Source organism: Pezoporus occidentalis, unplaced genomic scaffold, assembly GCF_034315485.1.
Source record: "Pezoporus occidentalis ecotype Australia unplaced genomic scaffold, CSIRO_AGI_Poc_V1 ctg176, whole genome shotgun sequence".
Classification (NCBI taxonomy): Eukaryota; Metazoa; Chordata; class Aves; order Psittaciformes; family Psittacidae; genus Pezoporus; species Pezoporus occidentalis.
In genome coordinates, this window is record NW_026913596.1 from 1,228,316 (window position 1) to 1,748,752 (window position 520,437).

The following is a 520,437-nucleotide window of genomic DNA, read 5'->3' on the forward strand; positions in this document are numbered from 1 at the left end:
TGTGCAGAGGGAGGAAAACAATCGGATCTATCTACAGACAGGCATCAGTCTGCACTTACACTTGCAGCTTTGCAAGAAACAAGCTGGACCACGTCACGCAACCCAGACAGCACATCCCTGCCTTCCACGCTGAGCACCGATTATGCAGGAAGCCTCAGGAATATCAAACATTAAACCAAGGGCACAAATGCAGGAGAAATTGCTCCCCAGAAATGAAGGGTTCCTACCACAGTCCTAAGAGGATTTCTGAGCTGCCAGAGTTCATGGTTGTTCTGTGATCACCTAACACTCACTGAAAACACTCCTGCAGACACATTTACAATCATCAGATCGGATGCTCAGCCCCAAATGCTGGGTTTCTCCAGATGCCTGTAGCACTGACAGCTCAATGCACTCATTTGCTCTAAACCCAGGTGGAACAGAAGCCATGGATGGGAGCTGATCCTAATTCTGAGCAGGGAAATTCAGACTAGGAAAAAAATAATCAAAGGCTGAAAGAGTTGTCTGAAACAACTAAGAAACGAATTTGTGGCCAACAGAATAGAGCTGTTAACTTAAACCCTGCAGCACAGGTTTCTACTGAGTTTTGGGGCAAATTACTTTAAATCAGGTTGCTCAGGCACTGAGCAATAGAAATGATTCTGGCTGCAAAGGCCTGGGCACAGAGCTCTGCTTACTGCACATTCATACCCACACCCCAGCCATGTTCTTGCATGGATTAATAAAACACTTAAGAGAACACATTCTTAATTAAAACAGTTTGGGCTCAGAGATGTGAATTACAGGCTACAACTTCCATTCATTACAAGTGTAAGTAACCAGGCTGGTACTCATTTTCTTTTTGCAGCAAAAAGCCCTTAAGCAAGAGAACTTCCCTCTCCCAAAGCCCCCCAAAACCAAAGAGAAACTGGAAAAGAAGCTCCAAGTGATTTGAGCCTTCCCCAGGAGTGGGTTAAGCTGGAGGTATGCATCTGCAGTTGGGTAAAACCAGCTGAACTCAGCTTTCTGCATCCCCATGAGTAGTAGTTTGTATTGCACTAGAGAAGACAGAAGGGTTTGAGGTGTAAGCGGAGGACCTCACTTCACAGCAGAATGAAAACCACTTTCCCATGTTGAAAACCCTCTCCTTTCAAAGAGCATGAATTGTAGTCTCTACCTTTTGAGGTGGCTGGTGTTGAATCAATTCATTTTGACAAATTATTTCTACTGACAGTCTTCATAGTAATATTTCCATCCTCACAGCAAGCCAAACCCCTGGCTCTCCAGGCTGCCCTTGCACCAGCCCTGTATTTGCACTAGGATGCCTTCTGCAGCCTCAGGTATTTCAGGTACTTTGCAATCTTCATTCACAGCTCCACCCACCACATCTGGTCTGGTCTCAGCCCCTCCCTTCAACCTCAGCACCTTGCCACCTCATCCTGGGGTCTGCTGCTGCTGAAGGTTCCCCTACCAGTGTATTGTACAACCATTGTAAGAGCTGTCTTCCATAGTAAACATCCACCTCATTTACAAGGTCACAGTTATTGTTAGTCTGAGTACAGTTAATGCAAGCAACAAACCACACTGCTGCAGTGCAAAACCACTAAAGAATGCTGACGAGCGGTTCAGCCATGGGAGAGTTCAGGCCTTCCAAAACAGCAATAGTAATTAGCACAATTAAGAATGCATCTGCCACTTAGGGCAGTGCCACCTTTGCCAGCTGTAAGCAGTCAGGTATCACACTGCTGGGGAGCAGCAATTCACATTTGCAAAAATAATGTCTGGCAGGAAGTATTGCTTGGGCTTACTTAAGCTCTAAAACCTGTGGAAGGAGCTGTGCACGATATCCTGTTTGAAGGCATTTCTAATTTAAATTAATGACCTGAAGGATAACTCAAGGCAATAACGATCTTATTGTACTAAATCCTGCAATAGCTGAAGTGAATTATAAATTCCTCTAACTGATTTAGTGGTTAACATTCTGAATCGTAGCTAACCAATGCAATGCTTGCTGAGTTCCAGCATCAGATTAGATGAAACTATATAGGCTGTCCTCAACCTCCCTGGCTGGTTTGGAACAGGCAGTGGAAAGCACAGCAGCCCTGGAGGTGATAAGCCTGGACTGCTGGGAAGGCAACCACAATTCATCTGGGCACCTCCTTTCCAACACTTACCTACAGGGATGCTGGAACATCCTGGAGAAGACGAACTGACTTAGGGACACCAAGTGAGCTGACCAACAGGATGAGCCCTGCTCCCCCCAAAGACAACTGGAGACTGACTTCATAAAAAGCATGATTTGCCTTGAAAATTCACCCTGCCTGCACCATTTCCTACTGGTGGGGACCATTCTTGCTCTGGTGATGATTTGCACATTTGTAAGTCCATACATCACATGTGTACAGAACACAGTAAAAAATAAGATGGATAAAATTTCCCTTTGAAAATGCACAGAACCAAACTGCCCTGAAAAAAAGTGCTTTCAGCAGCTGAGAAAAGCAGTCTGGTATTTTACTTGCAGGCCAACCTGCACATGAAGCAATTGGGTAGGACCTGCACTTCGTACTTGTTTTGTAGACGTTACGGGTACACAGGTCTTCCTCACTGTTTAATCCAAGGGATTTATGAACAGCTGGAACAGCCCATTTTATACATCATCTGCATTTTGCCAAGTTTAGCTATTTCTTATTCTGTTCAGGATGCCATAAACAAAGCATTTACTCCAAACACAGCTCTATTTTAAGCTCTAAAGGTTATTATAAGTATTAGGTTGTGGGCTCTGTTCCGAACTTAAACAACTACCAAGCTGTAAAATGTGGCTTAGTAGAAGTATTAGCAAATCCACAATCCATTTCCAAATGAAATCTCAACAGGTTTATTGTTGTGATACCTGACTGGGAGGAAGTCAGCGTTTTCAACTCCTTTTCCTTTTGAGCTGAGCAGATTTGTTTGAACCCCTAATTCAAAACACAGCTTTAACTTTCCCAGCCCACATGGCAAAACCCCCCCGATGTAAGTAAATCACCAGTACTTAATAGTTAGTTATTAACAAGAACCTTGGAGAAGTGAACTACTGAGGGGCTTCTATCTCTGGCTACAGTCATCCTTAGAAGACATTCCAGGAGTGAGTAACCACCACCTCTGCCCACCCCTCCACATCCCAACACCAGCCCCAAGCATGGAACACCATTGTTACAACTGCCAGTATTCTGTACACTATTTTCTCTACTTGTGCCTAACAGCTCACTTCTACCTGGAACCAAGTCACTGCTGAGAGACACCAGGATGCCACGTAGCAGCCACACAACATAAAAATCTTCCTGTCGTGTAAATAGCTAATTTATTTCCCTTGTTCCTCTCCTTCCCACTGTATACTTTGTTATTTTAAGGCTCTTTTCTCAAGGACAAACTTTGCCTCCCATTATTTCTAGCTTGTACCCAGTGTTGAAAGCCTGAAAAAAAATGATAAATTAAATGAGAAGGAAATGTTTAAGGGTTCCTATTCATAACAAAAATACTTAAGGCAGCTTGGGCCATGAATCTTCCACCAGCAAGTTGAGATACACATAAAGAACCTGATTCAGAAAAGAGCGTGGAGGACTTTCATGGATGCCTGCTGTTCAGCAGATTTATGGGGGTAGAGGCTGGTATGTGGGTAGAGTCCAGGCAAGTAATTAGTTCCTTGCAGAACTCCAATACGGAGTTAGCTTTTCCCAATTGTTCAAAGGCTTTTTACCCAAACAGTGGGTCAGCAATAAGCAGGTCTGCTTTCACACTGCCCAGTGTCTGCTCGCTCTGTGCTGAACGCTGCACTCAACTGCTTGCCTCTTGTGTGTGAAGATTAATGAATGATCAAGTCCTGTTTTTTTGTCAGCAGAGACATGTGCATCTCGTTACAGGATTCAGGAATCTGGCAGCAAAGTCCCATGGTGTTTTCCAAAGCCACCCAAAGGTTTTGTTTGGTTTAATTTTCCAGTTAATAGGGATTAACTTAAAAACCTCATTTACCTTTTTCTATATTATGTCAGCTCTTGAGCTCACATAGTGGGGAAACTGCTAGATCCAAAAATCCCACGGATTTAAATCATGTGTATTTGAATCATGTGTTTACTCACAGAACAGGAATAGGCTTGGGCTACGGCAGAGAGCTGTGCCATCGTCATGGCTCCTTCTGACACAGAGGGCCACCTTTTGGGTTCGGTGCCCGTCATCTGTCTTTCCGATGATCTTCAACAAATGTCAGCTCCTGCCAACAAACCAAAGTTCTGGGTTAGGGTTTTTTTAGCCCTGGAGCCCACAGATTAAACCAGCACCACCCATGTTGCCTGAGGGAATCAGACATTGTGGATGGCTCACTTCGAACTCCTCAAAACATGGCTGAGAAGCCATGCTGCTCTTCAGGAGACAGCAGAGTCTGAGAGCTTGTGGATGACAGCCTGGATAACCAGACCTGGAAATAAACTAAGTACACGTTAATCAGCCTGTGTCTGCATGGGAGGGGAATAAAACAATCTTTAAGCCTGCATAAAATGGTGAAACATATTCACCCTTAATTTGAACCACCTCAACGTTCAGCTGTGCTGAGCACCAAGACCTTCATGTGCAGTATCTCCTAACATCCGAATTTGCCTGGACTTTCAATTATCCAGACAATAATGAAAACATGTTGGTGAGGCGAGCGTCGGGTTACAATCACGGATTCCTGCTTCAATAACAGCCATAAAACAGAGACCTAAAGCATGTTTTTTGCTTTTTTTCCAAACATTAGCAACTCATCTGATACTTAGGCCAAGGATCCAGTTTCCTGCAAGCTGATGACATGCGAGACCACAACCCTGAGGCTGATATTAAATTATACATATATACATATATAAATATACAGAAAGAAAACCTGTGAAATTACAGACACAGATGTGTTATTGGTGTCATAATTTTTTTCCATTAAACACCGTATTAGGTTTATCCCCTTTCTATACTTGAAAATCTTTACATATAAAAGATGAATAGCAACTTCTCAAGGGGATCCTTGTGGTTTAACCTTGTTACAGGAGGTCAAATGCAACATACAAACTATATTGGTACAAAGATGACTGTAAAATGGAATTAGCCTTTTGCTCTCTGTTCAAATGGAAAGGAGGAAAATGTGCACATTTCTGAACCACTCCTGCTTCAGAACCCCAAAAGGGACTTGTGCACAATGGTCCTGGTGAAGCTTGAAGAGTGTGTTTTCTTGAGGAAGAACTAACGCAGTGACACCCAGATCCTGACTGGCACAATATTACACTTTGGAAACACTGAACCATAATAAGTTAGGATTCAAGTAGACCAGATTCCCACATCTTCTCACTGCTAACCCCAACTTTAATCACTCTCTTCTCCAGTACACACACAACTAACCTGCTCAGCTAACATGGGCACAAGTGTCTCTGAGAGCAGCCCGGTCTCCTGTGCAGCAGGGATGAGATTTCTTCAAACTGAAATAAAAAATGAGGGAAAGAACTAGCACATTAAACAGAGGAGGTAGGAAGGGGTACTGTAAAGAGCACTCAAACTACTGTCCCTGTTTTGGCCACTCTACCAGCCCTGTGCTCTCCCCACACACAGCCCATGAAGGTGAATCTTTACTTGTGCCCATCCTGTTCTCTAAGCCAGGCTCATATTCTGAACCAGCTCTCACATATCTATGTTGATCCCATGATTTCAGAAATGCCTATTTTCCAGCATGAAAACTGCCTCATTTTCAAGCTCTATTCTTGAAGATGCTCTTGCGATGAACAACAACAGCTGTGCTACTGAAATAAGGGTGAGACATGGTGCTGGCATCAGTTTGTGATAGTCAAGCAGTGTACTAATGCCTGACATCCCTCTCACCTTCCTATGGACCACCTGCAGCAGTCAGAGGCAAGAAAGCTCTTTGAGCTCCTAGAGGAAAGGACCAACCATACCAGCAAAAGCTGCAGGAGCACAGAGTATCCACAGCAAGAGGAGCATCAGCAGCAGGGAGAAGGCAGAGGCAGCACCTTCACAGCTTTATGAGAGATTCCTGGCCCAGCACTCATCCCACAGCTGCCTTCCCCAGGCTGTCACAGCCAGTGACCAACCTGCAGCACCTGGGACTCCCCTTAGCTGATTACCAGAGAAAGTTAACTCTTCATTGCTGGGTAAGTCCCAGCGTAGAGTGCAGAACAATCAGGCCCATGCAGAATCCACAGATTTCTTTCTCAGCTCTATTAAAACATCACTGCTAACACCATAACAAGGAAGGCAGCACTGGTAGGGAATCTGGGATATTACTGATACTCTAAAAACCTGGGATCTGTTACCTAAGCCCACTGCAGGGATACAGTGCAATTAGGGCTGAGAGCCTGTGCCCCAGGTTTTGATCAGGAGCTCCTGTAGCTCATTGGCTGCTGGGAGATACTGTGGATAAGGAACATTCCCTATAGCAGGAACATCTCACAGGTAGCTGAGCACAGAAAATAATTCCCACCACAATAATTAATACCTCTGGATAATCACGATAGAGACCCTATCAAGTAGCATCAAAGAGAAATGTCAAATCATTATATTCTCCTAATGCCCTCAGTAGCGTATCCATTGGGATTTCATAAGGAAAAACTTCCTTCTCCTCCAGATGCTCAGCAGGCAGGACATCTGCAGGCCTTATGAATTTTACAGTCAGATGAACAGAATCACAGAGCATAAGAGCTTCCAAAGGAAGACACCAGCAGCAACACCACAGTAAAGATCTTCATTACTTTTCCTTGACATTTTCATGACAGAATTCATGTAGAACATAAAACAAGCATAGGGCATGTTTACTGGATGTTTTATTGTTCAATAAAACATAAATAAACAGCTTTTTAGATCAAAGCTACATCAATAAGGAAGCACTGTGGCTTCTGAGACCAAACTAATATATCACATAATCTGGAGTTGAAGGAAGTACTCCTGGCACTTCAGCTTTACTCAGAGGAATCCACCTTAAAGGCATAGTGCCTGTCTGCCATCTGAAGTCTTATTGTTCAAGCAGTTTAACAAACAAGTACAATTGAGGTATCTGGGGTTTCAGAGTCCCACCACGCATCCTGTGAAGCCTTCTGTGATGAGACTTTTAGGGTCTATAAATAAACTTATCACAGAAGAGCAAACAGGAGCGTTTCCAGGAGAGCTTAGGGTTGATTTTCTGTGTGTACATCACTGCCTGAGCACCAAGCTCATCACAAGCAGTCAGTACTAGCCAAAAAGATGCAGCTTCCCTGAAAGTCAGTGGAAAGGCATCGGTATCAGCTCTGGATCAAGTCCTGGCCCTTCTGAGCAGCATGAGCCGCTCTAAATACCATATGTAAAGAAAAGAAGAGTTCTCTCTAAACTTTCACTCTCCTCATGGATATATACCTTCCTTCTCACCCTTTTCCTTCAGCTGGATACAAACCTGAACCTACAAACCAAAGAACGATGATTTGCAATGATGACTCACTGGTTCTACTCACACTGGCCTTCTTACACACATATGAGTATTTGTAAGGCTGTGATTGCACGGGATGCCACCAACCACTGACAATACATACATACAGGCCAATGTCTGGCTTATTCATCCACAAATCCAAAACCTAATGTAGTTTGGTCACCATCCCGATAATCCTTTTCTCTGTCAGTTCAAAAGAACAGCACACAATGTCAGACATGTGGACATTTTATTAGGGCCATACTTTGGGTTGTGCCAGAATAAACTCAGTGCATACCTGCACATGTATTCCAGGATCTTTTGTGGTTTGCTTTTCCAGTCTTGCCAGAAACTGTGTGGATTATGACTTTTAGGCATTACTGACAATCATGCCTCAGTCTGTTTCCTGGTATGCATTTCATATTGTGCTCTTTGCATGGCTATAGGCTTTTGCAGTTATTTTGGTCCCATGTCTCCTAATATGGGTAGTGGGAACTGAAAATGCCGCACAGAGCTCATCCTGGTATGCATTTATTAATGTGATACCAGGGTAATGCTGGCCACTCCTAAAATAGCCATACATCCATCAAGACTAAGGCGCCTTTTAAACAGAACAAACCTGATGTGTCCCTCCTGAGCACCCTGGCGCTGTGGGTGCAAGGGAGAGCACAGCAGAGGCTTGGGGCATCTGCCTCCTCCATTAGAGGAGGGGACAAAGGGGTTTGCTGCAAGAAATCTGTCCGGCAGCAGCAGGTTCCAGGGTGCTCAACAAGGAAGCCCCACTGCTGGCCATAGTGATTTAGGGAGGTGACCCTCACTTAGTAGCTAGGTGAAGCTGCTGGCAGGCATCCATGAGTTTACCAGGCTCAAAAAGGTCTCTCTTTGCTAAGGATCCTCACCTGGGCTAGCAGTGCTGTCCTGGTGTTAGTACAGCCCACAGTGACACAAAACCTGCTCCTACGGCAGCTCCTCAGTAATTCAGATACATCTGTGGCCGAGCAGTAAACCTCACTGAGGTCCAGGATCTGTTCCAGCCTCAAGGATTCCCAGGTCACGCTTGCTCAAGTGCAGGAATGGAAACAGCACTTTCCTGACTGCCTTTGTGGTGACTGTGCCCAGCACCTGAAGGCCAGGCTGTGCTTTTTCTGCCTCACACATCATCACCCTCCGCCTGAATTAACTGGCAAGACTGGTGATGATGCGTGAGGCCAAACAGAATCCAGCCTGAGCTGCCAGGGATGCCTTGGCTCTGCAGTGCTGACAGGGCTGGAAAAAAACTACAACTTGGATCCTGAATCATTCAAAGGAGCCTGAGCTGCAGGGCTGGGCCCCAGGGATGCACAGGGGTTGTTGGCTAGGATGCACAGAGGGATGGATGGTGACTGAACCCTAAAAGTGGGTGAGAGCTGTCCTGTGCCTGCAGCTCTCCTTGGTGTGAGGGGACAGGAGGGTTCCTCACCTGCCTGGCAGCAGCATTTCTCATCCCTTTCACTGTCATAGTTATGGCAGAGAGCAGGAAACATGGATGGAGTGATCCTGCTTTGTGCAGGCACTTGTTTGTTCCCAGTTCTGCTTTTCCACCGGTGTTGAGGTGGGCAGCAAATCCCTAGAGAGAAAACACAGGAGCTCAGGAAATGCAGAAGGAAAAGAGTTCCCCCCTCACTCCCTGTCTTCCCAAGCAGGAGCACTGTGCTGCAGCAGAACCAGTGTCCAGTCCCACGCATGGAGAAGGGACACCCTCCTGCACCCACCTCGCTGTGGACAGACCAGGTTGTCCCTGCATACGCTGGAGCCGGTAATTTTATCCTAAATGTGCTTGTCTAAAAATACCTCACTTGTGTGTTTTTTGACCATATGCCCAGGATCATGAAAATTTTTCCGTAGGAAAAAAAGCTGAAAAAAAAAACCTTTAAACCCATAACATCTTGGAATGATTTGACCACTTTCTTCTTAGGACATTCTCTCCTTTTTATAACATGATGGGGTTTCTCCTGAATTTAAAACATCAATTTGGCCTAACAGGAGGAGAGTGTTCACTCTTCCAAACCATAAAGATCAGAGACTATAAACTGTTGTTTCTTAAACGTTTCATGGCAAAAGGCATTCAAAGCATAACATTAACACAAAGTTTTTCTGTAAAACAATCTGGGAAGTGTAATCTCTGTAAGGGTTTTTTTATGCACCATGGCTAATTGTTCCTGACAGTATGATTTTACATCAGGCATTTTCTGTAAATTCAACACCATTCAAACTTTATGGCAGGTAATATTCCTTACAACTGCTCAAGTCCTGACCATGTCTAAATTACTGTTGCAGAATGATGTTTTTTGGGTTGGGGTTTTTTTAAACTACAAAACATTGGGAGCAAGAGTCATGCAATACAACAGGCTCATGGTCCCCTTTGCAGCCAAAGGGATGGAGAAGGGGGAGAAGTTTCTAGCCATCAAAGCTGAACATAGGACTCCTTAGAATTCAAATCCTAAACCAGTTTTATATGGCTTTGGTATGTCACGATATGATGGAGCCTGATTGATGATTACTTCATGCTTGCATTCACTGAGGGTATCAATGTGAATCTGATGGTGGGTTTTCCAAGCAGTTCCCCAAAGGCGTTTGTCCTACAAGCAAAATTTGTGTTTTATAAGAGAACCTGAAACATGGAAAGCTGAGAACCTGTGCACAGACTGATGAGTTTCTGCACAGCACCGTGTGGTTCAGTCTCTGTCCCAGACAGAACTTCTAACTGCACAAGCTGATGTTCCCTGGAGGAATTCCACCCCCTGACCACAGAGGAGGATTCACCATGACCAGCCTTGCACCCTCAGCCTTACCCCCTGGATTTCCTGAGCTGTGCCCCCATGGCTGTGTTTAGCAGCTGAACACACAGGCCATTCAGAGTCCAAAACAGAACACGAGAAAAAACAGTTTCCCTTGGTTAGAAATCCCTGCCGTGCTTTACACCAGTGCCACAGCTACCAGGCTGCTCTGAGCAGTAAAGCCAAGGTTTGTTTCTCTACTGACAGTCTGCAGACATTTCTAATCTGAATCTTTGATGGAAAAAAATGCCAAACAGAAGTTAACTTATTATGGAGCCCATGAGATCAAGAAGATGTGTTTCATACAAGGACCTCAGCATTCGAAGATGCACCGAGTTACCAAAGCTCTGGGGTTTGCTGGGGTGAATGTCCATTTTGGAAAGAAAAGAGAAGCAATTCAGCGTTGTTTTCTCTTTTATGCCCCCACAGCAGGAGTGCCTTGATGGACCTACACCATCTTTCATAATTAGAGTAAGGTTTAAACACCTGATACTTAGAGAACTGTCTGTTTGTTTCTCACAAGAAATTCTTCAAACTCACCAAATGGTCTGGAGAAGGCTGGTCCTTCACTGGTGAAATCCTCATACATCACTCAAGGACATGGTTGGCCACTACAAGGAGAGTTCTTGCTCCTGCTGTGAAAATGACAGGGTTTATGACATCTTTCTGACCACTGCTGTACTATTCCCCACAGACTTTACTCTCATCCACATCCTAGGGCCAACTTACACAGAGACTGGGACTGTGGTCCAGCCTCCTTTGCCAGGCTGAATTACCTGTGTATTAGCTCTCATTCATATGCACACACATACACATGAGAAAACCTCCTTTCACCCAACTCACTATACCTTATAAAATATGGGTTATAAAAACTTTATGGAGCCTGTTCCTCGGAGGGGCTCATTCCAAAGTGCAGTACGCAAAACCCAGCTCTTTTATGGCATAGCAGAGAAAGGGCTCGCTCTATGCCGAGCTCCTCGTATGAATCAGAAACAGGACTGGGCTTCCAACTGGACCACACAGCCTTGACCGGGTTGCTTCAAGGGCAGCAAATGAATTTGTGTCTGAAGTAAACCGTCAAGTGAGAAAACACTGTTCCTCTCTCCTATGAATTCCTCCTCACCCCACCGATGCACAGCTCTACCATGAGGGTCAAAGAGAAGGTGACTGCTGAAGTGCAGGCCTTCCAGGATAAGCACCTTTCCAGAAAACCATGGGCGACCTTAAGCAGCCTTTGCTAGAGGCAAAGGTCTTCACCCAAAATGACTTCACTCGCATCTGATTCACTCACAGCTGGGAAGGAAGCTCCAGAGCATTGTTAGGAGTAAATGGACAGATCCCATCCTTGAAGGGAGAATTGGGCTCCTGGCAATTCACATACCTGAGCATAGAAAGTGCGATAATAAATGCCCAGAGTGTGATATTCATGAAAACTGGAGAGTAAATCAGGCTCAATGCTGTGAACATATAAAACATTTTATATGGAGGCTCAGACCAAATCCAAACAGCTTCCACTTTTTCTCTCCATCCATCCTCTAAACACTTCATCTCCGGTTTCATCTTCTGCTCTATTCCATCTCTACCTCCTCCTTGTCCTATTCTTCTTCTGTTCTTTTTTGAAGATAGCACAAATAGGACAGAGCATTTCTAAAGAGAACAAATTTGGATCCTAATCTACAGGCAAATCAGGTCTAAGTAGCAAAGCTCTCCTAGCACAGGACTGAATCTCACCACTTTTCATGGGACTGTAGCTTATTGGCTTTACTGAGGCTCTCATGCTGTACCTACCTTCACTCTTACCATTTCTGAGCTAGATTCTCAATTTAGGTGATCTGAACTAGCTCAACCACAGATTTATTTTACACTTGTTCAGCAAATCGGTTTCCTTGGTGCAGGGTTGAATTATTCATTACTGTTTTTCCTAGGACGCAGAAGTTCCTAAAAGGTTTCTTTCTTGTATAAAGCATTTTCATGTTTGAGTATTAATTTTTAAAACCTCCTCTAAATCCACAGTACTTTACAGTTGTTTTCCTGAACCTCTGCAAATATATCACTAAAGCTTGTGAGTCCCTGCACGCACACACATATGAACTTACACAAATAGGTGCTCACATATTTAGTCCTTATCTTCCTATTCAGATACACACTCCCCAGGCCGAGTGCAACAACCTGCCAACATGTATTTACATACACCCTTGATGCGAAACACAACTCAAAGTCTGTGAAGCTGAAGGTGGACAAGAAGTCTGCAGTTTAACAGTGGACTCGTATTCAGAAGAAGTCCTTCACAGGGTCCATCCTCTAGCATTGCCAGATGCCACTAGGTAAGCTCCTGGCTGAAAATGGCTCTTTAGAGTTAGAGGAGCACATCTTATCCCACATGCAGGAAGCAAATGCTGGCATCCCCCCTGTGTGCAGTATAAAGGCAACACTGGCTTCTTGACCAGGGCTCAGCCAAGCTGTATGGCTGCACGCAGATGTCCTTTTTCTTCTATCTGCTCATTCTGCTTTGTATGCCCTCCTCTGCTGGGAAATGGAGTCTCTTAAAAGTTTCAGCAGCTCCATGAGGTCACTCCAGCTACAGAAAGCTGCAAAAACTGCCTGGGTTGATGGTTCAAGCAGCCACAGGTCTTTTTCATTACAGAACAGATATAACCCTATGAAATTATTATAATAATAACATCATTTATTTCAACAGGACTGAAGCAAAAAAGCTTTATGATGGTGTTTTATATGCAACATGTGCACTATAAATATTTCCATAAAAACATGCATTAAAATATAAAGTTGGCAAAAAGAAATCAAAAGTCAGGAGGAAAAAAAAAAAGTCCAGTTAAACAAGCATTAAACCATAAGCCATGGAATAGTGAATAATGAGCCCTCGCCAGTCGTGGCAACAGGCCTCTTTTTCTCTGGTTTCAGCTGCTTCCAAAGACAAAGGTAGGAGCCAAGCTAGCCATGGAGAAAGTCCCTGATAAACTCCTAGGCCACACTTCCCTAGTCTGTCACCTTCCTTACTACTGAGAAAATACCCTGCCCTTTCCATGTCAGTACCAGCATTCCTCCTCTGCCTGCAGGGAAGACCCAGTCAACACTGGTGCTCCACTGCAGTCAGTGCTGCCAACACCAACAGTGAGAATCAGGTCTTCATGAAATGCTAAGTCCTGAAACCAGGACATCCTCCCACTCCTGGGAGTGGGGACAGGACACAAAGGAAGTGACCAGCCTAAGGTCTTGTGGCTGAAACAGAAGCTGAACCCAGACCTCCTGAGATCCATCACAGAGCCAAGACAAGCCCATGTAGGGCTGCCCTTGGCGTTCACTTGATAAAGGAGCCTAGAGCTGTGATCAGGTTTCTGACACCTGCAGCGTGTGCTTTGCAATTGCACTTCACACACGAGCTGTCACGATGCTAAAGGAACTACTGTGCCTTTAAGGTCTGCAGCAGGCAGAGAGCTGCACCCACAGCTCTCCTGTGCTCGCTCTCCCCCTCTTACAAAACAGTGTAAGGGGTCACAGTTATCAATCCTCTCCAGCTTCAATGATAATCACAGAACCCCAGCCTGGTTTGGGTTGAAGGGACCTTAATGCTCCTCCAGCTCCAACCCCTGCCACGGGCAGGGACCCCTTCCACTAGAGCAGCTTGTTCCAAGCCCCTGTGTCCAACCTGGCCTTGAACACTGCCATGGATGGGGCAGCCACAGCTTCTCTGGGCACCCTGTGCCAGCGCCCCAGCACCCTCACAGGGAAGAGCTTCTGCCTAAGAGCTCAGCTCAGTCTCACCTCTGGCAGGGTAAAGCCATTCCCCTTGGCCTGTCCCTGCAGGCCCTTGTCCAGATTTCCTGTAGCCCCTTTTAGGCGCTGGAGCTGCTCTAAGGTCTCTCTGGAGCCTTCTCAAGAAAATAAGCTGTCTGTCTTTTGCTGGCTGCACATGACCAGGACCTCCTGGGTACCAAAGCCCAGGCCTGAGCAGCCCCACGGTAGCTGGGAGCACTGACAGTGTGGCTGCCAAACCCCAGCAGGCATTGCTGACACCAGCCAACACCCTCACAACAAAATTCTGCTTCCCAGGCCAATTCTGCTGTAATACATCATCCCCAAGCGAACTTGTCAGATTGGTTTGTCTACAAATATGTTCACACTTGGAAATCTCTCCCTTCTGTGAACAGCAATCCATTAAACATGCATCTCTCTGTTTTCCCCATCTCGCTCTCTGTACAGAAAGCCAGTTCTCTCCTTTTGTCCTCAGTAAATGCCTATTCCATGTTTTTGCATGTTTTAAATATTCACGCATACGAAAGAAGCTGTAAAAACATTGCAGGGCTTATTTATTATTTAGTGTACACACTTCTCCCTGCAGCACACCAAAATAAAAAACATTTTAGTCCTTTTTTTTTTCATTTCCGTTGTATTTGATTTCCATTACTCTGCTCGTTAAAGTTTAAAAACTGCTTTGTTTCCTGACAGTTGGGATTTATGTGTCTTGTCAGGCAATACAAGTGTACCTGTGGACATGATGGCAGGGGTGAGGGCGAGATGCTGCGGCACCTTCTGGCTTGTCATCTAAGGGTCCTGTGTGCAACACAAAGCTGGAGCCACACTGGCATGCAAAAGGTGCTCTGAGCCTTCAGGTAAGAGTACTGACCCCAGAGTTTAAAAGAGCCCTGAGTTCAGATACGAAGCCTACAGCTATTAAAAGATAAACAGAAGGACACTTTATTGCCAACAATAAAATCTCTGGAGTAAATATTGCCACACGTCAATCTTTCCACCAGAGTCACCCGATTCCCTGGTTTTAAGGCCAGCTCACAAGCTCACAAAGATGACTCAGGATAACTCTTAAACAATGCAAACCAAAGAACGTCACACAGTCATTTCCCCATCAAATCCTAACAACTGTCTGGGCTCTGGCATCTCTTCTGGAATGAGACATCCAAAGGCTGAAAGAGATGGAGAGTTCACCATGTGCCTCTAGGGGATTCGAATTACCTTACAATTCCAGACTGGTTTGGGTTGGAAGGGACCATCTAACCTAAATCTCCCCTGTTTAAGTTTGAACTATTATCCCTTGCCCTATCGCCCTAATGAAGAGTCCCTCTCCACTATCCTTGTAGGCCCCCTTCAGACACTGGAAGGCTGCTTTATCCTCAGATGAGTGCCCTCTACTTTCTGTTATTCTCCCAGTGCTATAACACTCCACAAATCTCTCATTCACTCCAGGAATTACAGACAAGCCCTGTATGCTGGAGCTGAAGCTGAGGTAAGATAGCGGGCTTAACTTGTCTGAGTGCTCACCCCCTAGCAGCAGCCTCATAACCCACCAGTGCTCTAAGGCAAGTTGGGATGGTGCCACCACAACGCCGCCAGAGAGAGATGTTCTCTGCACACACATACAACAGACACAGTAATGCAGGTGACCTTGTGTCACCATCACCAGGGTGTTTCAATGCTGACCCAAGACCACCAGTGGGAGCACGCTGTGGGCTCCTGCTCTAACACTGCTAATGGTGCTGCCAGCAGGTACAGTCCTTCCAGCAGCTTGGGCATCCTTCCATTAGGATCTGGACTGCAATCAGAAACTCTGTTCACATAGGTCACTCAACAGACCTCACTACCAACCTGGGCTGGATTCAGATGACTGCCCCAGCGTGAAAAGAGCTGGATCTTGTAACTGGTGCCATAAAACAGTGACTAGCTTTTAAAAAAGAAGTTCACTGCTTCTGGAATCAGGTGGTTTTGTGCTTGCTCCATGTGACAGGCACCAGTGATACATGGTGAAAGGCATTTCAGAAAGAGGCAGGCAATACAGCTAGGTTTTAGCATATTTATATGCTACTTTATAACATCGAAGCTAAAGAGCACATTGTAAAGCACCTTATAAGTGCTATGCAAACACTACTTTATTATGTATTGTAGAATATCATCTTGTCTTGCCAGGGAGCTGACTGGGTAACTTAAAATACACTTTATGTTGCTTTATTGTGTTTCCTCCCCAAAGAAGTGCATATCCTTTCTAAGCCTGACTTGGAGGTGTGCACACACAACACACAGCTTTAAATACTAAATCCTTGCCCCCACTCCCAGAAAGAAGCAAATTATTTCTCCTCCCCTTCCTGATCTAAAGGAATACTACCATGTCAGGCAACTCAGCTGTACCAACATGAAACTGATCTGAGAGAATTAACCCGAGTTCCCTCACCTCACCGTGGGCTCAATCAGGACTTCACTGACCTGAGGAATGCCATTATTAAATGCTTTTAGCTGAGCCTGAAATGAAGGAGAAATTTCTTTACGGCTGCCTCCTGTGTTCAAAGAACAACAGGCATTTTCTGGGAGATACTCCTCATTTTCTACTTCTAATTTACCTTGAGCTATTGACTAGAGCCATGTTGAGGAGTCTTCACACTAACGCTGTTCCCAAAGCACGGCAGAACATGCTACGCTGTTAAATGCTGATGGCAACCACAGCAGTGACTGCCTTGGGATAGGATAATTAGAAACTTCAGCAATGCAGAGGCTTATTTAGAAGGTGGGATGGCAAGAACTCTGGGCACTGCTGCTGCCAGTGGCCTCTGGTGCGTGCCAGAGAGCCAGACACCCTCCGTGCTCCTCCATGCTCCCAAAGATGACTCCTCTCTCAACAACCTTGTAACTGAAGTACTGCACTGAAGCTACATAAATCAAAGCACGTAAGTGACTGTGGCCCAGATCTAGAAGCTCCCTCTGCTCTGAGGTTTATTAGCTAAGAAGCACAGATGTGAGCCTGCTGTTCCATTGCGAACTCAGGACTGGGAGGCAGAGTTGTTTGTAGTTCTGTGTTTGTCGCGGTCAGGTCAGTAAATGCAATAATAACAAAGTGCTTCCTCATTCTCCATGCAAAGCATGCTAAAATGCTGCTCTGTGTGTACACGAGTGTGTGTCTGTGAGTGTGATTTGAGCACTAAATGCTATATAGGCAAAGAAGCCTAAGAGTAATACTGCAAGACAGAAAGAATAGAAAAACACAAAGAACAGGATTCTGGAACATTTCAGTATCCTGTTGACTCATGAGATTGAAGCAGACAGGTACAGCCCAAAGACAGCATGATCTAAATGTGGGCCAAGCTCTAACACACAGCAGGAATGTCTAATTTTAGTCTGTCCAGTTTTGGCAATGTCACCTTTAATTGCATGGCTCGTTTGAATTGTAAAACACCTTTAAAAGCTAACTAGTAAAAGGAAATAGGCCATATTTTCTAGACTAACAGTCATATTCAATTTTAACTGCAACAAAATTGGTTTTAAACAGTTAATGCACATTAGGACTTGAGTTACCAGAGAGAAAACATGGCCTGCAACCATACATGCAGATGTTTCAGCCCTTTAATTGAGGCTGCATTCACATCATTTCATGGCAGTGCTGCTGCAAACTGTTTTGTGGGACCCACGATTTACTGGTCTGGGTTCTTACCAGCTAACAAGCTGCAGACTTTGACACTGTATGGGTTGGAGTGACCTGCATCTGAGAGTTTCACACACAGGACTCCACGATGCTCTGGTCAATGTGAGAAGCAAAAGTGCCAGGACAAGGGCACGGACCCCTGTGAGTGAGGCTGGGTGTCCATGGCACAGGGGATAGGAAATGGCCACGTTGTAGTGAGTAGTGTCATTTACAAGTCTGATTGTCCAAAGAGTTTAGACTCTAAGTAGAATCTATTTAAGAAGTAGGCTGTTGTGCCAGCGTAGGGTTTGAGAATAACCCAAAACTCTTCTAGCAGAAGAGAAGATTTTCTCAAAGCCTGGCCTGAAGCCAACAAGGTGTTTTTCATCAGCTCCAGCGAGACAGGATTTTATCCCACATTGAGCACATGGAGCAATGATCAAAATTGGGGATTTTGTGAATGAAGCCCAAGTAAGCAGTTGGTGGAATCACTGAATACGCATGAGAAGACACTCGTAGCAAAGTGCTCACCGTCGGCAGAGGAAGAAACATATTGGGAAGTGCATTTAAATAATCCTCACACTGGTGAAATAATTAGCCACCATCCTGGAAGCACAGGCGTGAGGACTGGGCTACTTTGTTAGGAGTTCTAGTCTTGATTAGCCAGAGCCCAATTCAGAGCCAGTTTCCTCAAGCACCCCCTGGTTCTGCACTAGAAGGGCTACAATCGGAGAGCTGCAATTGCAGGGAAAGTGCTGTACGGCTTTTGCAAGAGCAAAATCCTGCTGAGCCAGTGATGGAGGTGAATATTTAAGGACTTTGCCACTAGCATAACCTGCACTGCCACCTGAAACACACTTGACAAAGAGCGCTTTTTTGTTGCTGCTGATTGTGCTGCACACATAAACTAGGGAATCTTCCTGGAGAAATGGCTCTCTGCCTCCCTCTAGAGAGATCTATGGGGTAGGCACAAGGGTCAAACTCCTTTTCCTGCTTTTGTTAGCATGAAGTTAACAGCTTTTAACTTGCTCTTTAGCTCTTCAGAAAACATTTCTGAACAACACACACCACCAGGGCTGATAACCTCTCAGCTGAGCCCCTCCATCGAGGAGCCCACATGCAGCACAAGAAGGGCCCTTGCCATGACCCTATAGACAGACTTTGTGCCTGCAGAATGCCCAGCACAGCCAAATCACAGAACCATAGCAAACCACAGAATCCCAAACTGGTTTGGGTTGGAAGGGACCTTAAAGCTCACCCAGTCCCAACCCCTGCCATGGGCAGGGACACCTTCCACTAGAGCAGCTTGCTCCAAGCCCCTGTGTCCCAGCTGGTCTTGAGTGCTGCCAGGGACAGGGTAATCTTGCTGGGGTATCTGAAAAGGCACTTTTATGGGCCCATTTTCTTACACAGGTACCCTCGTAGGTACCCCAGAGCCCCCTTCTGATAGCAAGTAGCAGCGCTGGAGTGGGCCATGGGTTCTAGCACACTCAAAATGGCTAGTTTGCTTTTACTGCAGAGCAGGGGCCCAGCAGAAGCCCTGTACATGTGGCTGCCTGTCTGCCCCCATGCCCACTCACTCACACCACATTCTCAGGCACCAGGCAGCAACGCAAGTGGCTCACAGAAGAAACTTGTAACCAAAACCATCACCTCTTATTCTCTTCAGTCCTGATGTCACAAGGTTTCTAAGGACACGTCTAAATTCAACCTCCAGAACTCTGACACGATCCCAGGAGACCTATTTACACAGAGAAAGATTATTCAGATATCTGTATCTTACAAAAATCACATACATATTGAAAGTGTTTCTTATTGGAAGTAATTGCTCAAACCACTTTAGTAAACACCACCTCATCTGGGGCTTTCTGAAGAATCTGTATTTTCTTCTGAGTACCCTTAATACCTGAAATCTGAAGTCTTCTCTCAAGACACAAGTCACATTTTTCCTCCCCCTAATGCATCACTTCAGTTGAGAGGTGTCCAAAACATGATGCAAGATCTTAGGTGGACTAAATTCTGTTCTTTTCCCTTAAGCCTAACGAGTCATTAAGAAAGGCAAGTGGGAAATAGCCTGGCAATTAAAAACAGAATATAGAGGAAAAAATTAAAGTAATGCATCCTTGGACTGTAATTTAGAGAATTTATTGGTCATAAAACCTTGATGAGTTATTCTTATGACAAAACCTGTAATAAGAAGGAAAAAAATGATAAAAATAATGAACGCATTTGTATGACAGCAGCTGTAACAAGTACAGGGAATGACAGAACCCTCCTTTGGAAGGATTTAGCTTCATAATTACAATCATATGGATATCTTAATGCCATTGTTTTGGTAACAGATTGTCAGTTTTGCCTTGGAAACCTTTCCACTGAAACTACTTGCATCTTATCCTGCAAAAATAAACACCTCTCTTGTCTCATGTGAAGCAAAATGCTGGGAGCTGTGCAAAAGATTTCCATAGGAAAACCAGAGAGTGATGCCATGAGTCTGTGGATGTGGTATGGGGAGGTCTGCAAGTGTGATCTATTTGGGTGGGACTGCAGAATGAAGCAGTCTCCTGTATGTGCAAAGGGCCTGGTAAGTAAGGATGTCTCACAACAAAAGCAGGCAGATGAAAATAAACCAGTGGGGCTCATCCACCTAATGAAAATTCTCCTGTTCAGTTACAGGAGCAGCAAGGGCTGCAGGGTCAGACCTCTAAGTGCTGAGGGTACCCACCTTAGGTGTTCTGTTCCAAGCCTGCACAGAATGGAGCCTAGCTGAGCCTGGGGAGGAGCAGAGGCTGCCCTTTGGAAGGACTTGCCATCCCTTTGTACAGTATCTGGAGTTACTTCATTTGAAGTACCGCAGGAAGCAGGAAAAGAGAGATTTGAATTAGACCCTGCAGATTGAATTTCAGAATTAGAAACTAGATCCTCCTGAAATCCCACCTGCAAACAAGCTCAAAGCACAGCCAGTTCTGGGACTGAGATTTAACCTATCACTTCTACCCAAACCACCACCCCTCCTGCACTTCCTCCCCATTTCATTTATGTATCTCCCCAGGAGACAGACTCAGCCTCTGATCCATGTTTCAGCGCCGAGCAGTCCACAAGCACACAAAACCCAAGCAGCAATAAGGAGAGGGACCTGCAGCAGCGTGTAGTCAATAATACATGCTGCCACCTCGCCCAGCTCAGTGAGAGTGTTTCTCCATTGCATGTGTCAAGGCTCATTTCATTTCCCAAGCAGCTAGTGTCCTGACAGGCGGGTGAGTAACACCTTCGTGGTACTTGATGTATTTAATGGGTGCCTATGAGCTGGTGGGAAGCTGAGGTCCTCCCAGACCCGTATGATCTCTTCCAGAAATAAACATCAGTTGGAATGGAAGGGCTCTGATAGGCACAATCTGTTAGCAGCAAATTGAACTGTCACCCTTGTATGTCATGTTCATTTGGCTGATTAAGGAGATATTAATCTACTGTCATTGTTACAGTATCTGTCATCCCAGGGAGAAAAAAAAACCAAGGATATGCAGGCAGCTTTTCTGGAGATATATATACACACAGTGAGGGAAGGCAGAGGTGTGCAGAATACAAATGAAACTCTAATCCGCTACAAGTATTGAACCAACTACAACTGATTACAGAGGCACACACAGAGCAAGCCATGGGTCCTGCTTCAGGTGATGCTGAACCTGGGTTTTGGCTGGTTTTGACTACAAAAATTCTGCAAATTCTGAGCAGTCAGGCTTTGCCTCCTCAGAGTGCAAACAGCTTTAGCATCTGTACAATGGGTACGATAAGCTGTAATGGTAAGGAGTTTCTGACCACATTTTGTTATTTCAGGAGGCAACATCAAATCCCTTCATTGCTATCTTTGGTAAAGGAGTGTGGGGACACTCATTATTTTTGCTTGAAATGGTGAACAAGCCTTGCATTAAAGCCTTTTTTGTTCCTCAGATACCAAGACCTCTTTCCGAAATACATGGCATGGAATATGTGGCAGGTAACACATACCCAGAGCGAACCTGCTACTCATTCAGCAGCACTGAGAAACCCAATCTCAGTTCATCTGCCAGCCCATCTCTTCCTTTCTTCTCCCTCTTTGTGCCTTCTTTGCCTGTTTTGCTGAATTTCCCCCCCCCAAAGCAACTCCTACATCCTGTTCTCAACACATCTTTTCCACCATTTTACCTGAAAAGAGATCAAGAGAGCTCGGTAATGATTTTGAAAGCAAAGGTTAGGCTGTACAAAACTTGAAGATGCCACATCTGCTACGGAATAACATTGCACTGAATGTGGTCTGAGGATTAACATAAAATGCCTCCAATTTAGGGGAATTAAGAGGAGTGTTGACTTACAGCAGCACATAGTTAATGAGGGAACATTGACTGCAGATCACCTCGGAGGAAATGATAAAGGAACAAATTCATTTCTAGCGTATACAGAAACAACTCCCACTGCCATTCACTTGCAAACCCTGGTAAATAAATCTAAACTTCTGGGCTGCTTCACATGGAGATAGCTCAGGATATCAATGTCAGTGCTGGTTAGCAGAACCCTTTAATGAGAGGCAGGCTGCCACAGCCTTTATTTAAGAGCACAGCTGCCATTAAAGCAAGATTTTAATGAATATGCATACACAAAACCTTGTCTCCATAGCGGCTTACTCATTTTTGTAGTGGGAACATTAATACAACCTGAAAAGCTCAAGAATACATCATTAAACATAAGCGGCTAGTTCCACATTTTCTCAGATGAGAACGCATGCATGCTAAAGCCCTGCACCCCCCTCACTTTTGCAACAGTCCTCATAGTTTATGTTTGAATCAATAACTATTTTAATATGGGGAGTTTAGAAAAGTTTGATTCAAATTCCTTTGACACAGTTCCATCAACATCCAGTTATAGAGCCATTCTGCATATGACTCATTAAATATTTAAAAGATTCCTATTATTGAATTAACTATTTATTGATTTATAATTTAAAAGATTTATGCTTGGCCATTAAAAAAATTCCAAGCTGACTTTCCCTTAAAGAGATGTCAGGTGCCATTTGCTGCTAGTGAATGTCTAATGTACCCTTTTCACCCCTGGAGTGAAGAAAGGACAATTACTCAAAGGACCTCTGGTTCAATATTCATACTGTTTAGATGCTGAGGTCTGTGGCTGCTTTTTTCCTCCTGCGGCATTAGGTCATGCTCAGCAGCGTCTATCCATCCATCCCACAAAACCTCAGCCTCCATGGAAATGCACAGCTTGTAGTTTCTCTCCTGTTACATTTATTGATTTGCATCCCAGATGAATTTTGCAAGCCATATGAGACTTCCTGGTTATATTCTTGCAGCAGTGATGCTCTTGTTGAAATCCTAAATGCAAAAGGATAAACACACATGGATACAGACACCCACAGCGGATCCTTCTATCACCGCTCTCACAGGGCCCAAATCAAAAAGCTTTTCAGACTGGGAGCCTTACCTGTGGAAAATAATGGGTCTTTCCAATATTAAGAATGGATTTAAGAGCTCTGCTGAACTGGGACCACGGAAATGAAAATACAAGCTGAGCACTGCAACATCAACTCCCAACTTCAAATCCAACACTTCCCAGGCTCTGGCTTTGCCCTTTCTGTAAGGAGCTGGAGGAAGAAATATTAATATATTGGTTTTATTTAGCACCTTTAATGTGAGGCTCACCCTCTGCTTTACCAACATCAATTATTGAAATCTGGACAAGCTCCCAAGGGCTGTCTATTATTATAAAACTCCCTTTACAAATGAGTAAACTGATGCACAGGAAGGTTAAGTCACTTGCTGAAGGCCACACGAACAGTCCACACCAGAGCCAGCTACAGCCTTCCAGAGAAGAAAAGGAGGATAGAGCAGAATAAATGCACTGGACAAACTCATGGGATTTCCAAATACAGACAAAAATACTCCTTGGATCTAATGGAAAAAGGAACACAAAACATGGGAATGACTTTTTTTCTGTACACAGCAAGTAAGGGTCTGCTTCAGATAATGATCTCTCACTGTTTGTTTTACTTTTGACTTTGGGGACCTAAGTTTTAGTGATACACATTTTTCTACAAGCCATTCTTGGCTCTCTATCAAAACCACACAGAGTAATTAGCACAGGTCTGTCAGACAGAACTAGAGCAGGGTAATGTATTATACTGGAGAGATTGTTGCTCCAGTTTCCCCAATCTGTGAATTATAAATAAAGATCTCTATGACTTGAAAAGACTGCTTGCTCTAAGTAGTAACTATTTCAAGTCTGCCACACAGCTTTCCCAGTGGTATTGCTGGAGGTTAGGGATTAACCCTAGAACAAATAATTTTTGGCACATCAGACACACACCTGTAATAAATTGAGTTAAAACTGAAATAAGGAAAAAAGAAGGTATTGTGGAGACAGAGAAAAGGAAGCTCACTCCAGTGTGATACAGGAGAACACATAAACAAATATATATATATATATATACACACATGTGTATATATATGTACGTATGTCCATCTTGTCATTAGTCCTCATAAATGGGCACTGGAAAGTAACACTGGGACTCTGGCAAAAGTACAGAAGGTCACCTCAAATTAGAAAGGAAAAGGTGAGGCTCAGACCAGTGAACAGCATATTTCTCCATCAGCAATGAAATCTAGATCTGCTATTGCAGTTATAGCTGTTCAGATCAAGGCCTCCATGTTCTGCAGGATCCCTGCTGGCCACAGACAAGGAACAGACTTTGCCACTCACATCCCCTTGGAAGAGCCTGCAAGGTACTCACTGAATGCAGACAAATTCAGATCTACCGTTTCCCTTCTCTGCTGCAAAATGGGAATAGCGGTTCCCACTGAGAGGGTGGTTTATGGGTGTGCATTTTCTGGAAGTGGAAGGAGCTCTATATGCCCAGGATGTGACTGCAGACGATAGTGCACAACTGGCCACAGCTGTCAAGACTTTTGCCTCCTAAGTTTTCTCTCCATGGATGATGGATCCAGAGCAATGCTCTCTGCTGTGGCATTTCTTTCCCAAGCAGTGGGTTCCAGCTGTTCACAGGCTTACAAGTCCTCTTCTGACCCACTCAGGGAATGATAGGCAGTGATTTATTTTAAGCACTGACATCCCCACTTGGGAAGAAGTTTGCTCTACAGCTGCCGTTCCCTGTGAAGTGCCAGGAGGGGTGTGTGGGACAAGGACTGGCAGGGCTGGGAAGCTGCGATCCAGCTCCCAGTGGAGTTCCTCCTCACCTGGTGCTCAGCAGGATATGAAAAAGCACGAGCAGACAGTTCTGGTATGAGTAAGGAAGAGAAGAAGATTCGCCCCTCCAGGGACAATGCTGACAGACAGGCTCTGTATCAGCTCTGTCACTTGTAATGGACTGGAAACTGAAACGGAGTCAAATCAAGTGTCTGTGCTCTCTGCAGAGCAGGAACTCCCCAGTCTAAGATAACCCATCTGCCCTGCCAGCCCTGATGGAGCTGCATGATCACAACTTGTTGGCTGTGCAAGGGAGAAGAACTCACAGTGAACAGATTCCCAGGGGATTTCCATTAAACCCTTGGCCATTCAGTCAGTTCCTCTGGCTGTCACACAGCGCCTTGGCCTCCACAGCCATACATCAAGCACCAACACTTAGCAGAAGTTTTTAAATGTGAATGACACACATTTCAGAGCCAGACCAGAGCTACCCGGGTGCAAACCTGGATGTTTAAATCTGGATACCTCCAGTCCAAGGGACTGTACTCCCTTCTTCTGCTTTGGACACTCTTCAGTCTGCACCAATGCCATCGGCTACGATATCAGATACCCATGCAAATTTCAGGTGCTCCTCAGAACGTCTCTGACAAACCTGATCCCATCAGGAAACACTCTTTCCCTCTGCTTTTCAGATGAACCTGTTGCAAATGTTCTCGACCTGCAGGCACATTATCAATGATGCTCAGGCAATTCCAGTGCTGTCAATACCCCTCAGGGCTCACAATCCCCAAAGGCAAGTGCTTCCCGCTGTTCATAGGCTTTGCTTGACCCAGGATCCAGAAGTCACTGCCAAGGTAAAGGTAAAGCTGTGAGTATATAATTTAATCTTTGGCAATATATATCACTTCAGAAAACTTGGATCTAAACACTGAACAGCCCAAAATACTTGTTCTGTTATTTATAGCCATAAATTGCCCTCATTTACAAGTTTTTTAATATTAATCCTCGGTAGCCATTACAGCAGCAAATACATGTCATGCTTCATCTTCAAATCAAATCAAATGTTATGGTACACTATATGATGCTTACTTATATACATGCAGTCACACAGACTAGTCAGGAACGTACACAGGAGTAGTAACTATATTGCTTTGATATCTAAGTACCTGTGAATTACAACACTGCTATGTAAATATATGCATACACAGAGACTGGCAGACTGGAAAGGATACATACATGAATAGGCTAATTCAAAATGAGTGGAGGCAAAATGAATTATTCACTGAAGGGTTTTTATCTGCATTATTCACAGAATGCATTGGAACACAATTACCCACTTGGTCAGTAGACCTCTGCCCAAAGTTTACTGTGTTGGACTTGCTGAAGAAACAAAAAAGGTTATTCCACAAATCAAGGTTCAATCCAGCTCTGCATTTAACAGTAATCACTGCCCACCAAGACGAACAGAACATCATTCAGTGACTGAGAAAGCAAGTCATGATGAAGAAGCTGTTGGAACAGGAAGCAGTTGATTTCCCAGGAGCCCCATAGATCCACCTCTGATGTCCTTTCAAATTCTCAGTTATTGCCACAAAAATTGCAAACTCCAGTTAAGAGGTGAAGCAGCTGACACACTCCTTTACCAGGGAAGAACTGTGACCTGAGTCTGCCTGTGCAAACTCATTCAATGCGCTTAGCAGATACAGCAAAAGAGAGAGACCTCCTCCTCGGGGCTTTGGATGTGTGATGCACCCCGGGATCAGCCTAAGTTCAGCACCTCCCTGCCTTTGTTTTGTCTCCCTGTTAACACTTAGCACCCGTGTGCTCTCCCACAGCATCCTTCCTCTTCTGCATCTTACTCTGGAGACCCCAAACTTTCACATGCCTGTAACACTGAGAGCCAGGAGCATCGTGGTGAAGGCTCGCGTGGTCCTTCTGTGCAGTACACTGCTCCTAAGGTCCTAGCGACAGCACACATGGGTCTCTGGGAGCAGGCAGCCATCCAGCCAAGAGAGCTCTCATACCACAGCATTTATTTCGTTTTATTCTGTTTATTTTAAGCTGACTAATTTATACTAAATTAGGGCTGACGCTGTTCTGGATATTCTGCCAAGTTTTAAATGGAGCCACCCAAGCAGAGGAGGCCAGGTACCATCTCAGAGCAAGGTGCCAGCTTCTGTGAGCTGCAAAGCAGGTAGAGGCATATCCACACACAGGACATAAGAGCAGGGAGTTAGTTACTTGTTTAAACATCTCCTGATTCTCCACACCTGTCGTGACCCACAACTGGAGCCACTGCAGCTGTCAGCAGCACAGTAGCCCATCAAAACACTCCAGAAAATATGATTTTCACAATTCAGATCCATATTCCCCAAGTGTAGGGAATCTGGGATCAATTTTCAGCTCGGTTACAGACGCAGCACCTTTCTGCAGAGGAGTTGCTCTCCCTGTGACAGTTGAGCACTCACTGACGATGTGTGCACAGCTTGCTTTGTTGGCCACATAACCTATTTAGGCTGCAAGGTAACACCACGGCAACTATTTTCCACAGTAAGGATCTCTTGACATAAATGCCTCACCATGACATTAAAAATGACAGTGTTGAGAAACTGATAACCAGCATGTGATTCTTGAAGAGTCTCAGAGAGTGGAGGTTACAGTGTCCACACATGGACTTTGTTTGCTATCGTGCTGAGACACTAATTTTTCAGTATAAAAATCTGCCTTTTCTTCATGTGTGTTGAAGCATTATTAATTTTTGATTGCACTCTATTTTTTCACTATAGAAGAATGAAAAATAGGTTTAAACCCACAGTTGTCTCAAGATTTTTGTTTCCACGCTTCCCTCCCTGTGTGTCACTTCTGTATGAAATATTTCTGTGCGTGCAAAAGTGCACTGTGCTGCTTTCCGTAACAGCACCAGCAAGTCAAAGGCACTGCTCATCCTGGAATACACTCCTAACATCAGACTAAGATTCTTCCTGAGAGGATGACAAGCACCTACTGTACTTCTGTGCTGGGGAAAGAGACACTTTCAAACCCAGCTTGCAGAGCCAATGCTTTAGCTTGAGTAAATCCAGGCAAATAAGGAAAATGCTTTTTGCCCTTTGCATGTTACTGCTGGTTGATGGAGATGCCATCAGTTCTCCGTGTTCAGTGGTCCTGGAGCAGCTGCTTCTGCCATCAGGCACGGCCAGTCTCCATCGGCGATGCTGGAGTTGAGGAACACAAAACACATTTCAAGCAAGAGGTCACATTTACCAAATCCTAGCCATGCATGACTTGACTATGTGAACAGCCATTCTTATGTTTCTTCATCAAGGAGTTTTTCTTCCTGCTTTCTCAGCTGTACAGTGTCTCTGCCTTTTTTTTTTGGCTTGAGGTCTCTGCCTAATTATCTGTAACCTTCTGTTCGAAGATCGCTGTCCTGCCCTGATAAAAACCAGTAACTTTGAAAACAAACTGGGTCTTAATTTTCCTTGACAGCCCTTCTTTAAACATGTGGGCAAAGCCCTGGCTTAATTAAATGCACATTCGTATTCCAAACAAATTAAGTACAATTAAGGACCCTGAGTTATGGGTATCTATCACTCGGCGATGTTTTTGTAAAAATTACCACATTTAGATCAAACACAGAGGACCCTTTGCTTAATTGCTTCATTAGGGCCCGATGCAATAGGCTTCATAAATACAGGGTCTGATGTCTCTTTGGGAATTGCCCAAAAGACGGCTCTTAAAGTAATTGCTTCCACATTTCTCCCCGTGCAATGTTCATGTGCTCACCGATAGAAATGGGATGGCTCTCAGACATGTAAGGGAATGTGGGTCCTGTCGTGTCTTCCAGCATCAGGACTGCTGCCCAGCTCTTGGGGGCGGGTGGGTTTGGGCCCCTGGTTATTACCTGTGCAGTCTCTGTGAGGAGTTTGACAATCCCGACCGGATGAGGCTGTCTGCAGTGTGCTGGTAGCACAGTGCTTTTCTCATATATCACCTATAGATCCCACAGACTGAGGTAAACAGGATGCTTTGGGATTTATTTTTCCAGAAGTTGCTTTGAAGCAGTAATGAACTGGCAGAAAACACTCGATGGATACGGCTTCAGGTCTCCGACCAGTTTTATCCCTTTAGTTCTTACAAATGCAGTTATTATGGCCCTTTAAAAAGAAAGTCTATTTACAGTGATTGCTTTAGCTGAACACAACCTACTCTTGATGAAATTAAGCCTTCCTTCAAACACACCTAGAGTGAGGAGTCCAGTCAGATGGAGGCCAGGTTTAACCCTTGCTTGGATGGATGCCATTCGGCGCAGATGGATAATGTGGATGCAGAAAGGGACCAGGGCACAGGTTTTTTTCCGTGAGATCTATAAAGAGCAGCAAAAGAAGATGTGACATTCCTCCCCTTTTTGCATTTGTTTTCTGCCTTACTTGACAGACTCAGGAGTTCTGCATTTTCACTGGGGAAGCCAAAATAAGCAGTGTGCACCCAGAAGCAACAATAATGACTGCAGCAGAGCTGAGGGAGTGGGAGCTACCTTGACAGAACAATGAGGAATGGCTTGTCATTCTTGAATGAAATGTTTGCAGCATTTTTGTACTTTTGTTCAAATATTCCTTTTCTTTAGCAGGAAAAAAGTGGGAAGCTTTTCCTTGCAAATACTTTCTTTTCCAGCTCACTGTGTATCTATCCTCTTTTTTGTTTTACTTTTTCATTTGCTCTTGAAAAAAGACAGGAAACAGAAGAATGGGAAGATGTGAAAGGGAAAAGGAAATCCATCTTCCCTAAACAAAATGCTGTCCTGCTGCTGCGGCGATGGGAGCTCTCTCAACATCAGGATAAGGTCCATCTCCTGTACTGCCCTTCTGAAAGCAGTTTTCAAATGACACAGACCAGTGTTCCATGGCCCATTCTCTCCAGCTGTCTCAACCAGCTGAAGAACTTCTGGGCTGGAGATACCCATACCCCACAAACAGAGCTCAGACACCCTTCCCCTGACGCTCCATTCAGCATCCAGAGGCTGGAAGCTCAAGTGTCCAACACCGCAGCACCACTGACCTCACCACAGTGTCTGACCACAGTCCTTCAGGCCACCCCAGCCTCTGGATCTGCAGATTTATCCTGCAGATTACAGCAGGATAAAAGAACCCAGCAGTCATAAAGAATGCGCTAACAGCTCTTCTGTATAACACAAGTCAACCTGATTTCCACAAGTTATAAAAGTCCATCAACCTCCAGTGGCCAAAGAAACAGAGCTGCTTATTTCCTGCCTGCCTTATTCTCCAGACCAATTTTCCTCAATGCTAAAGCAAAGAAATGAACGGCAGATTGTCCAGTTCATGACTGGATGGCTGGCAACAGAAATCCTATTTCCAAACTGACCCCTGCTTTCCTGCATGGCATTCATTAATTCCACAGTCTCACATTTCTAGGAAGATGTCAGTCATGTATGTGATTTTTCTATCAGCTATTAATGCCAGATCACAAGGTGAGAAAGCAGGGGTTTTAATCTCAAGACCCTCAGGAGATGGAGCTGCATACATTTGGTGTGAGCCATGTGTCTGGAAATGTCAAGGACAAATATTTTTAAAGTAAGGAGTGTTTGTATCCATGTGTAATCTTAAGTACTACAGAAGTGATCCAAAACATAGCCCTTGCTTTTCTCCTTGTTGCGACTGCTTGCCTGCAGCAGGCACAGAGCTGCCACTGCCCAGGAATTAAGTTTAGATCATCTAAGGAGGCACCTATGCATTTAGGAATTTATCTGTCTCTACTGAGCGACACTTTAAGGCTCTCCTAAAGGCTTTGCCCATGGCAGCATTTAGTTTTCTCTTTGTAGAAAGGGAGTTCTGCTGTAGGAACAGTGGAAGTTTTCTATCTGTCTCCAAAAATTGTTTGTTCATTCTAAAGATGAGATTAGCTCCTCATATCTGTATTTTTTGCCATCCCCTATTAGGTTCTTTTCCCATAGGCCGCAAAATTAGGCACAGAACTTATTACAAAGGCCTAATCACAGATTCCACCTTCCTAAGAAATGCACAAAATCCCCCGTTTTTCCTTCCATACTTTGCTCAACTAAATGATAACATTGAGTCCCATTATAACCCAGGTGTCAAACAGCACATAAATATGCTACTACTGCTGGAGAAGTAACTAAATTGCTGAGAAATATACAGCAACTCTATTAAAATGCCATTTATGTACACATATTTCTAACAGATCATACAAAGAGCTAGCACTGTGCTTTACCTCTTCTCCTACAAGTGCCACTGAAAAATCTAACACTGTGAAAGGGTCCCTCAAACTGTGATGTCAGAAAAGTAGAAAAGGAGACCAAATTTCTCCAAATTGTTTTGTAAATTATAGACTTGCTGGTTACCAGTTCCAGAAGTGCCACAGTTGAGGAGGAGAAAGAACCTTCTCCTAGATGAGCTCTTGCCAGTAGGTGTACTGATGCCTGCCTCAGGATGGCTGCACTGTCAACCTCCAGCATTACCACCCCAGGAAACTTAATGGCAACACAAGTGAAGTGGGAGAAACAACAGTTGTGCCCAGCAACAGAACCCCCTCTGCCTCAGCAGCCCACGGCATCATCAACAGCTGAGCATTCGCATGACACCTATTTCACACGCCATTGCCCGTTGCTGCAACCAAGGAATGTTATTTAGCTAACAAAGAGTGTTGCAAATAGTTACTCATTTGCCCTTCACATGCTGTCACCAATTTTCTTTCTATGGGCCTACTTACTTCTAATCATTCAAGTTCAAGACTAAAGGGTGTAAAAATTGTCAGCCTTCCTCCTGATGTGAACCAGGTGTGTGCATTTATGTGTCACCCTGTAAAAAGTGAGGCAGAGAAACCTCTGAGGAAGCACTGCTAGTGTGCACCCTTCCAAAATCCTTTCCTAGATAGCTGCTCTATTGCTTGAAATACAGATCTGAGTCTGATTTTAGCTGCTAACTGCCATATAACATATTATCCTACTTATTGCATACAGTTACAAACATCTCGTATCTGGAAGCAACAAGGGAGAGGGCTCCTTTATCAAGTCAATCTCAAATCCCATTATGTTCCTCTACAACAGTTTCCGTAAACATTCAGCAATTTCCAGTGTCTGAGTTGCGCAGCTGAAGAGGTGCATAAACAGGCTCCACTGAAATGTGAAGATGACTGATAATGTACTAACATTGAGACCCCTTGCTGTGATTATTACCCCCTGAGTGCTCCTTACAGAATGTGCCTCTTATCTCACACTGACAACGCTAATAGAATATGCATAGCCCTATTAGCATACAAGATAATAGCACCCTGGAGGGGACAGAGCCATAAAACTTTAAGTAGAAATCAAAACAGAAGGAGGAAGAAAAAGGGAACATTGTCACAAGCCAAAAAGAAAAAAAAAAAAGGGAGCCTGAGGGCAAATTTTGCTGCAGAAAACACACATAGTCATAATTCTTGTGCTAGTCACCATGCAAATGGTAATAGTCTTTAGTCCCATGAATACTATCAGTGCCATGTTTGCTGTGAAACATTAATTGAGATAATGTGCCCTTTCGGATGCAGCAGGGAGTCATATGTCAAACTGTACCACAACAAAATTATGGCAACATCTGCAAGAAATATCCAGCAGCAATTGGGGTACCTTGCACTGGGTATGGCCAACTGGGTCTTCGCCTTTGCAGATGGAGCCCGTGGAAGAGCTGGAGCCTGCAAGGGGAGACGAGAGGCTGTTATTCAGAGGACGTGTGTATACCTGTAGCTTACTACTTTTCAGCTGCTGCCCAGTTAAAAGCTTTGCAGGTTAGATGTGTTATCTCTTGACCCTACTTCAGTCACTGGATTAAACCTCAAGCAGCTCTTTGAATGCCAAAGCCTTTCTTTAGTCACGTCTGCCCACTGCATTCACATTTGTTCCATGTAACCGTCCATTGTAGCAGACCTTTCACTGCTCACCCATAGCTGGCAGACAGCCATGCATTCATATGCTTTCCATCTTACAGCAATAGCCAAAGTAAATCTTTCAGTGCTTGGCACAAGAGTGTGAATTCAATAAAAAAGGCTTCAAACAAGTTTGAGATGGCTTGTCTCTAAACAAACGAAGAACAGTGAGCTTTTTTAATGCTCATTGTGGTTCAGTTCCTGCCTACAGCTAAATCCAGATAACCCCCAGCAGCACTGACAACCCTGTCTGGTAAAATAGTCACCTGTCAAGCGGGCATGAAAATATCCACACACGGAGGCGCAGAGGGGTTGGAGGGAAGTGACCTGCTCCTTACCAGGAGCTTCAACAGGGGCAATCAAAGGTCCTTGTTGTCTCCTTTGTGAGACCTGAAAGTTTGCAATATTAGTGCTGAATGCACAGGACCCCGGGGTAATCGCTCCACAGAGCGCTCTGTGCTTTTTCCTTTACAGAAAGATGGTGTCAGGAGGTAACAAGCCCGGGATCCCTGTGGTGCATTTTGAAGCATCATGCAAAGTTTTCTGGGATTCCTCCTAGCATTCACTGTGGTTTCTATAGAGCTAAACTCTTTGTAAAGTGGCTTTGTGTTGCAAAGTTCTGCAGCTTGTGTGAGTCTGCCTCACTTCATTTTGGTTGATGGTACTTTATGCTGACGGTTTCAGCAATTAGAACACAGTTGGAAAAGACTCTGGTAAAGAAAAACCTGCCATTCTGGCAAGGGAAAGCAGAGTGAAGATTAGAGGCATGATTCCTGAATATACCTCCACAGGTGTCCATGGGTGTTCATGCATGCATACATCCTCTGCAGCTATGTTATCACAGGCAAACCAGCTCATCTCAAAAACAGACATTTTAGAGATTGTTGAAGTGCTTTGTTTAATGTTGTTCTGCAGCTGATACAAAGTCTGGAATAATTTCTCCCTTCCTCCTGGAAAGATAACAAAACACCAGTATGTGTAGTGTAGGAACTAATGATACCTAATGTGAATCACAGATGTACAATTCTCCTAGGTTATTTCCATCTTAATTTTTCAGACTCCGAGTAGTCTTAATATCAGGAATTAAGTGAGGAAATGCTAGTCCCACAGAAAGGCATCCCAGCCTTGGCTATGTCTAGGGAAATGCTTGGGTACCTACACCCCATAAACTGCTCTTCGTGAACAGCTTTTAAACCTGGGTCCAAACAGGACCAACTCCAGGACACAGCATGATGGTTCCCATCACTCAAGCACAGCTGGGAAGCCTCACTAAATGTTGGGCAATTCTTGGGGCATGTAGGAGGAATATTTCATACACTGCAGGATTAGCAATTACCCGGGGTAAATTGCTTTCTTTTCTGCTGAAAAATAAAATTATTAAAGATGCTAAAAATCTGGCAAAAAATTTCGCAAGTGCTAAACAATGAGAATAACATTTATGCACTTCAGATGGAAATAAGTTACCTCCATTGCAGCTTCTATCTGTAACTTTTTGCTGTATCCTTTCATCTCTCTTCAGTGAGGCCCAGCCCCTGTGTTTGTATCTCGCTGTGCTCTTACTGAATCCTGCCTCAGTTCAGCAGGGCACCGAAACACAGGCTTCTTTCTGAAAGTTCAGCCTGCAGATGTGAAGGTTTTGCCTGTGGACCTTCCCTGGCTAGAACAGCAGACAACAGCAGAGAAAACGTTGGTTGCATATTCCTTACATATTCATCTAAAGAAGTAGAGGTGCTCCGACACAGCAAGGCTGTGGGTATGAGAGAGAAATGCAGAGCATGGGTGTGCTTCAGAAGACAAATGGGGAGAGGCAGGATCATCAGCCAGCACGTTTCATTAATTATTCTGGAATAAATACATATCTATTTTTCCTGTACTAAGGCATAACTTTTATTTAGCAGACATTATCTCCAAGGATCCTTAGCAGCCCAGGACACAGCACAGTAACGCAGTGCAGTCTGGATGCTGTTATGTATTTATTAAGTTGTATCAGGGCCCATTTAGTAGCAGCTCTGCAGTTTATCACGTAAATATCGAATGCCAAATACAAAAGAGAAGAAAATAGCAACATAAAAAATTTATCTTTGGGGGGAGGAGAGGGAGAAAGGGAGAGAGAATGGTGCTGATAATGTGATTGTGCCTTCAGCAATAGTGGCTAATATCCTCTTGTAAGGGGCACGGTGTAAAAATATTCCTGAGCTGGGGGAGGAGGAGTGCAGAGAAGGGAGCCGAGCTGCTGTTTGTTTGGTTTAAAGTGTATTCTGGTTGCAGGCTAGGTCAGCGGGTGGCCAGACTGAGAAAATGAGTCCCCCGGGCTGTAATAATTGTAACTGTCAGGGAAAAAAAGTCAAGGTCTTAGATAGCAGTGGTCTGCTCTGACTTCTGACCATGGAGAAATATATATGAAAACTATCGCCTGAGGCACTATGGGAAGAAACCAAGAGGTTTTAACTCGTGATGGCTTGTGCTTATGAATTGGAAAACTCATTTTGCACCTTGGTGGTTTGTATCTTTATGATTATTTTCATTTGCAGTATAAATGAAGCTAGAGCTATTAATTTTCCTTATGCCCAAATCTGTGATGCAATGAACACCTATTACCAGACCAGCTTTGCATTTCTGAGTCACAGGCAGCATGAAGGCTTGTAACTGATCTTTTAACAGTGGATATTCACAAGGAGAGTCTGAATTTGATTCTCTCTTGCAGCACGCTCATTACTTACCTGAGTGATCCATAGCTGCTTGAATGGATTAATCCAGAACGATACACAGGTAACTTCACTGACTTCACCAGAAATATTCCTATAACAAAGGCAGCACAGGAGAGAAGAAAGGGAAGAATTTAAACCACACAAGATTAAACCTTGCAAATGGGGCGGGGGGGGGGGTGGGGGGAGAGAATCCATAACTCTAGTTTCTTCTTTGATATTATTATACAGCCATGGACTAGCTAGCTAACTGGTCAGGCTTTTTGTGAAAAAATCTGCCCCTTTATTTAAGGAAGTATGGGGCTCTAATGAAGACTTGCTATCAAACCTGAGCACTAACTACATTAGCCCTAACTCTGTATCATCCACAGGGCACGTGCAGGAAAAATACAGACAAAAGCCAATGCTGGACAAAAGCAGCCCATTGGACAGGTATATGCTCAGAGCAGAGGGACATTTCTGAGAAGCACCTTTGCCTACACGTCTCCTCAGCGTTCCTCAATGTATTTCTTACACACACAGAGGAAAGACAACTGTCCAAAGTTGTTGGTTTTTTCACTGTACAATGCTTTGTTCAATAATTCCAGCTCCTCTGATAGCCTTCTAATGCAAATTAATTAGGAAATATAATTCTTTTATTATGAATTAATAAGTGAAATTGGACATATTTATATACCTCGGGGACCCAAACAAACCATATAAACACCAAACAGCAGTTAATCCCGGTGTAAGAGTGGCAATAGCATGTAAGGTTTTGCTGGAAAAAGAGGATAATTATTGCTGGAATGTAATTTACTTGTTGAGAGTCACTGCAATAGTGAGCTGGGTAACTTTTATGGGCCCCATCTGTACTTTACTCACCTTCCTTACAGCCTGTGTGTGCCTTGTGAAGAAAGTACAGCATGTGTAATGGAGAAAGAGAGAGCAGTAATGTTAGCAGTAAGGAACAAAGTCCAGTGGAGCAAACAGACATACATATGAAGAAAGAATGTAACAACGGTACTCGTGTGCTTTGGTGTTACATAAAGAGCTCTCCTGCTTTGTCTGCCGTAGCCCCGGATCTCAGTAATTCACATTTCATTGCTCATTGCATTTTACAGAGAGGCAGCAGAAATGAGAGACGTGGCTTGTGAAAAGAGGGACACTAATTTAGGACCCTCTTTAAAGCTCCTTTCCCCTGTAACAAGGCAGTGCTAAGAAGACCGTGGCAGAAGCAAAGACTCGAATGCCACAAAGACCCCACCAGCTCCTCTGGCCTGACCAGAGTAACAGAGCCCCGGCACACTTCCCTCTTCACCCTGCCCTAAACCTGGGAAGCTGTGCTTGGGAAAAGTACATTTTCCAAAATGGCATCCTCAATTTAAAGATTTCAGGCACACAGAACCTATCACTCCCATTGGACAGCTGCTCCAGCAGCTAAGGGCTTCCAGTGATGGCAATCATTTACCTTGGACTTTTCACCGTATCTTTCTTTCTGCTAATGTGAGGACATCCTCAGGACTTTGTCTTCCCTACCTGTGGAGATAGTGGTACATGGTTACCATATTGCCCCATGATCTTCATTTTAGCTATAAATATTGATTTTGTGTGAGCCCATCCCTAGTCCTGGAATGATGAATGTGGTCACTGGGTAAGCAAAATGCACTAGGGCAATTGAAACACCTGCCACACCTAAAGCTTCCTGCTTTGAAGATAAGAGCAGGAAGCCAGAGGGGAAATCTTGGCTCCTAAGGGACTTCCATGATTTTGAGCCTTGCTGAGCCTTCACTTACTGATGAGCTCACGCTGAAGACAGGCACAGGAATTCATGGGGGTGCCCTCTTCTGAGCTTTCCAGAAGTGCTGCCTGGCTGCACCCTTACATCTGCAGGAAGGAGACAAAGGTCCAGCAGCACTACCTGCACCATGGCCTCTTTTCTCTTTATGCTTGGGTGAGGCACACCATCAAGCTACCACAGAGGGGCTATAGCAGCTCTACCTGTAGCTTGCTAATGCAGCTTGTGCCTGGACAAGCAAATGATTGTTCAAGCAATTTTCTATTTTAAGGTGAAGGTGGCACATGCAGAAGATCTCAATGTCACTACGAAGCAGGGAGGGAGGCTGTAAGGAGGAGGAAGGCAGAAACCTTCACAACTAATGTCAATTTTCTGCATCAAATATTTTGATAATTAAACAAAGCTGATCAAGAGAGGAAAACAGCATGTCTCCAGAGCTCCGGAAGCACAGGCCCATTAAATAGAAGAGTCAGAAAGTGCCAGAGGCGGCAGCCTCAGATTAATGGCACTCCAGTAATAGATTTTCCCAGGCACAGTCACACAGGAGACAACTACTGTGTAGCCAGAGCAGCGATGAGGCCGTTAAAGAAACAGTAACATTAAATCACCTGGTACCACGGGGCGAGCGGATGGATGGGAGCGCATCGGCTTCGGCACTGTGGAAGGTGTAAAGCTCAATCTGCTTTCAGGCAGAGGACCTGGATCCCAGCAGTCATTTACAGCAGCAAAAGCAGGCAGCTCAGATGGAGGACGCATATAAAAACAGATAAGCAGCAGCTCCAGAAGGATGGCGATCTGAGCACAAGTATCTCCTTCCTGCAGTGGAGAAGCAGGCATTAAGCATCAGTGTTTGGTTTTGCTAAGAATGGCCATGTCTGGTTTGGTTCAGTTGCTCTTATTAATCAAAGCACTGGTTTAATCTCTCGTGTTAAAACACCATTCTGAATTTGTTCAAATGCAGCTAAAGTTCAGGAAGGGAATGGGAGGTATGGCAGCTCGGTGGGAAAGCAGCCCTGTTTCCTTATTATCAAGTCAGTTTTCCCTCAGCAGTGTTGGAGCTGATCCTCCTTGAAACATCCATCTTGCCTAAAGCATTTGTATCCATTCCTATAATACAGTAACAACAGAAACAAGGGCTTCTTCCACGGCAGGCTGGCATGGATTACAGTCCACCGCAAGAGTACTTCACTCCCAGCTGGGATGTATGGAAACCAGATGAAGTGGCTGAAAATCGGAAACAACTTTTAGACTTACTTGAATCCTGATACGATCACATCACAGGGATGGGTTAAATTTATGATCTTATCTGGGATTTTTGTTTGTAATCAATCCCAGACCCACTGGCTATCACTCACTATAAGCTTATGATTTCCCGGTGCTAACAAGGAAAAGTTGGGACATCAAACTCTGAGGGAGTGAAGCCAAGCTATGATATTAGCAGATAGGATCAGAGCTGGAGCGCAACAGCAACAACAAAAAACCCCAAAACTCACACTACAAAACAAAAGAAAAACAACAGCCTCCTGCAGCCTGTAAGTTCAGCTTTTGCCTCGCGCTTCAGATACAAACCACGGTGTGCGCATGAACCCCGTGTCCAGGAACAATGTTTTGGGGATAAAAGCTAACAAAACAAATTAAAACCGAATACCCCCAGATCAAAGCACAGGTTCAGCATGGGATACAGCTGCTGTGGGACATGCAGCAAAACGCACCCTTTTCCTACTCTTCTCCCTATAATAACCTCACCAGACAGTGCCACTTACTCTACTGGATTGCCTACAACATCTACCATGGCAAGCCTGAACTCTTTGCTAGTGACTTGGGCAGCGGGTGGCTAAGGGTACCTATGGAGCAGATCTGCCCCTGGAGCTCCCTCTGCTTACTTGAATGCAGTTAAGGAGAACGGCACACCAGGGATGGAGCTCATGCTCTAGGATACACCCAATTCCAGACAACACCAGACACTTCTCACAAGTCCAGCGTATGAACAGGGAAAGTGCATTTATTTGTTGCTTTGCATCTTCTCCCATTTTGATTCAAACAGAGGCATATTCAGGTACAATATTAGAGCCAGTCCAAGGTGGGCAGAAGATCCGCTCTCCCCTGATTACGGCTCTATTTTCCAGTCCAATCACTGTTGAACAAGGTACTAGGAAGCACCAGGTCTCTTACACATTTACACAGCAGATGAAACGTGCATTGCTTTGGGGTCTCCCTTACATTCAGTTGGGATAAAGACACACCAGAATCTGGACAACATTTCAGTCCAATCATGTCATCAGTACTTGTTTGACCATGCCCATGTGGATGGTAGGGACAGCAGGGTATCAAACACCCGAGTGCACGTGCATTATTTCAACTGTGTCCCTTTCTCAGGTTTCCAGACCCAGCAAGAGCTCTTTGCACTCATTTTCCTGGGACCCTGGCACCAGTGGCACATTCTGGTACTCCATTTATCTGTGAAGGGATGAAGAGTTACAGACTTAAAGGCCAGATACCCCCACAGGTTAAACGTAGTAGTTAAAGTACGTGCTCTACAACAGTTGTCTTTTATGTAGCTGCAGCAAATTTCCCTACCAGGTGGTTGTTGAGCTGCAAAATCATCTCAGACAGTTCAGGAGGCCTTAGGAACATCCCTGCTCAGCATTCTGAGCAGCCCTTCACACAGTGAGAAGCTTCCAAATCCATGCATTGCTTTCTTCTCAACTTTGCATGGATTAGCTCCGAGACTAACAGTGTGACAAATCTGTTAATGTTTCAACAGGCAAGTCTTAATTTTGCACATACCCTTCAGTCATTTTCCATATGGAAATGGAAACTTTCCACAAACAGTCTGTTAAGATTTTCAATACAGGCATAAAAAGATTGTTCAAATGAGAAAGATTCTAACAGAGGCATTCAGATTGCTTCAAAAATCAGAATTCTTGAGCAGTACCTATGGGTTTTGTAAAAAAGAACATTAGATGCACTGTATAAATGGAATAGATAGGCTTAGAGCAGAAGAGGCTTAGCAGCTTGCCTAGGATTGCTCCAAGTGGGAATGTAACCTATAGAATCCCAAGGTCCAAACCCAACCCAAAGAGGCTTTATCAAGAGCATATTCAATTCTGCATTTAGCTCATAAGCTCAGAGTCAACCCTACGCAAGCAGCACTCTACAGTGTAATAAGTCCCCCAAAGCAAACAGAATTGTACCAGGATAACAGATACAGCCAGGCTCTTTTATAGTGTATGAATCAGATCTATAAATCAGGAGTGACTCAGCTGAAGTTACTGGTGCTGCTTCTCCTTTGGAATGAATTGATCAGAAGCTGGTCCACACATTTCACATGTTTCTGAGAATCAGTGTTTGTAACTGTAATCAGTAGCATGGAATATCTCTAATTGGCACCAAATGTGAAAGAGCTCATTACCTGGGCAAGGCAAGGAACACGAGAGAGATGTCAGAAACTGAATGTAAAGTATAAGCAGAGACAAAGAGCAAACAAGTTCCACACACAGACAGGAACTGAGGTTTAGCAAGCATTAAATAACAGGTCTAAAACATACAATAGCTATAAAATGTACATGAATTACAATATAATTTCTGTCAAAGTGATGCTCACAGTAAAGATGTGTGATGTTTTCCTGTCTGTGATGTAAAAATGATGCCTAAAATTACTATGGAACAGTATTTCTGTTGTGTAAATATCTTGCAAATTCATACTAGTGCATATTGGTGACACAGAGATTTATGTGCACTTAGAATCTTTTGAACCTACTTGACTGCAAATGGCTTACAAACCAGCTGTAGAAATACAGCGTAGCCCACAAGCTTAGTAACTCACCAATACAGGTGTACACTCTGGGGTCCATGTCCCTTGTGCTACCTAATAAAAGATACAGGTTGGGATCTGTAAAGGAACTTGAGGAGAAAGACACCTGTAACACACTGAAATCGAACTGTCAGGCCATGGGGTTGCTTGTTAATCTTCAGAAAAGAAAGTGCTTGAGGATCCTGATGTTTATTCAGGCAGACAAATGTAATAAACCCTGTTAAAGTGTTACTAAGAGTTTTGCTGCTCTACTTGAGATTTGTACCCTCAAGTCTGAATGCTGACTGAGGAACGGAAGTGCTATTAACTAATGCAGAAAATAAATCCTGCTTTATTTGCAATGAATGTAACTTCTTGACATTCCCAACAACAAACCATAGGTTTGAATGGTGCCATAACAACAAGGCCAGCACAGAGATGTGCACTTTCTACTGGCTGAATGCTTTGGATCAGGCCCATTATTAAAAGCAGCAATTAAATGGTAGTAATTACCTGCCTGCATTTTCCTTTCTGAACTAACCTGGTCCCTAGAGGCACTTGAAAAGCACATCCTGAGGTTAACTACATATGTCCAACAACTGGTTTTTGCCTGATGACCAAATCATGGTTCTTCCTGCAGTGGATGTCCTCAATTCCACCTTTTTCGTCAAGATACCTCCTTCTCCCACTCCTCCTTTTTCTAACTGAAGGATGGAAGAGGGAAGCTGATGCTCTTTCTGGAAAGTGATGGCACCCTCACTCAGAAACCAACCACATGGAAGGAGCAAGAACAGCAGCACTGTCAGGAACCTGAAAAGCTCCCCCCACCCCTGCAAGATTAACTCCTTGGGATGGGGGTATGAGGGAGCTGGTCAGAGGCTCAGCAAATAAAGCTGTGATTTGGGGGTTTGTTTGCTGTGAGTGGGTAACCCAGCGTGCAACACAACCAGATCTACTTACAACGCAGCCAAGGTCAAACGCTGACCTTTCTGGGCTGGCCAGCCATGCTGCCGCAATGAGCATTAGTACCACATCATTATGTTCTGATAAAACTCAGTTACTCTTCAGCAAACCCCCATAAATCACAAGGCTTCACCCAATCAGGGTCCTGTCACTGTAACTAAACAGGGACTCAGAAAACACTCTATTTCTATTGGCTGTGACAGGGGGATATAAATCTGCCCCTGGCCAATCCACTGCAGGCAATAGGGCATGTCAGGAAGGTGACAGCCAATCAAGGATCCGGCACAGGAGAGGCCAGGATCATCCCTTCTGCTTGGCAAGGGGAAGCTCACAGCACTTGTAGTAGTTGCTGAAGTGTCTCTAATGTTACAATATGGTGAAATGTTATTTCAGTTATCACTGCCCAGAAAGGTCAATTTGTGCTCTGAAAGGTTGCGTGTCACAGTGAGCACATGCTGGCAAACAGATTTCCTCCTCGCTGGCCTCACACGTCCTGAAATCCTAGGGATTTACTGGGCATTTTGTTGGAAAACCTTAAAATGGGCATCATTGCTAGTGCAGCAGCTTCCACGTGTGGTCCCACTGGATGGTTTTAGGAGCAGCTGCACACAGGACCCTCCTCAAGCTTTGTGATGCTTCATGTGCATCAGCATCACACGGAAAGAGCAGGGTGTGCAAGCTGGCAGCTCTCATCTGCCCAGTGAGGGGCACAGATGAGCAGTGGCTGTGGCATGAGGCTGGCAGCAAGGCCATCTGAGGTTAAACTCCCACAAAGGAAAGAGGAACTATGGGCTGGATAAAGCTTTTCAAACGTAAAGTGTCACCTGGATTATATTTTCCCCAGTTTCAAAAGTGAGAAACTAATTTCTTGAGATCATTGCTAGTCCACTGTCAAAATCACAACACAACCTGAGCTTGGCAATCATAGCTTCTCTCTCCTCCTCCCCAGCTTGTCATCCACAACCTAACGTTGCACCTCCATCACAGCTTGTGGGAATTAGTTCTGAAAGCCAGACTCCACATTGCTAACACAGCATTCAGTCTCTGCTTTTGCAGACAAGCAACTGAGGCACAAGGAGAAGAAAATGATCCTTTTCCCTCAGATACCTCAAAAAGAGAGCAGAGAGTGGGCTCCTGAGATCTCAGTTCACAACCCCCAGGGGTTGTGTCTCAAGGCTTCTCTTCTGAAAGCTCTCATGGAGAGGCCAGTGCCTGGGAGGGAGTTTCCAAGATAAATAAGCTGCCCCCATTGAGAGTCACTACTTACAAAGGGAGGCAAACACTCTTAAGGAGGCATTTTGCCTTTGCAATCAGGCAGCTCTGCTTCATGGGGAAAACCACTGCGTGAACTGGCCCTAAAATTAAATTTGCTCTTTAAAAGCACCCCTGCACTGGCATTTCAAGCAGGACCTCAGAGATTTACAGCATGGGCTGACATTTCACAAAAGATAATGTGGGCAATGAATTATTTGCTGGTCCAAACGAACAATTGGACATACCCACTTCTCATGGATTTAATCTTTGCGAGGCGTTAGCTACCGAGCATGAAATATCACTTTTCGGGGGCATTTGTTGCATTTATGCAGGGTACAATTACATTAGGCAGCTTTATGACACATTGACTCGGTCGAGTGTGATGCAGTGTAATACAACCAAAGTAATACGAGCTTTTAAATGCAACATGATGGCAAAAATCCATCTCAGGTCTGATCTTTGTTTCATTTCAGATGCCAACTGTCATAATTCAGGGGAAGTCAAACCCGTCTGGTTTTGCTAACGTGAGCAGCTCTATCAAAGCCAGCAGGATGTGCCTGTACCAGTCAGGAAGCAGCATGGGATCCAACAGGGGTGAAAGTGTTAATCAGTACATTGGTGAGTGCACATCACTGAAACTGGAACCCAAAGAGCTCTGGATCAGCTGCAACTCACACAGGGTTAAAAACGGGCACATCCAAAACTCACACAAAAGGGCACGGTGCTCCTGAATCCTGTTTTGTGAGCCAGGAATTTGCTCCTCTCACTGTCTTTTGCCTGCAGTTGTGGACACACTGGCTTTTGCAAGGAATCCAGTTGGCATTCCCAGATCCACTGCTGCTCAAGAAGCTCATAAGAGAAGATCTTACCAAATCTTAACAACAAGCAACACGTGATTACACATTTCAATGATTCCCCATAAGCAATGTTCTGTACTTGAATGGAAATGCTCAAAGCAAACACAGATACAGGATAGGATATGAGCTTGTTTCTTTCTCCTGTCTCTCCGCATTTGTTTCTCCTCCTGTGAGGTATTTCAGCTCTGCACTTCTGCAGGACTGGACCCCGCTGTTGGGATCGGACAGTAGACAGAAATGTGTCCATTTCAATTTTGGTTCTGATCCTGGGATATTTCTAACTCTCTCCATATCCTTGATAGATAATGGTTTAATAAGCGATCTGGTTTTTATTTAAAGGGTCGGTAGTAAAACCCAGATCACATTTCTCACTTGGTGGGTTAAAAAACCGCTTACGCTCATTTCTGCAATGTAAAACGACACTATATCAAATCAAACATTTCCAGATGTGGCCAGCTTGTGGATGGAAGTGCAGGAGGAGCGAGCACTCATAGACAAGGGTTCCCAGGTTTTTATAACAGGATTGGAACCCCACCTACTGGCAAAGACTGTTATAGTAATGTCAAGACAAGAACCCATACAGGGCTCATTCCTTGACTAGTAACTCCAGTGAGGTTTCTAAACACACAGCCTGATTGCCATGCAGGAGTATCACTGCAGTCAGTCAATGTGGGCATCTCACTGCTTGGCACTTCCAAAAATCACATCCTTAAGAGTGGCTTGAGCGCCAGCTGCACTGACAGACACACAGAAAAGCACAAACATCACTTAAGAGCTGACTTGTGTTTCTTACATATACAGTCCTTTAAGAAAACTTCAGCTTTAGTAAAGCAATCTTGGCCTAATTTTGATACTCTAGGTCAAACCAGCCTTACACAGCCCCTGACTAGATAGTGCTCCCAAAACTCTGAAGCATCATATTCTAGTAAGGCAGAGTGATGAAATGAGTGGTATCCCTCTCTGTTATGCTACTAATGGCAGATGAAAAATTAAGACAGAAATTAGGATGGAAAAATATTCTAAATTCCCACATGTGAATTAGACAACTCTGAAAGGAAGAGCTCTTCTGTTTCACTTTGAATTCACTAAAAACCACCCCATCACTTCTTGTGTTACAGCTTGCCCATAGAACCAAAAATGAAGCAGCCCATATCAGAGACCATTTATGCAACCTCAGATCTTGTTAAAACAGCCCAGTTAGCAATACCAATATTTGAATTTTAACACGTTTCAAAGCTAGACAACTATAAAACAATAGAAGAAGCTCATCACAGAAAACAACTCTCTAGCACTGGAAATCAAGGTTTTAACCTTCCCAGAGAGCACTAACATCTGCAACGATCGAGTGACAATCCCCTGAAGAAAGGTCCTGGGACAGAAGCAAGTGGAGGTGGGAGCATGCTCCTGGGGAGGACTGTGCTGGTTCAGCACAGGAATCTGCTGTTAGGGGGAAAATTCACCTATCCTTCTGACAAATACCTTTTCTTCTATCACTTACATCCTTGGTACGGGCTTAAGTCTCAAAAGAAGGAGTTCCTGTAATGTTTCCCTTTAAATCCACATTGCAAAACACAAGGTATCCAGCTCTAAACTAAGCTATGAAGCGGGACCAGCTCCCAGTTTGTTCTTTTACCCCCCATGTCACAAAGAATCCAGGTCAAAATCTACCACTGTAATGGCACAGAAGGAAGTCCAGATGCTGCCTAACGAAGGAAAGAGACTGGGCTATTTGTGGTATCTGGCATATGCATCAGGTATGTCCAAGTATGAAGGGGAAAGAGCCTCTATCCTGAGAAGAAAAAGAGGTTTTCAGGATGCAAATCAAAGTCCCGGAAGGATTTGCCTTCATGAACTAATGAAAACAGAAGGATAAATTAAAGCATCGAGCTAACTGTTTAGTTAAGGCTGAGAAAGACACTGACTGTGTGACATGCACACCAGTGAAGCATGCTGACTTCCAAGGGCTTCTTTTACATATGGAGAAAATAACTTGTTTTAAAGTTGCATTTCCAGCAGACTTGGGCACTGGCATGAAATGGCAAAGAGAGAATGGGTTATACCTGGCCAGAAAAAAGACTCAGCAGGTACCATCGGCCACTGAGACCCCATCCACATGGATTTTCAGCCCTGCCCTGGCCCCTGCCTCCTATCCCTGCCACCTTCTAGGAGTCCAAGCAGCTGCACTGAGCTTACACAGGCCTTTTTGAACAGCAGCTTGCATCAGCATTGGGCTTGCTTGTCCTGCTATCTTCTGTGATCAAAGAACTGAAACAGCTGCATGTCTGGCTCACTGGCAGTAAAACCTGCAACTGATGGGCTTTGTCCCAGCCCCACAGCTACAGGGAAAGTGCAACCACAGACTTAAAGAGGGGGAGAAAAACACATGAACACCCAAGTTGTATTTAGCCACACTCTGCCTCCTCCTAACCTGCAATCTCTTAAGTGCCACTTACTCAATTAATCCAAGCTCTTCTACTTTAACAGCAAAGCTGTAACATATTTAAACAGCTTAGAAACTCTACCCAACAAACCGTGCTGCCCATCAGCTGCAGGAGTGACTGTGCATTAACCAAGAGAGCACAGGACTGGGTTAACGCTTCCACTGCCACTTTCCTGCTGCTGGTATTTTCTGCTGCACTCCTGCTAAGGCTGAAATTTCTCAGCTTTTTTTAGTAGGGTGGATCTCAGCTCAGCAGGGACTGTCTTTTGGACCAGCTCCTAGAACATCCCTGCAGCAGCTATAGTAACTATTTTTATAGGCAAGTTTTATTAGGAAAGTATTTTAAATGGCCTTTGAATGCAATTTAGCAGCTGGAAATACAGCAGTGTGCCAGCACCATGTGATCGGACAATCTGCGGAGCACCAACAAGTGCTACCAGAGATCCATCAGTGCTCCACAGACCACGCATGGAAAACCACGGCAGAGTACACCAGGACATTCAACAAGCCAGAAGGTGCTCTTAAACTGAAAATGCCTGAAAGCTGAGCTATGCTCTTCCCAGACCCCTCACTAGAAAAGGCCCTACAAGTGCTCCCTGGCACAGCAGCAGGCTTCAGCACCATGGCACAGGAGAACTGACTCTCTCTTGACTCTATATAGAAGATGGGCAATATTACCTCAGGAGCTGAGGATGGCACCTCCACTAAATGGTTAGAAAACCCCTGAAGGATAAAGTTACTCACAGCAAAGAGCTGTCACAGCTCCTCGCACCACAGGGCATACTGGTTTTTAAAGGATGTGTCTCCCTCCTGTTCCTGCCAAAGCAGAGCTTGAAACATTCAGTGACACAGACCTGGACTTGAAAAGTGCTGAGCACACACTAGGTCCTGATGCTGTGGGCAGACTCTTCTGTACGTCTGTGGCAAGTAATCAGACTGCCATCACAGTGTTCAATCAGATGACTACGAAAGTGAAAAACAATAGCTGAAGACTCAATTCCAATCTCAAGCCATACTGGCACAGTCACATGTGGTATTACTGTGGTTTAAACTCATGCAAATGAGGGTGGAAACTGGCCTCCAGTACAAGTGCATGCTGAGGGAAAAGACAGCTTTCCTTTCAGACATGACTCCAGTTGTACAGTCTGAGATTCAATTAAGTTCTGCTTTTCTGACATCTCCTTCCAAATAAAGGCTCACTCTTTGTGCTAGGCATTTTGAAAAAAGAAAATAAAACAAAATCATACGTTTGGCAGGACCTGGGCATTCCTGCCACTAAATTGTTCTGTGCTCCATGCGAATTTTCAATGTATTCACGAAGGGGAGTAGCCTCTTTGACCAGTGTCCAACTGTTTAGCACTGTTCAATGTGAGCTTTTGCCCATGTTTACATGTGGAATGGAACACAGCCATTCAACCACAAAATGCTCCCAAAGCAAACATCCAAAACCTGGTTGCTGGCAAGGTACGCTGACAGAGGCTCCTGAAACCAGTCATTCACAGAATGCCAACACAACACATTACCACTGGTAGAAAGTACGCAAGGTTATTTTCTTACCTCCTGGGAAGAGGCCACTGCAAGTGACAGGAAACAGCGACTGGCAAAGCAGAAAGGAGGGGTTTTCATCTGGATGGAGAAAGAAGATTGGTGTTATTTTAGATGTGCAGAAGAGCATGATGTTAGCGCAACAAAGCTAGCATGTGTTGCCAAGAGCACGTATGAACCACCTGAGTTAGACTGCAGACATTAGGCTAAGTAGAGACTAGCTAAGCAATACAGAAATAAAGTAACAGAGGTAAAGGCAGAGACAAAGTAACTCAAGCAGGACACAGCAGCTCTAGTGCTCTGTTGGAGGGGAAGGTGAGATCAGGAGGTGACCTGGGTTCCTTCAAAGAGAGGCCCACATTTTTGTGACAGCCCATATTTCTGTAATCCTGGATCATGTCGCTGTAGCTCTGTGCTTATTCAGATGGATGAAAATACGCACTTGAAGTTGGCACACAATAGAAAGAACATAACAACATGCTGATATCACCGTTTGGGACGCTATGAAAAGGGAGAAAAATCTATGAAATAGAGCAAAAAAATTACATCCCTGCAAAAATTGTAAGAGCTCAGGACACAGCTGGGAAGGATCCTTCTTAAGGAGCACCACCTTTAGAGTGACTTCTGGAGAGTCCAGTCCCTTTGGCACAGTGCTAAGAGATCTACCCCTCTTGCATGTTCAGAACTTCTTGCAGAGGTGACTGTTCCTTGTCCTTCTGTTCCTTGGCAAACAGACAGGCCCATACACATCTCCTCCTCTGTCACGTCCTGTGAAAGCCAAGCCGGTGTCCAGAGGCTGGATTCACTTTCCAGCATTAGCCTGCAATGTTATTTGTACTCGTCAAAACACCACATCCCAGAGGGGCCATGTTCCCTGGTACACCTCCCATGGCAGCCATGTGTTGGCTCAGGCAGGGGAACTGGGGCACAGGGGTGACAAATTGGGCATCAGGCACTGCCCACCCCCAGTCAGTGTGGGAGAGGCAGGCTTACTCCCAGAGGAAGCCTCTGCAAGGGAACACACTTGGAAGGGAAGCTGAATAAGGAGCATTTTCCTTGCTCTACTCCATCACAGCCCAGTGTGCTGTGTTCAAAGCGGGGTCCCTGCAATGACAGGTTTCTTTGAACCATGTTAGCCCACCATTACAGGTCTGAGGGCTGGGCAGCAGTCCACCTGAGCTCCCCAAGGAGAAGGAGCCTGGCACTCGGGTCCTCTCTCCAACCCTTCAGTTGGGTGTCACAACTGTAGTGCCCTTTTAAAGAGCGCTTGCCTGCATTTAAAACCACATAACCTGGGTGCTCCTGCTTCACAAAAGGTGGTCGTGACCACTTTCTGCCACCACAAACTTTACATTGTACTCATGCCACCCACCTCTCAGCTTTCCAGCCGGCAGCAAAGCCACAGGCATACCGTCCCTCACCCTCCTTGCCACGTTCCACCTCTTGCCCTGCTTCTTCCTCATCTCAGAACTACAGGGTTGCTAACTGACCAACAAATAACAGCGTTTCACCATAGCGCTTTCTCTCCTCCCGCATGTTAACACCTCTCCACCAGCTGAGTGATCCCTGCACGCACCCAATTCTTGTTATTATTCTGCCTGTGCATTGACACCTTGTTGCACGAGCCGTGTTGATGGATTGCAGGTGCCCTCACTATGAAACTGGCCAACAACCCACTCACAAATTTGCTCCACTTGTTAATATTAAAATCATATGGCCAATGCCTTCTTAAATTGGCTCAAGCTTGAGGTACTGCTGCTTCACAGTAGGAAGAGTGTTGCAGGAGGCTTTCTGCAGGCCCTGCTATTTATGGTAAACACTCCACTTTGTTGAAATAACATAAAATTTTGAGATAAACCTATTCTAGCAAAGGAAACGTTAAAGTGCCACCGTTCTGTGCTATAAAATCACTTGTGCTGCAGCTGCCTCCCATCATACATAGCTCAATGCACGGGATGTTGAAGACCTGAGGACCACATGTTCTCTGCTTTGGTGAAATGGTAAGGAAAAGATCTGAAGTGCTCCTACTGGTTTGATGATCTTGGCTTTGCACAGGCTAGTTAGAATACAAGGAAGTGTCTTTTCTGTTGTCTAGACAGCACCAGGCATGGCTCTGCTCTGATGTTGGTGGCAATGCGAACTCTGCCCATCCAAGACTGCAGAGAATAGTGGAAACTGCAAGGGAAAGACCAGCTCAGGTTCTTTCAAAAAGTTCACTGCTTCTTGAACCTGGAAGGTGGATGAGGATATTTGCTGCTGTTCCTTCATCTATTAAGCAGAAGAGCAAGGGAAAATCCTCTTTAAACACTCAGTCACAAAACTTTTGGCTGATTTTTTTAACAGGGATTGGCTAAAGAAGTGAAGCTGGTTTTCACCTTCCCACACAATTCAGCTCATTATGGGGCATTTGTCAGCAGGCCCTAATACGATCTCTTGGGAGTTCAGCCACCATCAAAATAAAATCAAAGCATCTTAAAAGCCTTCCAACATAACACATGATCCCAAACATTTATGATGTGCATGTGCTCTCTTCATAGATTGTTGTCTGGAAAATATTTTAACAGGTGGATTGGCAGTGATGCAAACAGGGACTGGAACCCCAGCTTCACTGGTATTTGAAGAGATAAGCACCACGCTGTGTTTCGTTTGCCTGCAGTGAGACAGAGGACTGGAGCTGTTCTAAAACTGACACACTTGCCAGAGAACCAGGCAGGAAACATGGTTCCTGGAGGGGGCCAGAGCATCCAGCCAGACCCCGAGGAATTTGCCTGTTTTCTGCCAACTCCTCTCATGGAACAGAAAAACAAAGGAGCATGAAACATGTCCCTGGGTGCTGGCACGGCCCTCGCAGGGATCCCTTGCCAGCCGAGGCCGTTTCCTTCCTTCACAGAGGTGGCCACCTTCTTTTTTTAATTATTAAAGTACACAGTTTCTTACATGGCCTGAGCACTGTTCCAGTTGTGCTCAGATGAGAGCACAGATGCAGAAACAAAGATATTAAAGAGACCATACAAAATGAGAGCATTTGTAATGCATGGCCAAGCAGACTGACTTTCCTAAGTGATCCCCTCCTGCTCACACAGTCAGCTTTTGAGTTATACTGCTTAGAGAAGAAAGCAAAGGTTGGACTGCAAATAGAAATGGTGGGAACAGCATTGTTCCAAGGCACTAACAATTCAAATGAGCAAAGGTCTAAGCATATAACCTATGGAACAGGGACCACCACTTATGGTCTGCCACAGCTAATGTAAAGTCAATTATGGTTGGGAGTATCAGTGAAAGAGATCAAAAACAGTGAGGTTTTCCTGGAAATCCTATTTGCATGTCAAAAATAAGGGAAAACTAGGAGGAGTGTGTGATCCTGCAGCTAATAATTGTTTTCTAAAGAGAAGTTTGCATGCCACCATTATATGCTTATATAAGAACATTGCAAGGAACATGTTTTAAAGGCTGAGTGATACTGCACACTCCACAATATCCCCTTAATCCTTCCCAGAAAAAGCTGTGGCTTCCTCCACAGATACATACTTCAAAGCTTTGACTAAGATTCCTTCTGTCTACTTTAAGATATTCAAGTTATGAGCTTATGCATGTAAGTGTTCTGAATTTCCTCCTTTGCAGGAACCAGAGTTCATTATCTCATTGAGGATAAATTCAGACCTGGTCTCAGCTATTTGAACTCTAAATCCCAGAGAGAAGAGCAAAGGGATCACCTGAAGAGGCAGCAGACACAGGATCATTATCAGAACAAGTCAGCTGAATGCTGAGAGCTGCCACCAATGTCATAAAACAAACGCATGCATCTACCAGGGGGGTTTTCCCAGCATAACTCCATGCTCTTGCCTAGCACGGCTTGAGAAGGCCACCCCACGAGTTGCTGGTTGATGGTAGTTGAAGTGGGATTAGAATTCATGAAAGGCTCAGGAATACTTTTTCTCAGTGAAAGTTTACAATAATATTTTAAAGACTCTCAACCAACACCCGTCCTTAAGCTTTGAAAACAGATAATGCATTTTTAATGGGATTGCACATCTGACAAGGAATTTGACTAATTCCTCTGATAGCAGACAGCTTCCTCCCCATAATTCATCTCAAAAAGATCAAAAATCAAAACACTCCCTACCACCTTTGGAATGGCCCCACCGCCTGGAAAGGATCAGATCAATTCCAGCAAACCAATGGCAAGAGAACAGAGCGACAGATACCTGACCTCCACACAGCCTGCTCTACCAAAATAAGGGAAAGAGGGAAAAGCCTTCAGGACAAGGGCCCACTGGGCTGCTGACACTGAGGCATTGTTCCACAGATACATTTGGCAACCAGTGTTGTAGCTTACTCGAGTGTTAAGTGCAGCTACCAAAATCTTCAAAGCCTAGTGAGTCAGATCATGCCTTTGCTCTAGTGAGCTAACAGCTGTGAAGCACTGGGAAGTGTCTGAATTTGAGGTGTTCTAAAAGGAAAAGCACAAGAATTTTCATTAACTTTTTTATTACTCACCCTAATGAGGATTTCCTACTCATAATCATATGCTAAAGCCCTTCTCCAAAGGAGGATACATAACCACATGTCTGTGCCTTTAATGCCACTGGCAGCATAATCCTTTGTAGACGATCCACAGCACAGAACCAGCAAGGTCTGTCAAGGCATTTTTAGCATTTGTGCTGTTAAAAAACAAGAAAAAAACCCTGAGGTATTAGGGTGCACTAATCTTTAGAAAGGTTAATTTATTCATAGAGATTTTGACAGAGATGTATGGCTAGGCTGGAGTCCCAGGCACTTCTTCCCAAGGGGAACTGCTACCGCAGACACGGCTTTCCTGACATAAGAAGAGAGAGGCTTCACACACAGACCCAACTGCATTAACTTGGGGGCTCCTGTGCATTTAGAGCACTTCTACTCGCTGTGACCAGCAACTGAAGCTTCCCTGCTCCAGCCAAACTTTCACTGCCTTTGAGAAAGCATCCCAGAGACCATGGTCCCATGTGCCCTGCAGACAGCAAGTATTGCTTTCTCTCACAGAACTACTAGCTAATGAGCCTCTTTCCTCTTTCAGAGGAAACACCTCCCTGCAAGCAGATTGAGACCAATGCTGCAAAACCACTTCAGAGTGGTGCAAGCTCATGCAGGCATGGGATGGACAGCACATGATGCTGTCTCAATGAAAGAGATGTGTCCTTCCAGATCTGGCTATTCAGACAGATCATGCTTCTGTTTGATTCCTTGGAATAGTGTTTTGGATTTCTAGACCGTATCTTGGATACCTGTTTTCAGACCAAAGTTGAGTGAAATTAATTTTTCTGGTTATTTTGCAATCTCTAGTCCAATCTGCCAGAAGATGAAGCCATGGATGCTCCATGCAACCATTTATTCCAACAAAGAGAGGGCTTTCCCTGAGCTGTGTGTGCAAAGTACAGGGCTAGACAAGGATCCCAAACTGCCAGAGCACAAATTACACCTGAATGAAGAGCTCATCTACTTCTAGGGAATCCCTCTCTGTCCTTACAATCACTCACATGCAGACTAGTTTTTCCCACTCATGCTCCCTGTTTCCACCTGCATTTCTAGCCCTGCACAGGACAAGGGACCAGTTTAGCCTGTGTGAGCCAAAAAGCAATCAGGCTCTGCTGACCATAGCTACTTAGCTGCTAGTTTAGATTATTAACCTCTTGCACTTAATGAGAGTCCTGAGGCTGCTTAAGCCACACGACTAAATTTCCCCTAACCACAAACATGGAATCCTCATTAATATGAATCTGAGACACTTTCCCAGGAAGAAATAACATGTAGAATCACCCCACAAGCTGGATTTAGAAGCATATTCAAAACTTCTGCAGTTCAGTTTAATTTGTCCCCAAGGAGAAGGAGGAAAGTCTGGATCAAGAAATGGATTTTTATTTGTAATTGCCAGGTGCCACCAGACCCAGCACCACAAATACTTGTCACGATTTTCTGGGGAATTTTACTTGAGAAATGACCCATTTCTAACAGACTTTAAGCCTGTGTTATTCAAACAGTAAACCAGCTTGTCTGAAAGTAATCTGGACCTGAGGGCTAGCAGAGGAATAAAAACAAATACAGCACAAGAGCTTTTACAAAACCACAGACACCACCAGGCTTCCCAGGCTGAGGGAAAGAAGCCTCTTCATGCAGCCTCCCTCTTACATGTCTGTAAGTTACATTCTCCAAGATGCATCCAAGCGATCCAGGGATCACGTTTCCCAACAACCAGCACCTGCTGGCTCAGAGCTGGAACGTGGCAGCTCCGGCAGCAAACGCTGTGCTGAGGACAGGAAGCACAATTTATTGCATTAGCTTGAAACTCCAGGAGGTGAAGGTTTTAGCAACACGTATGATGTGTTTGCAGCTCAACTGTTGGGTCTCAGCACTGCTCAGGACTTCCTTAACGTCCACAAGCGATCAGGGTGCCTGTATTTACACTGGATCCCAAACATGACACAGCTTTAATGCAGCTCTGGCCATGCTCTCTCATCACAGGATCATCAACCTGGCACATCTCCTCTGTGAGGTGTTCTAACACAAATCCCAGTGGGGTGTTCTAACACACAAAGGCTTTGAAGTAACAAGTGAGCCTCTCTCCCAGGTGGGATTACGCTGTAACAGAAACAGGGGCTCACTTCCCCCATTGTTCTGTCCATTGTCTGAAACATGAATCCCTGTCTCTAACCTCAAAGCACAGCGGTGTTAGGTGAAACCTGAACACTGCAGGGAGGTGGAACCATTTCTCTGAAGTACGACTGGATCTTACCCTTGTCCTGCTAAGATAACACCCTGTGGGAAACTGGTTCAGAAGCTCATATCCTCTGATAGAAACAACCCACCACAACTGCTTCAGAATCAATGTCCTGGAAAGCATCAGTGTGTAATGCGTTATCCCCTGGTGTCTGAGCTACTGTGCTGGCAAAAGCTTTTCATAATGACAATCACATACCACCACCCACACTCACATACACTGGTTTGCATTACAGAAAACATGGTACAACACAAAGCCAATTTCTCTGTGTTGCAGTTGGGTTTGGACTTATTCCAAGCAGTCACTATCTAACAATCTCCTTCCAGGAGTTCCCACTCACTTCTGTATCAATCTACTTTAATGTTGGTATCTTGTTGTAATCTTTTCTTTCCCATGGATGCAAGTGCAATACCAAGAGCAGACGTGCGCCTCATTTATGTGTATAGCAAGTCTCAGTTGTGATACATTTAAAGACCTTCCTCAGGTATGTTTGTTTGGCTTTTCTAACATGTACACAGTGGTTTTCATTACATTTATTTCTGGCAGGTTTGGTTGAAATTTGAAGGATCAAATTTCCTCTCTCCAATTGAACATTTTTTCTCAGGTTTAGTAGCAAAGGGCTATTTGTCACATACTCAACATTCACGTGAAAATGTATTTTTTCCTGTAAGAAATGGCTTTTTGATCCAAGCAGGTCTTTTTATTTTGAAATGTTATTCTGCACCCTGTTCATAAAGAGCCTTCCACCAGCAGGAACTTCACTTCACACCACACATCATGCAGCAGCGAATTCAGACAAGAGCTCACAAAACAATGGCAACTAGTAATGGACTACGCAGGTTTCATTCCTGATGGTCACCACTAGGCTCAAGTGACAAATAAATTCCTCAGGCTTCCACTTCTTCCTGAAATACAAGAGCTTGCAGGGATCAGCAAGGATCAAGACAAGCCATCAAGCACTGCCAAGGCATCTCAGCAATGGGAGCTGCTCAGCTTTCCTCCACTTCTGTGGACCACAAAGTACTGTCACCCCTACAGCCAGTTCTGCCCTTTAAACTGCTGCCATAACTTTAAACATTGTCACTTTAGTGTAAATTAACCTCTTACAGTGCAGCTGTATCAGACTTTCCCTCATTTACTGGATGGCAAAAGCTGTTTCTTATCATCATTTAAAACAAGCAGTTTTCACTAGGAAGGTGCAAAATCCCCTTAGTGCAGCCCAGAAACTCAGTAGCTTACTATGAAAAAAAAAAACCCTACGAAGAAACAGAGAAAGACAAAAGACGCAGACGCTGCCGTATGCTCAGCAGCTTCCATCTCACTGACAGGCTGCCACTTCCTCCCACAGATTACAGGTAGGAGCAACCACTATTCACAGGACTTGCATTCCACTGGACATACCAGGGCCTGGCTCCCAGCCAGAGTGGGCTCTGACACCACAGCTCTGGTACCTCCTTCTGACCTTTTTTCTTCTCAGAATAGCAGGGACAGTGATGTTGGAGGCTCATGTGAGTCTGAAGAATAATTCTGGTACCTCTATGATTTTCCCAAGGTTTGCCTTTTTCTTTCTCTCTTTTTTGACATTTTACACAGGACAGATGTTGTCACCGGGGCTGCTCTTGTAAACAAGATACGGAGATGGCCTGGATTGGGTTACCTTGGTAAAATAGCTTAAAATAAATAAAAGGATGGTTGGTCTCTCTCGGATGAATTAGCTTGATTGGAACTGTCAGATTAAAAAGGCCTAAATAAACAGTTGTGCATCTACCCTTAATGGAGTTAAGGGCCCAGGACAAGTAGTAAAGATACAGAAAATGAAAGCCCAGATGAGGGAATTCATCCCTGTGCAGACACAGTTGATATATGTGTAAGCATCTCCTAAACCCCAGTCTAAAGAGGGTCTTGGATTTACAGAGCCCATGGATTTGGTTCGCAACACTCACTAAAAGCTGTGCAGATTCTTTTTCCCTGCTAATAAATAGTTTCATAGAAACATAAAAACATGAGTCAAGATATCTAGAGATGAGAGAGACCATCAGTGCTCCCTGTAATTTCAGGGCTCCCGGCCCAGGGTAAGATGGGACATTGCTCCCCAGACTGCACTTTGGATTCATTAAGTCCTTAAAAGTCAAAGTTATTCCATTACCTTGACCCATTCCATAGGATTACCTATGTCCCAGTCTATTCACAGTGCTCTTACATAGGCGCTCCCTCCACTTCTGTGCCATAATAGGTTCCTCACTGGCTGCTCTGAGCTGCTGACCTATTTTTGAGACCTTACAGCAGAAAACCCTGCCACGGACACAGATGAATGTCAGCAGCGGATAAGTCTTCCTGAAATGACTATGCAACATCACGAGAAAGACAAGAGATGTAAGTGGAGATGTCTACAGCTTTTCAGAAGGAAATATAAAATTCAAGAGCATTATCCTCCCACTCTTACTAGTACATTTAAAAGACCCACAGTGACTTGCAAAAGCAAAGCACTGGTAATTACAGGCCCTGACCCTGCTTACAGTAGCACCTTTTTTACATTTGCCACCTTGAGCTGTTCAGAATGAAATGAATGAAATTTTCACCCTGTTTCAGACCATTTTTCCCGAAAAAAAATCATCTAAAACAGCTCACAGTGCGTTAGTTGGTTTGTACACTAATAACATGTAAAGAAAGGCATATTGTTTTCCCATGCTAAATGTCATCTATAAATGGCATGGTCAGAAACATCCAAGAGGATTAGATTTCGAGTTATTAGAGATCACTGGATTCTGTGACTCTCTCCCAGTTAACAGCTATGAATGCAGCACAGAAACAGAGGTACCTACACAAAGAATTTGGCCAACAGCAAACATATATTATTGTAAAGTTGTCTAGAAAATAGATGCTGTTCAGACCAGAAATTACCTTAAATGACTGTTGAGTTGACTGGGTTACAATATTTTAAGGATCATAAAAATAAATATAGTTGTCCAAACAGTGCGATGCAGTGTATTGCCAAGTCAAACAGCACGGCATGAAGGGGTGCTTACCCCGTGTAGCACTGGGCTGCCTGTAAACTACAAGAACAGGGATGAAGTGACTCTTTGTTCGGTCTGTGTGTTTAAAACTTGACGAGTGCTCCGTGGTATCAATCATGCCTGTCAGACAGCACAAGTGCAGATCTGTTACACTTAAAGGGTTGTCAAACGAGACATGATTTAATTTGTCATTTCTCTCTCCCGCTCGCCGCGCAGCATGCACGTGCTCTTCATTACTCTTCATCATCAGGAAAATGAATACATTTTTTGTATCATTTTTTCTGCTCCGAGAGGGTGGAGGGATGGTTGTTTACCAATGACCCAGCACTTGTGAAGAGATCATAAGCAGCTGTTCCCTACATGCCCTCACGATCCGAGAATTTAACCGAAGCCGTGGGAGGAGTGGGATTGGAGAAGGGGCTATTGGGTCCATTTTTTCAATAGACAAAGGCCCCAGGCCCACAGAGCTTTGTAACAGGGCTGCAGGAACAGGCTCTGGAGCTTGCCCTGCATTCTGTTCTTCATTGGGTTTTCCTCTTCAAGCCTCTCTACAAAACAATTTAACATGGTATCTTCACATGATGGGTTGGGAAGCACAACTGTCAGAGCTTTGCCCACTGCAAGACCTTATTAAAGATTTAAGTTTAAAACTTTCTGATTTCTATAACTCTGAGCATGGTTTATTTTACTCCTGGGAGCAGCTTTACCTGTGTCATACTCCAGGAAGTAAAACAGATATACAAAGTATCAGAATGCTGTGGAAAAATACTAACTCACTTGTTTCACAGCGCATGTGGGATCTCTTCCATTTAAGATAAAGAATGAATGACAAAGAAGAAAAGAAACAATATAAGGAGAAACACATTACAAGAGGAGGAAGAGAACTATTACTTACTGCTAAGTATGCTTTTCAAATTGGTGGGAAACCGGAAGAACTTTTGGATACCAGTGGATGCAGTTACTCTTTTTCCCCCTCAAAAACAAATCTGAACTAATAAAGACATTCTTAACTCTGAGCAGAAGTCAAAACGCTTCTTGACCCAGGTAAATCCCTGCTCTTCTCACTGGGACCTGATGTCCCAGAATTGTCCAAGGATGCCACAGTTTGTTATGTACTAAGCCAACGCTTTTGCAGTATAAAACTTGTTTTATCTGAAGTTGAGAACCTTCAGAACAGCCCTTGGCAGAACCACGACTGTGCAGTGCTTGTCTTCAGGCACTTCATGGAGAGTGGGGTATCCCTTCTTTACAGAAGAGAAAAGCAGAACATCTCTACGATGCGTGAATATCACAGGTCACTTATCCAGTCTTTAAAATGAACTAAACCCTGGAACAACATTGCCAAACAGAGCAAATACATGTACTTCAAACAAGCCTGGAAACCCCTGATCCAGGGTCACCAGCCCTTGCCTAAGCCTGGGACGGCAGCAATTCAGGTGAGATCCAGCTGTACCTTTCTATTCACATTTCATCCCTCACGAGAAGTTGGATAGCAAGCCTATAAAACAGGTCTTTTCACTTGTAATGACACCTCTCTTTCTCTGCCATAAACAACCTGTCTGCCTTCTGCGAACACGTTCCTCATGCAGCCGGGCCTAGGCCAGCTCAAAAGTAGATGTCATGAGAAACTCCTTCCAAAGACAACAATGACAGCCCTGTCTCGCACGAAGGAGAGTCCAAACCGAAGTCTTACTTATTCTAATGTTTCCTATGGAAACATTTTACAGGTCCCCTGATGAGAGTGAGCTTGAATGGAGTCCAGCACTAAACAGGTAAATCTCTGTCATGCTCCATCATTGCATATCAGCAGGGTCATTGTCTGAAATGCTTCTAAAATAAGAACCTAATGATACACCATTGGAAACTATGAAGTAGCAGCTGTCAGCGTATTTCACCTGGTGATCCTCAGGTAGCAGGATCCAGTTCACAAAGCAGGAGATATCACCCATCATTTAATTCAAGATTGAGGGACAGAAGTTGCAGGAAGAGGAGCAGAATGAGTTGCCTGAACTTTACAGAATGACCCACTGACACCTACATTGAGTACCTGGAAGCTTTAAAGGTCACTCTTGGCAATGAGTAGTATAAGGACAGAAACACTTGCAAAGGTTTAGGGTCAAGATCAGAACTTTTAAGATGGAAAGACACCTTTTCCAATCCTGAGAAAGGGTACCCAAGTGGAAGAGCCTGAGAATATGATATGTAGTTTGGCTAAAGCAAAGAAATTGAATAGGAGGTAAAACACATGCAGAACAAAAGCATAGGTACCACATCAGGAGGGAACAGCACAAATACTGAGCTTCACTCCAGATTTTCAAACCCAGAACTAAACCCCAAAAACTTGAAATTCAGCATCTCAAAACATGATAACCCACTTCAAAACCCAGCCAGAATCCTGGACCTTGAAGGATGGGAATAGGATCACGATGAAGAGTTGCCTTACTGGATAGTAATGTTGCTATTCTTTCTTTCATCCTGTCTTACTTGAGGCATAGATATTTTTCTGCTACAGCCCTTTGAGCACTATCACAATGTCATCTCAGATGGCTTTCCAGACTGTATTTTAAGGACTTAGTACTGTCCTTCTAAAGGACTAGTACTAAGAGAGAGCAGGGAAACCCAAGTACCTGCAAACCCTACAAATAGCAGGGAATTCATTTGGTAATGTTACAAGTGAAGTACCATCAATCCATAGAGGAATACAAAACCCAGATACAAGGGCAAATCACTCAGCTGTAGCCTTAAATTTGGCCCAAAGCCTCTTTCCAAGCATGCCACCTGCAGGAGACCAGATACTTGACTCCACTAACAAACAACCTAATGAAGCATTTCAGCATTGATATTCCTCAAGGAGCCAACAGCAGCAGTGGAAAACCAAGAGGACAGTGGGCCTCAAGCACATGCTGGATGGTTTTTCTGAACTGAGTCCCAAATCCTGCTTTACCTATTAATGTGAATAGCCCCATTGAATTCAATTTGACTGCTTATGGGAACATGGACAGAAAACTTTGGCTCTACTTTGGTAAACTAAACTTCAGAAACTGTCTGAGTGTTCCATAACAAAGCCCCTAAAGCCAGCAAGCATCATGAAAGGAGCTCATTTCATTACTAAATCAATTTATAAGCATAAAGAGTTATCTGACTAAAATATGGATATTGCCTATTTGAAATACTGCACCTCAAACTTACAAAATGTCACCAATAGGCATCCCTTAAGGAAGCAGGCAGCATGCTGCCTTTGGATGCCCCAACTATAAATCAAGAGATTTCCTGAAGTCTGCCTGGAATAGTGGAAAGTAGCCAAAATTACATGAAGTGCTATTTGTGTGCTATTAGTTGTGGGGTGGGAGGGGGAGGAGTGTGGGAAGGAAAACGGGGAAGAAGGAAAACCACTTTCTTAATAGTTCCTACAATGTTTGGAAAACATTCATTCATAGCATCCATTTATCAGGCTTCCATGTAATAACTCCATGCCAAAAAAAGGAACAGAAATAAAGCCTGAAGGGAGGTAGGTGGGAAAGGAAATCAGGGATACTACATTTTAACAGGGAAAAACTGGAATGCCGTCAATGTTTCCATTTAAAAGAAATACTGCAATTAGAAAGCAATGTTTGTGTCTAGGTGCCATTCAGAGGTAGCAGATGATGTCGATTTGTTCTGCTCAGCGGTTTTGTATCTGAACAACAGTCCAGTCTTAGAACTTTTCAGATCTGAGATGCAGTCAACTGCAGCCTCCCACCCCAGATGCATTCGTATCCACTGTAAAAACGTCCATAGTGCTGCTCTGATAGCTGGGAAAACCCAGCAGACACGAAGGCCAGGTCCTGTAGCACAGCAAAGCCCAGGACCTTCAGACACCTCCAAGCTGTGGATGGAGCATTCCACGTTCTGTGCTGACAGTACCATTCTAAGAAAGGGATGCTAGGACATGTTGCTATGATGCATGCAATAAACAGGGGGTATTATATGAAAGAAAAGTCACGACTGCAAACAGTGTTCCACACCACCCAAACTCCAGCTTTGCAGCTTGTTCTCACCAGACCCAACAATCACAGTCATCCAGAGGCCAGGTGAGATCCCACTGGAAGCATTTCCATTTCCTAATGTGAACACTGAAAGGCTCCTAAGCAACTAGCTCCCAGGATCCAGTTTCATTGTGAATTTGAAAAATGCAGCAGGAACCATGAACCTGAAGTGAAACATGTGTGTGCAAGGCCAAAGACAGAGGATGGTGCTGAACAGCTACCAGAGCAGTGTTTCCACGAGCGGCCTCCCCTGCAAAGCACTGGTATTAGCTTCGAAGCAGAACATGTTGCATCGACTGTCAGCTGCAAGGAAGACAGATCTCAATGCAGCCAAAACACAAATTCTTCTCCTCATGCTTTAGCAGATCCCGTTCGTGGCTGTCTTTTGATGTTTCTAGCTGAGAGAACGTTTTCATAAAACAACCAAAGAACCCTTCTTTGGGAATCCCCGTTGGTGCCGTGTTTTTGATTAGTGCTAATGTTTTTCTGGCCGGCTGTGAAAATGCATTTAACTCTAATTGACCAGGCATTGTAATTCCAAAGCTTTATGAAACAAAATTCCAGAGAGTGACAATCTGATACAGAAATCTGGCAAAGGATGATGTATCTTGCCCCTCAGAGACAAGTTTAATGGAATAAAAATATTGATCTAATATAGAAAGATTGGATATACATTTTCCTATAGCTCTCGGTATTATCAAGGGGGTAGGGGAGAAAATTCTTAACATGGAAACCTATTCATATTTGGAATAGTTTCCTCTTAAAGGAAATGGTGTAATTGTAATTTCAGTGCTCACTGTACCAAGAACCAGACAAAGCACTGAGGGCCATACCACAGAGAAACCCTGCACTGGCTGATGACACAAGCCTATCTTCCCAACCATTAACTCCCGATTCCATTATTTCCTTTTTCACTGAAGCTGGAAGCAGGGGGGAGTGAAGCAGGAGGAGGAAAGCAACAGAATTTCCTCACTAGGACCACAATTATTGTATTCAGAGAGGCAGAAATGGACTAAAATACTGTTTGCCATTTCCTGAAGAGCTCCTTTTTATTGTACCCATAAGGAAACCATGTGATTGCTGTACCCAACCTCAGAACAGGAAAACACAAGCCCAGTGGATTCTCATACTGAAAATATCAGAGAGTACATTTAGATAATGCATTAAATTGGACCTTCTTGGGAAAACCAAATCTGTCAAGAGAATGGACTTTTGAATTTGGGAAGCAAGCAGCTCTGCTGTACAGTGGTAACAATGACACGATCAACTTGGTTCTAGTAGTTGATACCAAACCAAAAGAGGATCACAGAGATAGAAGAGCACTGACGAGATGGCACCAGGCAACTGTCCACTGCTCTCCCTCCTGTTTCACTTTAACTACAGCACAAATTGTGGATGATTTCTCCCTCTTTAAGTTTTGAAAGGGAAAGTGGGGGGCAGGGGGAAAGAAGCCTGAAAAAAAAAAAGAACAACCCAAAAGAACACTGCGGATAAAGAAAAAAAATCGCAGCATCGAATCAATTAATGCGAGTTCTTCCTAACTTCCATGCGAGCTTTGCCTTCAATTAGCATGATCTCACTGAACCCTCTTGTGTAGGCCTGGAGCAAAAGCAATGGAAACTTTCTCCCTTCTTGTTTTAATCTTTCACCAAGTCCTGACTTTCGCCTCCAGCCCGTCTAATTGAAACTAATCTTCGCGGGCGAGGCCTGTCTCTTTCCCTTAATCCCTCTCTAAGGAAGCTCACATGGTCCCAATTACAGCCACACCGGCCCCTTTTATTCCCCTCCTCGTCTCCTTCTGCCAGTTTCATTTTTTGAAAGTTTGCATTATTAACTCCATGCTTGCGAGTTCCTGTCTGTCACGGGGGCCTCGAGATGTTATCACTGGTTGCCGATGTATAAGGTTACCATGAAAGCATTTTATGGATTACATTTTGCAAAAAGGCGATAGAGGGCATGATAGCCAGCACAGTGGCGAGCTTTATAGGAGTTCAGATCTGCAATAAATGAGGGGCCAAGGAAGTATTTATCTTGGACTTAAGTGTATACCTGCTTAGCTATCTGGAGGCACAGACAATAACAGCTATGAAGGGATCGCTAACATTTACTACAAGGGTTTCACAGAGATGCTTATGAGATGGGCTGCTACCCTGGGAGGAAGGCAGACCACGGAGACACAGCCACGGAGCCCAGCTGAAGAATGTGTTTAACATTACAGAGTTAATGAGGTTATATGAAGGCAAAGACAGCACTCACTGGTTCTCAAGCTGGCTCCTAATCCCAAGTCAAAGCCTGGCCCACTAATACTCAAGCTCAAACAATTTAGTAAAAATAGACAATTTTCTTTCACTTCCTTTTTCTTTTATATACTTCCTTCTCATAACTTACTGAGTCCCAGGCAATAGCTTCTGTGTTCCTCCAGTACCATGATTTATTGCTTGCTTATACAGTTTCTGGTTCAAAGCTAGGTGCATAAATCAATCACAGTGGTTGCTGCCCTGAATACATTCATTTGAAGTTCTCTGTTGTAGCCGGGAGAAAGGCTGCTCAGCTCCACCACAGAGACCTCCCTCCTTTCCACCCCCAAAGTTCACTCTGGATTTCTCTGAGCACTAACACACACATCCCAGAACAACCCTCTCAACCTCATTTTCCTTTTTATGCAGGACAGTAGTGATGCATGAGAAGAGTCCTCCTCCCTTGCACTGGCAGTGTGGGTGGCACCAGCACTGACTTAGCTGATGTCCTGCAAATGAAGGGAAGATATATGAAGGATATTCAACTGCCTAAATAAAGCAGTATTTCCTCATACTGGGTTTTTTCCCTTTGGAGAGGAAGGAAAAGCGAAGGGAAGAATTACATGCGGCAGATGCAAACACCTTTTCAAAGGGAAGTTCCACCACAGCTTTAGTACCCAGCTCAGCCTGTACATCCCCCTGAGAAGCTCAGAGATAAAAAAAGAGGCTCCTCTTCCTTGTTCTCAGCCACCCAGTTAGGACACCTAAATGACATGGTACTTTACATTGTCCTAGCATGAGAGAACACTGCAGGATTCCAGATTTTAGCTCTATAGATGAGGTTATTCTTTTAATTCACAAGAAAAGCTCAAACATGGAAAACCCCGATCCAACTTGATGTGCTAAAAACTGAAAACCAGACATTCCTCAAGTAAATACTTGAAAATATCTTATTTCTGTCAAAGCATCTTTTCTGTCTCCAATGTATTTAACATCTTTTTAAGTGTCTTTACTTCAGTTCACTGAAGCTTAAAAGCAAAAAGTCATTTCAACCAGAAAGATAATGGCATTTTTTAAAATGTCAAATACCATATTTTGACAAACTCAAAGCATTTTTCCAATACACAATCCAAGTCAAGAATTCCTCAGAAACCTTTCCCACAAGGAAAACTGGCATTTTGAGGAAAAAATAATAACTTGCACATCTGGATAACGAATTCTTGTCCAACACTAACTCATGAACCATGGTCTAGTTAGCAGCACTTCCACCTGTACAACTGTAGAAGACTCATAGCTAGATCCTCAAGGAAATCAGCCACAGAGTAGACACTACAGCTATTTCAGTTACTCTTGTGTGAAGCCTGCTCACACTTTGGCTTTAAGTGCTCCTAATCTTCCTTTATAATGGCAATCCAATATGTGCTTCTCTCCAGTGTTTTTTTTCAGTATGGAAATCTTCATGACTCATTTGTTATTATTTCAGTGTCTTTCATAAGACACTTCTAATAAATCCCTGTAAAATCTCAACTTTCAGCAACAAAAATGTTTCTGCCTCCTACAGTTGAGAGTCAAGCTTGAAAATCCCTCCCCAAGTTTAGCTGGCAACATAATGAACTCGCTGAGCTTGGTTTGAGTCCAGCTGCTGGAGGTGCTGACGTAGAGTACCCTGGTCCAGTATTTTTTTACTACTAACACAGGTTTTGGAAAAAATGCATCAATACACATTTACATATGTATGCACGCATGTGATCCTTGCTATACCTTTTGTTTCTTCTGGGAGAATATCTGGTCTTTGAATATGCTCATGCCCACCTTCTCTTTGGCCTAGAAAGCACAGTCAGCAAGAAACTTCACATTGCAACCTCTACTTTGCTGCAGAATTCTCACATGTGAGCTAAGAAGCAAAAACTCATAGCACAACATCATACTTTTTATGGCACAGCAAGAATAGGTCATTCTTCTCCTTTGCCTCTAATATTTATGAGGACTTAGAGAATGATTAACTGAGGGGGATGGTGGAAATGAATCCTTCTAAACAGTGAAGCTTTGGATTCTCCAACCAAACGAATGGCTTTTGTTCCAGATTTATGATCTTCTCACAGCCTGGCTGTGATGAGTAATGACCTATCTTCACACTATTAAAGAATTTATTATGACTATTTATCACTAAAGTAACATAAGATTTGAAGAGGTACTGAAAAATGCTAGGAGAGCAGCCACCATTGTCCTAGCTGTTAAGTAGCCCAAATACTGTATAAAGTATATAAAGTGGGGCTAACAAAGGAGGGTGTCTGCTTCCAAGTACATGCTCAGAGGAGAAAGCATGGTGGAGAGCATTCAGCTGGGTAGGAGAAAGTCCAGGGTCCAAGCAGGTGTATATACATAGCGAACACCTCCAAGGGAAGGAGGGACAGAAAACACAATTATGTCCACACACACACATTTGATTATCCCTCTTTTTTTCCAGTCTTAATGATGGGGAGTGAAATAGATCTACAAGATTATATCTGAAGTACATAAGTCTAACAAGGCTACTTCAAATGGAGACTGAACCCCTCTAATGGCCGAGTAAAAGAGACCCTAGAGATGCTGCCCACAGTAGAAACAACCTTTAGAAAACAGAAATAGTGACACTGAGTGAATAAGGAGTATTCCAGATGTGAGGGATGCTCCCTGAGGATGTCCTAGAAGCATACAACACTCTTCATGCCACTAACCCGGAATTCTTCAGTTATCAGTTGTAAAACTATCAGAATTGCAGCTGCCTACGAGACTTTTCAGGTTGGTAACCCAGCCTGAGCCCAGCACACAAGACAAAAATCCACAGCCCCTATGCCAGCTGTGGACCAGGCATTAACACCCTGACCTCAGTATCAGCCACCAGAAAGCATCAGAGGAGTTTCAGAATCTGCTCCATCACATGAGTTAACTGCTGAAAACACTGCTCAACACAGTGCAGCAGAGCAAGTCACTGTTTACAGGAGACTACATGCCCTCCTGTGAGATGAGTTCTCCGCTCTGCAGTGGGTTGTATTCTGATGGCAGGCCAACCCATGCAATCAGGAGCAGGAATGGACTGCCGGTGCATAAGCGTGATGCAGCCACTCTGCTTTTGAAGCAGGCTGTCAGTAACTGTCATCTTTTATTTTGCTTCTGAAAGACAAATATGGCAACACACACGTTGTGAGCAGGCCAAAAGTATTATAAGTGTATTTTGCTGAGAGCAATGTTGATTTGGATTTAGCCTAACACTGCTTGTAAAACTGAATTACACCGAATTTGTTCTAAACAGCTGTGACGTTTGGATCTTTACACACACACACAGTCTGCTGGCTATAGTAAAACTGCAATTGATGCTCAGTGGAAAGGCAGTTCCTTTCAAAAGCACAGAAAGTCTCTATCCATACTATCCAGGCCTCAGAAACCAGGGAAGCTAAGTGAAAAGAGAGAATTCATAGGAGAGTCTGGCTTCTAGAGAGCTGTAGATAATCCAGTTCCAGGTCAATCAGACACAGGGAGCAGAACCTACATGGCTCCCTGGAACCTCATTCAGTCTCTGGCCAACAGACCCCACAAGCAACACATAACATTAAGTTTTGTAACACTACCATTCCCCTGACACACGAACTCAATAGTAATGACCCACAGGCTTAAAGCACCATACAAATTCAAGGCAATAATCCTGCCTGAGGGTGCAAAGCCCAAAGACAGTGAACACCACCGAGGCAAATACAGTAGCTGGAATTTAAAGAGGAAATCAGCAAGGTTGGACTAGACTCAAAGATCTGACACCTTGGAGAGGCATCCTCTTACTGAGGAGTTTATACATTTTCCAATGAAGTGAAACAGAGCAGAACTGCAAGAGCCACACGCAAAACAAAACGGTATCTGCATCACACCCTTCTGCAACACTGTCACAGTGCACCAGGCAATTCTGACCTTGTTACTGGTAGGGAACTTCTTACTCCAGAGAAGGAAAGGCTGTTCCCTTCCTCAATGGCAGGACAGCCTCGAGAAACAGACCCTTGTCTTTCCTAGTACTCCGGGTTAGGATGTTTACTTCCTCCCTCCACAGAGCGCTCTGTCACAGAGGCAAAAATGGTTCATGCTTTAAGGGCTCAGTTCAAAGGTTGTTGATACCTCATGACATGCTGATGATGGAGTTTAGATCAGGTCTAACACCTCTGAGGCAGTGGTTCCTCACCTTCCACAATATATTTTTGTTCCACAATCTAAAGAGTTCCAGGAAACTTCACAGGGTCAAGCCCTGGGCTGAGCCAGAGTCTACTTCCAGGCTGGGATCCCAAGTCTGCCAGCTGTGGGCTTCCTTGGTTGCGGTGTCTCAGCTGTTCTCACTAAGCTGCTGTCTTGACCTCCAATACCTTTTTCTTTTCCTTCAGGAAAAGAGGCCTAGTTACTTGGCAAAGCCGAGATGTGGCAGCCACGTCTATTTTAACCATGTAGGTGGATGAGAAGGGTCACTAATAAAACAATGATGGTTTCTGTGTTCCCAGAACACAATCTCAAACCCAATATACCAAATGCCAGGCTCCAAGTTCCCTAACCCCATCTGTAGCAATCATTAAATAAACTCTTAACGGTGTCTTCTGTAGCTTTTAATAGACTAGAGTACTTACACTGTCAGCTTTTACTGGGCAAGATGTAATTTTCCAATAAACACAAACTCTTCCAAAAAGCAGCACTTTCTGAACTTTTTCCAGAATCCAAAGGTTTTGGCTGCAGCTGCAGCAATGGGAATCAAATTATAAAAACAAAATCCCTCCTTTCACTCCATGCTTTCAAATGTTTTTCCAGGGCTGAAATGAGAGGCGCACTCACTATTTGTTTCTGCTTCTGTTGGCTTTTAAAAGCACAAGAGGGTAAAGGAGCTGGATGGCTGTAACTTTCACAGCTTGCTTATGTACACAGTGCCATAACCTTTGTGTCTTGCTGTGAGCAGCTGCACTGCAATTGTATTAGTCTGACTGACTGTAAACTGTGTGGTAATATGTAAAACATATTGTGAGTGATGATGACTAATTGGAGAACATCTTGTGAGACACTCTAAACGTGTGTAAAATGTCATCCAGCTGTAAGCTGCGTTCCGGCTCGAATGGCTCTGTATCACTTACCAAGGCTTCAGGGCTCACAAGCAACTTTGCAGATGAATGGCACACGAAGCAATATCCCTTGTTTCAACCCCCTCCTCCTTTAGTAACTGATAATTGATCAGCAAAACTACAGTATTGAGTTCTGGTTTCCAAGTCTAGAGGAGCCTGTCTGTCAGTGGGAAGCTTGGACAAATCAGTTTCCCTTTCAAAAAAACCAAACCAACTACCATCACTGAAACAAATCCTAAAAACAACCCCACCATGTTCTAAAATCTTCTGTTTCCAGTGCTCTCACAGAGGAGCTAACCTCTACTAGCTAACTGTCCTACTGCAATCAGCATTACTACAAACACCAGAGACACAGGGTAATAGCATCTGACTCAAAAGCCAGATCTTACCTTCAAGCGAGAAGTTACCCCTTGGAAGGAGTGTGTTAGCTGCCTATTACAGGAATCAAGACTTACATTGGATGAAATACTAAGTTTGCTCAACTGTCAAACCATTTTCCAGTCATGCTGGTCTCCTCAGAACATTCTCTTCCAGCTCACATGGCAGGGAAGGGATTCCCCACCTCCAAAAGCAATTCAGTATTTATCTGAAAGAGCCTTTCTCTGTAGGAGATGTAGCAAAATAAATTTTACAGGGGATTTCCAATGAAATCTCTAAGATTTCTTTGGAATTATGGATCTCATATGTGAAGGACTAAGTGGCATATAGCAGTGAAATGTATCTTTTAATGGACATAGAAAGCAGATCAGCTCTTAAATGCCATTACGCAAAATACTCCAGAAGCAAAGATGATCTTACACTTAAAAATAAGAGATTAACTAGACCAGCCCCAGAAAACTATGCCAGTTCTAATAAGAAGCATGCCTTTTAAAACATAGCTGTCCTATTGTAGCAATATTACTATGGGCTATGTGAACAGCAATTGCCATGCAACACATCCATGACTAGAGTACTTATTAGATAAATATAATAAATTATGATCATCAAACAGCTTTAGTCTAGAAAACCCCTACAGCTAAAGTCATGTAGGAGTGCATAAGAAATGGGAAGTCCTTGTTAAAATGGAGCAATCCCTGTGTAAAGGAGCCTCCTCGCGGTAAGGCAGTCATGTCTCCAGACAGTGACACTGCAGATGCCCTGTGCCTTCACAGCATAACATGCATTTAAAAACCTTCAGCAAAAGATCTCCAACAATGTCTCCCATTGTTCACTGTAGCTCAAACTGGACCAAAACAATAGGTTGGTTGTAGTCCCAATAAGCTGGAACATATCTGCTATCTGGTGTGCAGGCAGAGGGAGGTTTGCTAAGGGTAAAAGTAAGTCTGTCCTCCTTGGTGGTGAAAACCCTTTCATTTGCACTGATACTCAAGGCCCTAATTTAAGCAGGGACCATCTCTTTCTGAACATATCTGACTGGCAGCATGGGATAGAATTTCAGCTGTACGGTCTAGCTTGTCCATTATGCATTTGAACACTGTCAAGGCAACTAATAAACCTTGCCATGATCACTGCTCCCCAGGGCCCAGCACCAGCTCCTCCAAAAGCCACGGTGTTTTTGGAGATGACCAATAATTAGCAGTGGAGTTTGGCCTCCTGCACCAGGCCACGGGCAGAGACAGGACCCAAGGGAGCCTTTGCAGGAGCTTCACCAGTTGCTGGCTCAGCCCTCGGCGTGCCTCAGGTGGAGCACACAGCACTGAGAGCAGCAGCCTGCCAGTGACCTGGTGTTCACCTCCATCACTGGTGCTTTAACAGAGCCGTTTTGTTCCTCCCTGTAGTGGAGGGCGTCCAAACAGCAAATGTTCAGTGAGGGCAGGAAGAGCGTTTGAAGCAAATTCTTGCAGAAATAAATGTGAATTTACTTAACTTACCATGTCTCCTGCTTTTCCCCTCAGCCCCCCTTTTCCTTCCTACTGCTGTTCCTCAATAGCATCCCTCTACTTTCCAAGTCATCCTTCACACTCACCACTGTGTACCTCTCTCCCTTTTGCCACCCACTGCCTGTTTCTTTATTTTCTTTTTCTAATTTCTTTCCCTTCCCTCCATCTCAGCACTGACTTCTTTCCAGGCAAGAATATTTTACTCAGTGATTCTATTAAAAAAGAACATTGTAAAAGAACTAATTCCTGGTGCTTTTAGCTCCTCAGAACACACTCATGTAAACCAATAAAGCAAAAAGCCTGGGACACCCGCAGAATCAAACCTGCACAGAGATACCCGTTTCCTGTGTTCCTGCCTCTAAGTGGACCTGAGGTTTTATGGCTTTGTCAGCACACAGATTTTGTCATGAGTTTCAGCATCTGCATGTCTGTGTTTCCATTCTGACTGAATTTTCCTTTACAGCAAGTTTCTTCCTCTCAAGTTATGGACCACAACACAAACAACAGAAATACAAAGCTTCAAAATTCAATAGTTGGAACATAACTTTCAACAAGAACCCTGGTTTTTAAGTCAACCTCATAATTTTGGGGCAAAATCCAGTTTTTAAGGCTCCCTGGTGGATAATTATACTAATGTTTGACACTCCAATACTACGGAATACCAGGGCCAAATAGCCACATTTCCTAGACACAGAGAGTATGTTCCTTGCTTGCAACCTGCCAAAACAATTCCCAGCACTGAAGTTTGCTCTCTGTGGTAGCAACACCAGGTGCCTTTGCTACCCACTGAGTGCCTGGGAAGAGTTAAATCCTCTCCCAGTCAAGATCATAGAGCTCTTTGGCAGGGCAGCTACATTCAGAATAATACACAGGCTGCCATTAAATATGTTATATTAATACTTGGTATTAAAATTTAATATAGTTATTATAGAGGAGAAAAGTTGTACTTCAGATTAGGAAGGTATTAAAGAGTTTGGAAAAACAAAACTTTATTTTGAACTAAGCATTTATCAGGTAGTTCACAGGACATGGTTTATTCTTCATAGCACTTCGGCAGGATGTTCAGAAACAGGCAGCCTCCCCATCAGTAAGAACACAAGATTCAGCAACATCTTCACTTCTGTTCATCTCAACAATACGGACTGGAATTATGTTTCCAAACCTAAAAAGGAGCCCAGTTCAAAGGGCCTGGCCATCCATTCTTGCAGGGTAGTAACTATCAGTCAAGTACAGGGAGGCTATTGACTGGGGATCCTCTTTAACTGAGCCATCAATTCAGATACTGATAAACAAAATATCCCAACACCTGGCTTCTGGCAAACCATTTGCAAACCCCAGACAAGCCAGGGCTCAGCTGGAATCCAGAGTCACAGCTCACTGGCCTCCATGGGGATTTTCATGGTGTCCAGTTCTCCTCCAGACTACCTGGAAGGCTTCGTATTTTCCAAAGGGAGGAAAATGGCTGCACTGGGACAGCACTGGCACCATTGATCCCAGAGGCCCAGATTCTCCAGCAGCAGAACGAAACAAAGAAGCTAGTGTTTTGTGGGAATGAGATGGAAGAAAAATAATTTTGGCTGAACCAGCACTTTCCAGTGAAAACTCTTTTTGTCAGAAAATTCCCAACCAAGTCTCCTGATGGGAAATATATAAATATCTTGTCCCATTGCTCTGAATCATCCCAACTGCCCTGTCCTGACCCAAGACACAGAGGATCAAGAAGTATTACAGGGAAGTTCTTTCCCTTGAATGCCTCATGGAATCAGAGCAGTTTGTAGAAGCAGCTTTTGAAGTAAAGCGAGTTACAAAAACATTTCTTAGAAAATTCCAATTTTCTTTTGAAATTACTTCTTCAGCTTTGTATTAAGCAACACAAAGACATAAAGATGAAACTGGAACAAACCAGATTTTTTAGTGTAACAGGATCACAGAAGCACAAGCATCTAAAGATGGAGGCAAAATAGATTTTGTTTCATGGAAAGTTTTCACTGCCTTTTTCTCTACCCTGTTTTCAAACAGGATGTTGAAGTGACAAGTCCAAGCCCTGCTCTGGCTTCCTTATACACACAGGCATTTATAAAAGGTAGAAAATAACATTTAGTGTTAATTGTCAATAGCTGCCTTGCTGCCTTAACTTGTTTCCTTCAGGTGCACCTTGAAGACATATCAAACACAGACAGAGCCAGCAGAGAGCCTGAATAAGCTGGTGTCTCTGGACTTTCATTAGCAGAAAAGCCACAGTTAATTTCCTAAAGAAAAAAAGGAAATTGAAGGGTTGGTTTTAATCTTGTCCCGGACTGAGTGAATCCAAGAGCTGGAGCAAATGGTATCCCCGTAAATCTAACAGCAGCCACAGTGAAACATTATCCCAGGCCTTTTTTAGGAAGTACTTAGTGTAAGAAGTAGCAGAAATGGTTAGTGGAAACAGACCCCTGCCTCAGTGCTGCAGCCATTCCTTGATGCTGTGACCCTACCAGATGTGTCCATTTCAGAGGCAGCACCAGAGCCAGATAAGGACCCTCACCATGGAATTAATCAGTTCCCATTTTCTTAACCCCTCATGTCCCTATGCAGTGCCTAAATATGCCCGGACTTATTCAGGACTGAAAAAGATGTGTTCAAACATTACCTGCTCCCTGCAGCCCCAGTGAGAGAACAGAAATCCAACCAAACCAGGAGATGCTGGCAGCTCTGTAAGGCACCCTTGGAGCCAGGGCCCCAGAAAGACTCACCCATGAGCTTAAGGCTGATGCTTGGAACCAAAAGGCTTCATAATAACAAGAGGAAAGCCACTGCCCTGGCCTGCACTTTCCACCTGAGCAATATATTTGCAAAGCACTGATGGGAGTTCAGTACCCCAGGTCCCTGCTCTGACTGCAACTTCACACCCTCTCTCTGTGCACTTGCTTAGACATGCTTTATTTCCCACACTGCATCAAGAATAATTCTTGAAGTAGCTCTACATACACCCCTCCAAGTTGAATTCCATATTTGACTTCTCCCAAACACACATACAGTGATTTCTGTACCTTGGCAACACAATCTAGCATTGCCCTAGGCAGGGTTAGTTCTCCAGCCAGTTCTCCACACAATCTGCCTGCTTCTCACCTGCTCCTGCTGATCCTGATAATCCCAATGCATGAACTAGTCAGGAATCATTTGGGATACAAACAAGCACTGATACCTGACTGCTGTCACCCATGGATGGAGAGGGAAAGTTTACTCTTCCTGAAGGGTTACATCTTACATGGTTAATGTGGTGGATGACTAAACTGGAAAACAAGGGGATGTCCTTGAAGTGAACAGAGGGAAGCTTGGGAGGGGGCCTGAGAAAGGAGAAACGCACCTTTGGGAGAGTAAGAGGAAGCACTAGTGTCTGAACTCTCTAATAACTAGCAGGAAAACTACTCTGGTCTCTCTGCCCACCTGTGCCTGAGCAACATTATTTCAGGCTTCCTCATGTTGTGCTTTTTATTTAATTTTCCAGGGAACACACTCTTTTATCATCCAGAACCATGAAAGTAAATTAAGAAGAAATGGTTTTCTTTCAATTAGACTCACAGTTGCTTTGAGTAACTGCCTATAATTCTATTTAATGAAAAAATAAAATCATTATTTCAGCTCTCCCTGTGCCCTGTGACAAGCACCCAGACGGGTCCCATTAGCAAACACTGTAGATTTACTTAATTAGAAAAATATTTTGTTTTCCCCAATTTTTTAAAAAAGAGAGGGGGAAAAAGCAGCAAAAAAACCCAACCTCCAGGCACAATATTAATCTAACCTGTTACCTGGTGCTTAATAACTTATAAACTAAAGGCATCTATCAATCTGTAATTTGGTTTTCCCTTTGATCTGTTACAGCATTTGGTTCACAGCCTAGTCAGCAGGCTGGTGCCGTCTTATCCTTTCTGCTTCTCTTCTAGGCAGGAGATCCTATACCCCTGCCTAAGTACTAACGGTCTTTCTGGAGACAAGACCCTAGGATTGGCATTGTAGTCGAGCTGGAGGAAACAACAGACATATACAAGGGATCCAAGTACAGAACCTGAACCTACCTCAAGCCTATTGCTGTTGAATTTGAGGCCTGGCCTGTCTGCAAAAGCAAATACTGCTCAGCACACATGGGTGAGATTCTTCTACCAATTCCTATCCATTACATCTCTGTTCCTATGCATCCCACCCTCTGTCACCTTCCTTTACCTCCACATGGCTAACATACTTCACGTGGCTAACAAACAGGAGACTTTAGAAGACTTCTTTTGTCAACCTCAGCAGAAAAGCATAATGTCAAAGGGACAATTAAACAGCACTGACCAGAAATTACATCCCCAACCACTGTGTATTCTTCATGCAAGAACAGTTCAAACAAATACACCCTCTGGCAAGGAAGACTAAACCTTTCTGACAACAACACATTTCCTTATAGAGCTTCTACTGGATGCTGGTAAAAGAAAGCAGAAAGTCCAGTGGTGATCCTTGCGCACAGCTGCATGCTTGGCACTAGGTGTCAGAGTTTTCCTGGCATTTACGGGTTACTTGAAACAATGCACTTTCATTTTATCTGCATCTTGCTTTTTTATGATTATTATTATTCCACTGTAGCATGAATGCCTCCAAGAAGAGGAAGTTTCAATTAGGATGCCGAAACCCTAAGCTGTAGTTTTACGGCTTTAAATTAACATATAGAGATTCGCTCCAGGTACCGTAACAAAATCAACATCCATCCATGCTATCTGATTACATGAGCTGATAACGAATTTATGGAACATAGCACAGGAAGCTCTCTCTTTACCGGCTGCCATTCCACAGGGCAGTGCCCCTCACGAGGAAATGGTGGGGGCCAGTGGCCAAGGAGATAAGACACACTAGGCTGGATCCTCAGCTGGCATAAATCAGCCATGCTTCACTGACTGGGCCATTGCTTGAGCCATGCTGAGATGTGCTGCTGGCTGGAGCACTCTAGACTTGCATGCACTCCTGGCAACAATTCATTCGCCTTTCTGTGGTAAAACTACACACTAACCCCACAAGGACTGCAGTTTCTCAGCTGTAACTTTCTTATGCCATCATCTCAGTTAGTAAACCACCTGAACAGACATCTTCCATGTGTGCATTTGTGAAGTATGTGACAATTCTGAGCACTATGCTTAGGAAGGCATGGCCAGTTGACTGTAGTTAATGACAGTACCACTTGCTAAGCAGAGCTGACTTGGGCTGCATTCAAAGCTGCACAAACTTTCAGAACCAAAACAAACACAAAACTTGAAGCATTCCAGAGGGCATTCTTCAGGTGTTCTGCACTATTAGAAATTACACATTTCTTAAGGAAAAAAAAAAAAAAGGCTAAATTTCTAGTCCCAGTTTGAAAGAAAGCTGTTCCTGCAGCATAAGGTCCTACCCAGCTATCATCCAGAGTCAGAGGCACAACCCTCCTTAGCTCCAGAGTTCACTGAACTTCTTCACTCCCCAGTATAGCAATTCAAAGCCTGCCTGAGTAGATTCCAGACTTTCACCCATCCTTACAAACTATACTGAATTAATAAGGGCCAGTGATGTGCCAGCAGCTCAATCTAGAAGTCCAAAATCTGTGTGCTGAACTCAGAAACCTCTCAAGGCCGCAGCATCCTTCTTGCGTTAGCTCAAGCTAATCATCCAAGGATGACCATTTCTATCCCCACAAACAGTGCACTCATCCCCTCTACTGGTAATGCTTTGTCATGGCAGGAGGATGCCACTGTATTACCAATGCATTAAGGCTGACACCTTTTAATTTCGTGCAAGCATGTACTTCTTTACACATCGTAAAAATGAGCATCTTTATCATGATGAAGAGAATCCCTAGATTCCTGTGGAATAAGGATTCCAGGCTGATTTTGGATCAAACCTGCAGTGAAATGAGTTTTGTCAGATTCCAAGTCTCCCAATCAAGCACCACGGATGTTCGGCAGCCACATCACAGAGAACTGTCTGGTTTTAGACTTTGGGTCTACCCTGCTATCCTGGAGCAGGATCAACAATACCCAAACCATCCTTTACAGATGTTTATCTAACCCATTCCTAAAATCTCTGGTGACAGACATTCCACAATCTCCTTGGACAATGCGTTCTCATGTTATGATGAAATTCCTATTGCCTTTCATCAAATGATTGATTCCTGATCAAATGAGAAGTGCTCTTGGCAGACTAATGTGGAATAATTCCCAGACTGACATTTTATCCATTGTATAAGCAACAGGGTGAGCCTCATCTGGATAGCTTACCCACCAAGGATCTCGGAACTGACACAGAAATTCAAAGTCCACACAGATGAGTGCCCGTTTCCATGGCACGCCTGCCATCAGACATACTGGGCACCACCAACTATAAACCACAATTTGCACTTCTCCCTCTTAAAATGATTAAAGGAAGGAAAATTTTAATGTCTTTTGTAGTAATAAATGGAGAGCTGGAATCAAGTCTTAACTCCTAAATGTAATAAAAAGAAGTCTTAAAAACAAGAAGCCACCTTCAAAATGCATGTGAGCTACCTAGTATTTATTGTCATGTACATTGGGGAATGGAAGCATAACCTTAAAAAAAAACAAAAAAAAACCCAACTACCTCAAAGTCCACCTAATTTTTCCATTAAATCATCACAGTTTTTACCAAAAAGAAAAAAACAAACAAAAAAAAAAAAAAAAATAAAAGAGAAAGCAAATTCTTTTTTCTTATAACCTTCAGAATCACTTAAGACATTCACAGTGAATGCTGCTCAGCCCTCGACTTTAAGTCTAGCCTAAAATACAAAAGCCCTACCTGGTATAACACCACCATCAGCGAGCCTGAATACTTGTGTTGCCTGAAGCTGCAACCAACTGACACTGCAGGGATTACAGGTGGAATCAAATCACAGCAGAGCACCTAAAACCAACAGGATTAAACAAGGGTTGTTATAAAGCATGCCTCACAGCAGTTTGGTTGATCATGCTGAATCCTAGTGTCTATTTAACATAACTATTTACTACCACACATATGAGAGAAGGGTGGTTTCATTCAGAACACTTACAGAGCCTTCTGCAGAAGCAATGTCTGCTCCTACCAAGAAGGACAAACACCTGAACCCTGAGTGTGTGCACACTCATGTGTTGTACACATCCGTTATCCACACAATGCCCAAGCACAAGCATAGTGCTGCAGCAGGAACAGCAAGGAAAAGCCACGCTCATCTGACTTCATTAATCTAACTCTTGCTCATGTATCAAAGTGCAGCACGTTTTCTTGTAAAAATGATTAAGCTGCTAATTAAGCTGTTTATAACTTGTTTCCCTGGTTGCTAATGATAATTAACATGCAAATTAGCTGAGGGAAGAGAGGCACAGGGGTCCTCAGTTCATTACCAAGTTAATTACTGTTTGCATACTTAAACATAACAGTTATAAATGGTGGCATTTAATGTAATGGCCAAGATGATAATTATACCAACGACATTTTGAAAAGTCATTTCACCATGTGCTATTTTTCTGGGTGATTAATGTTTCCATGGCTGGTTGATAAACTTAGTTCAAACCAACATGAGTTGGAGACCAAATAAGTTATCCCTTAACAACATTTTCTTATCCCTGTTTGTTTGAAAGACAAAATAAAAGCAGTAAGTTTCAATATTAAGAGAGGAGGAATAAAGTGGGCTGGTTAACACTGTTTAATTTGAGTTGGCAGCATATCTACTGAGATACTGTAACAGCTTCATTTTTTATACCTCACTGTTTGTTATTCTTCATGTTACAGCACTGCCTGGAGATCCCTTCCAAGATTCAGCCCATCACATCAGGCACTATCTGGCTCAAAAGGGCAAATCGCATCACAAAAAAAAAAAATTTATAATGGCCATTTTACACTGGGAAGAATGGAAGCAGAGAGTGTAATTGGGGAAGGTGAAAGGAGAAAGGAAAGGACTGCCACTCGCTTGGCATATTGAGGACTTTGTTCAAGTGACCCTATTCTGATGACTTCCCAAGTGGACACAAAGATGCTCAGCCAGCTGAAGACTCAGCCTGGCTGGCTAATTGTTAGGGTGCAAGAGAAACTAAGCTTAACATGTTGAAATGCTTTCCTGTTTAGAGGCTAGTCATGCTTCCCAATTATATATGGTGCAACTGCTATTGATTTCAGCAGTCACCATCTACAGCTGCTTCAGGACAGTCAAACATTCAAGTCAAGAAGCTCTGGTGATGTGCTAAAAAAGCTTACATCCTAAATAAATAAAAATGGCAAAAAAAAAAAAAATCAGAAAAAAAGAACTGATTAAATTATGTGACTGCATTACTGAATCCCACAGTTAAATCATAGACAATAACTGAGCCAGCAAAGGATGGGTGCAGGGACCTCAGTGTTTTCTGCTGTTACTGGTTTAATCTCAAGAATATAAACAAAAGGATTACTTCATTCTCTAATGGAGCAACAACATTTTTCTTGTAATCTTTCTCAAGTGCATCTTAATCCTGTTGCCCAGAAAAGAGCCCTGCAATCATTTGCATTATCATTCTCATTTGGGTGAGCACCGAAGGAAACAGTCCAGTGCATAAAGAGATCAATTTGGCTCTTTCAGCTTTGATTTAATCATCTTCATAGTTTTCCTAGGACATGTTATACTTCTGCGATTATCTGGCATGCAGAAGTTTGACCAAACAGCAGTCTATCATAATATATAAAGAACAGCACATTAAAGGCTGACTGAGAATTTGAATACCCTGATATGTTCCATGTACACTTTCCTACCAAACAATGTTAGGAAGTAGATCTGTCAGTAACAAAGCTTAGAGGTCTCCCTTTGAAATCTGCTGTTCTAACCCAAAGGAACAGCAGCAGCTGTGGTCATGGGGATACAGTGCCAAAGGTGCAATTTTCGTTCATGAGAGAAGGATATCCTAACTCAGTCTGACAACAGTTACGACAGTCTAACTCTCCCGGCAGACTGCGGGTGTGGAACTAAATATACCTAGGGATGAAATTTCATCCTGTGGCTTAGCACATCACCAGAGCTTCTTGACTTCAATGCTACGGATGTTCAGTCATCCAGCCTAGATAATTTAATACAAGCCATCTTCGTTCCCTGGCCTGCATGCTTACACCAGCCTAAATGAGAGCAGAAGTCGGTGCTTGCTCTCCAAGCCAGGTACAGCTCAGAGGGAAGGTCAGACAAACAAATCAAAGGTTTCAAACTTTTTAAGTTACTAATGCCCCACTCCATTGCACTCCTTTCTACCAAAGAAAGTTCATTCTATTCTCTTTTTTAGCCAAATTTCCTGTACCAAATGTCCTAACTACACCTAGCATTTAAAAACCCTGATGTGAGGCCATTGTTACACGCACTGCAGGAACAGAGAGCCCTTAAAACAAAGAAACGAGTGCAAGATTTCTCAGCACATCTCAGTGTGTCTCCAGCTTTGCAAAGCAGTTTACTTGTGCTGGGTTTACCCCTTCTCCACCCACGTCCCTTCAAAGATTTATCAGTAACCAGAGACATCGTGAGGAGCTACTGTAGTATACTTAATATTTAATGTGCAGCATACTTAATATTTAATGTTTAGATAAATATCTCCATTTGTGTCATTCCCCCCCCTGTGTTTTTATGATCCTAAAAAACCGAGCACAGGACAAACAGCAAATTGTCTGCTGGCTTGAGAAAACCGTCAGGAGTATCTATGTCAAATTGCTGCTTCTACTACTTAAACTAACAGGTTTTCACACTGGGCTCTGTTCAGACCCCTCAGGTATGAAAGGCCACAGTCCCATCAGAAATGTTCTCTTCTTCCATCAGCATCGAGTTTTTGTAAATGCTGTTTCTCTTATTCCGTTGAGGATCAAAGTTAAGGACCTAAATTAATCTAAGCTTAAGTTTAAAGCACAACTTAAAATTGCCTGTATGCATACCACCTGCCATATAATTCTAATCAAAAAGATAATCTCTTTGTATTGCTGCTACCTTTCTGGCCAGCTACATAGGTTGTAACAATGTCCCTTAGCCCATACACACATAGCAGTGAGCAAACTGGACTCGGGACTAAAGAAGGATGTTTTGTGCTAGAAATGATGGATGGAGGATATTGGCATCCTCTACATTCTTTGTATCTACAAGGCAAAACGTGGCTGGAAGCAACTTCCACAGCACTCAGTCATGCAGCCAAGTCAAATCAGGGGTAATGATTTCTGCAGCCTGGCCACAGCCCATTGAAGGCACCGGTCTCGGTTCTATTGCCACAAGCTGTGCTTGAACCTCAGTGGAGGGGCAAAGAGGCACACGGGTTTGATCAGCACAGCTCCTTTTAATGGGATTTCTATTTCAGAACTGTTTCTTTTTATGCCCTCAAGTCCTTCTTGGTAGTATCACCTGTGGCCCAATGTGACAGCAATGCTAAATTATATCTTGATGGCTAATTAGGGTAATTAAAGTGAAAATAATCAAATCAAAGTAATGGGCAAACTCTTAATAAAATGTCAAATAAACTCTATTCATCATAGGGTTTTTTTTTTCTCTTTTGAACGTCAAAGAACATGGATAAGAGAAAAGGCAAAGCTCAGAAATGGCCGCGGCTTAAAGGAACATCGTCAGTCTATGCAAGCTGGAAAATATAACTGCTTTACCGCTAAAACATACTTTATTCCTGAAAAATAAGATTAGAAACGTAGAGTTCACCACAGAGTTTCCTGGTTTGTAACTAATTCAATTTAACAGCGGCAGCGAGGACCATGGGCTCCGCACGCTTCTCCTCAGATAACGATTTCTGTTCCCGCCCGCCCCCGCCTCAGCCCGCCAGCCCTCAGGGGAGGCACGGAGAAGCCAAGCCACGGCAGCACAGCACCGTCCCGTCCCGTCCCGTCCCGTCCCGTCCCGTCCCGCCCCGCGAAGCCCGACAGCGGGGCCGGGCCCTCCGCAGCGCCGCGCCCCGGGTCACAACGGCGAACGGATCGGCAGCCCGGTGCCCTCAGGCAGGCGGCATGGCGGCACGGTGCCCCGCGCTGCGCAGGCCTGCGGCGGCTGCCCGCCCGCCCGCCAGCGTTTGCGGTCTCCAAGCAACAGGGAGCCCGGCCCCGCTCTCCGTCCCGTCCACGGCTGCCTCACCTCAGCCCAGCCCAGCTCACCTCGCCTCAGCCCAGCTCACCTCGCCTCAGCCCAGCTCACCTCGCCTCAGCCCAGCTCACCTCGCCTCAGCCCAGCTCCACCTCAGCCCACTTCAGCCCAGGCCGCTTCTCGTCGCTTCACCTCAGCCCTCGCCTCACGTCGAGTCGCCGCAGAAGGTTCTGGCGGGAGCAGCCCGCGCTGGGCCCTGGCCTCGGCCTCAGCTCGGCTCGGCCCGGCCCGGCCCGGTCCCGCTGGCAGCGCCCTGCCGCCCCCGCGCTCAGGTATTTGTGGTCTTCGTCCTTCGCGGCCGCGCCCCGCCCGGGGCTTCCCTCGCCCCATGAAGGGCTCGGGCTGGAGCGGGCTCCCTGCACCCACCCCCGCCTTCCCCGCCTCGTGGGGCAGAAAGGTGCGCGCGCCCCTCCGCCTTCCCTGCCTCTTGAAGGCAAAGGAGAAAAGGCAAATGGCGGGCAAAGCACGAGGCGATCTTTTGTGCCCTCCGTGTCCAGTGCCAGCACTGCCACCATCCCATAACCGAGCACCAGACTGACATGGCAGCCGGGGAGGACACAGCCCAGCCCCACGCCCTGCGCAGTCGGTGGTGCTGGGAACCCTGGCTCGGTTGTGGGACTGCTCTTCAGCCAGTGTTTCATGGCTGTGGAGTAAGAACCTCTGTGGTGCTCCTTGTGGCTTTGCTTCCCTGTAAGCCTGTCAGTGACAGAGCTCTGGCTTTTTACAGCACCTAGGCCTGCTAATGTCTGTCGGTTCGAAAGCAAAAGCCAGCCTTCCCCAGAGCCCCTCACGTTGCTGGTTTTGTCTTACAGGCCCAGCCATGCTGTCTCTGTGATGCTGCCTGGTGAACATACGAGCATAGAACATGTCAGCTCAGGAGCTTGCAGCACTGCTCTGCAAAGAAGGGGACCACCATCTCGCCCAGCAAGAGTTACCAATAGCCACTGCTTTCTACATGGCTGCCTTCAGCTGCAGTGCCCCCACAGCGGTACAGAAGGTGAACTCCTTAGACAAAGGCCTCTGGGAGAAAGTGATAGCTACTCTGGAGATGTGGTGCCAAGGCAAGAACCAGATTCCCAAGATCCAGAGCAAGAACTTGGCCGTTGTCTCTCTCAGTGTGGGAATTGCAGCCATCTTTCTCTCCACCCTAAGTCCCAACAACGTGGTATCCTCAGTATACAAACTACAGACCCTGCTCAGGCAAGGGTGCTCAGAGGAGGTGGTGAGTAAATGCAATACCCTGCTGGAGGCCCACCCAAAGTACTCAATGGAGCTGCTGCTGCTGAGGGCATTGGCAGGGGTGCTGTCAGGGACACAGGTCAGCAAGGGAATTGTGGATTATATCCAAGCCTTTGCGATGCATCGGGTGGAGGCAGTGGCCTATGTGTGCACCAGGCAAAGGGATCACCTGCCACAGGTCATCCAGGCCTTCTCTAATTATCTCTTAACATATCAGGAGGAAAGCCCAGGCAGCAGTTCCTTGGACCAGTGGCTGGGCAACTGCTATGACTTCCTGGCTGCACTGGCACCGGATGATATTTGGGTGTGTGGGGTGCAGGCAGCTTACCTCTTGAAGAAAAGCAAATTTGAGGAGTGTGTGGCAGTTTGTAGCAAGGCCCTCAAGGGCTTCTCATCTGATAATAATCTGAGAGATGAGAAAGCTTTGGGTCTGCTCTTGGAACGGGCTGCTGCTTATTTCTTCTTGGGTGGAAGGGTGCAAGAAATGGTGCAGGATTTAGCAGAAGCCTTTGCAGCAGTGCCTGCCCAGGCAATGAAACGCTTTGAAGAGCTTTTCTCACCACATGACACTGAGAAGATAGAAAAGCAGGCTAGGACTGTCCTGGAGGTGAAGTTTGCAGCCTACAGGGAGGCTGTGCGTACTCGGACTGAACTCAGAGGCAATCATGGTACTGAACTGCTCCCTGCTGTCATCCAGACAGTCCAGTTCCTCCTCCAGATCTCCCCAGGCTCCAAACGTGAACTCAGTGTTCGGCTAGCAGACTGCCATCTCCTGCATGGACACATTGGTACTGCCTGGGATATCTGTGACCACCTCTTGGCAGCAGAGCAGAAAACTTACTACAATACTCTCTTAGCATTGCGAGGATTCTGCTCCCTCCACACTCAGGACCATCAGCAAGCCCTGCAGGACTTTCAGAGGGTCATTGAACACGATTCCCCACATCCTAACAGCTGTATTAAAGCCTTATGTGGGCGTGGACTTACCCGGATTTCTGGTGGCAGCAATTACTTGACAGCCCTGGATTACATCACAGCTTGTCAGTTAAAGCTGGAGGAAACCATCTTCACAATCAAGTCCTATGTGCCATGGAACCAAAGAGGACTGCTGCTGAAAGTCCTCCAAGAGGAAGGACAGAAGATGCTCCAGATGAAGAGGTACTCGGGAAGTAGTTCAGCCTGTGGGCAGGAAAAGGAGCAGGGCTGTGTAGATTCTTAACAGAAAGAGAGCAGCTTGAGTCGTAGAGAGAGAACTTGCTTCAGCTAACTGTGAACAGGATACAGACCCTTTTAAAGTTCCTAATTAACATAACAGGTTGAAATAAAATGACATGGGTATGGTTATTGCAGCAAAATATTGTGATAGGATCCACATAGCCAAATCAGCTCAGTCTTTCAATGGAAGATAATCCACGATACACCAATTGGCCTTAGCTAGGAAAGTGCAAAATTCTGGTGGGAATATGACAGATTTCTCCCTCAGAGTTGTAGCTAAACCCATAATAAAACAAGTTTGTTGGTTGCTCTCAGCTCTGAACTGAAGGATTTGGTGGGCCATGAAGTACCAAGCCCCTATGAAAGTGTCCTTCCAAGACAGAGCTGAGGTGCTACTGTGCACATACTTGGTGCTGGCAATCCAAATGCTTTTTTCAATGCTAACTGTATGAATGTCATATTTAAGGCTGGGAGATCTGAGATGGGAACACCGAACTATTCCAGCTAAATCCATTATAGCCTGAGTTTTTAAAAGTAGTGACTTTTTTCCTTGAAGGTGGTCTTTCCCTTTTTCTTCTTTTGTTTTTTCCTCCAGAGATGCCCCTGGGGTTTACCAGCTGGCTTCTCTCTTGGTGGAGCTGGACATTTCTGATGAAGCATCACGGATCCTTTGTGCTGATGCCCTGTACCAGATGGGCCGTGCAGAAGAAGCTCACAAGCTCCTCTTGGTAGCACTCTCCAGAAATCCACAGCGGTCTCCCATCCTGGCTAGACTCGCGCTTCTGCAATTGAAGAAAGGTTTCATGTATGATGGCAACCAGGTAAGGAGCTCCTGATTAGCAGAGAGCATGACAGAGTGATGACCGAGATGGGATGCATGGTAGAACTTAAGAGGGATCACTTTAGAGATGTAGTCTTGCCACAGAGTGTTCCAAGGGCTTTCGGGTTCCCAGCACAATGCACCACTTGCCTCCTGCTCCTCAGTGTTACATGACAACCGTAAGGCTTCAGGTACAAACTGCACTGTGAGGCCACCTCATCACATGTTGTAGAGTTGGAACCCACCCCATCACACAACCTGTGATGGGTTTTCCAGGAGCTGTACCTACCCCAAAATGTGCTTCAATCATTTTTCGGGAATGTTGGGGAACTGGGCAGAGGTCTTTGAAACGGATGGGAAATAGCTGCATTTGACCTGACCTGATACTGCTTTTACCCAGACTGCAATGAAATTACTTGCTACATTATCATGCTCAGTGGTTCGTGTGCATTTCCATCTTAAAACTGAGCAGTTTGCTGTTAGAAGCAAACCTCATGAATAGCAACAGTGAGGGCTGTTGACACAGTGAAACTTGAAGGTGAGGTTCAACCTCTAGCAGAACCTTTAAGATCTAAATACAGGCCACGTATGTAAGAACTTTCTGTCTGTAGCACAGGCCACACAGGACTCCTAGCTAAATACAACCCATTTATCATATGCTATTTAATGGCACTTCTCGTCAGAGACTTTAACTAGGCAGAGCATGACTGAGCATCCTGCCCCTGGTGACAATATTGATGGGATTGGTAATTTTCCCCTAGAGAAAAGAAGGCAGAACTACTCCCTGACTGATTATCCTAATGGAGCATTGTAGAGGCGGGGAGGAGAAAGAAACAGAACCAGAAGCTCAAATATCAGTCTGCAGTTTTCTTTCTTTAGTGGCTAATGACTTGTGCTTCAGACCATGAAAGAGATTCCGCCCAAGGATTGCAGAGCTGAATTACTGGGTTCTGCCATCAGAGGGAACTATTGCATTTTTTAACATTCCATATCCATTCTGCTGGCACAAAGAGAAAGGTTTTCTCGTCACCACTTCCCTACTCCTTATGATAAATAAGAGTTCTGTACAATTTGCTGCCCTTGGGAAGGCTGTAAATGGATGACATGACTTTATTAGAGTCCATACATTGCCCCTGGAAGCTGCATTCTTGTCTGCAGCTTCTGCTACAAGTTCTAACTGGAACATCTGTCCCCGAAAATTTGTCTTCAGAATGTTTTTGTGCCCCTGCCTGTCAGCACCCAAACACTTGTCTCTGTTGATAAAAATAATGAGTTCAGTGCATGTGGCTGGTGCATCAAGATAACTTTGTTCTTGGCCTGCCTCAGATTTGAATACTGAGAACCTGCTAAGCACATCTGCTTTACTGGAGGAAACGCCTTTTGATTCCTCTCTTTAGGAAATCTAGTAAGAAAATGCTGGGTGATTTTCACTCTAGTGAATGGAGACAAAGATACCCTATGTCAGGCAAGATTCTTTTCACACTTTTTCCACATTCCCAATAGCAATCCTAAATTCACTGGTTTCAAATTTACAGCCAAAACAGGTCACTGGAATGCTTCTGTTCCACAGAAACTGTCTCTCTTTGGGGCAAGCATCCTGTGGTTCAGGTGTATTTATAAAAGGAGCTAACGCTGCCCTAGGTAAGCAAGGCAGCATTCTGTATTTCCCCAGAATGATTTCCACAACTGCAGTGGTGGTGGGAGAAGATGAGAATTAGTCTTCAACATGCATTTACAGTGGGGCCAGCTGAGAAGTAAAAGAGATCCATGGTCCTTGGCTGGCTGAAGCCCCAGTGAAAGGTGGGGAAGCACTGGGTAAAAGCATACTTGTCTCACTAGACAGTATTATTCCCAGCTTTAGCATATCTTCATTTCTCCTTTCATGCCAATCGTTCTCTTCTGCCTTTTTCTCTTACTTTGTTAAGCTGCTGAAGAAAGTGATCAGAATAGGAGATACCTCCTGCCTCCTGCCAATCATGGACATTTTCAAAGATGAAGACAGGAAGCTGATGCAAACTCACTGCCATTTCAGAGCACTGACCATCCTGAAGAACAAACAGGAGGATGCTGACCTCAAAGAGGCCATTGCCTACCTTTCATTTGCCATCATTGCTTCAGGTAGGGTTATTAACATACTGATAGGAAACACAATGTATGTCTTCTGTGCACTTTACTACATGTCTTCCCAGAGCTATTTTATGTCCCATGATTTCCTTCTTTACTGTGGTTTAAAAAAGACCCTTTTAGGATAAGCAGTGTAATGATATTCTTCTGTTGGTCAAGGAAAAGCAGATTGGCAGGGGGATTCGTCTGTACTTAATGTAGGGAGGCTGTTTATCACAGCGACAGATACATGCTCAAAATACAGGGAAGTCTCAGGAAATTACTACAGAATTATTATTCCTTCTATAGAACTTGATTTTTCAGTAAGTGACTGCACACAGATGACTGAGTAATGTCAAGATCCTGGTGTCCAGCTGCTAGGTTGCACTACTATAACTCTGAAATGTTTCCCTAGAAAATGAAACTTGATCTAGAAGGAGATTAAAGCTTCTTTGAAAGTACAGTATCATTGTTTCCTAAGGAGATCAAAGCCAAACTGGTGATAAATTAGAGGAGAATTTTGTCCCCTGAACACCTTCCTACCAATGAAATGTACGTGGTACCTCCTGTTTCATGCGAATGAACAGTCACTGCAGCAAACAACCTGCCTTCTTGTTCCAACATCATTCATCATTATCCTAGCTTTTCCCAAGAAGTGAGATCAGGCTAACATGGAAATGCGCCTGGCATGTTCCAAGTAAAATCATGTTCGTATGGAAATGTGCCTCTCACTCCAAGCAAATGTTATGACAACAGCATTGGGAAGAAAGAGAGATTGATTTATGAAAATGGAAAAAAAAAACAACTTAAGTGCTCTGAGCTAGTTCCATTTCACAGCCCAGGCATTCCAGCTTATCCACTCCCCACCTGCTAGAGCAGATGCTTTCTTCTCTCATTTGTGCTGCTTCTATTCCTTCCTAACAAAATCCCCAAACAAGTGGCAAACAAGGAATTCTCTGCCCTGTCAGCTGGCTGAGCCTGGGTATACCAGAGGAGGTAGAAAAACACTGGCCTGCATGGAAAGTTTGAGTGTGTAATAACTGCAGACCACTCCTTTTGCTTCCGTTGGCTGTTCCTGAGGAGTCCCACTCTTGCTGAGACAAGAGGCAATCAGAAAAGCAGTCATGGATATTTGAGGAGGGACTGTTGATGGACATATGTATGTGTTTTTATTAGAAAGCAGGAAGCTTGTGAGCTAGCTGAGCAATGTGATTTTATGATTTTCATTCTGTTACCTTTTCCACTCATTCAGCTTTTTATTACAATGTTCTTTTGGCATGTTTAACCAGCCTGAAGACTCTTTGAAGTGGGGTCTGTGTTTTTGGCGTGCCTGGCACAGTATAGTTCCTGTCTGGAAAGTCAGAGTTGAATCACAGTAGGACAGTTACAGTTAGAGTATGCATTAGCAATTCCACTGGCAACAGAAACAAAGGAAACTATCACTTAAGTACTCTCATATATTTCATCAAGCAAAGTAGCATTTTCCTACAGCTTCATCTGGATATCCTTGGATATCTTCTCCAGCACCCTCCCTATGCTTCTTCCTGTCACATCTGTGGACTGCAGTTCCTTACCAGAGCACATTTGCCTCCACCCAGCACACATCTCTTACTCCACCACAGCTCCGAATAAAGTATTTACTTTTCACTCCTGCAGTCACCGCAACACAACATGAAGGTCTGCCACATCATTTGCACTTGGCCACTTTGAGGCCCTTCAGTGGGGTTTATCATTGTCACACGCTCCAAGTAAGCATGGCTGCATTTCTGTTCTCTAGGGGGTTATGCTGAGGATTGCCTTCTCATCAGAGCTCGATGCTATGGGCACCTTGGTCAGAAGAAAACTGCCATTTTTGATTTCAATGCTATCCTAAAGGAGGACCCTAGGAACGTACAAGCTCTGAGTGGACGAGGATTCATTTACCTTGCTCTGAAGCAGCAGAAGGTATTATCATATATTGATTTGGTGGTGCTATTTCTGACAGTATTAAGCAGTATTAGTGTAAGGTACCATAGCTTTTTCATGGACTCACTGAAATCAAATGAGTTTACCAGAGACTTTGGGCAGTGAAAGGCTCTTGCTTTGGCTGGTGTATTGGTAGTCCACCTGACCTTATTGATTTGCTTTCCCAAGTCTGAGAGAGGAAAACAAAACCTTAATCATAGCTCTTACTGGCACTACCATGCATTGATTTGCAATGCAGCAAACTCTCCCTTATATTTGATTTCACATTTTCAGGACATGATGTTGCATTAGATGAAATGTAGCAACAAGAGGAGAAAGAAAGAACAGTTTCAAGGTTCAGTGAGTCCCTCTCCATCAACTATGAAAGCTTATGTGGACAATTAGTTTTATAGTGGACTTTGGAGATTGCAGTATATCATTGCCTGGAAATCATGTCAGATGTCTGCATGGTTTATCTGCTTCTAATATGGTCAATAGCCTTACACTTTACCTGCATATCACACCACTGATTGTGTGGGAAAACAATGCATCACAAGGACAGAGAAGAGCAAAGAGCTTCCAAAGGTGTGCAGATGACTTGTGGGACAACAAAGAACTGAAAACACCTAAAAGAAAAAATTATCAGTTCATAGTTATTGTGCCATTTCATGTTTTGGCCTTGTTTTCACACAGGAAGCAGTGCAAGATTTGATCTCAGCGCTGAAGGTGGAGGCAGGAGCTGTGATCCCAGCAATCCTGGCTTTAAAGCACGAAGCCCAAGGTTTGATCACTCAGTGGCTCCTTCAGCATGGCAGGGCTGCATTAATTGAGCTTGTTGCTGCTAAAGACCTTTCAAAAGAAGAAACCCTCAGGGATCTTCTCATGCTTGCAAAAGCACTCATTAAAATTGACAGGGATGCACCATATCACATCTTCTACACAGATGTTTTAATTGCAAATGGTGAGTTCCAGTTCTTTCACACTGCTGCTCAGAGTAAGGGAATGAAAGAAAGCCAGTGTTAAATGGCAAAAGTACTGCTGTAGAGTACTTTTCAAGAGAAGTTTGCAAATGTTTTGGGAAAGGGTATGAAGTAATTAATACCCTTGGCTGCTTAAATCCTGCTTTATTAAGTTTTCTTGATGCCTCTCTCTCCACATGGACTCAGTTATATAGCTTGTACTGATGTTAACCCCCAGGAAGGTACGAAGAGGCCCTCAAACACCTCCAGGAAGCATTTGGCTGCTCTCTTGCTGATGACTTTGCTAGTGCAAGGCTGGCGGTGCTGCAGCTGAAGAGGAGGAACGTGACAGCAGCAGCTCACTCACTCAGTGTCCTGGCTAAGAGAGATGAAAGGGAGCTGGAGTTTCTCCTGAACTTCATAGACACTAAGCGACGGCAGCACCTTGCTCAGGTACAATCCGTTTTCGATGCCACATGGGTGCATTCTATGGGTAAAGAAATGGGAAGCAATCCTGCAAGGCTGCAAGGATTTTCCCTGCCTTGTCTTGAATGGAATTGTGTGGGAAGACTGTTTATCAGAGGCACGAGGAACAAATTGGCTTCTTCCTCCAGCCTTCACTCCAGCCAGATCAGGGAGTTGAATCCAGACTTCTTTCAGTGCAGTGACCTTGCTTCAGTCTCTAATAATTCATCATTACCACTTCTTGCCACCTGGGGGAATTTCTCCTTGGTCCCCCTGGTATGAAACCTGTTTAATCCCAATGCTAAAATGCAGGGGATGTGAGGGGCAGCAGCTGGAGATTTAACAAGATCATTGCTCGGCTGTTCTCTGTACAAGTTACACAGTGCTCATAGCTGCCTTTGGGGGAAGGAGAATTTATCTTTCTTCATTTTCTTGCTGAAATTAAACTCAGGGTTCTGATTCAGTCACATCAATTCTTTTTGCTCTTTGGTGTAACATTGAGAAATGTAAATGTATTTGTATAAAACGATGAGCCTTTGGGATTGGCATTGGTTTTCTCAGCTGAAAACTTGTGACACAAAAATGGCACATTGTTCTAGCCCACAAAGTATGGATATTTCAGTATTTTCTTCAACTTTCTCTCCCAAAGTACATCCAGCTCTGAGAAAACACCTCCAGTAATACAACAGGACAAGGTCAGATTGATGGTGAGGAGTTTTAACATTCACTCAGTCATCTGCAATTCTGATTACTCAGAAGCTCCATATTCTGAGAATCAGTTTGCTTTCTTTTGTCAATTTGTAGATTGTGTGCACCCTGGTGAGAAGCTATATTGTTATGCTTTCTTCCAGGTTATAAAACAAACAACATGCTGCTATACTTAATGTATCTTGAGAGGAGTGCTTTGTGAGTATCTTAGCAAAACAGCAGGAAGATATAAGTAAACAAGTATTAATTTGCTGGTCCCTAGATAAACCCCATCACAGAGAAAAGAGCCCCTCTTCTGATAATTACAGGGAAGAGTTTTAAGATTTCAGAGCCAATTTGCAATCTTTCACTATATAAAGTTGATAAAGATACAATCAAGAATGTGTTTAAGGAGGCCCTAAGGAGGTGTCTACAAGTGAAGATACATTTTACAGCTGAATTTCCCTTGCTGCCACATGACTTGTTCTGTGTGGAAGTCACAGCTCAGTCCATCTGTGCTGCTTTCTGAGCAGACACAGGAGGGATGTTCTTATGCTGTCAGGAAGGAAAAAAAGAATCAAAAGCCCCAAACAAACTAATTTGTGCATAGTTACACTGCAGTGATGGTGCCGCAGGTTAGTGGAACCTTTAACAGGGCAGAGGCACTTTATTTCTGTCTTTTTTAGCAGCTGTGGAACAGGGTCTGGAATAAACCCCTTTTCCGGTGGCTCATTTATCATGACAGATTCCTCTCCTGCTCGGGAGGATAAGGGTGGCTGGAACTCAGCCCCAGTGCTGGAAGTCAAGTAGAGTCCTTTTCATTTTTTAATCTGGTGCCTTTGGGCAGTGAGTGAACCCTTGGGCTCAAGCACCAGGAGCCTGTTCACGTGTTCTAAAAGAGTCAATGGCTGTGATTACTTTTATAGCTGATCAGCCCAGAATCACAAATCTTTTTATATATGTATTTTGTGACCAGGGATGTATTTTGTGACCAGGGATTAAGTATGGACCTTGCTGGGTTGGGGAAGGAATTGGTTAATTCACCTGCCCAGTGTCTCAGAGGATTTCCCAGCAGCACTTCCTTCTGCCTGCGAGATTATGGCAGTTTGTGTGTGAAAGGAAGACCTCAGTAAAAGAAGAAAAAGCTTACAGACAGCATGAGTGCCCAGGGATGGCCTGACTTTGCCAGGGCTCCTAATCACACTCCAGAGGAGGTGGTTCCTGCTGTTCCCTCCATGTCACAAGTAAAGAGACTGAAGCAAAGAAGGGTTTACTGGTTTAGGCTCAGCCCTTCATCTCAGCACTCCATGTACAAAAGCATTGCTGCCACATTGTTCTAGAGTGTTTGGAGATTACAGGCATTATAGCAACGTGTCATCATTATCCTGGAGTCTGATCTGAAAAGCTAAAAATAGTTCTCCAAGAGCTGAATAGGAAAGGGTGGAGGAAGGAGAGCTCGTTCATGTACTTCATGAAGAACAAAGCAATGAACCACATGCATTATTTATAGTTAAAGGGGTCCCATGCTAAGAAATTTGTAAACAACTGGGAGAGCCCCATGGGAATAAGAATCTGAAAGATTTATTAAGCTGCAAAAGGTCAGAGGAAGGGAGTTTGCTTGCTGCTAGTGCAGCTTCAACCCTTACAGTTTCCTGTGTCAGAGGTTAAATGCATGACTGATTGCTAGCTCCTTGCCCAGATCCTCAGAGCTGTGCTCTCTCTTGGCTGTTGACATGCCATAGGGTGCCACCAGAGCTGCTTCCTATGAAAGCTATATATGGTGTGTGACAGAATTAGGCCCTCAGCCCAATGCAGAAGTTGCCATTCCATGTGCCTTCATGGGATACGGACCCCAAACAAGGTCTGCAGGTAAAGAAGGAAAGACTTGATCTGAACTGTTCTGAAAACATCCAGTCCACTTCCAAAGCCCAGTGCTTATCAGGCCATCTTCTGGAATTTACTGCACAGAGACTAAATCTTGGCCATAATTCCATGTCCATTAAACTCCTAATTCCTCATTCTCTTTCTAAGGAGGTGAACCATGGCCAATTTCAGCACAAGATTAGGCACTAGGGACTGGAACCACAAATGCACCAAATAGGGATATTTTCAGTTCTTGATTACACAGTGAGGTAATTAGATGGTAGAAAGGAACACAGAGACCTAATTCAGGAAGCAGTCCAATGCCCAGTCACTGATGGCCCTTTCCAGATGGCAGCAGAATTATTTCAGTCTGGAAGTCATCAGCAGTGTGAACATGGACTGCAGTTCACCTCTGAATGGACTACACAGCCTGCTCTTGGCCTTCCAAAGTCACCTGCAAGGAGGCTGGTGGCAAAGTGCTTCTCAAAAGCCACATGCAGAGAGCAGCTAAACTCACTTGTGTAATAACCATCTGGCTTTCCATGCCCTTCCTAGTTTTCTTTCCATAAGTCTTCATATTTATCTTTGTTCAGAAGATGATGAGCAAGGAAGATGCTAATTAATCTGTGTTATACACCAAAAATGAACCCCAGCTCAGTCCCTTTAAATCAGGAATGAGACTGAACTTGAAGTCTCAGCTTGTTTGGCTCAGCTTTCTGTAAGAGCTAAGCTGCTGGTGGCAGCCTTGTTAAATATTCACTCTGCTGCAGCATGTTAAAAGCTTTATTTATTACTAGTAAAGAGAAATAATGAAAAATTCTTCTGAGACAAATAGTTCTAATGGAGTTTTCTTTGATCTTTGTGAACCTGAATTTTTGTGGCTTTTTCTGCCTTCTCTATTTTGTTGTTTTCCCCTTCAGTTAAGGGCAGACTTGCACTTGAGAGTCACGATTAGCAAAGCCATCAGTTGGCTTTTTTTTCCCTATAGCCTGGGGAAGCTTCAGTAGAGACCAGCCTTCATAATCAACACATGCAAATGTCTGTGGGCAGTACGCGCGGATGCAGTTTCCATCTAGTGACCTTTGGAGCAGAGCGTGGAGAGCAGAGCAGAACACTATAAACTTTTAGCAAAACCTGCACAAAGAGTGGTTCAGAAACTCCTGAGAGAAAAGAAAGTGCCCATAAATCCAGGATTTATCTGCATGTGAAGATATGTGCCAATTACATGTTCTCCAACTAGATGCAACTTCAACATTTGAGAAAGTATCCTCAATTTCTTAGTGTCTATGTCTACCTGTGCCCAGTCCAGACTACATATTTCAGGGGGTTTCACTTTTAATAACTAATATTAAGTTACTTTCTGTCCACAGGTAGCAGCCCAGCAAGGAAATGCGCTGATTAAAGAACATAGCTATGAGAAGGCTCTTGGTTATTATAGCCTTGCTGCTTTGGCAAGCAAAGGTAGCCCAAGGTATCTTCGACAGAGGGCTGCTTGCCTTATGCACCTGAAAAGATATGACAAAGCTTTACAAGACCTGGAGAAGGTGATCCAGCAGCACGGCCGGAGCAGTCTGCAAACACGTGCTGAGGACCACTGCTCCAAAGGACACCTCCTGCTGTCAGTGGCTGAGGAGGGAGCGGCAGTTAAGCAGTATATCGAGGCACTAAAGCTGGATGAATCTGTGGCATTATGCAGCATCATGAATGGCCCTGGCAGTGAAATGTTAACCAAAGCATTTCTTAAGGTTGCCCAATATCACTTTGAAATGCAGCATTATGAGGAGGCCTGGGAAATCACAGCCTATGGGCTTAAAATTGATAAAAATGCTGAACTGAAAAAGCTGAAAACAAGACTTAAGCGAGAGGCATCCAGCTGTAGCATACATTAGTGCGTATGTTTGGGGATGTGTCTGATTGCTTTCCAGTTTGTGAGGCTACAAGAACAAGGGAAAGATGAAAAGCTCATGCTAAACGTGCAATGGACATGCCACTGAACATGGTACAGCAAGATTAGAAGAGAGAGTTTCAGGCAGTGAAACTAAACTGACCAGGAGAGCGCTAAGAAAAAGGCAAATTGTAGTACTCAGTAAGCCTTTAAAATTGCTGTGGGTGTATGTAAGCTCCCCTTGGGAAGAAAGTGTTTTGTCTGGATAAGGTGATCTAATTCTAACACATGGGTTCCAACCATAGTGAAGGAAAATGAACAGCTTGCAGCGTATGAATAATCACCATGTATTTCCTTGCTATTTGATTCATTTTACACATACTGTTCTAATAAGTACCCCCATTTTCATGGGCCAGTCAAAAAGATCTGTCAAAACTAACTTTTGTAATGTAATTGTGAAGAACCATATGTGTTACAGCACTCAGCTGACCTGCTCCAGAATGGAACTGCCCTTGCCATCATCCAGTGGATTTGCAATGATCAGCACCAGTACAGGAAAATGGAGCAGTACAAATGCCAAGTAAGCTGGTTTTCTGTTCCAGGAAATATAGGTAATATGAAGGATGAGACTCAGAGATTCAATATCCAATCTAGTGACTAATGCACTGTTATATGGGATACACAAACAGCTACACTACAGACTTCACCTTGGACTACCAGATCCCGGTGTCTGTTACCCCGGTCTCTCAGCAGGGGGACCTGCTCAATATCATCTGCCCCATCTTGGATAGTCATGCAGAAAGAACAGCACTGGAGCATGGGCTAATCGAGAAGTGATCAATGTACAAGGAGGAGGTTAGGGCTGGAGGCAGCAGCCAAGGTGGTCATGTGGTTCAGCACTCGTCCTTCACCATCCATGCTGCACAGCACAGGAATGAGCATCGCACCTGCTCTGGAGGGTTCTGCCTGCCATAGCTTCACCACCCGTAAGGACAGTGAGACTCAGGGGGCACAGAGATGGTGCTGATAAACCCACAGGGTTTCATCTGTTGAAAGGGAGCCCACAGCTTCAGTTGGAAGCAGTGTGCCTGTGCTGTGCAAAAAGGAAAGAACGAGGTGGGGCCCAAAGCAACAGACTCACGTTTGTTTTGACTGCTCCAACCGAATTCTCCCAGTGTTTATGGAGTGTGATAATACAACCATGGAGAAAAATAGAAACTACTGTTGAAAACAAAGATTAAAGCAATGCTGAGACCTGCTCTCCTGCTTTGATTGGGATGAAAGGGAACATTTTTGCATTGTTTTGCATTGTTTTCTGAAAGGCAACATTCCAGAGGGAAACTTCATCCAGCAGCCATGCAGTCAACCCAATAAGCACTGGTAGCATCTCTACCCTTGCATCTTTTTTGCTTCTCTGCATGCTCTTTTGTTTTTTCTTCCCTAAGAGCACAGGTAAGGCTGGGCTTCTTTTCCTCTTAAATTCAAGGAGTTACTCTGATTTAATCCTAGTGACACAGATGCTCCTAACTTCTTCCTTTTTGCTCCTAACTGGCACCAAGATGCTACTGGATAGTTTCCAACTGCCTGACCCCTTTAGGGCTGACCAAAAGTTAAAGCATGTCACAAAGGGCATTTACCAGTTGCCTCTTAAACACTGACAGACTCAGGGCATGACCACTTCTGGGAAGCTTGTTCCAGGGTTTTACCTCCCTCTCAGTAAAGAAACTTTCCTAATATCTAGTCTGAGATACATAGTCAGAGAGACCATGAATCTGGTTCTCCTTCCACTTGTCCATGCTGATAGATAGCTTCTGATTTTTCTTTATTTCTCCCGTATGTGCTTGCTTCTCCAACTAATTTCTTGGAATATGCAATAGATTTTTGTGATTAGTCACAGAGAGGGGTCTGATGAGCAGCATATGCATGCCCAGCACAATTTCACACTCACCACAACCTGTTCTGACATGCATTTCCCAGAGTCCTGAGGAGCAGACAGGATTAAATGGGACCCATCTACTACTATTACACTGATGGTATCTCTCAAAACCCCAACATGCTGCACTTTGCAGGAGTCCCGTGTACCAACCAACCATTTCTAACAGACACTTGCCAACACCGGCTTTGGTTATAACTCTGGCTAATTATGATCTTCCATGCACTGCCATGAAGACCATCTAAGAATCCTTAACAGGATCACTGCTCTTGAGGCTGGCTCTAGCCAGAGTGCTGCTATGTGAAACTAGCTATCAGCAAAGACCATTGCTCTCACTAGGGAGCTTTGGCTGCTTCCCTTTCAGCCTGCTCTCCCCCACCAGCAATAGTTATGCACCAGAGATCTATCAGTATTCATCAACAAACATCTCCCTCCCCTCCAGGCTGATAGATCTCATCCTTATCTGTTGCCATACCCATATCAAGGTCTGGGAGCACTCAGCTGAATCCCCTACTTCATTATATACATGCCATTTTCTAACAGGATATTGTTTCCACTTCTTCCAGATTGAAGAGTCTGGACAGCAAAACCGCAGTGGTCATTTCTGTATGTTTCTTTAACGTTAAGCTGCAATCCATCAAGACTGTGGAGCTGTTTCCAACTGCTTTGAGACACATCCCTCATCCTGTGCACACGGCCAGTGGTTTACTTCAAAAGGGAACTCTGCTGTAACGCTTGCTCCTTGCAAGTCTCTTGGGCAATGTGCTTTAGGACATATCTTTGTGGCATGCTGCTGTAAATGTTAGATAACTGTGAACAATTCAAGTGTGTTTATGTGAATCAACACCAATGTAATCAAGAAGAGAGCACGGCCTGAAAACCTATGTAAATAGTGGAACTGGATACCCCTTCATTTGTAATCCAGCTTGAAGCTACATTCATCCCAAGGAAAGATTAAATGTCTTTAGTTTAATCAGCTCTGAGCTCTATTCAGACACTACCAAATACTTTTTTGCTCCCTGTGAATTTTGTTCTTTAAAGTATTCTGTAACCTTTCTGAAGCTGACATACTGCCTGGAAGTCATCTTCCAACTTCCAGTCTAATTCATTGTGCTTCCCAGATTTAGCTCCTGGTGGAAATTTGGCTCTGGCTCACAGCCATACAAACCCAGTGACTTTAATGAGCTTCCGTGTGCATAAGTGAGGACATTCCACTGGCCTTGCAGAGGCAGATGTTTCACTTTAATGACAACTAATCTAAAAGCCATTTCTTTCACTATCATTCCCCTGCAGAAGATTAACTGTGTTATCATTGTCCTGCTCCTGCATCAAGCAATTGCCAGTTTGCCAGCACTCTGAGGAGTCGCTGTCACCATTCAGTTAATGTGGGACATTAAACTATCACTGCCATTACAGCCAAGACTCAAAGGCAGGCTATTCCCGTCATGTGTCAGCTGAACTCATCTGTGTTGCAATCTGTTGGTGCAGTCAGCCACTGCTCAATGACACCTTAAGAGAGTCATAACTTAGAAGGGGCAGCACTCCAAAGCTGTGGGATTTGGGAGGCTCCTTCACCTCCTGCAGCTTCCAGGACTCCCAGGACTTTTTCATACTCACTGGCATCCTGAAGAACAAGAGAACACTGCAGACCTGCACCTGCCTCACAGACATCTACAACTGACACCCCAAGCACAGTTTATTTGGCCACAGGAGTGCTGGGGGGGTAGGAGACAAATACCAGCTATTTAATTCTCAATTAATTTCATTTCCACAGTATATTTCAGGCACATGAGGCATGGCCAAAACCTCCTTGAGACCTCCACATGTGTACTCTGTGGTCCTGAGAACCACCAAGTATTTGTTCCACATGTTCTGCAATGCAAGCCTGAGCTTAACCTGCCAGATTAGCTGTGCCTTTAGATGTCTCACCATCCAACCCCATCATTTTTCTATTTGTATGTTCCCTACATGGTTCCAGGAAGTCCAGAATCGGAGCATAAACTGGCATAAGGATTCCCCCCACAGACTGTAAAGGAAATTAGGAACCCTATCTGATAATAAGTTTGCATGTCTCATTCCTGAGCTGTATCACAGTAAATGAGGAAGTTTAGCTGTAAAGCCAGAGGGGGAGCGAGCAGGGAGCACAACACACAGGAGGATGTTAACAATTCCATTCCATTCCCAGTTTGCATTTTGTTATGCCCCTCAGTTGTACTTTCATCTCCAGGTCAGTACTGCAGATGCCTAATGCAACCTAGCAAATATGCTTCCTGGGTGTCACAGAGCATGCTGGCTGGGGGCCTGATGGCACAAGGGAGCCACAGTTTTAGATCCAGATCAGTAGTGGATGAAATGAGAAACTGACAGTGATTAGTATTTTCCCACTTAAAATGACCATCTCATGGAGCATCTTGATTGCTTAGAAACCTCAGATGTCGTATTATAGATGTTGAAGCACTGCTAATACACTTGATATTATTCTCTAAAAGTCACATTATAATCTTACAATACTAGGAACACTCTGAGTGCTGGTAATGGTGTAGGGTTTGTTCTTTTAGTACAGAGCTTTAACAACAGGAACATTTATTCCTTGTCATTTGCTCTTTATTGCAACCTTGCCAACAGGATTTTTGCAATGCTTTTTCTTTTCTTCTCACGCATCATTTGTCCATTCTTGGGCAATAAAATCTACTTACTGGAGAAGACAGGTAACCAGCCATCTAGACAAACTGCCCTGTGTCTAAACCATTAATGTGTGTGGATGCTTTAACTGATTGTATTCTCGGCTGGTTTGGATGGCTTCAATGCCAGCTAATGTGATCCAGGTCAACCTCCTAATAAACCTGACTGATGCACTGCCATATAATCACACATCAAGTAGAGATGTAAGGGAAACGCCACAGAGCTGACAGTTCAGAAGAGACTGTGTCATTTTGAAAGACCTAAATCGCTTCTCAACAGGGAAACTCGTAATTAACTGTAGGTGGGGGTGGATTTGGTACCCAGGACCTGATTCAACACACCTTTTAGTGCACCCCTAAGTCAGGTCATGTCCACAAAACATTTTTCATAGAATCATAGAAGAGCCCAGGTTGAGGGACCTCAAAAGACCACCTGAGCCAAGCACTCATGGCAAAGGGAACCTGCATGAGATCACCTGGCTCCCTGTCCAGCTGCATCTTGAAAACCTCCAGTGATGGGCACTCTGCCACATCCCTGGGGAGGCTGTTCCATTACATGTGTGTTACATTACACACAAACAGCAATGCACTTAAGACCTTACTAAGGAAGGCTCTAATCCTACAAATCCTGGAGCACTCAGATTCCCAAAGGTTCTCACACTACAGGCATTGCAATAGGGGCTAAGAATTAAAAAATAGAAATAAAACAGACAAGGTGGGAGAGAAGTTAAATATTATGGACACCAAACCCCATCCATTATCTTCTTAAAATACTGAAGAGTCCTGTTCCCTAAAAGAATACACTGAATACACTCAGTGCTGTCAGCTTGCTCTGGAGAAGGCAGCAGCTTGGGAATTATCTGCAGGTAACAGAATGCAAAGGAGATTTAGGCAATACAGAGGCCACTTTAAAAAATGTTGTTCAAACAAAACTAAATGAGGGAGCTAAAAGTTAAACAAACTCATACTGGAATATGACCTTCCAATAGTGCCCTGCAAGCACTTCACTTAGAGATGGCACCGTGTCTTCATGTCAGCTCTGGAGGTCTTTTTCTAAGCCCAAGCAAAGGTTATGGATTTAATGGAGTAATCTGTGTGAAACTCTCTGCTCTGTGCTGCCAGTTCCAGACAAGACATAATAGCTCCTCTGGCATCAATGTCTATTAATCTAATCTTGACTGATTCTCTGTGTGACTTTCTTTCATCTGCAAAGTGGGGCTAATGCTCCCTCTCAGATGCCTGTCAGTGTCGCTTAGTGCTGGGTACAAAGTGCTTTGAAGATGACAGTATTTTTATATCTCACATTATCATAAGAGCTGGTTGGGTTGTCAGCAAGCCCTTGCCCCAGTCAGTGATGCTGGTAAAGGTCACCCCTCTGTCTGTGCCTCATACCCACTCGTTTATTTGTACGACTGTCTCTGGCACAAGCACAGGCAGCCACTGGTACATGTTGTGCCTTTACTTTGTTGGCAAGGGTTAAGGAACAATAAAAACATTTATACCTTCCTTTAGGCATGATGCTGCCTAAGTTGTAGCCCCAGAGTCTTTGGTGTATGTTGGAACCCGCATGCCAAACAAGTACCTAGTGGGAAACTCGAACCAGAAGCACATCTAGAATCCAAATCCTTTTCTAGTGGGCATGCGAGAGGTGAGGTGTGGGTGAGAAGGGGAGGTTTGCTAAAAGCTAAGCATATTTATAAGCATTTTCATAATTCAGGACTCACACCTGGACAGTCTTGCCAAAACCAAGTAATGATTTGTTGAAGAGAAGCTTATGGTTTGCTCTTCCATGTTCCATTAAATGCGTGGAGTTTAACTGACTATGACTATGCTTTTATACTCGAATTTCTGTCAACGGGTCTGAATATCTTTTTTCTTGGGAAATGGAACTATCTTCTATCATTTGTAAGATATAAACAGGACATTTAATGGATATTACAACTGAAATGTGAATGTGCTTCACAGCTGAAAATAAAGTAAAATATCTTCAATTCATTTTGTTTGTAATTCATCTTCCCAGGCAGCAAAACAATGCAAAAACATACCTTTTAAGTCATGCACATAGGATTTTAAAGCATTGTGTTGTTAAAAATGTAATTGCAGTAATCATCACTGCACTGAAATTAAGTGTATGGGAAATGAGACACTGCCTTCCAACAGGAGTCTCCCTGCTACAGATACTTGCACAGTCTCCTGGGAAGGAAGTGAAGTGTGTCCATAAAATAAGAACTACCCTAAGAATTAATTACTGTAATAGCAGAGATCTTTCTAAATGCTCCCCAGCTGGAAATCACCTTGACCGCCTCAGGACAGACTTGCTCGTGATGCTGCGCAATCTACTCTCCAGCCTAGATACAGAATCAGCTGATTTCAGGTATGTGGAAAGCATTAATTCTCCCTGACAAGTCTGAGCAGAGCATTAAATTCATTGGGCATTCTAAGTCACCTGTGTGGGAGAGTGAGTGTGCAGGGGAAAGAGAGAGGCAGATTTAGGCACAGTTCTTAGCAAGAGCTTTACCAGGGAGAGCCTGCTCCAGACATCAGTGCTGGTAACAGGCATTAGCATTTGGTTCTGACTGCCAGACAAGGTAAACATGCGAATTCCACCCAGGAACTGCACCAGGCTCCTGACCCCTGCAGCTGGCAAACGTTCTCCACAAGGCAGAGGTAAGAGAACTTTCCATTTTCACCTGCTTCTCTGTGCAGAGTGCATGCATTTACAGAGCTGCTGCAGCAATCACTGCACACCTTCAATACAGAATACACTCATGTCTGCTATTCTTTTTCCTGCTTCTGATGTTCAGAGATCATTGTCTCCAAAGGGAGGGGGAGTAAAGAGTTCTGAAACATCATCTGAACTTCAGGGTTTTCCCAATTCTGATCTGTTTCACATGTGCATCTACCAGGACTTATTTACACTCCACACATCTGGTGCCAACCAGCTATAAGAAGGTATTTGAGTAGTGATTTCTGGTTTTTTTTTAAGCTAGTTGATAGATGACAGCCTTCCACTGGCTCTCAAAGACAAACCCATTCTTTTTGAGCACAATGAGTTATCCTCAGTAGTCAGCATCCCTGCTACAATAAATCCAAAGGGAACATCCAGCCATTGTCCTGGAGTCAGTCACTGTGCTGATTTACTGGGGGCTGTTTGGTGCTTTGTTTTTTTTAATGTCGCCCTATACCTTCAGATTGTCTTCTGTATTTAATGTGCAAGACCAGCCTCATTTCTAGCACAATCTCTTCAATACTCCTTTCCTCTTGAGAAAGCAGCTGCTTAGACTGGAACATATTGGTTTGGTTACTGAACAGAACTGGTGATGTTGATAGCAAATCTGGCACTTTGAGACATGCATATAAATCTTGGTTCAGATGAGTTTCCCTATTTAGATCAATCTATATGCACAGAAGAAACACATCTTTGCATCTGTGTAACCTGAACACTGAAACCCAGGTCTCAGCAGAGATTGACTATCTGTAATGCACTAAAGACAAAGAGGTAAGCAACAGTACTTAAGCAGCCTCTTGGAAGAGTTTTGAAGCTGCTCTCCATACCTCTGCCTCACACATACAAGGAGGTGGCAATTTGTAATCTGCACTAAAGAAGAAAAGCAGGCTCTTTCACCTGCAGGTGATTTTGGCTTTGGCACTGCACTCCTGCTGCAACATGGGGACAGATGCAGCGGCTGGATTGTACCTGGTGACTAAAACTGTCCAAAAGAGAGAAAAAGGAAGATTTCCACTTGTAACCCATCTGTTCTGAGTGGGGAATACTTGTTATCCATCAGGAGAAGCCAAAGCAATAGAATCAAAGTGAAATGCAGAGCTGCAGTGCAAGGTAGCATAAGGATGTGCTTTGCCTATTAACACATTCATTTATATTCTTTACTGTGCCCCCACTAGAACTACAGTGTCACCCTAAAACTCTCCTAATACAATACCCCATATTGCTGGTTTCCCTCTATTGAAAAAGGGAAGGGCTCAGAAAGAAATTGGAAAGAAAAACGGCAGGCACTTGGAACAAAAAAGTGTGAGATTCACTGGTAACTACTTGTCTGTGTTCCCTCACCTATGGATGACATTTCAAAATGAGCTGCTTTTGCTGTTTGTATTGGAGAGAAGGAAAATACCTTTCCACAGAGCAATTCTTGTTGCTCTTGATTTATACATGACTTTCTGCATGGGCAGGAAGTACAAATCCCTGGCATCCAGAGGTATGTGGTTTTCTCTCACATCTTGGTACAGACCAGCTTATAAGGAGACACAAAGTGTAACAGATAGAGATGGTTGTTTCCATGGTAGCAATATTTAAGACACATAATGCTAAAGATGTCAGCACCATGTCCTGTTTGGTTCCAATTGGTTTTGGACACTAAAGGAGCTGCTTATACATCTGATGTAGCTGATTCATACCTGCAGGAGAACTCAAGAGCACTGGCTGGGAAATAACCACCCGGTTGTTCATGCAGCCCCTGATTCTGTTGGAGCATGCAGAGAGCAGCAACCACCAGAACATCTGTTCAGCTGACCCAGCACGTCCGCTTCCATCAACACGAAACACAACACACTGAGTGCAACCTGAGTAAGCTGTTGGGAGAAGTTCAGTCAGCCCTGAGGAAAGACTGTGCAACGCCTCAGGATGGCAGGGAACTAGATCAGACAATACATTCTCATATGGTCCTAGCATTGGGGTTTTGAGGTACACATCACCTCATCTAACCACCTGAGTAAAGCAAACGTTTGCACGGGGGAAAAAGGTATAACCCTTCACCATTTTTCTCTTTACAATCAGTTCCTTCTAAATGAAGCATTGAAGGTCAATTTGACATTGTAAGCAACTAAGACACGGCAACCAAACTTCTGAGAAAGGTGCCAGTATCCTTGAATACATCTTCTTCCCATGCCATGTCCCAGGTATAGCCAGATTCTCCCAGGGACATAGGAAAGCTTCTAAATTGGTTCCCATGAAAAGACCATTGTATAACAGCTCCAGAGCAGCTCCCTGCCTCTGACCAGCACCACGGTAGCTGTGGGTCGTTTGGGATGCCTTACGCCTGTGGAAGCACCTCTCCAGTAAACAGTCATAGGTGCACAGTAAAAGCATCCAGAGGAAGCAGCCATCGGGAGTGGCTGCTCACGTCCCACCCCTCCAGCGTCCAGTGTACACATCAACCATCTGGGGCTTTTCCAGAGCTGTAACCCTGCCACTGCAAACTCCACAACTCCAAATGGCAGGAACACAACTTCCTTTAGGTACAGAGCAAGCAAAATGGGAAAAATCCTTTCAAAGCAGCCCAATGCAAACAGCAAACACCTCACTGCTTCATATGGGTTTTGTCTACATTGCTTTGTGCAAAAGGCCTGTTTTCCAACAATTGAAACCTACTGAGTCTCAGTTTCTGGAAGAAGAAATCCCCAGATCAGTGTTCACCTTTACATCATTGTAAGGACAGATTACACTTTTTAAGCTAACGTGTAAAATAAGGGTCTAATGGGTGGTGACCTAGGCCAGCAGATGAAAGAGTGGGACAGGAAGGTTTCTGCAGTCAGCTATTGCCACTGTAACTCTGATAAGTCACAACACTTCCCTGTGCCTCAGTTTCCCCATTGAGGTATAAAGGAAGTGAACTTCTTTTAGCACTTTCTGGTTGCAATACGCTGCGGAAAGAAAGCAGTTTATGAATAACTTTGTCAAATAGGGGACTTAGGGAAAAGGAATAACAAGGAAAAAAAAAAAACATTTCCACTTTGCATCATCAAATCTCCTTTGCCAGAACTAAAATAGGTCCTTCCCCTTAGAAGCAATGAAGGCAACAGGGGCCTCACTGCACTGGTGGGAGGTGTCAGAATGACAGATCACTCTATTTCAGTGAGCACACAGAGCTGCTCAAGACTATCAAAATTAATGAGTCTGCAGACATGTCCTTTACAGCCACTGAAACCTGCCTGAAAATGGGCAATGGAAGGACTTTGCTACTGAGCAGGTTATTTCAGAGCTAAGCTGCAAGAGTAAAGGAAATACAAACTGCTTCTCACTACTGACTTTCCAGCCTGATGCTTGGATCGGCCTCAACTGAGCCGCTTTGGGCCACATTCAGATCACTTGTTGATTCTCCACCTGTGAAATGGACACAGTAACACCCTGCAGGATCTTACAGCCATGTTACAAGAATAACTACATTTAATCCTGTGCAGTGATTGTCTATTGCAGTATTATGAACCTGAACTAAGTCCTCAGAGCCACATTGTAACACCACCACTCTTCTGCAGTAAGGTACATGGACGTACGCAGGAAACTAATCTTTTGCTAGCTTCTTGCAAACACAAACAAGAGATCACTCATCACTAAAACCATAACGTTATCCTTAAGAGCATCCTTTGCTCTGTAGCTGCTTTTCACAGATGGACACCAGGATCTGCACGCATTTTTTCCAGCTCTTTGCGTTCTTACGCTCTTCTTCAGATGGTGGGATGGGAACAGCTGCCTTCACACTTGACAGAGCCCAAGATGACATGACTTGGAGAAAGGAGGCAAATCCTCACAGGGGCTTTGAAGCAGAACACAGACTAGAAGAGGAGACTTGATACTCCAGCAGAAGAAACTGGCACTCGTTGTTTCCTACCCCATTCACACAACAGGCCTGCATGCCCATTCTTGGAAAACTCTGTGTGCACGTTCCCAGTAAACGGGGCTGCCACAGAGAAATCCCTTCTTTGCCCTCAGCACTTCCTCCTGAGCATGCACAGAACTTGGAGTGCCGGGGAAGCGCTCAGGTCATGAGAGGTACCAGCCTGAGAATTTATATAGTGTGAACTTTGGCTGCGACTTACACGAGCTCCATAAAGCAGCCTGCGAGGGGAAAAGAACCCAAACAAACCGGCTTCTCCCTCCTTCCAAAGTCATTTCTGGAAAAGAATAACCCCCAAGGGACATCACATGCCTATCCTGCCTTCTTTCACTCCCTTCCCAGCTGCTACCAGACAGATTTCCAAGCAGGAGCTTAAAAGAATCCTGTTCCATAGCCTGCACCGACCTATAAATCAGCGCGCTTCACACCAGGAGCTGTTCCCACGCACGGCACCGAGCGCCGCCAGCGCTGCCGCAGCCGGAGGGCCCCGGTGGGTTTGCACCTCCTGGCGCCCCGAGAGCAGCCGCCAAAGGAGCTGGCGGCGGAGCCCCGGGGGCTGCAGGAGAGCCGGCAGAAGCCGCCGCGGAGCTGCCGGAGCGCCGTGGCCGGACCCGGCTGCGCCGCGCTCCCTCCGCCCGCCGCGGCGCTGCCCTGGGGCCGGGAGCTGCACACGGCAGAGCGCGGGGCTTGGAGCATGGCCCTGAGGCACCGGGGGTCAGCGGCTCCTGCAGACACGGGCTCTAGGCGCGTTCTACTCGCCAAACCCTGCATCCGTGCCAGAGGCGGAGCAGACCCAGCTCAGAGACACTCGCAACTCGCAGGAGCTCTGCTTGGACTGTGCTGCTGACAGAGCCCCCCAGACCTGCTTACAGCCACTGGAGGAGGAGGAAGATTCTTCGAAACAGCAAAAGACTTTTCCAAGCGGGGAGTGGAAGGAGGCAGCTTTTCCCCCTCCTTCCCTGTTTGGGAGAAAGGAGTTGCCCAACCTGGTCATGAGACTTTTCCACACTTCCCAAAGCAGGCTCCTGAAGTTATGACACTGCAGCATGGAGAGGCTGGGGTAGTGCAGTCCCGAACAGCCCCCCAGCAGCACACCCCGAGTGCTGGCAGCCTGGCAGGCACAGGAGATGGAGAATGAGGTTGGCAAAGCTGTGGACAATCAGATGGACAAATACGTGTAATAATTTGGAAGTTTCCTTTATCTTCGCTTTGATTCTGCTTTTTCCCTCTCTGATTTGCCATGCATTCATCCCTATATTGATTTAGCTGTGCTGTTAATGCTTTCTCACTATTCCCTCCTCCATTTAGAGTTACAATAATGGGGAAATCAGAAAGTCAAATGGATATTGTGGAAAAATCAACGAAATCTGGAAAGAAATCATGGAGCTTCGTATCCATCGGTCTGGCCGTCTTGCTGCTCCTCATGACCTGTGCAATGGTCACCCTGGTGATCCTCTATGCCAGCAGCAGAGGTAAGGAACCTGGGAATAAAGAATTCCCCTCTTCCCTCCGCAAAGGATATAAAGAGTTTTTGCAGAGCTACATGCAAAGTACAGGGAGACAGCGAGGTCACCCCTGTGAGGGACGCGGCTGCCTCTGCCTTGTGCCAGGCTCAGGCATGGAGAGGGCTAGCTTGGGTTTTCTTTCCTTTTTAAGTTATGTGACCAACATTCTATGTGCTTAATTCGTTTTATGCATTTGATTGGGTTCTGCGTTGTTTTGACAACAGTTCTTGTACTGTTTTAGAAGGAAGGTGTGTGTCTGTGTGCTGACATTTCCTTATCTCATAGAAGTCTGAGTCAAGGTTTGTTACTGCCAGGAGTTGTAAAGCTCCACATGCTTAGCAGATTAAAAGGGAGACTGTTTATTACAATGGTGTGCTGCCGAGGAAGGGAGACTACTTCACTATCACATCAGGCAGCTTGATCCCTATGAGAGATTTCAGGGACTTTGATGCAAAAGTCTTGCCAGGAACCTGACAGTGATGCACATGAAGGTGCTGTGCCTGAGTACGCCAGCAGCAGAGCGTGGTTACTCTCAAAACTAAGTTTTCCCACTAGCACATCAAGTGCAAAGTCCTATTTAAAACCCCTGTGAAGCAGCACTGGTAGCAGCAGCTGCCTCATGTTCCTCATTCCCATCACTGCCTCTTGCATTCAGAGCTTTGCTAAAACACTAGGGAATAAAATCAAGTACGAATAGCAAAACTGAAGTGAGACATTGTTTTCTCCTTACCTTGCCACTGCATCCCCTGCCTGCAGTGAACTGCTTTCCTCAGCACTCGTAAGTAAAACACTGCACAATGCTGAGTAATATTCACAGGAGAAGCCTTTTTACGCTCACGCCTTTTGCTACCAGCAATTCAGTGTTACCACCACTTGTTTCAGTGTTAAATGAAATCTCAGAGCATTTGGCACTGACAATACTCATCAGAAAGTTTATTCTGTTAGTTCAGGAGATGGGAGGAAAGAATTGTTCAGGGCTGTGTCCTAAGGTAGGAGTTTCTGCATCAAAATATTGAGCTATGCAGAATTTTGTTGCATGCATGCCTAAAGGAGGTGAGAAATCTGCTCTACATCTTTGCTGCTTGAGTGCAGGCAAACCAGAGTTCAGGTACCAGTAACATCTGCCCAAATGGTGTCTCATCCCAATCCACGTGAATCATTTGTGCACATGAAGCAAGTGCTGTTACATTTCTTTGCTGGAAGGCTTATCTCTCAGAAAGCAGTTCCAAAATCCCACGTGTTTTGCAGGCTCCTATCAGCAGTTAAACTATGGGCAATGTTTCCCAGATTCAGACATCCCTGTGCACAATGTGAGTGCACGGTGATTGCAGAGCTCATGTGCTGCTTGTCCTGTACAGCAGGCAGTCCCTCAGGCTCTTCTCTCTTGCCTTCAAGGAGTGTTTGCAGCACTGACCTAGAGGCAGCTTCTGCCCGCTTATGTTTGGGTGTGCATAGCTCAATTATTTATAGCAGTTAGCGTCTGTAATACACGTAAATACTGACTGTGATGTTCATCTATGTACCTAGCCAGCAAACACACTGAAGCTCTCACAGCAGTACAGTTACATAGTTCTAGAAGCAGTTTGGGGATTTTTTTGACATCTAGAGAAGTTTCCATACCCATAAAACCTCATCTAAATAAGCTCAAGGAAAATACTGTAAGAATATCAGAGTAATATTTGGGTGAGCATGGAAAGGGAAGCAGACAGAAGTGAAGTCATTTGGTTTTGACACTGAACACACCATGCTCTCAATCTTTCCATCACACCCACACGTACATCTCTGCAGCCTTTCCACAGCTCCCAGCTCTCTTCTACAAATATTTACCAATGTCCAGGTTTCATCACTCCTTGGAAAGGTTGAGGCCAAAGAGCATCACATCATTGTCAGTGGCTTCTCCAGACAACTTAGTTACACACAACTGCCACCCTCACCTCACTGCTAGTCCTGACTGCTCAAAGTCATGTTAATTTAACCAATATTTTATTCACTTTCTGGCTTTCAAGTTTGTAGGGTTTCTCAGAAGCAAGATGCACAAGTGTTGGAGGTTTGCTTGTGTCTGCATCCCCAAAGGTTTGAAGACACTGACATCTGGTACAGCCCTCTCAGAGGAAGAGCAGCTAAATTTGGCAGTGACATTATTTGTGGCAAACAATTCAGTGCTAGAATAGCAACAGAGGCAGTCTGCAGTGCCGACAGCACTTGTGCAGATGAGATCTGTGCGATAAACAGAGAAGGTGCTGAAAGGTAAAGCTCACACTCAACTGCCTGATGGCACTGTGGATCTAATTGTTTCAATGTGTGCCATCCCCAGCCATCTGTGGCCCTCAAAACGCAGTGGGAAAACACTAAACACAAATTGTGCTTGTACCGAATGATTTGCTTTGCTTTTGTTGTCTAAAAAGGAACTTCAGAAATGCTGTGAAAAGCAACTTGTGTTTTAAAAACTGGCCATGCAAGAGATGAACTGGTGAAGGGCAGCTGGTGCTCTGCAGAGCTCAGAAGTTATTCTTCAGCCTGCAGAGCGCTCAACGATTCTTTTCTACCTACAAGACTATTGACAGAGCAAGAGTGTGACCTCCTTAATGAAGTAAATGCAAGGGTAATGCTGCAGAGCTCCTGAATTTCAAGAGCCAGGAAGGAACTGAGTATTGCACAAAGTAGCTCCAGTGATTAAATACTCCTGGTCCGTTTCTGTTTCTTTGCATCCCTCTCTGACTGTTTAAGAGGTCTACAGAGAGAAGGTGTCTCAGGAGGAAGAGGAGGGGAAATGGAGTGATTCATTTTAAAAGAGGAAAACAAGCCTGTAAGGATCTGGATGAACTTGGCTGTGGGAGAAGCCAAGTGGGAGGTGCGGTTTGATGGGAGAAGAGACAAGAATTGATTCCCTGCAAACCTTTCCACTGAGGTCTTCACTTTCTCTGCAGCAGGGGGAACATGGGATTCAGAGCCGAACAATCTGTGCCAATCTTCTTCTACAAATCACCAGCTTCATGCCTTATATTACTGTCAAACATGAGGCCATGTCCCACTTACGATCCCACTCACAACTCTATGTTCAGTAATTTCCCATTACATCCACAGGATTTAGACATTTGTTTTGTTTCAGCTTTCAGGCTTTGAAGAACATTAACTCAAGTGGTCCCTCCCACACCTCTACTGCAGCAGTCTTTGGCCATGGCTATCAAAGCAGGAGTCTTTATGTCATAGCTCAACCTGTCAATAATATTTAAGTAAGGAGGAAAAACAAGTATATAGAGAAATAGAGGTATTTGTACTGAAACTTGGGCAGTTGTCTTTAGCAAAGTAGTTTGAGACAATGAAGTGCGGAGTTGCCTGGCTCAGGCTTCAGGTGTGGTTTATGTTTGTTTCCAGTGGTTTGGAGTTCCAGAGGTGCAGCAGGCAGCACATCAGTCAAGTGAGCAGAGACCCAATGAACACACCGTGAAGTAGAACAGGGCAGTGTTGGTCATCTGTCATACAGTCAGGTTGGCTTGGTTCTTTGTCAGGAGTGCTGCTGAGGCGTAAGAGAGAGTTGATAGAAAGACAAAGGAGCCCCTTTCAGAAGTAGCTGAGAGCCCCTCCCCAGCCATTTCTGGGGTTGTGGCACAGTTTCAGAGCCCCAAGTGTGCAACCAAGGTTTCAGAACAGATTTGACTTCCCTGTTACACAGCTCAGTTACATTTCCACAATCACAAGGGCTCTGTGAACGTGGGGAGTCAGAATCTTGTTGAAAGCAGTTGGGTCCCAGAGACTGAAGTGAGACATTGTCAGGTTACATTAAAGAAGCTAACCAATTGTTACCCATGCTTTGCTCATCCCATGTTCAGTTTGCCAGACACTGAACTGTAATAAGGCATGCAGTTATTCTAATGCAGATCTGCTCCCACACAGCACACAGCTCGCAGCTGAACCCTGAACAGTACATTCCCAATCACAGTGGGGGCTTTTTATCTTGCTTCCACTGATGAACTTCAAAGCCCTCTTCTCCTCCCCACTGCTTTATTTCTCTCTGAATTACTGTAATCTTGTTTGCTGTCACGTAAACCACTTTAATTGGAAGGGGGTTTTAGTAGCTCTTTTCTGCAAACATCCTAGCATAAGGGTCAAACAGAAGTTTAAAACCACAGCTAATCCTGTTGCAAAGGAAGGGTATCAGGTTTTCCTTTTCCAGTGTGGAACCAAGTAGCTGTCTAACGCCAGGAGCTACTGAGCTAGTCCAGGCTCACAAAGAGAAATTAAACCAGCAAAATTAATTAGTTTGCACCTGGGGCAAAGGCCACTCATGAGGCTGGGTGCTTGGATACCCCCACCCCAGAGCCATAGTGAGCAGCACACAGGTGGCCTGACTAGCACCACAAGCACATTCACTTCAGTACTCAGCATGAAAAATTACATGTTCATGTGCAAAGGCTTCTGTGCAAGTCCACAGCAGAACTCTGAAGGTCATGAAAGAGCTTGGATGCTTAAAGCATCTCAATAGATTGTCTAGAAAGGGATCTGATACACTCAGTATGTGTCAGGAAGACTGTGGAGACCATTAGTAGGTATTCTCCCTCCAGGAGAGTTCAGGCTCACTGTCAGGACTGTTGTAATACTGCTTCCAATAAATTCCTCATAAATCTGCAGATAGAGATGTCTTCACAGCTGTCAGTTGGTACCATTTACTGGCACTAACATGCACTCGCTTGCTCTAAAACTAAACAGGGCTGTCACTGAGGTTGACCTGCTCGCAAGTGACATTGGTAGCTTTTTCTTTCCAAAACAACTAATTCACCTGCTTCCTTATTCCTCTTCCTGCAGGCACTCACTATGGCACCAATTCAGGCAGTGTATGTACCACCCCTGGATGTGTTACAGCAGGTAATGATCGTTATTATGAATGATTATTGAGAACTTTCCCTCACAGAGAACGCATTCTACACACGGGGCTACTCCCCTGCTTATTTTTGGCATCTGCTTGTACACCTCAAGACAGCAAAGACTCCAGCACAGATGTTCCCATCACTGCCTTCATTGGTGGGTACCTAAGCTAGGGCCCTAGGGGAGAACTGGCCTGCCATTCAGAGGCTCCCTCTGCAAAGCAGTACAGTTGCACTGCAAGTGTCTGTCAGAGGCTCCCTTGCACTGCATGAGAAAATAGGATCCTTTGAATCACAGTACACGAGGTTATCCTCTATAAGTAGCATAAGCAAGGTGCCTTCTTGCCAAGCAGCTTCTTGACAGCCTTTGGTAGTCCCAGAGATTACTGGGCAGCCTCTGGAATTCATCTCTCCAATTCTGATACCCAGCTGCTAGAATAATCCAGAATATGGACCCAACAGCTGACCCATGCAAGGATTTCTACCAGTACGCCTGCGGGGGCTGGCTGAACCGGCACGTCATCCCAGAGACCAGCTCCAGATACAGCATCTTTGACATCCTGAGAGATGAGCTGGAGATTGTCCTCAAAGGTAGGAATGGGGCTCCTCTCTGCTTGGCTGTGCACTTGTGGTTGGCTTCACACGTTACTTACTGCACATTTCACAGAGAAATAAACTTCCATGGAAGTGTTGTGTTGATTGGGAGTTTTTTCTCTAGTCCTTTAATCTCCACATCTCTTACTACAGCCATTTTGTGGGAACATCCTGCTCCCACTAAAAATCAGCCATAGGTGCTGTGGTAGTAACTTCAAAAGGAGCACAACAAGCTGTAGCATGACCTTCCTGACACTTTCTCCATTAATAGCCTCTTTAAAGAGCACTCTAGTTGCACAGTGATTGAAGCCTACAATAACAGGTACTTATCATAGCCCTGAACTCTGTGATTTCTGTGACAAGATCAAAGCTCTCCAAAGCAGAACTCTCCCTGGTTCTTTCCCCAGGTGTGCTGGAGACTTCAGATCAAGAGGACAGAGAGGCATTTCAGAAAGCAAAAATACTTTACAAATCATGCATGAATGAGAGTGAGTCTCTTCTTATTCCATTAATTCTCGTGTTCAATACCAGATGTACAAAAGTACCAAGGTACTGTTAAGCAAAAGGCCAGTCAGTATCCATCTAATCTGCATGGCTTTGCCTGGAAAGCTAATCTTCAGGTGAAGATGCCTTGGTACATCATTAAGGCTTAAAAGACACATTCTGGGGTGTAGAAAGGACAGATATTTATTATCTTCCTCTAGTATTAATAGAAAGCCTTCCCTTCTGAATGCAAAAACGTGTCCCATTTCCTCCTTTCCAAACTAATTCAGTCAAAATCAGCACTGAAGTCAACATAAGTACTTGATTAATCTTCTGAAGACCAATGTAGGACGATTTAACTATACCTCTTATTTTCTGCTATGACAAGCCCAGTTTCAGATTTAAACTGTCAGGCCTGTTACCTGTGTTAATTCATTCCTCCTCAACCCCCATGGAAGCAATATAATGTCTGGTTTTCCACTCTCAGGTCTTATAGAGCAAAGAGATTCATTGCCTTTGCTAGAGGCCTTAAGGATGGTTGGAGATTGGCCAGTGGCTTCTGCAGACTGGAATAAGACCAAAGGTAATGCTGTGCCTTAGAGTGCAGGAGTGTTAAATCAGAATTGGGAGACTATTGTCATTGAATTAGATCCTCATTTTACCTTTTCCTTCATTAATAAAAATCAGGGTATCATATATATTTAGCAGTGTCCTGTACAAGTATTCCCACATTATGTCCACTCTGGTTCTAAATAGTTTCAGCAATAAGCTTGAAACTACACAACTGATTCAGTCCTCATACATATTGATAAATGATGTATATCTTCCCTTTTATCTCCCAGAGGCAAACTGGAGCATGGAAGAAAAACTCTCCATAATGAACTCCAGATTTAACAAACGTGTCCTCATTGACATGTTTGTGTGGAATGATGACCGGGATTCCAGCAGACACATCATTTATGTAAGGAAAACATTTCAGGGAATTATTTATATGCCAGAATCATAATGGATGGCTATTGAAACTGCATAGAGATCAGCTTCCCTTAGTCAGGGGGTGTGCACAATACTGGCAAAGTCTGTGCACCAGTTCAGAACCCCAGTGGCAGTTCTGTTGGGAAACATTTGATGGAAGCATAATTTTTGTTGCAGTCAAAGAAATAAAATAATCAATGGACCTTTGCTGATTTACAGCATTTAAGGGCTGTAAATTCCTGTGTCCTGCAAAGTGAGGTTTAATATACAGCAGGAAACCGTGTTTTTAAAGTATGCAGATAATTCTTCAGAGCCCGTCCATGTAGCTCATGCAGGAATTCCAGCCCTCAAGTCAAACAACTTCTTTTCTAAGCTGCTTTAATTTATTTTTAGATCCCAAAGGTTACTGAAAGACTTGGTTAATGACCCACAGCAAGCATCCATCCTGCCCTTATCTAAAATCCAGAGACAAAAGCTGCACTTTCTATCTCCCCCCAGTTCCTAAAGGTCTTTGGTTAGAGTGTACTAGTGTCATTCCAACACTGAAAGGATGGCACAGGAAGCATGTTGTGTTGCCTTTCAAGGATGCTTTTGGACAACACCAATTCCTGTTCCTCACTAACTACAGAAATGTACGATTTCCTTCAGATTGACCAGCCAAGTTTAGGAATGCCATCCAGGGATTACTACTTCAATGGGGGCAACTATCAAAGAGTAAGTATTCCTTCTAATTTATTTACAGTGTGCTACTAATACAACTTTATTACTTACCCCTGTGTGTTGGAAACCTCAAATACGTGAATCATTACAACATGTGACAATCAGAACCAGACTGTGATGCTCATTGCTACAGCTTTTCCCAATTACACCGAAATTGGAGAGTTTCCTAAAGGACTGACAACTGCAAGTATCAAACTGCCCAGACCTGGCCACTTCATACAGATGAGGAGGGTTTGGGAAAATAAAATCATCACTGTTTTGAGCTTAAAAGAGTCTCTAATTTTGAAGGATAGATTCATATTTTCAGTGCAGGTTATCTTGGATTCACTTATATCTTCTTCTAAAGCCACTGCTTCTGGCTACTATTTTATAAACTGCTGGAAAGATGGATTATAGACATAGGAGAACTATTGTCATACTGGATCATATTTGAACATAATACCCCAAAATACATTGGGTGGAACACCAAAATATTCAGATTTTTTTTTTTGGTGTTCATTTAGGGGGAAAAAAGTTTAAGGACAGTGTTTTTACATGAAGCTGTATGAATGGAACAGATCCTCAGCCAGTAAGAACCTGCTGCCATTTACCCTCCTTTCTCTCCCAGATTACATGAAAACACAAAACAAACTCCATGCAGTTGTGTTGGGAGCTGCAGATAGCTGCTGGAACTGGGATTCTGTTCTGCAAGTTTCACCTTTATAGTGCCAGATACAGAAGAAAGAGGGACATTTGTGCATCATCACATGGAAATCAGACTTAGATTGACTTGTAGGAGGTAGAAAATCAGGTAACAAACATTAGCAAAAGAAAACCAGTACTGCTCAACACAATTTTAATTTGAAGCTATAAAGAAGAAGGGCAGAGGCTGTGGTTTTAACCTTAATGAATAAGGAAGAGACACGACCCCTTTCTGTTTGGTATTTAACAGCTCACTTCCCACAGACAATGAGCCAAACTGTGATGACCCAAACCCCCCCTGCGCTTAGGCCAGCATCTTTTGGCAGAGCTCCTGCTGAGGCCTCTGGGAACCTGGCCTGATTAAGGCTCAGCATTCAGCCTCAAAACACAAACCATCCTCATCATGGAAATGCCCAGACTCCATTTCGCAACAGTTCCTGTATTTGTCTGGTTTCCAAGGTCTATGAAGGAGGAGCAGGATGCAAGAATAGGTAGTATTAAGCTTTCCTGTATCAGAGATCAGTACTCCCTCAGCAGCCAAGTATTTTTTCAAGGTCCATTCTGAGGCATAAATTACAGCTATACCCTCCTACTAGAAATAAAGCAAAGGTATCACTGGGAACCATCTGAGACAGAGCTTTCTTTCAGACAATAAAAACAGTTTAGAAGATTTATGGTATTACTTTCAGAGAACTTAAAACCCTCCATGTTTACCCTGGTATTTGGCTAGTAGGGATCACTGTTCCCACAGTGTAACTCAAAGCACAGAGCTTTCTTTTTGCTCAAGTAGTAATTTTAACTCAGAATGCCAGAGTTGGATTGCACAGGGAAGCAGAAAGTGTTGCTTTCACTCTGTATTTTGAGACTGCAGATTGCACTCTAAGGTATTCCAGGATGAACTAAGGTCTTAGGTATTGCAGTAGTATCTGTAACAGTGGTGGTTCTGGGGGAAACAGGAAAACTGGAGTGGGGAGGGTTGCACTGGAGGCAAGCGCAAAGGCTGTGACCCTGGGCCCAACTCTTTCACAGCACACCTTAAAGCTAAAGGAACAAGAAGAATGGATGCTCAATGAGAGATGACAGACAGCAAACTTTTTCTTCACAATGCTACACACATGCTCTGTTTCTTGTGTGCAGGTGAGAGAAGCTTATCTGCAGTTCATGATCACCATTGCCAAGATGATCCGGGAAGACAAGAATATGTCTAAAGATGATTCCTTTGTCCAAGGGGAAATGGCAAAAGTTATGGAGCTCGAAACGGAGATTGCAAATGTGAGTACAGAAACCAAGACCTTCTCTGGATACTGGGGAGGGAGCAAGGAGCGAGAAGGACAATCTGGTATATTTGCATGTTATCTGAGTGTGTGTATGTGCACCTGCATGCGTGTGATTTCAGCCACTGTCCCTTGTGCCAGCTGATTCTAGTAATAACCTTGTGAATGTCTTCAGGCAACTACCCCAGCAGAAGAAAGGCATGATGTAACCCTGCTGTACAACAAAATGACCTTAAAAGAACTACAGGAGAAGTTTGCACTGAACGTAAGTGTTGAAAGAGCACCCCGATACTTGCAGCCTCCTCTTACTGCCATGCCCATTGGAAATGGCTTTGTGAATTAATCAGTGATGCAACAAAGAGGTATAAAATCATTCCCATTCTTAATCTTGTACTCAGAGTCTCTTACAAATCAATTTTCTACTGAACACCACTACAACTACATTGAATCCCATAGACTGTAGAAAGTCCAGACAGCTACTAAGGCACTGAAACATCTGGTATTAGCACATGTCTTTCTGTCTGCCTAGGAATTTAACTGGACCTTCTTCATCCAAGGTGTCATGTCTTCAGTAAGTGTTCAGGTGGACCAAGAAGAAGAGGTTGTTGTATATGGCATGCCCTACCTGCAAGAGCTGAAAGCAATTATCTCCAAGTACTCGGCAAGGTAAAGAAACTGGAGAATATCCAAGACAAAATTCATGGAAGTATCATGGGAATGTACATGATCGGGCCCACTCGGAGCCTCTGAGAAAAATGACACCACTTCTCTGTGAAACATGGGTAATGTCTTCAAAGGTCCTTGGGTACCAAAGTATGTGTAGCACTGGGTGTCCCCCTGCTCAGAAAAGTGTAAACGGGAAGAAAAAAAGATACATCACAGGCTTATAGCTCTTGCTCTCTAGAAAGAAATTAATCCCTAACAGACATGGTAGTCCAGTCCTCAGCCTGGAGGCCTCTACAGTGGGTTAGATAAGAACAGTCACCTGCAGATGCTATGAAAGTGATGACTGGCAGCAATCATTTGCTTTCTTATCTCCTTCAGAGTTAAAATCCTCCTCTGCCTGCCTGCACTAGTGTTGCTCTTCCCAGGGGATTAAGCTCAGTTTTGCTTTCCCATACAGCACCATCCAGAACTACCTCATTTGGCGACTGGTGATTGATCGGGTCAGCAGCTTGAGCCGGCGTTTTAAAGATGCTCGGGCCAGCTACAGGAAGGTATTTCCTCTCTTCCTAAAGAGATAATAGAGCATAGTTCTAGAAGAGAGTCCCAGAGTCCCCAGATCAAGTCCTTGTCAACACAATGACATCTTTATGTCATATCATCCCCAAGGAAATCCAAGAACAGCAGTCACAACAATGGAAACCCTTGTCTTAGGTTAGCCTCCTCCTTAGGCAATGACTTAGGGAAGAAACGTACAGGCAGAACTAATCCTGCAGTGCTTTGTATGACAGGCACTTTACGGGACAACACTGGAAGAAGCCCGCTGGAGGGAGTGTGTGAGTTATGTCAACAACAACATGGAGAACGCAGTGGGAGCTATGTATGTCAGGGAGACATTTGCTGGTGAGAGCAAGAGGATGGTATGTAGTTTACCCTTCATACTACTGTACAACCACAATGTCTGCAGTGCCCATTCCCCTCCACCTGATCTCCCAACCTGTTTTGTCTGTTAAAGATGTCAATCAGCCAAGAGTCAGAAGGCACAAGGACGCATTTATGATGCTCTTTTAAATGCTGAGTCCTATGTTTTACTGCACAGAATATGGGGACATCATCTGTCAGTAGGAAGCTTTTCAGCCCTCCTTAGCTCTGCCTGGGAAAAGCAGCATGGAAATGATTAGTTTCTTACTGCCTCTCTTTAGGTCCGAGACTTAATAGACAAGATTCGTGAAGTGTTCATCGAGACTTTAGATGAGTTACAGTGGATGGATGAGTCATCTAAAGAGAAAGCTCGTGAGAAGGTCAGAGAGAACAAGGAACTTCAGTATTCCATCATGAATATGTAATCTTTGGAATTTTGTAGCATCGCTATTCCCAGTTCCTCTACAAATCACAGGAAGAGACTTAGGTGTTCACTATCCTGTTCTCCATTATCCTGTTACATTGTCCTTTTCTTTTTACTCCTTTGTTAGCTCACATACATATTTCCTTCCTTTTAATGAGTCTTGCAAACCACATTAAGTCTCAGTAGGCAATGGGAAGCATTTGAACAAGGTCTTTAAATATTTGCTGCCAGTTTCTCACAAACAATTCAGAGGAAACATTAAACTCTTTTCTTCTAGGCAATGGCAATTAAAGAACAAATTGGCTACCCAGATTATATTTTGGAAGATCAGAATGAAAAACTGGATCAGGAATATGCCAACGTAAGAACGCTGCGCATGCCTTCATGTGTAACAGCCTACACTTATTTTTCTTGCCACTTGGAATACCTAAACCTGTGCAAGTGTGATTTCCAAGTGACTGGACAGCACACAGAATTGATTGTGTTGAACATGCTAACAAATAAATGCATGCAAAAAGCTAACTAGTAAGTGATACCTTGTAATCAAAACATTGTGTAGGAGATGGACTCTGTGGTATGAGGAATCCCTCTGTCCCCTCAGCTTACTCATAAACACACTTGGTGTCTGTTTCTTCAGTTAAACTTCAGTGAACACAGCTACTTTGAAAACATTCTGGAAAACCTGAGAGCTGGAGCCCAAAAGAGCTTGAGGAAACTTCGTGAGAGAGTTGACCAGGACATGTAAGTTACAGCCACAACTGACTTCCAAGGTAAGGGTGACTAGGGGTAAGTCCTACACTGTGGACAGCAGAGAACGCTTATGTCCGAGAATGTCTTGAGACAAAAGTATGTCAAACACCCCTTTACAAAGCCTACAATATCACAGTTATTAATAAGCAAGTAAACAAAGACTCCCCAGAGAGAAGCATCAGTCAAATTCATTGTTGCAAAGCCTGTTCGTTTCTTCTGTCCCTCTTCCTGTGAAGTGGTTTAAGTCAGAATGCAAGCACACAATGCAGACACTGAGAAACCTCCAGGAAGTTACTGGGGAGTCATTCACCAAGGGAGTGTTCTGACCAGTCAGCTAAAACCCAGCATTTTCTGCTCCCTCATTTCTGGAGGAATCAGTCATGGTGCTCTATATAGCAAGAATTCTTGCACAGCACTGATGTCCTTAATCCACAGACTGTTATTGATCACTGCTGCCTTTTACAGCCTGTCTGCAGACAGATGGTAGCCCTTCAGCCAGAATTCCCAGCACCCCTGCTCATTCAAGGCATGGTTTAAAGCACATTTGTGGGAACCCTTTCATGGATTCATGAATTAGGCCTTTTTTGCCTGGTAGTTTGATGATACATGAAATACTTGGCACTTTTTCCATGTAATGAACCACATCTTACTAGTAATCTCTCACCAGCAGCTTGAAGGGTTTCCCCAAGGAGACGTAAAACCACTTATCACTCCAGATCACTGTTTAATTACGCTGGAGTACCTAACTACTATGTCTGATATCATCAGCTAATCATTGCAATTAAGAATACTAGCCATTGCTCCTATTCAGAGCCTTCTGGGGAGGGTGGGGGTGAGTTGTTAGAGGCAACCTGGCCAGCTGCAAGCATTTCATGTCAAGCATGCCAAGGAGAAGCTTATGGACCAAGAGCATGGTCTGAACTGAAGGACAGTCTGCTTTCACAACAGACTGGCCTTCGGAGAAAAACTGCTCTGAAAAACCTCAGGAACAGATCCCTACTCCTTCTTTACGCATGTGTTACACACAGGTTAGTGCCACACCGGCACCTCTACCACTTACTCCTGTTCCCAGGCTGAGATGAGCAGTCCCCTCTATTCTGTTAGTTCAGAATAACCAACTTGTCAAGAACTGGAAGATGCAGACATGCGCTGTGTTTCTTAAGTGGGAAATTTCATTCCATCCCACAGCAGCCCATAAGTAGTTATGGCAAAACACTGGCACCTGGGGCATCACAAGATACTATAAGGACAAGAGATGTGGGAAGAATATCACAGGCTGATGCTGCTGAATACTTGTCATGAGTTTATGGCTTCAGACTGTTCTGAATGGTTCATGACAGCACTGTATGTCAGAGGTAGAAGAAAAGGGGAGGAGAAAGAAAAATATAAAGACTAAAAAGTTATCAAAGTATCGCAGGAAGTTTCCAGAAGCAGCCTACTCAACAGTTACTTCTCAAAGTTAACACTCATTATCTATGAAATATTGGACTCCAAATACAGACATTTAAAACAGAATAATCACAATCAGATATCTAATTTTTCAAGAAAGCAATTTGGCCTTAACTTACTGAGTAACTGCCTTCTGCTGCTCAGTGTCCTCTAAATGCCAACTGTCTTTTGAATGTAAACTGTGGGTTTCTTCTCAAGCTCAGTTAGCATTAAGATGAGCTGGTACCACAGTCTGCCCCAATGTGGCTGTTCAACATTCAAGAGAAAAAGCATTTCTAACTTTAGCTTGGCATTGTTTTGGGTAAAAAGTGCCCATAAATGAGACACCAGTTACTTCCTGTGTTAGTATTTCTTTAACCTGTGTTCAATGGCACCTTTCTTCCTACCTCAGTTTTTCCCATTTATGCAGTCTGCATTTTTTATCAATAACAATTCAATAAAAATGATGTCTAAATCAGGACTAACTTTGGTGCAATGTTTGTTTTCAGATGGATAATTGGAGCTGCAGTGGTCAATGCATTCTATTCCCCCAACCGGAATCAGATCGGTAGGTTCATAGCAGCTTCAAACGGCTCTGTGGAACTGATTCATCAGTCTGTTATCCAGAGGCAAACCTGCCTGTGTCTGTGCAGGAATTCTGGGCAAGGTGGACAGGCTGTTCATTTCAGGCAATCACTTTGTTGATGAATATTCAGCTCCCTGCTGGGCAGACATAGTTTATAGACTGTAATTGGAACAGCTTTAGGTTTGAGAGCCTGAGACAATAACTGCTACTATATGAGTGCCAGCTTCAGAGACTAGAGAATGCTCACAGTGTATGCTGGGCTGACTGTACTCATGTTTCCATATTCCTGATAAACATATGGGCAGCTCTTCAGTTTGCCATCTGTACAGATGGTACTGAAGTTATATCAATAAGAGGCATACCAGGCTCAAGAAACCTGCCTCTGCTTGTAGAAGGTCAGAGCTGGGAGCTTTTGCAGAGCTGCTAGGCTGACCTTCCCTGTTCTTAGCAGAGGAGATCTACAGACTTAAGACACAGCAAATATGCCTGGCTGCCCATGCTCCCTGAGCTATGCACATGGCCAGAATACTCAGGTTAAGCCTGCAAATGCTGTAGAGTCTTGGGTGACTTCTAAACACCCCAAAAGGGAGAGGAACCAAGTAACTCCTAGAAAGTAGTGCTTATTCACATTCCCAGGCTGCAGGAAGAACTACTATCCAAGTACTGCCAAATACCATACAGAGAAAAATACATGCCTTTTTTAGGCCAGACACCAACAGCGTCCTGCTCATAGGGCAAAAGCCAGAAATGGAAAACAACCCAACCAACAGTCACAAGGGAAAACTTAGGTAATTGCTAAAAGCAGCAACATCCAAAGCTTTAGCACTCCAACCTCATCAGAAAGAGCCATTTTCCATTTGTGCGGCTTCCACTTACCTCCATACTGCAGGTACAGTAAAAGCTGTGACCAGTCCTCAACCTGTGAATGTGCATCACCCTGTAGGTAAGCTCAGGCTCTGTTTTATGGTAATGGTAATCAGCTGTGACCCAGCTTTGCAGGCAGGGAAGTTGGCTCTTAAAGAAGCCTGGTTCCTCTACAATTTTGCCTTTTAAGTAATATGGAAGTAACTGCTTTAAGCAACTTGAAGATGAATGTATAAGCCAAAAATTCAAGCACAGCTACCCACAATAGTGTAGATGTCAGTTAAGTCCTGTCTCAAGTTTCAGAGAGATAATTTTCCACACTGCTTTTGGTTTCCTGCCTCTGTCTTACTACTGTCTTACATATTTCTCCCTGAAATTGTATGGATTAAACTTTCTATATAGTCCAAAACGATTTTGTCTCTAAATGAAATAATTGCTATATAATTTCAGTATCTCACTTCTTACAAAGTATCTTACTAGAATTAACTGCTTTCAATCCTAAATCCTTTAGAAGCCTATGTGCTTTTCATCTTACATAGGTGGGATGAACACTAAATCCCACTGATTCTATATAAGGTTTTTGCCAGTAGACTGAAGAACAGACCTCCCACTGCTCCCACCCTAGACTGGCTTCCAAGAGCACTTGGTGGTCTGCAGGATTATCACCGAGTGTTGCTGGTAATCAGCATGTGATTGCCAGCCTTTCTTTAATGAAAATAAAGCAATAAAACATCCATTAGTTCCCCTATAAAATGGCTCTATAATACAAACTGTCCCTATCTCTAACAGACAGTTACTGAACATGCTGTTCTTGACTTACTGCAGCATACATTATGGCCCAAATTAGGCTAAAGTCGAAATGTAAATGATGCTTGGTTCTCAAACAAGGAGATACTGTAATTGCAGATGTGCTAAATTAAACCTTCATTAACTTGTCATTTTCCACTTATCAAGAGAGAAACAATTTCACATGAGGAGGCATGATGTTGTTCCTAATCACTTTATATTTTATGTTCCTTACTGATCTTTAAACCAAGCAATCTGTCTGCAAAGTACCCAGAACTAACAGTGCCTTACAGCATCTCCCTCTCTCCTCCCCTCTGTGCAGTTTTTCCTGCTGGGATTCTGCAGCCCCCCTTCTTCAGCAAACGCCAGCCACAAGCCCTGAACTTCGGTGGGATCGGGATGGTCATTGGCCATGAAATTACCCACGGGTTTGATGACAATGGTGAGAAGATAACTGGGAAAATAGTATTCCTTCGGCTGTCCTCATTACACTGTAAGAAACGGGTTACACAGTGCTGTGGTTGCACACAGGATCACACTCAAAAATCCTTTTGTCTTGGATTTTCATGTAGGCAGGAATTTTGATAAAGATGGGAATATGTTTGACTGGTGGAGCAATTTCTCAGCTATGCATTTCAAGGAGCAGTCTCGTTGCATGGTTTATCAGTACGGGAACTACACATGGGAGCTCGCAGGGGGTCAAAATGTAAGTGAAACCAAGAAATGCCACACCACTGGGTTTGATACCATAATGAATGTAAACTGGGGATACTGGTGTAGCCTAGAAACCAGAGTATCTGTGTGCAGCGGGTTAATGGTGAGCTGGGCCCATGTGTGCTTTTGCTGCCAGACCCTACAGGGGGATTTTGGCAAGGGGGAGGAAATCTGGTGTTTGCTACTGTATTTTGCCATCCTGCTAGTGTATGTTCTGCCCAGAAGCCCATTCCTGTTATGTTCCTATATTTTCTCTCTGTTCTAATCTACAGCTTTTACCCTATTAAGTTTTTATTTCCATTCTCTCGTTTCTTTGCCCTAGCCCAAAGTCCTTCCTTTTGTTCCAGACATGACTGTCTTTGATGTATGACTGTGCTCAGCTCGTGGTTCCAAGCATTGCTAATACTACTGAGTACAGACTAAATGAATGATTATTCTTTTACAGGTCAGTGGAATAAGCACATTAGGAGAAAATATAGCAGATAATGGAGGAGTCCGACAGGCTTATAAGGTAACCTCCAAATATACTGTGGGGTAACTTTACCCCTGGGATTCAGCAATAGCATTATTCTGTCAATAGAACATTGACAATGTTATTACCATATTCAAAACCTTAAAGCCTCAATTATGGATCTAGCAGCTTACATCCCAGTCACAGTGTAGGATTGCTGCATTCTTGCACCCAGGAGAAGACCACCTCATTCTCCTGGCTGTACTTTGAGCTACCACAGTGCTTGATGCTGCACACTTCTGTGTCAGCTAATCAAGAGTAACACTCACCAACAGGCACAGGATTAGCTTGGGAGAAGCTAAAACACCCTCACCTTTCTAAAGCCCTTGATTCTGAAAATGACAGCTACACCTTCAAAGAGCTTCTTACATGGCAACAGAGCACTGATCTCTTGGCAACACAGTCTGGTGATATGGGGAAGCAGAGCAACTGTTTTCCCCAAGTTTGTTTCTCTCAAATAAACTTGCAAAGCTGTGCAAACATGGCAGGGTGCTGTAGGATGACAGGAGCTGCCTGCACAGAATCCTCCAATGTAAATGTATTTTCACCCTCAGCTCTACCTTTGCTGTTTGTGTGCTTTGAGACTGTCAGCAGCGAAGAGGATCAGGTACTAGAACATTTGAAATCAGCCAGCGTGAGGACACATTAATTTGTCTCCATTATGTCAATAGACCTAAAAAAAGAAAATTGGCCAATTAATGTGTAACAATACCGGTAATGGATTTAACATTGAGCAAGGTTATTATCTGCTATTTTATGAGCAGCTACCTGAAGAGAGAAAAATCATCACCATAGAGCTTAACGCTTTATTTCCAGACACAAATTCCTGTAGAATAAGTCAGTGGAAGGTGATGATTTTACTTCAAGCTGCAGTCATGGGTGTTCAGGCTCCTCAGCATGAATGACCATGCATGTATCACCAGTGGCATGCCTCTCTCTAAAGCAGCAAGTGCTACCTTCCTGAAGAAATGCAGGGTACATCTCCAGGTGGCTCTGTAAAGAACACACAGAGCTCCTCATGGTGAAGGTCATCTGGTCAACTGCTCCTCTAAAACAACACTTCCATGCAAGAGTCTGCTATTTTTTCCCATTTCATAACAGCTCAGTTCAGAGATTACTGTACTTGAGAAGCTGAATGTGAATTCTCTCTGTGTTACATGGGTTTTGCCAGAACAGTCAACAGAGTACTTCTGTGACAGCTTTGTCATAAAATTCGCTGCACTATTTGTATTAGAAAGATAAAAACTATGAAAACACAGAAGAGCAGATGTGTTGGGTTCATATACATTGTGACTGAAATCTCTCACCCCCAAATAACATTCAGAATACCCACCATGCCTGAATAGGCCACTCTGCTGTCTGAATTGCATCTGTAATCATTTCTAGGCCTACTTAAAATGGCTGGAACGGGAAGGGAAGGAGCCAAAGTTGCCAGGACTGAATCTGTCCCACAAACAGCTCTTCTTCCTCAACTTTGCCCAGGTAAGAACACTTGGGTGCAGCCACTACATGCCTCATGAAAGTATGAGTTAGGTTATCTTAGAGGTTAGAGAGAAGATCAGTCCCAAGCTCCACTTGGACAATGGCTCATTTTTGCACTCATCAAAAGGTCCTCAAGGGAGACATGAAAAAGATGGCCTGGATGAGAAACTCTTAGAGTAACAGATGTGATACAGTAGGTTAAATATTTGATAGTGGGCCAACACACTTGGTGGTGTGCTTCAGACTCTGAACCTCCAGCTCATCTGGGGAAACATAAGTGAAATCAAGGGCTAATATGTCTACCCTAAAGCATCAGATCTTAATCCAAGAACTTGATAAAACAAAAAGTAATTAGTTAATCATTATTCTGCTTTCTCAGTACAACATATTCCAACTATACTGTAAGAAATTTAGGAAAAACTTGGAAAACCAGTAAGCAGGTCCCCAAGCTGAATTCTCTTTAATACTGACCCACTAATGATTAATCCTCCTTGTCTAGGTTTGGTGTGGTTCCTACAGACCAGAATATGCTAGCCAGTCCATAAAGACAGATGTTCACAGCCCTCTGAAATACAGGTGCGTTTTACTAACTGATTTACTAACCGATAACTTACTTGGTTCAACCCATTGTGCCAGTATGGCACAGGAGAGAGAGGCTCACTGCTATGAGCTATACTCTAACAAATCAATCTGGACTAACTTTAAGAGCTTCTCCCACAGCTTGTAGGACAGTGCTGGAGAGCACATTCCTTTGCTTGGCCTGGTGAAGTTGCCAGTCTGTAGAGAATGGACCAGAATGCTCTGTTCCAGCATTTCGTTATTCCTATCAGCTGTACTTTTATTGCATAAATTATCCTGTCTTCTGAGACTTGGATTCCAACATGGTTTTCTGTTTTCAAAGCAACAATCTCCATGCCCTGTATCCATGCAAATAAGTTCCTTCTCTTTGTGTAGGGTGATGGGGTCTTTGCAGAACTTTGAAGCATTCTCCGAGGTGTTCCACTGTAAGAAAGGCACAGCCATGCATCCTGCAGAGAAATGCAGGGTCTGGTAACCAAAACCACTGGTGAGAATGACACGTACTCTGTGACACAAACAAGCGATGTGCCTGATGTTCTCCCCTTCAGTCACAGCCAAGGCTCATGGTGCAGCTACTGTAGTGAGAATCCAGGAAACTACAGCCCTCAAGCTCTTACAGTCCCACTGGGAAGCACACAGGTATCCCAATGACTGATGGGCTGTGCTGGAAGCCACGGCATGCTCCAGAACAGGAATGACTGTTTCAATGACATCCTGACTGTTATTAAGATACTGCATCAGGGTTACAAAGACTACTTCTCAGATAAAAGCAAAACCAACAACCAACTGTACATCTATTTTTCAGAAAGGAACAATAATTCTAGTCTCTCTTAAAACCACCCCTTCTGAGACACAGCAAACCAGCTTGAAATGCTTCGCTGAACTATTTCCCAGTGTTCTGAGCCAGTTTCTGCTGCATTCTTCCTAAATCCAGGTTAGAACTAGCTTGAACTCCCGTGCTGTCTGTATACTTGATCCCTGCTTTGCTGTAAGAGACTGCTATTTGTCTTACTGTGTACAAAGTGAGCTCTATGTTAAGATGCCTGTCAGCTGCTATCGTAATGCAAAGCTGCACTCTCCTGCTGCACTCAAGTTCCTCTGCTCCAAAGAACAACTGAGACAGGACCTTAAAGTGAAGTAAAGAGATCACATTTTTAGGAGTACAAATTCTGGTGTCATGGTTAAAAGAACACGGTCCCTCCCTTCAGAGATGTATTTAAAATGATGCTTCTTCTTGTAGAAAGTGTATAAAATACTCTTTGCCAAACAGCAAACATGTATCCATGGAAACAATGAAGCTGATTTTAATCCTGTGCCTTTTCATTTTGCCATAGGCTATTTTTCAGTATTTACACTTGAAAATGTAACAAGTATGGGTTTTTAATAAAAGAAATAAAACCACAGTGGCCAATGCAGCAGTTTACTCTAGAGCAAGGGTTTGGGTGGCTCTCCTCAGTAAGCATGCTAATATAGTGACAGTATTTTAAACTGCCAACACTTTGTGCTCAATTTTAAATACTTTTCCAGCAATCGCTTTTCTTTCCAGCACAGAAATCATTGGAAAGCAAGAACAGAACTTAGCACATTGTCCAGAGAAGCCAGTGGCAGTGACAGGCACAGCTTTACAAGCATCATATAACCGTATGTCTCAGTCAGAGACTCTGGCGAACAGTCCTACTAGAACAGAACACCTTCATCAGTAACTAAGCAGATAAATACATGGAACCAGACCGCACTTAGCAAATGCTGCAGAAAATACTTCAGCCTAGTAGAAAATTCTCTACCCAGAGTTGTTTTGCTGCAGATCTGGTTCCATTTTAGACTTGTACACAATTAAGTGTCAGAGAAGCTTTATTACATACTTGGGAAAAGAAGAAAGATTCAGACGTTTCCCAGGATGAGGGGAAAATGAAGTCTTTTCTTCTCCCATGCTTCCACCTGGTGGCAAATGGAGCTACAACGTCTAACTCAGACCAAAAGACGCGTAAACATCACAGCTGGCTCAGGCACACCGCCCGCAGACTCTGATTTGGTGCTCGAGGAGCCCTAATTCAGGTAGGTGCAACGGCAGCAAAAGGCCCTACCCAGGTTTGTGTGTCCCCACCAGCGTAGCACTCACCCCTCCACCTCTGCAGGAGCTCTACCACCGCTGCTCCGTGCTGCTCAGGGAGAGCTGCAGCTCTGTGGGACACTTTATTCACATCTCTGAGCTCTCAAGAGAAGAAATTGTGGGAAGGCATTAAGGGATACAAAGCAGTGCAGTGATTGAGTCTGCTTCCTCTGAGTCTGAGGTGCAAAAAGGTGTGAAAGGAGGACTCGGATTCCAGCCACTACCTGCAGGGAAACCAGATGGCTGGTTCGAGGCCTCACTGCTTGGGTGAGAAGGTTTTGTATGGATAGGAGAGGCAGTGACTAAGGAAATGCTCAGTATGATTCAGCTGAGAGAATCTATGTGACAGTAGCACTTGCTTTACTCTTGGGGTACGCACGTGATGGGAGACATGAGAGTATATAGATGAGAATACAAACTCCTTCTGCTGTACAAAAAGACCCAGCCCTTTAGAAGACTGACATGTCAGACTGTCTCAGGGGTGCAGGTGGCTGCATATGCCTCAGAGAGAGAGAACCCAGACAGCAGTTGCACACAAATGCATTTTATTGCTCTCTACAAACACAGAGACGCATACACAGTATGCAGGTAGCCATAGGGCTGTCCCACTTGTGGGAGAAACACTATCCACCATGAATTAAACCACTCAATACAGACAAAAATCATTATTATAATGAAAATGCTAGAAAAAGCATAGCTTACACACAAAATGTATAACATTGACAAATCAAGCCTTTTACCCACTACCTTTTCTTTAACGTAAAGCAGTAACGTCCTCTTCTAAATTGAAAAAAGCAGCAAAGTAGTAGAAATATTCCACATAGTTTCCTAGTTTCTGTCCTTTATATACTAGGATTACGAAAGGGCCGTGGGGGAAAAATCCAAAACCAAACCAAACCAATCTCTGATTCTGTACAAGTTATAAGCAAACAGAGGGAAACTGATTTTAATCAAGTGTGCATGAACAAAAGGGCAGTAAATTTATCCTCCGGGGTGACTGAGCAAACAACTGTTGCTGGTCAAGCCAGAGCAGAGCTGATGCCTCTTACAAGCAATATGAGAGAAATCTCTCCTACAGCAATTCGTGTCCATCACAACTGTAACACTTACAAAACACACCCCTTCATTTTGAAGGCATTCACCCCTGGCTGGCAGCACTCTGTGTACTGTTACCAGCAGTGTCTACACAGCTCCAGGACCATGCAACAGAATGCCTGAACTTTTGCCAAAGGATCCCAAAGTCAAAAGTGTGCCATTCTGTGTACTGATAAATAAAATACATGGGGAAATAACATTCCCCACAGAAGAGAGGATCAGAGCTGGACTATCAGATGCAGTCAGATCCTTCGTCTGGACTGTAAAAGGCAAAGGTCCACGAAATAAGGACTCCTGGACTACCAGGGCCTCCAGAGGGTGCTGGCATCTTTCGGAGACGCTGGCTTCAGGATGCTAGGGTTCCCGGGGGAAAAGGCGACCTCCGTGGCAGCCGACTGGCTCTTCTGGAAGTGGCTTAAAAGTTTGGTCTGTGTTTCAGTTCGGACTTTGTGAAGAGAGAGGAAATGGAAAGCCTCTTGCAAACACCTGGAATAGCCCTCTCTGAAGTCAAACTGAGAGCTCTTATGGAAGGGTCCTGCAGCTAAAGAAGGGAAGAAAAGAGGAGGGGAAGAAAGAATAGATTAGAGCAGTTATTCGTGGCTAGAGGTTCATAAAACTGTCACAGGTCTGCAGTAAGCTGGAGACTGAAACAAAATTCAATACTCACCCTTCACCTGCAGCTGGCTCTGCTGCTTGAGGTAGCTGACAGCCATCTCCAGGATGTCGGCTTTCTCCAGCTTGGAGTTGGGCTGGTGTCTCTGGAACTCCTTCTCCAGCAGCAGTTTCAGCTGCTCAATGCTGCTGTTAATCCGGTCACGACGCATTTTCTCCACCACGGGCTTCCTCAGCTGTAAAAAGCAAAGAGACCTGTTATTAGAAGGATCCTCTCCCTGCCTTTCACAGCATCTTTGCTGCCCATCACTGCTCCTAAACAATGTGGACTGGTTTCTCAGGTGGTTTAAACCGCTCTGAGAACAGCTGAGAGCACGGCTAAAGCCTTGCTGTGCCAGGACTTACTTTGTTTTTCTCCTTTGGTGTCAGCAGGTTGTCGGGCTCCATGAAAACAGTGCTGGGAGCCATCTGTCCTGGGAAAGGAGGGACAGTCTGGAAGTGGAAGTCCAGGAGAAGCGTGTGGCTGGAGGCTGGCTCTGCCTGGTATTTATACTGTACAACCTCTCCAAGAGTCTGTGGGTCTCTGGCTTGGTGGTGTTTCCCACACTCCACAGCCAATCCGGGAGAAGGGCAGCACAATAGGAGAAGCATCTATTCTTGCATGCTCCATTGCCACTGAATAGCCTGGGGATAATGACCTTCTCCCAGATGAGCAGGTGGGGAGTGTGTGGTACGTGAAAGGCTGGGATCAGAATTACGTGTCAGAAGCTGGGAAAGAGCTGGCCTTCAATGGGAAAAGGCTGCTGACTAATGCCGCGGATCAATAGCATTCCCGGCGCAGCCTGCGGCTCACACGGTGCAGGAAGGAGCAGGTCAGCTGCCGGTGGCGGGAAGGGACGCTCACAGGACAGGCACACGCTGGAGCAGGCACCCAAGCACACGCACACACCAGCACGTTCTGCCTGCCCGGGGAAAGAGCAGGATCTCTGGAATCCCACCCGCCCAAGGCCAACTGCTCTCCCCCAGGGACTGTGTTAGCAGTCCGGCCCATGTGAAACAGAAAACAGGTCACTATTTCAATTTAGGCCATGCACAAAGGAAAACTGAGCACAAAAGGAATCTGTATGGCCCATAAACTTGTTAGAAATCAAAATTCCTGATTCCTCGCTACTCTCCACTGGGCCAATTTCTATGCTGAGATGCACAGTCCTTGTTAAGTAGGTTCCTGCAACAGGAAGAGTTAACGCTCTTGCTATTTGCATCCTGTAAACACACAGTGGAAATGTATGATGGAAAACATGAACCAGATCTGCCTGCATTTTACCTGCCTTCTGCCCATGCAAGCACTGCCTTCTTTTGTGAGCTCTAAAAGGAGGACACGGCAGCAGTGTTTTCTGCATCCTCTGGACATGCACCCTGGACTGTGTGGAGCAAGGCTGGCAGGGATGTTGCCCTGTTACACCACAAACAGGGTGCAATGGGCAGGCAGCAGCACTAACCCCATGTCTAGAACCACGCATTCTGGTCCCAGATTTACTCCAAACGGGCTACATGACCTAAGCAGTTTAACGCTTTTGTCTGTGAGCATTGATATCTCCCTCTCTAATTCAGTACAGGAGTAATAATAATAATAGTAATAATAGTAGTAATAAATTAGTGTCAAGTAATGTTAGGGCTTGTGTTTGGGGATCTCTTACTGTAGTAATTACTGTTTGTATTTACATTAATATATGTGCATTTATGTATATAGTAACACAGGCGTGTGTGGTCACACGTCTTTCAGTGTGAATACGTATACCCACAGACACATTTCTCTCTCCCTCTGCAACTCATTATTCGTAAGACCAGGTAAGGTTTAAATGACCTCTTCCAGGATCTGCTTTTCCATCCCTATTGTACTGCTCTTGAATAGGCTCCTTCTTTTCGTACAGAGCAGCAGCTGTTGAGCTCGGAGTCTTTTATGTCAACTTGTGGGAAAGCTTTTGTGACACCATTTCACATGTTCTCCTCAAAGCCTGTGCATTATCTTTGAGCCCATGTAATGCCACCTCTGAAACCAGTCTTTCGCTCTGTGTATCCCTCTTGGGAAGATTCTCTGAAACAGAAACTCCTGAGTAGTAACTCATTTCTTGAGCTCGTTAATCAAGCGCATGAAGAAGAAATATGCCAGTCCCGTGATCAGCAGGGCCCACTGGCACTTTTACGAGAGAGTTTCTGGTTCCCAGATTAACTCACTAATAATCAGCTACAAGAACAGCAATGATTTCCCCTTCCAGTACAAGTCACATCAACAGGCACTCCTGGTTTAGTCCAACAGAGCTACTTAAAGTCTCAGATACCTTCCCTGCAATTATCCACAGCACACAACAAGAAGTCTAATTCTCAGGAATCTGAGCATTATTGCATTCCTGTATCATAGAACTTTTATCTGGGGGGAGGACTAACTTTCCATGATAAAGCTGTAGTAGAGCTGATGCATGATTTGAGTGACTTGGTCTGCCTTTGGCTTTCTTCTGTCACAGCTGTGGGCTCTGGCTGGCTCTGGGGTTTGCCCAGTGGTCCTACAGATGTGTAGGAGGGCGGTAAGAGCCCAGGGTAGCAGCTGCTGCAGCCCCTCAGTCGCTGCAGAGCAGGCTGAGCCCATTGCCTCCTACACATCTGCCACCGTTCATTCTGCCTGGGAGCTCTGCACCAGGATTTTACACACAAACCTCTTATATCTCTACTCAGCACCCAGGGGATTCCTGAGTTAACTCCACTGGAATAGTCATGCTAGCCTGAAATACACACAGTTAAAATAGCTTTTTATTTTCTCTTTGGTTTCATAGTCTGTGAGGGGAAAAATGAGCCAATTACTGACTATCTTTGAAGAGTTACTCAGATTAGATGCTCAATTACCCAAAATAGATGTTCTGCTTCTCCTTTGGTTGGAAATCCTAAAGGAAACTGTTAACAAATTCTTCCCCATTATAAAGTTAGCAGAGTCAGTGGACTTTATGCTAAGGATAATGAATTCTGAATTATACACCTTCTACTATAGTTCCAAATATATACAATATTGCACAGAAAACTTAATAGGATCCCAAGATACTGGATTCTGGATGACATATCTGACCTATGGCATCAGCAAATAGCCTTCTGCCAGAATCTCTGCAGGATGTTAGCTCTTTAGGAAGACTTAAAGATGCTGCTGCTTTCCCAAGTCTTGAGAGATGCTCATTCCTCCTGTTGCTTCTCTCCCGATATGTGCTGCCCAGATGGCCTTTTGGGAGCAGGGTTTCCCACTGAACACAATGCAGAGGCAAGCACCGTTGCTAATGTGGTTTGTAGTCAGGCACACTTCCTTTGTGACAGGAATGACTATAATTAAGAAATGGTGTGGGAAACTCAGAAGTACACAAACTTCCATAGCCTTATGTTAGTAAGTCATGCAGAAAGCTAAAAAGCTTTGGAGCAGGAACAGAGCAAAGCTTTGGAATAAAGAGTGGGAAAGACAGCAAGAGGAGACTCAATTAGTGTTGAGTCCTAGTGACCATCCTGAGGTGACAAACAGAATGGGTCCAACCCTACAGGCCTTACTTGGGTCCTCACTGAAACCAGCAGGAACTTAGGACTCCATGACAAGTGGAGCAGGCTGCTGGATTTGGCCTGCAGCTTTTGTACCTCCAGAGCTACCTCCTGACCTCCTGTAAACTGGTGTAAACACAAATTCCCTCTATGCCTCCGGTGGAGTTCATCAAAATCCTAACCAGCAAAAGCTGAGCCTGGATTTTCACCTGCCAAATACCAATACCGGAATCTGGGCTAGTGTTTCCTATTTCTTTCATCCAAGCAACAGAGAACAGTTTAGAAGTATTAATGAAGAGAAAGGCTTTTCCAGAGCATTCCTGGTATAAAATCTGATCTAATTTTCTTAAAGCCAAGCCCAGCTCATATAGAGTTAAGGAATAAATGCCCTCCTGTACCATTACAGGTGATGTGCCACAATGGTAGCCATCATATTTGGGCAGGTCAGCCTTAGATATAAAGAACAGCAAGAGAGAGGTACTGAGCAACATGGGGTATGGGTGCTCTGACACCTGGGAGCAAAGTCTCTTGGTGTCTGTCAGTGCCTCACCTCATGGAGAGTTCTACCAAGAACCCAGCTATTCTGCTGGGCAAAGCTGAGCTGAGGCAATGCCTCACCTGCAGCAGAGCATCTGAAGCTGGAAGGAGGAAATCATCCTGTATTTAATCCCCATACAGCAAACAGCAATTCAGATTAACACACCCAGGCAATTAAGGATTGGAGAAGCTTCAGTTTGACTGTTTGCAACAGTTTGAATAAGCACACATCAGTTTGACTAATATCCGGGGTCTGTGTTTCCCAGGACAGACTAAACAAACCTGGGGAATTAAAGAAGCAAACAGAGCATGTGGCTCAGAAGTGTTCATGTGGGCTGAAGCCACCTCTGCCACCTTCACTGGGACAATTTTCTCTGGCCTTACTGGTGGATGAGTAGGATTCTGCTGCTGCAGTTCCATTCCCTGTCATTTCCTCCTAGCTCTTTCCTTGCTCTGCTGCTTGTTTGAGCCTGGTGCAATTGCTGTTTGCCTGCAGAGCTTCCTTCACTTCTTCCTTTTTATTTGGGGTCCATCTTCCCTTCATGCAGTTTTTAGAATCTGATTTTTCGTTCTGCCACTCTTTTCCCTCTGTCTGTCACAGGCAGATGTGGCTGGAGGACAGCAGTGTCCCACAGCCCCACAAACTCTGTGAGTTTGGAGTTCCTTCCAGTTTCCCACACTGCTCTCCTATTCACTGCATTCAGGCAGAGGATAAAGGAAGTGTGCCATGCTACAAGCTGAATTAGAAATGGTGTTTGACTTCCCTTTGTACTTCACAGAAACCTTGCTCTGGGCAGACCATCTGCATAGCACTCACTGTGGGGAAAACCATTGATCAAGGCCTGTCAGCCCAGCTGGGGGAACTTGGGAAAGTAATTCCTTGTGCCACTTCAGTTCTTTAGGGCTTAACATCTGGCTGGAGGGGGAGGCGACAGTTGATGGTTTAACAGTCTTGCTTCCTTTCAAGTTTGGGATGCTGTTTTGATCCCCTGATAAGCCTTTCTGAAATCCTGATTTTAATAACATGGAAAGCATCCAGAAGACTAAGAATAATGCACTGGCTTTGCATTTTCAAAGTGCTTTACAAATACCAGCTAATGAATTCTCAGCAACCTCCTCTGTGAGATAACAATGTATTATTAGCAATGTTCTACAAAGGAAGAAAAATGAGGCAGACAGGGGAAAACCCAAATTTCAGTATTTCCAATAGCCTACTGGGTGCAGTGTTCCCATTGCAAGTGGCTGTTTGAGACATCTGGTTTACAATGACGCTCAGCACCCACTTTTCTTTTAAACAGCTTTGGCATCTCTGAAAGGAGCCAACTCCCCAGCTTGTGGCAGAATGTGGCTTACCAGCCTGGACCACACTCGCAGCCAGGCACCACCTAGATAAGCAGATGCCAAAGTTCTTTGTACGTAAGTTCAGCAGTGGGTTTTGAAAATGCTATTTAGTACAATTTAAGCCCATGAAATGGCTGAAAAAGAAGATGCACTCAAATCCTTGGTCAGGAAATACATAATGATCTACTCAACAGAAAATAACTTGATCTCTGCAGAAAGTAAACTGAGTTTTAACTTGTTTGTTCATGTTTCTACCCAAACCTCAGGCTTAGCAGCTGTCCTTAGTCCTTGTGCACATCTGTCTGTCAGCATCATCGAATTCTGATCAGCTGCCTCCCAGTGGTTATGGTTATTCTGGGATTGGAGCTCTGAAGAGGGGAGGATGCAGTGTGCCCTGAATTACATGAACTCTGAGTTTATGAGGGAATTTCAGGCCCAAGACTCTTGGCTTGAATAAAACCAGTGACTCAGAAATGAGGAAGGAGCCATACTGGTTGAAGGTAGGGAACAATCAGATGAGGCTCAGGGGACGCCAGGCAAGTCTGTCACTATTATCTCCCCTGTCCACCACTGCCCTAGCTAGAGCTGAGAAATTCAATATCTGACACACGCAGATAGGATCAATCGCTGCTCCTGTAAGGGAAGAGGTGACAGCGCTCCTATCTGGCACAAACACCCCATTCCCATCTTGTCAATGACAGCGAGTGACTCTTGGGGCCAGACCTTGGGAACCACACTCCCAATTCTCAACCTGCTATTCTCTCTGCGGGATGCCTTCTCCTTGCCAAAATGCTTGGCAGCACTAGCTGGTAAGTCTTGTGATCTTTATCATGAAACACACAATACTTATGGCCTTCATTAAGACTTCACATCCAAGCCTCATGGTTCTATAAAGAAAATTAAAGGTATCAACCTGAACAAAGTCCAAATGCTCAATAATCAAAAAGTTAAAAAAGCATCATTATAGAGCATGGGGTAGCTGAGTCCCCTGCTAAAAGCAGGAGAGAATATATTCTGTGGTTGGTTTATATAGGTTTTTGAAGGAGGAGGGTGGTAAACACGTAACATGGTGGCTCCTGCAAAGCCTGCTCCCAGGGCAATGTGTTCCTTTGAGACATAATTGATTCCTACCATCAGGCACCAGCCTGCTCTCCCCGAGGGTCAGCGCTTTCCCACATCCAACCCCATTATCCCACAGACCATGCCTTTTGTACAACACACTCCAGCTATTCATGTGCAAAGCAGCTGTAATCCCCAGACCTTTCAGAGTCAATATACCAGGAAATAATAAATCCCTCTTGTGCACTGCTGAATATGCTGAGAGGTGACTTGTGGGAATTTCAGCTGGGCAGAAAAATAATAAATTCTCCTTAATTTTTAATTATTTGTAATACTCACTGTAGGAAGACTGTGTCAGTGGTGCATGACTATTCCTGGGTCACCCACATAAGCAGCTATAGAAACTGCTTTGGCCTCTACCAAATGCAGATCAAATTGTCTCATATGTTTCTTAATGATCAAAGTCCACTTGCCTTCACTTGGGCACCTGGGAATGGGAGTACATGGAGCATTCGGGATCTAAAGAAAACTAATTAAAAAAGGTTCAACCTGTGAAGAATGTACTTTACAGTAATAAAAGACCCCTTTCTGCCAGGGTTCTAGTGTCCAAAGGAGGCAAGACAATGCCACGCTAATGACATTTAATGGAATATTATATCCAAAACTCTAACAACAACATAACCCTTTCCCCTGAAAAAGGGAGATTGCACTGCACTTCCACTCCATTACTTCACTTGCCTTGTGCGAGCGGGAGAAGCTAATCTTGAATAGCAGATTTTGCAGGATAATTTCTTTATGTATTTCCTCCCATGCTAAGCAATTTTCTGAAGTACGTATTGTGTAGAATGCAGTAGCACTGAAACACCTGAGCAGAACATGGTGCACGTGTGGGCTGGGAGAAGGGGCTGTCATCTGGGACACCAAAGGAAGCAGTTGCTTGTAAACTGAAACCGCCAGAGGCTCTTTGGGGTTCACCTCAGGCAGCACCCTGCCTTTTCAAACCTTACCCAGAAACCTCCACAGAGCAAGTCATAAGAGTATGAGGATGAAGGGATGTGGTAATACTGCTGGGATTTGTGGTGCTATATTTCAGGAATCTAAAACACTAGGACATGCCCACCCAGCAGCAGTATGGTGTGTGGAACAAGATGCAGAGCCAACAGCTTCACCAAGCAGTCAAAGATAGTTATTTCCACACAGATGTGTCAGCACTTAGGACCTGATGGGTGTTCTCATTGCTACTATCTTCCTCAGGGATGCTGCCACTAGCCTGTGGCACCTGTGAAAGTGAGACCAGAGCTAGCTTGGTCCTAAAAAGCCTTCTATTTTACCTGTGTAAGTAACCCTTTAGAAATGCTAGAGCTGGGAATCCATGGGCTGGCCTGAGGAAGAGACAAAAGCCAACTGGAGATCAGACTGCACGCAGGACAAACCTGCTGGTCCTGCTCTCCAAGCAGCTGTGATGATAAGGGGTGTCCAAGCGAAAAAGCATCACTGCCAGACTCCCAGCAGATGGAGGGAAAAGAAAATCTTTTGCAGGATAGCAAGAGGAGACCACCCTCTGAGTTTATAAGGCAGCCCAGTGCTGTCCCTTCTCCACTTTGCTCTCATGGGTGCTGAGCAGTATCCCCACGAGGACCACTTCAGCCCTGTCCCTACACCCACCACAGACACAGGCTCAGCTCCTGATTCCAAAAGGTCTCTGAAAGAGTTTATCAGCACTGCTCCCATTTCCCAACAGAGCAAACTGAGGCAAGATGAAGCAAATAGCAGCCCCCAGGCCAGCCAGTGCTGCTGCTGAGCTGGGTATTCTTGCCAGGCACCCCCTTGCTGCACCTCTGAGAAGCCCCTTCCTGCACAGTGAAACTGCACAGCCTCACTTGCTGCAAGAGCCATGTGAGTTCATCGTGCCTTGACAGAAGCACAGGCTCCACAAAAGAGTTATTAGCACCAGGCTCTGTGGGTTTGAATTTCCCTGCCTTTCCCATACTTTTCCCCTATTGATAACATTTCTTGCTGGGACAATAGAAGTGTGCCTTGCAACTACTCATGACATTAGTGACGGTGCTTGAGCCTGAATAATTTAAAGGGAAAAAAATCCAACTCCCAAAAGACCATCTGGCTATCAGTTATAATACAGCAATAAAGGTCAGGGCTGCTTCTCAGGAGTTGGGAAAAAGATGGATTTTGACACTGAAGAGTCTCTTCAACCGCCTTGTTACATGCCTACCTGTCAGCTCCTAGCTTCTGCCACCATTGCTCCCTTGCAAGGAAAGGGATAATGCAGAATGCCAACTTCTGGAAGGAAAGCCAGCCAAAGAATAGAGGAGGAAGGGCTACACCTTATTATAGCTGGCAAAAGCTAGGGCATGGTCTCTGAGCTGTATCTTATTTTGTATCATAATCCTTTGACTGCTTCAAAGTGTTCATGAGATGTCTTGTCTCCTGGCTTTCCCACAACGCAGGGAATAAAAGGGCTCCAAGGACAACATCTGCCCTCCACAAAGAGCTTAGCCCATTCAGGCCCATACAATGAAAACCATGATGCTGCCTGGTTCAGCGACACCTCCCTCCTTCCTGTCAACTGCCCATTAAACTCAGGCTTCACTTCAGGATTTCCAAGTAAGAAATTGGCTTTGGCTTTCTTACCTCACTGCACACTTCCCTTCACCATTTCCATTCCAAGATTCCCAGCCACGCTCCCGTGCACAAGCAGTGCACTGGGAAAAGATAAGCACACGTGTGCCTCGGGCACAACAGGCTAGACCCTCAGATGGCAGGATGCAGCACAGCTCTTCTCAGGTAGGGTCTGGGCTATTTTTGGTGCTGCCTCAAGGGCTGTATACAGGCAGGATTTGTCTCATAGGACAAAATAAGAACTTACTTAAAATGTCCACCTAAAATGTCATTCTTTTTCTTGCCTTTACCACAAAAGAAATAATGTTTGCTTAATTGTCATTGAAATTTTAATGTAAATGCAAGCACGCAGCGCTATCCCCATTTTGCAGATAAGTTTACACAGGGAGGCAGCTATGGTCTCTGAGATCTCATGATTGCTGTCTGAGATCTCAAACTGTGGCAGGTCCTGTCTGCAGTGGGACAGTGTCTGCAGTGTGATGCTCCCTGGTCAGATGGGAACAGAGCACACCATAAATCTCAGGCACTAAATCCCATTCATGACACACCTCTGACTTCCAAAGACCTAAGGCTTCTGGGTTGAATCTGATGCTATTCTTTAGCTCATCTTAACCACCGTTCTTGTAAATGTCTGTATGAAAGAGAGTAGAAAAGGGGAAAAAAAGAGCTACAGGGGTGACAAGGCATGGGCCCAGTTCTGCTAGGAGATGTGTGCTTTCCTTAGTGAAGGCAATGGAAACACTGGTGCAACAGGCCCACAGACCCTGCTGTGTTAAGGGGAAGAGAGAAACAGAGGTTATCATTTCCATTTCCTTCCTATTCCTTATTTACTCACCCTGTCTATCCAACATCTCGCCATCTTGACTGTCAGTTCTCCACAGCATTTATAAGTGTTACGAAACAAGCCTATCATTTCACACTGGTAACACTTTGGCTCACCTATTAGAAGTGTAATACCTGTACGGGCCAACACAAATAGACCCACATTCCGGCAAAGGGCACCTGGGACCCTGGCTGTGAGGTGTCCTCTCCAGAAAGAGCAGAGATGTCCTTGGAGCTGTTGATACTAACCCTAACAGTGCTCCCTTCTTCTTTTCCCGCCTTTCCCCAAAAGCGTGCCTCCTCCACGCTGCAAATGTGACTGGCACATGCAGGGACTCAGGAATGCCATTGATCCCAGACAACCAGCTGGAGGGTCAGTGTTTTCCCAGATCCGGGGGCAGCCCTGAAGAGCCACGCTGCACACTCCACCAGTCAGCGTGGGCAGAAGGTTATTCTCTCCAGGGCATTTGCAATCAATGTACCATGCACTAATAGATGCTTCCTCTATTGTTCAACTGTGTGCCTGGATTGGCTGCATGGCTGTGGGAAACACCAGTGATCCCGAGACTCACATATCTGCTGAAGCTCCCCGATGTATAAATAGAGGCAGTTGATAGCTGCCAAAGCATAGCCTGAACACTCAGCACAGCAGCCTGACTAGGGGGTCTGTGCCCAGGACTCAAGAGCACTAAGAATGGCTCCCATTGTCATGGTCCACATGGAGGAGAAGCTGCTGCCAAAAGAAAAGAATAAAGTAAGTAGAGCCCCTGACAGGATTGGAAAGGCTGCCCTGTGCTCTATGCAATGAGCTGCCTCTCTCAAGTAAATACTACATAGGAAAATGTGAGATAAAGAGGGAAAAAGTGGTCTGGCGGAAGGCGAACAGGTTAAAGAGAGAGGAGAATACACAGATTTTTGTAAATGAAATTGAGTGGGGAACAGGCAGGCAGCAAGAAAAGCTCTCCTACCAAAAGTGTCTTTGAACACAAGGGAGGAGAAATAGGTCAGATCTCAGAAAATCCCTAACTCTCTGCTCCATCTCTGTCACAGCTGAGGAAGCCGGTGGTGGAGAAAATGCGTCGTGACCGGATTAACAGCAGCATCGAGCAGCTGAAACTGCTGCTGGAGAAGGAGTTCCAGAGACACCAGCCCAACTCCAAGCTGGAGAAAGCTGACATCCTGGAAGTGGCTGTCAGCTACCTGAAGCAGCAGAGCCAGCTGCAGGACCGTGGTGAGTGCAGAGCACATCTTGCACACCCCTCCTGTATAGCCCTGGCCCCTGAAAGCAAGCAGGGGCTGTGGTAAAAAATCACCACTGTCCCATGTTTTGGTAGTAATCTTAACCCTTTGCATTTGCTTCTTTCTCTCTTTTCTAGAATTCATGCACAAGAACGTAGAGCAGGACTTCAGCAGTGGATACCTGCGGTGCCTCAAGGAAGCTATGCATTTTCTGTCCTACTATGAACCCAAGAAGGAAACTCAGGTGCAGCTGATCAAGCACTTCTGCAAAGCTCAGATGAGTGCAGATGTCATGTACTCTCCTGCTCCGTGCAGTTCACCTCTGTCACCCTGCCTGTTTGCCAGAAAGCAGCCTGCACAGAAGACTGTGGCTGCTGCTCCTACCATCTGGAGACCCTGGCAGACTTGCTGAACTTTGCTTTATTCCTATGTTTTGCTACAAAAACTAGAGGGACCTGTGATTGAATAGTTCCTCTTTAAAGTAGGAAACATTGCTTTCCAAAGGCAGGAGGGGGGCAGTTATTGTTTTTCTGTCACAAGAAATGAGGGTCGCTAGGTAGTTTCCCTTCATAGTGAAGGACTGTGTGTGTATCTTGCAGCAAATTTGCTGCTTTTATTGGCGGGTCTTAGCCAAAGAGAGAACCACGTTCTGAGGTGATTTAGAGAGCCAAAGCTCTTCAGTTTCCATCACACTTTTGCTTGACAAGGCTGTCAGTGCAAATCTTTCTGCTAATTCCCTGGGTCACTGGTTCAAGTGCTCCATTGTCTCCAGATGATGTACTGACCTTCCTAAAGAAGGAGCACTTTGAAGAATGTATTTTGTATCATAAAGAAAGTATTGAGCCTTTATCTTTTGAGTGAAAGCTGTTATTAAGAAATGCTGATTCCTCTGCAGTTCCTGTGCTATTTTTAGTCTATCTTCTTTCAGAGAGTTATAATGGTAACAGATAGCTCTAGGGAAAATTCTCCTCATGTCAGCATGTGCTGCTCTCAGCTGAGGAATACTTGATGCCTTTTGTAAAGGAAATACCTGTGATATACCTTGAGGAAAAGGGGGAGGAAGGGAGGCAGTAAGCGTTTTATAATCATTCACTGAACATGCTGAAGAGCTTAAAAAGCTTTTATAAAGTTGTGATGTATTCATCCTGTGTGATGTTCAACTTTGGTGTCTTTACTATACAATACAATAAAACGGTTTTAGTCATTAATCCTTTGGTTTGAACTGATTAAAATGGCTGGGCTGAGTGTTGCAGGTAAACTCCTCTTGCAGTAGGGGAGCTATCAGGTCATGTCATATTTTTGAGCCCTTCATTCCATTACATAGCTTATATTTGTGACATTTATTTGGCAGAACGGGATTTCAGACCCTGCCAACAAGCAACCTCGGGAAAAGTTATTAGCAATTAAAATGGAGGTGAAACTGAAGGGGGATACTGAGAGGTGTAGACCCAGATACTTCATAGCAACCTATTCAGACCTCAACAAATCACTAATTTCACAGCCACTTTATTTCCCCCCACTCCCCATTCATTTGCCTGCCAACCTGAGGTCAGCCGTATGCTTTCTGTCCATTTAGAGGGCAGCAACATGAAAAACTCCTAATAACTTCCAAAGAGTTTGGCACCTAACTCTGGGGAATCTCACCCGTTTCTGTGAAACTAGTTTTTGTGAACTAGTTTTTGTTGCCTTTTAATTTAGCACCTTCTGTTGCTGAAACATGAATTCTATTAGGCAGGAACAGAATTTCTTTACTGATGTGAAATATGCCCATATATGGCTAAAAGTCTACACAATTTGATAACAGACACATTGAAAAAGCATTTTCTCTCCTAAATTACTTCCCCATGCTCTTCTTTTTGTCGAAGATTTTATTCTTTTTCTCTGACATCCACCTAAGTGTCCAAAACATGCCCTGAATAGGGGCTGTGCCTCAGAGTTGAGAAGCCACCACACTCCACCACACTGAAGGTTGTTGCAGAGACAGTCCCTCTGGCAAGCATCATTTAAATGATCCTCCCTTGATTTTTTTCACCCCACCTCAACTCAGAAAACAGATTTAGCATATCCTCTTAGGTGGGGATTTACAGCACTAGCTGAGGAAGAGAAGTGTGAGAAGGGGATCTTAAAGTCACCAACAGCCTTTCCAAAAGACAGCACTTTCCCCAGTAACATTCACTCACTTTTCCTTAGAAGAGTTCCCATTCCTTGCTAAGCAGGTACTATTTACCTTTTATGTTTCCTTCTCTTCAAAGTAAAATAAATCTGCACAAATAATCAGTTCACAAAACTATTATCTAATCACAGTAACACATTGATTTGGATATCTGATCAACCTCTCATTCTTCCAGAGATACAGTAAGAGTGTCAAACACCACTGGTCAACTGTTTAAACTCTCCTCAGATTCCCTGGGAAAGGTGCCCTGGAAAACCTTTGTTTCTACCATATGCTTTTTGCCCTTGGAAATATTTGATCTTGTCAAATGGCTGCCTAACTAAGCACTAAGCAAACTCAGATCTGCTAAACTGGCAAGATCAAACGTCATTCAGACACTGCCAGGGGTACCTGGCCAGTCCTCACTTGATTTGTGATTAAACCCTCCGTTACACATATGGGAACAAAAAAGCCAGCTAGCTGGGTCAGGAACATATTGGTCTACCTTGTCACAGTTGCATGGATCATTTTGGTTATTATTTTACCTTGAATGCACATGCTGGCTGAACGCTTTTCACCTGTTTGCCAGTGCAATACAAGGTGGGGTTTTGGTACAGTTCTGCAATTCATCAGGGCTGATACTAATGCTGCAGATGAAGTTGTTCCTCCTAATTAACTACTAAATAATTCAGAGAAGATATTTTTAGGTTTTGTGGTTGCTTAGTGATCTTGCAAGAGTCACTTCACCTTGCTGTGCTCAACTTGTCTGTGCCAGTTAGTACAAGCTTCTGAATCCCAGCAGAATTCAACCTGTGTTTTTAAATCAGCCCTAATCAAGGCAGTTGCAGATAGAAAGTTTGGTTTGGGGGAGTTCAGACTCAGGCAGAATGCAACGTGCCCCAGAGCACACCCCAACCTAACCATGCACCACAGGAACTGGAAGTGGAATCACACATGGCATGGGGAAGCACGGATGGGCATTCTCTGCAGCTAACATGTTGCCACCCAAGTAAACCCCGTTGTGAGTGTCACAGTTGGCAGCATCCCTGCAGTTTGCTTACAGCTGACAGCATCAGTGGAAAAGAGAAAAGGAAACCAAAGAAGAGCTGCACAAACTGGAGATGACTGCTGCAGGTGAACCCAGTCCCTCTAGTTCTAGCCTAACACAGGAACATGCCATAGAAATGATAACTGCGCAAAACTCATGTGAGATCAGTGAGGCTTCTAAGCCCAGAACTCCTGCCACCTATGTTGGCATAAACCTGGAGACATGGCTCCTGTCACTCAAACCACAAGCTCCAATTCTCATTTACACTGAGGCTATACTATATTGCTCTGGCTGTAGCAGGGTGTAGCAGACAGTACATAGCCGTCAGTGCACCTGCGATTCAGACCTACCATTTGCAGAGTGGTGTAAGGGAGAGGGGAAGAAACCAAACCCCACCAGAAAGCCTCCCCTTGCTCCAGGGATGCGTAGCTGATGCAATTGCACTGCTTCTGGTTTTTGCCAGCCAAAGACTTGCCCTCTGGGCTTTAATGTAGCAATTACCTGAATGCTAAAAGCCAGACCTCTGGTCTCCCCAGTCCCAGCACAGCAAAGGTTATGTTTACAATTTATTAATTATTATCACTTATAATAATTGAACGCAAAGCTTCTTACTGCTCCTCTGTCCCCTGGGGTGACTCTCCCCTGCTCCAACACATTCCCACCCTTAGGGAAGATGTTGTTTATTATGCTGATCCCACAGCCCAGGAATACTCTCCTGACAAAGCCCCTATTAACCTCAGAGTGTGGGCCCGAGTTTCTCAGAGTTTCCCACACTTTCTTCCCTATTTATGACATTCAAAGGGACCACAAAGGAAGCGTGCCTCACAACAGCCCACATTAGTGACACTCTTTGGCTTTGCATTGTGATGACCAGCAATTCCTGTCCCGATAGACCATCTGGAGAGCTATTTTCCCAAGGAGCACATTGATCGATCAGTATTATGCCAGAGCCCTTTTAAAACTTGGGAATGTTATGCTCTTTGACACTAAATAGGTGTCTCAAGAGGGGTTGTCAGAAAGATTTTAAACCATTTAAGGAAGGCACACACAGAAAAATAAAAATCATAACTACTTCTTTAAAAACACCATCAATAGCATTTGTGAGAGGCTGACATGAATGCAGGAATTGGTCTCATATAAAAATGCTCTAGAAGTGATATAAAATGCTTTAAGCCATCATGTTGTATGCTGTAACTATAGCCATAGACGTACAGGAGCACTGCTTTTTCAATCTGCATAACATAGACAATGAAAGTGTGGGTTTCTGTACTCTCTTCTGTTAGCCCATCTTCCCCCAGACCTGTTGCTACATTGCAACATGCCGGGTTCCCTCGATGGAAAGCCAAGTATCAGATGGGTTAAGGAAGCTGTCAATTGGTATTACAAATCATAGCATCTTCTGTGAAAACAGTGTGTGTAGTAAGCTTGCCCCTGGGCTGAGATCATCACCTACAAACCAGAAGCAGAAAGCTCCAAGGTCCAGTACCCATTCCCTATGCCAGCAGTCCTCCAGCTGTTCCAATTTATGGACTGTAATGAACACAAGCCTAGTAATGATAGTCTTGGCATGGGTTGGTTGGTTTGTTACCTTTGCTGGATCCTTTGTGGTTTTCTCTCAACTTAAAGCAAGCTATGGTGCACAGCTTGCACACCATAGCATGGGGCCAAATGGTGAGCATCTGCAGTTGGAGACAATTAATCCTCAGGAAAAGCCAGGACTCCTGCCTGACAGCAAGTCTGCAAGTACAGCCTCTGACAACTGTTTGCAGATTCCTATTTCCCCTCTCTTCAATATCCACAGCAAGTGAGAGAGAAGACACATCCCGGTTTTCATGTGTGATTTTGAAGACTGCATCTTCATAAGGCAGCTCATGAGTGATGTGATTTACAAAGAAACAAGGCCACTGAGAAAGCAAGCCTCTTTGTCCACAGCAGAGATGTCATCTCTCAGGAGTGGGGCCAGATTTCCCACCATCCTCCAAAGAAGGGAATTATTGTGTCCCATCATTTAGTCAACACCACATGTTTGGCAGTTTTGGGAATTTGTTTCTTTTAACCAGGAAAACCCTTGCTTCTGAGCCTCAACAATCAGTCTTTCATTTCATTCCAGCTCTGCACTGACAGCCAGAGAGGCACAAATTCCTCCCATGGAGATGATGCACAATGACAAGGATTTGGATCACAAATGTGGCTCAGCAGGACAGATGATTGTGCTAATAGCTGAATTTCTAAAAAAGCCCAAATTAAGCAAACTAGTTACAGACTTTTAACAAAAAGCAACTGAACTGCCTACAGCACAGGACCTTTTCCTTACTGAAATCCTTGCAAAAAGTGCACTCTGCACTCAGTTCCATAAGGAATATACTCTAGGGACATCCTAAGTCTAGACAATTTATTATCCTGATGCAACTGGAAAATATAATTGCTGTTAAGTGTTCAGGCCTTAATAATCAAACCAAACAGGGAAGGAGGGGGAAATATTTCTTTCTCTTATCCACTGACATTCTAACAGAGGGAAGGTGAAGGAGGCACAGGGGGACCAGAGGATTTGCTGGGGGAGAGAAGCTGGGAGTTGGTGAGCGCAGAGGGCTGTGGGATTTGTGCTGGCTGCCTGGTTCACCATTCACATCAGATGGTGCAAGGCCACAGTTCTGAGGATTTCCCACATTGCCCCATTCACAGTGTTAAACTGTGAACAAAAGAAGTGTGCCTCTGTGGGTCCTGAGAAGAAAGCTGGCGCCTGCTGCACCATCTGCCCAGCACTTAAAGGAAGGGATAATGCTTTAATCAGTGGGAGTTGGTTTAGCCCTTCGGAGTCCAAGGACATTGTGCTGGGGATAGGATGGCATTATTTAAAACCACTCATTTCATATTTCCAGGGCTGAAAATTGGGTCAAAGCTTCCCTCCCATCTCACTGTGCCCACTGCTGCTGCTAACATACTCCTTCCCATACGGTGCGTGGCAGGACCTGCTGTCCATTCCATCCCACGTGACCCCAAGGAGAGATCCACAAAACCCTGTGCTTGGCTTCATGGTCTAATAACAGCACAAGTACATGCAGCCAGGGCTGCAAGTAACACTGCTGATAACGAGCTGACAAAGTAACTCAGGAAACCGATCCTGAGTAGGACTCATACTCCTTGTTCAATTGTAGGTTTTTTAACAACCCTTAACAATTAAAATTAATACCATTAAAATTGTTTAGATGGATCCCTATGTGCTTCATCTAAACGTAAAACATCTTTGGGCTGGGAAGGGAGGAGGGAAGAATGGCTGACCTATGAGAAGCACCACCATGAGAATCCTGGAAGTTTAAAGGGGCTTTGTACGCTTCAGCTTAACAACTAGTTACAGGATCATCCTTTGCAGGATCACACCCTTTTATGCAATAACCCTGTGTGTGCTGGAACACATTGCTGTCTGTGCACTCAAAGACACAGATTTTCAGAAAAATAAAATTATGCCCATGCAAGATTCCCCTTAAACCTGTAAAGCTCCACCTAGAGCTGAAGCAGACATACCATATAGCACAGTTGGGAATCTGTCAATACAAGGCCTCACGTGCCCGAATGACAGATCCTAAACTTGACTAGCTTTGGATTGGATTGTGCTTGGGATATCTCAGAGAGGTTGCTTTAATCTTGGATCCTATCTGGTCCTTTCCAGTTCATTACCTATGTTCATGGCACATATACTGAGAAAACCTAAGATTGAACAGTCACAGAATATCCTAGGACCTGTATTTACATTCTGGCAAGTGGATAATACAAGCAAAGGCAAGACTGACTTCCCCTGTATCTCAGTTGTCTGTAAAGGGAAAATATGTTTTGGTGCTTTACATGGAGATTCTGGACCAAGGCAACAGCAAGGCATTTACAAAGTGGCATGAAATTAAATAGAATGTGTTTGGGAAAAGCATCATAAACATTACATGCCAAGGAATGCTGTAGGAAAGCACAGATTACCCAAACAAAAGTAAGGAAGAGCTCTGATTATAACTTATAGAGGGACTTTCAGTATTCAAACAACGGAGAGGGAAATATCTCAAGCTAACTGCTTAGCACAAATTGCTTTCAGGGTTCTTCCCTCGATTTTAGCCTCTAGCTGCCCCAAAATTATCTGGTACTGTATTCATCGAAGCATGGTTTAATGTCATTGAAAGGGTTTAGTCCCTCTAATTCTACATTTTTTCCTTTTCAACCTCTCTTTCGGTCATGGGCAGAGAGCATTATCTTTTCCTAGGATCAGTCTCCTATGCTTAATTTCACCACAGCCTGGGAAAAAGCAGCACATTGAGATGTTGACATTCCCAACACCAGGCAGAAGTTTGATTATAATGTGGACGAACGCTTTCCCACATCCCTACCCCAGCGCTGCAGTGCTGAGCCCCATTGTGTCACACACTCCCCAGTCCACCTGCTCCTTTGGGAACAGGGTATTATCCCCAGGCAATTCACAGTCAATTTGCCATGCTGTAATAGATGCTTTCCCTATTGTCCTGGGGCACACATGGATTGGCTATCAACTGTGGGAAACTCAAAGTCGCTTAGGACCCATACATTTGTATGCATCTGCTGCGTATAAATACAGCAACTCCCTCTCCCTTCTCCACTCTCCTAGCAGCAAGCTCCAAGCTGAACTCAGCACTTGGGATAACGGCACCCAGTGCCTGGAAATCCCGACACCCAAAGACAAGAACAGAGTAAGTATCTGCTGTCTGTGACCACAAGGGCAAAGAGCTGAGAAGGTCCAAACTCCTATGGCAGTGGTTATATAGAGATGAGAAGGGAAAGGCTCACTGCTAACTGTCCTCTTCCCATTTTATGTTACAGCTCAGGAAACCCATTGCAGAGAAACTGTGTCGTGATCAGAATAACAGCAGCATCAAGCAGCTGAAATTGCTCCTGGGGAAGGAGTTCCAGAAATACTAGCCCAACTCCAAGCTGGAGAAGCCAACAACCTGGAGATGACTGTCAACGACAGAAATGCAGCCAAGGTAAGTACATCCCGCAATCACACTTGCTGCCCTTACTTTTAGACAAAACTCCAGCCTAGTCTCCCTGTGTAACACTTCTCTCCTCCTCTGCCCTTTCAGCTTCTGCAACATCTGCCAAAAGCCTACAGCAGAATATTTGTGAAGCGGATGCCTGCTACACGAGGAGGAGCTCTGCAATTCCTGAATCTCCATTCAGCAAACACCAAAACCCAGCAGAAGCTGATCTGCTATTTCCAGAGGTCACAAATGGTGCCTAAGAACTCTGGTGCTGCTTCTGCACCTGCCTCAACCCACTAGCCACCTGCAAACCAAGCAGCACTGAAACCTTCCTGCAGCCTCGGGAGGCCTTGGTAGACCAAGACTACCTTTATGTGCTTCCTGGATACTTGCTCATATGCCAGAGGAGATCATGACTTACTGTACAAGTCCTCCCACTCCTCTCATGAGTAGGAAGAACGTTTTCCTTTAGCAGAGCGTTACTATGCTCGGATGTCTGCTTCCCTTCTTCCAGGACAGAAATGATCCCACCATGTGGACAGAAAGTTATTCTAAAAGAATGTGAGCTGTAATCCTCCTGCAAGGATGATGGAGGAGATGTTCAGAGAGGAACACTGACTATTCTTAACCTTAGTGAGGTTGTACGTGTAGATCTGTTGAGAACGCAGTAACTTCTAAGACGTTCAGGCTAGCTTTTTCAAAGTGTCCATTCAGGAGGAGCCTCTTTCTCTGACCTACCTCACTTGAGACTCCCGTATTCCAGGCTACTGCACTGCCTGGCTGTGGGGACCCAAGGTGGCTCAAGCAGAGCAGCAGGTCCAACTGGACACCTTTGAAAACCTAGCTTCCCTACGGGGGCCATAATGGGCTCTACAATATTTGTAGACTGTATTGAGCATGCTCTGGAAATGGTTAAACCATAACTCAAACTATGTAGAGGAAATTCCTCAGGATGTCTTGCTCACAGAGTCAGAGTACTGCTTGTGAGATGCAGGATACGTGCGCCTTTTATAAAGGCAAAAGCTCAGTTTTATATCCTTGTAGGAAAGAAGGTTACGGCTGTGTTGTCGAGTTTACAAGATATATTTATCAAAGTCTTTCATGAAAGGCAGGTGTACAAATTGTATTTACTCTGTGGTACCCTACTCCGAGGGGAGAATGTGAATCATCACTATCCTTGGAGGATGCTGTGACATGTTATGTGTGAGCTGCACCAAGTGTATATAACCTGTGCCACGAATTACCTTGGATTTCAGAAGCTGCAGAAACTTTTACCAGTACAAAAATAAATAAAAATCTAGTAACAAATCCAGCAAGTTATTCTTTCTTAAGTAGTTCACGTAGCTGATGTCCCCGGGGGCCCCTGGGCTAAAGGGCACGAGACAAAGATTTCAGTGACAGTTGGTATTTCATTGCCTCACCAGTTTCGTGCCCATTCAGAACCCCTGCAATGCTGTTTTTCACAGCCGTAGCAAACCTTCGCTGTCCCAGCGTGAGACAAAGCCAGAGGCGTGCCTCAGCAACAAGTTATTTAGAAATTCAGAGCCAAGAGACTTGCCAGCAGGGGTCACCGCGAGGGTGAGCTCAGAATTGATGCCGATTCCCAAATCTAGGAAGTAGTTTTGAATAATAGAGTTTGCTGAGGCACTTAACCATGGAATCCCAGACTGGTCTGGGCTGGAAGGGACCTTAAAGCTCCTCCAGCTCCAACCCCTGCCACGGGCAGGTACCCCTTCCACTAGAGCAGCTTGCTCCAAGCCCCGTCCAGCCTGGCCTTGAACACTGCCAGGGATGGGGCAGTCACAGCTTCTCTGGGCACCCTGTGCCAGCGCCTCAGCACACTCACAAGGAAGAGCTTCTGCCTAAGAGCTCATCTCAGTCTCCCCTCTTTAAGTTTAAAGCTATTCCTCTTATCCTGTCCCTAGACATATAAAAAGTACCTCTCCAGGATTCTTGTAGCCCCTTTAGGCACTGGGAGCTGCTCTAAGGTCTAAGTCTTCCCTCCTCCAGGCCGACCCAGCCCAGCTCTCTCAGCCTGGCTCCAGAGCAGAGCTGCTCCAGCCCTCGCAGCAGCTCTGGGGCCTCCTCTGGCCTCACTCCAACGGCTCCACGTCCCTCGTGTTGTGCCGTGCTACATTTCGTGTTCCTGTGGCGTGCATCAGGTCACAAACACCCTGAGGCGCAGGGGAATTCAGCTCTACGGGTTTGCCTGGCGGGAAGACACGAACGGCTGCTCTGCAGGCAGGAGTCAGCGCGGCTCGGGCCTCGCTGTGCGGGGGTATGAGGAGGCCCCACCGGGTCTCGCAGGCCCTGAGCTGTCCGGTGGGGTGCGACACTGTCCAAGCACCGGACGCTGGGTGTCCACGGGCGGTGCCGGTGTTCTTCTGCCGCCCCTCTGGATGCGCTCTTCCCTTGGGAACATCCCGCTCCCGGCGTCCTCCGGCCTCCCGCCGCTCACCGCTGTGGTAACGCCTCGCGCCGGCGGACGGGGCCTGCGCGCGCACGGGGGAGGGGGCGGGGCCTCGGCGCGCTCCCCGCAGGCGCCTGCCGGCTCGCGCCTCATCTGCATAATCTATGCGGCGGTCTCGTTATCATGCAAATGTATGCGCATACATTTGCATACCGATGAGGCCGGGCGAGGAGTGGGTCGCGTTCAAAATGGCGGAGCGGGGCGGGCGAGGTAGCGGCGGTCACGGCAGTTTGGACAAGAGCATCACCCTCCCGCCAGACGAAATCTTCCGCAACCTGGAGAACGCCAAGCGCTTTGCCATAGACATCGGTAACCGGGCCGGGAGCGGCGGGTGGGGGGCGATGGTCGAGGAACGGGCGGCGGCTCTCGCCCGCTGAGGGGACTCACCGGGCCGGGCGGCCCGCGGGCGCGGGGCACGCTGGGAGATGGAGTCCTCTGAGGCGGACGGTTTGGTGCTGGTAGCGGCGGGCGAACTACAGCTACCGGCGGGCAGCGCGGCGAGCGGGGGGCGCGGGGCACGACGGGACCGGGAGTCCCGGCGGGCCGTGGCGGTATGGCGGAGGCGCGGAGCGGCACTACAAGGCCCAGCATGCCGGCCGGCGGCGGGGTAGGGGCAGCCGCGGCTGTCCTTGGCGGCCCCGGCGGGCCGGGCCGGCCGCCCTGGCGGAACAGCGTACTGTCGTGTCAGAAGGGTAACGGGGCCTGGAGGCCGGCGGGCCGGTGCGGACCCCCTGGTAGCTGGCCGCGGCGAGCAGGGCCCGTCCCCCGCTCCTCCGTGCTCCCGGAACACACCTTGAAGAAGGAGCTGGCAAAGCAGGAGGGGAGCGGGTTGGGACTGCAACAGCCGTTGTCTGTACTTGCGCCCTCAGTCACCCCTTGAAACACCCCATGTCCTGTACACAACCGGAGAACAGTATTCCTGGTGTACAACAGCCTGCACCAAGGGACAGCTGGAGTACTGCACATCCAAGTGACACCTGAGCACGGCAGCAGGGAGCTGGGCTGCGGTGGCGGCTGGCCTGGGCACCCTGGGCTAAGCCTGTTAAGGAGTAGGGATTAGCATTCATTCTGTGGAGAGCGGCAAAGCCAGGTCAGATTCACACCTTTCGCTTCCATTTTATACTTACTAGGTTAGTGGAACTATTTACTAAGAAAACCAGGCAAGTGCTTTTCAGCCACAGTACACTGGTACTACTGCCAGCCTCCATTAGTCCTCGGATTAATGTTGCTCTGGGTGGTGGAGACTTACTGTATAGTGAGAAGAATATATGCACCATAATACACAGTCTTGCATCACAAGTCCACCAGGTCCTTCAGAAGATACTTGTTTCATGCCTGATAAAATAACAGCTGGATTTGGTCCTTTCTGGGGATCAGAGTGGAATTAGAGTTGTGGGATTAGTTACAAAGCCTAGTCACATCTCTCAGCTGGTGTTGCAAAGGTATTTAAATGCTCAAAAACTAGGAGAGGAAGGGGAGGAAGTGTAAAGCTGTGCTTTACATACCATTTACCTGGTGATAAATTACTGATGCACATGCGTCATTCTCAGTGTTGTGCAGTGAGACATTCCAGCACAAGCTCCAGAATTCCTTTAGAAGGTTTGGAAGGAAGTTTTTTCCTCATAGGGCAGAGCTATTAAATTCAGTTTTCTTAAAAACCAAGCTAATAAAATAAGAAAACCCTCACCTTCAAGCAACAAGCTAGAATAGAGTTTACATTTTGTTAACCAGTAACTTTAATGCATTGGCTAGTACACTGATGTAAGGTCAGGAAAGCTTTGCTGCTTTTGATGCTTTGAGTGTCTGTCAGTGATCACTAAGTTGACCTCACTTAAATTTTGCTGGAGAAAGCCCCCAGAAGGCAACAACTTGTGTTTATTTGAGCACCATGCAAGAGCTGAGAGTACTGTTGCAGGCAAAGCTATAAGCACAATCTGATTGTTAACATGCCCATGCTGCATTTCTTGATGACGTTTGTTTATAAGGCAGAGCATTGGGCTGCTGAATTTACTCATCATGTTAAGTTATTTACTGGTGGGACTTCAATTTTAACCCAGTGGTTGGTCATAATTACTTCCTGTCTTGTACAAAGCATGTTCTACAAGATGTGTGGTAAACTTGCTGAAAGGGGTGACATGCCAAAGACTTGGCAAGAGACAAGTAATGCACACAGACTTAAATTCAACTACACATTAGGCCTGTAACAACAAGAGATACTGACCACCTGACTGCCTTGTGCTCCTGTTCCAAGAGCAGGGTTGCCAAGTTAGAACTGACCCTCTGTACAGATAAGGGTGGTTATGGTCTGCAGCCCAGGGTATTTTTAATGCAGAGTTAAAATTAAGGGCTTCTCTCCAACAAAGAAAAAAGCAGAGCTTTTTTCTATAGAAAGTGCATTCAGAATTAACCATGCCAGATCAGTTTCTAGACCAGGGTTCTTTGGCTCGCTGCATTTTGCATTTAGCTTAATTATATCTGGCTTTAACTGATGAGATCTTAAAAACCAAGAACCCTTAGATAAAGCAAACGTACATAAATTATACTGTTTGCTCTGAGGTGAGACATTAATCATAATCTGTCATCTTCTTATTGACAGGTGGCTCATTAACCAAATTGGCTTATTATTCAACTGTGCAGCACAAAGTGGCTAGAGTGAGATCCTTTGATCATTCTGGAAAGGTGAGAACTTTATCATTCATCAGTTGCATGGGGTTGAATCATGTGAGTGAAGTACTGGACTGGCTTCTCACAGTAGAATACAAGTTTCATCTGAAACTCATCTAGTAACTTGTCCTGTATGAAGCTTTATCTAGAACTTTCTTATCGTTTAAGGATGCTCTTTGTAATGTCTGTTATTCAGCTTAAGGAGAATTAATATCGTTGAAAGAGCTTGGGATGTTACGTTTTTAATAGCATTAACAGTTTCAAGACAAAGGAAGCACAGAAATTTATGTTCAGAAATTCAGCATAACCTTGTTTCTCAAGGAAGGCTTCTGAATGATCTATAATAAACTCTTTTCTCTCTTAAAGGACATAGAAAATGAACCTTTGTATGAAATAACTGTTCAGGAGGAAATTACAGCTCGACTTCACTTCATTAAATTTGAAAACACTTATATTGAAACCTGCCTAGATTTCATCAAAGACCATCTTGTCAATACAGAGACAAAAGTCATCAAAGCTACAGGTGGTGGTGCCTATAAATTCAAAGATCTTATTGAAAAGAAATTGGGTTTGAAGTAAGTAAAACTATTTAAACTTAGTTACAGGAGTGTATAATTTCTTTGAGTTTTTAGAAGGCTAACTTGCCACTTTGCCCATCCACCCTCAGAAGCCACCCATGCCACAAGATAGCACTATCATGAGCTGACACAGCAGAGATGCAGGCATAGAGCCAACAGGCAGGAGCACAGGGTTCAGGAGAAAGCAAAAACAAGAAAGCAAGGTCTTATCACAGCTTTTTTTCTAGAAAGGATCCATTTTTAAGTTACATTAATCTATTCTGATTACAGTTTTTAGTTCTCACCTCTCAACTTAGCAGCACTTCAGTGATAGTATCCTGACTATAAGGAGCATGCTTTGGACATACTGTTAGACTCTAATGGAGCAGAGCTCCAAATGCACAAAACTGACAATGGTATATAAAACAGAGTCATATTGGAAATCAAGTAGTTGGTAATTTCATTAGTAACAAGAATTTTCACTGGGAATCCTTGATCCATTACTGTGTTTAAGTGTGTCAGACCTTCTACTTAAATTTTAAGAAGAAATCCACTTGACAACTATTACTACAAACCAAAATATTATTAGTAGACACTTTTTTTCCTGATATACCTAATCTCTGTAATTGCCTAAGCTCTCAAGCATTCCAAAAGCCTCTAACATTTTTCTGTGCATGCTCAGAAGTAATTAATATCATACAGCAACTTATTGCATAGCTCCTATATAAACTTCATGCAGAAGCATAGGCTTGCAGGAGACTAAAGGGCAGTCTCATGAATCTACAGCCTCATAAAGTTACAGTTACACACATCTTTATCAAACACCACAAGCTAAAAAGATACTGTGGGTACAGATAAAAATATCATTATAATTTATACCAATGTTAAACATACCTGATGTTACTGCTGAGAACTCCAAGGCTCCTCTCCCACTGCAGTTCCATAAGGCACTGTGGTCATCTTCTTTTATACTACTTTTCCAAATTACTTTCTTGTCCTGATAGGCAGGATTCTGTTAACTCTTTTTCAAACCAGCCTACATCAGTACCTTACTGGCTGGTGCTAATCAAGTCAAGGAGGCAATTCCCACTTCTCATGTGGGGCACCTGGTCTTTGTTTCTTTGGTTTTTACTTGATCATGACATACTTAATTGGTCCACAGGCCCAAAAAGCAGCACCTTCTCCATCCTGACAAACATTCTGTATTAGTTGACGACGTGTATATCTGTGCTTGGTTTGTGTTCTCAACTTGTGATATTTCATGTGAGAAATTTACCATAAATCAGTAACAATATATAAGATATAGAAGTTTACAGAAGTCAGTGTTAGCTGGCTTAACTACATCATTCACCTTATTGAAATTATGTATCATATTCCCAAGCTCCATATTCAGGATATATACTGTTGTGAATCCTATTATTCTTGTAAGAAATCTTTTTTTTCTGTGTTTATCAATCCCAATAGTAAGCCCCTCACAGTCACTTCAGTCTGTCACAGACAAGTGCTGAAATGTTTTTTCCTCTATTGAGAAGGAAGAGGAAGAGTGATAGAAAAGTATTCCGTGTTAGGAAATTTTGTTAGGCTACTTTCCAGATTAGTTTCCTGACCTACTTTGTTGCAGGGGTGCACATATGCTTGTGCTAACACCAGCACCCTAAAGAGGCGGTGTAAACAGGCAAACAAGGGAGCAGGATTATTTTTAATGACAGCACGATTAATGTAAGATTAAAGTTACCGTGTAACTCCAGTCTAACTTTGGCCCGTGTGTACTGGCATAGAGGATGAACATCAGAACATATGCAGAAGTAGGTTTCATGTTTTAAGAGAGCTGGACTTGCCATGCAGTGTGGGTTACTATCTCCTGTTCTTAAAGCCTTTAAAAACTATTGTTCTAAAAGCAAACTTCCTTGTCAGTAGGGCTGTGACATTTATGTAAGGGGTTTTTTCTTCCCTTTCCCCTCAGAGTAGATAAAGAAGATGTAATGACCTGTCTAATTAAAGGATGCAACTTTGTGCTAAGGAACATACCCCATGAAGTGTTTGCATACCAGAAAGATTCAGATACAGAATTCCGATTTCAGACGAATGACCCAAACATTTTTCCTTATTTACTGGTGAATATTGGCTCTGGGGTTTCTATAGTGAAGGTGAGTAGTTGCTAAAATGTTTTATTGTAGAATTTGATAAAGGTGATCTGAAGCATCTTGCTTTTTTTAGAGCAGTAGTTGTTTCTAATAATGCTTAGAAAGAAAATTTCTCATTTTCCCTTTCTTACAGAGTTATGAATGCTTTTTCACTCACTCCCATAGTTTCTTTTTAATCACATGTAATTTGGTGTTTAAAGAAGTTGTTATATTAACTGATAAGGACAAAGGCTGTCAGATCAAAGTGATTTTTAATACTGGTTTGGTTTGATACACTATGGAGGGGACCAAGTTTTATGTCTGTATTTAGGGTTATTGGCCAAGAATTAAATACAAACATTTCAGGAACTGCTTAGGGTATGAGGAACATGCACTTCTCACCTGATAGTTACACAGTTAAAGAGTTCCACCTACACGAATTCCACTGTTCAAAAAACCCATGTGTTCTCATATGTAACTGTGTATGTAGTTAAAATAGGACTTTCTAGAAAATCTGCCTTGTTTTATTAACAGGTAGAAACAGAAGACAAATTTGAATGGATTGGAGGGAGCTCAATTGGAGGTGGAACCTTCTGGGGTCTTGGAGCACTGCTTACAAAAACAAAGGTATCAAAGTGTCAGTTTTAAGGGATGTGGGATTAAATGAGATGCTAAGAGGAAGCTGGAAATGTTAGAATGACAGTAGGGAGAAATAATTATTTTAAAATAGGTTTCTGTGGGAAACCAGAAGTCTAACATTGGAGTACTAAAAAAATGAAAAAAAATTATGTGTCTCTTGGCGTGTTTCACTTTTTATTCGAAGATTTGCTCTCCTGGTGCAGAAACAGAGCAGGCAGCTCTGCAGTGCTCAGGACAATTTCAGTACTCTCCATAGGTGCTTGTGGTCCCACACTGTTAGATAACAAGGCTGAGTCCTTGACTTATGTTCAAAGGAATCTTTAAGTGCAAAAAGATACTAGTAGAATGTAGGGCCAAAAATGATAAGGTGATCATTAGTGGCAAAATAATTATCCTGCTTGGGCTTGTCTGCAAGGATGAGCACTGTTTGTAGTGCGGAGAATAGCCTCCTCAAAGTGGCCTGTCAATTTTCTATGCTCTTATTCAACATGAAATGCCCACCTAGTTCCTTCCACATGGTCTGCAGAAGAAAAGCAGAGAACACCCAATTACTGTAAAATATCTGGGAACAGAGAGGAGGAATTCTACCTCTCTGTTTCACACTATGGTTTCAGGGGTTCATCACTTCAATCCCAGTTGGTGATGTGCCAGAATAAGGCCTGGTTTAGTACTGTTCTGCCTAACTCAGCTCTTAAATCATGCTGCTTTTTCCTGTCTTAAAGATTCATGTGGTTTAAATAGGTGTTCCTAAATGTCAGCAGTGTACAGAAAGCTAAAGTTACATATGCATCAAATAAGAAAATGTCAAAGGGAAGACCCATACTTGCAATAATTTGTTTGGTGCTTTTAAAAGTTAATCTTAGAACATGATAATGTGTGCTCTTAATGCTTCCTGATTTTGTAGAAGAGGACAGTTATGCTTTTCATCATTAAAGGAGCTTCGCTTAAGACCAGTCTGTCTGATAAGATATGGACTTAATTACTATTAGGAATAAGGCACCCTTTGCTGCCAGACTGATTCTAAGACAAGCCCAAACCCCCAGTTTTGGTCAGTAAAGATGCTGCAGAACTCTGGGTTTATGGGCAAGGTTCTCTGTCTGTCCAGGAAAGCTGGAGTAACTCTGCCTTTCATCCTCAGAAATTTGATGAATTGCTGCAACTTGCTTCCAAGGGACAGCACACAAATGTAGATATGCTGGTGAAAGATGTATATGGAGGAGCCTACCAGACCCTGGGCCTAAGTGGAAATCTGATTGCTAGCAGCTTCGGGAAATCTACTACAGCTGATAAAGGTATCAGTGTATAAAAGATCTACTCAAGATTTGGTATAGATTAATTACTTTATATTTCCTGGATTTGCTGCTTGTGCTAGGTTCAACACTTAAATGGATGGAAAAACAGTTGCCAGCTTCATCAGCATAAACATACCTTGCCTTAGCCATTTCCCTGTGCTTGGCTGAGAGGGGACTTGGAGCACTGCTTGTGTTGCTCAGTTACTTGGAGTCATCGTTCAAAACTAATAAGGAGAAGAAATGCCACCATCTCCTCTGGCCCTTGGGAATCTGCTGTTCATAATGATCTAACAAGTAGAGCTGGAAAATAACCACCACTCCTTTCCATCATCTTCCCTACATGTGTTTTGCCTGCACAATATTTTATTTGCTAAATCACATTTCAGTTTCGGATTGCATAATTTTAGGCAAACAAGAAAAATAGTTCTCTAGTTAGCCTACTGGGAATTCATTCCTGTGGGAAATACATGTGCTTTCTTGGTCCAGAAAAGGACCCATGGCAGTGATTTACTGTCATTTGCAATTTTATTTGCATTATTATTTGCTGCAGCGCATCTCAGGTCAAGCTGGATGGATGAACCATCATCTGTGGTTCCTAGAGAGAAGAAATGGAGTTCTTGCCATTGCTGTTGGCCTTTCAAGCAGGTTTCTTTCAAGCAATGTTTAACAGAGGCTTAGAGTCTTACATGGTATCTTCACTCAAATATAAACTCCTTGTTGTTTGAAGTACTTTTTAGTAAGAGATGTTTTGGGGATGTGAGCACCTTTCCATACCCATAGAGACTGGTCGCACTGGATATTTTTTCCTCCACCTGTGGGCTGTCTGTTAGAGAAGCACAGTCTACCTGAGGATTCTTCATCTGTGTTTCAATTAGTTTACTATTTCTTTCCTTTAAGAATTTTCCAAAGAAGATATGGCAAAAAGTTTACTACATATGATCAGCAATGACATTGGTCAGCTCGCATGCCTCTACGCCAAACTCCATAACTTAGAGAAGATATATTTTGGAGGATTCTTTATTCGAGGTCACCCTGTTACTATGCGCACAATAACCTACAGTATCAACTTCTTCTCCAAGGTAATGAAGCAGAGATTTTCCTGATAGCAAAGTCACAATTTTAGTTATTTTTCTAGGTTGTTGGGGGACTTTAGTAAGTGGAATTACACATAAAGTAAGCTTAGAGGTCTGCTGGTTAGGTAGGCAAGTAGGGCTATAAAGATCTGTTGTGGGAGGGGTAAAATCAATGTGAAATGTCTGGGAGTTCTGTCTGGCCTCTCTTTCTCTCCCTCCCTCTCCCTCTTTATTATTAGTTTTTGATTGACAGTCTGTCTTGTAGCTGCCAAGTAATGAGTTTTCACTATTCTCTTCATAGCTAACATTGTTATTCAATTCCTCTTGCTGACTTGCATCTATTTCTTTTCACCCCCTAGGCTATGCAATGTGGGATAGTTCTGCTGAGATAGTTAGTATCAGTGTGGTGGGTTTGTTGTTTGTTGTTCAAAAATACCCAAAACCCCCAGAACAAATGAGCCCTAGTTCTTTACAGGTTTTGAAGATGTGGAAAATGCTGAAGATTTTTCACTAGAAAAACTGTCCAGAAGCTCACTTAGTGGTTCTTACAGGGAGATTAGTTCTGCACTTTTGTAATTTGATAGAATAGGCAGGACCATTTTTTTTCTCTTCTCAATGCTTTGGGCAAGAGACTCCTGTATGCTGCTTTCACCCCCCTTTATTTTGCCATTGTGGTCCCTTTCTGTAAAACTGTTGGGTTTCGAGAAAACTATTGCAAAACTGCAGCTTTAGATTCTTGTAAGAATAGCTTCATCTATTTAGTGATTCACATCGCAGTCTCTCCAGGAATTGTAGCTGACCTCAGTGTTAGCTGTTGTTACAGCGGCTGCTGCAGATGTAGCTGGCTCTCCTGTACAGAAAGCAATGTCTCACCCAGCCCTGCCTAGGAAAGCTAAGGGACCCTGCTGCTAGGATGGAGGGTGTTCTTATTCTCCCTAACATTCACGTATTATATTAACAATTAAATGAATTTGATGGGGGAAATGCTTGTCTATGGATAATATACAGTGTCCGCATGTTGTCGAACAGCAGTGTAACGAAACCAAGGTAATGAACAATGTCTCAAATGTGTACAGTGCACAGTGGCACACACTTAGGTTGGTGACCTAGAAATCAGATGACCTGATATTGCCAGCCTGTTTAAGCAAGAGGATTTGAATATTCATGGCGTGATGCAGTGGTCTTTTCTAGTGAAGGCACTGGCTTCCCTCTGCTTCTGTGGTTGTGCAGGCGTAGAATACACACCACTTCTGCATGTATTTTTTTCCCAGCTGTTTAATAACTGTGGAATGATGTTTGTAAGCAGTTCCTCCTGAAGCTGTGTTTCAGAAGCACCATTAAAGTTACTGAATGTATTAGAATATAGCACAAATTAATATTACCATCTTTTAGTTGTTTCTATTAAATTTAAGTGTAAAACTAGTGACAAAGAAGTACATATTAGCCAGCAGGGACCATCCAATTGCAATGTTTCATATTGTGGCAGGGAGAGGTTCAGGCATTGTTCCTGAGACATGAAGGCTACCTGGGAGCCATTGGGGCATTTTTAAAAGGAGCTGAACAAGACAGTAAGTACAGCACTGCTCTGTTCTGTATATGCTGTGTTCTGAAATGTCAGTGTAATGTCCAAGTTTCTCTTAAGAGGCTGCATGTAAGTTTTTGCCCAAATAAATACCTTTGACACTAATAAACACAGATGCTGGGCTTTGGTTTTATATATTCTGGCAGGGACATCTTAATTTCTCACCGTTTCTCCTGCTCAGCTTTGAGAAGCCAGCAGGATTTCTGCAGAGAGCGCTCATAACTAAATCAAGTTGGGGAAATGTTGTTTCTGAGAACTTTCCTCCTCTTTAAGAGGCCAGCTTCTGAATTCAGTTAATGCACTGAAGAAGACTGTGTTCCTTTGAGAGAGAAAAGCCTCACACATTTATGAAGGATGAGACACTTCTGTCCAGCATTCTTTGGGTGTAGGGTGCTTTGGTTGAATTCTGCCATTTGTCTTTTCTTTATTTCTTGCTGATGCACAAGCAAGCCAGTAAGTATATTAGTTAGAATGGAACATAGAGAGGTTGTTAATGGTACTTAGTAAGTATCAAGTATACCTTAGAATTATGGATGTGGAATAATTTTCATACCCATTTTGTAGATATGGGCAAGGAACCAGCTACTGAGGAATTACAGACGTTGCTTTTGCAGCATATACTGTACATCTCAAGTTGATTAAACTTATTTCTAAAAACTTTTTAGAAGTAACTTTAGTGTTTGTGTGGAACTTACATTGTGCTTTAGTGGTTACATTTTGTTAATACTGGATCTAGATTTAGAAACAAGAAATCATGATTAGCAATAGGGCTTTGAAGGCATGCTGGTTATAGCCCTTAATGGCAAGGGAAGGGGGTTAAAAAAAGACTGATTTTACAGCTGTTGTCTTATGTCTCATTCAGATTGAAGCTCTTCAGAGCTAGGTAATTCACTGAGTGGTTGAAATGTTTCTTTAGAGGGTTGGAGGGGAAATTGTTTACTTACAAAGACAAGGGAAGATGGCTTTGGTAGTGAGGCACCTTCTCTGAAGGGATGCTAGCTCTAGACTCGCTCATGGGAGTATTCTCAGTTTTATTTTCAGATTATGTGTGTCTCTGTCTTTCTCTTTTCTAGATCCAAATCAGTATAGCTGGGGAGAGAATTACGCTGGGAGTTCTGGTCTTATGAGCACATCCCCTGATGTTTACCCTATGCAGAGAACAAGGAGTGGTACAGTATGTGGTTGTCTTTTCTAGAACTAAGTGCTTTCTCTTAGTAATGGTTATTTGAAAACAGATGATTATTCTCAAGCTGGTTGCTTCCTGCCACTGGGGCTCCTTCTTACCAAAAAAGTGATTAATATGGTGTCTAGTATTGTATGATGTTGTCTTGTGTGATGGTTTGTTGTAATGTCTCATAAAAACAGATGTTGGCTGCTACTTTGTCTTGGTGTCCTTCACCGAAGTGGGGTGGGGGGAACATTCATCTCTTACTGTTTCTCTGAAGTAGCTGAAATATTGTGCTTCAGAATTTTGAATTCGATGTTCCCCTGTCTTTAAGCAGCTTTTATTTACTTCCTATGAGAAGAGAGATATATAATTGGACAGAAGAGTATGAGCCCAGTCATCTCTTAAACACACTGACAATACAGTAATTCCGATTGCACAGTGAAACTGGCATCCAGTAAGCACCCAGAAAATACCTTCAGGTTCTTAAACTATTCTAATACTTCATCTACTGAAGTGCTTTTGAAAGGAACTAGAATAGTGGAGCTCATTGTTTTACTGTGTTACTAGTCTGCATGTCAGTGTTTTTCATGTCAAGTTTGCTTAAATCTCCTCAACCAATGATTTATCTCTTTCCAGTTTTCAGGAATTGGTTTCCTCGCTATAGGGAATGGGGTGGGAGAAGCAGGTCTTGGCTTTGGTTCATTGTTTTCTGTTAGTTGCTCAGCTTTTTTAGGCCTGAAGACGAGGTGCAGAGCTCTTACTGAATGGTTTCCCATATAAGTCCACTATGAGCTGCAGATGATGGATTTTGTGGGTTGTGCCTGTATGTAAAAACGTCGAGTTCTCAGCTCTGCCATAACTGAAATTGGGTTAATAAATTTGTGGATTGCAAGTGTGACCAAAAAATAACACCCCCATCCTTCTTAATGAGAACATGTATTACAGATTTTAAAAGCATTTATGCAGAGGTAATGATCTGTTGTTTGTCAAGCCTTTACTCTGTGAGAGATGATATTTTTTCATGCTGGCAATGGTACAAGAGTGTCAAACCAGCTGTAATGTGCTGTCCACAGCTGCCCCATTTTGAATTCTTCTATTGCTTGGCACTCACTTTGTTCACATAAAGTGGGATCTCTTTGCAACAGTCACAGTTCACTAATGTCTACTTTCCAGCAGTTGAATTAATACTGAAGACACTTGTTCTGTAACAGCCACTTTAGTGTGTGTGCACAAAGACCTGTCACTTTGTGGGCTTTAATCTTTACTTAGGCTGAGTGTTTCTGTTGGCAGATGCGATGTGATTAGGTAGTTGTATAAAGTACAGATAAACGTGCTCAGGTTTTTTCAGGTGCAAGAAATAAGGCACACTTTCGTGTGTAACGACGCATATTTCACATTAAATTAATCTGTGTCCTTAGAAATCTGATCCCAAGCATTGTTTTCACAAGACATGAGGAAACGTTTTGGGGACTTACCAGGACTCTGAAAGGGAAGTTGTGAAGCAACATAGCAGCATTCCTTTACAAATAATCCTGTGCTCAGCTCTTTGTGCTCCTTGAACTTGATAGCCCAGCAGATCTGGGGAGGAAGGGAAGGAAAATAATAATAAACTAGAGGGCCTATAGTAAGTTTTCAGCCTGAAGCTTTGATAATCTCCATCTGCAGGATGGGCACAGATAAATAATCCATGCAGGGGAGTGGATTATTTATGGTGACATAAAGTTGTCTACAAACTTGTCACTCTCAGCTGTGGATGGACGGACTTCTGTAGCCCTTGTACAAGTAAATCTGTTATGAGTCTATTTTTGAGTAAGTCCTAATAAATCTCTTTCATTTTTCCACCTAGTTTGACATGCTTGAAATGGATAGGTTGGAGAGACCGCTTGTGAACCTGCCGCTGTTGAAAGACCCATCAACCTATATTCCAGACACTGTTGACCTCACAGATGATGCCATGGCCAGAAAATATTGGCTCACCTGCTTTGAGGAGTCCCTGGATGGGGTAAATATCACAAACAGTCATATGTGTGAGTGACACAAATATTTAGTACATAAATCTTCTGTGGACCAGCATGTTAACCCTGCAAAATGCACCTGCTGCGTCGAACCTATTGTGTAAAGGTTTGTATTCTCTGGTGGTGCTTTTAAAACATCTCTCTTAATGACACTTACCACCTCTTCATACAGAGCTGGCAAGCAGGATGGTCAGGCCATCAAAGGCCAGAAAGGCCAAGTGTTAGGGCCTTGGCCCTAATCAGGCATGAGGTATTGCTTCTGCATTGTAAAACCGATTCAGTCAGTGCCTGCTGGTATTTAAGAGCTCTTTATGCTTAATAAACAAATCCAAATCAGAAACTTCATGAGTGAGTATCAGGAGGAAAAGGGCTGGGAAAAACCCATACTGCAGTAAAGAGAAAGACACAGTGGGTTAATGCAGACTGTTAAATTCCTGCCTGTTTCTCCTTTTATGTGTGTGTGCATGTTATTTTTTCCCTCCCTCATGTAAGTAAGTTGTGTTTAATTTCTGAAAGTACAGTCTTGAAAATGAAGCTGAAATCCTTTGGGAAGACAGGAGGTATTTAAAATTAACTATTCTTTGGTGGCTGGAATAAAGGAAAGCTGGAAGATGCTGTGTGGGAGGGACATAGATAGATGCAGGCACTGAAGAGCAGATGGAGGGGTTATTTCTCAGGCTAAACTTCAGATCAGTTACATGGAGGAAGAATTCATGTGGTAACTTGTGTCTTGCCTCGTTTCCCTGCCAGGTGGCAAAGCGTGCTGCAGCCAGCCAGCCAGACTCCATGGATGCTCTGGAGAGAGCCGAAAAGTTCCGGCAGAAGTACTGGAACAAGCTGCAGACACTCAGGCAGCAGCCCTTGTAAGTGTCTCTGTGTTCCCTTTTCATCACTTGCTGTTTGTTTCGAGCAGAGCAAACTAAAAGCTAACGAAAAACTAACTAAAAGCTGCTTAGGTTACAAAGCAGAGCAGGCTGAAGACTGGGTAGGCCGAAGGCTTTAACAAGGTGATGTGCCAAACATCAGGTCCTCTGCACAGAACTTTTGGGTCTCGTATATTGGAATGTAATGGGAAAATTAGATGGGTTTATATTTAAAAATTTATTATTTAAAATTGCTACCTGCTTATTGAACATGGCAGCATGTTAATGCCAGTGTCCAGCTTTGCTCTGAACATCTTCCCGCTCTGTATTTAAGTGACCTGTACAGCAGATTTGCCACTTAGAGGCAGTGTTTAGCACGTGTGGAATGTAAAGACTTTCAAGTGCTTGTGTGATGTGCAGTGACTTATGGAGGAAAGAGAAGAGTTTTCTTTCTGTACAAGTAGTTGATCTCTTTTTTTTTCCCCCCTTCTCCCCTTTTAAAGTGCGTATGGTACCTTAACAGTTAGAAGCCTTCTGGATACAAGGGAACACTGTTTAAATGAGTTCAATTTTCCGGATCCCTATTCAAAGGTAAGTTGTTCCTGCTTTACAGGGCGGACAACATCCAAGTTCAAGACACTTTTTCCATACTCTGAAGCTTTGTGTAAGTCATGGCTTGGGGTGGGGGGGTCGATAACTGGCTACCTTGCAACAGCTTTAATCAGTTGGTGGTTGTCGCTGAGGAGAAGCAATGGTAATGGGATATAATACCCTGGACTGTCAACATGCGCATGGGGAGGGTAACACTAACCATAAAAATTACCAGCTTCCATTGTCTGATACTTCTGAGAAAAGAATTGGTGTTGAGTGTGTGGTGTCTGTGTCAGCTACCAGTGTAACCAGCTCCTCCCCGAGGAGGTCTTCCCATCAGTTTAGAACTGGGGAAGCTGGGAAGATAACTGGCTGTGTAACCCTGATCCCACTGGAGGAAAAATTCAGGAGCTTTTTAACATCTGGGATGATGAAACTCTTGATGCAGAAATCAGAGATCTCCAGTGTTTGTGAGCCAGGCAGTGCTGAGCCTGCTCGTGGTAATTACCTGGGTTTGATGGGTCATGGCCCTGCAAAAGTCCCTCTATGTGCCCACTCTCCAGTCCCCAACCTGCTCGAGATCTGTTGCACCTGAACTTCTTAAGCAAAGTAATTCTTGGGCTGCACTAACAAAGCTTTTTGTTAGAATCCCAGGAAACCTTTTTCTTGATACCAAGCGTGCTGATAACAGTAACTTGTTGGTCCATTAGAGGCCAAGAACGTAGAGGAGAATGCTTGAGCGTGGTCTTGGCACCGAGACAACCAGTAATGGGTAGTAAGTTCTTGTCTATAAATCCAGTGTTTCATGTCTTTCTTACAGATAAAGCAGAAAGAAAATGGCATAGCCTTAAAATGTTTCCACAGCGTAATCGAGTCTTTGGATTCATTAGACTGGGAGGAGAGGCAGTTTGCTCTGGTGAAAGGACTTCTTGCGGGGAATGTCTTTGACTGGGGAGCAAAAGCAGTCTCAGAGTAGGTGTTCAATGTTTCAAAATGTTTTAAAAGTACCCTTTAAGATTCAGAATATCCAATTGTTCTTTTTTCTGTAGAGAATTAAGTGCAGCAATCTAACTGTAGCTTGTATTAAACCTGCATCAGGTGTTGGCTGTTTCTTTACAAGCATTGTGTGAGGAATCTCACTTCTAGAACTTTCTTTTGGGGGGCTGATAGTACAGATCTAAGTCTCTAAGGAAGGAACTGACAGATACTGAGTTAAATGTCATTTAGTGCTGGATTCAAGGAACTTCATGAGACTGAACTGACAAGCAGTGCCCACATGCTGTAATATTGGTACTGACATCTTAGAACCAAGTCACCTCACTGTGGAAGTCCTCCTCACCACCCACATGTCTGGGGCTACTTTACTATCAGTTCCTGGCAGTACCTTTGAAAACCTGGGTCTGGTTATTCTAATCCCTTTTTGTGCCACACGGTACAGCTTCAAAAACTCTTGTAGTTCAGCCTTCAGAGGAGACTGTGTCACTGAGACTTTAGCCCATGACCCCATTTTATGGTGGGCTGCAGACCAAAAGGTGTCTTTTGTGCCTGTAGTCTAGTGCCTGCAAACATCTGGGTGTTAAATTAGAGTTCTTATGCCAAAAGAAACCAGCTTCAGTAATATACATCTGAGCCTTCGGTTTTTAACCCAAGCACAAAGTATCTGTTTCTCACTCACTGGACCTGTCTACACTCCCCATTATAACCAGTCAGATTGCTGACCACCTGCTAAGGAAACATTTGAGCTATACTTGAGATGAAGCTGCTTAACTGCATACCCTTTATTTCCCCTCTGATGCAGCGTTCTGGAATCTGAGCCACAGTTTGGATTTGAAGAAGCCAAGTCAAAACTACAAGGTAAAGGGAGATGTGTGGTGGTGGCTGGCACTGGATGTTGTGTGCCCGGGTTTATTGTGGCAGTTCTGCTGCCCAGGTGGCAGGAAACCTCAGTGCTCGCTGGGGTGACCTGGAGCACAGGCTGCAGTTTGAGTGGAACGTTCCCATCTGTGTGCCAAAGGAACTGCAATCTGAAAAGCTCTCCTTGAACCAAGGCCTGAGCTGCACAGATACTCAGAATGTCTTTGCTATTTTCATAACTGTTCTAACCCACTCGGGGAGGTAGTGTCCTGGGAGGCACAACACTGTCCATCTGGGATGGATCCTCACACAGCCAACCTGCCTGACTTCATTGCTTTGTTAGGAAAAGCCCCTTTCAAGACTGCTCAAGTTGGGCTCTTCCCTGAATTCAGAGCTCTGGAATTCTTTGTTTAATGTTCAGAAGCCTGAGCTCAGCTGCTTTAATGTTTAAACACCTGGAAAGAGCCACCTCCTGCTTTTCATAGCATGCAGAATTCCTCTTTGCCTGAAAGCCACACTAACATGATCTTGTCTATGACACAGAACGTCCCTGGCTACAAGATTCCTACAACCAGTGGCTGGAGCGACTGAAGGTATGACCCACAATCGTTACTAACCATGAGTAATTAAATACATTCATCATAAACCCACCTTATTAATCTTGGGCTTTAACAGAACCCTCTTCAGACAACTCAGAATACATTCTGGTAACCCAGTACCAGGAACTCAGCAGCCATACCATAAAGAAAGGAATAAAACAGATTAGTCTGACGCTTCATCACTTACCAAGTTTCTTAGCTGTATTCCTTCAGGTTCTACAGAGTTTGGGACCCAGCTGCTCCCAGAGCTGTTCCACAGGAAGCACGTTGTACCCCTGCTTTATAAAGACATTTATTTCTATACATCTAGACCCAAAACTTTGAACACTGGGCCCAAAGGTAACATTTGGCTTGTTACTCTGGCTGAGTAGCCAGCCTAAAACCAACAGTAATGTAGGAGCTTGCTGAAGGCAATTAACTTGCCAATTAGCAAAACCCTTTCTGCCCCGTGATCTCTATTGCAGCTTCGTTAGGGTTAATTGAAAAGCTTTTGTGTCTGTGTAAATCCCTGTGGGCAATGGGAGCCAAAGCTTTGCTGTGAGTGGATTATTCAGACTCCTTACATCTTAAACCAGAACCTGTCAGCTCCTCCCTTGTGAGAACCCGTGACAGCTGAGGAGTGCCAGGCACTGTCCTGACAGTGCTTTGTTAAGAATGAAGTGTTGTTCACTATGAAGTTTCTGCTGCTGGTGTGAACTGGAGGGAGCCGAGTTTATAACGTCAGATTGAGAACTGATGGAAAGGTTAACGGAGGAGAGGGAATCTCTTTGCATTTTAGGATGTCACTGCCCCCAGCAGCACATCCTGCCCTTTCCTGGCAGGGGGAATCCTGTCACCCTACAGCAGGGTAGCTTAAAATGGCCACCGAGGTAGGTGCACCCCGATGACCACCACATCACACCAGCAGCTGCTGCTCCTCCTCCAGCCTCCAAGGATGCTCCTGTTCAGAGCTGCTGTCTTTAATTCCAGTACAGGTTATATGAATGGAGGTTGAAGGGCCTCTCAAAGAAATCAGAGTTACTGAAGGCTGCTTTAAATTACTGTGCAAAGACACCACTAGGGAACTTAATTTCCCCTGAGACTGAGGGTGTGGTGTTCTGATGAGTTGTGCTGCTGCTAGAGAACCAAAATGGCCAAGTGTTTGAGGCTATAAAATGTGGGGTCTTAAAGTGAGTAGTTGTAAATAACACAGACTGTGCACTGAAATGAGCTGTGAACTCAACCCTGAATACGTTGGTTTTCTCTTTCAGGAGGGTCCCCCTCATAAATGTGCCTTAATTTTCGCAGATAACAGTGGAATAGACATAATTTTAGGAGTCTTTCCTTTTGTCAGAGAGCTCCTTTCTAGAGGGACAGAGGTGAGTGGGTTTCATTGTGAATTCACCGTGTAACAGAGCTTTGGTAATTGCCAACTATCCACCTGCAGTACTCTTGACCAGACTGGCTCCTGGCATCAAAACTGGGACTAATCCCTACCCCTGGAACTCCAAAGCCTACAAGAAAGCTGGAGAGGGGCTTTGGACAAGGGCCTGTAGGGACAGGCCAAGGGGAATGGCTTTATCCTGCCTGAGGGGAGACTGAGATGAGCTCTTAGGCAGAAGCTCTTCCCTGTGAGGGTGCTGAGGGTTGTAAGTCCCAAAATAGCAGTTAACTGAGGGAGAATGAGCTCTGGGCCTCCTGCCTTCCTCTTCGCGTTTCCTCTTCTGTACAGTAAGTCAGGGCACGATGACTTAAACAGACAAGCAGCTCTGCCACCACACGTACACTGCATTAACCAGTGGACTCTTCTGGACCCTTACCTCAGGTTATACTGGCCTGTAACTCTGGCCCTGCCCTGAACGATGTCACCTACAGCGAATCCCTGATCGTGACTGAGCGGATAGCAGCAATGGATCCCATCATTCAGTAAGCACATTCCCAGCCTTCATTGTGTATTGAACAGTACAGGGAAGGGAAAAGCAAGTTCCTTGTTACATATTTAGCTGTGTTTATTTGTGTCTGGAATCTGGAAGCCAGGGCAGGACTTGTACTTTCATTAAGGTGAACAATTTACAGATCAGATCTTTATTAACAACCCATAATTGTATTTCTTTTCTGTGTCTTCCCTGATGAGCACTTGAGCTGGTAAAACATGAAGCTGTGTTAGAAAGAACAGAGGCAAATGCAGAGATGTCACATACAGAGTAGCCCTGTGGAGGATACGCAGCCGACCAAATAAGCCTTTTGTGGAAGGAAGTGTTGTGTTCCCTGCTGGAACCCTAGCAGGGAAAAAGCCTTTGCAGTTGTTGTCATGGGTTTAGTACCAGATTTCCATGACGTTTAATGGTTTTGTCTTTGTCTTTCTTCTTCAAGATCTGCCCTGAAGGAGGAAAAGCTGCTCTTGGTTCAGACGGGTTCGAGTTCTCCGTGCCTAGATCTCAGGTATGTTGGCAAAGTCCCCATCTGTTCTTTGTCTCCATCAGCTGCAGAACGTTCCAAGACTCAGCACTGGAGGATCTCAGCCACCTTTTCCGATAGGAATCACCTCCAGACAACCAGTAACATTGCTTAGTCTGGATTTACAGACTTGTGGTCCTGATCAGCCCTTCCTCATTGTTGGGTGTCTGCTTTATCATGGTGTGTTGAGCAGTGACACGTGGCCATGGTCGGGAGCAGCTCAGTTAAATCCGGCGCATGACCAGGAAATCCCTTTGAGCACAGGCAGCGTTCCATGTTGTTAACCTGGTTATTGTCAATTCAGTTCTCCGGGGGAACAGAACTTCCCTGTGTGTTTCCTGGGAAATCCCAAGTGTGCTGGGGATGGAGCTCTAAAACTACGATTCAGTCTCATTGCCTTTAAGAGTTCCTGTTGATTGGCATCAGTAATTCCAGCTGAAAAGCCGTATCCCACCCATTGTATGTCCAGAGCCCCTAGAACCACCCGTCTCTCACTTGCGGCACGCGTAAGGTCTGTTCCTAACCAGAGCTCTCCTTCAGCCGACTGGACAAAGGCTTGGCTGTGCTGGTGCGGGAGCGCAAGACAGACCTGGTCATCATCGAGGGCATGGGCCGTGCCATCCACACCAACTACTACGCGGCTTTCAAGTGCGAGAGCCTCAAGCTGGCTGTGATCAAGAACTCGTGGCTCGCTGACCGCCTGGGGGGGAAGATCTTCAGCGTCATCTTTAAGTACGAAGTGCCGTGTCAATGATGGGGGCTGGCCCGCAGCGCCGCGGCGGCAGCAGCACGGACTTGCACTAGTTTTACTTCAACTGTAAAGAATGTATTTTTATTACAACAGGGAAAAGAGTTCATAGGAAATTCCGTATTTATATTGTGCTTTTGTGACTTAAAAAGCAACAATATGATTCACTCTATCGTATCCACCCCCAAATATATATATATGTATATCACTCATTGTTTATTTTGGTAAGTGTTTATTTTCATGCTGCAGTATTTGTGATGGAAAGATTTTATTTTTTTGTTCTGTGAGACATTCATATAGAAATATATTTAAATGTCAACAAAACCTTTTTTTATACATCTCTGCCTACTCTGCCCCAAGGACATGGCACACCCCAAGTGGTTCTAAAGAGCTAAGTCAGTCTGACACTGCGTTTCCCATGTCAGCTTTTAAACTTAGCTCAAGTGTTTGATGCTCTTTGCAGTTAAGTTGACTGAAGGACTGATCCACCTTCTAACCTAAGAAGCATCACTTCAGCTGTGTTTAAAACAGAGCTGTCCTGATCTGGGCTAACTGGACAGCACTGGTTTACCACCATTTGGAAGAACCCGTAGCTCCTGTTGCTTTCCCTGTTTGTTCTTGTTACCAGCTGGGTTGGGAGGGGAATTCTGCAACTACATGAAATTACTCAGCCATAGTTTGATGAAGTTTAGTCTTACTAAGTTACCCGCAAAGTGAACATGAAGTGCTCTGTTAAGGAGCACCCATCTGTCCTCCTGTTGCAGGCATATTAGATTCTGTTGCCTTCAGTTATTTAATGCTGGGATGGGTAGGAGTTAGTCTCTTGGTTCCTGCAGTGCAGTTAAAGCCATTCCCAAGTAACTGAATTTGCCTTCTTTCCCCCTCCGTGGGCTGTGCAGTACCTAAATGGAGTAATTTAACCATGAACTTTGCATCAGCCATTCCAGCTCTGAGTGGGAGAACTGTAATACACAACTGAGCCAGCTGCTCCCTTTAAGACCCAAAGATTCTGCTTTGCAAGCAAGAGGCTAATGCCCAGTGCCCACAGCCTCACCCCTCCCTGGGGAACTTGTACTTCAGCTGACCCATAACCAGGCTTCACACTCTGGTACTGCTGGATTCCAACCTTCAGTCTTCCTCAGTAGTTCTTGACTGGGTAAACTGTTAACCCTCTATGGCTGAGCAGTGAAACCCGTCCCTGATGGGAACTGGGCAAGGACAAGTCCACATCTGGCACTTCTTATGTCCAGTAGTTCCTCAGTTGCATGGGCTCCCTCAGGGCACACTGCAGGGGATCCAGTTAAGTCCCACCGTTGGGGGTTACACCTCAGCTCTCTCATTCCTCATCAGAATCAATCTTCCCAGTGAGCAGCATCTGCTCAGAATGGGGCAGTTTGTAACTGGCACGTTTCAGCAGCAGCTCTTGATGAGAACAGGCAGCTAAGAGAGAGCTTTCTGTTTCCAAGGCTGTACCTCAGGCTGTCAGTAGTAAGCAGAGGCTCTGTATTAACTGTCCCAAGTCACCGACTCCTACAGGTGTTCATGTACTTCTAAACTAAATAACAGACCCACCACTGCAGCCACCTCAGCTGTATCTCACCACATCATTAACCTCCCTTACTGCTAAGTTACCCTCTATCCCTCATGGACTTAAATTCTTCCAAGTCACTTAATTTTCTTCTGCATCCAGCTCCACCAATCCAGAAGTGCTCTGTGTGTGTGTAATTAGAAAACTAACACTCTAGACCTGCAGAGAAACATCTGTCTACATCGATGTAGTTCCTATGAAATACACATGGTATGAACCTAACAGAGGCCTGTTCCTTCAGGACAGAAGTGTTAAGCATTGGCCCTCCCTGAAGTCTCCTGGCTCTGTCTCATGTTTTTCTTTATGTGCAGACGAGTGCAGATTTCCTCTGTGAAAACAGCACAGCAAGATTTCTGGAAGACAAAAGGGAGGAAACACAGGGATGGGTGTTTCTGTGTCCTGGGAAGGGGTGCACAACCCGCCCCTGGAACAGGCAGGGAACAGGGACATGCTCAGATTCTAGTGCGGTTTCATTTACATGTGTTTTCCTGCTTGTCAAGTGACTTGAGAGGAGCCATACTTGAGAATAAACTTGTTACTGGTGATCTGTTGTCCTCTGTACACCCTGAGCACACTGGAATGCACTTGGGCTGCCAGGGAACCGAGCAGACGTTTCTACTTCGTGTTTTGGCAGGCTGGGAGGTTATTTTATTATTGCTGCCCTGTCCAGGCTAGGAATCAGTCACCCAGCCTAAGCCATGAAAGCCCAGCTCTTCAAAGAGTAACTGGGTACGATGGCTTCCCCTGTCACTGCACTGCTTTCCTCAGAAAAAGCAGGATCAGGCTGGTACCGAGCTTGTTCCTGCTGGTCCGGTGGGATACAGGGAATCAGGGCAGGAGATAAACCCATCACGCACCTTGGCATGCCCAGCAGCGCGTCTGCTCTTGTTGGAGAGCTCGGCCACGGCTGCGATCACGCCCAGGGCCAGGCCGATGGCCAGGGTGAGGAAGAGCCCCCCCAGTGCCTGGGGCTGCAGAGGGCTCCACCGCTCGCGGCTCCTGTGCAGGCAGCTGCTCTCCCACCACTTGTTGCGCAGGTAGTCGAGGTCCCCGGACTCGCGCAGCTTGAGGACGGCCACAGAGAGCTGCTTCGTCCACGGGGATGCTGCGGGGGGAGAATGAGAGCGTGAGGAGAGCCCGGGACAGCTCAGAGCACGTCTGAGCAGTCCTCTGCTATGCACCAAGAAACACTGGGGTCTGAAGCAGGAGGCTGACGGGACGAGGGGCATGGCTTAAAACTAAGAGGGGAGATTCAAGCTGGATGTGAGGAAGAAATGTTTTACACTGAGGGTGCTAAAACCCTGGCACAGGCTGCTCAGAGAGGTGGTGGCTGCCCCCCTCCCTGGAGACATTCCAGGCCAGGCTGGATGTGGTTCTGAGCACCCTGCTCTAGTCGAAGATGCCCCTGCTCATTGCACGGGGCTGGATGAGCTGTGAAGGTCCCTTCCAACCCAAACCATTCCATGATTCCAAGTGGAGAGGGGGGCAGGAGCAGGACACAGGCTAACCCTGGGTGGTGGCGATGCCAAATCCTCTGGCTCCGATAACTTCGGGGGCCCTGATGAGGTTGCAGTGCCGGGCGGCAGCGAGGTCCTGGGAGATGGATTCCCCGATGAAGGCGTAGTTGGACTCCATCACCCGCTGAACTGCCTCCTGGTAGGTCTTGACTAAAACGTGGTCTCGTCTCTTGTCCATGTACTCGTAGATCATCTGATGGATGGGATTCTTGGAGTTCTGCGGCCCAAAAATCCAAGTGTCAACTGAAGTGCAAAACCATCATATAAAATCTGCCCATATGTGCAGGGGTTGCAAAATAACTTGTTCGAGGCACACAGGGAGAGCCCCTGCAGGCTAGACTGCTGGCTTGTAAAGGAATGCACTATAATATAAACACACAGTCCTCTACAGGCCTTTCTCCCTGAGAAAAGGTGGAGGGAGAGACGAACAGAACAACAGGTACCTTGAAGAAGTAGAAGGTAGAGGAGCCCTCCAGTGTCCCGAACTCCAGCTTCCTTTGCTTCACAAGGTCCTCAAAGGTCTGGATGGGGAGCTGCTCGCTGCCGGAGCTCAGCAGGGCAGTGAAGTTGGCGATGTAGGCAGCCAGCAGCGCGATGGTGAAGAGCCACCAGACAGCAGCAACAACCCGCACAGAGAGAGCCTTGGGCCGAGGGGTGACACCTGCATGGCCGGGGCCGGGAAAACACATGGGAGGGATGCACAGAGACACAAAGAGCTTTAGACCGGGAGCCGAGTTCAAGGCTTCCCTCTACATAAAGGCCAAACTGCAAAACTTGCCCTGCAGCTACTGACTGCATGAGCCTGAGAAGAGCTGCGATGGCTGCTTTGACCTGCACCAACCTGCAGAGCAGAGCTGGAGCAGTGTCAGCAGCCAAAAGCAACAACAAAAAGCTCCCCTCTACGAAGCACCAGTGCAGTGGTTACCTTCACATTCCCCAGAGCAGCTACAGACACACCAGAGCTGGGTATACAAACCCCGTACCTCCTCCAGAGCCCCTCCATGGCTGTTCTCCAGCTCACCTTGCAGGGCAAGGGCTCCTGCCCCAAACCAGAGGCTGTTTAAGAAGGTGAAGTGGTTCTCTTCGTTCTTTGGCTCATTCCACTCACAGGGGCTCAGCCTGTGGGAAAATGACAGGATAAAACAAGACACTCAGGGGAACAAAAGATCTAAACCATCCTGCAGCGTGAGTGCAGCAGTGCAGATTAGACTGAAAATGCCCCTTCTGTGCATGGCAGCTCCTCTTTCACCTGAGGAGTCCAGGGCTCCAGAGCAGAGCTTTTGTTCAAGACTGCAGCTGCAGAGAGCTGCAGCCTAAGAAAGCAGGGGAAGCCAAATCTCTTGGGAAAGAGTGGAGGGGTGGCAGAGAGAATCTTCCATCAGTCGATGCAGGACACAGTGCATAAAAATACGGGAGAGGGACCTGCCCATGGGAACATGGTCATAGTCCAAAGCAAACTCTGGTAAGGGTGAGAAGGAAGACCTGAAGTACAAGCACACAGTGCTCTCAGCAGCCCTAGGTAGGCCACATCCACAGATCTCGTGCTCTTTGTGCTCTTAACCTGACATTACCGAAGCTTTGTTGGCCCTGGTTCTGGACCTGTACAGAAGGTTCCTCAAAGCAAAATGCACCCAGGTGCTTCCTTTAGAACCGAGGTCTCTCCATAGCTGGGAAAGGAGCTGACTTGACCAAAACCTGGGAAACAAATTCATTCATTCGTACCTGGCAACGAGGAAGAGGCAGAAGCACGTCAGCACGTAGGCAAACAAGAGGCCGGTCCAGGTCTCCTTGCTGAAAGGGGCCAGGAAGTGGAAGAACGACATCTCCTCAGAGAGGGTTTCTTTGCGGAGCAAGATTCCGATCCCGGTCTGCAGGAACGGGGTGGTGAAGGAGACCACCTCTTCCCTCGCTGACGTCACCGTCAGCGGCGCCACTGCAATGTCTGCTTCCTGCGGGGTGGGGAGGAAACCAACGGACCCTCAACCTGCCTGAAGAGCCTGCGCAAGCAGAGCCCCCCAGGCTGAGGCAGGTCTGCAGCGCTGGGCACTGCCCTGTGCCACGACAGCTCTGACAAACAGGGCAGCCTTGTGCTGACGGCTGCGGGCTGGAATCTGGCCTCATGGTTTCCTGCCACAGCATCACAGACCGGCTGAGGCTCCGGTGTCCAAGGCCAGTTTTCCTGACAGCTGTTATCTTTGTTTCGCCATGGAGCTGAGGTGCCTGTGCAGTTCCTCAGAGCTCAAAGAAACCCTGGGTGACCTCTGAGACCAGCCCAGGAGCCTCTCTCTAACAGTGAGCTCCTGCTGTGGCCATCACCTCCGTGTTCCCTGCTTTCCATACACGCAGGCCAAACCCAACCACAGGTCTTGCTGCTCATGAGTTCTATGCCCCAGGCAGGATGACCCCGAGCTGCTCGGTCCCTGAGCAGACCCCGGCACTGCTCTGCCCTCCCGGAGCCCACTCTGGAAGAGCACAAACAGAGGATTACCCGTCTCAGAACTTCACCGATCATCCCGGTCCAGTTGCCTCCGGGAGCGACAGCTCCGTACTGCCCATCGCCCACCACCTTCACCCTGTAGCGGAACCGGAGCATTGCAGCCAGAGCCTTCAGCAGGTCGATGCAGTACCCCTCCAGCTCCGCGCTCCTCACCATGACGTAGGGATCTTCCTGCATGTTGGAGGAAAGACACAGAGTTCTGGGCTCCCAGAGCCTGCAGGGACCTTAGAACAGTCTCCCAGTGCCTAAAGGGGCTGCAGGAAACCTGGAGAGGAGCTTGGGACAAGGGCCTGTAGGGACAGGCCAAGGGGAATGGCTTTAACCTGCCCGAGGGGAGACTGAGATGAGCTCTTAGGCAGAAGCTCTTCCCTGTGAGGGTGCTGAGGCGCTGGCACAAAAATCCACTTTCAAATACATGGGTGGGAAGAAAAGGCAAAGCGTGACCCCAGCCACCCCAGAGCCGTGCCACTGCCTCACCAGGATCGTTGTGACGGTCAGAGTTGGAAGAGCCTCTTCTGGTCTCCTCGAGTCAATGCCCTGCAGATCGAGAAATGGAGCGGGAATGATGGGGTTGCAAAGTCCCAGGCAGGGCCCTCAGCTGGAGGGGGGGGGGGGTGGTGGTGTCAGGGGGTCTCCTGTGCTAAACCAGCTGTAAATCTGACCCTGTGAGCTGCAGCAACCCCACCACTGTGGTTCCCCAGCAGGAACTGAGCCATCACAACCGTTTCCCCTCAGTGCCTGTTGTCAGGATTCGTTGCCTGAGTAAAAGTCACTTTAAATGTTGTCACGCAGCACACAGTGCACACGGGCTCCCAAAGAGATCAGTGCCTGTTGCAGACACAACAGTCAGCGGCTGGAGGCTGGTTCTGCCCTGGGGCACGGCTGAGTTCTGAATTCTGGACTAAAGGAAAGCAAAACCCCAGTCCAGACGCACACAGACTCAGACATGGCCAGCACCAGCCATGGAAATGTACTCAAAATGATAACTTCATGGATTAAAAGCATTGCACACCGTGACCACGTCTATTTCTGGTCTTGTGCACCCGCACCTTCACCGGCAGCTCCGCTCCAGGGAACTCAAACATACCTGACTTAGAGCATCGTCATTCCTTGAGGTTCCTGAAAAACACAACAACATCATCAGCTTCCTGCAGGGCTTTTATTTACAGCTCCTCAAAAGTGACGTTTCACACCCTCATTCCCACTGCACTTCAACAGCACGATGACTGTCCTGGCCTCACCAGCTCATGGCTGCAGCAGTTCAAGTTTGCTCATGCACAGCACAGTGCTAGTGTGAAACAGGAGCAGGAACAACCACAGCCAGATTTAGACTACAAAAGGTTCTGACTGTAATTCAGCGATGAGGGCTGTCACTCCCACACTGATTCTGCACAATCAGCTGGCTTATTTCCTGACTGTCCTCCCCAGCGAGGCGAAAAGCCAGTTCTGCTGCTCCACACAACTGAGATTTCCCTCTAACTCCAGCAAACCCCATCAATATCCCTAAGGAAAAGCCCTGTAAACAGTCCATCACTATCAAGTTCCAAGACACGAGGGGCTGCACCCACCGGGATATAAACCTTTCTCCACTATGTCCTGCTCTGTTCCCCCCTCAATTTCCAAGCACCCTGACCTTCCATTCCTCTGAAAACTAAAGCCTCCAAAAGGGCCACGTCCAAAACCAGGAATCAACAGCAAAAGGGGCCAGGAAGCCTCTCTGGGATTGCCTGCTCTTTGTGTCACATCAATGAATAGAGAGCAAGGGAAGTCCATAAAACTGACAGGGTTTAAGCATAATGGGAGCCAGGAACAACTCTGTGAACCGCACAGAGTGAAGACCAAATGTCACACCACTGTTGACCTTTTGGGTATTACTTCTCTTTCCCATGCCTTAGTTTCCCATCTGTAAAACCAAGGTAATGATACTCCCCTCTTTGGTAAAAACACCAAGTGCTTCTACTGGGGTCAGCTTTGCCGCTGGGTTCTACTCTCTGCTCTGCTGTGTGACTTCCAGCAAGTCTTGTTAAATTATTTGATCCACAGCTTCTCTTTCCTTAATCCTGAGGAGAATCCCCCCATTTCACCCCAGCTGCAAAAGAGCAAAACTACAGTGTCTGAGATGCAGAACTGACCCCACAGTTGTGTCAATGTACGACTCACTAATTGCCTAGGATGCTTCTTCTAGAACACGCACAGCTTTGCTCCTGGGAATCAAAGAATTGACAGTGGAAAAGCCAAAAATCCCTCAAGATAACACCAAAAATTCACTCTTTCAAGCAAAAGCTGTGAGTTTTTCATTAAATATAACAGCATATTCATTCATTATGTATTATTCATCCTGTGGTTTTGCAGTTTTTGGCCTTGAGCTGAACTCTACATTATGGTGAAACAAAACCTGTTTTTTCCCTCTCCACTACAGTTCTCCATGGGAGCTGGAAATCTTCACAAAGGAGTTCTCTTGTCTCCCTTTAGAAACTCATTAAAGCCACTAAAAGCTTTTTGAGGCTTCTTTTTGAAGACCTGCTAGGGTTTCCTGGAAGAAAACAGCCTGTACTGAGGGCCTCAGCTCCCCCACAGTGGCACTGGATGCAGCTGTTCAAAGCCCCATTGTAAGGACTCCTGAAAGGACCATAAGTAACCAAGTCGCAGCACTTGCTCACAGTTCATGGCAGTGACGCTTCAGAAGCCAGCTCCTCACTGGGAGCTTCTATGAAGAACAGAAGACAAAGAAGAGGCTCATCCCTCTGCTCTTGTTCCCCACAGGCTGGTGGCTGCAGGAAACAACTGCAGTGGCAAAAGTCAGCCTCATCTTTACCCCTTCTCCTCTGACATGCCCAGCCTTCCAAAGGGAGCTGGCTGCCTGCTTAGCTTCCTGTGGAAAAGCTCGCAGCACTGTTAAGCACTGGCCACTTCACCTCAGTTTCCTACCCCATCCTCTCTCTAGGCTGGGAGTCTTGCCTTTGCATCCTTTGCCAGCATTTGTCTCCCCTAAGAAACAGCTTTAACCACAATGATGGTGTTCAAGGACACTAGACACCCTTTTTCTAGGCTTTTTAACCTGCCCTCCTCTCTGTCATCTGATTTACAGCTACAGCAGTGAAGGCACAAAGAGCACAATCACAAGCGGCAATAACAAGCTTGGCCCTGGTGATATCTTAATAATCAATTCAAAAGCAAAATCCTATGTTGATGTAACCAGCAGAATAAGCTGCTGAAGAAGAAGAAAATCAGGCAAAAAAAGCACTAGCAGTTAAAGACTGAAAGAATTGACTCTGTAAAGAGCAACAAACCCAGATTTGGATGGAGGCAGCAGGTTTGGACCATTTTTCTCACCTGTCCGGCTTGACTCTCCCAGGAGCAGCATGGTTGTAATCACACAGAGAAGGAAGGAAAGACCTTTGTCCATTGTAGCAGAAATATCTTCTGCCTAAAGGAAACTTCCTGCTGGAGGTGAAAGGCAAGCAGTTACAGCTGTGTTTAGAGATCCTCACTGCTGAGTTAGAAGCAGTACATCCTGGATTTTCTGCAACTCATTCTGAAGGGTCCCAAGTCAAGCAAAGGTCTCTGGGTGAAACCAGAGTCACCACTGAGCCCAGCCATACAAGTATTAAAGGAAAGAGTCTGCTGAGCAACTTAGTGCAGCAAAAAGGATGTGACCAACCTGTAGAGTGGATTTATCACAGATGTTGTGCTGTGTCTCTGCTGGTCAGCTCTCCACAAAGGAGAGGTTTGCCACCATGAGCATGTAGGCTCTGGAGAGGGGTAGGCATAGGTGTGTGCCCTGACAGGGGACACAAACCCATGGATGTGGGAAAGGAGGGGATACACATCCATGGGCTCCCAGGGGGAAGCAGCTGAAGTGCCCCTGAGAGCCAGGCCCTTGTGCTCTGAGAAATGGAAGATGCTGTCACAGAAATTTTACAGTATGAAGAGGCACTAATAAAAGAAATCTACAGAAAAGAGAAATTGCTTCTGAAGCCCTCTTTCATCTCAGCCTCCTGCCTGCAACTGAACAAGGGAAAAGGGACAGGCAGAGGAGGGCAGAAACCAGCATATTTCCAGTGAACTTTTTTCAGTTCAAACTCTGCAATGAGATTTCTGCAGGGCTTGCCACAGTTGTACATTTGTCATTGTAAAACAGCACGAGAACTATTAAAAACCATCAAGGCCAGGTTATAGTAAGTCTTCAGCTGCAGAGATATTTTGGATTGTATGTGTTGTCACAGAGTCAACCAAGGTCCAGGACAACGTTATCCCAGAAACAATAAAAACCATATTAAAAAAATGAAAACTTACCTTTTAGGAGACTGCAGACAAAAAAAGCCTACACTACATACAGTGTTAGCTGCTTCTGTTGCTGCTCAGAAACACGGCTTCAGTTCATCTTACCCCATCATGAATGTTTCCCCAAACCTGCCCTCCTGGAAAACTCTTGGCTTTACATCTCAGGAGCCTCCCTCCCTCAGTTTCTCTACATTTTTCACCTAATGAGAGGAGTGAATAAAATGAACACAGAAGATTCTTTCTGGGTTTAATTTAAATTCTGTCTTTGCTGTGAAAAATACTTCAAATGGGAATGTTTTGATCCTAGCAAAAGCACCAAAGGAGGAGACTGACATTTGAGTTATGGATCAGTCTGCTTGTTTCTTGGTAGGTTTCACCTGTGAATTACTGCTACTTTCTCCATACAGCTCAGTAAAAACTACAAAATGAGCTCTATTTCAAGCAGTCTCCTTCATAAAAAAGCTAATTAGAGCTGGCAATGTATTCCTTGCATCCCCTGAAAAGAGAGCGCTGTAACACACTGCTGCTGCTGTCTGAAAGAACAAATACAGTGTAAATATGTGCACAAATGAAAACCACAGACTTTTAGCAAAGGCTGATACACTTCCCTGGCTCTGATTTATACTGGAGTCATTTAGGGACAAACAGAATCCCTTAGAATAAAGGGAGAGCAGAGGGGTTTAGTGCCTCCCAGTGTGCAAAGAGTTCCTGAGGTACTGCTTAGATTAACCATTGCAACATCCATTCACCATCCACCTGAGGAGATACTACAAAGTTTCCTCATGCTGGCTTTACAGCAAAACAGAGTAAGGATTTAAACAGCTGCTTTGCTAGAATCAGCTCTCACTCCTCAGAAGGTTTTCAGTCTGTGAACCAAAGAAGACATCATTACTCCTCAGCCAGTCTTCTGTCTGCAGTGCTGCCAGCAGAGGAAAAGGTGAACAGCCATGACCTAGGAAGGAGACAGCCTGCTGCACACAGGCGTTGGTCCTTGCCATCTACAACAAGAGCAGTGACTGGAGACAGTAGCTCACTTACAGCGTTCCTTTCTCCTCTCCTAGTCCGTTTCCTGACGGGGCAGGAGCAGCAACTCGATGAGCAGGCACCAGGGAACTGCTGGGATGCTGCGCTCGCAGCCAACGCTGTTATAAGGAGAGAAGAGAGGGAGGAGCCAGGCTGAGAGGCTTCTGTCGAGTATGCGGGGGCCACCACACACCCCGCGGTACCTGAGGCTGGGAAAGAGGAGACTACACCCAGCAAGAAGACAATGGTTGGAAGCAGTTTGGTGCAGCAGCTGAATGCTACACTGAGGCTCAGAAAATCCTATTACTGCCCGGCTGGGTGGTCCTGTGAAAGTCCTCTCTCTTTACAATAGTGTCCTGTCGAGCTGTGCCCATCTCTCCTGTCTATTGCTAGTGTGAGCTGCTTCAGACTTTCTCCAATCTGTGGCTGCCTCAGAAGATCAGCTGGAGACTCATGAATAACACCAAAAAACCCCCCAAACCATTACATACATCTAGGGTTTCCTCATAATGCCTGGACAGTTGAAGGAAGGCCTGAGCTTTCAAGGTAAACCATTACATTCCTCTCTGGATTGTACAGTACTGTTTAACACACAGGCACAGGAATTAATTCCCTATCCCCTCCATCCTCCCATTTACTAGTTTCACTTCAGAAGTGAGCTGAAGCACTACACTGCCAAGTGGCTGCTCTGCTGCGCCAGGTCAGTTATAAATACGCACATCAAGGCACTGTAACAACAAAGAAGTGCCTTCACAGGAACTCAGCAGAGTAAACTACTACAAGTCATCCTGCAGGGGACTTGGAACATGTCCACACTTGAGGAAGAAACAACAATTTACTCCCTACTTGACTTTAAGATGATGAAAAACTGAAGATGGAAAATTCTCCAGGAGCGTGCACATCCTGGCCTTCTTCCCTGAGCATTCTGTATACGTGCCACTGAGGAAATCAATTATTAAATATCAACACAGCTTGATCTGTGCAGCCAAAAAGTGCTTACACTTCAATTCAAAAGGCTGCAGCTGGTGAAGCTGGCCCCTAACAGAGTTCAAAGGCTTGCCTCATAGCTCACTGCAATTAAGGGGAGTCCTTAGATCACTTTTAGTGCACTTCAGACCCCAGATGGTGTAAATCATTCTTGCAATATAAATTATGCCGAGGTGCTAAGATCAGTTACAAATGACAATTACCTCCTCCCTATAGGACAAAACAGAAAAGAATCCAGAAAGAACTCTTCACCTTGGATTCCTCTCGGAGGCTCTGACCTGCTCACAGGTTCATCTCCAGGTGCTGTCTTTGGTGGTTTGAAGGCAAGTGCACAACAGTGTGGGTACCACGAAATGAATTCCACTCCTAGGAATAAACAGACACACAATTAACGCTCGTGTGTAGTGTAACAGAACGAGCTATAAAGGTAGCTACTATTAGTTTAGACGCAGGAAGGCAAAATTCAACTGTACCCACTAAGTTAAATCCAGACACTGCTTTTTAAAACCTTCAACAAAGATAAATGCTTGGAAGTGCTACAAGGCACTGCATTCTGTGAGGTGCATTAATTTAACAAGTATCAATCAAAGATAATCTGATTGTTAAACTTGGTCTTTGAAAAGATACAAATAGGCCTTTTAAGCATTAACTTTCTGAAGCTGTCAAGTTGTGGGTGCTTTCCTGCTTTAAATATAAAAAAGCAGCAACTCCCTGCAGCTTTTCAGCCCAAAACCAAAGTTTTACAGAATGACTTTTCATCCAGAGAATGCTAATGACATCTGCTTTGTGTTAAGACACAATGTGAGACTAATCTTGGCAGATTTACCTTTTTTCCTTCAGAAATGATTTTGTAGGGTTACTTCAGGGCTCTGCTACACAAACCTCGAGAGTTTCTCATCCAAATTATGAAGTCAAACAATGAAGATCTGAGCCAGGATGGAAAACTGAGAGAATATTTTTAGACCAAACATAATGAAGACAATTTAAAAAGGTTTAATTGGAAAATTTAACCCCTCACAGCCCCATCCCCATGTCATGATGATATCATTACCTATAGGTAGCCTTACATTTTGATACCTCAGAGGTTAACTGCTTGTGGCCAAATGATACTAAAATTAGGAACCAAGAACTTCTTCCTAGCCCTGCAAGCCACAAGTAAGCTGAGGACCTTCCAGGAGTGAGCATGAACTAACACACTCCTACTGTGCAATCTGTGGGGCCTGGAAGACAAGAGATTTTTGAATGAGACAGGTGAAGAGCAAAGTTTTGCTGCAGTATTGTCAGCCAGACTTCAAACAACTTCAGTGATGGAAAAGGGCTGACTACGTTCCTTGGAGAGCTGTAACAGAACAGCTTAGGTCTTTGGATTGTGTCTGTTTGGCTACTAGTTACATGAGCTCCGCTAGAATGTTCATATACACAGGCATCACTGGGTGCCAAGCAAGACATTGCTTTGAGACAACCCATGTGCTGTGCATCACAGCATGACAGAATGCCAGTCTCTACCAGTACTTGCACGGGATTTGGTGGACCTGAGAAAACTTGAGCTGGATCTGAAACAGAATGAAGAGTAAAATTAAATGTTACCCACTGAAGATAAAACAAGGCAGATGGGATTCACCATGTTTGTATAGTACAGACTTCTAGACAGCATAGAACAAGTGTTATGTTACAGGTAAACAGTCACAGCTGGAGGGTTAAATATGTTTATTTTAGTAGTGTAAGGTGGTTTTACAAACAGATCTTTAGATTTTGCAATATACACAAAGGAATCAGTACAAACAAAAAGCAAAATATCCTCTCAACAATGCAGCCTCTATGCAGCCTGAAATAAAATTAAATCCCTGCTTCTCTTTAAAACACATCTCAGTAAACATTCTTCTCCATCACTGGTAAAATGTGCATCTATAATAAATGACATAATAACTGGGGGGGGGGGACACGGGGAGGGGGATGGACGGACAGGAAGACAACGATGACATCCCTAAAAACAGAACGTAAAAAAACTGGGGAGGAAAAATTATTCTCGTGTTTCGGTTGGTTTTTAATTCTGAACGTGTCCATCTACAAAAAATTAAATAGCTCTGTTTAAAACATACCTGGAAAAGTTTGCATGGCAGTGCAATACAGAAATAGTAAAATTCATCCAAAAAGTGCTATGTACAGCAGCATTGTTAAAGTATCGGGAGGAAGGGATGGTCTGTTTCCAAGCAAAGACCAGCCTGCTTTTGAGCCATTTCTGAATCAAAGTCAGAAGATGTTTCCAGTCTATTTTCAGTAATTCCCTTCTCTCTCCTGTCTCATTCCCACAGATGATGCTTTCAGACAAGGAACAGTCACAGTTCAGTTAAAAGTGTGTGCATGTGCACAGCTAGGTGCAGACATCTATTTGCATACACACAGATGTGTATATATGTATAGATATATATATATAAACAAGCTTGGTTTAAAAAAGCATTGCTTTGGAACAGAGCGAGAGCTCTTCTTCAGAGTCGAGACCATCTGCAATAAACAGGCCCACGATGGAAGATGGACTTTATCTACCACATTACTAATTCATGGAACAATTTCACTGCAATTTGGAATATTTCCCAGAGAAGACACCCTCAGAGGCCTCAAAAAATAAGCAAGGACTGGAAGCATGACTCGCAACCCAGCCTCTTTTTGTGGATCCACAATTTGTAAGAGCAAAATTAACCTTTAGCTGTCATTAGCATCACATTTACCTACTAAACATCAGCTTTAGCTATTTTAAGAAGCAGTTACTGAAATTTGTAAAGAATGCGAGATTTGCATGGAGCAAAATGTGAATGCAAGAAGTGGTGACACACAACAGAGGCCAAATTTGAGGCTGGGGAAGTGTATTTAGAAAAAAGGAGGTCAGATCACTAGGACTGTAAAAATACAAGTGCCTGATTTCACTTGATGGTTCTATTTCTACAAGCTGACAAATTTAACACTCATCTGTTCTTTTGGAGTCATGATATTAAGACCCTTTACACTGAAGGGAAGGCCAGGAAGTGCTGAGCCAGACGAGGGTGTTTTGTGCCTCTCAGGTCACTGTGGTTTGCTTGCTAGGAATGTAAACATCACCTTCTTCAGTGCTCCCCAGAACTACAGTTTCAGCATAAAGAAGACTTCTGTGTCAGTGTTATAATCAGTCTGGTTCTTGGGCTGGGATGTAAACACGGCAGGAGAAGCTGTATCCGTACAAACTGCTTTTGCAACGCTGCAGGCTCCCTCGGGATTCCCTCTCTCTTCGATGGGGCTGGCACCGAGCTGGCCCAGGCTCTGCAGCCGCTGCCTCTCCTGGGCCTGTTTAGCCCTGTTGGCGATGTACCGCACCCGGCTCTGGCTGCGTGACGATGAGCGGCGCAGGAGCCCCACGCTCTCCCCTTCCTCCTCAGACTCACTTGGGTCAAGGCTGATAGGGGAAGTGATATCATTTTCCTGCTGAAAGGCTGTCAGCTTCTTCAGCTGCTCCGTCAGTTCATCCTGGGGTCTGACTGAGGATCTCAGGCCTGAAGAGCGGCGCTGCTCCCGCATTGACCGAGTGACGAAGCTCCTGCTGATGCTACGGTATTTGCTTTCAAAAGTGCACACAATATCATCAGAGGTAAGGTCTCCAAGACTTTTGGATTTTGCCTGGTTGTTCCCAACCATGTCCTGTGCTTTGGATTTGTTAGAAGACTGTCTGAGACTTTCTATGTAGAGCCTGCTCCACGTATGCCTTCTAGGGATGGATGAGAATGCATCTTGAGGACCCCTGGCAAGAGGACGGGGGCACAGTTCATCTGCTGGCAGCTGGCCAGACCTCAGGTTAGGGTTGGATCTGGTCTTGCTCACCATTGGCATCTCGTTACTGGAGGCTGTGGCTGATCGTGGACGCATACCCTTCCTTATGGCAAGGGGCTCAAAATTCTCATGATGGATGCCAAGATCTGGGAGGCTTTTGCGAGCTAGATTGGGGAGAGAGAGATCTATCACAGTGTCATTGGAGGACATGCTGGAAGAGGAGGACATGCTGTCACGATGATTGCTGCAATCTAGCTTGCTCCAGATCCGGTCATTAACAGTGGCATCAAAGTATACCTCTGCTGCTGGAGACAGGTTACTTGGAATTTTTATTAAGGCTGAGGAGTCTGCCATCTTCAGGCCTTCACTCTTTGACCTTCGTACTAACATGTAAGAGCCTGTCTGAGAAACAGGTAGAGCCTGTGCAGCCTGGGCTTTCTGAAGAGTATCTGGAGGCAAAGTTGTCTGCGTGCTGTGAATCGCATCGTTTTGCTGCCGTACAACAGCTGCTGCACCGAGTGTTTGCCCTTTGGATTCAATGGCGCTTCTCATGCCTGGTTGGCCATTTTGGTCCTGGCAGTTCTCAACAGGTTGTCCATCAGTCTTACCTGTTGCCAGTACCAGCCAGGCTTTCTGAGGGTGCACTGCCAGTCCACACTGGTCTTCAGCTTTACTGCATGCCTGTTTCCAGCCATTTTCTTCTTTGAGACATCCTGCCACGCCTGCCCTGTCATCCTCTTGAACTACTAAACTTGTGTCAGCCGCTCTTGTGACTACCTGCACTTGGTCTTCTGCAGCCAGATTTGTTCTTTGCTCTCTAGTGAGTAGAGACTCTTGAGGCTGGTTGGATCTGCTGCTTGCTTCTGATAGAGATTCAGTGGAATGATCAGACACAGATGCTTCTTCAGAATCACTGTAAGGAGCAATGGGCAGAGGGAAGAAAAGGCTGGTGTGATGGTTTTCATTGGCAATAACAGGCTCTTCAGTGATAGTTTCTAGGCTGCATAAAGAAGTGACTGACCTCTGTATGGAGAAATGGCAGACATCTACTTGGGAGACATGAAAAGACAGGAAAAAGAAAGAAAGAAGAAAAACAAAGACATGAGTTAATACCTATTACAAATGGCACTTCAGCTGAAGATTCATTCTTCTGTTATTTTGTTTTCAGGTAGTAGCTGCAGATATTAATAATGATTTTTATAGTAACTTATGATTTCAATCATCTGGCTAAAGGCAGCAAAATCTTCTGCCCATTCAGTTTTACCTCCTCAAAAGCCCCATTTCTTTCAGATAATCTCAGTCCATGCATGGTAGCACCACACTGCCTTTCTGATTATCTCACTCAAACTACCCATCCATTTCTTTGTGTCCTTTGTGCCCCTTCTCATAAAATAACTTTTCTTCCTCCACCTCCCAGCACCACTTGAATTGCTCTTTTCCTTCCTTGCAGCATTCAAACACGTCAATGCATCAGAGCATCAGCAGACTATGTACAATAATCAGAGCACCACTGCCCAAACAACAGACATGGTCCCAGGGATCAATTACATGGAAGAGAAGCAGCGCTGGATTTCTGGAGCAGATGACAAACAGCACAAGCTATACACATACAATGGAGCGTAGTCAGTGTGCCTTTTAAAACCAAAACTAAACTTTAAACAGGCTAACTTGGTTTTCCTAATGAAGTTTATAATTTCTTTTGCAAGACACGTGGCTCACGAGCACCAGGTGACAGCACAATCCATAGGATCCCTATGGCCACCAACTACCTGAAGGGAACTCTCCTTCTGCCTGCAGTGTTCATAACCTGTATCCCAAGAGCCAAAGCAATCACGCCCAACAGACTATTTCCCACATCTCCAAACCACAATGCAAACATGCGCTTGAGAACTAGCAAAGCACCACTGAGCCAGACAACAACCTTAAGAACATAGGAGCAGATAATTATATGTCAGGAAACAAACAAAAACTGGGACTACAGGCAACAAGGTGCTTCGATCAGTGACACTCAGGAGACAGTTACCTTTGGCTTGCTTGTCCTTTCAGTTCTTAACTAGAAAGAGAGAGTGTGCATGTGGAATAATAGGACAGAACAGAGGAAAAATCCAGTTAATGTAGGGAAGGCAGGTGCAGGTAACAGGATAAATTAGTGCTGAGGGAAGGAAGGGAAACAGACAAAAATATTCACGCATTCTTGTAGGATCCTAAGAATTTCTGACCAACCAGAGCACTCAGTGGGATCCATAAATGAAGGGATTTAAAATCCATTATTTAGTGATAGAAAAATAAAGAGCAATTTTTGCTATTGTTCAATAAATGCACTCTGCTGGGCTGGGGAATGGAATTCAGCCTCCTCTTCTCCAAAGCCCTTTCCTAATGCTAAGGGAAAAGATAACCTGCATTACCAAAAAATTCCAAGGAAATACTGGGCCTTTCCCTTCAACACCAGTATTCCCACCCCAGTGCAGTGACAAGACGCTTAACGATGGAGAAAGCCGCTCAATGGCCCATGTGAGATCAGCTAGGAGTGTTCAAAGGGAAGGCATCACGTGTGTCCATAAGCAAACCCCACCATTCACAACACAACAGAACTTGTCAGGATCTGGAGGAGGACTGGGAAGAGTTTGGAGCTGATCAGACCAACGAGCTCTGCTCCCCATCCATCAGCATGGGGAAAACCTTGGCCTGTCAGCACAGATTATGGGACAATTACACAGCCCAATACTGGGAACTGTAATGCTGCTGCCATTAAGGGGACAATGAGAGACTATAGTTTCCTGTCTTATCCCAGTGGCACTTCCCACCAACGGACTGTTAATTATGAAATGCACCCATATTAGGCTGATGTTACTGGTTTCCCTGGTTTCTTGGCACAAGGCATTAAATGGAGGGCGGATGGGGAGAGCACACTGTGCAAGCACAGTGTTTTGTTACTGGATCAGCAGCAGCCACTCCAAGTGGCTGCTTCACCATTTTAAAGGTTTGCTGAGTCCATGCTTGGGAAGTCAGATGGATTTAATCAAATTTCAAGCATATCACAGTATTTATTTAGTGACTTGGGGGGCTGGCAGGGGAGCTGGCACTGGTAATGGGAAATGGTTTCATACAGCACCACTACTCAGAGCTTATGAAAAACCTAATGCCAATAATCTGGGCATTGAAAGAGTTCTGCTACTTTGGATTCATTTCAAGGCATGGGAATGGGCAAACTTCTCCCCTCTGCTCCCATTGCCCTGGGAGTTTCCTAAAAGCCTCAAAGCAGATATTGGAAAAAATACATAAAAAGTAGAATTAAGAAAGAGAAATAGAAAAATCGTAGGCACTGAACCAGATTTAACTGATCAAACAAATGGGGCATTTTACATTCCTGTATGTGGCTCTCAAAGAAGCCACAATCTGTTACTAAAAAAGGGATTGCATTCCAAGAAGCACCAAAGTCCCCTAATGTTCCCATATAACCTTGTCCAAATTCCTGAGACAATTAAGGGGAAGGGATTGGAGGAGATGCTTTGTAGTCACAGACAAAAGCCGTGTTTCTTTACTTCGCCTTCATAATTGTATGAAACAGAAAATCTTGCCAAAATCTCTTCCCTACCTCCTCTCTTTGACAAATCAGGAGGGTAAAAAAGCGTCAGCTTCCTTATTAAAATGTAAACCTTGATCACCTCTGCTCCTGTTCTCCATCTCCCCAAACATCCAGCTCATGAGCACAGACACAGCTGCGCAATCTCAGGGACCACGTGCATATTTCTGCCTGGGCACAGCTATGAAATGCTGTAGCTTAAGCAGCTGTCCTTTAAACCAACACATTTTACTCTGCAACCTGGAAATGCCAACAGTCCACCTAGCTCGGCTGGTGTCAAGCAACATCACATCAGATACCTCACTCCTTTATACCCTCGGGTCACAGTCAAATCACATACATAACACTAAGCACATCTATAAATGGGGATTTAGACATTTAGGACCAGAATGGTCTGCTGTATTCATTAAATGTGATCTCCAGAATAACCCAGAGAAGAGAATTCCATCCAGTAATCCCTGAACTGATGGCAGTAAGTTTGCAAGTTCTTTGAGGAAGGAATTAGTGTTACTGCCAGCAGAGTGCATCATTTCTGGTGTGGTTATCCCTCAGTGAAACACAAATACTGATAATGAATATTGTTTGTTAAGACAGATTTCCAATGGTCAATCTCTACTTAATGCTCTGGTTTGGATCTTAAAATTCACTTAGTATCATACCACATTCACTAAAAACCAAAACACATGAGGAAACAAAACACCCTAAACAAGCAACCCAAGCACTGATGGGCCATTGACAGTTCTACCACTGCAGATGCTCAGCTAGGCATGGGAAGGACTAATCTAGACCAGACACTTCTAGGAAAGAAAATAAAATAAAATACAAACATTTATGCAGACTTTTTTCAGTCATTGCCAACAATAAAGAAAAAGAGCTTTTGGTAACAAAACAACAGAGAGGAGCTGCCAGGTAAAGCTGCTATGCAGAAGCTGAGACAATTATGTGATCTACGGTGGAGAAGGGTGAAGAAAATCTGGTCTTACCAGTAAAGAATATAGGGGATTTACTTCGAATTTCCTCCAACTTTTGAACGAACAAGGCGTTCATTTCCCTCTGTAGGGTACCCACTTGCCTTCGAGAAGTTTCAGAACAGCGCTTGGGGAATTCTGGGCTTCCAAGGCTTTCTAGACTGCTGGAGTTGGAGGATACAGAGCCATTGCTGGCTGCAACCAAGTTGACAGTGCTTCCATATTTGCCACCTGATTGGCACTGCCACTGCTGCCGGGAATGAGCCTTTATTCCATGACATTTAGATTCAACAGTTTTCTTCCCTGGGGTCACAAAAGACTGGGTGCTCCTTGTTAGATCATCACCAGTTCCAGCGCTGCTGCAAGACTGCAAATCTGCTGCTTGCCGCCTGGGCTGAGCTTTCACAGGTTTAACACCCCAGGTTTTTAGCTCTAACCTCTCTTCTCCAGTTATACTGCTATACTGGTCATGGTGAAGTATATCTTTAGCAATAGGCCTGCTAGGATGGTCACTCCACTGGCATTCTAGATCTGGGCTTTCCTGGGAGCCAATCATGCATTTCATGCAATTGGTGGCCACTCCAATCCTACCAGAGCTGTTGATGGCACAGCGTGCAAAGACGCTTTGCTTCTCACTCTGGTGCTCCTGAAGCCGGACCCTGTCAGACCTCTGGATGGGTTCACTGAAAGCAGCACCCCCTCGAGCACAGCTTTGGCTTTTGGCTTTATGGGAACCATGGGCCTTACCTTTCAACCCCTTGCCATGCACCTCCCCACTGGCACCATCTCGGGGAGCTGGTGTCAGGGGAGCGCTTTCTGCCTCCTGCTCAAAGCGAGGCTGTGAGGCAGCGTCCACTTCATGGTCTTCACTGACCCCTTCAGAGCTGTTGTCTTTTGTGTCAAAAGCAATTTCAGGAAAGCCCTTCTTGTTCTTCTTCTGGCTCTTGGTGGGCGCACTGGCTGTCCTCCTCAGGATGTGGCTGCTAAAGGAATGTTTGCGATGGAGCTGACCAGCAGCATGACTGTCCAGAGAGGCCTGCTTTGGATTTCTGAGAAACAGACCTTTTAGACCTAGAGCCTGTTTGGCCTGGAAAATTAAAACAAAACAAAACAACATGTCCTTAATTAAAAAATCAAGTGTCTTCCTTGGGCCACAGGAACTCATGCACAAATGATCAGGTCACGTATGCACTATGTATAGAGTCTCCTGCCGTATTCCTACCATCAGCATGAGAACTGAACCAGAAATAGGACAGAGATGAAAAATGAAACAAATCAGTAACAGCAGCTTTGCAAAACATTGTGTCTTTCTTTGCTCAACTATGTTTTTAAGATAAACTTTTCCAATCAGGCTTATCTTTGTATCTGTCATCATTTTCTTACTGTAGAAATGATGGTAATTTTAAAAAGTTACTTTAAAATCATTTTACTTGTCCTGCAGCATGATGTGGTTATAGAATTTAGTTGATAGTGACCTCTTAAGCTAAAGAATATTCTTGAGTTAAACAGGTAATAATAAATTGGATGTTCAAATGGAGATTTACATTCTTTAGGAACTGTTGGGAAATAAACTGTGGACTAAGAGTATCAGATTTTTTCCCTATAAAGGAGATCTACACTTCAATTGAATTGACCTCTCCTATGAACAGCAGTTGAACCACCTGCCTGACAAATGATCATCAAATACTCCAATTTCCACTTGTGTGATTACGTTTTGATAAGTTCCTACCATACAACACTTATCCAAAGACACTCAGGTATGTTTGCATCACTGAAGAAACACACTATAAACAAGCCAAGTTAGTCATGGTGATAATACAGTACTTTGTAAACTTCAGTATTATTTAAGCATCAAACATATATCCACCATCATAAATCTCCCACCATCATACAGCTGATTTACATGTCAGTGAAACAGAGAGGTTCAGCATTCCTGTAAACATTCCGGGTGTATTTGCCAACTTTTAAAGCAACAGGCTGATGCCTGATAAGGACCATGTTGGGTGTGCTCTGTACAAAGAGCCTCCACACATAAATCACTTAGAGCAGAGACACGGTATTTTTCTCCTATTTGTTTTCTTGATGTCCCAGTTAAATCAGACTCTTTAGCAGCTGTAGCACAAAGAATGAATAGAACCAGAGGACACAAGCTTGTGACTGAAATGCATGTTAAGAAGCCCATGATAAAATGTGAGCAGTGTCCATGCTTGCTGGCACTTGCTGTCAGTTCAAGTCGTGCCATGTGAGGTCACATTCCTGCAGTGCCAGCCAACAGCACAGAAATGTCTCATTTAAATTACAGTGGTCTCTCTTTCACCTCAAACTATTCAAGTGCATGCTCATGCATTTCAGAGTTTGCTTTGTAGCACTTCATGGATAGATATGAGCTGCGCTGTACACTAAGCCTGGGTTAAAAGCTGCTTTTATTCCTACGTGTCCTGTGCAATCTTCCCCATGGGATCAAGGTTTATTTGTATGCCACAATTTTTATAGCTGACTGAAGATTAGTTACTGCATGCCAAGACCCAGTATGAGGAGAAGATGATTAAGGAGACCTAAATTGGCCTTTAAAAGTATATACAGGATAAGATGAAGAAGGTAGGGATTGATTTTTCCCATACAAGGCAAAGAAGATGTAATTTACATATTGATAAAGCTCTGCGAGAGCCAGACTAATGAACAGGCTGCCTGGATCATTTTGAATTTCACTTCAAATTGAGTTTGTGCAGTTGTTGAGGAGTGAAAGGAAAAAAGCATTCTGCTCCAACGGAGACAAGTTGGCAAGTACATGGATTTAGTGCTCTCAGAAACAGACAACGTAAGGATTTGCAAAACCCAGAGAAATTGTCATACACTGCCCCCCAGCAATATCCAACAAAAGGAAAGCACTGATGGAATGGGTGACAGCAGTGCAGGGCTCCAGGTATCAGTCTAGCTTACTCGGTGCATCTTTGTTAAGCTAGCTACTACTGCTTGAATCACTGGAGTGATTCAAGATCCCAAACTCAAATTCGATTAACTCAGGGGAAAAAAAAGCTGGAAAAAGGGGAAAAAAAGGGAAAAAGAGGAAAAAAAAGAAAGAAAGAGGAGAGCCATTTTGACGGAGATCCAGAACTTGGGCTTTCAGCTCCAGTCCAGCTTTGACAGGACTACTGCATTCTTTAAAGCAGACTTGGAAAACAGCACAAGAGGCTTTCCCACAATTTAGCAAACAATTCACTGTTAATCATAGAATCACAGACTTGTGATTTGGGTCTTAGTGGAACGGACACCTTCCACTAAACCAGGTTGCCCAAAGGCCCATCCAACCTGGCCTCTTACTGTTCTCTTCCATGTGAAAAAGTGGTTTGAATTACACCAGAAAAAAGACACTAGAGGTAGAGCCTCAAAGATGATAGAAAAGGAAGGTATGAAGGGCTTGCATCCTGGATCTGCTTCATTCATGGAGGGCTCTCTGATCAATGACCCCACAGAACTGACCAAGTCAAATGTCGCCATTCACATTACATGAGTTGAGGAGCTTCAAAATATTACTAAGGAAACACTGATGCTAATGAAGCAGCTAGTCAGAGGCATGCAGGTGTGTGGTGGTGGTCACTGCACCTCCCTGAGGCAGGAGGGGGTACCTTCAAGGCGTCTAAAAACGCTCTGCTTCTAAAAGTAGACTTTTTGACATAGAGAAGCCCACTGCAATCACAAACAGAGTAAAGGCAAAACAACAGTGAGGGAGGATCTCAGAGATACGCACATCTAGAAAACCACATTCTACAGTACACGAATAAACTACAGGAGAGACAGGGACAAAGAAAAGCACCTCCAGGAAACAGAGCAATCTAAGAGAGATTTCAGTTAAATACAAGTTAAGGTGAAAAAAAATCTAAGACTCTGCCTCAGTAATACCAAGCTACAGAGCAGGTGCAATACCTACATATAGAAAAAAGCCCCTAAAGGGTAATGCTTGGATTAGAATATTTGGATTTATAAAGGGTAAAGCCAGGCTGATAACCCTGGTGATTTTTCTGACCATAATTAACAGAGGGGAAGCAGGGAAATAATCCTCGTTTCAACAGCACTCTGTTAACTGAGAAACCAAAGCAGAGCATGATTCCAAGACACCAACCCAGGAAGGGCTGTGCAATATCTGCTCCATATTTTCAGTAGTTTCTATTAAAAATGATAAACTAATTCAAACACACATACGAGCTTCCCTTCCTATTCCTTGTACTTCAATCCCATCAATGCACAGCACCAGCATCTTAACACCAGTAAATCCAAAGAGACTGCAGTGATAATTAGATGAAATAAGGGGTGTTTGATAGACATAGGACATGAAAAGGGAATAAAGCAATCAAAAAAGCAAATCAGGATGGAAGCCAGCGGATAAGGACACAAAGGATGCACACAGGGGTCCTTCAGTTGTTTAAAACACTTACCAAGAAAATCTGAAGTCCTCAAAATAGCTGCCAAAGTTTAAATGGACATTGCACTACTGCAAATTATAACTGTCACCAGGCAGTTACTCATGAAACAGACAATAAGAGCAAATGCTTATTAAAGGCTGGGTAAAGTAAGGATTTAAAGGGAGATAATGCTGTGCAATGTTGCCAAAGAAGATTCGAGGTGAAAACTCTTAAAACATTCACACAGACTGCAAACATTGTCTCTTCATGAACCCCTGCTATAGAGAGCAGTGACTTGGAAGCTGATGAAGTTACTAGTCTGTGATTAAGGCATGCAGGCTCAGCTTGGCTTTCATTTAAAAATCCCATTTGCAGTGGGTACTGACTTAAAGAACTGGACTTCCAATGAAGGATGTTGAAACATTTGCTATCCTTACAATAGTACTGCAAGAGCAGTGCAGAGGACATCACCTGACAGTAGCAAACAACTGGAGGATCATGAATGCACACAACACAGGGAGAAGGAGGAGAATCTGCTTATTCTGTATCATTTTGAATAAGAACAGAACAGAAAGGAAGAACTGACAAAAGGATGAGTAGAGCTGGCCAGGGCAATCACCTTCCCTGCTGGATGCATACAGCAAATCGATGCCTGCTTTCATTAAAGAACATAGGTGAGGGATGCAGGCACTGCTCAGACCAGTTCCATCCCTCTGGCCTCGTGCCCAAGGCTGAGCTATCTCACAGGAACTCCAAAGAAGTTCATGACAAAATATAAAGCTGGTTGAGTCTGCAAGTGTCTGTAAGGCTTCTGAGACAATGGCATCCCCACCCCATCAAAACAGGCACAACTTACATCCTATACAGCTCCCTTCAACCCCAAAATACAGTCAGGAAAGATCTTAGCATTGAAATGTTCAGCCGGCACCACTTTTCCCTGAAGCCTGGGACTAAATGACCATTGTCCATGACCTGGGTGCCTGTGACAGGCCCTACAGCCCAGAATTAAACACTGCTCATCTGCATTGTCCTGCTTGTACCAACACCAACCACCTCTCTTTCACCTAAATCTCCTAATGTCTCTGTGCTTAACAGGGCTAAATTCAAACTGATCCATAGTGCCATCACAAGGAGTTCCAGGCAGGACTCCTATCCTGTCAGGATGAAGCTACACCTGCCTAAAGGTTTGGCATTAGACATCAAATAAAAAAAGCAGGAACTGAGGTAAAACGTCCAAAGAGACATTCTTTCCCAAAAACAGCCCATCCTCCCATAAATACAAACCGAGGCTTTCCTGGGATTTATCTCTGTTTCACCCCACAAAAGTCTGGATTAAAATCGAGCAGTCAAAAAAGCTGCTTTCCTTTCCAAGAATTGCTTTCATTGAACAGCCGCCCAAGCAAGGGAACTCGGGATTCCCGGCCTGCTCAATGCTGCCCTCTGCTGTCAGGATGCTGATATTGCAGTTATCCTGAATTTCACTGAAATTAGTAGCACGGAAGAAAACAAATCTAGTGCACTGCGAGGAAAGAAGCTAGCTCATTCTCGGGTGGCCTAGGAAAAGCCTGAAGTTAGGGCTTTCCTTTCAGCTTGGAGTTATTCGTGTGAATTTAGATACAGCACCCAGATAGTTTAATCCTTGAGAATTTAATTGAAGTGTGAAAGCATCAGGCAGGCAGAGCCTTTATAGAATAAGCTTTACATGCAACAAGCAGTCAGGGTTCAGGTGTGTAACGCTTTGTTCAGCAAGATGCACTTATTGTGTTGGATACAATCATCACACAAATGTGTGCAAGCTGCAATGAAATAACTTCCCCCCCTGGCTCCCACAAAAGGCACTGCAAAAATCTCTTTTTGATTTGCCTTTATCTCTATGTATATTCAGAAAGATCTCAGGCTACCATGACAATCACAGAGATGGAGTTTACTCTGGTTGAACAAACTAGCTTGGACCTTCAATGACTGGGCTTCTCCACTGTGATACAAAATCCTGTCAGCTCACTTATGTACATATTCTATCCCACTGAAGACACTCACCTTACCACAGATGTCATTAATTGCCACATGAACAAAGATGGATGCTTCTTCTATACCCTCCAGGTACACATGCCGGTAACCTGAAACAGATGATAGGATCTAGAGACTCTGCTTTTGTAAAGAGTAAAAGAAATGCACCATTTTATTCCCAGTTCCTCCCTGCAATAAGCATCCAGGCTTGTGCATCACCCAGCCACACTCAGTTACCCAGGAGCCACAGCACTCACAAACCTCATTGCCACCTCGTCTTGTCCCTGTAAGTTTAGAAAAAGCCATGTCCTGTTTTCTCCAGTGTCCATTATTGCTGCTGTCAGACCGTAACTTACAGTGTGTGACTTAAACTACCTTGGGGACTTACAGTCTATCGTTAATACTGCAAACATTTCAACCAAGTTCATTTCCTTGAGATGTTTGATTTTTTGGCTGCTTGTTTTCAACCTTAAACAGAAACTTTGTTCTTTACTTTGAAAGAAAAGGAAAACATACAGAGAAGAAGCTTTAATGTGAAAGAAGACTGAATTCAAAACAGAACTAGGAAACTGGCAGAAAATGGCTTTTAATAACCTGGATCCCATCATTAGAATGGGTAACTAGTAGCTCTGTGTTAAAATATTACTGATTGTAATAAGGCCAATCAAAGCTCCAGTGACTCTCAAACACTCATGTACAGAAAATGGAGGCAAAAAGCAGTATGAGGCAACAGTGGTAAAGATTCTCTATGATAGTCTTCCAAATGCACAAGATTCAGCCATCCTGCATAACGATCTTACCCATTTTTTGTAAACCTAGTCCTGTAGAGCTGATTTAGTCTTGAGCATTACCTAAGTCAGGATTGAGGCAAGGGAGAGAACTCAGGGTCCAAACTCCCAGTCTCTTGTTCAAACCAGAAATTCCCACAGCACACATGAACCCTGCATTTTGCAGCTTCAGTTATCACAGAAGAGGATTTCAGCACTCCGGTCTTACCTGGCATCATGCTGCTGAAAGCTATTGTCCTCTGGCCAATGAAATCACGCCCAATTGGATCATGATCCCATACGAGGAACCGAATCAGTGCGATCTCTGGCATGTGCACTGTGAACACCAGCGTTTCCTCCCACATGGGGTTAAAACCTTGGAATGAAGGAGTCAGCTTTTAGACATTCCTTTCACAAGTTGCAAGAAGAAACAAGACTGCCTACAGAAGGAATGCCTAAACTGCAATGCCACTCTGGTTTTCCTAATAGTGTGATCATTGTTCTTGGAAAATCCAGTACTCCCACTGACTTCAGATGGAGACACAACAGCACAAGAATTTGCAAGAAATAGTTGGTTCTGACTTACATTTGGCCCTGCTTTCAGCAGGTGTTTGGACAAGCTGCTTGCTTTTGACCACAGCAAACTCTAAGCACCCTTCTCATACACAATGAGAAGCCAGACAAATGCCGTGTTTCACACCAAGACCTTCACAACATTATACCAACTCAGTAGAACAATTCAAGACTCAAGTCTGATGAACATCAAGAATGCTCAAATCAATTTTTCAGTGCTTTGTCATAATAGGCACCAAATTTCGTCTATTCATATCTCTATGAACAAAACTTGCCTGAAAGAGGATGTTTCAGCCATAAGAAAACAAAGCCCCACATAATCTTACCATTATCATCAACTACTCTAGTTTGTTCTTTGAAGCAGTCAACAGGTAAACCTATGACTTCAACTTCCACAAACGGATCAATGATCTGGAAAACAGAAAGTAGCAAATACTGAAAAGAAAGAGTGACGAAGCTGAAATTCCAGCCCGTGGCTTTTACAGTGTGGGCATTGTATGTTATTGTCTTAATAATTATTGGTCCTGAGCCTTTCTGTAAAGCATTATTATGCTGATGAGAGATCTGTGGCTAAATCATGTAAAGCATAATTTGGAATCATCATATTGTATGCACTTGTGATCATTTTTCTGTTCTATTCTATGGATCATTTCTCTGTTCTTTCTGTACAGAAAGAGTAAAAAGAAGATGATTGCAACATTCACATAAGAATCGGGCTTGTAAGAACTTGCTTGAGAGGTTTGATTCTAATTGCAAAAGGCTAAAAGGGAATTTTAATTCTGGCAGAACTTCATCCTAGCATTCACTAAAGACTATTCTTCGATAAAGTCATGTGGGTGACATCGCGACACCAACAAACGGCGCAAGAAATGAAGAAGAAAGCCTCTAAAAAGTTTCCAAGGGGTGACACATCTGGCTGTATTGGCAAGGGTGTTCTGCAGGAAGGAGGAAATTTAGAATACTATGGTGAGTAGAAGTTCACTATGATGAGTTTAGTGCCCCCTTTTTGCTCCTGCTGGAGGCACTGTATTGACAACTGGAGGAAAAGCATCACATCATGTGATACTTAGAAGTGAAGAAAACCACCTAAAGATCCAGGATATTAATGACCTGATTTAGTCATAGACTATGTCTCCTGACAGACTAACTGCAGGAAGTTAAATCCTCATCTTTAGCCCAGCCAATATGGAAATAAACCTTCTCCAACATGCAAGCACAATCACAGACTGTGCCATACCTCTCCTCTGTCTCCCAGCATAGAATCACGTGGTTTGGGGAGCTGTTGACCACTGATAATTCTTAGAACTAGCTGTTTCTTCAATTGACCAGGCAGCGGGTCTTCAGAATTTGGATTAAACACACCTGTAAGAAGAAGTCACATAATGTGAAAGAAGTGCAACCTGGGGCACATCTTCAGCTGTAGATACCTTATGGTCTGCTTGCTTTGAGCATCAGAAATGCATTTTTAAACAAACTGTAGTAAGGATCCACACCCTCTCTTCTCATCCAATAAGTGATCCACTCATTTTGCTCATTTTTCTTACCTTGACACATGCAGCTTGGTTTGAGGACATAGCCACAATTCCCATTGGCACTAAATTTGGCCCGGTTCAGTTGCAGCATTCTCCCCTCTGACTGGTAGTTTAGCGCAACTAGTTAAAAAAAAACAACACAAAACCTGGTGATATTACTTACTGAGTACATTAACATCGTTCTGTTTTGTAGAACCAAGTTAAAGGAAGGACACCTAGACACACTTCCGCATTTGACTTCTTGGCTGCAAAACCTCAAGTATTTTAGGAAAAAGAATTCTTCTATATATCACAGCTTCAGGGAGAGCAGCTCTCCAAAAGAGCCTGAACTCTGAAGTCCTCTTGCATTTCAGAAGTTCATTTATTTCCATTTATCAGACAACTACTTGCATGTAAGACACATGTTTGAGGCTATCTGTCTAGGTAATAACATGGTAACAAGGAGAACTCAATTATCAATAAAGTTGGATGAGCAGAGAACTCAGTGTTCTACGGGGTGATTCCAGAGCTCCTACTAAAACATCCCTCCCCAAATATATCAGAAATAAACAGGTTTTCTTTCTTCTCACCAAGTTGGCAGCCAGCATTCCAGAATGGCTGGGGATTGTAGTTGCTAGAGTCCACACGGTAAGAAGACGGGTAGATGCGGGACAACTGATGCTGGTTGAAACGCAGATACTGTGCTGGCTTTTGCTGCAGTATCTGGTGGGCTTTTGTTTCACTGAAAGATGAAACCTGCCAGCTGGAAGAGACTACAAAGAAAAGATTAGAGGTAATCTCCTTATTATTTAGATAAAGCATTCAAGCCTACAAAGCACCAGTTCCTTAAAAGTATCAAGCATCATTTGAATAGAACCCACCCAGAAAGAACTACACTTTTCTAATATTACAGCAAAATCACTGTTCTTACTGGAGGAGTTATGGCTGGGAACGAAGCTGGATACAGTGAATGACCTGAATCTTCATTAAAATGTTTTAAAAAGCGATCCAAGATTTTTGGGATACAAGAAGAGAGGTAGGAACAGAAACCTTTCCTTTTCTTTGTATAACAATTATTTTCAGCAGACTTTCAGTTCAACCTACTTTCAGTTTCAACATCGTGGATGCCAACAGACTTTGTGTATTTCACCAGGTCAGAGAGTGCCCTGGACAACTTCATTGTTTTCTTCTGTCGGTTTACCCTAGAAAGATAAAACAAATTCATTTCCCATTAATTAAGGAGTAAATTTTATCTTTCCTATTTAAAAATCAGTCAGGATAAAGATATACAAGAAGGTGGGAGACACTACTCAAATCTGGTGGGGATTACTCTCAGTTGTTTTGACCAAAAGGTGGAATAACTATTCACATATATATTTACTTGTCAAGTGCTAACAAAGAAACTTTTTAAATCCCAAAGAAACAATATGAAACTCATGTTCTGCTCCTCATTTGCTTCAGGTTTTCACTAACAGCATATCTACTAACCTCCCAAAGAAAACTCCAAAGTATCCTAGAGTACTGCTTGATCTAATTTCATATTTTTGAAGCCTGAAGCTTAAGCAACCATTCTGCAAAGGATCTTTGATGTCAGAGTTTTGAAGAGGCAATTTCAAAAGAAAAACCAAAACAATCACCTGAATGTTGGTGCAACTTCATTTAGCAAATTCTAAAACAACCAAAAAACATCAGCTGGGGACCAGATACTCCTCAAATCTGCCTTAATGGATGCACTGGGCCACAGCCAAGTGGCATGTATGTCAGCTGGATGACATGGTAAGAGCTCAAAACATAAACAAGGTCCAATGTACTTTGTTAATTAGTCTGAATGGCAACAGGAGTTCATTCTGATGATCTAGTGGCAGCCACCTTTATACCAGATTCCTGTCATGTGCCTGCAGCCTTCAGCAATCTGCTTCTAGGCACGATATCTATTTAGTGGGTAAAATTATGTAGTTACCTTCTTTAGAAACAAAATTGTCAAATCACTTGTTAACAAACCTGCTGTAATGTACGGAGCTCCTGGCTACAGTTCCTTGAGAATCCGAATCATCTTCCCCCTCTTCCAGACTTGCTGCCTTTTTCAATTTGCTTCCTTTTTTCTGTGCCACAAGGAAATAAAACCATCATGTCACAACTGTCTGAAGAATCTGCTATGCAGTGTTATAACCAGAGGCAGTTATCCAGCCTCTCTATTTAAGTGAACAGTCTGATAGCAAGCCTCTGCCAGACAATGCAATTACAATGCTGTTCTCCACCCCTGTGTGCAAAGAAAAAAACTATCCAAGAATATAACATTTAGTGCAGACCAAAAGTACCAAGCGTCTCACCTTGCGCTTGGAAAAGCTGCCCATCAACGACCTGCCGTGCCTCTTACTGGTGCTGAAATCTTCCCCAGATTCCACATCATCCTCAAGTTTAGTCTAAAGCAATCAAACAGAAAGAATAGCATAGCAGGACAAAGAGAGTGCCAGACAGCATGTCTGAACAACAGAACTGGACCAGGCTGATGCAGCCTTTAGTTCTGAACAGAAGCTGAGTACAGGACTTCATACCCCAGCAATAACTGCCATCATTTTCATCCATGGGAACTTCCAGAGCAGACAGAAATCACACAAATACCTAATCCCAACTTCATTTTCATCCAGGCAGAGCCTGAATACCCCCATACCACGTACAACCACTGACCCCCAACTGGTTTGGAGCTTAACATTTGGAAAGCATAGTTTAACAGGACCTACTGCTGGCAATTACAGTTCCGGTAGGATACTCCATGGTAAGAAAGAAGAAATATTCTCGTAATCCCTAAAAATGTATATACATCCTTGGTGCCTCTAGTTTTAATACGACCTTGCAGTTTCATTGCTTTCTAGACTAATACAACACAGACTGTTCTGGTTAACACCTACACAAAAGGATTCTTGAAGTGCATCTTACAAGACTAACCACCTCATGTGAATCAATAGGCTTGAAAGTAGCTACAGAACTCATGCCATAGAAAGTTTTGGGAAGCTGGTTTCAGTTCTCATCTAGTTTTAAACTCTAGTTAGTACCTCTGCTTATTATTGACAGATCTCCAAGAGTTTTCATTTGCATGCAACATTCTTCCTAAGCTTTTTGGGGCTTATTACAAATTCTAAGACAAAGCCTCGAGTTCTTGAAGTGGAGCTGTGGGCTGAGCACATTTTTATAAACAAGCATTAGTGTAAAATTAAAATGCAAATGTAGATGCGCAGAACATAGAGAACGGAGGGGTGAAAGCCCAACTTTCCTGTGCACTTTGTGTAATGGAAAATAAACTTCTTCCTGTTGAGAAGTCATTTCATGTGCACATTTCATGCTCCAAATGCTGTGTGAGCAAGAAAAAAAGCTTTGTGTATCTGACAGTGATGTTCACCTGGCATCAGCAGTAACAGAATGAATTCAGCTGTGAATCCCAAGTCAGCAGTATAGGATTTATTTAGTAAGCTAATAAAACACAACAAATGGAAATGCTAAACACCTCTTTCTCTCAAGTCACTGCTGAAAGTTACTGCAGTTTGGATTTCAGTTTGTATCTTGAACGACTGCCATATTTCATTATTCATCTGCAACAACAGAGTACCCCTTTGCACCAAGTGTGAATCATAAAACCAGATAAAATTAAAATCTCATGATCAGCAAATGAAAAAGAAGCTTCCACTATGTGGACATAAGTGTAAAAAGTATTCTTCCTTATATCATAGCTTCTGTAAGCAACACAAGGCGTTAATACGATATCAAGACAAAATAGTACAGAAAATATTAAAGAAGGGAACGTGTTTTCTCACATATTGAAATAGCCAAATAAGCTATGGTCAGAGCAGCCATCCAGGAATGAAAACATAGCTTCAAAATCCCAGGGCTGCCTAAGTCTGACTGGGGACATGGACCTGGGTCTCCCACATCCCTGGAAAACATTTTGGACATCTGGTCATGTTGTATTATCCACGTTAACTTAGAGGGGTCCTAATGGCAAACAGACTCCACAAAAATCATTGTGGGACTCACACTATCATGCATTCAGGGAAATGCTGAGCATTCTTTAGTTTCATTAGTTCTAGTTCAGAGCTGCAGATAGGCAAACTGAGCTATCTTTACCAGGGAGTCCCAAAACAGATTTAAAGCCCAACTGCAGACATCCACCTATGAAAGAACAAGCATTATTGTTATGAAACAATAACACGATGTAGCTACAGAGACAAACAGAACAACAATCAGGTCCACTGAAGTACAATAAAACATGTTCACCTTCTTACTGTCTGATTTTAGGTCAGTCTTTCCTGATGGTAGAGTGGCAACTGTAAAATTGTTTGGATCTTCACAGTCACGGATTTTGGATTCTTTTATCAGTGAGTCAAGCTTTTTCTTTGCTATATTCTCCACTCTTTTCCTGTTAGTAGATGCCTATAAACAAAACAGAATCATGAAATCAAGTAGTGATGAAGAAAGTCTTAGCAATTCCAGCCAGGATTAATGCAAGCTAAAATGTTGCATGCAAGAAAAAAAAGAGAATAAAAAAAGAGGTTCTTCATGTGCATAATGTGAAGCAGGTACCTGCAGGTTGGTATTAGACTTAATGTAAGGTATGGAAGCATAGGAGACCCTGAAGCAGGTGTTAGATCTAAACGGATTATCTGAAGTGATGAGAGAGTAAGACTAATTAATACAGTTCTAATTTAATATTTTAAAAACCCCAAACAAATTAGTTTTCCCCTTTGGTAGACTTATTCACAAAGAAGTTTCTTTTTCAGTTTTAGATGAAAATCCATAACACAAAATGAGGGAAGGCCCTAAGGACTGAAAAAGCAATCTTGTTTCAAGGCAATCTGGTTCATGCTATTAAATGGTTTTGCTGTGCATTTTATCTTGTTTCTGTGAGATGCAATGTCACTTGCCAGAAGATTAAAGTGACAAAATATTTAACCTGTTAAAAGGATGAAAAAGAAGGCAATTTCAGATGGAGGCAAGCAGAGTTTAACATGTTCTCCTTCTTATCATCTCCTTGCAGTGAAAATCAATTAAACCCAGCATTCAGCAAGCCAAAGGGGTGCTCTGCAACAATGACCATAATTTGGCGTAAGCAGAACTTTTTCCTTTCTTTTTTTGCATTTGAGGGGAAGAAGAACCCCATCAAGGTTTAGAACCTAAAAGACTTGGCAATGAATCCCAAGGATTAGACTACATCCATTCTGAAGAGCTCATACAAGGTTTCTTCTCACTGGGATGGGAAAACCTGACTTATATTTACATTCAAATGGTTACTTAACTTACATCTCCATTCATTAGTTTACAGTCATCATCAATCTCATCAGCACTGTCCTCATCAGAAACTTCACCCTCCTCTGCATCATCACTGATGTTGGCTGGAAGTTTCTTCCCCTACAAGATAGTGATTACACAGGCAGGTTAGCGTGCAGCTCTTGCTAGCACACAAGGAAAGAAAAAGTATTGCAAGCATGTAACCAGGTTCTTACTGATTGAGAAAGCATTTGTTCAGGACCTTAAGCACCAGGTCCTTAAAGACTGCTTTTTGTAAACTGATTTATGCTAGGGTATAAGCAAAAAGCAAGCAGAAACCATAATCATCACAAACAAAAAGAGGGATGGAACAAATGAAGCAGGTTTTTACCTTAACCAGTATCTTTCCTTTAAGACTTGCTGGTGAAGGGAGAGTGGTAGAATCATCATTATGCACAGAAGACAGATCCAGTTTGTCTCCCAGGATTTCTGTAAGATACTGAGCCATCTTCTTCTGCTGAATGACACTGCAATGGTTCTCAATTGACAAAATAACAGGGTACCTGGCAGAGACATAAGCAAGTATCATCAACTGCAAATTTAGCTTTTATAGCATTAAGATGATAAGGGTTATTTCTCTCTGAGCCATTTCTGTAACTGGCATCACCACCAATTATGCCATTCATGAGGAAAACTTGAACAGCCAGTGCCTTCAACTCTCCTTCACAATCCATGCTTCAGCCCTTCTGTACTCTCACAGGTAAAAGTAAATAAAGGCTCCAAGGACTGAACCCAAAGGGGCTTTGTCTTTACCTTCCCACTTCCAACAACCAAGTGATAAACCTTCTGTTAGCTCTTGCCCGGAAACTTCTCTAGCTGGCAACAGAGCAGTGCCATACAAACAAGGCTGCAATAAAGCCTCTTCTAAAAGACAGGAAGTATTATTTCTAGGTCTAGTTTTATCATTGCCATTTATTATTGATTTTCCAAGCCTGAGGCTAAAAAGTAACAATGCCTGGTTGTTTGAAAGGCATCAAGACAGGAATTGTTGAACATCCAGTGCGGTTGGTGTCATATAAAAGCACACTGAAGATGGATTGCTGTTTAGAGATGATGTACTTCTAGGATGAGCACAAAAGTCAGCATACAGTGCATTTTGTAGGGCTGAATTATAAGGGATTCATTAACTAAAAACTGATTATGAATAAAAGATGGCTGTCCTAACATCTGCCTCCCGTTAGCTCCTCATCAGGAAGAAAGAGGCTTCCAAGACAGACAATGCCTGCAGGACACAACTTCCCAGCTGATGACTATGCTTGAATTCCTAGCTCTGCCTGAAGACAGCTCCTAAGCTGTCTCTCCCAGCCTAGCCTGGAAAAGCAAACATCTGCAGGTCTCGTGTATATTTCATTCAGTACTAAACTCTGACTGAGCATCAATACCCATAAGGAAAAACCCCCACCACAAATAGTTAAGTTGTAACATCTTCCCATTGGACCTTTCTGTAAAGCTTTTCTGAACTGCAACAATTCCAGAAGTTCACGTATTCAGCTGGCCAGCTTTCCTGCCCTTTATTTGCCACCTCTTCAGGCAAACTCCAAAGATTTCAGGCTCATGGGAAATTTACCCAGGGTGAAATTTCAGAGCAAGCTCAGCTTTATTAATGAAGACAGATGGGCTGCTCTGGGGAAGCTTTTACACACATAAATTCATTTATCTTGAAAAAAACAGAACTAACTGGTTTGACACCCCTATTTTGACTCGGAGGAGGAGGAGGACAGTACTGCCAAGGTACATGAAGCTTCCCATTGCATAATTCTCTGATTTCTTGAGCAATATACAGGTAGGGAAAATAACCTATTTCTGTTGAACAGTCAGCTTTCTCCACAGTTGGGCTCCTGTCCCTTTGCTCTCTGACTTACTCCCTGTCCCTGAAGCAACCTAATGTAACCGTGGCATCACTTGAGTGCACATGAAGAGAGAGATGCGGTTAAACTGTCAGCCTTTCACTACATCATTCACTGTCAAAACATGTTGATCCTCTGGTCTACAAATGGGATAAAGACAGCCCTACATCTATGTACAGAATGTCCCTACTCAGTCAGTTGTGCCTTGGTTACTCCTTTCTGAAGGCTTTCTCCCCACAATAAAGTACTCAGAATTCTGGCATATGCAGGAACAGGTCAGATTTTCACCATCTGCCTTTAGGAGGACGCCAGGGAACACTCCAGTTCACAGTCCTCAGACTCTCAAGTTGGCACACTGTATACATACTCATTCTTAATAAAGGCATATTTGTTGATAGTTTCAATCACATCTTTGAAGAGAATTTTGGAAGTCAAAGTGTATCCATGGTGGACAATTGGTTCACCGTCTGGCCCGTCCCAGCAGTCAACTGTAGAACAGAAACAACGACACCCATCAGACACTTTCTTTACTTTCCTGATCAGAAATATCTGCTCTCCTCTCGTGTAGCAGGAATTCTGCTGTATTTACCAGTTTGGTTGTCATACACTTGGCTAGAAAGTACAGATACCAAGAGAGTCTCCTGAATGTTAGTACTCAGTCTACAAAATATGCCACGATCAAGAAAATTTGTCGATTATATGGCAAGATCATTCTGTTATTCCACTTTACTTGGCTTTTTCTTCTACCCAATTACCACATCTTCTGCAGAAGTCGTGAGTCTTCCTTTACAGAGGAGAGACAAAACTATGGAGGCTACTACTACTTCCTTTTTGATGCTTACCTTCTACGCACCGACAGCCAGACTGCAGCACCCATGCATACATGTCCACCCTAGACTGGGACATCAGCTGATCTCCCATGAGGTAGGTATTATGTGAAGAGGTAATGAAATAGTGACTCAATGGATAACTCATGTCCTGATTCACTTGGTAGTGTTCTGGGTTGAATATGTCCCCTGATGGACTCCGCATGTAATTGGTGAAACCTGTAAACAAACAATACCATAAATAATACGGTTTTGTCCTTTTTGTTGCTATGGCCTTCCTGAAAGCAGCCAAAAAATGCATCCTACATTCACCAACACAGTCATGAACATGTAAGATAAATAAATAAAACATCCCCACTGTCACAACAACCAACAGCAATTATTGCTTTCAAGAAATTTTAGTTGCTTTGTACCTTTTCCTCCTCTGCCTTCTCCAAAATAAATATATCTACTTAATCCAAACCTGACATTTCAGGCTTATAATTTTTGTCAAAAGACTCTGCTGGGACATTAAGTCGCATGGTATATAAAAGCCTCCAGAGAGCTGCAGTCATATCCTGCCATTGCTCCTCAGTGAAATGAGTTGGAAGATACATGGTGTTGCACTACCTAGAGACAGTTTCTAGTGGCACAACACAGTTTGAAGCAAGGGAGATGCTTTCCTCTCCTCTATTTCTCCTGAAAATACCAGAAGAATGTCAACACACACAGGCTTGTGCAAGCAACAGTCTCTACTGCTGATATGACACCACATGCACAAACATGTACATGGATGGGAGAGATCTGCAGTGCTGCGTCCCTGCCACTTTGTGAGGCTGAGGTTCACTCCAGACTTACATCAAAATATCAATTCTCTGTAGTACTTGGGTGATGTTACCAGAAGAATTTATTTGCTGAAGTAGTGGGATGCAGACAACATCCCCTGCACTTGTGTATTGCAATCATTGCCCTTGTTCGGAAGGAAAGTGTTAGCAAGTAATGGTTTTTATCTTTGTATGAAATTGCTGCTCTCTCAGGTCACCAGCACACATTTGTGCACATATTCACAGACACCTTCACAAGACAAACATCAAAAACTGTACCTTCCATTTCAAGTCTCCCTAAAATCCTTTTAACTTGCCACCAATGAAAGACTAAGGTTTCCACCCAGCTCCTGGCTGGAACAGCTACTGACAGTGATGATGCCTTATTCAAAAGGTCTTTGCTTCAAGACTTCTAATTCTCCTGACATTTCACTCATTATTCCATAAATAACACAGTGCCTTTATAAAAATTCTGCCAAACTTCTAAAGGTCTTAACGCCCTTTCTGTGACTGTGACAGACTGGTGCTTTGTTTCACTAAAGGCAAAAGAATGCCAGTCCTCAAAATCAGTCTGGTCTACAGAGCAAAGGGAAATTGAGCTTCAATAGAGTCTAAGATAAAATGTCCTTTATGATGGTTCTTATAGGCTTTATATTTCATGGTGATGAAAGTTTTATTAAAGGAAAAGAGATGATAAATACAAAGAGCAGCCAAAACTTTTTGAATGGTATTTGAGTCTCTGGAGGCACATATCAACTAGCAAACCTGTTATATAGCTAGAATAGGAACAAAAGAGTAACCAAGTCAGAGCAGATACCATGAAAAATGGACAGGGCACAGTGTGTAGCAGCAAACATATGGCTGATCACTCTTGGCAAATCAGTCATTTCATCTCACTACAAACCATCAGCTGCTACAAGACTAACTCCACACAGCACTGTTAATGCCCCTGAAACAACACCAGTGTTTGCTTTAAGCATTTGTGAAGATATAATACCAAAATTGATATTTGAGTTCACAGTAACTGGATCTATCAGCCTTTGGATGAAGAAACATGAATGAATCGAGACATTCTTGGCAGTGTTAACTGTAGATCTCTGGTACTCCCCCACTCAGGAAAAGCACGCAAACATAGTGGTCTGTTCTGATCAACAGAGGAAGGTAAGAGGGGTTTTGCAGGACTATGTTGAGTGAATTGGCACAGGCCAGTCCAAGGTGCTCCATGACAAAAGCCATCACAGCTGAGGAAGCAAGGCAATACAGACACGTGAATGGGTATGAACAGGTCAAGAACACTGTACTATTACTTTACTACTAGTGAAGTGCTGCCATGTGTGTCCAGGATGCTCCTGTCTGGTCTCTACCTATGTAAGGAATAAACACAGAGCTTCAGTTTCCATAGCTGCTGTATCTCAGCCTCCCCAGGTAACACTTGATTTAGAATACCAGAGGGATCTAAAGTCAGCTCCCCAGTCACTTCTGTTCAGATGTTGTCATCATACACTGCATTAGTTGAGCTCTTGACTAGGTATGTTCTGCTCTGTTGCACTTCCAGCAAGATACTGAAGTGGTTAAAGTCCCCCATACAAGGAGCAGAGCCTGTTAATGGGAAGCTTTTTCCAGCTCTTTCAAAACAACCTCATCTCCTACCTCCTCCTGACCAAGAGACCTGTAACTGACACCCAGCAGAATGTCACCCATTAGAGAGCTGGGCTGCTCTCTAATCCTAACTCGTAAACTCTCCATTGTTTAATCACCCATTCTTAGATCAGGCTAGTTTTTAAAAGGTTTTCTTTCCAGTATGGAAAGCTACAGCTGTTTGAAGCCTAGCCTTGCTTTCCTAGCTATGAGGAAGGCAAGATAATGAACCTGACTATTCATTATTTATGTGACTGCCACTGAGTGTAGAGCACCAGAAAATAAAAGCATGAATATGTCAACTGCCACACTCACTTGGCATTGGAATAAGCTTTAAAATAAATAGAAAATTTAGTCTGAAAGTAGAACAGACCTGAATCCATCCTAAACAACCCTCACTGCATGACATTTCTTACACTCTTACACAATGTAAGAGAAACTATCCACTTCCTTATGCAGTAAACCAAACTGAACTTATATTTTGCCACCTTTCTCTGTGACCACACACTCACAGAAATGGATAAGACAACTTTTGCACAGTATCTAATTCCTGAGGCATGTACTCTGCCCTTGGAGTCGATAAGATCTAGCAGACAGCTTGCTACTTGGGGGAAAGGATTTAGAATCAGTGCTCAGAATAACAGCTACCATCATTATGGCACAGCATCACTGGATTCAGAGTGAAGGCTCTAGCAGCAGAGGTCATGAAAGCATGCTTCAGGACAAATTTCATCTATCATCTCACTTCACATGTTTATTCTAGATCAGATCACTCCTCTGATTAAAACTTAAAGGGTTTCCAAAAATACCTGCAGGAATGATGTAACTCAATTCTACTGTATTTTCCAAAAGCACAAACACAGACACATCTGGCTCCAGCTCGCCTTTAATGACTGCTGTGCTGCTTCACAATATGTACCTTTAAAAACAAGACTTCCAAAGAGTAGCAATTTCCCTTTAGGTTCCTCAGCAAACAATAGGCACTTAACAAGGTACTGAACAGCATACTCTGTACAACCTGACAGAATTCTATGACTAAATACTCTGCAAATGGATGCAATATTCTCATAGGCATTGAACAGTTGCCTCTTCCCTACAAAAACTATGCCTGCCCGCTTACCATCAATCCCCAGAGCTCCCTCCTTCTTGTTCTCCAGGCACGGTTCAAACTTGTTGATGATCTCCAGGCAGTGCTCTTTAGTCACATTCGTCATCTGTAAAAGTAGCAAAAATGGTGTTAAGTGGTAATCACAGCTTCGCTGGGCTCTTGTCTCTGTATACAGTTCAGCAGCTGACCAGATTACACACAGTGGTAGTAGGGATTTCCAGTTACCCAGTGTGATTCTCACTCCTGTCAATCAGTGTCAGGTCAGATAAGAACTAGTCTGCTCTGGGGAATGTTTCTGCCCTATTGGCAGCTGCCTGATCTCGGCCAATACAGAGTTCTGCTTTGTAGGTCAAAGCTGGTTAGAGTGTAATTAGGCACCCAGAGCATCCAAACAGAACGAGCTTTGTCCCAAACCAATGGGATTTCTTCTCTTGTAGGATTAAAGGATTAGTTTGCATTATCAAGGGTGTTTTACTTTGAAATAAACAAGAAAATGGCTCATCTCTATGCAGCAGACAGAAAAATCAGTTAGTGGCAGGGTAACAGAGAATCAGAAAGCTCTATGAGGAAATCTGCTAACTTCAATGTTGTTTTGCATTCTCAACTGAAAATGACAGAGCACAAAGGGAAATATATGTTTGCAAGTGCTGTCATTTATTAAGAAAGGGCCATTTATGATAAGCTGTAGCTTCTTTTTGCCTTGCAAGTTTTCCATAGTTCATTTTTAACACTATTATTTAATATTCCTCTTTACTGTAGATTTATCCTATAATTATTATTCCTGCTATTATTTAATATTCCTATCCTCAGTGGTCCAGCAAATCTTTTCCATTAAATGCTGTACAGGACACATGAAAATACAGCCCTTGCCACCAGAGCGGATTGCCAATAAAGTGACCAAGTCAATGACTGTTTTGGAAACACAGAATCTTTGCCCAGGGGGGAATGAAACCACCAGCATCTCTGCAACCAGATCAATGCCTTTTCTGGGGGTCATTTAAAACCTAATAAATACAAGTGAAATAAATAAGAGGAAGAAAAAATCCTAACCCTGTCTTTGCCCATATGTTACTGGTTTGCTGGGTTCAGAAGTTAAAGCTCTGGCAACAGAAAGCTTTTCTCGTGGAGCTTCAAAGCACAGAATGAACATTTGTTTCCCATGTACATATGGTATGAGTAAGGGCAGCACTAGACAAGAGAGAGAAGCCCCACAGGCCTGAGTTGTCCACGTCAGTGATTAGCTAATCCCAGTGTGGTGTGTTCGTTTTCCTCTCACCATCTGGAGGATCACTTGACCAATGAAATGGAAACACACCCCACTAATCTAATACCATAATTGCCAGAGAGGTGGCTTTTTATTCATTCATTTTTTGGACAATGTTTGAAACTGATGGAGATTCATGACTTAGAGACATGCAGTTTCAAAAGAGGTCGTGGGAGGAAAAAGGCAAAGACGAGTCAATGCATTTGTTCCTGCACTGACTGCATCTTGCTGCCCTATCATTTTTTCTCTCTTCAGAGCCTTCCACAAGCTTCTAGATGAAAGATATTAGGATCATTCAGGGACCCCAGGAAGTCATTCAGCTCAAAATCCTGCCCCAGGCAGGGTCAATGATAAGGTCATATCAGTTACTTTACAGCAAAAACAGTATTTAAGACCCTCTCCAGCAACGGAGCTAAAGCACTATGAGACAAGGGAATATGTGCTACTACAGATCCCCAGAAAACTGTCCCAGACATTAATAATCCTCCCAACAGCTCTTCAAAAATTAATCTTACACTTTGCAAACTGAGGTAGTGTGACAAAGCAATTCAATGTCTTATCATGGACTGTGCAGTGAGTCAAAAGCAGAGCCAGAAACACTAGTACTGAATACTGGGAAAAGACAGATATGGATAGGATTGTCCTAAAATAACACATGAAAAAGAAAGAAACTGTACAGACTATATTCAGTAGCACAACAAAAGAGCTTACAGAAAAGAAGAGGTAGTGAGAGCAAGCAGATTCAAGAAATAGTCATGCCAGCCTGCAAGATGAAAATCAAGAGGCATCCAGCTGTCTATTTGTCACATGCATGACAACAAAGCTCCCACCCTTTAGAAGGTGATGCATCCCCATGGGCAGCAGAACGGCATGAGGGCTGCAGTGCTTCTCCTGGCTTGGCCCTACCTTCTGTTCAGTCTCCAGAAAGCGTCTCAGGTCATCTGCATCTAGGTGGTCCTTGTGGTTACTGTAGGTGAGCATCAGCAGGTAGAGATCACGGCGCGTCGACATCATCTTATAGAAGGCGCAGAACTCATCGAAGCCCAGAGTGCCCTGGTTATCATCTGTGTCAGCCTCCTGCATTGCACAGCAATAAGGCAATGAGATCCCAGCAATAGCCAGAACAAACCTTAAATAAACAAACTCCTGCACAGGAATAAAGCAACATGGAAATTAAATGCAGGATAATAGCACCTGACCCAGCCACTTTCTGTATGACCTCCTAGAACAGAGTGATTTACCAGGCTGATGCTTTGCCATGTGAATGCTTTGCACAGCTTTCCCCTTTGAACCTCTTGAATGTATGCATTAGTGCACGAGCCAAGAAATAACTTTCATTGTTCCACTGGGAACTCTGCTTGAAAGATTTCTTCTACCTATGGCAACGAAGTCAGACAGCATAGAAAGAATGTGCATGCACCTGGCAGAATTACCCACCCATGTTTTCTTGAAAAGATCATTACAACTCAAGTCATCTTGAAATTAATTTTATATCCAGGATTTGGGAGGCTAATAAGATCTGCAAGAATACTAATTTTGCAAGTAAAGAAATAATCATCAGTCAATGACACAATATCCTCTAGTATATCTATCCCTACAGTATGTATGTTGGTTTTTTACTTTTTGGGCTAGGTGTCCCAGCCTGTGATCTGAACCACTCTCAGCTTATCAGCAGCGTTACTTAGTGCTACTGTGTTTGCACACAGTGGAGAAAGAATTTCTTCCACGAAATCTTGTGATTGTCTGATCATGATAAGCTCTACTCAATGATATAACTACCTGGAGAAGAGATTATGAATTTACTGTGTTTCCAAAAAACCTGTTCCTAAAACCATGAAAAAAATGAATGAAAAACTCTGCCGGGGGGAAGTATGAAAAAGGAAAGCTGCACTGTTTCATGTAAAAAAGCTTATCCAGCACTCCCCACTTTGTTCTGAGTAAAAGAGTGGTCAGTTTATTGCTTTGCTCACCCTCATTGCGAACACGTTTAAGCCCATTTAAGGCCACAACATTGAAAAATAAATAAATGAGACAAGCTTTTACCAAATCTTCATGGTTTTCACTGAATTTCCTTCACAAACTGCCATGCGCATGCACTGTATCAGTTGAGGAAAAACTCCCTTAACCATGGACAGCAGCATGAACAGCCTTCACAAAGCACTTCTGATCTGCCAAGCTGACATCCATTCAGTTACTTGCCCAAGACCAAAGTACTGCCCCAACTCTGTAATGTATTGTAATGCACCCCCAGGGATTGTTAAAGCCTTACACAAACAGCCTCCTCTTCCCTTGTTCCAGGACTTGCTCCCTACTTTAATTAACAGTCAAGGAAACTTTCTTCGAGACCTACATCTAATCTACTCTATTATATCTTTAAATACTTGGTGTAGCTATTTCATTAACCAAGAGATTTGATTTTTAATTTCAAGGCTGTTTAATATTCTAAGCTATCAAATAGCAACTGTATTTTCAGTTGAGGCCAGCTCAGTTTCAATTATGGATTGCATGTGGAAAAAAGAAACCTATTCTTCTCTGTTAATGGCATTTCTAAAGCACCCCTATGTGTAGCAATGGTTGTTGATTACAAGCAGTAAAACCAGAACACAGCATACAGTAACTGCAGGGTTTTTTCCCCAGGAAATACTTCCCCAGCCTCTTTTATCCAGTTCACATCAAACCTAACGGCTCATCCTGGAAAGAGTCACTTTAATCTACACATTTTAATGAGTTTTTAAATTCAGTTCTTCGGTGAATTACTGAGCATTCATAAGTTCAGTGTTTGCTGGTATGAAAGAAAAAGATAAAAAGAAGTGATGAGTGAACCCCTCAGATTTCTCTGGCTGTACATGCATGATTCCCAAAGGGGTTTGAGCCTGGAATCTGTCCCAGAACTGAATTACTGAGAATCCAGTGATTCCCAGGCATGACTTTGCAAAAAACATGAAGCAGTGCTGAGAGGTCCCTGACTCAGGATAGTGCAAAACTCAAGGCAGCTCCCTATGCTCAGAACTGTTGATTCAACTTGTGCTTAGGTTCTTCACACAACAGACTTTCGGGTTACAAAAGCACACACAACACATCTCCGTGGTTCAGCTGCCCAGTAAATTGGGTCAAGGTCAGCAGAATGCAATGGCATTCAAACAGCTGATAGCAGTGCAAAACCCATGACAGATACAGAAGTCTCCATGCTAGGTATTTTATAGGTGCCAGTTACTGAAGGATTCTAGATACTTAGATAATATTTACTAGAGAGAAGGTAATCAGAGGAGGAAATGTAACTGAGATTCAGATCAAGAAGTTTAGCAAAGAAGCAATCTCTGTACTGTGTGTCTTGATGTTATGCAACACCAGAAGGTACCTGATGTAATGACTTTTGCTATGAATATCATTTATCTATGATGTGTTTCTGGAGCTCTTTTCAATTTACCAAATGGACTAGTGAGGTATCTTTCAGCAGAGTGGAAACAAAACAGCTGCTGAAGTATTTACAATCTCTCCTATTAGGTTCAATGTGAAATCTCCAGCAACTGAAACCTTGTTCTTTTAGAAACCAATACATTTTTATTTCTTACCTTAAACATTTGCTTGACTTTCTGTCGGGGTAGGTTCACATTCAGCTTGTGCATTAGCTGGAGCACTTCATTAATACTCAGACTGCCATCACCATTCTTATCTGCCTCATCAAACGTCTGCTTCAACCACATTGAACAGGAGTTAAGGAACAGCATGGAACAGTAACGGCTATTACTGATGTAATAATAGTAAAGGATATTATGTATATATGATATTTTCCATGTTAGGAAAGACTGGGTATTATACTGGGGATGAAAGAGAGTTTACAGTAATATATAATTCTACACATGCTATTTCAGTAACAGTTTCCAGACTTGCTATGCTCAACACGCAACACATGCTATCGACCCATACTATATAGCACAGAAGAGCTAACTTCTGAGAGAGCTGCAAAGCTGCATCACACTTTGTCCTGTAGAGCCAAGTGAAACAGACACCTTTACACAGGGAGTAACGGATGAAAGAATATACCTGTATGGTTTTCAGTTCACTCCAGTCATTCACCTCCAAATCTTGCCCAGAACAATCCTCTTCAAGGACTCCTCTGTCTCTGGAAACAGGGAATATAATGGGAACCACTTTGAAGCTTTGAGCCTAGTGCTTACTTTCAGCAAAACAAATACTAGAAGGAATCCCTATGCTATTGATAACTCTCCAGCCCCAGGAATTACTCTCAGATAGCATTAAGAAGGATATTGGTCTCTGGTCCTTTGGCGTTTTGAGAGGCTGTCTTCATCACTGATCCCTGCCATCAGGTATTTTAGCCCTGTGATCCAGGTGCGTGCTTCCTCTCCACTGGAAGATACCAGGTCCAGAGATTCCATATGGTCTCCATAGTAGATACTGAAGCAGCAGTTGGGATCAAAACTGCCATCAGCATAGCGCTGAAAGATCTCTGACTGCTTCCCCTCGCAAACCTCCTGAATAGAGTCGATGGAAACTAGAATGACAAAAGCATGTAGTTCATCAATGAGTGTGTGCCAGCCCTTGGCCACAGGGTGTGTTTATCCTGTAGAGAAACCCTGCAGAGAAAGGGCCCAAACCAAACACTGCAAGGTCCCCAGCTCACACATGTTTGGCCTGCAACTCAGTACTACTACTACAGTATTGCAACCTGCAGAGCTGACAACAACCACTTCATCTTCAGAAAGTAATAATCATAAGATCATTTACTACCCTTTACATTCAAATACAACAATCTTCTTGGTCACCTATCAATGAGCTAAATCATTCCTGCTTGCTTGGTTGTAGGAGGGCAAGACCCTAGGAGGAATCAGAAGTTCTGGGGCTGAAACTCACTTTTGGCTTTCTCATTCTTCCGAGAGGGTCTCCAGCGAATACACGACTTGTGCTCATCCAGGTAATAGAAGCGGACCAACCCTTTGGAACTGCCACGGAGCTTGATCATTTGGGTACCAGTTTGCATGGAACTCATACATCTTTCCACTGCAGAGAGAAATGAAGTGATATCAGTAAGTCAAGCTATTAGCAACACACTTATTTGGGTGGATTTAGCTGAATGAATAAGATCTACCTTCTGATCACACTCTAAATCAAGCTACTGTCAAGTATCAGTTACTAGAATAAGCACAAGGAAATTCAGACAATATTCTTAAATCGATAGGTAACACCTTAGTTGACTGGCAGTATTCCTGCAAAAGGAAAGCAGATTTGGGCACCATGTCTGCACATGTATGTGTACTGAAACACGCACCCTGGCCTGTCTGTGTGACTGGAGGCTTAGAGGACTAGAGAGGGGCAGGAAAACCTGTAGGAAGAACTCAGTGGTACTTCTATCAAAGAAAAAAGCAAACCTTTTTGTTCTGAGGTTTTTCACCGCATGGAAATGAGCAGAGCACACTGATGGAAGACAAGTCTGACTGCTACCTACCATTGTTCAGGTACCTGCTTTAAGGATTCATTTCTATGCATCAAACAAAAACCTCTCAATCTTGCAATGAATCATGTTTTTGAAGAAATAGCTGCTAACTTGAGGCTGGAGTTTTCTTTGTGCTTACATAACATTTTGCACTTCAATAGAACCTTTTTGCAGAATTCAGCTGAGGTTCAGCTCTCTTCTGATCTAATGAGTTGCCTCAATTTGCATCTGGACAAAACAGAGTCATGGAGAGCAGATGGATCTCTGTACTGCGGCAAAAAGCAGTGTCAGAACAGAGCAGGAGAGAGGAGCAAAGAACACTCAGTTCTGCACTTGTGTTCTTACAAAGTGACACTGGACTGACGCAGAGAAAAGGCTCAAAGTGATGTTTCATGGCTCATGGTAACATTTACAGTTTCTATTAAAAGTTTGAATGTAATGATAAATAACAGAACTATGCAAATCATAAATCCCTACAACTTGTCCTGCTACAGGAATACAAAATAAGGGCCCAATTTCCTGCTTATTGTTAGAAAGATGTTCTAGTGCCTGTTAATTAATGATTCCTGGCTCAGCAGCATTATTGTCCTTTAGGAGTTTCTGGGTTTGATGTATGCGTGTGAAGGAGTGGGAGTATTTCAGCATGTGGGGATGAAAAGAAGTTAGAAGGATTGAGTCACAGAGTATTTTTATACAGGGACCAGCTTTGTCAAAAGCTTCACGTCCCAGGTTCAGCACAGCTCCTGGTTATGTTCTACCACACTGACCCTCCCCAGCCTCTTTGGAGAAGTCAGGCTCAGCTCTGACCTGATAACAGACCCTGACAAAGATGCATCCTGACTGTGCGCTTCAAAACAACCCCTCTTCAAACACTGTGAGGAGAGAGAAAGAGATTTCAGAGGCTTATTTCTCTCCAGGGCCTCCAGAAGACACAACATGTTTGTTGAAAGCCCTCCAGCACACGTGCGCTGTAAGGGCAAGCTGTTCCCTTAAAATACCACCAAACCACAACAGCTTTCCCCCATGCAGACGAGGACTCCCACACTTATCCTGCACCCAGCACTGCCAATCCATTGAAGAGATAATACTTGCTACGGGTTTTAAAAGTCCCACTGGAAATGGTTTTGCAGCTATAAGTGGCTCATCAATAGGTAAAGCAAAGAACTGACTGGCTCCAAGTGTTCCTGCCAGGAACATTATGAATCATAGAATGGCTTGTACATGGACTATCATAGACTCATAGAATGGTTTGGGTTGGAAGAATCAATTTCAGTTCAGAGAGGAGGCATCAAATCCTTAAAAAAAATGAATATATAATAACAGCATACACATGTTCCCTCTGTACAATCCATCCAGTAGAGCTGTGAGAATCCTGTTCAAATGAGAGGTCTTGAGATCAGAAGATATTCTGAAAATTCAGCTGATGCCTGTGAGCTCAGGGAATCCCCACGGCAGCTCATGGGACCGCTTAACAAGGGCTCCCAGAGTGTCACTTCTGACCCTGAAGACATCCGCTCAAGTAAGGGTCTTATTACAAAGTTTTTACATTAATTTCTGGCTACAGCACCCTGGGCTTGTTCCTTGTTCTTTGAAAAAGAAAATGTCTGTGTAATTCTGCCAGCCACGGCAGGGATGGCATTTGCTGCACCCGAAAGATAATGTGAATAGGACAAAAAAGTGCTTATAAGGCAGCAGGCAATTCTGGCCAAGGCCACTGAGGGTTTCCTCACTGGACATGAGTGGCTCAGGAAGCCAGCTATTAAAATGCAGTTAATAGAAGAGGAAACATCTCATTTCTATAGCAAACTCCAACTGGGTTTGTTGGGCTTATTACCTGCTTAAAAGCAAGGCTGCTACAAAGCAAAAAGGGACCCTGCTCAGCTGGCTGGTGAAGCTTTAGAACTTTGCCATTCTATATCACGATTTAGAAAACAACCTCTCAAGAGTCCAGTGACCTATTGTAGAAGAAGACATCAGAGATGCTTCTAAACACTCATTTCAGAGTGAAAACTACAAATCCTGCATGAAAAATCAAAAAGGTAAGAGGCGTACAAATCCTGGTAGATAGCAAGGCTTTCCTACTGATGGCACGGAGAGGGAGATTGATTCTATCTCTGCAATAGAACATGTCTAAAGATCTGCACAAGTCAAAGTGTACAGCTTTGCATTTGCTTTTCCAGAATAATGTAAAGAAATCAGTAATGGAATTATAACTGAGAAGTTCTTGAAGACCGAGAGAATTGCAGGAGCAACCATGCAACATAATGTAGGACTAGGGCTGTGGCTCAAGTTCTTCCTTCTTTTCTGCCCCCCCCCCCCCCACTACTGCTGGACAAAGCTGTCACTAAATAACGGCTCAACACAACAGCTTTCAAGGTGATAGCATCACGCTCAGTGCAGTGGCAGGTATCCAGCCTGCATCTTACCAACATGGCCCATTTTCCATCTTGGAGAAGCAACAATGCTGCCACCAACCCAGAAAAACTCTTCAGCCAAACGGGCCACTGAGAACTTATTCTGAAGCAAGGGAGTGTTTGAGGCATCCATATCTGAGACAAAGAGCAGCTTCAGAACTGAACGCAAGCAAGCACCGATGGCCTTAGTAGATATCAAGGTTCTTCAGGACACATTTTCAATGTAATAGCATAAAAATATTAGCAGGAAAATCCAAGATAATTGGTGATTTCCAAAATCCAGTGGTATTTTCAGATTGTTACAGAGATGTTTCACAGTAAATTTAGGCCTTCTTCCAGATTTAGTCCAGATTTAGGATATTAAAATCCTAACAAATTCCTTTTTGTTCTCTATGTGTCTATTTTTGAGGACTGGGTGGGTTTCAGTTCCGTATTTTCAAGAAGACACATGACGGCACATGAGGCAGTATGACAGGTAAACGAATCCATTTCTGGACAGAAAGGCTTCCCCATGATATCCTTTGCCAGTTGCTACTTTACCAGTTGCTGGGCATACACCAAGACATCACAATGATTTACAGTTGTTGGCTTTTCCATGGCGCTTTCTCCTTCCAACATAGAGGTACCTCTTCTATATGATTACCAACAGATTTGCAAGTCCCACTCTTGCTGAGGGCTCTGCTTGCTCGTCAAAACCAAGCAACAATATCCACTGCAGTAAGGAAGTGCAAAGTTAGTAGCACAATCCATTCCTCCCCCTGCACTCCTAAGCCAGCCTTGCCTTTCACTGCGAATCTGTTCGGGTGCTGAAGCTCTTCAGTCTCTTTCCAAGTCTGAATAAAAAGAACCACATTTTCTTCTCTTACAGCTCTTCAAAATCTCCCTGTGTCAGTCTTCACCTTCTCTCAGAAGGTTCTCCTCAGTATTTTAATGGACATGCCTGCCAAAAGGCAGAATCTTTCTCTCTAGGCAGTAAAAACTAGATACGACACAAACACAGCAACACATGTTTGCTTCCAATCCTAAATCCATCATACGCACTAATCCTAAAGCTGGGGTTCTGCCCTATCCAGTCAAGGGATTTGGGTGACACGTTACAGCTGTAGGGGAAAAAAAAAAAAAAAGGAGGTTTAAAAAAAAGTGCTTTCTTCTTCACCTCTGTTGGCAGCATCTTTCCATCTCTCAGCCTGTTTAGGAAGGTCTTTGCAAACTGACACAACCCCACAGAAGATGCCTGCTTTAGGACACATCCAGGCAGCTACCCTGTACAGAACAAATGCTGCACACAGAGACCAGGAATGCAGAGGGTGCTCAAAATATGACAGAGATAAAAGCAGGTAAGGATTAATGTTTAAAAAGCTCTAAGTCACTGCCTCATTCCATCTGAAATGCACCCATTAAACTCCAAACACAGAAATATGTCCTTTATGTTACCGCAACACTTAATCTACATCAAGTTGCAAGCACAATATACAATCGCTCTTGCCATCTGTGATCCACACAAGGAGCCTAATATGCTTCTAGCTTGATGAGCTAAACACAAATTGCCCGTTTAAAAACACACTCATTAAGTGCTTCCTACTCCTCCTTTCAGTTTAAAAAAGCTTTTGACTAGTTAAATCTAGAGATGATTCACTCTCAGTGTTGTTTATTTCACCACCTCTGCCCAGAGTTCTTCTGTCAGGCTGGACCCAGAATTTAACCGATTCTCCAAAGCAAACCCAAACTGGGTCTGTGCTAAGGGTCAGCGGTGGCAATAATGCTGCGTGCACTCTTGTCACATTCTGCTCTTTATTCAAACACTTCAGGAATAGCCTTCCCCTGTCCTAAGGCATCTTTCAAGAGTAATTTAATGAGAAGACTGCAAACTAATTGTCATCAGAGAAAGAACAACTTCTTCTGTAAAGAAACACATATTCGTACAACAGAAAACTGCTCCACAGAAGGCAAGAACCCATTGAGTGTTGTTCTGAAAATCCTAATCCTTCTGTCTGATGAAGACCTAGCACAGGCCACAACGAGACCTGAGAAATGTGAGCTTCATTGCCTGCTCTACTGCATGCTCTGGATTTCTTAGATACATCAGCAAACTTCTTTGTGGTTAATTTCCATGCTATAAAAAGAACATCTTAAATGGGAAGGATGACATTGTTGTACCTCATAAGGGAGGAGATACCACTAAACTTAAAGGCAACAGAGTTAAGGCAGAGTTTTGCAATAAACCAGAAGTATCGCGGTGGTTTAGCTCCCTTTTGTTTCCTCTTGCAACATTAATCAGGACAATTACTCGCAGTCTCCCAGGTTGTACATGCACCAAAATCTCAGCAGCTGGCACTCTGTGTGCTGGGCACCAAAGGCACTCCTTTTACAATTCAAAAATGGATTCTGTGAAGACATCCTAGATTCTGCATTAACTATTTATGTGTTATCAACCTGGGGATAAAGGGAAGAAGGAGAAAAAGAGTGAAACCTAACTCCTATTACAGTACGGCCCAAGGTATTAGTTTCACAGTTCAGAACTAGAATTCTGCATAAGGAGGACTCTGAATGTGGATTCAGTTTTATTCAAGGACAGAGAAATGTCAGTGATTTATAGCACCAGAAAAGAAGAACTAATTCAATGTTCAAGTTAAAGTTAGATCTGCAACCCAAATCCCACCCAGAGAAGGTTAATTTAAGTCCTTTTACTTGGCACTATCAATCCACCCTCCAGGCCTCCTAAGAAAATGATCACAAACAGAATCGTTCCAAAAGCCCCTCTATTCCCTGGTTGTGCTGGATAGTAAGTAACAGTGTGGGAAAGCAACAGGAAATAACAAAGGGTTAAATGTGACATAATCCCTCTCCCAACTCTTAAACTACTCAGCTGAGTACTTAGGACATAAGCCTATTGAAATGGGTTTCTATTCTTGTCTCACTGGACATCCTCAGAAAAGCCTTGCTCACCTGACACAACATGCAGATTACACACTTCTTTCTTTCCATGGCACTTCAGAAACTTACTGTTCTCTGAGCGTAACAAAGGCTTTCCATGCCACAGAAAGCTTTTGAAAACAGCAATGTCTGAGTCTGCAGGCTGGCCCTGGCTCAGCTAAGAGCAGAACTTGGAACACTTGACAAACAATGCTAGAAAATGACAAGTCTGGAGAAGGAAGAAATTCACTTCAAGACCGGTGGAAAAGCCAGAGTCTACCATATGGAGAAAGAGCATCTTGCAGAAGAGACAGGAGCACAGCATATATATGGTTTGGAAGATGGGAGAAAAAACTGTAAAAGGGAGATCCTACTGAGACCAATGGGTTTATCATTAATGCAATCCATCAGGGGGATGACAGCCTTCTAATACACCTGCTTTACTGCTGAGGGAAGGAGAAAGTGTTAATAATGATTTCATACAGAGGGAAACAGCAGTAGCACTCAAGAAAAGACAAAACTAAACATTTCAATGCAGGAAACTTCACTATATGGGCCAGACTCTGCCTCTCATTTGTCTTCTGCACATCAGGACTCAAGCAGAAGACAAAGCAAAGACCCAGCACCAGAGGTAGAAAAGGCTCGAGTGTTGCAAGAAGCTTGAGCATGTCCGGTAACAGCATGCTACTGCTACAGCTAGCTGCTACTCTGCAGCTCACTGCCAGTTGAAGATAGCACAGAAAATACCTCAGATGTACTTTATAAACTGATTTTAGTTTAAAGTTCATATTTTGATTGCCACAGACATCAAATATTCCAGCCCTGATACTGTAACTGACCTGTAAACCCACAAGGATTACACTTGTAACTTTACAGCTCTGAATTCCATGTATCCTCACATGAACACACTGCAGACCCACTTTACCAGATTAACAAACTAACCTCATCACAAAGGCTGATTCTAAACCACTTAGCAGCACATGGGCATCTATTAACTTTAATACAGGTATCGCTATATCTGCCTTCCTACCCAGGGAAATCTTGCTCCTGATGGCTGTAGAATAAAAAGAAGTGATTGCCAACCCACAGCATGGGTCATAAAAGAAGGAAACAAAAGGTTCTAATGTCATCAGGCACACTGCTGTTGTGGGTACACTTGCTCTCTCTCACTTACTTTTATCCTCCCCATTGCACATTTACCTGCAAACACCAGTCAAAAAGCCCTGGAAAACCAGCAGAAATTACAGGTACAGCCACAACTCTGATACCCATAGAGCTTCCTATGAGTTACCAGGACTGTTACTGTCTTCTGAAGTACTAAATGCTGAGAGTTTTCCAAGGAAAATAACAAAAGCAAAGAAACCTCACTGAAAGGCACATCACTAAATACATTTGCATTACAGTAAAGGTTCAAAATCCAACATACATAAGCACGAACAGCAGGAACACACAAAGCTTGACTTGATGAACCAAAGTCATGCTGCTCATTCACTGCTTCTAAACGTGTGATTTATGCTTCTTCCCTTTCCCCCAGAAATGCTGCTTCCTGAAGAGCTGAAGTAGCCTAATCTACACAGCAAGACCAGTTAACTCAGCTTCAGTTTCTCCTCTGCTGGAACCATATGCCTTCGGGTTCACATTGCTCTCTCTTCTTTTACTGCTGTGTGTCCATATGCAAGAGCTGTTTCTGGTATAAACTCTTACCAAAAAGAGGGAGATGGACAGTATATGCTGAAGAGCGTTACATTTTCTATCATTGTCTGACAACTAAAAACTTCTGCATTTTAAGAATTCCCAAAATAAATCACTTTTAGATGGTTTTGGTAACTCCCATGGAAGGCAAAAATCCAGCTGCATGGAGAGCTACGACCAAATTGCCCGCACTCACTTCACGGGCTCAGAAAGGCCAGAGCACTGGCTGGGCCGCAGCATTATCCCAAATGCCTGTAAGCTGCCTTTCCCTTAATTCTAACACACTGCACTCTGCTGACCTTTGGCGCGGACCCTGCAGGGCTACAGCCGACCACAGGCTGCAGGACCATCTGGACAGCAACTCTAAGCACAGTAATCCACACTCGAGATTAGAGCCACGCATCTCGCCTGTGGCGGAGGAAGCTGGGTTAGTAACTGGCTTCTGCTTCTCACCCCCATGCTCCAGAGCTCAGTGTTTTTACACTGGCTCCGAATATACTCAAGTTATTCAGTTTGACTGAAACACATCTGTCTTCAGTATGCACCAATCTACGAGGCCACTAATTCCACTGGGAGAAGCAGGAATGACTCCAACATTGCACATCCCAGTGCACCCTCTCCATACTGGAATTCCCAGCAGGTAAGCCCCAAGACAGCTGCTTTAGCTGAGCAACCACACACAGGAATGTTTCCAGGGCTTTCCAAAACTGTTGAGAAAGTTGCATTATTAAAATGAGCAGTCCCTGAAATCCCTTAAATTACTTTATTCCCACAAAGGAGTATTTGTGGAACTGGGATCCATTAGCATCAACAGCACAAACGTAACTCCAACAATTAGTCTGCCTCCTTCCACGACGCAGAGTTCTCCTGAGCTCCTCGGAAACAAATGAGGCAATTATTTTAATGAAGTGAGAACTGGCTTTGTGTTTTGAGGCCTGGAGTAGGTTTTGCATTAAGGAAGACTGTGTCTTTAATAAACACAATCAGATTTGTGTGTCAAGCTTCCTCAGTGAAACTGTAGGAATATTATTAACCCTTGTCCAGACGTGTACCATCTTGGAGATGTGTCTCTGCCTTCAGTGATTAAAATATAATAACAGTAGCTAGCTCCTGACCTCTACTAAGAATTCTGATGCTGGTTTTGGCAAAGGAAATCCCATTTCCAAGATACCTACAGTAAAAAGGAATTCAAGCTATCTGAACCTTTTTCCTTGCAAAGCTGTAGTAATGCAATTTTGTTGACTGTCGAAAATGTCAGCATAAAATAAAGATTTTAAGACTCTAAATGTAGCTCTAAGGTCACCTTGTTTCCAACCTCTGACTTGCATAAGAAAATGTCCCTACACACTTAATTGAAGATTGTAAACTCTTTATATTTAAAGATCTTTCAGCACTTTGCCATCTGTTCTGTGACACGGGTTATAAAAACTGACAGGGAGATTAAGGCAGGTTGGGAGGGAAGAAATCCGTCAGTATGATTGAATGCCTTCTATGAAAACACCTCTAAAATTCAAAAATCTGCAGCAAAACAAGACACTGAGAGACACTGAGAAGAGTCATCTCCTGCTCCTAAATGCATCACCACAAATTGATTTTAACTCACAACTCTGCTTCCATATTTGGGGTGAATTCTAATACATCCTACCTGTAACAGACTCAGAACTCTTCTGGACCTTCCTTTTGTGCCATGTACCATTTAAAATATGTGAGAGGCTTCTTATTTCTTCACATATATACCAAATACATACAGCTTCATGAAAAGGGGACCTGAGCTGCACCGTCTCCAGGAATAACCCAGTGTCTGCCTTCCCAGTTACACGGCGAGTGCAGGCTACTGAATGGAATCCACAGCAGGGTCAATGACTGCAAGTCACTGCAGCTTATTGCCTCATTTTTTTCAAGTCTTGGATGCAATATAGCCGGGGTAAAAGCCCAGGAAGTAAAGTAATTGCTTCTGGGTTCCTAGAGGAAAACTATTTCCATGTCGATAGGGTCTCCAATATCCACCTCGGTTTGAAACAAAGTCTGACCGATTCGCTTCCCCCAGGGTTTAGAGCCAGAAGACAAGCAGAGATTTGAGGGCTGCTAAGAGGCTCAGCTTGCTGGCTGCACTGTGAAACAGGCTCTCTGGAAAATATTGTACAGAGATCCACATCTAACAGTGCTTCTGACAGAGCTGGTCCACATTCCTCCTGTGTCAGGCCACATCACACCATAGAATTTAGTTGCTCTCTGCCACATTAATGCCTTTAGACCTGCAGAGGCCAATCCTGATGATCCCTCCTTCTGTAATTCCCTAAAATGGGAAAGCTTTCCCTTTTAGCTGAACCAAAGTCACATTCATCAAACAAATTATTCTATCTAGGGAGAGAAGTTATATGAATTAAAGACTCCACATGGGAGGTGTCAGGTTTAAGTTGTGCTCTCAGCATCGACACAGAATTTTCTTTGCAGTCTTCTCTTTTTCACTCAAACTGAAGATGAGGCATCTTTAACCATCTGTAACTGAAGGCAGAACAGCAAAAAAAGGTGTGCAACTGTAGTAACATGGCAACATCAATAGGCACGAAGCTGCAGAAACAGAATACCTGTGTATGGATTTTTCTTTGGTGACCTACATTTCAAGAATAATCACTGTGATTATATCAGCTCCTCAGCAGAAGACTTTTAAAGAACCCTTGCACATAATGAAACAGAAATAGCACCCAAGAAGGTGGATCATACCTGTGTAAAGCAGTTTAATTATAAGCCATGTTAGTATTCGGAACTTAAAATGACAACAGGACAAAGAAAATAATTTTGATAGAAAATCTCAAAAACTATAACTGGAAAGTAAAACCATAATCAATCAACAGACTCCAGAACAGGGACCTTTACAAGCTGATCCTCAGAGTGTCAATTATTTCACAACTAAAATCCTTCTGGAATTCAGACAGAAAGAACGGTGGGGACATATTTGAAGGAAACACCAACTGTCAGTTGCTGAGTATAAAAAGCAGCATCAAATGCATCATCTCTTCTCCCTCACTTAATTCCCACCTGCATCACACCAGCGTAACACAAGGACAGGGCAACAACTCTGACTGAATTGAGACAAAAGCCATGTCATTACTGATGCTTATGATCCACTACTTCATGGTTTCCACCATTACCCTGCAGTGGGGTTTGGAGCTGCTGTTGCTATGGGACAATACAGAAGTGGTTAAAGTAAAATAAAGCCATACTGTAGTGGTAGTGGCCATGAAGATAGCTGTTTCAGTGAATTTGTTTTGCTACAGTTTCCATGCCTGTCAAAAGAAAGGATCCATCTTGATTTATGCTTTACGTTGCTCTCACCATGATGTTTGACCTGAGAAGACCTTGCAAGATGCCACAACTGCCAGATGTAAAAATTATGTGAAGCACATCAAGAAATAAACAGCACTGTTCTGTAGGTTCCAGACCTATGCTTGCCAAGCACCTCATCTCCATCATCATGCCCTAACAAGGACTTCTACTCTCCTATATCTTACTGAAGATAAAACCTGCTTTTATGTGTATACCAAGGACAATGCAATTTCTCAACTGAGAAATCAATTTACAATCTCAAAAGTAGACAAGGATTCACAACAGCTTTGTGTACCTTTAAAGAAGTGGTATGTTCTTCCTTATAGAAGGTTTCCTTTTATATGATGAAGGCCTCTAATTAGTTGGATTAAAAAACCCAAACAAACCACAGCAAGAAGAAGATAGTTACACATAGAATATTGTATGCAATTTTTCTTCTAAGCAGTTCCTGTGAAATGAACCAATTCCTGCAACACAAATACGTGTTCAACAGCAGTCCATTGAGATATGCTCTTGTCATTGACCAAATTAAATATTCCTTTAGATTTAATTCCTGGTGCAGTGCTCATTTCCATTGTGCACTTGTTTCTCCCTCATATAGAGAAATGTAAATGAAGAGGAAAATTTAATCCCACATTCAAGAAACCCTGTGCAGAATTCCCAATGAAGTTATTTATACTGAAAGTTCTGGGGGTTTCTGCTGATCAGAAATAAAAATGTCATTTATTTATCTACTTAAGATTTCTGGTATTGCTATGGAACCAAATCAAAAACGATCTTTGCTTGATAAATTCAACTGAGAAATGCAGCTGGGATCATTAGTTTGTGGTAAGAAACAAAAAAGCTGTTTCTGAAGGCATTATTTTTGGCAAGCTCCTTCCTCGGTTCAACTAATGGGACGCGGCATGGCAGACTGTAGCATTTCAATCACCTTCAAAATAATCATTCTGCTGTAACAGAGTGATGGGTCTGAGTGAGCAGCATTTCACCGTGTCTGATTTCTCATGGATTTCTCATCTTTTAATCTGTAATATCAATAATACCTCATATACTCAACATCAAGGACTGAACCCATCAGAAAACAGGCAAAGGTGATTCTTTGAATCAGAACAGCAACTTCTGACAGGAGAAGAGGATGGCTGGCAGCCCAGTTTTTTCCAGCACACTGAATTTGTGAACTTTCACATTTTGATTTTCACTCAGTTTCACATCAACAGCACTGATCTTTATTACACCGTATGAAGACTCCTAGAGGCATTCGTATACTCTGGAATTACCAGCTTTGGTGTGTTACCACTGTTTTACACCTGAGAGGAGGATCACATTGATGTCTGATGCTACAGGTGACAGCAAGAAGGTGGTCACCCTTTAAAAACAAACTTCATTCCACTGCCATGCCTGTAGCTTCAGGTCCTGGAAGCTCCAGTCTTTTAAGTTACCCCATTTGTTTTCAAGGTGCTTCCACGAGCTGGCTTAGAACGACACCATCTGGCAGAAACACTGTGGTGGTGAGCATCCTTCAATCTCAGCCTGGGCATTTTCTGTCTGGGAACAAGGACAGTAACTGCTACATTCAGATCCTCAAATGAGAGCCCCCTCTCCTCCCCCTCAATTTGCAGAAGTTGGAGGCTGAACCTAGTAATAAGAAGTCAAAAGGACTTCGGATGACAGAATTCTTGGTCCACCATACCTTCCTTGAGGACCTTGTCTGTCTAAAGTACAAACAAATCCACAACGGTACATCAGGATTCAGAGAACAGTGATTAGATGAGGAATACTCAGGCTGTCCCATCATGACATATTTAAAACCAGAATATTTTGGGTTTCCGTCCTGGACCACCTCTGTTACAAAATGCAATCAACGAAGTATGTTAAAAGAAAAGGTTTCAAACTGTACCATTTCAGTCAACTCAACCCAAAACTTGGGGATTTACAGCTTATGAAGATATAAGAAAATCACCTTTTCTTCCTCAGAACAACTCTTGCACATAGGACACAGTTTCTCACCATTCTATTTAGCATCTTCTTAAATTAAAGCTTGCATCCTCCAAATCTCTACACTCTATGCACAACATGGCACAGGTCAATTAACCCTCACCCCAAGTTCTAAAATATGTTTCAAGTTTTGTACTGTTTAAATAAATATTGGCAATGCCTAAATGCATCCCATCATTTTCGCTTCATCCTTAAAACTCTCACAGGAAAACATTGGTTAATGTTTTCCTATTCTTCTGATGCAGACTGAGATGCTTTCATTATTTACTCGACTTCCTTACATAGCTCTCACAATCTTTAAATCTGTCATAGACTAGAATAAATATTCTTGGATTTGATATTATTTTTGTTAAGAAAGAATATCATTACCAAAATGGTCATAAAATACAGAAAAAAAACCCAACATTCTATTTCCATTTACAATATATTTTTCTATGTGATGTTCTATGGACATCCTCTTTTTTGCATCTAACTCTGCTCTATGATGAGACTCTTCCAAGTCAATTTGCTCTAATTTTCACACCCATATTCTTCCTCAGTTACTGAACAGTATTTGCTGCAGTGATCAGTGACACACAGGTATCCACACTTGCCTGCATTACCTTTTCCCACTTTCTCAGTGAAGAGCATTGATTTAGCTTAATTTTGGTATGCTAATAATAAAGACAAGGAAGAGTCAAAGGCAGAGTTAATGGACACCAGGTTTGTTTCTAACACCTAGATCCAAGCATGTTTCCACTTTGATAAAGTTTTATTCTAGATACGATTTTTACAACCAGTGTTACAAAGAAAAGTGACCTTTAATAGGTGCATCCTTCAAAAGCTATGGCAAGATACTCATGAATGTGAGAATAAGTAATCCTATTAATTGCAAATACAGGGAATCAGCCTGCCTGCCCAAAGAGATGAAGGTGTTAGATCGGTACCCAGTGCACCCAGAGCAGCTACTCTGAACACACAGAAGTCACACTTCTTTACCTGTTGCGTAACTATGGTAAAACCAGATGCCTAGCAGGCATAAAGCACACAATGCAGAGACAAGCAACTGGGCGTTTTATTTGACTAAAATATATCACAGGTAAGGGTTTCTCCCTCTGTGCTTTTCCCAAACAAATCAATGAGAGGTAAGACTTCGGAAAAATAAACCCTGCGGTTTGAAATTGGTTTGAATGAATATGATTTCTTAAGAAGCTGTCAGTGCAGCTCAGCCTCCAAGTTCAAACTGCAGGAAACTGCATCGTAGTTTTAACAGCTTGAGGCAGCAGCTCTCAGCCAGGACGGAATCCATCCCTCGGAGAACTCCGCCAGGACAAGCACAACCCAAACGAATGCTGCGCACTCTTGTTTGATGGGTATAAAGAAACAGTATCTAATTAGAAGCAAATCACCTAGTTTAAGAAATGAAAACAATACAGCCGACTCACAACAGTGCTGGAGTCTCTTTTCTCCAACCTAATGTGGGTAGCAGAAGGTCTATGGCTAAAAATAGAAAGCCTGTCTTTTTGGTCACAGTTAGCTTCTTCAGCGGGCAGAAAAGGGACCAGAATATCACTGGTGCACTCCTCCTGTGCACTCCTCATGCAGGGAGAAGCAGCCATTAGACACATGTATTATTTAAGGTTTGGTGCTAACGGGAGGCAAAGGCAGGGTACAGCAAAGGCTGCCTTAAGAAACTGCTAGATATGTGTTTGAAGCATTTAAGTTTCATAACAGAGAACAAGTGTCCAAGAAAGCTCTGTAAACTCTACTTTCCTCTATAGCAAAACTAATTTCCCTCAAAAAGGTGGTTAAAATAAACATTTCCCTTACCTTTATCTGGGCTGAGGCATTTAATGGTGCTTGCATCATCCATATTCCAGTGAGAGAATCAAGTGAACAAAACACCAGAGGAAGCAGCAAAAACCGTATGTACATCACTGGTATTTCCAAAGACTCTTTCAAATAATGAGAAAAATACCATTGCACGGAGGTCTCTAATGTAACATCAGAGGGCTCCTGAGGATGCTTGCAGCTTCTGCTCTGAGCAGGCTCATTTTTTCCCTCTGTACTGTAGCGTAAGAGGAGCTGCTGACAGGTATAGACCAGCACAGGAGCTCAATGAATGTTACCAGCCTTTCACTGCAACCCAAGTGTTCAGTCACCTGGGATAATCGTTTCTTAACTCTTTGTTTCCCCACTCTCAGACAGGACATATGGATGTCTTTTGCTTCACTCCTTCAAAAAAGAATGGGAGGAAAACTTGTGGGTGTTAGGAAATAAGTACAAAAGATAACTCACTTTTAACTCCTCTGGGATGTATTTCATTCAGGAGCAACAAATATCAATAGGGTGCTACTTCATTTAAGAAGGAAAAAGACTTCTTTGTTATTTTACTGCCTCCCCTGTGTCCATACAGCATCCTACGTATCATTAAGGCATCCTCGCATACTTGCTTGGTTGAGAAAGTGAGTTTATGATTACTGATTAAAATAGACAAGCTGTTCTCTTTGGATTCTTGACTGATTCCTTTTCTTGGCAAAGACCATCTATTTCCCTCCTTTTTAACTTGCAAGGAAATACTAATGGAAAATTGCTAGCCAACAATGCACATTACAGTATGCTGTGTCCCAGAACACAATGCACAGGAAGGCAGATGCAGACTTTGGAGGTCTGCTTACATTCTGGAGAAGAATTTCAGCATCTTTATATGATGGTGCTGCTCGAAAGTTCCAGTCAGAAGTTCCTGCCTGTCTACATGCCACTGAAATACACAGGATAAGGCAATTTGTGCTTTGAGAGCTTGAAATCTAAATAAATAGGATTGATAAGCGAACGGAAAGCCTCTCCTTTAGAAAAGGAAAACTGATGCATGGAGGCAGGATAATGAGGATGACGGTATCCTGCCCCGAACAGAAGGTGTATCTGCCACGGAACCCCGCAGGCATTCACCCCACACAGATTTAGCAAGCACTGCTGCTCTTGATCCTCTCCCGCCACATCTGCAGCAAATGAAGTCAATCCATTTACATGTTTGACATTGCTTTGCTGCCTTATAATGCCTCACTGCAACCTCAGCATGGACGTGAGGTGCTGGGTAATGCTCACAATTACTTTTCTCCCACCCCATATGGACTTTCCAAGTTAGAAATGTTGACTCTCATTCACAGCTTGAGTTGTTACAGCTGGATTGTCCTGCTGTTTTCACTCCACATCATCTCTGCATTTTAGGCATCAGTCAGTGTTCCAGACAGAGAGAGACCTTTGCAAGACCCAACACAACCCCCCTGCAATTTTCCTTCAGGCCTGAACCCCACTGTCCTTGCCCCTAAGGAATGATTTTACGATTTGGCTCAAGTCTGTTTTCAGCAAACCATCATCTTGTTTGCTTCCTCCTTTCCAACACTCCCTGTGTCCCCTGGGATACCAGCTCCTGAGTAATCAGTTCAGGAGCACTTGTTCCAGGAGCCTCCTGGGGCATCCTGTGTTTACACCACATCACATTTGGGTTATTCCTATTGCATCCACTGCACTTTTAATATATGCTTATAAGGGCAAATACCCATATCAGGTATCAATACTGTTATCAGAAAGTCTCTTTATAAAATTACTTTTCTGATTGCATTTTTGTCTCTCCTGAAATAAATCTTGGACTCAAGAGGACCAACAAGCCCTTCTCTTAACAGTGACAACTGCTCAACAACGTATCATGCAATGCAGTTAACAGAATGTTCCAGGTTTATCCTAAAAGTAGCTGGCATTTCTGTGCCACTGTTCTTATCTGCTGTAGACAAGTACAGGTTATCAGCAAATCCCTGTCCTGAATCCTAAGGGAGCAGAGGGGTACCTGTTGAAGCCCAGGAAATGTCTCAAAGACAACTTCTGTGGGGAATACAGGGCCAGGAAGCTGTCACACCACAGGCTAGGCTCAGTGCATCACCTCGAGACAAACCTCCCATTCAACACCATCTATTCCTCACACCTTGGCCAAGACACAGAGCAAATGAAAAAGTAACAGTCTGGCAAGCACAATGCTAGCATGGAACACATCTACACCATTGGCAGGTCCATACTGGACACAGCAGAGGATGCCCCAATTCCTTCATTCTTCATCCCAAGCAATCCAGTCCTGTTATCCAGAGCAGAAGAGTGACTTGTGGTGTGCTGCTATCACATCCCAAAGATTTAAGTCCTAAGAAGGGGCTGAAAGGGGAATTCTCTCAGTCCCTACTTTCCCAAGGATGCACTAAAGCACAATGCAATGTTACTTTGCTCTCATGGACAGCCATCGAACTCCACACCAGATAGTTCTGTACCTCATAATTCATGGCATCACTTCAAGACCTTCTATAAATCAACTTCAACACACGTGGGTGTCTGTTCTTAAGTTTTTGTTCCCATAGCTACCGATGTTCTTTGCCACAGGAGAAAGCAGCAGGTGGCCAGACACAGAACAACATCACTATTCTTCATGGCACAAGGAGCTGGCAAGCTTCAAATTCAGGTTTTACCACCAAATGTTTACACACCGTTAACAGGACTGACACCACCAGATCAGCAAATACAGGATCCTTCCACACCTTTATTGCTCAGTCTACAGTAAACAACATCCTGTGAGATGATGACTTTCCAGCCTTGCACCCAAAGATGCCATGGGGCTGCACCATCTAGGACAGAAATACAATTGCCTCCTTTTTGTTGTAATTTGAAATACTCCCCAGATCCCTTCGGTGCCTTTACATGAGCTTTCTGCAGAGAGAAGGTAAAGAAGGCAGGACACCGTGTACCAGGGAGAGTTCTTGTGATAAACCTGTCTGTGAGGGATAAAACCAGTAAAAACAAACTCCAACAGTTTGTTCAAAAGAAACAGCAATTTACTTGAAGGCTCCTATCAGAACCATCCCAGTTTGCAAGGCAATACCTTTTCCATTTTCAACTGAAATAGAGGGGAAAAGGCACTTTTTTCTGGCATTGAATGTGCTGCAAATAACGTGATGCTTTGCATTAATGTTCAGTGCTTTGCATTAACATCTTTTGTGACTTTTCGTACGATAAATTAAGATGCTGTGATTCTTTACCTTTTGCTTTAAGGCAGATGAACAAAGCTACTGCTGTTCATATGCCCAGTGCCTACAGCCTCACTTACTGTCATGTTAGCACCTTCTGTGCTACACCCAGGTGTAATGTGACATGTAAAAGCTTCATCAAACTTCACTGACAACTTCCAAGAGTTAGGAACGTATCACAATCTGATTTCATAAATGGAATACTAGAGGCCCACAGAGACTACACCTCTTGCCCAAAAATCCCAGAATCCAACAGGATTTTCTGAGAATGGGCTCTGCTATAAGTTCTGATTCATTCAGAACTGAGTGAGCAGGAAGTTGAATATGGATCCCCTCAGTCCCATTTCATCACAACCCCAAAACTATCATGTCCTCAGTCCCATTTCAGCACAGAAAACAAAACCACTTTTCCCTTCTGCAGGTACAACAGGGCAAATTCTCTTCTTGAATCCCACCAGCACAGACACAAAGCAGACTGACTTTCATTTGTACCACCAGCTTTCCAGGTGAAGCAACAATGCCTAAAACCACCATTAGGGCTGCAGTATCTTTATGTCAGTGTTTGGTAATCTGCAAGCTGCTCATCATTCATTTTTTTATCTAAGGCGCAAGCATCCCCTAGAAGCTGTTTGGTCTTTCCTCTGGAGCTCCAATACCTTCATTACTCAAGAGGTTCTATTGTTCTAGACTCATGATGGCATGGGCTTGTTTATTTATTTATCAGCTCCTCATTCTGCTGATCTCAGAACACAGTTTGCCCCTTTGTCAATTAAGACTGTATAAAAAGCAGTTCTCAACAATTCCTGCTGCAAGTGTATTTTCTCCATTATACCAGCTGATGTCAAAGTACTGTTCTAAACCCCATGTTGTTCACTGCAGGCCACAAAGCAGCTTCTACATTTAAGTTGGGGTCACTAGTACAACCCTGGATTATTGACCAGTTTCCCCAGCAAATGATACTGTTACAGTAAGCATTTGCTCTCCTGCAGCTTCTCAGAACCCCCACTGCTGGGCTGGCTATGGCACCCAGATAAGGAATACAACACACAAAGCAAAAAGATGACAGCACCATCAGAGAGAGATCAGGAACAGAGACAAGTAATATTGGGCTCTGTGATAAATTACACCTTTATTGTGCTGGGACAAGACACAATGTACCCAGAGACAGGAACGGAGCAAAGAAACCGTCCACATTTTCATTCCTGAGAAGGTGACATCCATGATGCAATGTGCGTAGTGAGGTCTTGGAAGTGAAACCTGTCCTGAGCAAATTCTGTCCCCAGCATCAAAACTTGTAACTCCTCCAGTCACAACCATGACCTGGATTTCTGAGCAGAGCTGCACTTTGCAGGCACTGAGCCACGAAGCGCTGCAAACCACAGTGAGCCAGTCTCGATTAGCAATAGAACACAGTGTATGTTTGCATATAGAAAAAGCAGCTGTGTTGCACTCTGCTCCCCTGTTCCAAACAGACTGAAAGAGATAGATGCATTGCTCTGCATAAGCACCAAGTAGCTGGAGCATTCACGCTTTGTTAAACTTTCTAGACACTTGAAGGTGTTTGAAATTATGATGCATGTTCAATTTCAGCAGATTTATTATCCACGTGCTCTGAATGTAATGAACACTGCACTGCCTCACATTTCCTGCTTACGAAAGAGCAAGACACATTTGTCTTGTGGAGGTCTAACAGAAAACCTTTAGTAACACTGAAGTAACAATTAATGCCTAATTTTAAATGTTTTCCTATAGCTTTATTTATGCCCACACAGCTTCAAGTGCCCGTAAGAGCAGTTACAACAAAGCAAGTTTCCAAAAGTGCTGGGCATTTGTGAGCCAAAGGGAACTGCGGGTACTTTGCACTGGACAGTCTTAAATAAATTCAGTTTCATCATGACAATTCTAGCTCAGATCAGTAGATCTGCTGCTAAAATGAGAACCAAACACTTTTCATTGTAAGGCCTCGTATTTAGGTAGCTGCAGCTCCAACGTAGCTGGGTTTGGAGAAATACTCTCAAAACTTTCTTTTCACACACCAGTTTGAAGCAGAGGATGAAGATGCAGCTGCACAAGGAAACCAGGAGAGAATGTGGAGATTAGGGTTCCCCAGCTGCACTAACTTGGACTCTGGATGTTTACTAAGATGCGGTAACACACCTTTTTGCACTGTAAAAAGACATTTTAAAACAGTTGTTCTCATGTGCTTTGTGTTTTGTAACCTATAATAAACTCCCTCAGATACTATGCGGAGAAGGGTGCAATTTCCATATATATAGCTCAAGACCCAAAATGAGATATCCAAACCCTAGCTGACAATTTAGGGCTGGTTTCTTTACTTCTAAGTGCTGCTCTTATGCAATGCTTTAATTTAGACTACCCTGAGTACTGGTGCAGAATTAATCAGGTCAGTGAAAGGAGGCTGTAGCCCTCCGTACTACACCTTTACCTACCCCTTTGCACTGACAGTTCAGTTGTTACTCTTCTATTTTAAATTGGTTTTAAGCTCAGGACCCAGAGGCAGGGGACAAGCCCATCCCCAAGATGCCACCGACAAGAGGACAGCACCTCAGCTCTTGAGGTTATTCCCCTTGTTCCCAGAGCCTGTTTACTGGATTGTTAAGCATCCTGGCAGCAAATGGAAGGGGGTGGGGAAGGAGACGAGCTGCCACATTTCTAAAATTAGCATCTTCTGTCTCTGGGAAGCCTGTGGAGATTTAAAAAATTAGGTTTCTCTGCAAGATGCAGAGATGTGAAATTTCAGCTGTGTAACACAGTTCCATCCTGCAGCTCTGCTGCGTTCCAGACAGCTACAGCTCCCCTTCCGTTTCCCCCCGCTCCTGGCTGTCACTCAGAGGCTGCCACCACAAAATACCAGCTCCATTTTATTATAGAAAGTAATTGCATTCATTTGCCCTGTCAGCCATAAGCAGCTTCGTGACATCTTCCACATAAGCTTGCCTATAACCTCTCAGGCTCACTCTCTTCCACAGGTCACTCCCGCTGTGCTGGTGGGAAGGCATTGTGAGGATGGCAATTCCTGCTCAGGGTGGTTGTCTCCCCTCAGCTGTAATTTTCTGGTGCTCAGGTACCAGGCAATACCCTACTCAGAGAATATCTTTTGTCCTCCTTCAGTGTTTAAAAGGCAAACCCTGATAACAGAAGATGCTGCTATTAACTGCTGTAGCACATAGCCTATGCATAGATATAGCCATTACTGTACTAATTCTATTTCCAGAGTAAAATTAGACGGCAACATGTTGTTTTTAACACACATACTCTCATCAAACAATTAAAAGTGGCAATATTTTAATCTTTGTTATTTATTAATAGAACCCTGCACTAAAAAAACCCTGATTGTGCCTCAGTGCCTGTCAAGTCAGACTTGTGCTACTGCTACCATTTGCTCTCTGCAAAAATATCAGATGTAGAAACAGACCTGTGCTGCAGCTCCTAACTCTGAATGCTGCTTCTCACAGATGGGCTGAAACTTGGAAATGGAAGAGACTCTGGAATGAAGCTCAGGTTCCTTTCCAAGAACCAATAAGCATGCCAAAGCCAGACTGGTTCACCTCCTGAAAAGGACCAAAGGCTCAGCCATGAAACAATGCAGGCCAGCACAGGCAGATGTAAGACATGGGCCTGGACATTTTTGTTCCAAAATTCCCTTTTTTAAAGCAATTATATTTATTCTGCTCCGGTTACAAGTCTCAGTTCATGCTGTTATAAAAACCTAATATCGCCAATCTGTTTTAATTGATTTTTATTATAATTAATATCAAGAGACAATAAGCAAGCAGCGCTGAGTGCGCCGGGGAGTCTCTGCTCTGCCCCAGATGCACGAGGGGAATTTCTGGGCATAGTCTCTTATACTTTTTGGTTTCCTGGGCTTCTTGGGTTTCAGCCAATCCTGTTGTCATCTTTTCCCGGGCTTCTCCACCCGGGGAGGGGGGGGGTGTGGAGAAGGGGTCTTGTCTCCGGGTGAAGAAATACGTCTAGCACAAGTCTGACTGCCATCTTAGCCCCCATAAATTCCACTCTTTATGTGTTTATTTGTTCAGCGCACAGATTTCACAACGTTCTGTAACAGGACATACCTCTAAGTTACCTACGGCCCCCCCCCCAAGAACGTTCATGCAATTTAAACAATGAACAAAACATTTCTTTGCACAATACTGGGGTTGACCCAGGGGAATTACTCCCTTGTTTCTTCTTCCTCCTCACTATGGTATTGACAGGGACACTTATCATACCCTTTGCACATAGCACAATGATCACAAGGAATTCCATCTCCACACAAAGTGCAATGATCACTAGGACCCCTGAGTTGCTGACACGAATCACTCTGATGTAACTCACAATGCCTTGTAACAACTATATTTGCTTAGGTCATCTCACACCACTTCTTTCACATACCCGAAACCAGTGGACAGCAGATAGAGCAGAGAATTGTGAAATTGGGCAGGTTAACATGAATTATAATCCAAATAAATAATACATGTACTTTGTATCAAAGTGTTTTGTTTCATCAAAATAGTTACTGACTTAAAAAGCACATGAGTAGTATCTAGTATATATTACAGATATATACACACAAGCCTAAATGAGATGAGAGGTTTCAAAACAACCAAAAGATACGCACATTTTGCTCTCAAACTGAACAAACAGATTTCTTTGATCATTTTTAATCTGGCAGGAGAAACAAACCAAAAGATATTCAACTTGACAAAACATTTCACATCTGGGGAAGCTCCATAGAGCCCAGTAAGTGATTTCATTCAGGTTACTCCAACATCTCCAATTTAGATGCTTACTATAAAATTCTTCTGGAGCTGCTTTGAGACCTGAAGTTAAAACATGGTCTTTTCCAGTACTTCCTGATGGGAGACAGAAATATCTGCATATACCCAAACCAAGATCCAACAGAGCTAATAGGAGGGTTCCACAGACACATGTTTAGGCTTTGTCACACACACATGCATTCAGGCTGGCTCCCAAATGTCACAGAGATGCTGCAATTCATAGCCTGACACAGGAGCTTGCTGCAAATTAAGCCTCTACATACATATTTGTACATATCACTGCTAAATTAACTCCCATAGCCCCTTTTAGCTATTTCCTGCTAATTAAATGAAAGCAGAGTTCCATTTACTTTAGCAGGCAGTCCGAGCACCCAAACCCAGTCTGCACACAGCAGCTTCACTGTTCTGAGTGACATGCCATACCCACTTTGTTTGCTCCCACCTCCCAGGCACAGCCCTTCGAAGTTCCCAGGATCAGCCCCTGTTACTAAAAGCTCAGCTTAAGGTGACCAACGTCCCATGCATGAAAAAGCCTTTCTCTTTCTTTAAGGAACCCGCCGTCCTCAACACGCCAGTGTGTTCAGCCTGTCCTCACTTCCACAGGCTATGGCTTGCTCATTCTTGGTAATCAATTATGAATGCCCCCCCATTCACATCTGTTACTCAAATCACCAGCTAAATAATGTATGAGTAAGTGAAGAGACTCCTCTGAGGGGAGAGAACTGCAGGGAACTAAACTTTGAATCGTGTGCTCCAGCAGCAAGCATCAAAGCTTTATGATCAGGTTTGTCCTCAACTGGGCTTTATTTTTTAAAAGGGTTGGAACTAACCTCTTACGAACGTGAATGGCTAAACAGCAGGGGCACGGCATGAAAGCTGGCCCAGAAATGCAGGGAAAGAATGAAACCCTAAATGAAACACTTGCTGGAAGCACAGGGGTATCAAAGGTCTTCGCTATCTTGTATCAGTCTGAACTGGGAACTGGGACAGAAGGTCACAAGGGAAGTAATAGTTTTCACCAGAAATACATGGGCAGTTAATTCCCACTGACAAAGAGTGCTCTGGTGTGATTGGAAAGTGCAAAGCCTGCAAATAAAGCAAGAGGTGATGAAGAGCTGCTCGAGGGAGTTCCTACGCTTATAATAAGCTTTGAATGATAGGAAATGAGAATAAAGACAAGCGACAGCACTTGACAGTATCCACCTCACCAACCCACAGCCACACAGCTATGCCTCATGAGATCATAAAACTTCATTATTCTTAGCTCATTATGAGGCAAATCTGTGATCACATGTGCAAATAATTCATAGTTTCTGTTATGCAGAGCTCTTACTGCTGCTTCAGGCAAAAAATCTGCATTAAAATACAGCTGCAAAACTGTATTTCAAAACAATACCTTTGGAAAGAGGAAAAAGGGAATTACCAGACTGTATCAGGCTGCATCTCCACATAAAACAGCCGAGGTTTATTCCTGGAACATCCAGTCAAAGCCTGTTAGATCAATGTTGGAATGAATTTGAAACAAACCAAAACTTCCTTAACAGATCAAAGGATGAAGGAAGTGTCCTAGTGTCACGAAGAGAAGGAAGGGAGAATGAGTTCCATCCTTGGATGAAATCAAATCAGTTTCCCTCCAAGACAGACATGGGAAGGCACTGAAAGTGCCTACCACCTGTAAGCATTGATCCAGACAGAAGCAAACCCAGAAAGAACCATTGCAGCTTCAGGGAGAGGGTTTATCGACAATGAAAGGCTTTATCCACCAGGCATCTCCAGCATCGGTTCCAGAAGAAAACAAGGTAACCATGAACATTTCCCTCCTACTCCCAGGCCTGCCGTGTTTGGAATATATGGCAAAAAAAAAACCAAACCAAATCATGTTAAGCCTGCTTGTGTACCTTATTCAGCCACTGTATACAGATATTTGTAGATTAATGAAGTAAGACTTGCCATTCCTCCAGTTCTCAAACAGAAGGGAAAAACTACTTTCTACTATTACCATGTAACTGGCACAAGCCAAAGCTTCAGGAGGCATCTGAACAGCAGCACTGCCAAGATGACCCCTTAGTCTGAAATGTTTGCAGTCTGGTACAGCCTAGCTTGTGTTTTGTTGTGCAATTAAATCTATGACATCCAATCTTGGTGCCCCAGCTCCTCAGCAACGTACCAATTGCCCGTAATGCAAGACTTCATAACAGAAATAGATAGAACTCCATAATGCAATTCCCTGAGCTACACCTGGGAGCTGCTGTTTCCCAGACACTGGATGGACGAGTAAGGAAAGTTAGGACACTGCAGGTTGCATCTGTTGATACACATCACATTGCTCACTGCAGATGTAGCAGAGACAATCTGTTTAATGGCCACTATTCCTGATCTATTTTAAAAACAAATAGTCACAAACACAGGCACACTGCAGGCTAAACACAAAAGCAGCACTAGGATGCAAACTCAGTTTAGTTAAACTTCACAAGAGCTGTAACATCCAAGAGTTATGTTGTCAAAACTACAGAGAAATTCCATGGGCATTCAGGAAACTCATAGGTTTCCTGAATCATTGTGCAGCAGAGATGCAATATAGAAGGTGCAAAACAGGATTCCAGATCTTACTCTATAATTTCTACTGTAATGTCGACTTTGGGCTATAAGTTAAGAGCATCACCTTACAGTACTGTTCTTCAGAAATGCTGAACTAAGGCAAGCTTGGGTAAGGCGGTGCTCACAGCAGGGTGAACGGGCCAGCTTTCTATCAGCTTGCTCTGCACTTGTTCTGCTGCCTTCCCAAAATCCTCCATCCTGGAGATTTCACACCTCCCTAAGGCAGCTCCTGAACAGCTCACTAAGGTCCCTCTCCACCCTGTCCCCACCCAGCCAGGTTCAAGGTTCTCCTGCTGCAACCTATGACTTTTGCTTCTTGCCTTTCCGCTGCTTACCTTCGAGAAGATCCAGGATTTACCTTCCCCCTGCGCACCTGAAAACAGCAAAATGCCATTACATCCCCTCCTCTCCATTATAAAAATGAACGGAACAGCTGTCAATGCATCATCTCTCTGCCCTAAATTATCGGTTACATGGCATGTTTCACAACACTAAGTAGCACGAGACCTTCACAACTTTCTCACAGTTCTAACTTGCTATTGCCTCAAACTTTGTTCTGACTGAAGTGGGAAGTCTGCAGGGTGGATGTTACTTGAGGTCAGTTGGCAGCTTTTACTGAGAAGTAAACAGCAAACTGCACGAAGTCACCTGAATTCACAACAGGGAAGAAAACCAGGTTCTAAATCAGACAGTAAAGGACCCAGCACACACTCTCTGGTGGTAGTTACTGGCAAAGTCACTCTAATAACAAAACTACATTTATGGGACATAATGGCCATGACACACCACGCAGAGAATACAGACTTCGTCCCTACCCCACCTGTCTACAAGAAGCTTGAGTCTGGTACTTGCACTATTAAAGAAGCTCTTCCAGAGCAGGATTAATCACAAGCATCTAAATAGCAAATTCATGTGAGGAGTGTGGGGAAGGTTATATAAAACCCACAGACAGACAAAAATGCAAGAACGGAACTGTTTCCCTGGAAGAACATCCCTAAGGTCACTGTTCTGTGGGCACAGAAGACACAAGACGTAGCACTGCAGGCTGCAAGACAGCAAAGTGGTTGGTCAATAGAGCTCAGAATAAACTAATCTCCCCATTCAACATTTTCTGACCTGGTTTGCACAGCACCCGAGTGCCTGCAGGTGCTTTTAACAGGTGTTCCATGTGTTAGCTGTAATTTACCTGTCAGTCATTTACCTGACTAATTATCTACCCAAAATGGCTTATCACACAGGATACCTGAAGTGTTATGACCATCATTAAAGGTGCAATAGCTTCATCCTCAAACAGAACGAGGATACAAGTAACACTGTCCTCTATAAAGACATGCTTTGTCATAAAACATGGCATTGACATATGCATATACAGAACCACAAAACACACCACTGGAGAATATGCACATGTTAATGTCTCAAATGAGCTATGTACCACAAAGGTAAGAGCAACTGCACAACGAGAACTGATCAGCATAACCTACAAGAGCAGAACTACTGTATAATCACAGAGAGAATGCAGATACATCTGACCTGTGTGGTAGTTTGCATAATGATTCTATTCTAGATAGCAATAATTAATGACACTAAGAAATGATGCTTAGTGCATTGTGGCACAGCCCCTCTTATTTAAAAGCCAACTTTCGTTTCCTCCATCAGTAAAGTTTGCAAGGTACACTTAAATGCAATGCCTGTAGCTACAGAAACTGCTCTGAAGTAAAGACATTTGCTAGAGACTCTTGAATTGCTCTATCTTTAGCATGACCATTTCCCTGAAGCAGTACATATTTCATTCACAGTAAGCAAAATGGATTTTCATTTACTTAACAGTCTTTTTATTCCTCTAGGTACTGTGGCCATAATTAATAAAACATGCCTGCTTAGACATTAAAGAGCTTTAGGAATGACAATGTGCTGATAAGGTCTGAAAAAATACTATCTTCTAAACAACCAGTGTCAAACAGGTAAATAAGTATCTGTGAACAAGCAGCAAGAAGGAGTGATGTGATGCTATCATAGTACTAAAAACCACACTGTGCTCAGAAGCAGGAGTGCAATTTATCCTCTAGCTGAAATTCTAGGGAATGTGGTAAAAAAAAAATAAAAATAAATCCACCTACTGTGCTCCTGCGGTGGGCTTCCTACATCCATTGTCTTGTAGAAACAAGAGTAGCTCTTTTCAAGTGCTACATTAGAATGCAAAAAACACTTAGCATTTCCCCTCTGTCTTGCTCCCTCTTCTGCAAGTCCCTCTCTCTGGTCGTGTGCGAAGGCAGTTTAAATTTCATCCCATCTATTAGCTCAGTCAGTCACTGAGGAATCACTGTCAGTGTTCTGATGGTACAAGCTCCTTTACTGTACACAACACCCGAGGAAGCGGGGGAGAGAAAAGAGGTAGGATTTTATCTAAACTACTTTTTGCTGAAACAATTAACTCCTCATTGACTGACATCTCCTCCCTGGTATCTCCAGTGTCAGTTGACGCTGAAATGTCTGTTCCTCTAAGGCAACAGGGAATTCTTTGTGACAGCTGTTTAATGCTCATGTTCCTTCTTTCATGATTTCCTCTGCTTTTCTCTTCCACTGCTTGACAAGGAACTACAGTCAGTCACTGCCACAGCCATGACTTCTTACAACTGTGTGAGGTGTCTCTTTTCAGTCATGCCACAGCAATTAAGAATCACAAATCCTATGAACTTTCTAAGTTTACTGTGATCCCCAGTCACTAACAGCTTCCAAAACTGCTAGAGATCTCCAGTAGTGATTTATTCTCCCCCAACTAATGCTTGCTTCTTCAGGGAATGTATTAAAACCTCTAGCCCTCAACATCCACATAACAGAACAAAACTATTTGCAAAGAAATCCAATTAACTGCCTCTAGAAAAAGTAACTGTGGATGCACCAGTAGGAGTCACCCTCATCCCTAAACATTCCAGTGTTTTCAAGGGAGCAGAACAGAATCATGTCCATTCATTTGCTGTGAATTTACAGTCAGGGAACAGCTGACCATCTCACTTCTCTTTTCCCAATCACCTGTTCTAATAACAAAACAGTTTAGTAACAGCACCCCATGGCCAGCTCAGTATCATCAACTGGGACTGCAAAGGTTTTCACCAGAGTAGTGGTTTCCTGGGAGAACGACACGCTCTGCAGACACTTGCATCCTTCAAAGAATTTTAACATTGGAATAGAATATTCTCATTTTTAACTATATAGCCAGTGATGCAGCTGAAGAACCCTGGATTTGCCTATAAGACAGTGGCAACCATGCATAAACCAGTTCCTCATAGTTAATTAACTGTAGAAAACCACTACACTTCCCTTCAGAAGACAACTGAGTTATTTGTTCTCTCAAGAAACAAAGCATTCCTCTCTCTGAAAAAGTTTAACCTCAGATGAAACTGGCAGATAAGATTCTGATGTGAACAAAGATAAGAAGAAAACTGCTTGTAGATGAAGGGCATTTACATGTTCTGGGAGGTGAGCAGCATCTAAAGCCAGGCAGGCTTCACAGTATCACAGTCAGGGATGGATGGGATTTTAAAAAAGCCTTCTGCCAAATTCCAAATGCAGCTCAAAGCCAGACAACGGCCTGTGCTGTAAGACACCGACTAAGAGAAGCCACTTGGTTATATGTGCCTTTGGTGCTTTTCAGGGGGATTAACTTTACCAGGACTATCAGCAGATACAAACCACTTCATTGTGGGAAGATGTATGAGGGAGAGCCCAACTTTCCTTTACAGTGCTTACAGCACCCATCTGAGCAGCTTTGATTGACAGACTCAACTAATGAGTTAATACAAGATACAACCAATGGCTGTACCTTCGAACTTCCCACAGATAATGCTAATATCTTTGAACTGTTGAGGAACACTGGATCCCTCCCCTCCCATATTTGACACACAGGCTAAGCACCCATCTAAATGAATGAAAGAAACATATTTTTCCCCTTCACAGCATTATAAAGACTTTACTTTTGATTGTTCCAGCACTGCTTCAGTCAATCCAGGGCTTAGCTTATTACATCTAAACATACTGCACTTTGACCATCTGACTGCGCGTTGGTTTTACTTATTTCATTAGTTTGATTCCTAAAAATTAGTGAAACAAGTAAAACCAACACTCGGTCAGGTCTGTCCTCTCGCTGCCAGTTTAGCATTTGTGCATTCCCCCAGTAGATGGCAATAGCGATACAGACAGACCGGTGAATCAGCAAGCTTCCTATCCTGGACTCCGGAACGTGCGTGCAAGTAGAGGAGTATTCATTCTGCTTGAAGCGTCCCGTTTCCCACTACATACTTCCAAAATCTTTACAGGCAGCAATACATATACAAGAGAAAGAGCAAGAAAATGCGAGATGGGAAATTCTGGTGGAAGTGGAAGAAGAAACAGAAGGTAATATTCAGGTGATCTAGTTTCTTATCCACATTCAGCCATAAGAGCTCTTAACACCAGCACACAAAACTTCATATGCCTCAGGCTTTACTTCAGCAAAATAACTTTACTTCTTGTGCAAGTGACACAAAAGAAGACCATTAACATCACAACAGCAGCTTGGATCAGATAACACTAGCATGAGTTGAATTTCTGCTCCCTGCAAAGACAGCCCATCAAATCTGCCATTTGTTACTTTCCTTTTCAAACTTTAAAGTCAAGGCCCGATGATTTGAAGTTACAGAAATTGAAATCCGAGATGCAGATTTCCACTGTAAAGCTAGCATATGGCTGTACCTACAGGTGTACTACACCGCTTTTATTTTATTCCCCGGTACACATAAAACACTGATTCTGTGACACAGGTCAGCCAGTACCTTTTACCTTGTTTACACTACATGACTGCAGCAGGAAGAGCAGGGCCAGCACATAAACTGGCTATCCAAGTAACTCTCCCCTTTTTATTACAGTCACATGATTTCAGTAGTGCACAGCAAAGAAAGGTGAGGCCAAACCACAATATTCCTACTGACACCAGAGAACGACCAAATAGATGCCTGCCTTAAGCACCTTCATGGCTCCCATTGCTATTTCTCAGTTTCACAACCTTCCTCACATTTATCCTGATAAAACTCCACTAGGACAAAGACAGGTAGTTATTAGTATTCCAGGATTCTAACCCAGAATCACTGTCCAAGGTCAAAGGTTGTGCGGAGACAAAGCAGACACCTCTCTGCTTCCTCACAGGTGTCAAATTCCATAGTATTAGGCTCCTAACTGCCAAGAGATTTCAGTGGGAATGTCGGTGCCTAGACAGGAGTTAGGAGACTAAGCACCTTCAGGCATCTTGGCACAGCACCTCCAAGAATGCCATGACAAGAGACTTTACTAAAAAACAGGCAAAAACCCACCCAACCAAACAAGGAAATGAATCTAGAAAACTTGACAGGTTTTTACTGCCACTTGAATCCATTTGGGATAAATGGCAATGCTTGAAAAGCTTGTTTGATTCAAACTAATATCCTTAAGAAAGGATATTTCTCAGCCAGAGAAAAGGAATATATTAATCACACTTACAGATGACATTAAGAACACCGCTGCCCTCTAGTGTCAAGCTACAAGCAGCTATTACCTGCTGCATTGCACAACGACCTGAAGACTGAAGTTGCTCCTACCAAGTAATCCAAGATCCTTTCTCCTTTACAACATAAACTACACTACATAAATGGCACAGTTTCTTACAATTTTGTCTGTCTTACTGCGAGATAACCCAGCTCAAAGGCCAAATTCTTCCCTATTGCTTTTCTTCTAAGACTTTATCAGTACTAAAGAACGCTACATGAGCCTGGACAACAGAAAACAGCCCTTTCACAAGCTGAAAAGTTACTCCATTTCACTGATCCACTCCTGAGCAGCACCACCTGAGGAAAAGATACATCTGTTTGTGATTTCTCAGGCAAAACACCCACCTAAATGTTTGGGTGCTTATCTGCAGGTATGCGCCGACAAATAGAGCAAACCTTGTTTTAAAACCCAGGAAGTCTGGCTAGAGGTTGCCTGTCACATTCTGAATCTGCAGGAGGAAGCAGTAAAAGCCTAAACTCAGAGAAATTCTAGGCTGAAATTGGCTCAAGCAATAACGTGGAAAAACATCCCAATCTATTTAGCTCTGCTGTTTTGAATCTAGTATTATTATTATGTTGTCTAATCTATGACACCTACTCTCAGGTGCCAAGGTCTGAACAGAATGCTAAACCTCACAGCTGCAGATACATGTACCAGTTGCATCACAGGTCTCCAACACTAATGAACATCTGAATGTTCTCACCTCTTCTGCAAATGAGGTGAATCCTGTTAACTTGTCACTTGCTCAGAAGCCTCAATAGAAAACTCATCCAGTACAGGACACACAGAACCACTTCTGAGCCCCCCGTTTACACCCCTTCTTTAAATTTATGTGTTCTAGGACAAATTCCATCCCTCGGATACACACAAGTTTACTTCCAAAGGAATCCTTATCTTACATCCAGGGCACAGATTCGCTGACACACACAGAACCAGCAGAACCACACCACCAGTTCACATTTCACCGATAATGATGGCCAGTTTCACACAAACTCAGCCTGAATTCAAGTACTTTCAGACAGCTATTACCAATTCACATAACAGCACTTGTGTGCCTGCTCTCCAGCTAAACCTGCACCACAGACTGGGTCGGCCTGGAAGGGACCTTTAAAGATCAGGTATTCCATGGCCCTGCCAGGACAGAAGCACTGCTCCTGCAGCCAGGCAGCACACTGGAGCCACATCCTGAAGGCCATCCTAAGCACTTCTCCAGGATAAACTGATGCATGATATATCTAAGCAAACAGGATTTTGCATGTCTGTGCACAACACTTTCATCAGATTACAAGGGAAAAGTGAGTCTAGACATGCCAGAACCTATTTGAAAACTAGAGGATTACCAAATCTGCTATATACTTCCTTGATTTTGGACTTCCCCAATGCTGCCGTAATAACATTTAATCACATTATACAGCAAAATTGTGTAAAAGTTAACTGCATTCCACTCAGATTCCCTTTGCACATAGCAATCGCATTCCTCATCCATACAGAGCCTACACAGAAAAGCAGATGTTTTATTCCAAAACCAGCAAGTTCTGAAAACTGTGTCTCAACTGATGAAACAAATCTGAGAGCTGCAGAAGAGCACTGAGAGTTCCAAGCTGTCTAAGATGAGTAAGTATGGTACAAAAGTAGATTGTAAGTAGCTATGATACTATGGGATCAAATAATGAATTAAGGAAGATTTATTTAACTGCATGGTTTTAATCCAACTAGTGATACCACTCTCTAGCTCAATCCTTTCTTAAATTTTCCTGCAGATATATTCACCCAAATGAGACAGCAGGAATGTTACATTTGACAGCATAGGTTTGATAAAACTGAAGTGTCATCCTTGAGAGCAAGGGGTACTCAAGACAACACTCAACAGCACTGATCTCTTCTGTGCAGGTTGCTTAGTATTTATTATAACACAAAGGCAAAACAAGGAAAGAGCTGTCAGTCACTGCACAGCATTTACACTGAGTCATGGAAGGAGTTAATGGAGGAAGTTAAGAACAAATGCAAGTGGGTGTTGTGCACAAGTCTGCAAAGGGATTCCTGAGCTGCAGACCAGCTTTTTTTTAGGGGCAGGCCCACTCACACTGGAATGCTGGAAGTGCTGCACAGGACAATGAAGACTTTTTCTCCCTCCAGCTATTTCCTACCACTTTGTCCTACGTACACACTCTGACAGAGCTTTATGTACAGGAGTATATAATGGACAATGCTTGCTCAGGATGCAACAAATTACAGTTCATCTTGCAAATAAAAAGCAGTGCTCTAAAAGTCAGTTTGTATGATCTATCACTAACCAGAACACAGCATCTTACTTTTGCAGTGCCAGAACACACACAAATGATGTAATACACTTAAGTCACCTCTAAACTCCTGGACTTTTCTTTGTCAACCCCTGCATGCCAATTTATGAGAAAGAGCTGGGGAAAAAAAATAGAGTGGAAAAAAAAAATAGAGCTCATTGTTGATTCTGCAGGTGAGGAGCAGGGACATAGCTTGTAAATACTTCTCTATTAATTATATAAAATATAAGCATAAAATATAACTATGGGTTATACTTTCACTGACGAGCCATTTTTAATACAACTACAATACAAATATATTCAGTCCCATTAATGCTAGTAAAAAAATACACACACATCAGCCCAAATTGTAACCCAGAAAAAAGCCAAACTGATTTCCTGGAGATTTGGCCAAAATGATCAAATTAGTTCATTTGAGAGCCCAGCCAAAACTGTGAGTGTTGTCTGCTTCATGATGATAGGCAGTAAAGGAGAACGTATCTCAAGCAAATGAGACCTATGTTGAATACATAAAGTTCCAATTACAATCTTGGGCTAAATCAACTTTTTAATTTTACTTTAGATGTAACCAACCAGCTCCTCCTCCCCCAGATCCCTCCTGTAGCACAAATTCATCTGCCACAGACATCAGTTACACAATTCCCTTCCTCCCACCCAATCTCTAGTCAACACCTGATGTGCAAAATCACATCTGTAATCTCCAGAGCTTCCTGAGAGAAGAGCTCATTCTCCTCTGCACAAGCTGTCAACACTCAGAAAAGAGCAACAGACAACAATAGTAATTCTGTGAGCTCTGGATCCCTCGGCTCCATCCAGACAACACCATGGCACAGAGCCACAACCTGAGGCACTATAAATCGCGGGCTCATCAACTACAAGATTTTCCAGAAGCACTTGAAAGAATCGAGGACAAAAAGTTGCAATTAGCTTTGACAGTCTCATCCTATCATAGGAACTTCAATTTTTAAAATATGTGGCCTAAAACGTTCTGCTTTGAGAAAGAGGTTGGGTCTTCCTGCTGCTCATACAGCCTCCATAGCTCCATACCACTGCAAGGATCCCTCCCAGTCTTCCCAGCATTTTGCTTTCCCACCAGACTATACCTGGTCAAGATTAAACAATAAAATATTTCAGAGCACTTGGTGCTGCTGAACAAAGGAATCTGGGTGAAAGCCAAAGAGCAGTTGATGGGCAACTGCAGCAGAATCACCCACAAAAGAGAATGCCGAGACACAAAGCTACCACCAGCACTTTCTTATTAGGATGAATTGCTCTGACAAGAAAAAGAATTGTCAGTCTCACAAAGATTCAGCAGACCTCGCTCCTTCCAAAGAGCAATGCAGCAAACACACACATTTGCTCTAGGAAGGCTGCACAGACCAAATGCTGTATTTCTTACAAGTTGTCCCTTCTCCTATAATCCTCTTTCCTCTCAAATCCACTTCAGAACATCATTTCAATCTAAAGACTTCCCCTATTTTAGGTTCAATGACCAGCACAAGGTGCTTCAGAGATCTATGGAAATAAAACTTGTAATGAGACATATGAAAATCTGTACCTCTTTCCTCCTGCTAGACAATCCTGATCTCTCCTAGCTTCTGAATTAAACCCAAAAAACAAAGCTTAACTGGGATAAGATTGAGAATAATTTAATAAATGGCAGATCTCATTTCTGCCTACATTCATACCTACACTTCTGGCCGTCTTCTGCCTACCTGTCTTGAAAAGACTACTCAGACACATTCCTTTTAAATTCCAGTGCCCACCTCAAAACACCAAGACTTTCAGACTTCTATTCTTTTTCTCTTTCATCTGTGTTTATATGCCTTATCAGCTTAATTTTTACATGTATTGTTTCCAGTCTATATTAATTGCAAAGGGAGCTGCAAGACACCAAACTGCTATCCACTGAAAATATTCAAGTTAATTCACCTCAGAGGAAAACATCTCTGCTAACCAGCATTGTGAGGCAGCTAAAAACACAGTGGTCAAGTTTAAAACATGCAGGCTTGCATTCTTTCAGAACAGTGTTAACTTCTATTAACCACAATTTCAAACTAAACCAGATACCCATTGCCTGTTGGGGTCAAGAACAGACAGGAATAAACAAACAGCCTAATATTGGGTTCCCACTGCATTTGGACATGAAAAATCTAAAAAGCAGGAGAAGCACGGTTTCTACGTACAGCTGCTTGGTTTTATACCTGGAAACCTGCTTAGACTGGAAATACATTACTTTTTGAACACATAGACCTTACATCATACACTTCACCCAAACTCTAGTCATCATGGCAACTACACAGATGAAAAGGACTCAGGAATATACAAGCACAATTCACTCAAACAACTTATGGAAAACTAGAAATCCCATATGAAATCTCAGTGCAATAAAAATAAGCTGGGAGAAAAAGATGGTAGCCTTTCACTTACCTATTGAGATGACATTTGCAGACAGGAAATGGAGACAGTTTCCATCGTGGAGCATGAGTTCTTCTCTATGTGCCAAATCCCCTGCTACAGATTTTGGAGAAGTCAGAGCCATCTCAAGCTTTCAGAGCAGCCCAGCTATGCTGCTTGCTCCAAGTCAAAGTACTTCAGAACAGGTTATCTGCAGAAAGATTCAGTCCAGTAATAAGAGTGTCTGAGACAAAGCCACAGTTTGAGGATGCAGCTGGCTTACTTCAGAAGTCACAGCAAGGGCCTTTTCCAGAATTCCACATTCAGGAGACTCTCCTGGTTTAATCCTGCTGACACATATTCCATGCATTGAAGAATAGAATTTATGGTATCAGTGCGGAGAAAGAACAACTGCTGAGCTCGGCCTTGATAGAAGGGATGTAATGCCCCTTCCCAGAAGCAAGGCAGTCACAAGTCTTCAGCACATCTCCCAGAGGCTCTTGCGTGTTGCAAACCTGAAGACAACAATTGTCTTTACATAGTGGAAGTTGCTTTAAGTGTTTATTATACAATACTTACTAGAACTTAGCAAGATGCTATACACAGGCCTGACCTCAGCAGTTGCCTATACCCGAGAGCCCCTCACGTAGAAGGCACCAACTCTTCTTTCCCTCATCCCAGTATTTTCTATAATCGCAGAAAATTATGCTTTTGAAAGCAGCAACTTCTCCAGTAGCCAAACTACTCATGTTTGGTATAATATCTATATATATATATATACACACACATTTAAATCAAACATTCTCCGTAATAAGTGAATGTATCAGCTATATTCCCAAAGGACAGCTTTGAGAACTATCTGCTGTGATATCAGCTTGGTGATTCAGTCATGTCTCTTGCTCTTTAAAGCTCTCTTCTCCTCTTACATGCTGTCAGCTGTCTCCACACTTTCTCCTTCCCTTATCTTACCCATCTCCTGCCCACTGGATACTGAAGACTCACCTTTCCAACACTTTCAGCTGGATACCTTCCTCAGAGAAAGGTCAAAGGCTCCCTCCAAAACAGCAATCAGACAAGACAGAAACCCAGGATCCTACCTTGTGCTGGTAACTGTTTGAATCTTTGGGAGTCTCCTTAAGTTTGTAATTACAAGTTGAGCTCTGAAACATTGCCCTAACATGTTTCGTTGTGAAAGCACGGAGCCAGTTTGACATTATTTTAAAAGAGAGAGGGCAATGAGGCATCACTATTCCTTTACAGAGAGTAGAAATAGAGGGGGCTTGAGCTATTTCAGTGTCCCTGCTAGAGCATTTGCCAGTCTGAAGCTGTACATCTCTTCCTGTCCCCAGTCAACTTCTTTGGGAAGTCATTTTCTCTTCATAACTCTCTTTTCACCAAACCCACCTTCTCCATTCTCATCTTGTCAAAACCTCCTCTGAGCACATCAGTCAAAGAAGTAATACCAGTGCATGGAGCCAAATGTACAGCAGCTTCATGTATGGGATACTAGTGCTTAGCAACATTAATCCTGTAGAAATTCAGTACTGGTAAAAATCACCCCTTTCCACATTTAAATCCGAAATATCTCAAAGGGTATCCTATGGCTCGAACAATTTTGGGCACATGAGAGGGTGAAATTCATTTGGTGAAGAACATGTTTATCACAAAGCACATCCACAGTCACCAAAACCAAAATTACAAGTTTAGGACAGATTTCACAAACTGGCTGGATTGAAATGGGAGGGAGGTGACAGGTTATCAGAGATGCTGGATATATCTGGATATACATCCTTGCACATGCTATCATCTCCCTCCATTACTGTATCCCTTCATCACTGTCTAACACATATAGAATTAGTTAAAAGAATACAGGACTAGACATTAGAAGCTCTCTCAGGAGTTAAGTCAACCCTGTCCACTGAGAAAACCCAAACTGCACTCAAGAGCATTTCCCTTAGCCAGTCCTTGATCAGAGGAGAGGCAGGGCCCTACAGCAGGTGAGTTATCCTCTGCTTTGGTCAGCTGGGCACTGCTTCTCCTAACCACAATTTTATAGCCTTTAGCCACAAAGTGCCATTGCTGGAATGTGGGCATTAAATGTTTAACCCTGACATTAATCCTGGAAGCCACAGCTCAAAGGACAGATGAAACTGTTTTAACATGAGACAAGATCTCCCCATTTCCCATTCAGATAGTTGAATTGGTTGGTAGGTGTTTTGCCAGGCCCTCTCACCTCTTTGCTTTAGGGGTTTTTTGAGAGGTCATTTCCTTTGCAGGAAGTTCAGTCACTGTGACTCATTATACACCAAAGAACATATCCATGAGAGTGAGGAAGACTGGGCACAGATGCTCCTGCTGGTATATACTGACATCATTTCAGTGAAAGCAGATGAGCTGCAATACTTTACTTTGGATGAGGATGTGGCTCACAATATTTTAGTGTCTTGAGTCATGTCAAACTCACCTTCTTTGTTCTTTTTTCTAATCTGGAAGTGATGCTGTAACTCAGCTGATCTGTCTTCTGTTTTCAAGCAAAAGATGTTCTTTCTTCACTCAGTCCCACCTTTTAGAGTCCAGCCCCTCTCCCCAAAACACCAAGCTGAATGTCCCTAGAAACCCTAGGCAGCCAGCAGAAAACCACACAATCCTTAACAATACTGCAGGATTCAAACTGGAATCTCAGAGCAAGACTCTGGGGCCAGACATTGAAGTCAATGACAGCAGCTCAGTTGGCTTCCCTGGAAAATCTTTTGTGAGGACTGTGTATGATGACCTATATCAGTTATGTTCTTTGAAAGTGTTTCTCCTGTTTGGTAGGAATCACTCTGCCCTCAGAGAGCAGCACTGCTCACTGACAAGAGTCACAAAATGGCCAAAAGAGAGCAACTGCATCAGTTCAGACTGCAAGAACAAGATTTAAACTGACTGCTGATTTAAGAGCCCTACGTAAGTACTAATGTGTGAGGTTCTGTATTCCCTTAAAAAACAGGACTTAAACCCCTGGAGGCAGGATAGATATCACTTACAGACAAAAAAAAAAAAAAGCTGTGTACACCATTAACAACCCTTTACCCATTTTACAATCACTGTAGTATTTCAAGTTTAACCCCAAAGACCTGCTTTTGTGTTCAGGGAGGTATCATCTGCCAGCCACCAGAACTCACACAAGCTCTGATATCCTTCCAGAACAGATACACTGACACTGCAGATCAAACATACAGAACCTAAATCATCACTTCAGCCTGAACAGCTTGATCAGGAAGCAGATCAATAGAAAAAAGATCAAAGTGCTACCAAATGGGAAATAAAAACACCCAACTTTAAAGCATTTGAATTTGGGATTTGCTTTTCAATTCTGCTGCGGTTCACTGTGACATGCTGTTCATTTTAAAGAATGCAACCCCATTCACCGGGCAATTCCATCTGAGATAACTTTCACGCCCAGGCATGTTACTTCACATCCAAAGCAAGTACAAAATGAAAGAAGTGTGCTTCAGGACTATGGAAGAAGGGGGTGAGCCCACACCTTAGGGTGTGATACAGCATTCTTTTTCCGAAGGGACAGAACATGCACAGAATAAACTGGCATGAGATGGTCTCCTCTGGCACATGATTCAGTGAAACATGTAAGGGGGAAAAGGAGAAAAGAGAGTCAAAAAGAGAGGACATTAGATGTCTTTCTGGCAGCCTGAGGTACTCACCTTACACCCAGAACACAGTCATCCCACTTAAAAGGAACACTTTACATTTGTCAGCTTTTCCTCACCCACCCCTTACAGCTTGAACGAGGGCTGCACATGCAGGAGAGCTCTGCATTTTTGCCGAGTGATGTCACTGAATATTTCTTATGCATGTAAGGAGACTTATTAATCCCAAATAATTTATTTCAGGCTTATACTGACTGTGTTGTATGATTTTAGCATTTCCTTTACAAAAATCAAAATTGAAATTTGCAACAAATTCTATATAGAGCAGATAGAGTGTTTGTTATCCCCTTCCCTACTAATCCTAAACTGTCAAAACCCTTCTCAGTTTCATAATCCTTACTTGCTGCTAGCCAGTTCCCAGACCTACCCAAAATGAAAATGGAAACACAGCACACAGCAGCCTCTTGCCTCTCATGAACATTTGCATTTCTTACTAGCAAAGGAGAAGTGGATACTTTCATTAGAAGAGCAAAGAGAACTAATTAAGGAAGGCTCTAGATCTCATCCAATAGCATGGTTCCAAAGTACATTGAAAATGCAAGTTTCATACTAGAGACTACAAAGCCTCAAAAGCCTCAGAGAAGGAATAGGGAGAGGAAGGTCTCCTTGTTAGAAGACAGACAGGACGCGACTCCTGCTGAAAAAGCTAAGCCTTTCCTGCACATGGGAATCTGTGAGTCACACTAAAGAGGAGATGCAGACTGTGGGCTCCAATGCCATTTGTAATCAACACACCTACAAGACTAACACTGTTAATATTCTCAATGATGGGAGCAGTCTTGGTCACTCTCCAGAAGCTGTCTTTTTTCCTCATCTAAAGAGGCAAGAATTTATTTTAGGAATTAAGCCTGTGACCTTTAACCAAGCAGCTTTTACTCAGTACAGCAGAGCTAATTATCCTTCTCCATTAGAGGAAGGGGTCTTGGAACCACTCCATCCATTTGCGTGTTGTCAAACACAGGGCAGTGAAATACACAAACACAAGCTAATGGACTCGCTACAAGGATGCAAGTCTTTAGGGCCCAATCCAGTAAATGTCAAAGTACAGCTCTGCTTCGCTCACCACCTCCTCGTGGACTTTGGTACCTTGTTAGTCAATAAATAACATTACTTCAATAACCTCATCTCATTCGGAATCCGTCTAAACTCACAGGACAGGAAGAAGTGGCATAGGTCCCTTTTTGCTGTAGGAGACAAAAAACCCTACTAATCTATTTGACCAATGATGATCCAAAACCAAAATCATAGACCACAGTCTCACTAGCCAGGTCATATAGCACCAAATCCACCAAGTGATTTCCAAGTACAAAGAAAACATACACACAACCCAAATCCACATGCCAGAGACCAGCTCTAAGTGAGTTTACAACAACTGCTAAACCGTATTTTTAATCAGACGCACTTCAAAGAAGCTCATGCAAAGTCTTTCTGGTAATTTCAGGCATCTGACAACATATCCCCAGCCACACTCACACCAGTTTCCTCTACACAATCCTATGTGTGCTCACATCCTTGCCACAACAGATCAAGCACAACTTCACTTAGTTCTTGCAGCGATCCCACTAAAAAATACCAGCACGTAACACATCACAAAGTTCTGCTCTTCACTTTCTCCTCTGCAGGCTATATGGCTCCTCCCAGGAGGAAGCACCTACATCTTCCTTTGTCTCCTCAGGTGCCGCTCCTTGCTCTTGCTCTTTTTTTTTTTTAATAAATGGAACACAAATTACACATTTTCAGTTAGAGGCAGAGAAAACTTCCAGAAAATATGTTCCAGCACTAGGAAATCTGGAATAACAAGCTGGGAGGGTGTCACATTGAAGGGGAAAAGAGGCAGGGAGGAGCTTCTTTTAAGTTATTTTATAGTAACCAGTCCTGCAAGGAGAGCAATGGAGACACATCCTCTTCACATCACATTCAACACAAAAAGTGGTATTGCAAGTTTCTGCATAACGGCCTTTGGCAAACAGGACCTGGAGGGGATGGGAACTACAGAGGTTTTGCAGCACTTTCAGTCTCTCCCAGGAATGTTAATTTGTAAAACTTCACCTTCCAGCCTGATTTCCCTCTTAATTTCTGAGGCAATTTAGTTGCTCCCTGGCAACTATTAAGATGTCAGAAGATGCTCCAGGAGCCGTTCCTTAATTAAATGGAGATGAGATAGAACAGTGAAAACTGAAGAGCCACATCAGAACCAGGTATATAAAAACCCCCCAAACTAAGTTGCACACTGTATTTCTGAATCAACTGTTCTGAAAACCGCACTCAGATAAAGCACTCAGGTCCGTGCATACAGGGAAAAACTGCACTTCCAGATTATCCAAGTGCTTATTTCAACTTTTACCTCATGTCTGCTTGACCTCCCAACTTCAGATGGCTCAGACAACTCTAACAAATGAGACCCAGAGGTCTGCAGGCTCTCTTCAAGCTGCCAGAGGCTTAGCTACAAAATTCTCCCATCATACTCATCCACAGAACCTGATGCACCTGACTCAGTGTATTTTATTGTGGCCATTTTGCACCTGAGGAAGTTATTCATGACACATAGCCTGTAGCCTAAAACATCACCTCCCCATCCAGAGCCCTTTTCTCATCTCTTCATTCAACACATCAGGATTTTGGTTCAATTCCTGTTTGAAAAATCAAATAAGTTTTCTAGTGTAGACTCCAGCTACCACTGCTCCCTTGTTAGCCGCGATGCCTCCTGCAGAACAACAGAAACCAAGAGTCTTAAAAACACTGCAGCATCAGACCCACTTGTTTAGGCAGTCTGCCGCATGGTGATGTACAGAAAACAACAGGAAGGAAAATCAGAACTTTGCCCCAGCATGTGTAAAGATTTGTCACAGCCTGCGCTTTTACAGGTACCGATCCAATGACTTTACTGCGCAGTTACATGTGCTGAAGGCAAGGACTCCACCCCCATAAAACGAAGGCAGATTAAACAGTGAATAAAAGGTTTGGAAATTCCCCACAGATTTAGTCTGTGTTCTAAGCAGTAATGTGGAGGTCCAGAACTTCACACTGACTTGTAGCAAACACTGGGCTGAGATGCTCTACAAAATGGCCATATACATAATTAGTTCAGTGGCCAGGGAGGGAAAATAGCTGGCCTTTTGGAACAGGACTTGGTCTGTGTTATACAGGCCTTTTCTTCACCATTATCTGATCCTGAATGCATGGCCTGTGCCAGCTACTCATTTCACATATGCCATTAAGAAGTATGCACAATAAATGATATCCAGGAAGGTTTGCTGTCATTTACCAAGGCAGCAGTACCAACAGGAGCAGAAGGTAACTCAAACAAAGCCAAGACAGCAGAAGTAAGTGAAAGAAAGTTCAGATATAACACTGGAGAAGGCATGTCAATAGTAAGATCAGATTATTTTAAGTTTACCATGGGAAGTAGCAGGTCATTTTATAGGTAACAAATGCAGGCTAAGATACCTTGATGCACGATAAATGTATTTCACTAAATTCAGATGATTCTTAGTAACTATCTTTACCAAAAAAAATCTCTTCAGTTTCATCCTACTGCCTATTCAGGTTTATTTATACAGTTACTTTCTCAGATCTGGACAAATTAACACAACTAACAAGAACAAATTCCAGTAGTATTCACAAATAAGATGGTCCCTTCAAATTACATTTAAGAACTGAGTGCCTAACCAAGGGTGAAGATTCTTTTACAAAAGAATTTCAGTCTTTCACCTCTGCAGCTCTTTAGAGCATGAATGTAACTGACAAGCTCTCAGTAGGAAAGACTTCCTGCAGTAATGATCACTTAGGTGCTCTCAGACAACTTCGGGCAAGGACGGAGCAGTGTTTAATTCAGCACAAATTACAGAAATGATGAATGCCACAAAAGAGCAAAAGCCTTTTCAGATAATGCAAAAGGAGCTTGGCCACAAACTGCAAAAATGATGATAACTTTCTAAACCCAGAACAAAAACCAACTACAAGCAAGGAATGACTGAAAATTTTACAGTGATCTCTAAGGCATGAATTCAATACATTTCACACAAACCTACAGACAAGACTTTTACTTACCAATGACAAGGCATGATTTCACAAAAAATCCCTCTATCTGTGGCCCTGAAAAACTTGTGGTTTTATAAGATGAGAACATCCATGAGCTGCAAGGACAGAGAAAAAATTAACTTTCTAAGACTAACATAAGGATTAGGCAAACTAACAAAAAAATGCTCAGATTAAAGTTCTCATGGATTTAGGCAGGAAGCCAAACCTTCGGCAGGGGATCAGAATGACAGATTCTTTGGGCTGAGAAGGATCAAATTATGATGCATTATAGAAGCTGATCTCCCCAACACAGTCATTAAATACAAGAATCATCAAACCATTAGAATTTCAAGATTCAGTATTGCAAGGTCTCTAGTCTATATATAATAAATCCTGGGTCTCCAGAAGCAATCTCAAACAAGTTGTCCGCCTACTGAAGATACTGAAGAGCTCAGAGACAAGTTGGCCTTTATTCATCTGTTCTTCACACACTGGTACTGAGGTCATTTGAATGTAATAACTATGACACCATCCAGTCTAGCCCACAGTTAGATAACTGATAGCACATTTCACGAGTAGTCACTGACCTTCCTGCACAACCTCTGTCCTTCTTCTGGACTGAAGAGTTCCTTCATGCCCAATCTAACTAGCAGAAAAAGAGTTCTTCCCAGCTAAAGACTTCCCCTCTGGAAGAACAGAAAGAAACCCCTGATAGGCAAAACTTTGAACACTTTCTTCTGAACAATAAAGAAACAAATTAACTTTGAGATAGGTTCTGAAGACAGCCTCAATCTCCTGACTCAAACTTATCACAGTCAGCAGTGAATCTTACTCCACTTCTATCTTATTTTTAAACAGTCGAAACTGCCTCTGACATGAAACAAACCAGGATGCTAGGGATTATCACCCATCGTATTTGGGAATGTGATCAAGACCTACATCTAGACTTTGGAGCCCAAGGCATTTGAATGCACTTGCAATTTGACATCCTTATTATTTGCCCTATCTCCGCAATCATAAACCACATTTTTATGCCAGGGAAAACAGAAAATTCGTTCTCCACAGCCCAAAACAAAAAGAAAGAAAAAGGAGAAAAAAAAAGCCAAACAATGCACACCTTTTTGAAGGGTCATGTGAAGACTTCCCAGCAGTGCAGTCATGGAGCCAGCCAGGTTAGATCACCTAACTGGTATTTCATTTAACTTCAGAAAGTTCACTTTACATTCAACTTCTCTTATCCAAGTCGGGTTTAGTTCTGGCTTAGGATACCTGTGAAAGCTCCAGGCTCAGGTTTCATCCCTATAAATCTCAGAAAATCTAAAAATTTAGGACTAACAGAACCTCATGGCTCCTGAACATTCTCATCAAGAAAAGAAAACATGACCAAATAAAACAAGTGTTAGACATCATGCTCTTTCCATTCTCTCTCTTCCTTAAAGGCAAAAGCAGCAAACTATTACAGTCCTAAAGAGATAGATATATATATATATATATATGGATATTCATTCCTGTAGTAGTGTATCATAGAATTTGTTACTAACTTCTAAGAGTAAGCAAAAGTGTTAAAAGTACACCAAAATGATTCCTGAAAAAGTAGCAAATGAAAGCAAACCAAACCCCACACACCTCTCTGGGCAGTGCAGACGAGATGTCCGAGCTCCTCTGCACGGTGCATCGCAACCTGCATAAGCGAGGAAGAAATAAAAGGAGGGAGGGAACTGCCAAGTCTGAGAGCGAAGGCTCCGCCCTGCATTTTACATGTTAAGGGCTCTCAGCTCACTGATCACAAAGCAGCTCTTACAGTGCTTATTCAAACAGTTCAGCTCCAGGGCAACAAGTTCAAAGTGGGAGGAGGCAAAAGGCATCAGAGGGTGGTAACAATCCTGAACAGGCATTTCGCTCCTTTTACATCTGCAGAACCTGTTCTTCAGGTTGGAAACTGAAACATCTGCCTCTTGCTGTGTTTGAAAGCTGCACTCCAAACCTCTTCCATACTAACAGGTCTGCAGAGCTAAAACCGTATTTAATAATGCACAGACAAGCTACACGTGGGAGGAAAAGTTAATCATTACTGTGCTCTGAATTTGCTTTACGTTTTGGACTTCCTTGTTAAAGTCAGAGAAGCAAATCCCTAATCGGGTCTGTTAGGAGGAAAAGTAGAGAACCATGCAAAGGAAATGAGTCTGTACAGAAATTTGTCCTGCAAAAGCTTAAGTAAAGCACAGCAGCTGAATTTGGAGATATGGCAGTTTTCTGTAGTTCCAATATCAATCGGATACAATAGAACAAACAGATTTTTCCCACAGATCACTGTGTAACAGCTAACATCAGTCTGATCTGGCTGAATGTGATGAAGGGAACAATTAGTTATGTCGATCCCGGGGGGGTTTACCACATCACCTCCAGTTTCAGTTGAACAATCATATCGGTAAAAGTTCATACTAGGCCAATAATCAATAATCCTCATGATACAGTGTATTCAAGAGACTTCCATCAGGTTAGCAGGCAACATTTGAAAGGTGCTAGAGCCTCAGGTCCTCGAGGGATGACTGCTGTGGTTTTTCAGCTTAATACATTGAGCTGCCTCATATTCGGTTAGGAAAAAGTGCCAGGTTATTGTTTTAATAAATACAGCTTCAGCTTTAGAAATGGTTTCCAATCTAATAATGGCATGCTCATCAGCCAGAATTGAAGCTTTGCAAAAAAGGCCTCTTGAGCTCTTCTTTGGTTTCTTGACCTATAAAACAAGAAAACCATATTTATCCACTTGAGTAAAATGGCAACACACATTTACCCTGCACATGTGTAAAACACAGAGCACTAATGAGAAATTATTATAGCTGGAACCCTAATCAGCTTCTCTAAGAGCTCTTCACAACCAAGCAGTTATTACCCTAAGCCAAGTTAGCAGCTCTAACAAGACATCACTGTTTGCTCCTAACTCCCCCACATCGTTCACATTCCATATCCTGCTCCTCACTGGACATTGTCTTATGCAGGTGCTCCACCTACTGTCTGAATAAAACGTTCTAATGTTCCTTAATCGCATTGATTTTATAGTGGCAGATGGAACACCTGTTTAATTGAGGCTATACACCCTTCCATACACTAGCAAATAACCTCTGAGGTTTACCTGGGGCAAGCAGGCAGGGACAGGAACACATTACTGTGTAAGATTCCACAGCTTTACTTAGGGTTCACAACTTCTGGCGCCGTTAAATTAGAACTCTGTTGTCACAAGCTGTGTCAGTAACAGCCTGCACACCAGTAAGGCACCACAAACCTCCAGGTGAGCTGTGGTGGTAGCTGGCAGCAGGAAGCCTTTCCTTCTGCTTCTCAGCATTGAGAAGGAACAAGCACGAGCTCCTGCTCTTTCATGTTACCTTCAGGTGCGTTACTGCAGTATTAGCCTGCAAACTCCTCTGCAAAACACCTATTCTAACCCAGCTGCAAGTAGTTCTGCCACATAAACCAGCTCCATGGCAGATCTGCTTCATTTCACCTCACTCGAACATGTTGCAGACCTGAATTTGTGACTACACGTTAAAATCTGCTAAGAAAAACAATCCCGCTTTCGGCAAAAGGAACGCATCAGAGCTCAGGACACGCGTGGGCACTCCGCGCTTCCTTTGGCCGCAGGGAGCATACCACAAAGGTTTCGGGTTTTCCCCTTTTTAAGTATTAGTCACACATGGCACAGCCAGGCAGCGGGATTCTGGCCATCTCCAAGGGGGCAATAAGCTTTACATCAACCGTCACCAGACGAGCCCGCCCTCGATTCCCTAAACAACCGGACACAGCACCCCCACAAACACCGCTAAGCTCTTCACGCCTCCCTGCACTCATCCTCTCCCCCAGTCCCGCCTCCATTTACCTCAGCCAGCCGCGGCCCGGCTCCCCTCAGGGCGGAGGGACGAGCGCGGGCCAGCCCGCTCGGCGGCAGCGCCCGGAGCCGCGGACGTAACCGATGATCCCGTCCCGTAGGTGCCCGGCAGTGGCTGCAGTGGAGGAAGGAGGTGGAGCTGCTCTCTGATGTAGCCTACTTCGTGCTCACCACGCTGTCAGGTAACGCGCGCTTAACTTCGTGTTTAGCGTTTCTCCTCAGTGCTAAACGCGCTGTCTGTTGGGACCAGCAGCGGGAACGACGCTGCCGGCAGGGGTTCTCTTAAAGGGGGGGGGTGTTTGGATTGCTTTTGTACAAATGCCTTTAGTAAATAGGACGCCACACAGCTGCTGCCGGAACTTGGAGATCGAATGCAGCAGTTACCAACCCAGATAGATGTTCTTGTCAATAAGGATGTCCTTTAAAAGCAAAAGTCTCTTCTAAAAAGGGATGCAGGACACTATGAAAAAGCACCCCTGCTTTAAGCCTAAACCCACTGCAGACAGGGCTGCTGCAGATGCTGAGGTAAGCACAGTGCTCACCTCATTGGGCGCTTCAGAAACCCCAAACCCCGATGGTTCTGACCTGAGCAGCCTGTCTCCACTGCAGTTGCCATCTTACCCTGCATGTTCTCTGTTGCAAACACTATTCAGGTTACCAGACGCTGGGTGAAGAGTACGTTAACATTGTTCAAGTTGACTCAACCAAGAAAAGGGTACCTGCCTTTCTTCGACGGGCTGTCTTTGTTGCTCTTCATACAGTAGTACCTTACTGCTTAGAAAAGGGATTACAGCACCTGGAACACGAGCTGCAGACAGAAGCTGATGCGTCCAGCACCTCACAGAGCAACCCAGCACTTGGCTTATCCAGTAGGACCTTAATACGAAGCTGGATACAGAGACAAGTTGGGGAGCTTACAGAGCAGCAGAAGAAGAGAGTCCTGCAGATCGTGTATGTTCTTAAACAAAGCATTCCTTTGCTTCATCGACTGCATCTGGCAGTGTTCTACATAAGTGGCACTTTTTATCACCTGTCTAAAAGAATTGCAGGGATTACATATGTAAGTATTTCTTGTTTGAAGACAGCATCCACTGCAGTATTTTGGTCTCTTCTGGGATGCTGTGTGTGCAAAAATGGTACAGGATTTGGCTGCAGTTGATTGCAATAGTGGTGAGAGGGTATTTTTAATACCATGTAGAGGGGTTGTGAGTTCCTGCAGCCAAAAGGTTATGGCTAGTAAATGTGAGTGCAGTCAGAACTTAACACCTTGTGTAACTTCAGAACACCAGCCCATTGTGTCTCCTACGAATCCAAAGAAAGTGAGAAGTCACATTAGTAACTCCATGGGACATGACAATCCCAAATCATGGTTATTGATGGGGGGTGTGTGTGTGTGTGTGTGTGTTCATAATTTCATCAAATCGCAGTAACAAAACATTTCTATTTCTGTGAATTATGTAGCTGCATTTTGGAGGAACGCAAGGAGAAGATGAGAGCATTCGATCAAGTTACAAGTTTCTTGGAATCATTTCACTCTTCCATCTTCTTCTAACAATTGGTGTTCAGATGTACACCTTCAAACAAAAGCAGAGAGCAAGGCAGGAATGGAAACTACACCGCAACCTAGCTCATCAGAAGTATGATGATGTTCACTTACTAAGGAAGAGGTGGATGCAAGGGTGGGAAATGTAGCAGCTTTCCTGAACAGGGAGCTACTGTCACTCCATAACCGGAGTGACTGCTTTGGCTAGGTTAGAACCTGATAAACCTGTTTTTGCTTTCATGTTTTCTGAGATCGTCACAAAAAAGGGTTAATACTTGAAGAAAGGGTTTACTTTAGGATTGTGCTATTAAATATTTCTTACAAGCAGGCTAAACAGAAGTAACATATAACATATGTTAACTAGAAATATGACCAATGAGAGGACTCCTGGGCGCCACTCCCGCTGCACACTGTGTTTGGAAGAACGGAGACATACAACAGCCACTCCTTGTGGCCACCTCTTCTGCTGGGAATGCATCACGGAGTGGTGTAACACCAGAGTAAGTACCGAGGGACAACTGGAGGCTGGAAGGGGTAAACGTGATGAAATTTCTCCTTGAACATGCCCGTCAGCCTCGGTGTTGAAGTAACACCCTTTGCCTCACTAAGGCACCCAAAATCCCATGAGTCTGCCAGGGCCTATAGATTTTGTTAGAGCAGAATGACTACATTACATAGAAGAGGTAAATAAGGTGAGCAGTTTTCTGTCCCAGCCACTGAAACACAATCAAACTACTGTGGAAGCTAGCCATGGGGGCGATTTCTCCATCTACAGACCTGGAGATCATTCTGATTTCCAGTAAAAAGGCCTGAGTTACAACCAAACTGAGCTAGCTCTTATGCATGGTATTTTAAACTTGGATTTTGCTCTGGATTAACGAAGTACAACAGTTTTCATCCATTAATGATTTTACAGACACTGTGGAATAAGACATAAGACACGTATTTTTTTCCCTAAACTTTTAAACAGAACAATTCAGAATGTCTCAATTTTTCTTCTTGCAGACAGAATGTCCACTGTGCAGAGAGAAGTTTCATCCTCAGAAACTGATCTACCTACGTCACTATCAGCTCTAAAGGAAATAATCTGCTGTTTGATGACAACGGCCTCAGCTCTCATACCCTTTATAAAGTTGTCATATGGCTTGAGTTAGTCTAAGACTTTATTAAAACTGGTAACTGCCTGTGCAAAGTGGCACTCCATCCCTGCTGTACAGAATAAATGTATTTCTGCCTCTACCTTTGCATTTCTTCTAACGTGGTTCTTGACTGTATTAAAAATACATCTAAAAAGTGCATACCACAAACGTAAAAGTTTTCTTCACTTTGGACAATGAAAAATTTCAATCAGATTCTCATTCTCTAAAGTGTAGATAATGGGTCTTCCAACCTTTCATAGCATGCCTAAGGTATTAGTAAAGTTCTGTGATTTGTAAGAAAGACTCCCTTTCTCCTGTAATATGATTCCATGCTGTGGGCTTCCATGGAAAAGGACAAGAGCTGGACAGATCCTTAGTTTAACTGCAGTGGAAATTCTGATGATAAATGTACATGTACCATTCTGTTTTCATAACAGATTAGCAATACAGCAAGTTCCCTTGGTGTCACAAACCATGACTTTCTTCTAGATCAACAGAAGCAGGTAATACCCCCTCCCCCCGCCCCGGTAAAACAGACTAATTTGCACACTCATCAATTAACATTCAGCTTCCAGACTCAAAGCTCTTCTACCACTATTAGATATTAAAAACTTCTCACCAAGTATTCTAGACACTTAGACTATAGCAATGTAACAAGTGTTGTTTCAGAAAAGCCCTAGTATGTACACTAAACTCAACTATAAAATGTTAAATTTGTAACACAGCTTAAGTTTGGCTGTGTGCTGTTTTCTATAGCCTAACATGGGAAAGAAGCCGATTTCAACCACGAGACACCCTCTGCTCTTTATGGCAATAAGGGCAATTTAGCTAAGCCAGTGTTTCAGAGTATAAAGGAAGAAGGATTTGGCAGCACCACCTCAAGGTTTATTCCCATAAGTTAATTCAGTTTTACAAGTATCTGAGCAGCAGGGAAAAAGACGATTGTTAGTTAACATCCTGTCATTCCTGCACGACAGATAATGTGCAAGATTGATTTATTTGTATGCTTTAAATACAGATGGGGAGAAAACACCAGATGACCCACACTGTGGATTGTGAGTTACAGTTTCAGTAAATCTTTCACAAATGGCACTGAATATGAACTTAAGGTAGCAGGGGAAGTGTGCTGCAGTAAAAGCACTTCTTTTAAGATGGTTATTTGTACTGCAGATATCTTGCTCAGCTCAACCATTAAATCTCCAAGTGTTATCACAAAATCACCCCCAAATTACTTTAACTTTTCATCATAACTATAAATGAAATAAAAAAGTTGCTGGTATCTATGCAAACACTTCTTCATTACTGTACAAACATGATCTTCAGAGCTGCAACAGCATCCCTTTTGTACACCAGAAAACTTTCAGGCATCCTTTGCCAACCAAAACCATCAAGGCAACAGTGGGAGAGAAATGCTCCATATCACAAATCAAAACATGACTATAAGGAAACCACTGCCTCATCTCTTTACTAAGAGAACAGTAAGAACACACATTCAGTTGCACTGTAAACAACATAGGAAACAATCGATGACTGGGAAGCATCTGTGAAGTTGTCAAGCCAAGTTTTTTGTGCATTCCATAAGGGTAATTTATTTTTAGCACTTGCAAGTGATAAAAATAGAGCAAAGTTTAACAAAATGCCGTCTAGCTTGTGGGGCCCTTGCATGCTGAGTCAGCCAGGGAACTATGCCCTTGTCCCAGCACCACCTACAACCCCTATTTGAAATGTGGAAATCCCACTGAATGCAGAGCACCTTCACCCACCTGAGAAGGAGCAGGCGTTTATCTCAAACTGCCACTAACGTTCAAAATCAAATGGAGGTAAAAATGTCTGATTTGCAATGGATGACGTTGACTGAACGTAGTAAGAGTCATCCCAGTTGCTGATATTGATCAACATAATACACATATTTTTCTCCCCAGTTTGGCCATATTATTCAGGAACTCCAGCAAACCTTAGACAGTGTCTCCAGCTTGGGGCTTTCAGATTTTTAGGCAACAAGCTCCAAGCACCCATGACGGGGACTTCTTAAGGCCCTTTCTGGTAATGTGTTTCCAAAATTTCAAGTTTTACCATTACTGGTTTCCACACTGCTAATAAACACATGAAAACCAAAGAAAAAGCAACAGGTCAGTGTGAACTAAAACTGCCTGTCACTACCCAGGATTACTGAACACTGAATTCCAGAGCTCCATAACAAATACATTCGACAAAAATCAGATGAAAGGGTTCCTACATGTATTTTCCACTTTGGTGTCTGTTGAAGTTGCCACTGTTCTCCATGCAGAATCTTCAGAGCTAATCTTTTCCTGCTTTCTGCCACTGAATACTCCCTGAAGAGTTGAAAAAGGCATTTCATGAAGATAAATTAAGGGTAACGATTATTGAGAAGGAGCCATACTGTCAGGTCAATATATGTATATAAAGATAGAGAACAAGTAAAGGGGGACACTGTCTTTTAATAAATTTTGGAATTAAAAATTCACTTAATAAAACTGCAGCTGTATCACATGAAAAAGTTTACATGCAGGTCATTTATCACGGATTCTTTTTTTTCCCATAGAAAATGAAAAGCTGTGTTAAAACCCACACCATTTATCTGCTATGGCCAGTTTGGGTATATTCTGAAGGGGCTGCATGAAGTCAGCTTAAATTAATCAAGAAATCCTTAAGTATGAAAGAAACTCCAACTAGTAACAATTAAAATATATATTCTTATAATTCCAGGTCCTCAAAGTAAGTTGTGATTTTGAACAAAGTTTGAGTCATTATGAAAGAGCCCAATTTTAGCATCTATGAGCAGATGTCATGGTGAAACTGGCATTAAAACCCAACACAAACGAGTTACTTGAGAAGCTATGAGTATCTTTTCCCTACTGCAAACTCTGTAATTTTGTAGATTTCTTATTCCTATCTATATTTGTTTGGTTATAACTCTGTAATACCATGCATTTAGGAAACTGGCTTAAGTTCTGCATATATTTAGGTCTGCTGAATTTGTCTATGAAAATAGCACACGGCCATGAAGCAGAAAACAGCATCACGTGTGCCATCGTACATTTTTCCTCCAGATACGTGCACAGCACTTCAGGGTGATATTGAGCAGGAGAACTATGTAAAAATACACAACTCTAAGCCATTAATTGCTCCAGTGCAATGGATCTTGAAAGGAATACATTATCCCAAATCTATGGGATTATCCAAAATTTCTCCAACTGCTTACAAAAGATAACAAACTCAATGCAATTTGGTTAGAATGCCAGTTTCTTCAAGAAACTGATATTTCAGGTAAAAATAGCACAATCCTTTAAAACAAAAATTTAACTGTTTTGTCACCACTCTGTTAATAATTTTTTATGAAGAAAAAAGGCATTGTTACAATGGCTCAAAAATCGTTCCTTTAGTTAGAAGTAGAACTGGTCAACAGGTTGATTGCATCTTCTAGCTAGCAAAGGTCTTTCCAACGTCATCTTTCCCTTTGTATTTCCTCTTGCCGTGTGTGAAGGGTATATATCTGTACTTTATCATGTGCTGTAAAGAGAAAAGAACAATCTTTTAGGCAAGAAACTTATATAATGTTTACAAAAATGTTTTATACTACACATTGTAAACTGCAAAGCCCTCTAGAAAGACAGTTCTTCAGCATTGTAAAGGTAAAGAAATACCTAACTGTACATCACTTTACATCGAAACAGGGGCATGAGCCCAGTCTTTTAAACCTCAAACTTTGGTATACCCAACAATTTTACAGTCGAGTGAAGATTCCTGTGATTCCCCTAATGAGTAAACTAGATAAAGCACAGAGGTATTAATTCTTTATGAGCCTTTAATCTTCAATGCATAACTTTGAAGAACAGTACCTAGCCAAAATTCTGAGTGTCTGGGAAAGAAATTGGTTCTTTTTAAAATGTCAACAAACCGTAAGTAATTTGTTAAAACTGGTGTGAATGACTTGCCTGTATTCTTCTTCCCCTTCTTTTCACCTACCATCTCGCACCTACTTGTCAGAACTTCCCTTTTCACCCATCAGAGATCCTACAAGACCTCTTCATTAAAAACAGCCACAGCTAACTGAAGAAAGGAAGTGGGTGGGAAACTAAGACTCCTCATGCATAAAAAGCAGATACTGAATTCTATGACTGAAACCTTCTGAAAGCAAGCATAAGATTTTGTGAGGTGGTGCATGAAGGCTTTTTCTACAAAGCATTTTTATTTCCCATTGTCAATATCTGCTCAAAGTTGCAAATATTCAACACCTGAACTAATGTTCAACTGTAAGTTCCTCTAGTAAAAGAAGCATGTATAGTACAACTTATACATCTAACATGCTCAACTGGATGGACAGTTTGGAACAATACTGTAAATTCTGACATGACAAACGCTACTCTATTTTCAGAAAGTTACCTTGATTTGCCTCTTCATAGTGATACAAAAAAGCATAATGAAGTACATCACAAGGATTGGCCAAAAAACAGGAACGTTGAAAGCCTCAAAGAACGTACATGCCATAGCAACCAGGATTCCTTTAGTGGCAGAGTGCCTTAAAAATAATATTAACAATTAATCCTTCAACCCCAGTTACCACTGATTTGATGCAGGTATTTCTATTTTTTAGAAGCAGAGCATGGACAGATCCACTCACCAGAATTTAAACTCTGGGAGCCTTCTAATGAAAGGCCGAAATTCTTCATTTTGCCTTGTAGGTAAAGAAGGACCATCATCTGAAAAAAACAGAAAGGAAACAAACCACAAACCCCCTCATACTCATTTTCCATACTCCTCAGACTCTAGATTTTCTTTACTTTTCATCTTAAAAAAAGGAAAGAAAAATTTTCACTGTTACACACAGATTCCAGTTACAGTGACTGTTTTAATGTAACTTAACACTGGTTTCCCCAAAGAAAATAGGTAACAGAAAGGCGCACCAGGTCACCTGAGTTACTACAGGGAAAACTTAAGTCATATAAACCTTTCTTCAAGACATAGAAGGCCAACACAGTATGAAATATGTTCAAGTCCTGAAAATAATAAAGACATTTTATCATAACTCCTGATGTCAAGCTGTATAGATACTTTGCAAGTCCAAAAAACAATGTAATGATTCTAGTGTAATGCACATCTTTACTGTATCAGGCAAAAGGATCTGGAAGTTTGACTAAGTACAAAATTACAGCAAAATTAACTGAACTATTCATCATACCTGAATCTTCCATTAAAGAGGGGTCTACCTTTGGCGACAAGAAAGCTATGAAGAGATTTAGGTGGTAGATTCCCAAGGCATATGTCACAATGTACCAACCCTGAAGCAGGGAGGAAAAAAGAGTGTCTTTCTGAAAACCATTTTCAGGTACTGATTTTTCAACAATATTAAACAATCTGGTTTTTTGCTTCCTTGAGAGGTGCTTTTCTACATCCACACATTAGCACAAAAACTTTTCTGGACTTTTAAATAAAAATACTAGAAATTCTCACTGTACAAAATAAGCATTCTGACTCTATGAAAAGATCGACTCACCTCCATGAATCTATTTCTTTTGTTTTTGCACTGACAGAAACTTATGTAACATTTTTCACTTAAAACTACCTAAATGACAGCTGAACTTAATATAAATAAGCAAGATTTAAACAAACAAATATCCATTTCTGTTGCCATCAGATGCATATCGTCAAGCGTTCACACATTCTCCATTCTGAAACAGGAAGCTTAACACCAACGAGATGTGGTTTTTTTTCAGACTGTCTAATTTACTCCTACTGTTTGCTGAATGACACAATATGTAATTCTGGAGTAATACCATGCCTCAGAAACCCTTAATAAAAAATAGAACAGTAATATCTAAATCTACTTCAGCAGTAAATCCAGTTTTCTTACCTGCAGTAAATAAACTCTAATCATGTAGATAAAACTCAGACCCAAAGTTACAATCCATCGCACGGCAGTATACGGAGTAGATTTGTCTAACCAGGATTGGTAGATCTAGGAAGAAATATAAAGTGTACATCTGTAAAATACCTGATGCACAGTGAATAAATTTTACTACAGGGTAGCAATTAGAAATAGTAAGCATTTGTGAGGAGTATTTTGCGAAGGAGAGTAACATGAAACACTTGTACTCTTCAAGTAAACTGAATCACACAAACATACAAGCACTGGAAGAGTTCTGTATTTTTACACACAAAAAAAAATTACTCATGCTGGGGGCATCATATAGCAATTTATTTTTTCAATATTTAATGCAAGTTTACTTTCCCTAAGATTAATCTGACATGAAAACTGAAGTCGTCACTCTTTAGTTTTGACAACATGTATTTTCGCTGTGCAATATCACACTTAAGTCCATTAATTATTTAATTAAGCTAGGCATTATAATATTTATCTATTTTTAAAAGGCTTCAAAATAAGTATTTCATAGAGATGTTAGTGCTCAAACAACTCATCCAAAAAGTAATGATGTTTACTTAAGAAGCTGCATTGAGACCTGCTTCTAATGGATTCAGAAAAGCCCTACAGAAAACCAACCTGTCCGAGTCTTGAGAAAAATCTATAGACCACAGAAGGCTTTCCATGCACAGACTCACCAATACTGTCCCCTTCTGACATGGTTGCTGTGGAAACAAAACATGACACATAGATAACATTTAAAACAAAAAGATCTAAGCTCAGCAAAGCTTTACAGTACATTATCTGAACAGCATTTACATGTGATATTCTTTTGGATTGCCCTTTCTGAAACAAATCATTTTTAAGGAAGTGTTCTTAAAGAGAGGTAATTTTTTCCAAAAGAAACTAATATCCAAAAGAAACTGGCAAGAGAGTGAAGAAAAGGGTATTTTAGAAAGGGAAAACAGGATCCAGTCCATTTTAGGAAGGAGGGGAAAAAAAGTCCATGCAGAACTGCAGGAATGAGCCTTGTTAAACATCTTCACCTTGAGCAGGCAGGAGCCGACTTACAACATGTAAGCTACAACATGTAAGCACTGAGATATGAACTGCAGCACCACCCTCCTGTCTCCTCAGTTTCTAAAGGCAAAGAACAAAACCAAAATAAATACTTTTCAAAAAGCTGCTCAGGATCTTTAAATACTGACTAGATAGTGAAGAAGTTCAGGACTCTGCACACCAGTGGCTACAGATAAAAAGGTCTACCACAAGCACCTATACCAAAACCCTGCCCACTGCTAGAATTATTCAATGAGTTTCTCCCTCTCGAACATTAAGAGCTCAGCAGTGACAGAAAAGCTGCACACTAGCAAAGCTGTGTAAGGGCCAGGATTCTGATCTTGGGATAAAAAATGAACCAAGGAAATTCTTTTTTAGTACATACTTCTGCTACCTATTTCAGAGCTTTATTTTCCTTCTCAAGTTAAGCTCAACCAAGTTTTACAGCTCCCTTCAAGATAGAAAACAAACAAAATAAAACAGATTCTAAGCAGAAACATTTTTGCCACATCACCAAAAGCAATCCCTGACATTACTTCCTGGAGTCTTCATCTGTGGGTGGGACTACATAACTCTAGGATAGTGGGAGTTCTTTCAGCCCTCTGTCAATATCTCAAGGGCCTCAAATGATAATAAAGATCTACCAAACTTTACTAAACCAGAAAATTGTAAATTATCTTAGATTCTGCCATACAGTGACTGCTGCAAAAAATAATTACAGGCCAAGGCCAATGTGGAGAGGCACAGAACCTGGAAGCTGTGCATTTCCTCTGTAAAAGTCTATTAAGCTACATCCTATGGAATAATTAGTAAGTAGAAAAAAAGGAGTCCTGTTACACTTCAGAAGATAAAGGGATTCATTATGAGGCTTCAGGAGCTGCAGTCCCTTTTAATTCAAACTAAAGCAAAAAGAAAAAAAAATTAAATACAAACTCATACAATAGAGATAGACTTTTTCAATACAGGCAAAAGGAAATAATTCTTATTCTTCCCCTTCACTACACTGCAGGAGACAGAAGTTACTCAGCATTATCAGCTGAGCATGATTTTAAGCCCCCCCCCGCTTTCTTTTTTTTAAATGTCCTGAAGTATATAAGCCATATCAAAAAGATAATCCATCTATTGAGCAGAGAGCAATTCTCTAAAGATCACAAACATAAAACCTCCCGTATCCTCAACATTAATTTCACAGATACATCCATAGCAAATCTGGGCTATAAGCAGACCAAATATTACAATCTTGTAACCATTAACCTCTGCAGATCAAGTGAAGAATCGTGTATGTAAGGCTACTGATGGCTTTACAATGGAGCAGGCATTTTGCTTGGTGTAAAAATTACATTACATGCAACTACATGCGATTGTTTATCATACACAGAGTTCTTCCACAGCAGACCAAGAAACACAACCAGCTAACACTGCCTGTTTTACTGAAAAGAAACCTCTCACTGGCCCCATTTAAGTAGCACAGACTGAACTATATCACCTGATAGTTCACAATTTTAGTTAGCATTTCTTCTCACGATAGAACTTTACTGAAAGAACATTGATGGTTAGATAATGACCAAGAAAAGCAGTCTTTGGCATTGCTTCGAAGGTAGTTTAGTCAAGAACACAGGCTCATTGGTTTAAGTGAATATTTAAATCTAACCAGTAGAAATCCCTCTTTCGTAAGACTTTGCCGTTCAGCATAATGAATTACAATAACGGTTCAGCCATTCCAGTAAAGCAAATAATCAGAAAGATATACAAAGGATAATACAACAAATAATCAAATGGTTGGCTACCGGCACAATACAAACTGCTACCAAAACTAAACCACGTTAGAACATTTTTCTCTGCTAGAAAACACCAAGTAGGTGAATGTGTGACCTCCAACAATTAATCCTTTCAGCACAACCACTGTGGTAATACCACTACAAATAGCACTGCATCGCTGGGCTCTTAAATACTGAAGGACCTGGGGCAGCAAAGACAGTTTTTGCCTCGCATCACCACATACAGAGAGACACAGTTTTCAGACAACTCTCAGATCCCGAAACAGATTTTTCTTAGATTTGGTGTATAAATGAAGCCCGTAACCAGCAAAACCACACTGCTGCTCATGCAAGTTTCCTCATCTCATAGAGAAGATATTGCTGAAGAGCAACACACTGAAGTGACTTAACAATGGGAGGAACAACCACAGAAAAACAACCCACTGACCGTGTCAACTGCTTTTAACCCTATAGCCCACGTTATTCAATTGTGGTCTGTCAGAATTAGGTCTGGCCTGTCAGGACTGTGGAACCAGCAGCAGCTGCACAGCACCCGTGCTCACAGCGCTTCCCTGAGGCCCACATACCCTGAGCACTCGTTAAACCCAAGACAAGACACTTTGGGAAGAGCCAGCGGACGGGCAGGCTGGCGCTGCCGCGGCGCAGGCAGCAGAAGAGGATGCCCTGAGGCAGAAGCGGGGCCCGCTGATGCGAGGAGGACGCGGGAGCGGAACAGGCCGGGCAGCGCCAGGGCGAGAGCGAAACAGAGCCAGCGGCAGGCCCCGGCCAGCCGCCCCGCAGTGCCCGCAGCTGGGAGGAGCGCCTGGGCCGCAGATGCGGCACGGCCGAGCCCAAAGAAGCCCCCGCGCTCGCGGGGGGACCCTCACGCAGACTGGCACTACCGCAACCCGCCAGCCCGGAGGCCCCAGTCCCACCTTCCCGGCCGGGCCCACGGGCACAACGCGGGGCAGCGGCTACTCACAGGCGGGGGAGCCGCACTCCTCCTGCCGCTACCCCCTCCCGCTTCCTCAGAATCCAATATGGCGGCACAGCGGGGAAATAGCCCCTTCCGCCTCCGGGGCAAAGGGGCGGGGCAAAGGCGAGATATTGCTCCGCCATTGGCCCCGGCGGGGGAAGTGGGCGTTGCCGCGGTTAAAAGGATGGAGGAGGCGTGTATGAGTGCGGGCGGTGGGAGCAGTGCGGGCGGTGGGAGCAGTGCGGGCGGTGGGAGCAGTGCGGGCGGTGAGGGCGTCGGTCCCGGTTGAGGGCAGCCGCCGTGTTACCGGCGGAGACCCGTGCCCCGCGGCGGGCGGGATACAGTTATCGGGGGCTGAACACGCGACCGGCGCGGTTGATACGCATCTTTAGCGTCCGCGCATCCGTGATGAACGCTCCGCCCCTCGCTCCCGCTCAGCCTATGAGAGCATGGAGGATGTAGCATGGGCGGTGCTTGCGCGAGGCGGGCGGTGCCGGCGGAGGCGGACCTGGGCGCTGAGGTAAAGCGCGGGGCTCGGGCTCCGCGTCCCGCGCCGGCCCCGCCTCAGCCCGGCCCCTCACTGCAGCGGCGGGACGGGTCCCGTGTGACCGCGACACAAGAGACGCGAGGCCCGCGCCGCTCGGTTTAGGCTGGTGTAAACGCAGTCGCTCTTCCTGTGCTCCTAACGCTGTAGCTCGTGGCTGTTTCTGTGCCATCTGTCGGTGACGCTGCAATGACCTGCAGGTATTTAAGAGCCTAGGTTCCCATTGCAGTGTAAAGTGAATTTAAATAGCAAACAAAGAACTAAATTTCTCTTGACAGTCGTTAACGCTGAAGTTGTAGAATGGGTATCCCTGAGGCGAATTAGCGCTTTAACTTCAGTATTACTTGTTACTCAGAATTCAGTATAGTATTTCTGAGCTGTTGGAATAATTTGGGTTGTGTTCTCTTACCGCTCTGGGCAGGGTGGGTGCAGGAGCCTCAGGTGGGTCTTGTCAGAGGAATTGAGGCCTTTTGACTGAGCCCAGGGATTTATGCCGACCCGAGGAGCATAAATCAATTGAGTCTGCAACAATCCTTTTAGTTTCACCTTTTCTTTTGAAAAATGGTGTCATTGGTAGTCGTTAAACCTTTTGTATGCTGTAAGACGGAACCAGAAGGCAAAAGGATCCCCTTTTTATATGTACGTGATCATTACCTGTGAAACTAACACAGATGTGGAGCTCACAACTGAAAATCACATCCTTGACTTCAAGTTTTAGTGACTGTGATTCTGTTCTCTTCTATTAGAGCCAATAAGGAAAAACCTGATTTAATGGATTCAGCATTTCTGCCTTGTATATACTTTGTAAATCCCTTCAGTTGGGGTCAGTGTTTAGACGCTGAGGTAGTGAGAGAACTCTAAAACGTGAAGGTGCCAACAATGCATAGAGATAAATTTAGTCATATAAGTGAGAAAAACATGAGAATGTCTCAACTTTCTCCTTGAGCATGAAACGGGTGGACATTTCTCTGTTAATAGGAAGCATTGTTTTATTTTCTAGGTCAGGACAGAGTGTTCATCAAAGGTGGAGGTTACTGTGAGGGCAAGCGTGTCAATGGAGAAATTATGGGGAATGGATTTCAGTACTGGGCATCCACAGGTAAGTCTGTAACTACCAAAAAACCCAAACCCTGTCTCCTTAAAATTGGTAATATAAATATGTATCGCAAGCAGCCAAACTGATTTAGTCCAAGTTGTTGTACTTCCATGATGTTTATTGAAGAGTTCTGTTTTCCATATTTTCCATTGGCTCCTCGAGTTAGGCTGGGTTAACAGTCAGTCACTTCAGAAAGCTAATCAAATATCTCAGTGGTAGAAACAAGAAACATATATCATCAATTTTTGACACTAGTTTCCATCAAAAAGCTGTTCAGGTGACTAGAATTCAAGTACTACTTTTGTACATTCCTGAACCATAATAGGACACACTAAAAATCTTTTTAATGCATCACTTTTGGTTTTACAGACCAGAAGGAATATGATTTGTTAGCTTCAAAATAAAGACTATGTTTGTACATTTGTAGTCTTCATAAGACAGCAGTAATAACAAAAAAGTATTTGTTAATTATAAACTTCTAGGCTTTTATAATGTCTTATATTTGTTCTAAGTACCATATCACTTATTGTTGAAAGTTAAATGTATTAAGAAATTCAAGGTCGTTTGACACGGCTGTTTCTGTAGGTAACCTTCTTGTATATTTGTCACTTTGTGTGCACACAGTTTTGTGCCACTGGGTGTCTCTCTAGCATCTGTTTTGAGACTGATTTAGTAAATTCCTCAGGCTTACATTTGTTCAGTAACTGGGCTGCTCTGTAGGGTTGTAAGCATTTAGTACTATATTTAAGTTTACGCTGTGTATGTGCTCAGAAGCGACAAGATACTCTGCCTTGCCTTTGCCCACCCCCCCCCCCGGATAAAATCCTCGTGCTACTGATGACCGTCTTGTTGACGGATTATTTACATCATGTAGAAAGCGTGGTATAAAAGGCAGCCACTTAGTGCAAGTGTTCACTCTGCATATGATGCTTTCAAATTATGTAACAACATAAAACAATGAAAGCATAAGAGTAATTTTCTTCAGGCAAAAAAATAGGTTAAAGTTTTTTTAGCTGGTTTTTTTTTTTTTGACCTGTTACCATAGAGTTATGAAACAGCACCTTGGACATACTGAAGTAATCTGCTAGAGAAGAAAGAACATGGGCAAATATTTGAAGCTGCAAAGTATTCTAGATTTACTTCTATGTGATCTATGTGAATAGATTGAGTAATGGCAGGAATGTTGAATTTGTCTGTTTTTCCTCTTACGTTTTAACTGTAATAATGTCAGGGATAGATTTTTTAGATCAATCTTTTGCAAGTGATAAATTTTTAGTAAGTGGATGTTGTCAGTTAATAGCATATTGTAGGCTGTGAACCTTCAGAGATTCAGATCGATTGAATGTCCAGTAAACAAGCAATAATTGTAACTATATCAGCAGAGGAGTCCAATAATGAGCAACAACTGTGATTTATCTACTGCTTAAACATAAAACTATTTTCACAATGGGTAGAAATGTTCTCAAGAGATGCCAAATAGAAACTGTAACTGCGGTGGCCTGTCTGGCTTTCGTGCATTTGTATGTGCACACATTTGAGAATGAAAGATGACAATGAGATGCTAATGAAGTAAATTGCTCATTTTCTTCATGAAAGTGTTTCCTTTCTATGATTTCTCATTTCTGGCTGCTGCCTAGGTCCCAGTAAGCAGATGCTGTGCTCCATTCTGTCCCTGTTGCTGCTTCTTTGTGTGTTTTGGCTGTGTTTGGTTTGTCGTCTTTCCCAGAGGAAGGCCTGCTGTTAGATACACCTGTTAACCACACAGAACAGGTGGCAAGCCTTATGGGCTTCTTCACCTGCAGGCCTGTGTTCCCCCAAATCCATCTGAGTTACCTGTTTGGAAGTGCCACAGTTTCCGTTCTGATGCAAATTATTCCAATTACTTGAATTTCGATTGCTCAGAGCTATTCTGCGCACTAGTGGATAATATGAAATTGGAAGATACAGTAGGTCTTCCTGAATCTTGATTACATTCCAATATTAAAAAATCCAGCAAAATGCTATTCTCCTTATTATTTCTCCTTACTATTATCCTTATTCAGGGATCAAAAGCGATTAAAAGTTATTGTCTTTTATGTATATTAAGCCAGTAAAACAATTTGAGTGTCAATAACTTTCTGAAATGTTGTATAGAATCTCTGAAGTTTGAGGGAGAAATAAAACTTCATATGTCTTTTTACATAAACTGGTTTATTTTTGAGACTGTAGTTCTTGGGATAAACATTGATTTTCCCAGGTTCTAAAACCAGGCCATATTGTGTGAACTATCTGAACATATTCAGCCAGATGAGTAGTCAGGATATACATGAGTAACTTTTAAATACAGATCATAGAGCCATAGAATGGCTTGGATTGGAACGGACCTTAAGATCGTATAGCTCCAACCCCCTCTAGACACATCCCACTAGACCAGTGTTTGTCTAAATTAGCATCCACTGAGCCTGTATGCTGTAATGCCAGAGATTTTAATAAAGGAAAACATGGTTCAGTCATTGTTTGAATCTGTAAAGTAATTTTGACATGATATTTAAGATCAGGCTCATGCAAATAAGTTTCATGAATGGTTGAAACCAAATAATGAAAATGACTGAAAGCCTAAATCAGAGCATGTAGAAATTGTTGAGTGTAGATAAGTTGAGTCTAGAGTCAGGCAAGCTTGAATTTGAAATAAACAGAATTAATTGCAATAAAAATTGTAGTAGCCAGTAAATTGAAACCTAGAAACATCATCATGTAACTGAGCTACATGTGAATTTACTACTGTTTAAGTTATTTTCTTAGAACTAGTTGTTGTGAAGTTATCTCTCATGATGAATAAATTCTTAACATCTCAGGTTTTTTAAACTCATTGAGTCATGATAACCTGTTTACACAGGCTGTTGCAGAAATGAATTAATATGATATATGATCTTGTGAAATTACCACTGTTAGAGTACTAAATGTTCTTATTTATTACCTGAAACGTTTAATTGTGGTTTAAATAAATCCCATATAAGCCCATTTACTTTAGAGTTTAGAAACAATCTACCACTGCAGCATGCAGTTACTGGAATAAATTCCTTATTACTGATTACTGGGATAGGAGGATATCTGTGTTGATACTTAGTTAGTGATAAACATCTTTGTCTTCACTGGTTACTATTCTTCATGAACTTTATTTCTGTTTTGGCCTCAATGGGTAGGTTGCAGTGTCGTGTGTTGTAGGTCTCTGAATCACAGAAAACACAGGGCCTTACTGAAACTCAAGGATTTAGTTTTGTTTAAAGCAGAATTCTGTGTTCTAGTTTAAAACCAAAACCAAGCACAAACAAGAGAACCCCCACAGCACAATACAGTCCATCACTGGAAGCTTGTAGCTTTTTCTTATCTGCTTCCTGCTCCCCTTTGTTTGTGTACTAACTGGTAGCTCTTTTTCTGGAGGCCTCTGTGTCACTCTGGTTGTTCACGCCTTTGTTTCTCTGCATAAATGTGTGATGTATAGATAGTGCTTATGTGGACGTCAGCATTTCCAAACCTTGCATGTGTTGCATTGCTAAGCAACTTTTAGCAACACTTATCTCTCATCCTTATGCCATCTGGAAAAGAGAATAAGACAAGGAAATGTGCCAGAGAAAGACAAAGGCACATCTAAGAAAGAGGTGGCTTAATTACTGAAGAGAATGAGTGACATTAATAGTAGGCAATCATCAGAATTGATTGAAAGCAAGTACAAAGCCTTTACAGGTAGTGATAAGGAACCACTGAGATAGGTTGCATATTTTATACTCCCTGGCCTTCTTCCTTCCCTAGAGGAAGCAGTACCCAGCCGAATCCTATTGCATATTTAAATGCAGTGGTGCAGGATGAAGGCCCCTGTGACTTCAGTACAAAATGTGGATACAATTCCAGTCACAGTGAGTTTTTTCTTGACCTGGTTGTTACATACATTCAGGAGGACAACTAGGACAACTACTGACTACCCTTTCCATTGGGCAGAGAAGATTGTGAAAATACTTGTGGAGCTTGGATCTTGAGTACTACTAACAGTGCTGCTGTCATTGAGATGACTGCTGAGATAGTGTTGTGCGCTTTGAAGTGATGGAAGGAATAGGTCAAAGCAAGTAGGATCAGAAGCATATTCCCAAAGAACTGCTTTGTCTTTGCTTTTATCTTCTAGCTTACATCTGTAATTGCTACCCATCTGGAGTTTCAACTGGGTTCACACAGTTTAGCGTTACAGTAGTGCTTTATTTGGCCCCTCTGCTGTTATTACATGAAAAGCTAGATATCCAACTTAATAGAAGAATGATCACTTTAGATTTTGAATCTCTATTTCCTTATGTATTCTTAACATTGAAAGAATGTTGTCTGATGCTAAACAGGATTTAGTACCACGTAAAACAAGTGACATTTGTTACGGAGTTGTTTTACTTCCTATGCCTGGACTTTAGGCTGGACTTTGACCATTGTCGGATTATTTCCTTATCAGTTTCAACTCCAAACTCCTCCCAAGATATGGGAACAAACTCAGACTAATTTTCAGTGCCAGCTCTGTGCTTCAAGATGCATACTACAGTATACAATACTATATGTTCTTTTCACATCTGACACTGAACCTGGTATTCCTGATTGTCTCCTTCCCTGTCCTGTCAGCAAATACCTGTGAAATATTTGACAAATTTTCCTATCCTTCCCTAGTATAGGACCACACAAAGAAATGTTTACTGTGCTGTTGGATAATGTTAGTGAAACTGTGGCTGTGAACTAATCATCTCAAGATTATACTGTGTTGAAAGGGTATACTAGAAAAACTGCCCGTTCACCATGACGTAACACTCCGTTGCACGCTTACATGTGCGAGTTTAACTTTGCTAGAAACTTTTAATTGGCTCATACCTAAGCTACTGTGGTATTTGGCTTTGCAGCCTCAGGAATTTTTAAACTTTTGTGTGAAGGGTATGGCTTGGGTGAAATGCAGTCCAGATTTACATAACCAAAGCTTTTTGGAATTGAGTTTGGTACACTATTTCACTTTTCACCATCTTAAAAAAGCAAAATAATGTGTGATCCTGTATGTGACAAAGCAGTTATTCATTCTTGCCATGTAATTTAATGCAATGTAATATATGAACTGAAGGACCTCACATAATAGTATCCCACAGTAACAAACCTTGGGCAAGAAATGTTTGATTCTCCCCCCTTTCCCCTTTAGAGGAGTACATAATCCTTGATGGTTGTGTGGTCTCCTATTCAACTTTTCACACAAGTGTTGGAAGGGTATTTATAAAAAGTCCTGAGGACCACCCACTCTGCTATTGAACATTGGCTGAAATAATCCCTTCTTTATAATTTAGCTGTGGTGTTGTCGAAATTTAAAATCCGTGTGTATTCCTGTTTAAAGGGGCAGTGGAGAAATGACGTATTCAATGAGTGGGGAGCTATAGTTAATTGTTCTGGTGACATCTGTGATGGACTGTGGATCAATGGCTCCCCTGCTGGTACGTACATTCATTATGCTCTCCAGTTATTAACAAGTCTTTGGCATAATGCTTTGGTTGCCCCTCTTTTGATTAATATGATCTGACTATAGTGTTTCGCATCCTCTGAGTACTCATTTCTCCTGGAATGCATAGTTCTCTGGACAAGGGGATGACTATTTGACCGAGACCTTTCTGCAGGGAGGGAGCTGTTCTCTCAAATTAAACATGAAGGTAGACTGAGGTAACAAATATTCTCGCAATGGATTTTTATTCTTGCACAAGGGAGAGGTTTTTGGGTTTAATAATGTGGATTTTTAATTTTAAAGTAAAAGTATTTTTGAATTAGTAAATTGGAAGGGTAGCAAAAGAGACAAACTGTGTGTGTGCATGATGGGATGCATGTGTATAAGACAGTAAGCCCAAATAGTTTAAATTATGTCATTGGAAATTGTAAAGAATTGCTCAGCAGGTTATAATTTCTTAAGCACAGAGCAGAAATGAATCCTGTCATAATGCAAAGATGTGGACTCAATAGCTTAATAGAAATCTTTTCTAATCCAATTGACTTCTGCATGAGGGTACTGTTTACACAGGGTATAGTAGTTCCAACTGGAGTGTAGCTCATCAAGAGGTGCTCCTAAGTAGATTTTAGTATTGCCTCAATCAGATATGAATGTATTGCCACAAAAGTGATCCAAAAAACTTGAGATGCCGTACATATGTATGTACTCTTGGTGTCAAGCAGCAAAACACATGGAATGGAACTAAGATCTGTGCAGCAGCCCATCCTAAGTATATTTGCATGTCATAACCTCTACTGTCAGATGTTAATAAGACTCTAAAAATGAAATATTTAATAAAAAAACCCAGAAGAATATAATTCACCTGATTGATTTCCATCTCTAATATTTGGCATACTTGTAACGCTAGGTCATCTTTTCTGAACCCAGAATAAAAATGTTCTTTTTTAGAAGCACTTCCTCTAAAGGAATAAGTTATAGGTTTCGTAAGTCCCACAGTAAAAAGCTGCTTTAATCCAGTCAAAGTTGATAGTAATCAAAATTCATAGCTGTGTTCAAACCCTGTAAAATGTTGCAATGGTCTGTTTTGTGATTAGTTAGCAGATGTTAACTTTAACAGTCCTTTTTTTCTGGCACTGTAAGCTGAACAATAAGGAATTGAATAGGTCTTAAAGAAATCACTACACAATCATGGAAGTATTCTCTTCAGATTACTATAAGGATATATTTGAAGAGGGAAAATTTGTTCCACTCCTGTTCATTGGGTACTTAGAAGACTTAATTTTCCCTTTTCTCAGCAGTGCAATCATTTACATTCTGTATTAGGGAAGAGTGATATTCCTGTTTATCACCAAACCTTAATTGTTTTTTCAGTCTTTTTAAAATGCATTTTTGTGGAAGTCAAGGTTATTCTCAGGACTTCAGTTTAAAGTAAATGTCCAGAGAAGTATTTCAGGCAGAGTGATAGCTTGGCTTCTGTGACAAAACAGCTTTCCTTAAAAGGAGTGATCCCCTTCCTTCTAGCAGACAGGTTCACTTTAACATCATGATTGTCCAAGCCAAGTATGGATGATACTGTTTGCTCTTTGTGAGACATTCACCTCCACAAGGACTGTTGACCCTGGATGTCTTGGGCAGCATTTCAGCTACAGAGTTTTTGCTAGCTTTCTGTTGGAACTTTGCATCAAATTTATCTACTAAACCTTCTTCTCCTGTTCCCCAAAATCAAAGTGAGAATTTTACAGGTACTTAATGCCAGAACCTGCTGTCCTGAGTCCGTTCTTTAATAAGCAACATAAAGATAAAATTATGAGCAAAATTTTACTCTTCCTATGGAGTCTGAGGTGTGAGAAGGAGGAGGGGGATGTAGGTTCACCCAGTCTCAAAGTAGATATTTCTCTTGCAGCCTGTGGAAGTTCTGGAGGAAACCATGGTGGAGCAAATGTTTCTGTGAAGAGGACCACAGTGGAACAGATACTAACACTGCAGCCCATGAAGAAGGACCCCATGCCAGAGCAGGTGGATATTTCCTAAAGGAACTGCAGCCCATGGGACAGGTTCTACTGACAGGAGCTGTGGCTTATGGAGGGCTGATGCTAGAGCATGGTTAAAATGTGAGGAGAAAGGAGCAGGAGAGAGGGGCTGTTATGGACTCACACAACTTCGCCATTCCTCATATGCTTTGTTGTAGTTATCAGCCATTTACTTTATTTGATGCTGCTGGACAAAGTAGAGAGTTCTGATACCTTTTTAAGAAGTACAGAGAGGCTTATACTCTTAATCTTTTCCAGGACTTGTAATGTTGTGACACAGTAACAGTAAGAGATAGTTAATACATGATTGTGATATACTAACTCCTTACTTCTTGTTCTTTTGATGATCAGCTATGAGCAGTTGTCATTTGGAGATCTGGGCTGGCACTGGAAACCACAAAGCCCCATCAAGTTCTGCTACCAACCTCTTTGAGTTGATTGAAGAAACCGAGAGGAAAACAGTTAACTTCTGTGTACGTAGTCTGGGGAAGAGTCAATTTCATTGTGTATTTCCCTTGATTAATATATGTATTCAGTAATCTAAAACCAGGTAATTGGTTTGCCAACTTCATAAATTACAGCAAAGGTACAAGCGTTATAACCTAAACATAGTAGCAGATAACTTTTTCTAGATGCTGAGGTGGTTTTATGTTTCACGTACACTTCTATAGTGTAATATTCAGCCTTTGAAGAGTGCAAGTTGTTTGCTGCCCTCCCCTGCCCCTAACTGGTGGCTTCTGACTATTCAAGGTAAGATCCTCTAATTGAGCAAATAATACACCATGCTCTGTCTTCAATCTGGGAACACAAAAATCATCCTTCTAAATACGGATTTGTGATTCTTTAATAATTGATTTCTGAAGTATTGATAAATCCACTCGAGTCTCTGGAAACTGCTGAATGTCAGTACTTCTAAAAGGCCAAGAACCTTTAAATCTCATTGAAGTTTGTTAACAAAATCTCACCCAGCAATTTGTTTCTCTGCATATTTTTATAGCAACAATTTTCTTTTTTTTTTTTCCTGTCAAAGATAATAGCTGATGTCAGAACTGTAAATATTCCACAGTAGTTATTTGAAGTACAGTACCAGATGAAATTGAATCTACTGTGAAATTTTTCTTTGAAGCTGTGAAACTTGATTCTCTGTTTATTAGGGAAGTCACTGCTTTCAGTTTGTGTAGCATTTCAACAGAACTTGGAAAATAGAAGGGGTAACCTAAATGAATTATATAGCCTCATTTGTCATCTGTATCTCCAGTTTGACAAAATCTAATGAAGTTGTTGGAGAGGTAGTTCTTAATGTATGTCTTCTGCTGTATACCAAACTTTAAATTTATATACTGAGTACCTAGTGATTGTCATGGTGAATTTATTCTTGTATTTGCACTTAAGATTTAAAAACCTATCAGCATAAATAAACAAAAATGTCAAGACTATTTTCTTTCATTGGATCTGAGTGTATAAGGTGTCTTGACATATGTGCATCTGGAAACTGGGAACTGAAATCCACTGTTTCTTTCACTAGCAGTTCTGGATTTGACTGGCTGATTCACCAGTCCCTAAGACACATAGGGCCAGAACCTGGAACTGATACCAGTATGGAGATGGAAATGCTTCAGGCAGTCAGCATGGTAAGTAAAGGTAATGGATTGACTGCTCAGCTTCTTCGTTAACTGAAAAATGAAGAAGTATCTTTGCATAGTAGTAAAGTAACTCTAGAGTATAAAAAACTGCCTTGGTAATACAAAAAGGCAGTTCTCAAATGAATTGTTTTCAGCACAGAGTGCTAAATGTCTCATAATAAACAAAAAAAAATGACACTGATTCCACTTTGCAGGCGAAATCTGTCCCGCCTAGGGTTTCTTTTCATTATTTTAATCAGGTGAAATGTACTGGTGTGCAGCAAGATCAAAAGCATTCAAGTAAGTTTCTACAGTCTTAATTCATTTACCAAGAATCAAACGAGGCCTGAAATTTGAACCTGGAGTCCAGATTCACTCAATTTGAGAAATACTGCCAGGACTTCAGGTGCTTCTGGAGGCAACTTTGACTGGCATGTGAAACATCAGCATTGAAACATCAGAATTGACACAGTCTTACTCTGTATCCATAACATTAAAAGACAATACTTTCTGTTAAGTTCCTAATTGCAACAAAAAAAAGTGTAAGAAGGAAAAGGAACCCCACAAAATACTTCTGGCCATGTAATAAATCAGAAGAGTAGGTGACTTTGATTTTTAAGCTTCAGATTTGTTGTTTCTGAGGAGGCTTTTTGTTGGCCACTTGGTAGCTGGGGCTCTAAAGGTGACTGTCCCAGTTATGTGTTACATTGTGGAAAAACAAGCAGTTGCTTTTGCAATCCATGTGCAAATCCTGTCTGTGACTCATGCAATTTAATCAATTAGAAACAAAATATCTTGTGACTCCCTGGATGGGGTACCATATGTTGCAATAGAAAGAAGAGTGGTTTTAGAGTAGGCATTTAAGTGTTTTTGGAAAGGTGACGTCACAGTTGAAGATGTGTTTTGCTTAAAATAGTAGGACTTTGAAACAAAACCCAGTGATTCTTCCACATAGATTGCTGAGCTGATAGTTTTGGGGATTCAAGGCATCCTGTTGTTACAGGCAGGCAGCCATTGTTCTCTGCAGTGTCACTACTTGGCTATGCTGTTTGTGTGTGTGTGTGTGCTTGTCCTGCTGATCCGTTTCGTTGTGCCTTTCAGGGGGATGGAATAATGGATGTACAAATGACTGCTATATTTTCATAATTTTGCAATACTTTTCTGTCCTGTAAAAAGATGGAACAAAGTGACTTAAGAGCCTTGCACACGTTCACCCTCAGCATCCCTTGTCTCCAGCTGTCCCACCTTGATTGTTTTGGTTCACACTGGCTTGCATAATTTGCAAAAAATTACTAGTTCAGTTTTCTGTCCTTTTTTTACTGTCCTTTTTCAGTTGTTTTTAACTCAGTAAGTGTGTCTCACTTATTTTGACACCTGAAGTATTAAAGATATCCCCAAATTACCAGCATTAAATAAGTACATCCTCCTTTTGGTTGGCTTATTGCAAGAGCATTTCCTTACCAGATCTCAGGGTCACACGCAACAGTAGTGTTCTTCCTTTCGTGGGACAATAAATCAGATTGTTCAGAGTTCTGGCACAGTATTTCCAGGCATCCTTCTTCCACAAAAAGGAATTCTTAAATTGAATTTTGAAGTGTTCCATTGAGGTCATGCCTAGAGTGATTTCTTCATATGACAGTGTGTGTTTCTGAGTGTCTATGGCAGACAAGTGACTTTTCAGTGTTACCTAATTGTCCCTGATTTCAGTGAATGGATTATCTGGGACACTGCAATAATTGGTACTGAAGGGCAGGTTAGATGAAGTGAAGCACATGGGGTGGAAAGAGTGGGGAGAGATGCCAAAGAGACTAGAGGAAGGAAGGAGGGAAAAAAAGAAAAGGAAAAAAAAAAAGACTAGAAAGAGGAACACTTGAAGAGCTATTGAAAGATTCTTTTCTCAGGCTGTTGTCTTACTGATTTCTCTTCTGATTCTTCCCATTTCTACTTTTGGAGAGAAACGTTGGCTGGCTCTCAAAATACTTTGGGATATTTTGATATCGGAATACTTCTGCCGATAAGTAAATGATGAGATCCTTGAAGCTTTCATGCATCACTGCCTGTAGTATGGATATAATCATGCAATGATGAAGAATCATCTTTTTATCCAATATTGATGAACTGTCAGTGAAAGAGTTCCAAGAGGTTTTGTTGTTTAGTAATAATGTATATGTAGCTATTGTTTAAATATGGATTTTTTTCCATATTTCAAATAGGTAATGGGATCCACAACCAGGAAAGATATATTAGATGTCACTTGACTGGAAAGCCACTTCAGTCACTAGTTACTAACATCTATCTTAGGCTTACAAATGAATTTCTAGTAGCTTCATGATGTTGGGCAAGTAAGTAAGCTTGGTATCAATGCAGCTCTTTGGGTTTGTTTTTTTTTCTTAGTGCTATTGATGTCTTTTTACAACGTTTTTTGTTTCAGTATTATTTTCCAAGACACTTTTTAGAAAATATTATAATGACTGCTTAAAAGTAGGCTTTGAAACCTTACTCAATGGACTTAGAGTAGCAATGTTACCTTGGTTGTTTGTTACACTAATGGAAGCAATGCATGCATATTGAGGGATGTTCACTCTATTCTTGTTGTTATTACAAGATATCACAGTGTAATAAAGATAGAAATTTCTGGGCACTGATATCAGTGACTTAAGGTTGCTCAATGTCCGGCTTGTTGTAATTCTGCTGTTTTACATTTGCTTCATATCATCACTTTTCTGCTGCATCAGCTAAAATATTTTTCATATTTGTCATTGAAGAAGGTTATTGTGCTACGTGTCTTAAATTTAGGAGGATTTACAAGGCTGAGTAACAAGCTTTCAATTGAAACCAGGGCTAGGAATGTACAGAGCGTTTGTATGAAGCCAGCTCAAACGTATCGCTGCTTCATTGTTCAAAAGATTGGAAGTGTAAAAAGTTCAGGTTTTGGCTCTTACTGTTTTTATAAGTGCTTAGCCTTAAGTGTTCTGTTGTCTAATTCAACCTTATCACTATTACATACTTTTTCTTCCTTCACTCACTAGTTCCACTGACATCCACTAAAAGAGTATTTAATTAAGATACTTTTTTGGAGGTTCATTATGGCTGAATGGATTCCCATCTTTCTATTTAGCGTTGTATTCAATTGATAACACTGGATTTGAATGAGGAACAAAACACAGTCAGGTGAAGGAGTAACTGATAATTTTAGTTGGTCGTTTAAGCAGAAAGATCATAGAGGGGGAAATTTTTGTGCCACTGCATGTTTAAAATGCTTGGTTTGTAATAGTGTTAAAGTTTTCATTATGGCCTTGATAATTTGGGAGAATACATATTAACCTGTAACAGAAATAATTTGAACATAAATGTTTGGGGATTGTCCTTTTATTGGCAGCACTCAACTTGATTCGTTGGAGTTTTGGATTCATCAACAGAAGGAAAGTTTGCAATGAGAGAGATTTATCTCTTGCAGGAATTTGTACATTGAAACTTACCAAAGGGGAGAGCAAATATGATGATTTATCTCAGGAGCATGCAGGAGGGCTAAGCCAAACATGCATCTTTTCATATGTGCTTGGACATGTTACAGTGTAAAGATTTGGAGTGGCTTTATAATGCCAAAGCAGGGTGCCTGGGAAAAATGTTCTGTTTTCTCCCCACTATTTCTTATCCAAAAAGCCCTTTTTAGGCTGTTTGACAAAAGTGAATGTGTAACTTAATGCAGGAACAGCATCAAATAACACACAGGCTGTCATATGTTAGTTAAGGGGGGGGGGGGGGGGGGGGGGACACGACAGTTACCATAACAACTGACTCACCACTTGTATTTTCAAGAGAGAGAATACCTTAAAAAAAAAATGGAACAGGTCAGTCACTTGCAAGTTAGGAGTGTTTTCAGTGGAAGAGCATGAAATGGTTTTTCCTGGATGCAAGAATGTTTGGGTTTTTTTTCCTTATTCAAGGAAGGTTTTGATATCAGAAGTAAGATTACGCTCTCAGATGATCATCTCCATTACAGGAAGCAGCAGCAAGTATGTTTAAAACCAAGCCCAAACCCCGAATACTTGACTTGTAATCATATTAGGGAATCCTCTGGAGAGCTGACCACACAGAATGTGTATTTTGCAGTGGAGCACCACCACTCTCAGGTGCCTTCCCTTTTTTGAGATTTACTCTTTTGGTTTGTTTTTTTTTAAACTTGAAGACTCGCAACAATCTTCATTTTGATTCCATGTTGAGGACCTGATTCTGCTCATATTTGAAGTCAGGAAGAGTTTTACATTTGACATCTGTCTTTGCATGATCAAGTCTGAACATGATTTCTAAATACCTGCATGATTTTAAATCTACTACTGAAATAATGAAAAGATTACTTTAACAGACCTGAAAGAAAGAGGTTGAATGGTTCCTCAGCTGCCTCTGTAGCAGCTGGAATAAAATATTACTAATGCTCATCCCAGATCTCTGTTATATTGCCATGGTTTTAAGTGAACATCTGACAAAAATTGTCATCTGAAGCCCTGTTACAGGTACCTACAGAAATAACTGTTCATTTTCAGTATTTGTTGTATTTGCAGAGTAGTTACTATAATTTTGTAGTCTTACTATTAAGATTCACTAAAGTATGCTATATTAGGAAATCTTTGGTAGGGGGGATAAGTCCTGTTCGTTCTAGAACGTGTAAAACTTGTCGACCTGGCTCACCTTTTAAACACTTTAGTACACAGACTTACAGAAATACATCTAAAAAGAAGTAATTATGAAAAGCATCTTCCAGTACTGTGTTGAAATAGCTACATTTGTTCCATTCCTCTCTGTAATCTCATTTCACAACAATGGGGCAACAAGGTGATGATTAGCATGTTTGCTGATTCTGCAATTAGAAGCCTTGGGCTAGTCCTGAGCACGCTGATTCCATTAGACTTGTGAGGAGTGCTGGAGATGGCTCAGTAATTGTGATAAAAGGGGTCCCAGCGTGTGTCGAGCACATCCACGGTAACTCAGTTTAATGAGGCATCAATTTAGAGTTAGAATCTCACAGTACAAGTCTGCTTTACTACAGTCTATAGCCTATGATATCTTTCCCAGGTAATTACTTTATTCTGAGACTTGTTAATTCTGTTTTTTAAAGATAAATTACTGGGTGGGAAAGGAATTAAGCTTTCATGCAAAAGTTCTTTCTACAGTTTAAAAAGTTTATCTACATCCGAATTTCCTGTGTGACCATTTATCTTGTCAACAAAAGACGCACAGGACAACTAGATAAAACTTCAGATTTATCAAGCGTGCACTTCTACTGAAGATGCTTCTTGCTGGTCTTATCAAATTCAGTGCTATGATTTAGTACTTCTAATGAGCAAACTTTCTTTGTTTTCTGCTTGTAACTTCAGTCCAAACCACACCAAGCTCTGCTCCAAAGCAGTATGAAGACCAGATTATTTTACTGTTAGTTTTGAACTTCCCCTGGTAGTTGCACAGAAGTAGAAGCTGCTTCTGAAATTATATTGGTGGTGATGTAGTGATGACCTTTTGAGAAAAGTGCTGGTGGAGTTCAGTTGAGTCCAGAAGCTTTCAGCACACTGGATTTTGACTTCTCTAAATATTTCTCTAAATTTTGAATTGTGACCCTAGCACAGGATCATTCTGAGCCCTCATCAGCAGAGTGCTCATTTTGGTTCAAAGCTTAAGAAAATAATAAAAAAAAAAAACTGAAACGCTTTCCTTTCTTTGGGTCTTGGGTCTGTTTTGTTTTAAACTTTCAGATTGGCTGCTTGACGTTTTGTTTCAAAGAAAAGCCAAGCTCACACATGTGGAAGATTGCCAGATCCTCTAATCCCTATTTTAGTTAAATTACAGTACCCGGATTTCGATAACAAAGTGCATTGATTTTATATTCAAAAAGATTTTTATATTTAGTCTGTTAACCTTTTGTAATTCCCACCCACAGCTTTGAACTGCAGAACATTTTGATGCTAATTGTTGTCAGGAGGGTATCTGCCATGGCCCCTTGGCAATTGAAACCCATTGAATTGTAATGCAGGTGCGGGTAATTGCCCAACTGTTGTGGTCTGGCTCCAGCATGTATGTCTCAAACAATTCCTTTCAAATTGGGTTTGAGAACACTTAAAAAAAAAAAAATCCTATATTTGAAGATAATCTCATATCAGAGTTACAATAAAGAAAAATTTAGGAAGAAGTTTTCCTCTCATTTGTAAGAGTTTTACATACTTACAGTTTTAAAGCAGCCTTCACTGTGGCAGACTATAAGGTTCAACAGCTATTGTGGAGTGTTTAAAATGTCAGTTAGTGCCTTTGGGTTTGGATATTTATAGGAATCTGGTAGTTTCTGAAAGTATGGTTCGTTGCTGTAACACCGTAATCCAGTGAGTATGACATGGGAGAGGGAGGGGAAAAGAGTGTTTGTGATCATCTGAGTGATATCAGATTACTTTCTTCTAGCCTTGCTTTTCTCAGTATGAAATAATGATGCTTTTCCTTTAAAGATCTCAAAACATTGAGTCTAATTTGAACCTATGTTATAGCCAACAAAAATCTGTCCTACAATCTTAGTGTGCATCTGTGTGTGTGGTTTCTACCCTTAAGGAAAACTTAATGTTCTTTATTTCACTAGAATCTTCATTCCATTCTTCACAAGATCTACATAGTGCAGAGTTAATGATTATGCAATAGTACTTTGTTTGGAATACACAATATGCTAAAGTGCTGCCTGGGAAAATATTTTAAATACAGAGTAGTCATTACTTTTATTAAATGATTATAATTTTAGTGGGTTTGATGAACCCTCCCTCTGAGTGAGGTCTTTGTTTCCGCAGAGTGCTTTAATATGGATGAGAGTCATTCTCATGAGAAAAATCTTTGCTTAACTAAAGTTACTATGCACAGAAAGAAGGTAAATTTAGGGTCAAAAATAGGAGCTTTTTGTAGCCTTCCCTGTAAGGCGTGTGTGTATGTGTTTTTTTTCTAATTAAAATCATTTTAATTCAATATTAATTTCCAAAGATTAAATTAAAAAAGGTGTTCTAACAGTTTAAAGGTGGTGACCAGTGGTGGTGAAAAGCCATTTCTGGAAGTTGGAGTTCCAGGTTCCTGCCTGGGAGCGTGTCTCTTGCAGCAGGACAGGATTCAGGATTTGGGATGGGCTGGCTGGTTTGGCTTTGTGCTTGCTGTAAAAGCTTTGCTGTGGAGATGTAGCTACATAACTGCTATGGTAAAAGTGATTTACCCCAGTGGGTTTGCAGTTGGAGTACAAGATTCACTGCTGTTTCTTCATGCCCCTTTATAGTTGTTTGTGTGCACCCAAGTTACCGAAGTTCTAGGGATCTGGACGCTTTTAGCTTCACCCCGAAATGGTTGATTTGGCTCATTTTGAAGCAAAACGAATTAATTTTGCAAATGCAAGAAAAGATTCTGTGGAGGTTCCATTACCTTGAGTGTAATATTTCACGTCTCTTAGGTTAATTCTGGGGAGTGAACCCTGGCTGGAGCTGTAAACTTGGAATTCTTCTTGACTCAGCCTTAGTGGTTCAGGATTTGGGGGATTCTGTTTGCTCATACTACAGTTACACAAGTGCTAGTAGCAGTCGTTTTCTCTTACTTGAAGTATTGCAATGCAGGAGTATGCTGAAAAGGTCTGTGGCAAGAGAGCTCAGGCTCAACAGCATGAACTAAGGATAACAGAATCCTTAGCTATGAAATGCATTGGGTTTTGTCAAATTAGCCGAAAAACTTGCTCTGACATACTAGCAGGTTTTTGTTAATTGAAGTTAGCTTTGCAAGGTACTCATGGAACAGGATTTTCTCAGTTAACAGTTGATTTCAGTCTTGGTGCCTTTGTGGTTTCATGTTTTTCACTCAGCAGTAAAAGCGAACTATTTGTTAACTGTGTCATCTGTGTTTTACATCATGGAAGTTTGGGGTTTGCTGTTGGAAACACAATGTGTTTTCCTTATGGAAGCTGGCGGTCTAGCTGTGTGTGGTTGATTTTTATTACAGGTAATTTGAACACCATTTTCTAACATAGGCTGTCTTTTTAAAGTGGCACTGAGAAATAAATTCACCTAGTAATTGTTTTACAGTGTGTGTGTCTAGAAAAGGGGAGTTGATAGAATACCTGTTTTGGAATGTTACTGGTTTCCCAGACAGGATTTATGATGGAAAAGGACAAAACTAAGCAGTACACAGGGCAAGGCACAGATTCCCACCTACTATACTGTAATGTAATGCTACCTGCGCAATTTGCACCTGATAGAGCCCTTTCAAGGGACAGAAATGGACAACTTAGCCATGATATTTTATTCTGGTGGCATCATATTAGGTTGATATAAAATGCAGTGTTCTTCTGAACAAAATTGTAACCCAGATGACAACAGCCTCTCGTGTATTAGCAGCCAGGTGTACCACAGAAATTGTTTAACATTTGTTAGAAGGAATGTTTATATAAAATATGAATATCAACTTATATTTATGTCATATATGTAATTCATCTAATGCACAAGCCTTTCACTGCTGTTGTTACCATACTGGCAAGGGAGATTGAAGTGGTTTGCTACAAAGAGATTGTCAGTTATGCTATGGCCGCATTGTAAGTGTTTTAGCATCACAGTTACTGGGAAGTGCTTCACTTCTACAACTGTGTGATCCAGATATTTTCTTACACTTTCGGTTCTGTCCGTTGGGCAACCTGTGACAGGGTCTCACTGTCCTCACAGTGAAGAACTTCTTTCTAAGATCTCAGTCTTCCCTCTGGCTGGTTAAAGCCATTCCCCCTTGTCCAGGGGGGAGTCCAGGCTTCTTGTAGCCCCTTTAGGCACTGGAGCTGCTCTAGGGTCTCCTTGGTGCTTTCTCTTCTCCAGGCTGAACAACTACTATCCATAGTTGATAATTTTCTTTGGGATCCATGTAGTAGCGAGATCGTCCTCAGTAGCTTGAGTTAACACCAGTTTACTTACCAGAAGTTAAATATATTTTGCTTTCTGCTGAACAGATCATCTTTCTTCTTTTTTCTTTTTTTTTTTTTTTTTCTCCTTAATGAACAAAGCTCTTGGGTGAATGGGTTCCAGCACTAAAGACTAATGCAGTGTATCTGGTCACCTTTGAACAAAATGGCTGGTACCCCTAGGGCCAATAACTCTGTAGTTTTAGAACAGTTCAGTTGAATGAGGATGATATTACAGCATTTGTTCTGCTACAGATAGCTAATAACTACTTGTGTGTTAACAAACGTGGGGTTACTGCCTCGTCATCCTTGCTGGGGGTGCTTCACTGCCAGTGTTTTTTCCTTCCTTTCCCCAGACACCCCCTGCCCCTAACTTCTGGCTTGATGTCCTACCCAAGTGATTAGAGTGATTTAATTGAATCGGCTGTAAAAAGATAATTAATTGATATTTCACTCCCAGAGAGGTCAAGCTGCCCTATCTTGAATGTATGAAAGTAGTCATCCTGTTGGCACTTAGCCCTTGAAGGTGGCACGTGAGCTCTGTCTTGCTGATAGTCATAATGGTTGTAATTAAAATTAACATGGATTTTTTTTTTTTTTGTTTCTGGTGCTTCCTCAGATCACACACATAGCAACTGTATTCTTGTTACTGTATCTTGACTATCACTCTGCAAATACATTATGGGTAAACCTCTTGAAGGCTTGTGTCAAACAGAAAATGTTCACACTAGAAATATTCACCTCCTTTCTTCCCTAAAGGGTCACTGATGTTCCTTCACTGTTCTGCTAAAGAAGAAAGGCTGAACGGGATCCTTTATTTCTTTGAACTTGATTTCCAGCCCCTGATGACAGTTAAATGAGCCTTGTGACTGTAGTGCACTGCTAAAATATCTTTTTGGTGTTAAACAGTGTCAAAGCTGTGTGGAACAAGAGCTATCAGTTAATAATAATAAAAAAGGGTTAGGTTTAGTGACAGAGGAACCTTTCTGAAACACTTAGTGCCTTAAGAACCTGGAGCCATTCTGTAAGCAGCGTGTAAGTACTCGTTGCCCAGAGAATAAATACTGCTGCTACAGCGAAAGCTAAGGGAGAGATAGATGTTATTTAATGTCCTTGCAGAGGCAAAGACTTAACTTTTTATCTTACCGTGTAATGATAAAGTTACAGCACTGTGGAGATAACTGCAGCATTCACAACTTGAAGTTTCTTCTTGAAGGTATTGTAGGTAGTATAAAGTGCGACAGAATATTATCTTTCACACATCACCCCGCAGAATTTGAGACAAATACTACTATTTTTAGGCTTTGTCCTGAATTATTCAACAACAACTTTCCAACACAAAGTATTCCAACCAGGATGTGAAATTCCCTAACAAAGAATTCTCCCGTCTTCTGGTTTGTATTATGAAATGCTTCTTCAAGTTTCCTCTCACCAAGAACATGACCAAAACAGCCTCCTTGCATGTTTTGCAGGGAAGAGAAGTTACTTAATAGTGAGATATGAGTTCCTTGGCATAAATTTATCGCGAGGAATTGCAGTATTGCTAATTGTTCACTTTGCTGGTTGTGACAAAACTAGGTAACTATTTACTTCACTCCCAGTAAGATTTTAGTTCAACAAAGAAAGAGCAGGTCAGAGAATCTGATACAACTTCTGGTTTCAAATTCTTTTGACTGTGAAGTTGTACATTCTGGCTTTTATCTGTTTTATTTTTGGCTCTGTAGGGAAGTGAATAGGATCCAGTTTTGTTCACACAAGTAAATAATGGCAAATTGTGAGAGTACCTTAATATATGTAAATCAAAATCCAAGTTCAAGTGCTGATGATTTTTGCATTTGTTCTTAACTTATAATGCAAAGGAAAACATGAGCACATCATAAATTGCACTGCGTTTGGCACTTAAACACTACAGAAATACTTCATTTTATTTTTTTTTTTTTCTCTGTGGAAAGGAGGCCAAAAGCCAAGTGGCAGAATATCTGCTGAGAAAGCTGAGAAGATGACAGTCTCACAGGAGAAAATGGAAGACAGCAGGTATGTGTGAATCAGTATTCCTGCTGCTCAGCTGGAGAATGCTGTCTGCCGAAAGCAGTTCTGATCTCTTTGCAATGCACCACTTCTAATTGGTGTTACGCTCTTGGACAAATAGCCCTGTCTCTTCCTTAGCTGGCCACTGCAACATAAATATTGCCTTTCACATTTTATGCCAGTACATCTTTTCCTTCCTTATAACCTGGGCTTGTGCTTCCAAGAACAATGTTTCTGAGTCCTTCTGTTTGATGCTGGGGTTTTTGGGTGTTTGGAGGTTTTCAAAGTGTTTTTCTTGTTTTATTAGAGCTTTTCCCCCGTTTCAAACGCAGGGGGTGGTGTGGGGGGTTCACTGCACCTTTAAAATTGTCATCAGATCTACTGCATTTTTTTTTTCTTTTTGGCCAAGTTTTGCAATCTGCTGTGATTACACTGGGTAATTACATCTCACCTTGCTAGTTTCAAACTGGTGTGTTTAAATGAACGTCCATAATTGTACACTCTCTGAGGGAGACCAAATTGCATCCAGAAGAAAAACTCCTCTGCTTACTGGCCAGTGAAAAGTTTGATTTACTTCATAAAAACCTTTGTGGCATCTTTCAGGTAGCTTCTTATTTCAACCCCCATTAGTACTGACTTTGCACACTGACTATAGCAGGGGGTTTAATCAGGACAATGTGTAAAGAGAAACTCTGGCTTTCAACAAAGAGAATGTGACGACTACTGCTTCCTTAGACTGAGGTGATCTATCCTGACACAGCTGATTCCCGGAGTCAAACCAAAGCTAAACTCGGCTGAGCGTGTGTAAACAGCTTCAAGTGTTAACAAGAATAGAAGAAGTTTTCTTTTGAACAGCTTTATTTCCTCAAAACAATGTAATTGGTTTCAATATATATTTTTAATTCACATCTAAGCAACATTTTTAGTTTTTGGTTAACTTTAGGCTTTTCTGCTCTTTTGTGAGAGTGTATGTGTAAGTAGACCTCCTATTCCCCTTTCTATGATTCTGTATTCTCATACAGATATCTGTGCTAGGTGAGGAACTGGAAGAATTAACTGTCATTTCAAGTATAGTAAGAAACCTTCCTTTTAAAAGTACCATATAAGAATATAGTAAATAAATAAAAACTTGTTTCTTGTAACCATGTAATCGATATGCAGCTCTGAAAGCAATACTGAATCTTTCCATGATCCAGCCACAGATGTGCTTGCATTAAGGCTGTGGTATGAGTTGACAGTAAATGAAACTGCAGCTACAGCAGCAAGTATTAGGGGGAAATGAAAATCCCTGACTCAGAGGAGCAGGGCAATGACAGAAAGACTCCTCATTATAGATCTTTTCATATGGAGAAGAATGACTGGTAAATGAGGTTTCTGTGACACAAAGAGGATGAAACTACAGTTGGACTTTCATGCAGAAACTGCACTCACTGTATAAAACAAACAGAAGAATAGGGGATACGTAATCTGCATTTCTTAACTGACAAAATGAGTATGCAGCGATCCTCTCAGACGGGTGGCAGTTGCAGCAGTGAAGTCAAAGATATTGTTTGACTTTCCTGTTATTTGGCTTGTGATGAAAATGGCTTTTCCTACACTTGATTATTGGTAACTTCTCCAGTGTTTGCTTTATTGACTGTACAATAGGTTACAAGCTGTTTAAAATACTGACTTGAGCAAATCTGCCATGATGACTAATTCTCCACCTTTTTCACTAGTTCAGCTAACAGCAAAGCATAAAATAATTATAATGGAACTTGCTGACATGAGCTGGCACAGCAATTCCTATGTCTAGTCACGTTGGTCCCGCTGATTTGCAGTAGCTTCTCTGAAACAAGGTGTTTTTTCATCTTTAACCAGTTGAGAAGTCATGGTTATGTTAAAATAGACAGGACAGTGTGCACTAACAGTAGTAATCAGAGGTACCCAGCTACTTAAAGCACTTTCAAAAATGCTTCATTTACCACACGCAGTAACTCTCTCCCTTGTTTTTGCAGTGTGACCAGGGAATTTAGTGTAGACTGAAGTGATTTTTGTTTTGTTATTTTTCTTTAAATGGCTTCGCTTGGCTACATTGCAGCCCCTTAGGCTGAGCCTATCTTGCTTCATCCTATTTAGTGGCCCAGAGAGTGGCAGATTCCCAGATTTCTGGTGCTAGAATAGCTGGAGCTGCCTTCACATGGGATGCCATCTCTCTTCTGTGGTCTTTGGCCATAACATACCTTCATATGTTTTATTAAATGAAGAAATAAGAAAGGGTGAAGCCTTGTCTTCAGGCAAACTCAGTTGGACTTTTGTCTCATGATGTGAAGGGTAGGTACTTGTGTGCTGAGAAGGGGGTCTAACTTTTTCAGGTAGTTGAGAGGCACTTGAAATGCTTGACTTTGTCTTCAGTAATTTATACAATCAAAGAGCAGGAATAGCCTGTATTATCAATGTATGTAGAGAAAAGTGCTGAGGTTTCAGATGGGTCACTTCTTGTACTTGAAGCTGACTAGCGCATTGATCTTCACCTCAGTCTAGTAATTCCTCCAAACCTACAGTAAGTCACACACAGAGTCATTAATTACCTGCACCTAGAAGTCAGTCACTGCCTACAGTGGCAGCCACTCCATTATCATCTGGTGTATTTCAAACAATAGGAATGATTGAAACAGGAACTCCTACATTTCTGTGCAGATGAAGAGTGGCACGCCACCCTGTAATTTAGGTACTTGTGCAAGTTTTCATTTGCATTAGCAGAAAAGTGTGGGTCGTTGAATTATTCCATAAAAATATCCTCAGGTTTTGAAAGATTTACTGTGCTTGTATATGTTGTTTGTTTTTTAAGTGTGCTGGTTTGGTGGTGATGGATTTTGTGGTTGTTTGTGTCTTCAAGCGAAGATGAAACTGAGATTCATTGATTCTCTGGAAGCCCAGAGAGTGGCACGTTTGAGTCTCAATGCTGAGAGCCACCTTAAAACTCAGTTACATTTATAGAATAGCTGAATTTAATTTTAAATCCATCAGTCAATCCCATTTCCTTTATTAGTAAAATGAGCTTCTTTCCTATGTGACACTGACAGTTACTGCAAGCAGAGATTTGTTGTCACATATTTTTGTTTTCTTCAGTTATGTGGTAGGGAGGGTCACGTTTGTGTTATAATTAACTCAAACTAATTGAAATTGGAATTTACTTGAAATCTGGATGAAGCTGCCTGATGTAGGTTTACATATATTTTTCTGTGACTTGCTTGACTTTAAAGGGTTTAGACAGGAGAGTATTTAATCATGCCAAAAGTGTAACTGGATGTTACATAGTCATGACTTGAGATTCTCTTAATCTTTTTGTGTCACTTCAGCTTCTCCATCTGTATTTTGAGCACTGTTTTTAATGAGTTGGATATGCTTTAAAGCAACACACTGTACCTTCACAGGAGGATGTCCATTTTCAGTGTCACTGCAGAGATATCTTTAATCAGGATTGCTGGTCAGAATACTTCTGTGTAGGAAAAAGGCAATGGTAACTGAAAAACGTTAGTTATTTTACAGGAGCTGGAACTTCCTTGGCACCTAATTCCGTAACTAACTTTAATCAGTACTGCACAGCTGAATTCATGATTTTGAACGTTTACAGAGTTGGACAGAAGCTTATAATAGTGACAGGGCTACATCAACTTCTTTTGTTCTCTCTTAAGGCATACTGAATTCTAGTGGTATAAAAACACGGGTTTATAGATGATTGTCATCTGGGATGTGTGGAGTTGTTGCGGCTCATGATGTGGCTGCACAGGTGACTGTGGCTGCAGAAAAGATTTCCTGGAAATTTCAGGACAGCCATGATCAAACAATATTTTCTGTGTTACAATTTATACCTTGGACTTGAACATTTTATGTACAACATTTCATCAAAAGTGTAGGTGCTACGTATGAGTTAAATGCAAGTGGAACTTGGTTTATCTCATCTCAAGAAGTTCTTTTTTATTCCATTACTCATTTTAATGCATTGTTTTAAATAGTCTCAGCTGTTAGGTAGAGGCAGCTTGTTGTCTTTCCATAGCAGAGGTCACTATGCGTCAGGTGGCAAATAAAACTTAAAATACATTTTATACTGACATCTTGCTTTACTTGGAAAGGATTCTTTTAATTGCCCCCTTGACTTGATTCATGCAGGAAAAATTCCTTGCATGTCACAGAATTGCACTGTGAGATCCTGTCAATCCATGGAGCTTGGTTTAACAGAGGAGGTGTGGGACTTTACCCAGCAACGTAGGAATGCTGCGTATCAGTCTTTGACTGGTTGGCTGGGGTGAAGATGGAAGAGGAAATGTCAGCTTCCTTTATTATTTATTCTGAGCAATATTAATTACCTGGTTTGTGATTGGGAAAAAGCAGCCACAGGCAGAACCTAGCCAAGCACCAAGCCTAATCCAATCAGCCTGATGGATGCAGAAAGTTTACAGAATGACCTTGTGCATAATTACTCATTTGACGGCTGTTAGTAAATGGCACAAATGGAATCTGACATACATTATAACACATTAATGATTGCCTTCCTCCCTCCATCCTCTTCTGTACAGAAAAATGATTTTAATTAAGACTTCCGTGATTAGTCATTTAATCAGTCATTAGGCCAATACAGATGGAGTCAATTAATTTTTTTACACTTGAATAGAGACTTGATGCTACTGCAAACCGTAGAATCTATGTTCTTAACATTGTATCATGGGCAATTGCCTTGATGTCTCTCTAGGAAGTGTACATTGCTCCTCCAAAAGCTGGATAGCATTTACAGCATGTCACTATTGTGGCAACTGTAGGTACGTTTTATTACAAGCTAGCCAAATTTTAATGAGTTGGTTTTGTTCTGAAGTCTTTGGTTGTTCGTGTTATGGACTAGCCTTTATTTTTTGAAGAGTAGTGGGGCAGATTTGCCTGTTAAAGAAAGTGTATTCAGCATCTCCTGATGTATTTTATTACAAATAATAATACTTTGCGTTTCATGCGGGAAGATTTTCTACCTGCTTGGCAGGTTCAAAAATGAGGTGTATACACCTATGAAATGACTTCCTAAAACTAGTAAGAGGAGTTGAGTGATCATCATCCATGTTAGCTCAACAATATTTGAAATGACTCATTGGCTGTAGATCAAAGTCGTATCCTCATTTATAGGACAGGAGGAGAACAGAAGTGGAGATCCTACTGCATAAAGTACTACATGAATTAGTTTAATTCACTGTCACCCAAACCTCTTGAGTCCTTTTCCAATGTAAATTACAAACAAGGCAATAAAATCTATGGGAGTAAATGGGGTTGAGAGTCTGCTAACATCCAACTGCTGTCGTTCCATTTGGCCATGGTGTCCCCATGCAGGGATGAGGGAGAGGTCCAGCCCCAGTGCTTAAGTGGCTTCCACTAGGTAAGGTCCTCACCATGTGAGCAGTTGGTTTCAATGTTGTCTTGGTGGGCTCTTGCAGAGGCAAAAGGGAAGGGAATAGATTGATTTGTCTTTCTTCAGAAAGCTTTTAAAGATTGAAAAATGAGCCCAGTCTTGTCTAGCCCAGGAATAATAAATAAAAGCAGGTGTGAGGTGTTGGAATTGAAAGCAGCTGGATATGATGGATGTGTTCTGACTGCTCTAGAGCTTCAGTCTTTAATCCCTGTGGCTCAGCGTGAATATTTCCCTCCTGATGCAATGCAGAAATAATAAATAGAACACAGCATATGGAAGGGTTCCTTGACTGAGAAAGGGGGGTACAAACCACAGTTAACTCTCTTTATGCTCGCTTTTCCTTGCATACCTATACCTCAGCAACCTTTCTTAATGCATTCTAGTAATCCTCATTGGCCATGTCTCGGTGTTTGCAGCAAGGCAAGTCATGCCGAGATGAAAAAGGAATAAAAGCTTTTGGAAGTTTGTTTTGCAACTGAAATCTACCTTAATTCAGAGCTTTATTTTTGAAGATGTGTAATGATTCCCTTCCGTTTCTGGTGTAGCTTTTGCCCATAAATACTTTTTCCTGATTAAACACTCAACCATCACTATAAATTGCAGTGAAATACCCCTCTGTACCATTAAAATGATCTGATAATCAGTTGAAGTATAGAGTCACCCAGCCTTGTTCTGTAACTTAATCTTGCTAAATCCTGACCCTTGTAGTTTGCCAGAGGATGGGTTTGTCCATGGGAAAAACTCTGCCATCTAATTTAGAGAGTTCCATACAAGGAGTGGATGGGAAGAGCAATTCCCTTGATTAGAGCAACATGGTAATTGAGATGACATCAAATGATTCATTACACTTGCCTGAGACAGCACGATTCAAAAATAGGCATAGTGCAATTCTATCCTACCCACTAATGGTTTTTTATTTAACCTGGGTTTAAAATGCTTTCTGTGTTGGAATGAATACTTTGGCATGGATGTAAAGTAGCATGTAAAAAACCCAAAGAAATACATAAGTAAATGATATGGGGGCTCTTTCTTTCGTGTTTGTTCTGTTCTGAGAGTAATAAGATTCATCAGGGTCGCACTTGGAAGCTGTCTTGCAAAGTAGATCATTTAGAAAACCGTTTTGGCACCCTGCTGTTTTGTCATGTATTCCAAGCAGGTTGTGCCAAAAGAAAATTGTAGAAACTGCTGTTGTAGAGTACAAAATCATTGGATTTATAATAGGGAGCCAGTGGCGAGAATTCATTATACATTCACACCTGCAGATAAAGAGCAGCTAAAATTGGAAGTTTTATTCCACTCATCTTTGATCCTGATATTATTAGCTGATATTAGCATCATCCTACACTAGGTTCTGGAGTTGGAGCAGATATGATATTCTAGCCATTATTTTTTCATGTAAGTCATTCCTTCAGTACAGCAAGTGTATCCTGTATTTAGAGCAGCAGTTCTGCAATCTGAGACTCCTGGTTTCTGTTGTTATATTGTGTGGTCCCAGGCACCTATACATTTACATTTGTAAAGTGGTAATATAAAAATCACTCAAATCATTCCACTATCCCAAATAGAAACTTTTTCATACTTGTGAAGTATTTGGGCGTCATTTCATCACATTCTAGACATAAAGTGATATCTTTACATGGAAGCTGCTAATTCAGGCTTTTTTTTTTGTTTGTGAATGCATAGCTCTGTGTCACAGTACCACTTAAGCATTAACACATACCAGGACTAGGACTTCTCCTTAACCTCAGCCTAAGCTGGGGAGCCCAGATTCTCTGTTTCAGCTAAAGAATCAGGATTCTAGTATCCCAACTCAGATCTTCCAGCCCAGTTTTAGAGATTAAACCCTTAATTCCACATGTGCTCATTCCTTTCCTCACCCTGCAACAGGTAAATTGTTATTTTACATTTGTTATCCGGAGCTATTTCAAACAGAACTACGAAACTTGGGCAGTATTTGTATCACGTGTGAAATAGCCATAGTCACACTGAAATTGCTTTTACTGCTTGGTAACAGCTGAGTGTTACACCAGTAGAGTCTGGTTAAAGATGAACATTCTTTGCTGTGAAGAATCATCACAGCCAATGAATTGTACATTTCTGGATGTCTGAGAGTTCAGTTTTCAGAGTTTGTAGAGGGAATTTGTGCACAGCTCCAGTTCCCTGTGTAATGGCTGGAGATAAACACTTAAGTATTCCAGTAGCCATCATCTGTGACAACTTGCATTGCCATAAAGAGAGTTTATAGTCAAATAAAGTAAAGATGTGCCACCTGAAAGTTTTAATTTGTACCCTGGGGAAAGTTAAAACAGGAATGCAGGGTTTTGTCTGTTGTTGTAAGGGAATTGATAGTTTACTCAGATGAATAAAGGCAATATTATCTAAAGCTTTATAGACAAATACTGCACAAACATTGTGAAGGCAATTAAATATCTACCCACAGTTCAACTGAGTTATTTTCATGGCTAGATGATGAGTTACTGGTAGTTCATTTGTAGGCAGCAATTTAAGTAAATCCTAAGGGTTATATACTGCACAAAAGAATCTAAATAATTCAAGGTCCTGATTCCTTTGTTGTAATGAATCATTTGGTCTGGACAGTTGTTAAATAGACTTTGTATTCAGCTAAGAAATCAGCACTGCATTGAATTGTTCTTATTTTAACTGATGGGGAAAATAGAGTAAGAGTTAATTATCCAGAATTAGTTCCACATGCTATAAAAAGACACAGGAATGTGTAGATTTACCTGCATAGTTTGTGATTTTCATCCTGAAAATTTAAGGAAATTAAGCCTATATCTGTTGAATGCCATGCTTTTCAAGTACAGTGTAAGATAAAACAAGCAGTAGTGACCCTGTCCCCTGAACATCAGTCTTATGGCAGCATCCACCAAGAATCATAGAATCCCAGCCTGGTTTGGGTTGGAAGGGACCTTAAAGCTCATCCAGCTCCAACCCCTGCCATGAGCAGGGACACCTTCCACTGGAGCAGCTTGCTCCAAGCCCCTGTGTCCAACCTGGCCTTGAGCACTGCCAGGGATGGGGCAGCCACAGCTTCTCTGGGCACCCTCTGCCAGCGCCTCAGCACCCTCACAGGGAAGAGCTTCTGCCTAAGATCGAATCCTTTCTAATTAGTAATAAGAAGCTCTCCCTTCTGAAGCCTCTCCTAAGCAGCAGCACGTTGGAGTGCCTTCGTATGGGGGATAGACCCGTTTCCTTCCCCACCTCAAGTGCTTATTCGTACAACTTTGAATGATTAACTGTGAAGACTTTTAAATGAAACTAGATGGCAGATTCTGCAGCCCCTCCCATGATGTATTTGATCTGTGGCTGCTGAAGTTCTAACAAAGGAAAGGGAGAATGATACTCCATTTCTAATTAAAGAAGTAATTTTCCTTTGCAAATAGACTTTTTATCTCAGCTGCAGTGTTAAGGATCAATGGGTTGTCACATGTATGTCTTTTTAATAAATGCCAGCAGAGATGACATTAAAGTGATAGACTGATCACTGTAATCAATTCAATTCAAAATTGCTTTATGTCTTAAATGAACTTAGTTCCTTTCTGTGATTCTCCTACAGTTAACATTGTCTGAGCAATGAAGTACAAGGTTACATCTTAGTTTGAAGTAAAACGTGATGATGATATGGAATTAATTTTTTTATAGTTGCAGGTATTGCAGTTTAACTCTTGCTTTTATGGGATTGAAAGGCCCTGTTACAGATTCTTATTGCAATTCAAGCAATAAGAGCAAAAAATTAATTTTAAGGTAAAAGGAAATAATGTGAAGCTTCCCCTTTCTTCCTCCCTGCACTCCTCCCTCCTGCAAAGAGTGGCCAAGTCTTACAGGGATTTTTATTTGCTTAATTGTCTTATGTTCAGCCATGAATATTGACACCACAAAGCACAGAAGTTACTCAACTCCAAGCGATCAGAATTGGTCTTTACGCATGAAAATGTGTGCAGTGCCTGTAAATTTAATGCCAAGCACAGGCTTAGCCATAGCATTTAAAATGATACCAATATGTCTTGGGTCTCCCGTAAACATCTTCCCTGGCTTCTGAGAAGGTGATGCCTCTGTAAAACGACAGGCAGCCCTGCTGCTGATGCAGCTGGTGATGATACAGGAGGGCAAACATAATGCCAGAGAACAGTCTGATTTTGAACTAAAGGAATCTTTCTATGCCGTTAGTCTCACAGTCTAATCAGTGTCTTTAGAAGCTATTTATGTGGCATACTTCAGAACTCTTGTTCTGGATTTATTTTTTCAACTCCCTGGAGGTTTTGTAAAAACTCTCAGGATCCGTGTAAACCTTTTCATTTCTCTTAGAGTTGGCAGAGTGACAGCCTTTAGTTGTGCTGAGTGCTAAATTATTTATCTTCCTCTTCCCTCCTAGCCCTGACTTCTGAATCTTTAACTTGACTCTTGGGACATGTGGGGTTTTGGGGGGGGGTTGGGCTTGGTTCTTTTTTCCCTTTTAAAGTGGTGAAGCCATTTTTATCTTTTGTCTTTAGTGTTTTACCATTAAAATGTACATGTGAAATTGGAACGTGTAACTATGATTAAGTTGCAGTATCTGATTTTTTGTAATTGTAATTCTGACAAGGTAAGGAGGTCATATCAGCTGTTATCTGTTTCCTTGTGGATGATTCTTATCATCTGCCTTCAGGAGTGGATCTCAAATTGATTTTTTTTTTTTTTTTTTTCCTACATGCCATTGCTATATTATATTGTGTGTTATAGAATAGTCTTGAGGCTTTCTCAAGATCTTTTAATTGCCAAGCCTTTTTCAGTGCTGATGTTCAAATGCTGCTAAAATAAGTTAAGCACTTAATCTCCTTTAAATCCAGCATCCTACAATGTAGTGTCACTTATCAATCTCTTTTTGATAGGACATAAGCACACAATTAAATACCTTCCTAATAATCATGTTGTTGTGTGCTTTAAGTTATGTATGTCTTAATGATTTTCAAGTAGGAAATAAGGGATTACTGGGTAGAAGAGCTAACCTTTCTCGTTTTCATTGCTCATCACTAGTGAGAAGGGTTTATTTTTACTTGATACAAGGATGACTATTTAAATTATAGTTTTTTTTCAACATGCTTTAAACTTTCTTATGTGCAAGGAGTTTCATACCCTAAAATATTAACATGTATGCTACAAAATGTAAATAAGATGTCCACTATTTAGTATCAGTGGCTTTGTAGTCTACAGTATTACACGACTGGCACTTAGTTAAACACTTCCTTGTTTATAATTTTCAAATTATAGCTTTTTTATCTCACAGATATACTTAATCTTTTTAAATTGCTACAGCAATCAGTAATATTTGCCTTATTTTGGCAAAGAAGACAATGTGACTTCAGGATTCTCAATGCTTTTGAAAATCAGTTTAGAGGATCTGAAGCTTTTATATTGTTTTGAAAGTGGCTGAGTAGATCCCATTAAAGTGACCAGTACAGAATGTGTTACAAGAGGAAGAGTCTTGATCTGTCTTATGAACTAATAACAAGTTCTCATCAACATATAAATAACCATCATTGTTAGTTGTAACAATAAGTTTATTCTGATCTTTAGATCTCACATGACAACCAAAGAATGCAAGCTACAAAAGGATCAGCACCTCAAGGAATTCTAAGGCATTACAAGGTAAAGATCTTTTTTTTCCCTTGCCTGTATTATCATATTTGTTAACTAAAGAGCTGTAGAAGCTGGTTTATAGCATAACTTCAGGACTGAATGTATTGATCATGAAGACTATGTCAACTGTTGAATTACTTCTAGGATTAGTAAAGAAATCCAGTAAAATTTTCCTGGAACTTTTTCTTTCAAGGCATTTATCTTTAGTGTCTTGATTGTGTCCAATATGTGATATATCTGACAATTTTGGGTGCTACTTTTAATTAGGATTCTGTTATTTCTGATATTCTCTAAGGCCAGTATATTTATCTTGTCCGTGATTATAAATAAGATTGTGGGAGCCTTCAGTCTTCTGCTGTTGCAACACAAAAAGCAAAGCCGCATGTGGAAGGAAGCTTTCATTAAATTTTACTTTGAAAATAAGTGGCAATAGCATGAGAAAGTGTGAATAAATGCTTGTTCTTAAGGCCACAGGATGAGAAGCAGTGCAATGTGCTGTCCACTGGGTCCAGCTTAAAAGTTCATGTCAGATAAAGTCAGTGAATTATCCTGGGGAGTTTGCACCTGTTTGTTTAAGTCACAAAATAGGCCACTTCCGTTCAAGAGGAAATATGATCATCTCCAGACTGGAGGGAAAAGATTAAAACCCCCAGACTTTTATTCCCTTAAGATGGCTGATGCATACTTGTTTCCTGTGCTGTGGGGAGTTCTCTTCGTCATTTCAAAACCTCAGGTGTTTGCGTTTCTTTAAAGCATGACTGACAAAGCCAAAGGCTGGGGTTACTGCAGGAGTCATGCTTCCTCGACATTTTTGTTGATGAGAGCTTGAAGCATCCTATACATACAGCCTAAGAGTAATGGAATGGGAAATCAGCTTTATTTGTGGTTGTCAAAATGCACATTCTTGACAGTAACCTTTTTTGGAACCTGTTTCACAGAGGTATGATGAATTTCCCTATGACTTGGTGTCTATAAGCCCTGATCCTAACTTTCCCTTCTAGCTTAAAGCTACGACTCTAGGTAGTTGTGAATTTAAAATATGTAGAGAGTGTTCAAAATGCATCTTATTCATCTTCAATATTCTGGTTTTGCTTCCTCCATTCCACGTGGGTGACAAGGTAGATTTCCTTATCTTGTTTTACTGGGCTGTTCCAATTGCTATGCATGGTACTTGCTATAATACTTCTGTTTCATTTTTACTCACATTAGTATTAAACAGTAACTGTCTTTTCTATTTTTGAAGTTGGTGACCTCTGAAGGATTTGGAACTCTGAAAGTTTCATTGGTGGAAAAATATCTGATATCATATTCTGGAAAGCCTATGGCTCATTAACTTATGTCTATTAATGGCTGCAAAAATCATAAACCTTTACATAATAATTTTCTTTAACTGTAGTACTATTAATTTTTATGATAATTTTAGAGTTATTTATGATCATCGAAAGAGTCTGTTGGAAAAAGAGATAATGAGACAGAGCTTCTAATTTGTAGGTCCTCTATGCCTAATAGTAATTGTTGCAGGCTGTAGTAAAGATTAAGCAGGTTACAAGCTTTGACTTTATAAGGTGAAAGTAATTCTTTGAAGGGAAAGTGGTATTATTAATAGCAATTGGAATTGATTACTCAAAGAGCTGTAGTAATTCATTCATGAATTCCATTCAGTTTCACCTCTTTAAGTGTTTAAAACATTTCTGTCTAATCTGAGGGATCCCAGTTTCTTTTTATGTCTGCTTACCAGTTATAGGAGCTTTTACACTCTTAAAGATAACCACAAAGGAAGGAACGCACGCATGCGCAAACAAAACCCCAGCACCCCTGTAATTAGTTCAGATTAAAAAGTTAAATTACAGTGTTGTCGTTAAAAAACGCTGGAGACACAACAATCTGCACTTCTGTTTATCTCTCTGAATATACCAAATATATGGGAGTTTAAGAGCTGTGCTCTACATGGTGTGCGGTTACCTAACAAGGCTGTTGTCTGGTCAATGTGATACACCACAAATAAAACAAAGGTAGTATTTTTTTCATACTTTGTTTTAATACTTGCTGTGATTCTAAATTTGTTTTCTTGCCACTTCCCCTTGTCAGTTCATATCACTGAATCACTAGGCCTTATCTTAAATGTCCATTGTTGAAGCAAACAGAAAAATTCAAAGCAAAAGCAGATAAAGCTCCTTAAATCCAACTCATTCTCCTTCAAGAGCCTCTTAAAGTAGAAATCAGCTTTGGAGATGCAGATGTGGCATTGCAAGGCATGCCTGCAGCATTCCATAACTTGTAATATCTTGACTATTTTACCTTCAGAATGCATCCGATTTCATCATCATCTTTGCGCCTTCATTGATGATGAACTTTATTTCCTTCACATTTTCTTACAGTGCAATCATTTTGTTTGCATAGTATTAGGAGTTACAGATAGCGGTAGCATTTGGCAGAATCTCAGACCTTCTATTCCTTAAAGTTATGGCCACAGGATTCACCAGTTCACTGTGCACTTGGTGGTCTTCTGAAAATTACTAACAATTGAGTGCCAAGATTTGGATTTTGTTTTAACATAAAGCTTTGGTGGTTTGCTTAGGGTAATGTCCCAAGAGTCCCTGGTGAGAAGCAATTGCAAGCTCTTACTCTTGTGTGAAGGGAAAGTTTTACATTTCAAGTTCTGAATTTCCAGCTGACTTTCTTGAGATGGCCAATACTTACGAAGAGCAAGTCTCTCCTTAGCATGGTGGAGTGACTCAGTATGAAACAGCAGAAAGAACTCGATGTTGCTCGTGAAGTTATGTAGGAGACCTAGCTACCTCCAGCTTTCAAATGTCCTTTAGAGCAGCATAATGCAAACAGTCAATGTGTCTTTTAGCTTCAATATACATTTTAAAATGTAAAACTAAGTATTGCTTTTATTCCTCCTCTTTCTTTTAGTTTGCCATAATTGAATACAAAGTTGGGGCTTGGGAGGTTATACAGCAAATAGTCTGTGATCTTTAAAAATGAATGTCCTTCCTATTTTATAGTGATTTTATAGGATTGCAGAATGTGGGATGGAGCCCAAAGCCTCTTTCCCTGTACATGCCCCAGTGGTGGCAAACAACAGTCCCCAGCTGTGAGAGAATCATTTATTCTGATCTTGTAAAACACTCATGGGCTGTGGTGATCCAGAAGTCATAGATCTATTAGCTGCATTTTTATACTTCTAAAAGAAAGTTTATTGCATTGTCTAGTGTGTTTGATGCAAATTCTCCAGACAACAATTGCTGTGTGGACTGTAGGGCACATTTGTAGTTTATTAGAAGGTATTGAGCCAAAGCCTGATGTGAATGAAATCTGTTAAATCCTCACAGATTTATTTTTTAAATAGGTAATATAAGCCATCTGCTTTCTAAGTAGTCTTTCTCATGTCAGTAATTCTGTTTGTGTAGACATAGGTGAAATCTCCACTATGCAGTCCTCAAGGAGCTAGTGTATTTTAGAGGCAACTTAAATGACCTTTCATCTCATTGATTTTCCTTTTTGTGCTTGTTGTCCACTCGGAATTCTGTATTTCTGTACATGATTATGCTATTTAAAATGGGATCTTCATTCTTCGAGTCTTTAAATGCTATAGTATTACAGTGTTTTACTGTTTTACTGTTTCTTCCACTGTTTTTACCAACATAAACTGGACTCTTAATGTGAAGAGTGCTCTTCAGTGTACTCCAATGTAACTCTGTTCCCATCCTAGCCCACAAACGCTCCTTACAGAAGACTTTTCAAAGGTTTTGAAGAGAATTGGTAATTTCAGTGTGCACACTTTGAACAGATACTTAGTGATAAAAAGTATCTGTACATTCTATATTGACCGAATATTGAGGTAGGCATAAGGAATTCTGGTGTCAATGCACATGCTTCCTCAACTGGTTAAACTGCCCAATAGAAACCACCACACTTTCTCTTCTGTTCCTTTTCTGCTTCTTTGAAGAGCATCAAAACAAGTGACAAATGTGTAACAGAGAAAAGCAATAAATAATGTTCCATAGTGATCAATGATGACTATGTGGTTGGAAACCGGGAAACAAATTGTCCCTGAAGCATGATTTGACAACGGTTAGTGCTGTTCTGTAAGGTAGTGCTTTCTGTCTGGGGTTGCCATGGTAAGGTAAGGTACATGGTTTGTTACGAGTGTATGAAGTAATCATATCATTGGCCAAAAGCAGAAGTGAAGATCCTGCTCTGGTCATGTTTGTAGTGGGTTTTGATCATGGTCACAAAGGTTTACGTGATGATTTATATGGTGAAGTACATGGGCATGAAGACAGCCATGTTGGTATGTTTCTGTGAGGGAAGTAGCTACCACATCTGTAGTCTGTAAGTACTTATGATCTTAAGTAATTCCCTAAATACACAATCTTTTCTCAATTACACCACCTTTAATTCAGAAGTAACTGTTGCCTGGCTGTCATTTAGTATCACAGAGCATGGTCCAGAATTGTAGGAGCAAGTTAAGGCAACTGGAGCTTTGTGTGATCCCTGTGGACCTTGGTGAAGAAAAAGGGTGAGATAATTAGCAGCTCTATCAGAAAAGCCTTGCTGAGGCTGGAGCAGCACAGATCTAATGGTTCTGAAGCATTCACCAGCACTCGCGTTCTAGCTGGGTGAAATTTTCTAGGGATATTTCTCAATCTGATACACCATGCTGAAAATTCACAGCAATACCCATCACACAGTTCTGTTAGTCCTTTGGCTAGTGGGACCCAAGTCAACCTTCTGTCTGCTTTAATTCTGTGGCTATCAATGGCAGTTCCCTTTCTAACACAGGTGGAAGGAATTCATAGGCATTACAAATTTAAGAGCTTCACAAACTTGAGCCATCATTCTTCTGCCACAGTTATTACTCTGGCCCACATCCCCTTTCTCCGTCATGCAGAAAGAGTGTATCGTGTAGAAAAGGCTGTAGCTGAAGGCTGTCTGTTTTAGAAGGAGATTTATGTACTACTTCTAATATTAAGCCAGGGAATGAGAAGCTTTGGGAAATGTTACAGCTGTGATACTAGTATTTTGAGAAGCGCAATGAAAGCTTTATCCGTAACACTTCAAATATTGCCATTGTTAATAGATTCTGAGGGAAAGCTGGATGCAGAGAGAAAACATTCCTTGGGTGTGCAGCAGCAGAGATCTGATGTCTGTCTGGTTTTCGTTCCTTGCAGACAGGACAAGCAGTTGCTGAAGCAGTTGCTTTACAAACTGAGTTACCAGTCAGCCTATCTGGAATATATTTTTCAGAAGTTTGGAGTATTTCCATTAGTATGCAAGTACCAAGAAATAGATCATAAAAACCAGTTGGCCTCACAATCTTTGAATCTAATACCAGTTAATTGTATCAAGTTTCAGTTATTTTAATGTTTTCTATGTAAGGGGTCAGGGTTCCAGCAAACATGTTTCTGGAGCTGTTGGCAGCTAAAAGAGAAAGGCTGCTTTATGGCTCTTTCATAACTGTCCTGATTCCCATAGCCAAGAAAGCACCATTAGAGTTTTATTATTTTTAATTTTAAAAATGCTTTAGAAAATACAGTGCCCAAGGACACCTGCAGGAGCAGAGCTCTGAAATGGTGGAAACGAATTCTGCTTCGGATGAGACATTTTCTTTTATATGCTGAAGAAAACACAAGACTTGAAAACCTTTATTTGTGGCTTTCTAGCAATATTAAGTCATATTTGCTGCTATTAAGTTTAGCAGCAGTGCTAAACTTAACAAGGCATCTTTCTGCTTAATATCATCTGGTCACATCTTCAATGTGCTTTTAAACCAAGACCAGTCTTTCCTGTCATTGTATCTTCATTCCCATTTACAGTGTTTAAGTATTAAGTATTAACCCAAATTGGATACACCCCCTCAGTTCCTAATGCATATGTGATGTTTTTCACTTAAATATTTGATGTACTCCATGGGCAGGGTCACTGACTTCAGGAGGGACTGCAGATGTAACTGTCAACTCCCCTGGTCTCATATCAGTGTGGAATTACACAACCACAGAAACCAGAGATGGAATAAACCTATTAGGTCATCTTGTCCATCCCTTCTGCCAGTTCATAATGACTCCCTGCAGCTTGTTCTCCAGTGAGCTGTTGAGCTTACTTCTGGGCAGTTCTTCTGAAAGGACTGCAGAACCTTTCCTATGACTGTCAGTATCCTCCACTTGTCTGTTTTCAGTCTTAAATGACAGGGCCCAATTGCATCTGCATCACTCCTGTGATGCAAAAATTATTAACAATAAATGCAATTGGCATTGTTGGATAAATTATTTGGTTTCAGCACCACTGTGTTATTGTTAACCCTGGCCACACTAACTATTGGATCGTAATTTCGTCTCTTTGTGCCTCAGCTTGCAATATGCGGACACTATCAGGATGAAATGAGAGACAGGTTACCTTTCTCAGTCAGACTCTGTGAAGGTATGGGAGACATTGACATTCCTGGGTAGATGGTGCTAAGGAACAGCAGTGAGAACCTTTGTAAGGATTATTTAATAACTTAGCTGAACTGGAGTTGAAAATTCCATCTCCTCATTCCACTCTGCTGCTAAAGTGCCGAAGAAAGATTTTGTAATCTCTCCTAATGAGTTGTGTGAGTTTTGCTGTTCCCCAGACTGCCAAGTGATAAGTGCCTGTTACGCACATGCTCCCCGGTATCTCTTTGCATTAAGCAACTCATTTGTGTTTTTTTATTGTGTTGACCATGCATTGGTCAGAGAGTATAGAATTGCACAGTCCCTCCCATGCACTGGAAGGGAAAGCAAGAGGCCAGCAAAGGACTCTGCTTCAAACAGCTTGACATTGTGAAAGCAGGCTTTACAATACTTGACAGGTCTCCCTACACATATATATGGCACTGTGCTCAAGCAGGAACTGATAACATTTTGTAGAGCTTGGTTCCAGTGTATCAATTGCGTCTTAGTAACAAGCAAACGGTGTGAGAAGACTCAACTGGAGCAGATTTCTGCAAGACATGGAGGAGTTGGGTTTTGTGACTTGGAGGAAACAGCCCCATGAGTTCCCTTGTTCCAATCTGTAGCCATATGTTAATTTTCACATATGCTGGGAGTAGGGCAGAAATGCCTCCTCCATAGGGTATGCTAATTTCCTTCCTAAGGATCTTCTGTGAATGTAGGGCTCATCTGTCAGAATATTTCAGAAAGGAAAAAAGTATAGCTTATGCTTTGGGAGGCAGTGGACACAAACTGACATACTTTTTTCTTACGTTTGAGTAGAATTCCCTGTATTTTTACCATGTCACTGAACAGTGGAACAGTTTGCCCAGAGAGCTTCCTTATGAAGTCTCAGCCCTTGGAGATACTGCCAATATGACTGGGCAAGGCTCTGAGCAACCTCCCCAGTTTGATGCTGCTCTGAGTGGGGAGGCTGGACTGGAACTCCAAGGGGTCTTTCCAACTGTAGTGTTCCTATGACTTTGTCATTAACAGAAAGGCCCCAGATTTTGAAAAACTTTGAAAAACCCAGATTTTCCTCTTGGGAAGAGACAGAATTATCTAGATTGTGAACTGATAAATAAGTAGGTGAGATCTTGCCCCAGGAGCTTACTTAGTTTCTGGTTGGGCTTAATATCAGTGCAATAGTCTGCAGCAAGAAGCAGGTTTTTCCCATAATGGATATTTTTCCAGTAGGAAGAAAGTAAGACAAGTCCTAATCTTAGGAACACATGCAGACTTTTATGGCCTTTCGTTTGTTTTCCCTAAATATCTAATTTAAATAGCATTGTTCTGAGAAGTAGTGAAGTACAAATGTGATGAATGGAAGAACTCCAAATGAGCACTGTTAGTTCACCCCAGAACGCTGAGCAGCTGGTTTACTTTGGCCATTTTCCAGAGCCCACAAAGAGTTAAATCACATTACCTAACTATACAAAGAACCAAGACATCTGTCTTCACTATGACTGCAGTGTCTTCTCTTGAAGAACTTGTATTTTAACCCCATCTGTGCCTTCTGAGGTACCTCTGGATCTCAGAGACACTGTCCCAATAAGGATGTAAAGAAGAAATTGTATGGGAATTGTGAAGAAAAATAGGTGGTTCTGCTTTTTCCTACTATAACTTTAATTCTGATTTATTTCTATGTTTACCTAATAATGAAATCAGAAAGGATATAAAGAATTGATGGGGTTAAACTGGAAAGACTCTAGTTACTGCCTGGAGGGGGAAGGAGAACAGAATGGTGTGAGTGCTATCCAGGGTTTGGCTGCATCCCAGCAAGAGAGGGTACAAGGCTCTGGCTGTGGTACTGCCCAGGGCAGGGTCACCTCACATGCCTTCTCTCTCTTCCACTTTCCCTTTCTCTTGATATTGCTGTCAGTTAACATCTGGAACTTTTTTTTCCTAATCAACATGACTTCCTCAGCTAGAGCAGAGTGTTTTCGTGATTGGGGAATTCCTATGGTTGAGAGCAGCCAGAAACAACTCAGTGAGGTTTTGGCTTCACTTCCCTTCTCTTTTTTTACCCTAGCATGTGAAGAAGTGTGTCTGAAATCTATGTAATGCCTCAGCTTACTCCAGTGAAAAAATTAAAATTCCTTGAAAGGAATACAGCAAGTTCAAGGTTTCACCAGGAACCTTTGGTTATCTTTGGGGCTCTAAAAGCTATTGCACCATGCAGTCACAGTAATACAGTTAGTGCACATAGTAATTCAGATCTGAAAACCTGACGTGTGTTGTGAGCTCCACTTGTGCTTCACAACTCCCCCAGGAAAGTGCACAGAGGTGTGCAGGGATCATCCAGCACTGAAGGGGAAAGGAAACACTTCACTTCAAATACAGATGCTTGAAGCAGAGTCCATAGACTTTGGAATTTCCATGGGAATGTAGGAAATGGAAGATGTTGATCACATTTGGAGTTGAATACTGAGCTGGAAACCCAGACTCTTCATGCTGTCACTTCTTTAATAACATTAGTGGCAGTGAATATTTTATTCTGTGCTGCACCCAGAAGGAAGCCTTTCCTCACCTCGGTTGCTGTGGGTATGACATACCACAGTGAGGAAGAGCAGCCTCTATTTAATAATACTGGGTCTTGTTCAGTCTAAACACACTTTTGGTGCCTTCTCTGTGAAGTAGAAGCTGGTGTTCCCTTAGGTGTGGTTATTCCGTTGTTCTCAGCGTGCCACATACTGTACTGATTCTTGATAACAATCAAGATTTATTTGATTTAACAAATCCTATTGCTAGTACCTTGAAAAAATCTATTGCTCTCATTTTTCCTTCACCTACAAGGGGTTATGAATACTATTTACTACCCACAGTACCAGTGGGAGTACTGGTACACTTGTTCCTGGTTCTGAGGAACTCTACTCTGTCAGAGTCTTGACACTGGTGGTACTTTGAGGCTCTCTCTAGATCTTACAAATAACTTAGTAAATAACCTGCACACTTCCAAAAGGAATTCAAGTTCCTCTTGCTTCAGTGATCCTTTTCCTAATAGTGAAATGTTCTTAACATTTCTTTCCAAATGCTTTTTAGACTGTTCCTCTTTGGCTTCCCTTCATTGTGAAAAGCTGTTTCTGGTTTCTTGGACTGATTTTTCACTCACATAGTTAATCTTCTTCTAGCTTCTGATAAGCTGCCAAATGTTTAAAATCTGCTTTGGTATTCCCTTGTAAAAGAGGTTGGATTTACCAGAGTTCATCACTGTAAGCTATTTCTCAATGTTCAGTGTTTATTTTGCTGTAAGATCTTTATAGTGAACTAACACACAAACAAAACCCCCGTTTTACTGATTACTCATTGCCAGGAATATGAACTGTCATTGCACTTCTAATGAATTCCATTGTTTCCTCTAGCACAAACATTGCTCTTCTCCCTGTAATGATTTTGTCCAGACTCAGTGGGACTCTGGTCTCTGTGCTGTTGCAGATAGTGGCTGGTTTTGGAGCTCTTCAGAAGTTGTTAGGCTGCATGCTGTATGTAGATCATTCTGGAAGTACTTCAAGTGAGCTTGCTTCATGCCTCAGTCAATACTCAGTTTCCTCCCTGAAAGGGGTGGTTTGTACTCCTTTTACTGTGCTATCACAGTGCTCGTCCATCACAAGCAGACACAGTTTACCCACTGTACATTAATAAGTGCCTTGCCTTTTGCTGTAGTAAATGTGGCTCTGAAACTCAGATTTATAGATCTGTACCTACAGGACATATTTATCATCATCTGGTCTGAGTTTGTGCAAAGTACAGGCTGGAGATTTATGCCTAGGTACAGAATCAATTAGGATGATATTTGAGGAATAGGAATCTGGGCAAGAGGAGTAGATCCTTTCATCAGATTTCATTAAAAATCTGGTCATTTGTCACTTGGCATTTTGCAATAGGACTGATTTATAAGGAAAAATCTCGTGGTGGGGTGATAGATTTTTGGGTGTTCTATCTGAATTGAAAGACTTTCCTGAAGCACATTCATCAATATGGTAGGTGAATATAGACTCATAAAGTCACAGACTGGTTTGGGTTGAAGAGACCTTAAAGCTCACCCAGTTCCAACCCCCTGACATGGGCAGGGACACTTTCCACTAGAGCAGGTTGCTCCAAGCCCCTGTGTCCAACCTGCCCTTGAACACTGCCAGGGATGGGGATTATCTCCGCTTGGACATTGAGCCATTGACCACAACTCTTTTGAGTGAGACTGTCCAGCATAGACAGAGTATTGTGAGTGTATTGATGCCCATGATACTTCCTGCATGTTTCTTACATAGGCTAAAAGATTTGACTTCCACATCAGGAGCTGGTCATTCTCATACTATACCTGAATATTTCCCATGATCATCTCATTTCATTTCACAGTTCTTACTCTGGTCAGATGCGTGGGAAAAGATACTGTTGGTGGTGGTGGTTAATTTTCCTTCCATCATATATGAGTTTCTGCACATGGGATTTTGCTCAGCCTTCAAGTCTGCCAGTGTATCCCACCTCCTGTGGTGCTGGCCATCACTAGCACCAGCATCACACAAGAGTGTGTAATTTGCCTGGGCAGCAGCTTGGCAATGCAACACTAGAGTCCTTCTGTGTACCTACAAGGTCTTGTATTGCTGGCATCATGAAGTTACGGGCATCATGAAGTTACAGTCGTACTTGCAAAACACCTTTTTCACTATGGTCTAACTGGTTTTATTTCAGCCTTGGACCCAGAGTGAGGTCCGGACCCATTCTTTTGAGCACTAGAAAATTGCATTATAAGAAACAGTTTTCTTGCATTTCTTCATGAGTGTAATACAAAGAACAAACAAGATACTGAGCACCATGAACCAAGGTGTCAGTGAAGTAGTATTCTCTTGGACTAATGAGTAAATATTTGCAGGAAATATAGGAGTAATATATCTTTCTAGGTATCCTGACTCCTTCAGGATGAATGGGAAGACTATTTCTTGCTCCTTTAAAATGAAGGCCATTACCCGCCTCAGACTGTCATGGCTGTGGATGTATAAACCATGCTCAGCATGTCTGATTCCTGGCATCGTTTTTTACACACAACACAATCCCAACTTTGCTAAGTATTTTGTAAGCACTTAGAAAAACTGAAGAAGTATGTGCTCTGACCTCGGCGTTGTCCTTGTGCTGTCAGGGTTCAGATATGGAGAAAGGGGGGAGTTTTCTTGCTCAATACCTCTCTGATACCTGTAACCTTCCTTTCTCAGGAAGACCCCCACTCTTTATCATGTTTAAAATACCCCCACATTATCCTTGTACATACCTGTGATGATGCATCCTCTGGTTTTCATTAGCAACATACTCACTTAACTATTGTTTCTAATGGTTTAAAAAGGGCTAGATTGATGTCTGTTATTGAGGCCTGCAAATATTTTTCTGCTCAGTGCTATTCTTTATCGCTTAAGAGAAGCAAGCAGTTTCATTTGGGAGTTCAGATTTCATGCACATTCAGAAGTCTGGGTTTTCAGGTTTGCGTTTGAAGAAGGTTTTATGTCTTTCCTGGCACCTTTCCTTTCCTCTCTAGAACATAGCTCTATTGGAAAGTTGAAGCTTTTAAAGTGCCTTTTTGTCTGAGACCCGATCATCAGCAATTTGGTTCTCAAATGTTGTCATCCAGTGTCTAAGATTCTTTTTACCCATTAGTTTGTCAAGGAGCATTTTGAAGAGGTTCAGAGCAAAAAGAAAGTTGTGTGTAGGCAGAAGAAAAATTGCTCAGGATTTTCCTTGCTGTTTAAACCTGTAAGGCCTTTGAAGTTCATATGGGTGTCATTAGTCTGGATACTTACAAACACTACCCAGTATTTTTTCACCAAGTGCCTGATCAATGAGACGTGTCCATTGCACCATCTAACAAGGAGTAAGTGCTTATTAAGGAACCTGCAGGACCCCCCAGGGTACAGAAAAGTTTGAACTGATGTATAGGGTGTTGTGTTGATTCTTTTATGTAAATGTCAAATTCAATCCATGCCCTTTTTTATCACCAGTAAGCTAAACTGCTAATGAGAAAAATAGAGCCCATGCAACAGTTTCCTCCTTTATTTATGACTTAAGAACAGCTTTATCAAATAGCCATGCCTCACAGTACAGAACATCTGGTTGGCAGAAGTGCCCTGTCAGCAGACAGCAGCAATTACACCAAGGTCAAACAGCATCTCAGTTACAAGGCAGGCCAAATGACAGAGAGTGAAGCTGCTCAGAGTTAAACAGACCTCAGGCTAGATTAATCTTCATATTTAATGCACACAGCCCCTGTTTTGGGGTGGGTTTTTTCTTTAATTTCAATCTCAGACTGGAGGAGGTTTCACCACAAGTGAAATCAAGATTAAAGTCTGGCTAACAGTGGACTACAACAGGAGATGTTGATCTGAATTAACGTTTTTGCTTTTAATTCATCTTGCCATAAACCAGCAAGCCTGAGCTATTTAAATGGATTTTGGTGGGGAGCTCTGATGGGATGACAAAACGAGAGTGCTTAAGCAAAAAAATTGCTTTCTTCCCCTGAAAACCTTTCCGTTTTCCTTTACTGTTAATACCTAATATTCGTGGAAGAACTTCCAAGCTTGTTTGGCTGTTTCTCTAACTTACTGCTCCATGCCACAGGTCTCTGTATGTACAGTCTAACTGCCATTGCATCAGAACACAGTTAGGTCTGAGATGGCTTTTTCTTTGTCATGTACCTGTCAGAACTCACTGAGCACCTTCCACAAAGTCACTTGGGATCTCTGTGACAGAAACATGGTTTTGGAACCACAAGCTGGGATGCAAACCAGTGGACACTCCCCTTTCTTCATGGGGTGGCATCATCTTATTCTGTTGGTTTTTATATATATATATATAATATCATATATGTGTCAAAGATGAGAAGACCCAGAGGGGCTTGACACACTGATGCCCATTGCCAGATTCATGTTCAACAGACCCAGCTGCACACAGCACACGGGCTGGCTTGCCAGCCACCATGTCCATCCAGTTGCTGATGCAGAGTCACAGATTTTATAGCTCATAGTGACTCCCTCTTCGAGTCTGCTTCATCCAGCAAGAGAGCTGTGAAAGCTGTGGGAGCTTCTCCTCCTCTGGACTTGTAACATGTTCTGTATTCTCAGTCAGTACCAATGTTGGCCTAATAGTGAGTAGAGTACTTTGTTCATGCTGCTAAGGCCCATATTGTTATAATAATTCAGAGATCTAATTTGTAGATATTTCAGTTCAAGTTAAGACAGACTGACCTACATGTGGCTGGATCCAGAGGCTCTGTAATGCAAAAGTTAATCAGAAGTGATACACAGAAACCCAATTCTGCTGATTCCAGCATATATGGACGTAATGCAGTGACAGCTAGGAAATGTGTAGTCATGAGTTTACGATTGTTGCATGCTAGAGGAAGCCTGGTTCTTCAATAACAGCACAAAGCATCACTCTCTGCAATATGTACATGTGTCTGCTGGTGTTCCAAGTGGCACTGGGTGGGGCCATGAGGAAAACCAAGAGCAGCTGTGGTGGTGAAACAGGGTCAATAAAAGCTTGAATTATTGTTAACATATGTACCACTGTAATAAACCCCAGTTTGATCACTTACAAGAGCAGCATATTGCTGAATAAACCCCCTCTGGATACGTCTGTATTCCAAAGCATGTCATAAGGAAAGATTAACAGTTTTGGAAAGGGATCTTTTCCTTGAGATGAAGATTTCATTTCCTTGCCTGGTACTTTTGGAAACCTTTCAGAAAGCTGAAAGCAAAATAAAACACTCATAAGCTGGTGTGTTAAACCTGAGCAGTGTCTTGTTGAGCACAGTGATCCAGCCCAAAGGGTGCTGGGGTCTTGGGAAGGCCAACTGCTCTCTGATAATTAGGCTAAAAAGAATTGCAAAGTTATTCTGAGGCTGGTTTTGTTTTCTTAAGGCTTCTAAACCAAGTTTTGCTGTAAGAAAATGGTCTAAAACTATGTTCTCAGAAGAGTTGTGTTTCTGTTATACAGGACTGAAAGAATTTTACATCTGCCTTCTGCCCCTTCATTGCAATTCCTACATAAATGTTTAGGTCTTTCTGGTTTCACCTCTTGGTAATACCCCTCTGCCCAAATCCCACCTCAACACTCACCTTGCCAGTCATGAAGGCTAATCTGCATTTAGTGACAACAGCCTGGATGATTTCAGGAGGTGAATAAATGAGTCTTACCATTGGTTTTGCCACAGTGAAATTCTCCACTTTAAAGCAGCAGGTATGTGTGGTATTGATTCAGCCTTTTTTTCTTGAAATAGATACAATCAAATAATATTCTGACACCACTATTTTTTTCTTATTAAATAAATATATTTTCACTTCTCAGAACTCCCACAGTACCACATACAATAGCTTTTGAGGGAAAAATGATTGGTGTCATTTGGAAACAGGAATCCTTTTTGATGATGTGTTTTTGGCAGTCTAAAACCCCCAGCAGTGAGCACACGGATTTTTCACTCTAGTACATTTTTCTTATCCAATTCAAACAAATGTTTAAGAAGTGGACATTTATTTCTGTGGCGTGAGGAACTCTGAGTTCTCTGCTACGGGGAATTATGATGTATGGGTAGCAATTCAAGTACATGATGATGGGAAAGTGATGCTACAACTCAAGTGATAGGAGCCTGTGTAACAGCTCCTCCCTTAGGTCAGAAATGGGATTGAGCTCTTGAGCTTCAGAGCTGAAAACTAAATCCTTACCCGGGAATTAAAGAACTCCTACCTTCAGCAGCAGCAGCAAAATCTTACCCCCTCAGCAAAGCAACAGTAAGGTGGCTACAGATGCATGCAGAACTGGAGCAGGGAGTATTTACACAAACAAGATGCTTTATTTTTTATTCATGAGTAGAAAATAGGAATCTATTCAAAACAGAAGAGCAGTTCAAAACTGAAATATGACGTTGAGAAAGGAAAGAGAGAGAAGACAAAGGAACATGCAATGTGCATTATTTTCCATATAGCTAACTATTCAGAGCGGGCACTTAACTCTTACTTAAGTCCAAACTGGGCAACAGAGGAAGCTGGGGGGAAACAGAAACGCTTCAGAGTGAGTGGTGGTGCTGGGAATTGCTGTGGTATAAGACAGGAAGATAACATGAAAATGTGAGTTCAGAATTGGTATCACTGTGGATAAGCTTTGATAGCAATGGATAATACTCCGAACGGAGAAAGGGTATGGGGCTTACCTGGTGGAGCAGGTGAATGGAGTGAGTCAAAGGGAGGAGCAGCACACTGCAGACAGCATGTAAGGGGAGAGAAAGACAATAGTGAGGGGGACTGCAAGGGTAAGGATGAGGCGAAGGACTAGCAGCAGGGGAGGGTGACACATGGCTGATCTATAGGCTAGTGGAGCACGTGTTATGTGCTGCTTTATGAGCACTGAGCTGTCCCTGTGCTTGGAAACGACTCCGTGTATTTGAAAGAGAAAAAGAGATCCTAGGCTGTCCAATCCCAGAGAAAACAGTGTACGTGTTGTTTTTGTGCCATTCTGAGGAGCAGTCTGTAAATTCTCTTGAAATAAAAAAGAAGTGGCCTTTTTATTGACCAGCAGCTCTTCCCCTGCGCTTGGTTTTCTCAGAATAATTTAGGCTAGAGCCTGCAGTGGAGTGTAAACACCCTGTGCTTGTAAATAAGTGAGTTTGGGTACTGGAATACATGGAACTACGCTACCAGAGCATTCCATGTGGGTTCATTTTCCTGCCTTCTCCATGCTGTGCTTGTACACCCAGCTCCAGGGGGCTGTTTTGGGAGCAGTGTATTTCCTAATCAGCAGCACTGATGTCCTGAAATTAGAATAATTAGAAGGTTAAAATTGTGTTGGACCTCATCAGTTCGTTGATGAGAAAAAGAACCTTCAAGGGAAACTGCAGATATTGATAACAATGAAACTCTTCTCTCCAAAGTTATCAAGTAGTCAGTGCCCCAAAAAGTCTTGGGGAGTTTGGGGCATACTAGCGTATAGTATAGCTGAGTGCTGTTAAAAGTTTCTGCCTTCTGCCCCAGAGGAACTAGATATCAGTAATGGGAGAAATGTCAAGTTAATAAATCATGGGGTCCTCTTTCAGAATCAAAAAACCCACATGAAATTCAGTGCTCTTTCTTGGTCTGTTTTTTTCCTTTTATATTCTATTTCCACGTATACTCATCCCCTGCTGCATCCATCTAAATTGCAGTGAGCTGTTTGTCTGTGTCTGTACAGCTTTCTGCAGCTGTACAGAGTCTGTACGTTGGGTACCCAATGTGCAGAATCTCCTTTGCAACACTGACCTTTCTGAAGGGGCTGGCAGTGGGTTTTTCACTGGGAGTCTTTGAATCTGAACCTTGTGAGGCAAGGAAGAGACAGCAAGCAGAAGCTTTCATGTGTCTCACAGCTGCCTTCCTATCCCAGTCAAGATCTGATTTCATTCTGAAAGGTCCTATTGTTTCCAGTAAGGACTGTGAAATAGTTACTTGCTGAGTGACAGTGAATGGAGGGGCAGCTGGGCAAGCAGGGGAGGTTCTCCCCAGCAACTCACAGCTGTGCACTGGGATGGCAGATGTGAGGATTTGACACCCCCTTTCCCCCCAGGACAGAGGATGGAAAGCTGCTGTTGTCAGCCTAGATGAGACTTTGCATGGCAAATACCTTTCCAGATCTGAATAACCCCCATTTTCCCAAAGAGATAGTCCAATTTTATGCAAGTTATTCCCAGAAGGAATATGTCAGATTTTTGATTCCGGTTGTTGACTAAAACCAGAAATTTTATATAACATGGACCTGCTAATGCAAACAATGTGTTAGAATGAATGCACACATCAGCTTTGATAGGCAAAGGGCACATGTAACTTCTGCTTGTTTTTCTTGACTCCAGGAGCCACACTTGGCATCTTCAGCCTGGTTTTATGGAAGTAACTTCTGCACACAGCTATACAGTTTCTAGTGTTTATTATTTTGTCCATAGTTGTTCAAGTGCCTGCTTCTTTGTCCTTTCCAATGGGAAACTATTCTACTAGTCTCAAATGCATTATTCCCGGTAGTCATACTGAGATTTTATATTCCTTTGTTTCATTCCCTTGCTCCTGAATTTTTCTCGTTATTCAATGAGCAATACCACTCCTTTCTTTTTAAGGTGTTACACACTTAGTAAGTTTGAATCTTATAGTTTGTTTTCGCGCCTCTCATATTATTTATTGGTTGGTTGAATAGTGAGCCTGCAGTTAAAGTTTGGGGCTTTCTGAAGTTTGGACTAATTAGTAGAAGGCTAAATATGTTAATTCACAAAGTAAAAGAGCTTCAAATGTCACTCAAAACTCCTGCAGCAAATAGGGAATAAATTGTAAGGGAACACTTCAAAGTTGAAAGGTCTCACAATCAAAATCCAGACACAGGGACAGAAAAGAGACCAGAATTTGTTTCACATCTGTTTTAGAAGTGACCAAAGTAGGAGAGAGCTGAGGGCTTCCTTAAGTTGCACTTCTCATTTGTCTGGAGTTGGAGTTTGTGGGAAACCAAGAGTTAGAAGTTGAGCAGCTGCTAATGTTGACGAAGGGCCTTTTGTCATGATCATTGTGTTATACCCTACTGAGGCATCTTGTGGTGGAAAATACAGGTGAAGATTGCACTGCCCATTCCAGAGCAGTGGGCTCACGCTGGGAAGATCACCAGATCTTTCTTTCCTGTAATGGCATGTTCACTTCAGCAATGAGATATTTAAGAATTGGGCTAAAGCAAAAGGCTCCAGCTGCTCTCTCCTAGACAGGAATGTTCCAGAAATGCATCCAGTGGGTGGCCCAGGTTCTGTCACTTGTGATACTGATGTGTTCAAGCAAGAGGCTTCACTGACTCATGTATGGCCAGGTACATAAAGACACTGCAGACAGCAAGCAGCCGTCTCTAGACAGACAGTGGGGGTTCAGCGGAACTGGCAGGAGCAGCACAAGCTGTCATTTGGCTGGGAGTGGGAACAATGGCATTTTCTGAAGGCTGGTCTTAGTCTTGCAGGGAGGGAATTCCTGTTGGGAATGAATGCCTTTCGCATGCTACTTTACCCTGGCCATCAACAGCCCCTGGTTATTGGAAGTCTATAAATAAACCAGGACAAAAGCAGATACCTGCATGGAGTCTGTAAGTGCTTTTAGGAAGGAGGGTAATTGAACCTCTAGGAAGGCAGACCTAACATCAGTATTCTTTGGCCCATCCATGTTCCCAAAGCCCTTGAGTCAAATCATCCTCAGATTCCCTGCTGTCATCCCAAGAGAGGTCTTGACATCAGCGGGTTTAGATTTAGAAAGACTGAGATCACATCAAGGTCAGACCTGGCTCTTCTTTTGAACCCAATTCTGAACTGCTTCTAGAAGTCTGTTATCTCTCTACCTGGGCCAACAACAAAGGACGTCAACTCCTGTGGCCTACGTAGCTGCTTAGTTCAATGGCAGAACTTGAAGATCAGATGTATCATACAATCATGGAATGGTTTGGGTTGGAAGGGACCTTAGAGATCATCTAGTTCCACTCCCCTGCCATGGGCAGGACACCTTTCTCTAGGCAAGGTTGCTCAAAGCCCGTCCAACCTGAATAGGTGTCCATCAAAAAGCACAAGCCCTTTAACAGAAACAGTTCTGCATCTATACACACATGCACACACTTCAAAATACTTGTCTCTACATAAAACTACGTGCAGCCATAATGCTAATTTTGCCCAAATAAAGCCAAGTCCATATCTGCAAATGAACATACACCAACACACACCACGCTGCATGAGCACGTACCTGAATCCAGGTGCACACTCCACATTCTCACCTTCTTTCTGCAGAGCGACCTCCAGCACACAAATAACCAAGCTCAAACACTCAAACATGTGTGTTCATGTCAACAAAAAGACTTCCACAAATAAACTGTATGGGCACATTCATACATTGCAATAAAAATGCTCTTCAGCATATTTGCATATGCAAAAAATATGGAACAAAACCCCCACAAGCAGCGCACACACACACACACACACACACACACAAAAGACAGGAATCACTCAGCAGCTCCAGTGTTTATGCTGGCAGGAGGATGTCAGTCACTGAGCAGCCTGCCTCCAAACAGATGTTTGATTGTTTTTGGGTTGCGGTTTAATTGTTGGATAGTGTTCCAGCACTCAGAGGGGATCGAAAATACTCCAGGTCTGCAGCTGCAGCAAATGCCAGCCTTGAAACAAGGCGGATTCTGAAATCATTGCTCAGGGGGAAACTGCTTGCACAGGAAACCTTAGCCAAGCTCTGCATTAATACTGCTTTGAAGTCAGAAAATTAATCTCTGCCATTTAAAAAAGTTCTGTTTTTTCAGGGCTTTTGTAAGTTTATCTAAGCCAAGCCAAGTCCTTCTGGGCAACTGCGACAGTTTATTGACTTGCCCAGGCTTAGAGTCTTTACTGGTTCTCTCTTCATTTTCCAGAAAATCTTCCCTGGAGTCTGTCCTGCACTTCAAGGTTCCTGGTGGAAGTGAGAAGCAACTTGTTAGTCAGTCTTAGTCTTAGTTGCCAGTCAGTTTTTATTACACTAAAAGACTCACTCGTTGTAATTGACCTTTGTCGAGAAGAATGCATAGTGCAAGACTGCATCTCTACTTCTCCAGCCACCTGAAGTACCAGGTTGCATTATCCAGATGTGCCACTGGAAGCAGATGCCAGGACTTTAAGCTTGGTGGTAGATGAAGGGCTGTATGGGATATGTGCTCTACATTTAGTTTAGGTTTGTGGGAAGGAACAGAAGGGAACATGTAGCTGTTCTCCTGAGCACTAGACATGAGAGACATGGAGAAACTGAGTGATGGGTAGGGAGGTATTCAGAGGATCCCCTGGGGAAAACTTTACTGAGGACAATCAAAATAAAAATCCCAAATGTGCATTTAACAGCCATTTTGGATTCACTTGGAAGGGTGGTTGCATCACTGACTCTTGAATCATTGTATTGTTTGGGAACATTGTCTTGGAAGGAGACAGGACAGTGTTGGATCTGTCATTGTAAAGATTCTGGGATCCTTAAGGAGACCTTACAATCGTCTGTTGCAAGAAAAGCAGATGGGATCTGTGTCCAGTAAGTGCTATGTCTTGCAAGTAGCTTGGGATTCGGAATGTTGTGTAAGATCTGTTACCTACAGTGCAAATGTAGAGCATGTAACTGTGGTTTCCTTTGGGATGAGAAGCACTAAATACTTGCAAGTTCTTGTGATTGTTGTGAATATGAATAAATCCTCTGGGTGGCCTTTTAATAATATAATTGTTACAGAAATAAATATTTTTTCTCTACTATTTTGAAATTAATAGGGATATTTCTTGCAAGACTGCAGAGGAAAATGATAGGCCCAAGCCCAGAAAGGAGCTTTCCTAGTTTCAGACAGAGGGCGGATAGTAAATTGGTTCTGTAAACCAATCCTAGAATATGCCCAGAAGAAAATATCCTGAAAAGACAACCAAGAAGAGGGCAAAGAGCTTCTGTGCAGGGTCTGTCTCATTCCCAGAATTCCGCATGGATTCTCTTAGTGTCCAATGCAGTGCTACCTTGACAACTCCAAACTCAAACGCCGTAGATTTAATAGGTGTCAGGAGCAAGGACTGGAGCAACAAACTAATGTAATGACCTCATGGAAGCTGCATGGCCAGCCCTAGGTTAGGTAAGCCTCAGCACAGCTGTCTCAACTACACTCTCCATTGCAGACTTCCTCGGCTCTGAAGTTTGTGCCTTGTATGGGTTTTTTTCACTCACATTTTTCCATTTCCATTCCCTTGCTTCCCTTGGGAAAAAAGCAGGACTGCAATTCCAACATTTGTTCCAGTCTCTCTAAACCAGCACTCGTGCTGAACTGACCTGTCCAGATGGTGTTCCTTTAGCTCACACATCCCAGTGAGGAAGGTAGAGAATCTGAAGCTTAAACCCTTTACAAATCCATATAGTACAATTTGGGGACAGATGAAAGCAGTGGTGGCCCTGTCTCAGAGCCATGTTATTTTCCTGCTGGATTTCTGCTGTAGCTTGTTTTGTCTTCCTGTAGTCTGACCCTAGATGATAGCTTTTTAATCTTTCCTGAGGCAAACCCAAATTCCTTGTCACATGCATGCACACCGTCACACACAGTGATATGTTCACTCCCAGAATCCAGTAGAATACAAAATAAATACTTTTTAAATCTCTTTCCACTTCACCCAACATTCTTTCCAGACCTTGTGACTCTCCCGTATCTTATTCTTGACCTCTGTGTTAAATCCTTGCTCCCTCTCTTTTCCTGCAGCTTTTCAACTAGGTTGAAAGTGTCTCCTTTTGAGAGCCCATTTGCTACCTAACACCAGTTTGAAGATTTTCAGCAGGATGCTAAAGGCTCCTTGCTCATTCCTTTCTCCTCAAGCTGTTTTCCATGTTGTGTTAATTCTTCTCTGCCTTTCAGAAACCCTTCCGGAAGTACTCTACCATACTACTTAAAACAGTCTCCTAAACCTTACTCCTCTAACAGTCACAATCAATGTAAATCATCTGGGTTTACAAAATGAACCATATTAATCCATAGAAAATATTTCACTGATTCCATTTGTGCATGATGAGCTACCCTGGAATCACTCCAGTTTAGACAACAGGCTGCCTGGAGCTGAGACTACATGTTCTTCACTGCACTGTGTTGAACAGAACCCCTAACACAGTATTAAACTGAACAAAAAAGAAGCTCTGATTCAGGGAGTATTGGATGGGATTCCATCCCTACTCCTGTTATGCAGATACTGTGAACTTTATCAACACTGGAGATTGCCCCAATCTGAAAACAAGTCTTCTGGTCTGTACTAAATGAAAAGGCACTCAGCAAAAAACTCTCAGACACCCCAGTTTTCTGTGATGGAATTCAAAGCACACATGTAAGTACTGATAACAGTGGGTTGCACTTACTTCAGACCATGACTAAGCTCTTTAATAAGAGCATTTATCTGTGTAGGTAGATGTGACTGCCAAAGAGAAATCTAAAGTAGCAAAAGGGTAAAACCAAACACATTAAAGCAGTCAGGTCATCTTGCATCAAGTCTTACTGGAAAACTTGAGCAATGCAGAGATGGGACTTCAGAGGAAAAATAACCCATAACCAGGTAGAGTTAGCTATCTGTGTGCAAGAACAGATGCTTGTGAGCTTCATAAAAAATCAAAGAGCTGTTCTGAGTCAAAAGCTTTCCTGTTCTGCAGGGAAGCCCCAAACCACAATCCAGGGAGCCAGTTTCTCAATTGTTTTTAAATTTACCCTTAACAGTTTAATGGTGCCAAAAGCCAGCAACAGATGAAGCTCAAAATGGAGAGTTCCTGGCATAAGAAGAATTTATTATCTCCTTTGTACATTTCCAAGAGGAGATTTCAAAATGAAAATGAGCAGTGAGGAAAGGCTATTCCTACTGCATTGTCCCTCCCATGGGAAGAACAGGACCCCAGGAGTCCAGAATTCCACTAAGCCAGTACTCCAGAAGTCAGGTGGGTCTCAGCCCTGTTACCAGTATATTTTATAATCACCTGGAAAAATACTATCACTTCCTCTATGGATTTTCATTAGGGCAATGTCCAAATGCTGCACACTAAAAGCTAAATATCTAGATGGGAGGCTGGGTAGATTGAGGTTGAATGGTCTGCTAAGGTCAAGCTTAATTTCTCCTGTTCTTCCGGAAGGAACCTGCCAGTGCTCAGCCTGCTCTATGTTCAGAAACTCCCTAAGGTTTTCAGTCTGTCACTTGCATCAAACTTTTAAAGCCTATTAAGAAAATGTTGAAGGTAGTTCAGGTTACCTAATGTAGCTCTGCTCCGCTGCTTGAACTGAGACAGAGCTGCTAAACCGTGGTCCTGATGTTGTTCAGGTGTTGGCATTTGTTTAGCTAAACAAGTTCAACTGAGCTATAACTCTTGATGAAAAACACCCTTTTCCAAGTCTAGACTAAACCAAAGGGCTTTGAACACCAAGCACAAAGGGACCACGTTAGGACAGGACCAAGTTAAGCAGGACAGCTGTGAGTCAGACCTAACCACTGTGCTTCCAAGCGCCTGCATTAGAGCCTGCCTGAAGAATAATAATGAAAAAAGAGTCAAGCAACATATGTGAGAATTCTGCTCTTTGCCTTTTCATGTGGCTGGCTGTTTCGTTAAGATGCTCTTTGAAAGGACAAATAGGAACAGCATTCTTTCCTGCACAAAATCGCCACAGGTAGCTTTCCAGGAGCATATACATTTTTAAACAATTACTTCTACTCCTAGACGTGCTTTCTGCTCTGAGAAGCCATTTCAAACACTGTTCCCCACATAATCAGGATGCTTCTCCCCCCTCCCACTCCCTCCCTCCTCTCCACTACCTAGCTCAGCTGTGCAGCTCTGTTCTCACAAAGTTCTCCTGAGGGAGTCTCCTGCCTCCTCCTGCCAAGCGCTGCTCCGCTGCGGAATGGGATGGAGCATTAGTGCGATCCGCTGCTCATGCCAAAGGCTCGTCCAGAAGGGAGGTGGTGTGCATGTGCTGGCTGCGAGAGGGTTCAGGGAGGGGAAGAGCTGAATAATTTATGCCTTTTGCTTTCCAGCCCTATCCGAGGGCCTTTTAATTCTTTCCTGTTTGTTTTTCTCCCTCCTGTGGCAGCATTTAGTCACCTCCTCACCAGTGTGCCTTTGAGAAGGGAAGGGAAATGGAGTGTTTTCCAGGAAGACATACCGTTCTTCCCAAAGTGGGTTGTACAAATTACAGTTTAAGCAGATCAAACCCATAGGTCTGGGCTACTGAGAATGTTGCCTACAACCAGTGCTGCTGTTAGGGAAGGGATAAAGTCTGGGCTAATCTCTGAGGCATTGCTCAGAAAAGATGGTGTCAGCACACACTTCTTCACTCCTCTGAGACACATTTCCTTCATTTTATCTGGAATCGACTGGGGACAAAGCAGTAATGCACAGAGATTTGGAGAACTGGGTGTAAACTGCAAAGAAAGGAGTAGGCATGAAGTAAACTTGGAGCAGAGCAGCTCCAAGCATTCATCCTCTCTATGAAAATCACAACCACCCAGGCACGGGTGCTGTGTGCAGCTCTTACTAGTCGTGACTTCTGCCAGTAGTATTAGGTCATATTCCTATTGCACTGGGGGGTCTGATCCTGCTTCTACTGATACAAAGGCCCCCCCTTGATATTTTAATCCCCATGAGTTGAGGACTTTGTCCAAACCTAGTAACAAAACAGGTCCACATTGTGCTGGGGTTCACTTTCCTATCACTTTACTCAACTCTTCTCATGCCATCCATGCCAGCACGCCCAGTGCACCCATGATGGCTCAGACTTGCTTTAAATCCACATTCCTAAACCACCATCTCTAGGGGAGACTAGTAAACCATTTTTCAAAACTAAACAAGAAATGTTCTCACTGATCTAGGATATAATTAACTGTGTTTGCCTTGATACAAACATTCTGTCAGGTTTAAATGAATATAAATGGTTGTTCAAAAATAAAGGAAAGGATTCTTTTTTAAAAGAGCATAGTTTGCTCTAATGGGATCTAATAACTCTTAATAGTTCTCCATAAAAGTAATAGTGTACTTAAATCTCCACTTGGCAATAATCCGGGGCAGAAAAAAGTGCGTTTTAAAAATGGGAACAGCTCAAGGCTGCACGTTCCCAGCCAGCAACAAGCTGAAACAATACAAAGAATCCAGATAATGAAGCACATATGTCTTCCCAGTACCAGGCGAGTCAACAGCTTCCTCATTTACACAATCAGAAGGGGGAAAATGGTCCCCCATTAATCCCGGTACCTGAGGTGAAAGGGTGAGGGCTGCAGAACCGAATAGGCCCTCCTCACAGTGGTGACCAAGATTTACACAAGTGAGCTCGCTTTGTGCTTTGATTTCTTTTCTCTTTTTCCAGCTCCTCTCTTTCTTCCTGGTATCCACGTTTTCAAACCTAGGGACTCTGGGAAAGCAGATTAAAGGCAGCCCTAGAGGTTTATACAAACTACATGAGGCACATGGCAGGATGCCTGGCATGAAACATGGGGCCTGATTCATAAAACAGTTCAAAAGCATATATATAAAGTGTAAAATGGGGGGGTCTCTTGGCCATCAGTTGTAGCAGATTCTCAGAGGAGATGCTGTGGGACCAAGAGAAGCCCTTCAGGCTTCTATTTACAAGGCAAATGTCACATCTTGCACAGCTGGAAAGCCAGGCTGCAGTGACAGTGCACTATATTGAGCAACAGAAAACAGAAGGAACCTGTATTGGCGCTTCTTTCAGTACTTTGAAGTAACTCCCTCAAGCTCTTTTGACCAGGGCCAGAGTTAGGATCAGATCTCTTGGCTTGCAGCACCCAGCTATAGCCATTGGAGTGTGCTGCCAAGGTGTGATCTTTGCCTACTATTACAAATGGCTGTAGGACTGCATCTTCACTTGCTAGCTGTCTGTCACACTACACAATACCCTTTTTTACCCTGGATGAAAAAAGGGAAGGTAAAAGCAAAGAAACTGAGGGGGAAAAAAAGAACTTCTTTTCAAGATGTACTTGAATGAAACCAGCAGTTTTCATTTGGAGTTTTGAAGTAATTTGTAATCAACTCAAAACACTGCCAAATCTACTAGTCTAAGACAAAAGAGTGGCAACTTGTGCTCCTGTATTTAGGAAAATGAATTCCGTTTGAATTCTGAGTAATGTTTTGTTTTCATAATGGGAGTAAGGAATCCCCCCAGACTGACTGAGAGCAGATCCCATTAACTGCAAAGGCCAAAGGGGGAATTGACAAGTGAGTGATTTGGCTATGAAATGAGGTGAACTAATTTGCAGAGGAATGAGGATTTCTGAGCATCTGGTGGCTGGCCTGCCTACAATAGCACGGAGTACTGCATGCAAACATCAGGATTTGGCTTGCTTGAGAGCAGACAGTGATGGCCTCTGAGCTCTCTGGTGACTTGGAGCTTACAGAACTTCTCTGCATTACCAAAGACTTGGGGTTTTTAAACTACGCTCTTTTTCCGTCCCCAAACATGTTCCTCGCTCTGCTCAAAGCACAGTGTGGATCTGTATGAACAGCCAAAGATGTCTGAAACAGCAAAGGGAGCCCTTGCCCGCTGTCAGAGCAGAAGGGATCCAGGTTAGTTAAGCACGGAAAGAGAAGGAAATCACTTCTATGAGTTCTGTTCCCCAGGAGCATGTGCTCATTTTCCAGAGTTAAGTTGGTTCTGATTTAGTGACTGAAAACTTGTAACTCAAACTTCTAAACATTGTCATTTTATTACCTGAAGTTGACTTGGGTGACTCCTGGATTTTTCAGAGGGTGACCTTACCAAGAAGTCAGGGGAAACCTTTCTTTTCTATCAAGAAGATACAAGGAAACTGAGTGCAAATATTGATACTTTTTAATTTAAAATCCTTCTTTGGGAAACTAATGTTGGTTTTTAACCAGTCATTTTGAAGTCAGTGTGTAGAATACACCTGCCAAAGAGCCTTTCCTACCATAAGGGAATAAACCACATTTGAAAGTAATAAAACCATATGGCAAGGGAAGTTTATACAGTGAGGAGTATGTAAAGTGAACTGTGCATGATTCTTACTTATTTTTCAGTCAGGAACTGCTCTGCATCATCAAAAGTGAAGATGCTTTTGCAGTTTGTTTCTGTGTCAGCATCTGGGCGGCCCTCCCTCTCTTCTAGCACGTTGATAGACCTGCTCTTGGAGCCTTTCAGAAGGGACCTTCTCTCCAAAAGTGGGAAATTACTTCCCTCTTTTCTGCGAAAGCATCGGAAGGCCCTTGGCAGTGCTGGTACTCACCCCAGCTGAAGGAGGGGGTGCTTCCTTCCGCTGCTCTGTGCCAGGTTGGGGAGCACATACCTCGGGTTCCACGAACCACAGCTGAGTTGATGACACTCAGCACAATGAGTTGGTTTGTGATGACTCAAGGATAAGTGCAGAGAGAATTAGGGATAATGGTGCTGAGTGGCTCCTCTCTGTGGCCATTCCACAAGAGCTGAGGTTTATAAGAACAAAGCCACATCACTGACACTGTTGGCTGGAAATGGACTGATGGGAATATTTCTTTCCAATTCTTTGCAGCTCTCCATACCTTGGCCTGTGATTTAGAGTACATGCTAAATTCCATGATGAAGACAAGGGCAATTTCTCAGATAACACCTGGGTATTCACTCTTTGTGCTCAGGGGTGTTATTCCTTGCAGAACATCAATGTAGATCATAGAATCGCAGAGTTGTTTGGGTTGGAAAGGACCTTAAAGCTCATCCAGTTCCAGCCCCCTGCCATGGGCAGGGACCCCTTCCACTAGAGCAGCTTGCTCCAAGCCCCTGTGTCCAACCTGGCCTTGAACACTGCCAGGGATGAGGCAGCCACAGCTTCTCTGGGCACCCTGTGCCAGCGCCTCAGCACCCTCACAGGGAAGAATTCCTTCCTTACATCTAAGATGAATCTCCCCTGTTTCAGTTTAAACCCATTACCCCTTGTCCTTTCGCTACGGTCCCCAATGAAAAGTCCCTCTCCACATCTTTGTAGGCCCCCTTTGGATACCAGGAGGCTGAATGGACTCCAGCCGGGGCATAAAATTCTAACAGCAGAAGCTGTCCCAGAGGAATCTTTTAGAGATGTCCCTTGAATACCAAGGATGAGGACATGGAGCCTGCTAATTAGTTATACTGAAATGTTCTTCCTACATATTTTTGTTTTTGGAAAAGCAGTGGAGTGGAATTATGAAATGTGTAGTCTTGTTTGCTAGAATCAGCTGCCTTCTTTCTGAAAGCGTTTTGTGAGAGAAGGGTTGAAGAACATGAGAAATAACAGGCTTTACTCCGGGAGTGTTAATTGCCATTTCTCATTTGTTGCTATTCTCCTGCTAAATCAGCTTGCATACATAAAATCATAAAATCCACAATTTTAAAAGTTGTTGCCATTAACATCTTGTTTTGTAGAGGTAGCTAAATGGCAAAAGATAGAATTCTGAGATGCTGATAGAAGAGGGAAGCAAGGTCTTTGAGAACTCTTTTATAGATCCAAGTATTACAGTCAGAAGCAGCAGCCAAATGAGTTGGTACAAGAGGACAGAGAACTGATTTGGTATTTATATGAAATGAAATAAAGGAGATCCAGAGCAACAATGATGTAAAGCTGGAATAAACCTTTTGAGGCCGAGGAAGACACAGCAAAATGGAGATGAGAAGGAAGACCTTAGGATGCTTTATTTCAGTCAATCAGTTCCATTCATTATGACGTACTTTCATCTCTTCTTTCCATTAAAACAAACTCTTTTCTTTGTCTTCCATGATTACAGAGGACGCATTGCTTCCTCAAACCCTTTTTTTGCCTCCCCTCCATCACTCTTCTGCTCTGTAATCTGCACAGCACTGGGTTGTTGCTGTTGGAGTGGTTGAAGGTGGTTTTTCCCCTTTTCATTCTCAGTTCCATTGTGAACTGCCTCTGGAACCATGGCAGAGAGACCTGCCCATTGCATCATGCCTTTTTCCTTTCACCAGCAAGACTCTGTGACAGTCTTCTCTCAACAAAACGTTGTTGGCAGCATCAGCACCCACCAGCCCTCATGAAAATCCTCCTTTTTTCCTACAGCAAAGAATCAGATTTACTGACACAGTGTCATCCATCTGTTTGCAGGCACCCAGCTGGATGAAAAGGTGGACCTTTCACTGTCAGTAAACTCAGTTACCAGTGGACCAACAGGAGGAATGAGTTACTTAATTGAAAATGCATTTCCAAAGACTAAGTGTATTAGGAAAATGAGTTTGTTTTGTTCAGCTGCTGTCATGAAGGAAAGCACTGTGTAGGAGGACAGGCAATGGCTTTGAAAACTGTTCAGCCTATTTATGGCCCCTGTCAAAGTCAGATTAATGATTTTATATCAAAATGATACACACTTAATAATTTTTCATCATCACTGTAGTTTGGTTAGAAATAACAAGCATAGCAAGCTCTCGGTTCACATTTCCTGGAGTCTTCAAAGGGAATTAGTTGTGTGTCAGTGCCATGAGAGCTTTAGTAAGGCTTCATGGATTTAATCAAATGTTATAATTTTACAGTGTGTTTAAACTTATGAGTTTCACAAAAATTCAGACCTCTAATACAAAAAGGAAAACTTATTTTATGGCATTTCAATTTTTCACTCAAACATATGCAAAATACCACTTCTAATATGAATTCACATTTGTGTCATTATTTTTTTCTATCCCTTTTGTGCAATTGAAAGCAGTGAAATAAATTGTATGGCAAAATACTGTGCAACCACATAGTTGTGCCAGCCCAACAAAGCAGATCTGCTCATTCCACACAGCTTTAGCCTATAGCAGAATGCTGTGGAGAGATCGGTATGGTGTGGAGTGCCCTGTGATGGGAATGCAAGGCGAGTGGTGCAGGCACACTGATGCTCTGTCTCATCTGAAGCTGTTCCTGAATGTGTTTAAGAATCCCAGGACACAGTTTTTACGGAAATGGCAGAGGAAATAACAAGGGCCTAACCCCAGCTTGTATCTCCAGCGCTGAGTCCTGCAAGATCTGTGATCCCGGCTCCCCCCACCCCGAGGAACTGGGGAGAGAATGGCTCCTCCTGATGGCCTCACTCCTTGTGTTCTTGGCAGCAGCACTGCTCAGGAAATTCTAACAAAGCCGAGACATAACATAGACATTGCAAGGAGAACTGTTTACATTCCTGTAAAGAAAGCTGAGCAAGAGCTCTCAGGACCACTGAGTAAGTCTCTGCATAGCTCCTACGTTTGAACTCTTGCCCATCCTGTGCTGCTGGGGTGGTGCTTGTACTCGCAGTTCAAGCACCCCAGGTGATGCCTTTTCACTAACACTGGGGTACGTGCCAGACTTCTCAATATTATGGGGCTCACTTTTGAGGTTAGCTGGGTGTCTTCTGGAAGCGGAGCCATCGGAACCAGGAAGACAATTCCTGAGACAGCAGCTAATGGAGGCGATGTCTGACTGTCATCATGGGATTTTACGCGCTGTACTTTTTATATATAGGAGAAGATATATGGCATCAGCTGTATGCATTTCAAAAGTCTGATGGGGCTGTAGCTTAGAAAAGAGTGTGGGTTGTTGCGTTTGTTCCTTGATATCAAAGATGCTATTTTAAATGGGAAGGAGCACACAGCAGAGAGAATTGTGGGATTTCTATTTGCCATTCAGTATACCAAAGATAAGTTAAGTTTAGTTTAAGTCAAAGAACAATTACTCTGAGGATTTTTATATGAATTACAAGTATGGGTTGGATTTTTATAATGCCTATTACAAGGAGGGCAGTCCACCCAGGACTGCTTACGTGGGTAGCTACAACATAAGGCATCACTTTCAATTGCTCTGTAATTTCTTTGTTAGCTTCCACCTGTTTATCCAAGCTACAGTGGAGACAGTGAAGAGGGTAAGATGAAATTATGAGGGAATTCTGTCCTGGTAGCTGATGCCTGAACATCACATATAATCAGAGGAAAAATTTTAAAGCACTGAAAATTACTAGCATATAACTTAGAGACTGCACCAAGTCTGTAACCTTGTTGTACTTACAAAAAGTCATTTTGTTTTGATTGCCTATTGAATAAGTCTGATTATTCTTTAAGAGTCACTTGCAATGGAGCCTGAAGGTACAATATAAAATAATTGAATTGAGCGTAAAGTTCCAGCTGGTAACCTTGTCAGTAATCTGAACAAAGATCTTGTATCTGTAATTTAGAGAGCTGAAGCTGTGAATGTGAAGTGGATTCTCCTTGTATTTAGGAACTGCACACCCGCCTTTTCCCCCCACCAGTGGCAATCCTGTTCTTACCATCAAGCTCATTTTAATGGAATTAACATACCAGTTGATGGCAGCATGCTGGAATTAGAACTGTGTGGTTGGCTCAGATTTATTTCATGCTATATCACAGTATGAACTTGAGGAATGATTTGCAGGAGACTGATTATCACGGACATTGAACTTCACCATAACTACAATAAGTAGTGACAGGATTCTTTTTTATCTTTTCTAAGCTATTTGTTGCAATTTTTGAGCCCCTTAGTGTCACTTTACAAGAGAGAGCCCTGGAGCTGTAGCCAAACATTCTTTAAGAAGTGACCAAAAGTGGTAAGACAGCACAAGGTTTGTCTTGCCTGTAAATGTAATACAGGGCTCTTCAACAGTTGGTGGCACAAGCCCTTCAGCTTTGTCCTCACAAAACCCTCTCACTTCACAGGTTGTGTATGAAATCTGGGTAAATTGGACTCCAAGGATACAGGCAGGAGTTCAAGACTCCTCTTTATTAGGACACACTGTTTATTTCAAAGATGAAATCACCAGGATGCTGTTATTCAGTATTTTCTCACAATTTTACTTTGCACATAAAGGAATGAAACGATTCTCTTGCAAATCCAAGCAACTCCTTTTTCCTATTCTAAATTATTAATAACTGCAGTATTTACCTCACAAAGAAAACAGAATCCTGAGGAACTGAAATTAAAAGCTGTTTGGGGAATGAAATATTGCACAATTTGTTCTGTGTTGCTTAAAATCTGCATTCAGCTAGAAATGAGTTTATCAATCTCTTTTCCAAATCTAAGATGTACTTCTTTTTCATTGCAGAGACAGCTTCCTTGGTTAGACAAATCCAAACATGGAAATCAACTTTTTGCAAGCATCAGGATAAGTGGTATGTTACTATGGCATTTTGGATGCCTCCTTATTTACTAAGCTCTTTAGCCCTGTGTTGCTAAGATGCAAAGCTGATGCACAAAACAATAGGCCATCCTCGTCTCCAGATAATAAGGTCAAAGTACAAAGTCAGTAGGATGTAATTTTCCACAAATGGAATGTGTTCTAATTAGAAAGATTTGATACTTAAGTACTATTTGAAGTAAGTGCTTTCTGATCCAAATAGGAGAGTCGTTATTAATAAAAATGAATTCTCTGCTTTGGTTTAATAACTGGTACCATCTTGTGACATGCTAGGAACACACACACACGTGTGTATGTGCCTTTCCATACTCCCTGTCCCCCTCCATGAGCTGTAGCAGTGACAGCAGCACCTTGGTTTACCATCTCTGAGCAGCTACATCTCATTTCATGAAATGCTTTAAAGAAATGGTGCCAACCATTCCATGATGCTGTTATACCTCCCTCCTCTTTTGATAGCTCCCTTTTTATGTCCCAGCTGGTATTCCTTGGAGCTTTGCCTTTGGTAAACTGCCATATATTCTTTGCAAATATGCCACAGCTATTCGCTTTTCCTTCTGCAAATGACTCGCATTAGCTTCTATTGTTGTTGCATGTCAGTGAGAATATAGTTCCTTCAGCTCACTAGCTGCTATTATTTTCCCCTATTTTCCATTAAGAAGTATTTTATCCCAAATGTTATGAAAATACATTTCTTTTTCTGTTAACTTAGTTTGTAAAGCTTTTCCCACAGACAAATATCTCCCCCAGGATTAACTGTAGAGAACCTGAGAGATGGTGGTGGGTGTTCTTTTCCATCTGCAATGCATTTCCCCCCCTTAAATTTATGTATGTGCCTGCTCCCTCCTTATGGATACGTGTGGGAAGTAACTGGTATAGGAAATAAAGGAGTGTCTGGTGACCAATACATATGTGTTTGCACAGAGAAGGGATAGTTTGGGGAATATCTGTGGATAGTACATTGCGCAGAAAGATTTCTCTTTGTATCTGAGCAATAGGAGTGGGTGAAAGTATTCATGTGCCCATCGATTCTGGTCTGATTCTTACCGAAGTTAACATCCGTACCCTGTACGCAATCCTACAGGTTTCAGTGAGTTTACATTGTGCTGTGCAATGATGCTTTATTTCTTATGTCACTGGGGGACTTCAAGTATCAGTGGAGATGTACTTCTAGATCTCCAGTAAGTTGGAGGTGCTTTCCATCAGGAGAGGACTAGTGTTCCAAGAGGCCCTTGTTCAGTTTGATACAGCATCTGTACATTTGGACTGTGATGTGAAGAATTTTACCCCTTTCAGTGTGCAGAACTGGAAACCTCCCAAAGCAGAATTGCAGCATTTCTCCTGCAGCATTTCTGCGGTACTTTTAAAATTGTGTTCCAAGTTCTACATGTTTAGAATTTAGGCCACGGTACCACAGCCAGAGTGGGAGACAGCAGATATCAAATAGTACCATGATAGAGGCACATAGCTGCAGCACTATAATCAGGTAATAACCTGACCCTCCCTCCTGCACAGTAAAGTCCAAGAAGTCTCAGCATTAATCTCTTCCATAGTGTGAAGAGGCACACTAGGAATTTTTCTTGAAGATTTGATTAAAGGAAATCCAGGCGGTTCTACTAAAGATAAAACCCTTCCGAGGCAGCAGGAGAGGTGAGCTCCACCAGGGAAGGACTCTGAGGATTCCTTCCAAGCTGCAGGAAATAGATGGTAACTGCATTAAAGCTGAGGGTGGTATCTGTGCTGTGTGCTGTGGGGTGTGCCAGCAGAGCTCGGACCCTCTGCTGCCACCAGTGACACACAAACACACCTCACACAAGAGCGAGTTCTGGGGTAGGGAAGCAAGTGAGAGTTTTCAGAGCAACTTGTCTTAACATTAACAATGGAACATGCCTTTAGCCGTGTGCAAATAAGCAGAGATATAACGTATGTGCTGTAACTTGGGCATAGGCTCTTGGTTTAAAAGCACACAGTTTTCACAGGCTTATGAAAACATTTGCATTTTGGAGGAAAGATAATGTTGTGGAGTGTTGTGCTGGAACATAGGAGCTCTTAGTGTCAACCTCAGTTCTGGCACAGGCTGCCTCTAGAACGGTATCAGATCAGTCTGCAGGAGCCATACAGCCTGTCTTTTGTATGTCATTTATGCTGTTCTGTAAAGTCAAAGGAAGATATGATGGAAATAAAAGGGTTGTTATTGAAAGACTCATGCACTGAGACAGCAGAAACAGTGAAATCAGTGCATCGGGTGAGATTTCTACCATTCAGAGCTCCAAATTTTTTTCACAGCAAGTCACTGCTGGTTGAACATCAGCTCTCAGAAAAAGGTGTTGTAGCCAAACCCAGCCTTTGTAGCACAGCCTTGAGTAGAGAGCACGTGCACTGCACTCACAGCATAGAAACCCTGCTGCCGTTCGGCTGCGCTGATTGCTGGTGCTTGTGCTGTGAGTCACCTCACTTCATGTTGTTGCAGCAGTTTGTATATTTTGGGGAGGTGGAAAAAATAATAATAGGAGATATTTTATACGAATAGCATGATTTCAGTTCCTGTCTTGATCATTACATTGGCCAGGTAAGAGGCCTTGTTATTGGGAAGGATAAATAGACCTACTGGTAATGTAGCAAAAAAGATATATTCTCTACTTAGATTAAGCAGGCACAAATTGGAAGGGAGGGAGATAGAACGATTTTTCACATAACCATAATTGTGTGCTAATTATATCATGGAATGAAAGCAATTGCCCAATTATAAGACAATGTATCACTCTATCACAGGCAGTGCTTTGAAGGTTTATGTACTTTAAATTACTGTGACATTCCCAAGGCTCCTCTGTTTACACATTTGTCTCAGCATCTTCTACCAACAGCAGTGCTATGACTAAAGCCATTAATTAATATATTCCCTGTGTCTTTGCAGAAGTTAGAGAGTCCTGTTCATAATGAATTTATGCTGTTCTGTAAGTAGCTTGATTTTCCCATTACACTGCTAATGACCACTCTGGGTCCACCACTTGAAATACACCCCATGTTTAAGTCATGTTGTATCTGCTAGTACACCTTTCCTGTACACCAGCCGCTGAGCCCTCAAAGAGAATCTGTGGCTGCCCCATCCCTGGCAGCATTCAAGGCCGGGTTGGACTGGGCTTGGAGCAAGCTGCTCTAGTGGAAGGTGTGTGTCCCTGCCTGTGGCAAGGGGTTGGAGCTGGAGGAGCTTTAAGGTCCCTTCAGCTCAAACCGGTGTGGGATTCTGTGATAGAAAATCAGTGAGGGCTTACCAGCACTTCTTCCTCACCCACTTTCGTGCACCTTCTAATAACTAACCATATGACAAGTTAAGCCTTACTCTACTCCGGATTGCAGCACACCTATAGGTCATTAATACCTATCCCTTTGGACCTTGGAAGAGGATGGATCCTTCCAGGGAGTGGCCACCCCCAGGGCACCCATATCTGTGGCTGCAGTGTATGAAGACAGGATCTCTTCCACACACAGAGATGAGGTTTTTCTACATACTATTGGTCAACCCCAAATTGTCAAACCCCACACAGAAATCAATATGATGTCAACCTAGATCTTGGTGTGTTGGGAACCAGCTAATAAACAGGCTGCTGCATTCTATGGCAGCTTCAGTTCACAGATAGATTTAAGGTGCAGCCCTAAGTACAGCACACTGCAATATGCCTTGCTGTCAAAGTAAAGACTAGGGAGTGTTGACTTATTCAGCAGTTTCACACAAGGACAGGCTTGACAGGTGGCACCAGAATGTGAGGTCTGTTTCAGATTCTTTCATTAATTTTTTGCAAACTTTAGGCGCTTTTGAAAGGAACCATATTGACGGCACTAGAGGCTGCACTCTGCTATTTATCCATAAAATATAAATGGGAAGGGATACTCCAAGCTTACCTGTTTCCCTGGCTGAAAGGCATCAGCTCTTCTCTGTGATGTTTGGTGAGACTGAGAATGTAGTTGTCTCATTCACAAGGACATGTCTACAGGGCAATGTAGGGTAATACAATGTCCTTTGCTGGCCTGTAAGTGCTTCAATGAGATATTATGGGTTGTGTGTCTCTATCTTTGTTCCAACTTTTTTTTCCTGGTTTCATTTTTAAAGGCATTTGCCTGGTTTTACAGTTACTTATTTTGAATGTTTACCAAAACCTGCTGGTTTCTTGCCATTTTTGCCATTCTTTGTGAAATTAGGTCTATGAACCTTCGTGCAGCATTAAATTGATGGCTGTCTGCATCTCGAAAGTCACCAGTCAGAGCGCTGGTAATTGGCACCTCAACATAAATTCCCAGCAGAGGCCAAGGACCAGATAGTTTCAGAGATGAAAGACCATCTGCCTCTTCTTGGTGGATCCTCATGGCTGACTGAGCAATGTCAGGAAAGCTTGTCTGCTTTACCTTTTTTTGGGGACAAGTCAAGGATTTCTCTACCACCCATCTGGTACCTGATCCTGGCATGGGTTCTTTATTATTTTTAAGATAATTTGCCTTCCTCCCCCCTCTTCTCGTGGCAAAGGGTTTTAATCCCCTGTCACTCGCATTTTTCAAAATGGCACCTCAGATGGTGGGGACAAATGCATGACTTGCTGTCCCCTGTGTTTTGCTGCCACAGGTGATGCTAGTGGAGAGCCCCGTTCCCTGGTGCGGTACAGCCGAGGTGTTTGGCATCTCTAAGTACCCAAGAACTTGGTATCTTTCTTGGTATCTCCCTTTCTTGCACTGTGCACATTAATGCTTTGGCACATAAAAAATGCCAGCAGATGCCATCAAGTGTAAAGAGACAGGTGGTGTCACTGCGTCAGAGGAGGGACTTCCTCCAGAAAGATGGCACTTACTGAGTTCCGTAGGCTGCCCGTGCAAATCCTTCCCCACGTGGCACCCATCTCCTTGGGAGCCAGGCCTGATGTCCCTGCGAGCCGGCACAGCGCCATGTGCAGCCCAGGAGTGCACACACACACACAATGGAGGTGCTTGGTAACGACCAGATTTTACACAGCAGGTTTGTAAGTGACGCTTCACGCTGCACCCATGTGTCATGCAGTCAGTGTGGCACAGTGGATGGGGTTGGAAAGTGAGTGAGGTAACAGTTTGGGCTTTGCCACTGCTTGGTGGCTGCATTTCAGGTTAGCATCCGTAAAAAGGGTTGTGGCCAGATTGCAGAAAACCTTCTTTTTTGTATTTTACCCTAAGCTCACCACTTCATCAAGATGTGATTAATTTTCCAAACAGGAGGTCTCAAGCTCCATGACCTGCATGTCAGATAGGCTCTGCCATATCAGCCTTTGTGTGTCCCACTGTGCCTACTGACTGAAATGCATTTCTCCATAGGGTGGAGAGTTCATGACTTGGACTCCAGACGCATGAGCTGCTAGTGATGTGGCAGCAGAGGGCTGTGGTTTCCTTCCCTCTCATACTTCCATACAAGAGTTGTCCTGCCAGACATTGAGATACCAGTGGGTCGGTCTTTAAACACAATAAATTATTTACACCCCACCATAACCGGGTGCTCAGATCCATGTCTGCACTTTCTGTTGGGAAGGCAGCCTGCTCACAGCCTTCCACTAACCACACTTTGTCTTTTCTGAGTGCGAGGAGCAAACTCTGTGTTCAGGTTTTACCTTCTTTCTTTATAACTACTGATTGCTTCAAGCCAAAGGGGGGCTTGCAGAAAACGTAATGAAAGGCAGAACTTGCCTGCTGTAGCTTTTCAGGGAGATAAAGGGCACTCCTCCTCTCCAGAAGGTCTCTGTTCCTTTCCCAGTGATGCTGTAATCTGTTGCTAAGGCAGTGGCTGTGCTGTAACATAGTGTTCTCTCTCTCATTGTGTTTATGAGCAGGTGGAGCAGAAATTGCCTGGTTTCTACACAAATAGCTATAGAACAAATGTACCAGAGGAAATGGGGGGTGGGTGGAGAAGATCCACAACATGATTAACATGAAAATAAAAAGATGTGTGAGCATGCCATTTTTGAGTGGTAAATATATAAATAAAGTCAATCGCTGAGCACCTTCTCGGTATGAGGCAGCCCAATCCGCAGAGGATCAGACTAAACATCAAGAAATCATATTATTCTTAGCTCCTCCACTAGCCTGCCGAGTGGTTTTAGCCAAGGTATTTTCTGGTTCTGTGCTTCAGTTTTTCCATCCTTTCAGAGGGTTGCTGATTCTTTGTAAAGACGTGTGAAAGCTGGTGTAGAAAAACACTGGTTGGTATCTGGGGTTTACTGTCATGAGAAGTAGGAATTTGGTGAATTTTGGGAAGGGCTATTGCTGAAGATGAGTTTAGAAAGAGGCTAGTAAAAGAAAAAATAGTGTGCACTGGATAACGATGATTCAGTGGGGAAGCTGTTCGTATTCCTGTTTTGTACAATTTTACAAGGCCAAAGAAGTGGAATCCAAACCCTCTCAAGCCCATTTACATCACCGCGCTGTATCTGCAGACATCGTTACCTTGACATTAAGGTGAAACCATTGACAGTGCTGGCGTTAGCGCAGCACGTTTTGCCATGTATCAGACACATTGCACTGCAGAGGAAAACAAAGGCAGATGAAGTGAGAAGTGGGAGTCATGAATCATTTAAAACGAAACAGCACACACAGAGCCCTGTACAAGGAGTGACAGCGGCACCTTCGGAGCGCTGCCAGCGAGCGCGAGTGCAGCCACCCCGGCTCCTGGGGAGCAGGAAGGCGCCTGCTTCCTGGGGTTCAGACAGGCACCTTTCTTCAGAACCATCCTCACAGCTTGAATTGAGGGCTTCTGGAGCATGTTCTGGTTGTTTCTGCCCACACCCTTCACAGATGCTGAGCTTGCAAAGGTACCCGTGTGCACACAAACTGCATCTCGTGCTGGGGCTGCCCACACTGCTCCTGGGGGGTGAGAGAACTCTCCTCTGTTAGTGTTTCCTGTCTACTTGGCATGTTCTCTGGAAGCCTGGTTCTCCCTTCACTCTCATGAGTTTCACACTGCTGTGACTTCTGTGATTTACACAGTTGCAACTGTCATTGTAAGAAATGGCTTTAGATGATGCTCTGGGCTGGATGAAACAGTGAGTCCTGATAAAAGTGGATCGCTAAAGTCAGTGGTTCTGTGCCTCTCTCCTTTTGAAACCTTGGGATGTTACAAGGTAATTCTTTCATCTATCCTTAATGAAAGAATCTAAGGTTCTTGATAGTCTGGGTTTTTGAACTTTGTTTTTTGCCCTGAAGTATTTCCTGGAGTTCCTGCTCATAGTACAGTAGCCTCTGCAGGTATCCTTTGGCTTTCTGCTCACATAAGCACCTTCTCCTGGATGCTGAGCAGGTGTTTGTAAAGCAAATTCAGTGGATTTTTAGAGGGTTTAGAGGCTGGGAGCATAAAATGGGTATTTCTTGCATCTTAAGTAGACTGTAAAGCTTTAGTTGTTTAATGATTGTAATGAGTGAAAAGGTAAGTGGGTAAAGGATCATTTGAAAGGGCCTGATTTGAGTCATCACAGACCCTTATCTGACAGACTAAAGTCTAGGGGAACTCTTAGCCTCAAATCTTTCCTTCTCAGTAAATAAAACATATGTCCATCTTGCTTCTGCTTTTAATCCCTCTTTAAAACAATTTAATTGTATTGGACCAGCAATGGCTATAGGTTTCAGCAAAAAACCTGCTGAGTTTTGCAGAGTTTATACAGTTAAAATATAATTACTTTCTGAATTCATAGGGTAAGTGTTGAGTTTTATTTGAAGTGAAAGAAAAAAGTAGGTTCAATTACTGAAGTGCTCCTGTTTCCTTGACATGCTGTAGGAGCAGAGGAAAAATCAAGTCACTTAATGCAAGAAAAAAAAAATCCACCAAAAAACTCCAACTGCCAAGACAACATTTTTAACACTTAGAGCAGACAAACTGTTGGGTTTCAAATTGGCAAACAGTCTGTTATGACAGTCCTTTGATGGAGCAATTCATAGAAAGAAAACTATCAGGAAAACTCCGCTCCAAGCAAGTGGGGCTTCTAATCAAGAAGATGATGCTGCTCAGCTCTAGATCAAAAAAGAGTCACAGAAATAAAAGTCTTGATTCTACAGTGAGGTTTGTGTGGGTAGAACCAACTGCAGGGTAGAATCCTGAAGGCAGCTGTGATGATGTGAATCGGGACTCAGCTGCGCCACATGGACCATCAGTTACACTTCTTTATTGTCTCCTGGCTGGTGTGTTTTAGCTCTGTGAGATCTCCAGCTCTCTGAACAGTGATGGGAATCCATTCTTGTTCAGTGGACTTTGTTTTCTACCAGAATGATCCACCCTGTGCTCTACAACCCAGAGGACTTCTTTGGGTGGCCTTGAATAATTGCTAACTTAAAGTAGCCCAAAGCAATAAGCATCACACAGAACTGCTGCAGGCTTCTGCTGCTTCTCGGTGCCCCTTCCATGTGCCCTCACTTGAGAGTCTGTGCCTTCCTTCCTGACTCGGTGCAGGAGTTAGGGGCAGAAACCTGTCACCCATTTCTCTCAAGCTTTCCCTTTGCTTAAAATACCTTCAGGTATTTCAGGATCTGGGCTTTTTTTAAGTTCAGTATTGCCAATCTTACACTAATAAAGGCATAAGCCTGTACTTCAGAATCCTGAGTGGCATAATTATGACTTTAAAAATAGATCACTTTTTCCTGAAGGCTGAGGTATTCAGATGACATTCAAGCAGCTGCATCTTCAAGAGAAATAGCACATATTATGGTACTGCTAATAAAATTGTAAGTGCTGGCAACACACTACTTCATGTAATCAGTCTTCAGAATTTGTATTCACTACTTGAGCTGCTGTGAACTGACACATCCCTTCGTGTGCAAGTACATCCAGCGCCCAGCGCCTGGTTTGTGACCTGGTGGGCACTAGGCTCCAGTTTAGATCAGGACTTTTGATGTTAGCTTGAGGAAAATCAACATTCAGCCTCAGCTGAAGAACACATAAACAGGGAGGAACGTCTTGGTTCTTGAAAGGTCAGGGGTATGGACAGAGTGTGGCACCTCCCCACTGCTCTGCCTGCTGCGGGCATGAAGAAACCTTCACAAACTGCCCTAAATTCAGCAGATTTGGACACTCCACAGCACCAGCTTTAAAAGAGAAGTAACAGCACTGCCTGGTATCACAGCAATGTGCAGAAAATGAAAGCTGCTGAAGCACTTGGAGATGTAATCAGAAGTGCTGCAAAGTGCTGCTAATTATGGATAATTTGTTCTTTGGCTGTACATGGTTTTTAGCGTGAGGGTCTCTGGTACAATGATGATGAGCACTGAACAGGTATCTCAATATGATTTTCTGTGCTTGACAATATGGAACTCACTTGCCGTGTAGTTCCAGCCAAGCACGCATGAAATTGACTGTCACAGCACAGAGTCAACGCGACACATTGGAACAAAAGCTTCAACCCAGGCTTGCAATCGCGGTATTTTCTTAATGAGGGGCAGGTGCTGGTGTTTATTGCCATTCCCACAGCCCTCCTCCCTCATTCCTGCAGCTTGATTCACAGGAACGTGCCCTGGGTGTGGAATCACCGAGTGGCCTCAGACAAAACCCACTGCCCAGATCGCTCCCAGCTCCACTCTTCTCTGTGAACTTTCTGCGGTGCTGAACAGCAGCGACACTGCTCCAGCCTCCAGTTACCTGAATGGATGCTGCAACTTTGCATCATTCCCAGGGATGTGTTGCACCTACAGCTGGATGAATAGTGCAGTTCTGAGTCACTGGCTGAATCTGGAAGGAGGAAAAGGGGAAGGTCCCCGAGGGTCTGGCTGTGTGAGCAGGGGGAGGCTAATTAATTACACATGTACAGTGGGGAATACTTCACAAAAATCCACTTAAGTGCTGGGGTTTTTCTGGTACGTGTTGCTGCTCACAGCTGAGAGCATAACACCAAGGCAACCGTATTCCTGAAAACTTAACTCATTGAGGGCTGTTAACAGACTGAAACAAAGAGAAAAAGCCCAATCCCAAACACCAGCGTTGTGTTTCATTAGAGAAATGCTTTGACTAAAGAATGATTCATCACCTGCTGATGTCAGATCCAGCTCTGGTGCAATTTCAATGTGAATTTCTTTTCTTCTCTGTGTTATTTTCAGAGGTTTTCTTTCAGAAAGCAGTGCTGAACTGGCTGCCTCTCCTGGAGGGTGAAGGCAGCATGGTAGTATTACCATTGACACCAGGGATGCAAATTATTTTCCTCTTGGCATGAGGAAGCTTTTTGCTGCCAAGAGAGCTATCTGTAGATTCAGATTTTTTTAAATACTGTAAACTATTTTGGTAGCAGCAAATCGCTGCTCCTTGGTGGTACATGATCTCTGCCTATTTTTAATGCCCTGTGACAGAACTGCAGCTTGCTTTCCAGTGTACATGTACGGTCATCTGGTGAAGGAGCCAAGGCCCCTTTTATAGCGTGACCATTTCCATTCTCTGCACAACTGCAGTTGGAATTGGGTTTTTCAAATAGCTCTGGAATGATCTCTCCCTCACAAAACCCGACCAATTCAGAAGCAGTTTTTAATGACTCCTTTTGTTTCATATTCCCATGTGGGTTTATTATTCGTTGTAATTTTTTTTCTCTGAAGATTGAACACACTTTGATCCTCCATTGCTCTGCATCTTTAGTAAGGGAATGTGCTTTCCCAAAACCTGCTTTATTTCACTGCAAAGTTGGACATAACGCAGTATGTGTTTGGGAAGGTGGTGATTATCGGATGTTTGTGCTTTTTGAGGCATTCCTACATCCAGGAGGCAAAACCTGTTGGAAATATACTGCCATAGGTCTGCTTCTTGTACACCACTGGTTGCCATAAGTATCTCCACAGGTAGTTGCAGGCAGTGCAGCCCCTGGCAAGGCTGTGGGGCATTGTACTTTATCCGTGTTGTTCATTGCAGAATCATTTCCTTTCACACTAAATGACAGAAGAAGATTGAAGCTTAGAAATACTAGAACATCCCACTACTGTGTGCTACCTACAGATACAGAGATGTGCTAGTTCTTGTATCATTTCCTATTCTGTCTCCTAGACTGGGGTCAGCAGTTTGTAAAATGTTACAGAGTCATTTGTATGGAAAGTTCAGACGTTTTGGGTTGGCTTCTCCAGTTTAACGCATGATACTTCTTGCAGGGACCAGGAAGAAGAAGTCTAGACCTTTAAGCCTTGCAGACGAAAAGTCCACCTAAAGTACATTAGCTGTCAAGCTTTTCTGCTCTCCTGAGACCTCTTTGTCGTCTTTGTAGCTTATCACATTCCTGTTGTACTATTCTTGTTAGGAAAACATTCCCGTTGTGTTCCTGCTGTACTCTCCCACTTGTAAAAAGGCAAAGCACAGGCAGTGTGGAGCCTGGTACAGCACCCTTAGACCCTCTTGGGGCAGTAGGAATCATCTGTAACTAAGTTACCCTGGAAGGAAGAGCTGCCTGTCAAATGCACTGAAGAAAATTACTCCACCCTGTGACTTGGTTTGCCCGTCCATAATGTGGAGCCAACAGCATTTATTCAATCCTGTCACCTTGTTTTTAATTATCTGATAACAGGATGCTGCTCTGTGAAGGACCAAGGAATCACACTGAGGATAATTAACTGGAGAACTGTGAACAGAATTACAGGTTGGGGTCTTTTTTGTTTCTCGCATTCAATCTCTGCTCATTTCAATAGGCACCTAAAACCTGGGAGAAAATAGCTGTTTGCTTAAGGCATGAGGCTGAGATTGAAGAAATCTGGACTCTTGGTGATAGTGTCCCAGACTCTGTGATCTTAGGCAAATCCTGGTGGATAACCATCCTTCTGGCTGGCTTAACTGAAGTGAGAGCAGTACTTTATAGCAGTGTCAGCTGAGGCTTTAGGAGATGCTGTAACATAAAGTTTTATAAGAATATTCGGAGTAATTTAGTTTTGTATTAAAATAGGACTGGCTGGAGAGATAGGCAATTACCTGTGCTTTAGTACAGACAGGGAATGTGTTCTTCCTCCCACTTATTCTTGTCCATACCGATTATTCTGGAGCCACTGGTCGTGCTGGTGCCTCTCCGTAGAACAGCTCCCACCACGAGATCACCTGCAGTTGGAAGTACTGTTCCAAGGAAGCTGTTCCCTCACCTTCATTTGTAATTCATAGGCTTGTTGTGGGTGTTGGGTATTTTATCTGCTGTTTATTCCGCAGGCCCCTGTTGGGCACTCTGGTGCTTCAAGCAAGCTTTGTGTGCCAGGGAATTCTGGGTCCAGAGCTTCTGCAAACCTGCATCCCAGCCAAAGCTTCTGAAAGCTGCTGCTTTTGAATGCCATGGATTTGGCTCCTGCCCCTGCTTTCCTCTTGGTCTCTCTCTCAATCTCTTCCTCCCTTTCCCCTCTCTTCCCTCTCTCCCCCTCTTACTCCTCTTTTCCCCCCTTCTCCCTTCCTTGTTTTTCCTCCTGCCCTCCCCCTCTTTCCCATCTCCCCTTTTCCTTTCCAATGCTTTTTCCCTCATTCCCACCTAGTGGTCCCCTCAGTAACGATGGAAGGCTGCACTGCCTGGTGAGCAACTTGGCTGGGAGGAGTAAAAGGGTGCTTTTCACTTCATAAAAGATGAGCTAGAAGCCTTTCTGCACAGCCACTGGGACTATTCATGGCAGTCTGGATGTGCACTGATGTCTGCACGACGGCATGTGCTCTATAAATTCCCACCTGAGCACCCCCAATGTGTCAGAGAGCTGGAGAAGGTGTTCTGACAGCCAGCTCCTCCATGGAGCCCCGTGATGTGTCTCTCCTTGCTCCGGGAGCAGGGATATCATCCTTCCCCCTCCCGTTCTTTTCTCCCGACTCTATTTTATTTTTACATATTAAGGCTCTGTGGGTTTCCCCAGTAAATCAGTGTGTGTGTGAAGTGCTGGTTACTTGTAGCTGGAGGCTGTTTTCCCCCTCTGATGGACTGCAAGTGTTTTTCTATAACTGTCTCTTCGTTCCCTCCCTCCTCCCGTCCCCTCCTCCCCCTCAGCAAGCTCAGCTGCACATAATGACATCCAATCTGTTCAGGAAAAGAAAAAAAACAGGAGGGGGAGAATATTTCCCTTTGATTTATACAGAAGCTGAGTTGGCAGAGAGCTCCGCACAGGGGTGGGTGGAAGGGGAACCAGAAAGCAGATTTGTGATGCATGGGCATACTCTCCCCTGGGGTGGTGCCAGTCAGCAGAGCAGCCAGAGCCGGCGGAGCAGCTTTGCGGGTTCCGTGTGTGTGCCCAAGGCAGCCTCCTCCCCAGCACAGCGCAAACACCCCCCCAGCCTGGGGTTAATGTCGTTGGAAAGGGACACCGGAGGTAGCACGGGCTGGCTCTTTCCCACTAGACAAAACACACAGAGCCCTGTGGGAAGACAGGCTCCGCCGGAGGGAGAGGGCAGCTACCAAGGGGAGTTCTCATTCTCAGTCCCTGAGCCAAGGTCAGTTCTGAAATGAGGACATGGCTGAGTTCACAGTGAAAGGAGAATGAAGAAAAGGAAGGAGAATCTTGTGCTGCAGTTCAGGCACTGGAGTGGGATCTTATGACAAAAATGGTCATGTCAGGTCAATGGAATTGTATCGATGTATGTAACAGCATAGAGGATGTTCCCTGGCATTTTATACCCATGCTTTTCGTTCATATAGGACAACATGCAAAAAGAGACCAAAAGAGGCCCTAGTTTTGTATTTGGTTGCGTTGGGAGTGATTACGAGTGGAAGGAACAGCAAGAAGTAGATGCAGGCTATGTGGTCTGGTCCCATCAAGTCCTAACTTATTGTGTGGAAACCGCCATCTCCATTTTGAGCTACAGTTCTGAAACACTTCAGCTCTGGTCAATTATATCCTTATTGTCATTTAAAATCTGGTTGAAATTCAAGGAACTTTATTAATAGACACAGATCTTGACCTGCAGGAGACCTGCACTCCCACACTTGTACACTGATGCTGCTGTGTCTACATCACAGATCTAATCATCTGCTCTTCCAGTACTTGTATCCCTTCCTGGCCTTCCCATTGACCTAAGATGTGTTGACCAGCTATCTTCAGCCTTCATCCCAGTTTGGAGTCTTTCCTGCTGTTTTGACCTCTACTGATTGAAACCTGTTACACTGAGGTGTGGTGATTCCTGTTCTGGACAGTATTATTACACGACAGGTAACTGCCAGGACCAAGCCACAGAATTCGTGGGTGCCTCCAAAACGAAATGACTTCGGACCAGTGGATAACCTACTGCCTGTGCACCATTTCAGTACAAAACTGGATGTGTCTCATGGGCAGAACAGAGAAAACTCACCGAACTCTGCAGTCGTTTGCTGTGCATAACTCTCCAGTGAAACTGATACTGGCTTGTCAGTTAGCTAAGTTTTGCAACAAGGCAGGATATGTAAGAGAGAGCAGAAAGCTCCACAGAACCCAGGTATGAAGCAGAATGGGTGTCTATCCTATGGAGCAGTGTCCATTGATCTCCATCCATTGATATCCAATCCATCATTGTGATTGATTGGATCTGTTCCAGCTAAAATGGTAATTCAGCCCAGGCTGTGGGCTATGGGGAGTGATAGACACTGGCAAGTGGACTTAATGTCAACAGCAGAATCCAGATTGCCATAGAAATTAACAGTGTGTGTCTGTTGTTATTAGCGATTTAATCAGATGAGCTGGCAATAATGAATCGAGGAGGTCTGTCCTCCTTTGGATAACCATCCCTGAAAGCCAGGCGTTCTCACTGGGTACACATCCTGCATGCACTTAATACCCGAACTGATGTGAGAACTTGGTGGGATGTGACTTTATGTCTGCCCAGAGACGGTCTCCAGGGACAGAGCAGGAGTGAGCATGTTCCAGGCAACAAAGCATGTTACAAGGTCGTTTGTGCCCAACAGTAACCAGGTGATGCCAGAACAGTCCCACAGGCTGGGCTTTTTGTGGCTCAGAGCCACCTGCAGACACAAAGCCAAGCAAAACCCAGTGCTGTCAGCTTGCAACAGGAACCGTGGTTCCCATCTATGCCATCAAGTCCTAAACTCTCCTCTCTCCTCTCTCACAGCTCTTCCTCTGAGTAAGATTTCAGTCTTCAGCCCTCCCCTTCAGTTGCAGGGTAAGGGCAAATCAGTTTCCAGTTTTCTACACAGGTTTTGTGTGTGCATCCATAAACAAACAGATCGATATTATGGTAACTAAATTGCTGCCCTCCCCCCCCCCCTTTTCTGCCTCAGGAGCATCTTGTTCCCATCTCCCTGCAGCAGAACAGTGAGGCAGAATGAAATGCCTGCTTCCTAGTGAGTACTGTCAGCACAGCAGCTGGGGAGAAGGATATCTGAGGGAAATGCACAAGTGCACTGGCATTTATTTATTTCCTGAGGATATTTATACAGCACAGACCTCAGAGCACAAGTGCACTTGATGCTTCTGTCAACCAAGCAGGGGAAATGAGACTGTAACGCAGGCTGTACTGTGCAGGTTTTGCTCACAGAGCCCCCATTAACTGCCATGGCTGGACCCCAAGGCTCTGAAGGCTACTATGATTGAATCATCACATCTGACTACTGCTTGTGGGAGGCAAACTGCCATGCATGGTTGGCAATATGATTAACTGCCATGACTGATTTGGTTACTGTGCTAGTTCTCAGGTCCATAACTCTTGAGGACTCATTAAGCCCTAATTCTATAAGTGAGAAAAGATTAATAAGCAGCTTACCACAAACTACTACGCTTCCTCCTCCCTCACGACAGTGTGCACAACCCTTTGAAGATGACGAGCATGGAGGAAACCATGTGGTGTTCTAAGACAAGGCAACTAGCAGTCTTGGCTCTGTTTGAAACTGCCGCTGGTTTAGGTCAGGGATAGGGTTTAGGGTTAGGGGTTAGGGTTTGATTTGGATCATGGCATTACAGCAGGAAGGGGACAAGGACATGAGATGCTTGGGGGATCCCAGGGGTGTTTTGGGGGCTCTGGGGATGTTTTAGGGTGTCCAAACATCCCTGTGCTCCCATTCCTGTAATCTTTTCAGAGTTTCCCTTGCCACTTAAACTTTCCATCTTCTAAAGAGTAATGGCAGAACTAACAGCAGCATGGATCCCACTATTTAGCTGCAGCTCCTCTTGCTGGGCAAACACCTGGCCCTTGCACTCAGGGCTAAGGACAGCGACTGCATGACACTGCTACAGGAAATGAGCACCTATGTCTGTCATCTTGTCTCGTTCTTGTTTGCCCACAGAGCACTCCCAACAGCCACCGTCTGAGACACTGACTGCAGTGATTTCCTGTGTGCATGCACCTGGGCCCATGAGCTCAGCATCTGTCTGCTGGGGGGGAAGAGGAAGAGGAAAAGGAAGGGCTGGGTTAGTGGTCATGCAAGAGGCTGGTTTGCTTCCCAGGGTGCTGCCTTCATCAAAGTGCCCCTTTCCACAGAGAGCATCACCAGAGAGGGGAGAGCTTTGTTCCTGTTTGGAGGGTGAGGGCTACAAGAGAAATTAGGAAGTGCAGAGATGGGAGCAATTTGGCATTGTTCCATCAGTGCACACTGCTTTATTAATAGGAGCTGCACATGTTCCCGAGCCCTGGAGCCAGCCAGTCACAGCAGCAACAGCGGTGAGCCAGCACTGCCTGCTTACCACTGCATGCAGTGACCTACCACCAGCACCTGAGGCAAGCTGATGTCCTTCTAGGAGGATGCGATGGAAGTGAAAAAGGAGCACCAGTCACGAAGTTGTGCCAAGCAGGAATTTATTTACCAAGAAATGGTCTTTTAGGGTAGATATTTCCTAAAGGTGTCCTGACTTTTGGAGATGGACTTTTTGCAAGGGCCTGTAGGGAAAGGCCAAGGGGAATGGCTTTAACCTGCCAGAGGGGAGACTGAGATGAGCTCTTAGGCAGAAGCTTTTTCCTGTGAGGGTGCTGAGGCGCTGGCACAGGGTGCCCAGAGAAGCTGTGGCTGCCCCATCCCTGGCAGTGTTCAAGGCCAGGCTGGAGGGGGCTTGGAGCAAGCTGGGTTAGTGGAAAGTCTCACTGCCCATGGCAGGGCTTGGAGCTGGAAGAGCTTTACGGTCCCTTTCAACATGAACTAGTCTGGAATTCCATGGTTCTATGACTTCAGTGAAGTTCTCAGCTGGTGATTTGTCCCTGAATTCATTCACAGTTGCAGTTGAATCAGCTGTTATTTCTACCAGTGAAATACATGTGATCTCTATTGACTTTGGAGCTCCAGAACCGAGAGTATTAACCAGTTGTGGAAAACTTCTTATGTGTGAAGCTGGATTTCTCAGACTTTTCACAGCAAGCACAATCTATCATGCATTTACCTCCTCCTTATCCTCGTTAAATAGGAGAGAATTATTCTTTCAGCATTTTAGATGGGAATCTGACACCCTTGAAAGCTGAATCGATCAGTTGGCAGAGCTCACATGGAAGATGTGTGTTCACAAAGAAGGGTGAATACAGCTCTCCCAGCTGCTGCACTGGTGGTGTTATCATAGCACTGGCCTTCCCTGTGCTTTGCTAAGCAGCTTCCCCGTGCTTTGCTAAGCAGCTCTCACTTCAGCACAGAGATTCCTAAAAATCTGTTTGAAAATGTTGTGCTATTTGAATGCTTCAGTTTGTCCATACAATATTCTCCATAGATGGTAATTTACAGCAAATATGGCATCTGTACATACTGTTAATTATTTATGGGTTTATGTCAGCTTCTTTTTACAAAGAAGCTTCATTTATACCAGATGGTTATTTTCCAACAGGCTTTATTCTTCTGCCTTTAGGTGGGTATGCAGATAGCCAGCTGAGTGTTCACATGAGGCATCTTCCTTCATTTGCCCTTTTTCCTATTTGCTTTTTAGAAAAAGTTATGATAGGTAAGAGTATTACCAGTATCCCTATCTAATGCGGGCTAATTCTGTGCAATTGATGCATGCAGACAAGTTCAAAGGAGAAAAAGCCATCAATAGCTCCCTTTATTTGGCAAGGGTTTTTTTTTTCTTATTGATTAGTAGAAAAAGCAGGGGCATCCCAGTTGTACTAAATCACCCAACATCCCTTCTTCTGTTCAGGAGCTGCTGTTGTGAAAACAGCACTCCATATCCTACTTGGTTTTTCATTCACAGCTGATGTACACAAAATTGTTTCTGTAATTGGTATAATCTGTATATTCTGTTCTCATTAGATTATTCCCACCCACAAATATTCTTCACAGGTCTTTATCCATGAAATGACCTGCTCTAATAAAGCTGTCCCAGTGAGCCCACTGGAACTGGTGCATACATCAGTAAGCTCATATCACTTCCTCCCAAGCTATTTAGACTTTAGTCACTCAGTTACTGTCTAGTCCTGCAGGGAGGCAGGATGACTGTATACAACAGAGCAAGCTAGGAACATTTGATTCACCATCACGGATTCTTTTGCCCATGTCTGCCTATTTAATTTAAAAATATATACATGCCAAGGGGCTTGATATGTCTCTTGTGCTTCATTTAGCATCTGCTGAGCATCCCAGCGCAGCCTGCAGTGTAACACAAGTCACCAGAGGATAGATTTGATAGAGGGAAAAAACAAAGCAATTGATACCCTCAGGCTCCAGAAGTCTTCAAACTGATTCTTGCTGACTACAGGCAACAAAGCAATTTATGGCAACGTGGTTGAAAGTTCCTTTTATTTCAAAGCTGCTAAACCCGCCCTGGCACTTAAAGTCACTTTTCATAAGGCAAACCCAGTGAGCTTGCTGGGTTCCCAAAATCTCAGCCCCAGGAAGCATTTACCGGGAGTCAAAAGAGACGTTAAGCACTGGGGAAGAATCGAGGAGACACAAACCAGAAATCAGGGTTTAGCACGGGGCCATGAGGAGCTCAGTGAAGAAGAGGTAGTCCTTTCACATGATGTTTCCTTCCTCCAGCATCCCCCTCTCGGCCAGATGTTCCTGGTGCAGCTTTTCCCGCAGTAGTGGCCCGCTCTGCCCCATGAATGGAGTGCACTCTGCAGATGGGAGCTGGGCTGTTTGGAAGCGGCTGTTTGGAAAGTGGTAGCCAGATTATTTTATTTTAAGGCTCTATTGCAGCAAAAGGCAGGAAAACAGACAGGGGGAGAGTAGTGAGTGGTTCACTGGCACCGACTGTCTACCACAGCAGGTTCAGCACTTCAATTTGAGTGACTCCTCTCTCCAGATGGCTGGTGGGAGCTGACTACCCAGATCTCTGCATAGCGTGCTCCATAATGAAAACGTATGCCATCACTTGCTATCTTTTAGAGGCTTTTTTCTTCAACCCAAGTGTAGCTCACTGTGTAATGGATCCCTTCTTTGCCTGGTGCAGAAAAAATGGGTATCTGTCATAGGCCTAACCAGGGACTCTGAGCTACGAGTTCCTGTACTTCAAGACAGACTAGCTCATGCTTTTACAACTGCATAATCCTACAGTAATGCAAGTGTAGTCTTCCTGTCCTTTTGGTGCTGCCACTGCTGCTCTCTTCCCTTCCACTTTAACTGAGGCTTGTTTCTCTCCAAAGTCATGCCACCAAATTAGTCTGAAAACCACAGAGAATTTACACTGATAAAAAACCTGTTTCCTTAACATCCAACTCTGCTGATTCTTGATAAACAATAAATGCTGTAGGAAGATTTACTAATGAGAAGTACCTGGAAGAAAAATGTGACACAGAGAAACTGATAGAATGCCTTTTATTTTACAAACCACATTGTCAGTTTATGTGCTTTTCTCTGACCTAAATACTCAGTGTAACAGGTGATTCAGATGCAGTCACTGATTCTGTGAGAACTGAGAAATTCAAAGAAGATAAAGAATGGATCTTTGTAGCCTCTCACCAAGCAACAGTGATTTTATGGAAGGTAAACAGAGGCGTCATCTTCAGAAATGCTGGATGGGCATCTGCAGTTGCTAGAGGGTGCGTGCCACTCTCCGGCGTTTCTAGAAGTGCAGAATAATGTCACTTGCCCAATAGTACCCAGTGATTTTCCTTGTATTCTCCTGAGTTCTGGTGTCCAAATCAAACTGCTTCCCTCAATATTGTAAAACAGAGAGAGAAAAGTCAGATAGGTTTTGCTGCAGTATAAACCACAAGCTGTGATTCACTGTAACTCAGGTTCATTTGAAATTACCATGTACACATCTTCATATCTATCAAATCCCAGTGACTGGTATCTCACCTGAAGCACGTGGGTCACTAAGCCTACAATTTCCCTACTTCCACGTTTATAACTTCATTTTCTGGATGTGAAAACCCACAAATCTGCCCTCGTTCGTACGTCCCCAGAGTCTCTGTGGTAGTCCAGTGACCTTGCTAGTCCTGGGTTTGTTTCTCAATGGTGTCAGGGTTTTGCATCTAGATCACAGAATCATAGAATAGTTAGGGTTGGAAAGGACCTTAGGATCACCCAGTTCCAACCCCCTGCCATGAGACAACCCTGGGTTAGAGTGGGTTCTCCTGACTCCTTCCCAAGCAAATGTAAGTCCAAGTTCCTAGGCAGCCATTCTCACGCTCCGGTTAAGCTCAGCTCATGTGTTACGTGAGGTGTGTGATGCACTGGATTCCCTTTGTTTCCACCACATTTTATTTTCCATCTGAGATGCGGTGTGAACTGGGAAGTGCAATCAACAAGAAGAATATACAGGAAATAGAAGCCATAAACAAAAATGACTGGTGGAGCCTCAGTGAGGTCTGGAGTACAGTTGTTGAAACAAACCACTGGTGACCCAGAAAGATCTGAAGCTAAACAGAATGCTTTCAAGATGGAAATGTGGGACAAAGATGGCACAGACGAGTTGGTCATGGTCTCATATTTTCTTTTGTAGCCTCTGTTCCAGATGTAGCTTTAAAATAATAGCAGGATGTTGGACCCACGAAAGGGCAAGCCTGAGAGTTAGGAAACCTTCATCTATTGTGAGACTCACACTGTGCCTCTGCCTTTCTAAACCTGGAGAACTCTCTGTTAAAAGGTCCCAACAGGCAGAGCTGGACGCACACGATCAGAATAATTCAGCTTCCATTCAGGACTTGTAAATACATACCTTTACATCTACTTGTGGGACATATCAAAGGTGAAAATACCTGATGCTAGTGTCTGAGGCACAGAAGAGACTGTCCTTCTCAGCCTTAAGAATCTATAAGCCTATGTAAGTGTCCAGATATTCAGCAAACAGAAGCTTCAGGCTTCATCCGTTAGCACAAGGTGAACAGGGAAATTGTATTACTCTCAAGAAACAGGGAATTATAAGGGGATGTTACGTGGTGCTCTCAAGGGGAGATACTTGGGTTTGAACTTTGGATGCTTCTCACAGATGTTACAAAGAAAACAGGGGTTTGGATGCTGACTAACAGTGTAGATGCTATCTACCCATCCTGGATGTATTAAAATCTGAGTGGACGTGGTGCTGAGCAAACTCCTCCACCTGACCCTGCTTGAGCAGGGCAGTTGGACATGAGCTCACCCTCAATGGTTCTGTGATAAACTACATCCTTGCTTGTATCATTGTGAGGACTCATCTGTGACTCAAAAATCTTTCCATTCTAAGAATGTGAGAGTCTTATCATAAATTTACATGGGAGTGAGATCAGGTTCCAGGGTGTCAGGATGGCAAAAAGCTCTTTATCTCATAAAGCTCCCGGGCAACCTTTTGCTGGAATTAACTCTGGGCTTTTTCTCCTTCAGCCTTGCAAAGGAAACTGCAGTAACAAATCAGATTCTGCAGTAACACATTCTAGGTCCTGAAGCAAAATTCAGCAGTTTTAGAGGGGCAGCATGAAAGGGAACGGGGTGGAGGAAGAGGGGTGGGAAGTATTTATAATCCCTTTCATATTTTAAATCTGATTCTCTCCCAGTTGGGTTAGGGAGGCTGATGAGAGCAGTGCATCCAGAGCCTGGGCCCAGGGCAGCGCTGCACAATGAGAGGAGAAATTAATAATAAAAAACCCCTATTGCTCCGAGGCAGCAGACTGGAACACTGACATTCCATTACTCCGTCTGTCTGCTGAATTCATTTAGCATCTGTGGCCTAAATAGGCTAGTTTTAAAGAGGCATGCTCCAGTTTTTATGCTGGAAGAGGGTGGGGGTTGTCAGAGGATTTTTGTTTCATTGAAATCTGTCTCAAGAAAGCACATCAGACTGAAGTTAACAGGGTAGAGCCATGCTAGCCTCTGAGCAGTGGTTTAGTAAAGCTGTACAGATTGGGGTCTGCATCCAGCCTTTGGGCCACTGCCCTGGCATCTCTGAGGACAAAGCTGGAGCAGAGATGTTGTTGAAGCACTGGGTCTAAACCTGCAAAGACACTACATCGGCCATGACCAAAGTACAGCCACTTCCAAGCTCTCTGTACTCAAGGTATTAAAGTGCAGATTGTCAGATACCCTCTGTACCTCTCTGAAAAGCACAGCACTGTCCAGCAGCACGACACACCTCAACACCAACTGTTCCTTTCAAACATCATTGCAGCAATTGCTGCAACACACAGTTTCTTCCTCAGGATGCTGCTTTTCAAATGCTAACTCCATCCACCTTTGCATGGCTTTTGTAAGACCGAAGATCACAAAGGCTGAGGCAGGCTGTCTGCAGTATTAGAGAGCTTACATTGTGTACTGGGGGCTAGAGAGATGGCTTGACAGCAGGCTGGAAGAGGAAGAGGAGAGTGGTTCTTCACTTTCTTTCCTAGAAGCCTGCAAGTGTTTCACTTCCAGGTATTTTCTGAAACATCTGGATACCAGGAAGATAAAAGGTACCAGTGTAACCTCCCAGTGAGATCAATTGTCTAAAGCTTTCTGTGTATTTCCAGTCCTCTTTGGCTTCTTTCCCAAGGTTATAGAAACAGGAATGTGAATTTCCTTGGAGGAGTATATAATGTATTCTGTATAGTTCCATTTTTCTGGTTCCATTTTATGCAAATAATCTTTGAATCCCTTTCCCCTAATTTATCATCTTCAAGGTCTTTGTGTGAATTATGCAGAAAGGAAAACCATGGCTTTTATGGAAAGCTGCTAAAATCGGCCTCTTCTCCTCTTCCTCATTGTTCTTTGCTCTCAGAGTGGCAATTTCTTCCATCACTGAATACCATCATTATCTCCTCCTTTGGTCATCTTCTGCTTGATCCTGCAGACACTGAAGTCAGAGCTAAATTGATTTAAGAGCATAGTTGCTAAGTGTAAAGATTGCATTAATGCGTCTTGGTATCACCCACTTACAGCCTCTGCCTTGGCTGCTGCTGGAACCGTGCAGCCTGTAAACGGTTTGGTTTTGTCCTGATCTGGTTATTTGTGCTTCCAGGAGGGCTGGCTTCTTTATCTGCACTTCAGCAGTGTTGAAAGCAAATACCTGGCCTGCATCATCCCAAGCACGTGCTCTGGAGTTGTCCTAAGTAAGAGGAACCAGCCCTCAGGGAGCTGCTTTTACAAACTTGTATTACTCCTTCTTCCTCCCATCAGGCTGCAGAGCAGCAACATTTACCTTTGCCTTTACTCAAGCATTTCTCTTCTCTATTTTTTACACAGCAACAGTCTGGCCTTAGGCAAATCTCCAGGGAGACTTGGTTAAAATACACCTGTGCTACACAAGCAAACACGGGCTGCAAAGTTGATGTTGCTCTCTCTCGGCTAAAACAGTAATATTTCTATTTCACTATGGCCCATGCGCCTCCTCACAGTTCTTATGGGATTCATCTCCATCAGGAAAGAAATATCCTGTAGTGTTGAAAGAGAATTTAATTTCAGTTATCATTATTTCACAGAATGAGAACTGCACAGCTATACATCACCAGAGGATTTGCTGCAGCGTTCATTGAATTTTTTCTGCTTTGGGCTCACACCTTTCTTCCATTTCTACCAAACCTTCCTCCTTCTATAACTTCTCACCTCTGCCTTTCCTTTTTTTTCTCTATGTAGATAAATAACTCCCAATTAGATCCATACCCAAAATTATCCACAGCTGCTTTCTGTCTTGTTATTCCCTTGGCTTTATACCTTAATGGCAGTGTCTGCCTCACCTATGTTGATAACAATCAATCTGTAATCATATCAAAACTAGCACAAGACCACTTTGTTTTGGTGACCATGTTAGAGGTGTGATTAGTAATGGTAACAATAAACCATTGGTTGCAGGGATTTCACTGGCTTGTATTTAACTTGCGTTTGTCAGGTTCCATCTCTGTAAGAACATTCCCTTAGGGAGCAGCTCAGTTCGTTCTTCCGGGAAGAAGAAAGGCTCTCCCTAAGTTGTTTCTCCACTGAGGTAACAGCTGTGGCTCCTCAGGACCCAGACAGCCAATGTGTGAGCAGTGCCAATTAACTTCTCACACAGGTGCTTTTGAGATTGCCATTTGGAAGCAGCAGTTTCTCCTGAAGAGGGTGGGAAGGGAGTGCAGAAGATGAGAGAAAAGAAGCAGGGGCAGCTTGGCCCTGGGATGGTGCTGCTTTTTGTTGAGGCAAGGTATGTAAAGGGTGTCTTTACTGTTAGAGGTGTGGGTCCTTGCTGAGCTGCAATTCCTGTTTAAAATAAAAGAGTGAGGGGGGAAAGTAAGAGTTAGCTCTAGAGTAAGCACGGCATGAGAGCTGGGCTGAAGGAAGCCTGAGGAGCACCCGTCACTTCAGGTTTACCATGAAGTGAGCCAGGCAGGACCAGTCCTAGTAGATGACTGACCCCACCTTGTTCACCTCTTAGTAAGATGGAAGTGGTGTGGGTTTTTTGCAGAGAATCTGTGCTGAGCTTAAGTTCCCTAAGAACTCTGAAGCAAAGCCTGGATTGGGTCTGACCTGTTCTTATGTTGCCTTTTTCTGTGACTCTTATGTGTGTCAAAGCTGCTTCTCATCCAATGAAGATTGAGTCTTTAATTGGCTTTAGCTTATTGCTTTATGGGGGAGGCAGGAGGGAATTGCAGAACATACATTTAAGAAGGAGAAAGCCTCTATAAACCTGACATGTGCCTAAACTGAATTTCAGTTTGGGTCAGTAGTGTGGGCATTGTTCTCATATTTTAATCCAGCTATTTATCTGTAACTTATTCTGCATTTGTATTGCAAGCCTTCAAGTGCGGTAGGATGTTAGCCCGTGTCATTAGTTTAGCTCAATTGATGCATCTTTCCTATGTGTATCCAAAGAAATGGGTTTGTGATCGTATGGAAGTAACTTCATGATACAGGGATCACACTTGTTGTTGCCTTTGCAAGTTAACATGTAGCAAAACTTCACTGTGTGATGGGAGAGGAGTGAAATGCCGCCTCTCCCAGTTGTTAGTGATTATGGTCTCTGAAAAGTGTTTCTTCTAAGAGCAAGTGTTGGATGTATTTTTTACCTGGCTGTATCACCAAGTTGCTATGCAATCATGTTTTCTTGCTGAAGAGATTTAGTTTATTGAGGAGAAAAGAAAATGATAGAACCTGTCTTGTGATCGCCGATTTGTTCTTTTACTCTGCCTCAAACAGTTTGTATTCTTTAAAAGACAGTCTACATTACATAGCTGAGATCAAACAGGAGCAGCAGACAGGTTGTTAGTAATGAGTGTAGCTAAACCTGAATCAGCTGGGTAGAGGGTAAGTTCATTAGACCCTGCAAGTGAAAGAGGTGCCTAGCTTTACATGGTGGGGTTTGAGGCAGCAGATTGTTACTAGAAATTGTAATGTATTGTGCCCCTCTCTTTTCCGTGTTGTGCTGCCTTCTCATGTGGTGCAATATCCAGTTATAAGAAGGAAGACGTGGAGAATGCAGACAGGCAATCTAACTCTTGGGTGTAAATCACACAATGCTCAGTCCTGTTATTTGTACAGTTAATTTACTTGTATGATTTTTTTCTACTGACTTCTGATAGTTTTTTACTTGGTAAAAGGCATATTAAGAAAATAAGTGTTTCGTTTTACTTTCTTAGAACAGTCGTGTACATGAAGTTGTTCCATCTTTGTGTTTGACATGACAACAGCAAACTTTGCTCAGGCAAGGACAGGTGTACTTGAATAGTGTGCATCGTGCTCCATTTTGTATTTTCAGTGTGCTACATCCTGAAAAAAAATACTTATGTTTTAATAACTGGAGGAATATTTTGATAGTTTCCATCTTCTATGTGTAACCAAGAAACTTGATTACTGGCAGTACAAGTAGGTGGGCTTCAGTGACAAAGGAGAAAGTATATCACAATGTAGTATTAGCCAAAAAAAGCCATGATTTTTCCTTCCCCCCCCTTTTTTTTTTAAACCCAGGCTTATCTCTTTCCAGTGAGAAAACTCGGGCACTTCTCATGCTGACTGTGTGTGAATCTTTTGGGCCTTAAACCCATCACTTGGATCACAGAATCCCTCGCTTTATTCACAAAATGGCACTGGCCTGGATACAAAGTGCCACACTTTATGTGGGAGGAAGATGAAGACAGGAAAAATGTTGTGGCAGGTGGCTTAAAATAAATAAGGATCAAACAAGCTCTGTTAGAAACTGCTTGGAGCTTTGACATGCTGGCAGCAGGCTCTGCAAAGCTGGGTTGCTTTGGAGAGCACTTGTGGGAAGGTCAGTTGCAGTTATCATACGGTTTTGCCATTTTTTTTTTTTCATGGAAATTATGAACACCACTGTATGTGTTTGCATCCTAGGAGATGCGTAAGCTAACCTCGAAATACCACACTGAGCCCCTGATTATAAATCCAGATAGAGGGTACATATCATGGACCTGTCTGTTAAATATAATGCACCTGAGACAAGGATTTGGCCTTAAAACTAGAGTTTTACTGGAGTTATTCTCTGCCTGGATTATAATTTTAAAGTGAATAAGAAACTGTGCAGATGCTAACCAGATGCGAATATCAAACTGTAGTTCAACATGTTTCCATGTAATGACTACAGTGTTACTATGGTGATAACAGATTCACTAGAGGTTTGGTTTAATAAAGCAGGATTGCATGTTAGTATCTGTACAGTTGCCATAGTTTTAGTCAAACAATTGGGCTGCTTCTGACTGAATTGATGGAGTTGCCACTGAGCTTAGTTTCCCTTGTAAATCTTTTTCAGGAATAAATCTGCTATGTAAGCAGGTTTTGTATATTGCTTTAATTGACCTCTCTTCTCTCAAATGGCAAAACCCCCTAGTTTTGAATAGGAGCACAAAAGCCATTTTGCTTTGTGGGTTGTTTTTTTTTTTTTTTTCCTTTTCTCTTTTTCTCCCTCTTCGCCCTCCCCCAAATGCTGCATTTGAACTCAGCTTTGGAGATATTTGAGCCAACTGCCTCAGACATCCCAAGAAAGCTGAAGGAGTTACAGTAAGCAAAGCCTCTAAATCAGTTTTCACATGAGATGCTCTGTATCCAAGGCCAGGTTGGATGGGGCTTGGAGCACCCTGGTCTAGTGAAAGGTGTCCCTGCCCCTTGGTTAGAACTGGACGAGCTTTAAGGTCCCTTCCAGCCCAAACCAGCCTGTGATCCTGTGATTTACAGACCTACAGAGCTGTTACCAGCACTCTCCAGAGAGAAGGCAGGCACGTTTCCACTTGCAGCACTCCATACAGGACCCAGGAAAGCTGGGTACAAATAGCAGGTGCTATTCCTTTTTGAACTAATGGAAAGCTTTGCAACTTTTTATGGTACAGCATCTTCTTAGGCAGAGCTATGGTTGCATGGACCAGAGGGCAGCGTGTGGGTCAGAGCTGGGAACTGATCTGTTTTCCATGAGACCAGGAGGAGCTTTTGGGCTTATTTTCTATCTTAATAATAGAAGTAATAATAATAATAATTAATAACTATAATGATAGTGATAACCTTCCAGCTGAACACGTGTGATTTGTATTGCCTCAGCACTATACCCAGGCAGCGCCTCATTGATATTCTGAGCATCGCTGTGTCTGTCGCTGCTCTCTGCACTTTGGGTCTGGAATCCTTGGGGAGCCTCGCAGCTGTCAAATTGACTTGCATCATTTCTCTGCAAGCTGAGAGACAAATCAGCCAGCCAGCCATCAGACAAGACTTTGCCATCCAAGTTGCAATCTCAAAGTGGTAAAACACTGCTGCCCAATTCAGTCAAATAGCTTGGCCTGTGGGGAGGGAAGGCTGGGTTTGGAGTCCCTTTATTCTTTAGAAGCTGCTACTTTTTGTTTTAAAGAGGTATTCATGCTCTGATGGCTTGGCAAGCTCTGGCCTGAGTCACTGACATATGTCGGTGTGGCTCAGTGCAAGCCGCGAGGACCTAGGGAAATGAATTCGCCCCCAAAAGGCTTTGTGGCGACAAAAGTTGGGAATGCCGTCCCGCTTTTTCGCTTTCTGCGGCTGCAAAGAGGCTCTGGGGAGGGTGGCTGCGGTTGTCCGGGAGGCTGTTCGGGAAGAGCCCGACTCCCGCTCAGCGCTCCCAGGTGAGCTGTGGCTGCGCAGCGTTATCCGCGCCCATCCGCTCTCGGAGCGGGCAGGCGCTTAGCACGGAGTTTTAACGAGGGGAGCCCCCGGCTGGACCCGGCCCCCCCCCTCTGCGGGCGGGGATCGAGGCGGGCGCGGCGGCGGCTCCGCTCTTGCGGCCCGGGCGGAAGGCGGCGGCCCCCGCCCGCAGGTCGGCCCCGCGCGGCAGGAGGCGCTGACCCGCGCTCCGGCCCGCCCCGCCCCGCCGCCCGTCTGCGGCCCCGGCGCCGCCCGCGACCCGGGGACCGGCGCTGCCGCGGCTCCTCCGCGCCGGGCCGGGGGCGGAGCGGACACGGCCCGCCAGGGGGCGCCGCCGCGGCTCTTAAAGGAGCCGTCCCTCCGCGCGCTCCTGGCGCCCGCAGCCTGAGGCAGCGCGAGCGCGGGTGGCCGCCATGGCGCCGGGAGCGGGGCCGCGCCGGCCGGTGCTCGCCGGGGCCTGCTGGCGGCTGCCACGGGGCAGCCCCTTCCCTGCGGGGCCCCGCCTGTGGAGGGCTTGGTCTCGCCGCTGCCGAGGGGCCTGAAGGTGGAGGAAAGGGACAGCGGTGCTTGGAAACCGACCGCGTGCGCAGAGACGTTAAATGGGAGCCTGAAGAGGCCGTTCCCGAGGGGGGAATCGCAGGTTCGGTCAGTTGAGGGGTGAGGAACCCCGCTGTGTGCGGCCGGGCTGGGGGCCCGTGCGCTCCCCACGAGCCGCCCCGCGCTGAGGAGCCCGGCGCAGGGCAGCGCCTTGACCCGCTCTGCCTCCTAGGGCAGGGCACGGTGAAAGAGGTGAGGCTGACTGCAAGTGCACTGTACCGGGAGAGTCCGCCCGTGCTCGGTTTAGAGCAAGAGATCAAAGAATCATAGAATAGTTAGGGTTGGAAAGGACCTAAGATCATCCAGTTCCAACCGCCTGCAGTGGGCAGGGCCACCTCAGCACGGACGTGTCACCCAAGGCTCTGTCCAGCCTGGCCTTGAGCACTGCCAGGGATGGAGCATTTACCACGTCTCTCGGCACACTGTGCCAGCACCTCAGCACCTTCACAGTAATGAACTTCTTCCTTATATCCAACCTGAACTTCCTTTGTTTCAGTTTGAACCTATCACCCCTTGTACTTGGAGATCAGGCATACCTCCCAAAGCATTCCGTACTTTTCAGTTCATCATTAAATATGTGGTGGTTCACTTTTTAAGCAAGCTGTCCAACATCGGTCCCCAGTGCCACTGTCCTGTCAACCTCATGGGTCTTTCCTAAGTGGCTGGGTTCCAGAAAAGCACACATCTAATTCCGAGGAGCTTGTTGCTGCAAGAGGAAAACATCTCGGTTTCCTCAGGAAGTCTTCCTGGGGACATTAGATGCCATTGAGCAAGCTGCCCGTATCAGTGGACTGTGCTTTTCTCTAGATCATGTCTGAGGTCAAGATTTAACCTGGCATTAAAAAGGTCTATGAGAAAACACACTTCAGTGAGCTGACTTCTTTGCTTGGTGATCTCCCTAATGGCTTGCTTTCTCCTCTCCCTGTTCTCTGGGGATCTAGGTTAAAAACATAATGACATGGCTCTTACAAAGAGCTCTTTAGCTTCTTGATTCTAAGTAGCTGCTTGTAAGGGCTGTTTTCTATTCCTTTCAAGGTTTCTTTACATGAGTTAAAGTAAATAATTTATGGTTTTATTAGTATTACACTTCTAAGTGATAAAGAAGTGAAGTGTCAGCTCATCTGTTTCCTGATGAGGATTTTCATCTGCTTTTGACGGCTTCAGAATAGCTCAAGTTTTGTGAAACTCAGAGATGCACTTTCAAGTCCACATTTCCTGATGGTTTTGTTGTTTCTTTGCTCGTTTGGGTTGCTGTTCTACCTTGGGGTTTGTAGCCATCATATGGCTATCTCTGGAAGATGCCCGGAGCTGATGATAAAATACTTAGTGTTTAAATCTGACATAAATATGCTGGAACTGAAATAACAATCTGCGGTATTTGTTCTTCGGCACATTCTGAAGTCCGTTAGCATTGCTATCAAGTCTAAAATGCATTCTCTTTCAGGGTTTTTACTTTCTTCTTTCTACTGCCTCAGCTTTTAATTATGGTTGTCAAATAGAGTACAAGCCAGATATGGCATTTAGCAAGCTCATTCTATCATCCTTCTCCTTTTCCATTTCATTTCCTATAGGCATCCACAAATGCCTTTACCAGTGGGTACCCCTGACATTTCCAAATTGCAGTTTGACAGTGTCAGAAAGAGTCATGAATTATTAAAATGTCTCAGCATCACAGAGGTTGGAAAATGACGTAGAACCTGACAAAACAAGCACATGCAGAAACAGAAAACCCCACCCAAGCATCCCCAAAGCAAGAGAGCACCTTTAAAACTTTCCTTTGAATTTGCTTAAAAGGCTTGAATAGTAGGAGAGATGCATGAGTCACTCTCCCTCTCTGTCTCTCTAGAACAGGAAAGCTAGCAGAGGGTGGAGGCATGTCAGCACATAGTGTGGTACACTTTAAAATATCAGCTGAAATGACTAGGCTGGAGAAGTGGGAGGACTGATATTAGTCACACGCTGTTACACAGTTCAGAAGATGAAGGCAGAAGGAATTACTGGACAGGCATATGCCACTTGGCCCAACCTTTTAAAACATGTATCTTCACTTCAGATCTCTTCACTGTTCTTCAGATTGCCTCTGTCTGCCTGTGAGTGAGATTCAGTATCTTGGCCATGCAGAGAACAGCTGACTGTTCTTAAGCTGAGATGGTGGAGTTTACCACATAGCAACTTCCATCCGTGGCCATTTTGTTTGGGCCTGTTGTTCCTTGTCTGCTGGACAAGCACAGGAGCTGTTGCTATCTTCGGGCTCCATGAGCATTGGTAGGGAGGATGAGGATCAGTGTAGGAGGCACCAAGATCATGGCGTGATCTCTGATGATTCCCTGCCTTGCTGCAAGCAGCTCTGTGTTAGCTGTCTGCACACTGAAGTAGCATATTCCCTGTTTCACTGTTCTTGGGATTTACAACATTATGCAGTAGAAAAATAAATGGCAGGTTTTTCTGGTGACCACAATAGACAGGCCAAGGGCTTGGATGTAAGCACTGCATCAGGCTTTGTGACTGCAGTAGTGACAGAAATGAATTTGGTTCAAGAAAAGAGGTGGTGCATCCTTTAGATGTGTGAGTTTCTCAGTTATAATGGAAAAAAGCTTACTGGGCACTGGAATCTTTCTAACATGTTGAATATTTTCTTCAGTGCCTGTGGCTGAAGGATTCTGAAGCACTTTACAAACCTCAGCTCACCTCTGTGTGCTCATCTTGCCCTCCAATGCATCTGAAACTGTTATTTAAATTACTTTATATGCAGAAATTAGGGTGGCCTGTCAAATTTTGCAAGAAACGTGGTCTCACAGACAGAAACTGAGCTCAGGAGTTTTCCATGTGTAAACTGCTCATCCATGTTAGCTCTTGATATACTGCAAAAATATCTTGAAGCCAAATAAATAGTAGAAATGAAGATTGCACGGCATAAGATCTTCCAAATTTACCTACAAGGCTCTGCATGTCCCATCTTTCCCAAGCTGTCTGTTTTTGATGGGTTATAGGTTGAGGCCACATGCCTGGTGCAAGGCAAGTAGCTGTGGCTGGTAGATCGGGAGGTCAAGTCTTTCTTGAGCTGAGGCATAAACTGCCTTTGTGAGTAAAACACAGAGCTGGCTGCTGTTTTGCCCGTCTCTCAGTGAAGTATGTCCCTCTACTTACACTTTTATCTATAGATGGAAAGACGTTTGTACTTAAATGAACTCATTGATAAACACAGACAACGGTTTGCTGGCCAGACCCTCTGCTTGGCCTTGTGAAGTTTTGCAGGATACAGACCTTTTGTGTAGCTGAATATTCAACAGAAGGTGTTTCATTAAGTGGCCCAGATTTTGTCTCTGTTCTATAGTGCTTTATCTCCCGGCAGTATATCTGATAATCTAATATAGCACATTTAACCAAGCCAAAAAGAAAACCTGCAACAGACCTTCCTGGTTGTCTGTGACTGTCTTGAGAAGTACTTCCACCACCCTGTGAACCGTGGTGGTTTTGCTCTTACCCAGATTGCAGCCTGGTCACCACGTGCAAGGGTTTCCTCAGCGCCACTCGCTGAGAAATATTTTCTGTCAGATAAGAGATCTTTAAAAAGAAAAAATATCATGATGATTTTCTCTAGTTTTCTGACAAATTCTGAAATTAATTATTGGAATTGCACCATTCCTCTGCCGTAATTGGATAGCTGGAAAGGATCTTAACAGCTGTCAGGAATTCTCAAATGAGTAGAATTGAGTGCTAAGGCTTCTGAAAGTGTTTATAAGTGAGCTCTACTCGCTGGTGTTATTAAATGATTTCATTCATTAGAACATCCAGAGTAGTTTGCCCTTCCTTCTGGTTAATGTGCTCTGTAGGTTTGCCACAGCTTTTTTATGGCATATGTTGAAATCTCCTTCCCAGAACCAGTACTTTAAGGATAATAATGGCAATAGCAGGCAGAGGAAAAAGACCCTCTTGCCTTTCATGGTGAAACTTGGCCCACTGAGTGCATTTGTTTGCTTTTCTGATTTATTTTCTCTTGATCAGAACCATCTGACCCTTGTGTTTAAAGGACCATTCTTTGCAGTTTGAAGTCTGCCTATTATAATATCAGTTCTGCAACCTGCAGTGAGAGGAGCAGGCAGATGCATGCTCAGCTGATACTTAACAAATCTGGCTCTCTTCTCATGCAGAATCCACACCTGGGGCATACCAGCAGTGTCCTTGGTCCCTATACAGGGGACAAAATCCAGGTTGCAAAGTTACAGATTCTCCATTTATCAGAATTTTCCTACATGTGCAAACTACTGTCTGCAGTTTTCCTACAGGGACCTTTCCTCCTTGTGTTTGGAGCTTTTTTGCTCAGTTTGAAATACATTTTCCTCTCTGCTGCACGAGAAAGCATTCCCAGCCTTTCCATTATGCATGCTGTTTTTAAAGGCAAAACCAAAAATATTGGATGCTAAGGGAAGTGTACCCAGCAGCATGAGGAAAATGTGCTAACAAGTCAGCCAGTATCCACCCATCTTGTGGACAGAACCAAGATCAGTGCTTCAGTAGTGAGATCATGCAGGCTTTGGGTGGAAACAAAGAGAAGCGAGATGGGGATTGCTGTGGTGTGTGGGCTCTGTGTTTTGTGTTCCTCAGATCTCCACTGTCAGAACAGAGCAGTTGACAGTTTGTGTTTACTTTGGTACAGTGTCAGAGCAGAGGGAGAAGCAGTTCTTCTCCTGGGGCCACGTTTCTTGTTCTTTGAGAGTGCAGTTTCATTTGTCAGTCGAGCTGGTCTAAGTTGGCTTTGCCTCCAAATTATATCCTCTTGCCCCTTCCCTTTTTCAGGCAGCATGAATGTGCTGTTGGTCACCAAGAGGAGGAGGCTGAAATCCAAATGTTTTTTTTTCCCTTGCCATGTGAGCTCCATGATCTGGCTGACTGCTGTGGCTCAGCAAAAGGAGCAAGAGTAGGAGATGACAGGTCCACAGCAGAACAGGTTCCAGGTTTAGTAGATTGTGAAACAATACCTTCACTGACAACTCCTGATTGAAAGAGTCTGTTTATGCTTAAAGTTCTACCGGCTTTCCAAGTGGTAAATTCTAATGACAAACAATTAATTGGAGTTACAGAAAGAGTCAGAAAGCAGCAGTCTCTTGTTTTGTGGCGGAGGAGCTCTCCTGTTGATGTGAAACTTCTTGATTTTGCCAAAACACCATTTTTCTATGGACCAAATGAAACCAGAAAACAGGTTCAGGGCAGCTCTTGTCACACACTGTTTTGGTAATTCAGCATCATTTAGGTACATAAACTGGGAGTTGAGCTCATTTGGAAAATGTGTCTTAATTTTTTGGTGGTGAACCATGAAAATGTGCTGCCTTTGTGGAGGGGTTACTAGTCAGAAAGAATAGAATTGTCACAAAAATTGCTGCTTCAGGTCTGAAAATCCTGGCTCTTAATTCAGAACCTAACCTCCTCTGAAAATTCCAGAACTCCTCAGACAGGCACTCGCCAGTTACTGAATTGTATAGATACATGCCTGGTTTAACTTCTGGTTTAAAATGTTCTGATTAAGGAGTCACTTTTGATTTACAGGAGTCTGAGATTAGAAACTGACCCTGGTAAGTTTCATCCTTGTGTGGTTTGTCTCTTCTTATGGGGTAAGTCTCTCATGTAAGCAAGTAATGTGTTAAAAGTGAGTATGGTTGTGTGATTGAAGTTTTCAACACAAACTTGTGCAGGGCTGTGTTAACTACACAGAGATTTTCCTTCAGTCAGCAACCAGGTACTTCTCTGAAAGCATCTTGTTTCATTGTGGCTTTGAATTCTGTAGTGAATCTGTTCAGGTGACCTCACAGCAGCATCCTACAGTCTGGCATGGTGGGTTGGAAGCAGCAACAATTTCTTCACAGCATGAACCTGCCACAGCTCTTCCTGGTTTTTCTTTGAAGTAGGTCAAGTCTGGGAGGACACTGTAGACCCCTCATTCATTTTTCTATTCTACCTTCCAGAACATGGAGTAGCGAGATCACCCACTTCATTCTGTGTGAGCACTAGCAGCTTGAGCGCAGGAAACGCAGGTAGTGCATGCTGGACCTAAATCAGAAAGCATCATACCTTGGCTTGATGAGGATAGTCTGCAAAAGGAAGCTCGTAAAAGAGGGGTTTCCATTCAGTTGTTTACAAATGATTCTTTTCAACTCTGTTCTGTGCCTTTTCTTTGGTTTTCTGGAGATAGGGGGACTATTGCAGGATGTTCATACAAACACGGCACCACAGCTAGGCTGGGTCACCATCTCATTGTCCAGCGCATGCAGCTGTGAGCTTGCAGTCAGAGTTGCAGGGAGCTGCCAGCGGCTGCTGCTGCCGTCACTGAAAATCCCTCCTGAACCCTTTCTGCAAAGTGCCAAACTTAGGAGGTCTGTCTTGACTTGTTAATGTGTAGTTACAAACCATGTGGGAATGTGATCTAACCAGCTAAATAATGCTTTAACCTGACTACCATGAGCACGTTGCTTACTTTCACGCTTCCATGCACGCTAAGTGATCACATCCTATATTCTGTGTTTCATATAGTTGTATTTAGCCTTTGATGGATCGGTGATGGAATCATCTTGAGCTACCAAGAGGCTGAATGCACTTGACAATGTTAGTAGCAGACAGAATAGATTTTGTAATGGAAATATGTTTCATCTACATGTCTTGACATCACACTGTCAATTGAAGTAATTGTTATTTTAAGTTAATATATGTTGGGTCCTTTGTTTTGCCTTGTGTGTGCATGTGTGTGTGCACCCAAGTTCTGATCTTGATCTTTCTGTTTGGAGAAAAACAAGAACTTTCAGCAAAAGTTACTCAGACTCCTTCCAGATGATAAACAGAATTTGAGCTAAGGCTCCTGTTAGCAGTGGTGCTCTGCCTCTTGTATCTGGCAGGCTCAGTCCTGAACCCTGACCCCAACACCTATTTGTACTTTGTACAGGTATTTCTCACATAGTGATCATCTTCTTGTACAACTGTTTTCTGCAGTTCTGACATGCAGGGGTTCACACGTAACCCAAGGCTTTTGTAGTATTACATACAACTATTTGAAATCATACCCACATGTCCAAAAGTAAACTAGCAGAAACAGAAAAGCAGTGGACTTTTTTTTATTTTCTTTTCTGTTTCCTTGATGTTCTGTGGTTTGACCAAGACCTTTCTATTTTCTTCTTTGAGTTGCCACCATGCAGGTTTTTTTATGTAGGCCTCTTTGGAACTGTTCTTGATGTCTGGGCTATTTAAGCCAAAGTTCTGTTCATTTTGTCCTGGTGGTAGCTACTTCACAGAGAGTACATTATTTCAAATTTGTGCTTGTCCAAGACTCTGCCTTCTGTTTTTTTTTTTTTGCCATAGCAGAATGAATCTGTTCGTTAGCCCAACCAAGTTATCACAGTTCAGCCATAGAGACAGGCAGCTTGGATTCCGAGATATAAAGAGCAAAGTGCCACTCTGGGAGTGTTGATTTAAGCCTTGTAATGCTTCTGTGCCCTTGTGTGGGCACCTGGTCTGCAATAGTGCTGGTCACCAGCATCTGCCGTATCGAACAGATTTGAGAGATTACTGTTTTGTACTGTAGGTGTGCAAATACAAACAGCTGCCAGGATTGTCCAAGCCAGTGGCTCTCAGCCTGACACATGAACTGAAAAGTTCTCCATGCTAAAAAGATAGTTGGGATGGGAAGCAGGGAGCATTCTTTTGCCTCATGTTGATGATTGTTCTGTCCCACTGCCAGACTTTTCAAAATCCTCATTTATCTATTTCTAGTCTCCTTTTATACTGTTTCTTATTAAGATCCTGCTTAATAAAAGCATTATTTCCTGCTTCAAGCAGGTGACCCAAGGAAATCTGCAAGCAGTCTATAAAGTTCTTTTTAGAGCAAAATCCAGGTGATATTTACCAGCAGATCCATGTGTAATTAAGCCTTAGGCCTCATTGGAGTGTCTGTCGCCGAGTTCTGGGGATTTTCTGTTTTCCTTCTCAAATAAGGATATTCTTTGAGTTGGGTTTACAAGCTGGTAAGAACAAGTACAAAATGTTACCAGTGTGTCATTTTGGATTTGATTCATAGCAAGGAAAAGCAAAGTTTCCTGTTAGAACAGGTATTCTCAAGTTTCACCTGCAAGTCTTGAATGAGGAGCCTAAAGCAAACATGTATAAATTTGTCACTGATAGGGGTGGGATTTGTCCCAAGCTACTTGACAGCTGGTCTTCTCCTCCTTTATTCATGATATTGCACAATTAGCCATTACATAAAGGTTTGTCATTAAATGCATTTCCAAGGACAGTATGTGTAACTTTCCCCATTTTACTGACTGAGGAAGTTAAGGTCTAGAAAAAGGAAGTGATTATTCACAGAGCCTGGAGAGGAAATTGAGTCCAGAATTCCGTGTAATAGACCATGTAGACAATGTTACATGCCCTAAAATAACCATTGCATTTCAGACATGCATTCCAAAGATATAAAATACCCATTGCTCTTCTTTTTAACTAGCTAACCCTCTTTCTTTCTTTTTTTCCAGCTGATATCTTGGAGTCAGGATGTGAAAACAAATGACTTGTAACCCAGCAAAACTTTTGGTAAGTCAATTAAATTTCATACAAAAGGAGTATGGTCAGTAATCCTGCTGTAAGGCTTTACTTACTAGTCAATTAGATGCAGTAGAACAGAAAGCATACAGCTGTTCAGTTAGACATTACTACTGACATGCTTGTGACAACAGGTGAAACTGTGACTGTCAACAGGCTTGCATGGAAGAGACAGCCCACTGCAGAGAAGGTGCAGAGGAAGTGCCAGGAAAATGGTGTTGGTGAAGCTGAGAATGCAGAAATCCCTTTATTTGCTCTGTGACTTCAGGTCTCAGCCCAGCTCTTTGAAACTGCAACTGGCAGAATAGTAATAATGTGTTGCCACAACAGCATTATCTGCCCCTGTTGATGTCCTGGTGCAAAACACAAACCTTAAAACAGCTTGGCTCAGAGCAGCTAAATGAGTTCAATCTCCTCTGTAAGCTCTTGCCTCTGTGGGGCCTTTACACAGCATGGAGAGGCTGCACCAGATGTTGACAGGTCTCTTGTGCACAATTTGTGTCCTTTTTGTTTATCTGCCATGAGTAAACTCAGTGGTCCTGGTCTTGTTCTTGTCAGAATCATCCTGTCTCTGATGGGTATTCTCTGAGGTCAATGGATGTTCCCAGTGCCTTGTGGCCTTCGAAGCTTAGTCCACTGGATTTGGGGAGTTTTTTGCTGTTAATTATTCTGGAGCCAGGGGCTACAGTCTTGATTTTGTTTTCTGCTGTAGTTGAATCTGAGTAAGGAGTCCCCATTTTCATTCATTCTTTCAATCCACAGATACAAAAGACAACTCTCCATTGGCTGTAAATCAAGACTGCCATGGTCATTTAAAGTCAGAAAATGGGATGGCTGGAGGAGAGCTGGCGGGGTCCTGCAGCTGTTCTTACATCCATTCTCAAATCGAGTTTCTTCAGTTAGTAGGAAGATTTTGTGCAGAAGGACTTGGTAGAAATCAGGTTGCACAAATGCTTTTTTCCCAGGAGCTTCCATAAGCTGCATTATTGCATGTTATTTTATTCCTCTTTTTTTTCTCTCTCTATGGAGCTGCAAAAGTGACAGCACTTTAAATGGAAAGATTTGCAGCAAGCCATCAGTCATTGTGCATGGAGGATGGATCTCCTGGTTTAGTCTTGCTCGTGCTTCCATAAATCAGCATAGCTAAAATATTTGTGGTTGTCTGTAGGAGATTTATGCAGGTGGGAGATTAGAGTCAGTCTGTCATTTTTGTGGGGGAAGTGAGAGATGGAACGGGCTGGGGAATGCTGGCTTGCAGGAAGGAAGGATTTATATTAATGTTGGTGGATACTTAGGGGTTCCATAGAGACAACTAGCAAAAATCCTATATGCGTCTGTGTGTGCTCATGTGTATGCATCCCTCTGATTTGGAAGCAGGCTGTTGTTCCCCTGCATCATTTTTTAGTTAGTGGAGTCAGAGATGTTGTGAGGAAAGGAAAGTTTCCATACATCTGCCATCAGACTTGGTTTTCTGTTTTCTTTAGGTCCAGAGTGTTCTGTATATGGGTTACTATTGCTGACATATGCCTATCTTGCAAATTGGCTGTGTGAGGAAGTGTGTCCAGTTAAAAAGATCTCTTAGACTGCCTCTTGTCCCACAGTCACTGAATGGGAGCTTGGGTACTTTTGCTACTAATCATGACTGCATAAGTTCATCTGAGATGGGGATGAAGAGAAAGGAGGTGCATGCGAAATATGTATTCTAATATTGGCAGCAAAATCCAGGGCACATTTTCAGTTGCTGTGACACTGTGTGGCTCCACTGACCCTCATGTTGCACTAATTCATAGCAGCTATGACTGTGTGGCTCTCTCAGTCTCAGGCAAAGGCCAGGACTAAGCTGGGTGAAGGTCATGACTGTAGCTTCTCTTTTGCCTCATTACTAATGAGATAAGCTGTGTTCATAGAATCCCAGAATGGTTTGGGTTGGAAGGGACCTTAAAGCTCATCCAGGTCTAACCCCCCTGCCATGGGCAGGGACACCTCCCAGTAGACCAGGTTGCTCAAGGCCCTGTCCAACCTGGCCTAAGTGCTTGCTTAGTTTAGGCAAGGTTCAGCAGACAATGGGGAGGCTGCAGAGCCCCAAAACCTTGTAAATACATTTTGGAAAGCCTAAAAACCAAAAGCGCTACAGAAAACAACAGTGCTCAGGAGTTCTCCAGCCTTCTTTCTCCTTTTTCCCAATAGCAGGTTTCTGATTTTCAAAATACCTCTGATTTGCACACACTGATTCTTTTTCTCCCCCCAGTTTCACTTCAGACTGAGCTGTAACATGATACAAGCAGGCAGCAGCAGCAGCTTGCCTTCAGAGCACAGCCAAGGGTGTCCTGCGTCATTCCAGCAGACAAGTAGGCATAGTCCTGTACTGAATCCCTTTCTTTAGGATTTGAGGAAGGTGCAACTCCATCTACAGGGCTCCCAAATTCAGCACACAGACCAGTGGTACCAGGACTTGACTAGGTGAAAAATTACCCCCTAGTTCAGTAAGGCAAAATGAAAGACTCCATTGCTTTACTAATAGAAGAAAGATGCTTTGCCAGTACTATCCAATGGAAAAAAAAAAAAGCCATGAAAAGACACATTAACAGGTTTCTTGCAGCAGCATTGTTGTGCTTTGTCACTGTCATGTATTCTATTAAACTTCACTAAAAATCATTTCTAGGGCTGTGTGTAATAGGAAGGGACAGAGATCTTAGTCTTACATCAGATTTTTTTCCCATTCTCCATCTTTGCCAAGTCCTTATAAATCTTTGCAGTTGTAGAGACAGCCTAAAAAACTGCTAACATTTCCAACTACAGAGCATAACACTGAATAAGGAGAGTTGAAAAATTTCTGTCAAAACTGTGTTTAATGGAAAATAGAGTTTTGATAAAATAGCATTTTCACCAAAAATAGCTGCTTTCTGTGGAGAATGTTGGTTTTTCACTGCAATATTTTGACAGAAAATTTAAAATCTTGAGCTGAAGTATGTACAGCTGTTCAAGTCCGTCTCGTGCCACTCATATTTCTTCACCTCCTCAAATCTGAGGTATTTTGCCAACTCTTTGGTTTTTAACATTGTGATACTTGGGAGCTTTTGTCAAGCCCCCCTCTAGAGTCATGTCACAGGACTGTTAGCTTCATGTTTAAAAAGCTGAGTTTCTGTGGCTTTGGAAGTTGGGGGGATAAAAACCTCTTGAAAATGCTATCCAAGTACACCAGGAATTAGAAATCAAAGGAAGCAAACAAAAATTCTGTTTTATTGTTTCAAAGACTTCTCAAGGTTTTTAAGCCATTTCAAGACTGTTTCTCTCTAGAAAATGTTTCACACTCTAATTATTGTGAATACATTTCTCTGATAGTGCTTTTTTGCACAAGCTTCAACTGTGTGATTTGTTAACCAAATTATTTAAGGAATGTTAAAAAACACACAAGAAAAACACAAAAGAAAACCACCTTAATTTTGTGCTGTGAAGTGAGTGATGATGATGTATCCATTCCCAGGCTGTGGTAAAATCTATTGGAATTATGTAAAATATTGTGTGACTTTAAGATGTTGTGTGTGAGGGCATAGATAATCTAGCAGGTCGAGGTGAGCGCAGCAAGAGTTGCATAGAGACCCACTGGAAGGAGACAATGCACAGGATGCTCCCTCCACTCAGGCTGTGAGGAAGGCTGTGGTGCCAGCTCCCCCCCCAGTGTTTCTCTCCATGCTGGCTAAATGAAAGCAGCACTAGAACAGATACACAGTGTCAGGAAAAGATGCTCTGTGTCCTTTTCCTTTTCTCCTGATTCCTCCTGATCCCTTTCCATTCCCAAGCATCTCTGTTACACTGTTTCCATAGGACTTTGGGTTACAACCCGAAGATGTAGCTGTGTGACAGCTACAACAGGGTTCTCTCTGTTAAAATGACACCCTTGTTGCATGGATCGAAAGGGACTGAGGATGAAAAGCAGGAAAAGGGAAGCCTTGGAGACTTGTGGGCAGGAAGCATTGTTTTGCTTGTGCTTTCACTAGCAGTGACACTCCTCAGTGTTTCTTGTTACAGCTGCTATTGATTGGCTGAGATCCCTTTTTGAACTCCAAAGTTAAGATCTTGTTCCAGTGGTGGCTATGTGGAATCTACAAGTGCTGTTGTGTTTATCCCAGGACAATTGGAAAGTGAGGGTGCAAAATGGAGGTCTAATGAGCACACGGCTTTCTGGCGAGTACTGAATGGTGCTTGTTCCAAACTGGCCCTGGAGTCCCTTTCAGGAAGGATTCTTAACTGTAATGTTAATTTCTGCCATTCTTTTGGTTTGGGTGGGTTCTCTGTTCAGAAGGTAGTGGCCAAGTAGCAAAACTTTATTCTAGTAAGCATGTGGAAATCCTAGGCTGAGTCCATACTAGTAAAATCAAGGATGCCTGGGAATGTTCCCAGGAGTGTTCCTCAAATGTGGAATATGATACTGTGCTACTGAAGTGCTGGAATGTTTTTTGGCAGAATTTTGGCCATGCCAGCTGGTATTTTTCTGAAGTGTTCCCAGGTAGGGTTTGAAGTTGGAGGCAATTCCCAGTCAGGAGTGTATATGCAGTCACCCTGTTTCGGAGAAAGAATGGGATAATACCATTGAACACAACTCAGGGGGCTGTTTACATGTGTTTGTTTTAACTTGCACTCCAAGTGTCATGGTAGCCAATTCTGTGTTCAGTAATTGCCTTCGATCAGGCAGAAATACTTCTGGTCATTTAAAATGGTGTTCATAGTCATGAACTTTATGCAGCAGTGTGTGTGAATATATAATCAACTTTTGAACAGTAGGAATTATTTTGTGATGTTCTGGCTTTAAAGAAAGATCAAAGATGTGCTTTTCTAGAGCTATGTTCTTATGTAGTTGGAAGTTCCCAAACTCAAAAGACTCCAGTTTTGAGAGCTAATCTAGGAAAGAAATGTCCTAGGTTCATCTTTGTATTTATCTGAGGGTCCATGAAATGCAGGGTAGTGGCTAATGTAACATTCAGGCACTTGTATCTTGTAAAAAAGTGAAATAGGTGTGGGCTCAATATATAGATTGTGGGCATCTTTTTTGTATGTGTTGGTCAAAAACTAACAGTTCCTGTGGCTCTGCGTTTTACAGTTGTTTCAATTGATTACCTTGATGATAAATAGCTAGACTTGCATCTAATACAATAAGATATTTTATATCCAGTATATAATTGTAATATGATGACCAGGATCAAGGTTTTGCTTACGCTTTCTGAATAACTTGACATCTGCTTGATTTGTCAATATGAATTCAAAATGAGTATGTTTGTCTTTGGGTTCTGGGGTAGGGATTTGAGGGTTGACTCCGTGTTAATCTCTGGCAGGATCTTAACCCCATAACAAAGAATTGGTAGTAAATGGGCCCGAGTGATCCCGGTGAACGAGAGCATCTGGTGTGGTTAGAGGAGATGATGAACCAGTTGTAGGGCAAAGCTGGGAAGTGGAATGTGTGAGACATGAAGGAAATAACCACTCCAGTGATAGGAACTGTGCGCTTGCAGGAGGCTTTCCTGCCTGAGTAGCTTCACAGCTCCTTTAAATCAAGACATCAAGCAGGTGTCAGTTTACTGGTTTCCATGGTGACTGTTACTCTGATGTGCAAATGATGTGACCTCAGTGATCACTTGAGGACTGATGTAAACAAAACTTGGTGATGAGTTAAGTCCAACACTGTTGCATTGAGATCCTCACACCCTGGTCTTAATTAGTGGAAGGGAAGAAACTTTAGAGTGGCTCATCTGACATTTTACATCAAGAACCCCAGCTACTAACTCAGCCTCCTAGGATAGTTGTCCTCAACAGGGTACTTACAGGGTACTTCCCTGTGGAGTCACTGGCAAAGAGACAGACCTGAGCAGTTTGAAGGTTTGGAGCCCATGGCCATGAATGTGAGTCCTTCCAGTTGCTTCAGTGGCCTCCAAACCCAGCTCACAGAGCAGAACTTCAGCAGGCCAAGTTTCCATAACAAAATCACAGAGCTTGTAAAAGAAAATTTCCTAGACTTATTTGAAAGCCAGTTTTTGCACTGTTGGAGATGAAATGCCCATCAAGGTTTACAAGCCTTCCTGGTAAATGTTACCCATGTGGCGGGGGAATTCCCTGCAGGGGGTGGTGCTGAATGTTGAGGAAAGAGCTGTAATGTAATTGTGAAAGCATGACAAACCATAGAGGGTTTTCAAACGAATTTTCAGGTTCCTTCACAGCTTGGCTGAAGAGCAGCTGTGGGAAATAAACCTCCTGAGAACCTAAACCCCTGGGTCTAGCTCAGAGCTGCAGTTCTTCTGTAAAGCAGGGAACTGAAGCATTTCAGTGCTGGGGAAATGAAACTGGGCAGTGCTGTTTCACTAGGTGAGAAAGCAGGCTTTCTGCAGGGCTTGGCCTTTGTCACAGAGAGGTTTTCAAGATCTAGGAGGAAGGGAAGGTTACATTTCCTTTAGGCCTGACATGTCTGAGAAGGGAAATAATTTTGTTTAAAATTTCAGAACTAATCACCAGTGGCTTAATTTAGAAAGATACTGAGCGTTAGTTTTGAAGGTGTTGGGTCCCTGTAGCTGCCATGGAGTTAGCTGAGAAGAGACATCAGCGTTCATCAGATGATGGGTGAATGAAGATTTCTTAACTGTTGTCCTGCTCCAAACCAAAGGGTTCTTCTGTGATGCTGGACTCCTGCTTGGAGCTGGTATTCCATCACAGAAGCAAAAGCACTTTTCAGATCTGTCAGTGAAAACAGGGAGCTCTTGGGGTAGAAAAAAAGCTTGAACTAGGATCTGGAGAACAAAATTTAGGTGACCAAACAATGTTTATAAAGTGTTTTTATGGCATTACAGGCACTTCATAAATCAACTTATTTTTAACAAATGAGAGGAGGACCAGCCTTTTCTGTGTCTTTGCCCTGCTACGCTAAGTTACACAGTGGTGTGAAACTGGAGATGAGGCTTATGGAATCGAAGTAAGATGTTTCTGGACAGCATTCTGTGGAAAGTAATGCTGTAGAGCTGAGCCTGCAGCTTCTGAACGGCACTGCAGCTTCCCCAGTCACGCGCAGACCCGTTCTAGCAAAAGTCAAAGATAACTTTGAATTCTTCCTTCTTTTAAAGCTCCTGGGTAACCAAAGCTAACTTTGCCTGGAACAATGAGTTCAAGTCAGATAAATGCCGATATAGTGCATAATTACATATCTGCAACTTGCTCTTGAGCCTGGAGGCTTGTGAGATTAGCTGCTTCACTGGTTTGTGCTCCAGCCTTGGCCACTTGGCAGCGTGTTCTTTCCCTGCATCCCTGTAGAGGTGTCCGTGTGAGCAGCATTCAGGGAGATGGTGCAGCTGCCCAGCCGTGCTGTGTCCCTTTCCTCAGATTGTGCAGGGTATTTTTTTCTGGCAACCCTTTTACCAGAGTAGCTTGTATTTTGGTGCACCTGCAGGCCCCCTGAGCACAGGTAGACAACCTCCTGAAATATGTCAGTGGCACTGTCCCACTGAGGATTACAATATGCTTTCTAGGTGTTTTCTCTGTGTGTGGGACTATATTAAATATGGAGCGTGCTTCCCTTATGATTCTTTCCTTTATAAGCTACAGGTTTGCAGATTCATTTGTTCCAACAACTCATGAAAAGCTAAGGTGGAACAGACAATTTCTTAGAAAAGTGCATTATAAATTCGATCATGCTTTACAGTCAATTCCACGAGAATCCATATTTTCACTGGCCAATGATTTAAATTGAAATGAGACACCTCTATGTCTTTTGGAGGTCTGCAATTTTATCCTTTAATTGCCACTGTAATAAAGAGGTGGGTTTTTAAGCCTGCCTGTCGCTGTGATAACCTCATCTTCTCCTGGCCCCCTACAAGCCCAGCTTTTATCTCTAAAGCACCAAGTTCTTTGAAAGAGTTTTCATTTGTTCTCAGCTAGATAAGCAGTATCCTTGTAATATCCACTTGCCACACTGTCTTCACTGACGCATAGGGCCTGTGCGGCTAAGTCTTTATCAGATTAGCGCTTATCAGAGTGCACAAATGCAACCTGGACACTTGTATCTCCAGGGTTACATTAAAGACTAGTCTGCCCCATATGCTAACACAGGCTCCATTCAGCAAAGTGTTTAAACACATGCTTAAGCAAGTGTATAGTCCAGTTCAGTGGTAATACGATTAGTCTTTTCCTTTGTTAAGAATATGCTTAGATATTTCCTCAGATTAGAACTTGAGGTTGGCTGATTTACCTTATAAGTATATATCTTATAGGATGCATACATAGAATGTAGTTGTCAAGATGGAAATAGGTTCTGATGTTGCATAGCTCAATGCACCTATTGCAGGTGGTAATATTGGAAAAGGAAGCACCAGTTTCCCAGTAGTACACCAAGTTTTGAAACATGAAAAATATGGGCAGAGGAAAATGTGCTGAAGAAAGTGCTATTGTGCAGATGCACTGCATTGTAAACTCTAACTCGGATTTCATGCGAGAAGATGACTTACAGATAATTGAAATATGGTTTTCCCAGTGGATTCTTTTTCCTTAGTGTGAGTTCAAATCACGTGCACTTATAGCATATTTCAATCATCCATAGAATAGAAATCCAGCTATGACACCAGTGCTCTCTGCTAACAGTTAGTAATCAAAGAGTAAATGTAGTGGAAGGAATACTGGGTCACCTGTCCTCCTGCCCTCCAGCCTCAACTGCTCAGTATTGCTGTAGTTGCTGGTGTAACTGGGATTGACAGCTAACCAATGACTGTGGAGTTGTTACCAAGTGTGTTCTTGCAGAGGTACAGATGTTCAGCCCCAGGAGGGAAGAGCTTTGCTTCAGGAGTTTTCCAGTTTGTATTTGTGTTTGCTTTGGGGAAGAGGAGTCGAAGAGCTAGAAGCCCTGGAACACTGGCAGTGGTTGTAGGTCATGACCTGTGACAGTGAGTCAAAAACTTGCCTTGGTGATTTCTGCCAGATGGCTTAGGGCTTTGCTTCCCCAGAGACCCAGCTGCTTGCAAGAGAGAAAACCAGGACTTTGGGGAAAGAGGGGTGAGAATATGTTTGGGTTTTTTTCCCAGAAAAAAATTCCTGGATTAACAGGTATCACTTGTGGCATAGAGATGCATTTGAGGTGCATGGAAATACCAGTACCACTTACGACTTTCATACTCACCCTACTGAAAGTGTCAAAAAAATAAAGCTGTTTGTATACTTGTATCCTTCTAAAGTGGGCAGAAAATACTTCCAGATATGCAAGAAAAGCACCAATCACAACAAGATGCTGAAAATTTAAGGGACGTGAATATCCCTGCCTGCCTTCCTTCAGTGCAGCCAGTTCTGTCTCTACCAGTGAGTGGCTAGCATCTGATTGCTTTGGTCACCTGAACTGTAGATAAGGAAAAATTGGGACCAAGACATTTGATATGTTCTTGAAGAAGCAGCTTTCTGGTTTACTCAAAGTTTTTGTTAACTTTCCATTCACTAGTTCTGTGAATCCACTCTGTGGTAGGTGTGAGCCTGTCACAGCTTCCTGTTGGGAATCTGTGCTTTTTCTACCCTCAGATGTGTGGTTGATTTTTGAACTGCAGAGATCCTTGGGCCCATCTCCAGTGTGGCAGCCAGGATAACAGCCATTATACATCGTAAATGCTGAGTTTCGATACATATACTTTTTGTAAATGATTAATAGCTGCCTTAGTAAATGATTGTTAATCCTAGTGTGTGTAGTCCCTGACCTGTAATATGTTTATAATGTCTGTGAATAGTTTATTGCTTCCATATAAACTGCTTATAAATGGAAACTTAGTACAATGTGTGACTAAGCATGGGGACAGAAGTAGAGGACAGGACATCTTGGCCTCTGTTACTGGGATCCACTGGATTCTCATGATGCAGCAGGGATGTGAGACCCTGTGTAACTCTGAGAGCAGAGGCAGGAAGTTGTCTCCTTTTGCATGTGTGCTGTTCAGTGTACGTTAGCTGGAATTTGTCAGAGCCCTTTGGTCTTGTAATGTCTATGGAATTTATCTTGAGGATACAGATAAGAAGGTATTGTGATGACTGGCTGCTGGAAGAAAGTGGGCAATACTGCCTAAAAAAAATACTACCAGTTTCAGTGCTAGAAGGCACTGGATGGCTCTTGGAGGAGATGTGTTGTATTCCCAGTGCTGAGCTGGGTGGTGCTGGAAGAGTTGGTGCCTTCCTTTCTCAGCGCCTTTCCTTCTCCAGCTGCTTTGTTTGATATATCTGTCTATGTCACAAATGGTTTGGGGCTGGGTCTGAACCTCATACTCCATCCTTCAGGGACTACGCACATGTATATAAGCTGCAATATACCAAAATATGAGTAATAGAAATCACAAATATAGTTCAGTATAATGATGCTAAACAGGTTTTCCTTTATTTTCTCTTTCATCTAACAATGCAGTGGAGCCTAAGAAGGAGAGAAGGGGTATGAGCAGTTCTGTTCAGCTTTTGCAGTGCAGTTTATTTAGCACCTCTGCAGGATTTAACGTGGTAACTCTTCAAAACTTGGCACACTAATCAAAGGTAGAATGTGATACATGTGTCTGGTAAACAGATGTTCCAGCCTTCCCAAACTGCTGTGAAAGTGTGCATCATTCTCAATAAATATGGAAGTAGCTGTGGCTTTGGAAGCTTTAGTTTCCTGGATGCTTTGGACCTCTATTCCACTTTTGCAGTTGTGGCTGTGGTGACCTAAAGATACAACTAAAGCATAGTTTACTCTAATAGACAATACCTTTTATTAAACCAACCGATAACATCAGAAAAATCAATTTGCGTTCAAGCAGCTCCTCCTTCTATTTATTAATACTTCAACTATTACACCTAGCCAAAGACTGGACATAATGCAGAAGGAATCTTCTCTGTTGTAGGCTTCTGACAGTTAAGTGCATCTTGTGGCTTTTTCATACTAGTTTATCTCCTGTAAGAAATAAGGCTAGAAGTCCTCTTAGGAGGGTTTCATTAAAGTGTTGGTGATACGAAAACACAGAAACTTGCAGTAAAATTGGTATTTAATGCATTGTCAAAACTGTCTGAAATTAGGTTAGTGAAAATGAATCCATAGAAATTGCAATCTTGTTCTCCTTTTTGGAAGGAAACCACTAGTGGCCCACTAGTGGTGTGATAGATCAGGAACGTTTACTGTCAGGATTCTCTTTGTACTGGTAGTGAAAAGGTGCTGCATGCTTTAATACTGGTGATAGACATCTCATTGCTGCAAGATCACCAGAAAATACCTAGAAGGAAGAGCTGCAAGGCTCAACGACAGAGTAATTCAGCAAGCTCAGCAGAGGAAGGGGTTTTGTTTAGAGTATTCACTGTCTGGCTTTTAACTTGACTCACTTTAGGCAGCTGGTGTTCAGAAGAGCTCTCCAGGTGCTGGATGGCCAAAATGAGCCCCTGTCCTTGACTGATTATTTTTTTAAAGTAAAACTTGAAATGGGCATTCTGCCCAACACCGTGCCTGAAGGGTGCAAACCCCAAACAGAACTTGTGAGTCTGCGATGAGGTCTGAATGAAGAATCAGAGGGAGGAAAGCAGTGCCGTACTGGATGAGTCTCATGGCCTGTCCTCTGCTGTAGCACACCAGCCCAGTGGGGGAGCTCAGTGGGGATTTCCAGCAGGAGTAAAACTCCTACTTTTTGGAGGTGTAATTCAGACTTTCTCATTATCTGATCTCTGGGTTGGTTCATTCTTTTTCCGTGTAGCTGGCTATCTATCACATTTGACAGAGAGATTGCTATGACAAAATGCTAAAAGCTCTTGCTCTGGGCTATTTTTAATCCACTGCAGGTGAAAGATCAGAACACATTTTTGCAAGATTTATGGGCCAGTGTTGTGCTGGGCACCATAAATGGGAGTTGACAAACTACAGGACACGAGGTTTAAGCCATTGACCTCTGACATTAGGAGTCATCACAACTGTATGTTATCACATTTGTGTTCAGGAGTTAAAGGCTTTTGCTCTGAGGGAGTCTTGTAAATGCTTAGCAGAGGTACAGAAATGCAGTTGTTACTCAGTCTTTAAGCTTTATTGTTGGTGATGAGTAGTTAAATCTCTCAGGCCACTGTGGATTTTAGTGCAGAATATTTGTAAGTCATCATTAAGTCTTTGGGTTGTTTGTGCAGAATAACACATCTGGTTTTCTTGAGGAGGGTGTCGCTGCTCAGTGACAGTTCAGCTTGAGCAGACTCAGCACTTTTTGCTGCTCCTTTAATAGTCTAGTATTCCAAGCTACTTCCCAACTCCAGAATCTCTGTTAACTGGGTCCATTTGTGAAACAAAAGCCCTGCTAAAGCAAAAAGGCTTTGGGATGCATGGGACGCTGTTCTCAAATCAAGTATGTACTTCAGTGTTCTGAACTCAACCCCAAAATCCTGCAGTGCATCGTAATGCGATAGTGGGGGGAGGATGGGTGCGTGCAGCTGCGCCTCTGCCTCTGACACAAGCATCTAAAACACTAGCAGGCCATTTTAGAAAGCAGGGAAGAGAGGAATGAAGAGCGGGTGAAGCTGACAGAGCAGAAGGTGAGTTGGAAGTGATGACTGAAGGGAAGGCCTGAGCTTACTGCAAGTCGAGGCACTGCTCTTGACAATCACCAGGCTGAGACCTGTCCCGTGTAGAGGATCACAACATCCCATTGTCTTTATTGCTGTCTGGAAATTCTTCAGGCTTGTAGCTGACCAGCTGACCCTGCAGGTTCAGGGGTAGGCTCTGTGCAGTGTTGAGTTCATCATGCAATGCAAGCTTCCCAAATTATATGTCATTCTGAGGGGCACAGAACCAATTAGCATATGGATTTGTTCTGCATGTGCAAATCTTTTCTTGGGCTAAGGAAGTGTCATTCAGAGACTTGGCTGAAGAAAAGAAGAAAACAGTTTAATCTTATATTGTAATTGTCATCCTCTGACTAATGATAAGCAATATTATGGCCTGCATATCGGCTGTAATTAAGCAGTGAGACACAACAAGGTGTATGTTACAGAGAGATAACACAGTGCTTAAGAGCCAGTGACCTGCAAAGCACATTATCTCCCAGCTGCACAAGCCCTACATAGTCAGTTTGTACACGTTGTGGTGGCAAATCCACCAGCCCCTCTTCCCCACCTTTATTCTGCTTTTCAAGGTGCAGAAACTGTGAAGAATTCTTGTGTTACTGGTTGTGTTGTGTGATGTTTAAAAAAGCTCCCTTTTTATATCAGTCAATTTCTGCACATGTAATAAGCCAGTATGAAGCATTCCAAGTTCTCATTCAGTGGAGCTCTGGGAAATTAGCATCACTTAAAATGAGCCCCTTCAGTGTTTTGTTAGACAAGTAGGTATGGAGCATGCAGGGAAGGATCCAAGCACCACTGACAGCAACTCTTTGTTTGCTCCGGGAAAGGTTTTGTGTTGTTTTCAAAGATAGCAGAGGGAGCTTTTTGCTGGAACACAGTGTTAGATGGGACTTGTTTCAAAGTAAAATTGATTTTTAGTTAGAATTAAAGATTGGAAGCATGAAGCTCGTACTGTTTGTACTAAACATGAAAGCCTTTCTTATCAGAGTACCACTGCACATGTAGGTGCCTACATAGGCTGACCAAGCTGATGCTGCACAAGTGACTTGAGTCTTTGAACAATCAGATAAATGTCTTGAGGCTTATTCCTTATCTTACCCCTAATGAAACTTTGCAGGGTCAATAACTTGGTTAATGTTGATCAAATTTTCAGTTTAAGTTCAGTCATGGATGTGGATCTACAACCTCTTGATATTGGGCAGCTACATATGCTTGTAAAATTAATACAAAACACAGTAGATCAAAGTGCTTCATTTTGTTCCTATGTCACAGTCTCTTACACTTCCTTATTCATGTTGTTTCTCCCCCCCCCCCCCCCCCATACAAATTGAATTCCAGATAGCAAATTAGAATGTCACTGTCATCTGTAAGCAAACTACTGACAATTTAGCCTAGGCAGAGGGAGAAAAGCAGCAGTGAGCTGAGGTAAGAAGTGTCTTATCTAATGTCTGTTAGCCAATAATTGCCAGAACAGACTATGTATTTTCTGATTTCCCAATTTTATGGTAATGTTCCTCTTTGAAACAGGTGGATACTTCTTTAGCCAAATGCAGGATTTCAGCAGTGCAGAAGGACAGTCCTCTCATAGCCTGGTCAGAAGCAGAGATGGGTTACTGGGGTTTGAATAGCACTTAGCCTCTCTGGACACTGGTGTCAGTTGGATGTCCTAGATATTGCTGTATTAAAAGCATAAAGTTAGGCTTAGTGCAAGAACAGAGAGACAAGGCAGAGGCAACAGAGACAGATGTCTCTTCCTCAGAGCCCTTCTACTGGGTGAGACTGTTTCTGATGACAGCTGTAGCCCTGTAAATGCCTGCTAGATGTCTGGTGATAATCCATTCAAAGCAATTACAAGGCATCCGTCACCAGCAGGGTCTGAGCCACAGGCTTCTTATCTGGGAAAATTGATGGAAGAGAAGAGGGGAGTGAGGGAAGAAATCAATGCCTTTCACCAATGTTATCTGCCAAATTGAATTAAGCAGCATGGGATCCCTGCTTTACACAGTGCAAGAGCTGGAGCTTGAAGAGTCTGTTTGTAGTTAAGCTCAGTTCATGGGCAAGGCAGGTAGGAGCTGAGGGTTCGTTCTCCTCACTGGCAATTTCTTGGGCACCTACTAATGTCAGTGGAACTTGTGTGTGCAAAAGGAGTTCAGAACTTAGCAGCACCCAGAGCCTTTAACCTGGTAGCACCACTTGTGACTTTTGTGTCTGCTCATGGTCTTAATGTATCTTTTCATGTTCTTCTACTTTTTTTTCTGGGTGTAGCCAAGAGTATCTCATTGCTCGCCACATCCCAGTTTATACAGGCAAGGGCTGTAGAGAAAGCAGCAGCAAAGATAACGCTAATGGGTTCCCCGGAGGCAGTGCTAGTGAAACTAGTGTTTAGAAGTGGTGCACGTGCTGAGTCTGTTGGCAGCGCAGCCGTGCTGCGCAAGCATGTGACCCAGTACTGAGATGTACTTGAGAGTTCATGGCTCTTGAGGTCAGGAGGTTTTGGGTGGGGGTTTTAATATGCAAGGAAATACAGCTTATTGCTGTGGGGTTTGGTGGTTTGCTTCCCTGAGTGTATCTGCTTCTCATTGCACTTGCCTTATGGGTTGGAAGGATAAATTTCAGTTCTGTATGTCTAACTGCGTACTCATTTTGCCAAGCACTGTTGAAATCCAGGAGTGAGGTTCAGGAGAGTTTAACAGAGTTACCAGCTGCAAAGCGACACTTTCCCTTCCTGGGTTGGCAATTGACATTTCAAAGGCCACCAGTATATTTATGGAGCTGTTCAGTAGGTGCTTCCTGCATGGTATATAAGCAAATATGACTGTAGATCCATTTAGACAACAGCAGGGAGATTGTCACTTAGGATGCTACAAAACAGAATCTATTTGTACTGATCAAACCAGTTTTGTCTGTGGGCTGTGTGGCCAACAGCTTGTTAGTGCTTGGTATAGTACCTGTTTTTAGACCTTTGCCTCATGAAGTAGGGGTTTAATGCCGTTTTTTTTGACAAATAGCCAGCAAAGGAGTTCCTGCAGCTCCAGAGCATCTGCTGTTACTGGGTTTGGAATGGAGTCCTGTTGACAGCCCATGTGCCTGCTCTTGGTTTGTAAACTCAACATCATGGGTTTATGATTTTCTTCACAAAAGCATAGTGATAACTCAAACATAAAGTCTTTATAATATTTACAGAAATGAGCAGATTTTGGAACAAATCTGACCTCCTTTCAAGGCAGTAAAACCTTGGTTTCTTTTTGCCCATGTAGGTTCCCTCTTGTGTTGCAGGGTTTTTCTCCTGCAGTTGATGCGTACGTGCGATGAGAGAGTTGTCATCTGGGGAGAGTGCTGGGGGCTGGAGGACCAGGACAGCTTAGGCAGAAGAGGCTCTGGGGACCTAAAAGCATAAAATCCTCAAGGTTCTGGATTGGAGCTGACTCGGCAGATGCAAAAGTAAGTTGAAGCAGATGAGCCAGACAACTTGTGGGTACCAGACAGAACAGTTCACCTAAACCAGGCCAGTGCAGAGATCTGTGGAAACCTTCCGCCTCCCAAGTAAGTGTGTGTGGGAATCTGCATTGCAGTCAGGTGAGCTTAAAGTGCACATAAGCCATCTAATAAAAATTCCCCCAGAGTATATGTCACACAGCTGTGTTTCATTGTATTTGTGCTCTCTTCCTACTGACAGCGCCTTTGGAGCCACATTACTCACATCTCATCATCAGCTCTGACATTCCTGGCTTTTTACTGCTTCCCTGGTTCCTATCATCTTCTGCAAGCTTTATACCTTCCTTGCACACTGGCCAAGGTGTATTTCTGTAGTATCTTTTCAACAAATGAACATGGGAGCATGTAAAAAGCAGTTTGGATACCACGGCAGTAACAAGGGCTTTCCCCTTTTCTACTGAAAATCCCTACCAAGCCTCTACTCCATTGTTTTTATGGGTTCAGTTTTCCGTTTGCTCCATCTGTTTGGTATAAAGGGTGCTGCTTGCACTAAAATGGGAAGGACTGAGGTGCAGTGCTGAACTAGTGTTTAATCCTCTTTCAGAGCATTTTTGTTTACAGTGCATAGACCATGTTCAGAATGAGCAGCTCCAAGAGTATGTACATGGGCTTGGTTGGGGGTTTTTTTGTTTCCCTTTTTTCCGTGGTGGCTGTTGAATGAGCCATGAAGATGTTTTACCTCAGGCCTCAGGAAATTTGACTTTGGTTTCTATGTCCAGCAGCTGGTTTGAGCATGGGGCACTTCAGCTCATTTGGCTGCTGATCTCCCCCTCCTTCCCCCCTTTGTTCCTGTTGAATGAAAGTTCATCAGGGCAGGGCCTGTAGCTTGCTAAGGACTTGTTGGGAACTGAGCACAGAGGGGCTGGGGCCCCTGTTAGACTTCTAAACTATTTCCACTTTGTGAAATGAAGTTGAACTCAAGGGGTACTTCAGCACGCCACAGTCTGCAAGGCAGGTTTCTGTGTGCACTGCCAGCATTAGGTGAACTCTGAGTATCAACTGGTCTCAAAGGAGTTTTGTAGTGCTCGGGATGAACAGATCCCTGGATTGTAGGTTGGGGACTGGGCAGCAGTTTACTGAGCCGTGCTCCTTACCTGTGGCTCACTGCAGTGATGGGCAGTGCCTGAACTGCAGCTGCATCGGTGGAGGCACGTTGCCAAAAGAAGGGCTACACAAATCCAGGTGAGGTGAGGAATAATGGAGTAAAAGAAAAGCTTTCTACGAGTAACCATGAGTGGTGTGGACACCTCCCTTTCTTGCTGCCCAGTAAGAAACTCTCTGGCAGGTACCACTTAATGCCTTTGCCTCTTCCCAGTATGTCCCCAACTGCCTGTTCACTCACAAACCACTTCTGAACACCTCATTTCCACTGTGAGATGAAACTGGCACCCTTGATACACAGCTGCAGCTGGCAAAGGAGAAGCTCTGGGGGTTTTGTGTGATTTTTGGTTTTATACATAAGCCACTGGGGAAAAAACTAAGATAGTAATGGTGTGGGTCTCTTCAAATTTTGCAAGCACTAACCCAGAGCTCTGTGGGATCTCTTACAGTCACCTCGGGTGTACAGCTCCCATTGGACAGTCTTGTGCTCAGGACAGTGGAGGAGGCAAATGAAGTACACGTTTTCTTGCTTTGTGTGTTTGTGCTTGTAATCTAGATCAGTTAAATGAAAGCTCCTAGCATAGAGTAGCCAGATAAATTTGGGATAGCTGAAAAGGGATAGTCCAAGCATAGGGATGGAGTCCAATAGGACTGGATAGCTGGATTTTCAGGCATTGGAGATTTCCATATGCAAGGCCAAGCCTTAATTCCAAGTTAGCCTCAGCTAACATCAGAAGGGGACTAAACCAAACAAGGTTTACTCCTAAGCTCTTGCAAACTCTGGCAGTGCAGCTTTGCTGCAGTTGGTCCCTGGTGAAGAGCACTCATTCAGAATGCACAAAACTGAACACATCCTGGGCAGTTCTGGCAAGAGCAGGAGGGGCATTGCTCCGACTGCCCCTCACAAAGCAGGCTGCAGTGAGTCACAAAGAGGAAGCAGAGATATTTTTGTCTAAGCTGTTTGATCATTCCCTGGCTTTTCCGATGTTTTACAAGGGCATGTTAAGAAATGTACCAGAGCTGTGGAAATTCTGCAGCCATTTCTCAGAAAACCATGAGAGAATGACTTTAACATGTTTCCATCTCCTGCTTTTTTGCATTTTTCCCCTCTTGTATTTCTTTTTCTTTGACCCAGTACGAACTTTTATATGCTTACAGCTCTCTGCATTCAACAGACAGTTCACTGCAGTGCTGGACTTCCCCCATGAAGCAGTACACATCGCTTCCAATGGAATTCCATTCTCCTTTACCATATCATCATGTGCAGACCTGAAAATGGCTCTGTTTAAATGATGCCTTCAAGAGGATTATACCAGGCTGTGTGGGGAATAGCATGAACGAGGTGCTGTCTTGACTCAGCTGCAGGTGGTTGGTGCACCTTGGCCCATTGAAGGTGGTAAGGTGATTGATTTATTTTTTTTTTTGGGGGGGGGGGGGGGGGGGGTTAGGTATGCCAGAAAAGCTAAAGCACAGCAGGAAAGCTGAGCATCCCTCCAACATCTGCAATTGCAGTGCTCTTTCCACCTACAGACAAAATGGGGTTTGGTGGTGGGTGTATGTGAGGGTGTGTAGATGTGTCTATCAGAGGATGACTATGTGGATGAGTTCCATTGGCCTGCAAGCTACAATGGGTTAGACAATTTATAAGCCTTGTCTTATATGACTTGGCTGCACATGCACTAAATCCCCATCTAGTAGAATTAAAATGCAGTAACATTTCTGTCACCATCCCTCTGTGGTGGCACACATCATGTGAGGCACTAGTGAAGGTTGTGCCTGCAAGTGTCCAAGCCAGGGACATCACTCATCTCTCCCCAGGAGGCAACGTCCCCCATCTCACACCTTCCCTTGGGGAGCTTGGCCTGGGCCTCCTTCCCAGCACTGAGGTATGGCCAGGGCTTTACCAGCACGTGGTCACCTCCACTGGTGCTTTGCAGACCTCTCCATGCACAACACGCACAAGGCCAGTGGCAGTAACCATCGGGTACACCCGTGCGGGTATCTAGTTCCTGTCTGTGCAGGGGGTTTAACTTCAAATGACAAAGCACTGGCCATTCGAGCAGGTACCTCACCTGCTGTGGGACACGGGGACGCGCTCACCCGAACACTTAGCTCCAGCACAGCCAGGCCAAAAACCAAAGCACTGCTACTGATTCTTTTCTGGACAAACAATTTTATTTTAGGTAATGCGTCTATACACTGTACATTCAGTCACTGTGGTATATAAGCATAGCTATTTTCATACATAATCTCATAAAGTCCTTTATTTTACAATATTATCTGCTTCGAGGGGAGGGGATGTGGAAAAGGGGGTGGAAAAGGACTATCAAGGTACACAGCGAAATAGATAAATATGCCAAGCTTTTTTCTTATTTTTTTTAAATCAGGCATTTATAAACAAGAAAGCATACATTACTTACATAAAAATAGTTCTAGAATAGTAGAGTAAGTCATAATATTGTCATTAGCAGCAGCATAGGAGAGACCAGGATAACAAAAATGTGCTGAAATGCTATTGGCTATTATAAATGTAAAGATTCATTTTTCTTCAGTTGAAAAAATGTCATTTCTGTGAGTTCTTTTGATTAAAAAAAAACCCAACCCAAAACAAAACAACCAAACCAACAAAAAAACCTCTCTAAAACACGTGGACTGATGGGGGCAGAGGGGAAAGGAACCAATCTTTTGGTAATAAAATACTTTACAGTGAAAACGAGGACAAAGGAAATGCCAATGGTGGAGGAAGGCGAACCCACAGCGGCAGCTTCCAAAAAGGGTTTGTTGTGTTGTTCCTCACAGACAGCAAAGGTTCTTCTCAGTTAAAAACACAACTCGTAAAACAAGACAGCTACCAGGTAAGAAAGAGTTTTGAAAAAGTAAACACCATATACACTTATAATACAACAGTGTAAAATGAAAACAAGTATTTACAGGTTGACTTGACTTTTAACTGTTTCTTTTTTACATTGGCTAGTTCTGTTTGAAAAGCAGAATATTATGTATACGAGTTAGCTGCTCCATAGATATGAATGTTATTGCTGTTGGTTTTTTTTTCCCTTCGTTAAGTCTTCTTTCAGTAATAGAAACAATGAGTAATTAAACTGAATATACAAGTATTAAGTAATATTTTTTTAAGCAGAGGGAGAGTCAACAGCCTGTAGGAAACACCTCTTCTCCCTGTTAACTTCTTAAAGGAAACTAACGAGCAGATGAAAGGCGAAGCTGGGACTTTACAGTTCCGGCCCTCCGGGGCTGGAGTGCACATGGAATGTGGCGGGACCCAGAGTGAGCCCAAGGACAAGCCCAGCCCTTCCCCGCCAGCGGGTGCTCCCTGAAATTACACACACAACTCCCCACCTCCAGCCTGCCCAAGGGGGGGTTGCTGAAGATTCCCACCATCTGACAGCCCGCTTCTGGAAGTTAGTGTCTCTGGGGCTGTCTGCTGAGGATGTGGAAATGAATGGCACGCTCAGGAATTCTGAATTGGAAATCAATTCCGTGTTCAGCAGAAATAAATGGTAAAATGTACTTCAGAAAGACAAAATTCCTGAGGATGGAATTCCTGTCCTTCATGCCTCTCCTGCCAACTAGCTGCTGGTGTGGAACACTTGTTCCCAGTCTTCCTGCACCTTATTTAGGCTTTTGGATTTTAAACCTGAATTTATGCAAGTGTTTTTTATAGAACATTCTCACTCCCAAGGATCAAATGCTATTGAGCATGAACCTCAACCATGGTAAAGTTCATCTGTCAGATCATGGAACTGCTATAATGCTTGGCAAAAGGGCACAACAGGTTTGTAACAATGGTTGTAACTTTAATTTGTAGGCTTCTTTCTTGCCAATCTTAATCATAGACTCATAGAACGGTTTGGGTTGAAAGGACCTTAAAGCTTATCCAGTTCCAAAACCCTGCCACGGGCAGGGACACCTTCCACTGGAGCAGCTTGCTCCAAGTCCCATCCAACCTGGCCTTGAACACTGCCCGGCCCATCTCATGTGAAGCACAGGTGCTGGTGGCTGTTAGGACCATTTACTACTGGACAGATCAGCCCATGCGCTGCTCTGGGTTAAAAATGCAGAATTCATTCATTTAGGAGCTAAAAGCATCATCTGCAGAGCAGACGTTGTGCCAGTGACCGCGTCTGCTTCCTGTGCACTCAGAAAGAGCCACCGTGTCCTGGGCAGCGGGCGAGTGCGCCACTTCCCGGGAAGAGGTGGCTGGAGGCAGGCACGGTGCCAGCTCTTGTTGGGTCACAAGGGGAGAGCAGGTGAAAACCCCAAAGGAACCAAGTGTAAACCGTGAGGGGTCAAAGGTGCTGGGGGGATGTACGTGTCCTCGGTGTAATTTCATACTGTGGCAGTGAAGCAGAGGAGGTGAGTGCTGATCCAGCATCAACTAGAGCTAAAGTTACTCTGTTTCCCTTGAACAAATAAGTGAATAATACAGAGCTGGAAATCATAAGGCTGAGAACATTTTTATGCATACTGCATAACAAAATAAACCCTTTACATAAGACAGTAATAATGCCCATTAATGAATATACTTATGGCAGAGATTTTAATTCCATGCATATGATTTAATATCGCAGAAAAAAACATACAAAGAAAAAAACCAAAACCAACAAAACACATTAAAAAAAAAAAACCTGCTTAAGCATAATCAAAATTCCTTTTGCATTGCACTTTAGAGGAGGAGACCTGCACTAGCCTCAGTCTCCGGCATCCCAAACGCACGAGGGCAGAACCCTGGATCAGCGGACAGTTTCCCGTCATTTACTTGGTGGAACTGTTTCTTGCTCCCAACAGTTTTACATTGTCCCAGTAATTCTACTCCTTTCATATTTCTTCTTTTTTTTTTTTGTACCTAAAACATATATATGAACTTCTTTGTTAATGCTCACAGTTATTATAATGGTTATTATATAATGGTTTCAAGCAAACAGCTCTTGTTTAGGAAAAAAAAAAATCTCTCTAATGTACTGTAAGTAAATAGGATAATTTCAGGATTGGAAGCCGCTTTCTGTCTACTGAGAAATAATCTGTAAGCTTACAGAGTTTGCAGTAATGTCCAAAAGCAAATAAAGATTACTGGAAATAATGGTTCTTTGTTTTGAGTAACTTCTGGGGAGGATGACCCATTGGGGGGGGGCTTTTTTTTAATCTTTTTCCTTTTATTCTGTAAGGTCACCAGAGTGTCAGCGTTGCCTCTAGAAGATGCTGAGAGTTAAAACGAGCTGGAAGGCACATCTGCAGCCCCAGATCAATTTGTTCATGTTCTGCTGATGAGCTCGAGTGTGACAGGTGAGTGTTCAGGGTGAAAAGAACTTTTCTCTTGTTCAGTAAAGCACCAGTGTTCTTTGTTCAGCTCTTCTGGGAGCGTCTCCGCTGCCTCCCGAGCTCAGCAGGACTCAAACCCCGCTGGGGAAGTCATGTGGGCAGGATCCCACCCCGGGGGATGCTCCTGTGGGTGATGGTGCAAGGTGGCAGCTGGTGGAAAACTGGGCTGATGATTCCCACGCCTGCCCAGGGGGGCAGAGCCTGGACTGCTCAGCTTGTAAACTTGAGAAATGTGGAATAAAACGCAGAGTAAGATCCCGACAAAGTGCAGTTTAACGAAAAACCAACTAAAAACTGACCAGCACCCCCCAGCGAGCTGCAGTGCCTGCAGCCTGCACCTGGGCCCTGGGGCTGCGGCTGGGATCCCAGAATTAAAGTAATTTCTCTTTTTAAAAACAAAAAAGTTTTGTTTTTTTCAATGATGTAGGCTTATTCACAGCAGCAAACATGTTTTCTTGTCTGTAGTATCCGATAACGCGATGTTGCACTCCCCTTGCGCACAGAACTCTGGACTGACGGTTCATAGTAAAAAGCAGGTAAATACTGAATTTATGGGAAGATGGTGCAACAAAGGTGAGTTTTCCAGAAAACTGACGTTAAGATTTCAGAATGGCTTCAAAACACGTTCATCTTTTGCTTTATTTCTCAACTGACTTACTTAACGGATTATCCATTTCCTTCTTTCTTTTCCATAAGCTGAAGTGCTCTTGGATGAAGTGAGTCCTTTGAACACACCGAGTAGTGAGGATGTCTTTAGAAACGATGGTGTGATGTCAAACACTGAAGTCTGTAAGGCTGGGCTTGTAAGTATAATGCGTAGTCTTCTCATCCCCCTCCCTCTTTCCAGTCCTGCATCTCCCTTGCTTCTTGTCTTCAGGACAGGAAATGAAGAGAATTCTTTCTAAGTAAGTTAAAAATCAAAGCACTCCGAAATTGTCATATACCCATGACAGGATTAAACTGATGGCTTCCGAGGTGGCTGGAAAACTGCTAATGAAATGGCATCATCACCAGAGGGCTTCTGCATTGAGAACCCCCAAACCTGTAACAAGTCATTAAAAATTGTGCATCGAAGGTTGTTTTTTGTTTTGCTTTGAAAGGTTCATTATAAAAATCTCATTAATTTTTTAATACTAAGTCTGTGTAATGAATTATTTTAAATAGCTTATAAGAAAAGTTTGTTTGTTTTTGAATTCCAAAATGTTCCAACAGGCAATAGGGCAACATAAAACCCCTGCCCCACTTGCCTGCGCTGATTTGAGCTGGACGATGCTGCTTGCTTGGAGTTTGCCAGTAGAAAATTTGCTGTGGACTCAAAAGTATTTTGTTTATAAACACTTTGTGTTTTCTAGGCACAGTAAGATGTTGTGCTATATGGATCGGGGAGAAAAAGAGGCATCATTCAGTGCTTCAGTTAGAGAGAGTAACATTTGCCTTCCAACTAGTACGAATCCATATTCAGAGCCCTGTGTGCCATGACACAAGTACTCACACATGCACTTACACACGTCCCCACGTGTCCTCTCTTACTGTGCAGCTCTGGTGGGCTCGAGGGGTGGGTCAGTTCTCAAGGGCGCTCGCTGTGTTTTCGCTGCTGGGGGGTTGACTGCTTGATTTAGGCCACAGTTGTTCCTGAAGTTCCTTGACTACTTTTTCCAAGTGTTCCCGAGCCTCCCTTTCATGCATCAGGTCAGCACGGAGCTGCTCCCTGTCGGCCTCTGCGTGCTGGAGCTTGACCTGTAGGTCCTCAATCTGCAGAAAAGCACATTAAGAAACATAATAAACTATTTTAGTATTTGAGCTCCAGTGTGGGTTTGTAGACTTTAACACAGACCAGGGCCTTTGCACAAAGGGAGGAGAGCATAAAGCCATGGACTTCCAGACATACCACTGTCAAAGTCAAGGTGAGGAAGGAATTAATTCCCTTTTCCCTACTTCCTTCCGCATGCTGCTGTACAATTATGAAGTGCATCACATGAACCTTCATAAAGGTGGGTGAAAACCAGAACAGTTCAGTGCCTTAATGTGACAAACTCTGGTCGCTACTTACCCATTCCTACTCTTTCTCCAGGCAGAAAGCAACTCAGCTCAGTAATCAATGAGCTGAGTTTGCAAAGGTAAATTTACTTGCAGTTCTTTTACAAGGGTTATTAATATGAGTGACTGGAGACATCCTCAGTTACCCCCGTAAAAGGCCTGAGGTTTCAGCTATAGATTAATATCCAACAACAGCAGCTGCAGTATCCTCTGAGACCCTCAAATGTAAGGAACTGTAAGGAGGTGAGATGGGTGTGGAGGATGTGGAGGGGTGGTGTAGATGGCAAGGGGGTGTGAGCATGGACATGAGGAAGCTGGGATGCAGCACGTCCTCTGAATGAACAGAACCTCTCTGAGCAACAGGGAAAATGCCCATCCTTTCAATGTGTAAGTAAGAAGCTGAATGTTGGAAGGAACGGGGTGGAACAGGCCCTAAGGTGTAGTAACTGCTCAGAAATGGATTTCACCCTTCCCATTCTGTACTTCCTGGTAACTAACCTAAAGCTCCAGGAGAGAAAGGTGTAAAGATGGGAAAAGCGGCTCTGGTTTGAAATACACAGTTTTAGGCCACGAACAGCTAAGATCAGCTGCTACCAAGGACTGCCACTTAACAGGAAAGGAAAGACAGCCATTTGGGGCTAACGCACCATAAAGCCCCCACCTGTCCAGGCTGGGATCTCACTGCCAAGAACACAGAAAGGCCTAAAGCACACTGCTGTGCAGTAGGTATTGGCCATCAAGTACTTTAGCACTTACACATTTACATCCCCAAATCTGTTGTGTTACTTCCTCCCCTGCAGCCTGAAGCTTTTCCTCTCACACTGAGCCTGTCTCGAGAATTGTGGTTTCTGCAAAAATAACCAGAAGTGATGAACCAACTCCAGTGATGAACTCTCCCTGTGCCGCCAAATGCAAGAGGGAAGGGGCTAGAAAGCCTTGCTTTAAAATGTCTTACATGACTCCAGAGCTGAAGTCATATGGATGGACCTCTGTAAGCTTCAGGCTTTGAAGTTACTGGAGGTATTTTTCCACTCAGTTCCATCCAAAAATCTCTGAGGGAGCTGCCAGACAAAGCCCCAGGTCCTGAGGCATTGGTAGTGATGAGATGTTTGCCCCAACGCAGCGTTGGCAGGGCTGTGCTGTGTCCTCAGGCTGCTCTAGAAGGACAAACCTATGGATATTCAGCTTTTTGAGGTGACTGACTTCAGCCTTTCACATCAGGAAGCCTCCTCTACTCCTTCACAGGGAATAGTCCCACATTACCAGCACTTGCTGGTGCCCTGCCGTGGTTGCTGCCGGGTGGAAGCCAGCTTGCCGGTAACGCCCAGCGCGGCACCGCGGCCTGGTTATGTTTAGTCTGGACACCTCTTATCAGCGAGACATCCTGCGAGGGCAGGAGGAAGCCCACATCATTTCCTGCTGCTGCGCCCGCAGAAGCTCTCCCAGCCCTGGCAGAGCACCGCTCCCCTTCCCACGCCCAGCTGCGGGCTGCACCTCTGCCTGTCCCCCTCCCTTAAAGTGACCACAGGAGCTGTTTGCAGCTCATGTGCTGGGTAACAACACACTATAAAGCACGTGTGTGCAACAACACACCTGGTAGAAAAGTTCTTCCACTAAACATGCTCTGGAGGAGTCCCTTTAAGTGTGTATGTAGCAGGTAAGCCTCCAAATATGGCATGTGTGTGTATGTGAATTTAAATTCAGCCAAGCCAAGCCTGCCCATCCTTCAGAACCCACTGCTTGCAAGTGGAACTGAAATCCTGGCCAGCGTTTGTCTGTCTCCGTAAATGGTGATGTCCGACTGACAAACGTGCCCGGTGCTGGGCAGACCTGCAGGCCTGACAGACAAAACACTGCCTTAGGGCTGTGAGCCACCGTGATGGGGGCAAAGACCCTGCACAGGCAGGAGCTGGGCTTGTGTCGCACCAGACACAAGAAGGCCACTGCCATTAGGGAACAGACACCTGAGCTACCCACAGGAAGGGTCAGTTATGGCTGCTAGAATTAGAATACTCCTGGTGTGCAGGTCTTACCTGGGCTGAGTACTTGGCGCGGAGCCTGCCGGCTTCACAGCCCTTGTCACACACCCGGATCTGCCTGGCTTGTTCCAGTTCCCTCTTCAGTCGTATCCGAGACTCATTCGCTTCCTTCATTTTCTTCTCATTCTCAGCTCGCAGACGTTCAATCTCTTTCCTTAAGTTGCGCTTTGCCTCCGTTGCTTCTCTCAGTTTCTCTTTCTTTGCCACCCGTAGGAACTCCAGCTCCTAGAATACAAAAGCCATTCACTTGTGAGCACAAACTGAGTCAGTGCATGGGAACAGAAGTGCGCAGGGAGCGGTCCAGACCCAGTTACCAACTTCTGCTGGTTATGCCCAAGGCAGCTCATGTCTAAACCTCCTTCTGAACTTTACATACACTCTCCTGCTTTAAATCAACATGAGATCCTGCACTCAAGATACTCTGAATTCTTGGGTAATAAAAACCTCTACACTACAGCCACATTTTGCTTTGTCACGCAAAATAGCTGTGACCATCTGTGACTGAATAAAGATGAACTGCAGTTGGAGAGCGCTATGAGCCGCGTGCTCTACGCTTGCTCCAAGTTCCAAACCCACCAACTGCAGTGCCTGCCCTTCAACTGAAGACACTGAAGATGCACAGTGTTGTGATACATGCAGTTTATGAATGCCCGCTGTGTGCAGCAATGCTGTTCCCTACTCACTGAAGGCATTGGGAAGCGGTTCCATTTTACCAAGCTCCGCCCTGCCCCAAATCCACTTAAGGCAAGTATGGGAAAACCAAGGTGCGATCTGTCTAACTCCAGGCAGTTCTGGTTGTGCTCCAGGTGGCTGGTGTGGAGCCTGAGTCCCCTGACAACCCACCGATGGATGGCTCTATCCCAGCATCTGGAAAATCCTGGGCTAAAACCTTCAGCCAAATCAAAACCATGCTTTGCTCTGGAAATTGCCACTCTCACTGTCCACGTTCTTAACAGAAGCTGTTACCTTGAAATCTCAACTCCAAAAGAGAGCCATTAATGGAAGTGATAATGATAAAGAACCTAAAGCTACACTGGCAGAAAGTCCTGAGCTGATAATGCTGTTGTTGAAAGGCCTCCCAAGCCCAGAAGGGTCCCAGAGTGCACCAAAGTCTGTCTCCCAGATGGTTAAATTAGTGCAGTTTTTCCCCAGAAGCAGCATTTCCGGTGTCAGAGTCACCCCTCGCAGCATCGCTCCCTTCAGCGGACGCTGCACTGGGGTCATGGGAAACTCACTCCTTCCCTGTCTCACTTCCCCAGGCGGCTGCAGCCGCTCAGCCCTGCCCCGCTCTGGACACGCTGCCGTGCCTGGCACTGCTCCCCCCCACTCCAACAGGCTTTTAAGGCCTCAGCACTCAGCTCTTCATCAACCACCACCTGTAACTCCTGCTTCACTTTAAGTACACACTGCATTGAGGTCAGATATTTAAAAATCAGCTTTAAATATATATTACTTACAAGTCTTTCATATGATCCCAGACTGGTTTGGGTTGGAAAGGACCTTAAAGCTCAACCAGTTCCAACCCCTTGCCATAGGCAGGAACACCTTCCCACCAGAGCAGGTTGCTCCAAGCCCCATTCAACCTGGCTCTGAAGACTTACCTATTTACTTAACCCAACCTCCAAAACCCTGGTAGTAGGTTCAGGGTTTCTAGTTCACTGCAATGAGAACGAACTGATCTGCGCTGGGCTCAAAGATTCTTTCAGTGATGGAAAGATGTTGGTTTTGGTCCCTCGGGATGAGAGCCCAGGGCAAGAACAGGTGGCGAGCTGAAAAATGCTGGAATGGTTCCTGAAGACTTGGGTTTCCCGGCTGGGTTTACAGCAGTGCCCCAGTAAAGGCTGTTGCTACTTGGGAAAAATGAGCCCATTCTTTTTCACATGAGCCTGCCTAATGTTCCTACCTGGAAGGGGCCTTGCAGGCAGTAGCAAGGGAAAGCAATTTTTCACCCTTACCTGATGCAGACTGCGTTTGGCTTGCAAGGCCGCGTTCAGCTTCTCTTCCTGCTTCACTCTCATTTTAACAACTTCATGGAGGAATTTTTCTTTGGCTTCTTTTGTATCCAGGCCACTGTCCAGGGCCTGCCTTAGGTGCTCCAGCTCTGCTTCCAGCCCGCTGCTGTGAGAGTCAGAATGTGTTGGAACCTCATACGAGCTGCTGACTGTCACCGGGGCCTGCATCCCAGGGGAGCTCATGTCCTTCGCAGAGCTGGATGAGGTGAAGGACGGGGAGGAGAGCGACGATAAGGAGGAGGTGACTGAAAATGAGAAACATCCAAAATTAATACAGAAACATCCAATATAACTCACAATATGCTGCGTCCCTGTCATACAGAGGAGACATTCGATATTCAATGACAAAAAAGGGAAGAAAGAAAATACCTGTTCTAAACTTTGATACTTGAAATGCGATGAAAATCAATTTGCTTGAGTTGTGACTTTGGAATTTATGTCACAATTTATGTCACGGTTTTTTCTCCATGGGTGTGAAGAAACAGATTTCTTCAGGGTTCCTACAGGGTCCTGCTGTTTTCGGTGGGTAAATGTCACCTCTTTGCATGCACCACCTGCCCTGAGCAAGGACTGGACCTGCTGAGGCCAGCAGCACAATTATCTGACACCCGCATCCTCTTGCCAGAGCCTGCTGTGGGCACACTGTTTAAGAACCTTCTGGCTCCTCCTCTACATGCTCAGCCCCATGGATGTGGTACTGACACCGTGACCATGTTCTTTGTCTGATACAAAACTCTGCTCTGGAATTTTTGTGTGCTACTGGTGTGTATCCCACAAAGAGCTCTGACAGAAGCCTCTTGACCAGACATCAACCCATGGGGTTTATGTGAACACCACACACATTTTGTCCTTTGCACAACACTGACCTGCTTTAATACAATACTCCAGGTCAGTGGACACCTGTGGTTCAAAAATCACAGAATCATTAGGGTTGGAAGCGACCTCTGGAGATCATCTAGTCCGTGATGTCCTTCATCTCCCAGGAAAAGACCCCCCAGCTTCTGTTCTTGGTTTTCAGTATTAGTTGAGATTGCATTATTACATCTCATTGAGACTGAGCTTCCAAAATTGTGTTTGAACACAACAGAGGTTGAACAGCTAAGCTCTGTGTATTGCTGAGGAAGACCCAGCAGACACAAAGCACAACGGGCCGGAGCACTTCTGCTGCAAAGGTGTCCCTGCCCATGGCAGGGGGGTGGAACTGGATGAGCTTTAAGGCCCCTTCAACCCAAACCATTCTGGGATCCTATGAAGATCCAGGCACATGGAACGGTCACTCACATTCTTCCCTGGTTTCTACTTCAATTTCTGCTTCTGATTCCTTGTCCTCCTCAGGGGCAGGGGCCGGGGCTGCCGTGGTGGCTGCTGCCTCAGGCAGGGCTGTGCTGTCGGCTGCAGGCCTCCTCCTGCGCGCCGGGGCCGTGCTGCCAGGCTCGGTGCTGCGTGACACGGCCGTGGCGCAGGGCGCGTTGCTCACCACCTTCTGCTGCGCCGGGGGTGCAAGCGCCACATTGGGGGCCACGGCATTCTCAAAGCTCTTGTAGGAGTAGAAACTGGTTTAGAAGGGGAGGCAAAAGGAAACAGTCATTCTGGTGGTCATCTCAGACAGTTAAAGCCTATGTCCTTGGCTTTAAACGCTTCCCAATCGACGTGTTAACACCAAAACTGGACTGGCAGCAAAGTTCCATTGACTGACACCACCTCAGACTCTGCCTGTGTTTGCTTAGTGCTTTGCACTCAAACATGGAGGTGACTTCTCCAGCTCATCGTGTTTATAAATTCTTAGAAGCAGCCTTCACTGCAGGCTCCTATGGCATGTACACCCAACAAAACCTATTCAGTGAATGCACAGAATCTCAGTACTTTTGTTCCTCTTCTGTGAATTAACTCTGCAGCTGCAAATGCTCTTTAATCCCATGCAAGAGCGGTAACCGGCTGAGCTGCAAAGCCACCAGCTACCAGGGCAAGGGAACAAACACACAACTGCCATCAAATAAATCCCCCTGGCTGCCAGCCCAGGCCTTCCTTCAGGTCCCACTTCCTTACCTGTCCCGGATCAAGGCGGGAAGGTGGGTTGAGAGATCCTTCTCGTTTGCTGACACAGCTGGGGACCAGGGCCGGAAAGCCGAGAGCCGCTGGCGGGGATGGACACAGCCGATGCTCTGGGAAGGGGAGGAAAGGAAAATCAGTGAATATGAACAGTCTTTTAAAACTCTAACCCACAATGGAGCAGTCGCCCTGCTTCTCAGCACACTCTTGTTACTTCTACAGCTTCTCCCGACTGGCTAGGACCTGCATAGTAGATCCACTGGAAGAGGTTATCTGCACCAGGGTGAAACCTGTCAGGTTTTTCTCTGCTACTAAGCTACATGAAGTTTGCAGGGACCACAAAAGACTCCTGAATCTTGAGGATTCTTGGACCTCAAAGGCACGAAGGAATTGCTTCCTTCATGGTCACAATCAAGGTCACAATCAAGGAAGATGGTGAGGAAACTTGGAAGACTGAATAGCAGAGTGTTTACTACGAAAAGGACAGAAAGGTTATGAATTTAGAAAAGCTGGGCAAGTTCTTGCTCTCCTGGTTTCAGTGAAGCGATGCTCTGTGCTCATTTGATCTCTCTCGATTACAAAATATTCAGTAATCACCTTATTAGATGAGCTGGATAAGGACCGTAACCAACTGGACTGTTTTTCCTTCTCAGTAGAAGCTGGAGATTGGGAAGCAGAGTCATCTATTTTGGGCTTTTTGGAAGCAGGAGGATCTGAGGAGACCTGAAACAAAGGCAGGAAAAATCAAAGTCAGAATTACTCATTTTGCAATCAGCTTAGAAACAAGTTATGGGGCAAAAGCAAATTGTGTATTTAGAAGAAACACTGAGTTTTTTTTCTGCTTTTTAAATATGAGGCCAAGCAAAGGGGTAAAAACAAGGGACAGACACAAATTATGACATAAGGTGGCTTCACTCCTTCGTTTAAAGTACTCTGATGAAGTGTGGAAGGTGCAGCAGTGATGGGAAGTCAGGTAAGTGAGACATTCACACTGTGCTGCAGAGAACTATCAGCCTCTTCTCATTTCTGTAAGCAGAAAGGTGAGGTTTAACGCGGCTGCTGAGCTGGAAAGATTATTTTAAAGAGAACAGAGCAGACTTTGTTATTCTGTTTGCAGTGGTTGTTATGCCGATGACTTCACTGCCCTGCAGCTGCAGTGGATTCTGGGGGTGCTGCCAAGAGCTGCTTTGCCTTTTCCACAAGTGGCTCAGCCTGACCCATAAATCATCCTCAAGCATAAGAAAGCCTTTGGCAAACAACTCCCCTCCTTCAACACGGCGGAGGAATAAAATTCCTACAGTCCCAGCGTGGCTTGCAAAAAAATTGGTAACTACTGGTTTAACTGGGGCGCGGGGGATGCCAGCGGGAAGCCCTGCCAGGACAAACACGGGGAGGGAGAAGGTTCTGGACCTTACACTGCCTCATGACTAGAAATAATAAGAGAAACATCCACCTCTGTTCACAGCCGCTTGCTTTCTTCTCTCCCTTTTTGCGGTTCCAAACTCTACCTTCCTGCTGCTTGGAAGTGCTCATATTTGTATTAAGCTTTTTCATCCTTACATCTCACTGTGATTTTTGAGGGCAAACAAGTATTTATACAGGTGGGTCTGTAAGACCCAGGCATGGCAACGTTCCGAGATCCCGATGTGCTTCAAATCCAGGTCTATTTGCCAGCGAAGGAGAGGATTTTATTTGCCAATGTGTTGTGTCTGAAAATCAGTCCCCTTCAAGGCATCTTAAATTGGGAATGTAAGAGATTGCTTCTCCAAATGACTATTCACTGCTACAAACCGCCATCTACGTGACCTTACCTGGAGAGCGCATGAAGGACTGGAACCAGAACTGTTCCAATGCACTTCTCCAGACTCCCAACTGACTTCCAGCAGACCCAGCAGCTGTGTAAGCAGAGCAACGCCATCCCTTCTGCACACCTCCATTAGGAGAAATCACGGGCTCAGCCAATGCCAAATGCTAGCTTCAATGGACTTGCAGAGGATTCTTTCGGCACAGCTTCGGGCTCCCCTAGGGCTGGCTCAGGAAAGGGCTATGGCACAGTCCCTCCCATCTAACTTGCCTCAGAAAAGGCATTTCTAGACTCTTTTAGTAGGACAATGCATTGGAAAAGATTTGGTTTTGCTTTCAGAGATGCTGCCTGTGCAGAATTAGTGACAGCATTTGAAAGGTATTTGGCAAGTGACTACTGATCCCAGCCCTCTCCGCTGGGGATGTGAGCTGTGTGGGGAGGGGGGCAGAAGGAGGGCGGGGAGGAAGGGGGGCTTGGAATGGAAAAGGCAACAGGTGGCAAGGCTCAGCACAGAAATGGCGTCCCGCGAGCGGCAGCGCTGGGACACAGCCCTGGGCACGGGGGGAACAGCAGTGCCCGCTCACGGGCAGGCTCCAGGGGAGCAGTGCCACAGAGGAGCCTCACTGCGTCTTTAAATGGATCAGGGCCCAGCTTTCCCCACTGTCCCCCCTTCTCTCCCTTTAGATCAAGGCTGGCACCAACCATCAGGAGGGCTCTGAGCACATTTCGGGAGACCTGGGAAGTGATGCTTAACCTGTGTGAGGAGGCAGTACCGATCTGGGAACATGAGCTGGCTGCTGGGAAAAAAGAGAAGTAAACAAGGTGTGTGCATGGGGGAACGATGGGTTTGCCTCCTCACGCTGAGATGGAAACAGGGAGAGAAAAGTGAGGTGTGCAGATTGTTCTGGTTTTCAGCCATCTCCCACTGCAGGACTCTGTTCCTCACAGACCAGCGCTGCCTGAAGGGATGAAGCACTTCAGCTGTGCTCCAGAAAGCACCCCTGCCAGTAGCACTTCTGAGCTGCTGTGATGGCGCTGCTGACTTTCCCTCCATCCACTGTCCCTTTTTGTTTACACACATCATCTCCTGGTTATTCTGGTTTTAAAGCCTGTCCCAGTACAGTATTTAGGTTCTGTTTTAACTATGTGAGAACATAACAGTTCTAGCAGCATCCCACCTGGTCTAGGAAACACCAAGGCACTATGTGTTGCTGTTAGTCAAGAAATGGAGGTTCATCTCCAAAACTCATGGAACAGGAGGCTCCTGATGACAACCTGTAATCATTTGGTTAAATATTTGCTCGTCTATATTTCTATCTATGTGAACATGTCACTGAAAACACTTTTGCCCCCTCCCTCTGCAGAAACACTGTGGCTGTCAAGAACTAAACAAAAAATCCCCCCATACATAACCAAAGCAGGTCTCTTGCTTTGTGTAGTCTTCCAATACTGGAAGAGGCAGAAGCAGAGCTGCTCCCAACTATAGGAAGACACCCAGATGCGGAACAAGACTAGACACTGAACACAAAATCTTCTCTTCACATGACTCATGGATTACATCCCACTCTAGGACAGATTCCAGGTAACAGCATACCTCACTCTGACACTTCCAACCCAGCCACAGCAGCCAGCAAACCCTGGTATTGGCTCAAATCTGAGGAGTTTATTTCATTTCCTCTCTTTGCCAAATAATGGAACACATAAAGTTGCAAAAGAAAGACTGAAAATCTGATGTAACTTCTTTGCCTTCCTCAGCAGTGACTTACGAAGAACTGGAGCCCAACCCCTAGAAGGCTGGAATAAGTATTTCTTCATTTCCTATTAATTTTTCCTTCCATTAGAGGCAACTTAATGATTTGTTGTCAAATGGGCTTTGCACTGGCCAAAGCATAAACACACCTTGTTAATACACATCTAATCCAGTCCACAGATGTAAGAAGTTTCATGATAAAAAGTGGACCCAGAAATGCGTCTATTTAAGCTTTGGACTCTTGTTTTCTGAAACTCCTGATTTTTGAGGAAATGCAGATACAGAGGGATTTATAAAGTTACTAAGAAAAGATTTCAGAAGTACATCCCAAAGGGAAATCTGGGCATATGAACTTGCAGTCAGCCATTTTAAGGCAAACTGAAATCAAGAAGCCCAATCCGGCCTTTAGCCAGCCTGGGCCACATTTGAGATTTCAGAGCATGTTTTCCATTTCAATTATGTCACAGTCACCAACCATGAGACCAGGAGAAGGAATTTCTGACCCTCTCCTCAAGAAGACAAGTGCTCCTTCCCCACTGCTCTGCACTGTCTGCAGGCAGCTGCACACCAGGGCAACCTGAATGCTACTTCTTGTTGTGACACAGAATGGAAAATGAACCTAGAAGAGAGTCTTGAATGTCAAGATTTGGGAGTGCTCAGGGACACAATTCCTACCACCTTGGAAATGTGGATGTCATCCCAGCAGCAGTCACGACATCCTATGTCGTGGCATCTTTAGGAATGAAAGACTTATTGTCCCCCAAAGCTATAGAGCTATCCCAATGCACAGAAATGTGTATTTCAGTCGTTTAAAAGATTAATTGGGAAAATACTGTGATGCTTAAAATACTGTGAGGCTTAAGATATCATATCCCTAACTCAGGCATAAATCACATCTCCACTGAAAACTTCACAGGTAGAAAAGCATGTACAGCCAGAGCAGGCAAAATGAACAGAAAAGGGCTGTAAGTCTATAAATATCGTAGTCTCATTTGTTCAGGCCATTGCTCCTGCTGCTGGTCCATGCAGAGCTGAGAGCAGTTACACCCTGAGGAAGGGAGGGGCTTCCTGTCTCAGCTGATACTCCTTTGGGTGTGAAAATTAAGCAGCTTTCTCATTAGAGGCACAAACCACAAGACCAGACTCCAGTCTGATATAAGCAAGGAGAAACCCCAGAGAGAGACTGCTTGGGTTCAAAATGTGTCAGACATCAAGAGATAAATACACACTGAAACAGCAAAAGGCTGACAGTGAGCACATCATACAGCTCACATCAACTGTGCTGCAGTGGGACTGAACCGCCATCTCCACTGAGCTGGACAAGGCTCCAGGAAGACCTTGGTCTTCCAGTACCTAAAGGGGCTGACAGGAAAGCTGGAGAGGGACTTTGGACAAGGGCCTGTAGGGACAGGCCAAGGGGAATGGCTTTAACCTGCCAGCGGGGAGACTGAGATGAGCTCTTAGGCAGAAGCTCTTCCCTGTGAGGGTGCTGAGGCGCTGGCACAGGGTGCCCAGAGAAGCTGTGGCTGCCCCATCCCTGGCAGTGTTCAAGGCCAGGTTGGACACAGGGTTGGAGCAAGCTGCTCTAGTGGAAGGGGTCCCTCCCCATGGCAGGGGTTAGAGCTTTAGGGTCCCTTCAACCCAAACCAGTCTGGGATTCTGTGATTGATTCTATGGTTATTTAATACATTTTTCCTGTTAAAATCTGTCATCTGACCATCTCAGCTCATATTTACTCCAAGGGAATCTGGAATGTGGCGAACACCTAAACCAGTAACTGTCCTACGGAGAGGGTAAAGGTGCAAGACCCAAGGAGCGATGAAAAACATCTGCACCACAGGCCATGGAGACACTGAGACTAGCCAAACACCTATTCTCAATGAAACTTTCCTTCTTAGGTAAACTGCAGAGGAAAGATGATTTTGTAGAGGCCACAGGGTGGAACACAAACAGAAAAGAGCTTGTGACTCTGATCCTAAGCAAATCATTTCCACTACCCTCCCCTGGGAAACTGACGCTAATTCTGTTCTACCTTAAAAGATGTATCGAGACTAAAACCCTGTGACACTACACATACAATAGTAAAAATGCTACACAAGCATCTGAAGATTTTCACCTATTCCCACGTACCTTTCCAGGCAACTGCTCTGTGTTCAGCTACAGGATCCCCAAATGAAGCATGTGAGCATGCTGTTGGTGCTGCTGCTGTTCACCATCACTGGACAAAGCTTTTAGTACTTATTACTGCTGTTACCTGCACAACTGGTCAATAAAATAAAGTATGAGAAGCTCTGAAAGCATCTTTCTACAGGAACTGGTGGCTTTTCTTACTCAGGGATGAAAAGCAAATCTAAGCAACCACCCCAGTCTCTGTATCTCATGCTACTAGTAATGCCTGAAGAGCCCTAGGAGTCTCCAGAAAATACCTTCATAGACTTTTGCTAAGGTCAGAGTACATGAGTTCTAGTTAAAGTCAAACGAAACGCTGCACAGTGAGAGGTATCTGCAATGTGGGGAAAAGGGAAGGCCCTTTCCTGGCATCCTTCAAGCCTTCACAGGCACATCAACTGATTCCTAGAACACGTGCTTCCTAAAGGCCTCCTGTACTGTCCAGGAATGATGAATAAGGTATTGAGGGCTTTATAAGGACTGCACTTCCACGTGGATTAAAAACATAAATATATTCAGGTACAGATTGAAAGCTCTCAAGGGTTGTCTCGATAATAAAAAAAAAAGCTAAAAATAATGCTGCTCTACAGAGCTGTAAGAAAATTTACTGCTTGTCTACTGTATCTATTTAAAAGAGAAAAAACCTACCACATTGCAGTGTCAGTTCTGGGGAGTGCATGCAGCATTTGGTTTACTTTTCTTCTTTACAATTTTGGTTTCGTTGGGCAGGAGTCCAGACTTTCCATCTTCCCATTTTTCACTGCTCTGGTGCAAGCAGAAGCACTCATTTTACCCTGTAATTTTGGGATGTGTGATTACGGGAAGTATTTGCTTTCTATTCCTGCCTTCACAGCACACATGCTGGCTGCCAGTGTGGCCCCCAAGTCTGACCTGTGCGGAATCTTCACAAACCACAGTGGAGAGCGCTTGGGAGACCATGGGCATGAGAAGGAACTGTGGAAAATAAACCTCATGGGAATCACCTGCTCTCCCTTCCTCTGAATGAGCCCACAAGGACTCACTTTGTCTCTTCCTGGATCTCCTGGTTGTGTGAAGGCCCCAGTTTACTTCACTGATAGCAGTGTAAATGCAACTTCCCAGCTGGTCTAAGAGAATTCCATTTAAAGAAGCAATGTTTTAGTCATATGGTAGCATAGGAAGTTCACCTTAAGAAATTGGGAACTGAGTTTTATCTCACACCTGTGCAAAATTCTTTAATTTCTATGGAATCACATCAGAAGTTTACAACAGAAGCAGTGAAAAGGGAGAGGATTCTTTTAATTCAGACATGATCTGAGTTTAAAGCATATTGCTACAGAATACCCTTTGATGAGTTCATTTTGTGAAGGCAAATCCAGATTATTTTCTAGCACACTCTACATAGCCCCTGGTGTAAGTCATCATCCATCTCCAAAGCTTCTTGGCTAGCATAAACCAAAGAAAAGAAAATGGTTTTCTCTCCTGTCTCAACATTTCTTTTCTTTTATTCTTTTAGTACAAAAATTCAGCCAGATTATTTGGCCATCTGATGACTGCACTTAGCCAAAGCTTGTGCTACATGGAAAGCTGCACTGAGATAAAACTGGCTGTTTAATTCCTGATCTCAACAGTTACTCTTTATATCAGTGCTCTTGTAAATCTATCATATAAAATTACTCTTTGATATAGATCTCATCCTATAAATCCTTAAGTCTCAAAATCTTCCTCAAAACTAAGACTTTAATAGACATTCTTCTAGTCTTAAAATCCTACAAATCTTTAGTAGCTGCTCAACAAAATCAGTATTTCCCACTCAAAGGGATCCTGCTTCTCTGATTCTTCCAGCTGAAATCCCTCTGCTCCAGGAAACCAGAGGCAGCACAAACCCACCCCGGTGTGACAGGGACTGATGGATGGGAAAACTGAAATAGCCAGAAACAAAGTCAGAAAAGGCAAAAAAAAAGGAGAAAGAAGTGTTCAAGGCCAGGTTGGACACAGGGGCTTGGAGCAAGCTGCTCTAGTGGAAGGTGTCCCTGCCCATGGCAGGGTGCTGGGGCTGGAGGAGCTTGCTTTAAGGTTCTTTCCAACCCAAACCATTCTAGGATTATTTGTTATATGATGTACTTGTGTTTTGGCTCTTCGCTGATGAACTGGAAGCCTCTTTTCCATTGGCCAGGAGTCTGTTTTGCCCTTCCAGTGGAAACTAAAAGTTACAGCTTGAAAAGAATTCCCTGCCCTGTGGTTTAAAACAAAACAAAACAAGTTCAACTCACACTTCCCCCTGTAGAGCCAGTGATCAAGACCAGTATAAACCAGGTCAAGTTTCAAATGTTACATAAAAGAACAAGTATTCCCCTTGTGACTTCCACTAACACTGGCTCTCCAGCAGGCATTGTGTTCTTCCCCAGGTACCAACTAATGCACAATGAACTCCAGCACACAGACACCTTATGAAGCCAGGAAAAGGGAGAGGGGGCCCAAACTCATGGAACACAGACGGGCTTTTGCCAAACCCTCCTTAGGCAGCTGGGCAAGCAGCTCCAGGCTCCACACTGCCTGGGGCTGTGCCCTTCCCCAGCTCCTCTTGTGCCTGCAGAGCTCCCTGGATCACAGGATTCAACACTGATGCAAGTAACAAGCTACCAGGCACTCTACCTGTTCTTTTTCATTACAAGGACAGGTGCTTGCCAACAGAGACCTCTTTGCTCTTCAGAACATCTTCCTCTTGGGTATATCTTACTTTCACCTCTCTTACTTGGGCATCTTTCCTAAACACAAGCCGCACTCACAGGTTTCATGACTCAGGGTGACACGCTATTTTGCCACTGCACGCACTTACTGCTAGAACGTGTTTTCCCAGCACATCTACTTGGATTTTCCCAGACAACCCCTACAACTGTGCACATCTGACACCACAACACCTCCAGAGCAGTTAACAGCAGCAATGATGAGCTCTCAGGATGAGATGTCAATACACTGATCATGGATTAATATTTGCAAGTCATACTGAAGTTAAAAGTGTAACAGAAACCCCCTAGTACCAGTGAAGGCCTCAGTTATCTATCCTTGATCAAAAGAAAACTACATTTTTGGCTGAAGGAGAAGAGTTGTAACCATATAGTTAAGGACATTTTAGATGCCAATAATTTTAAGTAAGATACCGGAAAAATTTAATATCATTAAAAGGAACTTGTTTTCCTTCCTATCTTTTCAGTCAAGGCAGTCTTACCCTTTCTGTAAGAACACACTTTTTGAGGAGTAACTTCTCACCATCCATATATAGAAGCCAGGAAAAACCTTAATTCTGTGCTTACAAAATGTTTGGAAAGCTCCAGACAGGCAGATGCTTCCTTAAGCACCCGACAACTAACGTGCTCTACAATTCTAAGAAAGCCACAAGAAGCTCATCTACTTTAAGTAACAGTTATTACTTCTGAAACCTCCCTAGAGCTCCAAGGATAAAGGCAGACGACCAATTACAGCCTTCGACTCTCAAAGCTTATTTTTCTGCCTTTAGAAACAAGCATCACATGTTCCTTCCACCAGATGCTGAGTTAAGGGGGGTGGGTGGAGGTGGTTTAAGAGAGGAGGGAGGAGGAGGAACAGAGAGGAGAAGGCCCTTTGGTTTACTCTTTCAAGCAAACCCATGCAGCAAATCAGCCCTTCTCTGTCAGAAAGGGCTTGCTTTGGAAGAACCTTTTACATTCCAGTGAGTGCCTTGTCTAAATACAACTAATTTTAGCTAGGACATTTACCATGCAGGAGTCATGCACTTGGAAAAGAGTTTCTGTCCTTCAGAAGGGCTGCTAACAGTGGGAAAAGAAACATGTGCAACAGTTACCAAAAAAAAGATTCAAACCACTGAGCAAAATATTACCCCCTACACCACGACGATCAACATGGCCATCAGTACCACAGAGGCCTTTAACAAGCTGTCTCAATTAATAGACCACATTTTGACAAAAAAAAAAACCTGTGTGTGTTTTCTTTTTTCCCCAGTGTAAACTCACCTTTTGACTTCAGGTCAGAGATCTAAGAGGAAATGTCCACAGAATGCATGCGAGTATGTAGAGATACACAACACGTTTCCAAAAAGGTATTTTGTATAACATCAAATGAAGCAGCAAAAGATAAAGGGAAAATGGAAGGGGGATGGGATGGACAGGAGGGGGAAATCTGGGACACTACAAGGAACTTTCAGTTCTTGTGTAACCTGATGGATTTGAGGACTTCGGGGGGAGAACTGGCTATAAGCAATGTTACAGCACAGTGTGACCGCACAGCCACATGGGTTGTGTCTGCTACAACGCTATTAATAGGAGAGAAGATTAGAGAGGTTTGACTATATACAGGCTACATCTCCCAGTGTAATTCCTGCTTTCTCTTCCTGCTCCACTTCTCATTGCCACAGGCTCCTGGGGGGAGTGGGGGGGTGTGGTTGTGAGTCAGAATGCCAAGAGCACCCCAAAAGGACCCATTGGAGACTACTGAGTAACTCCCTTGGGCTATCTGCTGGCCCCAACTCATCCTTCCTATCTGACAAAGCATGCAAACTTTTGTTGACATCTATTCAAATTAATAGGCTTTAAACACAGAGTTAACTTTTAGTATTTAAGTGAATGGCAGAATTGAGGCCTCATTTGCTGGTGTATATATAATGAGTTATGTTTGCTCTGCCTAAATAATAACTACGAACACCCACTGGGCATGACATGTACTGGTTTTTTTGCTCTCACTTCTCACTTTCTTGTTACAATGTGAGTTCTATTCCACATTCCCATTTGGCATGTGTAATGTGCCTGACCCCTATAAAGACGGTCAAATAAATATCTGGTGACCTCACAAGTATGAAAATAAGCTTATTTGAAAGAAAAAGTATATCTTCAGGGGGTTTGGCAGTAACTTTCAATTATTTTTAATTGCCTGGAAAATTAAAGTAAGAAAATAGTGTGGTATAAATGTTGGGGCACATTATTAAGCCGTTTTCATAATATCTCAGCCGTAAGCTTAATAGACAAAAAGGTTTTTTTTAAGCCTCGGTCATCTGTTTGACATGAATGGTCTGCCTGTTCCCATACTTCCTCAAGGGGTAACTGAACTGAAATATTCCATGATAGAAACCAGATTCCATTTGACCTGGTAGGCAATGAGAACTCCACAGAACCTTCACAATTTGGGTTTAATTACAAACCACCACAGAGTCTGGACTGCAGCCTGAGATCAGAAATACAAAGAAAGGGGTTGAGGGAAAGTTTGGAGCTATAAACGCCAACTTTCCTGCTCCCACTTTCCTTTCCTTAAACCATGGGATGGATTTTGCTCTTATTGTCAACACAACTGACTTACAAACTGCAAAGCAAGCAAGATTTCCAAGGTAGCAGTCTGAGTCTGCCCTTCTTGTGGAATTACACTATCACACACTGACCTGCATTAACACATCAGGGAACCAACACAGAACTGAAATTCAGCTCTGGTATTGTGATGGCTCCAAAGTGTCGTATTGTATTTTCTTCCTTTATCTGAAACCTTGAAGCCTCAAAACCAGTTGTGAGTTGAACTTTTCCCATGCAGCCTGTAATGCAGTGATTGAAACACACAAGACTTTGAGAAGTACTGTATGCTAAAAACCATCATGAGCAGCCTGGCCAAAATGAAGTAGCAAGACCTTACCTAAGCACAGGTTTGCTGCCTTCCAGAAACCTGGACAGACAAAGCCATGGTTCAGAAGTTACTGTTATAAGGTGGCATTAAGGGAACAAGGACAAGATGGGTTTGGTGGAGTGATGACTCCAGACAGAGTAGATTTGGTGTCCCCAAGGGAAAAAATAACAACCTGCTGGGATGAAAGCGCAGTACTGTAACTGCAGGGGGAAGTTACATTTCACCTAAAGAAACACTACTGAGGTTGAGAAAGTAAAAGGTATCTCGAGAAGACCCTTGCCAGCCAACAATGGGAACAAAAATTATCACCTTTAGGTGATACAGAACTAAACTCACCTGGTGCAACAGCCAAAAGCTTCAAAGGCCTTGAACACATTAAGGCAAAAATCCTTTACACTCATCCAAGCTCTCCCATACATGTGGCTTGAGGAATGTATTCCAAGAAATTTGGGCAGGTTCTCCCAGCCACGACAGCAAGACTTTTGCTGAGGTGGGAAAAGAACTGAAGTGCGATGCGAATTCACCACCTCTGCTAAACTCTCCTTCAACAAACTTGCAACCCTGTCCTCAGCAAGGCCAAGTTTAGACAACTGCCATAAGAGAGGCTGAGCCTCTATTGTATAGAAATAGGACTGTGCCAGTGGAACAGGAAGTGGAGGTAAAGCCACACATTTTAGGAGGAGGAAGGAAAAATTATCTGAAATGCCCAATAGAAACCCAAACCTTTATTAAAGAACACAGATGAACTCTGCGGCAGAGGAGTTTACCATTGCAAATGCTGCTACTGCAGTGGGAGGGGGGAGCTGCAGGAATCCCGGGAAGTGCTGCCTGGCTCAGCTGTTGGTGGTAGCAGCTGTCACAAAATCCTCATTGGAGGGAACAAGCCAGGAGGTCATGGGAGTCATGATTATTTGGAATGATGCAGGCAAACAATAGGCTGGGGCCCTCAGTCTCCTTGCCTTTCTCATGTCTTTTGTTAGCTGTTGCCTTCCCAGAATAGCTGTCTGGCTATATTCTGGGCAGAGTTGGGGCTGGTGTTGTTCAAACCTTTTCTCCCGTGCAGCTTCAGAACATTATTATAAAAGTAACACCTCCACCCATATTTATGCCTCTGACTCACATGCATCTCTTCCAGTTGAAGGCTTTAACTTCTTTAGCAAAAAGTGGTGTAACGCAGCTCAAACCAGAGACAGTTGTTTGTAATTTAGTTTTCCCAGATGCCTCTCCTCTGTTATGTTTCTTTCCTAGGGCAAAGCTAATGCCATACTGCAGGAGACATGACAACCAACAAACCTGTCAAAATCACTGCTGCCTGCAGTGGTTAGTGGGGACACTCATGCTGTTTGTATACAGTATAACAGAGCTTGGAGCACCTTCAGGGCTAACAGGGCTTGTTAACAGTTCACAGAGCTTAGTGAACAAGTATGGCCCAAAATGGGTTTGTTCAGATTTTGGACACCGTGGTACAATGGTGGTCCTTGTCCTGCCTCTTGCACTGCAGACCTGAAGGACCATGGGCAAGTCACTTCGTCCTAATGCTGATGTCACCCAGGAATGTCACAAAGCTGATTCATTTGCAGAAGAGCTTTTAAATGGCAATCCTCACTTAATGGTACAGTCTAACTGCTCTGCCTCAGGAGAGCTACAGTGAGAGTGTAAGCACGGAATTAACTTGGACCTGTTTCCTCAGAATTTCAGATAAAGCCACAGGCAGAAAAGACTGACTTTTCTTGCAGGATTTTTATAACCAAGACTCACCTATCCTGACTCCTCCTTCATGTGACTTTGGAGAGAAACAAGTCTTAATTGTCACTCTGGGATGAAACTCTTATAGTCCTGCTAACTCAAAAGATCAGCTGAAACAACACGAAGAACTGTAATATCTCTAATTTAGGATTAAAATCAGTGGTAGCTGTTCCTTGCCTATAACAGTAAGGATGAACACAGCCTGCTGAAAACTACACTGCAAGTAGTATTTGGGTTAATCCAAGATAAGAGAAAATAATTTCTCCCTTTAAGTACGTGGGGTCCCCCCCCTTTTTATTCTCTCCTTACAGCATTAATATTGATCCACAGATTAATAATTTTTGTTGGGTGCCACCAGAATTCTTTAATGGGACACTTTTACTGTTATCATCGTGGTAAAGAGACCCATGTATGGATTTAAATAACATTTTGAAAGGAGACTTGACTGTAATAAGAAGGCAGACAAGTTGAAATAAGATTAAAACTTCATCTGGTCCTCAAGTCTCAGGCACAGCATGAGAATTCCCCTTTTCCCATTCTACACGTACCTGATTATTCCTGGCACTGTATTAAGAGGCAAAAGGCACAAGAAAAAAAAAAAACAAAAATCAGAATCCAGTTTTGTTCTGTGCTTGGGACAGGTTTTATGTGTCTGCAGAGGAGATGAAACCACAGCATAGTTAGGTGATTTTCAGTTTGGATATCCACCATCAGCAGACTTGAAATATCCCATTGTAAAGTAGCACTGTGTGATTTACAACAGCACCATACTATTGGTGAGAGCTAAAGCTTGTCTTTTTTTCTAATGGTATTTGGCTTGGCTTGGTCTTCTGAACTGCTGCTGCTCTTTAGTTCAACAGGAGACATGTTTCTCTAAGCTGATTTCTCTGTGGCTGAGGATTTAATCAGATCAAAGTCATGATTAAAACATGGGCTGTAACCACAGTCCTTAAAGGGAGAGCTGCAACATTAAGCCCTTCCCTATTCCGTTTTACAATGCAAAGTGAAGCAATGCCTATCTCTGGCAAATGCACACTGTTTTTAAAAAATCTTGCTGATTTGCTACCTTCTGGGTCACTTTTCCTCTCGATAGGGTGCAAAGCTATTGGGAAGTACCAAGAAACCAAGATACACGAATTTCTGCACTTCATGTGAATGTATTAACACCACCAAGACATCCTTGAAGGTGGGTTTTCTGACACTCACTTGACTCCAACACATACACTGTAAATTTTCAGCACAGCTACCTCAGACCCTGTCAGTGCTCCTGACTTTCTTTCCTACAGTTTTCCACTTGCTACTTTGTCGGTCTGTGGTTCTTTTCATCCACACAAAGACATCACAACAGCATGTTTGGAGTGGTAAGACAGAGGTATAAAAAATGTAAATGGAACAGCATTTCCACAGCTCTACACAGAGTGAACCAAACATTAAGGCCAAAAATGCTTTTCAGTGACAATCAATTTAAGAAATTAGGCCTAATTTTACAGCAACTTCAACCTGGATGAAGAGCCAACAAGCTGTGCCATCAAATGCATGAGCCCCATTTCCATCTCCATACTGCACAACAAAAACCAGCCAAGTGACTCACTCCAGTGAATGCCAGTGCGAAGGATGAAGGCAGCTTGGTTCTGGCTCCTGATTCTGTTCTCTCAACACAAGAAATCCCTGGCAGTTTTCATAGGTATTATTTTTCAAAGGTGTTGTACAAGAAGAGTTTCTCCTGAGCTTCGTGGAAGCGCTGCACCAGGAGAGCCAAGGGGGATTTTCACTTAATGAAGGAGTGAATGCTCCATTGGAAGTCAGTATTTATTTGGTGAGCCAACTTGGCAGTTTAGTCCTCTCCTCACTTCCAGCAGTATGACACCTTTGAGCTACCAACTCCTTGGTATGTGGGATAACATCTTCTTCCAAGCTATTCTTGACACTCTACTCCTACTCCTATATGTTTAACCATTTTAAAGCTGATTTGGGTCATGACTAATAGCATTAGATACTAAAATCATGTGTTGCTAGTGGCAGTCAGTGTAGAGCTAACAGGACCCACATGGAATGCAAGTTGGGGCAGCTTTTTATTCCTGGCTCTGCTACTGATGTTATTTGAATGGCTTTAGGTAAATCAAACACCGTGTATGTTTCATTACACTACATTAGTGTCAACAGGGTCCGAATTTCTAAAGGCATTTCAGATTTTCCAATAAAAGGCCCTAGAGAAACAAGACTCAAGTTTTCATAGAAAACTACAACCAGAGAATCTAATTTTCCCAATTCTTTAATAGGGTTAAGCACCATTAATTCCAGCTGGGAAGCAATTCAAGACAGAGCTCATGAAAAAGTCGCCACTGCACAAGAGCTGCTTTTTTTTGCTCCTTTTCCTGACACATCTCATCCTAAGATGCTGGACCAAACTTATTTGTAGCCTGATCCAGCATGACAGATCTCTTCACTATGTTCTCAAACAGTTAATGTGCCAAATTCTAACCTGAGCACTTGTATATGGAATACGGCTATCTAACATCAGGTTCACCATAGGTGAGATATCATCTGCTTTTAGATATTTTCAATGGACTTGTCAATACTGGAGAAAACTGTGTAGATTCCCTGGCAGTCAACAGAAAGGCACTTTCAGACTTCAATACGTCCTAAAGTACATGGTTCAAAACCCATCAAATAATCATTTAGCACAGACTTCAACACCTACACTGCAGGAAACCAGTACATTTCTTAAGTTTAACCAGGTTCACGGATGAGACTTCCACAGAGAGAAACAGATGCCTAAATAGCCCCCAAAACCTGGTGGAAACCCTCTACAAGACTGCTCATTGTTCCAAGGGGCAATGTTTAAGCATCTCTTCTCCCAGTTCATTTGTCAGCTGACCAAGATTTGTTAACATCTCAGACAAAACTTCAATGCCTCATGCATAAGTCAGATTTATTTTGGTGGTGTTTTCTCCTCCACATGAAACAATGAGGCTGAAGGATTACTTTAATGAATGACTCTCTCTTAATGATTACATTTTTCAGTAGGACAAAAATAACTTTCTGCTTCAGAACCACAAAAAAAAAAATCGATTTTTTCCTAATATATAGAGAGCCTGTGTGGTAGCAACCTGATACTGAAAGCCAGCTCCTTCCTGCTGGCAAAGATGCTTTACCTGCACCCAAAATGCAGATCACAAATAAACTAAGTTATCCCTGTGTAAACTGGTTTAGCCATCAACCACATGTTACACAAGGTTCTACCATTTCAACCACATGCCGGAACCATTTCACCTGCTTTAGCTATGATTTTACCCATTCTGATGGGTTTCTTGACAGCATCATTAAGAGGAGGCTATAATTCTGCAGAAACAATCACCAACAGTCTGACCAATACCCTAGTAGGACTGTGCAACTGAAGTACACATTCTCCCTTCCCTTGTTTTCTTTTTCCCTAGAAAGGATTCTACAGATTCCTCTCTGGGAGAAGAAGAGGACACCAATACATTCCATAAAGTCACAGCACTTCTCATGTAGTGCTGAGGCTGCAGTTTTCCTCTGTCCTCTACTTCCACTTTCTCTTATGTCAAATCACATTAAAGGAACAATCAATTTTTCTGTCTGGCTCTCCCTTCACAGCACAAGCATCCCCCCTCCTCTTCCGTCCCTCCACCCTGCCTGGGTCTCCTGGAGGCTGAGCAACTTGGCTTCCAGCCCACAGGTCATCAATAAGCTGGTGACATGGCTGGTGGGAGAACCTGGCAGTGGTTTGTCTTTCTTCTTTTCACTGGCTTATATTCAAGCCTCATCCCTAAGTGTAATTACTACAAAGATTAAGATTTGCAGGGTGCAACATGAAAACAGCAGAAACACAACTCGTGCAGAGGCTGTTTTACCAGTCCAGGTTTCACCTGAGTGACTGATAATCAAAATTAACCCCTTGTGACTGCAGCATCACTACTTGGTTTTAAAGTGTTTCCAACTGTCAAAGGGGCCAATTGAGGATCCCAGCCCAAGTACAGTACCAGCTGTATGCTACTGAATTCTGACGCACAAAAGGTCCTGATTGTGCACAATATACTGAATTAGGACAGGTAAACTTGTTGCACACAGAATACAGAATCATCCCTGGAATCCAGTAACAACCAAAGCTCTTTAATGCAAGTTAATGAGGTCCAAGGCACCTCAGCTTCCCCTGAAAATGGTCAAGTGCTGCTTTGTGTACCCAGTGTATACCAATACAGATCCACAGAAACACAGCATTGCTCCAAATATTGTCATTCTAAACAAAGCACCCTCTGGACTTGCTAGAAATTTCAGTAAAAAAATAAAAATTAAATACAATCAATTGAAATTTCCACTGTTACAATAGTACTGACAAAGCCATGGTTACCACATGCTTAAGGAAATTAAATCATTTCATTTTCAGCCTGATTTTTTCCACTCAGAATAACAAACACAGTCACTCCGGCCACACTTTCTCTGCCCATCGCTTACCTACAGACAGGTGCCCAGAGCAGATCGGCTCTGCCTGCGTGACTTCATCAGTGTGCCAGCCTTGTGCCTCAATACAGTAACAGTGAGCTTTGAGAAAGACTGCTGGGCTCAACAGGGGTGTTTCCTGCTACCAAAATGATTTTAGAGATGAGGAAAGGCACAAGACTCCCTGGCTCTATCAACTAAAAGCCACTCTGTCTATAGAATAGACACTCTGGGAGGGCAAGTGCCCTGCAAAACACCCTCAGCTGCTCTTCCAGGAGCAAAGGAGAAAAGCCATCACCGACGCACGGTGTGAGTGCCCAGGCAGGAGGGACAACCAGTGCCTCCAAGCTTTGCCAATGGACCAGTGCCAATTATTTGACCTTCTGCCAGAAGCTCGCGAGGTTTTAGGGGACAAGCACAGCAGTGCAGGTGTCTGTGAAAATAAAGAGAAACCACCAAGTCTCCTGGGAGGACAGGCTGAGAGGAGGGGAATCATTGTGTTTCAGAAAAGGGAAGGGGCTGGTCGAGAGAAATGCTATAAAAGCACCATGACGACAGAACAGGGTGATGGAGAGGTCAGCCCCTTTCAATAATGTTCTTTTTTTCTTGTCCAAATGAAACACTTGGCCACGTCCATCGCCAGAGTTCAGTTGGAGGTAAATGACTAGACAGGGAGGCCATAAACTGTCTCGTGAGGGATGCTGCTCTGCCCTGGGAGCACCCTGCCTTTCCAGACCTTCCCCGCTCTTCTACCAAGGCTTTTCCACAGCAAAATACTCCAGAATCACACCAAACAAAAGGTGTTCCCTGAACCTTACAGGCACAGCTTGGACCGTAACTCCTGTTTACCTTCAGCAAACACCTTCTGATGCCTAGAGCCCATCAAGAGGGATTGCAGGAGTGACAAAGAAGGTATTTTCAATAATGAAATAGTGATTAATCCTGATAGGCAGGCAGCTCTTAGAATTACTTTTCAGCTGCCTAGTGGTAGGTGGTCAAATTATACCTTTCCATCACATTTCCCACTGTAGTGCACATCTCCTTGGTACATTTTCTCATGAAACACTGTAAGGATTCAGAACAATTAAACCTAACCACTGAGTAATTTCCACTCCTTTTTTTATCCCTAATATGAAATCATTCTTTCTAGCACTTGAGGAAAATAAATGTAAGCTCTAGAGCTCAGTACTGAGGTACAAAAATGGTGCATTATAACCTGAGATGCAATACGAAGATTTGCTGTTCCCCAGGAGTGGGGGCTCTGGCCAGCTGAATGGTCACTTCCATTACAGGTGGAAAAGGTTTAAGGGAAGGTGAAGTGTAACTGTATAGGGAATGTTTCTGGTATGACACAAACGAGGACATTCCATGCCCATCACAACCCTCCTTAAAACTGGGAGTTTTCCTTTGGTATTTATTCACTGACAACTGATCCTGCCCATTTATTTCTGAAGAGCACAGGAGAGGTGACACATAAGCAAGTACGTCAGGGAGCAAATATACAGTGCTTGAGATCCTCTAGAGCAACAGACATATACCCCTCTAATGCCAGAGCAAACCTTGAGTTTACTTTAGCTTTCCACTCAGTGACACAGCTTTCCCTCCCTTCACCACTGAAGGGTGAACTACCATGTAGTTACAGAAGCTAAGTCTTTTATCAAAGTTACTGTGCTCAAATCCCAGTGTACCCACAGCAATGGGTTTGTGTGCCTGTTACTCCTGTAGTAGATGTGCTGACTGATTTTACATTTCTACATCCCTCTAAATCAACATGAAGAGTTTGTTTGCTTTAAAGAAAGGGGATGGGGCAGTGATAATTTCTTTTTTCATTGAGAAAGATGTTTTCTGTTCTATTTATTACTTGTTTTTTAATGCTGCCCCCTTCACCCACTCCGTGGAATAATAAAATGAAGTAGTTCCTTCCATTCCAAGTTAAATTTTAATACACATGGCCTGAGAATCTGAAAAGAATATGCAAAAAGTCCTTCCTTTTTTTTTTTTTAACCCCTAGATCCCAGAAGTCCATCTCCTCCCTGGCAAATTGTCTATCATACTTTTCCCTGGTGGTATCAGTTCCCTTTTCATGGTGACTAACAATGGCTGGTGTTTCAGCTGGATGTAGGGACCTGAAAGGGTGCTTGGCTCAGGACTCTGCTGGGATCAATAACACAAAAAGATTTCACTTTTCCATCAAGAATTAGAGGAAATGCTTGACATAAAAATGAAGCACACGGTGTTGTGGTTATTCTGCTTGGAAAATTTACTGACTATGAACCCCAGTGAATCAAAGGCAATGTTTTATACAAATATTATGTTTGTATGGCTGTGTTTGCAGTTGCTTAGTTTACAACCTGGTCCTGGGCTCTTCTGAGTTTTGCCATTCAAAAGGCTTTACCAAATGGCTTCCCTTTATTTTTCATACACCATCAGGGAGTGCATTTTCCTGCTTATTTTTCGTCAATACTATTTTCTAAGTCTACAACCTCTGCATAAGGAGCAGTGAGGCGCTGTAAGTATTTAAAGAACAGCATTAAAATGGGATGTTTGGATGTGCTGAGGAGAAAAAAAAGGGGGAAAAGCAGAAGAAGAAAAAGCAGGGAATGAGCAGAACACCACAGGCAGCAATTATAACAATACCTTGCTGCCTTTCTAGCATGACTCATTAGATGCTAACAATGCCTGTAAGGTAGGAAGCGTCATTATTACTGTTTCATAAGGAGGGAAACTGAGGGACAAAAATGGGACTATACATGTCCAAGTTCACATATGAAGCTAGCACCAGTTCAAACAGAATCCTATCCTCCAACCCAGAGCCTTGTATTTTCCTCTGCAGCTGACAAAGTGCTCATGTCGAATTGGTTGATGAGATCCTTACAGTAGCATCCCCTCTGCTACGACTTTGTGAAGAGATCACCAGAATGGAAAAGAATTTGAGCTGTTAAATTACATAAGTGTGTAGTCACCACCTAGCAATGGAGAAAAAAAGGGCTGGATATTTTCAGTTACAACTAGATTTTCTAACCAGATGGCCAGAAGAACTTACGTCACTCACATTCCAAATTATAGAGCTGCTTGAAAAGCTGCTCCAGCATTAAGGATGCAACCAGGCCTGCATTCTAAGTCAGTTTTCCAAACCCCATTCTGCAAGGATATCAGGAAGGTTTTAGCTGTCATTTTTTGCTGTGCTGTTGAAAACCTGCTTCTTCCCAAAATCCCTCAGGGATGATCACATCTCTCTTTCCTGGAATGAGGTCCCAGTTCAGGCTTCGCATTTAACACAAGCTTCAGAATACAACTTAACGAGGTCCTCAGAAATCCTTAAGTTGGGGGGTTTTCTGACTTTCACTGAAAATTTCACGGAATTGCACACTAAAAGTGACTCTTCATATTTAAATCATCTCCTCTGGCAGCACTGCACAGGAAAACCCTTAGCACAGCACAGGACTCTGGGCAGTGCCACAAGACAATGGTTAGAAGGAAAACACAAAGTGGAAACCGGCCTGTTGTGAAGTTCTACGTCTCACACAACCAACAGCAGTATTTCAGGTGTGCGGTACTTTCTGCTGCTGCTCCTCTCCCTCTCTTTTTTCTTTATAAATGTAAGAGCAAAAGTCAGGAAGAATCCAGCAGGAGCTTTGCAGTACAGGGAATGCTGGATCGGATTCAAATGTAAGAACCCTCTCCATCCCAGCTAAGCAAAATGTCTGAACAAGCTCCAAAAACCCATCAATCACTGGCTGGACATTTTCCCACCTTCAATGAAATGAAATACATAAGAGGCCTGACAACCATTTTTAAACCAAGCCATTTTAGAGTTATGGGAGCCCAACAGAGAAACCCAGAAGGAGCTGCAACCACAACGTGTTGTGTTTTATACCACAGCACCTTAAGAATCATGAAAAGTAACATTATGTATTGTAAAATACTATTGCTATTGGTATTACTGTGATTCAGGACAGCTGGCCACATTTCCATGGAATGCTAACACTGACAGGCTGTAGAGCAGATACAGATGTTGCACATCCAGCTGTTATAGGACTAACATTTCTGTCTTGAGAAACTATTCACCAGAGTAAGAGGACAACTTCTGGGGAGTGTACAACCATGGCTGAAGTCTGTCCTACCAACAGGGCTTAAAAACAAGAGCAGAGTCTTTCTCTGAGGGCATTACCATTCTTCTGCTCATCCCAGTAACATTTTAAGACCACCCATCAGGAACCTGCAATTAACACATCCCTGCAAAGTGTTCTCAGATCCATAGACAGAATTGCAAAGCACCAGCACTAAAAGACAGCAACAGGAAAGAGCTTTTTCCACTAGCTGTTATCCTTAAAGACACAGAAGAGGAACGCTGGTAAAAGGAATCTGATGCAGGTATTCTGAAGGTGGCAAAGGAGAAACAAGAGAAAAGTTCTAGTATTTGTAGCAAAAGGTGTATTCCTTTAAACCACCCCCCTGTGCAAAAGCAGTATTAGTTGTGTCTGAAGCTGGCACATGAAGGCTGCCAACTTTCCATGCAAAATAAAACCTTTTATTTCTTCAAATTTCTCTCTCCCCCCGCCTTCCCCATGTAAAAGATTCCTGGTCTGGCACAGAATGATGAGCTCTACCTTATAGTTCAATTATGATGAAAGATGCTAACGAGGGATCAAGGGGCGGAGGGGGGAGAAGGACAAGAACATTAGGTAAAGGAGAAAAGGGAACTTAAGGAACTCCTGGAAAGCTGAGAAAGGGCAGGACATGCTACTGCTCACAGCTTTAGCAGGAAAGGGAGACAAATAGGGAATGACAGATTTCAAAGAGGTATGATACTAAACCTCAATTAAGCATCAGAATGCACCCCATAGCCTGGTTCACCCTGTGGGTTAATGGATCTCTAACAGGGAGAAACCCCACCCAGCTCATCTGGGAGCACGTGCATCCCACGGGAAGAAGCTGTGGTAGCTCCAACACTGAACCACAGCTTGCGAATACAAGCTATCTGCAGTGCTAGATGATAACCCCATTTATAGTATTCCATTATTTTCCTTTTCCCTAGTAACCGTTTGCTGTAAAAGGCCATTGAAATGAAAGGCATGTGCCTCAGCTAGGAAAGTTTTGATCCCAGAAACCTCTTGTACAAAGATTCTCCTTCACAGACCTACTGCTTAGCGGCCAGGTTTTAACCATTTCCTTTTCCAAACTGCTACATGTCAGAAGCCACAGACACTCACCCTCTGTGCTACCCCATAAGTGTTGTCTTGTCTGCCTCCCCCCAGGAAAGAACAGAAAACACGGCAGTGAAGCGCCAACCTCATGTTTACAGGCTGCCTCCAAAACGGGTTGGTGCTTCTGTTCAAATGGAGTTTTACCTAAACCCCAGACCGACTCACAGAACAGCTCATGGAATGAGAATGAGAAAAGCTCATGGGAGCTGTCAGTTCCCAACATCTACGACTGACAACTATGGGCTGGGGGGGCTGTGTCAGTGAACTACTAGAACAGCATTGCTTATGCCATGATTAGTGGCTACTATTCTTACACAGGAACATGTACGCACTCATTACTCACAGCCCACGGTCCCATGCTGTGGGACTTGGAATGCTGGGCTATAATAATGCTTCAGTACTGCCCTGGCCTCAGCAAGGTCAAGTCTCATTACTGATTGCTCTCAAAGTTCACCACTTACAACACTGGTGTACTGTCTAGGGGAGAATTCCAAGCGTGCACTCCTAAAATAAGGAAGTCCGTTTTGCTCACCTCTGCCCCATCTCCATCAGTGTGACTGCGTGCACACTGCGGACACCAATAACCCCATGGCAAAGCCACTACCCTGAGTTATAAACACAAGATACCACACACATATCTACAGTTACTAGCTGTGCTCAAAAGCAATACTTCAGTCACTTTATAAATACTTTTAATCAGTGAAAACCAGCTATTAATTGCTAACCTAATGTATTGTAGACTGAAACACTTCTATAAACTCAAGAACTCTCCAAGGAATAAACTGGGATTAAATAATAGTCTTATAGTCATTAAAGGCTCTTTGCCTCTCCATGCACTGGGCTCTCGCACTAACTGGTATTTTACTACACATCAGTTGTCTTGAGCAATTGATTATCTACCATGATCAAGGGAAGTGAGGAAGGAGGTGAGGAAGGATTGTTTAGAGTACAGCTATTAAAGATCCATAGAATTTGTTAAAAAGGGAATAATTATTCCATTGCTTTTTTAGTTTCTTCTCACTCTACCTTCCTTGGTTGTAAGAAAGTCCATTTTTCTCAGGGATGGGGGGCACAAGCCAAGCTCTCCTGCAGCTTCCTTCATTGAACAAGGGGTGCTGGACTGAATCCTTCATGAACAATCACCCCACGGTGGTTGCTTTGTCAGCCTGGGGAGCTATCATAAAAGTTTATTTACAATCAACATGGCATTTATGAAACATACCCCATACTACTAATAATGCAGGCTTATTTTTAAAAACTCAAACCCCACCTCTTTTCTGACCAGGAAATAGAAACTCAACTGAGAAACTGCAGCTAATGCACTTGAAAGGATCTCCCTGAAATGTAACAGGCATGAAGTAAAGGCTGACACAAAACCTGCATGGTTTGATAGATAACTTTTGCTGTTCTATCAAAGACATAGAGATTATAGATGCTAAAATAATTTCCCCCATCTACTATGAGTAAAGGATTCAAGAACAGTAAAAATGTCAAATATTTTCCTCTTAATTCTGATTAAGAGGAAAGAACAACAAGGGCTTGGTATTTCCCTGCATACAGAATTTATCAGCATGAGAACAAACTAATGTGGAAAATAAATTCAATCAGAGGAGGCAAAATGTTGTGTGAATCCTGTTTATAAAAAGGTAACTCAGTATAAACTCATGGAGCAAAAAAAACATTCTGGGGCAATCTTCAAGAAGGGACTTCACAGCTTTCCCATGGAAGATCTGACACCAGGAACTTGGAACTCCAAAACCTGTGCTTTAAGTGCTCAGTAAAATGCCTGAGTTCCTCCATTATTTGCCCCATAGTTTACTTGTTCCATGACACAGATGAGCATAGCTTGGCAAAACATGCTCAGCTCATTATTTGGGCTTCATTTAAAAAATCAGACCCAGAAGACACAGTAATGTAGGGGTTGACTGCAACTGCAGGCATCTTAGGCTCCAGAAAAGGGAAATTACTCTGAGAATAACAGCACTTTTTTATCCTAGATCTCAAGCCATTATCCTAACAGGTAATTATTATCATCATTCTACACAGGCAGCATGTAGATGAGTGAAGCAACCTGCCACGTGGCAGAGCCAGGAATAGAAGAACAGTTCTTGAAACCAAGCTTGGTAACATCTTCGAGGTTTTAGCAAGCACACAACCCATTCCTCTGTAAATCATGTGAGGTCTGTGGAGTGGAGTCAAGTCCTTGACAGAGTGACTGTTCCAGACATACAGACAAAATAAACAGCCTTACAACCCAAACATCCAGCACAATTAGACTAAATTGTTGATCATTCCAACAGTCTGAAAAGAATAGATGATGAAGAAACATCTGTCTAAATTAAAAGGCTACTTACAGGCAGAGGAGCCTTCAGCTTTCAGGATGCACTATAAACACACAGAGCAGCCTCCTATAGCTCTGCTAACTCCCAGGCAGCTGTTACCCATTTGTATTTTGTCAATACAGTTTACCCTTGCCATCAGACTTACAGTAAGGTAGCAAATGCTTTTATGACAACCAATCTTTTTGAGAAGCAAATGGTTTTGCCCAAATTCAAGGTGAACAGCTGGAATGATGGAATACAGAGATAACACAGGCAGAGGGCAAAGCAGTAGTATTATTGTTACTACATGGCTGAAGTGTTTTGGAATTCCTCCTTTAAACAAACATCAGCAAAAATCCAAACTCAAAAGAAATCTGATTCTCCTAAACACAAACAACTCTATTTCACAAAGTATCAATATAGAAAACATTTGGGGCACAATCTTGTGGAAGAACAAAGACAGACTGGTACGTGCTGCTCTGGACGTTGCATGGACATGCCACCTTTGCATACAAGAGCATTCAGGTCTCCAGCTTGAGTTTACCCATGGAACCTCGCTATTCCTCTATTACCCTCACACCTAATGCGATTTCACGCAAACTGAAAGGCTGCTGGCCGAAGGGAGCTGACATGTTTACAACAGCCATCTTAACTACTGCTACGCCTACTCCTTACCTTTGTCCTCCTCTGAACTGTCTCATTCTTTGCTTCATTTTCTGCTAAATTATATTTCAAGGAGTAAGGAAGCAAATGCCCCTCTGCATTTACAGAGCCCTAAGCACAGGAGGTCATGATTCCGGTTTCCAGCCTCTACTGCATTGTGGATAATAATGAATCTGGTCTTGGTGTTACTGTGAAATGGAGCTTATAATCATCACATGAGATCAGAAATGGACATAGAATTATTAGCATAGCAAGAAACAAATGTCAACAAATGAATGTCAAGAGGATGTCAATGGGGTAATTCCAGATTTACAGAACTGTCATGGAAAATAGCATCTGAAACCAAAACCTTCAGGCTCTCACAGATTATCCTCCTTAACCACCAAATGAGAGAGAGATTCAACGAAAACTAATTCTTTCAGTTGTCTATCCCGCTCCTGGTTTGCCATCACCTGGAGCAATTCCAAACTGGTGTGGGAAAAAAGAGAACAAATAATGAAAATGACTAGCTGAAACTCCTAAAAGTAACAAACCGACTAATGCAATGGGAAGGCATTTCTGCTCTCAGGCCTTTACAGAATGAAGCTTAATCTGGATGAGAAACTGCTTAAACTTAAGTTAAACTTTGGGATATTTTTCCTTTCTCAGGTCAGAACCTCCTGTTTAACAAGGTCTCTTTGTTAATGATATATGTAGTTTACAAATGGAGTCAGGAAAGAAGTTTTGTGCCATTTTTCATAACAGTTCAGCAAAGACTTAAACCCCACCTATTTAGCACCCAATCCATGAGTCAACACTTCAGCAACCTTCTCTAAACTCCTGTTTTTTTCCTATGGCAACCACTATAATCACTTAAATGAAAACATTCCTAAATAAAAAAAAAAAGGGGGGGGGGGGAGGGAATGGGATTAATTTTTTGCTACCTCGGTTTCTTTTATGATCAAATTAGAAGTAAAAAAATCACAGCTGCTAGGTGGTGCACAGTTATCTGCAGATTCTTCTACAGGTCATACACAGATGCCTGGGCAGGAAGGAAGGGACAGAAGCCTGGAAAGGACAAACCCTAGCTCAACTGATGCTCTCTATAATCTCTTTTTCCACTCCAGCAGTGGTCAGAGTGCTGATGCATGTGTCTTTTGAAAGTTAACATTTAACAGAGATTTCAGGTCTACCAGATTCCAAGAAATCAAAATACTCTTGCCCTGCTTTAGCTGCCAGCTGAGGCCAATGTTTACTGAGGGGAGTGCTAGGAACCAAGGAGATTTCAGGCTGAAAGAGCTCCAGCAGACTTGCTGGCCTGTGCCCCCCTACCACACACACAATTTCCAAGCCAGCAGCTTGGCCCTGCCGCTGCTTTGCTCAGCACAGCCGTGGCTCCTGAGCAAACTCTATCAGCTAGCAGAGTTATTACAAATAATCACACATATTGTGGTTACATACATGGGTAAGTCAAAGAGCCTCCCTAATGTGCTGGAGAGCGCACACTAGATCCAACACCTCAGTCCCAAAGACACCACCACTGTGGCACATCCTTCAGTGTGTGATGACATGAGGTCATTACGCCTTTGTCTACTAGTCCAGGGTGAAACTGCTGAAATACGGAGGGCTACAACAGAACAGTCTCACCCTTCAAACCATGCTGCAATTAAGAGATTTGAAACTGCCTTTCCTGCAGTCAGGGGCTGCACTGTCAAAATCAAAGGGCAAATGTGATGCAGTTCACTAAGTGGTGTGGACTTTGTCCTAAAACAAACTACTCTTTACAGAAAATCCTCTTTTCCCAGCCTCTTCTCAATGTTGACCTTTTGTCTGCAGCTACAATGCTCTTCAACTTGACAGCGTTCAAAAATGGAAGGACATCCTACAGGACACCAGGACCTCCAACAGGAACAGCAAGATCCCAAATAAGATACGTATGGACAAATCGAAACATTAACAATAACAAAATCCCATGCGAGCTTGTCTATCTTGGCACAAAATTACTTTCTACTGTCACCCAGTCATATGATGATCCATCATGTATGTCTGTACCCTGTCCTGTACCTTCACCTGTCTGATCCCCACTAAACATACCAGCATACAACAAGTAGATGCAACACTGTCCAAAAATTATCTCCATTTAGCAAAAAAAGAAACCCTGCACTGCCTGAAGAAAGCATGCATTCCTCTTCAGATTGTTTCTAATGTGCGAGGTTCTGGTGGGTTTCTTCTCCTTTTTTTAAACAAACTTTTCTCTGTAAAAACAATAAATAAAATAGAGCACACTTCATGAATATTTGAGATTTTCTACATGTAAAAGAGTCCTAAGGTGCAAATAATTATGCCCACAGAATTTGCTCCTTGATTTGTCTTGATCTCTAATGTAAAACATGGAAGCAAGAAGAGCCCCAAATGTGACACACTTCTATCAGCACACGGAAGTTTACTCAAACCAGAAGTAATGATTTCTTTTAAAGGCAAAGATACCAAAGTTCTGCAACTCAGCAATTCTGAGAGACATACCGTTAGGTCTTAAAAAGAGGGAATATTCCCTGTAAGGAGGAACAAGGGAACATTGTACTCGGAGAAACTGCACTGATGGGGTTTTTACTTCACAAACAGTCAAAGGACATGTACAGGCATATATAGCTGAAGGCAATAAAACCAAAACTAGGGGGAAAAAGCCCACAGAAACTCCATCTGGTTTCTATACAAACCCATAAATTGCTCCCCAGATCGCTGAAAGCCAGCTCAAGGTCTGGTCAGAAAAGAAGTTTCCAGATCTCAACAGCCTCAGTCCAAGTTTGAATTATTATAATGACAGCTGAAGACCCTACAATTTCCTTCTGCTTTGAGGAAATTGTAAGGGGCACTGAAGGGCCCCTGCTTAGGGCTGCTTCAGGTTCAGTGAAATAAGGGTGAGGGTCTTGCCTCTAAGTAGCCCTAAGCTGCAGAATGGAGGATCAAATCCTGTAACATCACAGGATTCCCATTGAGTACAGAAAACATGTATTTTACAATCACAGGTTAGTAGCAATGGCTGCCTGGAGTTGTTCTGTCTTAGTAAGACTAAGAGGTGTGAACAGCTTCAGAAACCTCCAAACACACAACTAGGAAGGGATACATTTTTCAAAATCCACGTCTCTCAAGAGGATGGAAGCCAGGGGATTAATCCGAGGACAGATAATTTCTTCTTGATGCGTTCTGGCTCCTCCTGCATCCCAATCAGAACATGGAATGCCTTGCCACTTTACAGGAAGGCTGCAAGAACTCCCTGGAGTCAAGATCTTCAGAGGCATCTCCTACACCAAGCGAGAATTGATTAAAACCCATCCCTTCCAGTAACAGAGAATGTGCAGGGGCTTTTATCTGATGCCAGAGAGTGCTACTGAAACACTTGAATCATACCTGCTGAAACATAACTTGCAATGTAGATGGAAAGGGGTAGCAGTTTGAAACTGCTTCTAGAAGAGCGGAGCACAGAACTTACAGAAATAAACTTACAAACCTAGGAATGGAAGGCAGAGTTTGGAACCACTTGCACAAAACACTCATTCCATTAATCCCTAATTCTGCAGATCATCCAGAGGCTCTGACAGAAATACAGCCTAAGCACCTCTGTGATCTACCACGGGTGAGCCCTCACCTGTATCCCACACTACTGGCCAGACTGGGTTCAGCCATCCACAAAATAGGCTTCAGAGTCAGAAACCAGCCCTGCTGCAAGCACCCGTCGGTTAGATACCTTTCAGTTTGACTTTGTGAGCCTGGGAAGTCAAACCCACCACGTACAATTCAAAAATGGGGGCAGAAATCAAGATTTTACCTTTGGAGCAAGCAGGGGATCACATTTTGACTCCACCCCAAGCTCCTCTCCCCACTTCCTTCTTCTCCTTTTTTAATACTCTCCCAGGTCTGGCAATCCCTGTGTTTTTTTTTCCTCCATGGAAACCGACATAACAGCAAGCCTGAGCCAACCTCCAGCTCCACAAACACAGCCTGGCCCAAGGCAGGCTCAAGAGAAACATGGAGAAATGGAAAGAAATGTCCAGGATACCTACAGGCTGCCAAGCACATCTGATCCTTCAAGGTATTGTTCTAACTACTCAGGATCAAGGCAACAGTCCCATCTATCTAGGACTGTGAGGCTACCCAGAAAAGCAGCAGAATCTTGTGCCCTCTACACACCACAGACACAATTTTACAGCAACTTCTGCTAACTTCTTGCTTTTTGTCTCCTTTTTTTTTTTTTGCTTTCCAGCGGTTAGTAGGAAAAAGAACACCTACAAAAGGAAAAGGAGAGGGGTCAGGTATCCATACACAGACTGCACCAGGCTCAGGGGGTCTTCTAGAACACTGACCAGACTGCACCATGCCAGTACACTTGGATAAAACCCAAACAGCTCATTCCCATTTCTTTGCAAATAGTGTTTGCACCAAAACAAATGGACCTACATGCATTCTGCTCCCCATTACAAAGACATCTGTGACATGGGATAAATACAAAGACAGATCCTGGAACCCATCTAGTGTGTTCTCATGCATATACCAAGCATAACAGTATTATGACATAGTACCTATCACAGGTGATCAGGATAGCAGTTTACAATATGCATCTATGACTCTGCAGACATCAAAATGCATACAAAGAAAACAGACATTTTTACCTGACTTTCTGCAGTTGGGAGAAACAGATGTAAGAAGACACCATAAGTTGCCACAAAAAGCCAGAGCAACTAAGAACAGCCCCAGTTCTTCCAAAATTCTGCCCTAACCCACCATTACAGAGTGAAAAACAGCTCAGGGATGTGTCAAAAGCCATGTGTAGCTGCAAGACAGGTCTTTATCTAAGCAACAAGGATTTATGCTTGCAGGAGCAGAAAAGACTGTTTCCAATGTTAAAATGAACTTCTAAGTGTGAGAAAATACCTTGCTGGATACCAATCTGCTGTACAGCATTTCACTCAAAATATCTTCACACAACAAACTGATGCAGGAGAGGTGACCGATGGAGTACTAATACACGGAAGAAAAAATTTATAGGGCGTTTCTAGTATTTATCGTTTGCTTTTCAACGTAAGAAGCTTCAAACCTTTGAAGAAAAAGATTTCCAAACGGTCAGAGTAAGCGAACTCCCAACCCCGCATGATGACAGTTATCCTTCTGCAATGTCAGGTAAGAAAAACAGCTACAGAGCATGGAAATGCCAAGTGAAAACAGCTCCTGCTATCAAGAGGCAGGCTCAAGGCTCCCTTGCTGCTCCTTCCCTCCCAGTGTGCAGGAAACACTGGCCTCCCTTGGGCACTCACTGGCCACCTTTCTGAGTAGAAGGCAGTAAGGGACAGGGGAACAGGCTGCAACAGGCTCGTGAGCAGAGGGCTAAAGAAATCCAGATTTTTGGAGAGAAGTAAAAGGGCAGAGGCTGCTCACAACCAAGGACATTACCATGTATGCTCTGATAACAGCATGTGCCCGAGAAGTTTGGTGACTCCTGCTCTTGTGGGGTCCCTCAGGGCAAATGGTGATCCAACCCTTGCAAGAAGGAAGTTTCAACACTCCCTCCCCTCCCTGTAAGGATGGAGAGACAGAAGGCTGTAGAGCACCACCAGAGAAGCTGGCATTACACTAAACCCCATCTGCTCTTTCCACGCTGTCAGAGAAAGAATAGGGTTACGTGGTAAATGCAGGAACTGCAGGTTTAGGGTGAAGAAGCCCTGGGACTAACAGCTGGATCTGTGAGACACTGCACACCACACCTGGAACCCAGCCAGCCTGCAGCATACAGAACATGGCGCTGCTCCCAGCGGCAGTGCAGGGGTTGCTGGCGCAGGTGACTGGATCACCCTCCCTGGGAGTGACCTGAAGTGTCGTGCCAGGGCATTAACCACAGCCCATGGCAGACAGCAGAGACACACAGGGAATTCCAAGTCTGGACTCTCCTCCATTCCCCCCACATGCTTCCTCAGGACATTCTGCTACCTCTGTGCACTCTTTATCCTCAATGAATGCAAACAAGAATCAAACTTACATTTCAGTTAACTCATGCTGGAGATTCCCATCAACATACTGCCAATGTGACTTCCAGAAAGTCCTCTCTGATTTATGGAAGCTCAGGAGAGACTGGGATCAGTCCAGCTCATCTCAGCTCCTGCTCTCATCCTGTAACTCCACCAGTGTATCACTCAGCATCACCAGAGATCTCCTCCTTCAGCCCATCATCCCGCTCCCATCGTCTACTACCTACTCCAGCTCCTCTATGACCCTCACATAGTCACGCATCTGCTTTAAGTCCAGACTGCAACTGCACTGGCAATAAACAACTTTTCTCAGAGTTCTATTTCCACCTCCCTTTCCCCATCCCGCGTATTCTGTCTGAGGCTGTGGTTCCAAACACTGAGAGAAAATTATTGCAACCCATCTTCTACACACTGTGCAGACTGTCTCCTCAGCATGATGCATTTTTAATAGGTTTTCTAAATGCAGACAACCAGGCTGCTAATAACAAGCTTTTTTCCCCCCATTTCTTTCCTCCTCCTTTTAATTTCTTTTCACAAGGTAAAGCTGCTGCAGAGCTTTGATGTCTCACTGCTCCTTACTCAAAGGAACACAGTTTACATGGCAAAAAACTGCAAAATACAGAGCACTTGAACTGTTAAGACTAACATTCACCATCGAAAGATCCTAGCGCTTGCTTGCCACTTCTGTTACACCCACCTCAAATCTTACTCTCACAGGCCACAGAAAGAATACTCTTAGAACATTAATCGACCAAAGGATCCATCGCAGGATGCTGGGCGCTGAACCACTAAGAGTGATACACTCCAAATTTAGTATGCCACAGGCAGAGCCCATCTCCTCCTGCAGCACTTGGGAAGAACTCCTTCATGTTGGACTGAGATGAAGAAATCCTGCTCCCGGGTTACACCACCTTTCAGTTCCTGTCCTATCTGCATCCCTCCCATTACTTTGCAACTCACACCTCTGCTTCCTTGGCATCTGATTAACTATAAGGCTATCCTTGTATGGCTCAATCCTTGGTTACTTGTAAAAGGGCTGATCCAACATTGCATTGTATGGCTTGAAGACACACCCCAGGCAACTTACTCTATAATAACACCAAGTAGCAGGATGGGAGGCAGTAAGCAGGAGGTTCTGGCACTGCACATGAATGGATAGATGGATAACCAAAAGATGGATGAGCAGGCACACTCCTCACTATGAAAGAGCAAGGCATCACCCTTCTGAAGCTTTCCTAAAGCAATCACATGTTCAACCTTTAAAAGTAAAGTTACAATTTAGATCCACTTTTGCTGAAAAAGCCCCTAAACCCAGTGCAGATAAATACCCCCCAGGAGCACTGATGTCACCGGCTGCTGCCCAAAAACGGAACCGTACAAATGTGCCAAATGCAGCAGAAAAGGCTCTACTGTCTCCAGAGCTAAAATGTACCAGTTTGACTTGGCAGCTGAACAACTTTCCACTGATTTGATGCTTTCCCCCTCCTCGAATTCTCCCATCCAAATGCAGCTGGAAATGTCATTAGAGAAAAGAAGAGGCATTTCCTGTGCGGTTCTCCCTTCCCCCACCACATTCTTGGCACAAAAGGCAAGGGAAAGCTAGAGAGACAGAGTGTGCATAAGAGGCAGAGAAGAGAGGCAGTGTGCAGGGATTTCTGGCTACTCCCCAGGAAACGTACAACAGGAATTGCACGACTCAAAGGGACAATTCACCAGCTCTCTCCAAGGCTCCAAAACCAAGTCGAGTGAGCACTTGGTGCAGTATGGAATAGCAGTGAGAGCCATGAGCATGGCACTGCAGCCTGGAAAGGATTCTTTCCAGATACTGGAGAGTCCCTAGAGGAGAGAGCAAGAATACTTTCCATCCCCAGCCACACAGTGCTTAGTTATTTACACCTTAAACCCAGATGCATTAAAATCCTTCAGTGCGCCCAAAGGGTAACAAGTAATGCGGGGAGCAGGGACTGTCTTACACCATGGTCTTTGGCCATGTATCATTGATTATTTAAAGATCATTGGTTTGATATTTGATAAAACAGCCCAAAGAGCAGATGTCTGGAAAAAGGCAGTGAGCAAGGCAGTTCCTAAGACAAGTTCCCAGTCCTGTTTTTCAGAACTTGCGTATGCAACACTTAGAGGGATTTAATTTTCACAGCAGGACTAAATCCAAGCACTCAAAGGGGTCGGCCAAAGCACTCCATAAACAGTCTGAAGAACCCCAAATGTTAGTGATACTGGCTGCTGCCCAGGCTCTTTGCCCCGTTGTGTACTGCAGAGACTGCTCTCCTGTCCCAGCTCCAGAATTCACAATGTTGCTCCTAAACTGCATTTGGGAGGTACCAAACTGCTGCCACCATTCATTGTTCTTTGTGGAAACGATCCTACAGCAAAAGCCATAAGAGGGGTCCTGTGAGCTGACTGCCCCTGCTTCCACTTAGTCATTCTTCTCCAGAATGGATCAAAGCCTCCACAAAGGTTGAGTCAATTTAAACATTCAGTTTGCTTCTTGAGCTGTGAATTAAATGCATTCTTGGTGGCCGGGTAGGGATGAGTGACTCAGTCTGTATAAACATTAACCGACTCTAAAGCTAATGGCAAAAAGAAATACAGAAAGGAGGAAAACAGAATCATAATACGTCACTTCTTGTTTCAGCTGGCAGCAAAACCAGATCAGGTTGGTGCCCAGCAGCCTGCACGGACACTGTACTGTTCAGTCTCTTCTTTTCTAGGTAAGACGCACACCCCTACCGTTAAGTCTGAGTCTCTCCCCGAAATTGACATCCGCGCAGGGGAAGGGAACATAAAGGGTGGGGCCTAATGACTTCCTCCCTTGTTCTGCAATCAAACAACAGTACTGGGCTATCTGTATCTGTACCCTGGCTTCCTCCTTGGCAGAAAAGCAGCATTCTCAGGTCATTGACCAGACCTTGCTCTCTAAAACCTTTCAATCGATCCCATTCTTCCAGCATGAACACTACAAAAGTTTTTGCTTCTCTCTAACAAGAGCACAGCAGATACAAGCAACTGCTATCCCAAACAGTTTACAATCCAAAGAGGAGGAAAAGGAAGGCCCCTTTACAGATCTGGATTAACAGGAATTGGATCGTGCTTACAGAGAATTTAAGTGGCAAAGGAATTAACTTCACATATCCTTAGTCCCAGCTTTCCACTGGAGTCACTTCACTGTGACACTGCAAGCACCAAACTGAAAATTGTATCAAGATACCAGCAGAAGACACGCAATATAAGCACAGTGTCTGGGCCACCTACAGCACTCCAGACGCACTGGAGACAGAGATGTGATATTTGGAGCTGTACTGTCCCTTAAATATGAACAAAAGGCAAAGGAACAGATATTTTAGTGACTTGCTAAACTGGTGCCAACACCTCTGTAAACATTCTCCCACTCCTCCGAGGGGAGGGCACTAACCTTTTCTTATCTCGAAAGGGCTGCACTACTCAGAGACGCAAAGATAATATGCACTTGGCAGGCGGCACTGGGAAGTGTTTAATGCTGTTTGACTGCAGGATGATTTAGAGGGTCAGCTCCTACCGTTCTATTCTGCTACTGCATTTCACTATCATCTCTGTGTTCCATTAGAGTGGGGGAGACGGTGGTCCTCAGGAAACCAGCCACACTTGGAAAGAGCTGCTAATTTTCCCATTTGTGTGCTTAGAAGCTGGTGAGGGACTGCTCGGTGAATTCTAAATTGCATTAAAACCTCTTTACAGTAGCATAAAGGAGCATCAAAGCAAACAAAAGGGCCCTGTAAGAATAGATTTTCTACAAATGGTTTCTGTAATGGTGCAAGTTGTGCTTTATCCCAAGCATGGGTGTAAAAATGTGCTGTGGTTGTGTCTGCACGCTCCAATGGTATGTCCTATACCCAGAAACAGTAAGAGCAATCCTAAGGCTGCTCTAAAGTTCTGATTAACTGAGAAAGGCAGCTTACCTTGGAATGACTCTAAAGATGCTGCTTATGGATGTTCACTTCTCCACATGCACACACACCCAAGCCGCATGTCCATCATCTTTTGAATATTTAGAATGTTTTATAACAAATTCAGAATTGAGACTTGAGAGGCAAAAGCTACAAGCCTGTAACACAAGTGTTCTGAACCCCAGCCTACTGTCCAGTGCACATGTCTAAAAGACTGAGAAACATGACCCATAAGGATAAAACTGCAGCAATAGAGTGTTCTACACACACTGCATCAGGAGTGACAGGGCTTTCCCTGTACATCAGTTCAGTGAAAGACCTTGAGCTGTTCCTCTCCCCTAGAGGAGAAACAGGGATAATAGTTATGGGCCATTATAAAACACTGATCTGTGTAACAGATAAGGCTTTAAACTTCTTACAAACAATTTTGGAACTCATTTCAGAGTCTGGCATCCCTCCGTTTATAAAGCCAGCTGTGAGTAGTGAAGCACCTGGGCCCTGTTGCTAACTTACCCCAATGCAAGCGTGGTCTAAGTGTTTCAAACAAAAGCTCAGCTCAGGAACAGATGCACACAGGTTCATTGTATTACTACTGCTTTTTCCTCCTGACATTGCTTAGTCTTTACCAGGTCTAACAGTGTGGTTAGAGTAAGTTAAGAAACTGTGGTTAAATATTTGTGGTCACACTAAGTAAGTGAAAAAAGGTGATTGGACTCAGTAGAGGTGAGGGCGAACACACACAAGGAGGAGTGAAATCTGTTAAGTATCAGCTCCTCTAACTTTCTCTACATGAGCAGCCATGCTGACTTTGTTCTGGAGAAAATGAGGCAAAACACCCTCCTTTTTATTGGCAAATCGCAGTGGTGATAACCAGATGTGTTGAAATTTACCAAGCAGTGACATCCACATGCAAATAAACACTCCAGTTTTGTCAGGATGTTTATCCCTGGTGTGTGGATATTACTGCCAGCTCCCCCTGGATACTCCCAGCTGTTATCACCACTATTTTGTGCTACAAAACTGTAAGGCTGGAAACTTCCAAACCACCAGTCCGGTGTCACACAGCAATGGATCTTTCTTCAAGTGTGAACGGGCATGCATTTTACACCCAGCTGCTGCAGTTACCGGCCCAGGTGGAGTGTCCTGTGTCTTCACACTAACTGACAGGCTGTGGTACATCATCCAGCCACCGCCCCATAACGACTGACAAGTCTGACATGAACCAGCTTGGCTTCTATCTGAGCTGCTCTTTCGAAGTCCCTTTTGTTTCCCCACAGCACTTTGCATGCTCACTGTCTGTCTCTGCTTCCTCCTGCTCACCCTGCGGTCGGTCGGCATGGGGAGCCAAGGGACTGAGGCCAATTAAATGTGGGAGCAGGTGGCAGCCAGGTGGAATGCCGGGAAGGAGAGATGAAATTTCCTCTGTTCTCGAGGATCCGCGCTCTCCACACTGAGATCATACCCACAAAACAGGTGCTGCTGCACCATATGGCTCAGAGAGAGTCACACTAAGCAAATTCAAGCTTGCAGCAGAAGAATCCCTCAGGTATCAAAACCCTCTCAGGAGACTCAGGGTTGCTTATATGAAAGGTGCCAGGAGCATAAAATGAGCTGATGAATCTTACAGCCTGATTTATGTGCGATGACATTTAGTCCATTAACTCCCTCCCTGCACAAAAGATAAAAAGAACTCGGACGCCGTTGGAGCATCACGCTGCCCAGAGAAGCTGTGACTGCCCCATCCCTGGCAGTGTTCAAGGCCAGGTTGGACAGGGCTTGGAGCAAGCTGCTCTAGTGGAAGGTGTCCCTCTCCGTGGCAGAGGGCTGGAACTGGATGAGCTTTTAGGTCCCTTCCAACCCAAAACAGTCTGGGATACTATGCTCAAATCAACACAGTGCAGACACACAGAGCTCATCTGATCTTGGCTGCTTCTTTTTCATTCCCTTTAGTGACTGCATAGAAAAGCAGTCCAAAAAACCTCTCAGACATAATGATGTTACACTTTATTAGGAAGCCATTAAAGAATTATTGGGGTTGTCGGAAAGGCCTAATAGGAACACTGAAGTCATCTGCTGCCTGTCCTCCCTTTCACCCCTATTCCTGGCCCTTCCTTTGGAGATAAGTATCTGGCACAAACAAAATTACCTTTGATTGCAACAGCTGAACGTTTGAGGGCAGAGAAAAGCAGCTTGCTGACTCCAGTGAGTGTGATACCACACACACCAACACAGGGCAGCAGGCAAGAAATACAAGTTTTAATTAAGGCTACTTTGAAATAATCTGTATTCTCTTTTGTATCATGAAGTTCTAATACACATCTGAAGAGTGTGATACAACTGACACGTTACACGAGCTGATTTGGTGATTGGGAGCAAGGTGGCAACGTGTGAAAAGCATGACAATGCGAAGTGCTGAGCACCTTCAAATCCAAGAGGCAGCACACTGCAGCTATAGCAGGAATCTCCTTATGACACCAAAGGCTGGAGCAGCACAAATATTTCCGTATTACTTTCAAAGCTCTAGGGGAAAATACTTGGGTGGTACCAGTGCTACAGCAGCACTTGCAGAGGCTCCAGCAAGGGTTCAGGCAATGCTAATGCTGACACTGGACATACCCATCCCTCCCAGAAAAGGTTATAATTTGATTTAATATCACTGAGAGAAGACGAGGAGCCAAGGCAGCTCGTACATCATCATGCAGCTGGTCAGAGGCAAAATTCCATGGCATTCCTGCATCCCTAACCCAGCAATTTCTATGCCCTGCCTCACAGTGTCCCAGAAGAACCACTAACTCTTAAGCAGAATTGAACAGCCCAACTTTTTACATCAAATGTTCTAAGCTTAATTGATGTAATCTGAGAGAAGAATTTGGGGTTATTTTTAGCCAGTGGTTGCTGCTGCTTTTTATGTATATATACTAAGTAGAGAGCCATTACTAGGATCATTTTACATTATGTTCATGCACAACTGGATGTAGGAATATTTTTATACATTCATGTACACATACTCACTCTCCCTGTATTTCACTTATTTTTTACATATATGTAAAAGAATTATTACATGTGCAAGAAACCTAAGCATATAGCATACCATCCTGCCACTGCATTAAAGTTTCCTTTAAACCAGTTAGTCTTTAGAGACTCACAACTTGTCACACCGTCAGAAGACAAATTAATCTATAGCATTGTAGAAAAGAGCCCAACGGAATGAAATCTGCAATTCTCGGCGGTCTGGGGAGGGGTGAGGCTGACGAGGGAAGCTGCTGGTGTTTGGGTATAACCCAGAGGGACCAGCATGCCCCCCCCAGCCCTTTTTCCAAGTGCACAGCGCCTGTAAAAATTCCTGCGCGCTATTTGCAGGCAAGGTCACTGCGAAAGGGCATGGCTGGGAGCCAGGCTGCTCCCGGCGGAGCTGCAGGCAGGGGAGGGGAGCCTCGGCACTCAATTATAAGTTTCTTCAGTCTAGCCAGGAGGCTGGGAGCCCAGACTGCGGCTGTTCCGTCCTGCCGCGCACGCCCCGTCTGCCCGCGCTGACGCACGTTGCCGGCATCCGCGGAGCCGCAGTGGGGAGGCCGGGGCAGGAGGCTGTTTTCCCCAGACGGCCTGGTAAAGCCGTATGTGGTTTTCCGGCGCGGCATACCGGGATGTGAGACGTGTGTCACACGGCTTCTAACAGTCATCGGTGCTCACGGCAGCGGGCAGGGATGGTGCCGGGTGTACGCATACCTGGCGAGGTGTTTAACTGCGATCCCTGATGGCAAGCCCGCGGAGAAACCTCCGAGCTTGACTGCATCTGGCCTGTGCTGACGGCATCCACGCACCCCGCCTGCAGACATGAGCCACTCCTTTGTCATTCAGAGACAAGCAGGGTCATCCCCAGCGAACAGATCATTAATTCTCTGAAGCCTTATTTGTCTGGAGGCAGAGGAGTAACATACACGGGCTCGGTAACGCACACTGTATGTGAAATACTGTCCAATGTCACCCAAGGGGAACCTTTGCCCTAAAATTGTCACACAATTTCCCTGGCTGGGACTACATCCAAGGCAAATCCATTCACCAGCACCGCATGACTTCCTTTAATGCCTCCAGGACAAGAAACCCCCTACCAGTGGTTTAAAGAAGCATTTGCCTGGCAGCTTGCTGCCTGCTGTATTTTGTGTGTGCGAGCGCACATGTCCACGTGCTCCACCCTAAGCATTACCTTGAGCTTTTTTCCAGGTTTCTGACCTGATTTCTCTGCCTACAAAGGAGCAGCAAAGGCTGTCAGATAGAGAGCAAGGTTCTGGCACTGAAAACAGCCACCACAGCTGAAACAAGAGACATTAAACAGAATATTAAACAAGAATGTTTGGATCCCATAAACATAGTGCCAGCTACTTTTCAAACCACCATGGGTATACACTTCACATGGAAAGGTTACTCACTCAAGATACCATAAATGCACCTCCCCCCATCATGGTTTTCTAGTTACATGTTCTAATGGGACTCAATTTGCCACCTCACCTGGGAAATGAAACTGCATCTTTATCTACAGAGTTTTTCATATAGGGATATTTTGAATATGTGTTCTTATACAGACAGTTGCATCCTCCCCAGGCATTCACTTTGCTTGCTGAAATATGGGGAGTTTAAAACAACAGGGTTAATGGACCAGCAGGACCTTCTCTCTTGCTTGAAAACTGGGAAACAATCCCATAATTGCACAAGGAATCTTCTGCTAACAGACACACATGGTAGGCCAAAAGCCTGAATTTGCTCTACAATGCAAGGGTGGTGGACAGACCCCAGTGTCCACAAGGCTCACGCTGCTCCCCTGAAGCCAGTGCATACCGGCATATCTGAAATTAGGGCCCATTTTCTGGAGTTTTTAAGGTCATGTCACCTTAGATTTTTCAATAAAGGCTGAGCAGTGCTTGCCTGAGAACAACCTCAGCCAGCGCTCAGAGGCGTTGCTGCATGTGAACTGGAGGAAGTGATTAAAAATTAATGCAAGCTAAGAGATAGAGAAACCTGAATGGGTGTGCCCGTAAAACACACTTTCAATCTGTCTCATCAGCAAAAGAGAGAAGAAATCATATTCTTGTAATACCAGACTCTTGGGAAGTGGTTGGGGCATGAACTCGGTGTTCTTTTACAGATTCACCTCCAACAGCTGAAAACAAGAAACCCCACATTACCACAGAGAAGTTTCTTCCTTATTTTAGGGTGGGATGCTGGAAGGAGGGGAAGGGAAGCATGGGGGGGTGGGGGGGTGGGGGGGTGGAGGTACAGCTGTGGGTGGCTATTGCACTGCTGGGATTTGTAATCACACATTTGATAACATATGGGAGTGAGTTGGCCTTGTACCATTCACTTCGGTCTGCTTTTTATCATTATTATTTATTATTATTGTTGTTTCAGATACATCATTAAACAACCTTGAGAGAATACAGAACCTACTCCTCAAGGCTTCTCTGTGTCTGAGCTGCTAGGGCACGCAATGTAGAATACATATATAGCAGGAAAAGGAAAATCAAACCGAATAGCTTTTCAGGAAGTTGAAGGCAGGTAATTTTGTTGTTTTACACTGCCTTCATGCATGAACCTATGTTTAAGATACTTGGTTTGGCTGGTAACTGATGTACCAGCCAAAGAGCAGAACCTTTCATTGTCCATCAAGGAATACCAGTCCCCAAACTGCAAAGCTACTGATGCTTCCCAGAGCAAGCAATGCTGTTTGGAAGTTTCATGGATATTTGGATTTTAGTATTTTAACTAGCAGATACGGTTTCTTCTTTGGTATCTAAGAAAGAGCAGGATTCAAATTTATTCTCTTAAATAGAATTAGCAGTTTGTCTGGAAAAAAGTTAATTTCTGGTTTGGAAAAAAATAAGGTAGAATATCCAGTTCATTGGATTAGCAGCAACATTCACAATTAAGCTTCATGAACCCTCACAGAGAGCTGGTACTGCTGTTCTTTTCCCATCTCCTCACTTTCTCTACTCAACACTAAAAATCCCAGTCATTTTACTAACAAGTTCAGACTGCTTCTGTTCTTCCCAGCAAAGGGTCTTAACCCATGACCTTTGCTATTTCCAAGCCCTCTTGACTCTTCCATGCACCATCATCTACCCCGCGATTTCCATTTTTTACTGCTCCCTCTCCATTACTGATAGTATAATGAAAGATGGAAATGAAGCACAAAAAAAGGGTAATAATAAATGCATGCCCTTTATATTAGGACAGAGCTTGTATGCTGTGACAAATACCTTGCTATCGGTACCATCACTGACTGGAAGGCCTTGGAAGGAGGCTACCACCAGACCTTGGGTCAAGACCTCAGCAGAGCTACATCACTGCAGTTATTTAAACAGATAAGTAAATCAGTTAAATCAATTCAGTGGTATCACCCACAGGCCACCTCACAAACCCACTCAGTGACAAAACATTTAGGTCTCTGACAAAGTCACCACTGACCACTGTGAGAGTATTACCAGCAAAAGTAAACGCCAAAACCCAAACAACAGTAAATGCCACTTGCAAGGGGAAACAGGATGATCAATAGAGAAATGGTTCCCTCCTTGATTCTCCTCCTGAGCACAGAGCACACCCCATTTCCCTTAATTATTCCTGATGTTCATTGTAAGTTGCATCATTTTTGAACACCAACGGTATCATTTTTAAAACTCTGGTTGCCATAGCAGCACAGAATGTGGCTCTTCACTGTTCTCTGCCTGCACATTCCTCTGGCAAGAGCCTGCTTTGCCTTTGCTGCTTTTTTTCTTAACAAAAAAAAAAAAACAAAACAACAAGGCATCTCCACTGAGCAACAAGAAATAATGACAAAACCCCACAAGAACCAGCACGGGAAGAAAATGGTGGCTTAAAAAATATATGGGGGGGGAGGAGGGAGGAGCAGAAACTGGGCTGGAAACTACAGCCAAGAGGACACTTTTCTTCTGAAGGCAGAATCCAGGCAGTGCATTTTGGATTGTCTCAGGAAGGTTATAAATTCAGACAAACCAAGCCACTTCCTTAGTGACAGCATTTACAGCACAGCATTCAGCCATTGTTTCCCTCTGTAAGGTCTTAGGCTGGACTGATTACTCCAGTCCAGAACTTTAAACCTTGAGTAATCTTCCAAAGAAGTGGAAGCAGGTGATAAAGGCCAGGTTTCTATGCAAGCAAGCAGACACTCCCTTACCTTGGCTGCCACTACCCCTAGTAACCCTCAGCTGTCTGCAGGAGTTCTGAGGGGCAAGGCAGGAGGCAGAGAGGGCAACACAGACCCTTGTAGAGTCCTGCAACATGGTCACTGGGAGCATCACTTCCAAGACAAAGTCGATTCTGCTCTGAAATACATCACTTGTAGAGACTGGGAATGGTGAGCAATTGACACTACTACCAAGTCTGGCACTAAAAAGAAGCTGGTACTAATAATAACAATCCCTTAACAGTGCATTTTCCAAATTGCAATAAAAGTTTGGCCATCCCTGCCCTATATATTTTAAAGCTACTGTATACTTTAGAGTCCCAAGGGTACTTTTTTTCATTAGGAATCTTCTAAGCAAGAGCCTTAGCTCAAATTAGCATGGTGCTGAGCAGTCCCTCTCTGAAAAGGGATGGCAAAGTGGAGTATTTTTTGCACCTCATCGGACTGTGTCCTTCAACATCAGTAGTAGGGTTTGAACCTCAGTTTAAATAAGAATACAGCCTTGTCAGTGATCCTCCAACCTTATTCATTAAAAACAAGGGTTGCACCTCTTTCATGGGAGCTGCTGCACTTCCTGCTTTCCATAATCCTAGAGAAAAAAGCTAGTGAGACTTGCTTCTGAAGTGCTTCTTCCCTTCTGGCTTTCACTAGCAGCAAGAGTAAAAATTTAAATTAAAATCCATTTCTCCAAATGTTCAGTGCAGCCTGGTTTTGGCACAAGCACTCAAGCCATTTCAGCCTTCCCTAACAAGCAGCCTATCAAAAAAGATAACCCTCTAAGTGCTTCATGTAAGTCTGTAAGCAGCATTATCTCCGGTTTTGCAGACAGGTTAACAGAGGCAAGGATTTTGAGTCCGTCACTCAGCAACAAGACAGGAACAGAAACCAACTGTTCTGACCTTCACGGCGGTGCCCAGTGCTTAAGATCACAATATACTCTGATTGTAAGAAAATAAATGATGTCCTCGGTCAGAAAATCATCCAGAATGATGCAAAAAAGAAAGATACTGACTAAATGACAATTAGAATGACATAGCAACCTCCTGATTTTCATCAGGTCATGAGATGTTGCTCCAGGCAGAATGGCCAGGTCTTGATATTATAATCAAGATACCACTATGGCCCACGAACATCTCATCTTATTTCTGTGCTACCATCACAGTGCATTTTTTCTGTGTTCCAGAATCTCCTCAAAGAGGTTATCCTCACATAAAACACTTAAGACTAACAGTTAGTCCTGTTCGTATTTTTAAAGAATCAAAGTTTTGTGCCTGAAAAGACTCACACAAACCTTCTCATTCCCATGTTTCCTATATGACCAGCTTCAGAAGCTCACCAAGAGGTGAAGTTAGGAGGAGGTAACCATACCATGAGGAGGAAAGCATCTGAACATGCAAATTGATTAATAGGAACAACTGTTCATCCGTCTGCCATACTGCAAATGCTGACAGCCAGGAACAGGAATGGGCAGGGGGTGGTGTCAGAGCGATGGTCTAATTACAAACCCAAACAAAACCCAACTCCCCTGCAAGAGGGCTAAGTTTCATGAGATGGAACAGACAATGCAACCACAGACAAACACTTCCTCTGATTTCTGTTTCCATTATTGCTTCATGTGTTTCAAAGCTCAACACCATGCACCTTCATTGCCCTCTTCTCAGGTGTAACAGCCTACTTATGTTATTTGAACAGCTTAAAAGTAAAGGGAGGAGCAGTGTCCTGACCAGCCAGCCGAGCTGATGCTGCTGGTACTGGTGGAGATTAATTTATAAACTGGATTGTGCCCTGAGTTCAGAGTTCAGCCTTATCTGCGCAATCCTTCCCCTCTTTATGCATTCCAAGTGTTCTTACAGCTTCAAGTCACTAAAGCCTGTGATATTAACCTCCACCCAAGCTTTCACAGAGCTGTTTGAAGGAAAAGCAGGCTTGGCAAATTTTTGACAACGTATTTTTAAATGCACCAGTTTGCAGAAACAAAATAATTTTCACTTCCTTCAAAACAATCCATATGTCCATTCTTGTGTCTGTGCTATCTAATGCAAATCATTCTGCTTTCAAGCTGTGTACAAATAGAGACCAGGCACTTGTCACTGGATACATCAAAAAGGCAAATAATCTTGGAAGTAGTCATGGAGCCAGCAGGGACACCTCCCTGTGAGCCTGTCTTGTTCAGATTTCCTCTGGAAGTGCAGCTGGGAATCAGATCTATTCCATATTCAAAGAGTGACAGGCAGATCTGATGTGATCTGAATGCTGCAGTATCATTATTCCTGGGACACAATGGCAGTGTGTTCACAATGGCACTGCTGCTTTTTGCTGTTCCACTTGCTTGATTGTCAGCTAGAGCAGTCTGTGAAACCAGCAAGTATTTTGGGCTATTTTTATGACACATACACCACTGCACATTGGGAGTTCAGTTTTCTTCACCTATCTACTGCCTCAGATTTGTTTTCTTCAGGCTTACATACTCACCTTCTCGGGAGTGGGAACATCTGTTCTCTCGCCAGTACCTCCTATTTCTACCATAACACAAATAAACTATGACTAAAAATATATGCAATGATTCAATAACATTTTGTGGAAAACTGTACAACAGATCTACAAACCTACAAAAGTGCTCATTGGTTCCCAGAAACCGATCCCTTCGGAGGTGGTTTTGCTTTAGACAACCAAAAAACAAATATTCCCTTCCTGACTTTCAACATTTTGTGACAAAAAGGGGGAAGTTCAATAGCAGCCAAGATGTCGGACTTTGATTCTGAACAGCTAAGCAAGGAGAGCCGCTCATGCCTCTAAAATGCTCTCAAGGAGCAGCTTGGAAGTTGTAGGACAGGTCTAGCTCAGTGCTGGCTATCAGCCTAGAGGAAAACCTAAGGAGGAAAGCCGACACCTTACAAAGTTGGCCTTATTTTCATAGAATCATATGATCACAGAGTGGTTTGGGTTGGAAGGGACCTTGAAGCTCATCCAGTCCCAATCCCCTGCCACAGGCAGGGACACCTTCCACTACAGCAGGTTGCTTGATGCCTCGTCCAACCTGGCCTTGAACACTGCCAAGGATGGGGCAGCCACAGCTTCTCAGGGCACCTTGTGACAGTGTCCCACCACCCTAAAAGAAGTATTTAAATACGAAATTCAAGCAAGCAGAAAACAAAGCTTCATGTGGCAGTGGTAAACCTCAGCCAAGCCCATATTACAAGCCCTGTGGCCTGAAGTTAACCAACTTGAAGCTATGTTCCTCAAGAAAACCGGTTACAATGAAAACCCAAAATACTCCACCACCAACACTGGATGCTCTAATGCAATGTGTGCCTCATTCCTCTCTTGGATGCTTTTTAAACTGCATCTCAGCAGAACACTTTCTTTCAATGCCATCTGTAAAGCACAACTTCACATGAATAAGAAAGCCAATATTTCGCACCAAGACAACTGAGGGTTCCCTGGAAGTAGGAAAAGAGAAAGCAAATGAAAACCGAACTGCAGTGTGATCCTATGGAGATCCTTATCTTAATTAAACACCTTTTGCCTGTTTATAGCCTTAATTTTTGCACAGCTTGATGAGCAAATGTGTCTTTTGGGGTCTCATATTTTTTCATTTTTACAGAAAAAAAACACTATTCTAAACTCTTAGCCTGTTTTTAAAGTAGCAGATGAAATTTAAATAGCTATTTCAATATTTAGGCTATTTCCCATTAAGCATTTAGTTAGGCACCCTCAACAAAAGACCAGGTTTCCTTCTGCTCGCTTTTCTGGGGATTCTCAGAAGATGTCCGTGATGGATTAGGAGAGACACCAGTGAATTACGAAAGCTAATATGCAATCAGGGAACATGCACTTCTCAAAATGTCCACCCAGGTAAAGTAATTGGTGCTCTTACGCATTTCTCTAAAGATAATGTACAAAATCTGTAATACAGAAGAGCAGCTTTGCCATGCTTTGGCCAAAATATGCCCTGTTACTGTCTCTTATCAACAAAGCCCTAGAAGAATTCAGCTGGGAAATACTTTCCTACACTGTTTACAGGGAAATTAAACTGTAATTTGATTGCAATGCATAGAAATGGTAAGACAGATGTCTTCTAACAGGAAGGAGTAACACATCGTTCTGCTGTTTAAGTGCTTTAAGAATCATTTGTTCACATTCCATTTGTTGTTATAAATAATTTGGGAGGGGAAGAACTAAACTACTTCTATTACAAAATAGACGTCAAAAAACCACCAGGCACCCCCTGTGAAAAAAGAGCAGATTTGCTCCACCTTTCAAAGGTCAGGGTAAGGACAAAACCCATCTTCCAGTCAGAAAGACAGACATTCATCTGGAAAGAAGCTGTTTAAATACAAGACACCAAATATGCATTGCTTACCTACTCCACCATCCAGCACAGAGAAACAACAGGACTGGGGGGAGGAGAAGAAGTGGATTCTTGCTGCTTCTCCCCAAGCTTGTTCATTTCTCATCAGAATTTAGATGTCTTTTCTTTGTATCTCTTGTCATAGTAAGTCACATTTCCCAGAATTGAGCTTCACCTTTTCAAGGGAAAAACGTAACCCTGAGGGCCCTTGAAATGGTTTATGAATGTACTGGGGATCAGCAAGCAGTAGGATATATCCATCCTTCTCTGGGGAAAGGAAGGATTCATGGTGTTAGAAAAGGCAGAAATAATGTGTAGCTGTTTCTCCCACACTTGGGCTGTTATTCTAGGCAGCTATGAAGTCTTGCAACTGCTTTTGTCTTCTCTTAAAATTAAGGTAAACAACTCAGCTTCACATGAAGAATAAAAATGTTTCAAATGTTATTTCTAGAACTTTCAAATGAGCTTGTAAGAAAGAGAGAGTGACAACTACTCCTAAAAACCCCCCACATCCAGAGTTACAAAGAAGGAGATAACTCCCCTGACCTGGCTGATGCCCTGGCCAGTACTGATGATGGTCATGAAATGGGACTCCTGAGAACTAAACGGAAAGTAATAAACACACACACACACACACACACACACACTATGACCTTTGTGCACAGAGGTACTAATCATGACAGTTCCATGGGGGAAAGATTCCTGGTAGTTGTGGTGGCTGCAGCTCCTTCCTTCTGCTGCTTGCAAACCTCTTCAGACCCCTGGGTTTGAACCAAGGAGCCAGGTAGGCATTAAAAACAACGGCCCCTGACAACCAGGCTACAAACTGCTGTTATCTTAATAAATTATATGCAATTTAAATGTCAAGTTGGATGCCAAGACAATCAAAGAGGTAGGCATGCACTAAAATGAACAGCCTGCAAACAAATGGATTAACAAGAGGGTAAAATTCAGACTCAGGTCAATTATCCCCTAAATTATCCAAGTAGAATGCTAGTGTATTATTTTAGCTATATTATGGGAAGTATCACCTGCATTCCTCTGCTGCCCCGTACTATCATCCCATCAGTAAGAACTATGCCAAGCAGAGTTTGTAAGCAAGCAGATGGTCCCTGATGGTCCCCACAGCAATTGAGGAGGAATGGTTTTCTTCCTGACCACTTTCACACTCCCTCCCAAGTGACAGGCACTAAATCTGACACAAATCACTCACGCCTGCTTCATCTACCCACCTGCATGGCAGTTCCTAAATGCAAACTGGGGATGTGTCAGCCGATTTCCTACAGAACCACCCTTCCAGCCTCAGATTTTACAAGAAATCATGTGGCCTGGGCTTTTTAACATGCTTTAATAAACATTCAGACCAGCTTTTCAGGCTCAGCAGTTGATTGATAGCAATTAGTTGGCACTGACAAAAGATATTGCTTGATGTGACAGACCAACAAAACGCAACAATTTGTGCCAAGAAAATGTGTTCAGAAAAGGTGGCACATCTAAAGCTCTAACAGGGCTCCTGCAATGACAGAAAAAATAGTATTTAAATATAATGAGTAAGTTAGTATAGATCAAGGGAAAGTAGTAGCTCCCTGCATGGACAGATATGGATTTAGTAAGCTGTACAAACTGCTGTTACAGGACAGGGGTCGTTTGGGGTGTTTTAAATCTCTGCGATAAAGAGTATCAGGACAAAAGTCGGTTTTGTGCTAACAAGGCAACTTCATATTTCCTTATTTTAATCCTTGCACCAAACATCACTTTCAGCCAGGCCAAGTCATTCAGTGTAAGTGATTTTTATATGCCAATAGTGTCATTAAATAGCTGGCAGAAAAAAGGACAGTTCAATTGTCATGCATGTCAGGAGCCTGGCATACGCGGAGTCAGAGATTTAAACTTCCTCTTTAAAGGAGAGCAATTAAACTGTGCATGAGGAAAGGAACACCGACATCATTTCTACCCTGAAAAGCTGCACTAGTTTCAAACTAAACTGGTGTCAACAGCAATGGATTAATGTTTTGTGGTGGTCATACTTCATTTCAAGATGTTCCTCACTGACAAATCTAAACAAAAAGGCCATTCTTGACCAATCTCTGTGCACACATACCAAGTCCAGATGCACTGACTTAGCTGTGTGAGTTTAAATTCATCCATCAGGTTGGATATTATGCAGATTTTCCACGTGGACACAACATGCTGTGGATCCCACATGTGTGAAATCTTAGGGCCTGATTCTACATACTCCTCATGACTTTATGTATATCCAGAGCCCCTGCAGAGCTCCAGTATCAGCTGTGATGCTTAACAACACAATCTCCTCCTCCTGGGTAAAGAAAATCATCCAAACCCATCCTTAATTTAAGGTGGGCTTTGGGGAATTCTTGTTACCACAAGTTGTTACATAGCACACAACATTCACTCTTTTCCTTCCTGGCCTTCTTATAGCACATACAAGCGTTAAAATTAGTAAGTCGAAATATTTCAACCACCACTTTAAGACAATACTGCAGAGCAGCTTTTCTAAGCACAATAAACAAGGGCCTGTCAATGCTCATTTTGGATGAAAATACAGTGTAAAAGATATATTTTCTTTTATAAGGTGAAGGTGCCAGAAATTCCCTTGCCTCCAGCTTCTTTGACACATCTGGGAAAACGGGGAAGAAACAAAAGATGTTTTTCATATCTCAAATACAATCTGGGAATTCGCTGCCACAAGATATGGTGGATGCCAAAAGCTTGAAAAAACTCCAAAATCAATCATGAGGCATTTGTGGAAGAAAAATCCATTGAGATATAACAACAAAAAGGGCCAGGAAGTTCAGGATGTACACGCAGTATCTGGGAAAGGCATAGTGGGAAAGTGTGGCTGGATGTTTGCCATCTACCTAGTGCATGCACCCAGGCACTCTTAGGAACGGACTACGCTAAACCAACCTGAGATCTCACCTGCTAAGCCAGTTCTTAGGTCATCATTGCTGAAACAAGAATAATACAGCAGTTCTGAAATGGCTTCTGTTTCATTTCAAAGCACGTGTTTCCATATTTAGAGCAGGGCTATGCCTTACCAAGTTGCCACAGACAGCGCTGCAGGCATTTTCCCCTAAGGCACAACAAGTAACAGTAGTGTAAGTAGTTTTTCTGAATATGTGGGCAATGGAACTTCAGTACTGCCCTCAAGACACTTCACATGCCATATTCCAGTGTCATTCAACCATAGATACCTTTGCCAACCACCTGGCATGTATATCATGGGCTTCTAGATGCACAGCAACATCCTGCATGCCCTGCACTGCCACATCCTTACGCACACTTATGCAAGTCAGCAGGAAGAGCACCTAAAGATCTAACTGATGTCCAGTGAAGGCAAACCTTTGTATCCTGAAACTGAATTCACACAAGTCACAATAGTGACAAAAACCATCAAGGACTGTCACATCCATTAAAAAAAAAAAACATTCAGGACAGGACAGGACCTGTGCACCTTCATGTGCACCCAAATACACCCCGATCGTGAAATGAAGGAAACACCACTGGAAGATGAACTACCTGAAGCCTCTCTTCCCATCAGAGTCTTTGCTTCTCTGTGTAGCAGCATTTTAAAACTAAAACAAGACAATTTATGCCAGAGCAGGATACAAGCCTGTGTTCACATTCTGCAACAGCTCCTCCACCTCCCACTGGACACACTGGGTAAGAGAAGAAAGTACTTTGTATGAGGATATGCAGAATTGCTGGACAGGAAAAAACCACTTGGCCAGAGCATGTTGTGACCGGGCGCCTGCACAGATGAAGGTAGGCTTCTGTGGTTTGCTGGCAGACAGTTGTGACTGACACCAGGCTAAGAAATCAGCCCTCACTTTTCCCTTTCCTGTCTTGTGACCTTTCATGCCACTTGGTAAGGTCCACTATATGTAAGAATGTACAGAGCACGCTTTTAGTTGGAAATGCAGAATAATACCCTTAAAAGAGTCTTAGTTCTTGAAAAATGTTGGGTTCATTTTTTTCCTAACCTACCAAGAGCACCGATTCTTCTAACTCTTGCAGGATGGCAATAAAAGTATAGAGGTTTGCTGCTATTTACTTCTAACTTACTACTACTGCATCTAGATGAACATGCCTGGTGTGTGAGAAGTTCCACAAATACTGATTAACCTAAATATCACTGAGCTCAACTTCTGGATTTACAGTAGCACGTAAGCTCAAGTTCTGGGAAGCACTGCTAGTCAGGTCAGAGCAGTATTCTAATGTGAAGCATTTTTAAAGCACATGGTAAATCTTAATCATTTTAAGTCCCTAAGAGAATTATCCTAAGCAACTTCTAAAATTATGTCCTGAGAATTGGGATTTCAAAGTGAGCATTTCTAATCTTCCATGCATCATTAGAAACCCTCCAGCCCTCAAAACTAACCCCTGCCGTGCTCCCCTTGGCTACTATACGTTTTGGTTTAATTCCCCACTTCCAGACTCAAAGTCCACCAGGAGCACTAGCTTAGTCTAGGTGGTGATATTTCAATTTCCATGTCATTCAGATCTGCTGCAGCAGATGCAAAGTGGTGATTAGAATTCCAGCTTCCCTAGCAATCCACTGTAACTACAACAGGCCAGACTGTCAGGATGGCAGCAACAACTGGGTATTCCAAAAAGAAATGTGTTAGTGAAGACAAACGCTCAGAGCATGTTCACCCATCACCCAGTACACAGGTTACTCTCAGCCCCTGGAACTGTAAAACAGGAGGGAAGCTGTGCACAGATTTCTGTAGTATTCCAAGCTCCTCAGCAGGACACTATATTGAGCATAAACTGGCTGTTTAAATAAAAACTGCTTGGCAACGGGGGTTTGTATAATACAAACATCTCTACATAAAAACCCAAGGTAGCTTGCTCCATGTGACTCCAGCCGGGTCCAGAGTAACACAGACCAGATGTGCATTCTGCATTCCAGCATATTTGTTAAGATGGAGATTCTGTGTTGTGCAGGGCATGAAGAACCCCAGAGTTTACAGAATGATTCATATTAACCAGGTACGGCTGCTTAAAAATGGTTTTCTTTATTCAGAAAAAGAAATTAATTGAGTTTTTGGTTAGAAAAAGCTCATCTATCACCTCAAAGACATTCCATAGCCACAGTTTAACCTCGCTCATGGTTTATACTTGCTCATGGTTTCAGATACCTCTCTCTGAATTTTGCTGTTGTTATAATAGCTTCAGCCTCATTCTCCCTGCCCACTGACTGATGCTGCAGTGGGGGTAGCTGCATGCACGGATGCAGTTACTCATGCTCCTGATTTTCATTATGAGAAGGGAGAATCAGACTGAACAGTTCTGGCCTTCCTTTAATGCACAAAGCAGATCTGTCAGCTCGTACTCTGTCACATCTGGTAAACTGGAATTTTCACCCTTACAGGGAGGGTGGGTAAGTAGCTGGGTGGGAGGAGCAATAATCACATACAACATGCAAGTTAGCAGGAGAGAAGACCTTATAGTTACTCCAACTTCTACTTTCCTACAGGGTAATTCGAAGTATCTGATCTGCTGAATCATTGACCTGTTTTCCCCTTTAATGTCACCTGGTTCTGGGACAGAATTGCCTGTAAGTGCTCTACTGACAACACAGCATCTCTACTGAAAAGATTTTGAGCAGCCTCTGAAACTGTCATCTCCTTCCTTGTTCTCCACCAAGGTCCGGTGCAGCAGCGTAACAGCCCTGGATACGCTCCTAACTGTGTTTGGGGGGAAAGGGGAAAAAGAAAGACAAGCGAAAAGCCTGCACCTGCCAGCGCACTGCTCAGGAGGCCGCCTGCCGCTTCACCCACTGCCCCGCGGCGCGGGGCTCAAGCCATGCTGGCTCCGGGCTCACCCAGCCCAGGGCTCAGCCTCCACCCTCAGCACAGGCAGCAGCAGCCGGGGCAGGAGAAGGGATAGGAGGGGCTGTCGAGGCCAAGCCATTTTACAGTCTCTCGGCATTCCAGTCCCTGCCTAATTCCCATCTTTGGAAGCAGAAAGAAGGGGGAGAGGATAGCCTGAACTTTTGACCTGGAGCGCAGACACCCAACCAGAACAGAGGAGAGCCATAAAGGTGTCTGTGCAGGGCTGTGATCGCACTACAATCGTCTGCAGCTTGTTTCCTCACCATCCTCCTCCCAAAAATGTTGATTACTTGTTTTACGATTGCCAGATGGTGGGCTCTTCTGAGAGCCTTCTCCATCCACAGTGACTGCCTGACCCCACATAAAACTGGAAGGGGCTGAACCTTTCCCTACCCACCCCACTGCGGGAGGATGCAGACACCTTCGATCCTTGAAGAACGTGATCCTATTTGTAGGATCACGTGTTTTCAGCTCTGTGCCCAGAATTCCAGCCCAGATTTAGACTCAGCAGCTGGTCAGCTATTCCTGAAACACTTATGTTATGCTCAAAGCATACAACTCTTTTTAAGACACACACGAGATGAGCTTCTCCTTGGCCTGAGAAGCAGATTTGAACTCTGACATGGCATGTAAACAAGGGCTACAGACCTTTCTTAGGGAGCATTTTAAGTCACCACAGGTAAAGCAAAACTGCAATTTTAGAGAAACTGACTATGGGCACACAAAAAACGGCAACACCTACTCCAGAACTGCTCCTGGGTAGGTACACCCGTAACCATTCAACTTGGGAATACTCTGCAAAGATCATTTTCACCTCTCCCAAACAGACACCAAACAGGAAAACCTCCCACCAAAACCCAAAAAATATCTTTGCAAAAATCAGTCCATGATAAGTAGGAATTGCCAGCAGGAAGGCAGCAGATCCATCCACAACTCCGTTTTAACAACTCTGGTTATTGATGAATCTTAACCACGTTCCTCTGGACATTTCCTTGCTCAAACAGTGTCATACACTTACTTGTTGTAAATCAGCACAGCTCCATTCAGTTAACACAGCTGCACAGATCTTCAGTGCTAAAAAAAGCGGGGACACCAAAGGTTCTTCCTGCAGGGACAGGCAGGATTACGAAACTGCAGGCACCACTATCACCAGCTGATACACAGTGAAGTGGGTGGGCTCACCACTATCCAACTGCAAATGCCATGTGGGTGATACAGGCAAGTATGTTTTGTTTAAGCTCCACTTGTAAGAAGCTAGAACCCACTTGCTTATCAGAGCTCAGCTGATGATGAGGAATGGCAATTCAAATGCCACTGATTGTTTGTCTATAACTTGACTTTTCCAGTGAAAAGCTAGTGTTGGAGATGACAGCATTGGACAGATTTCCAGTGATTTAGTGTTGGAGATGACAGCATTGATAAAATGGAGTTCTGACAAACTCAAGGAAGAAAAGTCCCTTAGGGCCATTGAAGACCAAGATAACTTCCAACTCAGGAAGCCCCTAAGCCACATGTGACCAAGTATATACTGTGTGCTCAGCCTAGTCTCCTTGCTTCAGCATTTACTATTGCCCACTTTCTGAGACAGGATGCTGGGTCAGATGGATTCATGGAATGGTCATTCTTACGTACCATAGTTAATAAAGTGGGGTTTTTCCTTCTAACTCCAGCCCACAGGTAGTTCACATTCAGAGTTGTCACTAGGGTGTATTCTGTTATTTCATTCCCTCCATCCTTTACTCCATCTGCCATTTGAACTGATAAAACCCCAAAGTTCACAACCTCACTGTCCTAGGATTCCCCTCAGATACGGTGTCCTCCCCCACATCAGTGATAAATAAGATTTACAGGGATGCTGACTGCATCACCCTCTAATCTCCCCCCAAGATACCAACAAGCCATAAAGTTTAGTGCAACCCCCTTTCTGTTGTTGTTTACAACACAACCCTGCTTTAGCTTCTGTCTTGAATAGCCATCACGAAGGTCAGTTGGACCTGATTGCTCTGGGTGCCTCCTAATGACCACAAATAGCGCCTTTTTAATGAGCAGAGAAGGGGGAGAAAAGAAAGAAAGTGGAAAAGAAAAGAATTCAGCCTTTCAAGACTAGAAAAAAACCCAGCTTCTCTCTATTATGCGCATCTTTAATTTCTCATGAACTTTACTAGGAAATGCACAGCCAGGAGCTCAGAAGGTATCTTAATTTTTAACACCTAGATTGAATTAGGGGACTGAGTCTCCTCTCACATACTTCAATTTGATTTTATTGCTCCCTCTTCTGCCTTTGGTGTTCTCTTTACTAAGTGGTACAGTACAGGGCTGTGATGCAGCAGCACAGATTCATGGATGCTAGCAGGAAGCCACACGATCACACAAGCAAAATGAGTGAGTACCTATGGCTAGTTTGGATAGAATTTCTTATCTATGTGCAGATTTATTCAGGTCCAATCATCACTTGTTTTATTTTTCTTGTATGGATTCATCCTGGCCTGATATGATTTTCTACACAAAATAGTCCCATAAGACTTCGCAATACTCATCACCTCTCTTTTCCTTGTGATCCTGATCTTATTCTTGCTAGATAGTCCTAATATTAGAAAGCCTCCTAAACATCGGAGTCCTTCACAGAACAAACCAAACCCACACAGATGTATACAGTATGTTTGATTGCACAACTTCAAACAAATTTCTGTAGATCTGATAAAATGCGATGAAAACTATAACTCATGAATGAGTGCCAGAAAGAATCAGTTTAATGGGTGGTCAGTGCAGTCCAATACTCAATAATGACCAGAACCAAAGAATATGAACATGGTGTCCCAATTGTTCCACCTGGGGATGGATACGCTTTGCCAATCTCTTACAGATACACATTGCTCTGGAAGGGAAAAGTTCTTTGCCTAAGAATGAGCCTTGAGTTCTTTGGGAAGTTCAGCTCTTTGTCAGCTCTTCCCCCTTCCCTACTTCCAGACAACTTCCAAACAAATGGAAAGGTTTCCAGTTCCATGATGGAGTTCTCCTTACTCACTCCTAGGACAAAGGACACATTATTTTGGCCATACTGAGTTCTCTTGCTATGCACTGTAAAACCTACACAGAGTTGAATAGTACATTCTTAGCACACCTTTTTTCTGACACTTTAGGTTTAGTATTTTGTATTTTGTTTTTCTTTTCATCTAACAGCTGGTCAGCAGAAGGGCTGATACATCCCTCCCAGTTACTGCATGCGTGAAACTTATGTCCGAACACTAAACAAAGACCACATGAATCCTTCCAATACTGCCAAGGAGTCTGATAGTTTAAAAATACTTATAAAAATGCAGGAAGTTATTTACTGAACTTAACATGCACTTTGCCTATAAATAAGTTAACACCAGGGGAAAGAAAGAAAAGAGGTTTGGGTTTTTTTTTATTAACTAGCACTGTGCTGGGGAACATTCTGAGGAAGGGCTGTGTGGAATGGGGGTACCTTTTATAGTGGCGCCTGAACACAACTGCACTCACTGTGTTAAACAAAATAGGCGTTTACACATAAGCCCTAATTTTAATTCAGCAAACTAAGAGAGCACCCAGGAACCAGTCCACCCCAGAATGAACACCAGCCATTCCCACTATGGACAGCTGAACTGCAGAAAGGAACAGGAATTTGAGGATTACTACAAAGAAGATACCTAAAGTTTCACTGTATTTACAGTCAGTGCTTGCTTTAAGAGGTTCAGGTAAATAGTTCAGTATCTCCTTCAGCATCTTCTCAATAAAGTAACATCTTTCCCTAAAATAAACCACAGAATCACAGACTGATTTGGGTTGAAGGGACTTCAAAGCTCACCCAGTCCCAACCCCATGGCATGGGCAGGGACACCTTCCACTAGAGCTGGTTGTTCCAAGTGCCATCCAGCCTGGCCTTGAACACTGCCAGGGATGAGGAATACTACTTTGCAAAGTATGTTTGTGCAGAAAGTTCTCACAACATCCCATGCCATACAGATGCCTCTCCTCCATGCATGCGGAATACAGTTTGGGGGGAAAACCAGAGCTAAACACAATTCCCATTTTACAAAAAATACATTATATCTGGGAAAGTGTATTGTGATGTGTCAATCTCATGCTGTTGAATTCCCTCCCTGTAATTTACACTCATAAGTAATTCTACTTTTAATGCAGCTTAGGGTGTTTTGATAGTTACCCAAACTTTAATCTTTCTTCTCCAACACTGAGGTTGGCTTATAGGTTTTCTACTTCCTCAAAAGAGACACTATGTTACCAAACAGGATCCTGCTTAATTTTTGTGTGTGTGTACAAAGGGCAGCAATAACTCTTCTGAAGATCTCACCAGGCCAAAGGCAGCATGAGGATTTTCTTTGAAGTACATCTTGTGCTACTAAGAGTTCCACTCTCACAGTCTCTATCATCAGTTGGACCCTTATATGCCAATTTATACGCCAAGGAACCACAGAGGAACTTGCAGAGAAGAGTTCTTAGACTGTTCATGTATAATCTGAAGTTGTATATGCATGGCATGTCATCCAAATTTTTTACTAGTCCGAAAAGGAAGAGCGATAATTTAAATTTTGTGGCCCTCCATCCCAACAGACAAGAGCTCAGTCACAAAGCTCCCTTTATGCCTTCTTAACTGAGATCTCCAAAGTGAAATGGCATAACATCTATTTTTATCCCTGGGAAATGACTGAGAGGAAGAAGGGAAGAAACAAAGATGAAAGAGACATTAGATAAATTGCATCTACTTGTGCACTACAAAACCCACCTCTCAAAAAAAATCTGGTTTTTAATTCTCCAATCTGGTAAATATCCAGAAAGCATGTCTTTATCTACACCAATGTAACTACATGTGGGACTGTGGCTTCTCTTCCCTCAGGGCTTTTCTAATATGTCTCTCTATTGTTTTTGACCAAAGCTGTAGAATCCATACAAAGTTAGCATGCAGAAATTAAGATACAATTTAATTATTCAGAAACACCAGTACAGACACAGAAGGATGAGTTGAAAGTAATATTGCCTCTAACACAGAATCCCATCAAAAGCATGGAAAAAGAGCTTTCTGACAAGCCTGGTGTTAAGCTTTTCTATTTTCACAGTGCAGGGCATACATCTGCTGAAAATCAGACCCCAAGGAAGTATCCCAAAACTGAAGACACAAACTGAGAGGGAAGGGAGAGTATCTCTAAGTATCTAGAGCACTAGCGACCAAAGCAGTCCAAAACGTTCTGGCAGTGTCTAGGGAGGGAACTGAGTGGCAGGGCAGGTACCAAGTCTAAGCTGGGTGAATCCCAGGCTATACTAGGTCAGTGGAAGGTGGGAGGTCAACCTCATCCCTGACTGCACTCACGCTGCAGCTTGCTGCTTAAACCCAGACTGGCAGTCGTGACACCCAGCTTTTCTTCTCAGGTCTGGAGATATAATAGGGAGTTCAGAACCCCACGCTGGAGGTGAAGACTCACTGGTCCTGGGATGCATGCCCAGAGGAAGAACTTATCAAGTCATCAGATCACAGCAGAGCCTGGGCTGTAGGTTCTAATTGCAGGTCCACCAGATAACATCTTGTGTGGCCACAGACACTATCAGGTCATTCTCTATCTCAGTTTACTCCTCGAAGGAGCAGATAAAGTACAACCCTTTGTCCCAGGGTCACACAATGGCTGTTTTACGTATGTAAATGAGTCCAATAGTCCCAGGCAAACCAAACAGGAAAGGCAAAGTATTGCTGGTGGTTCTGCTGTAGCTGCAGGCCTGGCAGTGTGTGATGTCACTGGGGCAGTGGATCTGAATGCTGAGCACACAGAAGCTCCTTTAAATGCAAAAGCAAAGTGCTGTGAAAAGACTGTATTCCTCATCACGCCTCCAGCCACAGCCCGGGCTTCCATGCACCCTTCAATCCCAGCGCAGCAGCACCATGTGCATGTGCCAAAGTGCAGGCACGCCTGGCCTCTCCTTCTCAGAAATGAATCTAACAAATCCTCCCAGACAGCATTAGAGAGCTGAGGAAGCACCACCAGATCAAACCAGGCACCTGAAGTGACCCCTCTTCTGCTTCAGAGACAGTTACACGAGCTTTGTGCAGGAGCAGGAAGATAGAGACACCACAGGAGGAGAACGCTCTCCTGCCAAGAGGTCCCTTTGGCTGACCACAGGCAGGTACTTCTCTAACACACTGTTCTAATGAGCCAGCCCTTTGAAAGCAACACTAATTGTCAATCAGCCACCCTACTCCAAAGAAACAGCACCACAAATGTACGAGGGGACACATTTCACTGAGCGGCACAGCCCCTTCTGTACCTGAGAAGTTACCCTATAGCAAAACACAGTCCACCAAATGTTCAGACACAGCAGAAGTTATCCCTTATTCACAGTCAGCAGGAAGCCCCCAGGCAGGAAAATAAATACCTACAGTGGCCCAGCTCCTTTGCTTAAGTACAGTGTTAAAGAAATACTGTGTGAGGGACTGACATACATGCTGAAGTTCTGTGCCTGCTGAAGCATATGCTCCTGACTCAGGGAGTAAAACCATTATCTATCTGGAAAACCATATGCCAGAACCAAAATAAGCTCAAGGACAAAAAAAAAAAAAACAAACACAAACCCACAAACCAAGAAAACACCCCAAAACCACCACCTTCTGAACTCATCAATGTGAGTAAAAGTGAACAGGCTGGACTAAGATTTATCCAAGAGTTTTGATTTCTTCATTTTGTTTCCCGAGTATCTCCACAGTCTTAATGGAAAGTGGCAAAGGGCATTCTGAAGATCTTAAACACTCTTTATCCTGTAGCAGCGACCCAAAATAGCATCTTGTGATGTACTTGTGAAATGCTAAAGAAGCTGCACAAAAGCCTAGAGCCACAGGCAGTGGAAAATGGAGCACAGCAATGCTACTTATGATCACAGAGACCACGGGAACATACGTAAGAGAAGAGAGACATTCATTCTCTGAGCAAGTAGTGAATGGGAGCCTGGGAACTGTGTGTTTGGGAGAACTTTAAAAGGGACTTTTAAAGAAAGGGCACAGGCTTTCCCAGCACTGACCTGCCACCAGTAAATCACAGAGTTTGCTGGCTTTTTACTACTACTGCTATCGCTCTGTTTGAGAGCCTCAACGGTTTTCAACAGTATTAATTGCAAGATGCTCCCAGAAGATACTAGGGCACAAATGAAAGAGTGCTAAACACTTGTACAGGCTTTAGCCAGGGACCTGTGCTGTGGATAATTTAATTAACAGTTCAGCATCCAACACATGACTGCAGCCAACTCTGATGCTGCAAGTCTTCAGCGCCTTGGAGAATGACCTATGAAAATTCCAGAAGAGAGAATACATCTCCTGGTGCATACTGACTGCTCCTAGACAAGGTCATCAAGTGGAATACCACTGTGCTTCATCTCCTCATTCTTCTTCATCCATTAAAAGGCTTTTCTTTAGTATATGAACGAAGTGTTTCACCCCAAGGATGTTCCTCAGAGGACTGAAAGCCACGCTGTACCACTGCCCATCCAGCTGCAGCCATGCAGGCTCTAGGATGTTAAATTAATACTTGATGTTATTCAGAGGGGTGCCCTGAAGCATGCTTTGGAACACCACTGTGCTTCCAGGTATGTTCTAAAAGTTATTGCTGAACCAAGACTGCTTACAGGAGTGGACTGTCTTTCTCAATCTTTTCAAGTGGATTTCACTAGAACCTGCTGACCTCTCCTCTTAAAGAGGGAAGACCAAAATACACCAAAAAAAAGAGGTGGAGGAGAGATTCTTTCTTGCCAAATCCTCTCTCTGCAAAAACAGAACTGGCTTTTTGAGTCTGCATTCAGGTAGTTCTGCTTTTGCCGAGTTCAAATGTGAAACCAGTAGAAAAAGAGAGGCAAACAGTATGAACAGCCTCTGTGGCTCCACAGAAGAGCTACCTACCAACCTACTTGGGTTTGGCACATTTAAAGCAAGATGTGAAGGAGACTAGTTTCTTTAGTATTTTGCTTTACCTCAGGGGAACAACAGAAGGTTGTATGTCTGAGAAACATGGAACAGAAGAAAGTCACCTTGTCTTCTCCAGCTGGCCTATTTGGCTTGGATTTCTTTCTTTTCTTTCAACACTCCTGTACAGAACCACCATGACTCCACTACAAAAAACATGAGCTTCATGCTCCCTGTTTCTTGATGGTCACACAGCTACAGGTTTTCCAGAGCAAATCGGCAAGAAATACAATATGTGACAAAGGACAGATTTGGGCTATTGCTGCTTACAGTTGCATGCTGCATCTAGAAACAACTCTGAAGATTGGAAAAACTTACCTGTATCTTTCAGTATTGGTCATTTCAGGATGTATCTACTTGGTACTTCTGAAAAGCAGGCCAGCACCAGGCATGCCCATATGTACACACAAACTCACTAGTGTCTTCTGAAAGTCACAGGCAATGAGCAAATTCTGCTCCAGTTCCGTCAGTGCCTATCCAAACTTGGTGGAGTTGCACGGGCGTTTCACCAAGAGCAGTCTCTGCCCTATTTGCTGTATCAACCACACACAAAGCCCAGCTGACATCTTACTGGCACAAAGCTGAATGAGAACATGCCTATCATAGCTAGCATTTAGCACTATAGATACATGTGAATATGTATTTCAGAGTTACTATTGTTTTCCTTTCCCTCAGAAGAGAAGACATTCCCCATCCCCCCCGCCCTCTCCACCTCATTTCCATCTGGCTGACACTGCATTAATGCTAAACCTCCAGCTGGATCCCACAGTATTGTCTTGAACATTTTGTTCCAGCAGAGCTGAACTCTCGGAGACTCCCAGCTCTAAACACAAATCACAAGGCTTTATGTACATACAAGAGCAGCCTGTGCCCCTGGTACCGTGGCAGGCAAGCTGGAAATAGGGCCACTTCATGGAAGGAGGCCAGTTGTTGTGCTGTGGGGTTTTTGTTTTGGTTTTTAGACACTGCCTCTTTTCACACAAAACAGACAAACAGGGGAGACTCTCTCTCTTTCCCTAATGAGAGGGGGTTTACTCTCTAACTCCTGAAGCATTCTCAGACTGTGCTTCAAGGGTGGGCACCACTCTCATGCTGCTACAGCACACAGTATTTTTAAAGCAGGGCTCGCTGGGATAGGCAAGTGAACTGAAAGAGCCCGAGGAACTCAGGTCCAGAGAGCCACATTTTTCTTCTCCTACAGTGAAATGCAGGAGAGCCTCTCGCTGCAACAGAAGCCAAAGCACTGGGCTAACTTGGAAGGACTTGACCTCTAGCCCAAGTCAGCTGGACCAGCTCCCAGGTAAGTTACCAGAAAACACTTCCATCTATCAGGGCAGGTAGTTTCCTTGCGACTACTTCGTGCAGACAGTGCAGCACCCTGCACTAAGAGTTAACAGGACTGGGCTGTTCCAACAGTTCACCCTCACCAAACATGGTAAGAGCCTCCTATGCGGGAAACTCCTCTGACCCAGTTAAAGACAGTGACCCATTTCTGTTATGACAGGAGTGAAGCCTTTCTGATTTTCTTGAACAAGAATCATCTCAACTAAACAATCCAATTCTGTTCGGAGCAGCCCTCTCACTGGACAGAAACATGCAAAATTCCTTTCTATTGCCATAGACTTCTCCTTTCATAGCACCATTCATGCCAGTGCATCTTCAAGTGCTTTACCATTTTTTTCTTTTACAAAGAAAGCACATTTAATACAGAATAATTGCCCATATTCTTCTTTCAAAGAAGAAATGCTTTTCAAACCAGAAAGAGAACTTTACAATAATCATCTGCACTTTATGTGTGGCACTTCCAAGGCAGTATTACTCCTAATAAGTAATGTACAAACTATTTCCCATTTACACTCAACTCCCTTTGCCACTTGAGTAGAAAGGTGATGCAAAAGTGCCACAAAATGCATAAGTGTATTGAAAAGTATCTTTTGTACTTCACAAAAAGATACTTCTGATGAAAGCTGACTGACAAGCCCTTTGCATAGGAGAATCAGGTGATAAGTGACATCTGTATCTCACTGCAAATACAAACATGACAATGTGAAAAGCCAGCCAGGAACACAGAGAGGAAGACCTAATCACTGTACTTGTGTGCAAAACAAGGAAACAAAGTATTTGCTTCAAGTGAAACTTTTTTACTAGCTGGAAAGTTCCGATTTACACAAATCATCAAACTGAAACCTCCTGATGATGCAGTTTTAAAATGGTAGATCCATGAAGACCTGTCTTTACAATACAAAACAGAGAATGCGTTGGGGCAGGAGACAAATGAACAGGTTAAACACAATTTCTTGATCCTTCAACCAGCCCCAACCACAGCCCTGTAACATCTGGCTGTTAGCACAGGTCACCTCGCTGTGATCACACACCCATACAGGCATCATGGTTAGAGCACACAGAGCCACAACAAACCACAAACACCTCCCGACCTTAACATGAAGAGAATTCATCCAGAAACTCCTACCTCTACTGAAAAAACCACCAGGCTTTTCTCTTCTGCACATAGCATGTTGCGTGCAGTCTGTGCAAGATATGTTCTGCGTCCAAGAGAGATCTACTTCCCTCAAAACAACAACAAAAGTTTTAATTTCATTTCCATTACTGAAATTAACTTTCTTTTCTCCAAACAATAATCTGAATATGGAGATAAACCTGTAGATAATGTGGTTTATACATATAAAGGATTTTTTATAATTCACAAACCCTTGATACTAGCATGCTTGTTCGCTTGAAAGGTAAAGCTTATTCATTATAAACCACACAAGCACAGAGCTTTAAGAACACACACTTTACAACATACTCCATCCCTGCAAACATTAACACACACAAAATGGAGAAACCCCACATGAAATCTCTAAGTATGTTTCTCTGAATAAAGGTACTCTTCTGCTTAGAAGTCACATGCACAGAATAAAAATACATTTAAGTGTTGAAAGAAACAATAATACAAATATGGCTTAAGGAAACGAAGAAACCTACAACACAAAGAGCACAATGGATGGCCCTGTCAACTAGGGAATCAATGCACAGAGATCCCAGCTCAGAGTCTTGCAGGGGATTCAGCTGGAGACTGGACACTACGTGCTCACATGAAGCATTTCTGGTTTACAGCTTCTGTGGTAAAGCTCAAAAATAAAGTTGTTTCTGTAACCAAAGTGGACAACCCCCAGCAGCCTTTGTTCAAAAGGCTGGACTAAAAAACCCTGAGAGCGAGTGCAGAACTCCAGGAAGTCTCAGCTGAGTTTGAGCTGAAAACCAGCTGCAAGGACAAGTCCCAGAGAAGGGACATGGTGATGGGCAGCCATGCAGAGAAGTCCACTCCTGAAGGTATTCTGGCAGGTTTTTAGGGGGTAAGAGTGAGCACTAAATGTTTTACTAATGTAATTAAACCCAATTATTTTATCACAGCACTCCCCCTAAAATGTGTGAAAGTCCATTGCATCTCTTGAACCCTTCAACTTGTTGGACCTGTGGAAGAGACAGGAGCCCTCTAGAAATTTCTAACAAACTCCTGAGAACAGCAGTGATGCTACATCCATTCCACACCAGCTTATGTTTTTCATGTCACAAGCTCACTTTTTAATTCATTCTACCCACAATGTGTACAGTGAATACAAGGAGATCCTAGAGATGAGCGTTAACATTCTGGCCAAAAAGCACAAGCTACAAGACATCAGAACAGGAGGAAGCACAGTTATTTATTCAGATCAGAGCTTTTGACAGGTTTCTATCTGACCTAAACTTGCCTTGCCAACACAGTAGACTAAAATCTAAGATTGCTCACTCTGAGCTGGGACAGGAGATGTTATCTGATAGCTGTCATTATACAACTGACTCACATCACCTGAGAAGACCTGCAAACTACAAGGCTGCAACATTTATCACAAAGTACTCGGTATTCGTGCACGTCTGTCCGTCAACAGCTTCAACCCAAACATGGAGGCCTGTGACAACCCAAAACAAAAAGCCTTTCTTTTTTCCTTTTAAGTAGACAGGACAACTGAACCTTGATGAAATACTGGCAGCGCTCAAGAGTAATGGCCAGAGGCCCAAATTCAATGCCACTAATTCTTCACATGCCATCTGGGAATACATATATATGGTAAAATAAGCAGTGGGTGGCTGGATGGGCACCAACACCACTACAGATCAGTGCAGTAGTTCAGTCTAAGGTCATGGCTGTATCAAGTCACTCTGAGCCGCAGCACATCACGGTTTGCATAGGCAACCTTATGCCTATGGTTTTTATTTTCTGCCAAAGAAAATGCTCCCTCAACAACACAGGTTTGCTATGATCTCCCTGCAATGCTCCTGCTTACTCTACGTAAAAGACCAAATCAGATGAGGATCACATCCTTCTTTCCCTTACAAACTGGAAACCCTCCCAGTGATGACCACTGTCACAGCTGCACTGTGGTACTGATGGAAAGAGGAAGTTTTCCTGGACACCACAAGAGTGACCTTGCTTGTGCAACCTCCTTGTGGGTCTCTGTGATGCCGAGTCCCCCATCAAAGCCCAGTCATCAGGAGTCAAAAATAAAACTATAACACAATGTTTCATCGTGATTTCTCCCCTTCTCCCTCAGCACGAAGAGCTGCATTATAGGATCTCACAAAAAGCTTTACAGAAAATAATACATACTTAGTCCAAAAGGAGCCTTCTTAGGCCCCTTCCCCAAAATGCTACCAAAAGGGCTGCATGCTCAGAATAAATACATTTTTCTTTTAACACAGTGCTAATTAGGAAGGAGAAATGGGGTTTGCCACTTTCTCTTCTGAGGATGTCAACAGCTTCTGGGGACAACACTCCTTGTCTCTGCCACCACCTCAATTCAGAGAAACCACAAGCCTGTAATGAGTTGCCAAGATGAGGTAATGTCTTAGCAACTTTCATACATATTCATAAAGAAACAACAATTCTCAGAAATAATACAACCCTGTATATATGCAAAAATGCTTCACAGAAATCCTGTTTAAGACCCCTGTTGGGCAGGGAGGTAAATATTATTAGTCCTTTTTCACAGTGAAGTAACTTGCCCAAGGTCATCCAGTGAAATGGTGTCAAGAGCTGAGACTATAAAAAAATTCTCTTGCCTCAATCTTCTGCCCTACCCACTAAAGCAGTCTTACCTCCCTGCACCTTCAGTAATAACAATAACAAGTTATCCTAGCAAACATCAAGTAATTTCAGAGGAGGAATGAATGAACTCCTGTGTAGCTAATTCCAGGAGCTGATCCAGTCCAGGCCTGCCCACGAACAGAAGTGAATTCTTTCACATGCACAGTAAGAAGAAGAAAGAAAAGAAAGGAGGACAGACAGAAGTGAAGAGCTACATATGGCTTTTTTTTTTTTTTTTTGCAAAAAGCTCTGCATAGGAGGTAAAACACATTGACCACATGAAGAAAGAACTCAGCTGCCTGAACAGGGACACAATTTACATGGAAATTTCTTGCTAACCTGACTTACCCTGCAGTCTCCAAGGTGTGCTTGTGGCTTTAAATATTTTCTTCTTGCTGCTTTGAAGGCAAGAACAGACATGATTTCCAAAGCATCCACTGATATGCAGTTGGGGGGGGGAGGGGGGGAGGGAGGAAGTGAATACTGTAGCTAGCTGAGAACTGTCAGATTGTGTTTGCCATCAAGGAATGCCATTTCCCAATGCCTAAGTTTAACTCTGGAATAAGATGCCCGCTGCTGCTGACCCCTCTGCTGACATTCTATAGACTCCCTTATCTCATCAGCCCCTGAGCATCCCATCCTCACTCCTCCACATTCATGTTCCCAAACTGTCAATCTCCCTGCAATGACTCACAAGGTTCTGAACCCACCATTCGCCTCTATGAGTCTTCCTATTTTTTCATCCATGTCCTTCTGGTTTAGATGGAGAGGCATCTTGTTCTCCTTAAACGTTAAAAACGCAATGAGAAAGAATCACTGAAAGCAATATGCCCTCAGCACAGCAGCACTGAATACTTCAAAGGAAAACACAAGAAGCTAATTCTGCTCTCCAGTTGAGTGTTCTAAATTCAGAATAATTCCATTGCAGTCAATCAAGCCACAATCATCGTAACAACCACCCTGGGCAAAAACAAAGCGGGCCCTGAGCCTGTGGGCAGATTTCAGGAGTGACAGTGGATTAGAAAATATAATGGAAGGGTGTATTAAAGTTTAGTTCAGCTTTGCAGATTCTCTGTGTACTCCCCCCATGACCCACACACAAAACTAGAATTTTCTTTACCTACATTCTGATCCTGATCTTTATACCTGATAATTGAGCTGTTTATGCGTTTACTACATGAGATACTCAGCAGCAGTGGTTGTCGTGGTTGAAGCCCAGCCGGTAACTCAGAACCACGCAGCTGCTCGCTCACTCCCCCCGCTTCCCCCCTGCTCCCTGAGGGATGGGGAGGAGAATCAAAAGAATGTAACTCCCACAGGTTGGGATAAGAACAGTCCAGTAACTAAGGTATAACACAAACCCACTGCTGCTACCACCAATAATAATAATGATAAGGGAAATAAGGGAAGAGAACACAACCGCTCACCACTCACCAACCGATACCCAGCCCAACCCGAGCAGTGATCTAGCCCTTCTGGGAACTGCCCCCAGTTTATATACTGGGCATGACGTGCTGTGCTATGGAATACCTCTCTGGCTAGTTTGGGTCAGGTGTCCTGTCTCTGCTCCCTCCCGGCTTCCCCTCCTCCCTAGCAGAGCATGAGACTCAGAAAGTCCTTGGTCAGAGTAAACATTACTGAGCAGCAACTAAAAACATTGGTGTTATCAGCGCTGTTGCCAGGCTGAAAGTCAAAAACACAGCACTGCACCAACTACTAAGAAGGAGAAAAATGACTGCTGCTGCTGAACCCAGGACAGTGGTGCAACCATCACCTGTGCATTGCTAACACAACTCAGAAAGGTGGAGTGGTTCAAGGTGGATGCCCACCAAAATTCCAACATAGGCTTCACCTGCCATCCCTACATGGCATTGATGCATCATCCATCATGGACGGCTTCAGTTCTTCACCTTCTGTTACCTCACAATTTGGATTATCCCACATTAAACTAAAGGCTCACTTAAGACAGCAATTTCAAAAATGGTAGAGTTCAGCAATTGCTACTGGAACTGATTTAATGCCTTCTCATCCAATCCCACTGCACAGAGCAGGAGGAAAAGAATAGAATAAGATCTCCCCCAAACATTTATTTAGATGCTTTGATATTCCTTAAGCTACTGCATAACTTGAGCAAAATGGAAAGGGTTAAGGAAAACCTTGCATTATTTTTCAGAGCACAGAACCAAACACAAACATGCACATCCATCCATTATTGGATTTGCTGGCTTAATCAGCAAGTACCAGTGACTCAATTAGCCTCTTAGCAGTGCCTAAAGGCCACTAATTCAGCCCACTGGCTGCTGCAGCATACACACACAAGCTTGTCCCTTCAGATTTAGCGCTAACAGCACCACTATTCTTCTCCTGACAGCACCAGGGTCCCAGACAGTCTCCACCTCTCTCTCTTCCTCTTCTCTGTTCTGCCAACCACACAGAAAGAAAAGACCCCAGGGCTGACTGTGTGTGAGCGCTGAGTAGGAGGAAAGAGGAAGAGGGAGACACTATTTCTATTCATTTTACATCTTCATCCATCAAAAGCCTTTCTTAAAAAAAAAAAAGCAAAAAAAATGCATTCCCAGCAGCTCATCGTTGAGAGCAACAGCCTAATAAGGTGTTAAAGAACAGACACTTGACCTAATCTTTAGCAGCCACATCTATTACACAAAAGTTTAACAAATTAAAGAAGCTAGGCCTAAAGAAGTAATCTTTGATTCTATTTAATTCACACTCGCACCATTGTGAGACTGTCCCTTATATTGTTTGGTTCTACGATTAAACCGCTTTTAACCGAAACCTTCCTACCTTTGGCAATCACAAATAATACCATGTAATACCAGTGAATAAACCAACCAGCCCACCCTGACTCACCTTTTCTGTACACTCAACAGCACATTTGTTTCGTTAATTTCTGTGACTCTCCCTTATATAATGACTAATTTTCAGGCAGATTGATTCCCCCGTGAGCTGTTGCACATTCTGCAGCCATAAAAGCGCTAGTGACAGTCAAAGAAGGTGACAGGAACAGTAGGCTGGTGTTAGGGCAGAAGCCAAAAGGAGTTTTGGCAGCAAGTAGGTATATATCAAATTAAAGTGACCATGCAACTACAGCTTCGAAAGTATTGACTCAGTACAAACAAAATGTACTGTCAAAACACAACGTGTCATAACTGAGCTCATCAGATCTATTTTACTTGACGACTATACATAGAATTACAGGTCAGGAGAAATGCAGGAGATTCCAGAGGAAAAGACCTTTGCTAATTAACTTACAATGTGGAAAGCAGAATATTCTTACCCAGAAAACAGAGGAAGAGCTCTCTTCCTCATAACATTGCTCATCACTTAAAAATGAAGGCTCATTAAAAAATGGTCCAAGGTGGATTCATTCTACATTTGAGAGCCATGGCATTTGCAAAAGAGGCAATACTGCTTTAAAACCCTCCCAGCAGCTTCCCAGCTGACAATCACTTGGCATCCCAAAGCTAGGTAGGAACTTGGCAGTAACACAGGATTTCTACAGCAATATTTGCAACATAAAATCAAACAAACAAAAACGAATACCCCTTTCAGGTACCAGAGAGTAAACAGGCCTTGCACTTCCACTCCATGAAGCCTTCAGTATTTCAGTTCACCAGTGTCTCATTTCCAGCCAGCTGAAACTGGAAAGTTGTTATGTCAGCTGCAGTCCAGGTCAGAGAAAAGACTAATCTCAGACAAAGCTGCCAGGTTTCAGGTTCAGGATGAACACACGGCGGGTTTGGACTCAAGGGGTTAAGGAGAATGCGTGACCTCAGCTAAAGAAAATCAAACAACCTGTCCTCAAAACAAGGAGATACTCAGCTGACATGAATCAGTGCTGCTCAGCAGAAGCCACTAGATCCACCCAATATGAAAACTGTATGTAACATGGCAAAAAAAAAAAAGTGACCAGTTTTCCTATTTTTGTACCGATACTTTGATGTGATACCTCATTTTGGGAGATCAACGTATATACATTTTATATGTCACTCACACCTACTACCCCAATCACAAATACCAAGCTATCATCTATCTCAGTACAGATACTGCCAAGACTATTCCAGAAGCAACACCAGCACAGTTTATTCCACACAACTGCCCCCCTGCACAACAGCGCACATCATCTTTCCTGCACCAAGTAAGAGGAAACTGTTGCCACTGAGGGGAACTCCACAGAAAGAGTGTGCAGAGACAATATCCTGCCTGGCGAACCCTAGGAGCAAAGCAGAGCTTCTAAGAACTGTCACCGATTTGCACAGCAGCTCCGTCTGCACTGCATTCACTGGCCACATCTCTGCTACTTTCTCTGCCTGGCTGATAAATCCCTTTATACACTCAAAGCCAGCTGCTCCTGGTGCTCCCCATCTAGCAGAAACTGCTGCTCCTCCTGTGATTTCAGCTTTAAAAACCAAGAGAACAAGACAAGCAGATCTTTGTAGTTTGGTTTTGGGTCTGGGGGGGTGGTTTTGGAGGGATTGCTTTTTTTTAGTTTGTAGGTAAACTTCAATTGCAGCCTGATACACAGTACAAGCTGCATCTCCCTAAATACTGTAGCGAGCAGGACAGAGTTCTACCCAAATAGAGAAGAGATCGCAATCAAATCAAATGAAACTAAGGACTGTTCAGAGACGTTATCTTCAGTAGGTGATGCTACTGCAGCTTATGGACATTTTGTCTTCCCTTGTCAGAAAAGCTGGCTTGCTAATTTATGGGCAGGGTGGGAAAAGCAGAGGGATACAGACAGACACAGAATACTTAAAACAGGACTCAGAATGGAGACAAAGCTCCCCTTTCACCTCCTGCTGCTATTTACCATCTGGGATCCTGAAAAGGGGGTGATGGGCAGTTGTGTGATGGGTTTGGCAAGGGGCAGGACATTTAGGATTTTCTATGTGTAAGGAGGTCATGTGTCAGCACCTCTGCAGCACATGGGAACATTATCCCAAAGAAAGTGCAACAAAAGGGTTGCCCTGGCTGAACCAGAGAGAAATTCTATTAAAACACAGCCTCGCACAGAGGCAAGATCTTAAGATTAACAATAATATCAAATTTGAAGAAAGAGCCTCCAGAACCTAGTTTGGAAAAGCACAGGAAAAAAATAAGAAATGAATACATCCAATGAAAAGGTGGATGTTTTTATCAATACATTTTTAGAAGTGTGTGATTTCCACTAATCCTGGGGGCTGAGGTGGTGCAGATACATATGGGATTTCAATCCTCACTTGTAAGATGTAGAAAGAAAGGGGAAAAAAAAAGAAGACAAAAAAACCTACACCACAGCTTTGCTTTACAAAAGCAATTTACAAAGAGATGTGATATGGAATGAGGAGTTCTGGTTTTCTGATTCAGAAATGTTTCTTCTGTTTTCATAAAAAGAGTTATTAATAAGGTGAATTTCCCATCATATGGTGCTGCAGTAAATCTTTAAGATCCTTTAATCAAAGAATCTGAAAGAAACCTGAGCATCCTTGCCTTCTGCCCAGTCTGGATGTCTGCTGACTGAAATGATTCTAACAACACAGCTACTGCAGGCAGTAATCTGTGCCTTAAATTATTTAAAATCTATACTCTACAGATGCACAGATGCAAGAACTAGTCACCAGAACTAATGCAGTACTTCCTTATTCTCATCTGTTGAGCTCCTGGTTGGTAGAAAGCCCGTTTTCAAGTCAAAAAGCTTTAAACTGAGGATGTCACCACTACACCATCAACTGCAGAGTGACATTACTGGCAGTTTGTGTGTTGTAGAAGACAAACGAGCTAAATTTCTAACTGTACTGGTGGAAAACCAAGAAGTTTTGTCAGATCCTAAAGAACAGATCCTTTAAAACAATCACTGGGTAATACCTGCAAATCTGTGGCGCAGCGGACTAAGTAACAATCCTGTTCTTGTTCCTTCCAGGCCTTTCCTTCATACACGTACATGCTCACGTTCACTGACCCAAAACTGGAGCTGACAAGCAGTAAAAAAGAATCACCATCAGCATATTGCTGTGGGACACAGATGTGGGACACTTTAAGTCCATCAGAGAAGGGCTCTCCAACATCCTACAGCAATGGAATCAAGATGCAATAAAACCCCTTCTACCATAAAAGCCACACAGCCCATCATCCTAAGAAACTACTGGTGAAGCCACAGAGCACCAGATGTACTCCCAAGTGCTCACTTAGGCAAGCCCAGCTCAGTATCCTGCCACCCAACGCTCTTCTTCCCTGACTTCCCAAGCATTTCTATTGTGTATCCAAACTACAGAAACGAGCAGTGGTTGACCATAATGAGAACAGGGTCCCTTAAGGAACCATAGGATCACTGGCCACGTACTGTAGTTGCTCTGAGGACCAAGATGCTTCACGGCTAAACATCCTCAGACTTTCTCAGGAGTTACCAATCCTATTTGGCTATGTGCATTTATAGCAGCACCTTGGTATTGGGCAACTTCAGGAGAGGAGGTGGGAGTGAGGGAGAGAGAAATACCTACAGGCTAAGAGCATGAAAGCCAGGTTATCCTTTAGAGCCAGTATGCCAGCGACAACAGATGACAAACTCTATTTTGCAATTCATATCTGGCTTTGATAGATCTGCTATCATAGGGATAAATACTATTTTTGTTGATGAAAATGGGTATCAAAACAGAACTGTACCAAGTTATACTAAAAATTGCAACATGCCAGGATTCTTTGCAGCCAGACCATCTGCCGTGCTGTGCTGGGAAGGGAAGGCAACATACCTGTATCTGTCCTGGGACACATTCAGATGTGATTTGGGCCTATTAAGGGAGGCATTTATAGAAATTAATCTCTTTTCTTCTGTCTCCCAGGTTTTTGCCTTAGTTATACCATTCCCAGAGATTCTCACACTGGAAGAAGGGAGGATTAAAGACAGAAATGGAAGAAAAGAACCAACACCTAGCTGGAATTTGAGTGTTTTAAATCAGATGGACCTGGGCCGGACTATGGAGCAACCCATTTGAGCTCCAAGGATTTTTTGTGTGTGTGATTTCCCAATCTAAAATGCATACTGGGCTTTTAGAACAAAGGGTTTTTTCCAAAACAGACCTCTACAAACAATACAGAGTGACAGTCAATATAAAACCGAGAAGTGATACAGCTAAATTGCTAAAAACAGCAATTGATAACCTGTCTTACAGAACTGATGCATATTTAAGTCATGAGTGATAACAGAGTAATGGGCAATACCACAACCTTCCATCACACATTTTCCCACCCTTAATGTTTTAAGAAATCAAATCCAAAGCCACAAGACAGCCCCATCAGAACTCCAAATGGCAGGGATGGCCCGGGAACCACAGAATCGAATGGTGCCACTCTCACATGCTCAGATATTTCAAATGAGAAGGTGTATAACAAAAAGCCAGAAGTGTTCTTGTTTGTATTATCATTGAGCTATTTGCATCACTGCAACGCCACTGATACAGCAACAAACTGACACTGCAGTGATGCAGAAAAGCAACCTGGCCAGACGGAATAGGAAACAAAAGCCACCATTCAATACAAGGCATGGCAATCATATTAGACTATTACACAGATACTACTACAATGGTGTCATCTAAGTACAAACAACAACAACAAAACAGAAAAAAAAAAACCCAAAACAAAAAAAAGGCCTTTCATTCCATATCTGAAGAACAAAAATCCTTATTTTTTTCTTTTTTAAATATATTGTTCTACCTGAGACAATAGAGTTTTGCTTTGTCCCCGCAGCTCTGACAAGAGCTTTCCGAGTAGAGGGATGCACACACAGGAGCAACGCAGGAGGCATAGGGACTGGGCAATACTTGAGAGTTGAAAAAGTTACCAAAAATGAAAGAAAGAAAAGAAAGGGGGAAAAAAAAAAAAAAAAAAAAAAAAAAAAAAATCACAGTTTTGATAGTTCTGTGGGGAAAAAAAAACCCTCAGCAAATTTGCAACAAAACTGTTAAGTAATTAAGGCAAGACACTTCACACATGAACTTAAACTGCTAATTAAATCCCCCCTGCTTAATTGACTAGATTTGCATATCATTCACTGAGGAATGGGAATGGCTTGGGCATTACACAAGCACTTCCTTGTGCAAAAGGCAGCTCTGTAAAACCAACCAAGGGCAATGAGAAAACGCAATGGCAGATTCTGAATGAAATAGAAAATTTCAGCTGAGATTTTCAACATTCTTTTGTTAAGAACATTAGAACATAAGTGATTCCAACAGCAACGTTCAGAATTACAGCAAATGTTTTATAGCCATGCTAACTATTCCCCTACTTGTAACCTGTGATCATTACTGCCTGCTCATACGCACAGCTGTTACTCCCAAAAATGGGTTTACATCCAAGAGAATCCATTTCAGCTTAAAAAACAAAAAAAAACAAAAAACCCAAATAACTTCATTTCAGTCACTGTAGGAGAAAAAATGTCAATGTCTGCATGCCTCTGCCACTAAATTTAGTGTGAATTTTAAGAAAGGTTTGAGAAAACTTTCAGATCTGTGGCAGGAAAAAAACCCTTTGACTCCAAGATTAAATCAAGTCAAGGAAAACATGCAATTATCTGCCAGCTACATGGTTCATAAATGACCTGAAGCGTGCAGGACGAAACTAGTCTGACAGAAGCACTGCTCCAAGGATGTCAGATGACGATTTTCTTTCTTTAAGTGGATAAATACTGAGAGTCAAGAACACAATTTCCCAACATAAAATGGACTCATTGTTTCAGGCTGGTTACCAGACACAGGCAGATACTGCAGCAGAAGTTAATATCTGCTCACTTTTGGGAGGTAATCACTGCAGAAAGGATGCTGCCATACTTCCCTTTTTAAAGGATGAGATTCTTTAGCATTTGGAAATGTTGTACAAAAAAAGAGCTCAGCATACAAACCAGAAACCTGCCAGGCCTGCAGCAGAGCACTTCCTTCTGTCTCTGAATGTTGTACTTGTGCAACAGAGATATTTGTGTGATTGAAGTGTTAATATTATTACATTATCAACCTCTATCATTTCTGATCTTCTAAATTAGAAAAATAAAAGCAATACAAAAGACATTTAGCTTCTTTATCTTGATGCAAAAGGATTTTATAATTCAGCCACCAATAAAAACATCAGAATGCTTCTGATGCCTAGAGTTGCACCATTAGTAAAACAGGATTAGGTGAGATTGCCGTCAAGTTTACTACTTGCATATCCTGACAAAAAGGGCAGTTCTGCGAGCTGCTCCTTTTCATAGCCTCCTTTTTCAAGTGAGGCTTCTTATACCAATAACCCAAGAACAAACTTTTTAATCTAACGGCAGCCCCATTTATTCCGGGAATTGAAGCAATCATGTTTTAGAATACATACAAGCTTAGGAACAACAACAGGACTGACCACAGGGTCAGCCTCGCACTGCTCGTGCCAATAACGTAGATGATGCTGATACCACACTGTCATCAACTCCAACAGACACTGCAGCCCTAAGCCAGACTAATGCTCTGCAGTGGTGTCTGCTTGGACACGTGAGACTGAGTAATAAAAAGGCAAGAGCTAGGGAGTTGCATCTGCATTATAAATGGAATTTAACACTAAGCATTATTTTATCTTTAATAGGACAAATACAAGCAAGGGTCTGGGGTTTTGTTTGGGTTTTTTCACCATAATCTTATTTTAATTGATCTCCTACTGACCCAACCCAGATGGGGATGAGGACTGGAGACTACAGGCAAAGTGTAGCTGCCCTCCTCACTTTGAGTGTTATGGAAACTTTCCCATCCGATTCCTGATGTCAATCACTGATACAAGAAAAAAAGCAGCATTTTCTCAACCAGACTGCTCTTCTGTTGCACAGGTTTTACTGCTCTCAGCTGAAGCTGTTAAGGTCAGAAGAGCTACTTTTTTCTTTTGCTAGATCACTTACTAGACCAAGCAGGAGAAACTTAATGGCAATCAAAACACACACAGCTAATACTGATGTAACTGAAGATTCAGGACCATTTTTACACTCAAAATCTCAGGAAGTGGAGAGCAGCCCTAACAGCGTATCTCACTGAGATTCTGACTGTTGTGTAAGCTGGTATCACATCACTGATATTACATTCCATTCAGATATTGATAAGGAGATTACTTCTTTTGCCTCAGCTTGTATCTTAAGAAAAAATAAAAATCCCATCCTTTATCTCATTTTCCAAAGGTTCTGCAAGTCTCTGAGACCTTAATATTCTCCTTAACAAAGCCAGCAGCTGCTCCACCAGCCTGTGACATGGATGGTTTTCTTAAAAGGTTTTCATGTGTTTTTTTCTCCCAGTTCAGTGTGCTTTGCATATGAAACAGGACATTTCCCCACCCTCCACCCCCATTCCCTCCTAATCCAGAAGGGACCTCACTTCCTCCCTCTCACACAAGCAGCTCATTCAGCAAAAGGGAAATCCCAAGATGCACTCGGGCAAGGAGCCTGGAAAAAAAATACAAACCAACAAACCAGAAAACAAAACCACCATCACCCCCCGAAACAACGAGCTACCAGTGTGTCCACAACAGCAGGAAGAGGAGCCACAGAGCTACTCATGATGAACTTACTTCTCCAAACTACAACTCGGAACACAGCTCTGCCATGCCAGCCATTTAAGAAGCTTTTCCAGGGTAGCAATTCATTTTTCGCCTTACAGCAATCTAACCCACAGAACTGCAGCTCTCCTCTGCCAAAACAGAAGTTACACAAAGCCAGCTTGGAGCCTCTTTTTCATCATTACTGAGGTAGATTTAGTGGGGTGAATTTGGAGCAACTCAATTTTTCCTTTTTGCAATTAGAATTTAAAGCCAAATTTGTTCCTGGTTTTTAAATTAAAATTTTAAAAAATCAAGCAACCTTTTCCTACTTAAGAGATTCATTAGAAACAGGATCCAGGGGTCTCCATATTCCTCTTCCCTGAGATCTAATGCTCACTTTGTGACATTCAAACCATCTCCAGCAATTTATTCAGATGTCACAGGGGATTACGATTTTGACTGAGGCAGTGAAGGAGTTCAAAAGGGGGTGGGTTAATTAAGAAAAGAAACTACACAAAAACTACAGCAACTTTAATGTAAGGATAAGAGAGGATCCAGCTGCTCTTTAAGGAGAACGTGAATGAATGTCCCTCTTAGAAACAAACATATCAAGTTTTGTGTGAATCTACTGAAATCAAATCAAGTGATAAGGGCAAACTGCACCAAGAAATTAGTCCAGCTAGTGAGGGCAAATCTGAAAAACTGTTACAAACCTGAATTATCAATTTTTATGTAAATTTGTAAGAGTAGAATTTAAATGTTGAAACAGACTTCTGAAAAGCTAATGCCACTGAAACCCTGCACATGACTCACATTTTCACTTGTAAAATCTCAGGAGAACTTGACCCCCAAATCATAACCAGTAAGGAGAAAGTGACTGCATTCAGAAGCTATGACAAGTAATTTCCACTCTTAAGATGCACTTGATAAAGTTGGGCCAAGCCCATTGACTTCACTGGAGTCAAACCACAGAGCAAAACATTGCCTCGACTACCCCGTCAATTCAAGAGAGGCAGTAGGTCCAATTCCTTCTTAGGAATTGGTCTCAACTGACTCATTTTGGATTTTGAAGAGTGGACTGTCTTCCGGCTGATAAAATTAGAAGCTGCCATCAGAAAAAAACCTGAGTCAGTTGTGCACCACAGCATGGAAACTATAGGTAGGACAATCCATAGGCTGCTACTACTAAACTGGTTGAAACCACAGCTCATACTCCAGCTCCTTCCTGCTCTTGCAGGGTAGTAAGCATGTGTCACGTAAATGGGAAAAAGATATGTAACATTTTTCATCCTGAACAGTGAACTGCTAAACTCAAAATAAAGCAAAGCGTGACAACCAGTACAAATGCAAATGTCCCAAATGCCAAGACTAACATCTCTAAAACCTAATTCTATGCTTTCTTTTCTTAGCTGCAGGCCCTTCCCAGCCACTCCTTTTTTCCACCTAAAAAAAAAGAGGAAAGGGATGACTCAAAGCAACTTGAATTTCAAGCTAAAGCCACAAAGCGCTGAGTGCCTGATCTCTAATTCAAGGTGTGCAGACAGATCCACTCTTGCCTCAGCACAGCTAGGTTAGTTGTCACCAAAACTTCAGAGAGACCAGATTTATTGAAGAGACACATGGATAAGTTAAACAATGCTGTAAATGATGCAGGTAATATGGGAAACACAAGACAATAGGAGTTACAGCACTGCCAACTCTCTCTACCCCTTTTTCCCCCCGTATCACTCCTTTTTCTTTTTCCCTTTGTATTTAGAGCTTTAATAATTAAAAATTACAGAATAATTAAAATACAGTAATTTAATAATATTATGCCATCTGTCCTCTAGAATCAACTGGGCTGAGAGAAGCATCAATTAAGCAATTATAAGAAAACATTTTCACATAAATGTTTCTAGAAAATTCAGGCTTTAGAAAGGGAACTCCTGGGTTGCTCTGCTGTGAAGACCAAGGCCTCTGAACAAATTGTGCAAATCCACTGAACAGTGTAACAGAGTAATTCACAACACTTCCCACTTCTACTCTGTCTACTGCTGAATGTGGCCCAAAGATGAGATATGGCTTTACCCATTTTGCAAAAATTACTGTTGTGGCAAAAAAAGAAACAAGCAAAAAGCCACACAAAACTAATTCTTTGGATTGTAACAGGCTTCCAATACCTAAAGGGGCTGACAAGAAAGCTGGAGAGGAGCTTTGGACAAGGGCCTGTAGGGACAGGCCAAGGGGAATGGCTTTAACCTGCCAGAGGGGAGGCTGAGATGAGCTCTTAGGCAGAAGCTCTTCCCTGTGAGGGTGCTGAGGCGCTGGCACAGGGTGCCCAGAGAAGCTGTGGCTGCCCCATCCCTGGCAGTGTTCAAGGCCAGGTTGGACACAGGGGCTTGAAGCAAGCTGCTCTAGTGGAAGGTGTCCCTGCCTTGGACATGAAGAATCTGAGCCTCTAAAACAGGTAACATAGGAAGCAGAAGGGGGTAGGGGCCTTCATAAAAATGCAGGATATGACTGAAATTATACGGAATGGGTTTCCTTCCAACCCTAACAGATGCTGTCCAATTAAGGATGCAAATAAATCACCTTCTGCATTGAGAGTCAGAAAGCACATACATAAGAGCTTTGTAAATACATTTCAGTTTAAACTTGCATAATTCTCCCAGTGGAGAAATCCGCTTCAACTTATGCAATCCTTAGAAAGAGACATCATTACACACAATTCTGTGCCACTAAGAAACAATCAAGACGCATCTCTAGAAAAGATGTGCACCCACACACAATTAATTACACGGGTGTGAAGGGAGCAGAGGGGAGAAGCTGCAACAGGGATGCAAAGACCAGTCTGCTGTTGCCACAGAGACAGATGTGTTACCGAGCTCAGGGGCTGCTGCTCCCCTTTCACCAGCCAGAGCTGCCTGTTTAGACTTAACCCAGACTTCCGAACACTTGATATCCTGTCTGCTATTTCAATGCCCTTACTCAACGTTTCAGACAGACGTTACACAAACTGGCTGGTGAAAAGGGTTGAGAAACCAAGAAGCAATCCAAGTCAATGACCTTATTCTCTAAAACGATACCATTGACTGCGCAGAGAACGAAGAACAAAGCACAGGGTACATGTCTTCTGAATTTATCACTGAAATCTGTCATAGAAAAACACAAGCACTAGGCTGGATCTTATTTTGTTAACCTTGCTGCTGTCTTTTATTCCGTAAAGCCTAAGCAATTCTTGTGCTTCCAGTGCAACTGATTTCCACACCGAAACACAAACAGCTTCAATTTAAAACAATACCTAAAAAAACACACCACAGAAAACCAAGTCACATTTTCTATAAAGCACGTGCAAAGGTAACTGTACATAAATCAATAAACAACAAAGCCAGAAACCAAGTTATTGATTAGCTCCTTTGCTGTTTACCTCCGGCATACAGAATGATGCTGCAATTTTTACATATCCACAGAGTCTCTATCCTCATGTCCATTTCCCGTGACTTTTTAAATAAGACTGGTAAACCAAGGAAAGACTACTTCACATGAGTAAGGGAGGCAGGACCTGTTCAAGAGATCATATGACCATGCAGCTTATCAGGTTGTATTAATACACACCCAGTCCTTAGAAAAGCCCAATTTTATGTGATAGCAACCAAACCATCAATGAAGTCAATGACAACAGCTCCACACATGGGAATTCCCACTGGCTTCCAGGACAGCCCTGTCCACAAACACTGACAGGATCAGAGCCTGAATTTGAATCAGTGTTTTGTTACCTCATCCAACCAAAGTCAAGGCAAAATAATTAGCTGGGTGCTGAGGAGCCCACCACCATCAGCCAGCAGGCTTTCACCCCTAGAATTCAATTGCAAGTAGCAACCAGCAGACAAAACCCTTTTAGTCTGAACCCTGGCAGCTGCAGAAACCACCACCCCATCCAGTAAGATCTATCCAGATCAGAGGACCATCAAATAAAACAAAACCTCATCAATGAGCTAAATTAAAATACTGCAGAAGCAGAACTGTGGGTTCTGCCCTCAACCCTAGAACAGGCCCACAAGCTCAGTGAAGCTCCTTTGTCCCAACACTGACATGTTCTGGGCCAGAATCTGCCCCTCTGTTCTGTGACTGCCAGTCAACACACAGGAAGAAGTCTAAAACATACACAAGTCTTCTGTGGTTTGTGGGTGAACTGGTTCCAATTACTACACTGGCTGATTGCTGGAGTGAGAGCTGAAGGACCAGCCCCAGAGCCCTAACCTTCAGATTAACCTCATGCATTCCAGAAGACATGGGAATGGGTGACTTCAGTAATAAACTGAATTTGAATCTTTGCACTGACAATGAAATACATAAGACATATGAGGCTATACAAGGAAAGGAAGGGACTTCCTTTGCACATCCTTCCAGAGCAAACTTGCTTCTTTGTAATTGTTTTCCGGAAACATATATTGACTATGTTAGGGACTGAGAGAGTGAAACGGCCCCAAAAAGATGTGCAGATTTATTAATGTAGATTATCCAGATTCACAGAATCACAGATTCAAAAAACACATACAAATGAATTAGATATTATCTAATAAAGCATATCATCAACACACACACACATGCTATAACTGACAAATTTAAAACAAAACCACACTATATTACTACATTTTAAAGTAATGCTTCCTGTACACAAAGATCAATTTGAATTAAGTGCTCTATGGCCACTCAGCTAAAATAGTTTACCTTAGTAATGGACAGTATTCTATTGATAGATTCTCTACAGTTCAGCCTAAATTACTTTTGCCTAAGCTCTAATTTCTTTCCAAGAATCCCCCATTGGATTTAGCATAACTGTTCCAAGATGGTTCCCTCTAAATAAGAGGGATAGTGTCAATTCCAAAGTTTGCCTATTAAAAAAATCACACAAAAGGTGAGAATTGAAGTATTTTCTGGGTCTAAGTACTGCACACATTGAGACGCAATTCTTTGTGTGATGGCAAAGCAGTTTGGCCAGCCAAGCCAGCACTGTGAGTTCCTATCATCAGTTATCACCAGCCATAGACAGCCTGCCCACTCCTTACTGCAGTCAGTGCCATTCAAAGTCCTTGACCTTGCCAAAATAACTTTGCTGATAGACAAGAATAACATGAGTTTTCAGTAAGGATGGACAATACACCTCTTTAGATACCCCCATCTTGCTTGGGCTCAACCACCTCAATATATCCCCTAAGTTCCCCTCGTTCCAGCAGCATGGAGAACCCAGGAAGGTGTAGATAAGGTCCAAGTGGCTGCCAGGATTTTAATCGCTGTGTTGTCTAGACATGCTCCAAACAGCCTCACACAGACATCTCCAGATGCTTTTACAACAAGGATCTAAACGCGCCTCTCAGCAAGTGCAAACACACCTTTGCTGGTCAGTCAGCCCCAGCTCCAATAACTACACTCACATCCCGGCAGAGACCAGGTGTGGGGCTCCTCACACATCCAAAAATCAGCTCTGTTGACGTGCATCTGCAAAGCATACTACTGTTTGGGCAGAACATACGCCCAAGCCCAAAACCACAGAAATGGAGAGGCAAGAGAGACAGCCCAGACAATGAAGGGAGAGGCAGATGTTCAAACATTTTAGGCAGCGATTTGCAAAAGAAGAGACTGCATGTGATTCCCTCCCTAATTCAGGAGAACTGAATTCAGGAGCTTAGGAACTATTCTGGGCCAACAGAGAGCCACAGTTGACTCAACATCATTAGATCATCATTTGCAGCATATTCTTTGTCTAACACACATGCATGTACCTGCTGCTTTGTTCTTGATCTACAACATCTGTAGAACTGTTTGCAAGCTTGGGGAAAAAAGTGCTGATGTCTGCTTGAACACAAACATTTCCTCAGGTTCACAGGGCTTTGTTTAAGCGTGGTGTCTGTTTTGAAGTTCAGCTTGTAAGCTGTAAAAGGATTCTGAACTAAGTTACTGCCTCAAGACTTCAACGTTTTTTGTTTAGGGACATCAAAATTTTTACTGAAGGGTCTCTAATATAATTCTTGAGGTAAGAAGACAAATGACTCCATTGCTCCATGATAAAACAACTGAACTCTCCGGTCTCCAGCAAAATTTTCCATGAGTATTTATCAAGTTAGTTCTTACCAAAAAGAATAAATACATTGTGGATAAAATCAGGAGTCTCTCTGCAACACCTACTGTTGGATATACTGTTAACAAATAAATATATATATAAAAGATATACTGTATAACAGATAAAGAAGGTTACTACTGGCAGGAGGCAGGACCTTAGGATACAGAAATATATGCCTTCCAGCTCTACTACTGCAGGATTTCAGATGGTCATAAAGCACAGTCGCTGTGCAGCCCCTGAACGCCCACAGCCACCCCACACCTCAGCACTGCACTACTCTACTCACAGCAATTTCTGTCCTTTGATTTGGCTGCACACTTGACCTGGCTAAACCCTACTCCAGCTGAGAGAGCTGCGTGTTGTGGCAGCGCCAGGTTGGTAGGCATTGTGAAATCAGGTGGGAGGCCTCCTGTGCTCATTTGTGTGTCAGTACCCAGAATGCCGCTTCTAGCTTCCAGCTACTTCATAGAAGCGCTGCTGGGACTGGAACCGTGGGAACGCTGCAGCGCTGGCGTGTGTGGGTGTGTTCACACGTGTGCAAGAAGAGCTCCTTCATTCTCTGATCACATCCAGCCTTACTGCAAGTACAGCTGTCTGGCACACAGGTAGGAACAGGAAAGCACTGACAAATGTCACTCGGTTCAATAAGTAAAAAAAAAAGACACAAAGGGCTCAAAAGAGACAGCTGAACCCACCCTCCTTCACTGCAAACAGCAACCCACAAAGCCTTCAGGCCTGCTTTTTGAACTCATTCAATCCTAGAGGAGGCATGCTGACGTTCAGAAAGCACAGCGCTGTCTCACACAGCCGTGGAAAGACTGCATGAGACACACACCAAGGCTGTTATCTACACCAAGCAAGTGGTGCTCAACATGCACCAGCTGCTGAGCTCAAGAACAAGGCTTTGGCACTGAGGATGGATTTCTAGGACCCTGTTTTGCAACCCTGTGAGGTTATTCATGTTTGACATTTCTAGAAACTTCCCAGAACGTAATGGTTGTTCTTCACACCAGTAATGGATAAAATGAGACGGGCAGGGAAACAGAACATTCACTCAAGTAAAAGCCATGCTGATGTACAGAGACTCTGAAAAGACCAGAGAGAAGGCAAAGCAGAGAAAAACCCTGCATGAGCATAAAAGGTGGAAAATCCAGTGAAGGATACATAGGGAAATGGAGAAGTTATCACATGGCTCAAGGAAAGACACATAGCTTTGGGAAGTGGCAGGAAAGTGAAGGAGTTTATAGAAGGTAAATCATTAATCCATGGATGAACAGTGAGGATACAGAAATCTAAATTTTAGAAGACGGTTAAGGAAGCGTCTGAGGCCTCTATGGTTCCTGCATAGTGAGGGCTCAGCTGTCACAACTCTCTCCAATTTTTGCTTAAGACCCTTTGCCGACTTCACACAGATGTAGATGAAAGCTGCTTCTGCAAGTGGCAAGACCAAGCAACACGCATCTTGCTCACTCAACCAGGCTGACTGAGAGACAATGTATCTGCATCTATGCATACATTTCTGGCTACTGACAGACAGATGTGCACAACGGGTACTTGATGCATGCAGAGGGTATGTCACGAACGCAGTACCTGGTAAAGCTCTGCTGTGTAGCAATGCTTCAAAACCACACCAAGGGAAAAAAAAATAAATAGGGAAAAGAAACAAATAATGAAGGGAGAGGGAAAAAGGCAGGTTTGCCACTGCGCTGAGTCTGCACCGGGGGCTTGTGCCAACCCAGCTCCTCCATTTAAGTCAGACCCTTAAAAGGCAGAGCTGTGCTGGCAGAACTGTATACACCTCATTGCATATCCTCATGAAAACACAGAAAAAGGTAAAAAAATTCACTGCTGCTCAAACAGCCATTAAACAGTCATATGAATCCCATGCTACCAACATACTGAGGGAGCCCAGGGAAAACACATCACACAAAGCAGTGTATACACATACATAAATAAATAAATTGAGAATCTGATAAAAAGCCCACTCTTGAAAGTAGAGAGAGGACTGAATATCTGTCACAGCAGATTACCAACACCTCTGTATAAAACAGAACAAAGCAACACAGAGATCTACATCAAAAAGGACGACCACCACAAAGACACATATGCTTCACCCTTTCATCCACAGAGAGAGACACAGAGCCCAACAGACACACAAAACCCACAGGGACTAACAGGAATTAACACGAACACACAGTCATGGGACCATCCTTTCATTTCCTTACTAGGCATCTAAACTTTACTCCAACGCTACTTGCCCCTAGCCACAGTCTACCAATCTTAGAGCCTGATTAAATCTCTCCGTAATTATCTGCACACACTGCTACAACACAAATGACCTTAGCATATGATATCCGCTAGCTGAGCCCAATGGAAAAAAAGACTTCAGAAAAAGGAAGGATAAGCAGACAAAACTCTGCCAGCACTGCCGGGGTCTCCTCAAGACTGCAACACATTAATAGGAGAGCCATGAAGACGACGCTAAAGCCTTGAAACTTGAGTCTAGTCCTGCTCTGGGTGTATGACAAAGCATTCTTTTTTCCCTACCCCATCATCTGAGCGCATATTCGCCACTGCTCTTCCCCATAAAATTCCTTGACACTTCCCAAATGAACCTATGCAGGAGACTGTAACATCTTATCATGACAGATTTTTGGCACCATATTCTGTGCAAGAGATAGCATAATTTTTGGTGTCCAGTATTAAGGATCTTGAATTCCCTCTGCAAGAAGAGCTGCGCTGCATGCAGATTTTAGAGGAGGGTGGCGGGGGGAAGAGCTCTTGCCATGTTCTGATCTAGGACCTATTAAAGGGTCACCAAAAAACTCAGGCAAAGCCAAGACTTCGTAGTTTTCTCTTGTTCTCCACCTGCAAGTTCATCTGGGATAAATCATCTAACTGAACAGAATGCTTTAAAGCCTTGGAAGAAGAGGAAAGCGCACCTCTACCAACATTGATATTAATTAAATTCTGTAAATGGCCAAGCCAGGAACACAGTACCTTTTCTTGAGCAAAAATCTGGAGATTTCTTACTTTTGCTTCCCAAAGAAGCCTGCCCTAGAAAATCCATTTCCCAACATGCAAAATGCCTCTGCTTTCAGAGCAGATTTCTCCTTGCACAGGCATTCATATACATCCATCCCACCACTCCATCTTAGCACATGACTGACGGAGAATAGACAAGCCATTAAAAACACATCCACCTCCAACCACGGAGATAATGTGGCTCATTACAACCTAGCTTTGTCACAGCAGTTCTGACACTCCAGCGGGAGGAAGAGGAGGGGTGAGGGCGAGGACTGAAACGGGGGCTGAGCACAAGACCAGGAGAGAAACTGGAACTTGAAGAGGGAGCCTCTGCTCCTTCCCCACAATATGGGTTAGCCAGGCCTCTCAGGCTAGGAGGAATTACTGCATTGCCTGGGCAGGGTGTCTTACAAACGCTGTGTTTGGACATTTTTGTTGTGTTTTTAACAAACAAAACCTCTATTTGAGTCCCATTTATTAAGTCTATTTCAGGCAGTGTATTTGCCCCTTTAGGCAGGTGTTTGATAAGTTAATTAAGAATTTTATTGAACATTCTCAGTGGGCTTTAAACGTTACTTCTGTTTTGAGGCTTGTGTTATTGCCATCCGCTCCAGACACATAAAACCAAAGAAAAGTTCAGAGATCTCTAACAGACCAGCCAAAATCCAACCAATGAACCCGCAGTGTAAAGCTCAGTAGGTGAGAGTTTGCTTTTAACCGTATTCTGGGCGTTGGGGAAGCCAATTGCTCACCCCACAGGCTCTGCACCCTCACCAGCACCCTGGAGTCTGTGAGTGAGGCCTCAAGGTTCTGTGGTCCCACCACTGCCCATGGATAAGTCCCACTGCCAGCGCGAAGGCAGCCTCCCCCCCCCAGACACCAAGGATGCTGGGAGCTAAAGGCAGCTCGGACTGAAAGAAAAACAAGACACCTAAAAGAATACTGTGCTTTAGCAGTCTGGCTCAGCACACGAGGCACGGCATACCTTAAACTCCTGCTGCAGCTGCCCCGAGACAGATTCTTTTGCTGAATGTATACATAATCCAATATACAAAAGCCTGTCTGGTAGGGAGACTCCACAGGGATACTATGAAAGCAGGGACTTGGCCATTCACGTTCCACACAGCACCAGTAACCTGTGCTACTGTCTGGATTTTTTTGTTAGGAGCCAACACTGTTATTTCAATGCAAGTATTTAGACACTCTATCCTCCACCTCCACCCTTGGCAGCATGCAGCTGATCATATAAAAAACATACGTATTTGCTTCTGGAGCGATCAGAAACCGACTTGTTTTTTTCTGGCCTCCTTCTTGTCTTGACTCCTAACTGAAGCTCTCAAGACCTGAAATCACATACGTCCTACCAACGTCTGGGTCAGGGCGATGGATTTCAAAGATCAGGTTCCATCTATAGTAAGCCATGCAAACACACATGTATCATTTAAACAAACTCTAACTACCAAGTTCAGAATACAAGCCGAGGAAAAAAGGTGCCACCTCAAACGCTGCTCGTCTCCATTAACACACACGTGGTGAGAATTAAGAACACGATTAGATTGCTGAATGACTCAAAGGAAAAGCAGCTGCTAACAAATTGGGTATTTCGACGGCTCGACGGCTGTTAGCGACATTGGAGAAAATTCCTTTTCTCTTTCTCCCCCCACCCCCTTTAAAATCAAAGGCATCACTTACCCTGGGGGCTTTCCTCTTGTATTTGTTGTTATAGTCAAATTTTTCTTTCATTTCATCTAAGAGCTGGCCCAGTCTAGCTTTCTCCTCTTTCCCAGTGTAATCCTGGCTGAGGAGGATATAGGATCTCCAGTTTGCAGAGTCAAAGCCCCAGTGGCAAGTCCTGTTTTCCAGAGATTTGTGAGAGTGGACCACGAATTTGTGAGGTGGATACATAAGCCTGCAGTCCAAGCACTGGATGCAGGCTGCGCTGGGGTTATTGTAAAGCTCTGGCACCAAGAGTCCCTTACACTTCCCAAAGCACTCATGATACACCTTGAAGCTCTTCTCCGTAAGCTCCAGCTCAATTGTGCTAGAGAATTCCTTCTTGCAGTGGGGAGGATAGGTGCCACCATAAAGCAAGGCGTTACAAAGCCTCTCAGCATCAGTTTTAGTGATGAGCCCGCAGGAAGGAGCGGAGAAGGGCAGGATGCCCATGACTTTGAGGATTTCCAGCTGGTCAGCAGTACATCTGGAGCAGTAAATATGTAGCTCATCACACACCGAATTAATCTGCTGCAGGGAGAAGTCCCTGAGCACAGAGTTCAGGATCTGGGGCAAGCAAAGCCGCTTTTCTCCACCCACCACGAAGCAGGAGATTGTTTCCCCTTCCAGGATGGTCTCGCACCTCTCCGTAGATCTGTCCGAGGGCATGAAGAAGGGACCAGGCATCACAGGAGGAGGCTGGATAGGGGGCAGATGCAGAACAGGTTCTGCTGGGTCTTTGCCATTGTCCTTCTTGTACATCTCCTGTGCCCATCGTGCTGAGAAAGCAGCAGGGCCACCCAGGGAGCTCATAGAGCTCAGATGAAACTGTTCCAAGGTCTTCTGCAGTCCTGGATGAGGCTGGAAGCTGCTTCTACTTACAGTCTCCATTTTTTTAGTTTCTATTCCCAAAACAAACAACAAAAATCCCCAGTTATCTTCCACCCTGGTACAAATCCACTTAAGGGATTTTTTTTTTTAAGAAAAAAAAAAAATCGAACAAAATAAAACAACCCACCCTTGTTCTTTTCTCCTTCCCACTCAGGTTTAACAATCCACTAACGAATAGGAAATATATCCTTTTGTATGCGTGTCTCTCTCTTCGTTTTTTCCTTCCTCTTACTTCGTTACAACCTCAAACCCTCCAAGTCTCCAGCTGCCCCGATGGAGCACAGTCACGGCAAAAAGAGGTCTTCATCCGAGCACTCAGCCCCTCAGCCAGCCCCCAGGCAAAGCAATCCCGCCTCCCACACCTCCTCACACACACACACACACACACACACACACACACACACACACACACACTCTCTCTCTCTCTCACACACACACACACACACACACACCACCCACAGCAACACAAAAGTCCGTGCCACGCTCCGAGCTCCACGGGCTCAAATATGTTCTGGCGGCTGCTGCTGCTCTGCAGCGATCGCCCTTCTGTCCATATCCACCGGCAGGAAGGCGAGGGGGGAGGTGAGGAAAAGCACAGGGAGGCGGAAAGCTTCTGTGGAAGGGAGCGACGCAGGAGGAAAGGAAAAGGCCCAAATCTCCGGCACTTTCAAGGCGGCGCGGGGGCTTCGGACGGGCGATAAGCAGGCTCCTTCCCCCGCGAGGCCCGTCAGCTCGGTCCAGGAGGGTTCCTCGTCTCTCCGTTCGCCCTTTCTTCCCTTATCTTTCCCGGTTTTCTCAGCGTGCCGTGGGGAGCCGCGGTAACAGAGCGCACATCCTCCCAACTCCTCTTTCCAGCGGAGACTGAGAGTGCCTGAGCGCTGAGCTAATGCAGGCTGGCTCAGCCGCCTCCTCCTCCTCCTCCGCCTGCTGCTGCCCGCTCTGTTTGTTGGTGTCTGCCTCAGTCATTGAATCCCGGCCAAGAATGTGACCAACTCCCCGGCCGGGCTCTTCCAGGAACAGCGCCCGCCTCCCCCCGCCGCCGGCACAGCCCGCGCCGGATAAACTGCTGGGTTCACGGACCGCCGCGCCGCCGAGGCCGGGCGGGAGGGCGGTGGCTTCTCCTTTCCTCCGGTATAGCGGGGAAAAAGCGAACTATCAAAAGCGCGTCCGCCGCCAGAGCCGGTTACAACGCCTGGGCTCGACCGGGAGCCCACGACCCTTTCTCTGGGCGGAAATCACAGGCGTGCAGGCTCGGGTTATAGCCGAGGGCAGCGCCCGCGTTCCCGACCGCGCGACGCCTTAACACGTGCAAGGAGCGCAGGGGCGCCACCGCCGCGGAGGTGCGCGGGTGAGCAGCCCCAGGCCCTGCCGGCAGCCGTTCCCCGAGGCCGGGCCGGTGGAGCCCACCTCTGTCGCAAAGCGGGCGAGCCGCGGCCGCCACTGCGGCGCACGTGAGGGCCACCCCCGCCGCAGAGAGGGGGCGAGCGCCCCCTACCGAGCGACGCGCCACGCTGCTCCCCTGCCCCCTACCGGCCCGGCGCGGCCCCGGCGGCGCGCTGACATCACTAATGTGACGTCATTGGTGCGGTCGGGGGCGCGGAGTTCCCTAGTCGCGAGTGACGTCACGTATGGAGCTGGGCCGCGCAGTGGGAACGGTGGGAAATGCATCCAGGGGCGCCCAGCGCGGGTGTGCGGAGCAAGCTGGGAGGTTCCGCCTGGTGCCTCCACACTCGCTCAACTGCGTGCACCAAAACGAGGCTGGAGAGCGCTTTGACACCCAGATGACTGCTAGGAAACTCCCTGTACCGCAGTACCTTTAACCTTGAGTGATGCGCAAACCGACCATCCTGATAGCCTCCTCCAGAAGAGTTCACCATTGCAGCCTAAAACCAGGTAGATGAGGCCACGAGAGGAAGAACAAGCGGACCCATATCCAAACAGCTCTTAGAAGAGCAAGCAGAAAACCAGAACGGCACTGTGTACTCAGGCTCCACATAACACGGCAGGGAATGCCACAGACTGTCCTGGTTTGTTTGTGGGGTTTTATCCTGAAATCCCACTCAGCATAAAGGAAACAGGTGTCACAGAGTTGCAAAAGAGCTTTGATGGTGCAACTACACCAGCAATTCTCCAGAGAGGAGCCTGCTCTCACATACCCAAATCAGAAATCCAGCCTTACAGTGTTAAAGGGGAGGCTGGAGAAGGATAGAATCAAATGGTGCAGGCCATTGGCTGTGTCTTCAGTGCCGAGAAAAGACATACAGAGAATCCTTCCCAACACAAAAGCCACTGGTGCCAAGAAGTCTCTGTTCGTACAGTGCACCACACACAAATCTGAAGATCCACAAGTGGAATTTTAGATATTACCACAATCCCAAGATCTGACGATGTGTTGAACAGTCCTGGCCATGCAGCCCTTGCTGACCCCTGACACTAAAGAGGTGACCACATTAAGAGGAAGCCAGTCTAGGAATTCTTCACTGACTAACAGGGTAGTTAGAAGGTTTTAGTTAAGAACAATTTTTAATAATCCTCTAGAAATTATATATGGCCCCTTTTGACCATATGAAGGACATATACAATGTTCCATCTGTTCCATCATTCTCAAATCAAAGGGTGTACTTTATTAGAAATAAAACCCTTCCCAGCATTCAGCCACTTGGAAAAGTGGTGTTGGTGACACAGGAGAAATACCAGATCCACAGGGAAGCCTATCAGGGATACAGCAATCGAACTGACAAGCACCAAAGGCCCTCAGATACAGCAGAGAACAGCAGCAGCATAATTCTCTAGATGGATTTAGTCCAGTTCCAGTCATTATTTAAACTCACTAAAATAGACATGGCCAGATACACTCAAACATCATGTGTGGCATCCCCGATTCTTTCACAGAGCACAATTAATGCTTGCAGGAGGTTTGGATGGCAATAGGGAAGGTCCTTAGGTTTGGAATCTGGGTTACTTAGCTGGGTTACTCCCTCTCCTTTACCCCCCAGCAAGTCAGGGCAGCAGGAGCTGCAGTTCACTTTATGAGAGGTGCCATGTTCCCTCCCAGATGAGTCTTTTACACAAGTAAATCACTGGATCATTTATGGGTGGAATTCATAAATGGAATTCCTGAAGCAGAGGGGACTACCAAAAAGACAGGAAGGATGGTCTTGTGGTTAAGACAGAAAACTCGGGACATCTGGGGTCCATTCCCAGATCTCCCACAGACTTCCTTTTGCCTTGGGCAAGTTGTTCTGTCTCTCTGTGCTTAGTTTCTGTATCTGCAATACCCAGATGGTGAGCAGTTAAGAGTGGCAGCTTCTGAACCTTAAATTCATGATGGGACAGAAACCAATTTCCAAATCCTGCAGTAACAATACAGTAAAACTCCCATTTCTGTATAGGCCACAGACTATGCAGAATTAAACAGCAGCAGGGCAGGGGAAGGGGGAGCAACAGAGCTGTCATTTGGGATTAAGGTGGTTGTGGCTTCTGAAGTCTCTGCCTCCCGCGATGACAGATTGTGAGTGCTGTGCATCTTAAAACAACACTACTCTTTCCCCCGGTCGCTGTTTGTCTCGCTCCAGTTCCAAAGCCCTCTAGCTGGAGAAAGCAGAGGGGAGAAATATCTCTGAGGAAGGGCCCCAACACCACAGAGTTTTTCTCACTCTCTCCCTCTTCTCCTCCCCCTCTCTACTGGCTTCAAGGCCAACAGCTCCTGGAACACAAACACTCTTGTAAACTTCTGAACCACACAGCCCTGTGGTGGGTGGGTGTTTGCTCCCTGCCTGCCAGTTCCAATCCACCCACAGATTCCAAAGGCCCAGAACAAAAAGCAGACTCCATTTTCCATATTTAACAGGCAATTTGTTTCCCTCCCTGCTTGCAGAACTCAGTGCCTCTCACAAGCACCATGTCCCACCTCTCACACCAAGTGGAGGTTATCATGTTTATGCACGTGTTTATACAAGCAGAGGAGAAGTGCATCCTAAATGAATTCACCCCAGTCCCCTGTCGGTTTTGGATGCCTGCTTAGTCAGGAAGAACTGGGGATTATCCAGGGCTGTGCTGTGTGATGCGGCTCTCTGACAAAACATTTGGGAAGGGCCTATTGGGAGGACTGTGGAGAAGGAAAGTAAGTTGAAAATAAAAGTGCGCATGCAAATGTGACACATCAAAACTCGCGTTGTAGCTCGCATTAGACTAAATTCTTTATAGCAGCAAACATCCAATTTCTCCAAGTTTCTATTTCACATACTCATATCTAGTTTTGATATTCTGGTACTGAAATAGAACAATTTCTGCACAACCAGGATACTTCTTTCCCTCCTTTCCTTTGATCATTACCTGGTAAAGGTCATCATCCTCACTGATTATTTCCTTTACAGTGAAACTGGGGTATGCCAAACTACGCAGAACCAGCAGAATGAGGTTTCAAACTCTGCTGAAAAAGCTATCTGAGAATCAGGTGGTCTTTTTTTCAATCAAATACTTTCATTTTTCATCAACAAACTGAATCCACTGACAGAAAATTATTTCACAAATGCTTACCAGCTTCTTATCTTTTTGGCTAAAGCAAATTCTGAGAGGTTTACTTTTAAAGAGGCCAGGATTTCTCTCAGATACACACCAAACAGAGTGAATTTCAAAACATCTAAGAAGTTACAAGAAAAAAAAATACTTGTGAATTTAAGATCAACCAAACTAAAAACATCGCTGTCGGAGAAGGTCAACAAGGGGCCCAAGTCAACAGAAATAGTCTCTTCTTTTAATTAATGGAAAAATCAACACAACCACACAACCCCTTTTCAGACCAAAGAGCTCAGTGAGGTGCCTGGGACTTCCATGGTATTTATCACCTATCAAGTCTGGGTGAGCTTTAGGATGCTGCACAGCCTTGAAAATTTACCTCTCTACAACACTTCACAGACTGGTTACGGGTTTGATTTATACACAAGTAGCTCATTTGTAAGGTTATTTTAGGCTTTTACTGTGCTCCAAGAAATGGCAAGATCCATTCTGGTAGCAGTAAACCCGAAACTGGTACTTATGAGTGGGGAGGTGTATAGGTAGATGTAAAACATTCTGAAATTTTTGAGTTACATGAGTTGGCACTTGATAAAGATTTCTTAAGATAACCTTGGATAACAGGATAAGTGGGAGGTCATTCCAGTGGGGAGTTCCACTCTCTAGAAAGCACAAGGGAAGCAGAGCTGGAACTGAATCAGGTTCATCTGGCATTTCCAGGGCACCCTATGTGATTCTTACTGCAGTGTTCTGGCTGTAGAGATAATCAGTTGTCAGTCTTTGGATCAATAAGCTAATGAGCTCAGGGTTAGTGATCATTTTTCTCCTCATAAAGCCATTCAGCATTTAGAAAGTTATTAACAGGTACAATAGGAGAACAGCAGCATATGTCACTGTCGCTAACATGATTCAAACAGCAGCAGACACAAGTGAGCAAAATTTCTTCACTTGCCTGATGGCACAGAAAAATATGCACTTCACCTTGCTGTCCTGCTCTCCAGCCCTTTCCACGCCTGGCCAAAAATGATTCCTTAAAGCTATGAGTTGAAGGATGTGATTTGTAACTGTATGTCTAAGGTAACAGTGCTACAAGATAGTAAAAAATATCTAGGCTCTGCCACTCACTCCTTTGAGCTGAAGTTTGAAGGTGGTTTTAAAGGATGATCCAGTAATGGAGCAAGTTTGCCATCATGCAGAATCTCTGCCTTTGGCAGCTTGAAAGCCTTGTAGGGTCCAAATCACAGGAAGACTGAGAAAGCAAGTCCAGAGTGAGGACAAAAATGCAGAGCTCCCCTTTCACAGGTTATTCCCAATCCAGCCATGCTGTGGGTTTTCAATCATAGAATCATAGACTCATAGAATCATAAAATTGTTAGGGTTGGAAAGGACCTTAAGATCATCTAGTTCCAACCCCCCCTGCTGCGGGCAGGGATGCCTTACGCTAAATCATATCACCCAAGGCCTCATCCAACCTGGTCTTGGTGAATATCAATGAAAATACCCAAGTTGTATCAAACTTCTGAACAACTAAGGCTAAGGAGCTACGGTGCTGGCCTCCACCTCTTGGAAGGCAGAGCCAGCTAGACTGTGCCGCATACAATCTTCCTCACTTTGAGAGAAACTCAAGGCCAAGGAATAAACTGAAGAAAAAAACCTCAGTGACAGAATTTGGGAATGCTGAAAACATACTCCAAGGCATATGAACAAAGCAGGGATATGTAAACCAGAAGTCATCATTATTTTCTTCACTTCATTCACAATGCTCAGTTCCTGTCCAGCTCAGCCCTACAGCCTATCTCCCTCTATATCCTTTACTTCTTTCCAAAGTACAGAACCTCTCGATTAATAGACATCTCTTATTCCCCTCTATTCCTGATCCTCAGATGATAATCATTTAGTCACCTAGTATGGTGTTACAGCAGGTTACAGCAGTGGATGGTTTTTGCACCACAGGTCCCTCATGCTGGCCAGCAGAGCAGCTATCATGCTAACACAATTCAGCAGGCCCTTCAGAACAAAAGCTGACTGTAGCAAACTTAAGAACTGGCTTGAATTGTCACAGAATTTGACTAATGGGCATACAGCCATAATTAACATATGTAATGAACATATGACCTGCTTAAAACATGACTTGCTCTCACACCTAAAATTCACTTTTAAATGGCAAGAAATCATGAGGTATCCAGGGGACTGAAGGTGAGGGGCTGCAGAGACACGCAAAAGAACTCTCAATCTTCTAGAGTCTTTCCATCCGAAGCTCCTGGTATGTTGCTCAGGGCTGCCCCTCCCACCCACCCACCCTGCACCTACATGCCCCAGTGGATGCTGCCAAACACCTCATTAAACAAAAAAAAAAGGCACGTTACCACCAATAAAAAATTAATTTAAGGGAAGAGGCAGAGCCAGAGAGGGGAATACAAGCTGGAACTCCTGGGATTCCCAAAGGAGCTTACAGAATAGTCCTGGTAGGTGATTTAGGACTACACAGCCTTTTTGTCATTTATATTAACACAGACTCTTTAACTTCCCAGCATATCCAGCAATAAGCAAACAAGGCCTAGCATATGCATCCAGTAGAGGAAGGGACATGCACACCAAGCCAAAGCCTTGTCCCTGTAAAAGGAGCAATGGAACTGTTTGCTCTGACCACCCTCAGCATTTCCTCCTTGCACAGTTCTTACATAGCCTGTAACCAAACAGCCACTATAACCGTTCTAGGGAAAAAAATCAACACATTTAAGACAATGTTAAACCAAAGACTTAAGCAAAGTGTCTCCCCTAGCTCAGGGCTTACAGCTGTCTAGTGTGTCCCAAAGCAATCAGTATCAAAGGAAATGAGTGTGCCAACCTTGCACAACAGGAGTTACTGATTAGCAAAACCTCAGCTTTGAGCTTCACCAAAACAAAGTGGGTAAACTCCCCTCCCTTGCCCTCCCACACACACTCTATCACACGAAGAAGCTGTGGGAATACTGATCTGATCTTCTGCAGCTGCTGCAGTGAGTAAAAGGGCAACAGAGCTGGGCTCTACAACCAGCATGTATCAGCTTGCATGAGGGTATGGTTAATACTGCCTCATTTCTGTTTTACCTGAAACCCATGTGCAATTGGAAGGCCAAACATTCCCTTCCTCAACAGCCTCTCTCAGACTCCAGGGAATGCATGTATCTTTTCTGTAATCTCTTCCATCTTTGAGATCATTTCCCATCATCATGGTATCCATATTTTGCAAATAATATTGATAAGTTTAAGTGCACCTTTACTAGAAAGACACTAAGGCTTTATTATGTGCTGGTTGGCTTATCACTGAGGCTTCTGATTCTAATCTCTTTTCCCATGTTCTTTGGTAGATACTTTACAAGAGTTTAAGATGCAAAATCATGGTGGGGAATTTCAAGGTCTGCTTGAAATTCATGGTATCTACTGCGTATTGTAAAGTGATCCTCTATCTGCTGGTCTGACATGTGAACCTGCAATTTATTTTGAAGGTCTGTGTCTCCTATAAATAACACACAGAGCACTCCATGGAGATAAGTGCTTTCATCATCACTTCAGTAATTCAGAACATGCTGTCCTAAAAATCTGGAATTTTTTCTCCTTTCTCGCAAATTTTTATGGGATGATCTCATATTTATGATATTTCTGGCTTTCTGAATGAACCTGTGACTAAAGCACATGCATACCTCATTAGCATTATGAGATTTTTCTTACCAGCATGTAATGAAAAAGAAACAAATTCATACTGTGATTTTACAGATGTGGAAGAGAGGAACAGAGTGGATATACAGCTGGCTTAAGGCCACCCTGCAGATCTTCATCTGGATCCAAATCTTTTACCAAGTTAAAATCAACTGCTTTAACTTCATAGCTTTTTATTTTTTCCTAACAGAACTCCACTGGTATTCCTAGAACTACTCCCAAGTGTAATTTATTTTGAAAAGAGAATCCAGCACTAAAAGATAAAAGGTTCGGGGGTTTGTTTGCTTGTTTGTAAGACTTCTTTCATGCTCCCATGGGCCAGACAACCTGGTTTCTGAAACACCTTCAGTCTGGTAGAATCAGATGGAGAAAGTCTTCCACCAGACTGCTATTCACTGACTTGTCTGTGACTTGCTATTGCTCTGTTCTCTTTTTCAGGAAAAGACACTCAACATTTTAGTTTCTAGACAGCTTCAATTGTTAGACCAGTTTTTATATAAAGCATTTTCAAGTTTCTTCAAGTTTTAACTAGCTATGTCTGAAAAGAGGAGTGCAGAAACTAACAACAAGTGATGTTAAGGCAGCAGGTTCTCAATATCCCAACCACTGCATCACAATGGAAGGACATTTCCCCAGCCTACCCTCTTCTGGCAGTACAGAGCAGAAAGGCAATTTAATGTTTCAGCATAATTGAAAGGGTACTGCTGAAATGAGCTTCTGTCAGTGAGCTTCGCTCCTGTCTCCAGCAGTCCTCCACTTTCAGTATTCCCCATGTCCGTATGCACAGTACTTATATAAATTAGACCCACTTCACTTCTCTTATGTGGTCCTCTGACGGAAAAAATAAGGGTTCAAGATTATTTCAAACAAGCGATAGACTCATGTTCCTAACTTCTATTCTGTGAACAGGTACAGCATTTGTATTAAACCAGTGACTGTGAAAGGAAGAGCTGCAGGAAAGGTTGGCCTTGCTTAGATTACCCTTCTTTATCTCCATCCTTCAAAAATTTCTGCTGGGTTTATTTTCTGAATGTGGCAAGCCTGAAAATGGCACTCTCTTCTTCCTACTATTCATCATGTAACCTAAAGCCCATCTTGAAGCAATGATCATGTCTGTACTGTCCACACTGCAACATTACCATTAGGACCCACAATCCATGGGCTGACACACCAGCTAGCACCTTTCCCTCCCCTCTGCTTACTTTCCTTGTGCAGGCGAAACCATTCATTGCCTTCTGGGGCTAGCACTGGACCCGCACAGTTCTTAGTAATGAATGCAACCTGTTCTAATGAATGTGAAGCTTATTTGTGAGTGTGGAGCTGCACTCAATTGCCTGACATTTCACATTTCTCACCATAAATCTGGGTAACACTTTATTTCAATTACTGGGACATTTTCTAACTTTTATTGTTTCTGGCAAACACAGGCAAAATGAGCTCATTCATTATATAAGGTATGTGAGCTATTTCTTCAGGGGAAATTGTATTCTATATCATCCTTGCCATCCAAAAAGATGCCATTCACCTCTCTTCTAGATGTCAGTAAATATCACTAAATATCACATAGATTGAGGATAATTAATCTTTTCATGAATGACAAGAGAGCTTGGAAAATGATACATCCATCCATCTATTTTTCTGCATTCCTAACATACTCATCAGTGCAACCAACTGAGGAGCCATACATCTCATGTCCTTTTCACATCTCCATTCCCAAATGGGTGTAGATACCACCTTGAGATGATACAGATGAGATTCCAAACTACAGATTTCAGACCCTGATTTTATTTCTCCACGGTAACTCTGATCTACATGTGTTACAGAGACCAGTACAAGAAACAGGAAAATGACCCAACTGATGAGCACAAGGCTCCTCAGGAAGATGCTGTGTGTTGAGGACTAGGCACCAGAGACTGCAGTCAGGGCCCTGAAGAGAACCAAAGGATTTTACAAATGCCTGGAAGCCTCAGTATAAAAATCCCTTTATATTCCACACTCCAACCCACACCCCAGCAAAGTTCAATAACTTCATTAAGCTGAACAGTACTATATCTGGAGAGCTTGAACTGCTCTAGCTCTCCAAGGTCAAAGCTTGCACTGCATCCAGCTCTGGGGCCCCCAACACAAGAGGGATGTGGAGCTGCTTCAGCAAGTCCAGAGGAGGCCATGGAGATGCTGTAAGGGCTGGAGCAGCTCTGCTCTGGAAAAGACTCAGAGAGCTGGGCGTGTTCAGTATGGAGAAGAGAAGGCTCCAGGGAGACCTTAGAGCACCTCCAGTGCCTGAAAGGGCTACAAGAAAACTGGAAAGGGGCTTTGGATAAGGGCCTGTGGGGACAGGACAAGGGGAATGGCTTTAACCTGCCAGAGGGGAGATTAAGATGAGCTCTTAGGCAGAAGCTCTTCCCTGTGAGGGTGCTGAGGCGCTGGCACAGAGTGCCCAGAGAAGCTGTGGCTGCCCCATCCCTGGCAGTGTTCAAGGCCAGGTTGGACAGGGTTTGGAGCAGCCTGCTCTAGTGGAAGGTGTCCCTGCTCATGGCAGGGGCTTGGAACTGAATGAGTTTTAAGATGCCTTCAACCCAAACCAGTCAAGATTTTATTAAATCAGTAGACCTGCAGAAAAATCACACCCAGCATGTCCAGGCCTTATTTGTCCCAAGCAATCAGTACCACATTTCAAATGGATTTCAAACTAAGATTATGTTTAGACTCTTGATCTCCATAGTGATAACGTAGGGCCAGGATGCAGTAGGTGCTGAACACTCTGCAGGTAATATAACCCCTCACTTTAAAACCAGAGCATAACTTTTCAATTAGTGAATTCAGACTAGGGAAATCATAACTCAGGCCACTTCTTTTGACAGTTGTTGAAGCTTTAGAGATGGACTCCTGCTCTTGGACTCTGGAGCCATGCCTCTCCCCTTGTCTGTGCACTACATCCCCTCCTCAGACTCTGCCTTCCTTGTTCCTAGTGCTGAGGCTCAGATGATGGAATTGGCCATTTGCCCAGGGAGGGGGGGGTTGTCTGTGAAAACCCAAGCAGTTACTGTTACGGAACAGCTTTCTGAGTCTTGTGAATACAGAGAGTGAAATCCCATGCAGACAGTGCAGAGTGTGCTGTGTGACTCATGCTCTGCCTTTTCACGAGGGAAAAACTTCAGGCCTGCAGTCAGTTAAAAGATGGAAATTTTTATAAAACTTCCATTGTGGTATGTTACCATCTGCTAAGAAATTAACAAAACCAAAACCCCAGTAAATTGGTTGATTTTCTTCCTTTCTTTCTCTTGCACTAAGAGCTTTCTGTGTTATAGATAAGCTGTGAATCTCTGTGAGGGGGATGTAAGCATGTACGATTCAGTACAAAAAAAACAGATATTTCAGTCTAATTGCTTGCTGGCTTTGGCAAATTTAGGTCCTGCAAAGTAAACTATTATATGCCTTATGGCCATTTTCTACTGCAATGATCAGCAAGCAGTGTTCTGTACCAGTCAGGGAGGGAGAGAACTCTGTATCTGTAAGCATTTGCATGCTCAGCCCCCCATAAAACCCCTCAGATCTGAACCATGTCCAAGGTCTTCTGATGAGATGACTTTACTGAAAAAATATTCTCTCTTGGGAATGAAGCCACTGAGAATTTGGATGAAATGTGAATAATAACAGAAAAGTTCAAGTTTTGGTTGGAGGAGGAAAAAAAAAACCTTTCAGAAATTGCAGTCAGCAATTTTTGCCCCTTTCTTTTCTGCTTCTTTCCAATGTTTCATAAAAACCACATAACTTTTTTCTGCCTGTTTTTAAGCATGAACATATATTTCTTTCTTTTCAGAGAGCTGAATTCTTGGAACTCATACCATTTTCATTTAGCTATTTTTACCAGTCCTCCTCCTTCCTGTATCCATGGAGTTTCATCAAAACATTGAATTCCAGTCTCTAATGACATAACCTTCCCCTTTCCTTCCTGTTCTCATGTCACCTCTCATTTTCGCACCAGCTCTGTAGCCTTCTCTGATTTTCAGACTTTTTCTACTCTAGGCTTATTTTCTTTATGTACTTTGCAACAACACCAGCCTCCTTTCTATAGTGTAGAATATTAACAAGTCACAAACTTCTTCATAAACAAGCAAGCAAAAAATCCCACAAACTGCCTCAGTAAGGAGAACACCTCTTCTTCCTCTTCCCTACACTAGGGAAAAATCTGACTTCAAAGACCCAGTTTTATCTTACGTTAGCATCAAACTGGAATAATTTGACTATAATCACTCTGTGAGAGTCTTACCTGCCACATTTGGTATTAATCAGCTATGGGACAGCTAGAGGAAAATGGATCGAATGATTGTCATGTGCAGCTGAGACAAAAGGGCTGTGACATACACCTAACAACTCCAATGACTGTATTCAATAATTAAATGTGAGATAAAAGTGCTATTCAACATGTGTCTGAAGTTACTTAATTGATCAGCACTAGAAAAATATGCATCATAGTCTGGCCCTCTGAGATCTTTCCACATGCCCATTACACTTTGCCACAGCTGTGTGTTCCTGCAAGACAGAGTTCCTATGGTGTGTGAGATTTAAAGATAAAGATAGGAACAACAAACTGGCATAGGCATTCCTTGTAATAGAAAAAAGAACAACAACAAAACTGAACTGCAAATGGAATTCATTTGCTGATCTGGAGGAGCAATGAAGTCAAGCAACAAAACTTAGCAAACCATATTAAAAAGTATGTTAGTATTTTTGCAGGAGACAGAGGTGTTTATGAACAACAGAAAAAAAAACAACAAAGAGGTGTAGAAGTCACAGCTGCTCTAGGGCAAGTTTTAACTGGTTTCCCTTCCTTAACAGATTTCTCATTCACAAAAAATTGCTTGCTGACTTAGTAGTCATGGCACCACATCAGATTTCAGGTGCTTCTAACCACCTATGTTATGTTTTTCATTTTGTCTAACTGTCATTGTCTAATTGTCTAAATGTTTTCCATTTGTCTAATTCTCCATTTTCAACTAATTTGTCTTAATTTTATCCCTTTGTCTATATAGTTAGTTATCTGTGACATCAAGACAAGCCTTTATCTCGCCAGGGGTGTGGACAGCGTATTTTGCTCAAAAGCTAGGAGCATAAACTCTGGATTATCACAAACTCCACCCCTATTCTTAGCTGGCAATACTAAAGAAAGTCCTTGATGCTGTAGATCATGTTTGGTCCTGATGCTTTTTCCTAATCTGCATCCTGATAGTTCAGGCCTTCCAAAAGGTGTCACTGAAGTTTCCACTCTGGTTTGTTCTCAGAATACAACATACTCAAATTCAGCTGCTATTCCTGACACTTTGTTCCCACGGGCATCTATCAGTAACTGAGTAAGTAGAAGATCTGATCATCTTGTTTCCAGAGGTGGGTGAGGAGTTGAATTCCTTTGCACTGGTCTCAGTCCAGATTTTCTTAATGTATTTTGCTGGTGCACAGATCAAGCATATAGGAATATGCACCATTTGTGAAATTTCAAAACCTGATTTGAAAGCACTTCAGGTACACTACAAACACTTGCATATACCTCCATGTTTCCCTTCTTCTTTAGTGCTCTGCATTGCAGTGCACTGGAATTCTGGCTTCCAGACACATTTGAAGTGCTCCTGAGTCTGTCTAAACAAACACATGGGCAGATAATCTAAACCAGAGCATTCCCATCTGCTGAATCTCTCCGAGGCTGACATTTGGTAATGACCATCACCTCCTAAAGTGCTGACTGCACCTCCAACTGCAGACAGTGCCAGGCAGATTCTGATTTTCATTTGCAATGTTTAACTTGGAAAGGCTCAGTGACAACTGCAGCAGAGCAGAAGTTAACAGCCAGTTAGAATAGCTATTAGCATGCCAGGGGGAGTGGGCAGGCAGGGAAATAAACCCAAACTGGTTGTGGTTTGTGAGCAAGAGAGGTCATCTCTGAAAAAATAACTTGATCCCTAAGTGGGATAAACAGTACAGGAGATCAATCACTAACTTGGTCAGTCATGAAATACAGGTTCTGCAAATATTTCACAGAGCAGTGGAAGGGGAGCTAAGCAGCAAAACTGTGTTGACTCGTCAGATACAACATTCTCTGACTTTAGAGTCTCTAGAAACACAACACTGGCACAGGGCTGCTGGTCGACTAACTCCAAGGAACTCCTAAGCTGATCACAAATCAGCCTATGAAAGACAGCTCACCCAAAGTTCTGCTTAGGATTTGTGTTGTCAGGCTGAGCACAAAGGCATCTGCATCTCAGCAGAGGAGGCTGTATAGCCAGTGCTCTATGGTAAGTGCTCCCAGATATCCTCATTAGAAATCTGAGGTGCAGAAGATCAATGTAATCGGTAAGATTCTGAAAACTTTCTTCAAAAAGAGAACCTTGGACACAGCATACACTCAAGCACATGAATAATTTTTTAAATCCTTTTCATTGCACTGAAAAGATTCAAAGACTCTTTCCTACTTCATTTTGTTCATGAGAAATGAGTCAGAGATAAAACCAGAACATTTTCATCATGCAGAGCTGCTCTGACCTCTAGTTTATGTTAATTGACTCAGGGAAGAGAGAAAAGTACCTAAAACATAAAGAAGTAGCAACTGTTAATCTCAGTGTAAATAACTAATCTGTTTAATATTAAAAAGAATTATCTAGAAATACTTAGGACATGGGCTTCATGCAACTTGTCATTGATGGGATTATAAAATCAACATAAACTATTTTCCCCCTGTATTCCAGATACTGTACATAGATCTGTATTACTAATTTCAACAAGTCTGAGCTTGTTCTGTGAGAGTGTTTCATGCCATGTGGCCACAATGTATGTATACAACTTCAAGTTACCCACCTCTAAAACAGGATGACTGAATGCAGAATGCCTTGTATGAGCAGACTTTGGCTCACAACCGCTCTTGAACCGCAATCAGAAACAGGGGAAGTGCTAGTTGGCCCAGTTAAAACCATGCAGAACCTCTTATCCATGTAAAATGAGGTTCCAGGGCACAGAATCTTTCCTTAAACTGGCACTTTACCAGCATACCCACAGCCTCTGGTTTCTTCCTGTACCATTTGCACAAGTTTAAAGTTTGGGAGCCACTATGCATAATACTGGCCATTTCCTGTTGACACAAGTAGTCAGAAGAGGGCAAACATCTGTAGATGCTGCTTTAACTTAAAGTCTATCTCTGCATAGCCTGACAAGACAGAACAGTTTCTTATGTGCTTTAACTCAAGGGAAACCTCTGGTGCCAACCTGCTTGATGTGGCATAGCTCAAAGTGGAGCACTAGGTGTGAACTGTCAGAGATATCTTACAACATTGCACAAAAAACTTTCAAGTACTGAAAAGAGGAAAAGTACCAATTTACTGAAAAAATGGTGAAGTGGGTTCCGAGAATGGAAGGTGAGGTAGAATAATTCCACTTCCAAGTACTGACGTTATTTACCACCGCAGTAAAGAAGCACCTGGTAGAATACGATGCATAACCTCCACCTAAGGATTTCAACAAGTCCTCCATTAAGGTTTCAAAGCACTTACAAAAGTTACTCTGTACTGACAAACAGGCAAAAAGAAAGAAATGAAGTAATTCAAAACCAGAGGAGGTCTGGATAGAAGCACAGATTTCCTGTGCTTTTAACCAGTCGTGAGTGCGCTGCCTCACAGAGCCCACGCATGTGATGGAAACTCGTCAGAATCAAGGATCATTGCACAAGACAGAGGATACAAGAATGGTAAAACACATTCACCCAGCAACTCACTCAAGCCACAACTCAGAACAGGAAGTTTCACAGACTTTCAATTCCCACACCAAGTTAAATCAATGTAAATCAAATAAATTTGACAGAAAAAGCCTCAAATGGAAAAAAGTCTTTTTATGCCACCCACTACCAGAAAGATTATTGTTCTTGCTCCAAAACTATTACTGATTTCAAAGCTGCTTGAATTTAGAAATACAGGGATTAGATTATTTCCTCTGTTTGAGTTTTTACACAGGAAAACTGAGTAAGCCCTACAGTTAACTAAGCCAAAAAACAAACAAACAAACAAAAAGGTAAAGAAAAAAGACATGAAGAAGATGGCCTCTGCTGGGTCAGGATGGTCAGAATTCCTTCCTGCTGATAGGAGAGCACTGTCAGAGCTCCCCCAGGAATGGGAATGGCAGTTTTTCAAGTCTTTCTTAAATCAGGCCTTACATACCCCCCCCCCCCCTTATTTCTCTGATCCACAGGAATTTTTGGGACCAAGCTTTGTGTCTTGACATTGAATGTTGGCGATATTTTCAGCAAGGAATTGTGCTGGAACATACCATGTACAGTGTCCACTCTCGTTTTCCTGACATTGGCCATGACCAGATGCTTCACAGAAAAAATTAAGTCACTTCAAGAGGCACCAATCCAAAAAACAAGTCCCTCCTTCACCACCAGGAGTTAAAAGGGTTCCCTGGTTTCCTCTCTGATGTTGCTGTACTGTGTTTTAAAGATCATTACTGTAACAAATCTGGGTGTTCTTGCTGGCCATACAAACATGCCACCATTTCTGAATCCTTCCACACTCTCATCTTTATATCCAGCAGTACACAGTTAAATATATATGTATATATAGATATATGTATGTATGCATGTATTTGTGCTTCCTGGTACTTGTTATAAGCTCAAGTCTGTACCTCCATATAGAAAGGGAGCTGAAGCAGGAAGGGTCTGATTCTGTACTCTCTTTTTTTCCTGTTCATTTGTTACCAGTGAAGGATATCAGATGTGACAGCCCTGGAGACTCAAGTCCTTTGTCTACACAAAAGGTCCAGTTCTGTCAGCAAGAGGGTGGGACCTCACTCTTACACTATTTCAACAGTATGTTTCAATCAACAATGCCTTGAGAAACTTCCAAGAACCACCAGCAGAAGTCAAAGGAATGAGTGGTATTAAGACTAACTAGTCAAGGTTCTCTCTGAGAACTACCAAGAAGACCAATTAAGACCAATTGCATTCATCATTTAGGCTGGAAAGCATCTAAGACCATGTAACTGTTTACTTATGGGTCACTTAAAAATAACCCTATAGAAAACAACCATTAAGTTGCTACTAGCACATACTGGATTTAAAATAGCAGTTTCTCATTTCACTAGCAAAGCAGCCTGTTAGCAAAGCAAACCAGGGCTCAGCAAAAGCAAGCCTACACCAGCCAGGGTAGGAGAAGGGTTACCAACATACAGGTTAACATGTCAACAAAATGTGCTGTGCACTCTGTTCCCCGAAGTGATTTTATTTTTTTTTTTCCACTAGCAGCAATTCCACAAGTACACAGGAGTCAGAAAAAAAAAGCGGAAGCAGCTGTGAAATTGTCTCATCTACTTTTACCATCCATATGGAGAAACACACAAAGATACTAACAGGCATACAGTGGGGAAAAAAACCCAAACAAACATAGATTAAGTCTTTAAACTTTTTTTTTTTTAACATTTTTTTAAGGAGATATAGTGCTTTCTGAGTGTGTAAATTCTCCAGAAGCACTGTCTCTTTAAAGTTGGAATGCAACTTTTTTCACCCACAAGGAAAAGTGCAGTTTCCCAGGTTCTTACTGGAAAGTTTTCTTGGGAAAATATTCCTTTCCAAAGTGTTGTTTTTACACTTTTGGTTCACTGGTTGTATGACTTGTAATGCTTTAATAGTGTTTTTACTCCACGAATGTTTGTAATAACTTAATCCGTCCTATTTCCTACAGTATCTCCTTTTAAGGATAATTATATCAATATGTTTGACATTTTGTAATCCAAATAACTTCTTTTTTCTAGACTTTGTTTTCAGTTGGGTGATTCAAAACAAGACTTAATTGTATGTTCCTGGCCCTCACGATTTTCTGAAAAAGCTGCTGCACAATAAAACTCAATAAATAACCCAAAGCCCATTAGAAACAAGAACAATTCTGCTTAGTATTTTGTTAAATTATCACAGTTTTCTTTTCTAATATGAGAGATCACAATTACCTACAATCTGCTGCATTTTCCAAGACAAGAATCTCATGCATGTATTTTATGTACATCTGCCCCAAGAAAGCTTTCTTTGGTTTCTTTTCGGGTTTGTCTGGGTTTTTTTTTTTCCCTTAAAGAAGCTGCAATGGGATGTGTTCTGTGATAGGCTAAAAATATATATAGCCATAATTAAATGCTATTACATATAGCATTTTATCAAAACCCTAACTGTATCTATTCACAACAGTAAACTACCCAAGAACCTAAGCTGATTGAACAGGCTTACAGAAGTCTTTTCCAAAAGCTACATATGGTCTTCTGCAAGAAGATCTATTGTTCAACTCAATTCTCCTCAAACTTCTGTGCTATTTTGCCAGTCAGGCCTCAAAACACTTCACATATTATTGGAAATCAGTAATTAATATTTTATGGTTCTGCACTGGTTTGTGAACTACTCCTCATTTATCACTTCAGAGTTTAGCTCCTCCCATCTACATAATGGCAAAAATCAGGTCTCCTCTCCTGCCTTTTCTAATGCTTCATTTATAATACAGACTAGCAAAATGGCTTTGCACTTGATCCTTATTTAGAACATTCTGACCATAAGTTTATGTAAATTATTAAATTTAATGACAGCGATATCTAATCGTGTCAAGGGAGGTCTGGTCTTTATTGTGTA

The 520,437-nt window shown here is 43.4% G+C and overlaps 10 protein-coding genes and 5 long non-coding RNA genes across 25 annotated transcripts; 8 read left to right on the forward strand and 7 right to left on the reverse strand.

The window, feature by feature from the left end:
* Positions 1-3,302: 3,302 nt before the first annotated feature.
* On the reverse strand, positions 3,303-5,436 carry LOC134161580 (uncharacterized). Its single transcript, XR_009964033.1, has 3 exons — positions 5,377-5,436; positions 4,095-4,225; positions 3,303-3,431 (listed from the first exon to the last, which is right to left on the reverse strand). It is a non-coding gene; the product is annotated as an uncharacterized LOC134161580 (long non-coding RNA).
* Positions 5,437-10,795: 5,359 nt separating this feature from the next.
* On the reverse strand, positions 10,796-52,549 carry LOC134161584 (uncharacterized). 5 transcript variants are annotated; one of them, XR_009964038.1, is made up of 9 exons: positions 52,447-52,549; positions 37,867-38,074; positions 35,500-35,578; positions 34,244-34,432; positions 25,336-25,690; positions 22,794-23,016; positions 20,385-21,841; positions 19,316-19,403; positions 10,796-10,874 (listed from the first exon to the last, which is right to left on the reverse strand). It is a non-coding gene; the product is annotated as an uncharacterized LOC134161584 (long non-coding RNA). The 5 variants fall into 5 exon arrangements; XR_009964040.1 differs by having other exon boundaries at positions 22,774-23,016; XR_009964037.1 differs by having other exon boundaries at positions 22,765-23,016.
* Positions 52,550-82,912: 30,363 nt separating this feature from the next.
* Positions 82,913-97,226, forward strand: TTC34 (tetratricopeptide repeat domain 34). Its single transcript, XM_062614576.1, has 7 exons — positions 82,913-84,641; positions 85,294-85,519; positions 87,444-87,636; positions 89,399-89,565; positions 90,259-90,526; positions 90,763-90,977; positions 94,910-97,226. Exons 1-7 carry the CDS (start codon positions 83,110-83,112, stop codon positions 95,426-95,428), a joined length of 3,120 nt encoding a protein of 1,039 aa, XP_062470560.1. The 5' UTR covers positions 82,913-83,109; the 3' UTR covers positions 95,429-97,226.
* Positions 97,227-102,553: 5,327 nt separating this feature from the next.
* Positions 102,554-128,869, forward strand: MMEL1 (membrane metalloendopeptidase like 1). Of its 4 annotated transcripts, none has more exons than XM_062614579.1 (23): positions 102,554-102,705; positions 107,976-108,139; positions 112,976-113,035; positions 113,464-113,625; positions 114,036-114,116; positions 114,599-114,694; positions 114,954-115,072; positions 115,732-115,797; positions 117,622-117,756; positions 117,934-118,023; positions 118,288-118,424; positions 118,882-118,975; positions 119,213-119,341; positions 119,624-119,722; positions 120,044-120,127; positions 120,404-120,507; positions 122,454-122,512; positions 124,503-124,622; positions 124,753-124,886; positions 125,340-125,405; positions 126,792-126,887; positions 127,387-127,463; positions 127,842-128,869. In XM_062614579.1, exons 2-23 carry the CDS (start codon positions 107,986-107,988, stop codon positions 127,939-127,941), a joined length of 2,262 nt encoding a protein of 753 aa, XP_062470563.1. In that variant the 5' UTR covers positions 102,554-102,705; positions 107,976-107,985; the 3' UTR covers positions 127,942-128,869. The 4 variants fall into 4 exon arrangements, with proteins under 4 accessions (XP_062470563.1, XP_062470564.1, XP_062470561.1 ...); XM_062614577.1 differs by lacking the exon at positions 102,554-102,705 and adding an exon at positions 107,238-107,844; XM_062614578.1 differs by lacking the exon at positions 102,554-102,705 and adding an exon at positions 107,238-107,806.
* Positions 128,870-130,119: 1,250 nt separating this feature from the next.
* Positions 130,120-142,299, reverse strand: LOC134161587 (transcription factor HES-5-like). Of its 2 annotated transcripts, XM_062614582.1 has the most exons (4): positions 137,480-142,299; positions 131,689-137,361; positions 131,339-131,519; positions 130,120-131,212 (listed from the first exon to the last, which is right to left on the reverse strand). In XM_062614582.1, the coding sequence occupies exons 2-4, from the start codon at positions 131,932-131,934 to the stop codon at positions 130,971-130,973; spliced, it is 669 nt and encodes a 222-aa protein (XP_062470566.1). In that variant the 5' UTR covers positions 131,935-137,361; positions 137,480-142,299; the 3' UTR covers positions 130,120-130,970. The 2 variants fall into 2 exon arrangements, with proteins under 2 accessions (XP_062470566.1, XP_062470565.1); XM_062614581.1 differs by having other exon boundaries at positions 131,689-142,299.
* Positions 141,868-143,672, forward strand: LOC134161588 (transcription factor HES-5-like). The gene is made up of 3 exons (XM_062614583.1): positions 141,868-142,000; positions 142,297-142,477; positions 142,623-143,672. The coding sequence occupies exons 1-3, from the start codon at positions 141,941-141,943 to the stop codon at positions 142,895-142,897; spliced, it is 516 nt and encodes a 171-aa protein (XP_062470567.1). The 5' UTR covers positions 141,868-141,940; the 3' UTR covers positions 142,898-143,672.
* A 6,599-nt stretch (positions 143,673-150,271) lies between these two features.
* Positions 150,272-151,981, forward strand: LOC134161589 (uncharacterized). Its single transcript, XR_009964042.1, has 2 exons — positions 150,272-150,388; positions 150,519-151,981. It is a non-coding gene; the product is annotated as an uncharacterized LOC134161589 (long non-coding RNA).
* A 1,237-nt stretch (positions 151,982-153,218) lies between these two features.
* Positions 153,219-173,677, forward strand: PANK4 (pantothenate kinase 4 (inactive)). Of its 2 annotated transcripts, XM_062614586.1 has the most exons (19): positions 153,223-153,458; positions 155,746-155,828; positions 156,180-156,388; positions 158,334-158,517; positions 159,028-159,120; positions 160,271-160,424; positions 161,322-161,503; positions 162,984-163,065; positions 164,153-164,253; positions 166,094-166,249; positions 167,013-167,125; positions 167,629-167,716; positions 168,537-168,688; positions 169,515-169,570; positions 170,114-170,163; positions 171,420-171,527; positions 171,974-172,074; positions 172,522-172,590; positions 173,146-173,677. In XM_062614586.1, the coding sequence occupies exons 1-19, from the start codon at positions 153,254-153,256 to the stop codon at positions 173,357-173,359; spliced, it is 2,400 nt and encodes a 799-aa protein (XP_062470570.1). In that variant the 5' UTR covers positions 153,223-153,253; the 3' UTR covers positions 173,360-173,677. The 2 variants fall into 2 exon arrangements, 1 of the variants encoding a protein (XP_062470570.1); XR_009964043.1 differs by lacking the exons at positions 172,522-172,590; positions 173,146-173,677 and having other exon boundaries at positions 153,219-153,458; positions 171,457-171,527.
* A 1,228-nt stretch (positions 173,678-174,905) lies between these two features.
* Positions 174,906-182,991, reverse strand: LOC134161592 (probable glutamate receptor). Its single transcript, XM_062614587.1, has 10 exons — positions 182,289-182,991; positions 180,043-180,074; positions 179,433-179,492; positions 178,947-179,126; positions 178,181-178,407; positions 177,480-177,577; positions 176,902-177,119; positions 176,450-176,675; positions 175,799-176,046; positions 174,906-175,294 (listed from the first exon to the last, which is right to left on the reverse strand). Exons 1-10 carry the CDS (start codon positions 182,359-182,361, stop codon positions 175,193-175,195), a joined length of 1,464 nt encoding a protein of 487 aa, XP_062470571.1. The 5' UTR covers positions 182,362-182,991; the 3' UTR covers positions 174,906-175,192.
* A 4,682-nt stretch (positions 182,992-187,673) lies between these two features.
* PLCH2 (phospholipase C eta 2) lies at positions 187,674-267,814 on the reverse strand. The gene is made up of 25 exons (XM_062614585.1): positions 267,746-267,814; positions 265,498-266,608; positions 263,902-263,987; positions 256,178-256,659; positions 220,532-220,678; positions 219,929-220,172; positions 219,232-219,361; positions 216,566-216,736; positions 214,408-214,501; positions 210,862-211,065; positions 210,387-210,507; positions 208,504-208,675; positions 208,146-208,253; positions 207,123-207,278; positions 205,184-205,276; positions 204,855-204,955; positions 203,958-204,055; positions 203,444-203,626; positions 202,887-202,994; positions 202,580-202,704; positions 201,669-201,753; positions 200,999-201,145; positions 200,033-200,112; positions 193,611-194,682; positions 187,674-190,090 (listed from the first exon to the last, which is right to left on the reverse strand). The coding sequence occupies exons 4-25, from the start codon at positions 256,287-256,289 to the stop codon at positions 188,364-188,366; spliced, it is 5,478 nt and encodes a 1,825-aa protein (XP_062470569.1). The 5' UTR covers positions 256,290-256,659; positions 263,902-263,987; positions 265,498-266,608; positions 267,746-267,814; the 3' UTR covers positions 187,674-188,363.
* A 28-nt stretch (positions 267,815-267,842) lies between these two features.
* PEX10 (peroxisomal biogenesis factor 10) lies at positions 267,843-270,536 on the forward strand (the record flags this gene model as incomplete). Its single annotated transcript, XM_062614590.1, has 5 exons — positions 267,843-267,936; positions 268,408-268,814; positions 269,216-269,391; positions 269,662-269,797; positions 270,303-270,536. Coding segments are annotated over 5 exons (885 nt in total), but the record flags the coding sequence as incomplete, so codon positions are not given.
* A 2,339-nt stretch (positions 270,537-272,875) lies between these two features.
* Positions 272,876-280,207, reverse strand: RER1 (retention in endoplasmic reticulum sorting receptor 1). 2 transcript variants are annotated; one of them, XM_062614589.1, is made up of 7 exons: positions 280,116-280,207; positions 276,957-277,042; positions 276,309-276,413; positions 275,637-275,736; positions 275,079-275,157; positions 274,841-274,976; positions 272,876-273,967 (listed from the first exon to the last, which is right to left on the reverse strand). In XM_062614589.1, the coding sequence occupies exons 2-7, from the start codon at positions 277,035-277,037 to the stop codon at positions 273,878-273,880; spliced, it is 591 nt and encodes a 196-aa protein (XP_062470573.1). In that variant the 5' UTR covers positions 277,038-277,042; positions 280,116-280,207; the 3' UTR covers positions 272,876-273,877. The 2 variants fall into 2 exon arrangements, with proteins under 2 accessions (XP_062470573.1, XP_062470572.1); XM_062614588.1 differs by lacking the exon at positions 280,116-280,207 and adding an exon at positions 279,721-280,035.
* A 553-nt stretch (positions 280,208-280,760) lies between these two features.
* LOC134161602 (uncharacterized) lies at positions 280,761-399,647 on the forward strand. Its single transcript, XR_009964047.1, has 16 exons — positions 280,761-280,853; positions 281,654-281,752; positions 287,130-287,226; positions 287,319-287,449; positions 289,135-289,247; positions 289,613-289,734; positions 290,787-290,892; positions 297,702-297,778; positions 300,181-300,310; positions 301,777-301,858; positions 312,858-312,929; positions 344,947-345,013; positions 382,427-382,484; positions 394,284-396,473; positions 396,576-397,827; positions 398,306-399,647. It is a non-coding gene; the product is annotated as an uncharacterized LOC134161602 (long non-coding RNA).
* A 4,453-nt stretch (positions 399,648-404,100) lies between these two features.
* Positions 404,101-502,843, reverse strand: SKI (SKI proto-oncogene). The gene is made up of 7 exons (XM_062614602.1): positions 500,670-502,843; positions 413,716-413,841; positions 413,116-413,231; positions 412,351-412,622; positions 411,013-411,314; positions 409,052-409,282; positions 404,101-406,733 (listed from the first exon to the last, which is right to left on the reverse strand). The coding sequence occupies exons 1-7, from the start codon at positions 501,579-501,581 to the stop codon at positions 406,542-406,544; spliced, it is 2,151 nt and encodes a 716-aa protein (XP_062470586.1). The 5' UTR covers positions 501,582-502,843; the 3' UTR covers positions 404,101-406,541.
* On the forward strand, positions 478,499-486,225 carry LOC134161595 (uncharacterized). Its single transcript, XR_009964044.1, has 3 exons — positions 478,499-478,846; positions 478,946-479,073; positions 486,157-486,225. It is a non-coding gene; the product is annotated as an uncharacterized LOC134161595 (long non-coding RNA).
* Positions 502,844-520,437: the final 17,594 nt, after the last annotated feature.

Bases quoted from the DNA above. Each gene is read 5' to 3' on its own strand.
- TTC34 (XM_062614576.1), top strand. From the start codon at position 83,110: ATGTCAGCTCAGGAGCTTGCAGCACTGCTCTGCAAAGAAGGGGACCAC. The intron at 87,637-89,398 runs GTAGGGTTATTA...TCTGTTCTCTAG, and splicing joins ATTTGCCATCATTGCTTCAG to GGGGTTATGCTGAGGATTGC. The intron at 89,566-90,258 runs GTATTATCATAT...GTTTTCACACAG, and splicing joins TTGCTCTGAAGCAGCAGAAG to GAAGCAGTGCAAGATTTGAT.
- MMEL1 (XM_062614577.1), top strand. From the start codon at position 107,795: ATGGAGAATGAGGTTGGCAAAGCTGTGGACAATCAGATGGACAAATAC. The intron at 107,845-107,975 runs GTAATAATTTGG...TCCTCCATTTAG, and splicing joins AATCAGATGGACAAATACGT to AGTTACAATAATGGGGAAAT. The intron at 115,798-117,621 runs GTAAGTATTCCT...TCTTGTGTGCAG, and splicing joins ATGGGGGCAACTATCAAAGA to GTGAGAGAAGCTTATCTGCA.
- LOC134161587 (XM_062614582.1), bottom strand. From the start codon at position 131,934: ATGCTTCTCCTATTGTGCTGCCCTTCTCCCGGATTGGCTGTGGAGTGT. The intron at 131,520-131,688 runs GTAAGTCCTGGC...TGCTTTTTACAG, and splicing joins CACCAAAGGAGAAAAACAAA to CTGAGGAAGCCCGTGGTGGA. The intron at 131,213-131,338 runs GTGAGTATTGAA...TCCCTTCTTTAG, and splicing joins GAGCCAGCTGCAGGTGAAGG to CTGCAGGACCCTTCCATAAG.
- LOC134161588 (XM_062614583.1), top strand. From the start codon at position 141,941: ATGGCTCCCATTGTCATGGTCCACATGGAGGAGAAGCTGCTGCCAAAA. The intron at 142,001-142,296 runs GTAAGTAGAGCC...TCTCTGTCACAG, and splicing joins TGCCAAAAGAAAAGAATAAA to CTGAGGAAGCCGGTGGTGGA. The intron at 142,478-142,622 runs GTGAGTGCAGAG...TCTCTTTTCTAG, and splicing joins GAGCCAGCTGCAGGACCGTG to AATTCATGCACAAGAACGTA.
- PANK4 (XM_062614586.1), top strand. From the start codon at position 153,254: ATGCGGCGGTCTCGTTATCATGCAAATGTATGCGCATACATTTGCATA. The intron at 167,126-167,628 runs GTAAGTGTCTCT...CCCCTTTTAAAG, and splicing joins ACACTCAGGCAGCAGCCCTT to TGCGTATGGTACCTTAACAG. The intron at 170,164-171,419 runs GTATGACCCACA...TTTCTCTTTCAG, and splicing joins AGTGGCTGGAGCGACTGAAG to GAGGGTCCCCCTCATAAATG.
- LOC134161592 (XM_062614587.1), bottom strand. From the start codon at position 182,361: ATGGACAAAGGTCTTTCCTTCCTTCTCTGTGTGATTACAACCATGCTG. The intron at 180,075-182,288 runs GTGAGAAAAATG...TGTGTTTTTCAG, and splicing joins GGGAGAGTCAAGCCGGACAG to GAACCTCAAGGAATGACGAT. The intron at 178,408-178,946 runs GTAATCCTCTGT...CCCACCCCGCAG, and splicing joins TCGGTGAAGTTCTGAGACGG to GAAGCAGACATTGCAGTGGC.
- PLCH2 (XM_062614585.1), bottom strand. From the start codon at position 256,289: ATGGCTCTGACTTCTCCAAAATCTGTAGCAGGGGATTTGGCACATAGA. The intron at 220,173-220,531 runs GTGAGTTTCAGC...TTGTCATTCTAG, and splicing joins GAAGAATGAGAAAGCCAAAA to TTTCCATCGACTCTATTCAG. The intron at 201,146-201,668 runs GTAAGATTATGT...CTTCATTCCAAG, and splicing joins TAGAGTAGTTGATGATAATG to GTTTTAACCCCATGTGGGAG.
- RER1 (XM_062614589.1), bottom strand. From the start codon at position 277,037: ATGTCAGAAGGGGACAGTATTGGTGAGTCTGTGCATGGAAAGCCTTCT. The intron at 275,737-276,308 runs GTAAGAAAACTG...TCCCTGCTTCAG, and splicing joins TTAGAGTTTATTTACTGCAG to GGTTGGTACATTGTGACATA. The intron at 275,158-275,636 runs GTATGATGAATA...TGTTTTTTTCAG, and splicing joins CTCTTTAATGGAAGATTCAG to ATGATGGTCCTTCTTTACCT.
- SKI (XM_062614602.1), bottom strand. From the start codon at position 501,581: ATGGAGACTGTAAGTAGAAGCAGCTTCCAGCCTCATCCAGGACTGCAG. The intron at 413,232-413,715 runs GTGATTACTGAA...TCCCCTTCCCAG, and splicing joins TATCCAGCTCATCTAATAAG to AGCATCGGCTGTGTCCATCC. The intron at 411,315-412,350 runs GTGAGTGACCGT...TCTCATTTTCAG, and splicing joins AGTAGAAACCAGGGAAGAAT to TCACCTCCTCCTTATCGTCG.